A 544,977-nucleotide genomic window follows, 5' to 3' on the forward strand; every position below is an offset into this window, starting at 1 on the left:
TTTTGAAAAGATTTTAGATATTATGAATGACTTCGACATTGTATCAACCAGTAAAGTTTTTAGAACTGCGTATTTTATAGTTAAACATGGTAGACCATATTCTGATTGTTTTGATCTATTACTTTTACAAGAATTAAATGGATTGGAAATTAGCTATAGTTTGCATTCGCGTTATAGTGCAATAAATATAATTGATCATGTCGGTCAAAACATGAAATCTCGGGTATGCGAAAAAATTATAGAATAAAAAATTTGTGCAAAATTGAGCGTACCGGCACCTCGAAATTTAGCACTACACCACTGGTTATCCTATCAAATTATGATTATTGATTATTGATTATGTGATTATTCCGCACAAAACGATCTCGCGCACGTCACTAAGGTCTCGATCAAGGAACATCTGGCACCCGAAAATTCTATCCATCGAGATTTACCCACGTGAAATATCATACAAACGAGAACTCGAATGCTAGATAATCCGTTTTTGCTTTGCGATTTTCATGGCAAAGATTGTCGTTTGCGTGATCGGAATGTGCGAAATAATCAATTTACCAAATAATATGTAGATATTTTAATTTGCTAATGGTCAAAAAAAATTGTATTTCGATCATCCTGCAAAAAACTCTCAAAATAAACAACTGTCATCTGATCGTGTGACAGTTTATCCGTCATGAGTGTTAGATCAGTGTCGTTACTGTGCCGTCAAATAAACAATAATTGTAACCTTAGAATGATCACTAGATCACAAATTAAATCATTTTCATCAAAAGAATTACAAGTGAATCATGTTAAAGATAAAAATCATTTTGCCGTGGAATTAAATGGAGGTATGTACATAAGGAAATTGTCCATCATTGTGAAATATTTACTTAAATTTATCTAATTTTTTAATCTTCATAATATTTTTAGAGTATGCAACATTGGAATACAGTAGTAAGAACAATATGATTACATTTCTTCATACAGAAGTACCTGAAGTTTTTCGAGGAAAAGGCGTTGGAAAAATTTTGGCTGAGGTTTGCTTTTTGTATATTAAACTTAGTTTGATGTAGGTACTTAATATTTTATATGTGATGAAATCATGACATGTATGCATGGGCGCCCGCAGAACATTTTCTAAGGGGGGGCAAAATATTTTTAGTAATTTTTTAATTTACTGTAGCGTATTTGTATGGTGAACGTAACGTAAAAACTAGTAAGGCATACCTGTCAAGTCGATGAAATCTTGGCTATTTTTGTATTCTCGCGTTTTCCAAAAATCAAACCAACTCAAGGCTTCAGTTTCAAAATTATCAAAATTATCAAAATATCAATGTAGCAACGCTAAGTTAAATTGTGCACTGTTGGCTTCACAAAATCGACTCTCCATTGAGTTAATTAGATAATCTAAGTATGGAATGTAAACTGTTTGTCTGAAGTACTCTTCAACACTTATGGTTCCCGGATTACTTCGATGCTTTTGTCTTCCACACTGTCTTGGGATAATCAGTTCAATATCCACTTTCTGTGCGAGTTGTACTGTTTTCTCAAAAATATCCCTGAAATAGTTATCGGAATCACCTCGGTGAAGTTTTACTATACTGAGCAGGTTTCGAACTTGCACTTGGACTTCTGGAAGATGTATGTAGCTCATACAACTAAATATTTGACTTTTTTTAATCAATCCAGGGGGGGGGGGGCAAGTGCCCCCCCTTGCCCCCCCCTGCGGGCGCCCATGTATGTATGTATGTTTTCTAGTTACATTCTACATAGTATGTAGTTTTCATCACAATTTTCAATATCATTTTTCACTTTGAATTATATTAATTTATTTTAGGAGGCGTTGCAGTATGCAACAAAAAATAATTTAAAAATAAAAATTGAATGCGACTTTGTGCAAAAATACTATTCTGAAAATAAATCAAAATTTAAATAATCAATGTGCAATATAAACAATATATTTATACGTATGTATATATTTTTGATGCGTCATATTTTATATCATATATATGTTTTTTTTTATTAATTTATATCCAGTTATTAAAAATCTGTTAAGTACATATGTATATCTGTGTGTTTTTTTTCATGTTAAGATTGAGGGTAACCATATTTCCCAAAACTCAAAACGGGACGCTCCGCAAAAAAATTGTCCCTCCCCCCTATTAAAAAAATGTGTTGAAGTCCAAAAATTTTTATAATTTTTTCTTAAAATATCCATTAATACTTTCAAGGAATAATATTTTTTCAGAATATACAATTCTTGTGTAAAAGTAAAATAGAAACAAAATATATAATATACAACATTCATGCGCAGCAGGCTGATTTTTTTCTTCTGAAACGTGTAAAATAAGCAAATAAAATAACTAGATATTAGATAGACAAATAATAAGATATTCTCAGTTTCTTTTAATTGCAACAATTATGTGCAACTGAAAATTTTGATTATATAATTAAATTTTTTTATTTTGTTTATATAATTAAGTTATATAATTTTTACCTGAATGTAAATTTTCTTTAAAAGAAGAAAAAAAAACAAGATTAAAAATTAAATATGAAATGAAATAATTTTATATTTTGCAGCTATTTAAAAATAGTTATGAAAATAATAGCATAAAGCGATTTTTTTTCAGAAACATGTTAATGAATTATTTATTTTATTTTATTAATTACATACCAGGAAGGCATTACAGGCAGCCCCAATGCGCCTTCCTGGCCAATTACAAATATTGCAGCATTTTTTATTCATTATATGTCACTGAATTACGAGACACTGAAAAACTCGCAAATCATTGAGACATCTATCAAATTGTCCACAAACTTATTTAATGCACATTAATCAATCACAAATTATAGGTGACATATTGTATATAGGAAGGATTTTAGCCAATTTTTACCGGGAACCGTTTCAACAATGAAATCAGAGAAAATTTGCAAACTCTGATAGGAAACGATCAACCTGGAATCACAAATCCAGGTCTGACCAACAGCATACTCTGAAAAATTCATTTTCACTCGAGGCCCGACCCTGGGATCGAACCCGGCACCTCACGACGCTAAGCAGAAGCTTAACGACCGAGCTATGCTGCTGGCTAATTATGTAACAAAATATTTAAATGTTACTTTAAAATGAATATGTTAATGTTTATAATATATTATATTTGTTTTTGGGAAAAAAATTGATTTAGAGAAACAAGACGAAACGGGACAAATCAACCAATTTTAAATTAAAAAGCAAAGCAATCCCTAGTGTATCATATTTTTATAAAAGTTTATTTTAAAATTGCTGCTAATGATTTTATAATTCATTTTCTAAATTTATATTGCTTAAAAATGAATTACATATTTAAATATGTAAATACATCAATGGTCGCATATGTAAGTGTTATTTGAAGTCAGTATCCATAGCAACGAAATTGAACACATAAATTTTTTGCCATACGTTTCACTCTAATTCTAAGATGGATTTAGATACGTTAGAAGCAGAAATTGTATATTACTGTAGAGAAAAATGCTACGGCAAAATGCAAGAAGTTATAAAACGAGGCCTCCTGAGGAATTCGAGCGATTCTGTTTGTCTTTTTTACAACGGACTTTCCCTTTTACTTAGTGCAAGATATCAAGAGGGAATAAGGGAACTAAGTATCATCCAGTCACATGATGATATTTCACTAGCTGTCGCCATGTGCTTACTCCATGCACATAAACGGTCACCGTCGATTGACAAAGAAGTGATCCAACAACTGGAATCAAAATTGAAAGAGTACAGAAAAAGTGCAACTCCAGCTTCTTTGTACTATGCAGCCATATTTTTCTTTTTCACCGAACGATTGGAGAAAGCTTCCGATATTATAACTAAAATTATCAAAATGGATCACAGTTTTTTACGTGGTGTCGCTTTGAAAGGTTGGATAGAGCTATACAAAAACCCAAATAATTTATCTCACAAAATTGCGGATTGTTTTGAAACGACTGTGTCAAAAGATGATTTGGACTCTCAGTTGGGACTAGCTACATTGAAATATCTTCAAAAAGATTATGCTTCAGCCATTGCTATATTGGACTTGCTCATACAAAAGCATTCTCAATTGGAAGTCATTATGATTGAAAAGATGAAAAATGAATTAGCACTATTTAATTGGGACCAGGTTGCAGATCTATATGACAATTTACTTTTGAAAGATGTTGAAAACGTGCATGGAATGAAATATAAAATATTGTATACCATTTCTAAGAAAGGCGATTATATTGAAGCAACTGATTTGCTCGATAAGTACTATGGATTATTGGAAAAAAAAGAGTCAAAGAACGCTGAAATATTTTATGACACTGCCAAGCTGTTTTCGTGCATTTGCGGTCGATCAAATGCAGTTTTGAGTCAAACATATCGTTTCGTAAAGTATGCGGCCGAATTGCACCCTTCAAATGTCGAATATCTCACGGAATTGGGGTATCAATGTTTGATGCAAAACATGATAAAAGACGCTGTCCATTTCTTTAAATCAGCCACAAAGGTAGACGACAATTCTATCAACGCTTTATGCGGACTAACCTTATGCCAAATGAGTGAAAGTGGTCCTTCCGAACAAATTGAACAACAGATAGAACTGCTAAACGAATTAATGGGCAGCAATAACAGACATTCAATGCTTCTACTGATGTCAGCCAAACTAGAATCAAAATATCCTGATAAGGCTGTAACGTTGTTGACTGAAAGTAACAATGTTCACTTTTCAAAATCACACTACCTGCCTTTTGGTATTGAATATTTGAAGCTACTGAATCCTGACTTTCTTTTGGAATTAGTCGATGAATATTTACAATACACTCCAAAGAAACCTGTGGTCATATTGGATGCGACGCTATTTAATTTTGAAGAAGTATTACCTGTGACGATAACACAATGTTTTAAATTGCTAGAAACTCTTACAAAATCATGTCCGGGACTAGTTCCTGCTGTATATCGCTTAGCAAAACTTCAATTTCTGTATGGTAAAGTAAACGAAGCATTAGAAAACGCCCAGAACATTGTCGACAACGTAGATCAAACATTTGCCAACGCTCACTTGTTGTTGTCTCAGATTTATATTCAAAAAAATCTTTACAACAAAGCCGATCAAAGTTTGGAAGTCTGTTTGAGTTACAATTTTAAAGTTAGAGATAATCCCATGTATCATTTGCTTCAAGGTGTCGTTCTGAAGCACAAGAAAAAACTTTCAGAAGCATCAGCTTGTTACACGTCTGCGTTAACTCTAATAAACTCCAAGCGTGCCGACCAGAAACGACCCAAAAACAATGTTGATTTTGATTTTAGCCTATCAGATAAAGCTACTTTGTACTTAGAATTGATAACAACCCACTCCACTTTAGGTCAGTATGCTGATGCAGTACGAATAATGCAGGTTTGTGCATTTTTTTTAGAAAAAATATATATTTATGATAATATTTTATTTATGTATGCATTTTTAAGATTGGAATTGAAGAGTTTTCATATACTACAGAAGAACCAAGATTAATAATAGCTAATGCTGAGCTTTCTCTCGGTAGAGGAGATATTGACAAGTGTATTGAACTTTTATCTCAGATCAAACCTGGACAATCTTATTATTTACAAGTAGTATTTTTTAAATTAATATAATATGTTGTAATTCAATTTTTTATTTATATTTTTTATATTCTTAGGCTCATACCAAATTAGCTCATGTATATTTGAAAGAAAAAAATGATCGCGGTATGTTTGCTCTATGCTTTAAAGAGGTTGTAGCTAATCATCCCGGATCTGATGCTCAAGTAATGCTTGGAGATGCTTATATGTCTATACATGGTATGTTTTATGTAATTATTGAAATAAAATATATATTAAAATAGAATAGATTTATTAATTTTGATTTATTTCAGAACCTCGACACGCAGTGGAAGCTTTTCAGAAAGCATTAGAACAAAATCCACATGATTTAAGTTTAATTAAAAAAATGGGAGTGGCTTTGGTGAAGATGCACTTGTATGATAAAGCTGTGAAACATTATATAGAAGCTATTGAAGATTTAAATAATCCTGAAATAAAAATGGACTTGGCAGAATTATATTTTAAGGTGACGATTAACGATTTTTAAATTTGACATTGTGGAATATCATTTATATTATTTTATTAGCTCTTTTTATAATTTATATCACAGTTGAAACGTTATGATAATGCTGAAGATGTCCTAAAAGTAGAAATAGAAAATCCAGCAAGTACCAATGCTATGGATTACGCGTCAATGAAATTCCAAACGAAAGTTTTAATGATGCTTGCCAAAGTAAAGGAACGAAATCCTAATGAGTCAAATAAGAAAGCAACTTTAATTACATTGAAAGAAGCACGAGAGAATCAGACAAGATTAGTGAAAAGAGCTCAACTTGAATCTCATTGTAAAACTTTATCGTATATTAGTTTTCATTCAAGTATCCAATGACAAGTATCCTAATTGCATATATAATTTATTATTAGCTAATTTAGAAGAGGAGAAAAAATTGCTTTCTGAAATATGTGCCTCGCTCGCTACACAATATTCAGTTGGAAAATCAACTGATCAGGCCATACAAACTTATAAAGAAGCGCTTCAGTATAATCCTCAACATCCACCCATATTATTGGCACTTGCCAATCTGTATATGCAAGTATTGATAATATTGATTTGCATGCAGTAACATGATAGTATGTACATATGTATTGTAATTATTAACATATTGGACACAATTTTTGCAAGGTAAATGAACCAGAATTATGTCAACAGACGTGTGCTGTCTTACTAAATGCCGATCCAGAAAATGAAGCTGCATCTGTTATGATGGCTGAAATAGCATTTAGAAAGGTGCTGTGTGTGTAAAATTTATTGTAATAGTATTTTTGTTTTGTCTGCTAATTGATATAATATAATTGATCTCTAGGTTGATTTCGAAACGGCATCTTTTCATTTAAAACAATTATTGACAGCCCAACCAATTTATTGGACTGCTTTAGAAAAACTGATTGATGTTCAACGTAGATTGGGTAATTTAGAGGATGTTGCAACTTTCTTAACAAAAGTTCAGGACGGCGACTACATTGAAGAACCAGGTAATTGCATAATATATGTATGTAATCGGTGTATGAATTAATGTTGAAGACTTCTTCTGTTTTTAATAATTAAGTGATTTTTAGGTTATTTATATTGTGCAGGATTGCACGCTCGATATAATGGCGATCCAAACGTTGCACTTCGTCATTGGGGTCGAGCTCGACGAGCAGAAGGACGTTGGGGACGGAGTGCAGCTCTTGGTGTAATAAAGGTTTGTCTATCACCAGGTGGCGAAGCTTTACCTCCACCTCTCAATGATGATGGATTGTTAGATTCAGGCGATGATGCAGAGTATAGGTAGGCTATTGAAAATTGAATATCAGATTACTTGTGTTATTGTAATAATCTAAATTATATGTGTATAATTTCAATAGAGATACTAGATCGTTTGCATTGGGTATGGCTGAGAGACTTCTCGGAGAGTTGCAAAGTTCTGGGTCGTATGATGCAACAGAATCGCTTGAATTGAAGTTGCTTAGCATTCGATTAACTATAGCAAGTCGAAAGAAGACAGCAGTTGAATCTGTCTTGAGGGTATTGCTTCAAATGGCTTCTGAAGATGGTGGTGTGGAAGATATTGGTATTGCGGTTACGATTGCATCTGCGTAAGAGTAATCAGTATATCTACATATGTACATATATTTGAGATGAATTTTATTTGATTGTTTTTATTGATATTTTCAGATATATGGTTCTTAAGCAGACTCAGAGAGCACGGAATCAACTGAAGAGAGTGTCTAGGTTACCATGGACACCGGAAAAAGCTGAATGGTTAGAAATGTGCTGGGTATTGTTGGCGGAGTGCTTATTGAGTGCAGGAAACACTAGTAGTAACGTCGAGGCTGCTAAGGATTGCTTAGAAAGAGCATTGAAACATAACAAATCGTGTACGCAAGCATATGAATGTTATGGTCGGTATATTAGAATTATTCGTAAAATACTGTGAATTTAGATTTTGACTGATTTTGTTGCTATTACAATAGGGTATTTATCAGAAAAAGATCAGTCGTATAAAGAAGCAGCTTCGTATTACGAAAATGCATGGAAATATGGTGGTCAAGGAAACGTTTCGATTGGATATAAATATGCTTTATGTCTACTCAAAGCTAAAAAGTATACTGGTTTCTAAATTTGTGTTTATTTTTCTCTAAATTAATTGTAATATGTATTTGTTTTTATTTTTAGGTATGCTGAAGCTATATCTGTTAGCCGTGATGTATTAATAGCTCATCCAGATTGCCCAAAAATAAGAAAAGACGTGATGGAAAAGGCTAGTAGTCTTTTAAGAATGTAGCTTCATTACACTATTTTTTTTTTAATATCTTCACTGAATTGTGACGAAGTGTGCTTTTATTATTATGGTACAATTTGTTTTTTTTTTAATTAATAAAAATAAGAATATATGTTTTTGAAAACTGTAATTATTTCAAAAGATTTAACGTTATTAGAACTTATAATATATTATATTTTATTAACAAATATGTATTATAAATAATTTTAAATTGTAAAATATACAATTAAGAATGAAAAATACTTTATAATAATAATAATAATAATTATGTTTGTGTAAAACATATTGCATTGTTAGGAACCAAAAATTTATCATAGGATTAATAATTTGTTATTTAACATTTCTCAATAATTAATTTCGACCAATTTAAAATTCAATTTCAATTTCTCTAACTATCGTAAATCCAAAATTTCAATATTATTTTTATAGTTAACGATTTTAAAATTTTGCATAGGTAGATTAAGAATATAGGTAGCTTTAAAAAAATTACATAAGAACATTATTTGTGATTAAAAAGGATTTACAAGTTACAACATCGATATGTATATCAATATTTTGACTTGTGAATAGATTTTTTGATTTCAAGAACATTTTAACTGTTTCTCAAGTCAATTTATGTTCGTATCAACATATTCACACACACATCCACATTCATCCACACAAGCTTGTACAATCTATTATGCATATGTAATTAATATCACAATTGATTCTAAATAAATTTTAATAGCTATGCATATAACTATCATCCCATAAATATTGATGATTCTAGTGCTTTTTTATCATCGATTAACGTGTGAAGATATTCACCAAAATTTTGTGACATTTCCTTCAGAGATCCGTATTCACCTATAAATACAAATAAAAAAAATAATATTTGTGAATTCATAAAAGTCAAAATCTACTATCTACATATTATGCTAGTTATTTTAAAAGTGGACTATTTATTTTTGTTTTTAACGTGATTTGAAGGATTGAAAATAGTTGAAAATTGTATACATTAAATTAAAACAATCTTTCAAACCACTTTTTTGCGATGCTCCACTTTTATACTTATAACTTACCAGACAAATACTTAAATATGTACAGTGTTAAACTTTTGATCATCCGTAAACATGTATAGGTTAGTATTTTGAATCATATATACATTATATTTTCTAAAGGTTATTATTAAATGTTTTATCTAAAAAACATTACATACATAAACATTGAATTATTGTACTATGTGCTTGTAACGAATTATTATAACAGTGAAACTATCAACAGTACATGCATATAAATTAAATTTTCAAACCTTTTACTTCACATTAAGTAAGTTGTGCACGCTATGGGTTAGATACTACAAAATTAGACATTACCGTACAGAGTGCTAAATTCGTTAACTGAAGTCGTTTTTGTTTCGCTGAATTTTACCAGCCATCTTTCTATATCCTCCATTTTAGTTTTGGCCCAGTTAATTCTATGCATCGCTCGTTCTAAATTTTTTTGTATGGCCATTGAAACTATTGCTAGATCCTCTTTATTGTCTTGAATAAATTTCTTAAACTAAATTCAATTATGTTTTATCATTTTAGTCTATATGCAATAGTATTTATGTATATTTAAAACAAAAATTATAATGACCTGAAACAATTCCTGATCTGTTGCTATGTTACCAAATGCTCCGTCTATTATATAAAGAAATACTTGCGGCTCAATCTTAGAATATTTGGCATATATGCGATCCCAATTTTCAATAACGAAACTGAAGGCCACTGTTGATGATATATAGCTATCGATTCCACTCCACACCAAAGCGGTTAAGTCAGTTTCCATTTCAGTCAAAGAATATTCAAACAGGCTAAAATTGTATAAATATATGTATGAACGTATAATCCAATTGTACATTATTTGAATACTTGATATTAGCAATGTTAATATCTGATCTTACAAGTATAATTTCCATGTGGTTCTTGTACTTGAAAGTGAAACGATTATTTCATTCCGCACTTCGGCGTCATTGGAGTTTGTAAATCTTTCAAATAGAAAATCAAATTCTTTTACACCTCCCATTCGTAGAACAGTTGTGTAAACGGTCACTCTATTGATACTTGGAATTCTGCAATTTATTTCGCAAATATTAGTCATCATATGCTATGCTGTTGACTCGAATTTACTAATAATTATATTTACGGATTGTTTTGATCTGGATTAGTCTGGTTGACCCATCGTGTGAAATAATTCTGAGCCCAATCGAGACATTCTTGTTCTTCAACCAAGCATGCCCAATATACCAATTGTTCTCTCAGCATAGTTTCCTGAGTGGTGTCATTCGACATTGGTTCATAACCGAACGTTTTGAGAGCCGGCATCACTAATCTTGAAATATATTCCTTTCGCGAAAGATAAACATCTATATTAGCTGTTTAATATTAAAAAAAATAATTACTAAAATATAAATAATACCTGAAAATAACCATATTTACTGCTTCTTTGCAAACCCATATACAATAACTGCAAATTTGTAAGAGTTGCATACCACGGAATCAATTTTTTTTCAGTGTCTATCATATACTTGGTGAGATCTAATGCTACTGTGTAATTAAGCTGTCCAGCTTGTGCTAGACTGAAAGCATCGTCTAATAATTGACCTCTTGTCACTGGTGGAAATTCATCTGGTGCATCATACAGACCGTATTCTAGTAATTTCCAATTTTTATAATCGTAATTAACTCTGTAGTAGCCTGAAAATGTGTTATTGTTATATGTATATTTCAATTGTTAGTTAAAGGTTTTGTTTATTGCTTCAATTTATTACCAATTGCTTTGATATTGAAGTAGATCCAAGTGCTGTTCGATCCGTCAGGTAATAATACTATGGTACGGGGAGTTTTTTCTAGCCATGCATTTGGAGTCGTATTCCAACTATCTGCTTTTGTATTTCCTACTGCGAAAGAAATTGGAATGTGCCATAATGTATTCGAATCGTCTTTTGGCGGTTGGTATAAATAGAATCGTTTCTGAAACGCATACATTTTTATTATATTTAAACTGAAATTTGCAGAAAGAGTACACATTTATATAATAATATCACTTGTGTAACGGTTGCTGTTCCATTTTCGTAATGTCTAGTAACGTCAATGACTGGATAGCCGGCTTGCAATGTCCAAGAATCCATAAAATTGGCGACCGACACTTTTGGTGGTAGTTTTGTATTTCCTGCCACGGATGAGAATGCTTTCCACAGATCGTTCTGCTTGGCGTTCTTGAATTGCCTGCAAGTTGAGTATACATTGTATCATTGATTGCAAACTATCATTGATGTATCACATTGGATTTGGCATTCGTACCATTCTTTCATATATTTAACTAAGCCGTCTTGGAACAATTCCGGTGTCAGAATATGGCTGAGCATTCTCAACAAGCTGGCAGCTGTAAATTTTTACAATTGATCAAAAATAAACAATTATTAATTGTATTTTATAAATTTATACCTTTCATGTAAGAAATGTCATCAAACAGTTGATTTATTAGCGAATCGTCGTTGACTGGTGCTGATACCGGTCTTGTAGATTGAAGACTATCTAACCCTAAGACATTCATTCTGTCTAAACCGAACTGATCCAACATACTCCAACTTGGTTCAATCTAAAATATAACTCACATGATATATTTCCTATACTTTATAAGAAATATAAATTATAAATAGTAATTATAGAGTGTTCATACTGCATTTACGCCGATGTATTCCATATAAGTCGCAAATCCTTCGTTGAGCCAAAGATCATTCCACCATTTCATGGTGACTAAATTACCAAACCATTGATGTGCCAATTCGTGCGCTATAACTGTGGCTATATTTTTCTTAAGCTTAATAGATGACACATTTGGGTCGAGAAGTAGACTTGTTTCTCTGAAATTTTATATGAATTTACTCCAAAAACTGTTATGATTAGTGTTTTTAGTTTGATTTGGTTTTAGTGTTATTTTTACTGGAATGTGACAAGTCCCCAATTCTCCATTGCACCGACAGCAAAATTAGGAATAGCGATCAAATCAAGTTTTGGCAGTGAGTATGGCAGACCAAAGTATTCCTCGTAGAATTTCAACAGCTTCGGAGCAATCTCTGCGGCGTATTGTGTTTGTGGTAACATTTCTTTTCTAGTCCAAATTTTTATTTGATACTTATTATCCTGATTTGGGAGGGCATTTGCTGTGATCGATTCAAATTCTGATATTACAAATGCGACCAAATAAGTAGACATTGGCACTGAACGCTCAAAATGGCTCCACATTATATTTTCTTTTTCACTAAAGACAAAATTTGACATTACTAAATTTATTTATAATTTCCATTTAACAAAAATAAATACCATACTCTGCTTCTTCAGACTGCAGAGGCATATTTGATAAAGCATTCATAGTTTTGTTCCTAGCAATACTTATTTCAAACTTGGCTTTGAATCCTGGTTCATCAAAACACGGGAATGCTTTCCTAGCAGCCGTGGGCTCAAAATGAGTGAGTCCCATTACTCTAAAAATACACACGGAAACATAATATATATTAGATAAATAAAATACTTCATGAATATATGTATATGGCTATCAAATATTACTTGGTTGAGTTGTCGATATCTTTGTAGGCGCTTCTATAAAAACCGTTCAGCGAATTGTCAATTTTTCCCATGAAATTGATTTCTAATGTATAACTTGTGTTCGATTTTAGACTAGTATCTAACATAAAGGATAGTCTATCGAGCGATGGATTTTTCTCCATGTGTATAATTTTAATAAAATTGTTCTTCATTTGAGTCAAGACTTGTGGTTCATTTCTTATAGACATTTCATCTTTTTGTACGATTCCTGTTGAATTCGGTTTAAGTATTTCTATACTATTGGTGGCTTTTGGAGTTGTACCGATCAAATTTGAATTTGAAATTTGTGATGTATCATTTATTGTCGTTGCAGAATTATTGAGTGACAGAACACCATTTACAGCTTGAGGCTTAGGTCCATCGGATTCTGTCGCCCTTCTCACCTTACTCAAGATTGTGTCTATCGAGATAGTTGGAGCAGTTACAATATTTTGTTCTATCAGAGTGGACCCGTTCAGAATTTCCAAATTTCTACTATGCAGTGTTATGTATTTGACATTCGACAGCTGTGTCGATAGTGTTATGGAAACTTTACCTTCGAAAGTGAAATTTGTAAAATTAGGTTTTATTTTCAACCTGTAAAAACTAGGTACAACTTGATTTGGCAGACGCATAGACTTTTCATCTATATTTTTAGCTGTTGTTGTTTTGACTTCCCACGTTAGTTCATCTGAGGCTGGTGTCTTTACCTAAAAAATAATAATGTTAAAATATTTCTCTACTATGAACGATAGCTTGAAAGTTCGTGTAATGAATACCACGCTTCTTCCTGGTGCATAATAATACACCAAAAGTCCGACGGCTGTGACTAGCGCTATCACGGCGAAGACTAATGCAACGGCTACCCATTTACGGATGAATATTCCACCGTGTCTTTTATATCTCATAGCACCACCATTCGGTTCGCCAGGAAGAAATTCTTGTCTACTATTAATCGTAAACATTGTAGAATCTGAAAATTTTTTCAAGTTTCACAAAATATCTGCCATAATGTAAGCACTGGTAAAAGTGGCATGTTTCCTCCCATATAAAAAAAACTCCATAAATGTATACAATACTTATACAATTATTGGTCACTAATTTTATTTTATTATATAAATCAATTAATCATGCACACTCGCCTAACAGATTGCTCCAAAGCGACGAGTGTGCTATACAAATTTAAAAAATACATGAAAAATACAAGAAAAAATATATACCCACATAAATAGAAAAAGAAAAAAATATACATATATACATGACATAAAAATTCTACAAGAAATAAAAGTATAACAGCCAAGTCTGCAGTTAACAGTTAAAATTGTCAACTATTAACTGCTCTATTTGGTCGCAACCTCCGTAACCGAGGAAGCGGTACAGCAAATGAAGAGAGATATGACAAATGTCAATGGCACCATCCAGTGAGTTTAAAAAACGGATGCCTCGAGGAATGGGAGAAATAAAATATGCCATAGTTCTTACTTAAAATATGCCACAGTTCGATGGCGGATCCAGATCAAACTCTCCGGAGCATGAAAGCCAATCTCCGCCAGAATAGACTGACATGAGATAAAACCTCTAAATATAGAAAACAAGAACTTAATGAGGGCAACATTCCTCCTGTGTTCAAGAGAAGTGTAGCCGACCATACCCATGATAAATCTTAGAGGAAATAAATATGCGTAAATCCCATATTGCTCCTTATAAAGAAGCCGGAGAAAGCGTCTTTGAACTAGATTGAGTTTTGGCTGAAGGACTCCAGATCATAGAGGCGTACTCCATGATACTTCTCACCAGAGCATTATATAGCAGCCTCAGAACAATAGGATTATGGAAATGTCGGGAATTGTGAAAAACAAAGTATGACCTCAAAGACTTAAGCAGGACTAAATAAGAGAAAGATAGGTCTATAATTCATGATATTGGATTTTTCACCCCCCCCGCATGAATAAGAATAATCCGGATACTTTCCATAACGTAGGAAAGGAAGAGGATTTAAGCAAAACATTAAAAATATGCAACAAGGGTTGCACCAGGGCTCGGGAGCAACCTTTCAGAATAAAGTCAGGGATCATGTCTTGACCACAAGTACACAAAGCTTTCAATCTGGAAAAACCATATACAATATCAGTGGTATCAATTGAATCGATAGACAAAGAAGAGGAAAAAGAAAATACGTGATTGGTAGGGAAAAAATCATTATTAGGTACGCCATTATATCCCTGAACAAACTGTGAGCAAAAATAATCAGCGAAAGCCTCAGATATCTCACCCTGACCAACAAAATTAATATTTCTATCATCATGCACAGGCCCACCCCTTTCATATGTGCGATGTGTGCGTCGAACACGGGCGGCCGAATTCTTAGGGCGGCCATCAGTCTACGAAAATTAACTTCACTTTCAATTTTTGAGAAATGCAAAACTATACACTTCTACGAAATTTTTGCCTCGTACCACTTACAGCCGCCCTTGATTCTACGAAGTGCTTCACTACATATTGCCGAAAATGTATTTTTGGAATGCAAACGAGTATTGTCGATATATGTATGTAGTATGCGTTTTGTGTATAAATTTCTACGAAAATCAAAACGCCATGAAAGCTACGAAAAGTATTCGTTGCAACAGTTCTCTTTAGTTTTGCTCGCGAGTCGTTGTACGCGAAATTTATAAGAATATTCATTTATCATTCATTTTTAATCTACATATATTTAAGGTTCAGTGTTTTTGTATATTGTACTAGCTGAACCCCGGCATGCGTTGCAATGCCATAATAACGAATACAATTCCCGTTCTCGTTCTCGTTCCCGTTCCCGTTCTCGTTCCCGTTCCCGTTTTCATTCTCGTTCCCATTTGTTGGAAAAACGCAAGCAGCGAACACATTTGAAATTATTGCTTTACAATGACACTCATTCCCGTTTTTCCCGTTTCCGTTCCCGTTTTTTTTCACAGTAATCTTCTCGGACATGCATACAACAAATTCTGAAAGTTCCATCGTAATCGGTTCAGTGGTTTAGCAGCCTATTCGAGACACACACACACACACACACACACACACACACACACACAGACATTCATTTTTATATATATACATATGTAGATGTAGTGCATGCTATTTTTTTAATAAATTCTTAGATTCATTTTAATTTTTAAATACAATGAAACATATTTTTTAATGATCGATCGTTCGAATTTTCCACTATTATCCTTCTTTAATAATCATACGAGTTTTCGAGTTTAATAAAAATCATAATCATAATATCGGAACTAATTTAATATCATAAATACAAATTTTTGTATGTTTTATGTGCAAATAGAAGTATTTACTAATCGGCTAATGAAAAAAATGAGGGGGGATGGGGCGTTGAAAATATTTTTGAACACGGGCAGCCGAACCCCTAGGGGCGGGCCTGATCATGTATGGAAGAAAGGGCGCATAAAGTCTTACACTTGGAGTTTATCAATCTACAAAAATTTTTTGGGCAAGCTCTTATCTGTGAAACACATTCACCAACATACTTAGAATGGGCTGATGCCCATTCTTAGTATGTTATTCTATCAGAGTCTTTCTATCTACATATGTTGTCTATCAGAGATTTCACTTAGAGGGCTACAATTTCAATCGTATTAGTATCGTATACATTTAAAGCCAGCAAAATACGCCCCCGAGAGATAAAAGCAGTGTACCTCCTCTAGATAAATTCTTTGGTCGTGTTCTTTCTGGAGTTGAAGTGGTCGTGAGAGATCTGAAATGACTGCTGCACACCGATGGTTGATCTATGGACGGCCTTTGGTGAAAGTCGTTAAAAGCAGTCGGCTCAAAACTGCTTGTTTCTATTGTGTGCATTTGCGTCGTTCTTCCATTATGTCCTATTTTTTTCACAATCATAAAGTGCGGAATATTTTATTTCGTATTTTAATGATGCATCAATGAAATTCAATACATATCAATTTAAAAAGTGATTATTAGTAAATACAGATAAAAATATTTGACATTTTGACTGATATGTGCATTCAAATTAATTGTTTTATACATATATCTGAATACAATTTCATCACTCTATGTCATTGTGGTGTAAATTTTAATTCACAATTTAATGGAAGATTATTATTAATGTATTTCATATTTAAAATATACAATTAGTATTGGTATTAATCGAAACGAAAACATAAACAAATCGCTCATATGGCATTGATTGACTGTGTGTATATTTTTTAATGTAAATAAAATTCACAGTCGTTGCTGTAGAACAGATCATATTATGAATATTCAATTTTTTCCAAATGAGTAATGAAATATTGACCTGTTTTCAATGAACTGTAAAACGTGGCAGTGTAAAATGGTTTTTCAGCTAATTCGTCAGCTTTTTGCGCTGATCAAAAGAATAATTCAAGGCTGTTCGAACACACGAGACATTTTCTCATTAGAATGATTGATTTTTGACACTTTTTAAAGTATTGAAAAACTCACTCATGTGCGAGTGCACTCAAATTGAACTCGTCGACATGAAAAACACATTTCCAATAGTCGATCATGATGTACATAAATGTTAATTTCTATCTCATTCATTCATACAGCATGTAATTTTCGCAAGTATATGTTACTACAAAATCTTTGTCCTCCGGATGCAAGTATCATCAATTAAGAAATCAACGTGTTAATTAACCGGCATTGTTGATTTTGACGTACATACATACATACATATAAAAGTGCATATGTAACCGCTGGTTACATATGCGTTTATCAATTGCCGTGTAAGTTGTCATTGAATTGATTAATTTATATGACAACCCACATTTATTATATTCATACCAACAGTCACGAACATTCTAAGCTTATAGTGAAGATTATTTTTCCATACAAGCCATTGAAAAACCAAGTAAAGAATCAAAATATATCAAAGTGTACATAAAAAGCGTTTTATATGTTATAATCGGCTCCGTATATGTAGATTACAATTCGAATATGCTGAAACGATAAGTGACTAAAACATATTCACCGTTGGAAATGATTTTATTGCCATTTGCACATAAACTTTGATTACCATTATTGATAAGGTCCCGCATACTCTGTTGATTTGATATGTTTGAATATAATAATGTTTTTCTTTTTAAATAATAAAACTTATATTAATTGGGTAATCGTTTTGGATAAAGTATAATATTCTATTGCATTGAAGTGAAAGAAAATTTGATGGTTATTTTATATATAAAGTCTGAAAACCAACAAATTACTGCAAAATATAATCTACCTACACATTTTACAACAAATTACCTACATATTTATATTTTCAATAGTATTTCTATGAATTTTTACACTTTAAAATATGTAGATAATATAATTTAAATGTTGAATGTCTTAAAAAAAAATGAAAGACTGAAAATACCTGATAGTCTGAAATTATTTCAAAAAACGGCTGACTTGTTCACTGATACGGGACGACTGTTTTACTGCGTTCGATTCTTACTTATCGATTTCGCACATTATTGTTGTAAACCATCGGTCTTGGAGCTGCGTATGCGCATCTACATTTAAAAAAAATCATCAACGCAATAAAATATGCACATCATTATGTGATACCTACCTAAAGTTTATCAAAAATTAACTTAAAATAAGTTTTACATAAATAAAAAAAATATTTTTCATGTTTTCAATTAGACAGTATAATATAAATCCTTCTTCATAATATTTGATAGAATAAAAGATATGTATATGAATGTTTTATGTGCTAAAATTCATGATAACAAAATGTGTGCAATGTCTGTCTTTAATTATGCACACGTTCCACGTTCATATGTACATAAAATCGATTCTTATGTAAAAGGCATAATTATTTATTTTGCTCTCATTTTAAGCGAAATCTTCACTTTATTTATTTACATATTTATAAAAAAAATATATTTATGTTTTAAAATGTAATTATGTACTTAAAATACAACATTATTACATTTCAATTTTGTATAATATATGTACTTCACAAATATTTTAGATATACATAAATAAGTTACTTATTAAGGTCTGTTCATACCTATCCAGCACGACCCGTATCCTGCAGGTGTCATGCAAGTGCGGATAGTATTCTTTGGTACATTATATGGACGTATTCATACTCCATTCGCGCATGCGCATTTACGCATTCATGCGCGTCCATATAGAATGTACCAAAGAATACTGTCCGCACTTGCATGACACCTGCAGGATACGGGTCGTGCTGGATAGGTATGAACAGACCTTTATACGGCATGGAGGTATTGTCTAGTATTTTTATTTACCTACATATACATATGTAGTGTGCACTATTATATTAAACATCTAGTTTTAAAGAAGATATGTAGATTTATTAAATACTAGCGATAGACCTGATGAAAATTTCACCCGGGTGTATTATGTATAAGTAAAAACTACCTATCTACCTACATATAAACAATATAAAACAGCAATAGAAAAATTAATTTATTAATTAAATCAATTTTCAATAGATGGCGCTAAATGCTCGTGTATTTTTCAAGAGGAAATATTGATAGCAAACAGTATATATATATATATATATATATATATATATATATATATATATATATATATATATATATATATATATATATATATATATGTATATATATATATACAGGTTTTTTTATTCTACCACCCAAACCTTATATAGTTACAGACATACATATGTATGTACATACAAAGTCTCTTTCGAAATTATATTATATATTGGATATGTATGCTTTGACACATTTCTCTCTTATTTTAATTGAATTTATATCTCCAGTCAAAAACAAAGTGCCTTCTGTGTTTACATAAAGCTTATCGCACGATAGCTTGGGTTTTATAGTCTGATTATATATGTATGTATATATGATACATATGTATTTGATTGAGTATGAAGATTTCTGTGGAAAAAAAAGACAGTTAAAAAAAATTAGAAATCTAGATTAAACCTTACTATTTCTAATTAAAGTGTGTAAACGAGTCTACATTTATGTATGTATATGTTTGATATTATTTTTTGTTCAAGTCGACGAATACAACAATGGGTTGACGTGTTTTCTTGTGAATGCGAGTCATACAAATCGACGTTCGACAACACATATTTTGAAATATTTGAACAGATGCTGGAAATCGTTTTGCATTTCAAATGTGCTTTAATTAGATGACGGTTATGACTCGTTTTAAACAAAAATGTCACAGAATATGGACGACGGTAAGCATTGTTTATTTTTTTCTGAATTGAATGAAAGCGGCACAACATATTTCGTAATACAATAGCTTCAGATAGATATGTGTGTGCTTGGAAAGTACACAATATGAGCATTGGTAAAATTAATTAATTAATGTAAACGTCTATGGAGCAATGGTTGAGGTCTATTTTTCGACCTTTTGACCTGACCGTCCTCAAAGGTGTCGCATCCACTGTTCTAGTATTGCGGAGGTGCAGCGAGGGCAGTTCGTTGTTTGTTGGGCCAAGTTTTACGATCTTCCTTTGCCCCCAATCCTGGCTAACTGGATAATGGACCAATTTGAGGGGTCATTTGTCGTTTAAGGGACCCATTGATCCATTTATGGCGGTGATACACAACATCGCTATGCGACTTTTTCGCACCCGTGATCCTCAACTGATTTGTGATGCAATATTTATTCGTGACGAAATGATAAATATGGCTATTTTAACATTTAATATTTTATAAAGATTATGCGAAACTGAAAAATGCTTTTTTTATAACCAAAGTTTGATGAAATTTTCGATCGTTTGTCATCAGAAAGTATTGAAAATTTTCGCCTCTTCGGTAGCCTGGGCTTTCTTTAATCATGGCAGAATTCAGCACACAGGTCATCATCTAATTTTATTTATAAGTGCAATCGCCATGATCATTAAATACAATTTTTTTTATTATTTAAATATATATTTATACAATAATCACATACATACATGTGTATTTATATGATTATATGAATGATATGAATTGCACTATTCTCCCTATTGTCTGGAACAAAATCTTATTGTTATTATTATTAATCTATAATTAATAATAATCATATTACATAAATGTAAATATAATAAGTATGTATACGTAAAATCAAAAATAGGTAAAAAGGTGCTGAAGCATAAAAATGTACCTACAACTTGAATAAAAAAGAAAAATCTACATACATAGATTGTATGTTTAAAATTAATAAAATAAAATTTAAATATTCATACTTATATATGTACATATATATGGATATGATATTGAATAATAATTTTGACATTTATTACATGTAAAATAAGGATCATACTTGAATTTTCTCGTGAAGAGCACACATGTTTAAGAAAGAGGTCGAAGAAAATAGTGGAAGAAAAATCGAACAAGAGTAAACTGCCACTTCCGGTTGACGGATGCTCATCAAATTTTATATATAACTTTTTATTAAACTTAAAGTTCTAAAATATGAAATTTCAGTTCTATAAACCAAAAGGTTTATGAGAAAAACATAAAAATCCTCGATTCTCTAAAGTAAATTTACTACTAACGGTTGAGGTAAAAATATTAAAAAAATATTGAGGTATAAAATTTATAATTTCTATTACATGTAACAATTTTTCAATCTGATTCAGTTAGCGGTTTGGGAGATAATTGAATTCAAAAACATAAAAAAAGAGGACATCTATGTTATAAGGTGAGGTACCATTTCCGGTCCACTTAAAAATTTGCAAAAAATTCGACGTCGTATTGATAAGAATTTCAGTAACCGATATAAAGTTTCAGTTTGATAAAACGAGCGGTGTTCATAAAAACCCTAAAATACACAGACACACACACGCACACATTTTTTCTAGATCGTGAAAACGTGACCAGTGATCGATTCCGAGTTCGAATCAGTCAAAATCTCGAGTTCCAATTTCCGCATGAAGTAAAAATTCGCGAGAAAGAAAAAAATCAGATAATTCATATTTTTTTGTAGCCGAGTACAAATATGGGCATGGTCAAGTATTGACTTAAGATTATAAATTTTCTTTAACGAAAGATAGAAATATTATTTTTACTAAATTCTTTTGTTTCTTATTCAAATTTAATACTTACTATCAATCTTGTATGTATGAAAAGTTTGAGCTCATACGACTGTTTTGGCGAGTTAAGAAACTAGCCAATTCATCATACCCCAAAGCTTCTGCATATCCCCTGATACTATTCATCCAGATTAAATAATACACAAATGTAATGGCCGAAGGCGCACAATGTTTGTGCATCGTCGATCTGCCCCCACCTCCCCCTCCTCCAACAACAAATTGATTTGATGATTTTCGCAACCAGGAAACGTCAATGGAGTGAGTGACTTCCTTGCGGCGACAAAAAAAAATCACGTAAACTAAATAATGCGGCTTAATTGAATTACAAAAGCGGGATACAATTTTCGGCCGTTTTGAACTTCCACTTAAGCGACCCCGAGTTGAGGGACGTCGTTGGAGAGAACCGACTGCTACGCCGTTTGCCCTCGCGATCACGTTGATGATGATGATTGTAGCTGTGATTGCCAATAAGTGGTACGAATCAAGCGGCCGCCGTTTCCATTAGCTCGGGTGCCGGTTCTCTGGTTAGTCTCTCGTTCAACATTGTGCCGTCGAGTTTCCACCCCCTGAGAGGTAAGCCAATTTACCTAGTTGAAAATTCTAATAAAATTTCAATAAATGAAACACCATTATGCACGTGAATAAATTAAATTTATTTAAAATAAATAATTATTTACAATTATCGGGGAATTTTACATATTATATGGTTGGCGGCAATGGGTACAACTACCCCCCCCTTCATTTTGTGATGCAATTCTTTTAATTTTAACTAATAAACACTTATATTTTGTTTAATTTTAAAATAAATAATATAATAATAATAGACGCATAAATATGTATGTACATATATACTTTTTGAAGAAAATTGTTTTTTGGCGAAGGGGAATAGTCATTGACCATTTATTTTTTATTTTTAAATATAATGGCACACATGCAGAATAAAAATACAACAAAAGAGTAACAGAGCGAAAAAAAAAGATAGGAATATAAATGAAAATATTCAAATTCTTATTAAAATGAGCACCGCATGGCAGTATAATAAAAACAAAAAAATATATAAAAACATAATTAATATAAATAAAACAATGATCAACTACAGATTTACTTCTTTAGCTTAGCCCTAAAAGTACTAACAGAGTTAAAGAATAAATCAGAGCAATCATCTGTACAATTTTTGATTGATTAATCAACAGATCAACACCAATTTACGATAAATTAACATGTTGCTATCAGTTATTAGAGAATAGGGATAAAAAGTATTTAATAATGCAACAGAATTCTTATTCTTAAAAGCTTTTTAAAAATAAAATCTGGATAAAAGTGGACTTCGGCTTTATTGTTTGTCTTATAGGAATGTTGGATACAAAATGCTATAGGGAAAACACTTTTTTAAAAATTGAATTATAAAAAAATTATTAGAAAGGTTTTTCAAAATATCTGGTTCCACTTTCAGTGACCAGGGACGCGACGTTGCACTAGTCACAAATCTTCCCTTGTTAACGAATCATTGTTTTTTGCTCTATGACCATTTTTTTATCATAGCAGTTCGAAGGATTCAGGTCTACATTCTGGAGATGGATAATATTGATCTGAAAGGTTCCCGTAAAGAAGCACTAAATAGCACTGAATATTGGCGCAGTTTCGAGAAGTCCTAATTTCTAAAGCGCTCAAAAATAACTAACGCAATAGAATTCCACAAAGAAGGTTAGCACCCTCGGATAACATACAAATACCCCTGGTGGAATTCTATTGCGTTAGTTCTCCTTGAGCATCTTTGAAAGTTTGGATGTCTCGAGAGTGCATTTTTCCGGTCACCGATCTGAAATACGCCCTAAATATCTATAATTCATTTATTTGCTCTTATTATTTATTTATTGGATATGAAAAAATGGTCACGAATCTGTCATTGTTCGTGTAGTTCCAAATTTTTCTTGAAGTCATTCTTGTAAGAAATAACAAAAAGTGTCTATGTTGCTATGTCTGTTATATGGAATCTTTTGATATTGACTTTTCGCGCACCAACGAAACCCAAAGAACACGCGTCGCCGGGTCACAAACTACGAAATAAATAAATAAAATGAATCCTTGCAACGTGGCCGTGAGGCAAAATAAGTAGGAGAATATAATTCGACCACTGGTTAGCGCAAATAAGCCGAATATCCACGACAGACCCAGAAGGAAGAACAGCAATATTGAGAGTCGAAGTTGAGACATGACAGTTTCTGGATCGGTAGTGCGACGCATCCCTTCAGGACTTTTAGTTATTGAGCGCATTACCAATATAAATACGGTCAAGTTTGTAGCCACTATACATCCTATGGGAAGAAGTACACTCAAGTACAGACCTAATCCTTGAGGGTAGCAAAGGGCGGAGGGGTCTAGCCCACATCCTGAAATTGCACAAGGAGGCAGATAGGCAGTGTAGTCAACTATCAACAATATGGCAACGGGAACTACTGGCAGCCCCCAACCAGCTAGAGAAAATTTAATAAGAAATCTAGATGGACGCTGTTTACCCAAAACTTTAACGTATCTAGCAAACTGTAGGATGGCTGTTACCAGCATCCACATGAAGGCAGCCAAAACTGAATAGTGGAGCAGAGCACCTAGTATAACACACTGTATATCTTTCTCCCACCAACCATCTTGGGAGACCATCATGAGAGATTGCAACGCAATGGCAGCGGAGAGTTGAAGCAAGATTTTAGTTCCTGGTTTTTGACGCCACGTTTTGAATATAACAGCCGTGGCTGCAATTCCGGATACTCCAACCAACGATAAAGAACAACCTACTAGAGTTATAGCATTCAAAGCTCTGCCGTGCACCTGAAGTATGATAACTCCATCTGTAGTCTCGTTTTTATAACCCAACACCAATTGAGCGAAATGCGTCAAATGGAAACACGCACAGAAGTCCAACTCCCCATAATTGGCGACACTATAGCAGCCTTTCTTAGACCACTGTCCTAAAGAGAAAGGGTTCTGCACCATAAAATCCCAATACGAACACACTCTGTCGGATGAAGCGTTAACATCGAATCGTTTATAAATTAAAGACAAAGGCATCGGTAAGTCAGATTCGAAGCCCGGGAGAGTCACACTTATGATTCTGCTATTGACTATATCTTTGACACCTGTCGTTTCTTGGAATACGACGTCATTGTAGAATATATTGATGATTATATTGGGTAAGGTGACGTTAGCAACTGTAGCATTATCTGATCTATTCATCGCTCTGATGGAATTCAACAAATCTTCCGTTACCCAAGTGGCTATTTCTAACCGTTCGATTTTGAGCACATCGTTTACCGTCATGTTGGCCGTGAGAGGAATGATGTTCATGTCTGTAAAAAGTGTTGAATTCACCCCTTCCTTACGCGTCAGTGCTAATCCTGTAATATTGCTAACGACCGGATTAGATATTTGCAATACGAATAAAGGAGTTACAGCTAAATCTATACCATTTTCTAATAGTAATAGTGAGTCGCTTTCGTTTAGGGCTATTTTCGACACAATCATGTCAATACTTTCAAGCAATACGTTCGAAGAGTTCATAGTTTGCGCCAAGTTGAGGTAGGACTCGTCAATGTTCATGATGCTGTCGATCGCTGTAGCAATGTTAGTCGAATCGCCTAGTTCTATAAGAGAAGAATTCTGGTCGGACATTTCGACAATCATCTTGAGGGACAAGGAAAGGAAGTAAATATCAGCTGGAATGAATAGCTCGGTATCATTTAGAAGTATATTCATATCGTGCGTCAAAAACAATGAAGCTGTTTCCAAATCGGTTCTGCCTTTAGCTAGGCTGTACAGATATGTTGTAGTAGTCGATGGTTTGTAATTTCTACTGCATTCTCCCATGACGTGGTTCCACCTTCCACCGGATACAAAGGATCCTCCACACTTCCTGGTGACTGGTAAACCGTTGCTCTGCATGCAGAATTCACGAGGGGCTGTATTCTCCCCGATCGGTGTTATCTCCCAGTGAAGTCCTAAGTATTCTCCAGCAGGCAGACAATATATTGTACTCGATAATGATAAAAAGTTATATTTGTATTTGGGTAATTGACTTTCACACACGTTTAGAATATAAGAATGCGCTCTTACTACATTGCAATGCAATGTGCCTTCACATCTCTCGAATTCCTTCAACTGTACAGTCAAATGATATATAATCGTAGCAGTACCGTTTAGGTCTATATATTTAATTTCCATCATTCTTACGCTTTTGACGTTCAAAATGCGTTTAATTTTTGTTGTTTCTTCATCCAAATCTGGGTCGCAAGCTGATGGGTGAATGCAAAAGTTGAACACCTCCAATTTCAAAACGAACAGGTGCTCGTCTGAATTTTTCGATGGTACTAGCAGGCGGGAAGTTGATATTCGCTTGAACTCTGTGGAAGTGTGTCCTTCGCACCAATATTCACCAGCTTCATCGCTATCGATTTCAACTTCATACACTACTTTATCGACTTCATTCACAGACACATCGCCGATTAGATCTGTAACAAGTTGCCTCATCGGAAATCTCACCCGTCTATAAACATCTTCTTCAATGTCTACAACAGAAACGAAACCCTCGGCATTAGTAAAACATTGCATACCAGGTTCTTCAAGGCTTTCTTTCCATATTCTTTTCGGGTTGTATACTGTTAAAAGTATTTTGAAAGAGTCTGGAACAAATTGCAGCGACAATTCAATATCAGCCTTCGGCACTTGCGTCTGACATGCCATACAAGATAAAGTTTCATTTTGATGTAACAGCAACCACTGATATTTTTCATTAATTACACCTCTCACATAATCGTTAGTCGTGAAATTTGTCTGTGGATCCCAATTCACAAAAGATAAATTACTATATAAAGAAGAGGACATAGAATTTGGATACCAAAAAAACTTATTGTTTATTTTTGCCAATGCGGTCCAACATAATTTCTCTAAATCGTAATCGTGATACTTAGAAATTTCTCGAAATAAATGATTTTGTATATATTTTGGAATCTGTAGCGGTTGATCGCATTGACCTGTAACGAAATCGTTCCAAGTTTTGGGTTTTTCACTTATTTCCATACCGTAACAGCGATTGTCATCCATGGAATATCTCGTAGTTGCATATCCTTTAGGACAGTGGAGAGGCAATAGATGTGCGCCTTTAAAAATACATATAGATGGATATTGAAAAGAGCAGTTTTCAGTTTTGTAAGTGTACGTAATTAGATCGAATAGCAAACAACTTTGTAGTAAAGGCAGTCTTGAGTTTTCTAAATTATCTATATCGACTTTCTTTCCCCAATTTTTGCCCAGCGTCGTCCAAACAATGGGTCCGTAAGGAACCATTCTCCTAGCTGGTAACCAGACACGTCTTTTGTCAGTAAAATCCGAGTTATTTATAAGCATATCAAATTCACGTTGGTCGAGATCGAGGATTGTTTTTGAAAACCCGTATTTTAGACAAGGATAGTGCCAGTTTTGCGCTTCAATCAATCGATAACAGAACATAATTTGACCTGTACTATTGACGACTCTGTTGAAATCAGGTGGACATGGTGATGCTGTTGGACGGGTTTGGATATGAGAACAGTCTGGGACTTCGTCGTGTTTAGGATTCCAACTACAAGAGTCGCAAGATCTAGTTATCAATTCTTGATCTTTGTTCAAGCAGAGTGGATCCGATGCCACCTTTCTTTCAGAGCCTGGTACATTGGACCATGTGACAGGGCTTCCATCGTTGTTAGTTGACTCTTCGTTACAGCATGGAAAATTAATATTCTTTTCAATAAAAAAAAATAAAATAAAAGTTATGATTAAATCTTGATATTTTCTATATTGTTATACTATATACTAGGAAATAAGGAAATACGCATAAAATAGTAAATACCTTTCTATTACCAGCAACAAATCCAAAGCTATTTGTTAGCGCAAATAAAGCGTATAGCCAAATTAGTATGTACATATTATATCTGAAAATAAGATTACAAATGTCAACAAGTGCAGTATTTGTATATGAATTAGTTATACAGTTAGAAGGCGAACATTTTTGTTTATTTCAGTTGCACTCAAAATATTTTAAAAATATTATATGAAATTCTGAACAATCTTAAAACGGCTTTCTTTATGTAAATTTAGTAATCAGTTAGTGATAAAGTTTTGTTAATATTTTTTTTGTTCAAATTTAATTTTTAAAAAGCTTAAAAATATGAAGCTATCTAAATTGCAAAACACAAAATTATAATAAATTTGGTGATCCCGTCTGTATATAACTACTTAATTGATAAATTACATATATTGCAAGATAAATAGCTAAAAACCTGTTGGAGTTTATATACCTATGTATTTTGCTCAAAGCTTCGGTAGGGTGTAATCCATAGTCTGTGACCAACTTGATGCAAATGATCCACTAGTATATCAGCTCACGATCTATCTACGCCATCTAGAAGCTAACACTCAATAGAGATAAGAGGTTGAAAAAAAAATTTGTTTGTATTACGCTATTGCGTTACCCAGTACCAGCATATCATTATGTTTTTCGACAATTAACGAAAGTAATAAAGTACGAGATATTTTTTAATACATTGTATTGCTTAGAACGTGGGCATAAAATAAAAAAAAAAACGAAATAACTGATTGTGAATCAATTGCCTCTTTGATTGAATTGATCTTTCTGACCCGAACACTATGTATGTAGATGCTATGTTGACTTTGATGTTATGAGCTTGTTATTTTAATTTATTAAAGCAGAGGGCTTTCAGCTCTCCACTTGTGCGATATATTTGCACAGTGTGCCAAAAACAGTAGCTTTTAACAAGGAGTTGAGTGCTTTTTTGTCTCCGGCGAATCAAGTGCTCTACCGAATCACAGCGCTTTTCATCGTTATTAACTATACCGCACAAGAAGATAAGGATTTTATCGACAGGCGATAAAAAATAATAATAGTGTATAAAATATGTATATATATGTATATACATATACATATTTTGAGTTCTCGACAAATTCACTCATCGGTATCCGTGACCTATTTCTAAAAAGCACAATCTTGAAAATAATATTAAGCCATACTTATTTATTTGTTAATTTTTGTATATATCATATATAAAAAGACGGAAATCTCTCTGTGTGTGTGTGTGTGTGTCCTAACACTCACCGAACATAATGAAAGAATCGATAAAAATCGATAAATTCATTTTTCGACGAGACGCTTTGTCGCGACTCGAACCGATCACCCATCACTCAAATACCCTCTTATAGGTGTATTCAAGGTTGGGAGTTAACCATTGATGTATAATACACTAGATCTGCCCTCACGTCTTATACTGGTCTCCCTTTTGGCGCATGCAAAATACATGGCGCATGCACAGTTTCTCTTAGTAGGTAGGTAGGTACCGCTGCGTTGTAGGGAAAAAAAACCCAACTTCCCCGGTAGTTAAATCCCCCGCACCCCTCAGTTAGTGAAGACAAGATCTCCGACCAAAATCACACGTCAGGACCCATCTTGTGTATTATACATCAATGGAGTTAACCAATTACGCCACCGTCCAATTTGAAATTCTCCTTTTTTTTTTAAACATTAATTGAAAATTTTCGCTATCGCCATATAAAAATACGTAATTATAATAATTTTATTTAGCGAGGTTTTGAACCATTTTTTTTCTTTTCATATAAAATAATTAAATATATATTTTTAATTGAAATTATTGAATTGAAATTGAAATTAATTTATATTTTAGCGATATTTTAAAAATAAAATTAATTCCGAATCACGGAATCGAACCAAGGTCCCTCTCCACCAGAACAGGCACGCTAGCCATTAGACTACGGCCTCGATAGAAAAAACGTTCTAAAATTACTTAAGAGGGCTGTACATCCGAAACCTTAATTTTGTTACCGTTCCTTTCTTCGATATATATATTGAGTGTATGTACATATAGTGGCGGACTGGCCATACAAGCGAACATGCCCGATGGCATGTGGGCCCCACTATCTGTTAGAAAATATGGGCCCTCAGTAAAATTAAATAACTTTTTAACTATTTCAGTGTAAAAATGTACTCAGTTTGATGGTCGATTTTTGGGAAAAAAATTTTCGCCTGTGGCGCTTTTTTCGCTTTTTACATTATATTTTTTCAAAAATAAGCTTATTTTTTTCATATTTTAAAACGCAATAAGGTGTATGCAAAGAATATTTTCCATTTTTATTCCGATATAAACAAGATTTATTGAAAATTTTTCAATTTGACCAATCTTTGCCTGCCCCTCCCAAGAAAAAGCTGAAATGACGTCCCCGATTGTTTTCTACCGAAAGTAAAAGCCGCTTTTATGCCGCATTCTTTTATGATGCATTCTATTTACCTAGGACAAGGATTAAAACGAAATATACAATGTAATTTATGGATTTATTTTGCTTTTGCCATTTTTCTTGTACCTAAATTTGTTAATTCCCATTTTTTAAAATTTTATTTATTTTTTGCCCTTGATTTTTAGCGTGATGGAAATAAGAAAATGTTGTTATATGGGGGGGGGGGGACAAATTTTTTTAACCCTGGTTGGGCCCTCTTTGACTCCTGACATGTACTGATTTCAGTCCCAGTCCGCCACTGTGTACATATGTATATATTGAGTGAATGCGACAATATATATATATATATATATATATATATATATATATATATATATATATATATATATATATATATATATATATATATATATATATATATATATATATATATTATTATTATTATTGTATTGCCTTATTGCCTTCTTCTTCTTCTTCCGTTTTATCTCCGCTGGCAAGTCTTGCGACTTCAAATCAGTCATTTCTTGTTCCAAAAAGACTCACGCGCCAGACTGAGAGATCGAAAAATATCAATCTACTACCAAAACGTACGCGGTCTCAGGACCAAGGTGGCCGCGTTTAATACGGCGATTTATTCTATTGTCGATGATATGGTGGCGTTAACTGAAACATGGTTAACGCCATCATTTTTTAATTCGGAGTTCTTTGATTCTTCGTGGACAGTGCATCGTCGGGACAGAGAGCAACGACGTGGTGGGGGTGTTTTATTTGCTTCTCGTGTCTGGTTGCGGTCTGTCAGGTTGAAGAACTTTGAAACTCCTTCTGGCGAGGACTTATGGGTGAGAGTTGATTTTGTATTTGCGAGAGTTTTTATTTGTGTTGTTTACATTCCGCCCGCTGCGAAAGACGATGTATATGAGTTATTGTTTGCAAATATGATGAATGTACGTGATTTCATAAATGAACGTGACATATTATTAATAATGGGTGATTTTAATATGCCTAGTGCCAATATTCATGTCCGCAATAAATTTAATTTTGTTATTTCCTATTGCGACCTAGTACAGGTTGGTTCACCCATTAGTCCAAGTAAGCTTGATATTATGTTGGTGAATGAATCCAATGTGTCAGCAACGATGATCCTATGCCCAAAAGGAACTGCGATCATCCCTGAGGACCTATATCATGATGCATTACAAATTGAGCTTCTGTTTTTGTCTTCTGTGAGACCTGTTTCAGCTTGTTCATCTGTTGGGATTCCTTCATCACGGTGGAATTTTGCTCGCGTTGATTCTGAATTGGTTTATAATGAGGTTCGTTCTATGGACTGGCGCCAAATGTACCTCATGAATACTGGTGATGCTGTTGAATTTTTGTATAACACACTATATAATATTTTTGACAGTTATGTTCCTCGGTTCATCAGTTATCCTAATTTAGAACTACATCGTCGGGTTTTTCCACCGTGGTTTGGGTCCAAACTTATAACTGATGTTCGTGCAAAATGGTTGTCTCATAGAAGATGGAAACGTAGCCAATCATTTCGTGACTATGAGAAATTTCGGATTCTTAGGAAGATCGTGAAACGTGGTGTGAGTGAGCGTTATACCCTCTATCTCAAAGAGATGGAGAGTGCTATCGCTAGTAATCCTCACCACTTTTTCAGATTTATTAAGAGTAAGCATATTTCACATGGCCTTGAGCATTCGTTCTCATTTAATAATAAAAGTTGTGTCGGTCCTGAGATCGCTAAAGCTTTTGCTAGTTTTTTTAGCTCTGTATTTGATCAGAGATCACCATCCCTTGATGCTAATTTGGCTTCCCAAATTGGTACTGAAGGTGTTATTATAGACATTCCGCGGGTCTCGCTTGGAGATGTTAGGATAGCAATTTTGAAGCTGAAAGGGTCTGTTGGGCCTGACGGTGTGCCCCCTGACGTATTAAAGGCATGCTGTAATTCGCTCTTAGAGCCTCTTCAGTTTATTTTTAACCTTATTCTGGATTCTGGTAATTATCCTGATAAATGGAAATTATCTAGAGTCATTCCCATTCATAAAAGTGGCTCTAAAAATGAGGTTGAAAATTACAGACCTATTGCTATCATCTCGGCTATTCCCAAAATTTTCGATAATATCCTTCACCGTTTGATTCTTTTGCAGTTCAAAAGATTGTTGTGTGATGAGCAGCATGGTTTTTCACCATGTCGTTCCACTACCACTAATCTTGCCTGCTTTTCATATTATACCATGTCTAAAGTTGACCGTGGACAACAAGTTGATGTAGCCTACTTTGACTTTCGAAAAGCATTTGATCTTGTCAACAATGACGCTCTTATGATCAGATTAGCTGAAGTGGGCTTTTCTCCACGTCTTCTTAAACTCTTTGCTTCTTATCTTAGTGATAGGAAGCAATTTGTTAGATATGGTATTTATGAATCTCCTTCATTTTTTACGCGATCTGGTGTAACTCAGGGGTCCACCTTAGGCCCTTTACTATTTACAATAGTCATTAATAACCTCCCAAAAGTACTACGCAATGCTTCATGTCTCTTGTTTGCTGACGACGTTAAACTATTCTTTGCTGTTAAGGATGAGAGGCAAGCCTCTCTCCTTCAAGCTGATATTAACGCTGTTTTAGAGTTCAGTTCCAGTTTAGGGCTTGAACTGAATACTAGTAAATGTGCTATTATGAGTTATGGACGTGCGAATTCGCTCTATTGTCATGGATATTCCATTGGATCCGTATTGTTGAAGCGCGTGGAATCAATGGTCGACTTGGGTATCACTTTTGATCCTCAATTCACCTTTCACAACCACATCAAGACAATCGCTGACGTTTCCTTTCGTCGACTTGGATTTGTCTTGAGATATGCTAGATTATTCTCCAACCCCTTGTCTTCTCGCTTGCTTTTCAACTCGCTTGTTAGAAGTAAGCTAGAGTATAATGCAATTGTGTGGAATCCGCACGAAGCAAACTACTCTCTTATTATAGAAAAAGTGCAAAAAGCATTTCTTCGTTTTCTTTATAAGAAAGAGTATGGGTACTACCCATATCTCTATCCTACTCCTTTCCTTTTGGGCATGCTTGGGTATAATTCCCTTGAACTTCGGAGAAACTTCTCGTTCTCCAGCTATTGCGTGGTAATACGTCATGCCCGTTGTTGCTGGAACAGTTGGGACTTTATGTCCCTAATAATTATGTGCGTGGTAGACATCATCATTTAATGGTTGTACCTGCTGCTCGCACAGTTCTTTTTCGAATGGCTCCTATTCCAAGAGCTATTCGACTTCTCAATGAAATCGTTGCTGCTGTCCCTGAATGTGATATTTTCCACCTTGGGGAGCGTAGATTGTCGGATATTATCTTAACATATTTATCTGGTAACCTGCGCTCATCATTACTTTCTTAATTTGAATGTGATGAATGAGTGGAATCTTAATCTACTCTCTTCCATTTGGGCCTCGCTGTGATTTTATTTTTTATTCATATTTTGTTTTATTTTATTTTATTTTTTCTTTCTCTTTTGTACATTTTTATATACTATTTTAATTTTGATCAGTGTAAACAAAGAATGGGATTTATGGATTTTATTTTTAATTTTTACACTTTTGTTATTTTTTTTTTTTTTTTCTCTCTGAATGATGTATTATTTTCCTTTTGTTACTTTTTTTGTAATTTTATTTTACCATGTTTTCTGCTTTTGCTTTTTTCCTTTATTTACAGTTTACTTGTTTTTATATCATGTTTTTATATATTTTTCAAATGTAGGCCATTGTGGCGCATTAGGTTCTTCCTGTAATGCCACAATGGTCCAAAACTATTAAATAAATAAATAAATAAATATATATATATATATATATATATATATATATATATATATATATATATATATATATATATATATATATATATATATATATATATATATATATATATATATTGAGTGAATGCGACAGTTGCGCTTCGACCAGATAAAACGTATTTTAAATTGACAAAATCGAGGTTTCGTATTCTCCTATTTTCTCCTCCAAAACTGGACCAATTTTTAAAAAAATTTCATCATCGGTATGAGAAAGATACTTTCTGTGCATCTATTGGCGTATTTTTTTTCAATCGACAGTTAAATAAGCACGCTGGACTCGTTTCGTGGGTGTAAAAAAGAGGCGATTTTATAGATGTTTGGCGGCTCCTAGCTCTTATAAAAAAAAATTCGGGTGTGACCAACCCATGACTTTATCTATGTATTTGAGGAATATAAGAAGGTTAAAAAACAAAATTAGATATTGAACTAATAACTATGATAGCGATACAAATTGAGCGCAAATATATGCAAATCCTTGCACAAGACAAAAGTTCTACTTCCGGTTGTCGGATTTTGTTCAAATTTTTTTTATTATTTAAAACCAGTATAATTATTATACACATTAAATATCAAGAGGATAAAAATAATTTAAAAGGTCAAAATAAAATAATGAAATATTGTTTAAAAAAAAAATACTACTTCCGGTTTACAAATTCTGACCAAAACGTCACCAAATCTAAGTTAGTACATAAAGAATACAAATATAATTTTTCAGCTTAATACGTCCAGGGGTGTGGACAGGATCCAGGCGACAACATTTTTGACCTTTATAATAGGAGAAAATCCCACTTCCGGTTCATTAAATTTGCTAATTTTATTTTTTATTTTTACTTAAAATCACTATCTTTATTATACAAAATAAATATCAAGACGCTTAAAATAATTTAAAAGGTCAATCAATAGATCAATAAAACGTGATCAGTAATCGATTCTGAGTTCGAATCAGTCAAAATCTCGAGTTCGAATTTTCACATTATCACAAAACTTCATCTATTGTTACTACGTACATAGATAAAGTAATAATTAATCAAAAAAAATAAAACGATAGATGCACCCCAATGGTGGATATCCATAGCATATTATATATATAAATAATTTCTCTAGTGCCATAATTGAGGAAGGGAGAAGTATAGTACGTTTGTATGGACAAGGCGCTGCATTTTTTTTTTCATTTTTTAATTTTTTTCATATTTTTCATTACTTTCATAGTTTTCATTTTTTTGTGCCGAAGGCATCGAGGGCGCTGGGGGCGAAGGCCCCGGGGTGCCGGAGGCAGCGAGGATGCTGGGGGCACCGGAGGCGTCGGTGGCGCTGGGGGCGAAGGCCCCGGGGTGCCGGAGGCACCGGGGACGCTGGGGACGCTGGGGGCGCTGGGGGCGAAGGCCCCGGGGTGTCGGAGGCAGCGAGGATGCTGGGGGCACCGGAGGCGTCGGTGGCGCTGGGGGCGAAGGCCCCGGGGTGCCGGAGGCACCGGGGACGCTGGGGGCGCTGGGGGCGAAGGCCCCGGGGCGTCGGAGGCGCCGGGGGCGCAGGGGGCGCCAGGAGCGAAGGCCCCGGGGTGCCGAAGGCATCAGGGGCGCTGGGGGCGCCGGAGGCGTCGGCGGCGCTGGGGGCGAAAGCCCCGGAGCGTCGGAGGCGCCGGGGGCGAAGGCCCCGGGTTGCCGGAGGCATCGGAGGCGTTGGAGGCGAAGGCGGCGGGGCATCGGCGATGCAGAAAACGTAATTCGTAATTTTTATTTTTTTAATTTTTTTCATATTTATTATTTTCATAATTTTCATTTTTTTGTGCCGAAGACATCGAGGGCGCTGGGGGCGAAGGCCCCGGGGTGCCGGAGGCAGCGGGGACGCTGGGGGCGCCGGAGGCGTCGGCGACACTGGGGGCGAAGACCCCGGGGTGCCGGAGGCACCGGAGAGGCTGGGGGGCGCCGGGGGCGCAGGGGGCGCCGGGGGCGAAGGCCCCGGGGTGCCAAAGGCCTCGGAGGCGCTGGGGGCGCCGGAGGCGTCGGCGGTGCTGGGGGCGGAAGCCCCGGAGCGTCGGAGGCGCCGGGGGCGAAGGCCCCGGGTTGCCGAAGGCATCGGAGGCGTTGGAGGCGAAGGCGTCGAGGCATCGGTGATGCACAAAACGTAATTCGTAATTCGTAATCACTTCGTAATTTGTAATTCGTGCATGAATTTCTTTCCGAAACCAGTCGATTCGATATCTTTAACTTTATTTTGATTCGAGTTTCAATTCCTTTTCGAAACCACCCGTTGAAATCAACGGGCCTTACACTAGTCATATATATAAAGACGCTAATCTGTGTGTGTGTATGTGTGTGTGTTTGTGTGTGTGTTTGTGTGTGTGTGTCCTAATGAATCGATAAAAATCGATAAATTCATTTTGCGACAAGACGACTTTGTCGCGACTCGAACCAATCATCTCAAAATAGCCTCAATATATGTCTATAAGTGTCAGGCCTGTTGATTTCAACGGGTGGTTTCGAAAAGGAATTGAAACTCGAATAAAAATAAAGTTGAATCTTGAAAAAATAAAGATATTGAATCGACTGGTTTCGGAAAGAAATTCATGCACGAATTAGAAATTACGTATTACAAATTACGAATTACGAATTACGTTTTGTGCATCGCCGATGCCCCGATATCTTCGCCTCCAACGCCTCTGATGCCTCCGGCAACCCGGGGCCTTCGCCCCCGGCGCCTCCGACGCTCCGGGGCTTTCGCCCCCAGCGCCGCCGACGCCTCCGGCACCCTCAGCGCCCCCGATGCCTTTGGCACCCCGGGGCCTTCGCCCCCTGCGCCCCTTGCGCCCCCGGCGCCTCCGACGCCCCGGGTCCTTCGCCCCCAGCGCCCCCGGCGCCTCCGACGCCCCGGGCCCTTCGCCCCCAGCGCCACCGACGCCTCCGGCGCCCCTGGCATCCCCGGTGCCTCTGGCATCCCGGGGCCTTCGCCCCCGGCGCCCCCTGCGCCCCCGGCACCCCCAGCGTCCCCGGTGTCTCCGGCACCCCGGGACCTTCGCCCCCAGCGCCACCGACGCCTCCGGCGCCCCCAGCGTCCCCGCTGCCTCCAGCACCCCGGGGCCTTCGCCCCCAGCGCCCTCGATGTCTTCAGCACAAAAAAATGAAAATTATGAAAATAATAAAAAATATGAAAAAAATTGAAAAAATAAAAATTACGAATTACGTTTTCTGCATCGCCGATGCCCATTTTTTCCCCATACTGGTTGATGGTTGATCATAAGAAATCGGAAATCGATTCGAACGAAAGTCGATTGTCGACGAAAGCCGAAGATACGCGAATGATTGGTTCCTCATACTTCTAAAGAATAATCGAATATTAAGTAATTTTAGAACATTTTTTCTATCGAGGCCGTAGTCTAATGGCTAGCGTACCTGTTCTGGGCGAGAGGGACCTTAGTTCGGTTCCGTGATTTGGAATTAATTTTATTTTTCAAATATCGCTAAAATATAAATTAATTTCAATTTCAATTAAAAATATATATTTAATTGTTTTATATGAAAAGAAAAAAAATGGTTCAAAACCTCGCTAAATAAAATTATTATAATTACGTATTTTTATACGGCGATAGCGAAAATTTTCAATTAATGTTTAAAGAAAAAGGAGAATTTCAAATTGGACGGTGGCGTAATTGGTTAACTCCCAACCTTGAATACACCTATAAGAGGGTATTTGAGTGAAGGGTTGATCGGTTCGAGTCGCGACAAAGTCGTCTCGTCGAAAAATGAATTTATCGATTTTTATCGATTCGTTCATTGTGTTCGGCGAGCGTTAGTACACACACCCACAGATTACCGTCTTTATATTTATGATACTGGACTAATGGTCACGAACATGACGCCAAATCCAATTCTTCATTTTGCCTTTTTTTTTAACAATAATTGAAATTTTCCTTCTTGCCATATAAAAATACGTAGTTATAATAATTTTATTTAGCGACCATTTTTTTTTTGTTTTCATATAAAACAATTAAATATATATTTTTAATTGAAATTAATTTATATTTTAACGATATTTGAAAAATAAAATCAATTCCAGGACGCCGAGTCGAACCTACCCCCTCGCGCTCAGATCAATATACGCCGACCACTACACCATGATACGGATACAAAGAGTGCTCTAAATAACGTTAATATTCAATAATCGTACAGAACGTATGGGCAACCAATCAAAACGGAGTAAAGTCATATCTTCGGTAATTGTCGGGAGTGGTCGGGTGTCATGGATCGAGTGAATCGATTTCGATTTGCAGTATCGCTCGGGGCGATAGCTAATAATAATAGAAAAAAATAGGAAGTCTTTAAATAAAGAATTGAAAACTCTCTATGGGAGTCTGCGTGTTTTTAATAATTGAAAATTATTACAAATAAAGAATTGAAAACTATCTATGAGAGTCTACGAAAATAACGATTCCGGTTCCGGATTTTTTTTTTAGTTTTATGCGATGATGTTTCATCGGGGTATTCACTATTCTAATATATAATTTCGAAAGAGACTTTGTATGTATGTATGCATGTTTGTTTGAGTCGCAGATTCCTTGACGTTCAATGTAATAAAAAAATGCAAAGGAGGTATGTAAAAACAAATGAATATTCAAATAAATTTAATAAAATGTTTACTATTAGATTGGCCATATTTAAGCGGTTTATATTAAAAATACCGAGTGAAGCCGGGTAAAAACACTAGTATGTAATAAATCACTAATTTGTGTGTATTTTATATTTATCAGACATTGAAGGAAAAACAAGAAAATGGCGGCGCTCAGGGCCGCAATACTCTTTTTGGTATTTGCCTATGCCACAGCTAGCGTCTTGAAAGCAAAAGTAATACAAAATTATATTTTCATCAATCTTAATAATACTTAATTATTAACTAAATTGAATTTTGCTTTAAATTTTAAGCCAAATATTTTAACAAATCTGATGAGGGAACGCCATCCGAGAAGTATCGATGTAAGTGCTGCCCATAGTCTCATCAATGAACCCAAACTCAGAGTAGATTTGTCACCAAAAAGTTACAAATTGGAATTGGAGCCCATTATGGAGAACAATACCTTCAGGGGTAGAGTAATAATAAATGTTGAATGGGAGTCCGAGAGCAAAGAGATATCTTTGCACACGCACCAAGATCTTAAAATATTGCAGGTGGAAGTTAGAACCAAAGATCAAATGTAAATTTTATTTTAATGAAAAAAAATAGAATATAAACAATTTAAATGATGTTTTTCATAAGATTCATTTACTTTGTTGTTTTAGTAACTTGAATGATGCACCTACAATATTGGATGCAAAAACAAGGGAGAGGCACGAGAAAAAACCAATATTAACCATTTTCTTATCTTCGTCGGTTCCAAAAGGTACTGTAGGAGAGATTGAAATAACGTTTGAAGGATGCTTAGAGGTAGATATTACTGAAGCGTTCTTTGTTACAACTTTTGATGATATAACTGGAAAATCAACGTAAATAAATTTAAAAAACCTTGATAGTAAATATTGAAAATTATGTTCATTAAAATCTTTATTAAAAAATATGTATGTTTTTAGGAAATTAGTAGCTACACACTTAAGACCAAACAATGCACGAAAAGTATTCCCTTGCTTTGATGAACCAGCATATAAAACACCATTTGAAATCAGTATCCGAAGACCTAAAAATATGATTGCGTTATCTAATACCCCATTAAAGAAAACTGAAGATATGTAAGTGTTTTAACTTATGTATTTAAGATATTTTAACTTATATTTGGTTTCATATATGAAGTTGCTGAATCTGTAAATAAATGAACATTTTTTATTGCATGCTAGACCTTCAGATCCTGATTCAGTATGGGATCATTTCGAAACAACACTACCGATGTCAACATATTCTGTGGGAGTAGTAGTTGCCAATTTGACAAAGACTGATTCCATGGTGGTTGATACATTTGGAAATAAAATTGGTAAGATACGAGTATACTATTTTGTTCAGATTCGATTTTTTTATTTATAATATTATAATAAATGTTTAATCGTTATAGAAATTAGCATTTGGTGTCGTGCCGAATATATGGAAGCATTAAACGAAACACTTTCAAAAGTAGAAAGTACCTTCAAAGAGATATCCCAATTTTGGGATCTGTCTCTACCTCTTAAAAAACTTGATTTAGTCGCACTGCCATATTACACCGGTGTAAAATCAGCTGATAACTGGGGTCTTATTATTTTCAAGTAAGTTGCTTTGGTAATTTGCATTAATAAAAATAGCTAAATAATAATTTTGATTTAAAACATCACAGAGAAAGCGAGCTTTCATCTAGAGGATATTTTAAATTGTCTCAAGAATTAATGTACCAATGGCTCGGTGGTCTTGTATCCCCAGCATGGTGGAGTGAAGCCCATATAAACAAAGCGTTAGTTGGTTATTTATCTGCATCAACAGCGATAAAGGTAGTTTTCATAATTTACAATACTATTTTGATGTTAAAGTGATTGTTTTGATGAATATTTTATTGTTGAAGATGGATAATGGTTCCGAGTTGGATGGAAAGTGGCCAATGACTATTTTGTATTCTTTGTATTACGAATTCAGTAAGCGCTATCCTCATTCACGAATCACTGGAATGAAACAAGAAACGACGTGTAGTAAAATAGAGCTTCTTTTCCGTATGCTCAACTACACAATTGGCGAAAAAGCTTTCAAAGTTGGTTTACAGACATTCATCAACCAAAAGTAAGCATTGCACTCAATGGAATGTGGCTTTTATGTACAAAAGGTATAAAATAAACATAATGCTTTTAGGAAATATGGCGTGTTTACTAGTGACGATATTTGGAAAGCACTTCACGTGGCCGCCGTTGAAGAAAATACTATTTCTCAAAGTATGTGTGTCAAAGAAATTGCTACATCATGGGTGACGAAAGATCGACTACCCGTTGTATCAATTAACAGAAATTATCAAACTAAATCTGCTGTAGTTAATCAAGTAATTATTTCATTTAAACTTTACATGTTCAAGAGTTCAAATCAGCATTCAGGAATTCAAACTTTTTAAAACCACTGTGTGATTTGTTCAAATGTGAGAATAATATCTCAAATGATATGATATGACCTACATATATATGTAAGCTTGTAGCAATATCTAAACCAAGTGTACTCAGACGATTATAGTCATTTTCACTTATGTATTAATTAAATTTAAGGTTCTAATACGTTAGTGTTCGATATATATAGTAGACTAGTGACTGGTTCAATCATACAATTGGACGGTTTGAAAATATGGATAGATTTTAACTCATACGTATAAGATTAAAACTATTAAGACAATTAATTTTTAGAGAGTATATTTACGCGAGAGACCTCATGATGTACCCGGACAAGATAAATTGTTGTGGTGGATTCCACTTGTAATTATGCAACAAAATAATCTGAATTTCTCTAATACGACACCAACTACGTGGATACCAAAAACGAAAGATTTGACAATCGAAAATATGCCAAGAAGTGATCAATTTATTATTGTAAACCCGGAAGAAATAGGTAGAGAATAAAATATTATTATATTTATTTAATACTTCATTTGACTATCAATAATAATAATATATACATATAGGTCCATTCCCGGTGAATTATGATGAAAAGAATTGGAACATGTTGGCCAAATATTTAATGTCATCATCACGACTAAGTATTCCGGTCAACACTCGAGCAAAATTGTTGCATGATGCATGGAATTTGGCGTATGCTGGAGATTTAAGTTTTGCAACTGCGCTTGATATGACCGCATTTTTGAATAAAGAGAGGGATCATCTCGTTTGGGATCCAGTGTTTACAATGATTGATCACATTGGAAGACACATAGATAGCTCTATTGTACATAAGAAGTTTGAGGTGCGTTTCCATACCCTACATTATAAAATTTTGACTTTAAACTGTTTGCAATTAATTTTTTACTTAAAATGTCTGTGATTCGTTTTTAAGACTTACGTTCGTAATCTGCTGACACCGTTATATGAAGAGTTGGGTGACGAAAAGAAAGATGATGAAAGTTGGAAAATAAATTTACGTAGTTTAGCTAAAACGTTCTTATGTAGAGCTGGATATAAGCCATGTATTGAAGAGGCACAAGCAATGTTCAAAGTTTGGATGGATGCATCAAACCCTGATGAGGGAAATCCGTAAGTTTAATATCGAAAGATTTACCCACAACTGTAATATATCTCAACATAAATACATCAAACTTGTTTGTATTTTCAGGATATCAAATCAATACATATGCCCAGTGTTTAAATGGGGATCTAAAGAAGAATGGGAGTTTGGTCTCCAGAGAGTAATTAACTTCCCTTCTAGTAGGAGACTAAACGAAAGAACATACCTTTTGAAAACATTGGCTGGTTGTCCAATCACGTCTTGGAAAATTCAAAAGTTGCTAAACATAACTATTTTAGAAGAAAATGGTAATTTCACTGACAATGACATATTCCTCATCTTTAGTATGTTAACTGGAGGCTCAAGGGGCTATACTACATTGTTTGATTTCCTAAAAAATAATTGGGATACTATTAAAATAAGGTAATTTGTAAATGGAACTATAAAAGTGGTGATATTTATTTTCAAAATTACGTGAATTTGTGTTTCAGATTTGAAAACAAGACAAACCTATGGGATAATCTTATATCATCAGCCACAAGCGTATTTACAACTCAAGAAGGATTAGACTTGGTTACTAAATTGTATGTTTCCAGACAAGGCGAGTTTGGTAGTGCTGAACATATTATAGAGAAGTCCCTTAAAAATATCAGAGAAGAAACTAAATGGAGTGTTGATAACCTTCCAATTATTGAAGACTGGTTAAATGTGTATTTGAAAAAAGCCGCAGCAGAAGGAAAAGACGACGGAAAATTCATTGGTTACGATCAAGAAGGAAAAGAAATGAATTAGGACCGAAAAATGTGATTTTTTATATGAAAATGTAATAAAAATCAGTTTTAATTGATTACTGAATTGTACAAAGAATTTTAAAAATGAATAAATATTTGTAATGTATTTGTAAAATAAAAAATATTATATTTAAAATCATCTATTGAAACCAAATACATATTAATCAAATTTATTATACATGTACATACATATTATTGTATATTTATAAATATTATAGCTTGTGGAAACTAATCTGTGAGGAAAATTTTTGTTTAACTTGAATTTCACAGTGAAACAAAATCTTAAATATGTGTATTTAATTCATTTTATTTTCTCATTTTAAGACCTGTCTTTCGTAAATTCCTATAATGATCTGTTCATGTATATTTTATTCCCTCTTTGTTCGGGCAGCAATATTTTTTCATTAAATTATTTTGTTTATTTCCAATTTGAAACATAACTAAGGAATGTGTAATATTTTTTTGAAAACAGCAAAACAATTTAAAAATATATTTATTTGGGAATTTGTATAAAATTAAATATATTTCATATAAAAATAATAAAACAAGATGTACCTATTTTACATCAAAACGTATTTGGTAACGAGGTTATACATATTATATATCAACATATACTCGTAGGTAAGTGTATAATTATAAAATTTAAATTAAATGACAATATATCATTGCTCTACATCTGGTATACTGAAAACATCATTGAATAATGGTAGCAGACCCATACACCAAAGAAGTTGAACTTCATTTTCAATAGTAACAAAGTTAGATCCATCATATGTATTAGAAGTACTTACTAGAGATCCAAAAGCAAGTGATCCACGGTCTGAAATAAACACAGGAAATATACTGAGATATATTCAGATCACTGACAAAGTTCTTAAGCAATTGAAAGAAATTAAAATAAACCTAAATTCCATTTAAGTCCCGTTGTTGATAAATTATCGCATTTTTCTCCAATTGGAACAAGTCCACACCAAGCATTTTTAGATGTTTTAAGAGCGTCAGGAACATTGATTACATGTTTGCCAGGTTGTAATAACCATGTAAAGGAATCGTTGGAAAATAAACATGTTGTAATTGACTCATTACATAACTTTAACTTCACAATTTCATAAAGTGTGTTAATATTTGCCATAATCTGATCGATTCGACCAGACGATTGACATATCACAAAAATTGTATCAATCTGTAAAGCACAAAATCAAATAAATAAAATGAAATAAGTTTAAATTATAATAAAACAAGTTTAAAATAATAAACACTTCAATATTTCTCTGCAAGCACTGTTCTGATAGAGCTCTTATAGCTTTAGTGAAATCTGTCTCATCCTGGTTCTCGGTGCTAATTATCTGAAAATAATTGATATGTTTTCCCAAAATACATGCATTCTTTATTAAAATAAATAGCAATTTATATTTACTTTTGCTCCAATATCTTGCGCTTTCTTCAAATTAACATTGTTTATTGAATCGAAATCACCAGTGACAATATCAATGGGAAGTATTTTTTCATCAGTATTGTGTCCATCAATGAAATTAAACCATCGATTTGTTCCACCATCTACAGTCATTCTTATGTTCGCTGTAATTTAGTATTAATCAATTAAATAAATACATCACTTTAACTTTAATACTTGGGGAAACATATATGATTGCAACAACCTCCATTCCAAAATGGAATCAAAAATTGACTGGGATGGATAATAGGTTGATTCAATATCATAACAGCATAGTTTTTCAATTTGAGCTTGATACATTCCTCTGAATTAAAATATTGAACACTATTTTTCGATTGCTCCATCTAAAAGTATTTATTTTCAGATGAAATTAATATAAAAAAAGCTTGTGAAAATATCACAATTATAAAAGGTACTATATTGGAAACGTCACTTTGAGACTGACATCACTGATACTATTATATTAGCCCTAGCAATTGTTTACTCAGCCATGATCAAATAATTTTTAATTCAAAATTAAAATCGTTATACATACAGTGATGTCACCCTAATGGTTTCCATGGGTTTCCGGAAACCCGTTATTTAATCTAAAAATTCATATAATTTTTGTCAAAAATTATACAAATCTTGAAAATTTAATGAACTCTCATGTAATAGTGCCTTGGACGAAAAAAAAGGTATATACATATTATATATATTTTCAAAATAATTGTATTGAAAAAAAAAATGGAAACCCATTCTATCAAAAAGGGTTTGGTGATTATTAATAACAAAGCGCTCGCCCAAAAGTAACTGAAATCTGTATAACGAAACATCTGGCAGCCGAAAAGTGGACATTTCGGACTAACAAGAACAATATTTCTTGTGGATACAATATTTCGCGTGGATAGTTTTCGATTGATGCTGTTTTTGGGTGCCAGATGTTCCATGGTCGAGATTTTAGTAACTTACATACATACACGAGATCGCTTTTTGCTGAATAATCACCGACCCATTTTTTTACCATCCGTTTTTTAAAACCGAATTTGATTTATGTATATTTTTCTTCAAGAGAATTTGAATATAGAAATTTTATGAAAGCAAACAAAAATACCCATATCCCAATTGTAAACTTTGAACAAGACAACATCCATAAAATGTGTATAAGTTTATGCAACATAAAAATAAAATAAACATAATATGATATGAAATTATAAAATGATTCAGATGGAATATAAAAAAATTAGGACTATGCACTAGAATCATTCAGTAAACGTCCATTTGTACACATATATATATATGTATGAATTTTCCATTTGTACATACATATGTATATGTATGCATATACTTGTATAATTTCATTTTTTAACAAATATGTTTAGTTTTTAAAATAAATTATAATTTATTGCACATAGATGGATGCAATTTTATAATTTCATTATAAATTGTAATTTAGAAAAACTGAAATTTGAAAATATTTTGTATGTATTTTTGGTACTTTATCATTACGTTGAAATTACTTGAAGCCTAATGATAACATAAGATTATCAATTTAAATTTTACATTTTAACTTCTTCAGTGATATTTTTTATATTATTAATATCTCATTAATCTTATCTGTTTATAAAGTGCCAATCCTGACATTATTTTATTTGTTACGAATATACTCTTACATTATCTCTCGCTAGACGGTTCAACAGAGTTGTACAATTTGACCACTTAGTTGATTCAAATTTGAAGTGTTATTTTTGTCTTTATTGAGGTTTGTTCATTTCTATATATCTAATCTATAATTTGGAAAGAGACTTTGTATGTATGTATGTATCCTTGGTCGTCGTCGTCGTCTTCGTCGTCCGTAGATCGGTGACGTCATCGAACACGTGATTCGATTTTTTTTTTTTTTCGATCCATGGGCGCCGATTTTTTTTTTCGTTTCAATGGATTCACCCCCGCGGGGGCGCAAGGCGAGTAGCTTCATGGGGCCCCGCCAGGGGCGCCACAAGGGGCGCAGCCCCGAAGGGGGCCCGGGGGGCGCAGCCCCGTGGGGCCCCAGCCTCATGGGGCGCAGCCCCATGGGGCTCAAAAGGGGGCGCCACAAGGGGCGCAGCCCCGTGGGGCCCCGAAGGGGGCCCGGGAGGCCCAGCCTCATGGGGCGCAGCCCCATGGGGCTCAAAAGGGGGCGCCACAAGGGGCACAGCCCCGTGGGGCCCCAGCCTCATGGGGCGCAGCCCCATGGGGCTCAAAAGGGGGCGCCAACAGGGGCACAGCCCCGTGGGGCCCCGAAGGGGGCCCGGGGGGCCCAGCCTCATGGGGCGCAGCCCCATGGGGCTCAAAAGGGGGCGCCACAAGGGGCGCAGCCCCGTGGGGCCCCGAAGGGGGCCCGGGGGGCCCAGCCTCATGGGGCGCAGCCCCATGAGGCTCAAAAGGGGGCGCCACAAGGGGCGCAGCCCCGTGGGGCCCCGAAGGGGGCCCGGGGGGCCCAGCCTCATGGGGCGCAGCCCCATGGGGCTCAAAAGGGGGCGCCACAAGGGGCGCAGCCCCGTGGGGCCCCGAAGGGGGCCCGGGGGGCCCAGCCTCATGGGGCGCAAGCCCTAATAGGCATTAACTAAGGGGGGCGAAGCCCTAGACGGCAATTAATCATGGGGGCGCGGAGGGGCGAAGCCCTAAAAGGCAACTGATCATGGGGGCGAAGCCTTAGACGGCATTTAATCATGGGGGCGCGGAGGGGCGAAGCCCTAAAAGTTATTAACTAAGGGGGGCGAAGCCCTAAACGGCAATTAATCTTGGGGGCGCGGGGGTGAAGCCCTAAAAGGCATTAACTTAGGGGGGCGAAGCCCTAGACGGCTTTTAATCATGGGGGCGCGGAGGGGCGAAGCCCTAAAAGGCAACTGATCATGGGGGCGAAGCCCTAAACGGCAATTGCTCATGGGGCGTGGAGGGGCGAAGCCCTAGAAGGCAAAGGCTCAGGGGGGCGCCGAGGGCGAAGCCCTAGAAGGCAAAAAAAAATTTTGATTTTTTTTTTTTGATTTTTTTTAATTTTTTTTTTGATTTTTTTTTTGATTTTTTTTTTGATTTTTTTTTATTTTTTTTTTATTTTTTTTTAAATTTTTTTTTTAAATTTTTTTTTTTAATTTTTAATTTTTTTTTTTTTTTTTTAATTAAATTAGCTTAGTCATGTTTAAGCGGTTTATATTATAAACACTGAGCGAAGCCGGGTAATACAGCTAGTGTAATATAATATTAGATATTTAATTATAATTATATTTTAGATATACTCATAATACATGTATTTATATATCTTTAGATGGTTTCAATTCAAAATTCAAACAGTGACAAAGTATTGCCAATTAATATTTCAAATCCAGAAAACTGCATAAAATTAAATATTCAAAATTATGGTATAATAGTGCTGAACCAAAAGATTTTACATCCTAAAAACTTTTTTGTATCGTTTTGGAATAAAGGTGGAATAAGGAAAATTAAATACCGTATCATATTAGGTTTTTAGATATTTTATTTAAACATGTCTTTTCTACAGCTACATTGAGGATAACAGTAGACGGTGGAACTAATAGATGGTATAATTTCATCAAAGAACATAACGCAGAGCATTGTGTAGTGCCAATGGATATTGTTTCTGGTGATTTTGATTCAATCACAGATCGTAGTATGCAAAAAGCCAAAGAACAAGGAGCAAGTGTAATATATGACACACAAAGGTTCAATTTATTTATTCCATATCGTTTGTTACCAGATTGTGGTCGATTAAATTTCAGATTATAAATACCCATGACCAAGATGAGACTGATTTCACAAAATCTGTAAGAGTTCTATCTAAATATTGCGCTTCAAAAAAAATTAAGGTAACATATTTTCAATAGTAGCATATTTTTAATATATTTCATATGATATAATAAGTAACATACTTTTAATGTTAAAAATAGCTCAAGTCTATATTTGTGATATGCCAGTCATCCGGTAGAATCGATCAGATTATGGCGAACGTGGATACATTGTTCAAGTGTTTTAAACTTGAGATAGTCGATCCCCAAATAGCCGTGCATTTATTTTCTCACGATTCTTTCACATGGCTTCTGCAATCTGGTAGACATAAGATATGCATCCCAGATTCACTGAAAATGTCCAAAAATGCATGGTGCGGACTGATTCCTGTAGGTGAAACATGTAGCTGCATAACAACGACAGGTTTAAAATGGAATTTAAGTAAGAAAATATTTATAATTTGAAATTATGTATGTATTTATGTATGAGCCTTCTAGAAACATAATCTACTGTATACAAAATATAGAAATAGCAATCGAAAGAAGCTATGATTCACTCGGAGCTATGATTCACATTCATATATTTCACAAATCATTTATTTTTTGTTTACTTTATTTTTATTAGAGTTATCGCTTTGTTTCAAAACAACTTTTTATATGTATAATATTTTTCAAAATATATAATGCGAATGTGCATTTCAGATAAAAATGCAATGGCGTTTGGATCTTTGATAAGCACTTCTAATACTTTCGATGGATCTGATTTTGTCACTATAGATAATGAATCGCCATTATTGTGGTGTATGGGTATTTTGCCCATATTTCATGACATATGTGGTACATTAGATGAAGAACAATGATATGTATTCAATTTATTATATTATTTTATATTTTAAATATACGTAATTGATGAAAATTTACTATTATTTCATTTTTATATTGATTTACTTATGTATGTTGCATATAATTATATATTGCCACATATCATCGTCACTAATTCAGTATTATTACAAATTACTTTACAATCCCAACTCTAAATTTCATTTTCAAATCTAACTTTTCTAGTTGACTTTATTTCGTATATTATACATATTTTTATGTTAATTATTAAAAGGATAATCAAAATAGTTTAAACTTTGAAATTATTTCATATTTCGAAATTGAGTGAATCCCAATGAATGAAAAACAATTAGTGGAGAATACTTTGTATTTGATTTAGATGCCCGAGATGAATTTATTCTATTTTATTATCAAAAATAAACGTTAAGTTAAAGAAAATGGTAATATGTTTAAAAAATACACAATTAAAATAATGAATGAAAAAAATTCAAATCTACCACAATTAACCAATCGAATTTCTCAACTACTCAATGCAAATATTAATTATATTCCTTAAAAAAGCTTCTTAAAAAATCACTCTTAAACGTTGCCTAGATTTTGACGTTGCTTAAATATAACACATAAAACAAGCTACTGATTAATAAAAAATAGCATCATTATAATTCCATATGTGTACTAAATATTTTCATAAATATCTATTAGAACACTCTTACTAGAAACAAAGTCCCTTAATAAATTCATTATGCAATGATATAATATAAAATATCTTCTTTTGCTTTCAATTTCATGGTAATGGCTAAAAAAAAAATACGAATAAATCAAATTACTTCAAATCTTAGATGACATTGTTAATTCTTTGGAAATTTTTAAGTGCAATGTCAGCTAAATTGTGTGAGTATGAAAAGTTTTTTCAACAATCTAAAAGAGCTGTGTACTAAAACTAATAGTATTTGAATCTACTATCGTTTTATTTCTTGTTTGTTGGGATTTCTTGAATTATAAAATCATTCAAACGCTCCACCACAAATTACCTAAACACAATCTTTTTTAGATCGTCGACTTTAGAGAGTCTTTAGTTAATATTATGAGCATTTATAAGAATTGTACATGTATGCAGGTACTTTTTCCTTTTATGGTGTACATTTACATTAGAATAATGTAGTACTAGTATTACTAACAAAAATAAAATAAAACCCTAAAATAGAATACCCGAAAGTAGATCAGTAGCTATCAAAAAAAAAAAAAAAATAAATATATATATATATATATATATATATATATATATATATATATATATATATACATATATATATATATATATATATATATATATATATATATATATATATATATATATATATATATATATATATATATATATATATATATATATATATATATATATAAGATGCATTGTGAACATAATTTAGTAATAATAAATAATAATAATAATAATAATAATAATAGCTTTTATTCCAAACTATGGGGAGAATAGTGCAATCCCAACGCCCATATAAATAATATATAGATAATAAAAGTATTGAAAAATAGTAAACAAAAAATAAATAAATAAATACATAAGTAAATATATAAATATTGTTGCGTGGACGTGAAGTGGGTGCTTCCTGAATCGGAGTGAAAGACGCAGGAGGGTTTTGTTGAAGTCGTTTATTCGTGTGGTCTCGTCGGCGCTCCAGGTCGGGAATGGTTTCCAGACCGAGAGCGCCCCATATTTATACCCGTTGGGCACAACATACATACATATGTACATACACATGTAAACTATTGGTCGATGAGTGGGGCGATCCCATTGGCCGTTACTTTATCGGTCCACGAGCGCCACCCACCTAATCTCTACGTTACAATATTACTAATAATAAATAATAATAATAATAAGTCTACTAATAATAAATAATAATAATTTAATGTCTATTCAAGGCGGTCGGTGGAGTAGTTCCATCCATCGAACACACAATGAAGAATGCAAATGAGAAGATGCAGCAGCAAGAAGACAATTAGGCGATAAAAATATACGAATACGTAGAGAGGCCGCTCTCATCCTGAGAATGGCTTCAAAGTGAGGCACATGCCCTTCCACAAACATTTGCGACGCGCTGCAGCTCGTAGGTAGCCCGAAAAGAGCACGGTAGCAGTTGTTGTATTGTACCTTTATCTTTCTCATCGTCTCCCGCTTGTATTTGGTCCATAACTCACCAGTATAGAGACTAGTACAAAAGGACATAAATAATTGTCTTTTAACCTCTACACCGGTGTGGAAAAAGCATTTAAAAATCAAAATCAAAATTGAACGCTCCACAGACACTCTCGTTATGTGGTCTAACAACGCTCTAACCAACAATATACATTTGTACAAGTATTGTAATGTCACACTATTCATTAATTAAACGAATGATATTTTATATGCTATTCTGAAAACATTCTTATAATCTGTCAACGTCTGCTCAAGAGAACATTCTAGCTGTATTTCGATGTATGTACATTATTATTAGTTAATGTGTAGTACATATTATTAGTTTTGTGTGTTTACTAAACAAAACCGTCGATTTGAACGTTTGCCCACGAGTAGAAAAATTTAGTTTGGTAGTGGCCATTGGTCGGTTTGGTCGCGTTTGATCGTGCTCGTTGCCATCAACGTGTTTGCCATCGATGTGAAGAGTTCTGTGGACATCTGTGAAAATACATATACATATATATATATGTATATATGTATTTTAAATTTTGCAGTGCATATGTCATAAGTTTTTAACGATTCGGTGAGTTCAGTTCGTTCATCTATTGTCGATTTGTTTACACGCTCTGATACTATGTCATGGTTATTTTATAACAATAAAAAAAATGTATATATGAGTGAATTCGAATTAAAATGCCTTCACGCATTTATTGATAAAATTTCATTGGATCAATAAAAAGAGCATCGGATTTTGTCATCACTCTGTCTCACATATTGGCCGTGACCTTTTATTTTAAATCTATATTTGTTCTTATTGTAAATTGCACTACATTAATTCGACTGGGCTATGTTTCTCAAACTGTGCTATTTTTTCAATTTTTTTTATATACAATTTTTATCACTTTTTAGCTTAACATTAAAAGCACATAATATGTTATGGCAATACTTTCCTGGTGGATTTATGTACATATTTTTTTATCATCTATATATATAAAAATGAATGTCTGTGTGTGTCTCGAATAGGCTGCTAAACCACTGAACCGACTACGGTGAAACTTTTAGGATTTGTTGTGTGCATATCCGGGAAGATTACTGTGAAAAAAACGGGATCGGAAACGGGAAAAACGGGAATGAGTGTCATTGCAACGCAATAATTTCAAATGTGTTCGCTACCTGCGTTTTTCCGACAAATGAGAACGGGAACGAGAGCGGGAACGGGAACGGGAATTGCATGCGTTATTATGGCATTGCAACGCATGCCGGGGTTCACCTAGTTTACAATAAAATTACAGCAATCTTACAAATACTGTAGGTAAATACAATATTCACATTAATATCATATATATGTATATAATAGTGCTATTCTGTGTGACTGTGTGTCTGTGTAAGATAACGCTCGCCGTACTATAATAGTAGTTTCGATTCGACATATGTACGTCACAGTTAAAATACTGCCAAAAAAAACGTACGAATATAATACGAACATAATAATAACAGATAAAAAAAAATGTTTCCTCTAGGGGAATAAGTCTTTGAGCATTTAGTACCATCTATTGAAAATTTATTTAATTCATTCATTAATTTTTCTATTGTTTATATGTAGGTAGGTAGGTAGTTTTTACCTTTTTTTATTTTAAACAATTAAATATAAATATATTTGAAAAAATACGACCACATGCGAATCAAACACAGCACCGATACATTCCTTTAATTTTTTTATTTAATAACTTAATATGCCATAACCCATGCGATGATATTTCATCGGCACAACACTAGTTTTTTTTTATATCGTTGATATATTATATAAAATAACTAATTAATAATCATAATAGTTCATACAAATTTCTGCTGTTGATATACATATGTACAATCTATAAGAATTTTAAGTTTTATTACAATTTGTCTTATCATATGTGTGTCTTCGGTATATTAAATTTTATGCGATTTATTACTATTAATATTTGGCACGAGCGCTTTCAGCTTGTAGGCAAAGTGTTATTTTCATAGAACCTGGCATTTTTCGTGGAATCTATTCTCATAAAATTTTCAAACACTTTCATAGGCATAACTTATATACGTACATATGTACATATACGCACACGTCAATGTGTATTTAATAATGCATATATGTAAATAAATGGTCATTGAATCGGAGGTAATTGATTGAGCGTGAAAAATCGATCGACATGAGGGTTTCGCGATAAAAAATGTTGAGGAAAGCGTGATTGAACGACAACGAAATGTGTGTCAAAGTTAACGTGTTTTGCTAAGTGTGCACCGCATACACGAGCCAATTCGTATGCATTTATTTAATATTAATTTATTGTTTCGAATACATAGTGGAACACACACACACATACGCTCGAATACGTCTAATTTGGTTCAATTAATTTTTGTCCACGTTTTCAATTATGTATTTATCGTTGCGGCCATCATATTGTCATAAAATGTATGTAGAGAAATGCTTTCATTGAAAATAATAAAATTGTGTGATGTTCAACAACATTGTCCCTGGTGATTGGGCAACAAAAATAACCGGTTTATTTTTGTTAGCTATAGTGTGGTGTGTATGTTGACTTTGCCGCAGTTATCTTCCACTTATAATATATTTATTATTGTGAAAGCAAGCGTTTCAAACTGTTTTAAACCTACATATCTTGCATTCTAGTCTCTTGATATTCACAATCTCAAGTTCAACGATGAACTCGCAAAGCTTTGCAAATTATGTATTTATTCAAAACTTCATTTTTGTTGGGTTTTTGGAATCCACATCAACTGACTTTTTTGTGAATTTTATGATTTCTTTCTTGATGAATGCTTAGCTTACGTGTTTTTAATCAAATAATACGTTACTTATTATTAGAGGTAGGATAGTCACAGTGCTATCCATTGTTCGGCAAACCTTTAACAATGCATTTACAACCTTTGAACAATACACGGCCCCCTCAGGTTCCGGTGACTACTTATTATATACATAATTAAATAAATACTCGATTTTCTTAATTTCGTTTCTTAAAAGTTTGTATATTGATATATTAGTGTAGAATTCAATTCATGGAGGGACACATTCAGCGATTTAAACCATATTTATTACTCGATGCGCCGTAACACACTGTTGTTTGGTCGCGGTTTTATGCAGCATACCAACTTAAACATATGTATGTACATACATTCGACCCAAGTACACCAACTTGACCATTTATTGATGCACTCTACTATGTTTGAAAACGAAATCTCCACACGAATTTATTTTGAGTAAAAATATGTATACAGGTACCTTTCAAATTAATCTTGCGGCTTTTTCAATTGTATTGTGAATGGTGAAAGATTATTTCTTTATTATTTATTATTTTAATTTGTTGAGTAAATACTTTTTATTATATAATGACAACCTAGTAAAAATATGGAATAATTTTTTTTATTTAGTTTGGACCATTACGGTATTACAGGAACTATTTAATGCACCACAATAGTCTAAGTAGAATATAAGAAAACAAACACGAGTAAAAAAATCGCGAGAGTTCCCAATTTCAATAGTTCCTGATTTTAAAAATTACCAATTTCAAAAGCTCAAATGTGATGCAATTAGTTAAATAAAGAACACTTTTTTTTTTTTAGAAAGTAATTCAACTTTCATTATGTCACTTTGCATTGGTATCTAAAATGTATTCTTCAAAAGTGCTAGGGCCCCGTTGAGGCCCTTGTTCAGTTGGGGTAACTAAGCTTGCGCCCCCCTATATATATATACAATATATATATTAACCTAACAAATGCCCTGCACTCCGTTAAAGACGTTAGTGTTTTAAGTAAAGTAGATATAGGTAGCGATCACAGATTAGTCCGTGCCAAGATGGCCATTAATATAAATTGCGAACGTAGGAAATTAATAAAAGGATGCAGTAACTCTCCAGATTTCGCTCAACTAAGGTCTAGGAAAAAGGAATTCGAACTCGAACTTGGAAATCGATACGGGAAATTAAACCCAGAAGCAGACATCGAGGAATTGAACACTGTAATTAGTTCGGTTCTAACCTCAACAGGTAAGAAATTAGGTGGATTCAGGAAACAGATTAAATTAAGCAAAATTTCAGCGGAAACAAAAAACCTAATTAAGCATAAAAGGAATTTAGATAGGGATAATAATAAGCAAGAATACAATCTAGTAAATAAGGAAATTAAAAAGAGAATAGTCAGGGATGTCAGGGATTTTAACAGCAAGCTAATAGAAAATACCATTAAGAATAACCGTAGCCTGAAAAAGTGCAAACAGGATCTTTTCTTAGGCAAAAACCAAATGATCGCAATCAGATCAGAGAGCGGAGTAATAATTAGGAATAGAGAAGAAATCATAGACAGAGTTTACACGTTCTATGCAAAACTATACGAGAACGACAACGGCCAATTCCCCGCTCTGGAATCGACACACGGCCAAAGGGTTCCTGCAGTATTGCCTAGCGAAGTAGAGGCCGCGCTAAAAACTGCAAAGAACGGTAAAACCCCAGGGGAAGATAATATTCCCATTGACTTACTAAAATGTGGCGGCCCCCCCCTAATTAATATCTTAGCTAGGCTTTTCAGCAAATGCATCCAGAACCAAGCTATACCAGAAGGATGGAATAACGCAACTATCATTTTAATACACAAAAAAGGCGACAAAAGCGATATCAAGAACTACCGACCCATTAGTCTACTTTCAGCGGTCTACAAGCTCTTCACGAAGGTTATTACAGAAAGGCTGAAGAATATCCTCGACGAGAACCAACCTATAGAGCAGGCAGGGTTTAGGGCAAATTTCAGCACAATGGACCACCTCCAAGTAGTTGGCGAACTAATCGAGCGCGCCAACGAATATCAACGGCCATTGTGCCTAGGTTTCGTCGATTATGAGAAAGCCTTCGATACAGTTAGTCATAATGCAGTACTTAACGCTCTAAAAACACAGGGAGTGCCGGAACCCTATGTGGGACTGTTAGCTGCAATATATAAGAATGCCACAGCTTCGGTTAAAATTTTTTCAGGTACAGATAGATTTAGCATAGGAAAAGGAGTAAGACAAGGAGATACAATCTCGCCCAAGTTATTCAATGCGGTGCTTGAGGGAGTTTTCAGGAAATTGGATTGGGATACAGCCGGAGTAAGCATCAATGGTCGCTTTTTGAGTCACCTTCGGTTCGCAGACGATATAGTTTTAGTAGCTCGTGATTCAGCTGACTTACTTATCAGACTAACACAGCTGGACGGGGAAAGTAGAAAAGTAGGATTAAAAATTAACGTAGATAAGACTAAACTAATGTTCAATAGTTATTGCATGCCTGATAGCATCCCCTTAGATGATAAACCAGTAGAAGTAGTAAATAATTATTTATATTTAGGTCAAATAATTGACATGTCTGGTAGTAAAAATGAAGAGATAAAGAGACGTATGAAATTAGGGTGGAGTGCATTTGGACGGATGAATGCTGTTTTTAAATCAAAAATGCCACTCTGCCTGAAGAAAAGGATCTTTGATCAATGCGTTTTGCCAGTGATGACGTATGGATGTGAAACTTGGACACTGAACGCCAAGATGCAAAATAAAATCCAATGCACTCAAAGAAGTATGGAACGCTGTATGCTTGGCATAACGAGGAAAGACAGGAAGCGGAACACGTGGGTGAGAAATATGACAAGGGTAGTGGACATAGTGGATAGAGTGAAGAGATTGAAATGGCAATGGGCGGGTCACGTAGCTAGGAGGATGGACGAAAGGTGGACAAAAGAAGTGCTTGAATGGTACCCGAGAAAAGGCAAAAGAGTAAAAGGAAGACCGCAAGGAAGATGGGTGAACGAAATTAGGAAAATGTGCGGAATGAGATGGATGAGTGTTGCGCAAAACAGAGACGAGTGGAAGCGTGTTGGAGAGGCCTTCATCCAGCAGTGGATGGCGAATGGCTGTAAATGATGATGATGATGATGATATATATATATATATATATATATATATATATATATATATATATATATTTTTTTTTATCTTTCGCTTATTTAAAGATATACCAATACATTTCAGCGCAATCCTTTTTTAGTAAATGTAAAATATTATAATGATATATTACATTTTAAAAATGTCATGAGGTAAACCCCGCACTATATGGGCGCACATTTTCCAAGTCTGGATGTACCTAACTGGCATTCGCGATTCCAGGCAACAAGCATCAAGACCACCTTAACAGATTTGCTCAATACCAAAACATATCCATACTTTGTTTTTTGCTTCGTGAGCACTGTCGCAACTAGACCTGCGATCGTGATTGCAGATCAATTACGACTGAGATATCGAACTAATTTATTTGCGTGTGCGCGGGTGACTGATCCGTTATTTCTCGATTTCAATGAACTCTCGATTTCAAGGTGAAAGAAGTTCAGAAACAAAAGCACGCTTATTAATATTATTGTTACGTACGCCGTGGATGAAACGAATAGAATCCCAGAGACTATGTGACCGTTCAAGGGTTATCTGTTAACGGATTAACTAAGTGCTTGCACTTAGACCAACGGATATCGGTTATCGGATTAACTAAGTGCTTGCACTTACCTCCAGGATTATATATGGACTCTAAGTGCATTTAGGCTAAACAATGACCGTTATTAGTCCCATTCTCAGAATCGGTACGGGGAGACTTAATGTCGTGGAGATACATATCCGAATACGTGACTACACAACAGGTAAACAGATTAGACGTCCTGAGAGATCTACCCTTTATAAGGCGGTACGTAGGCGATATCATGTCATTCTGGACTGAGCACAGCCAGTGCGTGTATCTCCTTAATCATCAACAAATGCTGTGAAACGACTGTTGGCCTTTTACTTGGATCCTCCACCCACCCCTACGCAACAATATTAATATCTACTACCTATATATACGCATTACTAGAAGATCGTTCAACGTAAATTTTGAGCTGTAATTTTGGTAAAATGCTCATTTTCACACTTTTAGCAATGTTTTTCGATATTTTTTGGAGGCATTATTACGTTTTTATTTTGGTTTTTGGCGCCCCTCCCGAATTTGTACTCGGGCCTGTGCGTAAATCCTTCACTGACTAGTATGTAGGTATCGAATAAAGTTAGTATATATGTACATAATAATAAATGCTATTTTATAGTAAATTTAATGTAAATATATATGTATGTATAATATGTGTACGTACATATACGTTTATGTACGCATTTTGTGCATTTAATCCATGAATGTGTAGTGGAAATTTTTCGATTGATGTGTGTATGGCTTGCTTAAATGAACCTTTTTTTTCTTGTGTTATGTTGAGATGTGATTCAATCAATGCTATAATCATCACCTGTTCTGAAATAGCATCACTGTTTAGTATCGCCGTAGAGATGTCCAACAATTGGCAGGCGCCCTATTGTTTTTTTTCCGCACCAGCGGCTCTCAAACTAACTCAAGGTCAACACGTTTATATGCATAATTTAAAAATTTGCACTAGTATTATTAATATGTGACCATTGAGACGGCAACGATCTATTCTGCGTAAAAATCGAAAATTCATCCGGTTTTTCTTGTTATTCGGCATGTCGGACACACGAGAGATGCGTATCTTTGTGCGTTGGCCTTCGTTGTGGTAGAATGTCCATTTTATACCCGATCAAACCGATTGCCTGGTTCTATTGAAATAAGTACCTATGTTTAATGGAAACTCTAAAAATGACAATGAAAAAAAAGTATAAAATATCGTATTTTCGCTGAAATATATGTACGTATGTATATACATATTTACATTTAATAATGATTCAAGACTTGATTAAAGTAGTTTTAAAAAATATAAATACATAATTCAGGATGAATTATCAGAAAACAGTACATAAATTTATGAATGCGAGAGAAGTTATGCAACTAGTTGAAAATATGATAATGATTATATCAATCCCAGTGTTCTTTTGTCTCCATGACTTTTTTTACGCGGTTTCTTGCAGATGTATGTATTTACGCTTTAAATCGAGATATTATGTATTATGTGCGCAGTACTGCAATCAGGGATGTCAACACAATTCCAATCTTTACTTGTCATTTGATAATACTGTTCGACACGGAAAATGGTTCAGAGACCAGATATGACTTTTCTTATAGATCTATGCCCAGTAAACACGAATATGGTAATAAAAAATGTTGATTGGCTCGACATTCGGAGATATATGTGTTTTTTAAATCGCACGATTTTTCTATATCTTGGTGTTGTTCAATCGATGTCTCAAAATCTGTCAATTTTCTGTTCACAATAAATATTGGAATCTATAGTTGGGTATTTTATCTTTCATTTGTAGTACTTTTCAGCTTTCAAACTTCTCTAAGTAGGCGTTCAGTTCAAATCAAAAGTCAAAAGTACGTATTTTCACTTAGGATTTTTTCCCACTATTAATACTATTTTATATTGAGTATTTTCTATTGAAACATGTTTATCGGGATAATGTTCTGGCCACACTATTTTTTGTTTTCGTTTAAATGGGTTAATTGGAAGTGTGCTGAATTTTAAATCGGTAAAATTTCGAGCTAAAAACTCGCTACTATTATTTACTCGTATTTACACGAATTTGAATTGAATTAATAAGGATAATATATTAAATTGTCTTTATATGAGAATTAAATAAAATTCCACTTAAAAAAATCATATTTCGACTATTCTTGTGGATAAGTCGATAGAAAAAAGTAGAAAAATCGCGCGATATATCGCGAAATATCGCGAAATATCGAATAAAAATCGCGACATATACATATCTCCGAATCTCGAGCCAATCAACGTTTTTTATTACTAGATTCGTGCTCACTGGGCATAGATCTATAAGAAAAGTCATATCTCGTCTCTGAACCAAAAAGAAGTCGACATTTGTCGAACAGTGTAATTTGTAGTAATTACCACAACGTTATATAAAAAATATAAGCATAAATAATATCGTTATTGTATTTGTAAAATTGGATAAAATTTGTTGTGAGGATTTTATTGAATCATAAATATCAATTGCAGAATGTTTAAATTGATACGAATAAAATTGAATATTGGTTATCCTCTTTGATTTTTTGTGGGCATCGTAAAAATGTCGTTTGGAACAAGTGACCTTATGTTGCGATTGACTCTTATTTGTCTTTTAATTTATAGTCACCGCAACGACTTATTGTACGAAGCCCTGACGTGACAAAAATTTATAACGCGAGTTTTTTTTCCTGAGGTCATTCATTCAATTCACTTTTCTTGTGACGTTTCTTAAATATTGATGTGTGTACATATTTATATATGTACATACTTGTTGTGTTTAACCCTTTGAGTGCTGATATCTTTTCAGTTGAAAGCCCACCACGCTGAAAATTTCGCCAACATTTCCAACTAGAATTATTTAGAAATCCTATAGAAAGCAGATATAAAAATTGTAGCTAATCCAAACAAACCCTAGATTACTACTCTATATAACTACCGCCGAGGATTACAGTTTTTGTAAAGTTGTGTTTAGACTAATATATCTTGCAAAAATATAAAATAATTAAAAGTTTAATTCAATTTAATTATTAATTAATGTATTTTTACAAAACTGGTTCCATCTTCTTCATTGTTGTTAAAATTTAATGCTCACAATCTAAATGCCAAACCACAATCTAAAATACTCAGCAGTTAGTGATTTCAGAAATTCCGGTGTAAACCAGTCTTTAGAAACGTTGACAAATGAATGACACGAATTACACGACCCGTGTTCAAAGCTACCTGGAAAGGCCTAGCGGCTAGTATTCTTGTTTACTTTGTACATACTCAAAATACAGCGCCTATCTGCGTTTTTCAGGTTCGTGGACTTGTTGGCAAAACGCTGATCGGCGTTGGTCAGCATTCAATGGGTTAACCGGCGTCACTCCGTTGTATTTTCTCTATATTGGTGTTTTGGGTTTGATCAGTGACGGAGCTAGGAATTTTGGGCCCTCATGCAAAATTTATCCAAGGCCCCTTTAACTCCCCCCCCCCTAACATGATTTATAAAAATATGAGATAATAAAATTGAATAGTTGATACATATTTACATAGAATTATTAGTATAATAATTCGAAAAAAAAATTAACTTAGCAGATTTTAAAAACTTTGTGATTAGTAGAGGTAGGATAACCAAGGTGCTGTCTTGAAAAAAACGGACCCATAGGCATATATATATATATATATATATATATATATATATATATATATATATATATACATATAAATTTAGACCCCCCTGTCTAGCTTTGCATGACTCTGCTATGAGTTAGCTACGCCACTGGGTTTGATCATACGTTTGGAATTTATTATGATCGCGATCTTTCTAGAGGCCGATGTGAATAGAAAATTAAGTCAAAAAAGAGAGCGCATATACGAGATTGTATATACTGTTTTCTTTCGAAGTTTAAACAAGTGCATATAATTGGCATGATGTGTACACAAGCTGAGCTTATAAAAACATTTACTGTCATTAAATTAAATATTTTCGTTTATTTGCCGCCTGCTTCTACTCCGGTACGCAACTATAAATCATGGCTCTGGTTAAATTCTTTCGTAACCATTTACATATAACATTCGAACTTTATTTCTATATTGGAACGCGTGTATATTTATCACTTCTGCATCGATGCAAGTACATTAAAATAGTTAAGTAACGCGATTCTTTTTATCAAAATAATACTATATGGAGTTTAAGCTAAATTAGTAAAAACGACATAATTGAAAATCTTGTATGTCCTCAATGATACTTTTGAACTGGACTTTTCTCTTAGCTTTAAAGTATAATGTTTTGTAGGTTAGACTGTGGTCTCTTTTCATCCTACAACGTACGTTGATTTAAGCAATCTTATATTAAGTAAAAGTCTATATGTATGTATATATTATTATGGATTGTGGATTTTGTACACATGGTTTTTTTAGATACTTTTAAACGTGCGAAAAAAATGTGGCATGCCTTGCACATATGCATGGCACGCCTAGCACACACCGTCCCAAAATTACCCCATGGAGTGTTTTCGGTAAAATTGTATCCTTACATTTATCCTTGCTTGACAGTGATCGATAACGGTGTATACCATTTTTGAAGAAATGTAGGAGAAACTCCACAGCGGGGAGCCAAGCACACGACGTGCCGTTCTTCCCTGTGTGATTTCGCCCTAACAGTTGAAATATATAAATCACAATAATCGAGAAAATTTAGTTACTTTAAATATATTTAAATAAACGCATGTATCTTTCATCAAGTATTTAATCTAACACTTTTAGGGGAAAAATAAGTTTCAAAAATGTAGGCTAATTGTAATTTTTCAAAACAACAACACGTTTAGAGCAATTAAATGGTCAGTATTTTAATTAATTTCCGGTTTCGTTTAGTATTTTATTAAAAAAATGGTCAGTATTATATTATTAAATGTCAGTATAAATAACACATGGACAGTATAAGAAAATCTGACGTACATTCAGCAGAACAAATAGGAATGCCTGGTAGCTGGAATTGTCTTGTGGTGATACTAACCAAATAGTAATGCTGGCCATTTGTCAAAATAAAACTTACAATTTAACATAAGTACTGACTATTATGTTTATTTTTAAACTTTTAATATTTATACTGACCACTTGAATACTGAATGATGGATACTGGCCGTTTAGTATAAATACTGTTCATTTAATATAAATATTTGCCATTTAATAAAAATTCTAGCCATTTAATATAAATAATAGCCATTTTATATAAATACTGACCATTTGTATTTAAATACTGACAATAAGAAGAGGTTTGTAAAAATATACCAAAAGACTTACCAAAATACAAGCCGTTTTAAATTGTTTGACAATGGACGTATAAAAAGCTCTTACGATAGCTGTCATCGAAATGTCAAGTTTGTTTTAAAATACTTCCCGTTTCAAGTAACGATAACCAGAAATGTACTGCCATGCCAATTTTTGAGATTTTTTATTGTAAATATTATTTTTACATGAAATATGTACTGTTATTTTCGTCAAATGTTTGCAATTTTTATTCTGCACTTTTTGTTCAAATATAAGTGAATTATCAAAAATATCCGTGATGTAATATCGTTATCTTGTTTGACGACATTGTGTGAAATATGTATATATTTGGGCTATTTTTGTCGAGTGGTCGTTTTACAAAGACAATTAGTGCAAAACACAGTATTGGTGGTCTTTGAACAATTTGTACTCTCATTGTGTGATATTAGTACACATGTACTTTTGAATGTATGTATATGTACTTGTAAACAGGGACTATATTGAAGGACAAAAACAAAGATTTCCTAATATCTCCCCATTTTATCTAAATAAAATATTTTGTGTATTTATGTATGCAGCTACCTGTAATCTTAAAAGTGTTTGCAATAAGTACACTTAGAATATGAACATGCCTTTTATTTTATGAATATGGATGATTTTAATATAAATACATTAGAAAATACTTGTAATAGTTTAAATATTGAATAATAAACAAGAAACATTAGGTTGAGTATTATATTCTCACTCATTGTTGTGGTCAACTGTGGTGGTAACCTGATGCTTTAACAATGTACATATAATGTACTTCTCTTTGTGACTCTTCTCTTTTTTCAAGACTGTCTATCAATTTCTTAAATTAGATCATCCCAGTGGTTGATTTACTTTTATTTCCTAGTACACAGCCGATGACCATTATTTTTATCAATGACCACCCTTTTTTATCGGTCTAATGAAATTTTTCATAATCACTCTGTAAAAGTACAACATCCATTACTTTAACAGTAACTTCCAGTAGAAAGGAAGTACGTATTAGTCTTTTTAGTCATCTGAGGAGTTTGAAGCATTCACGGGCAATAATTTCAACATTTATTATAATTAAATATAACATATTCTTTAATTTTATGCCAGAACTTGTTAGATGTAAATAAATAAATAAATGTCAAAAGCCGCAACTTATTGAAGAACACGTCTCTACTTTTTAATGGAAAGGATTTCAAAATTAATCGTTAATCATATATATGTACATATATAATACCGATGTTCTGTGTGTCTGCATGTGTGTCTGTGTTAGATAACACTCGCCGTACTATAATGGTCGTTTCGATTCGACATATGTACGCCGCAGTTAAAACACTGCCAACAAAACTTACGAACATAATAACAGATCAATAAAAAACTATATTATATTGTTTATATGTAGGTAGATAGGTATTTTTACCATTTTTTTTTTCATATTAAACAATTAAATATAAATATATTTAAAAGGTATTTGAAAACAATTCGACCGTGTGTGGATCGAACACAGGACTGCCACATTTCTTTTAATTTTTTTTAATTTAATAACTTAATATGCCAACACATGCGATGATATTTCATCGGTTATAATACTAGTAATATATAATCATAGAAGTAGAATGCATAGAATCGCTCTCAGCCTCCAAAAATGTTGGTACAAAAACGCGGCAGAGTTTGTTCATTGCTTGCTAAACTTCGTCTCTCTTGTCTCTCTTCTGACTTTCCGTCTCTCTCTTCGATGGCTCGCTTTTAGACGATACTTTTGTTAACAATGACCATTCTATGCATTCTACTTCTATGTACATATACATATAATAGTAAAATAAAAAAAAATCTTTAGACACATGAAAAGTGTAACAATTCTGTATTAATTCTAATTCTTAATTTTCAATTACAGAAGACCAAAAGAAAAGTTAATAGAAATATTTTTGCAAACATAATAATATTTCTATCAGGTATACTTATGTATAATACATGTTTTTTATTTTTTGAACCAAAAAGCATTAAAAATCACGTGTGTAATATTTTGTTTTGTTAGTTAATACAATAATTCGTTTTTTTATTTATCTTTTCTTTTATTATTCTTAATGGTTAATTTATTATTTCTCCAGATTGTTTTCTTATTTAGACATATGTACTTATTGCTTCAAACGACGATGATGAACTGAAGTTTTCTCCTACATAAATACATTTGTACACACTAGCATTTGCAAAAAATCATAATTTCTCACCCCTATATTACGCACACACACACACCCATATGGATTGTGTTGGTCAATATGAAGTTCATCGATACCCGGCAGTCCACATTTCCCCGACCTTTTGCATCATCGATCGACTATGAGTTTACATTCGTCCATCATCGATTTCACTTACGAGCGCTCGCTTGTAATTGATTGAAGTGTCTTGTCCGTCACGCTATTTTTCCATTTCAAATTGTTCTTCGAGAGTCGACGTACGCCCACGCTCGTTAACCCAGTCTTTACCGCAGTTGCAACCATCAGAACTCCCAAACGAGCCTATCTCGTCAAAGTTTAAATTAAAATTATGTGTCTAATTTTCCAACTGAATGTTGTTACAAGCTCGGCTTTGCAGCCAACAGCCAAACGACACTAATGAGTAATTATTAAAATGAAATGTGGTTTATAAATTTCAAGCACGGATTTGCGTTGGTAATTTTAGTGGTAAGTATTGTTGAAAACGTAAAATTATCTTTTAAAATAGAACTTATAAGTAGCTATAGGTAAATATGTACATATGTAAGAGTCGACGAGTTGGAATTCTTCCAGATACTGGTAGAGTTTCAATTATTCCAAGAAATATTGAAAAATGTAAACACATAGGCAATTAGTGTCATCATTACATTCTAAAAAAATCTGAAAAAGTTTGTTTCCGATTTTAATCTTTTAGCAATTCCAATCTTCAGTCTACTATATATAGTAACTTTGGATCGTAATCCATTTTAGGATAGCTGAAGTTAATACCATTAGCTATATATGAGCTAGTTTGCTATCTGATTGGTATATAGATTTGAAGATATGCAATCTTTTTTCCTCCATCAGTCCGTCTGTCCGTTTATAGTGTGTAGCAACTAGGGATTAATTTTTCTGTATTGATATTTGACACTAATGTATCTAGTTTAGGACTTAGTTTAATATTTATGTGTGTTACGATGAATTTATGAACATGGTAAGCATGTCTATATCAAAATTGTGCAATACTTGATGCAACTAAAAAGTGTACAACTCCATTACGAATTAATTTGTCATGTTTGGTCACCTTGAAGATTAGAGCATAACTGATTTTTTTGTGTGTGTGTAAACTTTTTAAACTTGTGAAACAATGTAATACATAATATAATAATAAAAAAAACAAAACAACAATATATACAATGGACAGGATTGAGTTAGTCCTTTTTTGTAGTAATTAACAGCATTAGATGTGTAATATGATAGTTCGCGTGCGTCATGTACATGTTGAACGTACTTAAACGTGAAAAATACCAAAAAAATTATGTGAAGTACATTTAACAATACTGCTTGCATTTTCGGTCGATAACAATCTGACATTTTGTGGACTTTCAATACATGAATTTTATATGGCGTTCTTTTATACATATTTTAACTTAGTGGACTAGTGTTTAGCATATTATGCTTTCGAGCAGAGTGTCACGGGTTCGATTCCCACTATAGAGTCCCGCTGCTGGCCAGACCTTGGTTTGTGATTCCAGGTCGATCGTTTCTTATCGACTTTCATTGAAACGGTTTCAACAAATTGGCAACCTTGACCCATTTCTCGTAATTTTCGAGTTTTCAGCATCTCGAATTTCGCTGATTCGTATAAAAGTGCCGTAAATTTGTTTATAAATGTCTCAAAAATTATGAGTTTTTCAGCATCTTGAAATTTGACGAATTATATGAAAAAAAATGCTCCGAAAATGTAAGTTTATCACAAATTTATCCATACCGCTGCAGATGTCTCTATGATACATTATTAAAATTATAATGCAAATTGTATATCGGTGTTTGTAACTGACCAGGAAGGCAATTGGGGTTTACCTGTTAGGCCTTTATGGTATATATATATACATACATACATATATGTATGTAAAATAGTTCTTTGGAATATTTTCAAGTGCAATGACAATGATTTTTTTACAAACCTCTTCTTACTTTCACTTACGATCACTAGTCAAAAAAAGTGTGGGCTCTTATTTTGCTTGTGTTTGTGTTAGGTCGATCGTTTCTTATCAAATTCTACCAATTTTTCTGATTTTCATTAAAACGGTTTTTGTAAAATCTCCTTTCTTATCACTCTTGCTAATCTTAAGTTATTCAGCATCTTGAGGTTCGCCAATTTAAATATAAAATGCTACGAAAAATTCTCCATAGATGTCACTGGATTTTTGTATGAATTCGCATTGTATAAAATGCTTATACATATACTGTAATGATTGATTGACTGTATTTATCTGTTTAAAGTGCACTTGGGGTTTTAGAGTGATCTGTAAAGGCGAGCGTTCATGTTCTATGAAATAAAATATAATCTAATATATAGATAAAATTGAAAGACATTAGTAAGGTTTGGGTGGTAGAATCAAGGAAAACGTGTATTTTTATTTTATTCAATCAATCTATGTACATATGTACACTCGTCATTACAGATCGCTCTAATGCAACGAGTGAACTATACATATCAATAAACACACCAAATTTTATACATAATTATGACATTATTCGAAAATATACATGACATCTATGGTCAAATATTGCAAAGTGCATTGCAAACCGTATACAATACGATAAACAAATATTTATACAACAATATGATTTTTTTGTACAATAATCATCCACAGAGACATCTATGGAGAGAAACCCGGCGAACATTGAGATATAACATAATAGCTCGTGATTTTGCGAAAGAAATGGGGAGGGAGAGGCAATTTTGCAGGAATCGTTTCAATGAAATCAGAAAATTTGGCAAACTCTGATAAGAAACGACAGACCTGGTCACATACCAGTGTTTGGCCAGCAGCAACCAGTGTGATTCGAACTCGTAACCACACTGACCATAACAAGATATGCTAACCACTAGTCCTTTGAAAATACACAAGCATTTAGCGCCATCTATTGGAAATTAATTTAATTTATATGTATAAATAAACTTAATTTAATTTAAATAAATAAATTTAATTTAATTAAAATAAATTAATTTTTCTATTGCTGTTTTACATTGTTTATATGTAGGTAAAATGTTTAAGTGGTTTATATTACAAATACCGAGCGAAGCCGGGTAAAACCATTAGTAAAATGTATATGTAGATTGTAATTCCATTTAAAAATTCAAATAAAATGTAAGAAATTTAAAAAAAAAATTGAAAATAGATGTTCTTATATTTTTACACAATAAAATAATTGAACTTTGGATACGCATAGTTCAATCGGCCTGCCATTAATAGTCAAATTGTACATCTTCTTCGAGTGGTAAATGATGATTTTAGATTAAATTTGGTACATTGATTCTGTATTGAAATTAGTCCGTTAGTCACTAATTGATTGCCTTCATTTCGGAGCGAATTAGATCATTAACCCTTCACTTACGCACGGTGCGATTTTACATAGTTATTGATAGACTTTTTTCATCTAATTCAAAGGTCACATTATTTAGTTTTTATTATTTGAATTAACGGAATTAATGTCACTGTGTCTTGCACGCTCGAATGCCGTATTCGTTCAACTGTACTAATTGCAAGGTCTGCTCATTCGTATTATTTTATTCGACACACTTGTGACCTTTGATTTAAAAATTAATTTTCTCGAAATGTCCACGTATTTCGGCTTGGGGTAAATCGATTTTGTACTATTCCAGTCTCGGATGACCTTTGGCTTTACAAAAGCGTGACGGACATATTGATAATTGTATGATTTTTTCATTGAGCATGTTATAATTGGAAGCGGAAACATTGTCATGTTGTCGTACATCATATAATACATACTAATTCACGAGGTCACAAAATTGCACTGATGACGGTGGGAGAGTTATGAAATCCTGAATTTTTCAGTAGGAAAACTATGTAACGATTTGAAAAGATTTCACCTAAAATTTGTACATTTGTCATCATCATCATCTAATGGGGTCTACGTGACGAGACAGAATGTTAAATTACAGAAAACACAAATATCGGAAGGCAAAGATCGAAAATCGATTTGATCTTAAGTCGATAGATCAAAAAAAAAAAAAATGGTGCATGGTAAACGGTACATACTCACGTACATACCCACTTAATTTGCGCGAGCAGGATACAACAGGAACAAGAGGAACATGCTTTTCCTCCCGTATTCTGCGCGCGCACATTAATACATTTCTGTAATTTAACATTCTGTCTCGTCACGGAGACCGCATCTAATAGTGCGTACAAACCAAACCAACAAACGGTCTCTGGGCCAACTTTTTAAACCAGTAGCGTACAAAATATCGAAATAAAAATTAAATTTAAAAATTGAAATTAAATATCAAAATTAAAACTATTATTATTATATTAAAATTAAATTCAAATATCAAAATAAAATTATAATCATTATATTAAAATTAAAATAAAATATTGAAAGTTAAAACAGAACATGCACAATTTAAATAAATTTTCGAGATTGACCTAAAATTAGATCATCAACAATCACATACAAGTAATCATCGACTTAAGATGTTTTGACTTACGAAGATACGCACTAAGATCGAAAAAAATTGAACTTATTTTCAAAGTTAATTAAAAATTTTCACACAGTGGTAGATTTGAAATAATTATATTTAATTTATATAATGATGACTGTAATTGAATTAGCTCTGTATACATAAATATGTTCTCTCGGTTTGTTCTCGACTATCCCGCACGAAGCTATTTTGCACACGTCACTAAAATCTCGATCACGGAACATCTGACACCCGAAAATTCCATCCATCAAGATTCATGCATGCGAACTATCATACTAACGATAACTTGATTGCCAGATATCCCGTATTTGATATTTTTGTGGTAATGTGCGAAATAATTCGTTTTCCGTCCCATCGACAAACATATCTTTTATCTTATTTATTTTCGTTTTATTAAAAAAAAATTCATATAGTTTTTCACATAAATATAATATACACATTTTTCTCTATATATGTATGTATATATACATATAGAGTATATTTGGGAAAATATTTTCACAAGTTACTGTTTTGGTTTGGTGAGCAATTCTCAAATTCTTCCAGAATTGAGCTTTAATGTTCCCAGCCAACTATGGTACATTAGATGCTGCAGTTTGTTCTCTTCTCCTGTGGCGCGTACCAATTTGATGGCTTCTTCATCTGTCGCAAAGGGCATCAAGTCCCTCAACCAGATTTCTATTTGCTTTGATTTGTTTAATCTAAAATATGCTGATCTGATTTAGGGATTGCTAAATTTGAGATCGTAAATGTGTATTGTATTTGTTTTTATATATTTATTTATTTGTTTCATATTTTATTTTTATCTTTTTTTGTTTTTGCATCCATATTTATTCTTGCAACCTTTTTTTTGATTAGCGAAGCCGTAGTGAAGACTTCGAGCAATTATCTAATGTCACTATAGCAAAATTGTAAATAAAATAAAATATCTTTATGTTTTCTACTCGATTTATGTACATACATATGTATATTCACACATTATGTACATATGTATATATACATACGTATAATGTGTGAATACGGTTTTTTTTAAGTATCTTCAATCAATTCGTACCTCTTTTGGAATATGTTATTTTTCTCACATTTTCCACCCAAGCACACACTCCTACTAGTTTTTCAGTATTTGAACGTCGTGTTGAATTTGTCAACGTCGTCGTTTTTTTTTCATCAAATGGAACGCGAAAAACTCTTCAAAAATTTACATGTCTTGTTTGTTGTGCAATTAGACACGAACGCGAAGTGAACGTATGCTAATCACGTAAAATTGACGGACAAAGATTAAGAGAGAGAGAGAGACCCGAAATGTTTATGTATTTGATTTTTATGTTTTACAATGCGATTTATTTGGGCCATGGCGTATTATAGCGTATATATTACATATAATATATTAGATCTGTCGCTATCTTTGTATTTTATGTATTATATTATACAATTTAATCTAATATTTATACTTTCATTTTAGTCTCTATCGCAGCTATAATAACACGAATAGGTCAATCGGTGTCGATTGTGTATTGCTAAATATATTATGAAATGTATTGTTATTTACAGTAGGTATAATATTAAAATAAAATAAATGAAGCTAAAAATATGTACATATATAATTTAAATCAAAAATATTATAATATGTATTTTTAATTTTTTTTTATCATTTTTGGGTTGTGATTTTAGAGAGTATAGAAGTATGTAAAGTTGAAAATTTAAATAATGCATATGTAGTTCTAAAGCGGATTGTACAATTATGGATGAGTCGAATTTTTGGTTTTTTTTTAATTGAATTTTTTTTACATTGATAAAAAATGGTGTGACATATTGCTTCTCGTTACAAAGAAATTTTATAGCAATTTCTCTCTTCTCTACTGATAATAACTACTGTTATGATTCTGTTTTCTTTGAATACTTGTTGCATGCTGTCTACTAGTTGTATACAATTCAAACTTACATATGTATATCACATATTGTAAGCAAGGCTATCGAGAGCGAACTTGAGCCCTGGAAAAATAATAACTTCGGGCCCCATGGCAAAAAAAATAAGGTTCCTTGTAAATTTTTTTTTAAATTACGAAAATATCTTTCAAATTCTGATTTTTTCAATATAATTTTTAAAGCAAATATTAAAACTTAAACCTACCTACGATTTAACAGAGAAATAACATTGAAATTTAGGGATTTTCAACTATTCAATCCTGTCTGAAAGACGGTTCGGTGATTATTGGTCACAAAGCGTCCGCCCAAGTCACTAAAATCTCTATAACGGTACATCTGGTAGCCGAAAAGTCCATCATACTAACGATAACTATCATACTAATGAGAACTCGAATGCCAAATATTCCGTATTCGTGATTTTCACGGCAAAAATTTTCTTCTGGACGATCGCAATGCGACTAATAATCCAATTACCCTGAAAAACGACTGAACAGTAATTTTCACCCAAATAATGTTTTTAAAAAGTGTCTAGCCGTATTCCATAGAGTCATTAAAATACTTTTGTATCATTATTTATTTTGGCGCATAAGCTTGTATTAACCAGCAGCGTGGTCTAGTGGTGAATGTTGAATTATTTCGTACTTGATGTTACGAGTTCGATTCCCGCTAAGTCTCGCTGTTGGCCAGACCTTGGTTTGTCGAGGTTGATCGTTTCTTATCAGAATTTGCCAATTTTTCTGATTTTCATTGAAACGATTCATGTAAAATTGGCGTTTCCTTCCCAATTTTCTGTTGCGAACCTTTAGTTATTTTTATATCTTAGGTTTCGCCATATTGCTCACCATAGATGTCTCTGTGGTTGTTTATCGAATATAAAATTCGTATTGTTACATGCAAGTTATTCATCGTTATTTATCGTATTAATACCATGTTTGTAATATCAGACCATAGATGTCAGATATTGTTTAGATTTACATGCATCTATGTAATAATTATGTGGACCAGGAAGGCGCATTTGGGGTATACCTGTTAACCCTTCCTGGTATATTTGTATATATGTATTTATTTAAAAACATCACTGGTGAATAATTTTTTTAAGCCCTTTCAGGAATTTTTCGTTTAAAAATAGCTTTGGAACCTCTTCTTAGCACAAACTACCCCCTGGCCGTATTTATATATGATATATATATATATATATATATATATATATATATATATATATATATATATATATATATATATATATATACATGTCGGCTACACTTCTCTTGAACACAGGTGGATTGTGTTCAAGAGAACTCATCAAGTTCTTGTTTTCCATATTTAGAGGTTTTATCTCCTGTCTATCCTGGCTGAGTTGGGCCTTCATGCTCCGCAGAGTTTAATATGGACCCTCCATCGTCCCCCTTTTCACACTCCTCTGGCTAGAACTGTGGTTTATAGCAATTATCCCATTCCTCGTGGCCTCCATTTCTTAAATTCATTGGATGGTGCCATTGACATTTGTCACATCTCTCGTCATTTTCTGCACCACTTTCTAGGTTACGGAGGTCGCGACCAATTAGAACTGTTGAGTTAGTTTGATCAGTTAAGAATTATTATGTCATGTTTATTTATTTTTCTTTTCTTCTATTTATGTATTTTTACTTGTATTTCATGTACTTTTTTCCTTTCTTAATATTTTTAGCACAATCGTCGCTTGTGACGAGTGTGCTTGATGAATTGATGTGTAATAAAATAAAATAAAATGTATGTATATTTTTGGGGTGACCATGAAAAAGTCGAAGTGAAAATGTCGAAAATATTCGTTTATCATGCATACATAGGAAAAACGGTTAGTATAAACATACATATATCAAAATTCTCTCTTCCCCGTCGTACATCCTCATTTAATTTGCGCGAGCAGGATACAACAGGAACAAGAGGAACAGGATTTTCCTCCCGTATCCTGCGCGCGCACATTAAACAAGGCTGTATGACAAAAAGAGAGATAATTTCACCGCATGCCACTCATATATATTATATATACATAATACCGTTTACCATGTACCCTTTTTTTAATATTTCGACTTAAGATCTTTCGATTTTCGATCATTGCCTTCCGATATTTGCTTTTTTGACCTTTTCACTTTCGGTCCCGTGAGGTAGACTTATATTTTTGCAATGAATAATGAACATCATTTTCTGTCAGCCCTGATTGTGCATATGTATATGCAATATAATAGTACTAATAATAATTTAATTTATTTCTTATGGATCATTCATATTGCATTAATTGTCTTGTGCATATATAATTGTGCAGTTCCAGTTTTACAATGAATAATTGGATGTACATATGCTCATGAATGGTACCCGGTTTATAATATTTTTTATTTTATTTCTTATACACTGTTGGGTGGCGATTAAATGTATTAAATTAAAATAAAAAATGAAAACATTTAGTTATGTAAATTTTGATAAAATAACGATAGGGTTTTGGTATCACGAGACACGGGCGTTTCTTGGTCAGATGATCGCGGCGCTAGTGTCGCTCACGTTACTACAATATAATTCGAACCGTGAACAACTCGACGCGAACGCACTCTACACTCGAGCGCACGCCGTGTAAAATTTACCCCACTACAAAAGAAGCGTTTCAATTTGCGTAAGAGCAGATAATATACGCGTTTTACGTTCCACTACGGTCGTTAAAATTGCACTCGGCGTGTTCCCGTTTTCGTTCGATGCTTCAATTGTCTCCGTACGTAAATAGAAAGCCAATAATTTTGTTTATGATCAATCGGTAATGGACTCCATACTGTATTTTACGACTGACGTTAGCGCTCTGTCATATATTCAATCAGGACAGGGAGCGAAACATGCATATACAAATGTATGTAGGCCTTGAAATCGTTAGAACATTTTTTTAATTCTTTTAGTAAAAAAAAAATTCGGTGTACTTTTTTTGGTTCCGCGACAAATCACTCACGGATTTTACACTCAACGGTTTATAGTGTTTGATCGATGCAATGACACATGTATCAAATCATATATAGTTCAAACTAACGTGTAAATTATGATCACTGCAGTCGTTTGTAAAAGTCAGATCAATTATTTTGATAAATCTGCGGATTTATTTCAAAAACTTTTATTTAGTTTATAGTACCGGTAGTACCAAAAACTTGTTTTCGGTGAAGTACCGATACCACCGGTATCGGTACTTTCGGTATTGTAATCCCTAGTGACGACAACAGAGTGTATTGCCCATATTGGTTTTTTTGACAATGCTTTATATTGAATATTTATTTGCTGTATTTTATCGATTTAAGTTTAGTGTATAATCCGTGACTGATTGATTTGTCGTGACACCACTTTTTTATGCCCCTTCATGTTTCTAATTTGACAGATATGTAAACTTTTCTTAATCGTTTTGTTTAAAATATAATCAGCTGGTAGAACGAGCCCGATTTACTATACGTTTGATATCTATCACTAGACCTTTTCGATTGATTAAATACTAGTGGTTTTACTCGGCTTCGCTCGGTATTTGTAATATAAACCGGTTAAACATGACTAATCTAATAGTAAACATTTTTATTTGAATAGTTTTATTTTATATAAATTTATTTGAATACTCATTTGTTTTTTTTATTAAATTGTCTGTCATGAACAAACAAACATATATACTAAGTCTCGGAAATTCGCCGATTTGAAAAATCGAATCGGTGCTTATGAATCGAAAAAAATAAAAAAAAATCGAATGTGTTGTCTACGAACCAACCAACCAAGGTACATATATGCAAAGTCTCTTTCGAAATTATATTTATTAAATATTTTGGTAAATACATTCATACATATATTTGGTAATTATGAATTATATTATATTCATACTGGTGGCCTGCGTGCACTCGGTAAAATATCTACTTGCACACTCGGTAAAATATCGTAATTCGGATCAACGGAATTAATAATTTAAAATTTAATAAATTTTTTTGAAGTCAGCCGATCGTGTGAACGAAGTGACATGACTGTTTTTATTAAAATTTCTGCTGTTTCGTCTTCTAGTTATAGTTTTACTATTTTTTTTATTACTGACATTTTTAATTTTTTGTAAATAATGTCAAACCACTTATGTATATTCATTGGCTTTGTTGCCTTTCTTAGATAAATTAAAGGCACTAAATTAAATGGTCAGTTTTTTTTAAACAAATGGCCAGTAAATTTTATGAAAATTTAGTTATGGTTAAAGATAGGCGGTCCGTTTCTATTTGGACAAAAACATGGATTCACTATTGTCCCACAAAGCTAGAGAGCAAAAAAAAAGGTTGACAATAGAAATTGACAATGGTGAACCCATTTTTTTGTCCAAATAGAAACTGACCGCCTATCTCTAGTTATGATAGTGTACTATGTACATATGTATGTAGATAAATATGGACGGTCAGTTATCCGCTTATTGTTTTAAGTATTTTTGACAGACAGACAATGGTCAAGCAGTCTGTTACCGACAATACAACTCACTGATCATCTATTTGCTGACGAAATCAAACGAATTTACTGACCGAATAAATACACTAATTAATATGTTGGTCCAATTGAATCCAATTTGAATTATTTCATTGTTAGTACATATTTAGAACGAGTTTAAGATTATTATTTTGCGTTATTTAGTTAAAAAGTTTCCAAAAAAAAAAAATCACAGATCGACATAAGGCATACAGAAATTTTATATCGGATTAGAATATTAAAATATATATAATAAATACAAACTATGTCAGCATGGTCGGCAATCAAGGACACGTATGTATTATAGATATACAAATATTGACTTTGATAGTTGGAAGGCTGAATGGTGTCGAATTCCAATGTCACGCATTTCACGTTGTAGGGGTAGAAATAGAAGTTTTAACCATACATACATATGTAGGTCGATCAATTTTATGGGTGACGGTCACTTTTGATCGCCGTCGAATGCGTTTGAATTATTCAAAAGTGTCGGGTATTTTTAGGCCGTGTTTGGTCGTTCGACTGTTAAGAGTCACGAGACCCAATTGATAAGAGAACCGAGGACGGTAGTTGCACGAAGTAAATAGTCTTTCCTGAGAGCGCGACTCGTCGCCTTCTTCACGTGGAGATTTTCCACATCACCAGCCAGACTATCACAACCATCGTCGATCCTCGAATAAGGTGAGCAATAAATATCCTTGCGGACCCGTTCCGACGGGAAAGTTGGGTCTTTTCGCGATGCTTTCGCGTATGGAAATCGGTTGGTTGCGAAACGAGTTCCCAAGTTTGCGGCCTCGCTTACCGATCATTTTCCGAGAAGGTGATTCGAGTTTTCGTGCAATTTGTGCAATTCTTTTTTTTTAATTTTTTTTTGAGGTCATTTTGGCGAGAGTTAACGCATCTATGCATGTAGCATATGCTCACGAATGTATGTATATGTATATATAATAATAATTCGAATTAGGCCTCACCATGTGTAGTCACGTGCAAACTTGCGGTTTTGTGGAAGTAGATTTTATGCATATGTATGTACATGTATGTATAGCCAATTAAACCGCGTGAAAATTTTGCTGACATTTGTGGTTTATAATATGGGAAATTTTTTGTAAAAACGCAAATATTTAAAATATAATATGTGTGCATAGATGAAATTACATCAGTGAAGAATAATAAAAATTAAAAACTGTTGCATAATTATGCGAAGAATTTTCTGCACTTTTTTTTGTTTTGAATAATTTAAATTTCATTTATTGCTAAAATAACAAATTGAAATAAAAAATATCATTCATTCTTTAATTACCATAATTATTAACTAGCTGGCGTAGTCCAAGTAATGAACACCGGGTGTATCTAATGTATCTGAACGGGAGTTTATATATATGTACATACATATGCATTTAATACTTTTAATTAATATACGAAAAATATTTTTATCATTCATAGATTTTTTTACTAATAACACACCTAAAAATATTTAAAAAACGTTTGAAAATCAATTCATATATTTTTTTTAATAGCTAATGTTGACCTCGTAAAATAAGTATTTCATGGTGTTATAAACATTTTTTTTATATTTATTTATTTTACGTACATATGTACATATGTATATTTATATACCAGGAAAGTCTAACAGGTAGACCTCAATGCGCTTTCCTGACCGATTAAAAACATCGATATACAATTTTTCGAATAATTTTAACGAAGCATCATACAGACATCTATGGATAATTTTTGATAAACTTACATTTTCGGTGCATTTTTTCCATATAAATCGTCAAATTTCGAGATGTTGAAAAATTCAAAATTTGTGAGACATTTATGGATAAATTTGCAGCATTTTTATACGAATCAGTGAAATTCCGTGAAAGGTTGCCAATTTGTTGGAACCGTTTCAATGTAAATTAGATCAATTGGCAAACTCTGATAGGAAACGATCGGCCTGGAGTCACAAACGAAGGTCTGGCCAGCAGCAACCAGTGGTACTCGAACCCGTGACCACTATGTTCGCTGCTGCTTATATGTTTTTTATCCCCAATACCAAAAAGACAAGGAATTTATAAATTCGGGGAGTCGGTCAAACGCGAATCGATCGAACCGGGCGCACCGCTGATGAACGCTAAGGCCAAATATATAGTTTTAAATATGAACGAGTATATAAAATATTCATATGAACACATATGTATGTAGTATATAAGACGAGACATTGAAAAAAAACCACAACATTGGACATGTATACTACTACTCTTAACTTTGGCTCATTATCACGCTTTTCATATTTCGTATTATCTTTTAGGTGTCATATTCGATTGGTATGCGTGTATACTTTATTGTATGTGGCCAAGAAAATGTGCATTTAACAAGGCGTAGATTAGATAAAGAATTTGTGAGCACGTTCAAATTTTACTTAGATTAAATTAAATCAAGTGAAAGTTAGATATTTTTTTTATTTACTGTACATTATTTTCTACCATAGGTGCCATGAAAGGTTGTCCTAAGGCGACACCTATAGTCAAACTATTGTGACGAAAATACTTGATTTAGTCAGATTTAGAAACTAATATGAATTAGTTTCTAAATCTGACTGAAAATATGTAAATGTATGTATATAGTTGAGAACTCTGCTTTGATAATAAATATGCATAGTTGTAGATAATAAACCTCATTGTTCAATAAACAGAACTGTATTTGTGAAACCATCAACATTGACAGCTGCTCTAATCAAATGTGTGCATCGTATGTATTTGCTTTCGCATTCGGTTGATCTGATAAAATAAGATAATCTATTTTGCAGTGACGCACATGATATTGTTAAATAAATTCTATGAAAATGTTCATTGTCACGTGAATTCCTGAATTGTTTCAACGTTACATGTAAAGTAACGTGACCATTCGTATTGATTTTACCAGGATAGTACTGGTTTTTTGGGTATCTGTCCTGGTATGTCGTGAGATAAAACCAGAACACTTTTTTATGTAATAGAATTTTTTCATCTAATACATAGATGGATAAATATACAAATTCTTCGGTGAAAATGATGTCTTCTACAAAAATATTGGCAAATTGGTCAAATGTTGTTTCCATTTATTGGGAACGAATGCACCAGGCGAAGGATTTCTTACATTTACAGTCGAGTGATAAAACGAAATTGAATGTTTAAACCTTAAAATGTTTGCTAATAACTTAGTATAATATTAACCAGTGTTGTGTATAATTTTATAAGACAATTCATGAAAATGAATTCATTTTTTCATAAATGTGCGTCTATGATTCTTTAATTTTCGTTTTAAATAATTAAAGTTTATAGAAATATGTTTTTGGAAAAAAATGTCCTGGTTTTGAATTTGTAAAAAATGGTCACCTTAACGTAAAGAGACTTTGCGTCTCGGGTGCTCGTGGATCAATTTAAGATGAAGTAATGACTCAAGCTGCTTGTCTTGTAAATATCTAGTCATCAAATTGGCTAGATTGATAATAAGCAACTTATGCATGTCCATTCGCCGAGCACACTAAGTCGACCGATGTTTGAATTTATTTTTTTTATTTCAGATTTCGTTTCTCAAATCGCAGACGATTGACCCTTAATCATGGGGTCGATGTTCAGAAGCGAGGAGATGGCCCTGTGCCAGCTCTTCATACAGCCTGAAGCGGCGTATACGTCCGTTTCGGAGCTCGGAGAGAACGGCACCGTTCAATTTAGAGACGTATGGATCTAAGTGTTCTTTATTTTTAAATATATAGGTTTGTGCATAGATTTTAGTTTCGGTTTTTGTATTTTACAGTTGAACCCTGAAGTGAATGCATTTCAAAGGAAGTTTGTGAATGAAGTTCGTCGGTGCGATGAAATGGAACGTAAGCTGCGTTACATCGAAGCTGAGGTGAACAAAGATAGTGTCACTATACCCGACGTTAGGGAAGCCCCACGAGCTCCGAATCCAAGGGAAATCATTGATTTGGAAGTAAATATTGTTTTTTGTTACGTTTGAGTGGAAGGTTTCATTATACATATGTAGAACTAATGTCTGAGTATTTAAGCATGTGTCTACTAATTTTTAGGCTCATTTAGAAAAGACAGAAAATGAAATTCTTGAGCTGTCACATAATGCTGTTAACTTGAAATCTAATTTCTTAGAATTAACAGAGTTGAAGCATGTGTTAGAGAAAACCCAAGTGTTTTTTACTGAACAAGAAGAAGCCAACGGAATGGATTCACTTACAAGGTAATATTTTTGATGAGTTGTATCTATATATATATATATATATATATATATATATATATATATATATATATATATATATGTAAATAGATAAGACGTAAATTATTTATGGATTTGATATGTTTTCATTGAAATTTTAGAGCGTTGATACCTGAAGATGCTCAGCAGACCGGTGCGATCAGGGGAAGGTTGGGTTTTGTCGCCGGAGTTATACAACGAGAGAGGGTTCCGGCATTCGAGAGAATGTTGTGGCGTATATCACGAGGAAATGTCTTCTTGAGACAGACCGAGCTTGAGAAGCCACTCGAAGATCCGACAACTGTAATAACAAAGTTTGATTAATATGAAAAAATTATATTTTTATTTTACATATATACATATGTATATTAACCTTTTGGTTTTAGGGCAATCAAATTAACAAAACAGTTTTTGTTGCATTCTTCCAAGGAGAACAGTTGAAATCACGCATAAAGAAGGTGTGCACAGGCTTCCATGCCTCCTTGTATCCGTGCCCGAATTCGCACAATGAACGTCAAGAAATGGTGAAAGGAGTGCGCACTAGATTGGAAGATCTCAATTTGGTAAAAAAATAAACATATGTTATACTTATATATAAATATAGTCAACTCACTACGGGCCGTAAACTCATATGCTGTGTTTTAATAAAATTTAATTCAAAGGCCGTCAACACAGCGTGTGTGTTTATAAATCCTCCAAACTTCATACAAAAAAGTATTATTTATAAAATTTTATTTTTAACTTCCCTTCATAGATATCATATCAGCGTATCTTTATCCAAAATATCGATAAGTCAATTTATAAAACATATATTTCAATGGTTTAAAGGTTGACATTTTTTCTAATATCGATAATATTCCAAAATAATAATATTCAGAAAAGATTTAAAATCCCCAGGTATTGAAATTCACTGGTTTTTTCTCGTGTAGTATATATATATATTTCCAAAATTAAAGCTTTCATTCGAATGAATAACATGATGATCTATAAACTTAAAAAACTTTTGTCAGGCGACGACTCACTGATGCTACATTCCTTTAAGCTCCTAAATGGTTTCCTTGATTGTCCCAATTTACTGAATAAGGTTGGTTTCAGGATCCCAGTTAGGTATTCTAGACACGTTGCACTCTTTTCACTTAATCCTTTCAAAACCAATTCCCTAAAATAATCCTATCTACAGCGTGTTTATCGTATATTTAACGGGCAGCTGAATGACGTTGATCTATTCTGTATTTCCTTGCACTGTTCTATTTAGTCTTGTTTTAGTTTTTATTATTTTTTTTTTCATTTGTTTGTCTCTATGTACCATTGTATGTAATTTGTAGAAATCTATAATTGGACTCAGATGTTATTTTGTTACATTTATAATTTATTTTTATGCATTTCTACATCTTTAATAGATCTATCTACACATAAATAAATAAGATAGATATCGTATATTACATGAAAATATGTATATTAAAATGTATATAAATTTTGTACAAAATTGAATACAACAATCACCGCCGTTTGAGATATACTGATCTAATAATTCAACTGAAGATAACTGCAAAGAAGCTGTATCCCAGTTTTTAATTTAATTGATGAAAAGGTTTAGGGAATACGTTTAATTTACAAAACCTATTATTTTTACCGTTACTTTGCGAAAAATACGCAGACTCTCATAGAAAGTTTTCGGAAAATCGGTCCGTAATGAGTTAAATAAAAAATTTTATCTTTATTTTAATTTTTGTATGGGAACACTACTATGTAAGGTTACACATTGTGTTCTAATCATATATATTCTTTTAAGGTTTTGAATCAAACTCAAGATCATCGCCAACGTGTTTTAGTTAGTGTTGCTAAGGAGCTCACCAGTTGGACTATAATGGTTCGCAAAATGAAGGCAATCTATCACACTCTTAATCTTTTTAACATGGATGTTACTAAAAAGTGCCTCATCGGAGAATGCTGGGTTCCGGTCGCCGATTTGACTTCTGTGCAAAAGGCTCTCGCTGATGGATCAGTAAAAAAATATTAATGCTAATCTGAATAACGACAGATTCTATTAAAAATTCTTTTGATTTAGTAAATTTTTGAATTTTTAGAATGCTTGTGGAAGTTCCATTCCATCATTTTTGAATCGCATTGAAACAGGCGAAAATCCACCAACGTTTAATCGAACCAATAAATTTACTCAAGGATTCCAAAACTTGATTGATGCCTATGGTGTGGCCAGTTACCGCGAAGCAAATCCAGGTATGTAGTGACTTTGTATATATGGTTTTAAGAATATTTGAGGTTTTTTTAATTGTATTATTAACCCCTAGATGTTCTAAAACTGTGTTTTATTTTTGTATTATATGTACATATATTTTTTTTATGTTTCAGCTCTGTACACAATAATCACATTCCCGTTCTTATTCAGTATTATGTTCGGCGATTTCGGTCACGGTTTGATCATGTTATCTTTTGCTGCTTACATGTGCATTTTTGAGAAGAAACTTTCCGCATTGAAGAGTAACAACGAAATATGGAACATCTTTTTCTCTGGACGATACATAATCTTGCTTATGGGAATTTTCTCTTTGTATACTGGTCTCATTTATAATGATGTTTTTTCGAAATCTGTAAATATATTCGGTTCGAGTTGGAGGGCAAATTACGACAATGATACTATGATGCACCACAAAGATTTACAACTCGGTCCAAACACAACATATTTGAATTATCCGTACCCACTCGGTATGGATCCTGTTTGGCAGGTAAAGTATCTTCTACTTTATGTACATATATATAGTGTGTGTATATACATATATATTTATTTTGATTGTTTATATATAAAATGAATTGTTTTGAATTTTAATGTTGTAGCTTGCTGAAAACAAAATTATATTTTTAAATTCATATAAAATGAAATTGTCCATCATTATCGGTGTTATTCACATGATATTTGGTGTCTGTATGAGTACAGTAAATTACAAGTAAGCTATATCAATTGTATAAATATTGTTTCATGTATACTTTTACATATGCGGCTAATTTAGCAATAAGTATAATTTTTTTTTAATCATAACTATGTTTTATTTATAGTTTCTTCAAACACCGATCATCAATATTAGTTGAATTTTTGCCACAAGTATTGTTCTTGGTGTTGCTTTTCTTTTATATGGTCGTCATGATATTTATCAAATGGTTTATGTACAGTGATTTCGCCGACGAAAAAGGTAAACAGTGAAACTATCATATTGATAAAAAAAATAGCACAAGTTATACTAAATGTATTCGAATTATTTTTTCAGACATTTACTTAAAACCTGGTTGTGCACCTTCTGTACTTATTTTGTTCATTAATATGATGCTTCTGGGAAAGACTACAGTAAAAGATCCAAACTGTAAACCTTACATGTTTGATGGTCAATATGATATGCAATTTTATTTTGTTATATTTGCGGTGATATGCATTCCCGTTATGTTGTTTGGTAAACCGCTCATCATCAAGTTTTCAAGTAAAAACAAGAAGCACGAGGTAATTTTTGAATCATAATGAATAAGTATTATAATATAAATACATATGTTCAAAGATCGCTTTGAATATCGCAAAATTATTTTATAATTAAGCAGACTTCAAATGGAGATGTGAATCAAGGCTTGGAGATGACCCCAGAGGCAATTGAAGCAGCGAAACCTTCAGCCTCGGATGGTGAACATCATGAAGAAGAAGAAGCGTTTTCTGAAATTATGATTCATCAGGCAATTCATACTATAGAATACGTGTTGAGTACTATATCACACACAGCTTCATATTTACGATTGTGGGCTTTGTCACTGGCTCATGCCCGTGAGTATACGTTGTTTAGAATGTTATGAATTAATTCATACGTAAGTCATTTAGAATCGTTTTAAAGTTTTATTGTTGTTTTTTTTTAGAACTTTCTGAAGTACTGTGGAACATGGTACTGAAATTTGGTTTGACTAGTAAGGGATATGAAGGAGGATTCTTCCTGTTCCTGGCATTCGGTGGTTGGGCTGTCGGAACTTTGGCCATTTTGGTGATGATGGAAGGACTTTCAGCGTTTTTACACACACTTCGTTTGCATTGGTAATGTTTTTTTAAATTTGTCTTGTTGTGTTATTTTAAAATTCAACGTTTTACTAAATGTGGTGAATTTTTCAGGGTGGAGTTTATGAGTAAATTTTACTCAGGTCTTGGCTATCCATTCCAGCCATTCTGTTTTAAAACTATCTTGGAAAGCGAAGATGCACCGTCAGAAGATTAAATTTTTCATGTTTTATAATATACAATTACTGTTTTGTTTAATTTTAATTTATTAACAACGATGTCGTCAGAATCGTAAAGTATATTGTTTCAGTATTATATTGTTAATAAAAAATAATATAGTTTATAGTCTTTTGAATGAACGATCAAAAACAATTCTGTTTTCAATTTTCGATAATATTTTTTGTGTCATTGTTTTAACAACATACAAGTCGATTGAAATAAATGTTATTTCTTTTTCATCCAAAACTTGTTTTATATTATAGAAAAATGCTAATTAACTCATTAAAAAATATAGCTTGTTAATAAATTATTTCATTTTATATACATTTGTATATGTGAAGTTTTAGTAAAATAAAATCATAAATATTAACACATTTTGTTCAAATTCTAAATAAAACACGCGTTTGTTAATTGAAAACTACGCTTTATTTATTTTATGATTATTAATTAGAAAATAAAAGTTCGCATTATTATTTATGTTTTTCATTTTACAATAAAAATATTTTTGTAAAATTTAAATTTACTCCAGTCTGCAGTTTATTATTGATTAATACAAAGGTTTGATAAGTAATATAAAATATTACAAACCTACTACATAATAAATTATTGTTTTATAAATAATCGCACCAATATATTTCTTACTAAATTTTTTTTATGAAATCTACAAATTGCTAAGATTTACCTCGTTTCTATTCCCTAATGCAAGTGAACGCTGCAGTTTTTAAATGTTTTCATTCCATTCCAACATTTCTCCTTTCTAAATATTTTGGATGGTTCCCAAAAAAAAACACACACACATTAAATTACAGTTTCATGAAAGATACAGAGCTGTAGCTAGGGTAGTTTTACGCCCGGCGGCAAACATGCTACTAGCGCCCCTAACCCCCTATTCTTTATTTATCTATTTTTTTTATTCATAATTTTCAAAGTTTCGAAGTTTAAGTAAAATATCAATATTAACGTTTTCTTATATAATACGAGCCACAAATACATTCAAATTCAAAACAATAAATTCAATTTTAAGGAGAATATTTTCATTTTCATTAATACAAGGTAAAGCGAATGACGCCCCTTTTAGTTGCGCTCGTTTGCAACAATGCTTATTTAAAAAATAAGCATTGTTTAATGAATTAATTATTATTATCATTACTATATTTACTTTATTTTTTTAATATTATCTACCTATATATACATATGTATATGTATTTATTTGACGATAGAGATTGCACTATTCTTCCTATCATTTGGAATAACATTTATTATTATTGATAGTAAAATTTCGAATAATGATCATTTTAAAAATCCCTGATATTACCAATTTTTGCGCCCCCGTCAATCTTATTCCCCTGAGCTATCTGCCCCCCCCCCCACGCTTTGTCCTTGCATAGATACAAAATGCACATGTACATATATATTATGTATTAGGATTAGGGGATCCGAATATTCGAATATTTTATTTATTTTATTTACATAAATATATACCAGGAAAGCCTAACAGGTAAACCCCAATGTGCCTTCCTAGTCAATTACAAAACATTGCAACATTTTTTATTACATAAATCGCTGAATTTCGAGTTGCCGAAGAACACGAAATTAAGTATTAATTAATTTATGAATTAATCCATAGAGACATCTATGGATTTAGACTTGTAGATAATTTTTTACATATGTACATAAATCAAATTCAGATATTGGTGACATAGTGGGTAGGAAGGTTTTTGCCAATTTGATGGAGGAACCGTTTCAACAATGAAATCAGATAAATTGGCAAACTATGATAGGAAACGATCGACTTGGAGGCACAAATATCCAGGTTTGATAAGTAATATAAAATATTACAAACCTACTACATAATAAATTATTGTTTTATAAATAATCGCACCAATATATTTCTTACTAATGCTTACGATCGTTTCCTATCAGAGTTTGCCAATTTTCTCTGATTTCATTGTTGAAACGGTTCCCGATTAAAAATTGGCTGAAATCCTTCCTACCTACTATGTCACCACTATTTGAGTATGATTAATGTACAATAAAATGTATGTACAATTCATAGATGTCTCGTTAATTTGCGAGTTTTCAGTGTCTCGTAATTCAACGACATGTATAATAAAAATGCTGTATTGTTTGTAATTGGCCAGGAAGGCGCATTGGGGATTACCCAGAGAGATGTAATAAGTAAAGCCCGGACCCAGAGGGTGCCGCGTATTGTTCAAATGTTGTCAATGCATTGTTAAAGGTTTGCCGAACCTTTTTTACAAAGGATTTCCAACAATGAGCGGCACCTTGGCTATCCTAACTCTAGTAATAAGAATAGAGGAGCCCTTACGCATAAATAATTGTTGTCAATTTTACGCAGCACGTCTCTATAAATACGCTACATCGCAAGGAATACAATCGGATCAATTTACTTATAAAAATGTATCCCATGTTGTTTATTGTTTGTTTTTGAATGTATTGTGCAATCTTTACCGATGCTTGCCCTTTTTGCGAGTAATATTAACAAACAGAGAAGTTTTTATCGGACATACGTCGAGCACCAAGCGTCAGATACGACTGATGCTAAAATTATTTAGGTTTGTCTATGGACAGAATGTCACTTGACAACAATATAACACCTAAAGCCACTTCTATTAATATTACATTTCTCTGGGTTTACCTGTAAGGCTTTCCTGGTATAAAATGTTATATAAAAAAATGTATGCAGGTAATTAAGTTTTCAATGAAACAAATGGTGATATTGAATTAATATGATCATATACATATATACAGTGGCGGACTGGCCATACAAGCGAACATGCCCGATGGCATGTGGGCCCCACTATCTGTTGGAAAATATGGGCCCTCAGTAAAATTAAATAACTTTTTAACTATTTCACGTGTGTAAAAATTTATAGGATATTGCACTTTGGGACCTAAAGTTTGGGTATTTCAACAAAACAAATTTCTTACGATATACAAAAACAACTAATACCGGCTTTAACAGACCAAGGATCGGTTAACATTTTTTAATAGGCTCGAAATCCTTTTGCTGGGCCCATTTCCAACCTCAAGATTATGTATATACCAATACCTATGTAACAACTACCTACTGAAATAAAAATGGGAATAAACAAATTTCCGTGAATAATATAAACTGAATTGCTTAAAACAATTTTGATAGGACGATTCATCATCAACCTTCGATTTAAATTAACTTCATACTTTCAAAATAACATTTGATTATACTTCGACGATATAGTAAGATTTAAATACACAATTTTAAACAGTTTCCGAATATAAAATCTATTCCTAATCCATGTATAAAGAAATATACGATAGGGGCCCCCTCCCCAAAATCCAGATTTTCGATTAATTTAAAATATTATGCATTGTTTTCAGGGACGTAATTTGGGGAGGGGGGGGGGCATAGGGAGGCACTCACCCCCCTAAATTAATATTGAAAACATGCAAATTGAACTTTTTTTCTTATACATTTGAAATCCCGGTGATAGCACCGGAATCACGGGATCGGAAATTCCCAGCACCGCAATCCCGGTGCTGAAGTAACCTTCCGGGATTGGTAGCACTAATATACATGATCCCAAAACTTTATTTATTGTTATAACGTACATTATGTACATAGATAAAGTATGTACATAGATAGTCGGTAGAAATTAAGTTAATTGATAGTTTTTTAGTGACACAGTTTGATGGTCGATTTTTTTTGACCATGTGAAGATTTTTGGAAAAAAATTTTCGCCTGTGGCGGTTTAAAATTTTTTTAAATAAAATTTTTAAATTTCGCCTGCGGCGCTATTTTTTTCATATTTTATAACTCAATAAGGTGTACAAAGAATATTTTCCATTTCCATAAAAAAGATCTTTTGAAAAAAAATTTGACCAATCTTTGCCTGCCCCCCCAAGAAAAAGCTGAAATGACGTCTCTGATTGTTTTCTACCGAAAGTAAAAGCCGCTTTTATGCCGCATTCTTTTATGATGCATTCTATTTACCTATACAATGTAATTTATGGATCTATTTTGCTTTTGCCATTTTTCTTGTACCTAAATTTGTTTATTCCCATTTTTGAAAAATTTTATTTATTTTTTACCCTTGATTTTTAGCGTGATGGAAAGAAGAAAATTTTGTTATATGGGGGGGGGGGGACAAATTTTTTTAACCCTGGGCCCCCTTTGACTCCTGGCATGCACTAATTTAAATCTCAGTCCACTACTGCATATATAATGTAAGAATATACTAATACAATTTATGGGTAATGAAATTGTGTGCGTATTTTCTTAAACAATTTTGAAGGGGAAATTTTTGCGTTTTCAAGGTGAAACGAAGCAGAGGTAATCTCCGGAAGAAAATTAATTAATCAACGGGAGTCGAGCAGGTACGTACGCTAATTTAAATTTGTATTTTCTGGGGAACTAATTGAATCAGACGTCGGCGACAGCCTCGGGCTTTTCAACGGCATAATTTAGCCCTACTCGGACGACTAGATAATAAAAAATAATAAAAAATTATACACACGATATATTATACTTATAATAAATTTATATTTTCATTTACTCGGTAATTTGAAACCGGCTTATCTTCGGAGCTTAGTCACTGACTTTTACGTTTCACCCTTATTATTTTTCAGTACATATATAAGATTAGATTGCTCATCTTTACATATTATATGCATGTAGAATAGCGGTCTCCGTGACGGGCCGGAATGTGAAATGCCGGAAAACGCAAATATCGGAAGGCAAAGATCAAAAATCGAAAGATCTTAAGTCGAAAGATCAAAAAAAAAGGGTGCATGATAAACGGTAAATACTCACGTACATACTCACTTAATTTGCGCGAGCAGGATACAACAGGAACAAGAGGAACGGGCTTTTCCTCCCGTATTCTGCGCGCGCACATTAATAGACAATAGACAAAATAAGTTATATAATGGTATCCGAGAGAATGTAAAAGGGAGAAAGGAAGGCCGCAAGGAAGATGGGTAGACGAAATTAGAAAAAAATGTGTGGGGTGAGATTTGTAGATGAGAGTTGAGATAAAACAGAAACGTGTTGGAGAGGCCTACATTTAACAGTAGATGGTGAATGGCTGTAAATGACTATACATTTTAAAGGCAACGTACTTACGAGCCGCGGCTACTGTTGGTGTGTACTCTGTCGAGTACAGGTCGTTCTGCGTCCAAATTAGAAATTAATTTTGGCAGGGGTATGTTCATAGTTCCGGGGAGAGATTCGAAAATTACTATATTACGCACGTCGTATGATACGCCTCGACAGTGAAGCCGAAACGCGGCTTAGTTCTGTGCGGACTTTGGGCGGGTGAGGACGCGCCATAATATTGCATTGGATACTTGAACGACAAAATCACTATAGCGGATGTAATTATTATACATAGTAATTGCCGCAAATGATAACAACCATACTGCTCGTCGACCCCCCTCGTTGACATTTTTTATTTATTATTTATCGTTCAATTTGAAGCGGATCACTTACCCCCTGTACGGCGATAAATAATTAAACAGCAATTAACCGTGGAGAATTACTGGAACCGGAAGGACGCATTCTACTCAAACTTGGTACGTACCCTAAATTGTGTTTTATTTATGCATTTTCTTCAAAGACGAAAATTTATGCCTCGAAGTATGTAGGTAAAATTCACGTATGTAGTAGTTGAATATAATTAAATTTTTTACATTTCAAATAAATTTTTAAATATGTTACTATTTTTTTTTGTTTTTTTTTTTATTTGTTTTGTATATATGTAGGTTTATAATTCATCACAATAAAATCTTATTCGTTTGTACTGATTATACGTTTATATTATAAATATAAAATATAATACATAGTACATAACAGTAGATATGAATTATGAAGATTTGTTAAAATCATTAATTTCATCATTTTAAGTATATTTTATGTCGTGGATAACACATTCTTATAATATCGTTGTTGTCAAGGAAAACGCTATTATGTATGTAAGTACAACTTTCAAAAAAAAATTTTTTTTGCATAATTAATAAAAGTTTTATATTATAAAGATTTTTTTACAATATATGTGTGTATGTATGTACATAGTATTTAATGTTAAAAATTTCAATGTATATTTAACAACATTGAAAATCAACTTAACAAGTTTTTTTGTCTACAAAATATAATTTTTTTTTATATTATTTGTTATTTATATGCATTTTTAAATGTGAGTTACCAACTGGGAAGAACAAAAAAAGAGAATTTATATTAATACTAGTGTAGTACCCGATGATACATCATTGCATGGGTGTTGGCATATTAAGTTATTAAATAAAAAAAATTAAAAGAAATGTGTCGTCGGTCATGTTTTCGATCCCCACTCGGTCGAATTTTTTAAAAATACCTTTTATATATATTTAATTTAATATTTATATTTAATTATTTAATATGAAAAAAAAATCTATGTAACTACCTATGTACATATAAACAATATAAAACACCGATAGAAAAATTAATTATTTAATTGATTAATTAAATATTAATTAAATTATCAATAGATCGCGGTAAATTCTCTGCCAAGCGGAAACATTAGGAGCGATCAGTATATATAGAAGCTTTTTCTTTTTTTATTGTATTCGTACATACGTTTTGGCAGTGATTTGGCTACGACGTACATACCTACATATGTTTATCGAATCGAAGCGACTATTATAGTACGGCGACCATTATAATAGTATAATAGATAAATAAAAATAATATTTTCATGCGTAAATCAAATAAAAGAGAGGCCACTGGATAGCAAAAAAACTTTTGTTTATCTCAAAATATGTTTTCATAGGAAGGAGAGGGAGTGAGGCTCTATTTAATGGAGGCAGATGAGTAATTGGTTCTTTAAAATATTAGAAGACATAATTTTATGAAAAGAATATCAGAAGTAAAATATTTAATATGCAATATACATACATCGGTCACAAAATTAGCAAACTTATTGCGATTACTGTCAGCACTATAGGGATAAATAAATAAATACTTATAAAATGTCACCGAAAGCACTAAAGGGAGTAAGGCTTGCTGGGGTACAGATTTGGCGTACCGGAGTACATGAAGGTTTTATTAAAAAGAAAATATTTTAAAGTTGAAAAAAAAATGTTTTCTTAAAAAAAAAAAAGTTTCTTATGTAGATATTTACATATGTTTATAGAATTAAAATATAAAGGTAAATACAAAATTAATTCGCTCGCTTCAACTTTCCTTTGAAGTTTAATCAAAGAGAGTTTTTATACAACAATTAAAATTTAATAACATACATTTAAGTAGCCTTCGTTGCGAATCTCTCGTCTTATAATATAATATTTACACTTCACAGGAATACTTTGAAGTTTAAAGTCCATTTTAAGTGTGAATCTCTCGTCCTATAATATAATATTCACACTTCACAGGAATACTTTGAAGTTTAAAATCCATTTTCGTATTGAAAATATCCAAATTTTAAGCGTTGAAGTTTGTCGATCCTTTTAACTGCGGAGCGCTCGCTTGTAATGTAATGTAATCTTTGACGATAAGTTTTCCGGAAAATTTTCCGCTAGTCGACGGCATTCTCGATTGGCTCATTCGAAATGCATTTCCAATTCATTAGCACCTTCATCTGCTCATTCTATCTATGTATATGATATTAACCTTGCGAATACGTCGCTCCTACGCTAATTAAATAATGCACTGGCGGTCAATGTTCGGTGTTAGAACAGAGTGGCACTCAACATGCGGTATGAATTACCAAAGTAATTCGATTAAAATTATATATATATGTATGTATATTGGGTCTCTTATATAGGGTGACTCGACAAAGCCGCGCCGAAAAACCCGCGCAGAACAAGCTCGTCAATGCCGCGCCGAATAGAAATACAAAATTAAATGAAAATTAGTTCAACCGAGGTTGTTGGAGAATATTTAAAATAGTTGAAATATCGTATTGTATTCAAATTTTCAGTTATAGGGCAATCAATTTGTTTTAATGGTCTTAAATGCCAAAATTTCTTCTAAGCGTTATTTAATTTATCTAATTGCTTTATAATTTTGTAAAAAGTGTGAAGCTAAATTAGATTCTGTCAAAAACATTTGTGAAAATGTAACTGGTTATGATTTCACTGAAACGTCAACTTTTATTTTTGTTACTGACGTTTTTGACCCATTTGACGTTTGATTTGCCGGGCGGACCTCGATTGGGTCGTGCGAGCTATTTTAGAGATGTTAATTTGACATTAAATGTCGTTTTGAAATATGTATGTCGTTTAATTTATTTTACAGCCGTGCCAAAAACTATTATCCCTATTTTTTTATCACAGTAAAGCAAGTGTTAAGTAGCTTTTGTTTAATGTTGCGCTCAGGACTTGAATGTCTAATTATGAGTATGTTTTTATATTTTTTGGATATGAAATATAATACATAGGAATTTACTTTTGTCCTGAGTCGTGCGTGGTTTTATCGGCGCGGCATTGTCGTGAGTGGTTTTGTCGGCGGGGGAATTGTTGTGCGCGGCTTTGTCGGGGTGTCCTATTTTAGTGATTCATGGCTTATACATATATTATGTATTTTTGTACTTACATAGAGTAGAAAATTGTAGTGGCCAACAATTATATTGTAATAATTTCGGTAATTATTCACTTAAATCAATAATATGTTTGTATGCATGTAGATATGTTATGTACATACATACATATTGACTAGTTTCGAGAATCTTTTGTAGTTAAATACATACAGAAAATTTAGCCGAATTATCAATTTTTTATATATCTACTTATACTACAATTATGAAGGAAGATCGTTGGTAAAAAAATTTCAAAATGTTCTCTTAGAATTATATTTGAATTAGATCATCATAACTGGGAAATTGTGGGAAAATTTACTAGTTATTTATTGTGTATAATTTTTTTTTTGTTCAAAAATTTATTGTATTGTGTTACTATATTTGCACCGTACATTTTATGAGAAAATATTATATGTATTATGAAAGAATATAAAATGTTAAATTGTAATAGGATTTTTGAACCCTTATTTGAACCCTAATTTAACCCTAGGTACTGGGGGATATTAAACCCAAGTTTGCCTCTCTATTGTGTAACAACCAACTTATCTAAAGCTAATCGACATATTCGATGTCAGTGGTTCTAAAACTTTTTAAATATACATACATATATATTTACGATCAAAGTTTTGAGTAGCTTAGGAACGAAAGCGAAATAACGTGTTTAATGAAGCGTTTATTTGTATAGAAGAGCACCGTTTCTTTCTAAAAACAATAAAAGGCGGCCACCCGGGGCGCACCTGAGTTCAAACGTTAGCTTTTCTCACGATATAAACAATGAAGAATAATGACTTTGCTGGCGTTAAAAAAAGTCGAATATTCCTATAGGGAAAAGGGGAAATATATTTTTTTTTACATTATTTTGTTTGTATTTTTTTTTCGACTGTTCGTTTACAATTGTGAATTGTGTTTCAGCGGGACCTTCGGGGTCCTGGCGTGTCCCAGTCTAGGGACCTGGAGTCATGGAAGTTGGTCTTGTCGTTGAAATAGGACCAGGACGAACGAAGCTGTGTTCGAGTACCAATTGACGCAACGAATTGAACTTTGACACGTCTCTGCACACGTACGCACCGAATTGGATATTGTCTTATAATTGATGGTAGGTACACTTTCATGATATTAGACATTAATGTTGTTATTGAGATGGATAGCGTAATGGTGTTATGTCGCATAGCTTATGTGAATAATAACTTCGTTAAGCATAACTTCGATTATCCGGCATGAATGGGTATTAAAATCATCTGGATAGTGAAAAATTCTGATAAAACAAGATAACAAATAAATAGCAATAAATAAACTAAATATGAAATATATATTTTTTAAACAAAATGGATCGCATGTTAGCTTTTGGTTGAGCTATATAAAACTACACGTTCAAATTCTTCATTTTGTGATTTTTTCATAACTTTATCCTCTATTTTTGTTGTTAAACCGATTTGTTTTTCTCAATCTGGATAATCAAAGTTTTACTGTATTATAAATTCACTTCGTTTTTGACTTGAATATATTTATAATTGTTCTTCTAGCCATTAGGGAAAGATAAATAGAGTTCAATTTTGAAGAGCTAAAATGGGAGAGTAGAGTTGGTATGGAGAGTAATCATTTAGTTTAGCGCTAAAAAAGTCCAGAAAGTTTTTAGTAGTTCTCTAGTAGTTATTATAATATTTTCAGATTAATTAGCAATATATGTAACGTGCCTGATCTTTATTAAATAATACTGTCGTTTAAAGCCGCAAACACCTTGAATTGTACGCCATACACATGCTCGTGGTTTCCAGCTAGGAAGGGCGTTTCTTCAAGTCAGTGTTACTTCGTTCAATCTTATTATTATTAAGACAAGTTTCTACTACATTTCTTCAAATATGGGAATCACCGTTATTGATCACTGTCAAACCTATGTCAATACGAGGACAAAATATCACCGAAAACATTCCAAGGGAGTGGTTTTTGAGTGTCATAGCATAGATCAGGCGTGTTAGTATGTGCAAAACTATATGAAAAAACCCGAACTGCGTACCTCTCTGTGTCTGCGCCTTAAAGGTGTAAAAAAATGTGATCCGATCCTAAATCTCATCCTCTGTAGTGTTTTTGGTGTAAGTTGTAATAACCCACGTAAGTTGATTCATATGGCGAATTACATTCAAATTGGCCACTATATATTACAATTGAAAATTCAGTTCAACTATAAGTTGGTTCCCGGGTTAGGATGGAGAGGTTTGGTTTTCATGAAAGCGTCATTCGACTAGTAAATTGAGTTGGAAAGTCACATTTTTGTTTTGAATACATTCTTAGAGTTATCGTTATAGGATACTCATTACCATCATTCATAATAACTACCAAATATTAACGCATTATTGAATTCTAAAGCATTCGTAAAAACATTAGAACTGTCAAAACTGTTATACTACAGCTGGCGCACATTGTTGGAAGTATATTTGCGCTCGTAGAGCAATAGTCTACTAGTTGAATTGCATTCGAATATGAATGACACAAAACGCCAGTTGGAATATATTACAACTGAAAATACACTTCGACTGTAACATATACATACACATAATCTCAGTTCTATAATTGGACATTCTACAACTGCTACTTTAAGTACATTCTATTTTACTACTACTTTCATTCTACTATATACTTTCATTAAGCAAAACTGTCCGATTTCGTGCTTTGAAGGGTGGAAATTTTTTATGGAATCATCTCAACAATGAATATTTTGATTACGTACACATGTTTTAAAAATGTAAAACGGATGAGAGGGAGCTCGTGTGCGTGAATGGTGTACCTGGTTGATTTATTGCTCTGTAGTACAGAGTCTGTACCATATAGTAGGTAGAGAGCAATTGCTTATACTACATGTAACGCATACTAATAGTGTTGAAACATATGTATGTAGGAGTCTTTAAGTAACTATGCTAAAAATTGAACAGTATTCCGCGAGCATCTGGATTACGAGCCCAACGCTCTTAGTACTTTTAAAAGTCACATCCATTAGACGGAAGTTATGTGTAAGTGTATAGCATTTTTGCTCATACATACGTATTTTGTATGTGGCCTTTGCGTTTGACGGCCGTTTGATTTGTCGAACTTTCAAGCACGTATTGTTTTCAATTGGAAATAACGGCATTGCATCGGTATTGTGTAGAATTTTAAGTTGCAATAATATCGTAACGGTTTTTTTTTGTCACAACGTGATTACATATTTATATACATATTCATACAGTGTAAATCTGGCATGAATTCAAGTTATACACGCCAGTTTTTAGGGGAAGGTTATCAACCCTTCGCTTAATTCGTTGCATGCGTATCTATGTAGATATTGTTGTGCATAGTTAGGGTGGTTTGTAATGCAATGTCCTACCGGACTCATACATATTTCCGTGGCCTGTTATTAGAACAACTGATTTCATAGAAGATATTCGAAAAACTCCACGCGTAGTAAGATTATCAAGTGTGATTATTCAACGATAATTTATAGGCGTCGAAGTTAAATAAGGCGATGTTTAAATTTGATAAAGTTTCGTGTAGCATATGTACGTACGTGTTGTGTGCGGTGTATTAATCCACGCTCGATAACGCGACGAAATAATTTGCATAGTCCAGTATGCGTTTTTAACCCTCTTTTGAGCGGACATTTACCTATCGATCTACATCTGTCCCTTACCAGTGACATAAATGGCTTCGCACCCCATCCACACCCCGTGGGGTGACAAGTTTTGTCATTTTTCAAAGTCGCAAAAAATAAATAAAAACGATCACGCCATCATCGTGATCGAGCACCGCCAAAATAACGTGCAATATATCACGTCTCGGGTTCTTTGTTTATTCTGCTATCTACATCCAATTTTTTCTGAATATTTATCAAACGTTTGAGGGATGCGATGGGGATGATCCATCATCGAGACGTTTTGTAGTACGTGCAATACATAGTTTCATCGATTTTGTTTCATCGAAGTACGAGTATTGTTGCTTTGTAGTTTTACCTATTATGAATATTATTAAGAACATACAAGAACTAGTGTTGTGCCTGATGAAATATCATTGCATGGGTTATGGCATATTAAGCTATTAATTTATCTGATTTTCATTAAAACAAACGGTTCCAACAAATTGGCAACCTTGACCCATTTCTCGCAATTTTTGGGTTTTCAGCATCTTGAATTTCACCTATTCGTATAAAAATGCTGCAAATTTGTCCATAAATGTCTCGAAAATTTCGAGTTTCTAAGCATCTCGAAATTTGATGATTTATATAAACAAATTCGGGTGACACCAATCCATGACTTTATCTATGTATTTGAGGAATATAAGAAAGTCACAAAACAAAATTCTATATTGAACCGTACAGACACATTCACACATACCGGCAGCATTATGAAATACTAATAGCTATGATAGCATTTTCGATACAAATTGAGCGCAAATGTATGGAGACTTACACAAGACAAAAGTTCTACTTTCGGTTGTCGGATTTTGTTAAAAATTTTTTTATTACTTAAAATCACTATCAATATTATACACATTAAATATCAAGAAAATAAAAGTAATTTAAAAGGTCAAAATAAAATAATGAAATTTTGATTTAAAAAAAATACTACTTCCAGTTTACAAATTCTGACCAAAACTTTACCAGATTTAAATTAACACATAAAGAATACAAATATAAATTTTCAGCTTGATACGTTCAGGGGTGTGGACACAACATATTTAACCTTTCTAAGAGGAAAAAATACCACTTCCGGTTTATTAAATTTAGTGATTTTTTTTATTTTCATCACATTGATATAAGAATTATTCTTGAATTTTTGAAGTTTTGAAAAAAATTTACCGTTTTATATCACACAATTACAGAAGTGAAACTTTCTTACGCAAAATGTACATACATACTTACAAATTGGTTAGGTTTGTGAGGTAATTCTAGCTAGCAAAGGAAGAGGGAGGAGAGAGGAGAGGTTCACTTTATCATCCGTAAAGAAGTTTTAAATTCAGAAACCTTCGTAAAGTAATAGCTTATATGTATGTATGTATTTATGTTCATTTCAAATACCTACATTTGTTGATTTGTTAAATTGTCATTTCCCTTTGTAGTGTGCGTGACTTTCGAACTTGTGAATAAGACGTTACAAGTGAGTCATTATAAACTATACTGAATGAGGATAAAGTAGAATTAATCTTGATTCGTAATCTTCCTGCTTCGAGCCATCCTGTCGTTTGAATGAGTTTTGAAAACTCTAAGTAAATTAATTAAATAATTCGCAAATTAATAAATTTGTTTGTTTTCAAGCATTGTCTTGTTACTTTTTGACTAGAGTATTGACTTTTAAGACACAAACATACTGAATCGCACGGAGTGAACTTGTGGTTTCCAGCTGTGACGGGCCTTCTTCAGATTCCTGTTAATTCGTACGATCTTATTATTTTGACAAGTTTCTCATACATTTCTTCAAATATGCCAAACCTATGTATATGAAAGGATAAAATATCAACGACACTCCAGAGGGTGAGTTTTGGGAAGGATCGCGATCGTACAGACTAGGTATGGCAGCAATTTTTTGGCAAGTGCAAAACTGTCTAAAAAAACACGTGTCGCGTACGATTTTGTGTGTTTGCACCTTTATAGTGAAATAACTACGGAAATTTAATCTTCAATGGTATCACATTGTAAACGAAAGGCGAGATTGGACCTCTGCTAGAACAATATTTGTTTTTAAATGTATGTATGTTTGAGTAATATGTACATATGTATGTTTATAATAAAAATTACGGTGATCCCAAAAATAAGAATATCTGGTATAAAATGTTAACTAGTAAACCATACATACTCGTATGGCAAATATTTGTGTATGGAAAATATTTAAATTCCATTAGCTCCCTTTTGAGCAGTACGTGGAAATAATATTGTATTTGTCGTTTTATTTTCGCGTTTATATTATTACTAAAAATGTTATATGAGCCTTTATATTTGAAGTTCAATTTTCAGTTTATCAAAAAAACCATTTCTATTTGACTTAATTCACAAACTGTTATCACTTATTTTAATTCGATATGTCCAGAATCTCGGAAAAGCAGAATAAACCATTGACAGGCCAGGTATTTTTAAATTTTGTTAAACGCAAAAGATTATATGTATTTAATGTTTTGCAAAATATTTCTCGAAATGAAGAAAAGTGGATTTGAGCCACTCAAAAATCGGTCTCCGTGACGAGCTAGAATGTTAAATTACAGAAAACGCAAATATCGGAAGGCAAATTTCGAAAATCGAAAGATCTTAAGTCGAAAGTTCAAAAAAAAAAAGGGTGCATGGTAAACGGTACATACTCACTTAATTTGCGCAAGCAGGATACAACAGGAACAAGAGGAACAGGCTTTTCCTCCCGTATTAATGTGAGCACGCAGAATGAAAAGCCTGGAAACGCGGGAGGAAAAGCCTGTTCCTCTTGTTCCTGTTGTATCCTGCTCGCGCAAATTAAATGAGTATGTACCGTTTACCATGCACCCTTTTTTTATCTTTCGACTTAAGATATTTGTGTTATCTGTAATTTAACATTCTGGCTCGTCACGTAGACCCCTCAAAAATATAACGGGTTCATACATTTTATTTTGATTACGTTAAAGTATTTAAGTCCGACTTAAAATATGTAATTTGTAAAATATTTAACCTTTCCTTATCTACATATGTACATACATATATATAAAAATGAATGTCTGTCTATCTGTGTGTCTCGAATAGGCTCCTAAGCCACTGAACCGATTACGATGGAACTTTCAAGATTTGTTGTATGCATGTCTGGGAAGATTACTGTGAAATAAAAACGGGAAAACACCTCTTAATAATAATAATATTCGTAATTACGATTTTAATGACGCGAAAGTAAAGCTATCCTCCCAACTTCAACTCATCACGCCGCGAGTGTGACAACAATCGCGCCGCGCCTACTTCGCACTGAAACGGGAACGGGGATGAGAACGGGAACGGGAACGGGAATTGCACGCATCAATGTGGCATTGCAACGATGCCGGGTTCAGCTAGTCTAGTATATTGTATAATTCCGAAAAATACTTTGTATGTATGTATGTACATATGTATGTTTGTTTATTTGGTTCGTAAAATCCATGAAGTTCAATTTAACAAAGAAACAAATGAATATCCAAATAAATTTAAATAAAAAAACTATTCAATTAAATTTAATAAAATGTATACTTATAGATTAGCCATGTTTAAGCGGTTTATATTACAAATACTAAGCGAAGCCGGGTAAAACCACTAGTTTTATATATTTATGTACATACATACATACAAAAAGAAGTTAAATTTTCTCAAAAACACTATTACTTAGCAAGAAAAATTGTCTCATCTCATAAATGCTATCTTTCCAGTATATATTGTCAAAAAATGGGAGTATAGGTGATAATTTTTTTTTATAAAATGTTGGAGTAAATATTCTAGACTTATTTTACACCCGATAAAGCTTTTATTTTATTCGAAATGTTAGACTTTGCGTCTGGAGACAAGATGAGACACGATATGAATTAATTTTCGTTGCATAACCTCGTACAATCCGCCCACTCGAGGGTTTCCCACTAATGCAATTATTGCGAAATTAGCGTACGCTACGCGTTGGCGAGCATCTCCCGTTTGAAGACGACTATTGTCATATTCGGATCACGTAATCGTCAAATTGAACGTGAACGTGAGCCACTCTACGACTCCTCAAGAACTGTCAAATTGGTGACAAACAATTAGTCGACGACGAAGACACTCGAATGGGGACCACCGCTCCATATACATATACCCAACAAAAGATCAATCCCTTTGTGCCTATTCTTTTACCCCTCGTTTCTAGCCATCCCACTTCAGAAGCACCAGCTGCGGCTCCAACAGTCACAATGAAAAGGCGTGATAGTTAAAAAAATGCGGGCAGTTTGATTTTATGAACCATATCGGTTAAATCTATTGTAACGCGAATGATTTAACTCGTAAATCAATATCGTCCAATCGTTGAGGGGTCGATTTATAGAATGGTATCAATTTACTCAGTATATGTATGTGTATAGTAGAGCTATGTACATATTTATTTATTTATTTATATTTACATACATATTTTTACATACATATATACAAATATACCAGGAAGGCTTAACAGGTATACCCCAAATGCGTCTTCCTGGTCCACATAATTATTACATAGATACATGTAAATCTAAACAATATCTGACATCTATCGTCAGATATTACAAATATCGTATTAATACGATAAATAACGATGACTAACTTTCATGTAACAATACGAATTTTATATTCGATAAACAACCACAGAGACATCTATGGTGAGCAATATGGCGAAACCTAAGATATAACAATAACTAAAGGTTCGCAACAGAAAATTGGGAAGGAAACGCCAATTTTACAGGAATCGTTTCAATGAAAATCAGAAAAATTGGCAAATTTTCATAAGAAACGATCGACCTTGACAAATCAAGGTCTGGCCAATAGTGAGACTTATCGGGAATCGAACTCGTAACATCAAGTACGAGATAATTCAACATTCACCACTAGACCACGCTACTGGTCGAACTCTGTATATTATGTTTTGTTATTCGTAATCGTTTAAATCTTTGAACTATTCGGTACTTACTAGATACTTACGTATGTAGTTACATTGAGATAATGATGTTTACAGAATCTATGCATGGGTGCATAAGTCGTGATGTCAATATGTATAATAACAAGTTTTTCATATGTTTTCGTGTCTTTTTACTAATCGAGGTCGAACTCTGCACATTTATTTATACTTTTTTTCATTCAGATGGATATGTAGGCTATTTAAATGTGACGGGTTATTTTTAGGGATATATTGGGATGACTACAGTTATTATTTTAATGAAATCTCAATTAGATGAAAAAAGTATTGTAGATATTATTGTAATTTTATAGTTGATAGGTTTCATGTTTAGTCAACAACTTCTCTAGAATCTAATTTTGAAAGGTTGATTATAAATGTAATAAGTAAAGGTAGGGAAATTTTAGACTGTGCTAATGACGTATAAATATGTAAATACATATTAATCGAGATACGACGTAGAGTACATTTGGGATAATATTTCTACAAGTTACTGGTTGGTTTGGTGAGTAATCCTCCGATTCTTGCCGACTTGAGCTTTAATGTTCCCAAATATGAGTTCAAAATTTTAGTATTCGAGTACTTTTATTTTCAATCTACAGCACATGTAATTCTATTTTTGTACCAGATAAGGATTCTCTTAAAATTTGTATAATATTTTGGCCTTTTTAAAATTTCATCTAAATAATTTAAAGGTACTATTCGAATATTTGCTAGCTCTATTCCCAGCCGATTTCTATTATATGCCGCAGTTTGTTCTCTACTCTTGTGGCACGTACTAATTTGATGGCTTCGTCACCTGTTTCAATCCGTTTTTCAACCAGATTACAGTTAATTTGGATTTAGTTAATCTAAAATATGCTGATGTAGTTGGAGGATTGTTTAATTTGAGATCGTATACGTGTTCTAATATTGTATTTGTTTTTATATATGTATGTACATATATTGATTTATATGTTTGTTTTTTAAAAGCGTTTACTTCTTATGTCTATTTTCATTTATTATCATTTGCTTTGCATTCATTCTTATTGAATTTTTTTAGACATAGTGACGACTTAGATCTATTCTGTAACGTCACTATGGCAAAATTGTAAAAAATAAAATATAATAAATTAAAAATATTTCAATCTTGAGAAAGATCGCGGTCATTTTTTAATCGGTTTATCTCATACAAAATAAGTACATTTTAAAATTGAATTTTTTAAAAATAAAAAAATCGATTATAAGTTCTCTGTTTCATTGGAAAGTAGGCGAAATCCCATTATATTAGATAATATATATGTGAAGAGATAAAAAAATGGCAATGGGTGGGCCTCGTGGCTAGAAGAGTGGACAAAATAAGTGCTAGAAGAATTCAAAAGGGTGAAATGAAGACTGCAAGAAAAATGGGTAGACCAACTAAGGAAAATGTGTAGGATGAGATGAATGAGAGTTGCGCAACATTTATACAGTGGTAGATGGTGAATGGCTGTAGATGATGATTGATGTACATGGTACATCTTTAGCTTTTATAATGCTACGTTACTGGTATCCATTTATTTTTGTTTAATGTTAGGCACATGGGAGATAATATTATTTTAATATTAAATACCAATACTTGTATACAACTGTTATTGTATTAGTTGATTATGTGAAAACTTTAGAAGTTTTCAATGGCGTAATATTACGAAAATTTATTTTAAATACAGGCGGAAACGGACACTTCAAGCCAGTAAGATATAAACGTATAATTCCTTAGTTGTTTTGTACAAAGTTGTTTCAGACAATCAGTCATCTGTCATGTTGAGTTTTCAGTCGCTCGCTTTTGTCCTGTTTGTTCTAGTTTATTCAAGATGTGTTTCGTGTTCTTTTGAAACTTTAACGAACCCGAGAAACGATGAAACTTTGTTCGTTTAGACGCTCTCGTATTGTTTGTCTGTCACGAAGTTTCAGCAAACTTTCAGCATTGCACATCGTCTTCTACGGGTTGTGTTTGTCGAGTTTCGCGATCTCTGCGTGTACCTCTCAATTATCATCCAACTGAATAACTTCGTGTATATTTATTCGTATAATTCATTAACACTAAAAATCCGGTAATCGGCTAAAAATACGAATTCACATCGGAACTTCTTGATATTCGATTGTGTTTGCGATAAATCGATTACTTATCTATTTAAATCGATAGTTAGTAATCTTGGCGTTTTATTTTATTTGTTTTATTTTTTATATACATACATATACCAGGAAGGCCTAACAGGTAAACCCCAATGCGCCTTCTTGGCCAATTACATACAATGCAGCATTTTTATTACATAAATATTAGCCAGCAGTATGGCTCAGAGATTAGATTTTGATTTAGCACCAAGAGATTATTGGGTTCAATCCCAGGCTTATCTTGAAAACTGCTGGTTAAACTTGAATATTTGTGACTCCAAGTCGATCGTTTCTTATCAGAGTTTGTCAATTTTATCTGATCATTGTTTAAAGGGTTCCTCAAAATTAGAAAAAAAATTATCCTACCTACTGTTACAAATTTTCTGCATTTTAGGTATGTACAATTTATAAAAAACTATGTACAAGTCAATTCCATAGCTGTCTCAATGGATTAATTGATTAATAAATTAATTAATTGTTAATTTCGTGTTCTTCAGTCTCTCGAAATACAGTGATTTATGTAATAAAAATGCTGCATTGTTTGTAATTAATTGTCTAGGAAGGCGCATTGGAGTATGCCTGTCAGGCCTTCCTGGTATATATATACATTTATGTAAAAATAAAATAAATAAGTTGCTGAATTAAGAGACTACGAATTACGAGACATCTATGAATTTTCATACATACATTTTATTGTTCATAAATCTTACTCAAATAGTAGTGACATAGCGGTAGGATGGGTTTTTAGCCAATTTAATGGTGAAACCGTTTCAACAATGAAATCAGAAAAATTGGCGAAATCTGATAAGAATCGATGGACTTGGAGTCACAAATACCCAAATCTGACCAGCAGCATTACAGATAACTCGGAATAAATTCTTTTCAATCGAGGGCAGCTCACGGGATTGAACCCGATGACCTCTCGTCGCTAGACAAAAGCACAACAACGGAGCCATGCTGCTGGCTTTTGGTAAGTTAAAGCCAATTTTGGTCGTCATTCCTTGACAAAATTTTTATACGCCTCTGAAGGTACTGTATATTTTTCCTGCAAATCTATTGGAGTTAAACTTGAACTCTTTACATTGATAGGGTTTGATCAAACTGGCTGAGGAATGTTATATGGATGAATGAAAGGAGACTTTATTGATTCTAATAAAAGTGAAATGGATGAAAGGAAAGGAGGGTGTATTGTTAAACTAGTAAAGAAATAATCGAAGTTACAGAAATGGTGCGAGAATGTCCGCAACGTTACTGGTTCAGTTTCTGACTCCATAGTTCACGTATAATCAAACGACATATTATACATGTTCATGTGTATTTAAATATGAATTTAACAAATTGTCTGTTCAAATATTATTTTTGTATATTTTGAATCGATTCTCATATGAAAATTTACAAGGTTGTCGAAAAAGTGTGCGGAATCAATTTCGGGTTTCGCGTTTTGTGAATATTGAATATCCGGTGTGGACCGGTTCAATCATCGCGTTACACAGGATGTGATTGATTCCCTGGTGGTACTTCTTGGTTATTCGATACGACCCCTATCTCTTCCAATTACATTCCCCAACTTTGAAGCGAAGAGATTTCGTGACAGGAAACGGGAGCCTATACACAAAATCGCGACCGGAACCGATATAGAAAATTCAATCTATGTAAGTACTTTATCGACAGCACATGTGCCTGTGGTATAACATTTTTGCGTGGAAAATATCTTATATATCTGTATGTATGTATGTATATATTTTAAAACTTTTATTATTACGTTTTTATGGATAAAGAAATTGCCTTAGAAACTTATCTTGTGTATCTGTACTACAAATATCGTTACACTAACTTGTAAATCTAATAAATACAAAATTATATTTTTTTCGGGGGAGAATGAAATCCGTTTTATCGACCGTTTTAATAGTTTCTTATATAGGGCTGAATTTAAAAATAGTTCTAAAAGATATCGTTAAAATATAATTTTTGACTAAAAGTGGTACAAGCTTGCGATATTTACATATCTTATTTGTATAATTCGTAGCTCTGCAATGAAATGAATTTGTAAAAAGTTTTCTTGCTAACAGCTTAATTTGTCAATTTCTAATATTTTTAAACTAAGAATTCCAATACCGGTACTACCGAAACCGGTTCTAGCGGTTTATGCATAAAACAGACAACCGATAGTACCGAAATGTGAAATTTTCAATTTAACGTTAGTTGAATTGTGTCGAGTTTGTATGGATTATTCGAAGAATGAGTCAAAATTCAACATCCCTTTTGACCACTATTTAAAGAAGGGTAAACGGACTACTAGTCATATGTGAACCAGTCACAGGACAACCGGTCGCTCTAGATCGGTCACACGTGATCTCCCGTCACACTAAAACTGGTTACGAGAAAACTGGTCACACCCTAAAACTGGTCACACCCGAAAATTGGCCACAAAAATCTGGTCACACCAAAAAATTAAAAATTGGTCGAATTTTTGGGTGTGACCAGTTTTTTCGTGACCAGTTTTAGGGTGACGGGTGATCACGTGTGACCGATCTAGAGCGACCGGTTGTCCTGTGACCGGTTCACATTTGACTAGTAATCACCGAACCTAAAGAAGCCGCTAAATGTATCATAAATTTAAAATCAAATATAAGGTAGGTTGAAAATATCGTTCTTATACCTGAGACGATTTCCGAATACATATGAGCCGTTATATTTGAAATTGGCGTAAGTACACTTTTCTTCATTTCGAGAAATACCTCGCAAAACATTAATTATATTTTTTTGCGTTTTACAATATTTAAAAATACTGGTGGCCTGTAATGCGTTTATTCTGCTTTTCCGAGATTTTGGACATATCGAATTAAAATAAGTGATAACAATTTGTGAATTACGTCAAACATAAGTAGAATTTTTGGCCAATTTTGAATATAACAGCTCATATATTGCTTATAAGCTTCGTTACCTTCCAATTCTGTCGGAAACCTATGTTTTTCACTTTAATCAGTTATTTAAATACATATGGATGTAGTGTTTAAAAGATAAAACCATCCTTTCCACACAAACATTCTTCAAAGCAAGGAGGATGTAAAATATTAATTACATTTTTGACACTCGCTGATCGGTAATTCATGCGGCTTAGAAAGACTCGACATAATTTAATAATACATGGCAGTAGTTGATTAAACTATTAAGTTGTTATTGAAATAGTTTATGATTAACTGACAATTAGCCTACAAATAATGAATTGATAGTTATTGGTAATTATTTAAAATTTACTGCACCAATTGCATAAATAAACTAATACCGGTAGATACCAGTACTAACGGCAAATACCTATACTAACGGTAAATACCGGTATTAATGGTAGTGAAAAATTTTATTCGGTAAAACCGGTAGTGATAAATGTCGGTATTTTTCGAATCTTTAGTTTGAACTCACTGTGGATGACTTTGAATTTGTTTGGCTATGCCACTAAAATGTAAAAATTGTTTATCAAATGTCAAATTATATATGTTGAACTGATTTTAGTCAGTAATGTTTATCCATGTATTTTTTTTTAATTGTTTCAGTATTCTAGTCATGACTCAAGTGAGGGAACCTCTGGGAATAGTGGACGGTGGTCCACCATCGCTCACATTTTCGATCAAGTCAAAAAAAGGCCTCCACGTATCTAGGAGTCTGGCTTTGCTGTTCGCTGCCATTTATATAATCTCAATAGTGGCCACTGGATTGCTGGTGTATAACTTCGTGGCATGCCCACACCTGGATTTCCCGACACCGGAGTTTTCCGAATCTTGCAATGATTCCTTTTCGGCAGACGTCAGCGTAAAGCCGACCTCGGAGAAAGATGAGAAAGCCATAGAATTCGCGCTGGAAAGTGAAAAGCTCGACGTGAGATTGCCTAGATCGATCTTGCCTATCAAATACAATATAAAACTGTTGCCGTTCATATTCGAAGGGAATTTCACGTTCAACGGCGATGTCAGCATTGTCGTTCAAGTCACGGAAAACACTAACAATATAACACTTCACGCCGCCGAGTTGTTTATAACTAACACAGAAGTTCTAGCCATAAATGAGAACGGCGTCGACAGCAGTTTGATAATAATTGGCCAATCGAACGATACCGAAAAGCAGTTTCACACGATTCATCTCAAGAACGATTTGAAGTCGGGAGAGCATTACCGTATCAATATGAGTTTCGTCGGCAGACTCAACGACGACTTGCACGGCTTCTACAGAAGTTCGTACAAAGTTAACAACACGACCAGGTAATAAATTTTACATTTCATTCGGTTCAGTTGAAATGTGGAGTGTTCCAAAAGAAACGATCATTAAAGAAAACTTCGAACGGGTAATTTTCGCCCGTCGTAAAAACGGGAGGCGTACATTTTTATGAGATTTTTAATATATTTTATTGGGACTTTTATGTCTGTGCTGAATATTTTCTTTTCGAACACTTCATAAAATTCTTTCATTTACATAATGTCTTAGTATGTGATTCTTATAATATATCAGCTGAATCAAATTTTTATTATAAGTAGAATAGACATACTGTAGAAAATCTTGTCGCAGTGGCGTCCCTAGAGTTCTTTGTGCTCCCCAAACAATGTATGCTTAAATGAATTTAATATATGGGCCGTTATATTTGAATGCGGCATAAGTCTACTTTTCTTCATTTCGAGAAATATTTCACAAAACATTCAATATAATGTTTTGCGTTTAACAATATTTAAGAATACTGGTGGTATGTAATACGCTTATTCTGCTTTTCCGAGATCATGAACATATCGAATTAAAATTAGTGATAAAAAATTGTTTAATTAAGCCGAACAGAAATAGTGTTTTAGAACTGAAAATTGGACTTCCGCCACTTTCAAATATAATGGATCATACATATATTGAAATAATAGTAAATAACAAACGATAATAAATCGGTATAAAGAGCTTTCACTGACATTTATAATCTAGTTGAGTCAGTGTTGTTAATTCAAAACATATGTATGTATTTATAATTTCTCGTATATTATAAAAAAATTTTACATACCAAAAAAGTCATGATATGCATATGCAAATTAATATATGTAGGTATATATTAAATTGAATGTTGACGCTCTTAAGGTGACAGCTTCATACAAATGCGTGACAGGCGACAATTTGTCAAGATTCAAGATTTATTTTATTTATCATAATATTTATTTGAATATATTGAAACTAATTTTTAGTTTCGGAATGAGTTTAACACAATAAGAAATAAAATAATTATATTTTGAAAATATCTATAAGCTAGCATTTCTTTATCAATTGATAATGGATGATATTACAGAGAGGCTGCTCATCCTCATTTCATCTAGCCATTCCTTCTTTCGGATTTTGTATGACTTTTTCTATAAAATTTAATGACAGTTGATTCACTAAAATTCATTGACCCTTATGATAATACAACTAGTTTCTACTGTTCACTTATCTACACATACAGCGCAGAATAATGGTAAGCATGTTATCCTTCGAGCAGAGTGGTCACGGTTCGATTCACACTAATAGCTGCGGGCCAGACCTTGATTTGTGACTCCAGGTCGATCGTTTCCTACCAGAGTTTGCCAATTTTTCTGATTTTTATTTAAACGGTTCCTGTATTGGCATCTCTTTTCCAATCTCTCTTGCATATTTCAAGTTATTCAACGTTTTGAGGTTCATCTATTTGTATAATAAAATTATGTAAAAATTTCTTCATATATGTCACTGTGGATGATGTTTGTATGAATTCGCATTGTATAAATGCTTGTATTGATTGTGTCGACGTATTGTATCTGTATTAGTGCACTCGTCGCTTTGGAGTGGTCTGTAAAGGCGAGTGTACACCTTAAGTTAATTTGTCAGTCGGTAGCAATGAGCGAAGTGAAATATAGAAGAACCTTGTAAAAAAATTTGCTACTAGTAAAATCTGAAAGTGATTTTTATTCAGTCATAGATAAAAACTTTTGAATTAAGATCAAGTAGATTTTAGCTGTCAATTTTCTTACAGATGGATCGGTACGACTCAATTTCAACCGACAGATGCCAGAAGAGCTTTTCCGTGTTTCGACGAGCCTGCTATGAAAGCTCGATTTACGATAACGATCGGTCATCCAAAGAATATGACAGCCATATCAAACATGGATTCGACGGGAGTGCAGGAACCTGTGTTGGTATTTGTTCAAATTGAAATCAGTCAAAATCTATTGAGCGTAATCCGCTGATTTCATTTTACAGCAAAGGTCTTCCCAATTATGTTTGGGACCACTTCCGAGAATCCTTACCCATGTCGACGTACCTCGTGGCGTTCGTAATATCAGATTTCGCTCATAAGAGTGTTGGCAACTTCACCGTTTGGGCTCGAAAGGATGCTATAGAATCCGCCAATTATGCACTGGACGTAGGGCCCAAGATATTGAAATATTTTGAAGAGTTTTATCAAATTAAATATCCTCTGCCGAAGATCGACATGGTTGCTCTTCCCGATTTCAATGCTGGTGCTATGGAAAATTGGGGACTAATGACGTTCAGGTAAATTGAAACTTATTTGATTATTTTTCATTCGTTGATTGTTTTTATGCGTGTTGTTTGTTACTTGTAGAGAAACTACAATGCTCTACGAAGAAGGGGTTTCGGCTAAAATAAACAAACCTAGAGTGGCTACAGTTATATCCCACGAGTTGGCTCATCAGTGGTTCGGAAATCTAGTCACACCGTCTTGGTGGTCTGATCTTTGGTTAAATGAGGGATTTGCCAGCTACGTCGAATACGTTGGAGTAGATGCTGTAAGTTAATTTAATTTGAGGATGTTTTATGGTTTTTAATGCAAATTTTGGTAATGAATTATTATCTTTAACATTTCATCGACTTAATTCCAAATTTTGCTATTTATAATTATGGCTCAAGAGGAAATTGAGAAAGCCTCTTTCCCTCCCTCTTGATCTTTCGAGTGCATACATATATCACTCAATGCAATTTTTAAAATAAGTCCCACCAACATTTTTTTCATGCTATGTGGATAATGGTGAAGATTAATATTTATTAAAACAACTGTCATCAGTATCTACATATGTACATTTGAAGTGTATCTGTGTTTATAGTATAATTAATATTGATAGGTTGAAAAATCATGGAAATCAATGGATCAATTTGTTATACACGAGGTGCAAAATGTCTTCAGCTTGGACGCTTTATCATCTTCTCATAAAATATCGATGGAAGTGGGAAATCCTGATGAAATAAATGAAATTTTCGACAAAATCTCTTATGGAAAAGGTTGGTATTGTCGTCAAATTAATAATATTAGTTGATGTGAATATTATTACTGCTATTTCTATACAACAGGTGCTGCAATTATAAGAATGATGTATCATTTCTTGACGAGTGAAGTCTTCAATAAGGGCATCACAAACTATTTGCGCAACAGAAAGTATCAAAGTGCCGAGCAGAATGATCTTTGGAAAGCACTCACGGAGCAGGCGAGAAATGATGGCATTTTCGATGACACCATGTCAGTTAGCACCATTATGGATACATGGACTCTACAAACTGGTTTCCCTGTACTTAACGTTGTTAGAGACTACGAAACTGATTCCATGTATCTGCAACAGGTAGGTTATTATGATGGTATGTATGTTATTTTGCCAAAGTTTCCAGTTTAAATTGTATTTTTTTTCCAGGAACGATTTATGCTAATCAATATAAAAGGATATCACAATGAAACTGAAAAGGAACCGTTATGGTGGATACCGATAACGTACACGTCTAGAAGCAATGCCGATTTTAAAACGACTAGGCCGGTTGAGTGGATGAAGTGTGCTAAAACTTTAAATCTCACTCAGACAAACGTTTCCTATAATGACTGGGTCATTTTCAATATACAACAGACCGGTGAGTTTCCGTTTATAGTAAACAATATTAAGTTAGTTGCATTAATACCTTACAGTCAGCTGCTTCTAAAAAGGTTAAGAACCACCATTGTAGAGTGATAGCTATTTTTATATGATTTTTAATGAAAATTAATTGGTTTCCTTTTCCTTAGGATTCTTTAGAGTCAACTATGATGAGCGTAATTGGCGTTTGATAATTTCACACTTGAACGATGCGGCTCATTTTGATGAAATTTCGATATCGAACAGAGCTCAAATACTCGACGATGTTCTGAATCTAGCACTGGGTGGAAGATTGAGCTATTCTGTAGCATTGGATGCTACAAAGTATTTGATACACGAAAAGGAGTTTGTTCCCTGGAAGGCTGGCTTGGCTGCTTTGGGCTACATTGATTCGATGCTTTCCAAAGGCCCTCATTATTTAGAGTACAAAGTATGAACTCTAACATAATCAAAGAGATGTTTTCACATAATCGGATTTAGTATATACTATGGAACGATTTTGTTTTCAGAAATATATTTTAAGTTTGATAAAAGGGGTGTACGACGAGGTCGGCTTCTCCGATCGAGCCGATGACGAGATGCTGACTATCTACAAGCGCATTGACGTCATCAACATAGCGTGTTTGATGGAATATGTGGATTGTGTGAAGCAGGCCGTTACCAATTTTCATAATTGGATGATGGCACCTAATCCGGACGCCTATAATCCGTGCGAAATCTTTTATATGAATCTTTGCGATTAGAAATTCGATTTGGTTAATTGCTTTCTTTTTACATTTTCTATTTAGGATTTCGCCAAATCTGAGGAACATTGTTTATTGCACTGCCGTTAGGGTTGGAGGTGCTGAACAGTGGCATTTCATAAGGGAGAGATTCACTCATGCTAGATCAGGATCTGAAAGGGATCTTCTGTTGACTGCTCTTGGATGCACACGTTTGCCGTGGTTATTGATAAGGTCCATAATCTTTACTATTTTAAGTTAAATTATTCAAAACTGTTAAAAGAATGAACTTTTGTTCAATACAGTCAAAATTTATTTATATCATTAGCTATACAAATGGATGATGAATTGATAAAACTAGTATTACTAGCATATTGTCAATGGAATACATATGTTTATGTAGATGTAACAGTGAAGGATAAACATGTCGAATGATAGATATACATAATAAAGGCATATAATGTGTGGGATCAAATATACAGAGATTGATTTTAATTTTGGATGCTGTAATATTATAAAATAATTTAGATTTTAGAGATTGTAGATTTTAAGTGGTTCAAAATGAAAGTTAAGCTATTGTTTATTTTTTCGTTTCAGATATTTGGATCATTCTCTAAGAAACGACTCTGGTATTAGAAAACAGGATGTATATAGAGTTTTCGGAGCAGTGTCAAACTCAGTGATCGGTCAACCAATAGCTTTTTCATTTATTCGACAGAATTGGCCTCGAATTAGGAATTAGTATGATTTTTATATTCTAACAATATATACATATAAGGCTATTTAATGTATTTTGTATTCTTATTTTCAGTTTGGGTTCAACGTTTTCAAATTTGAATCCAATTGTGAAGTATTCAACAAGGAAATTAAACTCTCAACATGAATTAGATGAGGTGATTTTATAATTTCATTTATAACTGGTCTAAGAACCGCTCAAATTAGTACATATGTTTAGATTCAAAATATTGAAATAGAAAACCAATCCTCATTAATGTAGTGGAATATAAAACTGGCCAAATAAATGTATTTCAGCACGGGAAAAGTGTGTGAAAATTATAAATATTTTTGACTTTAAAAGTCGCTAGATAATTATTCAGAAGTATTTTAAAGAAATGATAAATTATAATCAATAGAAAAACATCTGACTATTGATTTCAATACTCACTATTAGCGCAGAAATACTAGATTTTGAGTTAAAGGCCAAAAAAAACTGTAAAAATTATGTATTTATTTTAAACGTTCGTATCTCATAAACGAGAGCAAGCCAACAAAAACCATTGTCATGTTCGAATTTAATGGGTTAAGCTTAGTAAATATTGTTTAGTTTTTGCTCTAGTAACTCAAAAACGTGATTTTTTGTTACTCAGGGTAAATAATTATTGAATGCCCTTAAGAAGGCTGTATACCTGAAACCTTAATTTTGTTGCCGTTTCTTTCTTCGATATATATATTGAATGAATGCGACAGTTCCGCTTCGACCAGATAATACGTATTTTAAATCGACAAAATCGAGGTTTCGTATTCTCCAGTTTTCTCCTCCAAAACTGGACCAATTTAAAAAAAATTCATCATCGGTATGAGAAAGATATTTTCTATGTTTGTGCGCTCGTATTTTTTTAAAAATCAACCGTTAAATAAGCACGCTGGACTATTTTCGTGGGTGTAAAAAAGAGGCGATTTTATAGATGTTTGGCGGCTCCTAGCTCCTATAAAAAATAACTAATCAAAAAAATAAAACCACAGAAACATGCCTATGGTGGATATCCATAGCATATTAAAAAATAATTTATCTAGTGACCTAATTGAGGAAGGGAGAAGTGTAATACGTTTGTTTGGACAAGACGCTGGTGTCCAGCCCTCTTAAGTTATTCAAATTAATTGTTTTTAAGGAAAAGATGTATTGCTTAGCGGATTGTTGTTGTAATTTATTGATTAATTAGAATGTATGTAGATATAATTGAAAAAATAGGTTGTCATTGTGATTAATATATGTAAATCTATGATATATTTTCAGCTGAAAAAGTTTTCATCGGAACGAAGAGGCGAATTGGGTCGAACGATTGAACAAGCAATCGAAAAGACCGAAGCAAACATTATATGGATGGATCGAAACTATGAAACGATTGTAAAATGGTTGGACGATGTGACGAAAGCGAGTTGATAGATATTTTTTTTAGATAGGATGGGTAAGTTTATTTATTTTTATAATGTATGTACATAATTGATGATTATTTAAAATAATAATTTGTCTAATTTCATCTTTCATATTTTAGGTTTGTAATTTTAAAGGATCGATGATTTTTTCAAGAAATAGTGATTTGTTTGGTTTGTGATGTTTTAAATTATTCAGCAAAAATTGTCTATACATACACATAAAAAATATATTGTGGATTGCGTAATTTTGTGAAGTTTAAATAGTAGGTATTATTATAATACATAAACTTTGATTGAATTCGAATCATAGGCATAATTTTAAAACAAATACATTTTACTAACAATTATTAGTGATTTATGTGTAAAAATTATGTTATATTTTATAAAATAAAAAATTTCAATGTACTTAAAATAGATAAAAAAACAAATGTGTTCTTTGACTGAAATTTGTCATAGTTATTTTTTTATGTATGCATGCTATTTAATTCATTTCAAATACAATTTCCGTTCAGTTTGATAATTTTTCATCATTTAATAACCATCCCAAAATGTCTAATGTGAGTATATTAACAGTAGTACGAAAAATATTCTTTAGTACATACATTCTTTATCGACACATTCATATGTTCCGTGATGTATCTAATGGTGCTTACGGACTAAACCAAGGAAGATTTTGGGCCAACTTTTTAACCAGCAGGATAAAACCAGTAACGTACAAAATATCGAAATAAAAATTAAATTTAAAAATTGAAATTAAATATCAAAATTAAAACTATTATTATTATATTAAAATTAAATTCAAATATCAAAATAAAATTATAATCATTATATTAAAATTAAAATAAAATATTGAAAGTTAAAACAGAACATGCCCAATTTATGCCCGATTGACCTAAAATTAGATCATTAACAATCACATACAGGTAATCCTCGACATAAAATGTTTTGACTTACGAAGATACGCACTAAGATCGAAAAAAAATCAAAGAATTATTATTTTTACTTCCCCGTAATGCACAGTTACTGAGAATATATCATGTATTAGTATGGGTGATCCAGCGATCGTCGGCAATCCGTTGCGTTGTCGGTACATCAATCGAAATTCTTTTAGTCTTCAATTGTTTCTCTCGTCGAAATAAATCAAATAATTAAATCCATCTCAGAGGTAAAATTTATCGAATAATGTGTGATTATTAATTTTATTTCGGCGAAAGAAAAAAAAAACCCTTTGACAAATCACCGACAACCGACATCGACAGTTTTTTTGTTAAATGTTTCATCGATGGCCGAAATACAGTAGTATATCGTGACGATTTTAAAGACATAATAACAAGGTTTTTTTTCGCTCGTAATCAGAGAAATTATAATATTTTTCTGGTTGTAAATGCGTATCGTCGTAATTCAAAACATTGTTGTAATTCAAAACATCAACGATGATCTAATTTTAGATCAATCTCGCTCTTTAGCTTAATTTTGATATTTAATTTCAATTTTTTAATTTAATTTTTATTTCAATATTTTGTACGTTACTTGTTTTAAAAGTTGGCCCAAAATCGTCGTTGATTTGGTCCGTACGCAGCATAAAACAGCAGCAATCGAGCAAGAGGCTGAAATGGCAGCAAGCACCAAGAGGCGCCGAGTTCGATCCCGTGAGTTGACCGCCATTGAAAAGAATTTATTCCGAGTATATTATCTGTAATGCTGCTGGTCAGACTTGGATATTTGTGACTCCAAGTCGATCGTTTCCTATCAGATTTTACCAATTTTTCTGATTTCATTGTTGAAACGGTTCCTCTATTAAAATTGGCTAAAAACCATCATACTTACTACGTCACCACTATTTTAGTATGATTAATGTACAATAAAATGACTCGTTAGTTTTGAGTTTTGTAACTCAGCGGCTTGTATAATAAAAATGCTGCATTGTTTTTAATTGGCCAGGAAGGCGCATTGGTGTTTACCTGTTAAGTTTTCCTGGTACATATGTTCGTAAAAATATATCTTTATTTTAATTTGCGTATCAATTATTTTCCGGAACCATCCGTCGAATTCAACGGGCACAACACTAGTAATATGAATAGAAACTGTCGTTTAAGTGAGTTGCTGGATAGTATGAACATTAAATGAACCTTTTAATTTTTTTCGATAAATAATTTATTTTCACTATAGATAATTGAATCGTGTCATTATAAAATATCGCATTTAAAATACTAGGACTTAACTATTACATTAACGATTTAACAATAGAGATGCGAGCATCGTCAGCATCAACGACAATGATACTGTAAGTGCTCCGGCTGAGTTGTATTTCGTTGTTAGCCAATCGTCGATGGTTTTTTCTTTTGCTTTAGCCCATTCCATGTCTTTTTCGGCACTAACAATCGACGCGAGTCCAGATTCTTTTTCACTGTCATCCACGTAAATGTTGCTTTCTAGCATTTTTTTGAACTGTCGACAAAAACATAAATTAAAGTGCGAATGAAACGAATTATGAAATTATTCAAGAATCACTTATGTATGTATATATGTACTTCATCGAGTTGAGGTTTTGACATCCTCGCTGCCATGCTTCCAAACATCGATTTCAGATTTCCAGAACCGTAACTTGAAACATACAATTCATGATTAATCGATACATTAAAAATATACATATATAAAAAAAAGTTTTTAAAAACTAGGCTTTTCTATGTTTTGTATATAAAAATATAAATCTCGTAAAATATCGCAGGTGGATCTCTTCGAAGAACATCAACAAAATCAGAAAGTTGTAAACAAACTCCGACTCTCAGACATGAATGTCAACAATGAAGTCTCAGCGTTTGGCCATAAGACGTATATCGAATTATAATATGAACATTTTAACATTATTTATCTATTAGTGAAGTAAAAATATATATGAGAGATAATGAGAGCTTATAATGCAAATTTTATAAGATATAATGTGAAAAAGATAAAGTTATAGGTGTTCAAACAATTCAAATCTGATAAAACGAGAGGGTGGTGGAAAGTCAAACATATAAGGTTACTGTCCGCTAAACGTCAAGATGTCCAAAATGTTTGCATTTTTAAACGTTATATTTCACCATCAAACTATCAGAATTGATTTAAATTTCCATCTATGACCAAACCAAAGTTTCAAAACGATCGGAAGACTGTGGGAATAGATAGTGAATCGTTAGCGAAGTGAAACATAGAAAAGTCTAGTAAATAAATAAATAAAGGAATGACGTATTGTCAATAATTTATAACTTACACATTTTTGATTATGGGTATATTTAATGTCACAAAGTCGTAAACTGCACCTACATTTTCCATGTTTCCATTAAGTGCAGAATTGAATGCTGCCATTTTATCTTGATCGCGAATCGTTGAATTCTGTACAACCGATTGATACAATAACCTAAAATTATATTATAATCCATTTAAACGTATAATTTGAAACATAATTTACATTCTCAATTTCATAAGTAAGCGCTTACGTTTGCAATTTTTCATGATCAGTGGTGCATCCTAAAGCATTCATGATTACAATTTTTTCATTGATGACGTTTTCGTGTGTGTATTTGTTCCATAACACGTCGAAATCGTCTCCACTTCCATGTCGCAAAGCATTACAATATACATGTTCTCTGATATTTGGGTTGATTTTGTTACTGAAAAAATAATTAAAATGATTTACATATTAATAATAAAAAAAATCACCATGGTTTATTTTATGAGTCCTTTGAAAAATTCTCACAGTGTAGCATTTTTTTTGAATTCTTCAAACAAAGTTGTGGATTGTTTAATGCAACCTTGATGACCCAGTTGACAAGCCAGACTTAGAGTATTCATTCGCATTAGTTTTATCAAATGTGAATCGTCTTTTTTCTCATCAAGACCCAAGTCTACGATTAATTTCTTCTCCATCATGGCGAGAGTGTGCCTCTGAAAGTAAATAATTGCCGTTTTCAGATTAACAAAATGAAATTATGAATAAAAATTTTCATATAATAGGTATATTGTTTACGTTTATGAACGCAAGAAGTTCAGGCAAACTTTGGAATCGCAGTCTCATGAATGAAAAGCCTGCAAAAGCAGCTGACCATGGAGCATAGTCACTTTCCATTTCCAAGAACTGAGTACGTTCCAGCATAATATCGTATCCGATGACGCTTTCACGAGCGAAATTGAACAAATCGTCGACAATCTGAAGTAAAAGATGACATTGATAAAATAAAATGCAATAGTACATTTCAAACTTAAAACTCGCTATGAATTAAATACCTGCGCTTTATTATGAGTGTTAATTTTAGTTCTGTTCTCACTGGTTAGCGCTTCAGATAACATTTCCCAATTTTTATCGTCGTAGTTGACCCTGTAGTATCCTAAATGAAATAATCAAATAATGTGGTGTTCTAGAAATAGTCACATATTTTTTGCGTATCACCGTTTTTTTTTTTACCTATTTGTTGAATATTGACCATAATCCAATCGTCTTTGTTTATTTTATCAGGCAGTTCTACAGATTCGAGTGAAAGGAACAGTTTTGGTTTGAGACTTTCGAAATTCATATCTGTCTTAGTGGTGTATGTGATTGGTATATCCCACAACTTATCTGTCGCTTTTTCTCCTTCTTTAAGAAATTGTTTCTAAAAGAAAACAAATCAAATTTAAGTATCTAACATAAATTAAAAATGAGTACATATGTAAATAACAGTGCATATTTTGAATAAATTTTATTTAATACTAGCCAGACTATAATTTAATACAACTTCCAAAAACTGTATACGGTCTATTTTTATATAAAATTTTTTTTATAATCTTTACTCTAGTTTAGAGTATCAAATATGGTGGTTTTAAATCGACAATTATAGGTTTGTACAGCGTACAAGTTAATATTTAATTTCATATTATTTTATTTTTAAATTCATATTTTACTATGATATCGTTAAAGGTTGCCTCTGAGCGAGCCTTTTATATTAGATTTGTACATATATAATTTAATAGATTATAAATTTGAAATTATATTCAAATGGTGGTGACAAATAGTAAGTATGGTGGTTTTTGTCAATTTGATTCGGAACCGCTTCAACAATAAAATCAGATAAGTTGGCAAAATCTGATAGGAAACCATCAACGAGTTATAAATATCCAAGTCTGACCAGCAGTACTGTTAAAATACTCCGAATAAATTATTTTCAATCGAGGTCAACCCAGGGGCTTGAACCCAGGAACCTTTCGGTGGTTAGCATTAATGGAACCACCGAGCTATACTGCTGGCTTTAGTAGAAGATATACATATGTAGATTCAATTGACTCATATAAAAAAAATAAATGTATATATATATACATTATTAAATAAATTATTAAATAAAAATAAATGTATATATATATATATATATATATATATACATTTATTTTTATTTAATAATTTATTTAATAATGTATATATATATATATATATATATATATATATATATATATATATATATATATATATATATATATATATATATATATATATATATATATATATATGTATGTATATATATATATATATATATATATATATATATATATATATATATATATATACATATATATATATATATATATATATATATATATATATATATATATATATATATATATATATATATATATATGTATATATATATATATATATATATATATATATATATATATATATATATATATATATATATATATTATTAAATAAATAATAGTCTACTTTTTTTTTAATTAAAATTAAATTCAACGAGAAATTTAAGAAATTTTGGTGGTAGCTCTTGTGTCGTATATGTAGATATACATATGAGATGCTTATTATCAACAACAAAATAAAAAAATATTATATACGCATAATGGAATGATTAAAAATTGGGTTGTTAATGATAAAATCACGATTCATCTTCAATGATGTTTAATGTTAAGAGTTAATTAATTAGAGTTGTACTAAAATATCATACGTTTACTCACTTGAGTCATTGTTACAGTACCAGTATCTCTATCGACTTTTACATCCAATACAGGAAATCCACTTTTCTGAGTCCAAGAAGACATTACAGTCGCGATATTTGCGTCTGGTGAAATAGTCCCATCAGCGATGGCTGCTTCTTGCAATTCTTTGAAGAGCTTCTCTTCCGTTACCGCTTGAAATTTACTGAAATTAGAAGATACGTATCATTATATATGTATCTGCATCGATATTCAAAATATATTATTGTGGCAAGCTTGATTGTACTCACTTGATGGCCATGTATTTACCAAGAGCCTTTTCAAAAGTTTCCTTTTCAATCCACTCTTTCATCATCCTGATGACTGCAGCTCCCTTATTGTAAGTAACTGAACCAAATTGAGCCTGGACTTCAGCTGGTGAGTTAGTATTTATGTTGCTCATAGGAGTCGAACTTTCCGTAGCGTCAATCAGCATTACAGTGTGTATTTGTGCTACGTTAAATTGAGTTATCATTTCCATTTCTTCAACCTGACGATTTCGATTAAAATATGTCAAAAATAAATAAATACAAGATTGATTGGAGACGCTTTATTTTAGAATTGGATAAATTGGATAGTGCAAGTTGATAAATTGATAGTGCAAGTTGAAAGTATTTTTTCAAGCGCAATGAAAAGATCATCTTTCTTACCTCATCTGTTAAATAGTATTGAAAGTATCTGGCAAATCCTTCGTTGAGCCAAGTCTGAGCCCACCACTCACATGTAACCAAATCGCCAAACCAAAAGTGAGCTATTTCATGTGATAAGATGGCTGCAATTTGCTGGTAGTATCGAACGGACGTCTCTTCTGGGGTAGCCATTAGGTAAGCTTCCCTAAATTTTAATACGATCAAATCTTAGATTGTAAATTTGTATAGGCATATTAATATTATTTGAATGGATTAATTCAATCACTACTACTTTTTTAAGACCTTTGAATAATCAAGAAGCAATATCATCTAATATATAATTTCGAAAGAGACTAGGTATGTATGTTTGTTTGGTTCGTAGAATCCGTGACGTTCAATTTAATAAGATAAATGATTATTCAAATAAATTTAAATAAAAAAAAACTATTCAAATAAATTTAGCCAAATGTTTACTATTAAATTAGCCATGTTTAAGTGGCTTATATTACAAATACCGAGCGAAACCGGGTAAAACCACTAATACTGTTTAAATTGACATACGCTGTTATATATATAAAAAAAAATATAAAATGCAATTCGAAACTATGTTAAAACCATTTACGCAGAGATTGAGCGGTTTCTCATAAACCAGCAACTTATTTTTTCGGATAAATCTTTGTCTGCGAACAGATTTTATTCACAACATAATAAAATAATAGTTTTAATCATTGCTATCTCAAAAATTCTCTCGAAGGATTGGTCGTAGCATTTTTGGCTATCACAAATTTAATAGCTAGATAACCTACTAGAGACACTCATTGACAAATCTACACGTTATTGTCTACATTTATAAATAAAACCATAAAAAACTATCTGATGAATCCAAATGAAAATCCGTATAAGTGAAACGGCTAATTTGACAGGCAAGCTTATGGATGATTCAGCGATTGTATGAAAGTTTACCTGTAGGTGGCGAGTCCCCAATTCTCCATAGCTCCAGCTGAGAAATCCGGAATTGAGACGTGATCGTTCTTTAAATTTGGGTCCATATCAGCGAAGGGAAAGCTTACAATTTCACCTAGCCTTTTGATTATTTTTTGAGACGTTTCTAATGCGTAACTGCCTTGATTTGAAGCTTCCGGTCTGGCCCAGATGGCGAAATGATCAGCAGGTTCTTCAGTTTTACTGGCAGCTACATATTCAGAGACGATGAATGCCACCAGGTATGATGACATCTTTGGGGTTTTATGAAAAACATCTTCGGCTAATCCATCCACCCTACCGAATAAAGACAAAATTAATTCAATTCATGATTATAATACGTATTCAGCCTGACAGACTCAGTCAATGAAGTGATTTAAATCAATGCTTCCAGGGATACAATAGAAGGGTACGTACTTTTTACTACTCAAAATTGAAAATATAAAAATAATAGAAAAAAAAATTTAAAATTTGTAAACTAATTTGAAAATGTACGTTAAAATGTGGTTTTTTGGTACAATATATGTATATAATCTCCAACACAATATTGCGATTTTTATATAAAAATAATTGATAATTTTATTATTTTGCCATTGAAATAAACTGACACCAAATGCGCATGCGCTGACGTATAATATTATTTTGTTTTATTTAAATTGTATTTTTGTTTTTGTAATTTTCTTCAACGTCACCATATGTGCCATATTAAGCAATTCGTTGCTCGCGTTTGCGTCTTTTCAGAGATGAAATCAGAAAAGGCAGTGGCGACAATCGAGTTTCATTATTCGATATATTTGAGGTGAGTCATCTAGTATTTCATGATTTTCCAAAATTCGCTGATCAAGTGCTCAAAAGTGTGTACGAGGTCGCTTATCGTCGCTTATCGTACGTATGTATGTAATTAGATTCGCATTCGAGGTCTTTTTGATATGTACTGTCGCATACCTTATTAAAATGCTAAAAATATATCAATGAATTTATAACTTACACTGTAGTTGATGCAAGTTTTGTGTTCGAAAGGGATGGTTTGAAGGTTGTTGGCCTCCTTATGGTGATGGTGTATTGGGCTTTATATTTGGGTTCATCCAGGCAAGGGAAAGCTCTCCGAGCATGAACTGGTTGAAATTGAGTCGTACCCATCCACCTAGAAATCAATTGAAGTTGTTATTCACTATAAATAAGCGATAAACAATTAGAGCTTACATATATGTAAATATACTCACTTGGTATTTGCACCTTCCATATATGAGCTACTGTAGAATCCGTGCATGTCATTGCCTAGAACTCCTTTATATGCTATTTTAATTTCGATGACTTTTCCTGCAGCAATTTCATTGGGGAAGTCAATATCCCAGAAGTCGTAGGGACTTACGATGGGGTTAATTTCGTCAATAGGAACTTCCGTCTCTGGGGTGTCACCCATTACGACGTATGACATTTTATCGAATTTTAGGTCTTTTGCATGTAATGTTAGTTGAGCCATTTTAGCTTTCACTGTCGCCTTGATTTTGACTTCTCCATCGAAAGTGAAAGCATTTTCTCCAGTAAAGTGTGGCGTCAATTTGATATCATATTCGGTGATGTCTATTTCTTGTGAGGGGAGTCTGTATTTTACATCTGTTTCTTTGGTTATGTGTTTCGGTTCTGTATCACCAAAGAAAAGGAGCGGAGATGCCAAGCAAACCGGAAGTAGAACGCATAAAACGAACATCAGTCGTAAACGCGTCATTTCTATGTGAAAATAAAGTGAGGCGTTAATTTGAATCACAAATTAGTATGAACATAGTTTTGCCCGTTGATATTTCAACGGGTGGTTTTATTTTTGTGGAAAATAATTTATTGCCTTGTACACAAAATATCCAAATTCATTACGTCGAATAAACAAATATATATGTAGGTAAACCCGTGCGCAACGATTCAAACGGAAGTCGGTGAATATTTATGCTTTTAAAAATCAAATGCTGGCCAAAAGTGCTCTGATCTATGAAAATAATGAAAATCAAAATAAATACTAGCAAATTTCTGAATTATTAGTTCAAGTGCTTTATCGTTAATATTTTATGATTTGAAATCATCCAACGCGACAGACTGAGATGAGCACAGGTGATAATGATCGCGATTATGTTTTTATTGCGTTGTCACAATGTAACCTTATCGATTGGCAATATATCCGCTTTTTAACTGGTGTTGTAAAGTTGTATAACATATTTGTTATGATAGTGATCGCGACAACATAATTTTTCAGTATAATATGATGATTGATTACATGATCTGTCGATAATACTGATACAAAAATTTATTATAGTCATTCTGAACAAGTTAATTGGAAAACAGAACAAAGATCGATTATTCGATTACAATTGTCGGGTCGATTAAAACTATGTATGTGAGATGATCACATGATTGATGTTGTATATACGTAATAGATGCGATGAAAAATATCGATACTGTATAAATGTACGTTGATTGGGAAAATACGTAGACATATTATGTACATGCATATATAAAGTGCGTACTTTTAAATTGTTGTTACGTTTTATAATAAAATATTTCGTTCATGAATATGCATAAATTTCGAAAGAGACTTTGTATGTATGTTAGTTTTAGTTCGTAGAATCTGTGTCGTTTAACTTAATAAAAAACAAATGAATACTAAAATAAATTTAAATAAAATAAAACTATTCAAATAAATTTAATAAAATGTTTACTATTAGATTAGTCATGTTTAAGCGGTTTATATTACAAATACCGAGCGAAGCCGGTATTTGTATATAATTTATTTGTATTTATTATTTATTTGGTATTTGTATATACTTGTATATAATACAATAGAAATGAATATTGAACTAAATCAAGACTGTGATTACTTTTCTAATATTATATAAAGTCAATAAATAGCTCTTAGTCAAGTTGAACAATTCAACAATTACTAGACTTTGCATAAGTTGGTTTTGATTTATCTACGATTTATGTACTAAGAATCTAAACTATAATTTATTGAACGGGAAATATTTCTAGTTTTTCACTTTTGTTTGATAATTTGACGAACTTAACATAATATATACATACATACATATCTCATAAGGTTTATTTTGATTTTCAGATTTCGAACCGTATGAAATATTTTTTTGAGTATATTATTTATATATGTATGTACATATGTGTGAGTATTTGTTATTAAAAATGTAATTAAATATCTGTCTGCGTACTAGGGATTAGATTATCTCTATTGAAGTATTGTTATCTCGGGGTTTATATGATTGATAAAAAAAAGTTATGATAATAGAAAAGTCAATATATAATACATACAAACATACATATGTATTATATAATAAATTCAATAAATTGTATACAGTAAAAAAATACACAATACCTATATATTAAAAAAAAATCACAAAGTACTATCAAATACTAAAAATATCTCATACATTCAATTCCGAATTTACATATTCAATTGATAAATTTGAATAGTCGAAATCTTGGGATGCTAATTCTGTATTAAATTTTATTTTAATTAAATAAATATAGAATTACGTATTAAATGAAATACATACATACATATATTTTTTTAAATATTACGATATATCGGGGTGTGCATAAATACACACACATACATACATATGTACGTCTTCAGTTTTTTTCTTTTGAGTATAGAATCAACTTTAAATTATATAAATGAAAGCTTTCAGTAAAAAATACGATACAAATTAAATTGTGAATATAATTTGTATCGTCCTAAAAATTATTGCATATTATCATATTAGTTTGAAGTTGGGATATATTTTTAATTATTATTGTAGACTGAATATGTAGAGCTTAAATATTTTTTATCCCGAGATCTACTGGTATGTCCATAAATATATTTATTAATAAAAAATCAACAAAATCAAACTTTTACAAGACTTTCTTAAGAAAAACTTCTATTAAAAAAATAACTGTAATACTAATAAATGTGAACTGTATAATTTCGTATATAATATACACGTAAATAAAATTATATTGTATTGATTTGGTTGTATCTTAAGTTTTGCTCAGTATGTAAGCTATTATAAAGTAAATTAAACATTAAAAAAATAATATTCCATTACGTACAATGTATGTGGAGACAAATTTAACTAACCCGAGGTGTTTTTTTTACCTGCCAATAAAATTCATAGCATTGTTCGTAATGTTTGCACTATGATAAACCGTACCATATTAGCACGGTTATGTCAATGTTTGCTTACCGATTTTTCAGGCTATGCCGAGATGGTATTATAAGACTAGAATTGCAGGTGCTCGTTCTGCAGCACCTGAACAGTATCTGGTGGAGCTTCTTTATTCACCGATCAGTTAAATATGAAGAGGCTGATTCAGTTCGTTATCAGTTCATTTCTAACATTTGGAGATATTGTTTTGCGTATCAATCGAAGCCTAATCATTATTCCTCTGATATTTGCTCATACTATGTATAATGAAATAACATGAAATAACAAATACAGAACGGAAATGGAAAGATTACGTACTGCAATCCAACAATATAATTTGCAATTCGGCTAATTGTAAAATTGACCAGGTTTAAGATGTGTAAGACCATTTTGTGAGAATCGGTTTGTCAAATATGTAATTAAAACAATTTATTGTAACTTGAAATCCTTGTCTTTACATTAAATATGATAATGTCTCAGTCTGATCTTTAAAATGATCCCCTTTGACAAATCGACATTTTTGAGTTTTCGTTGAAGAACTAGTTGTACCACCAGTTTCTTGAATCTGTAATGGATGGAATGGATGTTGCCAACGATCTTGATGCCTATTCCATTAAAATCAATCATTTATTTCAAGAAGAGATGAACATTAGATCTGTATTCGTAAACTGTACATGGATCTAATTTATATCTAATATCTCCCGTAAAAACTTTTATTCAAGCTTATTGCAAAGATTTTGAGTAGAAAATCAATTAGTGGAAATGATCGAAATGGTGAATTACATATTTACGTTATGTACATATGTACATAGATTCTGCTGTACATAAAATACATAACTATTGAAGCTTTCAAGAGATATATTAATTATACCTACATATACTGACAACATTACAAACAAGTTACATATGCTCTCGACTAGGTTGCGTTTCAAAGCGGCAAAATTAATTTAAAAATTACACTAGTATATGAACATATGTACATACATACATACGTACAGATGTACATACATATATGCAGGTATTACAAATTTTATAGTGCATTGAAATAATTTAAAATTTTCGTTGTATTACTTTTTTTCTTCTGTTGATTGATAATATTTATTCAAATGCCATACACACTAGTAAATAAATTGATTAAATTAAAGTAAATAAAGTGATTAAAATAAAATACTGTATACATTAATATATGAGAACGTTTGTGTTTTAAAAAAAAAAAAAATTAAATATATGTATATGTATGTATGTATGTATGTATGTATATATTATATGGGTCTACCTCACGTGCCGGAATGTGAAGTGACGGAAAACGCAAATATCGGAAGGCAAAGATCGAAAATCGGAATTTAAATTGAAAGATAAAAAAAGGGTGCATAGTAAACGGTACATACTCACTTAATTTGCGCGAGCAGGTTACAACAGGAACAAGAGGAACAAGCATTTCCTCCCGTATTAATGTGCGCGCGCAGAATACGGGAGGAAAAGCCTGTTCCTCTTGTTCCTGTTGTATCCTGCTCGCGCAAATTAAGTGAGTATGTACCGTTTACCATGTACCTTTTTTTTGATCTTTCGACTTAAGATCTTTCGTTTTTCAATCTTTGCCTTTCAATATTTGCGTTTTCCGGCATTTCACATTCCGGCCCGTCACGGAGACCGATATTGTATATATAGGCACATATTATTTTTGTATATATATATATATAATATATAATGTACTTACCTTAAATATATCTTAGGTATCTCGCGCGAATTCGAGTTGATAAGCATCTCGAATTTGCTGATATTATAAAATGCGACCTAAATAAATAAATAAATGACATAAATGTCTTTATGATACCGTATAATTGTTTGCAATTGGCCAGAAAAGTGCATTGGGACTTACCTGTTACATATGTATAATTATGACTAAAATAAAATAATTATTTGTTGTATTACCTGTATATATGTAACATATATCTATGTATATATGAATCATCACAGCTGTAAAATTTGGATGTGACCAACCTATGACTTTATCTATGTATTTGAGGAATATAACATGTATACATATATAATAAAACAAAATTTGATAATGTCGCACACACACACGTTTGCACATACCATCTATGAGAGCATTTTCGATACATGTTTGAGCTTTAATGTAGGGAAACACAAAATTTCAACTTTCGGTCGTCGGATGTTACAAAATTTTTTTTATTACTTAATATCATAAATATTATGAGCATAAAATATCAAGAAGATAAAAATAATTTGAAACGTCAAAATTAAATAGTGAAATATTGTTCTAAAAAAAATCCCAGTTCCGGTTTATGAATTCTAACCAAAATCTTATCATCTCTAAGTTGGTACATAAATACAAATATAAATTTTCAGTTCGATAAGTTCAGTAGTGTGAAAAAAAACTGTTTAAATCGTGTGGTCACAACATTTTTGATTTACATAGATAAAGTGATAAAACGTAATACTTTTTGATGTGTACATATATGTTCATATGTATATATGCACATAATATATATATATATATATATATATATATATATATATATATATATATATATATATATATATATATACATATATACATATGCATATCGAAGTGTATCTGATTATCTTTATATCGGTCCATACATTTCCTTAATCGATAATCATATTATTGCTTGTGGTACTACTTAATAACCATATTATTGACGTATGTACATGTAATAAACGTAAAACACATATTTACCTAAATTTTGAAGGACGTTTCAATATAGAACGATAAAAATCATTCAAATGACAAAGACGAATTAGATTTTTTCGATCTTGATTTAAACCAAGATTGTCGATGTCATCGGATTAATCATATCCAAGATAAGTGGAAATTTTATTTTTCACTAGTCATTTGCGTGATGAAATAAAGTAATTGAATTAATGTTAAATAAATACATCTTCAACACATTCAATTTCCTTTTAGCACTTATATAATTTGCTGTAAATCACGCATTATGAACCCACAAATGTACATACATATGTATGTAAATACATACTTATTTACATATGTGATACAATCTAAGACCTTTATCTGTAACAGCTTTATGTAATTGTACGACTATTTATGTGGGTTAAGACACATTAAATGGCGTTTCTGCCAACCAAGATATTTTTCGATTTTGCTTTAAACATACAAATTTGCATTTGCATATTTGGTTTGGTCTCGCGAGACAAACCAAATGCATTTGTATATGTTACAGTTAAATTATAACAGCTGTGAAATTAATGTTTCACTGACATTTCAGTGAAATCATATCCAATTACATTTTTACTGGGTATAGTTATATTTTCACTACGGAAATTACATATTCACTATTAGTGAAATTATAATTTTTGACAGTTATCCACTATTTGTTTCGATTTGGCTTTTTTTGATGTCGCATGTGTGGGACTGGATGCGAAAGCAAACATATCATAATATCTTAGCAGCCAACCCTTATTTATTTAAGGCTAGGTTAGGTTAGGTTAGGTTAGGTAAGAGTTGGTTTTATTTATTTAAGATTAGGTTAAGTTAGGGTTGGTAATACGTTTTAATTCGAATTCATACGTTGTTATTCGAATGCATGGTGCATAAGTACAGATGAACAAAAATCTGAATTTCGAACGAACGGGAAAAAACCGGGAATTTTGGGAAAAAGACGGAAAATTTGGAGTTTTTTTTTTTACATAAAACTGTATTTTTTTAATTGTGAATGACCAAAATAATACAAAACATTTTAGTACATAGCTAATAATTAAAGAAAGGTCACATTAATTTAAAAATAAGAGTTTTTATAAAATTATTTGGATGCCAAACATTACATTTATTCAAAATTTATGTATAAAATATATTTAATATAATACAAAATCCTCTTTGACATTGAAAATTTTATGTATTTATATTTCAACAATAGATAAAGGACAGTTTTAATGCATATATTGATGCATATTTAAGTAAATGCTGTATCAAGTTGATGAGATTCGGAATCAGTAATATATTGTCAAAATATGATTCTACATATTTAGTATCAAACGTAGGTAAACGTGAACATGCAGAAGATACCATGCATGAAGATTCAGAAGTAGTGGGCTGGTCTATTGCATCTACATACACAAGTCAATAATATCGGTATCCATTAAGAGCGGTAAAAGCGGTATCCATTTCTTTATATATAGCGTACGTAAATATATAATTTGTCATTTTTGTAGCATTTGGGAAGTTATATGTATTTCGTATTACAATATCTACATACATACAGCTGCAAACTTCTTATTTGTTCTACATGAAAATGTTTAGATTAATTCAAGTGTTGCATGTGTCGATTTGAAAATCCGATTTATATATATTTTTTTCAATTTTCCCAATATTTCCGTCACCCGAAATTCCCGGGGAAAAAATCCGGTTTATTCCCGGGAATAAACAAGGTTTTTTCCTGACGGCACATCTCTATGCATAAGCGTTCGAATTATGAATTCACTGACATTGAGAAGTGAATATTATGAATATAGTGTGGTAATTATTACATCCGTACTTACTGTTTGAGTCAGTGAAATTATAATCTCACTAGTGATATTATAGTTTCGCTGTAACATCTTTTAACTATGTCAGAGTCAGCTTATATATATAGTATTGGTGGTTTCAACTGGTGGTTTCGAAAAGGAATTGATACAGAAATTAAAATAAAGTTTTTACATACAAATATAAACATATTATAATGTTAATGTAATTATCCTATGTTGTCCTACAAAGCTAGAGAGAAAAAAAAGGTTGACAATAGAAATTGACAATGGTGAATCCATTTTTTTGTCCAAATATAAATCGACCGCCAATCTCTAATCATAACAATAATAATATAAAACCATATATATTTTTTATTTTTTTATTCAATTAGGTCAATATCAATTCCAAAATGGCCCCCTTCTTGAGCATTTTCTGGATTCGCTAGTGCATCTATCTTATGGTATTTAAAATATTCAACAAATATTTCATCGATCCAGATTGATGACCACCAATAAATGACACGTGGGGCACTTACATACGTGTGCAATAGTGACGGTCACTTGTTGTTTGATGATTCATCTTCGTAAAAAATGGGAGAAGGTTCTATTACATGAAATAAAATTGATAATTATCAGTTACCTTGATAACATGGATATTTGTTGTATTTGGAATTTAATAAAAATACTGATCGATTGGCGATTAAATGACTAAAATTTTTAGTCCGAATTTATGGATGAATGAACGTAAAAACATATGTACATATAGGTGCATAATAAAACACTACATTTGAATAGGTGCACAGAGATATGAGTAGATGAAAATATTTCCGAGTAAAAATTACCTGTATGTTCTTCAAATTAGGATTGACGCTGCAAATTGCAGGTCTAATTATTTCCCTAAATATTTTATGATACTCTTAGATACATTAATGTTCCTAGTTTTTAACATCCGGTCTAGTTCAGATGGTGAAATGATCTTTTTTGGATCAGGTGCTATGTCAGTAGGTTCAAATCGGGATATAAAAAACGCTATCAAATATGTTACATATTTGAACTGTAATTTTTTTCGTGTATTATTTTTCCGATAATATGATATTTTTCTATAACGGAATAATACATACATATATAAGGCTTATGGTTTTCCAGGACCATTTATTTTCATATCTAATATGTAATTTCGAAAGAGACTTTGTAACTTTGTATGTAACTGTTGTTGGTTCGTAAATCTGTGACGTCATTGAACAAATGAATATTCACATAAATAAAATAAAACTATTCAAATAAATGTAATAAAATGTTTACAATTAGATTGGCCATGTTTAAGCGGTTGATATTACAAATATCGAGCGAAGCCGGGTAAAAACACTAGTATTCTATGTATACGGAGGGGCTTGAAATGTTTACATAGGTCTTATTTTACTTATGTTGAATCTGGATTTGCAGTGAGTGTGATTCATCAATACATGGAAATACCTTTCTAGCATGTGTTGGTCGGAAAAGTGTTTCAAATATCTGAAAAAATTGGGTTGATTGATGATTTAATGGTGATTGTTTCAGCTTAGCGGTGAGAAATACATTTTATTATACACAGATACATATGTATTATGATGATTATAGTAGGTACATATTTCCAGGAATCGTATTGATCACATCAACGAATTGATACAACACAATAGAAGCTTAAATTATTATATGGTTTCTTTAATTCTATTATTCATATTGGAATGTTATTGAATTTCATATGCTCAAATGAAAATTGATAATATTATTTTGATGCAAAGCAATTAGAGAACAGAGCTCGAGATACTTATGAATTTTTGAATAAGTATCCAAGCTGCTGATGACGATGAATTATTTTTACAAACATTATATGCATATTTATGTACATATGTATGTACTTTCATAGGTGTCCAGTCAAAATCGCTCGGTAAATTAGCGTCCCGGAATTACCACGCGGAGACAAAACCATGTATATGAAAAATTAATATTACGTGATTTTTTTCGTCGAATTAAAACTGTGGTCTAAATAAAAATAAAGTGAAAATTTGGATGTGACCGGTCCCATGACTTCTATGTATTTGAGGAATAATAAGAAAGTCACAAAACAAAATTCGATATTTAAACATATGTATATTCATTCAACAACATTCAGACAAATTGAGTGCAAATGTAGGGAAACTTGTACAAGACAAAAGTTTTACTTTCGGTTGTCGGATTTTGTTCAATTTTTTTTCTATTACTTAAAATCACTATAAATATTATGCATAATAAATATCAAGAAGATTAAAATTGTTTAGAATGTCAAAATAAAATAATTAAAAATTGTTTTAAAAAAACATACTACTTCCGGTTTACGAATTCCGACCAAAACCTTATCAGCTCTAAGTTAGTACATAAAAAAAACAAATATAAATTTTCAGCTCGATACATTCAGGGGTGTGGAATGAATCGTGATTACAACATTTTTGACTTTTTTAAGAGAAAAAAATCCCACTTCCGGTTTATTAAATTTAGTGATTTTTTTATATGATAGTTGTGCATTGAAGTTAAGCCAGATGTGCAGATTGGACAGATATAAATTCAAATGTATATATGTATGTACACAGTAAAGATTCGTTTATGGTTGAATAGAATAAGTATGGATCGGAATTAAATTGGTATGCCTATGATAGCGAAACCAATTTTGTTTATATCTCGATGAAATTTTTCGAGATACGGAAATTAAGCCGTAAAATATAACCGCATGTTATTCAAACGAAAACCGAATTTTTGATTGTATACATACATAGGTACAACTATGTATGTATAATATTATACAAATATACATACATATGTACATATGCTATTGTACGTGCATATGATCTTTGTATGTAATTCAAGTGCAAATATCTACATATATTGTATATGTAGGTAATCGGTCTCCGTGACGGGCCGGAATGTGAAATGCCGGAAAACGCAAATATCGGAAGGCAAAGATCGAAAATCGAAATTCTGCGCGCGCACATTAATACGGGAGGAAAAGCCTGTTCCTCTTGTTCCTGTTGTATCCTGCTCGCGCAAATTAAATGAGTATGTACCGTTTACCATGAATCCTTTTTTTCGATCTTTGCCTTCCGATATTTGCGTTTTCCGGCATTTCACATTCCGGCCCGTGAGGTAGACCCGTAGGTACATATGTATATGTACATATGTACATCTTCTTATCAAAATATAAAAAAGGCAAACGCAAATATTGTACACAGTAAAGTATAGGTAAATTGTATGTAGATGACGCTAGTACGAGCGATTCTTTTAATCATTTTTTTTTTGGGATTTAAATTTGGAATATTAATTCGATTATATTTTCCCAACAATTTTAAATATCAAGAGGATCTGGTTATTATTTACGATTTTGCTTCCAAATGGTTAAACGATCTATTATATAAAGTTACATTTAATACCTATAATAATTGAAGTTGAATTAAATTTCGAAAAAAAATTACCATAAATAAAGAAAACATAACATGTTAGTGCCTCGTCTATCATTATTAATTTGCGCATTTTAGGAATGCAAAATTGAGGATTGCTTTATTAATGACAATGATGTCAATTTAATACATGTTATAAATGTTATTGACACAATGATTGTGTTGTAAAATTTTGTAAAAATAAGTTGTAAAAATAATTTAATAATAATACCAATAAATACGACTAGATAAAAAGAAAAACATTAAGGTAAATTTATAAAATTTATTATTATATCAAATGACTAATCAAAATGTATTTTATTATGCATTTGCTATTAATTCTATACATCTATGTACATACATTTCTTAATATTTGCATTAGTTAAAATAATAAATATATACAAAAACAAAGAGTGGCAACAAAAATTGATATGTTTTTAGTATTTGCAGAGTTTCTGGAGTCTTTGAGTGAAATATTAATAACATTTTCATTCAACCATGGATCCAAATCTTTAAAAACATTTTCAATCCAATAAAGATTCTTAAGAATAATACCAAATGCTGCGTCAGCGGCATCTGCTTCAGTCATTGTATAGTCATCTATATAAAGCCTCATAAAATCATCGAACTATAAAGAATAAAATGCTAGTAAAATAAAATAAATATAAAATGTGGTGGAAAATATTAAATTACATTTGGAACGTACTTGTAACGCATTTTCTCCCGTAACTATATTGTCTCTAAGAGCATTGATTATCTTTACCGTACTAGAGGGCATCCTAGAATTCATGTAAGTACGATCAAATATATGAAAAAATAAATCAGGTATACTTTAAATTCGAATGTACTGGTTATCGGTACGCACATAGTTTGAATAGTGGTGAAATTATTCTTGACAAATTCCATTGCATGATTTAGACCGAGTTCCCCAGAATCGATAACTGATTTTACAATAATGTATCTATGATCTGGAGTAAGTTCGATTTCTTCTGCAATACTCATCGACAAATAACTGAAAGAGAAAAATGGGAGAATCAGAAAAAAATCAGAGAAGGAAATTAATATCCGAAATGCAGTGTTATTATGTATGTATATACATATATACGACTTACTTTTTGATAATATCATCATTTTCGGAACAAGCCAAACTTTTGAGGATAGTGGTCTTTTCAGATATTGACGATGAGTTAATGTACTTGTTCCAGAAGAAATTCCATATTTTTACCGTAGAATTTTGAATGCCATAACAGTATACAATGTTTCTCATATCAGGATCAATTTTCATATAATCAACGTCATTTTCAGTTAAGGTTTCGAGTGCTTCTTTCGATTTTTTCAAGCAATTCTCATTTCCCACACTACAGGCAATCTTTGCAATGGTTTTTCTCGTCATTTTCTTTATATAATCATCGTCTTCATTTGTATCAAATCCAACACTATCGTACATTTTATTGCTGATTTGAAGTATATATTTCTAAAATTTAAGTTTTGATAAATTTATAAAAATAAATGTATATATTTTAATGAATTTAGATATTCATGCAATTATATATGAATAAATGTATGTATGTAATTATACACACTTTGTATAAGGAAATGTTGGCAGCCGCTGGCATTATCTTATTTAGGAAGAGTATTCCAGGTTCTACAGTTTTCCAAACAATAAAATCAACCTCTTCTCTTAAATAGCTTAACAAGTCAAATGTAATATTGTAGGACTGGAAATACAAACATATTAAAAACTCATTTAATATTTATTATTTTGATTAAAAAATAAAATGATTTAAATACCATGGTTAGAGATTTTGCGAGTGCCATGGAATCATCAAGGAGTTGAGCTCTATTCAAAAAATGAATATTACTGAAGTTTTGAGCTTTCAAAGCTTCACTCAGAATCTTCCAATTATTGTTATCGTACAATACACGATAGTAACCTTTGTGATAGTAAAAATGAAATCATAAAAAATCTAAGCTATTTAAAAAAAAAATTGTAATTCAATGTCTACCTGTTACTTGTGTGTTTAAAATAAACCAGGAATTATCTTTCAAGTCCATAGGAATATTCAAAGTGGTTTGATCTGGACTAAACCATTGTTGTACTGACGTGTGCTCAAAGTTACCATCTTTAGAAGTGACCCATGTTATTGGTATCCACCATTTTTCCGAGCTGGAAGTTTCTGAATCTTGGTAAAAGCGTCTCTGAAATTTCGTAATAATGTTAAAATTGAAGCATTTCTTAAAATTGTTTTGGAGTATATGTAAATACGATACGAACTTGAGTTATATCTATAGAGTTTTTGTCGTTTGATATTACAGCGCTAACTACAGGTAGACCAGGCTGGTTTGACCAAGATCCAAAAACTTCTGAAACCGTAACATTTTCCGGAAACAATCCTTTGCCATTAGCTGCCGCTTGCAGACCAGCAAATAGCGTTTCTGGCTCTGCAATACCTTGAGGTCTGTAATGAATATTTCATACATATTGCTAATGGTATATCCAAATTAAGTAATATTTTTGAATAAAATTGAACATAATTTTCATTCAACTTGAAACTATTAAAAAAAAATAGACTATTTTTTTAATTTCAGTTGACAACTGGACAATACGTACACATATACGTATATAAATCTTTTAAGTAAATTAAATGATTATATTAAATTATGTTATACTTCTCGCTTAAAAACTCCGAACTCATTTCTAAAATAAACTTACACGGAGATCAAATAATTTGTCAATCCTTGTTTGAAAATTGGCTCTCCTAGGATGTGGGACATCATTCGAATAACACTTCCAGCTAAAATAAAAATTCAGAGAATAAACATATCCATTTACATTTAAAATATTTAATATAATTGAACATCACATTTTTTGTAAGCGATTGCATTAAAATTTTGAGAGATTTCCAATGGTGTTATGACTGAGGATGACATAGGATTGGTTGATTCTAAAGCATCCGCCTCCATAGCTTTGTGGAGTGTTCTGAGGACATATTGGTCCATAATTCGCCATTCTGGAGCGATCTGTCAAGACATTTGTACAAGAATTTAGTGTTTTGTTTAATTACCAAAGTACATACATATGTATATTTCAATCATTGATTTTACTCTTTCTGATGTAAAAGATTCAAAGTATGTAGCAAATCCTTCATTTAACCACAGATAATCCCACCAAACAGGAGTGACCTCATTTCCAAACCACATATGAGCATTTTCATGACATAAATTTGTAACGACTAATTGTAAGTCATCCATAGTCGTAACACCGGGTATGTTGAATAAACCAGATTCTCTGAAAGTGCGTGATAATAAACTATTTAGATAACGAAGATAGCATTGGAGTGATTTGATGGAAAATAATAGCATACCCGTATGTGATAAGTCCCCAATTTTCCATTGCTCCGCCTCCAACATTAGGAATCGCTATATTGTCCAGCTTTGAAAGGCCGTATGTGACGTTTGTGTACTTCTCTAAATCATCAATGCTTTTCTCCCCGAGTTTGAATGCAAAGTCTATATATTGAATAGCATTCGGTCTTGCAAATACCCTATACTTTTTAGAAAAAAATTGAATGGGTTGGTCTTCGTTAGATACGTAGGAAAAGTCGGAAATTGCAAAAGCAATCAAGTAAGATGACATTGGAACGCTTGGTTCGAATGCGTACAAATTGAGGTCATCTTGTAACGGAGGACTGAAAATAATGAAAACGAAATGTTAATTACTTATAAATAACATAGGCCTACAAAAAAATTTGATTCATTGCATTTAAAGTTAATTAATAAATGATTTCAATAAAATTATATTGAGTTATTTATGTACATCTAACACTGTTCGACAAATGACGACTATTTTTTTTTTTGGTTCAGAGACGAGATATGACTTTTCTTACAGATCTATGCCCAGTGAACACGAATCTGGTAATAAAAAATGTTTATTGGCTCGAGATTCGGAGATATGTGTTTTTTAAATCGCGCGATTTTTCTATATCTTGGTGTTGTTCGGTCGATGTCTCAAAATCAATTTCCTGTTCAAAATGAATATTGGAATCTATATTCGGGTATTTTATCTTTCATTTGTAGTACTTTTCAGCTTTTAAATCTCTCTAAGTAGTCACATCAAAAGTCAAAAGTACGTATTTTCACTTGGGATTTTTCCACAGTTAATACTATTTTATATTGAGTATTTTCTATTGAAACATGTTTATTGGCACAATATACTCCATATTTAAAAATTTTATAATCAGTTTTTATAAATCATTAAGTATCAATAACATACATAATTTTATCTTTTTGTCGGAATGTTATCTATTGCTCTTTGTTGAAACGTTTATTTATTTTCTCAGTAGTTTTTAGTAAGTTATTTATGTACTGTGCTATTTGTACAGCTAATCACACTTCAAGTGTGATTGAATGTAGATTAAAATTCGCTACATTTATTTCAAATACGAACGTATGTATATCTATATTGGTAACTTACAGTGAAGTATCATTTGTTTGGTCAGTATTGAATATTGCATAATATCCTGCAGGTGTATAAATATTCATTTGAAAGATCGCCTTCAGGGCAGGTTCATCATAACACGGAAAAACATCTCGAGCATTCACAGCTTCGAGTTGAGTACTTGCTAAGTATCTGGAAAAAAATTACGTAACACATTATAAAATTGATCGTGCAATTCATTGCTCTGCATTTTTACATACTTGGTTAATCCATCGTCGTTCTGGTAAGAGCTTATGAACAGTCCGTGTGAATAAGTTCCATATTTGCCTAAATAGTCAATGTCGATTACGTACAGTTGGTTGATTTTTAACAGTTTTGTTAATTTTATTCGCAAAAAATTCGTATCGCCATTAGATATCGTGTGATTCATGTAAATATTGTTATTGTCTTCTGTCGAGTGCACAGTAATATTATTAATCCTGAAAACGTTGGAATGTAGAACAATTTCGTCAGTTTCTATTTCGGCAAATGTGTTGATGGCCACGTGTCCTGGGAACGAATCCTGTTTATTTGGGTCAATTTTCAAAATCACCGTGTAGTGCGAAGGCTTTGTCGTTCCTGGCAGTCGGTATTGTAAAAAATTGGATTTCTTTTTCGGGAAAGATTCAACATTGGTGTTTTTCGTCAGCGAAATCGGAGATGCAATACATTCACTAACCACAAAGACCAGTAATATTATTTTGAACATCATTCCTGAAACGTCAAAAAATCTATAAAGGATTATTCATTTTCAGAATTGCATTTTTTTGAGATAGTTCAACGTATGTAAAGTTTCTACCACCAGGTCACTGACTGTTCTTACTTTACAAATTATTTTTAAATATCATTTTAAAAATTTTATATAAAATTTTTAACGTTGCTGCCACCAAGTTGCCGATAGTCAGTTTTTAAGGGTTTTTTTTTTTACAAAAAATCAACAAAAATATGATTTAAAATTGATTTTTATTATTATTTTAAAACGAATGAAATTAAAGCTTTTTGAAATATGCTAAAAAATGTATGCTTATCAACGGAAAACAGATAAAGAAGCGTATCATGCAGAAAAGGTCTTCATGATCACGATTCTAGGTGCCACGTGCGCACGATTGACAAGGGATATATGTACATATGTATGTACATATGAATTATGTATGAAATACTTGGCTACAAAAATCGAAAACGTAATGCAATCAAAATAAGCTGAAAATTGATACATGTAGTAATAATGGTAAACAGACTATTTCACACAATGTGATCGTGCGCACGACAATCGCGAATACGGAATATCTGGAACTCGAGTTGTCGTAAGTATGATAGTTCGCGTGTACAACTCTCGATGGATGGAATTTACGGGTATCAGGTGTTCCGTGATCGAGATCGTTTTGTTTAGAATAATCACCCATCCAGTATTAATATGAGATTAGTTAAATTTATAGAATAACCACCAAATTTCATATATACGTACGTGCTTTATTAAAATTGCTTTTTTTTACCTGTTTACGAATTGATTGAACAAATATTAATATTGAGTATTTATCAAGATTTTATGTACATAAAATGTAGATGCCTTTGGGCATACTGAGTCACAGATATGTACATATTTAATTAAATTGTATCAATTATTAGATTAGATTATATTTCCCACTTTTTTCTGATAATTCAACTAGTTTCATATTCGATTAAATGACGCAATATTAACGCAATTGCTTGAAGGAAATGCATACTTGAAGGACATGCATATTGAAAAAAGAAAACAGAAATGAAACAATTTTTTTGTTAGAACAATAATCCTTTAACCTTACTTACTAAGTTACCTTTAAGAACTATTATACACCCAAAACCAAACCATAATATGGAGAAAAGTGATGAAATATTGTCTTAATCTGGATGATAATTATGATTAACAGTTTCTCAACTATTTTGGGTCAAAGTATATTTTAATTTAATTATGTAGAATACATATACATATATGTATATATGTATATCAATATAAAACTTTATGCTTTTGTTTATAAAATTAAAAAAAATAGAATATACACCTTAGAAAATATGTTAATATAAAATTAAGCACAATTTCCATCGGGAAAATACATACAAATTATAAAAATCATTCATATTATTTTGAAAAATCTATTAAAAGTGTCATTTAATATTTACTATAATGGATTGGTCCAATTTAATTACGATTTTACCTGACAAAACTTTGGGAAGCCTCAAATCGATTAAAATAAACTGATAAGATATCATTTCATTTCAAAATAATCAATTTTATATAATTTACTACTTCACCGTACAAATGACGAAATATAAATGAATGAGGGCTTATCTAATGGCACTTTACCTATATTATATGTGTGTATGTATTAATGATTCCAATTTACCGTAATTTCTGTTGACCGATAATTCGATAATATTGTTTTTACAAATTCCCGGTTTTTAAATCTAAATAAACAACTTTTTTATGTACAAAATATATTTAACCAAGTGCATATAAATATAATTTATTATATACTTAAATATATTAACCAAAAAATGGTATGAGTGGTAATTAATGAATGATTCATAAATGACTAAAAAAATGAATTTTTTGGTTCGTAGTTTAAGAAATTAGCAGCGAATAAAACATACTGAATTATTTATAATAGTTGTAATCTATTTTCAAAACAGTCATTTCCTTTTTCAGTTTCTTTATTTTTTTTTTTTTTCTGGGTAGATTCCTTTTCCAAACTGACTTCAGTTTTATTTCATGTATGTACCTATACATGACATATCGCTTTACCTCACAGTCAATTTGGAAAATTATATTTTCTACGATTAAAATAGCATTGAATTGGTTGGAATTATGTAAATATCGATACTTTTGATAATATTCTAATCACATTTTTTGTACCAAATATTGAAATATACTTGGAAAAGAATTGTGTAATACATATAAATACATAATATGTATGGATTGGTTGGAAAAAAGATCTACTTTAAATTAAAATTTATAAATTTTAGTGGCATCTATCGATCAACTTTCAAACTGTTAAAATTATTTTTGATTTAAATGAGTTCAGAACCTGACACTTCTATTGAAAAACGTGTAACAAATTAAATATATGAAAATAAAGCATTCTTATAATCATCAGAGTAGTCAAAGCTTAACTGTTATATTACAACTGGCTCACGTAGATATGTAATTTACTAGTTTTATTCTAATATGAATGACCTAAAACGCCAAATATAATACAACTGAAAATACTCTTCGACTTTAAAATACATACATATACACAACGAACGCCAGTTATATACAACGGTTATATTACAACTAGCGCACATTGTTGAAAGTTTTTTTGTTCTTATAGAGATATAATTTAATAACTGAATTATATTCGAATATGAAAAACGTAAAACGCCAGTTGGAATAAATATTGGAATAAAATTCAGTTGTACGTATATATAATGTACTACTGAAAATATAATTTGGCTGGAACATATGTGCATATATGTATAAAGAAACAGTCTGGTCATAAACATACAAGTTATATGTACATAAATTGGGACAATATTGAGATTTCCTAATTTTTAAAACAAAGGAATTCAATATACAAATTAAATAAAATAAAAATTGAAAGTCGTGTACCAAATTGAATATTTATATTTTAATTTTTATATTGCTACAGTCATAATGGTTACTTTCTCAAATCTTACAATACTTATTCAGAAATATTTGAAATCGTGGTAGAACTCTCCACGTTTTCCAACAACCAAGAATCAATGTCTGGCAATACTCTATCAAGCCACGCCCTATTTGATGCTATCACAGATTGAGCTACAGCTACAGCTACACTTTCATTTATTGTGAAATCTCCGGTCTGAGCAAATTCGTTAAACTGTAATTGATTTAATATAAAATAAAATTTAATATTAAAACGAAAACAAATTGTAAATTATTATCAATCATATACACACTTGATCTACATTCTCCTTGGTGACGATTCTACTCCTAATATAGTTTATTAGGGTTACTGTATACTCAGGCATGCTGTAAAAGATATATGTATGTAGGTTAAATTGCATATTAATATTTAAATATTAAAATAAGTTTATATAGAAAAACATAATTACATCGATTTGATAGCGGCGAAGTTCGTCGTAATGAATTTTACGGCTTGATCAACACCTACATATCCAGCATTGATTACAGATTGTAGTACAGTGTACCTGTGTCTATTGTCGAAAAGTCCAGAATTGTTTTCAACAGTCAACATTAAATAACTGAAAGATATGATAAAATTATTTTCAGATTTCATGAATTCTCACACTTTTAAAAAAACTCCCTTTTATTATTAATATATGATCTAGTGTTTGCGATTCGTTTAACTAGACTTACTCTTGAAGGATTTCAATATCCTCGGAGCAGGCAAGATATGTGAGGATGGTTACTTTTTCAGAATTAGACGTTGCGTTGATGTATTTGCTCCAGAAGAATTTCCACAAGTCATTTGTGGCGTCACGAATACCAGAACAATAAACAGAGGCTCTCACATCAGGATCAATCGTCATATCTGCATAATAGTTATAAACATTTAGAAATCATTTCAACAGTAAATTTTCAAATGATAAGCCATTTTAATACAATTCAACAAACTCGTGTCTAATAAAATTTGCGGTATATTTAAAATATATCAGTAATCTCACTATAATTTTGAGTCAGTTGTTCAAGTTTTTTGTTAGAATTTTCTTTACAGTCCACATTTCCGGCATTGCAAGCAATGTTTAAGATTATATTTCTGTTCATTTTCGTAACATAATCGTCATTTGGTTTTGGTTTAAAACCAACGTTTTTGTAAACTTTATCTATTATTACAGGTGTCTATTTTTGGAAAAGAAAGACTCGAATGATTCAAAGATGGTGATACAAAATTTTTAGTTAATTTATATTTAGTTAACAAGATATTTAGAATGTGGCAGGAAAAATCGACAGTATTTATATTTATAAAATTTGAATGGAATCCGAAAGGAAGAAGGAAATATTTTTTTAGTGAAAGAAAAATATATATGAGAACCTATAATGCAAATTTTTCAGATATTGTCCACAATGGCTGTCACCTTCTTCACAATTTACGAATTTTTAAACATTTATCGTGATTAAATTTCACTACTGCCATAGCGGAAACAATTGACATCTCTATCGGGGGCAAAACCTCGCAAAATTCAAAAGTTTCAAAGCGATCAGAAGGATATAGGGAGTTTTCCATACCATCGGACAAAGTGAAACTAGTAAAAATCCTGTAAAAAAATAAAGATGACCGGAAGTATACGCGAAAGTAAGTACATATGTACATACATACATATGTATGTACATATAAACGAAATTTTCTTTAAATGTATATATGTATATGTGTATTAAATACCCTGTATTTATTGAAATTGGTGGCAGCAGGCATCACCAAGTTCAACGTGTTTATTCCAGGTAATACAGTCAACCAAGGAATGAAGTCAACTTCTTCTTTTAAGTGGAATAACAAATCAAATGTCGTAGCGTAGTTCTGTAGAAAAAACAATGTCATTTTATCAATATATAAATAAATATGTTGCTATATTTTTAAAAAACAGAAAAATACAAACCAGCCGTAAAGTCCTCGCCAGTTCTAAAGAATCGTCAATTAACTGAGCTCTATTTAAAAGATGAATACCGCTGAAATTTTGAGCCTTCAAAGCTGAGGCCAAAAGTTTTCAATTCTTGTTGTCGTACGTCACACGATAGTAGCCTGATTCGTGATAAAAATAAAATTTATAAACAATATTTAAAATATATACAAATAAAATTAAAAAAATATGAAAATACAATACCAGTTTCTTGTTTGTTTAGTATAAACCAACTATCTTCATCTAACTCCAAGGGTATATTTAAAACGGTATCGTTCGGGCTGAACCATCTTTGCACTAACGTATTTTGAAAATCACCCCCTTTAGATGTGACCCAAGTTATTGGAATCCACCATTTTTCGGAAGACGTAATATTTGTTTGATAAAACCGCGTCTGATAAAATTGCATGATTTTCCAATTAATTTATATATTAAATTGTACATCTATAGTAAAACATATGTATTTAATCAAACTTGTGTCAGGTTTATGGATCCATTGTTGCCTCCTGTGGCCGTGACCAAAGGATATCCAGGTTGAGTTGACCAAATTCCAAAGATGTCTGTAACTGTTAAATCATCTGGTAGTATGTTTTTTCCATCGGCAGCTGCTTGAAGACCGTCAAATAGTTTTTGTGGCTCTGCGAGACCTAGAGGACTAAATTTAAGATATGTTACTTACGTTTTTTTTTTTATTTAAAGTAAAAGTTATGTTATATATAAACATAAAAACTTACTTGGATTTCAAATAATTTTGGAGACCTTGTCTGAAAACTGCCGTTCCTAAGATATGTTCCATCATTCTTATCACACTGCCAGCTGGAATTTAAATAAATTGTACATGAAACAGATCATTGAAAGTGATTATTTATTGAAAATAAAATAACACAATACGTACATTTTTCATACGCTATTCTGTTAAAATTATTGCTGATTTCTCGCGGCGAAGCGACAGAAGCTGTCATTGGGTTCGCAGATTCTACGGAATCTGCTAACATGGCTCTATGAATGGATCCCATGACGTACTGGTCCATTGTTCGCCACTCTGGTGCAACCTATTATAGAATATTTATATATGTACCTAAATTAATACTTTTCACGTAAAAGTTTTAAATTTAAATAAAAAATTAATCATACTTCTTGGGTTGTGTATGATTCAAAATACGTGGCAAATCCTTCACTCAACCACAGATAATCCCACCATGCTGGACTGACTTCATTTCCAAACCACATGTGACCATTTTCGTGGGACATGATTGTAGCGATGAACTGCTTATCTCTCGTAGATGTAACTCCAGGTATATCTAGCAAATATTGCTCTCTAAAGTGCAAACGATACGTCAATTCATCAAATATAAACAAAAGTATTTTAAAGATGGAAAAAAAAGTCTTGCCTATATGTGATAAGACCCCAATTCTCCATGGCGCCTGCTGAAAAATCCGGTATGGCAAAGTTGTCCAGTTTTGAAAGGGCATAGGTGACGTTAGTGTATTTTTTCAGATTATTTATACTCTTCTCGCCGATATCGAGAGCGAAATCTGACTGACCTGATCTGTAGGCTGACACATAGATAGCGCTACTAGTTTTAAATCCATATGATTTTTAGTTAGCCCCAACCTTAAAAAGACACGTGTATAAATTTGACAGCTGTCGTACTATTAGTTTGTGAGTTATAGCATTTTGAGTGAAGCAACTTTTATTAGTTTGAAATGGATAAAAAGGAATTTCGTGTGTTAATAAAGCATTGTTTTTCGGCGAAAAAAAATACTATTGAAGCCAAGGTTTGGCTTGATAAACATTATTCGGACCTTGCACCAGGAAAATCAACCGTTGAGAAGTGGTTTGCTGAGTTTAAACCAGGCGAAATGAGAACCGATGACGATGCACGCAGTGGACGCCCCAAAGAGGCTGTTACCGACGAAAACATCAAAAAAGTCCACAAAATAATTTTGGATAACCGTAAAGTGAAATTGATTGAGATAGCTGAGACCCTAAAGATATCAAAGGAACGTGTTGGACATATCGTGAATGAATATTTGGGTATGCGAAAGCTCTGTTCAAAGTGGGTGCCGCGCGAGCTCACAATCGACCAAAAACAACAACGAATTAATGATTCTGAGCAGTGTTTGGAGCTGTTCAATTGTAATAAACCCGAATTTTTGCGTCGATATGTGACAATGGATGAAACATGGCTCCATCATTTCACACCGGAGTCCAATCGACAGTCAGCTGAGTGGACTGCACGTGATGAAGTGACTCCAAAGCGTGGAAAGACGCAAAAGTCGGCTGGCAAGGTTATGGCATCAGTATTTTGGGATGAGCATGGTATAATATTCATCGACTATCTTAAAAAGGGAAAAACCATTAACAGCGACTATTGGAGCGTTTGAAGGACGAGATCGCGGAAAAACGGCCCCATTTGAAGAAGAAGAAAGTGCTGTTTCATCAAGACAATGCACCGTGTCACAAATCAATGAAAACGATGGCAAAATTGCATGAATTGGGCTTCGAATTGCTTCTGCATTCACCGTATTCTCCAGATCTGGCCCCCAGCGACTTTTTCCTGATCTCAGACCTCAAGAGGATGCTCGCTGGACAGAAATTTTGCGCCGATGAAGAGGTAATCGCCGAAACTGAAGCCTATTTTGAGGCTAAAGACAAATCGTACTATAAAAATGGTATCGAAAAATTGTATGACCGTTATAATCGTTGTATCGCCCTCGAAGGCAACTATATTGAATAATAAAATCAAATTCTAACAAAAAAAAGATTTTTTCTATGCTAGCCTACGAACTTTTCAGCCTAATTGTTATGTACATGTAATAAACGTAAAACACATTTTTAACTAAATTTTGAAGGACGTTTCAATGAAGAACGATAAAAATCATTCAAATGACAAAGAATAATTAGATTTTTTCAATCTTGATTTAAAACAAGATTGTCGATGTCATCGGATTAATCATATCCAAGATAAGTGGAAAATTTCTTTTTCACTAGTCATTTACGTGATGAAATAAAGTAATTGAATTAACGTTAAATAAATACATCTTCATCACATTCAATTTCCTTTTAGCACTTATATAATTTGCTACGAATCACGCATTATGAACCCACAAATGTACATACATATGTATGTAAATACATACTTATTTATATATGTGATACAATCTAAGACCTTTATCTGTAACAGCTTTATGTAATTGTACGACTATTTATGTGAGTTAAGACACATTGAATGGCGTTTCTGCCAACCAAGATATTTTTCGATATTGCTTTAAACATACAAATTTGCATTTGCATAATATATGGTCTCGCGAGACAAACCATATTTATTTTTAATTTTATTTTTTTTTAATATTTTTTTATTTTTTTTTTAATTTTTTTATTTTTTTTATTTAATTTACACCAAGAAGGCCTAACAGGTAAACCCAATGCGCCTTCCTGGCCAAAGGCAATTATATAAACATATATGTACACCATCCATATATACCATATATATTTAGTGAGCGTAAATTGTCGGAAATTACTCTAACCCATTTATCTGGTAGTCTGCGCTCATCATTGTTTTCATGATTGATTGTGATTTATGAGTGAAATTTTGATTAACTCTCTTCCATTTGGGCCTTACAGGGATGTTTTGTATTTGTAGTTGTTTCTTACATATTTATTGAAACTGGCTGTAGGTGCAAGGCATTCCTTATGCTATATTTTATTTGATATTTTTACTTTATCTGTTATTATTAAATGCTATTTTTTATGTTTATGTATGGATGTATTTATGTTTATGTTTAATTGTTATTTTGTTTTTTTTTTGTGTTATATTTTTTGACCATTGTGGCGCTTTAGGAATTCCTGTTATGCCACAATGGTCTGTTTAGAATAAATAAATTAATACCAGCAGCGTGGTCTAGTGGTGAATGTTGAATTATTTCGTACTTGATGTTACGAGTTCGATTCCCCGCTAAGTCTCGTTGTTGGCCAGACCTTGATTTGTCTAGGTCAGGGGTCGGCAACCTGCGGCTCGCGAGCCACATGCGGCTCTTTGGATGTGAAGCTGCGGCTCTTTGGATGTGAAGCTGCGGCTCTTTAGTTCCATACGCAAATATTATATATTTTATCAAAAAAAAAAAAATTAAAAATCGTTCTGAATCGATTAAAGAGGATTAGGCACCGATTCTATCACACCGAGTCACTTGTGGTCGCTTTTCACCGCACCCCTCCCCCGTCACACGCGTCGTCACTGACGTCAGTCCGTCGGAAGCTCTCGAATTCCACAAATAACAATACAGTCATAATTTATTTGTTTGCAGTGAAGCGTTCACCCCAGCTCGTAGTTTCGTCATCCGCTCGCCGCTTCCACGAAATGGTACGCACGGCCTGAATCGTGTTGCAGATTTTGTCCTCAGCTGCAATGATATTCGAAGCATATATTGACATTTTTTTCTTTTTATGAGACCTGTGCTATTTAGAAACGAATATGATTTTCTCAGTCGGATTTTCAAGTGCTTAGATCTCGTTACGCGGTATGTGTGTTGTGCTAAGACGCTGTTGTTTCTGTTAATTGTACGAAGATTATCTATTTTTATGTAAGTACATTTTATTACAATATTTATATGTCCAGTTCTTCGATACAGCGAAGAATAAATCATCAATAATAAACATGGTTGTAAGTATGTCCAAATACTTCAGAGCCCGATATAGAAATAATAGACAATGACAGAGAAAGTTGAACTAGAAATTGAACAGTCCTTGCAAGAAAAACTTGATCAAGCAAAGTAAATAATTGCAAAACTTGTCATCTGCTGTTGGATACCTAAATAATAATTTTAAAAATTCTTTATTATAGCTTCACCGCAAGCATGGCATCTACAAAAAAAAAGAGAAGAACTGAAGAAGAGCATCGAGAATTCAATCGGGATTGGATGGAGTCGTTCGCTTTCATATGCAACTCAGATGGCCTTCCGACTTGTCTCATTTTCCAAGAAAAACTCGCATACATTAAGAAATCAAATTTAGAGAGACACTTCACTAAAAACATACTCAGTTTGCTAGTAAATATCCAGCCGGCGAAGAACGAAAAAAAGCTGTCGACGAACTCCAAAAACAAAAACAGCAATCAAGTTCTACGTTAATTAACTGGATGCAATCTACATGTAATGTTAATCTGGCAAGCTTCGCGGTATCACTAGAAATTGCAAAAAAAGGTAAACCATTCACAGATGGTGAGTATGTCAAAGATTGCTTCATACGTGCAGCTGAAGAACTGTTTTGTGATTTCAAAAAAAAACCAGAAATCGTGAAAAAAATTAAAGATTTGCCACTATCCGCTAAAACAGTACAAGATAGAATAGTTAAAATGTCTTCAAATGTAACATATTTGCAGGTGGAAGATATTCAACTTTCTTCTGCCTTATCACTTGCTATAGATGAGTCTTGCGACATAAAAGACACGGCACAAGTTGCCCTTTTTGTCAGGTATATGTCATCCCAAGGTCCAAAAGAAGAACTTCTACTAGATACATGTGTACTTCAGTTTTAAACATTATAAAATACGATCATAATTTTGCTAATTCACATTCACTTGCGAAACTTTCAAATGTACAATTATAAGTTTCTTGAATTTTTAAATCAGTGGAATCTCATACTTGATAAATGGAATAAGGTTAACACCGCACTTCAGCAGAAGGAACAGGATATTTAGTGATCATCGTTATTGATTCAGGGGCTCAATAATGATTTTAGAAATTTTCGAGAAAATAGTTTATGTAAAAGTTACTGAACATTGCATTAAATTGTATTATAAAAAATATCTTAGTATAATATTATAACAAATATATAACAATAGAAATTGAATTAGTAAGTAATATAAATTTTGATAATAGAATAACAGACTTTGCTAAAGCCAAATTCAGGGAAAATTCGTCTGTAGCTTTTTTAGCTGTAATAATTACACTGTTCGACAAATGACGACTTTTTATCTATGCCCAGTGAACACAAATCGGGTAATAAAAATGTTGATTGGCTCTAGAATCGGAGATATACATACGTATGTGTTTTTCAAATCGCGTGATTTTTCTATATCTTGGTGTTATTCGGTCGATGTCTCAAAATCTGTCAATTTCCTGTTCAAAATGAAATTGGAATCTATAGTCGGGTATTTTATCTTTCATTTGTAGTACTTTTTAGCTTTCAAAGTAGTCGTCCAGTTCAAATCAAAAGTTAAATGTACGTATTTTCACTTGGGATTTTTTCCCACTGCTAATACTATTTCATATTGAGTATTTTCTATTGAAACATGTTTATTGGGATAGTGTTCTGGCCACACTATTTTTTGTTTTCGTTTAAAAGGGTTAATTAGAAGTTTTCTGAATTTTAAATCGGTAAAATTTTGAGCTAAAAGCTCGTACTAGTATTTACTCGTATTTTCACAAATCTGAGTTGAATTAATAGGGATAATATATTAAATTGTCTTTAAATGAGAATTAAATAAAATTCCACTTAGAAAAATCATATTTCGACTATTCTTGTGGATTAATAACAGAAATTCGTTTATTTTATCGAGATAAGCCATTTATAAAAATTAAAATAAATGATAAACAAACGACAAAAAAATAATAATCTCGACATTTTAATTGTGTTTTAACTGCACTGATTCCTTTTATAATATATTTATTGCGAAATTGTCAATGTGGAACATTTATAATATAAATAATAACTGTTTTTTTAATGTTTAATTTAAATATTAAATATTTAATTTAAATAGTAATAATAAGAAAATTTTAAATTGGCACCAAATTTGATATTTGCCAAGGGCACCAATAACATCGCTACGGCTCTGGCAATGAATGAATAATTCATAGTTTAAGAAAATAGCAGCGGAGAAAATATAATGAATTTATTATAATATTTGTAATCTAATTTTTTGGGTTTTATTTCATTTCATCAAAAAAGTATTAATTAGGAATGCGAAATTTAGGGTTAATTTATCAAAAACATCAGAATTACAATAAATATTATCATATAATGGTGTTGTAAATATTTTATGCTAAAGGCACGACAAAAAAAAAGAAAAACATAAATTTAACAAAATAACATTTATAACAAATTCCAAATATCAACAGCCATTAAATAAAACCAATATGTATTTTTAAAACCAATATGCATATGCTAGTCATATGTACATTAATATATATAAAAAAAATCACCACTAACACGAAAACCATGTGAACTGTATAAGAGGTATATAATTATTGAAAATATGAAAATTATGAACACCAAAGAACACCAAAGAACACCAAAGAATACCAAAGTAAACCGTTTTTAGTATTTGTATCAGTAGAATTTTCAATCAACGATGGATCTATGGCTTTCGTTTCTTTTTCATTCCTACCAACAATTTCTGGAAAAATAACAGTAGAATTTTCATTCAACGATGGATCTATGGCTTTCGTTTCTTTTTCATTCCTACCAACAATTTCTTGAAAAATATCAGTAGAATTCAACCATGGATCTATGTCTTTCAAAACTTTTTCTATCCTTTTTGTATTTTTATTAATAATTTCATATGATGCATCCGCAAAATCTCCCTCTGATGATGTAAAGTGTACTATATTAAGATCCGCAAAAGCCCCAAACTATATAAAATAAAATGTTTTCTCAAATTAAATGTGGTGGGAAATATAAAATCATAATTGGTACGTATGTATGTACATACTTGTGATTCACTGCCTCCCGTAACTATATTGTCTCTAAGAGCATTGATTATCTTTACCGTACTCGAGGGCATCCTAGAATAGATGTATGTAAATACGATCAAATATATGAAAAAATAAATCAGGTATACTTTAAATTCGAATGTACTGGTTATCGGTACGTACATAGTTTGAATAGTGGTGAAATTATTCTTGACAAATTCCATTGCATGATTTAGACCGAGTTCCCCAGAATCGATAACTGATTTTACAATAATGTATCTATGATCTGGAGTAAGTTCGATTTTCTCTGCAATACTCATGGATAAATAACTGAAAGAGAAAAATGTTAAATCCAGAGAAGGAAATTAATATCCGAAATGTAGTGTTATTATGTACATAAATATATACGACTTACTTTTTGATAATATCCTCATTTTCGGAAGAAGCCAAACCTTTGAGGATAGTGGTCTTTTCAAACATTGACGACGAGTTAGTGTACTTGTTCCAGAAAAAATTCCACATTTTTAATGTAGAATTTTTAATGCCATAACAGTATACAATGTCTCTTATATCAGGATCAATTTTCATATAATCATCCTCATTTTTAGTTATTTTTTTTAGTGTTTCTTTCGATTTTTTCAAGCAATCCTCATTTCCCACACTACAGGCAATTCTGGTAATGGTTATTCTCGACATTTTCTTTATATAATCGTCATTTTCATTTGTATAAAATCCAACGCTATTGTACATTTTATCGCTGATTTTAAGTATATATTTCTAAAATTTAATTTTTGTAAAAATATTAATAATTATTTTATTTTGACTAATTTGTATTACATATGTATGAATATACACACTTTGTATAAAGAAACGTTGGCAGATGCTTGCATTATATGATTTAGGAAGAGTATTCCTGGTTCTACAGTTTTCCAAACAATAAAATCAACCTCTTCTTTTAAATAGCTTAACAAGTCAAATGTAATATTGTAGGACTGGAAATACAAACATATTAAAAACTCATTTAATATTAATTATTTTCATAAAAAAATAAAATGATTAAAATACCATGGTTAGAGATTTTGCGAGTGCCATGGAATCATCAAGGAGTTGAGCTCTATTCAAAAAATGAATATTACTGAAGTTTTGAGCTTTCAAAGCTTCACTCAGAACCTTCCAATTATTATCATCGTACAGTACACGATAGTAACCTTTATGATAGTAAAAATGAAATCATAAAAAATCTAAGCTATTTAAAAAAAATTGTAATTCAATGTCTACCTGTTACTTGTGTGTTTAAAATAAACCAGGAATTATCTTTCAAGTCCATAGGAATATTCAAAGTGGTTTGATCTGGACTAAACCATTGTTGTACTGACGTGTGCTCAAAGTTACCATCTTTAGAAGTGACCCATGTTATTGGTATCCACCATTTTTCCGAGCTGGAAGTTTCTGAATCTTGGTAAAAGCGTCTCTGAAATTTCGTAATAATGTTAAAATTGAAGCATTTCTTAAAATTGCTTTGAGTATAAATGCGATACGCACTTGGGTTAAATCTATCGAGTTTTTGTCGTTTGATATTACAGCGCTAACTACAGGTAGACCACGCTGGTTTGACCAAGATCCAAAAACATCTGAAACCGTAATATTTTCCGGAAACAATCCTTTGCCATCAGCTGCCGCTTGCAGACCGGCAAATAGCGTTTCTGGCTCTGCAATACCTTGAGGTCTGTAATGAATATTTCATACATATTGCTAATGGTATATCCAAATTAAGTAATATTTTTGAATAAAATTGAACATAATTTTCATTCAACTTGAAACTATTAAAAAAAATAGACTATTTTTTTAATTTCAGTTGACAACTGGACAATACGTACACATATACGTATATAAATCTTTTAAGTAAATTAAATGATTATATTAAATTATGTTATACTTCTCGCTTAAAAACTCCGAACTCATTTCTAAAATAAACTTACACGGAGTTCAAATAATTTGTCAATCCTTGTTTGAAAATTGGCTCTCCCAGGATGTGGGACATCATTCGAATAACACTTCCAGCTAAAATAAAAATTGAGAGAATAAACATATCCATTTACATTTAAAATATTTAATATAATTGAACATCACATTTTTTGTAAGCGATTGCATTAAAATTTTGAGAGATTTCCAATGGCGTTATGACTGAGGATGACATAGATTTGGTTGATGCTAAAGCATCGGCCTCCATAGTTTTGTGGAGTGTTCTGAGAACATATTGGTCCATAATTCGCCATTCTGGAGCGATCTGTTAAGACATTTGCACAAGAATTTAGTGTTTTGTTTAATTACCAAAGTACATATGTAAATATCATTGATTTTACTCTTTCTGATGTGAAGGACTCAAAGTATGTAGCAAACCCTTCTTTTAACCATATATAATTCCACCAAATAGGAGTGACCTTATTCCCAAACCACATATGAGCATTCTCATGACATAAATTAGTAATGACTAATTGCAAGTCATCCGTAGTCGTAACACCGGGTATATTGAATAAATCAGCTTCTCTGAAAACACGTCATAATAAGCGATAAGAAATAAATAATATCACATTGGCGTGATTTGAAGGATGATAATAGCATACCCGTATGTGATGAGTCCCCAATTTTCCATTGCTACACCTCCAACATTAGGAATTGCTATATTGTCCAGCTTTGAAAGGTCGTATGTGATGTTTATGTACTTCTCTAAATCATCAATGCTTTTCTCCCCGAGTTTGAATGCAAAGTCTACATACTGAATAGCATTTGGTCTGGCATATACCCTATACGTTTTAGAAAAATATTGAGTGGGCTGACCTTCGTTAGATACGAAGATAAAGTCAGAAATTGCAAAAGCAATCAAGTAAGATGACATTGAAACGGTTGGTTCGAATGCATTCAAATAGAGGCCATCTTGTACTGGAGGACTGAAAAGAATGAAACGAAAATTTATTACTTATAAATAATGTCGAAATGAAATATTATATCTTGTGTTTTCTAGCCATATTTTTTTATTAATATCATATGTCAATTAAACTAGATATCTATGTACATACGTAGGCCTATAAAATATTTTATTTCATTACATTAAAATATAATTAATTGATGATTTCAATAAATTTATATTGCATTATCGACATCGAATCGATAATTTCCGTTGTGAAAATCTGCATAGGTAGCTCATCGTGAAAGGCCTTAAATGTATTAAACAACGTAAAATAATATTTTTTTTAATTAACTGATCAAATTTTGTCATCAAAATTGAGCGATTTGATGTCGTGAAATTTATGGCATTGATACATAAGACGGATTACTCAAATCTATATGATTAATTTGAACACATTTTTTTGTATAATCGTTGTATCGTTTTATACGCTGATAATGTTCTCACCAGTGTTAAGTTAGTTATTCAACATCGTGTTTTGTGTCAACATCTTCACAAGGTATGAAATTCTGACTATTAAAATATTGATCAAAATGTATCTACATATAAAAATAGCATTAATTTATGTATAAGTCATATAAGATGGTCGAAACATATGAATGTAGTAATATTATACATAATAATCTGTATATTAAACTAAGTTGAACATCCTCATTCAACTGTCACTTTGAATGCGTGAACTAGGCGACGTGCTTGCATTTTTCACACATTTGGCAATTCTCTTGTTGATTACACGTAAAATAGGTAATTTCATGGATTCCGCGTAACATATGCATAACAGTAAAGTGTAATTATCAGTATATACTACTATTTTATTGAAACGTTGATTTTTTATTAGTTAGTTATATAACGTGGTGTATGTACACACATATAATATACTTCAAGTTAATCACACTTCAAGTGTAGTAGATTGTACGTTAAGTCACATTGTACATCTTCAATTTTTTGGTAACTTACAGTAAAGAGACGTTTGTTTGATCCATATTGAATATTGCATGATATCCTGCAGGTGTGTAAATATTTATTTGAAAGATCGCCTTCATAGCAGGTTCATCATAACATGGAAAAACTTCTCGAGCATGCACTGCTTCTAGTTGAGTAACTGCCAAGTATCTGGAAAAAAAATAATATTACACATTTTAAATTCATCGTGAAATCCACTGTTTACACTGTTTGACACGAAAAATGGTTCAGAAACGAGATATGACTTTTCTTATAGATCTATGCCCAGTAAACACGAATCTGGTAATAAAAAATGTTGATTGGCTCGAGATTCGGAGATATTTTTTTATATATTGATGTTGTTCGGCCAATGTCTCAAAATTTGTCAATTTCCTGTTCAAAATTAATATTGAAATCTAAAGTCGAGTATTTTATCTTTCATTTGTTATACTTTTCAGCTTTCAAATCTCGTCTAGTTCAAATTAAAAGTCAAAAGTACGTATTTTCACTTGGGATTTTTTCCCACTGTTAATACTATTTTATATTGAATATTTTCTATTGAAATATATTTATTGGAATAGTGTTCTGACCACACTATTTTTTGTATTCGTTTAAAAGGGTTAATTGGAAGTGTGCTGGATTTTGAATCGGTAAAATTGCAAGCTAAAAACTCGATCGATCTATAAGAAAAGTCATATCTCGTCTCTGAACCAAAAAAAGTCGTCATTTGTCGTACAGTGTTATTATCTGCATTTTAACATACTTTGTTGCTCCATCATCCTTCTGGTAAGAGCTTATGAACAGTCCGTGTGAAGAATTTCCATATTTGCCCAAATAGTCGATATCGATTATATACAATTGGTTCATTTTTAATACTTTCATTAGTTTTATTCGCAAAAAATTCGTATCGTCATTGGATATTTTGTGTCTCATGTAAATATTGTAATTGTCTTCTGTCGAGTGCACAGTAATATTATTAATCCTGAAAACGTTGGAATGTAGAACAATTTCGTCAGTTTCTATTTCGGCAAATGTGTTGATGACCACGTGTCCTGGGAACGAATCCTGTTTATTTGGGTCAATTTTCAAAATCACCGTGTAGTGCGAAGGCTTTGTCGTTCCTGGCAGTCGGTATTGTAAAAAATTGGATTTCTTTTTCGGGAAAGATTCAACATTGGTGTTTTTCGTCAGCGAAATCGGAGATGCAATACATTCACTAACCACAAAGACCAGTAATATTATTTTGAACATCATTCCTGAAACGTCAAAAAATCTATAAAGGATTATTTATTTTTAGAATAATTATTGCATTTTTTTGAGATAGTTCAACGTATGTAAAGTTTCTACCACCAGGTCACTGATAAGCAGTTCTTAAGTGGTCTCTTTATAGAAAAATTACATATAAATGTACATCATATGTGCTGACATTAATCACATTGAGGTAACACGCGTGGTTAGATTTTTTTGTACATATGTAGGTACTAATAATTTTTTAAACAATAATATATATGTACATATAGAATACCATAGAACGCAATAAAGATATCTGTAGAAAATATACATATATGCTTATGAACAGGAAACTGATTTTATCATTCACTTATTAATATCTAATAATGATACTTTAACTTTACTTACCAAGCTATTAATGAGAATCCTTAACCACTCAAGCCAAACCTTAGTATGAAGATATGTAAGTGATGAAATATAAGAAATCTGAACATAAGTGATGTATAAGTCATCATTTAAGATAGTTCCATTATCGACTGATAAGATTTGGAAACAACTAGTTCGGTGAATCATACCAATTACCAACCTTACCATTTGCAGGGCTTCCACCTTGTTATGGACGACGTTTAACTAACTCTAAATTAAATTAAAATTTATAAATATTTGTAACATCTATCGATTTTAATTTTTTTTTAATTCACAGAGTTCAGAGCCCGTGAATATATAATTGTACAAACTTATGTATGTATTATATGTAGATATATAATTTACTAGTTGTATTCGAATATGAACGACCTAAAAAACCAATTATATTACAACTGAAAATACACTTCGACTGTAACATATACACAACGAACACCAGCTATATACAACGGTTATATTACAACTAGCGCTCATTGTTGAAAGCCAGTGGCGTAACGTGAATTCCAGGCGCCCCCCCGCAAAATATTTTACGGCGCCCCCCCCCCCCCCCATATACACATATTATTTTCTTTTCAGCAAAATAATTTTTCAAAATACATACAACTAGTACGAATTTTATTTGTTTTCTCATGTTCAATACTAATCAGCGCTAATCCTTTGAGTCGATGTTGTGACATAGTTGACCTTAAGTAATTTTTAATAAGTTTCAACTTAGAGAACGAGCGCTCAGCAGTGGCTACAGTTACCGGAAGCATAAGGAACCAAATGATTGCGGTGGCGATATCAGGAAATGACGAATTTATAGTGTAAAAATCACAAATGAAGAGCTTCGCCAAATTATGAACACTGTCGATCTTCTCAATTTTTTCTCTTAAGCACAAACGGAAATCAAACACCTGGTTAGGTAGTGACTTGTCAAAGTCATTGACATATTGGTCGGCTAAAGATTTGGCTTCACGATATAAGTCGTCATCTGATAATTGAATGAGATTTTTACTTTGTAGGAAGGCGAACTTTGAAATAATATCGTTAAAAGATGTAAAACGAACCTTCAATTGCATCAAGGCTACGTCTAGTGCCGCATTAAAAATTTTTCAAACTTTTTCAATGAATCTTGGAATCGTGTATCATTACTAAGTTCATCGAAGTGCTTTTTGACAAAATATTGACGATTCGATGTCAATTTTGGCTCCAAACCCCATTTTGTTGAAATCGTTAACAAATTCTTCAAATGTATTCCTAAAACGATTGAGATTGTCGTATGCATTTTCGATCATCGACTGAGCACTGATAACATCGACGTTTTTTGATTGTAGGAGCTTTGATACAAAGTTGAGAGGCTGAAGAATGTTATCAAAAAGCATGAGTAGGAGAATAAATTCGAAACTTTCCATTTTCTTTTTTAGTCCCTTTGCTTCTGATTGGTCATCCTTTTTTTTTGAAAGTCCTCTCCAGTCTTGTATGCCTTAAACCCAAGGGGAATTATAATATAAATTTTTTTTGTCAGCAAAAAGCCAACACGGTTCACAGTACGCTCTATTCAGTTTTACCGAGTAACCTACCCACGTCCTTTGTATTTCAATCCCAGACTGGTTGGTCCACTTAAAATATTTTTTAGAAAAGCATCTTTTTCCAACGAGGTCTCGAGGAAAAGATACAAGATCAGGTTGGCAAGTACTGTGATTCAATATAAATTTCCTCAGATTGGTGTCATTTTCTGTCAGCTCATTTGTGTAATGTCCTCGGTCAGTCGGCTATTTTTCTTGAAGAAGGAACCTTATAAATGAATCGACCACTTCACCAGAAATGTTTAAGGAAGAAGAGCTAGGCTCAGTCGATTGAATTTCTGCAACAGTTAAGTTCGCCGTATTATCCGTAACTGCTGGTTCGATTACATCGGTATTGCTCAAAGGAGAGCTAGGTTGTTTTTCTGATAAAACTGCTGGAGGACTTAATTCCACTATGTCACTAGAGGCTTTAAAAAATTTGTGATTTTAGTCAATTTCGATGAACTCCCGATTTGAGTATTTTTTCGCTTTCGAGATTCTGCTCCACTGAACTTCTTCTTAAAACTACTCATATTAAAAAAATATATGTATCGCGAAATATTTCTCAACTACAGGGATAATACAATGGTACACTTCACGTCACTTTACCCTGAGCAATGAGTTAGTTTTTATATACAATGATCAAACACGTTTCGGGAGCTAGTTTAATTATAATCAATCGCGATCCGATTCCAGAGTGTGTTCAAAATCAACTGAATAAAAGTCTGAACAAACACAATGATTTTATGAGTAAAGTTGTAAAATTGACATATTTTGGTCGCGTTCTATGATTTATTAATGTATTTAAGACGTTACACTTATGTTGAAAAAAAGGTCGACCCATTATAAAACTACAAAAAATCCTAGAAGAGTAGGAGAGAACTCTCAGATATATGTACATAACATAAAACGAGATGCGAATAGGTTGAAAAATAAAGAAGTGTTGAAAAATAAAATTGTCGCAAAAAAATTTACAGAAAAAATTAAAAAATCAGCGAAAAAGAGGCACCGCTTAGCGGCGCCCCCCAAGTCTCGGCGCCCCAACCGGCATTGCGGGGTCTGCGGGCGCGGTAGTTACGCCACTGTTGAAAGCGTATTTGTTCTTGTAGAGATATAATTTAATAACTGAATTGTATTCGAATGTGAAAAACCTAAAACGCCAGTTGGAATATGTACATATGTATTATGTACAACTGAAAATACACTTTGGCTAGAACATACATATGTGCGTATATGTATAAAGAAACAGTCTGGTCATAAAAATACAAGTTATATGTACATATATTGGGACAATATTGAGATTGCTTAGTTTTTAAAACAAAGGAATTAAATATACAAATTAAATTAAATAAAAATTGAAAGTCGTGTACCAAATTGAATATTTATATTTTAATTTTTATATTGCTACAGTCATAATGGTTACTTTCTCAAATCTTACAATACTTATTCAGAAATATTTGAAATCGTGGTAGAACTCTCCACGTTTTCCAACAACCAAGAATCAATGTCTGGCAATACTCTATCAAGCCACGCCCTATTTGATGCTATCACAGATTGAGCTGCAGCTACAGCGGCACTTTCATTTATTGTGAAATCTCCGGTCTGAGCAAATTCGTTGAACTGTAATTGATTTAATATAAAACAAAATTTAATATTAAATCGAAAACAAATTGTAAATAATTTCAATCATATACACACTTGATCTACATTCTCCTTGGTGACGATTCTACTCCTAATATAGTTTATTAGGGTTACTGTATACTCAGGCATGCTGTAAAAGATATATGTATGTAGGTTAAATTGCATATTAATATTTAAAAATTAAAATAAGTTTATATAGAAAAACATAATTACATCGATTTGATAGCGGCGAAGTTCGTCGTAATGAATTTTACGGCTTGATCAACACCTACATATCCAGCATTGATTACAGATTGTAGTACAGTGTACCTGTGTCTATTGTCGAAAAGTCCAGAATTGTTTTCAACAGTCAACATTAAATAACTGAAAGATATGATAAAATTATTTTCAGATTTCATGAATTCTCACACTTTTAAAAAAACTCCCTTTTATTATTAATATATGATCTAGTGTTTGAGATTCGTTTAACAAGACTTACTCTTGAAGGATTTCAATATCCTCGGAGCAGGCAAGATATGTGAGAATGGTTACTTTTTCAGAATTAGATGTTGCGTTGATGTATTTGCTCCAGAAGAATTTCCACAAGTCATTTGTGGCGTCACGAATACCAGAACAATAAACAGAGGCTCTCACATCAGGATCAATCGTCATATCTGCATAATAGTTATAAACATTTAGAAATCATTTCAACAGTAAATTTTCAAATGACAAGGCATTTTAATACAATTCAACAAACTCGTGTCTAATAAAATTTGCGGTATATTTAAAATATATCAGTAAACTCACTATAATTTTGAGTCAGTTGTTCAAGTTTTTTGTTAGAATTTTCTTTACAGTTCACATTTCCGGCATTGCAAGCAATGTTTAAGATTATATTTCTGTTCATTTTCGTAACATAATCGTCATTTGGTTTTGGTTCAAAACCAACGTTTTTGTAAACTTTATCGCTGATTTGACGCAAAAATTCCTGAAAATTATCAATCTAATATTTTTTTTTCCATAAAGAATTAATTTATTTATGTATGTATATTGATTTAATGAGTGAGTAGCAGAATTGGTTTTGGGTGAATTAAATTAGCAGTTTTCTTGGGAAAATTGGTTTTTTTGAAATATCTTCATTGAAATTAGGTACAGGAGTCTATTTTTGGAAAAGAAAGACTCGAATGATTCAAAGATGGTGATACAAAATTTTTAGTTAATTTATATTTAGTTAACAAGATATTTAGAATGTGGCAGGAAAAATCGACAGTATTTATATTTATAAAATTTGAATGGAATCCGAAAGGAAGAAGGAAATATTTTTTTGGTGAAATAAAAATATATATGAGAGCCTATAATGCAAATTTTTCAGATATTGTCCACAATGGCTGTCACCTTCTCCACAATTTACGAATTTTTAAACATTTATCGTGATTAAATTTCACTACTGCCATAGCGGAAACAATTGACATCTCTATCGGGGGCAAAACCTCGCAAAATTCAAAAGTTTCAAAGCGATCAGAAGGATATAGGGAGTTTTCCATACCATCGGACAAAGTGAAACTAGTAAAAATCCTGTAAAAAAATAAAGATGACCGGAAGTATACGCGAAAGTAAGTACATATGTACATACATACATATGTATGTACATATAAACGAAATTTTCTTTAAATGTATATATGTATATGTGTATTAAATACCCTGTATTTATTGAAATTGGTGGCAGCAGGCATCACCAAGTTCAACGTGTTTATTCCAGGTAATACAGTCAACCAAGGAATGAAGTCAACTTCTTCTTTTAAGTGGAATAACAAATCAAATGTCGTAGCGTAGTTCTGTAGAAAAAACAATGTCATTTTATTAATATATAAATAAATATGTTGCTATATTTAAAAAAAAACAGAAAAATACAAACCAGCCGTAAAGTCCTCGCCAGTTCTAAAGAATCGTCAATTAACTGAGCTCTATTTAAAAGATGAATACCGCTGAAATTTTGAGCCTTCAAAGCTGAGGCCAAAAGTTTCCAATTCTTGTTGTCGTACGTCACACGATAGTAGCCTGATTCGTGATAAAAATGAAATTTATAAACAATATTTAAAATATATACAAATAAAATTAAAAAAATATGAAAACACAATACCAGTTTCTTGTTTGTTTAGTATAAACCAACTATCTTCATCTAACTCCAAGGGTATATTTAAAACGGTATCGTTCGGGCTGAACCATCTTTGCACTAACGTATTTTGAAAATCACCCCCTTTAGATGTGACCCAAGTTATTGGAATCCACCATTTTTCGGAAGACGTAATATTTGTTTGATAAAACCGCGTCTGATAAAATTGCATGATTTTCCAATTAATTTATATATTAAATTGTACATATATAGTAAAACATATGTATTTAATCAAACTTGTGTCAGGTTTATGGATCCATTGTTGCCTCCTGTGGCCGTGACCAAAGGATATCCAGGTTGAGTTGACCAAATTCCAAAGATGTCTGTAACTGTTAAATCATCTGGTAGTATGTTTTTTCCATCGGCAGCTGCTTGAAGACCGTCAAATAGTTTTTGTGGCTCTGCGAGACCTAGAGGACTAAATTTAAGATATGTTACTTACGTTTTTTTTTTTTATTTAAAGTAAAAGTTATGTTATATATAAACATAAAAACTTACTTGGATTTCAAATAATTTTGGAGACCTTGTCTGAAAACTGCCGTTCCTAAGATATGTTCCATCATTCTTATCACACTGCCAGCTGGAATTTAAATAAATTGTACATGAAACAGATCATTGAAAGTGATTATTTATTGAAAATAAAATAACACAATACGTACATTTTTCATACGCTATTCTGTTAAAATTATTGCTGATTTCTCGCGGCGAAGCGACAGAAGCTGTCATTGGGTTCGCAGATTCTACGGAATCTGCTAACATGGCTCTATGAATGGATCCCATGACGTACTGGTCCATTGTTCGCCACTCTGGTGCAACCTATTATAGAATATTTATATATGTACCTAAATTAATACTTTTCACGTAATAGTTTTAAATTTAAATAAAAAATTAATCATACTTCTTGGGTTGTGTATGATTCAAAATACGTGGCAAATCCTTCACTCAACCACAAATAATCCCACCATGCTGGACTGACTTCATTTCCAAACCACATGTGACCATTTTCGTGGGACATGATTGTAGCGATGAACTGCTTATCTCTCGTAGATGTAACTCCAGGTATATCTAGCAAATATTGCTCTCTAAAGTGCAAACGATACGTCAATTCATCAAATATAAACAAAAGTATTTTAAAGATGGAAAAATAGTCTTGCCTATATGTGATAAGACCCCAATTCTCCATGGCGCCTGCTGAAAAATCCGGTATGGCAAAGTTGTCCAGTTTTGAAAGGGCATAGGTGACGTTAGTGTATTTTTCCAGATTATTTATACTCTTCTCGCCGAAATCGAGAGCGAAATCCATATAATCTTCAGTATTGGGTTTGCCAAAAACTCTAAACTTTTTCCGAAACACTTGGGGGGGTCGATTGATATTGGATTTGTAGACAAAATCAGAGATTACGAAAGCAATCAAATATGAAGACATTCGAACGGTCGGTTCAAATGTGTGCAAACTGAGACCATCTTGCATCGGAGGTCTGAAAATATTTCAATCACAGATCTTTAAGCTTTAATTACTTTCAATGAATAAAATTTCATTAAAACAGAAGGAATGTGATAGTTGAATGATTTTGAAAATGAAAATGAAAGTTAAATTTACTTAAAAGTTTAAAAATAAATTATTAGTTATGTAATTCTGATTATGTAATTACTTAAAAACATATCACTTACAATGTTGTTACATTTGATTGATCGGTGTTGCATATGGCGTGATATCCTGGAGGAGTGTATATATTTATTTGGAAGACTGATTTTAATCCAGGCTCGTCGTAGCAAGGAAAAGCATCTCTAGCACTCACTGCTTCAAATTGCGTTGTTGCTAATCGTCTAGAAAAAAATAAATCATATTTATACAATCTAAAAATGTTTTTTAAAAACTAGCCTCTTCTATATTTTGTTTATAAAATTAAGACAATATATAAAAAAAATAAATGTATATAAAAAAAACCTAATTGAGAAATCACCAATTCTCTCCGTAAACTTTGAACTTGTCATAGCGAGAGGGGGGCGAAAAAGGAAAAAAACGATCAGAACAGTGTGGACAAATGCGACACTGTGGACGATAGACGTCACCGTGAACGACGATGCAGTATTTTCAAATGTGTCTATAACGAATATTTTTTACCATCGTAATGGCGGACGTCATTTCCTTTTATATTGATGACCGGTGGCCGTCACCGCATCGAAAGTCGAAAAATCGAAATCTTTATGACGATGTTCGTTTACCATGCATACATATGAAGAGCGGGTAGTATGTATATGTATATATCAGTGATTTGAGGTAAAATTCTCTCTCTTTTTGTCGTACAGCCTTACTTAATTTACGCGAGCAGAATACAAAAGGAACAAGCTGTTCCTCTTGTATCCTGCCCGTGCACATTAAGTAAGGCTGTACGAAAAAAAGAGAGAGAATTTCACCGTACGACACTGATATACATATATTATATACTAGCTGAACCCGGCATGCATTGCAATGCCACAATAACGCATGCAATTCTCGTTCCTATTCCCGTTCTCGTTCCCGTTCCCATTCCCGTTCCCGTTCCCATTTGTCGGAAAAACGCAGACAGAGAACACATTTGAAATTATTCAATTATTTGTTTATTTTACCCTAACAACGCATGTCACGTTTGAAATTATTGCGTTGCAATGCCACTCATTCCAGTTTTTCCCGTTCCTGTTTTTGGCCGATTTTTTATCACAGTAAGCTTCCCGGACATGCATACAATAAATCCTGAAAGTTCCATCGATCCATCGTATAATAACGCATGCAATTCCCGTTCCCGTTTCCGTTTCCCGATGCATTTCGATAAGTGAATGTTTCAGTTTCAAATTAATATTTAATAATCAAACTTTAGACTTAAGATCTTTCGATTTTCGATCTTTGCTTTCCGATATTTGCTTTTCGATCTATCGACTTTTGATGCATTGAACCAGACCCTTTTCGAACTAAGAAGAGGTTAGTAATTAGTAATAAAATTGTCTGCCTCACACAAATAGAGATTAAAAGTTGACTCCAAACCAAAAACGATTGTTACTTTAACATTTCATTAAAAAAAATTTGATAATTATATTTTTCACATACCTTTCAGTATTGTTGGCGTCTATGTATGAACTCAAGTAAAGTCCCTCCAAATTTTCTCCATACATACCGACATAGTTTATATTGATAACGTATACTTGATTAACAGACAAATTTTGCGTTAAAAGAATGGTTAAAAAGTTCGTGTCATCCGTGGCCGATGTATGGCGATCGTATAAGTTGACGGTAGATTCCTTGGCCATGACAGTTATGCTATTAATGGTCTTCACATTAGAATGAAGTATTATTCTGTCAACTGGAGTGTTTGTCGTTATATCGATAGCTACTTCTCCGTCGAAAGTATTATTTGGATTGTTGGGATCAACTTTTAAAATTATGGTATATTGTGATGGTATTGTCGGTCCGGGAAGTCGGTATTTAGCGTAATCAGCTCTGTGTAACGGGAGTGGATCTAGATTAGTGTCTCGTCGTAGAACAGGCCACAAGTCATCGGATGCAGATGCTAAAGTGGCCAGGGCCAATATCAAAATGGCGATGGGCGCCATGTCTGAAAATTTACGTACATGTAAACATTATAAAAATATAAAAAGTATCATTTAATTAATTGATATAATCAGATTTACACTAAAATCAAACTAAATTATCTGTAATGTTAAAAAAATGGATTCTGCTTTCGGATATGTACATACACATACACCCATCAAAAATGATTTCAAAAAATAAATAAATATATATATATATATATATATATATATATATATATATATATATATATATATATATATATATATATATATATATATATATATATATATATATATATATATATATATATATATATATAGTTGTAGTGTTGGGATTAAACGAAAGGCTGATGTATGGGCTATGGCTGTGAAAGGGTATGTTACGACCGATCGTAGGGGTGGGATGAAAAAGTGGCATAGGGCGCGAAAGGACCGCTATTTTACAGTTAGTAGAAGTTAACCTTCCACTGGGGGCGGTTGGTCGTTAAACCACCGCGTGGTGTCGTTTTAATAAACAACATGACTGAAAACGCACGTGTTTGATCTTCAATTCCACCGCCACATCCCATCGTGGTCCTGAATAGCTTCATCTATTCAGGAATTCCACCCACAATTGGGGGCTCGTCCGGGATTAGGCGGCAGTTTGAAGACCACGTGCTACAATGTATCGGAGGAGGAGGCCGACATCTGGTCGTAGGACGTCGAGAGGGGTTCGGGAGAGGGCGATAGAAGAGCCAGTCGCCAGCCGAGCCAAGCTGACTTTCCAAGACATGGAGGGCGCCGTCCCCATTTTCACCGGAAACGACGACTATCCGGTAGAAAAGTGGGTGGCGCAGATCGAAGAAGTCGCACACTCGGCAGGTTGGGGCAGCATGGAAAAGCTGCTGTTTGGGAAACGCCTGGTCAAGGGGGTGGCCGAGAGGTTCCTGCGCATACAAGATGGGGTCTATTCGTGGGAGAAACTCAAAAGCGCATTACTGGAGGAGTTCGCTCGGATGGTGAGTGGGGCGTCAGTCCACAGGAGGCTGTCCAAGTCGCAGAAAACGTCAGAGGAATCGGTCAACGAGTACTTTTACCGGATGCGGGAGATCGCGAGCGTGGGTTCGATTGAGGATCGTGACCTCATGGAATATGTCATCGACGGGATCCCTGGCAGGTCTTCTATGAAGGGGATGCTGTATGGTGCCCGCAATTTGAAGGAGTTCAGGGACAAGTTGAGCGCCTTCGACGGGCTGGTGGAAAAGGTAAAGGCAGAAGAAGCAACCGTAGCCACAGCCAAAGCAGTGCCCGCACCCTCAACTGGAAGCGGCTGGAGACCCAAGGCGAGGACGCCGGCACTGATCGACACAGGCAGTGAAGACAAACTCGCCGGCGAGAACCTCGTACATCGATGCGGCATCATCACTAGTGAAAGTATTCCTGTGGTAAGAGACCAATGTAACAATTCCGGTGCCATTCGTAGAAAAGCTGCGGAAGGAGTAAGGAGGGCTGATTCGGACTTGAAGGATGGAGAGCAAGAAAAAATCAAAGTGGAACGCGATAAAACGTCAAAACCACGAGTTCCGATCGAGGTTAAGTTGGAACAGAGTCTGCGGAGGGAAAAAGAAGAACGGGCTTCACAAGAGATGTCTGCTCATGCAGAACCCAACGATTCCTGTTCAAGCGAGGCTGATGGAACATCAAACATGTCACATGGTCAGATGGTGAGGACCCCCTTAGAGCCTCCAGCGTCGCCGTCTCGAGCTCATTTGGACTATTCTTCAGTGCGACCGAGCACAGAAAATCGATCATCAACCACAGATTCAATTGGGATAACGAATGATGAAAGTAAGCATCGCAAACCATGTGGAATAGATGTTTCCAATAATGAAGAGGACGGTGTAGACATGGATGATCGCGGTTTGGACACGGGTGATCGAAGTGAGGACACGGGTAATGGAGGTGTAGACATGAGTGATCGAAGTGAGGACATGGGTAATGGAGGCGTGGACATGGGTGATGGAAGTATGGACGGTGATGGTTTGCATATTGGAAGGCTTTGGGACAACGGAGACATACCGTTTTCAAATAAAGATGGACCGCCCGATGGTCAATTCAGTAAAGGATCTCATGGTCATTCGAAGAATCCTAAAGATGAAGATGAAGAAAATGGGAAACATGAAGAAAAAGATATGGATAAATCACCAGAAGGAATAAGAGACCCAGTCAAAATTTCAACACCAAAGGACAATGTATTCACTTTCAAGCTCGGTCGTAGTCAGATTGATGTTACTTTAATGGAAAATAAAATAAGACCATGGATTAAGAAAGGAGTTTTTGGATATATCGGTGAACCAGGAACGATATTGGTCAATTTCATCTGTGGCAAGATACTACATGGAAAGCTGTGGGGCGACGGGAGGTCCATCGCGGACAACATCATCGGACAGCCGCGTGGAATCGCGACTGGCATCGGATAGTGTTTAGGTTGTGCCGATTGAAGTGAAGTGTGTGTCAGTGAATTAGAGAATAAGTGGAGTACCCGGAGGGGTTTTAGTTAAGCCTTACATGATATTTGATTATTGTTTTATTTTGTTAGTAGTTAAGATTTGAAATATTGTTAATGTTTTATTGATTATTCTAGTGTTTTCATGTTTTGGCGAGTGTTTGGTATGTTGAATAATGTTTTAATTTGGTCACATGCCTAGAAGAATATGAGATAATTGTATTGAAATGTAATTCTAGTGATGTTTTAAAATGTGATTTGTTTCCGATGTAAAGGTGTTAATTTTAATACTATGTAATTCTTGTAATGATTTTAAAATGTGATTTGTTTCCGATGTGAAGGTGTTGATTTTAATGCTATGTATTTCTTGTAATGATTTTAAATTGCAATTGTGATGATTTATGTGTGACTTTAATTGTGATGATCTGTGTGTAACTTTTTTTTGAAGATTGAATTGTATTGAAACGTGAAAAATTGATACGATACTGAAATAAGTTTGAGATTATTGTGGAGTATGTTGAAGACTACTGTGAAGTATGTCTGGGATTATTGAGAAGTATGTCTGAAAATTATGTGTAATATGATTGAGGAATGGCCCGGCAGGTGAGAGAAACCTGAGGGCAGGTTTGTGGTCAGGAAAGGCCGAGTTGTAGTGTTGGGATTAAACGAAAGGCTGATGTATGGGCTATGGCTGTGAAAGGGTATGTTACGACCGATCGTAGGGGTGGGATGAAAAAGTGGCATAGGGCGCGAAAGGACCGCTATTTTACAGTTAGTAGAAGTTAACCTTCCACTGGGGGCGGTTGGTCGTTAAACCACCGCGTGGTGTCGTTTTAATAAACAACATGACTGAAAACGCACGTGTTTGATCTTCAATTCCACCGCCACATCCCATCGTGGTCCTGAATAGCTTCATCTATTCAGGAATTCCACCCACATATATATATATATATATATATATATATATATATATATATATATATATATATATATATATATATATATATATATATGTATATATATATATATATATATATATATATATATATATATATATATATATATATATATATATATATATATATATATATATATGTATATATATATATATATATATATATATATATATATATATATATATATATATATATATATATATGTATATATATATATATATATATATATATATATATATATATATATATATATATATATATATATATGTATATAGTATATATTTAAGTACAGAACATGTAAATTATTTTGTTTTTAGTACTATTTCACATAAAATGAGGTGACTTACTTGCTTTACTACTCGATCTGCAATGAAACAAAAAATATATTTTGGGACAATTTTATGTTCAATGATAGCATCAGTGTGAATAGAAAATAATGGTATGTATGTAATAATACATTTGGGTTATCAATATAATTTTATTTATAAACCAGATGTCAGATAATTCAAATTTTGACAAATGTTCCAATCAAATAATTACATCAGTATGTCAATTTTATTGAAAACCTTATCTAATTTAACTGCTGATTTTTTAAAATATTTCTTGACAATGACATCTTTGGTATACATACAAATGTATATCGCATGCTTGCATCTTCATTACGTCCTCACAGTATTGTTGTACTGTGTTGACGCAATTGATTTTGATTGCGGTATCTTAAATTTTAAAATAACGCAATGATATACATACATACATACATATGTAGGTACAAAGATTAATTTTTTTTGAATATCATCATGAAACAATCGCATGTATGTATTTTCATATTGAGACATACATACATACATACATATATATGTAAGTATTATATTTAAAACAGTATTGATCATTATGAATACTATTGAAATAATAGATATAGAGTAACTTTCTATTCTACCTATATCTACATATGATTGAAATTGTGTGCTTTATTTAATTGAACTGCATCTTTATATGTACATACATATCTGAATACATACATATGCATGTATGTACATGCTTTCAAAATTTTTGTCGAGATATATCAATTGGTTGGAGGCACAAGACATTGTTAAAAATCAATGATTTTTTTTTTATACGGGGCACGTCCATCGATGAAAATCAAAAATATGCGTTTTTATCTCCGGCCTAATGTACATACGTATATGTATGTACATAAACATATGTACAGTCTTTTTATCTGTAATGAAATTTCACTTTCAGCGCGATCACTAAATTGTAAAGAATTAAATTGAAAACCATTCATTTCATAATATATGTATATGTATGTATGTATAATGTTGCGTAGGGATGGGTTCAAGATCCAAATGGAATACCAAATTTGCTTCATAGCATTTATTCAACGATCCCAGAGGTCCACACGGAACCATCGCTCTCTCCAAAATTAATTGATCTACCATGTGTAATTCCTTATAAAGGACAACTTTCACAGCACAGTTTCCCCGATCCATTAATGTCTCAATTTTCTAGGCACGTAAAGGTCTACCTAGGTGAGTCTATTAATAACCCACGCACTTGCCAGATCTGTGAGAATTCCAGCGTATCCATTGTTCGGGCACTTACTGATTCCCGTTAGCTTAATCTGGAGTCTCCCGTTAGCTTAATCCGTTAGCTCAATCCAGGGAACACAAAAATAAAAATTGATAGAATTTTCATGCGATAGCTCACTAAAACAAAAGTTTCAAAATGAAACCATAATTACATTTTGGATGAATCTTAGTGGAGAGTATGAATCAGTGCCTGTTTTAGGAGGGGGCTGGGTCCGGCGTCGCCCGAGGGTGCCAAATAAGTTAGGGTGCTGCTCGATGCGTCAAAGGCGCTTTAAATTTTAAAATTAGAGCACCAAAAGCCATACAAAATTTTAGATTAGAGCGCCAAAGGCGAAATTTGGTTTTAAGGCCGGCACTGTTTGTAACGTCTTATTTATGGGAAACGGGCTTTTCGGCACTACCTGCAATGAAAACCAAATATCGAACCAGGTTAATAGTCGAAAAGGAGTTACGAGTGGCACTCTCCATATTGCCCCCAAGATTTGATAAACTTTGTGCCAATAAACAACATGTGTTAGATGTAGTTTAATTAGTAATTTAATATAAAAATAAATATACGTGTTCGTATAAATTTATGTTATGGCAAAACCTTTTTATTATTCTGTTTATTGTTGTGTTCAGTATTTTTTTTTAAAATAAAGGTTTATTATTTAAAACGTGTCTATTAAATTATTATAGTAGCATAAAGTTTGGAAACCGCTGTCATAGAGTATTATTTATCACAGTGACATAAAAACATATTTAAATGTTAAATATTTATTTGAAAATTTTTGCAAAGGAAATTACAAAATTACAGTGTAACATGAGTAATCTATGTATTAAATTAAAAACATATATAGTAAATTCATATGGATATGAATTTAGAAAATATTTTAATTTAATTCAAATAATGGGAAGACCGTTAAAATTTTGAAAATAAAATAATTATCGCCTTTTCGATAGAAAAAATAATCGTTAAATATGATTTGCAATAGTAGATGAACTTATCACGTTTTCCAATAACCAGGGATCAATGTCGGGCAATATTATATCAAGCCATGCCTTATTTGTCGCTATCTCGGACTGAGCTGCTATGACAGATTCTTGCTCGTTTTTCGTGAAATCTTCGGTCTTGGCGAATTCATTAAACTGTAATAAATTCAAAATTAAATCATTTTTTAAAAATAAACTACATAAAAAACTTATTATCAATAATATACGTATGTACACACTTGATCCACATTCTCCTTAGTGACGACTCTATTTTTTATATAGTTTATTATTATTACCGTATGCTTGGGCATGCTGTAAAAGATTTAGGTAAAATTACATATTTGTATTAATAAAATTTAAAAATTAAAATAAATATGTCAAGATAAACGTAATTACATCGATTTGATAGCGGTGAAGTTCGTCATAATGAATTTTACAGCTTGATCAACACCCACATGTCCAGCATTAATTACAGATTTTACAACAATGTATCTGTGGTAATTGTAGAATAGTCCAGAATTGTTTGTAACAGTTAACATTAAGTAACTGAAAGATATAATAAAATTATTTTCAAATTTCGGGAATTCGTGCTTTTAATAAAAATCCATTTTATTATTTTTATGTGATCTAGTGATCGAAACGTGTTGTATAAGACTTACTCTTGAAGGATTGCTACATCCTCGGAACAGGCCAGATACCTGAGAATGGTTATCTTTTGAAAATTGGACGTTGCGTTGATGTACTTATTCCAGAAGAATTCCCACAAGTCCTTTGTGGCGTCGCGAAGTCCCGAACAATAAACAGAATCCTTCACATCAGGATCAATCGTCGTGTCTGAATAATAAAATAAATGAAATAAAGTAAATTTAAATAAAATAAATAAATTAAAGTAAACTTCAGATATACTTACTATAATTTTGGGTTAAAAGTTCAAGTTTCTTGTTAGAATTTTTCCTGCAGTCGTTATTTCCTGCATTACAAGCAATGTCCAAAATTAGATTTCTTTTCATTCTTGTGATATAATCGTCATATGGTTTAGGTTCAAAACCTATGCTTTGGTAAACTTTATCGATGATTTGAAGCAAAAATTCCTACAATTTATTAATAAATGAAATTGTTATCCACTGAAATATATTATACGTATATGTATGTACATTTAATCAAAGCAAAAAATCCGAATTTCGGATTTCCATCGATGGACCTAATTAAAAAACTTAAATACCCTATATATATATTGAAATAAGTGGCAGCTGGCATCATCAATCTTAACTTTTTTATTCCAGGCAAGACAGTCAACCACGGAATGTAGTCGGTTTCTTCTTTTAAGTGAAATAACAAATCAAATGCTGTGGTATAATTCTATAGAAAAAACAGTGTCATAGCATTAATAAATAACCAAATTCATGTTGCTTTATTTTCAAAAACTGAAAAACAAACCAGTCGTAATGTTCTCGCTAATTCTAAAGAATCGTCTATTAATTGAGCTCAGGTTTATGGATCCGTTGTCGGCACTTGTGGCTGTAACTAAAGGATATCCAGGTTGAGTTGACCAAATTCCGAAGATATCTGTAACTGTTAAATCATCTGGTAGTATTTTTTTTCCATTGGCTGCTGCTTGAAGACCGTCGAATAGTTTTTGTGGCTCTGCGAGACCTAAGGGACTAAATTCAAGATACACATGATATTAATGCTTTTTGATTTAGAATTAATATTATAGTGAGTATAGTTATAGAACCTTACATAGATTTCAAATAATTTTGGAGACCTTGTTTAAAAACTGCCGTTCCTAAGATATGTTCCATCATTCTAATCACACTGCCAGCTAAAATACATATAATTTTTACATGAAACACATGCTACGGAATACATGGCTAAATTTTTGTTGTGTAAAAACGCACATTTTTTATACGCTATTGGGTTTGAATTTTTGATAACTTCTTGTGGGGAGGCGACAGAAGATGTCATTGGGTTACTAGATTCTTCAGTATCTATTTTCATGGCATGATGAACTACTTCAACGTATTGATCCATTGTTCTCCACTCTGGTGCAACCTTTTGGAATGTATAAAAAATTATTCTACATACTTGTTAAAATTATTTTATGCTAATATTAAAATCAATTATACTTCTTGGGTAACGTAATATTCAAAATAAGTGGCAAACCCTTCACTTAACCACAGATAATTCCACCATGCAGGACCCATTCCCAAACCACATGTGGCTAATTTCGTGGGACATCGTTGTAGCGATTGACTGCTTCTCTGTCGTAGATGTAACTCCAGGAATATCAAACAATATTTTTTCTCTAGGGTACAAACGATACATCACATATAAACAGTCAAAATTATTGTTTGTAGTATAAATACATTCTTACCCATATGTGATAAGACCCCAATTCTCCATGGCGCCTCCTTTGTCCGGAATGGCGATGTTGTCTAGCTTTTTGAGGGCATATGTGATGTTGGTGTATTTTTCCATACAGCTGATACTCTTCTCGCCGAAATCCAGAGCGAAATCCATATAAGGTTCGGTGTTGGGTTTGCTAAGTATTCTAAACTTCTTCGGAAACACTTGAGACGGTCGATCAAGATTGGATTTGTAGATAAAGTCAGAGATTGTGAAAGCATTCAAGTAAGATGACATTCGAACGGTCGGTTCAAATGCGAACAAACTGAAGCCCCCTTGCATTGGAGGTCTGAAAGCATTCAGTTTGGTTTTGAAACAAAGATGTGAAGATGTGATTTAATAAAGAAACACTTAAATTTAAATGATAAATTTTGTATTGCAGATTTTATAATTTCTTTTAAAAAATCACTTACAATGTTGTTGTTGTTGTTTGATCTGTGTTGCATACGGCGTGATATCCTGGAGGACTGTATATATTAGTCTGGAAGACAGATTTTAATTCTGGTTCATCGTAGCAGGGAAAAGCGTTCCTAGCATATATCGGTTCAAATTGCGTTGTTGCTAATCTTCTAGAAAATCAAGCTCAAATGTAAAATTAAAAAAAAATCTGTTCGCCTAAATCTATTATTTTATGGCACAGATAGCTTCTTGCAAAACGGATTATAGGATAATTTTTAAGTCAAAAAGTTTAAATGACAATTAATGTACAATATTTAGCAAAGCATCGTGTTTTTCCCAAACCTTTTAGTATTGTTGGCGTCCGTGTAAGAACTCAAGTATACTCCATGAAAATTGTTTCCGTACATACCCACATAGTTTATATTGATAACGTAGACTTGGTTGACGGTCAAGTTTTGAGTTAAATGAATGGTCAAGAAGTACGTGTCATCCGTAGCCGATATATGACGATCGTACAAGTTGACGTTTGATTTCTTGGCCATGACGGTTATGTTATATATGACCGTCACATTTGAATGAAGTATTATTTTATTGACTGGGGTATTAGTCGTCATATCGATGGCAACTTCGCCAGTGAATGTTTTATTCGGGTCGTTGGGATCAATTCTTAAAACGATGGCGTAGTATGAAGGTATCGTTGGTCCAGGAAGTCGGTATTTGGCGTAATCAGCTCTTTGTTTTGGGAGTGGTTCTAGATCGGCTTTTGACTCTTGAAAAGGCCGTAAATCGTTGGATGCTGTTACCATAGTAGCCATAGTTAATATGAAAAGTGCTATCGACGTCATGTCTGCAAATTTATATATGTATGTACATATTATAATAATTCGAAGTACACTAGAATCAAATTGATATAGTTGATAAGAATCAAGAGATCATACAATGTATTATAAACATTGATAACATTAGTATATACATAATAATTGTTTAACAGAAAATGAGAAGTCAAGTTTAATAAAATCAATTAACTCACCTCCCAACATGTATCTCGTTTATGTTTTATTGTCTAATTTTACATAAAATTGATATTTCGAAGAGTGAAAATGTTCCGTTCACTTCTTTGCGACAACTGAATATGTTTGTGAATTCTTGCTTCTTATAAAGGTTAAGCTTATTTTTATTTTTCACGTTGTAGAGGAAACGAATGGCGGTGATTTGTAATGACAAGACTATGTGTCGTAAAATACTATATTTTATGGAAGTTCAAATGTACTATTTTATCTTAATTCGCTTGTTATTATTTTGTGAATAATATATTTCATAGTAAAAATCGACGAACAAATTTATCGCAGACTACATGTACATACATATTTAAAGAAACCTTTATTCTATTATTTATTGCTATGAAAAATTTCAACGACTGAAATTATGTAGATTAGGTTAAAAGTTAAATTAAATATGTTTCACCCCCCAACTTGTGATTATTACAAAAAAAAAGCCTTGTAAAAACCATTATCTGAAAACTTATTTAAAATATTGTATAAGAACCGGAAACAAAACTAGTTCTCTCTTTCATTTGGGCCACGTAGGGCTGTTTTGTATTTGCAGCTGTTTCTTATTTATTGGAACTGGCTGTACATACATAGGTGCAAGACATTCCCTTCTTTGTACATATTTCACTACTTAAATTTTTTTATTATATTTGCTACTATTATAATGCTTAAGTTTTTTTTTACGGATGTAAATACATGTATTTTTGTTTGCGTATAAATTATATGTATTTTTTCATCTCTCTATATTTTTTCGACCATTAGGGATTCCTGTAATGCCAAAATGGTCCAAAATTAAATAAATAAAATATCGGTAATTATATAAATCATAATCTTGACGATTGTCATGTTACTTTTAATACCTTATGACAGTATAATATAAATAATCTATGTATGTTTTATATTATAGTAAATGTCGATACTTGGTGCAGTTCAGTTTTGTATCTTTTGAGATATTAAATTTTAAGTTTGTAGATGCTGTGATAATTCAGGTTTTTCTTTTCAAGGTAATTTATGTATACCAGTTATATGGAGGAGTGATTGTCCATAAAATAAAATTGCATAAATGAGTCTGAATGTGGACATGTTAAATTAAAGTATGAATTAAAGTTGCACTATATATTTTCTTGAAATGTTTATTATGAGTATAACAAAATTACATTTTAATGATAGAAAACAAAAATAATCCAGTCAATGCATCAAAAAACATAGTAAGTCATAATTGTATAAAAGTGGCAAACATTACATTCAAATAAAATAACGATAAAAGAATGTTAAAAATAAAATAGAGTAGGTAAAAAGTACATGTAAAACAAAGCTTGCAAAAAATTAATCCTCATCAGCAGAATTATTTTCAAATAGTATAGTACTGTAACATGTGGCAACACGAGAGGGATTATTCGCTGTTTAAGTGCATTCGGGGGTTAACAATGGAGACCCCCCCGTGTTAGCCAAACGGGACTCAGTAAGTGGCTGGTAGAATTCTCAGAACCTGAAAGCGTGAGAGCGCGAGAGCGTGAGACTCGCTTAAAACTGTACGTGCCTAAACTATGGATAAATAAATGGATCAGGGAAGCTGTGATGGGCAACTTGCCCTTTAAAAGGAGGTACACTTGGAGCAGCGATCATTCTGGAACGAGCACTGGCTGCGTGTGGACTTGAAATCCTGAATCAGTCAATAAATGCTGTGAAGCGACTTTGGCCTTTCACTTTGGTCCTCAGCCCACCCCTACGCTCATATTATAACGTAATTTGTTTACGAAACGTATCTCTATTCGACAATCATCTGTATTTCATTGCTAGCTCGTCTGTATTATGACTTATGGCCCATGCATTCGTTCCTTTTTACTTACATACATATGTATATGCCTACGATTTTAGTTGCACAAAAGTAGCAGTCTGAAATATAATCCCTTGGCTCTTTTTACATTATTGGAACTGCAACCAGCATGTGACGAGAATTTCCATTCAGCCACTAAGTGAACTGGGAAACACATCCTAAACAGCAATATATGGGACCCAAACCTTATACTGATATCTAAATTTACGCCCAATGTAGAGTTAATAGCTTTTTAATGACTCGGATAATATTTATTTTTGTCATTTCAATACACAAGGTAAAAAAGGTGTCATGAAAATTAACCAAGTTAACAATAAATTTAACAAAGATTGAGTAATTCACAAATTTGGTTAGTCAAATTGTGTGGAAGTAGATATCCACCTCATAAATGGTAGTAAGGAAATGATAAATTAAAATACAAAGCGTCATTCCGAAGCAGGCATAAAATCCTGAAATTACTCATTGTCGGGAAACCCCAAGTCGCACGCTATTTCCCAAAACCAGATTTATGCCGACTTATTTGCAATTGGGTGAATAAAAATGTATGATTAAATCAGCAATGTTTGAAAGCGGGATCGAAAATTAGAAATTCAGGAATATTGTAACTAGACTATATATGCTATTTTTGGAGTAAAACATACACTAAAAAAAAATGGAGGCTGATGCACAAATTCTGGTGGCTTATTCGGATTCAGTTGGCAAAAATACATGAGAATCGGAGCTCTTTCGGAAGCAAAACCGAAGATATGGTCGAAATGCACATATTATATATTTGTATAAGGCTATTTGTATCTTATCAAATATGTATACTATTTGGACATGTTAATAATTTTTAAACATGAAAGTTTAATGCAGATGGACGTTTGTGTATAATGACTTAATTTTGGTAAAAACTGGACAAAAAAAAACATTTTGGTAAAAACTGGACAAACTGGCATCGATTAACATACATTCATATATGTATGTAGGTATGTGCTGTTGTATAGTGTATATAGGAAATATTTTAATAGACTTCAAATAATGGGAAGACCGTTTAAATTTTGAAAAATATAAATAAATCAAAATTTAGAAAAATATTAATAAATCAAAATTTAGAAAAATATAAATAAATCAAAATTTAGAAAAATATAAATAAATCAAAATTTAGAAAAATATAAATAAATCAAAATTTTGAAAATAAAATAATTATCGCCTTAAATAGTTAAATATGATTTGCAATAGTTGATGAACTTATCACGTTTTCCAATAACCAAGAATCAATGTCGGGCAATATTATATCAAGCCGTTCCTTATTTGTCGCTATCTTGGACTGAGCTGCATCGACAGATTCCTTCTCATTTTTCGTGAAATCTCCTGTCTTGGCGAATTCATTAAACTGTAATGAATTCAAAATAAAATCATTTTTTTAAATAAACTACATAAAAAATTTAAAATTATTATCAATAATATACGTATGTACACACTTGATCCACATTCTCCTTGGTGACGACTCTATTTTTTATATAGTTTATTATGGTTACCGTATACTCAGGCATGCTGTAAAAGATATATGCAGGTTAAACTAGATATTTATATTAATACAATTTTAAAATAAAAATAAATATATTAAGATAAACATAATTACATCGATTTGGGTTACACGACAATTGGTGCAAGTCCAAAATGTTCAACGTCAAAATGTACCCGAAAATTAGTGCACTGACAAAATGTACCCGCGACAAAATGTACCCGCGACAAAATGTACCCGCGACAAAATGTTTAAGCGACAAAATGTTCAAAAATGTTCAAAATGTTCAACCGTATCCAATATTTTCTTATTTAAATTGAAAAAAAAAACTTTCTGAGCGTGTGAACTGCAGATTACATTGCATTAGTTTATATGGCAGGGCTTCTCAACCGTCTCCAAAATTTTCTTTATTTCAAATGAATAATTTACTTTTTATCGTACACATCGCGGGCGTTATTAAATTAGTAAAAATGACAGGGGTTCTCAACCGTATCCAATATTTACGTATTTAAATTGAAAAAAAAAACTTTCCGAGCGTATGAACTCCAGATTACATTGCATTAGTTTATATGGCAGGGCTTCTCAACCGTCTCCAAAATTTACTTTATTTCAAATGAATAATTTACTTTTTATCGTACACATCGCGGGCGTTATTAAATTAGTATAAATGTCAGGGGTTCTCAACCGTATCCAATATTTTCTTATTTAAATTGAAAAAAAAAACTTTCTGAGCGTATGAACTGCAGATTACATTGCATTAGTTTATATGGCAGGGCTTCTCAACCGTAATATAAAATCTTATAATGAAAATAAATAAATAAAAGCCAAAATTACAAATCTTTTCTTCATATGAAATAAGTTGTATTCAGTTGAAAACAAAACAAAAATCATTTAAACATAATATGAGCATACAAAATAGATAAAGAAAAAAGATCATCATTTGACATGTATTTTTAAAATCATTTTTAAATTTATTACTTAATTTTGTAATAATATTTATTTTAATAAATAAACAATATTCAATTAAAATAATACACCATTAATTGTAAGATTAAAAGTGATCTGCTCTCAAATAATGGAATCATCATAGTTCGAACTGTTGAAATGCACATGTCATTAAATTTAAAACATTAAAACACAAAATTTATCAATTTTCAGATTAAAACAATAATTGTTAAATTAAAAATTTTAAATACCTAACATCAGTGACAAATTTAGTTATAATATAATTGCTTATCAACAGCTACCGCTGCATAAAAAATATTGATGTCATTTAAAAAATTTGAGTATATTATGACTTAATTTATACATTCTTAAATAATAAGAAATAAATAAGCAAAAAGTTGTGCATTTGATGGAATATCGATAATAAGAGGAAGCTTTTATAAAAAAAAGATACAAAAAATGTACTAAAAGGAAATAAAAATATTGTATATAATATTAAAAAATCCATAATTAGTAAGATTAAAAAATGGTATGACAGTATTTAAATAATGTAGATACATACATACATATGTACATTAAAAGGAATTTAATATTTTTCATATTAAATAAGTTTAGTTTAGTTTTAAAATACAAGGATTTAAAATTAATAACTAAATATAATATACATAAGTATGTATGTGACTAGATATATAAACTAGAACCCTGTTCGCCCTTGACTTGACTGCTGCGAGAAAAATATCCTGTGTACGCACCTGAAAATGAATGTTATATATTATTTTATATACAAAATTTTAACGAAATAATATTTTAGAATAAAAGCTAACGTGTTTAAAAATTATACGATATTCCTCTTAGGTATGTCTCCAAACTTTGTCGATTAGCCCAATTGGCTGTGACGTTTTTTATCCTCTCTGCCAATTGTACGTATTTCGGCCGCTGTTGTCTTCCCATAACTCCGGAGTTTAGTTCTTCTACTAACTTCTCGGTCTCGGCTTGGAGACCTTGAAGGGCTTTCAAAAATTTCCAGAGGTTTGGAAATTGGGCTCCAATTGTATAGCCAACTTTCATATGGAAGCCTTCCACTTCGTTATCTGTTTTTCCATAATTATGTATTATTCGGTCTCGAACATTCCATATGTCTATGGAAGCTACCCGAGGTTCACGCCTTACATTCGCTATGATTTTCCCAATATAATTTACCTCAAAATAAATGAGGAAATCATCGACCTTTTGTTGGATTTCTCGCTCTTGTTCCAATAGCCAAGGGTTGAGAATTTGGAGGAGTTCCTCCCAGCTTTCGACTACATTTTCTGGAGGAACGAATGCTAAAGCCAACACCATTTTAAATTTAATTGCATTTTCCTGATTATCATAAAATTCCGTTAATCCCAATTCCTGGATTTTTCTATAGATACTTTGGGACAGATGGAAAAAGCAACCCGTTACTTGCGCATTTGGCCATTGGTTTTGAACGGCATTGATGGCTGCCCTCTCGAAATCCATCATTACCCTATTAGGTTCCCAATCTTGAATATACATTTTTAATTGACTAAAGAGTCTATTGTATGTGGTTCCACTTTTATCTGGAAGCAGACAAAATATTAAGGGAACCGCCTTCCCCGGCTTTTGGTCAGTGCCCTCCAGTCGCGTGCCATGTATAGAATATAGCTGCGTGAATAGTGGTGGAGCAGTTTTGAATGTACCGTCCATTAGTATGCTCTGGCAACTTTTTAAAAATTCTAAATTCTTTCTCGTTGTGAACATTAAAATTCTTTCTTCAGAACCAGAGCCTGAATCCCAAAATAAAAATTGCTCCGGTGTAGTTGTGCTACCTGTTATTTGATACTCTGTAGGTACATCTATGTCGCTCCTTGTTATTGGCAGAGGAAGTGGTACTTGTGCTTTATTCCTCTGCCTTTGTACATTTCTCTTCAAATGATTTATCGAAGGCAATCTTGCCTTGGCTACATCAGTCGCTGCCATTAACGATCTTTGCACTATGCTAGTGGTGGTGCTGGCACCGATAGCGTTCGATGCCGCTTGCTGCATAAAGCCTTGAATTTGGCGTATCTCACGCCTTAGCCTATCGGGCAAGTGGCTGTGCTCCTTAGTTTGCCGAAACTCGCGTCTGTTAGATTTTGTGATTGCACGTCCATTGCATATTTTTCGGTTTTCGCAAACCCAATACTCCGTTTCAGTATCTATACCCGATCGATGACGCGTGTAGCAGAATCCATCGCATATTAATAAAACTCCATTCTTTTGCGTCCTTTCAAATGTCATATCCTGCATCTGTATAAAGAAATAAATAAATTATATTATATAATAATTTTACTAACTAGAGAAATTATAATATAATTATTATTTCACTTTAAGGCCGATCGAGCCCATTTTTGGCAAATATCGCGCGCGCCTACGAGTTGCGCTATTTTATTATTTTTTCCCTCGTAGATAATCTACAATAATAACCAAGATTTTTGACAAAATGAAAAATAGATATCCTTCTTATTGTTTTTTTTTTAGGTTTTAAAAATGAATCTATAATTGAAATAATGAACGCTAAACATAACTTAAATTTATAAGTTTGGCTTTAGTTAAATTAGGCTTTACTGTGAAGCTATTTACGAGTTCGTCGATCTGTAACATCTCTCATAACAATAAAACAATAACAACAAAATATTTCTTAACAATAACAATAAAACTTGACTCTTTGTTGTTTTCGAGAAAGTTACAACCAACAGCCGCAATATTTCCGGGTAAGTTTAAGAAATAAATACTCATTTGAAACGACATATGCCATTCATAAATAAACAGACAAAGCTGTTTTTTGCGTAAAGGGCTGTAGTGCACACAATATTGACTGTGACTAATTACTACTTTTTATGTACGTACGTATCTTAGGGTTGCCATAATTGTCGGACCACCGAAGGGGACTTCCCCCCAAAAAAAAAAAAGCACTCATAGCTTTCATAGCTTTATACACTCGAAATTCATAGCTTTGTTATAAAAAATTGTGCAATCTTTTAAAACAATGCATCTGTACCAAATCTAAAATCAAACAATATAGATTAATAGGCGATTCAATTTAATAAAACAAAATAGAACCTTACCTTAACATTTTAATTCATACGTTCTTCTCTCGCCTTTACTCTTCTTTGAAATGGGCGACTTCATGTTTTCGTTTTTTGGAGCAGCTCTTTTTCCCCTTTTATATAATTATATAGTTCAATGCACGACATTTTATAATACATACACTTTTTTATAACACGCTTTTCACTGTGTCAATATAATGCGAATTGCGCTCATCTGTTCAGTGAGCTTTATGTAATTAATGAGAACACACGTTCAGCATTTTGCGGTGGGATGGTGAACAAGTATTGTTAACTTGATAACCTTATTAGAACTTTATAATACCAGAGAAATTATAAATTTATTACATAGATATATGTATATTTTTCTATAATAAATGTGATCGAGCTTATCAACTGTGAATAGCTAAAAATTATTATTCTAATGCTACAAACCGAAGTTGAAGAGGACATTGAAGAGATTTCGAACCCACCATTTGCCTATTGTCCTAGGGTTTTACGCAAAGAAAAAAATGCATTCAATAGCCTCTAACATGAGGGTAGTAAAATTTTATAACCCATTTGTCTTTTTACATATTTTCGTCCATTTGTGTAGACAATTCATCTGTCAATCATAGAACTAATTCAATGACATACGCTTAAAAACAAAATTATTCATTTGAAATAAAGAAAATTTTGGAGACGGTTGAGAAGCCCTGCCATATAAACTAATGCAATGTAATCTGGAGTTCATACGCTCGGAAAGTTTTTTTTTTCAATTTAAATACGTAAATATTGGATACGGCTGAGAACCCCTGTCATTTATACTAATTTAATAACGCCCGCGATGTGTACGATAAAAAGTAAATTATTCATTTGAAATAAAGTAAATTTTGGAGACGGTTGAGAAGCCCTGCCATATAAACTAATGCAATGTAATCTGCAGTTCATACGCTGGGAAAGTTTTTTTTTTCAATTTAAATTCGTAAATATTGGATACGGTTGAGAACCCCTGACATTTATACTAATTCAATGACATCTTAAAATTATATTCAATGAGTCACAATGACATTCGCTTAAAATGTAATTGTTCAATTTAAATAAGTATATGTTGGTACGGTTGAGAACACCTTTAATTTATAATAATTTAATAACATCCGCGATCTATACGATAAAAAGTACCATATACATCGATAAATATAATACAATAAAAAGTTACTTTTGCCATTAAAATAGGATAATTTAGGATTTTTGAACATTTTGAACATTTTTGAACATTTTTGAACATTTTGTCGCGGGTACATTTTGTCGCGGGTACATTTTGTCGCGGGTACATTTTGTCGCGGGTACATTTTGTCGCGGGTACATTTTGTCAGTGCACTAATTTTCGGGTACATTTTGTCGTTGAACATTTTGGCCTTGCACCAATTGTCGCGTCCCCCATCGATTTGATAGCGGTGAAGTTCGTCGTAATGAATTTTACAGCTTGATCAACACCCACATGTCCAGCATTAATTACAGATTTTACAACAATGTATCTGTGGTAATTGTAGAATAGTCCAGAATTGTTTGTAACAGTTAACATTAAGTAACTGAAAGATATAATAAAATTATTTTCAAATTTCGGGAATTCGTGCTTTTAATAAAAATCCATTTTATTATTTTTATGTGATCGAGTGATCGAAACGTGTTGTATAAGACTTACTCTTGAAGGATTGCTACATCCTCGGAACAGGCCAGATACCTGAGAATGGTTATCTTTTCAAAATTGGACGTTGCGTTGATGTACTTATTCCAGAAGAATTCCCACAAGTCCTTTGTGGCGTCGCGAAGTCCCGAACAATAAACAGAATCCTTCACATCAGGATCAATCTTCGTGTCTGAATATTAAAATGAATGAAATAAAGTAAATTTAACTAAAATGAATAAATTAAAAAATTAAAATAAACGTCAGATAAACTTACTAAAGTCGCGGGTTGAGCGAGCTCGGTGCGGACGTGTGTTTGTGTGTTGTTCCCGATAAGTATGTAGAATTTTGTGTTAAATTGGAGCTAAAGAGGAGGTGCTGGGATGAGTATGAAGCTCTTCTGGCGCCTCGCAAGTTAGTACATATTCAGAATCATTACCTATGCTTGATTTCATATTTTTTAAATGGAATTTAAATTTATAATATTTTCATATTTACATAATTACCCACATAATTTCGATCACATTTCTTTTGATAATAATTTACTATTAACGTCGATTGATTTATTAATGATAGTATTGATAATATTTAACGTTGAATTATTTCATATTTAATATTGAGTGAATGGTTTGATATTTAATGTTGAATTATTTCATAATTGATTATTTAATGTTGAGTGTTGAATTATTTCATAATTGATTATTTAATATTGAGTGTTGAATTATTTAATATTTAGTTTTGATAATTTAATATTTGATATTGGATACTTGTACTCAACGTTAACGTTATTGTTTGGTACTAATTTCATAAATATTATGATTGTGAATAAACTGTCTATATATGTAAATATATCATAAATGGAAACACACGTCCGTCCGCACGGAGTAATTAATAAGCTCAGAGCAGAGCTCCATGCAACCGCTCAGGTCCCCAAGTTGCAAATAGGGGAACGACTCTTGCAGTCAACTGCCATGGCGACATGGTGGTCCTGGACAAGGAGCGCTGAGATAAGAGTGGTGATGAGTGAATCCGTGGTAAGTTTCACTCTATAAAATGTCACACAACACTATGACGGTCTCAGGTCAGCGGCGAGTAAGTGCCGCCGCTTAACAAAAGCACAACCCGGTTTTCAAAGGTACCGTATCATCTTTGACAGAGAAGGAAACTCTATAATAAATCCCTGGTAGTGGGCAGCAGCTCTGCCAGTATAAGATGTCAAAACATTTACTGCGCTGTAGAAGGAAGTGGGAATCCACTGCAGTATTCTCCCAAGATAACTATGATGTACAAAAATAAAAGTGTGAAGAAGTCTGACTCTCCGGCTGACACCCGGCGCCTTCGAGGTTCCAGGTCTCACGGTGTGAAATTGGCTACTGGCCACATGCATGTGACTCACCAGGCATCATGTGGAAAATATGCGACTGGAGAAACTTTACGGAACAAATCCAAAATAGGTACTTGGAACGTTAGAGGACTCCTGAATCCTGGGAAAACACTGGTTGTTGAGAAAGAGATGTACACTCATGGGCTAGATATACTCGGAATCTCGGAAACGCACTGGAAGAACAACGGCCATTATAAAACTTCAAATGGAAATACGATATATTTTTCTGGTAACCAAGATTCGTCACATAGCGGTGTCGCGGTGATCTTAGCATCTAAATTAACCAGTGCACTAATTGGCTACAACCCCATAAGTGACAGACTTATACACTTAAAACTCAACACGCATCCGTATAAACTAAACATCCTTCAAATATATGCTCCTACTGCAGATGCCGAAGATATTAAAATAAATGCGTTCTATGCTTCACTACTCGATACATTGTCAAATATCTCAAACAAAGAAATGACCATCATTCTTGGTGATTTTAATGCCAAAGTCGGTAATAATAGCAACATTGATAACATAGTAGGTAAATATGGATTGGGTATTCAAAATGAGAGAGGAGAGAAACTTATAAGTTTCTGCATTGAAAATAAAATGTCCATTATGAATACTTGGTTTCAACATCATCCTAGGCGATTGTACACTTGGATATCTCCTGGGGATCGTCACCGCAACCAAATCGATTATGTATTAATAAATTCTAGATGGAAATCATCGATACATAACGTCAAAACATATCCAGGTGCAGATTGCGGATCGGACCATAACTTACTTGTTGCTAAATTTCGACTGAAATTGAAAATGATTAAAAGACATCAAAATAAAGCAATTAAACTCACCAATGATGATGTAATTAATTTTGGCAATGTAATCAGAGAAAAAGATGCAGAATTCCAAATAAATCCTAATGTAGATGTAGAAGAGTCTTGGAAAATTTTTAAAGATCTCATAATTCGGTATGCCAGAAAACATCAAACACCGCAAAATGAACATCGTAAGTCTTTTATCTCTGATTCAACTTGGGTTAAGATAAAAGAACGTAAAAGACTTAAACAAACTGGCATAACATCGACAGAATATCTTGAAAGGTATGCAATATTACATAAAGATATTCAAAGGAGTTGTAGGCGGGATAAAGCTAAATATATAAATGACATATGTGAGGAGATAGAAAAACACGCATTAAAGAATCAGGCAAGGGATATTTTTCACAAAGTAAAAATCGTCACTCAAAAATTTTCACCCAAAACTTGGACAATAGATGATCAATTTGGAAACACGCTTACAGATATTGATGTGATACTCAACCGATGGAAAGAATACTGTTCGGAATTGTACAGTGGTAGTTCGTCGACCTCAATTGTTTCCCTAATTGATGATGTCAGGGAGCCTGACATCTTGACATCTGAAGTTGTAAATGCCATAAAGAAACTGAAATGTAAAAAGTCTCCTGGCAGCGATGGTATACAAGCTGAACTTCTGAAAGAGCTTGGTGAAACTGCGATAAAGGCGCTATGTAATATGTGCAACAAGATCTGGGTAAACGGAGTATGGCCGAAAGATTGGGTCAATTCAATATTCATTCCCTTACACAAGAAAGGATCTACAAAAAAATGCGAGAATTACAGGACCTTAGCCTTAATATCGCACTCTAGTAAAGTATTGCTGTATATAATTAAAGATCGTTTGAGCAGTTACCTTGGATGGCAAATACCGAACGAACAAGCAGGGTTTGTAAAAGGCAAAGGGACGAGGGAACAAATACTGAATATACGTCAACTCATTGAAAAATGTCGGGAGTTTCAAACTCCAGCCGTTCTTTGTTTTATAGACTATAAAAAAGCTTTTGACTTTGTGAACTGGGACTATCTGTGGAAAGTTCTACTGGACATGGGAGTCCCCATGCATCTTGTAAAGATAATACATAACTTGTATAATGATAACAATGCAGTAGTTCGAATCAATTCGCTAAACTCGACAAATTTTCGAGTACAACGTGGAGTAAGGCAAGGGTGTATATTATCTCCAGACCTATTTAATATATATGGAGAGTATATAATGCGTAGAGCACTGGATGGTTGGAAGGGTGGAGTGTCCATTGGTGGAAAAAAACTATCCAATCTTCGGTATGCGGATGACACAACGCTCATAGCTAATAATCATGAAGAAATGGCCGAACTGATCCGTCGTGTTGAGACAGAGAGTAATGTGCTTGGCCTCCAGATAAACCGCCCCAAAACAAAAATTATGATAATTGACCGTCACCAACAGCTGCAAAACAACAACTCAGCTTTAAACGGTATAGATGTGGTTGATAATTTTGTCTATCTGGGGTCACTCATATCTAACAACGGCGGCAGCGAATTGGAAATACGGCGCCGGATTACATTAGCAAAATCGGCAATGTCACAACTAACGAAGATTTGGAAGAATAGAGCCATTACAACTGCTGTCAAAATCCGTCTCGTGAAGAGTCTCGTTTTTTCTGTCTGCCTTTATGGTGTCGAGACGTGGACCATGAAGGCGGCGGATAGACGGAGAATCGATGCCTTTGAGATGTGGTCCTGGAGACGGCTACTGCGCGTGCCTTGGACCGACAAACGCACGAATGTGTCTATTCTTGAAGAATTGAAAATCAAGGATAGATTGTCAACAATATGCCTGAAACGTATATTGCAGTTCTTCGGCCACATTGCACGAAGAGGTGAGGAGAGCCTGGAGCGGTTGGTTGTGGTTGGTAGCGTCGAAGGCAGAAGAGCCAGAGGCAGATCCCCCGCACGCTGGACTGACCAAGTATCTGCAGCGACGGGCGCTTCCACGGTAGCAAGTCTTCGCCTGGCCGAATTTAGAACTGAATGGAGGCAGCTGGTTGACCGCACATCATAGTCACGATCCTCAGTGATGAGGGAACCGACAGCAATATAAACTTACTATAATTTTGGGTTAAAAGTTCAAGTTTCTTGTTAGAATTTTTCCTGCAGTCGTTATTTCCTCCATTACAAGCAATGTTCAAAATAACATTTCTTTTCATTCTTGTGATATAATCGTCATTTGGTTTCGGTTCAAAACCTATGCTTTGGTAAACTTTATCGGTGATTTGAAGTAAAAATTCCTAAAAGTTATTAATAAATGACATTGTTTTCTAGTGAAATATATTATATATATATATATATATATATATATATATATATATATATATATATATATATATATATATATATATATATATATATATATATATATATATATAAATATATATATATATATATATATATATATATATATATATATATATATATATATATATATATATATATATATATATATATATATATATATATAAATATATATATATATATACATATATATATATATATATATATATATATATATATATATATATATATATATATATATATATATATATATATATATATATATATATATATATATATATATATATATATATATATATATATATATATATATATATATATATATATATATATATATATATATGTATGTACTTTATGTATATTATATATATGTGTATGTACATTAATTAGATGGAAGCAAAAAACTCGAAATTTGGATTTCCATCGATGGACCTAATTAAAAAACTTGCGTCCAACTTCCTTATACATATTTCACAAAATATGAAATTACGAAATAAGTTCTCAACGACTTTAATTTTCAAAATAATAATGGTGACATGAAAAAATGACGAAAAAAACGCTTCCCCAATACGAACACTCATTGCGAGCGCGTTTTGTATGGGGGATTTTCAGGCGAAATGGCGAATTTGAACTGTTAATCAGCCAAAAACAATTAAATTCAATTAATATCGTGCGTTTATTTTTTGAAATACCAAAGAAATATTAACCATTCTCGAAAAAATGTATGAAAAAAGCCTACTTTTCGAAATTTTTGTACATATAAATGGATTGATTTAGATACACTGGACATTGTTTAAAGTCAATTAAATTTTTAATTTATGATTTTATGATTTCCACTAGGTCCATCGATGCAAATTCGCAATTTTTGCTCCAGCCTAATGTATGTTAAATACCCGATATTTATTGAAATTAGTGGCAGCTGGCATCATCAAGCTTAACTGGTTTATTCCAGGCAAGACAGTCAACCAAGGAATGTAGTCGGTTTCTTCTTTTAAGTGGAACAACAAATCATATACTGTGGTATAATTCTATATAAAAAACAGCGTCATAGCATTAATAAATAACCAAATTCATGTTGCTTTATTTTCAAAAACTGAAAAACAAACCAGTCGTAATGTTCTCGCCAATTCTAAAGAATCGTCAATTAATTGAGCTCTATTTAAAAGATGAATACTACTGAGGATAGCTTTCAAAGCTTCCGTCAAAAGTTTCCAATTCTTTTCGTCGTACATCACACGATAGTAACCTACATACATATGTAATACGTGATAACAATGAAATTTAGATAAAATGAGATAAAAAGAAAACGAATTAAAGAAATATACCAGTTTTTTGCTTGTTTAGTATAAACCAACTATCTTCATCTAACTCTAAGGGTATATTGAGAACGGAATCGTTCGGGCTGAACCATCTTTGCACTAACGTATTTTGAAAATCACCCCCCTTAGATGTGACCCAAGTAATTGGAATCCACCATTTTTCGGAAGACGTCATATTTGTTTGATAAAACCGCGTCTGATAAAATTGCATGATTTTCCAATTCATTTATATATTAAAATGTACATCTATACTAAAACATATGTATTTAATCAAACTTGTTTCAGGTTTATGGATCCATTGTCGCCTCCTGTGGCCGTGACCAAAGGATATCCAGGTTGAGTTGACCAAATTCCAAAAATGTCTGTAACTGTTAAATCATCTGGTAGTATGTGTTTTCCATCGGTAGCTGCTTGAAGACCGTCGAATAGTTTCTGTGGCTCTGCGAGACCTAGGGGACTAAATTCAAGATACACATGATATTAATGCTTTTTGATTTAGAATTAATGTTATATTGTATATATTTATAGAAACTTACATAGATTTCAAATAATTTTGGAGACCTTGTCTAAAAATTGCCGTTCCTAAGATATGTTCCATCATTCTAATCACACTGCCAGCTAAAATACATAATTTTCAAATGAAAAATATAATTAAAATTGCTTAGAAATACATGGTTAATTTGGGATTTAAATAATTTGGAATTTAATTTTAATTTGGAATTTAATTTTAAAATGGAATTTTAAAAACTCACATTTTCCATACGCTATTGTGTTTGGATTTTTGATTATTTCTTGTGGGGAGGCGACAGAAGATGTCATTGGGTTACTAGATTTTTCAGAATCTTCTTTCATGGCCTTACGAAGTACTTCAACGTATTGGTCCATTGTTCGCCATTCTGGTGCAACCTTTTTTAAGGTATAAAAAAATAATTTTTACATACTTGTATTAAAATTATTTTTAGTTAATATTTAAAATCAACTATACTTCTTGGGTAATGTAATTAGCAAAATAAGTGGCAAATCCTTCACTTAACCACAAATAATCCCACCATGATGGACTGACTTCATTTCCAAACCACATGTGGCTAATTTCGTGAGACATAATTGTAGCGATGAACTGCTTATCACTCGTAGATGTAACTCCAGGAATATCTAGCAAACGTTGCTCTCTATAGTGCAAATGATATATTAATTCATCAAATATAAACAATCGAAAGCATTTTATGAAGTAAAAATAAATTCATACCTATATGTGATTAGACCCCAATTCTCCATAGCACCTGCTGCAAAGTCCGGAATGGCGATGTTGTCTAGCTTTTTGAGGGCATATGTGATGTTGGTATATTTTTCCATACAGCTGATACTCTTCTCGCCGAAATCCAGAGCGAAATCTATATAAGGTTCGGTGTTGGGTTTGCTAAATATTCTGAACTTCTTCGGGAACACTTGAGACGGTCGATCAAGATTGGATTTGTAGATAAAGTCAGATATTATGAAAGCATTCAAGTAAGAAGACATTCGAACGGTCGGTTCAAATGCGAACAAACTGAAGCCCCCTTGCATTGGAGCTCTGAAAGCATTTAGTATGGTTTGAAACAAAGATATGAACGCTGTTTTATATTTTCACCGATAGGTGGTTTGAAATTAAATTGTTTGCAAAAATTCGGTGATATGCAGGGCCGGCCAGAGACATTTGCAGCGTTTGCAACGCACTGGGCCCCACGCTTCCCTGGGGCCCTATTCACGATTCCGCCAACGGCGTATTTGAAATCATCTATTTCGTGACTCCTTGTAACTTGTAGTGATTTATGGATATAGCCATTTTTAACTTCATGACACAGTGCAAAAAATAATGAATTCTGAATAGGGAGCATAGGCTTATGGTTAAAATTGGGACTGATCGACTAGCTGATAAATAAAGACGTGGATATAGTTTTTTCCAGGAAGGATAGATTATATAGGCTATTGTAAATCCTTTTCAGTAAATTTAAATATTTTTTAAAACTCCATCATACATCACGAAACTAAAAAATATACTGTTTTGCCCACATTTTACATTTAAAATTTTTAAACGCGCTGGTAATGAATTACGATAAGGCTCAGTGTGGTATATAGCATTTTATGTTCTGATTACTTTTTTCCTTATTTGTATTACATTAATATAATATTTTAATGCATATTATAATTGCAGTTGTTACTTTGTTGCCGTCGATGATTGGTAAAAAAAATATTTTACAAAACAACGACAACTCCAGTATCGCTTTCGACGAGAGAAACAATTGAAGAACAAAAAAACCGTTTGATGTACCGCCGATACAACGAATTATCGACGAACGAACGATTATCCATACTATTACATGATATACTCTCAGTAGCGGTGATTTATGTGGAAGTAAAAATAATAATTCTTTGATTTTTTTTTGATCTTAGTGTGTATCTTCGTAAGTCAAAACATGTTAAGTCGAGGACTACCTGTATGTGATTGTTGATGATATAATTTTAGTTCAATCTCGAAAATTTATTGAAATTGTGTATGTTCTGTTTTAACTTTCAATATTTAATTTTAATTTTAATATAATGATTATAATTTTATTTTGATATTTGAATTCAATTTTAATATAGCAATAATAGTTTCAATTTTGACATTTAATTTCAATTTTTATTTCGATATTTTGTACGCTACTGGTTTTAAAAGTTGGCCTGTGGGCCGTTCGTTGGCTTGGTGCGTACGCACCATAATACTACTATTTTTTCTATAATTCATAATATCCATTAACACGTTTTGGAATTCTAAAGCGTTTGTAAAAAAATCGAACCACTAATATGTATATAAATACCGCGTTTCTCACTCCGATCTCAAATGCTCTTCTACACGTCCACGCTACAATTCTTCTGATTCAAAATTTTAAAATTTGAATGATAAATTTTGTAATGTAGATTTTGTAATTTCTTTCAAAAATTACTTACAATGTTTTTGTATTTATTTGATCTGTGTTGCTTATGGTGTAATATCCTGGAGGAGTGTATACATTAGTCTGGAAAACAGCTTTTAACCCATTTAAACCCAGAGCTCGCGTGAAAACACATGTCCCATGTGCCCAGGACTATTTTTTCGTTTATTTTCCAAAATCTTTGAGTTATTTCATGGGAAATATTTTTTATAGGATAGGGATGGGTAATTAATTGATTTTTCAACATTTTTAATTTTTTTCAAGGTGGTGTCGTGAATGACCTTTGGGGCTAATGAAACATGTTTTTTAAAATAAAACAAAAATCACAATGGAGTCACATAATCAGTTGTAATACTTTCTCACTGGTTATTTGTAATTTTATTGTTAAGAAATTTATAAAATTAATTTTAAAAATAACAAACACGCATCTTTTCGATAAAATGATATTTTCAAATCGCATAACATAACACACGTAGGTACATATATTGTGACATATACACATCGTCAACAAAAAAAAGGGTGCACCCTTTTAAAAGAAGAAATGTCATAAACGAGATTTTGGGTTCAAAAGTCGTAAAAACAAAATACATGAAGACAAAATAATTAATTATTATGATACGGTACAAAACATTTGTCATGCAATGGAATTTCACAGTTATCACAAGCGGAAAACGTTTTATTTTTACAGTGTCCACAATTTCTCCTTTTCTGTTTGACCAATATCAAATGTCTTCCAACTTCCTTTTGATTTTGATTAACTTTGCCGGGTCTGAATGGGACCAATTGTTTTCGTTTTTGACCATAACACTTGCACAACGTCTCTGTTACCTGTCTGATAAATCCTAATTTATCAAATTTACAACCAAAACTTTTGCTTAGAATCCAAGCGTTATTCACAGCTACATCGATGTTCCAAAACAGAATAGGCATGTACCATTTTTTCCCTCTAATACTTATGTTATAGTTAGAAATATGGTTATCCATTTGATCAACCCCATCCATATATTTATTATACATATTTATACTAAATGGTTGATTGATTTCCACCCTACTTTTTTCTTTAACCGAATATCAGTTTCCAGGGGTGGTAATATGTATGTATGTGGAATCCGGAAGTTGAGACTCGTCCCAATTATCAATTTCTTCCCGTATCTCTGCAGTAGTAAAATTGCATTCTCTGGAAAAAAATATGTGTCATTATCCCAAGGAGTCATATACGACTCCATCGACTTTTGATTTTTTTTTTCAGGAATATGAGATATATAAACGCAATTTCTCTTATGCATATTATTCAATAAGTCCTACTGTATTAGAAACATAAAGATAAATAAAAAATATGTAAAAATAAAAAACTTACGTATGTTTTCTCTTCGACATACCTGCAAGTCGAAAAGCGCTCGATGTTATTCCCTCAAAACTCCAAAAGGAACCGATTTAATTTCGTGTGACTTTCTTAAAATTCATCACCAACATCTAACCAAGCGTAATGAAAGGTTTTACGGCCGGCCTGAGTGATCCCTTTATTTTACGACGCAAAATTGTAAAATGCCGTGAATGACCGCGCTGGCATACATCGTGTAAGTTCATAACTGACCGCGTGGGTTCAAATGGGTTAATCCTGGCTCATCGTAGCAGGGAAAACCGCTCCTGGCATATATCGGTTCAAATTGTGTTGTTGCTAAGCGTCTAGAAAATCAAGCTCAAATGTAAAATTACAAAAAAAAAATCTGTTCGCTTAAATCTATCAGTGTATGGCAGAGAGACAACTTCTTTCAAAACGGATTAAATGATAGCATTCAAGTCAAAAAGGTTAAATGACAAATGTACAATATTTAGCAAAGCATCGTGCTTTTCTCAAACCTTTTAGTATTGTTGGCGTCCGTGTAAGAACTCAAGTATACTCCATACAAATCGTTTCTGTACATACCCACATAGTTTATATTGATAACGTAAACTTGGTTGACGCTCAAGTTTTGAGTTAAATGAATGGTCAAGAAGTACGTGTCATCCGTAGCTGATATATGACGATCGTATAAGTTGACGTTTGATTCCTTGGCCATGACAGTTATGCTATTTATGACCGTCACATTTGAATGAAGTACTATTTTATTGACTGGGGTATTAGTCGTCATATCGATGGCGACTTCGCCAGTGAATGCTTTATTCGGGTCGTTGGGATCAATTCTTAAAATTATGGTGTAATATGAAGGTATGGTTGGTCCAGGAAGTCGGTATTTGGCGTAATCAGCTCTTTGCTTTGGGAGTTTTTCTAGATCGGCTTTTGACTCTTGAAAAGGCCGTAAATCATTGGATGCTGTTACCATAGTAGCCATAGTCAATATGAAAAGTGCTATCGACGTCATATCTGCAAATTTACATTATATATATAAAGACGGTAATCTGTGTGTGTGTGTGTGTCCTAACGCTAGCCGAAGATAATGATGAATCAATAAAAAGGCTAAACTTTGTATAGATTCTCATTCAGAGGCGAACCGGTGAACCCTCACACGAAAACAAATATCCTCTTATAGTTATACCTGAGTTCGGAGACTTAGCCGTGAAACCATCGTGGAATATTCAAATAGTCCTTTTTTTAATCATTAATTGAAATGTTTCGGCCCTTCCATATAAAAATACGTATTTATAATAATTTTATTTAGCGAGGTTTTGTACAATTTTTTTTTTTCATATTAAACAATAATTTTTTTAAATTAAAATTAATTATATTTTAACGATATTCTAAAATAAAATGAATTTCGAAGTATACCCGCCCGGGTTTCGAAAACGTGATGTCTAGGTCTAGATGCTAACGCTCTAACAGCAAACCCGGTCTCTGTGACGGGCCGGAATGTGAGATTACCGAAAACCCAAATATCGGAAGGCAAAGATCGAAAATCGAAAGATCTTAAGTCGAAAGATCAAAAAAAAGGGTTCATGGTAAACGGTACATACTCACGTACATACTCACTTAATATGCGCGAGCAGGATACAACAGGAACAAGAGGAACAGGCTTTTCCTCCCGTATTCTGCGCGCGCACATTAATACGGGAGGAAAAGCCTGTTCCTCTTGTTCCTGTTGTATCCTGCTCGCGCAAATTAAGTGAGTATGTACGAGAGAATGTACCGTTTACCATCCACCCTTTTTTTATCTTTCGACTTAAGATCTTTCGATTTTCGATCTTTGCCTTCCGATATTTGCGTTTTCGGTAATTTCACATTCCGGCCCATGAGGTAGACCCCAGCGAACCACAGCCGCTCTCAGAGTTATAAATGACACATTGTATAATGTAACCAGATTTTTCGACTATATATATTCAAGGTTGCGAGGTCAATGACCGAAGTTTGTTTATAATTGATTTCGTTTATAACACGACCAAATATTTACGTTACCCTCTTGACTAAAACCATTTTCACGAATGTGTTCATATAAGAGTAAGTATGTATATATAATTTTATTTAGCAAGGTTTTTAACTTTTTGTTATATTAAATTATTTAAAATATAATTAATTTAATATTTATATTAAATGAGTTATATTTTAACGATATTTGAAAAAAAGAGGATAGCGCATCGAACACAACCTGTTTCTGTATAACACAAAACTTTATTTTAATTCGTGTATCAAATCCTTTCCGAAACCACCCGTTGAATTCAACGGGCCCAAAACTACTATTATAATAATTATAATATATACATTATAGTCTTTGATAAGATTAATAATCACATGATTAATATTTTACAGAAAATGAGAAGTCAAGTTTAATAAAATCAATTAACTCACCCCCCAATATGTAGCTCATTTATATTTTTACTGTATTATTTGTACAAATACTTCGTTGAATAATTTTCGACAACTAAGGATGATTGTGAATTCTCGCTTCTTATAAAGATAAGCTTATTTTTATTTTTCACATTGTAGAGGAAACGAATGGCGGTGATTTGTAATGACAAGACTATGTGTCGTAAATTACTATATTTTATGGAAGTTAAAATGCATTAGTTTATCTTAATTCGCTTTTAATTATTTTGTGAATAATATATTTCATAGTAAATCTTCCATCGACGAACAAATTTATTGCAGACTACATGTATGTATGTACATACATTTTTAAGAAACCTTTATTCCATTTTTTATTGCTATGAAAAAATTCAACGACTAAAATTAGATTACGCTAAAAGTTAAATTAAATATGTTTAACCTCAAATTCTGATTATTATATAAATAAAAAAAGAGCCGCGTAAAAATCATTTTCTGAAAATTCATTTAAAATATTGTATAAGAACCGGAAACAAAACTAGTTCTCTCTTTCATTGGGGCCACGCAGGGTTTTTTTGTGTTTGCAGCTGGTTCTTATTTATTGGAACTGGCTGTATATCAAAATATTGACGATTATCATGTTAATTTTAATACCTTATAATATTAAAAAAAACTTAAGTTTTGGATGATGTCTCGAACGTACATTAAACAGTATGTAATTTTGTTGATTGTGAAAATCACAAATGACACTGTAAAAAATAATTATAATCACTGTCTAATATAAATAATCTATGTTTGTTTTATATTATAGTAAATGTCGATACTTGGTGCAGTTAAATTTTGTATGTTTTGAGATAATTGAATTTTAACTTTGTAGATGTTGTGATAATTCAGGTTTTTCTTTTCAAGGTAATTTATGTATACCAGTTATATGGAGGAGTGATTGTACATACAAATTATTTTCATAAATGAGTCTGAATGTGGGCATGTTACATTAAAGAATGAATTAAAGTTGCACTACATATTTTCTTGAAATATTTATTATGAGTATAACAAAATTACATTTTAATGAGAGAAATCAAAAATAATCCAGTCAATGCATCAAACAACATAATAAGTCGTAATTGTATAAAATTGACAAACATTACATTACAATAAAAGAACGTGAATAATAAAATATGTAGAGTAGATAAATAAGTACAAGTAAAATAATGTTAGCAAAAATTTATCCTTGTAAGCAGAATTATTTTCAAATAGTATATGTAGTACTGAAACATGGGAACATGAGAGTGATTATCTGCTGTTTATGTGCATTCGGGGGTTAACAATGGAGACCCCCGTATTATATACCCGGACTCAGTAAGTAGCTGGTAGAATTCTCAGAACCTCAGAGCGTGAGAGCGCGAGAGCGTGAGCGTAAACAATGGATAAATAAATGGATCAGGGAAGCTGTGATGGGCAACTTGCCTTTTAAAATGAGGTACACTTGGTACAGCGATCATTCTGGAACGAGCGCTGGCTGCGTGTGGACCTCCTGAATCATTCAATAAATTCTGTGAAGCGACTTTGGCCTTTCACATTGATCCTCAGCCCACCTCTACGCAACACTACTATGATTTGATGGCAAGTAATCAATTCTTGTACTAATTCTAATCAATTCTAGCAGGAATAAATCCACGCTCTAAAAGAAACTCTTATCCACTTTGTGAACTGGGAAATACATCCAAAACAGCAATGGATATATGGGGCCCAAACCTTATACCGATATCCAAATTTACGCCCAATGTAGAGTTCATAACTTATCAATGACTCGGATAATATTTCTTATTTGTCATTTCATTTCACCACACACTTAAAAAAAGGCGTCACGAAAATTCACACAGTTAAACAATAAATTTTATAAACTGAAAATCATTTTGAATTTTTACGTTAATACTTGAAATTTTAAATACCCGGACCCGACGGGTTATGAAGGCCGGGTCCGGGTCCGGGTTTTAAGTCATTGCCCGTCCGGGTCGAGTCTGGGTCGGGTTCAGTCCAGAAACCCTAGCTTTATATCTTCTCAAATATGTATATTTACTATTCGGACAAGTTAATACTTTTTATACATGAAAGTTTAATGCAGATGGACGTTTGTGTATAATGACTTAATTTTGGTAAAAACTGGACATATGTATGTATATACAAAATCTGTGCATCGATATTCATTCATACATTCGTATATGTATATGTCGTTGTATATTGTATGTAAGTATATAAAAAAATTTTTTATCAAAATCGATAATGAAAATATTGAATTGCTAAGACCGTCTAATTTAAAAAAAATAAATAAAGAAAAATCTGTAAAAATAATATAACAATCGTTGTTTTTCAGCCGTTTCCTAGAAAATAGTCGTTAAATTTTATTTGCAAAAGTAGATGAACTTATCACGTTTTTCAACAACCAGGGATCAATATCGGGCAATATTCTATCAAGCCTTGCCTTATTTTTCGCTATTACGGACTGAGCTCTAACGGCAGCTTTCTTCTGAATTCTCGTGAAATCTCCGGTCTTAACGAATTCATTAAACTGCAATAAATAACAATTAGAATCATTTTTTTAATAAAAGACATCAAAATCTGTAAAAATATTATCAATAGTATACATAAGTATATACAAACCTTATCCACATTCTCCTTTGTGACGATAAAATTTGATATGTGGGTGATAATAAAGTATACCGTAAACTCATGCATGCTGTAAAAGATAAAAAAATATGTAAGTTAAATTGAATATTAATATTAATACAATTGAAAAATTTAAATAAATATATTAAGGTTAACGAAATTACGTACATCGATTTGATAGCGGTGAAGTTCGTCGTAATGAATTTTACGGCTTGATCAACACCCACATGTCCAGCATCAATTACAGATGTTATTACAGTGTACCTGTGGCTATTGTCGAAAAGGCCAGAATCGTTTGAAACAGTCAACATTAAATAACTGAAAGATATGTTAAAATTATTTTCAGATTTTGTGAATTCGCGTTCTTATTGAAAAAACCCTTTTATTATTTTTCTGTCATCTATTGTTTGAAACTCATTCCACAAGACTTACTCTTGAAGAATTCTAACATCCTCGGAGCAGGCAAGATATGTGAGAATGGTATCCTTTTCAGAATCGGATGTTGAGTTGATGTACTTATTCCAGAAGAATTTCCACTTTGTATAAGACTTACTCTTGAAGGATTGCTACATCTTCGGAACAGGCCAGATACTTGAGAATGGTAATCTTTTCAGAATTGGACGTTGCGTTGATGTACTTATTCCAGAAGAATTCCCACAAGTCTTTTGTGGCGTCGCGAAGTCCCGAACAATAAACAGAATGCTTCACATCAGGATCAATCGTCATGTCTGAATAATAAAATAAAGTGAATAATAAATGAAAATAAAATAAGTAAATGAATAAATTAAAAAAAAGTAAAATAAAAAAAACTTTAGATAAACTTACTATAATTATGGGTTAAAAATTCAAGTTTCTTGGTAGAATCTTTCCTGCAGTCGTTATTTCCTGCATTACAAGCAATGTCCAAAATTATATTTCTTTTCATTCTTGTGATATAATCGTCATTTGGTTTCGGTTCAAAACCTATGCTTTGGTAAACTTTATCGGCGATTTGAAGTAAAAATTCCTTAAAGTTATTAATAAATGACATTGTTTTCAAGTGAAATATATTATATCTAATCTATAATTTGGAAAGAGACTTTGTATGTATGTAAATATCCTTGGTCTTCGTCGTCGTCGTCGTCGTCGTCGTCGTCGTCGTCGTCGTCGTCCGTAGATCGGTGACGTCATCGAACACGTGATTCGATTTTTTTTTTTCGATCCATGGGCGCCGATTTGTTTTATTCGTTTCGCGAGTAGCTTCATGGGGCCCCGCCAGGGGCGCCACAAGGGGCGCAGCCTCATGGGGCTCAAAAGGGGGCGCAGCTTTATGGGGCTCAGCCTTCTCGGCCGCAGCCTTATGGGGCGCAACCTTATGGGGCGCAGCCTTATGGGGCGCTGTCTTATGGGGCGCAGCCTTAGGGGCGCAGCCTTATGGGGCGCCGCCTTATGGGGCGCCGCCTTATGGGGCGCCGCCTTATGGGGCGCCGCCTTATGGGGCGCCGCCTTATGGGGCGCCGCCTTATGGGGCGCCGCCTTATGGGGCGCCGCCTTATGGAGCTAAGCCACATGGGGCCCCGAAGGGGGCGCAAGGGGGCGCAACCTCATGGGGCGCAGCCCCATGGGGCCCCAAAGGGGGCGCAGCCCCATGGGGCGTAGCCTTATGGGGCGCTGTCTTATGGGGCGCAGTCTTATTGGGCGCCACCTTATGGAGCTTAGCCGCATGCGGCCCCGAAGGGGGCGCAGCCTCATGGGGCGCAGCCCCATGGGGCCCCAAAGGGGGCGCAGCCTCATGGGGCCCCGAAGGAAGTGCAGCCTCATTGGGCCCCAAAGGGGGCGCAGCCTCATGGGGCGCCGCCTTATGGGGCGCTGCCTTATGGGGCGCCGCCTTATGGGGCGCAGCCTTATGAGGCGCTGTCTTATGGGGCGCTGTCTTATGGGGCGCAGCCTTATGGGGCGCCGCCATATGGGGCGCCGCCTTATGGGGCGCTGCCTTATAGGGCGCCGCCTTATGGGGCGCCGCCTTATGGGGCGCCGCCTTATGGGGCGCCGCCTTATGGGGCGCCGCCTTATGGAGCTTAGCCGCATGGGGCCCCGAAGGGGGCGCAAGGGGGCGCAGCCCCATGGGGCCCCGAAGGGGCCGCAGCCTCATGGGGCGAAGCCCCATGGGGCGCAGCCTTATGAGGCGAAGCCCTAAACGGCAACTGATCATGGGGGCGAAGCCCTTGACGGCATTTAATCATGGGGGCGCGGAGGGGCGAAGCCCTAATAGGCATTAACTAAGGGGGGCGAAGCCCTAGGCGGCATTTAATCATGAGGGTGCGGAGGGGCGAAGCCCCAAAAGGCATTAATTATGGGGGGCGAAGCCCTAAACGGCATTTAATAATGGGGGCGCGGAGGGGCGAAGCCCTAAAAGGCATTAACTAAGGGGGGCGAAGCCCTAAACGGCATTTAATAATGGGGGCGCGGAGGGGCGAAGCCCTAAAAGGCAACTGATAATGGGGGCGAAGCCCTAGACGGCAATTAACCATGGGGACGTGGAGGGGCGAAGCCCTTATCGGCAACTGATCATGGGGGCGAAGCCCTAGACGGCATTTAATCATGAGGGTGTGGAGGGGCGAAGCCCCAAAAGGCATTAGTTAAGGGCGGCGAAGCCCTAAACGGCAGTTAATCATGGGGGCGCGGAGGGGCGAAGCCCTAAAAGGCAACTGATCATGGGGGCGAAGCCCTAGACGGCATTTAACCATGGGGACGTGGAGGGGCGAAGCCCTTATCGGTAATTGATCATGGGGGCGAAGCCCTAGACGGCAATTAACCATGGGGACGTGGAGGGGCGAAGCCCTAAAAGGCAACTGATCATGGGGGCGAAGCCCTAGACGGCATTTAACCATGGGGACGTGGAGGGGCGAAGCCCTTATCGGCAACTGATCATGGGGGCGAAGCCCTAGACGGCATTTAATCATGAGGGTGCGGAGGGGCGAAGCCTCAAAAGGCATTAGTTAAGGGGGGCGAAGCCCTAAACGGCAGTTAATCATGGGGGCGCGGAGGGGCGAAGCCCTAAAAGGCATTAGCTAAGGGGGGCGAAGCCCTAAACGGCAATTAATCTTGGGGGCGCGGGGGGCGAAGCCCTAAAAGGCATTAACTAGGGGGGGCGAAGCCCTAGACGGCATTTAATCATGGGGGTGCGGAGGGGCGAAGCCCTAAAAGGCATTAACTAAGGGGGGCGAAGCCCTAAACGGCAATTAATCTTGGGGGCGCGGGTGGCGAAGCCCTAAAAGGCATTAACTAAGGGGGGCGAAGCCCTAGACGGCTTTGAATCATGGGGGCGCGGAGGGGCGAAGCCCTAAAAGGCAACTGATCATGGGGGCGAAGCCCTAAACGGCAATTGCTCATGGGGCGTGGAGGGGCGAAGCCCTAGAAGGCAAAGGCTCAGGGGGGTGCCGAGGGCGAAGCCCTAGAAGGCAAAAAAAAAAAATTTGATTTTTTTTTTTGATTTTTTAAAAAATTTTTTTGATTTTTTTTTTGATTTTTTTTTTATTTTTTTTTTATTTTTTTTTTTATTTTTTTTTTAAATTTTTTTTTTAAATTTTTAAATTTTTTTTTTAATTAGCTTAGTCATGTTTAAGCGGTTTATATTATAAACACTGAGCGAAGCCGGGTAATACAGCAAGTATATATATATATATATATATATATATATATATATATATATATATATATATATATATATATATATATATATATATATATATATATATATATATATATATATATATATATATATATATATATATATATATATATATATATATATATATATATATATATATATATATATATATATATATATATATATATATATATATATATATATATATATATATATATATATATATATATATATATATATATATATATATATATATATATATATATATATATATATATATATATATATATATACATAACGTATGTACTTTATGTATATTATATATATGTGTATGTACATTAATTAGGTAGAAGCTAAAAACTCGAAATTTGGATTTCCATCGATGGACCTAATTAAAAACTTGCGTCCAATCAAAGGAAGCGTCAAATAATAAAAAAAAATATTGATTTAAACGAGGTCATTTTGACTTCCTTATACATATTTCACAAAATACGAAATTATTTTGTTAAGTTCTCAACGACTTTAATTTTCAAAATAATAATGGTGACATGAAAAAATGACGAAAAAAACGCTTCCCCAATACGAACACTCATAACGAGCGCGTTTTGTATGGGGGATTTTCAGGCGAAATGACGAATTTGAACTGTTAATCAGCCAAAAACAATTAAATTTAATTAATATCGTGCGTTTATTTTTGAAATACCAAAGAAATATTAACCATTCTCGAAAATATGTATGAAAAAAGCACTCCTTTTTCAAAATTTTTTATTTAACGTAAGTTTTCCACTAGGTCCATCGATCCAAATCCAAAATTTGCAATATATTTATTTATTTAATTGAAATTAGTGGCAGCTGGCATCATCAAGCTTGACTGTTTTATTCCAGGCAAGACGGTCAACCAAGGAATGTAGTCGGTTTCTTCTTTTAAGTGGAATAACAAATCAAATACTGTGGTATAATTCTATAGAAAAATAAGCGTCAGGGCTTTAATAAATAACCAAATTCATGTTGTTTTATTTTTAAAAACTGAAAATCGAACCAGTCGTAATGTTGTCGCCAATTCTAAAGAATCGTCAATTAATTGAGCTCTATTTAAAAGATGAATACTGCTGAGGTTAGCATTCAAAGTTTCCGTAAAAGGTTCCAATTATTTTCTTCGTACATCACACGATAGTAACCTACATATGTTATATGCGATAACAATGAATATTAGAAATAAATTAATAAATAAAGAAGATAAAAAGAAAACGAATTAAAGCACTATACCAGTTTCTTGCTTGTCAAGTATAAACCAACTATCTTCCTCTAAATCCAAGGGTATATTTAAAAAAGTATCAATCGGGCTGAACCATTTTTGCACAAGCGTATTCTGAAAATCACCTCCCTTAGATGTGAACCAAGTTATTGGAATCCACCATTTTTCGGAAGACGTAATGTTCATTTGATAAAACCGCTTACATCCAAAAATTACATCCAATTAATTTATAAATTAATATATACAATTATGATTTTTTACTATCAATCTATGTAACATAATAAACTGTAAATTTTCCAAATAAATAATAAATAAAATATTTTATTATTATTTATTATTATATATATATATCTATATATATATATATATATATATATATATATATATATATATATATATATATATATATATATATATATATATATATATATATATATATAAATATATATATATATATATATATATATATATATATATATAGGATCCGGATGTGAAGGATTCCAAGTGAAACGCAGATTAAGTCAGAACTATGTATTTATTAACACACTAGCTGTATTACCCGGCTTCGCTCAGTGTTTATAATATAAACCGCTTAAACATGACTAAGCTAATTTAATTAAAAAAAAAAAAAAAAATTAAAAAAAAATTAAAAAATTAAAAAAAAAAATAAAAAAAAAATAAAAAAAATAAAAAATAAAAAAAAATATAAAAATAAAAAAAAAATAAAAAAAAAATCAAAAAATTTTTTTAAAAAATCAAAAAAAAAAAATCAAAATTTTTTTTTGCCTTCTAGGGCTTCGCCCTCGGCGCCCCCCTGAGCCTTTGCCTTCTAGGGCTTCGCCCCTCCACGCCCCATGAGCAATTGCCGTTTAGGGCTTCGCCCCCCTTAGTTAATGCCTTTTAGGGCTTCGCCCCTCCGCACCCCCATGATTAAATGCCGTCTAGGGCTTCGCCCCCCTTAGTTAATGCCTTTTAGGGCTTCGCCCCCCGCGCCCCCAAGATTAATTGCCGTTTAGGGCTTCGCCCCCCTTAGTTAATGCCTTTTAGGGCTTCGCCCCTCCGCGCCCCCATGATTTAATGCCGTCCAAGGCTTCGCCCCCATGATCAGTTGCCTTTTAGGGCTTCGCCCCCCGCGCCCCCAAGATTAATTGCCGTTTAGGGCTTCGCCCCCCTTAGTTAATGCCTTTTAGGGCTTCGCCCCTCCGCGCCCCCATGATTAAATGCCGTCTAAGGCTTCGCCCCCATGATCAGTTGCCTTTTAGGGCTTCGCCCCCCACGCCCCCAAGATTAATTGCCGTTTAGGGCTTCGCCCCCCTTAGTTAATGCCTTTTAGGGCTTCGCCCCTCCGCGCCCCCATGATTAAATGCCGTCTAAGGCTTCGCCCCCATGATCAGTTGCCTTTTAGGGCTTCGCCCCCCACGCCCCCAAGATTAATTGTCGTTTAGGGCTTCGCCCCCCTTAGTTAATGCCTTTTGGGGCTTCGCCCCTCCACGTCCCCATGGTTAATTGCCGTCTAGGGCTTCGCCCCCATGATCAGTTGCCTTTTAGGGCTTCGCCCCTCCAAGTCCCCATGGTTAATTGCCGTCTAGGGCTTCGCCCCCATGATCAGTTGCCTTTTAGGGCTTCGCCCCTCCACGCCCCCATGATTAAATGCCGTCTAGGGCTTCGCCCCCCTTAGTTAATGCCTTTTAGGGCTTCGCCCCCCGCGCCCCCAAGATTAATTGCCGTTTAGGGCTTCGCCCCCCTTAGCTAATGCCTTTTAGGGCTTCGCCCCTCCGCATCCCCATGTTTAAATGCCGTCTAGGGCTTCGCCCCCCTTAGTTATTGCCTTTTAGGGCTTCGCCCCCCGCGCCCCCAAGATTAATTGCCGTTTAGGGCTTCGCCCCCCTTAGTTAATGCCTTTTGGGGCTTCGCCCCTCCGCGCCCCCATGATTTAATGCCGTTCAAGGCTTCGCCCCCATGATCAGTTGCCTTTTAGGGCTTCGCCCCCCGCGCCCCCAAGATTTATTGCCGTTTAGGGCTTCGCCCCCCTTAGTTAATGCCTTTTAGGGCTTCGCCCCTCCGCGCCCCCATGATTAATTGCCGTCTAGGGCTTCGCCCCCCTTAGTTAATGCCTATTAGGGCTTGCGCCCCATGAGGCTGGGCCCCCCGGGCCCCCTTCGGGGCCCCACGGGGCTGCGCCCAATGTGTCTCAAATTGAGCCACACGGGGCTGCGCCCCATGAGGCTGGGCCCCCCGGGCCCCCTTTCGGGGCCCCACGGGGCCCCACGGGGCTGCGCCCCTTGTGGCGCCCCCTTTTGAGCCCCATGGGGCTGCGCCCCATGAGGCTGGGCCTCCCGGGCCCCCTTCGGGGCCCCACGGGGCTGTGCCCCTTGTGGCGCCCCCTTTTGAGCCCCATGGGGCTGCGCCCCATGAGGCTGGGCCCCCCGGGCCCCCTTCGGGGCCCCACGGGGCTGCGCCCCTTGTGGCGCCCCCTTTTGAGCCCCATGGGGCTGCGCCCCATGAGGCTGGGCCCCCCGGGCCCCCTTCGGGGCCCCACTGGGCTGCGCCCCTTGTGGCGCCCCCTTTTGAGCCCCACGGGGCTGCGCCCCTTGTGGCGCCCCTGGCGGGGCCCCATGAAACTACTCGCTTTGCGCCCCCGCGGGGGTGAATCCATTGAATCGAAAAAAACAAATCGGCGCCCATGGATCGAAAAAAAAAAAAATCGAATCACGTGTTCGATGACGTCACCGATCTACGGACGACGACGACGACGACGACGACCAAGGATATTTACATACATACAAAGTCTCTTTCCAAATTATAGATTAGATATCTTCGGGCTCGTTCTCCAACAAGTGACCATAACAACACGCATCCGGTCTTTCCCATGCATACCACACTCATACTTTATCCCTTGCAGTTTGACCAACCACAATTACGGCTCGTTTAAAAATCATTCCTACATTTCGGTCATTCCTGACTGTCATTCGCCCTCGGATGACATTCTGTCTTTTATATTTTTACAGCATTTCATCTCACATTCTTTTACATTTCATCTTCTACTCTATACAATCATCTTATATTCTTCTAAACATGCTTTCAATTGTCACAATTACAATTTACATCACAATTACAATCATCATCACAACTACATTTCAATACACTTATACATCAATCATTTTACAATTTACATAACAATTACAATTATAACAAATTAATCGTTACACATTTCACTACAAATCAATTTTTCATTTCAACACAATTCAATCTTCAATAAAGTTACACATAAATCATCACAATTAAAGTTACACATAAATCATCACAATTACAATTTAAAATTATTTCAAGCAATACAAAACAGAAAGGTATCACAATTACTATGTAAAATTATTACAAGCAATACAAAACAGAAAGGTATCACAACCTTTACAATGACAAGTAAAATTTTTACCCCGGAAACAATCACATTTTAAAACATTACTAGAATTAGCAATAAAACATTAAAATCAATACCTTTACAATGACAGGTTAAATCTTTACACCAGAAACAATCACATTTTAAAACATTACTAGAATTACATTTCAATACAGTTATCTTATATTCTTCTAAGCATGTAACCACATTAAAACATGATTCAATGTACCAAGCACTTCCCAAAAAATACTAGAATAAGCAATAAAACATTACACTTTTCAATCATCAAATTACAAGTAAGGCTTAACTAAAAACCCTCCAGGTATTTCACTTATTCTCTAATTCACAAACGCACACTTCACTTCCATCGGTGCAACTTAAATTCTATCCAATGCCCTCGGCGATTCTCTGTGACTGTCCGAGGAATCTGCCGTCACCCCACAGATATTCTGCTAGTAATTTACCATAAATGAAGTCAACACATATTGGTTCTAGCTCACTGATACATCCAGTAAGTCTTTTCTCAATCCATGGTTCTATTTTCTTTTCCATTGAATTAACATCAATCCGACTACGACTGAGCTTGAAAGTGAATACAGTGTCTTTTGGTGTTGAAATTTTGACTGGGTCCCTTAATCCTTCTTGTGATTTAGCCATATCTTTCTCTTTGTCTTTATGTTTTTCCTTTTCTTTATTCTCATCTTCAGAATTCTTCAAATGACTATAATCCTTAGATCCTTTTCCAAATTGATCATCGGGTGGTTCATCTGTATTTGAAAACGGTATGTCTCCGTAGTCCCAAAGTCTTCTTCTTTGCAATCCATCACCGTCCATACTTCCATCAGCCAGGTTCACACCTCCATCAGCCATGTTCGCATCGTCCTCTTCATCATTGGAAACAATGAGTTCTCTTTGAGCAGACATCTCTCGTGAAGCCCGTTGCTGCAAAGGTCTTTTTCTGTGCAAACCATCACTGTTCACACTTACATCAGCCAGGTTCACACCTCCATCAGCCATGTTTGCATCGTCCTCTTCATCATTGGAAACAATGAGTTCTCTTTGAGCAGACATCTCTCGTGAAGCCCGTTGCTGCAAAGGTATTTTACATGCCTGTTGCCACACTTCCTTACGATCCCTCATGTCTTGCTCTTTTTTCCTCCTCGGCAGACTCCGTTCTAAGTTAACCTCCATCAAAACACACGGTTTTTTAACACATTTCACTTTGCTGCCGTCAATGCACATAAGAACGGATTCTGTGATAGGGCTACCCAACAGGGCGGCACCCGGGATACTGACTTCTTTTCTTATTTCTTCTTGTATTGTCAAGACAGTCTTTGTTTTGGTGCTGTTACATTGAGCTGATATGTGCCCAAACTCGTTGCAATTGAAGCAGCGGGTTCCTCTTTTCTTGAATCTGCAGTCGGCTGATAAGTGTCCACGTCCTCCGCAATTGTAACATTGTGGTCTCTCTCTTTCTCGGTTTCTTACGGGCCCCGCCACCCTGGGTTCGTCGTCCTCTCTAATTTTCTCGCACTGCGTAACTCGCGTCTTCAGCTCCTGGATTGTACCGGCCCCGCTCAGCGTCATTTTTTCATACTTATCAAACCCAAGTCCACCAATTATGTACGCGATAATCGCCTCTTCCTCAATAAAACTACACTTGGCTGCAATCCCCTTCATCCTGTAAATGTAGCTTAAAATGTCTTCCGCTTTTCCCTTTTTTTCTAACCTCAGTTCTCTGTGCACGTCCGCACTATTCAACTGATGGCCAAACTCTCTGGTCAATCGTTCCTTAAGTATCGCCCACGTGACGATGCCCGTTTCCGAGTCCAAGAAGTCCTTGGCAGTTCCTTCACAAGGCATCCGCCCATACACCAACTGTTGTGTCTCCGTCCAGCCGAGGATTTGCGCGTTTTCTTCGAGGCGCTCAATCCACACTGCAATAGGGCTATTTCTGCCGTTATATTTCGGCAGACCGAAACCAACCTCCAGATCTCGGAAATTGAACTGTGGTATCTCCCTCGTCGTCGTTGCCACTGGCGTCGTCGTGGATATCATCATCGTCGTGTGGCGTGTTCGCTGACGTGACGTCACCGACGTCACGGGCTTCGCCTTTAAGCTCGTATGCGATCTCGTCATCGCGCGCGCGTCCTAACCTCAACTGTCAAAACTCCGCGTCGTCGTCTGACCGCTTCTGGCTGTCACTGGAATGTCTTCGGGCATCCCGGACAAAGCCCCCAAATATAGGATCCGGATGTGAAGGATTCCAAGTGAAACGCAGATTAAGTCAGAACTATGTATTTATTAACACATATCTTCGGGCTCGTTCTCCAACAAGTGACCATAACAACACGCATCCGGTCTTTCCCATGCATACCACACTCATACTTTATCCCTTGCAGTTTGACCAACCACAATTACGGCTCGTTTAAAAATCATTCCTACATATATATATATATATATATATATTTTTTATATATATATATATATATATATATATATATATATATATATATATATATATATATATATATATATATATATATATATATATATATATATATATATATATATATATATATAAAGTGGTGAGGTTAGCGAGTTTTGTGTAAATCTTACAATCTCGAATTCTTTGATTTCGGGGATGGTAAGGTAAGGTTAGGTTAGGTTTGATGAGGTAAGCGAGTTTTGTGTACATGTAACAATCTCGAATTCTTTGATTTCGGTGAAGGTTAGGTTAGTTTGGGTTAGATTTGGTGAGGTTAGAGAGTTTTGTGTAAATGCCTCAATCTCGAATTCTTTGATTTCCGTGATAGTAAGGCTAGGTTGGGTTAGGTTTGGTGAGGTTGGCGAGTTTTAAGTAAATCTTACAATCTCGAATTCTTTTAATTCGGTGATGGTTAGGTTTGGTTGGGTTCGGTTTGGTGAGGTAAGCGAGTTTTTTGTATATTGTTGCAATGTCGAATTCTTTGATTTCGGTGATTTAGTTTTGTGGGTTAGTTTTTTAGTTTTTTTTTCGGTGGGTTAGTTTTGGTGAGGTAAGCGAGTTTTTTGTATATTTTTGCAATGTCGAATTCTTTGATTTCGGTGATAGTTAGGTAAGGTTGGGTTAGATTTGGTAATGTAAGCGAGTTTTGTGTAAATCTTACAATCTCGAATTATTTGATTTTGGTGATAGTTAGGTTAGGTTAGGTTAGGTTTGGTAAATTAAGCGAGGTTTGTGTAAATCGTACAACCTCAAATTCGTTGATTTTGGTGATGGATAGGTTAGGATGGGTTAGGTTTGGTGAGGTAAGCGAGTTTTTTGTATATTTTTGCAATGTCGAATTCTTTGAATTCGGTGATAGTAAGGCTAGGTTGGGTAAGGTTTGATGAGGTTAGCGAGATTTGTGTAAATCTTACAATCTCGAATTCTTTGATTTTGGTGATAGTTAGGTTAGGTTGGATTGAGTTTGGTGAGGAAAGCGAGTTTTTTGTAATTTTTGCAATGTCGAATTCTTTGATCTCGGTGATAGTTAGGCTAGGTTGGGTTAGGTTTGGTGAGGTAAGCGAGTTTTTTGTAAAACTTACAATCTCGAATTCTTTGTTTTCGGTGATAGTTAGGTTAGGTTGGGTTGAGTTTGGTGAGGTAAGCGAGTTTTTTGTATATTTTTGCAATGTCGAATTCTTTGATCTCGGTGATAGTTAGGCTAGATTGGGTTAGGTTTGGTGAGGTAAGCGAGTTTTTTGTAAAACTTACAAACTCGAATTCGTTGATTTCAATAATGGTAACGTTAGGTTCGGTTAGGTTTGGTAAGGTAAGCGAGTTTTGTGTAAATCTTACAATCTCGAATTCTTTGATTTCGGTGAGCTAAGCGAGTTTTTTGTTTTTTTTTGCAATGTCGAATTCTTTGATCTCGGTGATAGTAAGGCTAAGTTGGGTTAGGTTTGGTGAGGTTAGTGAGTTTTGTGTAAATCTTACAATCTTGATTTATTTGATTTCGGTGATAGTTAGGCTAGGTTAGTTTAGGTTTTGTGAGGTTTGCGAGTTTTGTGTAAATCTTACAATCTCGATTTCTTTGATTTCGGTGATAGTTAGGTTAGTTTGGGTTAGGTATGATAAATTGAGCGAGGTTTCTGTGAATCATACAATCTCGAATTCTTTGATTTCGGTGATGGTTAGGTTAGGTTGGGTTAGGTTTGGTGAGGTAAGCAAGTTTTTTGTATATTTTTGCAATGTCGAATTCTTTGATTTCGGTGATAGTAAGGCTAGGTTGGGTTAGGTTTGGTGAGGTAATCGAGTTTTTTGTAAAACTTACAATCTCGAATTCGTTGATTTCAATAATGGTAACGTTAGGTTCGGTTAGGTTTGGTAAGGTAAGCGAGTTTTGTGTAAATCTTACAATCTCGAATTCTTTGATTTCGGTGAGCTTAGCGAGTTTTTTGTTTTTTTTTGCAATGTCGAATTCTTTGATCTCGGTGATAGTAAGGCTAAGTTGGGTTAGGTTTGGTGAGGTTAGTGAGTTTTGTGTAAATCTTACAATCTTGATTTATTTGATTTCGGTGATGGTTAGGTTAGGTTGGGTTAGGTTTTGTGAGGTTAGCGAGATTTTTGTATATTTTTGCAATGTTGAATTCTTTGATTTCGGTGATAGTAGGGCTAGGTTGGGTTAGGTTTGGTGAGGTAAGCGAAGTTTGTGTAAATCTTACAATCTTGAATTCTTTGATTTCGGTGATAGTTAGGTTAGGTTGGCTTAGGTTTGGTGAGGTCAGCGAGATTTTTGTAAATCTTACAATCTCGAATTCTTTGATTTCGGTGATGGTAAGTTAGTTTGGGTTAGGTTTGTTAAATTAAGCGAGGTTTGTGTTTACCTAACAATCTCGAATTCTTTGATTTCGATGATAGTGAGGCTAGGTTGGGTTAAGTTTGGTGAGGTAAGCGAGTTTTTTGTATAACTAACAATCTTGAATTATTTGATTTCGGTGATAGTAAGGTTAGGTTGGGTTATATTTGGTAATGTTAGTGAGCTTTGTGTAAATCTGACAATCTCGAATTCTTCGATTTCGGTGATGGTAACGTTAGATTGGTTTATGTTTCATGAGGTAAGCGAGTTTTTTATATATTTTTGCAATGTCGAATTCTTTGATTTCGGTGATAGTTAGGCTAGGTTAGTTTAGGTTTTGTGAGGTTTGCGAGTTTTGTGTAAATCTTACAATCTCGATTTCTTTGATTTCGGTGATAGTTAGGTTAGTTTGGGTTAGGTATGTTAAATTAAGCGAGGTTTCTGTGAATCATACAATCTCGAACTCTTTGATTTCGGTGATGGTTAGGTTAGGTTGGGTTAGGTTTGGTGAGGTAAGCAAGTTTTTTGTATATTTTTGCAATGTCGAATTCTTTGATTTCGGTGATAGTAAGGCTAGGTTGGGTTAGGTTTGGTGAGGTAATCGAGTTTTTTGTAAAACTTACAATCTCGAATTCGTTGATTTCAATAATGGTAACGTTAGGTTCGGTTAGGTTTGGTAAGGTAAGCGAGTTTTGTGTAAATCTTACAATCTCGAATTCTTTGATTTCGGTGAGCTTAGCGAGTTTTTTGTTTTTTTTTGCAATGTCAAATTCTTTGATCTCGGTGATAGTAAGGCTAAGTTGGGTTAGGTTTGGTGAGGTTAGTGAGTTTTGTGTAAATCTTACAATCTTGATTTATTTGATTTCGGTGATGGTTAGGTTAGGTTGGGTTAGGTTTTGTGAGGTTAGCGAGATTTTTGTATATTTTTGCAATGTTGAATTCTTTGATTTCGGTGATAGTAGGGCTAGGTTGGGTTAGGTTTGGTGAGGTTAGCGAGATTTGTGTAAATCTTACAATCTCGAATTCTTTGATTTCGGTGATAGTTAGGTTAGGTTGGGTTGAGTTTGGTGAGGTCCGCGAGTTTTTTGTATATTTTTTCAATGTCGAATTCTTTGATCTCGGTGCTGGTAAGGTTAGGTTGGGTTAGGTTATGTGGGCTTAGCGAGTTTTTTGTAAAACTAACAATCTCGAATTCTTTGATTTCGGTGATAGTTAGGTTAGGTTGGGTTGAGTTTGGTGAGGTAAGCGAGTTTTTTGTATATTTTTGCAATGTCGAATTCTTTGATCTCGGTGATAGTTAGGCTAGATTAGGTTAGGTTTGGTGAGGTAAGCGAGTTTTTTGTAAAACTTACAATCTCGAATTCTTTGATTTCAATAATGGTAACGTTAGGTTCGGTTAGGTTTGGTAAGGTAAGCGAGTTTTGTGTAAATCTTACAATCTCGAATTCTTTGATTTCGGTGATGGTTAGGATAGGTTGGGTTAGGTTTGATGAGGTAAGCGAGTTGTTTGTATATTTTTGCAATGTCGAATTCTTTGAATTCGGTGATAGTAAGGCTAGGTTGGGTTAGGTTTGGTGAGGTCAGCGAGATTTTTGTAAATCTTTCAATCTCGAATTCTTTGATTTCGGTGATAGTTAGGTTAGGTTGGGTTGAGTTTGGTAAATTAAGCGAGGTTTGTGTAAATCGTTTAACCTTGAATTCTTTGATTTCGTTGATGGTTAGGTTAGGTTGGGTTAGGTTTGGTGAAGTTAGCGAGATTTGTGTAAATCTTACAATCTCGAATTCTTTGATTTCGGTGATAGTTAGGTTAGGTTGGGTTGAGCTTGGTGAGGTCCGCGAGTTTTTTGTATATATATTTGCAATGTCGAATTCTTTGATCTCGGTGATAGTTAGGCTAGGTTGGAATAGGTTTGGTGAGGTAAGCGAAGTTTGTGTAAATCTTACAATCTTGAATTCTTTGATTTCGGTGATAGTTAGGTTAGGTTGGCTTAGGTTTGGTGAGGTCAGCGAGATTTTTGTAAATCTTACAATCTCGAATTCTTTGATTTCGGTGATGGTTAGGTTAGTTTGGGTTAGGTTTGTTAAATTAAGCGAGGTTTGTGTTTACCTAACAATCTCGAATTCTTTGATTTCGATGATAGTGAGGCTAGGTTGGGTTAAGTTTGGTGAGGTAAGCGAGTTTTTTGTATAACTAACAATCTTGAATTATTTGATTTCGGTGATAGTAAGGTTAGGTTGGGTTATATTTGGTAATGTTAGTGAGCTTTGTGTAAATCTGACAATCTCGAATTCTTCGATTTCGGTGATGGTAACGTTAGATTGGTTTATGTTTCATGAGGTAAGCGAGTTTTTTATATATTTTTGCAATGTCGAATTCTTTGATTTCGGTGATGGTTAGGTTAGGTTGGTTTAGGTTTGGTGAGGTAAGCGAGGTGTTTGTATATTTTTGCAATGTCGAATTCTTTTAATTCGGTGATAGTTAGGCTAGGTTGGGTTAGGTTTGGTGAGGTTAGCGATATTTGTGTAAATCTAACAATCTCGAATTCTTTGATTTCGGTGATAGTTAGGTTAGGTTGGGTTAGGTTTGGTAAATTAAGCGAGGTTTGTGTAAATTTGACAATCACGAATTCTTTGATTTCGGTGATGGTTAGGTTAGGTTGGGTTAGGTTTGTTAAATTAAGCGAGGTTTGTGTTAACCTTACAATCTCGAATTCTTTGATTACGGTGATGGTTAGGTTAGCTTGGGTTAGGTTTGGTGAGGTAAGCGAGTTTTTTGTATATTTTTGCAATGTTGAATTCTTTGATTTCGGTGATAGTAAGGCTAGGTTGGGTTAGGTTTGGTGAGGTTAGCGAGATTTGTGTAAATCTTACAATCTCGAATTCTTTGATTTCGGTGATAGTTCGGTTAGGTTGGGTTGAGTTTGGTGAGGTTCGCGAGTTTTTTGTATATTTTTGCAATGTCGAATTCTTTGATTTTGGTGATAGTAAGGTTAGGTTGGGTTAGGTTTGGTAAAATAAGCGAGGGGTCTGTTAATCAAACAATCTCGAATTCTTTGATTTCGGTGATGGTGAGGTTAGGTTGGGTGAGGTTTGGTGAGGTAAGCGAGTTTTTTGTATTTTATTGCAATGTCGAATTCTTTGATTTCGGTGATAGTAAGGCTAGGTTTGGTGAGGTTAGCGAGTTTTTTGTATATTTTTGCAATGTCGACTTCTTTGATTTCGGTGATAGTTAGGCTACGTTGGTTTAGGTTTGGTGAGGTTAGCGAGTTTTTTGTAAATCTTACAATTTCGAATTCTTTGATTTCGGTGATAGTAAGGTTAGGTTGGGTTAGGTTTGGTAAATAAAGTGAGGTTTGTGTAAATCTTACAATCTCAAAGTCTTTGATTTCGGTGATGGTTAGGTTAGGTTGGGTTAGGTTTGGTGAGGTAAGCGAGTTTTTAGTATAATTTTGCAATTTTGAATTCTTTGATTTCGGTGATAGTAAGGCTAGGTTGGGTGAGGTTCGGTGAGGTTAGCGAGATTTGTGTAAATCTAACAATCTCGAATTCTTTGATTTCGGTGATAGTTAGGTTAGGTTGGGTTAGATTTGGTAATGTTAGCGACTTTTGTGTAAATCTTACAATCTTGAATTCTTTGATTTCGGTGATGGTTAGGTTAGGTTGGTTTAGGTTTGGTGAGGTATGCGAGTTTTTTGTATATTTTTGCAATGTTGAATTCTTTGATTTCGGTGATAGTAAGGCTAGGTTGGATTAGGTTTGGTGAGGTAAGCGAGATTTGTTTAAATCTTACAATCTCGAATTCTTTGATTTCGGTGATAGAAAGGTTAGGTTGGGTTGAGCTTGGTGAGGTCCGCGAGTTTTTTGTATATATATTTGCAATGTCGAATTCTTTGATCTCGGTGATAGATAGGCTAGGATGGATAAGGTTTGGTGAGGTAAGCGAAGTTTGTGTAAATCTTACAATCTTGAATTCTTTGATTTCGGTGATAGTTAGGTTAGGTTGGCTTAGGTTTGGTGAGGTCAGCGATATTTTTGTAAATCTTTCAATCTCGAATTCTTTGATTTCGGTGATAGTTAGGTTAGGTTTGGTTACGTTTGGTAAATTGAGCGAGGTTTCTGTTAATCTAACAATCTCGAATTCTTTGATTTCGGTGATGGTGAGGTTAGGTTGGGTGAGATTTGGTGAGGTAACCGAGTTTTTTGTAAATTATTGCAATGTCGAATTCTTTGATTTCGGTGATAGTAAGGCTAGATTTGGTTAGGTTTGGTGAGGTAAGCGAGTTTTGTGTAAATCTTACAATCTCGAATTCTTTGATTTCGGTGATAGTTAGGTAAGGTTGGGTTAGGTTTGTTAAATTAAGCGAGGTTTGTGTAAATCTTACAATCTCGAATTCTTTGATTTCGGTGATGGTTAGGTTAGTTTGGGTTAGGTTTGTTAAATTAAGCGAGGTTTGTGTTAACCTTACAATCTCGAATTCTTTGATTTCGATGATAGTGAGGCTAGGTTGGGTTAAGTTTGGTGAGGTAAGCGAGTTTTTTGTATAACTTACAATCTTGAATTATTTGATTTCGGTGATAGTTAGGTTAGGTTGGGTTAGGTTTGGTAAATTAAGCGAGGTTTGTGTAAATTTGACAATCACGAATTCTTTGATTTCGGTGATGGTTAGGTTAGGTTGGTTTAGGTTTGGTGAGGTAAGCGAGGTGTTTGTATATTTTTGCAATGTCGAATTCATTTTATTCGGTGATAGTTAGACTAGGTTGGGTTAGGTTTGGTGAGGTTAGCGATATTTGTGTAAATCTAACAATCTCGAATTCTTTGATTTCGGTGATAGTTAGGTTAGGTTGGGTTAGGTTTGGTAAATTAAGCGAGGTTTGTGTAAATTTGACAATCACGAATTCTTTGATTTCGGTGATGGTTAGGTTAGGTTGGGTTAGGTTTGGTGAGGTAAGCGAGTTTTTAGTATAATTTTGCAATTTTGAATTCTTTGATTTCGGTGATAGTAAGGCTAGGTTGGGTGAGGTTCGGTGAGGTTAGCGAGATTTGTGTAAATCTAACAATCTCGAATTCTTTGATTTCGGTGATAGTTAGGTTAGGTTGGGTTAGATTTGGTAATGTTAGCGACTTTTGTGTAAATCTTACAATCTTGAATTCTTTGATTTCGGTGATGGTTAGGTTAGGTTGGTTTAGGTTTGGTGAGGTATGCGAGTTTTTTGTATATTTTTGCAATGTTGAATTCTTTGATTTCGGTGATAGTAAGGCTAGGTTGGATTAGGTTTGGTGAGGTAAGCGAGATTTGTTTAAATCTTACAATCTCGAATTCTTTGATTTCGGTGATAGTAAGGTTAGGTTGGGTTGAGCTTGGTGAGGTCCGCGAGTTTTTTGTATATATATTTGCAATGTCGAATTCTTTGATCTCGATGCTAGTTAGGCTAGGATGGGTAAGGTTTGGTGAGGTAAGCGAAGTTTGTGTAAATCTTACAATCTTGAATTCTTTGATTTCGGTGATAGTTAGGTTAGGTTTGGTTAGGTTTGGTAAATTGAGCGAGGTTTCTGTTAATCTAACAATCTCGAATTCTTTGATTTCGGTGATGGTGAGGTTAGGTTGGGTGAGATTTGGTGAGGTAAGCGAGTTTTTTGTAAATTATTGCAATGTCGAATTCTTTGATTTCGGTGATAGTAAGGCTAGATTTGGTTAGGTTTGGTGAGGTAAGCGAGTTTTGTGTAAATCTTACAATCTCGAATTCTTTGATTTCGGTGATAGTTAGGTTAGGTTGGGTTAGGTTTGTTAAATTAAGCGAGGTTTGTGTAAATCTTACAATCTCGAATTCTTTGATTTCGGTGATGGTTAGGTTAGTTTGGGTTAGGTTTGTTAAATTAAGCGAGGTTTGTGTTAACCTTACAATCTCGAATTCTTTGATTTCGATGATAGTGAGGCTAGGTTGGGTTAAGTTTGGTGAGGTAAGCGAGTTTTTTGTATAACTTACAATCTTGAATTATTTGATTTCGGTGATAGTTGGGTTAGGTTGGGTTAGGTTTGGTAAAATAAGCGAGGGGTCTGTTAATCTAACAATCTCGAATTCTTTGATTTCGGTGATGGTGAGGTTAGGTTGGGTGAGGTTTGGTGAGGTAAGCGAGTTTTTTGTATTTTATTGCAATGTCGAATTCTTTGATTTCGGTGATAGTAAGGCTAGGTTTGGTGAGGTTAGCGAGTTTTTTGTATATTTTTGCAATGTCGACTTCTTTGATTTCGGTGATAGTTAGGCTACGTTGGTTTAGGTTTGGTGAGGTTAGCGAGTTTTTTGTAAATCTTACAATTTCGAATTCTTTGATTTCGGTGATAGTAAGGTTAGGTTGGGTTAGGTTTGGTAAATTAAGTGAGGTTTGTGTAAATCTTACAATCTCAAAGTCTTTGATTTCAGTGATGGTTAGGTTAGGTTGGGTTAGGTTTGGTGAGGTAAGCGGATTTTTTGTATAATTTTGCAATTTTGAATTCTTTGATTTAGGTGATAGTAAGGCTAGGTTGGGTGAGGTTCGGTGAGGTTAGCGAGATTTGTGTAAATCTAACAATCTCGAATTCTTTGATTTCGGTGATAGTTAGGTTAGGTTGGGTTAGATTTGGTAATGTTAGCGACTTTTGTGTAAATCTTACAATCTCGAATTCTTTGATTTCGGTGATGGTTAGGTTAGGTTGGTTTAGGTTTGGTGAGGTATGCGAGTTTTTTGTATATTTTTGCAATGTTGAATTCTTTGATTTCGGTGAAAGTAAGGCTAGGTTGGATTAGGTTTGGTGAGGATAGCGAGATTTGTTTAAATCTTACAATCTCGAATTCTTTGATTTCGGTGATAGTTAGGTTAGGTTGGGTTGAGCTTGGTGAGGTCCGCGAGTTTTTTGTATATATATTTGCAATGTCGAATTCTTTGATCTCGGTGATAGTTAGGCTAGGATACGTAAGGTTTCGTGAGGTAAGCGAAGTTTGTGTAAATCTTACAATCTTGAATTCTTTGATTTCGGTGATAGTTAGGTTAGGTTGGCTTAGGTTTGGTGAGGTCAGCGAGATTTTTGTAAATCTTTCAATCTCGAATTCTTTGATTTTGGTGATAGTTAGGTTAGGTTTGGTGAGGTAAGCGAGTTTTTTGTATAATTTTGCAATTTTGAATTCTTTGATTTCGGTGATAGTAAGGCTAGGTTGGGTGAGGTTCGGTGAGGTTAGCGAGATTTGTGTAAATCTAACAATCTCGAATTCTTTGATTTCGGTGATAGTTAGGTTAGGTTGGGTTAGATTTGGTAATGTTAGTGACTTTTGTGTAAATCTTACAATCTCGAATTTTTTGATTTCGGTGATAGTAAGGCTAGGTTGGATTAGGTTTGGTGAGGTAAGCGAGATTTGTTTAAATCTAACAATCTCGAATTCTTTGATTTCGGTGATAGTAAGGTTAGGTTGGGTTGAGCTTGGTGAGGTCCGCGAGTTTTTTGTATATATATTTGCAATGTCGAATTCTTTGATCTCGATGCTAGTTAGGCTAGGATGGGTAAGGTTTGGTGAGGTAAGCGAAGTTTGTGTAAATCTTACAATCTTGAATTCTTTGATTTCGGTGATAGTTAGGTTAGGTTTGGTTAGGTTTGGTAAATTGAGCGAGGTTTCTGTTAATCTAACAATCTCGAATTCTTTGATTTCGGTGATGGTGAGGTTAGGTTGGGTGAGATTTGGTGAGGTAAGCGAGTTTTTTGTAAATTATTGCAATGTCGAATTCTTTGATTTCGGTGATAGTAAGGCTAGATTTGGTTAGGTTTGGTGAGGTAAGCGAGTTTTGTGTAAATCTTACAATCTCGAATTCTTTGATTTCGGTGATAGTTAGGTTAGGTTGGGTTAGGTTTGTTAAATTAAGCGAGGTTTGTGTAAATCTTACAATCTCGAATTCTTTGATTTCGGTGATGGTTAGGTTAGTTTGGGTTAGGTTTGTTAAATTAAGCGAGGTTTGTGTTAACCTTACAATCTCGAATTCTTTGATTTCGATGATAGTGAGGCTAGGTTGGGTTAAGTTTGGTGAGGTAAGCGAGTTTTTTGTATAACTTACAATCTTGAATTATTTGATTTCGGTGATAGTTAGGTTAGGTTGGGTTAGGTTTGGTAAAATAAGCGAGGGGTCTGTTAATCTAACAATCTCGAATTCTTTGATTTCGGTGATGGTGAGGTTAGGTTGGGTGAGGTTTGGTGAGGTAAGCGAGTTTTTTGTATTTTATTGCAATGTCGAATTCTTTGATTTCGGTGATAGTAAGGCTAGGTTTGGTGAGGTTAGCGAGTTTTTTGTATATTTTTGCAATGTCGACTTCTTTGATTTCGGTGATAGTTAGGCTACGTTGGTTTAGGTTTGGTGAGGTTAGCGAGTTTTTTGTAAATCTTACAATTTCGAATTCTTTGATTTCGGTGATAGTAAGGTTAGGTTGGGTTAGGTTTGGTAAATTAAGTGAGGTTTGTGTAAATCTTACAATCTCAAAGTCTTTGATTTCAGTGATGGTTAGGTTAGGTTGGGTTAGGTTTGGTGAGGTAAGCGGATTTTTTGTATAATTTTGCAATTTTGAATTCTTTGATTTAGGTGATAGTAAGGCTAGGTTGGGTGAGGTTCGGTGAGGTTAGCGAGATTTGTGTAAATCTAACAATCTCGAATTCTTTGATTTCGGTGATAGTTAGGTTAGGTTGGGTTAGATTTGGTAATGTTAGCGACTTTTGTGTAAATCTTACAATCTCGAATTCTTTGATTTCGGTGATGGTTAGGTTAGGTTGGTTTAGGTTTGGTGAGGTATGCGAGTTTTTTGTATATTTTTGCAATGTTGAATTCTTTGATTTCGGTGATAGTAAGGCTAGGTTGGATTAGGTTTGGTGAGGATAGCGAGATTTGTTTAAATCTTACAATCTCGAATTCTTTGATTTCGGTGATAGTTAGGTTAGGTTGGGTTGAGCTTGGTGAGGTCCGCGAGTTTTTTGTATATATATTTGCAATGTCGAATTCTTTGATCTCGGTGATAGTTAGGCTAGGATACGTAAGGTTTCGTGAGGTAAGCGAAGTTTGTGTAAATCTTACAATCTTGAATTCTTTGATTTCGGTGATAGTTAGGTTAGGTTGGCTTAGGTTTGGTGAGGTCAGCGAGATTTTTGTAAATCTTTCAATCTCGAATTCTTTGATTTCGGTGATAGTTAGGTTAGGTTTGGTGAGGTAAGCGAGTTTTTTGTATAATTTTGCAATTTTGAATTCTTTGATTTCGGTGATAGTAAGGCTAGGTTGGGTGAGGTTCGGTGAGGTTAGCGAGATTTGTGTAAATCTAACAATCTCGAATTCTTTGATTTCGGTGATAGTTAGGTTAGGTTGGGTTAGATTTGGTAATGTTAGTGACTTTTGTGTAAATCTTACAATCTCGAATTTTTTGATTTCGGTGATAGTAAGGCTAGGTTGGATTAGGTTTGGTGAGGTAAGCGAGATTTGTTTAAATCTAACAATCTCGAATTCTTTGATTTCGGTGATAGTAAGGTTAGGTTGGGTTGAGCTTGGTGAGGTCCGCGAGTTTTTTGTATATATATTTGCAATGTCGAATTCTTTGATCTCGATGCTAGTTAGGCTAGGATGGGTAAGGTTTGGTGAGGTAAGCGAAGTTTGTGTAAATCTTACAATCTTGAATTCTTTGATTTCGGTGATAGTTAGGTTAGGTTTGGTTAGGTTTGGTAAATTGAGCGAGGTTTCTGTTAATCTAACAATCTCGAATTCTTTGATTTCGGTGATGGTGAGGTTAGGTTGGGTGAGATTTGGTGAGGTAAGCGAGTTTTTTGTAAATTATTGCAATGTCGAATTCTTTGATTTCGGTGATAGTAAGGCTAGATTTGGTTAGGTTTGGTGAGGTAAGCGAGTTTTGTGTAAATCTTACAATCTCGAATTCTTTGATTTCGGTGATAGTTAGGTTAGGTTGGGTTAGGTTTGTTAAATTAAGCGAGGTTTGTGTAAATCTTACAATCTCGAATTCTTTGATTTCGGTGATGGTTAGGTTAGTTTGGGTTAGGTTTGTTAAATTAAGCGAGGTTTGTGTTAACCTTACAATCTCGAATTCTTTGATTTCGATGATAGTGAGGCTAGGTTGGGTTAAGTTTGGTGAGGTAAGCGAGTTTTTTGTATAACTTACAATCTTGAATTATTTGATTTCGGTGATAGTTAGGTTAGGTTGGGTTAGGTTTGGTAAAATAAGCGAGGGGTCTGTTAATCTAACAATCTCGAATTCTTTGATTTCGGTGATGGTGAGGTTAGGTTGGGTGAGGTTTGGTGAGGTAAGCGAGTTTTTTGTATTTTATTGCAATGTCGAATTCTTTGATTTCGGTGATAGTAAGGCTAGGTTTGGTGAGGTTAGCGAGTTTTTTGTATATTTTTGCAATGTCGACTTCTTTGATTTCGGTGATAGTTAGGCTACGTTGGTTTAGGTTTGGTGAGGTTAGCGAGTTTTTTGTAAATCTTACAATTTCGAATTCTTTGATTTCGGTGATAGTAAGGTTAGGTTGGGTTAGGTTTGGTAAATTAAGTGAGGTTTGTGTAAATCTTACAATCTCAAAGTCTTTGATTTCAGTGATGGTTAGGTTAGGTTGGGTTAGGTTTGGTGAGGTAAGCGGATTTTTTGTATAATTTTGCAATTTTGAATTCTTTGATTTAGGTGATAGTAAGGCTAGGTTGGGTGAGGTTCGGTGAGGTTAGCGAGATTTGTTTAAATCTTACAATCTCGAATTCTTTGATTTCGGTGATAGTTAGGTTAGGTTGGGTTGAGCTTGGTGAGGTCCGCGAGTTTTTTGTATATATATTTGCAATGTCGAATTCTTTGATCTCGGTGATAGTTAGGCTAGGATACGTAAGGTTTGGTGAGGTAAGCGAAGTTTGTGTAAATCTTACAATCTTGAATTCTTTGATTTCGGTGATAGTTAGGTTAGGTTGGCTTAGGTTTGGTGAGGTCAGCGAGATTTTTGTAAATCTTTCAATCTCGAATTCTTTGATTTCGGTGATAGTTAGGTTAGGTTTGGTGAGGTAAGCGAGTTTTTTGTATAATTTTGCAATTTTGAATTCTTTGATTTCGGTGATAGTAAGGCTAGGTTGGGTGAGGTTCGGTGAGGTTAGCGAGATTTGTGTAAATCTAACAATCTCGAATTCTTTGATTTCGGTGATAGTTAGGTTAGGTTGGGTTAGATTTGGTAATGTTAGTGACTTTTGTGTAAATCTTACAATCTCGAATTTTTTGATTTCGGTGATGGTTAGGTTAGGTTGGTTTAGGTTTGGTGAGGTATGCGAGTTTTTTGTATATTTTTGCAATTTTGAATTCTTTGATTTCGGTGATAGTAAGGCTAGGTTGGATTAGGTTTGGTGAGGTTAGCGAGATTTGTTTAAATCTTACAATCTCGAATTCTTTGATTTCGGTGATAGTTAGGTTAGGTTGGGTTGAGCTTGGTGAGGTCCGCGAGTTTTTTGTATATATATTTGCAATGTCGAATTCTTTGATCTCGGTGATAGTTAGGCTAGGATGGGTAAGGTTTGGTGAGGTAAGCGAAGTTTGTGTAAATCTTACAATCTTGAATTCTTTGATTTCGGTGATAGTTAGGTTAGGTTGGCTTAGGTTTGGTGAGGTCAGCGAGATTTTTGTAAATCTTTCAATCTCGAATTCTTTGATTTCGGTGATAGTTAGGTTAGGTTTGGTGAGGTAAGCGAGTTTTTTGTATAATTTTGCAATTTTGAATTCTTTGATTTCGGTGATAGTAAGGCTAGGTTGGGTGAGGTTCGGTGAGGTTAGCGAGATTTGTGTAAATCTAACAATCTCGAATTCTTTGATTTCGGTGATAGTTAGGTAAGGTTGGGTTAGATTTGGTAATGTTAGTGACTTTTGTGTAAATCTTACAATCTCGAATTTTTTGATTTCGGTGATGGTTAGGTTAGGTTGGTTTAGGTTTGGTGAGGTATGCGAGTTTTTTGTATATTTTTGCAATGTTGAATTCTTTGATTTCGGTGATAGTAAGGCTAGGTTGGATTAGGTTTGGTGAGGTTAGCGAGATTTGTTTAAATCTTACAATCTCGAATTCTTTGATTTCGGTGATAGTTAGGTTAGGTTGGGTTGAGCTTGGTGAGGTCCGCGAGTTTTTTGTATATATATTTGCAATGTCGAATTCTTTGATCTCGGTGATAGTTAGGCTAGGATGGGTAAGGTTTGGTGAGGTAAGCGAAGTTTGTGTAAATCTTACAATCTTGAATTCTTTGATTTCGGTGATAGTTAGGTTAGGTTGGCTTAGGTTTGGTGAGGTCAGCGAGATTTTTGTAAATCTTTCAATCTCGAATTCTTTGATTTCGGTGATAGTTAGGTTAGGTTTGGTTAGGTTTGGTAAATTGAGCGAGGTTTCTGTTAATCTAACAATCTCGAATTCTTTGATTTCGGTGATGGTGAGGTTAGGTTGGGTGAGATTTGGTGAGGTAAGCCAGTTTTTTGTAAATTATTGCAATGTCGAATTCTTTGATTTCGGTGATAGTAAGGCTAGGTTTGGTTAGGTGTGGTGAGGTAAGCGAGTTTTGTGTAAATCTTACAATCTCGGATTCTTTGATTTCGGTGATAGTTAGGTTAGGTTGGGTTAGGTTTGTTAAATTAAGCGAGGTTTGTGTAAATCTTACAATCTCGAATTCTTTGATTTCGGTGATGGTTAGGTTAGTTTGGGTTAGGTTTGTTAAATTAAGCAAGGTTTGTGTTAACCTTACAATCTCGAATTCTTTGATTTCGATGATAGTGAGGCTAGGTTGGGTTAAGTTTGGTGAGGTAAGCGAGTTTTTTGTATAACTTACAATCTTGAATTATTTGATTTCGGTGATAGTAAGGTTAGGTTGGGTTAGATTTGGTAATGTTAGCGAGCTTTGTGTAAATCTGACAATCTCGAATTCTTCGATTTCGGTGATGGTAACGTTAGGTTGGTTTATCTTTCATGAGGTAAGCGAGTTTTTTATATATTTTTGCAATGTCGAATTCTTTGATTTCGGTGATGGTTAGGTAAGGTTGGTTTAGGTTTGGTGAGGTAAGCGAGTTGTTTGTATATTTTTGCAATGTCGAATTCTTTTTATTCGGTGATAGTTAGGCTAGGTTGGGTTAGGTTTGGTGAGGTTAGCGATATTTGTGTAAATCTAACAATCTCGAATTCTTTGATTTCGGTGATGGTTAGGTTAGGTTGGGTTAGGTTTGTTAAATTAAGCGAGGTTTGTGTTAACCTTACAATCTCGAATTCTTTGATTTCAGTGATAGTTAGGCTAGTTGGGTAAAGTTTGGTGAGGGAAGCGAGTTTTTTGTATAACTTACAAACTTGAATTCTTTGATTTCGGTGATAGTTAGGTTAGGTTGGGTTGGGTTTGTTAAATTAAGCGAGGTTTGTGTAAACCTTACAATCTCGAACTCTTTGATTTCGGTGATGGTTAGGTTAGGTTTGATGAGGTAAGCGAGTTGTTTGTATATTTTTGCAATGTCGAATTCTTTGAATTCGGTGATAGTAAGGCTAGGTTGGGTTAGGTTTGGTGAGGTTAGCGAGATTTGTGTAAATCTAACAATCTCGAATTCTTTGATTTCGGTGATAGTTAGGTTAGGTTGGGTTAGATTTGGTAATGTTAGCGACTTTTGTGTAAATCTAACAATCTCGAATTCTTTGATTTCGGTGATTGTTAGGTTAGGTCGGGTTGAGTTTGGTGAGGTCCGCGAGATTTTTGTATAATTTTTCAATGTCGAATTCTTTGATCTCGGTGATAGTTAGGCTAGGTTGGGTTAGGGTTGGTGAGGTAAGCGAAGTTTGTGTTAATCTTACTATCTTGAATTCTTTGATTTCGGTGATAGTTAGGTTGGGTTGGCTTAGGTTTGGTGAGGTCAGCGAGATTTTTGTAAATCTTTCAATCTCGAATTCTTTGATTTCGGTGATGGTTAGGTTAGGTTGGGTTATGTTTCATGAGGTAAGCGAGTTTTTTATATATATTTGCAATGTCGAATTCTTTGAATTCGGTGATGGTTAGGTAAGGTTGGGTAAGGTTAAGTGAGGTAAGCGAGTTTTTTGTATATTTTTGCAATGTCGAATTCTTTGATTTCGGTGATAGTGAGGCTAGGTTGGGTTAAGTTTGGTGAGGTAAGCGAGTTTTTTGTATAACTTACAATCTTGAATTATTTGATTTCGGTGATAGTAAGGTTAGGTTGGGTTAGATTTGGTAATGTAAGCGAGTTTTGTGTAAATCTTACAATCTCGAATTCTTTGATTTCGGTGATGGTTAGGTTAGGTTAGGTTAGGTTTGGGGAGGTAAGCGAGTTTTTTGTATATTTTTGCAATGTCAAATTCTTTGATTTCGGTGATAGTAAGGCTAGGTTGGGTTAGGTTTGGTGAGGTTAGCGAGATTTGTGTAAATCTGACAATCTCGAATGCTTTGATTTTGGTGATAGTAAAGCTAGGTTGGCTTAGGTTTGGTGAAGTCAGCGAGATTTTTGTAAATCTTTCAATCTCGAATTCTTTGATTTCGGTGATAGTTAGGTTAGGTTGGGTTAGGTTTGGTAAATTAAGCGAGGTTTCTGTTAATCTAACAATCTCGAATTCTTTGATTTCGGTGATGGTGAGGTTAGGTTGGGTTAGGTTTGGTGAGGTTAGCGAGTTTAGTGTAAATCTTAAAATCTCGAATTATTTGATTTCGGTGCTGGTTAGGTTAGGTTGGGTTAGGTTATGTGGGTTAGCGAGTTTTTTGTAAAACTTACACTCTCGATTTCTTTGATTCCGGTGATGGTAACGTAAGGTTGGGTAAGTTTGGTGAGGAAAGCGAGTTTTGTGTAAAAATCTAACAATCTCGATTTCTTTGATTTCGGTGATAGTAAGGTTAGGTTGGGTTAGGTTTGTTAAATTAAGCGAGCATTGTGTGAACCTTACAATCTCGAATTCTTTGATTTCGGTGATAGTTAGGTTAGGTTAGATTAGGTTTGGTGAGGTTAGCGAGTCTTTTGTATATTTTTGCAATGTCGAATTCTTTGATTTCGGTGATAGTTAGGTTAGGTTGGGTTAGATTTGGTTATGTTAGCGAGTTTTGTGTAAATCTTACAATCTCGAATTCTTTGATTTCAGTGATAGTTAGGTTAGGTTGGGTTAGGTTTGGTAAATTAAGCGAGGTTTGTGTAAATCGTACAACCTCGAATTCTTTGATTTCGGTGATGGTTAGGTTAGGTTAGGTTAGGTTTGTTGAGGTTAGCGAGTTTTTTGTATATTTTTGCAATGCGGAATTCTTTGATTTCGGTGATAGTTAGGCTAAGTTGGGTGAGGTTTTGTGAGGTTAGCGAGTTTTGTGTAAATTTTTCAATCTCGAATTATTTAATTTAGGTGCTGGTTAGGTTAGGTTGGGTTAGGTTATGTGGGTTTTGCGAGCTTTTTGTAAAACTAACAATCTCGAATTCTTTGATTTCGGTGATGGTAACGTAAGGTTGGGTTAGATTTGGTGAGGAAAGCGAGTTTTGTGTAAAAATCCAACAATCTCGAATTCTTTGATTTCGGCGATAGTTAGGTGAAGTTGGGTTAGGTTTGGTGAGGTTAGCGAGATTTGTGTAAATCTTACAATCTCGAATTCTTTGATATCGGTGATAGTTAGTTAGGTTGGGTTAGGTTTGGTAAATTAAGCGAGGTTTGTGTAAATCGTGCAACCTCGAATTCTTTGATTTCGGTGATGGTAAGGTTAGGTTGGGTTAGGTTTGGTGAGGTTAGCGAGTTTTTTGTATATTTTTTCAATGTCGAATGCTTTGATTTCGTTGAAAGTTAGGCTAGGTTAGGTTAAGTTTTGTGAGGTAAGCGAGTTTTGTGTTAATCTTACAATCTTGAATTCTTTGATTTCAGTGATGGTAACGTTAGGTTTGGTGAGGTAAGCGAGTTTTTTGTATATTTTAAAAATGTCGAATTCTTGGATTTCGTTGATAGTTAGGTTAGGCTGGGTTAGGTTTGGTAAATAGAACGAGGTTTGTGTAAATCGTACAATCTCGAATTCTTTGATTTCGGTGATAGTTAGGTTTGGTTGGGTTGGGTTTGGTGAGGAAAGCGAGTTTTTTGTATATTTTTGCAATGTGGAATCCTTTGATCTCGGTGATAGATAGGCTTGGTTGGGTTAGGTTTGGTGAGGTAAGCGAGTTTTTGTGTAAATCCTGCAATCTCTTGCAATCTCTTGCAATCTCTTGCAATCTCAAGAATTCTTTGATTTCGGTGAGGTCCGCGAGTTTTTTGTAAATTTTTGCAATGTCGAATTCTTTGATTTCGGTGATAGTTAGGCTAGGTTTGGTAAGGTTATGTGAGGTTAGCGAGTTTTGTGTAAATCTTACAATTTAGAATTCTTTGATTTCGGTGATGGTAACGTAAGGTTAGGTTAGGTTTGGTGAGGAAAGCGAGTTTTGTGTAAAAATCCAACAATCTCGAATTCTTTGATTTCGGTGATAGTTAGGTAAGGTTGGGTTGGGTTTGGTGAGGAAAGCGAGTTTTTTGTATATTTTTGCAATGTGGAATCCTTTGATCTCGGTGATAGTTAGGCTAGGTTGGGTTAGGTTTGGTGAGGTTAGCGAAGTTTGTGTAAATCTTACAACCTCGAATTCTTTGATTTCGGTGATAGATAGGTTATTTTGGGTTAGGTTTGTTAAATTAGCGAGGTTTGTGTCAACCTTACAATATTGAATTCTTTGATTTCGTTGATAGTTAGGCTAGGTTAGGTTAGGTTTTGTGAGGTAAGCGAGTTTTGTGTTAATCTTACAATCTTGAATTCTTTGATTTCAGTGATGGTAACGTTAGGTTTGGTGAGGTAAGCGAGTTTTTTGTATATTTTAAAAATGTCGAATTCTTTGATTTCGTTGATAGTTAGGTTAGGCTGGGTTAGGTTTGGTAAATAAAACGAGGTTTGTGTAAATCGTACAATCTCGAATTCTTTGATTTCGGTGTTTGTTGGGTTAGGTAGGGTTAGGTTTGATGATGTAAGCTAGTTTTTTGTATATTTAAGCAATGTCGAATTCTTTGATATCGGTGATGGTAAGGTTAGGTTGGGTTAGGTTTGGTGAGGAAAGTGAGTTTTTTGTATATTTTTGCAAAGTCGAATTCTTTGATTTCGGTGATGGTTAGGTTAGGTTGGGTTAGGTTTGATAAGGTAAGCGAGTTTTTTGTATATTTTTGCAATGTCGAATTCTTTGATTTCGGTGATGGTTAGGTTAGGTTGGGTTAGGTTTGGTAAGGTAAGCGAGTTTTTTGTATATTTTTGCAAAGTCGAATTCTTTGATTTCGGTGATGGTAAGGTTAGGTTGGGTTAGGTTTGGTGAGGTAAGCGAGTTTTGTGTTAATCTGACAATCTCGAATTCTTTGATTTCGGTGATAGTTAGGTTAGGTTGGGTTAGGTTTGGTAATTTAAACGAGGTTTGTGTAAATCGTACAATCTCAAATTCTTTGATTTCGGTGATGGTTAGGTTAGGTTGGGTTAGGTTTGATGAGGTAAGCGAGTTGTTTGTATATTTTTGCAATGTCGAATTCTTTGAATTCGGTGATAGTAAGGCTAGGTTGGGTTAGGTTCGGTGAGGTTAGCGATATTTGTGTAAGTCTAACAATCTCGAATTCTTTGATTTCGGTGATAGTAAGGTTAGGTTGGGTTAGGTTTGGTAAATTAAGCGAGGTTTGTGTAAATCTGACAATCACGAATTCTTTGATTTCGGTGATGGTTAGGTTAGGTTGGGTTAGGTTTGTTAAATTAAGCGAGGTTTGTGTTAACCTGACAATCTCGAATTCTTTGATTTCGGTTATAGTTTGGCTAGGTTGGGTTAAGTTTGGTGAGGTAAGCGAGTTTTTTGTATAACTTACAATCTTGAATTCTTTGATTTCGGTGATAGTTAGGTTAGGTTTGGTTAGGTTTGGTAAATTGAGCGAGGTTTCTGTTAATCTAACAATCTCGAATTCTTTGATTTCGGTGATGGTGAGGTTAGGTTGGGTGAGATTTGGTGAGGTAAGCGAGTTTTTTGTAAATTATTGCAATGTCGAATTCTTTGATTTCGGTGATAGTAAGGCTAGATTTGGTTAGGTTTGGTGAGGTAAGCGAGTTTTGTGTAAATCTTACAATCTCGAATTCTTTGATTTCGGTGATAGTTAGGTTAGGTTGGGTTAGGTTTGTTAAATTAAGCGAGGTTTGTGTAAATCTTACAATCTCGAATTCTTTGATTTCGGTGATGGTTAGGTTAGTTTGGGTTAGGTTTGTTAAATTAAGCGAGGTTTGTGTTAACCTAACAATCTCGAATTCTTTGATTTCGATGATAGTGAGGCTAGGTTGGGTTAAGTTTGGTGAGGTAAGCGAGTTTTTTGTATAACTTACAATCTTGAATTATTTGATTTCGGTGATAGTTAGGTTAGGTTGGGTTAGGTTTGGTAAAATAAGCGAGGGGTCTGTTAATCTAACAATCTCGAATTCTTTGATTTCGGTGATGGTGAGGTTAGGTTGGGTGAGGTTTGGTGAGGTAAGCGAGTTTTTTGTATTTTATTGCAATGTCGAATTCTTTGATTTCGGTGATAATAAGGCTAGGTTTGGTGAGGTTAGCGAGTTTTTTGTATATTTTTGCAATGTCGACTTCTTTGATTTCGGTGATAGTTAGGCTACGTTGGTTTAGGTTTGGTGAGGTTAGCGAGTTTTTTGTAAATCTTACAATTTCGAATTCTTTGATTTCGGTGATAGTAAGGTTAGGTTGGGTTAGGTTTGGTAAATTAAGTGAGGTTTGTGTAAATCTTACAATCTCAAAGTCTTTGATTTCAGTGATGGTTAGGTTAGGTTGGGTTAGGTTTGGTGAGGTAAGCGGATTTTTTGTATAATTTTGCAATTTTAAATTTTTTGATTTAGGTGATAGTAAGGCTAGGTTGGGTGAGGTTCGGTGAGGTTAGCGAGATTTGTTTAAATCTTACAATCTCGAATTCTTTGATTTCGGTGATAGTTAGGTTAGGTTGGGTTGAGCTTGGTGAGGTCCGCGAGTTTTTTGTATATATATTTGCAATGTCGAATTCTTTGATCTCGGTGATAGTTAGGCTAGGATACGTAAGGTTTGGTGAGGTAAGCGAAGTTTGTGTAAATCTTACAATCTTGAATTCTTTGATTTCGGTGATAGTTAGGTTAGGTTGGCTTAGGTTTGGTGAGGTCAGCGAGATTTTTGTAAATCTTTCAATCTCGAATTCTTTGATTTCGGTGATAGTTAGGTTAGGTTTGGTGAGGTAAGCGAGTTTTTTGTATAATTTTGCAATTTTGAATTCTTTGATTTCGGTGATAGTAAGGCTAGGTTGGGTGAGGTTCGGTGAGGTTAGCGAGATTTGTGTAAATCTAACAATCTCGAATTCTTTGATTTCGGTGATAGTTAGGTAAGGTTGGGTTAGATTTGGTAATGTTAGTGACTTTTGTGTAAATCTTACAATCTCGAATTTTTTGATTTCGGTGATGGTTAGGTTAGGTTGGTTTAGGTTTGGTGAGGTATGCGAGTTTTTTGTATATTTTTGCAATGTTGAATTCTTTGATTTCGGTGATAGTAAGGCTAGGTTGGATTAGGTTTGGTGAGGTTAGCGAGATTTGTTTAAATCTTACAATCTCGAATTCTTTGATTTCGGTGATAGTTAGGTTAGGTTGGGTTGAGCTTGGTGAGGTCCGCGAGTTTTTTGTATATATATTTGCAATGTCGAATTCTTTGATCTCGGTGATAGTTAGGCTAGGATGGGTAAGGTTTGGTGAGGTAAGCGAAGTTTGTGTAAATCTTACAATCTTGAATTCTTTGATTTCGGTGATAGTTAGGTTAGGTTGGCTTAGGTTTGGTGAGGTCAGCGAGATTTTTGTAAATCTTTCAATCTCGAATTCTTTGATTTCGGTGATAGTTAGGTTAGGTTTGGTTAGGTTTGGTAAATTGAGCGAGGTTTCTGTTAATCTAACAATCTCGAATTCTTTGATTTCGGTGATGGTGAGGTTAGGTTGGGTGAGATTTGGTGAGGTAAGCCAGTTTTTTGTAAATTATTGCAATGTCGAATTCTTTGATTTCGGTGATAGTAAGGCTAGGTTTGGTTAGGTGTGGTGAGGTAAGCGAGTTTTGTGTAAATCTTACAATCTCGGATTCTTTGATTTCGGTGATAGTTAGGTTAGGTTGGGTTAGGTTTGTTAAATTAAGCGAGGTTTGTGTAAATCTTACAATCTCGAATTCTTTGATTTCGGTGATGGTTAGGTTAGTTTGGGTTAGGTTTGTTAAATTAAGCAAGGTTTGTGTTAACCTTACAATCTCGAATTCTTTGATTTCGATGATAGTGAGGCTAGGTTGGGTTAAGTTTGGTGAGGTAAGCGAGTTTTTTGTATAACTTACAATCTTGAATTATTTGATTTCGGTGATAGTAAGGTTAGGTTGGGTTAGATTTGGTAATGTTAGCGAGCTTTGTGTAAATCTGACAATCTCGAATTCTTCGATTTCGGTGATGGTAACGTTAGGTTGGTTTATCTTTCATGAGGTAAGCGAGTTTTTTATATATTTTAGCAATGTCGAATTCTTTGATTTCGGTGATGGTTAGGTAAGGTTGGTTTAGGTTTGGTGAGGTAAGCGAGTTGTTTGTATATTTTTGCAATGTCGAATTCTTTTTATTCGGTGATAGTTAGGCTAGGTTGGGTTAGGTTTGGTGAGGTTAGCGATATTTGTGTAAATCTAACAATCTCGAATTCTTTGATTTCGGTGATGGTTAGGTTAGGTTGGGTTAGGTTTGTTAAATTAAGCGAGGTTTGTGTTAACCTTACAATCTCGAATTCTTTGATTTCAGTGATAGTTAGGCTAGTTGGGTAAAGTTTGGTGAGGGAAGCGAGTTTTTTGTATAACTTACAAACTTGAATTCTTTGATTTCGGTGATAGTTAGGTTAGGTTGGGTTGGGTTTGTTAAATTAAGCGAGGTTTGTGTAAACCTTACAATCTCGAACTCTTTGATTTCGGTGATGGTTAGGTTAGGTTTGATGAGGTAAGCGAGTTGTTTGTATATTTTTGCAATGTCGAATTCTTTGAATTCGGTGATAGTAAGGCTAGGTTGGGTTAGGTTTGGTGAGGTTAGCGAGATTTGTGTAAATCTAACAATCTCGAATTCTTTGATTTCGGTGATAGTTAGGTTAGGTTGGGTTAGATTTGGTAATGTTAGCGACTTTTGTGTAAATCTAACAATCTCGAATTCTTTGATTTCGGTGATTGTTAGGTTAGGTCGGGTTGAGTTTGGTGAGGTCCGCGAGATTTTTGTATAATTTTTCAATGTCGAATTCTTTGATCTCGGTGATAGTTAGGCTAGGTTGGGTTAGGGTTGGTGAGGTAAGCGAAGTTTGTGTTAATCTTACTATCTTGAATTCTTTGATTTCGGTGATAGTTAGGTTGGGTTGGCTTAGGTTTGGTGAGGTCAGCGAGATTTTTGTAAATCTTTCAATCTCGAATTCTTTGATTTCGGTGATGGTTAGGTTAGGTTGGGTTATGTTTCATGAGGTAAGCGAGTTTTTTATATATATTTGCAATGTCGAATTCTTTGAATTCGGTGATGGTTAGGTAAGGTTGGGTAAGGTTAAGTGAGGTAAGCGAGTTTTTTGTATATTTTTGCAATGTCGAATTCTTTGATTTCGGTGATAGTGAGGCTAGGTTGGGTTAAGTTTGGTGAGGTAAGCGAGTTTTTTGTATAACTTACAATCTTGAATTATTTGATTTCGGTGATAGTAAGGTTAGGTTGGGTTAGATTTGGTAATGTAAGCGAGTTTTGTGTAAATCTTACAATCTCGAATTCTTTGATTTCGGTGATGGTTAGGTTAGGTTAGGTTAGGTTTGGGGAGGTAAGCGAGTTTTTTGTATATTTTTGCAATGTCAAATTCTTTGATTTCGGTGATAGTAAGGCTAGGTTGGGTTAGGTTTGGTGAGGTTAGCGAGATTTGTGTAAATCTGACAATCTCGAATGCTTTGATTTTGGTGATAGTAAAGCTAGGTTGGCTTAGGTTTGGTGAAGTCAGCGAGATTTTTGTAAATCTTTCAATCTCGAATTCTTTGATTTCGGTGATAGTTAGGTTAGGTTGGGTTAGGTTTGGTAAATTAAGCGAGGTTTCTGTTAATCTAACAATCTCGAATTCTTTGATTTCGGTGATGGTGAAGTTAGGTTGGGTTAGGTTTGGTGAGGTTAGCGAGTTTAGTGTAAATCTTAAAATCTCGAATTATTTGATTTCGGTGCTGGTTAGGTTAGGTTGGGTTAGGTTATGTGGGCTTAGCGAGTTTTTTGTAAAACTTACACTCTCGATTTCTTTGATTCCGGTGATGGTAACGTAAGGTTGGGTAAGTTTGGTGAGGAAAGCGAGTTTTGTGTAAAAATCTAACAATCTCGATTTCTTTGATTTCGGTGATAGTAAGGTTAGGTTGGGTTAGGTTTGTTAAATTAAGCGAGCATTGTGTGAACCTTACAATCTCGAATTCTTTGATTTCGGTGATAGTTAGGTTAGGTTAGATTAGGTTTGGTGAGGTTAGCGAGTCTTTTGTATATTTTTGCAATGTCGAATTCTTTGATTTCGGTGATAGTTAGGTTAGGTTGGGTTAGATTTGGTAATGTTAGCGAGTTTTGTGTAAATCTTACAATCTCGAATTCTTTGATTTCAGTGATAGTTAGGTTAGGTTGGGTTAGGTTTGGTAAATTAAGCGAGGTTTGTGTAAATCGTACAACCTCGAATTCTTTGATTTCGGTGATGGTTAGGTTAGGTTAGGTTAGGTTTGTTGAGGTTAGCGAGTTTTTTGTATATTTTTGCAATGCGGAATTCTTTGATATCGGTGATAGTTAGGCTAAGTTGGGTGAGGTTTTGTGAGGTTAGCGAGTTTTGTGTAAATTTTTCAATCTCGAATTATTTAATTTAGGTGCTGGTTAGGTTAGGTTGGGTTAGGTTATGTGGGTTTTGCGAGCTTTTTGTAAAACTAACAATCTCGAATTCTTTGATTTCGGTGATGGTAACGTAAGGTTGGGTTAGATTTGGTGAGGAAAGCGAGTTTTGTGTAAAAATCCAACAATCTCGAATTCTTTGATTTCGGCGATAGTTAGGTGAAGTTGGGTTAGGTTTGGTGAGGTTAGCGAGATTTGTGTAAATCTTACAATCTCGAATTCTTTGATATCGGTGATAGTTAGTTAGGTTGGGTTAGGTTTGGTAAATTAAGCGAGGTTTGTGTAAATCGTGCAACCTCGAATTCTTTGATTTCGGTGATGGTAAGGTTAGGTTGGGTTAGGTTTGGTGAGGTTAGCGAGTTTTTTGTATATTTTTTCAATGTCGAATGCTTTGATTTCGTTGAAAGTTAGGCTAGGTTAGGTTAAGTTTTGTGAGGTAAGCGAGTTTTGTGTTAATCTTACAATCTTGAATTCTTTGATTTCAGTGATGGTAACGTTAGGTTTGGTGAGGTAAGCGAGTTTTTTGTATATTTTAAAAATGTCGAATTCTTTGATTTCGTTGATAGTTAGGTTAGGCTGGGTTAGGTTTGGTAAATAGAACGAGGTTTGTGTAAATCGTACAATCTCGAATTCTTTGATTTCGGTGATAGTTAGGTTTGGTTGGGTTGGGTTTGGTGAGGAAAGCGAGTTTTTTGTATATTTTTGCAATGTGGAATCCTTTGATCTCGGTGATAGATAGGCTTGGTTGGGTTAGGTTTGGTGAGGTAAGCGAGTTTTTGTGTAAATCCTGCAATCTCTTGCAATCTCTTGCAATCTCTTGCAATCTCAAGAATTCTTTGATTTCGGTGAGGTCCGCGAGTTTTTTGTAAATTTTTGCAATGTCGAATTCTTTGATTTCGGTGATAGTTAGGCTAGGTTTGGTAAGGTTATGTGAGGTTAGCGAGTTTTGTGTAAATCTTACAATTTAGAATTCTTTGATTTCGGTGATGGTAACGTAAGGTTAGGTTAGGTTTGGTGAGGAAAGCGAGTTTTGTGTAAAAATCCAACAATCTCGAATTCTTTGATTTCGGTGATAGTTAGGTAAGGTTGGGTTGGGTTTGGTGAGGAAAGCGAGTTTTTTGTATATTTTTGCAATGTGGAATCCTTTGATCTCGGTGATAGTTAGGCTAGGTTGGGTTAGGTTTGGTGAGGTTAGCGAAGTTTGTGTAAATCTTACAACCTCGAATTCTTTGATTTCGGTGATAGATAGGTTATTTTGGGTTAGGTTTGTTAAATTAGCGAGGTTTGTGTCAACCTTACAATATTGAATTCTTTGATTTCGTTGATAGTTAGGCTAGGTTAGGTTAGGTTTTGTGAGGTAAGCGAGTTTTGTGTTAATCTTACAATCTTGAATTCTTTGATTTCAGTGATGGTAACGTTAGGTTTGGTGAGGTAAGCGAGTTTTTTGTATATTTTAAAAATGTCGAATTCTTTGATTTCGTTGATAGTTAGGTTAGGCTGGGTTAGGGTTGGTAAATAAAACGAGGTTTGTGTAAATCGTACAATCTCGAATTCTTTGATTTCGGTGTTTGTTGGGTTAGGTAGGGTTAGGTTTGATGATGTAAGCTAGTTTTTTGTATATTTAAGCAATGTCGAATTCTTTGATATCGGTGATGGTAAGGTTAGGTTGGGTTAGGTTTGGTGAGGAAAGTGAGTTTTTTGTATATTTTTGCAAAGTCGAATTCTTTGATTTCGGTGATGGTTAGGTTAGGTTGGGTTAGGTTTGATAAGGTAAGCGAGTTTTTTGTATATTTTTGCAATGTCGAATTCTTTGATTTCGGTGATGGTTAGGTTAGGTTGGGTTAGGTTTGGTGAGGTAAGCGAGTTTTTTGTATATTTTTAAAAAGTCGAATTCTTTGATTTCGGTGATGGTTAGGTTAGGTTGGGTTAGGTTTGGTGAGGTAAGCGAGTTTTTTGTATATTTTTGCAAAGTCGAATTCTTTGATTTCGGTGATGGTAAGGTTAGGTTGGGTTAGGTTTGGTGAGGTAAGCGAGATTTGTGTTAATCTTACAATCTCGAATTCTTTGATTTCGGTGATAGTTAGGTTAGGTTGGGTTAGGTTTGGTAATTTAAACGAGGTTTGTGTAAATCTTACAATCTCAAATTCTTTGATTTCGGTGATGGTTAGGTTAGGTTGGGTTAGGTTTGATGAGGTAAGCGAGTTGTTTGTATATTTTTGCAATGTCGAATTCTTTGAATTCGGTGATAGTAAGGCTAGGTTGGGTTAGGTTCGGTGAGGTTAGCGATATTTGTGTAAGTCTAACAATCTCGAATTCTTTGATTTCGGTGATAGTAAGGTTAGGTTGGGTTAGGTTTGGTAAATTAAGCGAGGTTTGTGTAAATCTGACAATCACGAATTCTTTGATTTCGGTGATGGTTAGGTTAGGTTGGGTTAGGTTTGTTAAATTAAGCGAGGTTTGTGTTAACCTTACAATCTCGAATTCTTTGATTTCGGTTATAGTTTGGCTAGGTTGGGTTAAGTTTGGTGAGGTAAGCGAGTTTTTTGTATAACTTACAATCTTGAATTCTTTGATTTTGGTGATAGTTAGGTTAGGTTGGGTTGGGTTTGTTAAATTAAGCGAGGTTTGTGTAAACCTTACAATTTCGAATTCTTTGATTTCGGTGATGGTTAGGTTAGGTTGGGTTAGGTTTGATGAGGTCATCGAGTTGTTTGTATATTTTTGCAATGTCGAATTCTTTGAATTCGGTGATAGTAAGGCTAGATTGGGTTAGGTTTGGTGAGGTATGCGAGATTTGTGTAAATCTTACAATCTCGAATTCTTTGATTTCGTTGAAAGTTAGGCTAGGTTAGGTTAGGTTTTGTGAGGTAAGCGAGTTTTGTGTTAATCTTACAATCTTGAATTCTTTGATTTCAGTGATGGTAACGTTAGGTTTGGTGAGGTAAGCGAGTTTTTTGTATATTTTAAAAATGTCGAATTCTTTGATTTCGTTGATAGTTAGGTTAGGCTGGGTTAGGTTTGGTAAATAAAACGAGGTTTGTGTAAATCGTACAATCTCGAATTCTTTGATTTCGGTGTTTGTTGGGTTAGGTAGGGTTAGGTTTGATGATGTAAGCTAGTTTTTTGTATATTTAAGCAATGTCGAATTCTTTGATATCGGTGATGGTAAGGTTAGGTTGGGTTAGGTTTGGTGAGGAAAGTGAGTTTTTTGTATATTTTTGCAAAGTCGAATTCTTTGATTTCGGTGATGGTTAGGTTAGGTTGGGTTAGGTTTGATAAGGTAAGCGAGTTTTTTGTATATTTTTGCAATGTCGAATTCTTTGATTTCGGTGATGGTTAGGTTAGGTTGGGTTAGGTTTGGTAAGGTAAGCGAGTTTTTTGTATATTTTTGCAAAGTCGAATTCTTTGATTTCGGTGATGGTAAGGTTAGGTTGGGTTAGGTTTGGTGAGGTAAGCGAGTTTTGTGTTAATCTGACAATCTCGAATTCTTTGATTTCGGTGATAGTTAGGTTAGGTTGGGTTAGGTTTGGTAATTTAAACGAGGTTTGTGTAAATCGTACAATCTCAAATTCTTTGATTTCGGTGATGGTTAGGTTAGGTTGGGTTAGGTTTGATGAGGTAACAATCTCGAAGTCTTTGATTTCGGTGTTGGTTGGGTTAGGTAGGGTTAGGTTTAATGATGTAAGCTAGTTTTTTGTATATTTAAGCAATGTCGAATTCTTTGATATCGGTGATGGTTAGAATTGGTGAGATAAGCGAGTTTTGTGTAAATCTTTTAATCTTGAATTTTTTTGATTTTGGTGATGGTAAGGTTAGGTTGGGTTAGGTTTGGTGGGGAAAGTGAGTTTTTTGTATATTTTTGCAAAGTCGAATTCTTTGATTTCGGTGATGGTAAGGTTAGGTTGGGTTAGGTTTGGTGAGGTAAGCGAGTTTTGTGTTAATCTTACAATCTCGAATTCTTTGATTTCGGTGATAGTTAGGTTAGGTTGGGTTAGGTTTGGTAATTTAAACGAGGTTTGTGTATATCGTACAATCTCGAATTCTTTGATTTCGGTGATGGTTAGGTTAGGTTGGGTTAGGTTTGATGAGGTAAGCGAATTGTTTGTATATTTTTGCAATGTCGAATTCTTTGAATTCGGTGATAGTAAGGCTAGGTTGGGTTAGGTTTGGTGAGGTTAGCGAGATTTGTGTAAATCTAACAATCTCGAATTCTTTGATTTCGGTGATTGTTAGGTTAGGTTGGGTTAGGTTTGGTAAATTAAGCGAGGTTACTGTTAATCTAACAATCTCGAATTCTTTGATTTCGGTGATGGTTAGGTTAGGTTGGTTTAGGTTTGGTGAGGTAAGCGAGTTGTTTGTATATTTTTGCAATGTCGAATTCTTTTTATTCGGTGATAGTTAGGCTAGGTTGGGTTAGGTTTGGTGAGGTTAGCGATATTTGTGTAAATCTAACAATCTCGAATTCTTTGATTTCGGTGATAGTTAGGTTAGGTTGGGTTGAGCTTGGTGAGGTCCGCGAGTTTTTTGTATATATATTTGCAATGTCGAATTCTTTGATCTCGGTGATAGTTAGGCTAGGATGGGTTAGGTTTGGTGAGGTAAGCGAAGTTTGTGTAAATCTTACAATCTTGATTTATTTGATTTCGGTGATAGTTAGGTTAGGTTTGGTTAGGTTTGGTAAATTGAGCGAGGTTTCTGTTAATCTAACAATCTCGAATTCTTTGATTTCGGTGATAGTTAGGTTAGGTTTGGTTAGGTTTGGTAAATTGAGCGAGGTTTCTGTTAATCTAACAATCTCGATTTCTTTGATTTCGGTGATAGTTAGGTAAGGTTTGGTTAGGTTTGGTAAATTGAGCGAGGTTTCTGTTAATCTAACAATCTCGAATTCTTTGATTTCGGTGATAGTTAGGTTAGGTTTGGTTAGGTTTGGTAAATTGAGCGAGGTTTCTGTTAATCTAACAATCTCGAATTCTTTGATTTCGGTGATGGTGAGGTTAGGTTGGGTGAGATTTGGTGAGGTAAGCGAGTTTTTTGTAAATTATTGCAATGTCGAATTCTTTGATTTCGGTGATAGTAAGGCTAGGTTGGGTTAGGTTTGGTGAGGTTAGCGAGATTTGTGTAAATCTTACAATCTCGAAGTCTTTGATTTCGGTGATAGTTAGGTTAGGTTGGGTTGAGTTTGGTGAGGTCCGCGAGATTTTTGTAAATCTTTCAATCTCGAATTCTTTGATTTCGGTGATTGTAAGGTTAGGTTAGGTTAGGTTTGGTAAATCTAGCGAGGTTTCTGTTAATCTAACAATCTCGAATTCTTTGATTTCGGTGATGGTTAGGTTAGGTTGGTTTAGGTTTGGTGAGGTAAGCGAGTTGTTTGTATATTTTTGCAATGTCGAATTCTTTTTATTCGGTGATAGTTAGGCTAGGTTGGGTTAGGTTCGGTGAGGTTAGCGATATTTGTGTAAATCTAACAATCTCGAATTCTTTGATTTCGGTGATAGTTAGGTTAGGTTGGGTTAGGTTTGGTAAATTAAGCGAGGTTTGTGTAAATCTGACAATCACGAATTCTTTGATTTCGGTGATGGTTAGTTTAGGTTGGGTTAGGTTTGTTAAATTAATCGAGGTTTGTGTTAACCTTACAATCTCGAATTCTTTGGTTTCAGTGATAGTTAGGCTAGGTTGGGTTAAGTTTGGTGAGGTAAGCGAGTTTTTTGTATAACTTACAATCTTGAATTGTTTGATTTCGGTGATAGTTAGGTTAGGTTGGGTTGGGTTTGTTAAATTAAGCGAGGTTTGTGTAAACCTAAATATCTCGAATTCTTTGATTTCGGTGATGGTTAGGTTAGGTTGGGTTAGGTTTGATGAGGTCATCGAGTTGTTTGTATATTTTTGCAATGTCGAATTCTTTGAATTCGGTGATAGTAAGGCTAGATTGGGTTAGGTTTGGTGAGGTTAGCGAGATTTGTGTAAATCTTACAATCTCGAATTCTTTGATTTCGGTGATAGTTAGATTAGGTTGGGTTGAGCTTGGTGAGGTCCGCGAGTTTTTTGTATATATATTTGCAATGTCGAATTCTTTGATCTCGGTGATAGTTAGGCTATGATGGGTTAGGTTTAGTGAGGTAAGCGAAGTTTGTGTAAATCTTACAATCTTGAATTCTTTGATTTCGGTGATAGTTAGGTTAGGTTTGGTTAGGTTTGGTAAATTGAGCGAGGTTTCTGTTAATCTAACAATCTCGAATTCTTTGATTTCGGTGATAGTTAGGTTAGGTTTGGTTAGGTTTGGTAAATTGAGCGAGGTTTCTGTTAATCTAACAATCTCGAATTCTTTGATTTCGGTGATAGTTAGGTTAGGTTTGGTTAGGTTTGGTAAATTGAGCGAGGTTTCTGTTAATCTAACAATCTCGAATTCTTTAATTTCGGTGATGGTGAGGTTAGGTTGGGTGAGATTTGGTGAGGTAAGCGAGTTTTTTGTAAATTATTGCAATGTCGAATTCTTTGATTTCGGTGATAGTAAGGCTAGGTTTGGTTAGGTTTAGTGAGGTAAGCGAGTTTTGTGTAAATCTTACAATTTCGAATTCTTTGATTTCGGTGATAGTTAGGTTAGGTTGGGTTGGGTTTGTTAAATTAAGCGAGGTTTGTGTAAACCTAAATATCTCGAATTCTTTGATTTCGGTGATGGTTAGGTTAGGTTGGGTTAGGTTTGATGAGGTCATCGAGTTGTTTGTATATTTTTGCAATGTCGAATTCTTTGAATTCGGTGATAGTAAGGCTAGATTGGGTTAGGTTTGGTGAGGTTAGCGAGATTTGTGTAAATCTAACAATCTCGAATTCTTTGATTTCGGTGAGAGTTAGGTAAGGTTGGGTTAGATTTAATAATGTTAGCGACTTTTGTGTAAATCTTACAATCTCGAATTCTTTGATTTCGGTGATAGTTAGGTTAGGTTTGGTTAGGTTTTGTAAATTGAGTGAGGTTTCTGTTAATCTAACAATCTCGAATTCTTTGATTTCGGTGATGGTGAGGTTAGGTTGGGTGAGATTTGGTGAGGTAAGCGAGTTTTGTGTAAATTATTGCAATGTCGAATTCTTTGATTTCGGTGATAGTAAGGCTAGGTTGGGTTAGGTTTGGTGAGGTTAGCGAGATTTGTGTAAATCTTACAATCTCGAAGTCTTTGATTTCGGTGATAGTTAGGTTAGGTTGGGTTGAGTTTGGTGAGGTCCGCGAGATTTTTGTAAATCTTTCAATCTCGAATTCTTTGATTTCGGTGATTGTTAGGTTAGGTTAGGTTAGGTTTGGTAAATCTAGCGAGGTTTCTGTTAATCTAACAATCTCGAATTCTTTGATTTCGGTGATGGTTAGGTTAGGTTGGTTTAGGTTTGGTGAGGTAAGCGAGTTGTTTGTATATTTTTGCAATGTCGAATTCTTTTTATTCGGTGATAGTTAGGCTAGGTTGGGTTAGGTTCGGTGAGGTTAGCGATATTTGTGTAAATCTAACAATCTCGAATTCTTTGATTTCGGTGATAGTTAGGTTAGGTTGGGTTAGGTTTGGTAAATTAAGCGAGGTTTGTGTAAATCTGACAATCACGAATTCTTTGATTTCGGTGATGGTTAGTTTAGGTTGGGTTAGGTTTGTTAAATTAATCGAGGTTTGTGTTAACCTTACAATCTCGAATTCTTTGGTTTCAGTGATAGTTAGGCTAGGTTGGGTTAAGTTTGGTGAGGTAAGCGAGTTTTTTGTATAACTTACAATCTTGAATTCTTTGATTTCGGTGATAGTTAGGTTAGGTTGGGTTGGGTTTGTTAAATTAAGCGAGGTTTGTGTAAACCTAAATATCTCGAATTCTTTGATTTCGGTGATGGTTAGGTTAGGTTGGGTTAGGTTTGATGAGGTCATCGAGTTGTTTGTATATTTTTGCAATGTCGAATTCTTTGAATTCGGTGATAGTAAGGCTAGATTGGGTTAGGTTTGGTGAGGTTAGCGAGATTTGTGTAAATCTTACAATCTCGAATTCTTTGATTTCGGTGATAGTTAGATTAGGTTGGGTTGAGCTTGGTGAGGTCCGCGAGTTTTTTGTATATATTTTTGCAATGTCGAATTCTTTGATCTCGGTGATAATTAGGCTATGATGGGTTAGGTTTGGTGAGGTAAGCGAAGTTTGTGTAAATCTTACAATCTTGAATTCTTTGATTTCGGTGATAGTTAGGTTAGGTTTGGTTAGGTTTGGTAAATTGAGCGAGGTTTCTGTTAATCTAACAATCTCGAATTCTTTGATTTCGGTGATAGTTAGGTTAGGTTTGGTTAGGTTTGGTAAATTGAGCGAGGTTTCTGTTAATCTAACAATCTCGAATTCTTTGATTTCGGTGATAGTTAGGTTAGGTTTGGTTAGGTTTGGTAAATTGAGCGAGGTTTCTGTTAATCTAACAATCTCGAATTCTTTGATTTCGGTGATAGTGAGGTTAGGTTGGGTGAGATTTGGTGAGGTAAGCGAGTTTTTTGTAAATTATTGCAATGTCGAATTCTTTGATTTCGGTGATAGTAAGGCTAGGTTTGGTTAGGTTTAGTGAGGTAAGCGAGTTTTGTGTAAATCTTACAATTTCGAATTCTTTGATTTCGGTGATAGTTAGGTTAGGTTGGGTTGGGTTTGTTAAATTAAGCGAGGTTTGTGTAAACCTAAATATCTCGAATTCTTTGATTTCGGTGATGGTTAGGTTAGGTTGGGTTAGGTTTGATGAGGTCATCGAGTTGTTTGTATATTTTTGCAATGTCGAATTCTTTGAATTCGGTGATAGTAAGGCTAGATTGGGTTAGGTTTGGTGAGGTTAGCGAGATTTGTGTAAATCTTACAATCTCGAATTCTTTGATTTCGGTGAGAGTTAGGTAAGGTTGGGTTAGATTTAATAATGTTAGCGACTTTTGTGTAAATCTTACAATCTCGAATTCTTTGATTTCTGTGATAGTTAGGTTAGGTTTGGTTAGGTTTTGTAAATTGAGTGAGGTTTCTGTTAATCTATCAATCTCGAATTCTTTGATTTCGGTGATGGTGAGGTTAGGTTGGGTGAGATTTGGTGAGGTAAGCGAGTTTTGTGTAAATCTTACAATCTCAAATTCTTTGATTTCGGTGATAGTAAGGCTAGGTTTGGTTAGGTTTGGTGAGGTAAGCGAGTTTTTTGTATAACTTACAATCTTGAATTATTTGATTTCGGTGATAGTAAGGTTAGGTTGGGTGAGATTTAGTAATGTAAGCGAGTTTTGTGTAAATCTTACAATCTCGAATTCTTTGATTTCGGTGATGGTTAGGTTAGGTTAGGTTAGGTCTGGTGAGGTAAGCGAGTTTTTTGTATATATTTGCAATGTCGAATTCTTTGATTTCGGTGATAGTAAGGCTAGGTTGGGTTAGGTTTGGTGAGGTTAGCGAGATTTGTGTAAATCTGACAATCTCGAATGCTTTGATTTTGGTGATAGTAAAGATAGGTTGGCTTAGGTTTGGTGAAGTCAGCGAGATTTTTGTAAATCTTTCAATCTCGAATTCTTTGATTTCGGTGATAGTTAGGTTAGGTTGGGTTAGGTTTGGTAAATTAAGCGAGCATTGTGTGAACCTTACAATCTCGAATTCTTTGATTTCGGTGATAGTTAGGTTAGGTTAGATTAGGTTTGGTGAGGTTAGCGAATTTTTTGTATATTTTTGCAATGTCGAATTCTTTGATTTCGGTGATAGTTAGGTTAGGTTGGGTTAGATTTGGTTATGTTAGCGAGTTTTGTGTAAATCTTACAATCTCGAATTCTTTGATTTCAGTGATAGTTAGGTTAGGTTGGGTTAGGTTTGGTAAATTAAGCGAGGTTTGTGTAAATCGTACAACCTCGAATTCTTTGATTTCGGTGATGGTTAGGTTAGGTTAGGTTAGGTTTGTTGAGGTTAGCGATTTTTTTGTATATTTTTGCAATGCGGAATTCTTTGATTTCGGTGATAGTTAGGCTAAGTTTAGTGAGGTTTGGTGAGGTAAGCGAGTTTTGTGTAAATCTTTCAATCTCGAATTATTTAATTTAGGTGCTGGTTAGGTTAGGTTGGGTTAGGTTATGTGGGTTTTGCGAGTTTTTTGTAAAACTAACAATCTCGAATTCTTTGATTTCGGTGATGGTAACGTAAGGTTGGGTTAGATTTGGTAAGGTTGGGTTAGATTTGGAGGAAAGCGAGTTTTGTGTAAAAATCCAACAATCTCGAACTCTTTGATTTTGGTGATAGTTAGCTTTGGTGAGGTTAGCGAGTTTTGTGTAAATCTTACATTCTCGAATTCTTTGATTTCGGTGATAGTTAGGTTAGGTTGGGTTAGGTTTGGTAATTTAAACGAGGTTTGTGTAAATCGTACAATCTCGAATTCTTTGATTTCGGTGATGGTTAGTTTAGGTTGGGTTGGGTTTGATGAGGTATGCGAGTTTTTTGTATATTTTTGCAATGTCGAATTCTGTGATTTCAGTGATAGTTAGGTTAGGTTGGGTTAGGTTTGGTAAATTAAGCGAGGTTTGTGTAAATCTAACAATCTCGAATTCTGTGATTTCGGTGATGGTTGGGTTAGGTTTGGTGAGGTTAGCGAGTTTTGTGTAAATCTTACAATCTCGAATTCTTTGATTTCGTTGATAGTTAGGCTAGGTTAGGTTAGGTTTTGTGAGGTAAGCGAGTTTTGTGTTAATCTTACAATCTTGAATTCTTTGATTTCAGTGATGGTAACGTTAGGTTTGGTGAGGTAAGCGAGTTTTTTGTATATTTTAAAAATGTCAAATTCTTTGATTTCGTTGATAGTTAGGTTAGGCTGGGTTAGGTTTGGTAAATAAAACGAGGTTTGTGTAAATCGTACAATCTCGAATTCTTTGATTTCGGTGTTTGTTGGGTTAGGTTGGGTTAGGTTTGATGATGTAAGCTAGTTTTTTGTATATTTAAGCAATGTCGAATTCTTTGATATCGGTGATGGTAAGGTTAGGTTGGGTTAGGTTTGGTGAGGAAAGTGAGTTTTTTGTATATTTTTGCAAAGTCGAATTCTTTGATTTCGGTGATGGTTAGGTTAGTTTGGGTTAGGTTTGATAAGGTAAGCGAGTTTTTTGTATATTTTTGCAAAGTCGAATTCTTTGATTTCGGTGATGGTAAGGTTAGGTTGGGTTAGGTTTGGTGAGGTAAGCGAGTTTTTTGTATATTTTTGCAAAGTCGAATTCTTTGATTTCGGTGATGGTTAGGTTAGGTTGGGTTAGGTTTGGTGAGGTAAGCGAGTTTTTTGTATATTTTTGCAAAGTCGAATTCTTTGATTTCGGTGATGGTAAGGTTAGGTTGGGTTAGGTTTGGTGAGGTAAGCGAGTTTTGTGTTAATCTTACAATCTCGAATTCTTTGATTTCGGTGATAGTTAGGTTAGGTTGGGTTAGGTTTGGTAATTTAAACGAGGTTTGTGTAAATCGTACAATCTCAAATTCTTTGATTTCGGTGATGGTTAGGTTAGGTTGGGTTAGGTTTGATGAGGTAAGCGAGTTGTTTGTATATTTTTGAAATGTCGAATTCTTTGAATTCGGTGATAGTAAGGCTAGGTTGGGTTAGGTTCGGTGAGGTTAGCGATATTTGTGTAAGTCTAACAATCTCGAATTCTTTGATTTCGGTGATAGTAAGGTTAGGTTGGGTTAGGTTATGTGGGTTTTGCGAGTTTTTTGTAAAACTAACAATCTCGAATTCTTTGATTTCGGTGATGGTAACGTAAGGTTGGGTTAGATTTGGTAAGGTTGGGTTAGATTTTGAGGAAAGCGAGTTTTGTGTAAAAATCCAACAATCTCGAACTCTTTGATTTTGGTGATAGTTAGCTTTGGTGAGGTTAGCGAGTTTTGTGTAAATCTTACATTCTCGAATTCTTTGATTTCGGTGATAGTTAGGTTAGGTTGGGTTAGGTTTGGTAATTTAAACGAGGTTTGTGTAAATCGTACAATCTCGAATTCTTTGATTTCGGTGATGGTTAGTTTAGGTTGGGTTGGGTTTGATGAGGTATGCGAGTTTTTTGTATATTTTTGCAATGTCGAATTCTGTGATTTCAGTGATAGTTAGGTTAGGTTGGGTTAGGTTTGGTAAATTAAGCGAGGTTTGTGTAAATCTAACAATCTCGAATTCTGTGATTTCGGTGATGGTTGGGTTAGGTTTGGTGAGGTTAGCGAGTTTTGTGTAAATCTTACAATCTCGAATTCTTTGATTTCGTTGATAGTTACGCTAGGTTAGGTTAGGTTTTGTGAGGTAAGCGAGTTTTGTGTTAATCTTACAATCTTGAATTCTTTGATTTCAGTGATGGTAACGTTAGGTTTGGTGAGGTAAGCGAGTTTTTTGTATATTTTAAAAATGTCAAATTCTTTGATTTCGTTGATAGTTAGGTTAGGCTGGGTTAGGTTTGGTAAATAAAACGAGGTTTGTGTAAATCGTACAATCTCGAATTTTTTGATTTCGGTGTTTGTTGGGTTAGGTTGGGTTAGGTTTGATGATGTAAGCTAGTTTTTTGTATATTTAAGCAATGTCGAATTCTTTGATATCGGTGATGGTAAGGTTAGGTTGGGTTAGGTTTGGTGAGGAAAGTGAGTTTTTTGTATATTTTTGCAAAGTCGAATTCTTTGATTTCGGTGATGGTTAGGTTAGTTTGGGTTAGGTTTGATAAGGTAAGCGAGTTTTTTGTATATTTTTGCAAAGTCGAATTCTTTGATTTCGGTGATGGTTAGGTTAGGTTGGGTTAGGTTTGGTGAGGTAAGCGAGTTTTTTGTATTTTTTTGCAAAGTCGAATTCTTTGATTTCGGTGATGGTTAGGTTAGGTTGGGTTAGGTTTGGTGAGGTAAGCGAGTTTTTTGTATATTTTTGCAAAGTCGAATTCTTTGATTTCGGTGATGGTAAGGTTAGGTTGGGTTAGGTTTGGTGAGGTAAGCGAGTTTTGTGTTAATCTTACAATCTCGAATTCTTTGATTTCGGTGATAGTTAGGTAAGGTTGGGTTAGGTTTGGTAATTTAAACGAGGTTTGTGTAAATCGTACAATCTCAAATTCTTTGATTTCGGTGATGGTTAGGTTAGGTTGGGTTAGGTTTGATGAGGTAAGCGAGTTGTTTGTATATTTTTGCAATGTCGAATTCTTTGAATTCGGTGATAGTAAGGCTAGGTTGGGTTAGGTTCGGTGAGGTTAGCGATATTTGTGTAAGTCTAACAATCTCGAATTCTTTGATTTCGGTGATAGTAAGGTTAGGTTGGGTTAGGTTTGGTAAATTAAGCGAGGTTTGTGTAAATCTGACAATCACGAATTCTTTGATTTCGGTGATGGTTAGGTTAGGTTGGGTTAGGTTTGTTAAATTAAGCGAGGTTTGTGTTAACCTTACAATCTCGAATTCTTTGATTTCGGTTATAGTTTGGCTAGGTTGGGTTAAGTTTGGTGAGGTAAGCGAGTTTTTTGTATAACTTACAATCTTGAATTCTTTGATTTTGGTGATAGTTAGGTTAGGTTGGGTTGGGTTTGTTAAATTAAGCGAGGTTTGTGTAAACCTTACAATTTCGAATTCTTTGATTTCGGTGATGGTTAGGTTAGGTTGGGTTAGGTTTGATGAGGTCATCGAGTTGTTTGTATATCTTTGCAATGTCGAATTCTTTGAATTCGGTGATAGTAAGGCTAGATTGGGTTAGGTTTGGTGAGGTATGCGAGATTTGTGTAAATCATACAATCTCGAATTCTTTGATTTCGTTGAAAGTTAGGCTAGGTTAGGTTAGGTTTTGTGAGGTAAGCGAGTTTTGTGTTAATCTTACAATCTTGAATTCTTTGATTTCAGTGATGGTAACGTTAGGTTTGGTGAGGTAAGCGAGTTTTTTGTATATTTTAAAAATGTCGAATTCTTTGATTTCGTTGATAGTTAGGTTAGGCTGGGTTAGGTTTGGTAAATAAAACGAGGTTTGTGTAAATCGTACAATCTCGAATTCTTTGATTTCGGTGTTTGTTGGGTTAGGTAGGGTTAGGTTTGATGATGTAAGCTAGTTTTTTGTATATTTAAGCAATGTCGAATTCTTTGATATCGGTGATGGTAAGGTTAGGTTGGGTTAGGTTTGGTGAGGAAAGTGAGTTTTTTGTATATTTTTGCAAAGTCGAATTCTTTGATTTCGGTGATGGTTAGGTTAGGTTGGGTTAGGTTTGATAAGGTAAGCGAGTTTTTTGTATATTTTTGCAATGTCGAATTCTTTGATTTCGGTGATGGTTAGGTTAGGTTGGGTTAGGTTTGGTGAGGTAAGCGAGTTTTTTGTATATTTTTGCAAAGTCGAATTCTTTGATTTCGGTGATGGTAAGGTTAGGTTGGGTTAGGTTTGGTGAGGTAAGCGAGTTTTGTGTTAATCTTACAATCTCGAATTCTTTGATTTCGGTGATAGTTAGGTTAGGTTGGGTTAGGTTTGTTAAATTAAGCGAGGTTTGTGTAAATCTGACAATCACGAATTCTTTGATTTCGGTGATGGTTAGGTTAGGTTGGGTTAGGTTTGTTAAATTAAGCGAGTTTTGTGTTAACCTTACAATCTCGAATTCTTTGATTTCGGTGATAGTTAGGCTAGGTTGGGTAAAGTTTGGTGAGGTAAGCGAGGTTTGTGTAAACCTTACAATCTCGAATTCTTTGATTTCGGTGATGGTTAGGTTAGGTTGGGTTAGGTTTGATGAGGTAAGCGAGTTGTTTGTATATTTTTGCAATGTCGAATTCTTTGAATTCGGTGATAGTAAGGCTAGGTTGGGTTAGGTTTGGTGAGGTTAGCGAGATTTGTGTAAATCTAACAATCTCGAATTCTTTGATTTCGGTGATAGTTAGGTTAGGTTGGGTTGAGTTTGGTGAGGTCCGCGAGTTTTTTGTATATTTTTGCAATGTTGAATTCTTTGATTTCGGTGATAGTAAGGCTAGGTTGGGTTAGGTTTGGTGAGGTTAGCGAGATTTGTGTAAATCTTACAATCTCGAAGTCTTTGATTTCGGTGATAGTTAGGTTAGGTTGGGTTGAGTTTGGTGAGGTCCGCGAGATTTTTGTAAATCTTTCAATCTCGAATTCTTTGATTTCGGTGATTGTTAGGTTAGGTTGGGTTAGGTTTGGTAAATCTAGCGAGGTTTCTGTTAATCTAACAATCTCGAATTCTTTGATTTCGGTGATAGTTAGGTTAGGTTGGGTTAGGTTTGGTAAATTAAGCGAGGTTTGTGTAAATCTGACAATCACGAATTCTTTGATTTCGGTGATGGTTAGTTTAGGTTGGGTTAGGTTTGTTAAATTAATCGAGGTTTGTGTTAACCTTACAATCTCGAATTCTTTGATTTCGGTGATAGTTAGGTTAGGTTTGGTTAGGTTTGGTAAATTGAGCGAGGTTTCTGTTAATCTAACAATCTCGAATTCTTTGATTTCGGTGATAGTTAGGTTAGGTTTGGTTAGGTTTGGTAAATTGATCGAGGTTTCTGTTAATCTAACAATCTCGAATTCTTTGATTTCGGTGATGGTGAGGTTAGGTTGGGTGAGATTTGGTGAGGTAAGCGAGTTTTTTGTAAATTATTGCAATGTCGAATTCTTTGATTTCGGTGATAGTAAGGCTAGGTTTGGTTAGGTTTGGTGAGGTAAGCGAGTTTTGTGTAAATCTTACAATTTCGAATTCTTTGATTTCGGTGATAGTTAGGTTAGGTTGGGTTGGGTTTGTTAAATTAAGCGAGGTTTGTGTAAACCTAAATATCTCGAATTCTTTGATTTCGGTGATGGTTAGGTTTGGTTGGGTTGAGCTTGGTGAGGTCCGCGAGTTTTTTGTATATATATTTGCAATGTCGAATTCTTTGATTTTTTTATTTTATTTTATTAATTGAAAAATCAACAGACAGGATGTACAGAGATAGGTATAAAAAACACAAAAAGTAAATAAATAATATATGTAACACCCGAGTCCAATAATAGATTTTTACAAAAATGAAAAAGATAAATATAAGGAAAACAAATTAAAAAGTAAAGAATAAAGGCATGACAAAATATGTAGTACATTGCATAATTAAACTATAGTATTAAAATATTTGGAAAAGGTTATAAGATAGAATATAAGAAGAAATTGAAATTTACAAATATAAAAAACAAATGAAAAAGGTAAATACAAAATAAACAAATGAAATGGAAAGGAATGAAAGCTATAATATGATTAAATAGCACATTACATAACTAAACTAAAGTATAAAAATAATGGAAATATTGGAAAAATAGAATAGAAGAAAAAATGAATCAATCGGTCAAGATTCTCTTGATGTTAGACCTGAATTGATGTAGGGAAATACCAAACAGATCAACCTCATTCAGCTCTCCGTTAAACATACGATAAACGCGCTGCAGATAAAAATATTTTTGGGAATTAGTATTGAAAGGATCAAGTGAAAAGAGTGTAACGCGTCTAGGGTATCGAACTGGGATTCTGAAATTAACCTTATTCAGTAAATCAGAACAATCAAGGAAACCATTTATGAGCTTAAAGAAGAATATAGCATCAGAATGTCGTCGCCTGACAGAAAGATTGTTAAAAGAAAGGATTTTTAAAATGTCGGAAACAGTAGAATGGGTATAGGTAGGAAAAAGGTAGCGTAAGGATTTAATAAATTTAAGTTGAACTTTCTCAATACAATTAATATGGGATAAATAAAAAGGTGACCAGATAATTGAGGCAAATTCAAGGTGAGACCTTACAAAGGAAAAATAAAGTAATTTTAGTACATAAGGATCATTAAAGGGTTTTGTTGAGCGGAGTAGGAATCCAAGAGATTTAAATGCTTTGTTGGTAATAAAAGAAATATGTTCAGAGAAATCTAGTTTATTATTGAGTATTACACCAAGATCCTTAATAGAAGATGACGTGTTAAGGATTGAATGATTTAATTGATATTGATTAGTAATAATTGACTTATTTCTAGTGAAATTTAAAATAGAGCATTTTTCTAGATTAATAAAAAGATCATTATTTAAACAATATATAGAGAATCTATCTAGATCTTCTTGTATCTTATGACAATCGTCTATGGTGTATATAGGTTTGTAAATTTTTAAATCATCAGCGTAAAGAAGTATAAAGGAATGTTTGAAGATGTATGAGATATCATTAATATAGAGTAAAAAGAATAAGGGACCTAAATGCGACCCTTGTGGGACACCGGAAGGAATATGTCTAAGTGATGATCTAAAACCATTGAGAATTATGATTTGGTGACGATTTAGTATATACGAAGAGATCCAACGAAATAAATTTCCTCGGATTCCAAGGGACCAAAGTTTATTGAGTAAAAGGTTGTGATTGATTTTATCAAAAGCTTTAGAGAAATCCGTATAAACGACGTCTATTTGGATTCGTTTGTCCATATAAGATGTGAGAGTACTAGTGAAATTAAGCAGGTTAGTCTCTACCGATCTCCCCTTAAAAAAACCATGTTGTTCAGGTATAATGTAGTTTTTGAAATTGGAGAAAAGGAAATTATAGATAATTTTTTCAAAGATTTTACTAATGACAGATAGTTTAGATATAGGACGGTAATTCTCAATAAGATTCTTATCACCTTTTTTAAAAATAGGGGTGATGTAAGATAATTTCCAATAGTCAGGAAATTTACCGTTCGACATAGAAAGATTGAAAAGGATTGTTATGGGAAGAGATAATGGGACAGCACATTTAACAAGGAAAAAAGAAGGCAAACCATCACAACCCGCACCAAGATTAACATTGAGAGAGTTGATGTGACTGAGTACAGTAGATAAGTCAAAATGAAAAGTAGATAAGTTACAAGAAGAAGTATCTGTATTAGAGATAGAAAGGTTAATGGTAGAATCACTATTGAAAGTGGAGTCAAAATAGTCAGCAAAAATGGTACAGATTTCAGAACCATGTGAAGCCGACTTATTTCCATAATACATTACGGAAGGATATGAAGAGGAGGTATTTTTTTTTGAATTTATATATGACCAAAATGATTTGGGATTAGTTTTAATATTATTTTGAATAAGAGAAATATAATTTCTAAAGCAGATTAAAGAATATTTTTTAATTCGAGCTCTTAATAGTGAAAAACTTTGATAATCTAAGGGATTTGAATAAATTTTAAATTTTTTATGGAATTTGTTTTTTTCTTTTATTATTTTAATAAGAGACGATGTAAACCAAGGGGGATATTTGGTACGCTTAGATTTAAGAGTAAAAGGGACGTGGCATTCAATAATATTTTGTAAGGTATCGTAAAATTTTTTACAAGCTAAATCAATATTTAAATTGGACAAAAGTGAATTCCAATTGATATCGCTTAAAATTGGAATAATTGTAGCATAGTCAGCTTTTCTAAAGAGGAAAGTTTTATTATAATTATAATTCAAGGGTGAAGATTTGTTGTAAATTATTGAGATGCAAAAGGATAAATGATGAGAATCTTCATGGATTAGCGTAGAGTCAGCACGAGAAATATATAAGGGGAAACTACTAATAGCTAGGTCAAGAATACGATTATTAGTATTTGACAAATAATTGTATTGATAAAGTTTATTATAAGATAAGAATTGAGTAAAGGAAAGGGAAGAAAAATTAATACAATTGGAAGGAAATAGATGCAGATTTGAGTCGTATTTTGTCCAATCAATAGTGGGAAGATTGTAATCACCGAGTAAAATGAATCGATCCTCTGGATAATTGGTTATTAGATCAGATACTTTATTTAAATGGGTAACTAATAGAGTTTGGTGAGAATTACCAGGAGGAATATAGACAGTACAGATATTTAGTTTAAAAAATTTAGTGGTAATAGTAATCCAAAGGTCTTCTGTGGAAGTTAACCAATTATTTTGAATGACAGAGGGTAGATTATTTTTCACAGCTATGATTACACCACCACCAAATATTTGGTTATGAAGAGAATAATCTCTGTCACGTCGAAACACCTGATATCTGGCATCAAAAAACTCACTATTATTGAATGAGTCATTTAGCCAAGTTTCTGATAGACAGATAATATCATAATTATTAACTAATACATTTTGAAGAAAAGAGTCAGATTTAGTTCGGAGACCTCTGACATTTTGATAATAAATGACAAGACGATTAGAAGACATTGTAAAAAAGGAAGTAGATAGAGCACGTACTGATATAAATATAAATATCCATATGCATAAATGAAAATAGATATATGCATATAAACATACACATAACTGCATACACAGATAAAGATATGGAATTATTAAGCAAACCATCCTTGGTGATACCAGTTGAAATGCAAAGGTATACATGGACACAAATATAAAAACGAACTCGTACCTTTTTTAGTTTATGAGTAAAATATATGTAAATAGCATAGTTATATAGTAATAATAAAAATAATAAATTATATAGCCATACGTACATAATTGTTTGCACATACATTATAATATGTGATGCAGACCAGTAGACAATAAATGCATAGATAATTATTAGGTTATTAAAATTTAATATTGCACTTAGTCATTTGATTTTGCAAAGATCTGATTCTTTTGAGATTTGTATGATATTGGAGCTCGCACTTTTTCTAATCATGATCTTGCAATCTTTAACCCACAAGTAGGCGTAGTTATATTCAGTTTTCAATTGGCGTGCTCGCTTCAATAATAATTTATTCGTTGGTGTAAGGTGATCCGTTACGTATAGGGTGGTGGGCGGGCCTGGAATATTGATGTCGTTGGTGGTGATGCCGCGGCGGGCGCGCACGGCCGCCATCAGCAGGTCCTTACGACGGCGCTGAGTGAACCGTACGACCACTGATGACGTGCGCACACTCACATCGCTGTTGCCCTCTCGCTGTTGCTGTTGCTGTGAACCTGCAACGCCCTGGGACGGGTACGGCCGCACACGGTGTATGGTGTCAATATCTGTGTCGCACAATTTGTGACCCACGACAGCACATAAGTCATATAATATAGACACTAGATTTTCACCCTTTTTCATAGGTATGCCGGATATTTCTACATTGTTTTTTCTAGAGAATTGATCTTGCAGATTGTTTTCTTGTTTCAGTTCAACAATAGTATTTTGCGCCTCAATTAAACCTTTATTTACATCAGAAAAGCAGGAAATTTTCTTTTCAGCAGTGGTTAGTCTCCCATCAAATTCATCAGACTTAGCCTCTATTGTGAATAATTTATTGTTTATGTCTGTGATTACAGATTTTATGTTTTCAAACTCATTTTTCATGGTATTAAAGTCTGCTCGAAAGCATTTAATTTCATTAAGTATATCAAATAAAGATGGCTGAGGACTGATGACTGAATCTTGAGAACTGAGCATTAGTGATGAGGACTGAGACGGCGGAAGGGGGTTAGGATGGATACGGCAAGAAACGCATCGCCATTTTTCCTTATTCTTTGACGTCATTTTTTTGTATTTTGTTTCCGAAATCCCCACACAATCATGGTGGAAAGGTTCTTCACAAAGCTCGCACAGCACATAATTAGTCAACAACACAACACTTTTGCATTTATAGCAAATCATTGTTAAGTATTATTAGTTGATTGATCTCGGTGATAGTTAGGCTATGATGGGTTAGGTTTGGTGAGGTAAGCGAAGTTTTGTGTAAATCTTACAATCTTGAATTCTTTGATTTCGGTGATAGTTAGGTTAGGTTGGGTTGAGCTTGGTGAGGTCCGCGAGTTTTTTGTATATATATTTGCAATGTCGAATTCTTTGATCTCGGTGATAGTTAGGCTATGATGGGTTAGGTTTGGTGAGGTAAGCGAAGTTTTGTGTAAATCTTACAATCTTGAATTCTTTGATTTCGGTGATAGTTAGGTTAGGTTGGCTTAGGTTTGGTGAGGTCAGCGAGATTTTTGTAAATCTTTCAATCTCGAATTCTTTGATTTCGGTGATAGTAAGGTTAGGTTTGGTAAATTGAGCGAGGTTTCTGTTAATCTAACAATCTCGAATTCTTTGATTTCGGTGATGGTGAGGTTAGGTTGGGTGAGATTTGGTGAGGTTAGCGAGTTTTGTGTAAATCTTACAATTTCGAATTCTTTTATTTCGGTGATAGTTAGGTTAGGTTGGGTTAGGTTTGTTAAATGAAGCGAGGTTTGTGTAAATCTGACAATCACGAATTCTTTGATTTCGGTGATGGTTAGGTTAGGTTGGGTTAGGTTTGTTAAATTGAGCGAGTTTTGTGTTAACCTTACAATCTCGAATTCTTTGATTTCGGTGATAGTAAGGCTAGGTTGGGTTAAGTTTGGTGAGGTAAGCGAGGTTTGTGTAAACCTTACAATCTCGAATTCTTTGATTTCGGTGATGGTTAGGTTAGGTTGGGTTAGGTTTGGTGAGGTTAGCGAGATTTGTGTAAATTTAACAATCTCGAATTCTTTGATTTCGGTGATAGTTAGGTTAGGTTGGATTGAGTTTGGTGAGGTCCGCGAGTTTTTTGTATATTTTGGCAATGTTGAATTCTTTGATTTCGGTGATTGTAAGGCTAGGTTGGGTAAGGTTTGGTGAGGTTAGCGAGATTTGTGTAAATCTTACAATCTCGAAGTCTTTGATTTAGGTGATAGTTAGGTTAGGTTGGGTTGAGTTTGGTGAGGTCCGCGAGTTTTTTGTATATTTTTTCAATGTCGAATTCTTTGATCTCGGTGATAGTTAGGCTAGGTTGGGTTAGGGTAGGTGAGGTAAGCGAAGTTTGTGTAAATCTTACAATCTTGAATTCTTTGATTTCGGTGATAGTTAGGTTGGGTTGGCTTAGGTTTGGTGAGGTCAGCGAGATTTTTGTAAATCTTTCAATCTCGAATTCTTTGATTTCGGTGATTGTTAGGTTAGGTTGGGTTAGGTTTGGTAAATTATGCGAGGTTTGTGTTAACCTTACAATCTCGAATTCTTTGATTTCGGTTATAGTTTGGCTAGGTTGGGTTAAGTTTGGTGAGGTAAGCGAGTTTTTTGTATAACTTACAATCTTGAATTCTTTGATTTTGGTGATAGTTAGGTTAGGTTGGGTTGGGTTTGTTAAATTAAGCGAGGTTTGTGTAAACCTTACAATTTCGAATTCTTTGATTTCGGTGATGGTTAGGTTAGGTTGGGTTAGGTTTGATGAGGTCATCGAGTTGTTTGTATATTTTTGCAATGTCGAATTCTTTGAATTCGGTGATAGTAAGGCTAGATTGGGTTAGGTTTGGTGAGGTATGCGAGATTTGTGTAAATCTTACAATCTCGAATTCTTTGATTTCGTTGAAAGTTAGGCTAGGTTAGGTTAGGTTTTGTGAGGTAAGCGAGTTTTGTGTTAATCTTACAATCTTGAATTCTTTGATTTCAGTGATGGTAACGTTAGGTTTGGTGAGGTAAGCGAGTTTTTTGTATATTTTAAAAATGTCGAATTCTTTGATTTCGTTGATAGTTAGGTTAGGCTGGGTTAGGTTTGGTAAATAAAACGAGGTTTGTGTAAATCGTACAATCTCGAAGTCTTTGATTTCGGTGTTGGTTGGGTTGGGTAGGGTTAGGTTTAATGATGTAAGCTAGTTTTTTGTATATTTAAGCAATGTCGAATTCTTTGATATCGGTGATGGTTAGAATTGGTGAGATAAGCGAGTTTTGTGTAAATCTTTCAATCTTGAATTTTTTTGATTTTGGTGATGGTAAGGTTAGGTTGGGTTAGGTTTGGTGGGGAAAGTGAGTTTTTTGTATATTTTTGCAAAGTCGAATTCTTTGATTTCGGTGATGGTAAGGTTAGGTTGGGTTAGGTTTGGTGAGGTAAGCGAGTTTTGTGTTAATCTTACAATCTCGAATTCTTTGATTTCGGTGATAGTTAGGTAAGGTTGGGTTAGGTTTGGTAATTTAAACGAGGTTTGTGTAAATCGTACAATCTCGAATTCTTTGATTTCGGTGATGGTTAGGTTAGGTTGGGTTAGGTTTGATGAGGTAAGCGAGTTGTTTGTATATTTTTGCAATGTCGAATTCTTTGAATTCGGTGATAGTAAGGCTAGGTTGGGTTAGGTTTGGTGAGGTTAGCGAGTTTTGTGTTAACCTTACAATCTCGAATTCTTTGATTTCGGTGATAGTTAGGCTAGGTTGGGTAAAGTTTGGTGAGGTAAGCGAGGTTTGTGTAAACCTTACAATCTCGAATTCTTTGATTTCGGTGATGGTTAGGTTAGGTTGGGTTAGGTTTGATGAGGTAAGCGAGTTGTTTGTATATTTTTGCAATGTCGAATTCTTTGAATTCGGTGATAGTAAGGCTAGGTTGGGTTAGGTTTGGTGAGGTAAGCGAGATTTGTGTAAATCTAACAATCTCGAATTCTTTGATTTCAGTGATAGTTAGGTTAGGTTGGGTTGAGTTTGGTGAGGTCCGCGAGTTTTTTGTATATTTTTGCAATGTTGAATTCTTTGATTTCGGTGATAGTAAGGCTAGGTTGGGTTAGGTTTGGTGAGGTTAGCGAGATTTGTGTAAATCTTACAATCTCGAAGTCTTTGATTTCGGTGATAGTTAGGTTAGGTTGGGTTGAGTTTGGTGAGGTCCGCGTGATTTTTGTAAATCTTTCAATCTCGAATTCTTTGATTTCGGTGATTGTTAGGTTAGGTTGGGTTAGGTTTGGTAAATCTAGCGAGGTTTCTGTTAATCTAACAATCTCGAATTCTTTGATTTCGGTGATAGTTAGGTTAGGTTGGGTTGAGTTTGGTGAGGTCCGCGAGTTTTTTGTATATTTTTGCAATGTTGAATTCTTTGATTTCGGTGATAGTAAGGCTAGGTTGGGTTAGGTTTGGTGAGGTTAGCGAGATTTGTGTAAATCTTACAATCTCGAAGTCTTTGATTTCGGTGATAGTTAGGTTAGGTCGGGTTGAGTTTGGTGAGGTCCGCGAGATTTTTGTATATTTTTTCAATGTCGAATTCTTTGATCTCGGTGATAGTGAGGCTAGGTTGGGTTAAGTTTGGTGAGGTAAGCGAGTTTTTTGTATAACTAACAATCTTGAATTATTTGATTTCGGTGATAGTAAGGTTAGGTTGGGTTAGATTTGGTAATGTTAGCGAGTTTTGTGTAAATCTTACAATCTCGAATTCTTTGATTTCGGTGATGGTTAGGTTAGGTTGGGTAAGGTTAAGTGAGGTAAGCGAGTTTTTTGTATATTTTTGCAATGCGGAATTCTTTGATTTCGGTGATAGTTAGGCTAAGTTGGGTGAGGTTTGGTGAGGTTAGCGAGTTTTGTGTAAATCTTTCAATCTCGAATTATTTAATTTAGGTGCTGGTTAGGTTAGGTTGGGTAAGGTTATGTGGGTTTTGCGAGTTTTTTGTAAAACTAACAATCTCGAATTCTTTGATTTCGGTGATGGTAACGTAAGGTTGGGTTAGATTTGGAGGAAAGCGAGTTTTGTTTAAAAATCCAACAATCTCGAATTCTTTGATTTCGGCGATAGTTAGGCGAAGTTGGGTTAGGTTTGGTGAGGTTAGCGAGATTTGTGTAAATCTTACAATCTCGAATTCTTTGATATCGGCGATAGTTAGTTGGGTTGGGTTAGGTTTGGTAAATTAAGCGAGGTTTGTGTAAATCGTACAACCTCGAATTCTTTGATTTCGGTGATGGTAAGGTTAGGTTGGGTTAGGTTTGGTGAGGTTAGCGAGTTTTGTGTAAATCTTACAATCTCGATTTCTTTGATTTCGGTGATAGTTAGGTTAGGTTGGGTTAGGTTTGGTAAATTAAGCGAGGTTTGTGTAAATCGTACAACCTCGAATTCTTTGATTTTGGTGATGGTTAGGTTAGGTTAGGTTAGGTTTGGTGAGGTTAGCGAGTTTTTTGTATATTTTGGCAATGCGGAATTCTTTGATTTCGGTGATAGTTAGGCTAAGTTGGGTGAGGTTTGGTGAGGTTAGCGAGTTTTGTGTAAATCTTTCAATCTCGAATTATTTAATTTAGGTGCTGGTTAGGTTAGGTTGGGTTAGGTTATGTGGGTTTTGCGAGTTTTTTGTAAAACTAACAATCTCGAATTCTTTGATTTCGGTGATGGTATCGTAAGGTTGGGTTAGATTTGGTGAGGAAAGCGAGTTTTGTGTAAAAATCCAACAATCTCGAATTCTTTGATTTCGGTGATAGTTAGGTTAGGTTGGGTTGGGTTTGGTGAGGAAAGCGAGTTTTTTGTATATTTTTGCAATGTGGAATCCTTTGATCTCGGTGATAGTTAGGCTAGATTGGGTTAGGTTTGGTGAGGTATGCGAGATTTGTGTAAATCTTACAATCTCGAATTCTTTGATTTCGTTGATAGTTAGGCTAGGTTAGGTTAGGTTTTGTGAGGTAAGCGAGTTTTGTGTTAATCTTACAATCTTGAATTTTTTGATTTCAGTGATGGTAACGTTAGGTTTGGTGAGGTAAGCGAGTTTTTTGTATATTTTAAAAATGTCGAATTCTTTGATTTCGTTGATAGTTAGGTTAGGCTGGGTTAGGTTTGGTAAATAAAACAAGGTTTGTGTAAATCGTACAATCTCGAATTCTTTGATTTCGGTGTTTGTTGGGTTAGGTAGGGTTAGGTTTGATGATGTAAGCTAGTTTTTTGTATATTTAAGCAATGTCGAATTCTTTAATATCGGTGATGGTAAGGTTAGGTTGGGTTAGGTTTGGTGAGGAAAGTGAGTTTTTTGTATATTTTTGCAAAGTCGAATTCTTTGATTTCGGTGATGGTTAGGTTAGGTTGGGTTAGGTTTGGTGAGGTAAGCGAGTTTTGTGTTAATCTTACAATCTCGAATTCTTTGATTTCGGTGATAGTTAGGTTAGGTTGGGTTAGGTTTGGTAAATTAAGCGAGGTTTCTGTTAATCTAACAATCTCGAATTCTTTGATTTCGGTGATGGTTAGGTTAGGTTGGTTTTGGTTTGGTGAGGTAAGCGAGTTGTTTGTATATTTTTGCAATGTCGAATTCTTTTTATTCGGTGATAGTTAGGCTAGGTTGGGTTAGGTTTGGTGAGGTTAGCGATATTTGTGTAAGTCTAACAATCTCGAATTCTTTGATTTCGGTGATAGTTAGGTTAGGTTGGGTTAGGTTTGGTAAATTAAGCGAGGTTTGTGTAAATCTGACAATCACGAATTCTTTGATTTCGGTGATGGTTAGGTTAGGTTGGGTTAGGTTTGTTAAATTAAGCGAGGTTTGTGTTAACCTTACAATCTCGAATTCGTTGATTTCGGTTATAGTTTGGCAAGGTTGGGTTAAGTTTGGTGAGGTAAGCGAGTTTTTTGTATAACTTACAATCTTGAATTCTTTGATTTTGGTGATAGTTAGGTTAGGTTGGGTTGGGTTTGTTAAATTAAGCGAGGTTTGTGTAAACCTTACAATCTCGAATTCTTTGATTTCGGTGATGGTTAGGTTAGGTTGGGTTAGGTTTGATGAGGTCATCGAGTTGTTTGTATATTTTTGCAGGGGACGCGACAATTGGTGCAAGGACAAAATGTTCAACGACAAAATGTACCCGAAAATTAGTGCACTGACAAAATGTACCCGCGACAAAATGTACCCGCGACAAAATGTACCCGCGACAAAATGTACCCGCGACAAAATGTTCAAAAATCCTAAATTATCCTATTTTAATGGCAAAAGTAACTTTTTATTGTATTATATTTATCGATGTATATGGTACTTTTTATCGTATAGATCGCGGATGTTATTAAATTATTATAAATTAAAGGTGTTCTCAACCGTACCAACATATACTTATTTAAATTGAACAATTACATTTTAAGCGAATGTCATTGTGACTCATTGAATATCATTTTAAGATGTCATTAAATTAGTATAAATGTCAGGGGTTCTCAACCGTATCCAATATTTACGTATTTAAATTGAAAAAAAAAACTTTCCGAGCGTATGAACTGCAGATTACATTGCATTAGTTTATATGGCAGGGCTTCTCAACCGTCTCCAAAATTTTCTTTATTTCAAATGAATAATTTACTTTTTATCGTACACATCGCGGGCGTTATTAAATTAGTATAAATGACAGGGGTTCTCAACCGTATCCAATATTTACGTATTTAAATTGAAAAAAAAACTTTCCGAGCGTATGAACTGCAGATTACATTGCATTAGTTTATATGGCAGGGCTTCTCAACCGTCTCCAAAATTTTCTTTATTTCAAATGAATAATTTACTTTTTATCGTACACATCTCGGGCGTTATTAAATTAGTATAAATGACAGGGGTTCTCAACCGTATCCAATATTTACGTATTTAAATTGAAAAAAAAAACTTTCCGAGCGTATGAACTGCAGATTACATTGCATTAGTTTATATGGCAGGGCTTCTCAACCGTCTCCAAAATTTTCTTTATTTCAAATGAATAATTTACTTTTTATCGTACACATCGCGGGCGTTATTAAATTAGTATAAATGACAGGGGTTCTCAACCGTATCCAATATTTACGTATATAAATTGAAAAAAAAAACTTTCCGAGCGTATGAACTCCAGATTACATTGCATTAGTTTATATGGCAGGGCTTCTCAACCGTCTCCAAAATTTTCTTTATTTCAAATGAATAATTTACTTTTTATCGTACACATCGCGGGCGTTATTAAATTAGTATAAATGACAGGGGTTCTCAACCGTATCCAATATTTACGTATTTAAATTGAAAAAAAAAACTTTCCGAGCGTATGAACTGCAGATTACATTGCATTAGTTTATATGGCAGGGCTTCTCAACCGTCTCCAAAATTTACTTTATTTCAAATGAATAATTTACTTTTTATCGTACACATCGCGGGCGTTATTAAATTAGTATGAATGACAGGGGTTCTCAACCGTATCCAATTTTTTCTTATTTAAATTGAAAAAAAAAATGTTTTTATGCGTATTGCAGATGTCAATGAATTAGTTTAAATGTCAGGGGTTCTAAACCGTATCCAATGTTTACTTATTTAAATTGAAAAAATTACTTTTTAAGCGTATGTCATTGAATTAGTTTAACACCTCTTCTTCGCACCTCTGTGAGGGACAGTACATATAAGATAATTATAAATTTTAGAGTTATTTAGAGTTAAGTAATTAAATGTATTTTTAAAATTAGCTTTATAGCTAAGATAATATATAAATAAATAAACGTTGAACGCCACGTTTTATTTTGATAAAACAGTTCCCAGCCAGCGGTCACGTGTACTTCGAGTTTTAACATTGAATGTGACCTTTACGGCGTCTCTAAATCAAATTCACATAATTTTTTTCCAAAATTTTGTTTAAAAATGCAATTATTTTATTTCTTCTGCAAATAAGTCTTCTAGTGTACATTCGCAAGCTATATGTATAATGAAAGTTTTTTTTAAACTTAATATTTCATTATACAATTATAAGGCAAGAATATCAAATATTAATTTAGATAAATTTAATGTATTATTTTACAGTCAAGTCTCGAATTACGACTATTCGGATTAACGATGGAGAGATTTTACTTAGTGTTTAGCAAAAAACAAATGTATGAATCGGACATTGTATTGTAGAAAAAAGGAGGTATGTAAAAAAGGCAGACATTAGAAATTTACAGCTAAAATTATTTTTACATACCTCCTTTATGTTTCACATTAATATTGCATCATTTACAACTAACTATTATGCGTAAGGGTTGCATACAAAATTTAATTATGACATGTAAAAGACAATTAAAATGTAAATGTAAAAAAAATCACGCGCGTTGAATAGAGATGGCAAAACAATAATATATTTTGAAATTAGTTCTATGATTGACAGATGAATTGTCTACACAAATGGACGAAAATATGTAAAAAGACAAATGGGTTATAAAATTTTACTACCCTCATGTTAGAGGCTATTGAATGCATTTTTTTCTTTGCGTAAAACCCTAGGACAATAGGCAAATGGTGGGTTCGAAATCTCTTCAATGTCCTCTTCAACGTCGGTTTGTAGCAATGGAATAATAAATTTTAGCTATTCACAGTTGATAAGCTCGATCACATTTATTATAGAAAAATATACATATATGTATGTAATTAATTTATAATTACTCTGGTATTATAAAGTCCTAATAAGGTTATCAAGTTAACAATACCAAGTTATATATAAAATTTAGTAAGTATCTGTCAACCGGAAGTGGCAGTTTACTTTTGTACGATTTTTCTTCCACTATTTTTTTCGACCCCTTAAACATGTGTTTTCGTCACAAAAAATTCAAGTATAATTCTTGTAGCAATGTGATGAAAAGAAAAAAAAATTATTAAGTTTTATAAACCGGAAGTGGGTTTTTTTCTCTTAGAAAGGTTGAAAATGTTGTGCCCACTACTCTGTCCATACCCCTGAACGTATTAAGCTGAAAATTTATATTTCTATCCTTTATGTACTAACTTAGAGCTCGTAGGGTTTTGGTCAGAATTTGTAAACCGGAAGTAGTATTTTTTTTTAAAACAATATTTCATTATTTTATTTTGACCCTTAAAATTATTTTTATTTTCTTGATATTTAATGAGTATAATACTGATAGTGATTTTTAGTAATAAAAAAAATTTGAACAAAATCTGACAACCGGAAGTAGAACTTTTTTTGTTTTGTGCAAGTTTCCATACATTTGCGCTCAATTTGTATCGCTATCATAGTCATCAGTTCAATATCGAATTTTGTTTTGTTATCTTCTTATATTCCTCAAATACATAGATAAAGTCATGGGTTGGTCACACCCGAATTTTTTTTAGTAAAAAAAAACCGAGGGGAGGGTCATAAAAATTAAACACCGACCTGGTTCTTTTTAATTTAGCACTAACAGCACCCTGAGCTTCAATGAATATAGAAAAAACCTTATCTTGCAATATGCAAACCGTACTTGACCAGTTTACGAAAAATTATTTTATAGGCTTTAAAATTATGGCAAATAAGCTAGAACCACAATATTTATCAAGAAGACTATCTTTCAAGTAATGTATTATAATTTTCAACCATAATTAATTTTGTTTTTAAGGTCATTCCGTAGTCCGGTTTTGTGTTACATCGGCATTTTAGGATGGACTGTACATATGTTAATAGATAATTAATATATCAATAATTTATATGAATATTAAAACATGGAAATGTCTACTGTCTTCTTTTTATTATATACTGATAATGATGAATTTTTAAATAATTACATTTATTATTTATTACGTATTCACTCCTTTGTAAATCAAATTCAACTTTTTGCTAATCAAATTCACACGTTGAGAAAAAAAATGCATGGTTAAAATAAAGTGATTGTAAATCGAATTTTATTTTTCAGCTCAAAAGAACCTATTGTCTTCGAAGTATTGAAGCGCATATGCTTCGACCAAATCTTTTTCTAGGAATCTTAACATTTTTTATGTAGTTAGGGTTGGTTAAATGATTTTCCCAATGTAATTAACCTTAAAATACATGAGGAAATCATCGACCTTCTGTTGGATTTCTCGTTCTTGTGCCAATAGCCATGGGTTGAGAATTTGGAGGAGTTCCTCCCAGCTTTCGACTACATTTTCTGGAGGAACAAATGCTAATGCCAATACCATTTTTAATTTAATTGCATTTTCCTGATTATCGTAAAATTCAGATAATCCCAATTCCTGGATTTTTCTGTAGGTACTTTGGGACAGATGGAAAAAGCAACCCGTTACTTGCGCATTTGGCCATATGTCAGACGTGAACCTCGTGTAGCTTCCATAGACATATGGAATGTTCGAGACCGAATATTACATAATTATGGAAAAACGGACAACGAAGTGGAAGGCTTCCATATGAAAGTTGGCTATACAATTAGAGCCCAATTTCCAAACCTGTGGAAGTTCTTGAAAGCCCTTCAAGGTCTCCAAGCCAGAACCGAGAAGTTAGTACAAGAACTAAACTCCGGAGTTATTCTCGAAACTGTGTTTACCGAAACACTCTGTTCTGGCAATTTTTCGCATGGACACCTTCTTCGCTTTCAAATACGCAGCAATCAAAGTTTTTTTTCGGCGGAAATATCCCTGCAGCGACCAATTTCTGAAGAATCGATATTGTTAATTTAAAAATTCAAAATTAAATATTAAATCCATCAATTTTATAAAATAAAAACTATTAAACCCATACTTACCCTTAGAACAATCATACAGCAAAAGGTCTCAGCTGAGCATGATCTTTTCAATGTTTGAAAGCATTTGACGCACAATGAACAAAGGCGTACCCTTAGCAGGTACGCCTGTTATATTACGGGTTTTTTGTACCTAAGTCTGTTTTATTTTGCATACATACAAGATAACTGTATTTTGTACATAGTTAAAGAGAATTACGTTTTTTTACCAATATACAGAAGAAATAACTAAGATAAATTTACAAATAACGAAGTGATGATTAGAACAAACACGTATGTCGCAAAATTCACAAGCGTTCCGTTTTATGCTGCTGGTGGTGTATATATATATATATATATATATATATATATATATATATATATATATATATATATATATATATATATATATATATATTTATATATATACATATAATTCAATGACATCTGCAATACGATTAAAAAGTTTTTTTTTTCAATTTAAATACGTAAATATTGGATACGGTTGAGAACCCCTGTCATTTATACTAATTTAATAACGCCCGCGATGTGTACGATAAAAAGTAAATTATTCATTTGAAATAAAGTAAATTTTGGAGACGGTTGAGAAGCCCTGCCATATAAACTAATGCAATGTAATCTGCAGTTCATACGCTCAGAAAGTTTTTTTTTTTCAATTTAAATACGTAAATATTGGATACGGTTGAGAACCCCTGTCATTCATACTCATTTAATAACGCCCGCGATGTGTACGATAAAAAGTAAATTATTCATTTGAAATAAAGTAAATTTTGGAGACGGTTGAGAAGCCCTGCCATATAAACTAATTCAATGTAATCTGCAGTTCATACGCTTAGAAAGTTTTTTTTTTTCAATTTAAATAAGAAAATATTGGATACGGTTGAGAACCCCTGACATTTATACTAATTTAATAACGCCCGCGATGTGTACGATGAAAAGTATATTATTCATTTGAAATAAAGAAAATTTTGGAGACGGTTGAGAAGCCCTGCCATATAAACTAATGCAATGTAATCTGCAGTTCATACGCTCAGAAAGTTTTTTTTTTCAATTTAAATTCGTAAATATTGGATACGGTTGAGAACCCCTGTCATTTATACTAATTTAATAACGCCCGCGATGTGTACGATGAAACGTATATTATTCATTTGAAATAAAGAAAATTTTGGAGACGGTTGAGAAGCCCTGCCATATAAACTAATGCAATGTAATCTGCAGTTCATACGCTCAGAAAGTTTTTTTTTTCAATTTAAATACGTAAATATTGGATACGGTTGAGAACTCCTGTCATTTATACTAATTTAATAACGCCCGCGATGTGTACGATGAAAAGTAGATTATTCATTTGAAATAAAGAAAATTTTGGAGACGGTTGAGAAGCCCTGCCATATAAACTAATGCAATGTAATCTGCAGTTCATACGCTCGGAAAGTTTTTTTTTCAATTTAAATACGTAAATATTGGATACGGTTGAACATTTTGAACATTTTTGAACATTTTGTCGCTTAAACATTTTGTCGCGGGTACATTTTGTCGCGGGTACATTTTGTCGCGGGTACATTTTGTCAGTGCACTAATTTTCGGGTACATTTTGTCGTTGAACATTTTGTCCTTGCACCAATTGTCGTGTAACCATTTTTGCAATGTCGAATTCTTTGAATTCGATGATAGTAAGGCTAGATTGGGTTAGGTTTGGTGAGGTATGCGAGATTTGTGTAAATCTTACAATCTCGAAGTCTTTGATTTAGGTGATAGTTAGGGTAGGTTGGGTTGAGTTTGGTGAGGTCCGCGAGTTTTTTGTATATTTTTTCAATGTCGAATTCTTTGATCTCGGTGATAGTTAGGCTAGGTTGGGTTAGGGTTGGTGAGGTAAGCGAAGTTTGTGTAAATCTTACAATCTTGAATTCTTTGATTTCGGTGATAGTTAGGTTGGGTTGGCTTAGGTTTGGTGAGGTCAGCGAGATTTTTGTAAATCTTTCAATCTCGAATTCTTTGATTTCGGTGATTGTTAGGTAAGGTTGGGTTAGGTTTGGTAAATTATGCGAGGTTTCTGTTAATCTAACAATCTCGAATTCTTTGATTTCGGTGATGGTTAGGTTAGGTTGGTTTAGGTTTGGTGAGGTAAGCGAGTTGTTTGTATATTTTTGCAATGTCGAATTCTTTTTATTCGGTGATAGTTAGGCTAGGTTGGGTTAGGTTTGGTGAGGTTAGCGATATTTGTGTAAATCTAACAATCTCGAATTCTTTGATTTCGGTGATAGTTAGGTTAGGTTGGGTTAGGTTTGGTAATTTAAACGAGGTTTGTGTAAATCGTACAATCTCAAATTCTTTGATTTCGGTGATGGTTAGGTTAGGTTGGGTTAGGTTTGATGAGGTAAGCGAGTTGTTTGTATATTTTTGCAATGTCGAATTCTTTGAATTCGGTGATAGTAAGGCTAGGTTGGGTTAGGTTCGGTGAGGTTAGCGATATTTGTGTAAGTCTAACAATCTCGAATTCTTTGATTTCGGTGATAGTAAGGTTAGGTTGGGTTAGGTTTGGTAAATTAAGCGAGGTTTGTGTAAATCTGACAATCACAAATTCTTTGATTTCGGTGATGGTTAGGTTAGGTTGGGTTAGGTTTGTTAAATTAAGCGAGGTTTGTGTTAACCTTACAATCTCGAATTCTTTGATTTCGGTTATAGTTTGGCTAGGTTGGGTTAAGTTTGGTGAGGTAAGCGAGTTTTTTGTATAACTTACAATCTTGAATTCTTTGATTTCGGTGATAGTTAGGTTAGGTTTCGTTGGGTTTGTTAAATTAAGCGAGGTTTGTGTAAACCTTACAATCTCGAATTCTTTGATTTCGGTGATGGTTAGGTTAGGTTGGGTTAGGTTTGATGATGTCATCGAGTTGTTTGTATATTTTTGCAATGTCGAATTCTTTGAATTCGGTGATAGTAAGGCTAGATTGGGTTAGGTTTGGTGAGGTTAGCGAGATTTGTGTAAATCTAACAATCTCGAATTCTTTGATTTCGGTGAGAGTTAGGTAAGGTTGGGTTAGATTTGGTAATGTTAGCGACTTTTGTGTAAATCTTACAATCTCGAATTCTTTGATTTCGTTGAAAGTTAGGCTAGTTTAGGTTAGGTTTTGTGAGGTAAGCGAGTTTTGTGTTAATCTTACAATCTTGAATTCTTTGATTTCAGTGATGGTAACGTTAGGTTTGGTGAGGTAAGCGAGTTTTTTGTATATTTTAAAAATGTCGAATTCTTTGATTTCGTTGATAGTTAGGTTAGGCTGGGTTAGGTTTGGTAAATAAAACGAGGTTTGTGTAAATCGTACAATCTCGAAGTCTTTGATTTCGGTGTTGGTTGGGTTAGGTAGGGTTAGGTTTAATGATGTAAGCTAGTTTTTTGTATATTTAAGCAATGTCGAATTCTTTGATATCGGTGATGGTTAGAATTGGTGAGATAAGCGAGTTTTGTGTAAATCTTTCAATCTTGAATTTTTTTGATTTTGGTGATGGTAAGGTTAGGTTGGGTTAGGTTTGGTGGGGAAAGTGAGTTTTTTGTATATTTTTGCAAAGTCGAATTCTTTGATTTCGGTGATGGTAAGGTTAGGTTGGGTTAGGTTTGGTGAGGTAAGCGAGTTTTGTGTTAATCTTACGATCTCGAATTCTTTGATTTCGGTGATAGTTAGGTTAGGTTGGGTTAGGTTTGGTAATTTAAACGAGGTTTGTGTAAATCGTACAATTTCGAATTCTTTGATTTCGGTGATGGTTAGGTTAGGTTGGGTTAGGTTTGATGAGGTAAGCGAGTTGTTTGTATATTTTTGCAATGTCGAATTCTTTGAATTCGGTGATAGTAAGGCTAGGTTGGGTTAGGTTTGGTGAGGTTAGCGAGATTTGTGTAAATCTAACAATCTCGAATTCTTTGATTTCGGTGATTGTTAGGTTAGGTTGGGTTAGGTTTGGTAAATTAAGCGAGGTTTCTGTTAATCTAACAATCTCGAATTCTTTGATTTCGGTGATGGTTAGGTTAGGTTGGTTTAGGTTTGGTGAGGTAAGCGAGTTGTTTGTATATTTTTGCAATGTCGAATTCTTTTTATTCGGTGATAGTTAGGCTAGGTTGGGTTAGGTTTGGTGAGGTTAGCGATATTTGTGTAAATCTAACAATCTCGAATTCTTTGATTTCGGTGATAGTTAGGTTAGGTTGGGTTGAGCTTGGTGAGGTCCGCGAGTTTTTTGTATATATATTTGCAATGTCGAATTCTTTGATCTCGGTGATAGTTAGGCTAGGATGGGTTAGGTTTGGTGAGGTAAGCGAAGTTTGTGTAAATCTTACAATCTTGATTTCTTTGATTTCGGTGATAGTTAGGTTAGGTTTGGTTAGGTTTGGTAAATTGAGCGAGGTTTCTGTTAATCTAACAATCTCGAATTCTTTGATTTCGGTGATAGTTAGGTTAGGATTGGTTAGGTTTGGTAAATTGAGCGAGGTTTCTGTTAATCTAACAATCTCGAATTCTTTGATTTCGGTGATAGTTAGGTTAGGTTTGGTTAGGTTTGGTAAATTAAGCGAGGTTTGTGTAAATCTGACAATCTCGAATTCTTTGATTTCGGTGATAGTTAGGCTAGGTTGGGTAAAGTTTGGTGAGGTAAGCGAGGTTTGTGTAAACCTTACAATCTCGAATTCTTTGATTTCGGTGATGGTTAGGTTAGGTTGGGTTAGGTTTGATGAGGTAAGCGAGTTGTTTGTATATTTTTGCAATGTCGAATTCTTTGAATTCGGTGATAGTAAGGCTAGGTTGGGTTAGGTTTGGTGAGGTTAGCGAGATTTGTGTAAATCTAACAATCTCGAATTCTTTGATTTCGGTGATAGTTAGGTTAGGTTGGGTTAGGTTTGGTAAATTAAGCGAGGTTTGTGTAAATCTGACAATCACGAATTCTTTGATTTCGGTGATGGTTAGTTTAGGTTGGGTTAGGTTTGTTAAATTAATCGAGGTTTGTGTTAACCTTACAATCTCGAATTCTTTGGTTTCGGTGATAGTTAGGCTAGGTTGGGTTAAGTTTGGTGAGGTAAGCGAGTTTTTTGTATAACTTACAATCTTGAATTCTTTGATTTCGGTGATAGTTAGGTTAGGTTTGGTTAGGTTTGGTAAATTGAGCGAGGTTTCTGTTAATCTAACAATCTCGAATTCTTTGATTTCGGTGATGGTGAGGTTAGGTTGGGTGAGATTTGGTGAGGTAAGCGAGTTTTTTGTAAATTATTGCAATGTCGAATTCTTTGATTTCGGTGATAGTAAGGCTAGGTTTGGTTAGGTTTAGTGAGGTAAGCGAGTTTTGTGTAAATCTTACAATTTCGAATTCTTTGATTTCGGTGATAGTTAGGTTAGGTTGGGTTGGGTTTGTTAAATTAAGCGAGGTTTGTGTAAACCTAAATATCTCGAATTCTTTGATTTCGGTGATGGTTAGGTTAGGTTGGGTTAGGTTTGATGAGGTCATCGAGTTGTTTGTATATTTTTGCAATGTCGAATTCTTTGAATTCGGTGATAGTAAGGCTAGATTGGGTTAGGTTTTGTGAGGTTAGCGAGATTTGTGTAAATCTAACAATCTCGAATTCTTTGATTTCGGTGAGAGTTAGGTAAGGTTGGGTTAGATTTAATAATGTTAGCGACTTTTGTGTAAATCTTACAATCTCGAATTCTTTGATTTCGGTGATAGTTAGGTTAGGTTTGGTTAGGTTTGGTAAATTGAGCGAGGTTTCTGTTAATCTAACAATCTCGAATTCTTTGATTTCGGTGATGGTGAGGTTAGGTTGGGTGAGATTTGGTGAGGAAAGCGAGTTTTTTGTAAATTATTGCAATGTCGAATTCTTTGATTTCGGTGATAGTAAGGCTAGGTTTGGTTAGGTTTAGTGAGGTAAGCGAGTTTTGTGTAAATCTTACAATTTCGAATTCTTTGATTTCGGTGATAGTTAGGTTAGGTTGGGTTGGGTTTGTTAAATTAAGCGAGGTTTGTGTAAACCTAAATATCTCGAATTCTTTGATTTCGGTGATGGTTAGGTTAGGTTGGGTTAGGTTTGATGAGGTCATCGAGTTGTTTGTATATTTTTGCAATGTCGAATTCTTTGAATTCGGTGATAGTAAGGCTAGATTGGGTTAGGTTTTGTGAGGTTAGCGAGATTTGTGTAAATCTAACAATCTCGAATTCTTTGATTTCAGTGATAGTTAGGTTAGGTTGGGTTAGGTTTGGTAAATTAAGCGAGGTTTGTGTAAATCTGACAATCACGAATTCTTTGATTTCGGTGATGGTTAGTTTAGGTTGGGTTAGGTTTGTTAAATTAATCGAGGTTTGTGTTAACCTTACAATCTCGAATTCTTTGGTTTCGGTGATAGTTAGGCTAGGTTGGGTGAGATTTGGTGAGGTAAGCGAGTTTTTTGTAAATTATTGCAATGTCGAATTCTTTGATTTCGGTGATAGTAAGGCTAGGTTTGGTTAGGTTTAGTGAGGTAAGCGAGTTTTGTGTAAATCTTACAATTTCGAATTCTTTGATTTCGGTGATAGTTAGGTTAGGTTGGGTTGGGTTTGTTAAATTAAGCGAGGTTTGTGTAAACCTAAATATCTCGAATTCTTTGATTTCGGTGATGGTTAGGTTAGGTTGGGTTAGGTTTGATGAGGTCATCGAGTTGTTTGTATATTTTTGCAATGTCGAATTCTTTGAATTCGGTGATAGTAAGGCTAGATTGGGTTAGGTTTTGTGAGGTTAGCGAGATTTGTGTAAATCTAACAATCTCGAATTCTTTGATTTCGGTGAGAGTTAGGTAAGGTTGGGTTAGATTTAATAATGTTAGCGACTTTTGTGTAAATCTTACAATCTCGAATTCTTTGATTTCGGTGATAGTTAGGTTAGGTTTGGTTAGGTTTGGTAAATTGAGCGAGGTTTCTGTTAATCTAACAATCTCGAATTCTTTGATTTCGGTGATGGTGAGGTTAGGTTGGGTGAGATTTGGTGAGGTAAGCGAGTTTTTTGTAAATTATTGCAATGTCGAATTCTTTGATTTCGGTGATAGTAAGGCTAGGTTTGGTTAGGTTTAGTGAGGTAAGCGAGTTTTGTGTAAATCTTACAATTTCGAATTCTTTGATTTCGGTGATAGTTAGGTTAGGTTGGGTTGGGTTTGTTAAATTAAGCGAGGTTTGTGTAAACCTAAATATCTCGAATTCTTTGATTTCGGTGATAGTTAGGTTAGGTTTGGTTAGGTTTGGTAAATTGAGCGAGGTTTCTGGTAATCTAACAATCTCGAATTCTTTTATTTCGGTGATAGTTAGGTTAGGTTTGGTTAGGTTTGGTAAATTGAGCGAGGTTTCTGTTAATCTAACAATCTCGAATTCTTTGATTTCGGTGATAGTTAGGTTAGGTTTGGTTAGGTTTGGTAAATTGAGCGAGGTTTCTGTTAATCTAACAATCTCGAATTCTTTGATTTCGGTGATGGTGAGGTTAGGTTGGGTGAGATTTGGTGAGGTAAGCGAGTTTTTTGTAAATTATTGCAATGTCGAATTCTTTGATTTCGGTGATAGTAAGGCTAGGTTTGGTTAGGTTTGGTGAGGTAAGCGAGTTTTGTGTAAATCTTACAATTTCGAATTCTTTGATTTCGGTGATAGTTAGGTTAGGTTGGGTTGGGTTTGTTAAATTAAGCGAGGTTTGTGTAAACCTAAATATCTCGAATTCTTTTAATTTCGGTGATGGTTAGGTTTGGTTGGGTTAGGTTTGATGAGGTCATCGAGTTGTTTGTATATTTTTGCAATGTCGAATTCTTTGAATTCGGTGATAGTAAGGCTAGATTGGGTTAGGTTTGGTGAGGTTAGCGAGATTTGTGTAAATCTAACAATCTCGAATTCATTGATTTCGGTGAGAGTTAGGTAAGGTTGGGTTAGATTTGGTAATGTTAGCGACTTTTGTGTAAATCTTACAATCTCGAATTCTTTGATTTCGGTGATAGTTAGGTTAGGTTGGGTTGAGCTTGGTGAGGTCCGCGAGTTTTTTGTATATATATTTGCAATGTCGAATTCTTTGATCTCGGTGATAGTTAGGCTATGATGGGTTAGGTTTGGTGAGGTAAGCGAAGTTTTGTGTAAATCTTACAATCTTGAATTCTTTGATTTCGGTGATAGTTAGGTTAGGTTGGCTTAGGTTTGGTGAGGTCAGCGAGATTTCTGTAAATCTTTCAATCTCGAATTCTTTGATTTCGGTGATAGTTAGGTTAGGTTTGGTTAGGTTTGGTAAATTGAGCGAGGTTTCTGTTAATCTAACAATTTCGAATTCTTTGATTTCAGTGATGGTGAGGTTAGGTTGGGTGAGATTTGGTGAGGTAAGCGAGTTTTGTGTAAATCTTACAATTTCGAATTCTTTGATTTCGGTGATAGTTAGGTTAGGTTGGGTTAGGTTTGTTAAATGAAGCGAGGTTTGTGTAAATCTGACAATCACGAATTCTTTGATTTCGGTGATGGTTAGGTTAGGTTGGGTTAGGTTTGTTAAATTAAGCGAGTTTTGTGTTAACCTTACAATCACGAATTCTTTGATTTCGGTGATAGTTAGGCTAGGTTGGGTTAAGTTTGGTGAGGTAAGCGAGTTTTGTGTAAACCTTACAATCTCGAATTCTTTGATTTCGGTGATGGTTAGGTTAGGTTGGGTTAGGTTTGACGAGGTAAGCGAGTTGTTTGTATATTTTTGCAATGTCGAATTCTTTGAATTCGGTGATAGTAAGGCAAGGTTGGGTTAGGTTTGGTGAGGTTAGCGAGATTTGTGTAAATTTAACAATCTCGAATTCTTTGATTTCGGTGATAGTTAGGTTAGGTTGGGTTGAGTTTGGTGAGGTCCGCGAGTTTTTTGTATATTTTGGCAATGTTGAATTCTTTGATTTCGGTGATTGTTAGGCTAGGTTGGGTAAGGTTTGGTGAGGTTAGCGAGATTTGTGTAAATCTTACAATCTCGAAGTCTTTGATTTAGGTGATAGTTAGGTTAGGTTGGGTTGAGTTTGGTGAGGTCCGCGAGTTTTTTGTATATTTTTTCAATGTCGAATTCTTTGATCTCGGTGATAGTTAGGCTAGGTTGGGTTAGGGTTGGTGAGGTAAGCGAAGTTTGTGTAAATCTTACAATCTTGAATTCTTTGATTTCGGTGATAGTTAGGTTGGGTTGGCTTAGGTTTGGTGAGGTCAGCGAGATTTTTGTAAATCTTTCAATCTCGAATTCTTTGATTTCGGTGATTGTTAGGTTAGGTTGGGTTAGGTTTGGTAAATTATGCGAGGTTTCTGTTAATCTAACAATCTCGAATTCTTTGATTTCGGTTAGGTTGGGTTAGGTTTGGTGAGGTAAGCGAGTTTTTTGAATATTTTTGCAATGTTGAATTCTTTGATTTCGGTGATAGTAAGGCTAGGTTGGGTTAGGTTTGGTGAGGTAAGCGAGATTTGTGTAAATCTTACAATCTCGAATTCTTTGATTTCGGTGATAGTTAGGTTAGGTTGGGTTGAGCTTGGTGAGGTCCGCGAGTTGTTTGTATATTTTTGCAATGTCGAATTCTTTGAATTCGGTGATAGTAAGGCTAGGTTGGGTTAGGTTTGGTAAATTATGCGAGGTTTCTGTTAATCTAACAATCTCGAATTCTTTGATTTCGGTTAGGTTGGGTTAGGTTTGGTGAGGTAAGCGAGTTTTTTGAATATTTTTGCAATGTTGAATTCTTTGATTTCGGTGATAGTAAGGCTAGGTTGGGTTAGGTTTGGTGAGGTAAGCGAGATTTGTGTAAATCTTACAATCTCGAATTCTTTGATTTCGGTGATAGTTAGGTTAGGTTGGGTTGAGCTTGGTGAGGTCCGCGAGTTGTTTGTATATTTTTGCAATGTCGAATTCTTTGAATTCGGTGATAGTAAGGCTAGGTTGGGTTAGGTTTGGTAAATTATGCGAGGTTTCTGTTAATCTAACAATCTCGAATTCTTTGATTTCGGTTAGGTTGGGTTAGGTTTGGTGAGGTAAGCGAGTTTTTTGAATATTTTTGCAATGTTGAATTCTTTGATTTCGGTAATAGTAAGGCTAGGTTGGGTTAGGTTTGGTGAGGTAAGCGAGATTTGTGTAAATCTTACAATCTCGAATTCTTTGATTTCGGTGATAGTTAGGTTAGGTTGGGTTGAGCTTGGTGAGGTCCGCGAGTTGTTTGTATATTTTTGCAATGTCGAATTCTTTGAATTCGGTGATAGTAAGGCTAGGTTGGGTTAGGTTTGGTAAATTATGCGAGGTTTCTGTTAATCTAACAATCTCGAATTCTTTGATTTCGGTTAGGTTGGGTTAGGTTTGGTGAGGTAAGCGAGTTTTTTGAATATTTTTGCAATGTTGAATTCTTTGATTTCGGTGATAGTAAGGCTAGGTTGGGTAAGGTTTGGTGAGGTAAGCGAGATTTGTGTAAATCTTACAATCTCGAATTCTTTGATTTCGGTGATTGTTAGGTTAGGTTGGGTTGAGCTTGGTGAGGTCCGCGAGTTGTTTGTATATTTTTGCAATGTCGAATTCTTTGAATTCGGTGATAGTAAGGCTAGGTTGGGTTAGGTTTGGTAAATTATGCGAGGTTTCTGTTAATCTAACAATCTCGAATTCTTTGATTTCGGTTAGGTTGGGTTAGGTTTGGTGAGGTAAGCGAGTTTTTTGAATATTTTTGCAATGTTGAATTCTTTGATTTCGGTGATAGTAAGGCTAGGTTGGGTTAGGTTTGGTGAGGTAAGCGAGATTTGTGTAAATCTTACAATCTCGAATTCTTTGATTTCGGTGATAGTTAGGTTAGGTTGGGTTGAGCTTGGTGAGGTCCGCGAGTTGTTTGTATATTTTTGCAATGTCGAATTCTTTGAATTCGGTGATAGTAAGGCTAGGTTGGGTTAGGTTTGGTAAATTATGCGAGGTTTCTGTTAATCTAACAATCTCGAATTCTTTGATTTCGGTTAGGTTGGGTTAGGTTTGGTGAGGTAAGCGAGTTTTTTGAATATTTTTGCAATGTTGAATTCTTTGATTTCGGTGATAGTAAGGCTAGGTTGGGTTAGGTTTGGTGAGGTAAGGGAGATTTGTGTAAATCTTACAATCTCGAATTCTTTGATTTCGGTGATAGTTAGGTTAGGTTGGGTTGAGCTTGGTGAGGTCCGCGAGTTGTTTGTATATTTTTGCAATGTCGAATTCTTTGAATTCGGTGATAGTAAGGCTAGGTTGGGTTAGGTTTGGTAAATTATGCGAGGTTTCTGTTAATCTAACAATCTCGAATTCTTTGATTTCGGTTAGGTTGGGTTAGGTTTGGTGAGGTAAGCGAGTTTTGTGTAAATTTAACAATCTCGAATTCTTTGATTTCGGTGATAGTTAGGTTAGGTTGGGTTGAGTTTGGTGAGGTCCGCGAGTTTTTTGTATATTTTGGCAATGTTGAATTCTTTGATTTCGGTGATTGTTAGGCTAGGTTGGGTAAGGTTTGGTGAGGTTAGCGAGATTTGTGTAAATCTTACAATCTCGAAGTCTTTGATTTAGGTGATAGTTAGGTTAGGTTGGGTTGAGTTTGGTGAGGTCCGCGAGTTTTTTGTATATTTTTTCAATGTCGAATTCTTTGATCTCGGTGATAGTTAGGCTAGGTTGGGTTAGGGTTGGTGAGGTAAGCGAAGTTTGTGTAAATCTTACAATCTTGAATTCTTTGATTTCGGTGATAGTTAGGTTGGGTTGGCTTAGGTTTGGTGAGGTCAGCGAGATTTTTGTAAATCTTTCAATCTCGAATTCTTTGATTTCGGTGATTGTTAGGTTAGGTTGGGTTAGGTTTGGTAAATTATGCGAGGTTTCTGTTAATCTAACAATCTCGAATTCTTTGATTTCGGTGATGGTTAGGTTAGGTTTGTTTAGGTTTGGTGAGGTAAGCGAGTTGTTTGTATATTTTTGCAATGTCGAATTCTTTTTATTCGGTGATAGTTAGGCTAGGTTGGGTTAGGTTTGGTGAGGTTAGCGATATTTGTGTCAATCTAACAATCTCGAATTCTTTGATTTCGGTGATAGTTAGGTTAGGTTGGGTAAGGTTTGGTAAATTGAGGGAGGTTTGTGTAAATCTGACAATCACGAATTCTTTGATTTCGGTGATGGTTAGTTTAGGTTGGGTTAAGTTTGGTGAGGTAAGCGAGTTTTTTGTATAACTTACAATCTTGAATTCTTTGATTTCGGTGATAGTTAGGTTAGGTTTCGTTGGGTTTGTTAAATTAAGCGAGGTTTGTGTAAACCTTACAATCTCGAATTCTTTGATTTCGGTGATGGTTAGGTTAGAATGGGTTAGGTTTGATGATGTCATCGAGTTGTTTGTATATTTTTGCAATGTCGAATTCTTTGAATTCGGTGATAGTAAGGCTAGATTGGGTTAGGTTTGGTGAGGTTAGCGAGATTTGTGTAAATCTAACAATCTCGAATTCTTTGATTTCGGTGAGAGTTAGGTAAGGTTGGTTAGATTTGGTAATGTTAGCGACTTTTGTGTAAATCTTACAATCTCGAATTCTTTGATTTCGGTGATAGTTAGGTTAGGTTGGGTTAGGTTTGTTAAATTAAGCGAGGTTTGTGTAAATCTAAAAATCTCAAATTCTTTGATTTCGGTGATGGTTAGGTTAGGTTGGGTTAGGTTTTGTGAGGTAAGCGAGTTTTTTGTCTATATTTGCAATGTCGAATTCTTTGATTTCAGTGATAGTAAGGCTAGGTTGTGTTAGGTTTGGTGAGGTTAGCGACTTTTGTGTAAATCTTACAATCTCGAATCCTTTGATTTCGGTGATGGTTAGGTTAGGTTGGGTTAGGTTTGGTGAGGTAAGCGAGTTTTTTGAATATTTTTGCAATGTTGAATTCTTTGATTTCGGTGATAGTAAGGCTAGGTTGGGTTAGGTTTGGTGAGGTAAGCGAGATTTGTGTAAATCTTACAATCTCGAATTCTTTGATTTCGGTGATAGTTAGGTTAGGTTGGGTTGAGCTTGGTGAGGTCCGCGAGTTTTTTGTATATTTTTGCAATGTCGAATTCTTTGATCTCGATGATAGTAAGGCTAGGTTTGGTTAGGTTTGGTGAGGTTAGCGAGTTTTTTGTATATTTTTGCAATGTCGACTTCTTTGATTTCGGTGATAGTAAGGCAACGTTGGTTTAGGTTTGGTGAGGTTAGCGAGTTTTTTGTAAATCTTACATCCTCGAATTCTTTGATTTCGGTGATAGTAAGGTTAGGTTGGGTTAGGTTTGGTAAATTAAGTGAGGTTTGTGTAAATCTTACAATCTCAAAGTCTTTGTTTTCGGTGATGGTTAGGATAGGTTGGGTTAGGTTTGGTGAGGTAAGCGAGATTTTTGTATATTTTTGCAATGTCGAATTTTTTGATTTCGGTGATAGTAAGGCTAGGTTGGGTAAGGTTTGGTGAGGCTAGCGAGATTTGTGTAAATCTAACAATCTCGAATTCTTTGATTTCGGTGATAGTTAGGTTAGGTTGGGTTGAGCTTGGTGAGGTCCGCGAGTTTTTTGTATATATATTTGCAATGTCGAATTCTTTGATCTCGGTGATAGTTAGGCTAGGTTGGAATAGGTTTGGTGAGGTAAGCGAAGTTTGTGTAAATCTTACAATCTTGAATTCTTTGATTTCGGTGATAGTTAGGTTAGGTTGGCTTAGGTTTGGTGAGGTCAGCGAGATTTTTGTAAATCTTTCAATCTCGAATTCTTTGATTTCGGTGATAGTTAGGTTAGGTTTGGTTAGGTTTGGTAAATTGAGCGAGGTTTCTGTTAATCTAACAATTTCGAATTCTTTGATTTCGGTGATGGTGAGGTTAGGTTGGGTGAGATTTGGTGAGGTAAGCGAGTTTTGTGTAAATCTTACAATTTCGAATTCTTTGATTTCGGTGATAGTTAGGTTAGGTTGGGTTAGGTTTGTTAAATGAAGCGAGGTTTGTGTAAATCTGACAATCACGAATTCTTTGATTTCGGTGATGGTTAGGTTAGGTTGGGTTAGGTTTTGTGAGGTAAGCGAGTTTTTTGTCTATATTTGCAATGTCGAATTCTTTGATTTCAGTGATAGTAAGGCTAGGTTGGGTTAGGTTTGGTGAGGTTAGCGAGATTTGTGTAAATCTAACAATCTCGAATTCTTTGATTTCGGTGAGAGTTAGGTAAGGTTGGGTTAGATTTGGTAATGTTAGCGACTTTTGTGTAAATCTTACAATCTCGAATTCTTTGATTTCGGTGATAGTAAGGCTAGGTTGGGTAAGGTTTGGTGAGGCTAGCGAGATTTGTGTAAATCTAACAATCTCGAATTCTTTGATTTCGGTGATAGTTAGGTTAGGTTGGGTTGAGCTTGGTGAGGTCCGCGAGTTTTTTGTATATATATTTGCAATGTCAAATTCTTTGATCTCGGTGATAGTTAGGCTAGGTTGGAATAGGTTTGGTGAGGTAAGCGAAGTTTGTGTAAATCTTACAATCTTGAATTCTTTGATTTCGGTGATAGTTAGGTTAGGTTGGGTTGGGTTTGTTAAATTAAGCGAGGTTTGTGTAAACCTTACAATCTCGAATTCTTTGATTTCGGTGATGGTTAGGTTAGGTTGGGTTAGGTTTGGTGAGGTAAGCGAAGTTTGTGTAAATCTTACAATCTTGAATTCTTTGATTTCGGTGATAGTTAGGCTAGGTTGGGTTAAGTTTGGTGAGGTAAGCGAGTTTTTTGTTTTACTTACAATCTTGAATTCTTTGATTTAGGTGATAGTAAGGCTAGGTTTGGTTACGTTTAGTGAGGTTGGCGAGTTTTTTGTATATTTTGCAATGTCGACTTCTTTGATTTCGGTGATAGTTTGGCTAGGTTGGTTTAGGTTTGGTGAGGTAAGCGAGTTTTTTGTATAACTTACAATCTTGAATTATTTGATTTTGGTAATAGTAAGGTTAGGTTGGGTTAGATTTGGTAATGTTAGCGATATTTGTGTAAATCTAACAATCTCGAATTTTTTGATTTCGGTGATAGTGAGGTTAGGTTGGGTTAGATTTGGTAATGTTAGCGACTTTTGTGTAAATCTTACAATCTCGAATTCTTTGATTTCGGTGATGGTTAGGTTAGGTTGGGTTGGGTTTGTTAAATTAAGCGAGGTTTGTGTAAACCTTACAATCTCGAATTCTTTGATTTCGGTGATGGTTAGGTTAGGTTGGGTTAGGTTTGGTGAGGTAAGCGAAGTTTGTGTAAATCTTACAATCTTGAATTCTTTGATTTCGGTGATAGTTAGGCTAGGTTGGGTTAAGTTTGGTGAGGTAAGCGAGTTTTTTGTTTAACTTACAATCTTGAATTCTTTGATTTCGGTGATAGTAAGGCTAGGTTTGGTTAGGTTTAGTGAGGTTGGCGAGTTTTTTGTATATTTTTGCAATGTCGACTTCTTTGATTTCGGTGATAGTTTGGCTAGGTTGGTTTAGGTTTGGTGAGGTAAGCGAGTTTTTTGTATAACTTACAATCTTGAATTATTTGATTTCGGTAATAGTAAGGTTAGGTTGGGTTAGATTTGGTAATGTTAGCGATATTTGTGTAAATCTAACAATCTCGAATTCTTTGATTTCGGTGATAGTGAGGTTAGGTTGGGTTAGATTTGGTAATGTTAGCGACTTTTGTTAAATCTAACAATCTCGAATTCTTTGATTTCGGTGATAGTTAGGCTAGGTTGGGTTAAGTTTGGTGAGGTAAGCGAGTTTTTTGTATAACTTACAATCTTTAATTCTTTGATTTCGGTGATAGTTAGGTAAGGTTTCGTTGGGTTTGTTAAATTAAGCGAGGTTTGTGTAAACCTTACAATCTCGAATTCTTTGATTTCGGTGATGGTTAGGTTAGGTTGGGTTAGGTGTGATGAGGTCATCGAGTTGTTTGTATATTTTTGCATTTCGAATTCTTTGAATTTGGTGATAGTAAGGCTAGATTGGGTTAGGTTTGGTGAGGTTAGCAAGATTTGTGTAAATCTAACAATCTCGAATTCTTTGATTTCGGTGAGAGTTAGGTAAGGTTGGGTTAGATTTGGTAATGTTAGCGACTTTTGTGTAAATCTTACAATCTCGAATTCTTTGATTTCGGTGATAGTTAGGTTAGGTTGGGTTAGGTTTGTTAAATTAAGCGAGGTTTGTGTAAATCTAAAAATCTCAAATTCTTTGATTTCGGTGATGGTTAGGTTAGGTTGGGTTAGGTTTGATAAGGTAAGCGAGTTTTTTGTATATTTTTGCAATGTCGAATTCTTTGATTTCGGTGATGGTTAGTTTAGGTTGGGTTAGGTTTGGTGAGGTAAGCGAGTTTTTTGTATATTTTTGCAAAGTCGAATTCTTTGATTTCGGTGATGGTAAGGTTAGGTTGGGTTAGGTTTGGTGAGGTAAGCGAGTTTTGTGTTAATCTTACAATCTCGAATTTTTTGATTTCGGTGATAGTTAGGTTAGGTTGGGTTAGGTTTGGTAAATTAAGCGAGGTTTCTGTTAATCTAACAATCTCGAATTCTTTGATTTCGGTGATGGTTAGGTTAGGTTGGTTTAGGTTTGGTGAGGTAAGCGAGTTGTTTGTATATTTTTGCAATGTCGAATTCTTTTTATTCGGTGATAGTAAGGCTAGGTTTGGTTAGAATTAGTGAGGTTGGCGAGTTTTTTGTATATTTTTGCAATGTCGACTTCTTTGATTTCGGTGATAGTTTGGCTAGGTTGGTTTAGGTTTGGTGAGGTAAGCGAAATTAGTGTAAATCTTTCAATCTTGAATTATTTGATTTCGGTGATGGGAACGTTAGGTTGGGTTAGGTTTGGTAAGGAAAGCGAGTTTTTTGTATATTTTTGCAATGTCGAATTCTTTGATTTCGGTGATAGTTAGGTTAGGTTGGGTTAGGTTTGGTAATGTTAGCGATATTTGTGTAAATCTAACAATCTCGAATTCTTTGATTTCGGTGATAGTGAGGTTAGGTTGGGTTAGATTTGGTAATGTTAGCGACTTTTGTTAAATCTAACAATCTCGAATTCTTTGATTTCGGTGATAGTTAGGCTAGGTTGGGTTAAGTTTGGTGAGGTAAGCGAGTTTTTTGTATAACTTACAATCTTGAATTCTTTGATTTCGGTGATAGTTAGGTAAGGTTTCGTTGGGTTTGTTAAATTAAGCGAGGTTTGTGTAAACCTTACAATCTCGAATTCTTTGATTTCGGTGATGGTTAGGTTAGGTTGGGTTAGGTGTGATGAGGTCATCGAGTTGTTTGTATATTTTTGCATTTCGAATTCTTTGAATTTGGTGATAGTAAGGCTAGATTGGGTTAGGTTTGGTGAGGTTAGCAAGATTTGTGTAAATCTAACAATCTCGAATTCTTTGATTTCGGTGAGAGTTAGGTAAGGTTGGGTTAGATTTGGTAATGTTAGCGACTTTTGTGTAAATCTTACAATCTCGAATTCTTTGATTTCGGTGATAGTTAGGTTAGGTTGGGTTAGGTTTGTTAAATTAAGCGAGGTTTGTGTAAATCTAAAAATCTCAAATTCTTTGATTTCGGTGATGGTTAGGTTAGGTTGGGTTAGGTTTGATAAGGTAAGCGAGTTTTTTGTATATTTTTGCAATGTCGAATTCTTTGATTTCGGTGATGGTTAGTTTAGGTTGGGTTAGGTTTGGTGAGGTAAGCGAGTTTTTTGTATATTTTTGCAAAGTCGAATTCTTTGATTTCGGTGATGGTAAGGTTAGGTTGGGTTAGGTTTGGTGAGGTAAGCGAGTTTTGTGTTAATCTTACAATCTCGAATTCTTTGATTTCGGTGATAGTTAGGTTAGGTTGGGTAAGGTTTGGTAAATTAAGCGAGGTTTCTGTTAATCTAACAATCTCGAATTCTTTGATTTCGGTGATGGTTAGGTTAGGTTGGTTTAGGTTTGGTGAGGTAAGCGAGTTGTTTGTATATTTTTGCAATGTCGAATTCTTTTTATTCGGTGATAGTAAGGCTAGGTTTGGTTAGAATTAGTGAGGTTGGCGAGTTTTTTGTATATTTTTGCAATGTCGACTTCTTTGATTTCGGTGATAGTTTGGCTAGGTTGGTTTAGGTTTGGTGAGGTTAGCGAAATTAGTGTAAATCTTTCAATCTTGAATTATTTGATTTCGGTGATGGGAACGTTAGGTTGGGTTAGGTTTGGTAAGGAAAGCGAGTTTTTTGTATATTTTTGCAATGTCGAATTCTTTGATTTCGGTGATAGTTAGGTTAGGTTGGGTTAGGTTTGGTAAATTAAGCGAGGTTTGTGTAAATCTGACAATCACGAATTCTTTGATTTCGGTGATGGTTAGGTTAGGTTGGGTTAGGTTTGTTAAATTAAGCGAGGTTTGTGTTAACCTTACAATCTCGAATTCTTTGATTTCGGTTATAGTTTGGCTAGGTTGGGTTAAGTTTGGTGAGGTAAGCGAGTTTTTTGTATAACTTACAATCTTGAATTCTTTGATTTTGGTGATAGTTAGGTTAGGTTGGGTTGGGTTTGTTAAATTAAGCGAGGTTTGTGTAAACCTTACAATCTCGAATTCTTTGATTTCGGTGATGGTTAGGTTAGGTTGGGTTAGGTTTGATGAGGTCATCGAGTTGTTTGTATATTTTTGCAATGTCGAATTCTTTGAATTCGATGATAGTAAGGCTAGATTGGGTTAGGTTTGGCGAGGTATGCGAGATTTGTGTAAATCTTACAATCTCGAATTCTTTGATTTCGTTGAAAGTTAGGCTAGGTTAGGTTAGGTTTTGTGAGGTAAGCGAGTTTTGTGTTAATCTTACAATCTTGAATTCTTTGATTTCACTGATGGTAACGTTAGGTTTGGTGAGGTAAGCGAGTTTTTTGTATATTTTAAAAATGTCGAATTCTTTGATTTCGTTGATAGTTAGGTTAGGCTGGGTTAGATTTGGTAAATAAAACGAGGTTTGTGTAAATCGTACAATCTCGAATTCTTTGATTTCGGTGATGGTTAGTTTAGGATGGGTTAGGTTTGTTGAGGTAAGCGAGTTTTTTGTATATTATTGCAATGTCGAATTCTTTGATTTCGGTGATAGTAAGGCTAGGTTTGGTTAGAATTAGTGAGGTTGGCGATTTTTTTGTATATTTTTGCAATGTCGACTTCTTTGATTTCGGTGATAGTTTGGCTAGGTTGGTTTAGGTTTGGTGAGGTTAGCGAAATTAGTGTAAATCTTTCAATCTTGAATTATTTGATTTCGGTGATGGGAACGTTAGGTTGGGTTAGGTTTGGTAAGGAAAGCGAGTTTTTTGTATATTTTTGCAATGTCGAATTCTTTGATTTTGGTGATAGTTAGGCTAGGTTGGGTTAGGTTTGGTGAGGTAAGCGAGTTTTTTGTAAAACTTACAATCTTGAATTCTTTGATTTCGGTGATGGTTAGTTTAGGATGGGTTAGGTTTGTTGAGGTAAGCGAGTTTTTTGTATATTATTGCAATCTCGAATTCTTTGATTTCGGTGATAGTTAGGTTAGGTTTGGTTAGGTTTGGTAAATTGAGCGAGGTTTCTGTTAATCTAACAATTTCGAATTCTTTGATTTCGGTGATGGTGAGGTTAGGTTGGGTGAGATTTGGTGAGGTAAGCGAGTTTTGTGTAAATCTTACAATTTCGAATTCTTTGATTTCGGTGATAGTTAGGTTAGGTTGGGTTAGGTTTGTTAAATGAAGCGAGGTTTGTGTAAATCTGACAATCACGAATTCTTTGATTTCGGTGATGGTTAGGTTAGGTTGGGTTAGGTTTTGTGAGGTAAGCGAGTTTTTTGTCTATATTTGCAATGTCGAATTCTTTGATTTCAGTGATAGTAAGGCTAGGTTGGGTTAGGTTTGGTGAGGTTAGCGAGATTTGTGTAAATCTAACAATCTCGAATTCTTTGATTTCGGTGAGAGTTAGGTAAGGTTGGGTTAGATTTGGTAATGTTAGCGACTTTTGTGTAAATCTTACAATCTCGAATTCTTTGATTTCGGTGATAGTAAGGCTAGGTTGGGTAAGGTTTGGTGAGGCTAGCGAGATTTGTGTAAATCTAACAATCTCGAATTCTTTGATTTCGGTGATAGTTAGGTTAGGTTGGGTTGAGCTTGGTGAGGTCCGCGAGTTTTTTGTATATATATTTGCAATGTCAAATTCTTTGATCTCGGTGATAGTTAGGCTAGGTTGGAATAGGTTTGGTGAGGTAAGCGAAGTTTGTGTAAATCTTACAATCTTGAATTCTTTGATTTCGGTGATAGTTAGGTTAGGTTGGGTTGGGTTTGTTAAATTAAGCGAGGTTTGTGTAAACCTTACAATCTCGAATTCTTTGATTTCGGTGATGGTTAGGTTAGGTTGGGTTAGGTTTGGTGAGGTAAGCGAAGTTTGTGTAAATCTTACAATCTTGAATTCTTTGATTTCGGTGATAGTTAGGCTAGGTTGGGTTAAGTTTGGTGAGGTAAGCGAGTTTTTTGTTTAACTTACAATCTTGAATTCTTTGATTTAGGTGATAGTAAGGCTAGGTTTGGTTACGTTTAGTGAGGTTGGCGAGTTTTTTGTATATTTTGCAATGTCGACTTCTTTGATTTCGGTGATAGTTTGGCTAGGTTGGTTTAGGTTTGGTGAGGTAAGCGAGTTTTTTGTATAACTTACAATCTTGAATTATTTGATTTTGGTAATAGTAAGGTTAGGTTGGGTTAGATTTGGTAATGTTAGCGATATTTGTGTAAATCTAACAATCTCGAATTTTTTGATTTCGGTGATAGTGAGGTTAGGTTGGGTTAGATTTGGTAATGTTAGCGACTTTTGTGTAAATCTTACAATCTCGAATTCTTTGATTTCGGTGATGGTTAGGTTAGGTTGGGTTGGGTTTGTTAAATTAAGCGAGGTTTGTGTAAACCTTACAATCTCGAATTCTTTGATTTCGGTGATGGTTAGGTTAGGTTGGGTTAGGTTTGGTGAGGTAAGCGAAGTTTGTGTAAATCTTACAATCTTGAATTCTTTGATTTCGGTGATAGTTAGGCTAGGTTGGGTTAAGTTTGGTGAGGTAAGCGAGTTTTTTGTTTAACTTACAATCTTGAATTCTTTGATTTCGGTGATAGTAAGGCTAGGTTTGGTTAGGTTTAGTGAGGTTGGCGAGTTTTTTGTATATTTTTGCAATGTCGACTTCTTTGATTTCGGTGATAGTTTGGCTAGGTTGGTTTAGGTTTGGTGAGGTAAGCGAGTTTTTTGTATAACTTACAATCTTGAATTATTTGATTTCGGTAATAGTAAGGTTAGGTTGGGTTAGATTTGGTAATGTTAGCGATATTTGTGTAAATCTAACAATCTCGAATTCTTTGATTTCGGTGATAGTGAGGTTAGGTTGGGTTAGATTTGGTAATGTTAGCGACTTTTGTTAAATCTAACAATCTCGAATTCTTTGATTTCGGTGATAGTTAGGCTAGGTTGGGTTAAGTTTGGTGAGGTAAGCGAGTTTTTTGTATAACTTACAATCTTTAATTCTTTGATTTCGGTGATAGTTAGGTAAGGTTTCGTTGGGTTTGTTAAATTAAGCGAGGTTTGTGTAAACCTTACAATCTCGAATTCTTTGATTTCGGTGATGGTTAGGTTAGGTTGGGTTAGGTGTGATGAGGTCATCGAGTTGTTTGTATATTTTTGCATTTCGAATTCTTTGAATTTGGTGATAGTAAGGCTAGATTGGGTTAGGTTTGGTGAGGTTAGCAAGATTTGTGTAAATCTAACAATCTCGAATTCTTTGATTTCGGTGAGAGTTAGGTAAGGTTGGGTTAGATTTGGTAATGTTAGCGACTTTTGTGTAAATCTTACAATCTCGAATTCTTTGATTTCGGTGATAGTTAGGTTAGGTTGGGTTAGGTTTGTTAAATTAAGCGAGGTTTGTGTAAATCTAAAAATCTCAAATTCTTTGATTTCGGTGATGGTTAGGTTAGGTTGGGTTAGGTTTGATAAGGTAAGCGAGTTTTTTGTATATTTTTGCAATGTCGAATTCTTTGATTTCGGTGATGGTTAGTTTAGGTTGGGTTAGGTTTGGTGAGGTAAGCGAGTTTTTTGTATATTTTTGCAAAGTCGAATTCTTTGATTTCGGTGATGGTAAGGTTAGGTTGGGTTAGGTTTGGTGAGGTAAGCGAGTTTTGTGTTAATCTTACAATCTCGAATTTTTTGATTTCGGTGATAGTTAGGTTAGGTTGGGTTAGGTTTGGTAAATTAAGCGAGGTTTCTGTTAATCTAACAATCTCGAATTCTTTGATTTCGGTGATGGTTAGGTTAGGTTGGTTTAGGTTTGGTGAGGTAAGCGAGTTGTTTGTATATTTTTGCAATGTCGAATTCTTTTTATTCGGTGATAGTAAGGCTAGGTTTGGTTAGAATTAGTGAGGTTGGCGAGTTTTTTGTATATTTTTGCAATGTCGACTTCTTTGATTTCGGTGATAGTTTGGCTAGGTTGGTTTAGGTTTGGTGAGGTTAGCGAAATTAGTGTAAATCTTTCAATCTTGAATTATTTGATTTCGGTGATGGGAACGTTAGGTTGGGTTAGGTTTGGTAAGGAAAGCGAGTTTTTTGTATATTTTTGCAATGTCGAATTCTTTGATTTCGGTGATAGTTAGGTTAGGTTGGGTTAGGTTTGGTAATGTTAGCGATATTTGTGTAAATCTAACAATCTCGAATTCTTTGATTTCGGTGATAGTGAGGTTAGGTTGGGTTAGATTTGGTAATGTTAGCGACTTTTGTTAAATCTAACAATCTCGAATTCTTTGATTTCGGTGATAGTTAGGCTAGGTTGGGTTAAGTTTGGTGAGGTAAGCGAGTTTTTTGTATAACTTACAATCTTGAATTCTTTGATTTCGGTGATAGTTAGGTAAGGTTTCGTTGGGTTTGTTAAATTAAGCGAGGTTTGTGTAAACCTTACAATCTCGAATTCTTTGATTTCGGTGATGGTTAGGTTAGGTTGGGTTAGGTGTGATGAGGTCATCGAGTTGTTTGTATATTTTTGCATTTCGAATTCTTTGAATTTGGTGATAGTAAGGCTAGATTGGGTTAGGTTTGGTGAGGTTAGCAAGATTTGTGTAAATCTAACAATCTCGAATTCTTTGATTTCGGTGAGAGTTAGGTAAGGTTGGGTTAGATTTGGTAATGTTAGCGACTTTTGTGTAAATCTTACAATCTCGAATTCTTTGATTTCGGTGATAGTTAGGTTAGGTTGGGTTAGGTTTGTTAAATTAAGCGAGGTTTGTGTAAATCTAAAAATCTCAAATTCTTTGATTTCGGTGATGGTTAGGTTAGGTTGGGTTAGGTTTGATAAGGTAAGCGAGTTTTTTGTATATTTTTGCAATGTCGAATTCTTTGATTTCGGTGATGGTTAGTTTAGGTTGGGTTAGGTTTGGTGAGGTAAGCGAGTTTTTTGTATATTTTTGCAAAGTCGAATTCTTTGATTTCGGTGATGGTAAGGTTAGGTTGGGTTAGGTTTGGTGAGGTAAGCGAGTTTTGTGTTAATCTTACAATCTCGAATTCTTTGATTTCGGTGATAGTTAGGTTAGGTTGGGTTAGGTTTGGTAAATTAAGCGAGGTTTCTGTTAATCTAACAATCTCGAATTCTTTGATTTCGGTGATGGTTAGGTTAGGTTGGTTTAGGTTTGGTGAGGTAAGCGAGTTGTTTGTATATTTTTGCAATGTCGAATTCTTTTTATTCGGTGATAGTAAGGCTAGGTTTGGTTAGAATTAGTGAGGTTGGCGAGTTTTTTGTATATTTTTGCAATGTCGACTTCTTTGATTTCGGTGATAGTTTGGCTAGGTTGGTTTAGGTTTGGTGAGGTTAGCGAAATTAGTGTAAATCTTTCAATCTTGAATTATTTGATTTCGGTGATGGGAACGTTAGGTTGGGTTAGGTTTGGTAAGGAAAGCGAGTTTTTTGTATATTTTTGCAATGTCGAATTCTTTGATTTCGGTGATAGTTAGGTTAGGTTGGGTTAGGTTTGGTAATGTTAGCGATATTTGTGTAAATCTAACAATCTCGAATTTTTTGATTTCGGTGATAGTGAGGTTAGGTTGGGTTAGATTTGGTAATGTTAGCGACTTTTGTGTAAATCTTACAATCTCGAATTCTTTGATTTCGGTGATGGTTAGGTTAGGTTGGGTTGGGTTTGTTAAATTAAGCGAGGTTTGTGTAAACCTTACAATCTCGAATTCTTTGATTTCGGTGATGGTTAGGTTAGGTTGGGTTAGGTTTGGTGAGGTAAGCGAAGTTTGTGTAAATCTTACAATCTTGAATTCTTTGATTTCGGTGATAGTTAGGCTAGGTTGGGTTAAGTTTGGTGAGGTAAGCGAGTTTTTTGTTTAACTTACAATCTTGAATTCTTTGATTTCGGTGATAGTAAGGCTAGGTTTGGTTAGGTTTAGTGAGGTTGGCGAGTTTTTTGTATATTTTTGCAATGTCGACTTCTTTGATTTCGGTGATAGTTTGGCTAGGTTGGTTTAGGTTTGGTGAGGTAAGCGAGTTTTTTGTATAACTTACAATCTTGAATTATTTGATTTCGGTAATAGTAAGGTTAGGTTGGGTTAGATTTGGTAATGTTAGCGATATTTGTGTAAATCTAACAATCTCGAATTCTTTGATTTCGGTGATAGTGAGGTTAGGTTGGGTTAGATTTGGTAATGTTAGCGACTTTTGTTAAATCTAACAATCTCGAATTCTTTGATTTCGGTGATAGTTAGGCTAGGTTGGGTTAAGTTTGGTGAGGTAAGCGAGTTTTTTGTATAACTTACAATCTTTAATTCTTTGATTTCGGTGATAGTTAGGTAAGGTTTCGTTGGGTTTGTTAAATTAAGCGAGGTTTGTGTAAACCTTACAATCTCGAATTCTTTGATTTCGGTGATGGTTAGGTTAGGTTGGGTTAGGTGTGATGAGGTCATCGAGTTGTTTGTATATTTTTGCATTTCGAATTCTTTGAATTTGGTGATAGTAAGGCTAGATTGGGTTAGGTTTGGTGAGGTTAGCAAGATTTGTGTAAATCTAACAATCTCGAATTCTTTGATTTCGGTGAGAGTTAGGTAAGGTTGGGTTAGATTTGGTAATGTTAGCGACTTTTGTGTAAATCTTACAATCTCGAATTCTTTGATTTCGGTGATAGTTAGGTTAGGTTGGGTTAGGTTTGTTAAATTAAGCGAGGTTTGTGTAAATCTAAAAATCTCAAATTCTTTGATTTCGGTGATGGTTAGGTTAGGTTGGGTTAGGTTTGATAAGGTAAGCGAGTTTTTTGTATATTTTTGCAATGTCGAATTCTTTGATTTCGGTGATGGTTAGTTTAGGTTGGGTTAGGTTTGGTGAGGTAAGCGAGTTTTTTGTATATTTTTGCAAAGTCGAATTCTTTGATTTCGGTGATGGTAAGGTTAGGTTGGGTTAGGTTTGGTGAGGTAAGCGAGTTTTGTGTTAATCTTACAATCTCGAATTTTTTGATTTCGGTGATAGTTAGGTTAGGTTGGGTTAGGTTTGGTAAATTAAGCGAGGTTTCTGTTAATCTAACAATCTCGAATTCTTTGATTTCGGTGATGGTTAGGTTAGGTTGGTTTAGGTTTGGTGAGGTAAGCGAGTTGTTTGTATATTTTTGCAATGTCGAATTCTTTTTATTCGGTGATAGTAAGGCTAGGTTTGGTTAGAATTAGTGAGGTTGGCGAGTTTTTTGTATATTTTTGCAATGTCGACTTCTTTGATTTCGGTGATAGTTTGGCTAGGTTGGTTTAGGTTTGGTGAGGTTAGCGAAATTAGTGTAAATCTTTCAATCTTGAATTATTTGATTTCGGTGATGGGAACGTTAGGTTGGGTTAGGTTTGGTAAGGAAAGCGAGTTTTTTGTATATTTTTGCAATGTCGAATTCTTTGATTTCGGTGATAGTTAGGTTAGGTTGGGTTAGGTTTGGTAATGTTAGCGATATTTGTGTAAATCTAACAATCTCGAATTCTTTGATTTCGGTGATAGTGAGGTTAGGTTGGGTTAGATTTGGTAATGTTAGCGACTTTTGTTAAATCTAACAATCTCGAATTCTTTGATTTCGGTGATAGTTAGGCTAGGTTGGGTTAAGTTTGGTGAGGTAAGCGAGTTTTTTGTATAACTTACAATCTTGAATTCTTTGATTTCGGTGATAGTTAGGTAAGGTTTCGTTGGGTTTGTTAAATTAAGCGAGGTTTGTGTAAACCTTACAATCTCGAATTCTTTGATTTCGGTGATGGTTAGGTTAGGTTGGGTTAGGTGTGATGAGGTCATCGAGTTGTTTGTATATTTTTGCATTTCGAATTCTTTGAATTTGGTGATAGTAAGGCTAGATTGGGTTAGGTTTGGTGAGGTTAGCAAGATTTGTGTAAATCTAACAATCTCGAATTCTTTGATTTCGGTGAGAGTTAGGTAAGGTTGGGTTAGATTTGGTAATGTTAGCGACTTTTGTGTAAATCTTACAATCTCGAATTCTTTGATTTCGGTGATAGTTAGGTTAGGTTGGGTTAGGTTTGTTAAATTAAGCGAGGTTTGTGTAAATCTAAAAATCTCAAATTCTTTGATTTCGGTGATGGTTAGGTTAGGTTGGGTTAGGTTTGATAAGGTAAGCGAGTTTTTTGTATATTTTTGCAATGTCGAATTCTTTGATTTCGGTGATGGTTAGTTTAGGTTGGGTTAGGTTTGGTGAGGTAAGCGAGTTTTTTGTATATTTTTGCAAAGTCGAATTCTTTGATTTCGGTGATGGTAAGGTTAGGTTGGGTTAGGTTTGGTGAGGTAAGCGAGTTTTGTGTTAATCTTACAATCTCGAATTCTTTGATTTCGGTGATAGTTAGGTTAGGTTGGGTTAGGTTTGGTAAATTAAGCGAGGTTTCTGTTAATCTAACAATCTCGAATTCTTTGATTTCGGTGATGGTTAGGTTAGGTTGGTTTAGGTTTGGTGAGGTAAGCGAGTTGTTTGTATATTTTTGCAATGTCGAATTCTTTTTATTCGGTGATAGTAAGGCTAGGTTTGGTTAGAATTAGTGAGGTTGGCGAGTTTTTTGTATATTTTTGCAATGTCGACTTCTTTGATTTCGGTGATAGTTTGGCTAGGTTGGTTTAGGTTTGGTGAGGTTAGCGAAATTAGTGTAAATCTTTCAATCTTGAATTATTTGATTTCGGTGATGGGAACGTTAGGTTGGGTTAGGTTTGGTAAGGAAAGCGAGTTTTTTGTATATTTTTGCAATGTCGAATTCTTTGATTTCGGTGATAGTTAGGTTAGGTTGGGTTAGGTTTGGTAAATTAAGCGAGGTTTGTGTAAATCTGACAATCACGAATTCTTTGATTTCGGTGATGGTTAGGTTAGGTTGGGTTAGGTTTGTTAAATTAAGCGAGGTTTGTGTTAACCTTACAATCTCGAATTCTTTGATTTCGGTTATAGTTTGGCTAGGTTGGGTTAAGTTTGGTGAGGTAAGCGAGTTTTTTGTATAACTTACAATCTTGAATTCTTTGATTTTGGTGATAGTTAGGTTAGGTTGGGTTGGGTTTGTTAAATTAAGCGAGGTTTGTGTAAACCTTACAATCTCGAATTCTTTGATTTCGGTGATGGTTAGGTTAGGTTGGGTTAGGTTTGATGAGGTCATCGAGTTGTTTGTATATTTTTGCAATGTCGAATTCTTTGAATTCGATGATAGTAAGGCTAGATTGGGTTAGGTTTGGCGAGGTATGCGAGATTTGTGTAAATCTTACAATCTCGAATTCTTTGATTTCGTTGAAAGTTAGGCTAGGTTAGGTTAGGTTTTGTGAGGTAAGCGAGTTTTGTGTTAATCTTACAATCTTGAATTCTTTGATTTCACTGATGGTAACGTTAGGTTTGGTGAGGTAAGCGAGTTTTTTGTATATTTTAAAAATGTCGAATTCTTTGATTTCGTTGATAGTTAGGTTAGGCTGGGTTAGATTTGGTAAATAAAACGAGGTTTGTGTAAATCGTACAATCTCGAATTCTTTGATTTCGGTGATGGTTAGTTTAGGATGGGTTAGGTTTGTTGAGGTAAGCGAGTTTTTGGTATATTATTGCAATGTCGAATTCTTTGATTTCGGTGATAGTAAGGCTAGGTTTGGTTAGAATTAGTGAGGTTGGCGATTTTTTTGTATATTTTTGCAATGTCGACTTCTTTGATTTCGGTGATAGTTTGGCTAGGTTGGTTTAGGTTTGGTGAGGTTAGCGAAATTAGTGTAAATCTTTCAATCTTGAATTATTTGATTTCGGTGATGGGAACGTTAGGTTGGGTTAGGTTTGGTAAGGAAAGCGAGTTTTTTGTATATTTTTGCAATGTCGAATTCTTTGATTTTGGTGATAGTTAGGCTAGGTTGGGTTAGGTTTGGTGAGGTAAGCGAGTTTTTTGTAAAACTTACAATCTTGAATTCTTTGATTTCGGTAATAATAAAGTTGGGTTGGGTTAGGTTTGTTGAGGTAAGCGTGTTTTGTGTAAATCTTACAATCTCAAATTCTTTGACTTTGGTGATAGTTAGGTTAGGTTGGGTTAGGTTTATTAAATTAAGCGAGGTTTGTGTAAATCTTACAATCTCGAATTCTTTGATTTCGGTGAGGGTTAGGTTAGGTTGGGTTAGGTTTGTTAAATTACGCGAGGTTTGTGTTAACCTTACAATCTCGAATTTTTTGATTTCGGTGATAGTTAGGCTAGGTTGGGTTAAGTTTGGTGAGGTAAGCGAGTTTTTTGTATAACTTACAATCTTGAATTATTTGATTTCGGTGATAGTAAGGTTAGGTTGGGTTAGATTTGGTAATGTTAGCGACTTTTGTGTAAATCTTACAATCTCGAATTCTTTGATTTCGGTGATGGTTAGGTTAGGTTGGGTTAGGTTTGATGAGGTAAGCGAGTTGTTTGTATATTTTTGCAATTTCGAATTCTTTGAATTCGGTGATAGTAAGGCTAGGTTGGGTTAGGTTTGGTGAGGTTAGCGAGTTGTTTGTATATTTTTGCAATGTCGAATTCTTTGATTTCAGTGATAGTAATGCTAGGTTGGGTTAGGTTTGGTGAGGTAAGCGAGTTTTTTGTATAACTTACAATCTCGAATTCTTTGATTTCGGTAATAGTGAGGTTAGGTTGTGTTAGATTTGGTAATGTTAGCGACTTTTGTGTAAATCTTACAATCTCGAATTCTTTGATTTCGGTGATGGTTAGGTTAGGTTGGGTTAGGTTTGGTGAGGTTAGCGAGTTGTTTGTATATTTTTGCAATGTCGAATTCTTTGATTTCAGTGATAGTAATGCTAGGTTGGGTTAGGTTTGGTGAGGTTAGCGAGATTTGTGTAAATCTAACAATCTCAAATTCTTTGATTTCGGTGATAGTTAGGTTAGGTTGGGTTAGATTTGGTAATGTTAGCGACCTTGTGTAAATCTTACAATCTCGAATTCTTTGATTTCGGTGATGGTTAGGTTAGGTTGGGTTAGGTTTGGTGAGGTAAGCGAGTTTTTTGTATATTATTGCAATGTCGAATTCTTTAATTTCGGTGATAGTAAGGCTAGGTTTGGTTAGGTTTAGTGAGGTTGGCGAGTTTTTTGTATATTTTTGCAAGGTCGACTTCTTTGATTTCGGTGATAGTTTGGCTAGGTTGGTTTAGGTTTGGTGAGGTTTGCGAGTTTAGTGTAAATCTTACAATCTTGAATTATTTGATTTCTGTGATGGGAACGTTAGGTTGGGTTAGGTTTGGTGAGGAAAGCGAGTTTTTTGTATATTTTTGCAATGTCGAATTCTTTGATTTTGGTAATGGTAACGTTGGGTTGGGTTAGGTTTGGTGAGGTAAGCGTGTTTTGTGTAAATCTTACAATCTCGAATTCTTTGATTTTGGTGATAGTTAGGTAAGGTTGGGTTAGGTTTGTTAAATTAAGCGAGGTTTGTGTAAATCTTACAATCTCGAATTCTTTGATTTCGGTAAGGGTAAGGTTAGGTTGGGTTAGATTTGGTAATGTTAGCGATATTTGTGTAAATCTAACAATCTCGAATTCTTTGATTTCGGTGATAGTTAGGTTAGGTTGGGTTAGGTTTGTTGAATTTAGCAAGGTTTGTGTAAATCTTACAATCTCAAATTCTTTGATTTCGGTGATGGTTAGGTTAGGTTGGGTTAGGTTTTGTGAGGTAAGCGAGTTTTTTGTAAATATTTGCAATATCGAATTCTTTGATTTCGGTGATGGTTAGGTGAGGTTGGTTTAGGTTTTATGAGGTTCTTTGATTTCGGTGATGGTTAGGTTAGTTTATGTTATGTTTGGAAGGTTAGCGAGTTTTGTGTAAATCTTACAATCTCGAATTCTTTGATTTCGGTAATGGTTAGTTTAGGTTGGGTTAGGTTTGATGAGGTATGCGAGTTTTGTGTAAATCTTTCAATCTCGAATTATTTCATTTCGGTGATGGTTAGGTTGGGTTGGGTTGGGTTTGGTGAGGAAAGCGAGTTTTTTGTATAGTTTTGCAATGTGGAATCCTTTGATCTCGGTGATAGATAGGCTTGGTTGGGTTAGGTTTGGTGAGGTAAGCGAGTTTTTTGTATATTTTTGCAATGTCGAATTCTTTGAATTTGGTGATAGTTTGGCTAGGTTGGGTTAGGTTTGGTGAGGTTAGCGAGTTTTGTGTAAATCGTACAATCTCGAATTCTTTGATTTCGGAGATGGTTAGTTTAGGTTGGGTTATGTTTGATGAGGTAAGCGAGTTTTTTGTATATTTTTGAAATGTCGAATTCTTTGATTTCGGTGATGGTTAAGTAAGGTTGGGTTAGGTTTGGTGGGAAAGCGAGTTTTTTGTATATTTTTGCAATGTCGAATTCTTTGATTTTGGTGATAGTTAGGCTAGGTTGGGTTAGGTTTGGTGAGGTTAGCGAGTTTTGTGTAAATCGTACAATCTCGAATTCTTTGATTTCGGAGATGGTTAGTTTAGGTTGGGTTATGTTTGATGAGGTAAGCGAGTTTTTTGTATATTTTTGAAATGTCGAATTCTTTGATTTCGGTGATGGTTAAGTAAGGTTGGGTTAGGTTTGGTGGGAAAGCGAGTTTTTTGTATATTTTTGCAAGGTCGAATTCTTTGATTTCGGTGATGGTTAGGTTAGGTTGGGTTAGGTTTGGTGAGGTTAGCGATATTTGTGTAAGTCTAACAATCTCGAATTCTTTGATTTCGGTGATAGTTAGGTTAGGTTGGGTTAGGTTTGGTAAATTAAGCGAGGTTTGTGTAAATCTGACAATCACGAATTCTTTGATTTCGGTGATGGTTAGGTTAGGTTGGGTTAGGTTTGTTAAATTAAGCGAGGTTTGTGTTAACCTTACAATCTCGAATTCTTTGATTTCGGTTATAGTTTGGCTAGGTTGGGTTAAGTTTGGTGAGGTAAGCGAGTTTTTTGTATAACTTACAATCTTGAATTCTTTGATTTTGGTGATAGTTAGGTTAGGTTGGGTTGGGTTTGTTAAATTAAGCGAGGTTTGTGTAAACCTTACAATCTCGAATTCTTTGATTTCGGTGATGGTTAGGTTAGGTTGGGTTAGGTTTGATGAGGTCATCGAGTTGTTTGTATATTTTTGCAATGTCGAATTCTTTGAATTTGGTGATAGTAAGGCTAGATTGGGTTAGGTTTGGCGAGGTATGCGAGTTTTGTGTTAATCTTACAATCTTGAATTCTTTGATTTCAGTGATGGTAACGTTAGGTTTGGTGAGGTAAGCGAGTTTTTTGTATATTTTAAAAATGTCGAATTCTTTGATTTCGTTGATAGTTAGGTTAGGCTGGGTTAGGTTTGGTAAATAAAACGAGGTTTGTGTAAATCGTACAATCTCGAATTCTTTGATTTCGGTGATGGTTAGTTTAGGATGGGTTAGGTTTGTTGAGGTAAGCGAGTTTTTTGTATATTATTGCAATGTCGAATTCTTTGATTTCGGTGATAGTAAGGCTAGGTTTGGTTAGAATTAGTGAGGTTGGCGAGTTTTTTGTATATTTTTGCAATGTCGACTTCTTTGATTTCGGTGATAGTTTGGCTAGGTTGGTTTAGGTTTGGTGAGGTTAGCGAAATTAGTGTAAATCTTTCAATCTTGAATTATTTGATTTCGGTAATGGGAACGTTAGGTTGGGTTAGGTTTGGTAAGGAAAGCGAGTTTTTTGTATATTTTTGCAATGTCGAATTCTTTGATTTTGGTGATAGTTAGGCTAGGTTGGGTTAGGTTTGGTGAGGTAAGCGAGTTTTTTGTAAAACTTACAATCTCGAATTCTTTGATTTCGGAGATGGTTAGTTTAGGTTGGGTTATGTTTGATGAGGTAAGCGAGTTTTTTGTATATTTTTGAAATGTCGAATTCTTTGATTTCGGTGATGGTTAAGTAAGGTTGGGTTAGGTTTGGTGAGGAAAGCGAGTTTTTTGTATATTTTTGCAAGGTCGAATTCTTTGATTTCGGTGATGGTTAGGTTAGGTTGGGTTAGGTTTGGTGAGGTTAGCGATATTTGTGTAAGTCTAACAATTTTGAATTCTTTGATTTCGGTGATAGTTAGGTTAGGTTGGGTTAGGTTTGGTAAATTAAGCGAGGTTTGTGTAAATCTGACAATCACGAATTCTTTGATTTCGGTGATGGTTAGGTAAGGTTGGGTTAGGTTTGTTAAATTAAGCGAGGTTTGTGTTAACCTTACAATCTCGAATTCTTTGATTTCGGTTATAGTTTGGCTAGGTTGGGTTAAGTTTGGTGAGGTAAGCGAGTTTTTTGTATAACTTACAATCTTGAATTCTTTGATTTTGGTGATAGTTAGGTTAGGTTGGGTTGGGTTTGTTAAATTAAGCGAGGTTTGTGTAAACCTTACAATCTCGAATTCTTTGATTTCGGTGATGGTTAGGTTAGGTTGGGTTAGGTTTGATAAGGTAAGCGAGTTTTTTGTATATTTTTGCAATGTCGAATTCTTTGATTTCGGTGATGGTTAGTTTAGGTTGGGTTAGGTTTGGTGAGGTAAGCGAGTTTTTTGTATATTTTTGCAAAGTCGAATTCTTTGATTTCGGTGATGGTAAGGTTAGGTTGGGTTAGGTTTGGTGAGGTAAGCGAGTTTTGTGTTAATCTTACAATCTCGAATTCTTTGATTTCGGTGATAGTTAGGTTAGGTTGGGTTAGGTTTGGTAAATTAAGCGAGGTTTCTGTTAATCTAACAATCTCGAATTCTTTGATTTCGGTGATGGTTAGGTTAGGTTGGTTTAGGTTTGGTGAGGTAAGCGAGTTGTTTGTATATTTTTGCAATGTCGAATTCTTTTTATTCGGTGATAGTAAGGCTAGGTTTGGTTAGAATTAGTGAGGTTGGCGAGTTTTTTGTATATTTTTGCAATGTCGACTTCTTTGATTTCGGTGATAGTTTGGCTAGGTTGGTTTAGGTTTGGTGAGGTTAGCGAAATTAGTGTAAATCTTTCAATCTTGAATTATTTGATTTCGGTGATGGGAACGTTAGGTTGGGTTAGGTTTGGTAAGGAAAGCGAGTTTTTTGTATATTTTTGCAATGTCGAATTCTTTGATTTCGGTGATAGTTAGGTTAGGTTGGGTTAGGTTTGGTAAATTAAGCGAGGTTTGTGTAAATCTGACAATCACGAATTCTTTGATTTCGGTGATGGTTAGGTTAGGTTGGGTTAGGTTTGTTAAATTAAGCGAGGTTTGTGTTAACCTTACAATCTCGAATTCTTTGATTTCGGTTATAGTTTGGCTAGGTTGGGTTAAGTTTGGTGAGGTAAGCGAGTTTTTTGTATAACTTACAATCTTGAATTCTTTGATTTTGGTGATAGTTAGGTTAGGTTGGGTTGGGTTTGTTAAATTAAGCGAGGTTTGTGTAAACCTTACAATCTCGAATTCTTTGATTTCGGTGATGGTTAGGTTAGGTTGGGTTAGGTTTGATGAGGTCATCGAGTTGTTTGTATATTTTTGCAATGTCGAATTCTTTGAATTCGATGATAGTAAGGCTAGATTGGGTTAGGTTTGGCGAGGTATGCGAGATTTGTGTAAATCTTACAATCTCGAATTCTTTGATTTCGTTGAAAGTTAGGCTAGGTTAGGTTAGGTTTTGTGAGGTAAGCGAGTTTTGTGTTAATCTTACAATCTTGAATTCTTTGATTTCACTGATGGTAACGTTAGGTTTGGTGAGGTAAGCGAGTTTTTTGTATATTTTAAAAATGTCGAATTCTTTGATTTCGTTGATAGTTAGGTTAGGCTGGGTTAGATTTGGTAAATAAAACGAGGTTTGTGTAAATCGTACAATCTCGAATTCTTTGATTTCGGTGATGGTTAGTTTAGGATGGGTTAGGTTTGTTGAGGTAAGCGAGTTTTTTGTATATTATTGCAATGTCGAATTCTTTGATTTCGGTGATAGTAAGGCTAGGTTTGGTTAGAATTAGTGAGGTTGGCGATTTTTTTGTATATTTTTGCAATGTCGACTTCTTTGATTTCGGTGATAGTTTGGCTAGGTTGGTTTAGGTTTGGTGAGGTTAGCGAAATTAGTGTAAATCTTTCAATCTTGAATTATTTGATTTCGGTGATGGGAACGTTAGGTTGGGTTAGGTTTGGTAAGGAAAGCGAGTTTTTTGTATATTTTTGCAATGTCGAATTCTTTGATTTTGGTGATAGTTAGGCTAGGTTGGGTTAGGTTTGGTGAGGTAAGCGAGTTTTTTGTAAAACTTACAATCTTGAATTCTTTGATTTCGGTAATAATAAAGTTGGGTTGGGTTAGGTTTGTTGAGGTAAGCGTGTTTTGTGTAAATCTTACAATCTCAAATTCTTTGACTTTGGTGATAGTTAGGTTAGGTTGGGTTAGGTTTATTAAATTAAGCGAGGTTTGTGTAAATCTTACAATCTCGAATTCTTTGATTTCGGTGAGGGTTAGGTTAGGTTGGGTTAGGTTTGTTAAATTACGCGAGGTTTGTGTTAACCTTACAATCTCGAATTTTTTGATTTCGGTGATAGTTAGGCTAGGTTGGGTTAAGTTTGGTGAGGTAAGCGAGTTTTTTGTATAACTTACAATCTTGAATTATTTGATTTCGGTGATAGTAAGGTTAGGTTGGGTTAGATTTGGTAATGTTAGCGACTTTTGTGTAAATCTTACAATCTCGAATTCTTTGATTTCGGTGATGGTTAGGTTAGGTTGGGTTAGGTTTGATGAGGTAAGCGAGTTGTTTGTATATTTTTGCAATTTCGAATTCTTTGAATTCGGTGATAGTAAGGCTAGGTTGGGTTAGGTTTGGTGAGGTTAGCGAGTTGTTTGTATATTTTTGCAATGTCGAATTCTTTGATTTCAGTGATAGTAATGCTAGGTTGGGTTAGGTTTGGTGAGGTAAGCGAGTTTTTTGTATAACTTACAATCTCGAATTCTTTGATTTCGGTAATAGTGAGGTTAGGTTGTGTTAGATTTGGTAATGTTAGCGACTTTTGTGTAAATCTTACAATCTCGAATTCTTTGATTTCGGTGATGGTTAGGTTAGGTTGGGTTAGGTTTGGTGAGGTTAGCGAGTTGTTTGTATATTTTTGCAATGTCGAATTCTTTGATTTCAGTGATAGTAATGCTAGGTTGGGTTAGGTTTGGTGAGGTTAGCGAGATTTGTGTAAATCTAACAATCTCAAATTCTTTGATTTCGGTGATAGTTAGGTTAGGTTGGGTTAGATTTGGTAATGTTAGCGACCTTGTGTAAATCTTACAATCTCGAATTCTTTGATTTCGGTGATGGTTAGGTTAGGTTGGGTTAGGTTTGGTGAGGTAAGCGAGTTTTTTGTATATTATTGCAATGTCGAATTCTTTAATTTCGGTGATAGTAAGGCTAGGTTTGGTTAGGTTTAGTGAGGTTGGCGAGTTTTTTGTATATTTTTGCAAGGTCGACTTCTTTGATTTCGGTGATAGTTTGGCTAGGTTGGTTTAGGTTTGGTGAGGTTTGCGAGTTTAGTGTAAATCTTACAATCTTGAATTATTTGATTTCTGTGATGGGAACGTTAGGTTGGGTTAGGTTTGGTGAGGAAAGCGAGTTTTTTGTATATTTTTGCAATGTCGAATTCTTTGATTTTGGTAATGGTAACGTTGGGTTGGGTTAGGTTTGGTGAGGTAAGCGTGTTTTGTGTAAATCTTACAATCTCGAATTCTTTGATTTTGGTGATAGTTAGGTAAGGTTGGGTTAGGTTTGTTAAATTAAGCGAGGTTTGTGTAAATCTTACAATCTCGAATTCTTTGATTTCGGTAAGGGTAAGGTTAGGTTGGGTTAGATTTGGTAATGTTAGCGATATTTGTGTAAATCTAACAATCTCGAATTCTTTGATTTCGGTGATAGTTAGGTTAGGTTGGGTTAGGTTTGTTGAATTTAGCAAGGTTTGTGTAAATCTTACAATCTCAAATTCTTTGATTTCGGTGATGGTTAGGTTAGGTTGGGTTAGGTTTTGTGAGGTAAGCGAGTTTTTTGTAAATATTTGCAATGTCGAATTCTTTGATTTCGGTGATGGTTAGGTGAGGTTGGTTTAGGTTTTATGAGGTTCTTTGATTTCGGTGATGGTTAGGTTAGTTTATGTTATGTTTGGAAGGTTAGCGAGTTTTGTGTAAATCTGACAATCTCGAATTCTTTGATTTCGGTAATGGTTAGTTTAGGTTGGGTTAGGTTTGATGAGGTATGCGAGTTTTGTGTAAATCTTTCAATCTCGAATTATTTCATTTCGGTGATGGTTAGGTTGGGTTGGGTTGGGTTTGGTGAGGAAAGCGAGTTTTTTGTATAGTTTTGCAATGTGGAATCCTTTGATCTCGGTGATAGATAGGCTTGGTTGGGTTAGGTTTGGTGAGGTAAGCGAGTTTTTTGTATATTTTTGCAATGTCGAATTCTTTGAATTTGGTGATAGTTTGGCTAGGTTGGGTTAGGTTTGGTGAGGTTAGCGAGTTTTGTGTAAATCGTACAATCTCGAATTCTTTGATTTCGGAGATGGTTAGTTTAGGTTGGGTTATGTTTGATGAGGTAAGCGAGTTTTTTGTATATTTTTGAAATGTCGAATTCTTTGATTTCGGTGATGGTTAAGTAAGGTTGGGTTAGGTTTGGTGGGAAAGCGAGTTTTTTGTATATTTTTGCAAGGTCGAATTCTTTGATTTCGGTGATGGTTAGGTTAGGTTGGGTTAGGTTTGGTGAGGTTAGCGATATTTGTGTAAGTCTAACAATCTCGAATTCTTTGATTTCGGTGATAGTTAGGTTAGGTTGGGTTAGGTTTGGTAAATTAAGCGAGGTTTGTGTAAATCTGACAATCACGAATTCTTTGATTTCGGTGATGGTTAGGTTAGGTTGGGTTAGGTTTGTTAAATTAAGCGAGGTTTGTGTTAACCTTACAATCTCGAATTCTTTGATTTCGGTTATAGTTTGGCTAGGTTGGGTTAAGTTTGGTGAGGTAAGCGAGTTTTTTGTATAACTTACAATCTTGAATTCTTTGATTTTGGTGATAGTTAGGTTAGGTTGGGTTGGGTTTGTTAAATTAAGCGAGGTTTGTGTAAACCTTACAATCTCGAATTCTTTGATTTCGGTGATGGTTAGGTTAGGTTGGGTTAGGTTTGATGAGGTCATCGAGTTGTTTGTATATTTTTGCAATGTCGAATTCTTTGAATTTGGTGATAGTAAGGCTAGATTGGGTTAGGTTTGGCGAGGTATGCGAGATTTGTGTAAATCTTACAATCTCGAATTCTTTGATTTCCTTGAAAGTTAGGCTAGGTTAGGTTAGGTTTTGTGAGGTAAGCGAGTTTTTTGTATATTTTTGCAATGTCGAATTCTTTGATTTTGGTGATAGTTAGGCTAGGTTGGGTTAGGTTTGGTGAGGTAAGCGAGTTTTTTGTAAAACTTACAATCTCGAATTCTTTGATTTCGGAGATGGTTAGTTTAGGTTGGGTTATGTTTGGTGAGGAAAGCGAGTTTTTTGTATATTTTTGCAAGGTCGAATTCTTTGATTTCGGTGATGGTTAGGTTAGGTTGGGTTAGGTTTGGTGAGGTTAGCGATATTTGTGTAAGTCTAACAATTTTGAATTCTTTGATTTCGGTGATAGTTAGGTTAGGTTGGGTTAGGTTTGGTAAATTAAGCGAGGTTTGTGTAAATCTGACAATCACGAATTCTTTGATTTCGGTGATGGTTAGGTAAGGTTGGGTTAGGTTTGTTAAATTAAGCGAGGTTTGTGTTAACCTTACAATCTCGAATTCTTTGATTTCGGTTATAGTTTGGCTAGGTTGGGTTAAGTTTTGTGAGGTAAGCGAGTTTTTTGTATAACTTACAATCTTGAATTCTTTGATTTTGGTGATAGTTAGGTTAGGTTGGGTTGGGTTTGTTAAATTAAGCGAGGTTTGTGTAAACCTTACAATCTCGAATTCTTTGATTTCGGTGATGGTTAGGTTAGGTTGGGTTAGGTTTGATGAGGTCATGGAGTTGTTTGTATATTTTTGCAATGTCGAATTCTTTGAATTTGGTGATAGTAAGGCTAGATTGGGTTAGGTTTGGCGAGGTATGCGAGATTTGTGTAAATCTTACAATCTCGAATTCTTTGATTTCGTTGAAAGTTAGGCTAGGTTAGGTTAGGTTTTGTGAGGTAAGCGAGTTTTGTGTTAATCTTACAATCTTGAATTCTTTGATTTCAGTGATGGTAACGTTTGGTTTGGTGAGGTAAGCGAGTTTTTTGTATATTTTAAAAATGTCGAATTCTTTGATTTCGTTGATAGTTAGGTAAGGCTGGGTTAGGTTTGGTAAATAAAACGAGGTTTGTGTAAATCGTACAATCTCGAATTCTTTGATTTCGGTGATGGTTAGTTTAGGATGGGTTAGGTTTGTTGAGGTAAGCGAGTTTTTTGTATATTATTGCAATGTCGAATTCTTTGATTTCGGTGATAGTAAGGCTAGGTTTGGTTAGAATTAGTGAGGTTGGCGAGTTTTTTGTATATTTTTGCAATGTCGACTTCTTTGATTTCGGTGATAGTTTGGCTAGGTTGGTTTAGGTTTGGTGAGGTTAGCGAAATTAGTGTAAATCTTTCAATCTTGAATTATTTGATTTCGGTAATGGGAACGTTAGGTTGGGTTAGGTTTGGTAAGGAAAGCGAGTTTTTTGTATATTTTTGCAATGTCGAATTCTTTGATTTTGGTGATAGTTAGGCTAGGTTGGGTTAGGTTTGGTGAGGTAAGCGAGTTTTTTGTAAAACTTACAATCTCGAATTCTTTGATTTCGGAGATGGTTAGTTTAGGTTGGGTTATGTTTGATGAGGTAAGCGAGTTTTTTGTATATTTTTGAAATGTCGAATTCTTTGATTTCGGTGATGGTTAAGTAAGGTTGGGTTAGGTTTGGTGAGGAAAGCGAGTTTTTTGTATATTTTTGCAAGGTCGAATTCTTTGATTTCGGTGATGGTTAGGTTAGGTTGGGTTAGGTTTGGTGAGGTTAGCGATATTTGTGTAAGTCTAACAATTTTGAATTCTTTGATTTCGGTGATAGTTAGGTTAGGTTGGGTTAGGTTTGGTAAATTAAGCGAGGTTTGTGTAAATCTGACAATCACGAATTCTTTGATTTCGGTGATGGTTAGGTAAGGTTGGGTTAGGTTTGTTAAATTAAGCGAGGTTTGTGTTAACCTTACAATCTCGAATTCTTTGATTTCGGTTATAGTTTGGCTAGGTTGGGTTAAGTTTGGTGAGGTAAGCGAGTTTTTTGTATAACTTACAATCTTGAATTCTTTGATTTTGGTGATAGTTAGGTTAGGTTGGGTTGGGTTTGTTAAATTAAGCGAGGTTTGTGTAAACCTTACAATCTCGAATTCTTTGATTTCGGTGATGGTTAGGTTAGGTTGGGTTAGGTTTGATGAGGTCATGGAGTTGTTTGTATATTTTTGCAATGTCGAATTCTTTGAATTTGGTGATAGTAAGGCTAGATTGGGTTAGGTTTGGCGAGGTATGCGAGATTTGTGTAAATCTTACAATCTCGAATTCTTTGATTTCGTTGAAAGTTAGGCTAGGTTAGGTTAGGTTTTGTGAGGTAAGCGAGTTTTGTGTTAATCTTACAATCTTGAATTCTTTGATTTCAGTGATGGTAACGTTAGGTTTGGTGAGGTAAGCGAGTTTTTTGTATATTTTAAAAATGTCGAATTCTTTGATTTCGTTGATAGTTAGGTTAGGCTGGGTTAGGTTTGGTAAATAAAACGAGGTTTGTGTAAATCGTACAATCTCGAATTCTTTGATTTCGGTGATGGTTAGTTTAGGATGGGTTAGGTTTGTTGAGGTAAGCGAGTTTTTTGTATATTATTGCAATGTCGAATTCTTTGATTTCGGTGATAGTAAGGCTAGGTTTGGTTAGAATTAGTGAGGTTGGCGAGTTTTTTGTATATTATTGCAATGTCGACTTCTTTGATTTCGGTGATAGTTTGGCTAGGTTGGTTTAGGTTTGGTGAGGTTAGCGAAATTAGTGTAAATCTTTCAATCTTGAATTATTTGATTTCGGTAATGGGAACGTTAGGTTGGGTTAGGTTTGGTTAGGAAAGCGAGTTTTTTGTATATTTTTGCAATGTCGAATTCTTTGATTTTGGTGATAGTTAGGCTAGGTTGGGTTAGGTTTGGTGAGGTAAGCGAGTTTTTTGTAAAACTTACAATCTCGAATTCTTTGATTTCGGAGATGGTTAGTTTAGGTTGGGTTATGTTTGATGAGGTAAGCGAGTTTTTTGTATATTTTTGAAATGTCGAATTCTTTGATTTCGGTGATGGTTAAGTAAGGTTGGGTTAGGTTTGGTGAGGAAAGCGAGTTTTTTGTATATTTTTGCAAGGTCGAATTCTTTGATTTCGGTGATGGTTAGGTTAGGTTGGGTTAGGTTTGGTGAGGTTAGCGATATTTGTGTAAGTCTAACAATTTTGAATTCTTTGATTTCGGTGATAGTTAGGTTAGGTTGGGTTAGGTTTGGTAAATTAAGCGAGGTTTGTGTAAATCTGACAATCACGAATTCTTTGATTTCGGTGATGGTTAGGTAAGGTTGGGTTAGGTTTGTTAAATTAAGCGAGGTTTGTGTTAACCTTACAATCTCGAATTCTTTGATTTCGGTTATAGTTTGGCTAGGTTGGGTTAAGTTTTGTGAGGTAAGCGAGTTTTTTGTATAACTTACAATCTTGAATTCTTTGATTTTGGTGATAGTTAGGTTAGGTTGGGTTGGGTTTGTTAAATTAAGCGAGGTTTGTGTAAACCTTACAATCTCGAATTCTTTGATTTCGGTGATGGTTAGGTTAGGTTGGGTTAGGTTTGATGAGGTCATGGAGTTGTTTGTATATTTTTGCAATGTCGAATTCTTTGAATTTGGTGATAGTAAGGCTAGATTGGGTTAGGTTTGGCGAGGTATGCGAGATTTGTGTAAATCTTACAATCTCGAATTCTTTGATTTCGTTGAAAGTTAGGCTAGGTTAGGTTAGGTTTTGTGAGGTAAGCGAGTTTTGTGTTAATCTTAAAATCTTGAATTCTTTGATTTCAGTGATGGTAACGTTAGGTTTGGTGAGGTAAGCGAGTTTTTTGTATATTTTAAAAATGTCGAATTCTTTGATTTCGTTGATAGTTAGGTAAGGCTGGGTTAGGTTTGGTAAATAAAACGAGGTTTGTGTAAATCGTACAATCTCGAATTCTTTGATTTCGGTGATGGTTAGTTTAGGATGGGTTAGGTTTGTTGAGGTAAGCGAGTTTTTTGTATATTATTGCAATGTCGAATTCTTTGATTTCGGTGATAGTAAGGCTAGGTTTGGTTAGAATTAGTGAGGTTGGCGAGTTTTTTGTATATTTTTGCAATGTCGACTTCTTTGATTTCGGTGATAGTTTGGCTAGGTTGGTTTAGGTTTGGTGAGGTTAGCGAAATTAGTGTAAATCTTTCATTCTTGAATTATTTGATTTCGGTAATGGGAACGTTAGGTTGGGTTAGGTTTGGTAAGGAAAGCGAGTTTTTTGTATATTTTTGCAATGTCGAATTCTTTGATTTTGGTGATAGTTAGGCTAGGTTGGGTTAGGTTTGGTGAGGTAAGCGAGTTTTTTGTAAAACTTACAATCTCGAATTCTTTGATTTCGGAGATGGTTAGTTTAGGTTGGGTTATGTTTGATGAGGTAAGCGAGTTTTTTGTATATTTTTGAAATGTCGAATTCTTTGATTTCGGTGATGGTTAAGTAAGGTTGGGTTAGGTTTGGTGAGGAAAGCGAGTTTTTTGTATATTTTTGCAAGGTCGAATTCTTTGATTTCGGTGATGGTTAGGTTAGGTTGGGTTAGGTTTGGTGAGGTTAGCGATATTTGTGTAAGTCTAACAATTTTGAATTCTTTGATTTCGGTGATAGTTAGGTTAGGTTGGGTTAGGTTTGGTAAATTAAGCGAGGTTTGTGTAAATCTGACAATCACGAATTCTTTGATTTCGGTGATGGTTAGGTAAGGTTGGGTTAGGTTTGTTAAATTAAGCGAGGTTTGTGTTAACCTTACAATCTCGAATTCTTTGATTTCGGTTATAGTTTGGCTAGGTTGGGTTAAGTTTGGTGAGGTAAGCGAGTTTTTTGTATAACTTACAATCTTGAATTCTTTGATTTTGGTGATAGTTAGGTTAGGTTGGGTTGGGTTTGTTAAATTAAGCGAGGTTTGTGTAAACCTTACAATCTCGAATTCTTTGATTTCGGTGATGGTTAGGTTAGGTTGGGTTAGGTTTGATGAGGTCATGGAGTTGTTTGTATATTTTTGCAATGTCGAATTCTTTGAATTTGGTGATAGTAAGGCTAGATTGGGTTAGGTTTGGCGAGGTATGCGAGATTTGTGTAAATCTTACAATCTCGAATTCTTTGATTTCGTTGAAAGTTAGGCTAGGTTAGGTTAGGTTTTGTGAGGTAAGCGAGTTTTGTGTTAATCTTACAATCTTGAATTCTTTGATTTCAGTGATGGTAACGTTAGGTTTGGTGAGGTAAGCGAGTTTTTTGTATATTTTAAAAATGTCGAATTCTTTGATTTCGTTGATAGTTAGGTTAGGCTGGGTTAGGTTTGGTAAATAAAACGAGGTTTGTGTAAATCGTACAATCTCGAATTCTTTGATTTCGGTGATGGTTAGTTTAGGATGGGTTAGGTTTGTTGAGGTAAGCGAGTTTTTTGTATATTATTGCAATGTCGAATTCTTTGATTTCGGTGATAGTAAGGCTAGGTTTGGTTAGAATTAGTGAGGTTGGCGAGTTTTTTGTATATTATTGCAATGTCGACTTCTTTGATTTCGGTGATAGTTTGGCTAGGTTGGTTTAGGTTTGGTGAGGTTAGCGAAATTAGTGTAAATCTTTCAATCTTGAATTATTTGATTTCGGTAATGGGAACGTTAGGTTGGGTTAGGTTTGGTTAGGAAAGCGAGTTTTTTGTATATTTTTGCAATGTCGAATTCTTTGATTTTGGTGATAGTTAGGCTAGGTTGGGTTAGGTTTGGTGAGGTAAGCGAGTTTTTTGTAAAACTTACAATCTCGAATTCTTTGATTTCGGAGATGGTTAGTTTAGGTTGGGTTATGTTTGATGAGGTAAGCGAGTTTTTTGTATATTTTTGAAATGTCGAATTCTTTGATTTCGGTGATGGTTAAGTAAGGTTGGGTTAGGTTTGGTGAGGAAAGCGAGTTTTTTGTATATTTTTGCAAGGTCGAATTCTTTGATTTCGGTGATGGTTAGGTTAGGTTGGGTTAGGTTTGGTGAGGTTAGCGATATTTGTGTAAGTCTAACAATTTTGAATTCTTTGATTTCGGTGATAGTTAGGTTAGGTTGGGTTAGGTTTGGTAAATTAAGCGAGGTTTGTGTAAATCTGACAATCACGAATTCTTTGATTTCGGTGATGGTTAGGTAAGGTTGGGTTAGGTTTGTTAAATTAAGCGAGGTTTGTGTTAACCTTACAATCTCGAATTCTTTGATTTCGGTTATAGTTTGGCTAGGTTGGGTTAAGTTTGGTGAGGTAAGCGAGTTTTTTGTATAACTTACAATCTTGAATTCTTTGATTTTGGTGATAGTTAGGTTAGGTTGGGTTGGGTTTGTTAAATTAAGCGAGGTTTGTGTAAACCTTACAATCTCGAATTCTTTGATTTCGGTGATGGTTAGGTTAGGTTGGGTTAGGTTTGATGAGGTCATCGAGTTGTTTGTATATTTTTGCAATGTCGAATTCTTTGAATTTGGTGATAGTAAGGCTAGATTGGGTTAGGTTTGGCGAGGTATGCGAGATTTGTGTAAATCTTACAATCTCGAATTCTTTGATTTCGTTGAAAGTTAGGCTAGGTTAGGTTAGGTTTTGTGAGGTAAGCGAGTTTTGTGTTAATCTTACAATCTTGAATTCTTTGATTTCAGTGATGGTAACGTTAGGTTTGGTGAGGTAAGCGAGTTTTTTGTATATTTTAAAAATGTCGAATTCTTTGATTTCGTTGATAGTTAGGTTAGGCTGGGTTAGGTTTGGTAAATAAAACGAGGTTTGTGTAAATCGTACAATCTCGAATTCTTTGATTTCGGTGATGGTTAGTTTAGGATGGGTTAGGTTTGTTGAGGTAAGCGAGTTTTTTGTATATTATTGCAATGTCGAATTCTTTGATTTCGGTGATAGTAAGGCTAGGTTTGGTTAGAATTAGTGAGGTTGGCGAGTTTTTTGTATATTATTGCAATGTCGACTTCTTTGATTTCGGTGATAGTTTGGCTAGGTTGGTTTAGGTTTGGTGAGGTTAGCGAAATTAGTGTAAATCTTTCAATCTTGAATTATTTGATTTCGGTAATGGGAACGTTAGGTTGGGTTAGGTTTGGTAAGGAAAGCGAGTTTTTTGTATATTTTTGCAATGTCGAATTCTTTGATTTTGGTGATAGTTAGGCTAGGTTGGGTTAGGTTTGGTGAGGTAAGCGAGTTTTTTGTAAAACTTACAATCTCGAATTCTTTGATTTCGGAGATGGTTAGTTTAGGTTGGGTTATGTTTGATGAGGTAAGCGAGTTTTTTGTATATTTTTGAAATGTCGAATTCTTTGATTTCGGTGATGGTTACGTAAGGTTGGGTTAGGTTTGGTGAGGAAAGCGAGTTTTTTGTATATTTTTGCAAGGTCGAATTCTTTGATTTCGGTGATGGTTAGGTTAGGTTGGGTTAGGTTTGGTGAGGTTAGCGATATTTGTGTAAGTCTAACAATTTTGAATTCTTTGATTTCGGTGATAGTTAGGTTAGGTTGGGTTAGGTTTGGTAAATTAAGCGAGGTTTGTGTAAATCTGACAATCACGAATTCTTTGATTTCGGTGATGGTTAGGTAAGGTTGGGTTAGGTTTGTTAAATTAAGCGAGGTTTGTGTTAACCTTACAATCTCGAATTCTTTGATTTCGGTTATAGTTTGGCTAGGTTGGGTTAAGTTTTGTGAGGTAAGCGAGTTTTTTGTATAACTTACAATCTTGAATTCTTTGATTTTGGTGATAGTTAGGTTAGGTTGGGTTGGGTTTGTTAAATTAAGCGAGGTTTGTGTAAACCTTACAATCTCGAATTCTTTGATTTCGGTGATGGTTAGGTTAGGTTGGGTTAGGTTTGATGAGGTCATCGAGTTGTTTGTATATTTTTGCAATGTCGAATTCTTTGAATTTGGTGATAGTAAGGCTAGATTGGGTTAGGTTTGGCGAGGTATGCGAGATTTGTGTAAATCTTACAATCTCGAATTCTTTGATTTCGTTGAAAGTTAGGCTAGGTTAGGTTAGGTTTTGTGAGGTAAGCGAGTTTTGTGTTAATCTTACAATCTTGAATTCTTTGATTTCAGTGATGGTAACGTTAGGTTTGGTGAGGTAAGCGAGTTTTTTGTATATTTTAAAAATGTCGAATTCTTTGATTTCGTTGATAGTTAGGTTAGGCTGGGTTAGGTTTGGTAAATAAAACGAGGTTTGTGTAAATCGTACAATCTCGAATTCTTTGATTTCGGTGATGGTTAGTTTAGGATGGGTTAGGTTTGTTGAGGTAAGCGAGTTTTTTGTATATTATTGCAATGTCGAATTCTTTGATTTCGGTGATAGTAAGGCTAGGTTTGGTTAGAATTAGTGAGGTTGGCGAGTTTTTTGTATATTTTTGCAATGTCGACTTCTTTGATTTCGGTGATAGTTTGGCTAGGTTGGTTTAGGTTTGGTGAGGTTAGCGAAATTAGTGTAAATCTTTCAATCTTGAATTATTTGATTTCGGTGATGGGAACGTTAGGTTGGGTTAGGTTTGGTAAGGAAAGCGAGTGTTTTGTATATTTTTGCAAGGTCGAATTCTTTGATTTCGGTGATGGTTAGGTTAGGTTGGGTTAGGTTTGATGAGGTCATCGAGTTGTTTGTATATTTTTGCAATGTCGAATTCTTTGAATTCGGTGATAGTAAGGCTAGATTGGGTTAGGTTTGGCGAGGTATGCGAGATTTGTGTAAATCTTACAATCTCGAATTCTTTGATTTCGTTGAAAGTTAGGCTAGGTTAGGTTAGGTTTTGTGAGGTAAGCGAGTTTTGTGTTAATCTTACAATCTTGAATTCTTTGATTTCAGTGATGGTAACGTTAGGTTTGGTGAGGTAAGCGAGTTTTTTGTAAAACTTACAATCTCGAATTCTTTGATTTCGGAGATGGTTAGTTTAGGTTGGGTTATGTTTGATGAGGTAAGCGAGTTTTTTGTATATTTTTGAAATGTCGAATTCTTTGATTTCGGTGATGGTTAAGTAAGGTTGGGTTAGGTTTGGTGAGGAAAGCGAGTTTTTTGTATATTTTTGCAAGGTCGAATTCTTTGATTTCGGTGATGGTTAGGTTAGGTTGGGTTAGGTTTGGTGAGGTTAGCGATATTTGTGTAAGTCTAACAATTTTGAATTCTTTGATTTCGGTGATAGTTAGGTTAGGTTGGGTTAGGTTTGGTAAATTAAGCGAGGTTTGTGTAAATCTGACAATCACGAATTCTTTGATTTCGGTGATGGTTAGGTAAGGTTGGGTTAGGTTTGTTAAATTAAGCGAGGTTTGTGTTAACCTTACAATCTCGAATTCTTTGATTTCGGTTATAGTTTGGCTAGGTTGGGTTAAGTTTGGTGAGGTAAGCGAGTTTTTTGTATAACTTACAATCTTGAATTCTTTGATTTTGGTGATAGTTAGGTAAGGTTGGGTTGGGTTTGTTAAATTAAGCGAGGTTTGTGTAAACCTTACAATCTCGAATTCTTTGATTTCGGTGATGGTTAGGTTAGGTTGGGTTAGGTTTGATGAGGTCATCGAGTTGTTTGTATATTTTTGCAATGTCGAATTCTTTGAATTTGGTGATAGTAAGGCTAGATTGGGTTAGGTTTGGCGAGGTATGCGAGATTTGTGTAAATCTTACAATCTCGAATTCTTTGATTTCGGTGATCGTTAGTTTAGGTTGGGTTAGGTTTGGTAAATTAAGCGAGGTTTGTGTTTATCTAACAATCTCAAATTCTTTTGATTTTGGTGATGGTTGGGTTAGGTTGGGTTAGGTTTGATGAGGTAAACGAGTTTTTTGTATATTTTAGCAATATCAAATTCTTTGATATCGGTGATGGTTAGGTTAGGTTGGGTTAGGTTTGGTGAGGTAAACGAGTTTTTTGTATATTTTTGCAAAGTCGAATTCTTTGATTTCGGTGATGGTAAGGTTAGGTTGGGTTAGGTTTGATGAGGTAAGCGAGTTTTTTGTATATTTTTGCAATGTCGAATTCTTTGATTTCGGTGATAGTTAGGCTAGGTTGGGTTAGGTTTGATGAGGTAAGCGAGTTTTTTGTATATTTTAGCAATATCAAATTCTTTGATATCGGTGATGGTTAGGTTAGGTTGGGTTAGGTTTGGTGAGGTTTGCGAGTTTTTTGTAAAAATCTAACAATCTCAAATTCTTTTGATTTCGGTGATGGTTGGGTTAGGTTGGGTTAGGTTTGATGAGGTAAGCGAGTTTTTTGTATATTTTAGCAATATCAAATTCTTTGATATCGGTGAATGTTAGGTTAGGTTGGGTTAGGTTTGGTGAGGTTAGCGAGTTTTTTGTAAAAATCTAACAATCTCGAATTCTTTGATTTCGGTGATGGTAACGTTAGGTTGGGTTAGGTTTGTTAAATTAAGCGAGGTTTGTGTTAACCTTACAATCTCGAATTTATTGATTTCGGTGATAGTTAGGCTAGGTTGGGTTAAGTTTGGTGAGGTAAGCGAGTTTTTTGTATAACTTACAATCTTGAATTATTTGATTTCGGTGATAGTAAGGTTAGGTTGGGTTAGATTTGGTAATGTTAGCGATATTTGTATTAATCTAACAATCTCGAATTCTTTGATTTCGGTGATAGTGAGGTTAGGTTGTGTTAGATTTGGTAATGTTAGCGACTTTTGTGTAAATCTTACAATCTCGAATTCTTTGATTTCGGTGATGGTTAGGTTAGGTTGGGTTATGTTTGATGAGGTAAGCGAGTTGTTTGTATATTTTTGCAATTTCGAATTCTTTGAATTCGGTGATAGTAAGGCTAGGTTGGGTTAGGTTTGGTGAGGTTAGCGAGTTGTTTGTATATATTTGCAATGTCGAATTCTTTGATTTCAGTGATAGTAATGCTAGGTTGGGTTAGGTTTGGTGAGGTTAGCGAGATTTGTGTAAATCTAACAATCTCAAATTCTTTGATTTCGGTGATAGTTAGGTTAGGTTGGGTTAGATTTGGTAATGTTAGCGACTTTTGTGTAAATCTTACAATCTCGAATTCTTTGATTTCGGTGATGGTTAGGTTAGGTTGGGTTAGGTTTGGTGAGGTAAGCGAGTTTTTTGTATATTATTGCAATGTCGAATTCTTTAATTTCGGTGATAGTAAGGCTAGGTTTGGTTAGGTTTAGTGAGGTTGGCGAGTTTTTTGTATATTTTTGCAAGGTCGACTTCTTTGATTTCGGTGATAGTTTGGCTAGGTTGGTTTAGGTTTGGTGAGGTTTGCGAGTTTAGTGTAAATCTTACAATCTTGAATTATTTGATTTCGGTGATGGGAACGTTAGGTTGGGTTAGGTTTGGTGAGGAAAGCGAGTTTTTTGTATATTTTTGCAATGTCGAATTCTTTGATTTTGGTAATGGTAACGTTGGGTTGGGTTAGGTTTGGTGAGGTAAGCGTGTTTTGTGTAAATCTTACAATCTCGAATTCTTTGATTTTGGTGATAGTTAGGTAAGGTTGGGTTAGGTTTGTTAAATTAAGCGAGGTTTGTGTAAATCTTACAATCTCGAATTCTTTGATTTCGGTAAGGGTAAGGTTAGGTTGGGTTAGATTTGGTAATGTTAGCGATATTTGTGTAAATCTAAAAATCTCGAATTCTTTGATTTCGGTGATAGTTAGGTTAGGTTGGGTTAGGTTTGTTGAATTTAGCAAGGTTTGTGTAAATCTTACAATCTCAAATTCTTTGATTTCGGTGATGGTTAGGTTAGGTTGGGTTAGGTTTTGTGAGGTAAGCGAGTTTTTTGTAAATATTTGCAATGTCGAATTCTTTGATTTCGGTGATGGTTAGGTTAGGTTGGTTTAGGTTTTATGAGGTTCTTTGATTTCGGTGATGGTTAGGTGAGTTTATGTTATGTTTGGAAGGTTAGCGAGTTTTGTGTAAATCTTACAATCTCGAATTCTTTGATTTCGTTGATGGTTAGGTTAGGTTGGGTTAGGTTTGGTGTGGTTAGCGAGTTTTTTTAGATATTTTTGCAATGTCGAATTCTTTGATTTCGGTGATAGTTAGGCGAAGTTGGGTTAGGTTTGGTAAGGTTAGCGAGGTTTGTGTAAATCTTACAATCTCGAATTCTTTGATTTCGGTGATAGTTAATTTAGGTTGGGTTAGGTTTGTTAAACTAAGCGAGGTTTGTGTAAATCTTACAATCTCGAATTCTTTGATTTCGGTAATGGTTAGTTTAGGTTGGGTTAGGTTTGATGAGGTATGCGAGTTTTGTGTAAATCTTTCAATCTCGAATTATTTCATTTCGGTGATGGTTAGGTTGGGTTGGGTTGGGTTTGGTGAGGAAAGCGAGTTTTTTGTATAGTTTTGCAATGTGGAATCCTTTGATCTCGGTGATAGATAGGCTTGGTTGGGTTATGTTTGGTGTGGTAAGCGAGTTTTTTGTATATTTTTGCAATGTCGAATTCTTTGAATTTGGTGATAGTTTGGCTAGGTTGGGTTAGGTTTGGTGAGGTTAGCGAGTTTTGTGTAAATCGTACAATCTCGAATTCTTTGATTTCGGAGATGGTTAGTTAAGGTTGGGTTATGTTTGATGAGGTAAGCGAGTTTTTTGTATATTTTTGAAATGTCGAATTCTTTGATTTCGGTGATGGTTAAGTAAGGTTGGGTTAGGTTTGGTGAGGTTAGCGAGTTTAGTGTAAATCTTAAAATCTTGAATTATTTGATTTCGGTGATGGTAACGTTAGGTTGGGTTAGGTTTGGTGAGGAAAGCGAGTTTTTTGTATATTTTTGCAATGTCGATTTCTTTGATTTCGGTGATAGTTAGGTTAGGTTGGGTTAAATTTGGTAATGTTAGCGAGTTTTGTGTAAATCTTACAATCTCGAATTCTTTGATTTCGGTGATGGTTAGGTTAGGTTGGGTTATGTTTCATGAGATAAGCGAGTTTTTTATATATTTTTGCAATGTCGAATTCTTTGATTTCGGTGATGGTTAGGTAAGGTTGGGTAAGGTTAAGAGGGGTAAGCGAGTTTTTTGTATATTTTTGCAATGTCGAATTCTTTGATTTCGGTGATAGTTAGGTTAGGTTGGGTAAGGTTTGTTAAATTTAGCGAGGTTTGTGTAAATCGTACAACCTCGAATTCTTTGATTTCGGTGATGGTTAGGTTAGGTTAGGTTAGGTTTGGTGAGGTTAGCGAGTTTTTGTATATTTTTGCAATGTCGAGTTCTTTGATTTCGGTGATAGTTAGGTTAGGTTGGGTTAGATTTGGTAATGTTAGCGAGTTTTGTGTAAATCTTACAATCTTGAATTTTTTGATTTCGGTGATAGTAAGGTTAGGTTGGGTTAGGTTTGGTAAATAAAGCGAGGTTTGTGTAAATCGTACAACCTCGAATTCTTTGATTTCGGTTATGGTTAGGTTAGGTTGGGTAATGTTTGATGAGGTAAGCGGGTTTTTTTATATATTTTTGCAATGTCGAATTCTTTGATTTCGGTGATAGTTAGGTACGGTTGGGTTAGGTTTGGTGAGGAAAGTGAGTTTTTTGTATATTTTAAAAATGTCGAATTCTTTGATTTCAGTGATGGTAAGATTAGGTTGGGTTAGGTTTGATGAGGTAAGCGAGTTTTTTGTATATTTTCAAAATGTCGATTTCTTTGATTTCGGAGATAGTTAGGTTAGGTTGGGTTAGGTTTGGTAAATTCAGCGAGGTTTGTGTAAATCGTACAACCTCGAATTCATTGATTTCGGTGATGGCTAGGTTAGGTTAGGTTAGGTTTGGTGAGGTTAGCGAGTTTTTTGTATATTTTTGCAATGTCGAATTCTTTGATTTCGGAGATAGTTAGGTTAGGTTGGGTTAGGTTTGGTAAATTAAGCGAGGTTTGTGTAAATCGTACAACCTCGAATTCTTTGATTTCGGTGATGGTTAGGTTAGGTTAGGTTAGGTTTGGTGAGGTTAGCGAGTTTTTTGTATATTTTTGCAATGCGGAATTCTTTGATTTCGGTGATAGTTAGGCTAAGTTGGGTTAGGTTTGGTGAGGTTAGCGAGTTTTGTGTAAATCTTTCAATCTCGAATTATTTAATTTAGGTGCTGGTTAGGTTAGGTTGGGTTAGGTTATGTAGGTTAAGCGAGTTTTTTGTAAAACTAACAATCTCGAATTCTTTAATTTCGGTGATGGTAACGTAAGGTTGGGTTAGGTTTGGTGAGGAAAGCGAGTTTTGTGTAAAAATTCAACAATCTCGAATTCTTTGATTTCGGTGATAGTTAGGCGAAGTTGGGTGAGGTTTGGTAAGGTAAGCGAGGTTTGTGTAAATCTTACAATCTCGAATTCTTTGATTTCGGTGATAGTTAAGTTAGGTTGGGTTAGGTTTGTTTAACTAAGCGAGGTTTGTGTAAATCTTACAATCTCGAGTTCTTTGATTTCGGTGATGGTTAGTTTAGGTTGGGTTAGGTTTGATGAGGTATGCGAGTTTTTTGTATATTTTTGCAATGTCGAATTTTGTGATTTCAGTGATAGTTAGGTTAGGTTGGGTTAGGTTTGGTTAATTAAGCGAGGTTTGTGTAAATCGTACGAACTCGAATTCTTTGATTTCGGTGATAGTTAGGTTAGGTTGGGTTAGGTTTGATGAGGTAAGCGAGTTTTTTGTATATTTTAGCAATGTTGAATTCTTTGATATCGGTGATGGTAAGGTTAGGTAGGGTTAGGTTTGGTGAGGTTAGCGAGTTTTTTGTAGAACTTATAATCTCGAATTCTTTGATTTCGGTGATGGTAACGTTAGGTTGGGTTAGGTTTGGTGAGGTTAGCGAATTTTGTGTTAATCTTTCAATCTCGAACTCTTTAATTTCGGTGATAGTTAGGTTTGGTGAGGTTAGCGAGTTTTGTGTTAATCTTACATTCTCGAATTCTTTGATTTCGGTAATGGTTAGTTTAGGTTGGGTTAGGTTTGATGAGGTATGCGAGTTTTGTGTAAATCTTTCAATCTCGAATTATTTCAATTCGGTGATGGTTAGGTTGGGTTGGGTTGGGTTTGGTGAGGAAAGCGAGTTTTTTGTATAGTTTTGCAATGTGGAATCCTTTGATCTCGGTGATAGATAGGCTTGGTTGGGTTAGGTTTGGTGAGGTAAGCGAGTTTTTGTGTAAATCTTGCAATCTCGAATTCTTTGATTTCGGTGAGGTCCGCGAGTTTTTTGTAAAATTTTGCAATGTCGAATTCTTTGATTTCGGTGATAGTTAGGCTAGGTTAGGTAAGGTAATGTGAGGTAAGCGAGTTTTGTGTAAATCTTACAATTTAGAATTCTTTGATTTCGGTGATGGTAACGTAAGGTTAGGTTAGGTTTGGTGAGGAAAGCGAGTTTTGTGTAAAAATCCAACAATCTCGAATTTTTTGATTTCGGTGATAGTAAGGTTAGGTTGGGTTGGGTTTGGTGAGGAAAGCGAGTTTTTTGTACATTTTTGCAATGTGGAATCCTTTGATCTCGGTGATAGTTAGGCTAGGTTGGGTTAGGTTTGGTGAGGTTAGCGAAGTTTGTGTAAATCTTACAACCTCGAATTCTTTGATTTCGGTGATAGTTAGGTTAGTTTGGGTTAGGTTTGTTAAATAAGCGAGGTTTGTGTCAACCTTACAATATCGAATTCTTTGATTTCGGTGATGGTTAAGTAAGGTTGGGTTAGGTTTGGTGAGGTAAGCGAGTTTTTTGTATATTTTTGCAATGTCGAATTCTTTGAATTTGGTGATAGTTTGGCTAGGTTATGTTAGGTTTGGTGAGGTTAGCGAGTTTTGTGTAAATCGTACAATCTCGAATTCTTTGATTTCGGAGATGGTTAGTTTAGGTTGGGTTATGTTTGATGAGGTAAGCGAGTTTTTTGTATATTTTTGCAAGGTCGAATTCTTTGATTTCGGTGATGGTTAGGTTAGGTTGGGTTAGGTTTGGTGAGGTTAGCGAGTTTTGTGTAAATCTTACAATCTCGAATTCTTTGATTTCGGTGATAGTTAGGTTTGGTGAGGTTAGCGAGTTTTGTGTAAATCTTACATTCTCGAATTCTTTGATTTCGGTGATGGTAAGGTTAGGTTCAGTTAGGTTTGATGAGGTAAGCGTGTTTTTTGTATATTTTTGCAATGTCGAATTCTTTGATTTCGGTGATGGTTAGGTTAGGTTAGGTTAGCTTAGGTTAGTTAGGTAAGCGAGTTTTTTGTAAAAATCTAACAATCTCGAATTCTTTGATTTCGGTGATGGTAACGTTAGGTTGGGTTAGGTTTGGTGAGGTAAGCGGGTTTTGTGTAAAAATCTAACAATCTCGAATTCTTTGATTTCGGTGATAGTAAGGTTAGTTTGGGTTGGGTTTGGTGAGGAAAGCGAGTTTTTTGTATATTTTTGCAAGGTCGAATTCTTTGATTTCGGTGATGGTTAGGTTAGGTGTGGTTAGGTTTGGTGAGGTAAGCGTGTTTTGTGTAAATCTTACAATCTCGAATTCTTTGATTTCGGTGATAGTTAGGTTTGGTGAGGTAAGCGAGTTTTGTGTAAATCTTACATTCTCGAATTCTTTGATTTCGGTGATGGTAAGGTAAGGTTGGGTTAGGTTTGATGAGGTTAGCGAGTTTTTTGTATATTTTTGCAATGTCGAATTCTTTGATTTCGGTGATGGCTAGGTTAGGTTAGGTTAGCTTAGGTTAGTTAGGTAAGCGAGTTTTTTGTAAAAATCTAACAATCTCGAATTCTTTGATTTCGGTGATGGTAACGTTAGGTTGGGTTAGGTTTGGTGAGGTAAGCGAGTTTTGTGTAAAAATCTAACAATCTCGAATTCTTTGATTTCGGTGATAGTAAGGTTAGTTTGGGTTGGGTTTGGTGAGGAAAGCAAGTTTTTTGTATATTTTTGCAAAGTCGAATTCTTTGATTTCGGTGATGGTAAAGTTAGTTTGGGTTAGGTTTGGTGAGGTTAGCGAGTTTTGTGTTAATCTTACAATCTCGAACTCTTTAATTTCGGTGATAGTTAGGTTTGGTGAGGTTAGCGAGTTTTGTGTTAATCTTACATTCTGGAATTCTTTGATTTCGGTGATGGTTAGGTTAGGTTGGGTTAGGTTTGATGAGGTAAGCGAGTTTTTTGTATATTTTTGCAATGTCGAATTCTTTGATTTCGGTGATGGTTAGGTTAGGTTTGTTTAGGTTTTATGAGGTTCTTTGATTTCGGTGATGGTTAGGTTAGGTTGGGTTAGGTTTGGTGAGGTTAGCGAGTTTTTTGTATATTTTTGCGATGTCGAATTCTTTGATTTCGGTGATGGTTAGGTTAGGTTTGTTTAGGTTTTATGAGGTTCTTTGATTTCGGTGATGGTTAGGTTAGGTTGGGTTAGGTTTGGTGAGGTTAGCGAGTTTTTTGTATATTTTTGCAATGTCGAATTTTTTAATTTTGGTGATAGTAAGGCTAGGTTGGGTTAGGTTTGGTGAGGTTAGCGAGTTTTGTGTAAATCGTACAAACTCGAATTCTTTGATTTCGGTGATGGTAAGATTAGGTTGGGTTAGGTTTGGTGAGGTAAGCGAGTTTTTTGTAAATTTTTGCAAGGTCGAATTCTTTGATTTCGGTGATGGTTAGGTTAGGTTGGGTTAGGTTTGGTGAGGTTAGCGTGTTTTGTGTAAATCTTACAATCTCGAATTATTTGATTTCGGTGATAGTTAGGTTTGGTGAGGTTAGCGAGTTTCGTGTAAATCGTACAATCTCGAATTCTTCGATTTCGGTGATGGTTAGTTTAGGTTGGGTTATGTTTGATGCGAGTTTTTTGTATATTTTTGCAATGTCGAATTCTTTGATTTCGGTGATGGTTAGGTAAGGTTGGGTTAGGTTTGGTGAGGTAAGCGAGTTTATTGTATATTTTTGCAAGGTCGAATTCTTTGATTTCGGTGATGGTTAGTTTAGGTTGGGTTATGTTTGATGCGAGTTTTTTGTATATTTTTGCAATGTCGAATTCTTTGATTTCGGTGATGGTTAGGTTAGGTTGGGTTAGGTTTGGTGAGGTAAGCGTGTTTTGTGTAAATCTTACATTCTTGAATTCTTTGATTTCCGTGATGGTTAGTTTAGGTTGGGTTATGTTTGATGCGGTAAGCGAGTTTTTTGTATATTTTTGCAATGTCGAATTCTTTGATTTCGGTGATGGTTAGGTTAGGTTGGGTTAGGTTTGGTGAGGTAAGCGAGTTTTTTGTATATTTTTGCAAGGTCGAATTCTTTGATTTCGGTGATGGTTAGGTTAGGATGGGTTAGGTTTGGTGAGGTTAGCGTGTTTTGTGTAAATCTTACAATCTCGAATTCTTTGATTTCGGTGATAGTTAGGTTTGGTGAGGTTAGCGAGTTTTGTGTAAATCTTACATTCTCGAATTCTTTGATTTCGGTGATGGTAAGGTTAGTTTGGGTTGGGATTGGTGAGGAAAGCGAGTTTTTTGTATATTTTTGCAAAGTCGAATTCATTGATTTCGGTGATGGTAAGGTTAGGTTGGGTTAGGTTTGGTAAGGTTAGCGAGTTTTGTGTTAATCTTACAATCTCGAACTCTTTGATTTCGGTGATAGTTAAGTTTGGTGAGGTTAGCGAGTTTTGTGTAAATCTTACAATCTCGAATTCTTTGATTTCGGTGATCGTTAGGTTAGGTTGGGTTAGGTTTGGTAAATTAAGCGAGGTTTGTGTTAATCTAACAATCTCAAATTCTTTTGATTTCGGTGATGGTTGGGTTAGGTTGGGTTAGGTTTGATGAGTTAAGCGAGTTTTTTGTATATTTTAGCAATATCAAATTCTTTGATATCGGTGATGGTTAGGTTAGGTTGGGTTAGGTTTGGTGAGGTTAGCGAGTTTTGTGTAAAAATCTAACAATCTCGAATTCTTTGATTTCGGTGATAGTAAGGTTAGTTTGGGTTGGGTTTGGTGAGGAAAGTGAGTTTTTTGTATATTTTTGCAAAGTCGAATTCTTTGATTTCGGTGATGGTAAAGTAAGTTTGGGTTAGGTTTGGTGAGGTTAGCGAGTTTTGTGTTAATCTTACAATCTCGAACTCTTTAATTTCGGTGATAGTTAGGTTTGGTGAGGTTAGCGAGTTTTGTGTTAATCTTACATTCTCGAATTCTTTGATTTCGGTGATGTTTAGGTTAGGTTGGGTTAGGTTTGGTGAGGTTAGCGTGTTTTGTGTAAATCTTACAATCTCGAATTCTTTGATTTCGTTGATGGTTAGGTTAGGTTGGGTTAGGTTTGGTGAGGTTAGCGAGTTTTTTGTATATTTTTGCAATGTCGAATTCTTTGATTTCAGTGATGGTTAGGTTAGGTTGGGTTAGGATGGATGACGAAAGCGGGTTTTTTTGTATATTTTAAAAATGTCGAATTCTTTGATTTCGTTGATAGTTAGGTTAGGCTGGGTTAGGTTTGGTAAATAAAACGAGGTTTGTGTAAATCGTACAATCTCTAATTCTTTGATTTCGGTGTTGGTTGGGTTAGGTAGGGTTAGGTTTGATGAGGTAAGCGAGTTTTTTGTATATTTTAGCAATGTCGAATTCTTTGATATCGGTGATGGTTAGGTTTGGTGAGATAAGCGAGTTTTGTGTAAATCTTTCAATCTCGAATTTTTTTGATTTTGGTGATGGTTAGGTTAGGTTGGGTTAGGTTTGGTGAGGCTAGCGAGTTTTTTGTAAATCTTACAATCTCGAATTCTTTGATTTCGGTGATCGTTAGTTTAGGTTGGGTTAGGTTTGGTAAATTAAGCGAGGTTTGTGTTTATCTAACAATCTCAAATTCTTTTGATTTTGGTGATGGTTGGGTTAGGTTGGGTTAGGTTTGATGAGGTAAACGAGTTTTTTGTATATTTTAGGAATATCAAATTCTTTGATATCGGTGATGGTTAGGTTAGGTTGGGTTAGGTTTGGTGAGGTAAACGAGTTTTTTGTATATTTTTGCAAAATCGAATTCTTTGATTTCGGTGATGGTAAGGTTAGGTTGGGTTAGGTTTGGTGAGGTTAGCGAGTTTTGTGTTAATCTTACATTCTCGAATTCTTTGATATCGGTGATGGTTAGGTTTGGTGAGATAAGCGAGTTTTGTGTAAATCTTTTAATCTCGAATTTTTTTGATTTTGGTGATGGTTAGGTGAGGTTGGGTTAGGTTTGGTGAGGCTAGCGAGTTTTTTGTAAATCTTACAATCTCGAATTCTTTGATTTCGGTGATCGTTAGTTTAGGTTGGGTTAGGTTTGGTAAATTAAGCGAGGTTTGTGTTTATCTAACAATCTCAAATTCTTTTGATTTTGGTGATGGTTGGGTTAGGTTGGGTTAGGTTTGATGAGGTAAACGAGTTTTTTGTATATTTTAGGAATATCAAATTCTTTGATATCGGTGATGGTTAGGTTAGGTTGGGTTAGGTTTGGTGAGGTAAACGAGTTTTTTGTATATTTTTGCAAAATCGAATTCTTTGATTTCGGTGATGGTAAGGTTAGGTTGGGTTAGGTTTGGTGAGGTTAGCGAGTTTTGTGTTAATCTTACATTCTCGAATTCTTTGATATCGGTGATGGTTAGGTTTGGTGAGATAAGCGAGTTTTGTGTAAATCTTTTAATCTCGAATTTTTTTGATTTTGGTGATGGTTAGGTGAGGTTGGGTTAGGTTTGGTGAGGTTAGCGAGTTTTTTGTAAATCTTACAATCTCGAATTCTTTGATTTCGGTGATAGTAAGGTTAGTTTGGGTTGGGTTTGGTGAGGAAAGTGAGTTTTTTGTATATTTTTGCAAAGTCGAATTCTTTGATTTCGGTGATGGTAAAGTAAGTTTGGGTTAGGTTTGGTGAGGTTAGCGAGTTTTGTGTTAATCTTACAATCTCGAACTCTTTAATTTCGGTGATAGTTAGGTTTGGTGAGGTTAGCGAGTTTTGTGTTAATCTTACATTCTCGAATTCTTTGATTTCGGTGATGGTTAGGTTAGGTTGGGTTAGGTTTGGTGAGGTTAGCGTGTTTTGTGTAAATCTTACAATCTCGAATTCTTTGATTTCGTTGATGGTTAGGTTAGGTTGGGTTAGGTTTGGTGAGGTTAGCGAGTTTTTTGTATATTTTTGCAATGTCGAATTCTTTGATTTCAGTGATGGTTAGGTTAGGTTGGGTTAGGATGGATGACGAAAGCGGGTTTTTTTGTATATTTTAAAAATGTCGAATTCTTTGATTTCGTTGATAGTTAGGTTAGGCTGGGTTAGGTTTGGTAAATAAAACGAGGTTTGTGTAAATCGTACAATCTCTAATTCTTTGATTTCGGTGTTGGTTGGGTTAGGTAGGGTTAGGTTTGATGAGGTAAGCGAGTTTTTTGTATATTTTAGCAATGTCGAATTCTTTGATATCGGTGATGGTTAGGTTTAGGTTGGGTTAGGTTTGGTAAATTAAGCGAGGTTTGTGTTTATCTAACAATCTCAAATTCTTTTGATTTTGGTGATGGTTGGGTTAGGTTGGGTTAGGTTTGATGAGGTAAACGAGTTTTTTGTATATTTTAGCAATATCAAATTCTTTGATATCGGTGATGGTTAGGTTAGGTTGGGTTAGGTTTGGTGAGGTAAACGAGTTTTTTGTATATTTTTGCAAAGTCGAATTCTTTGATTTCGGTGATGGTAAGGTTAGGTTGGGTTAGGTTTGATGAGGTAAGCGAGTTTTTTGTATATTTTTGCAATGTCGAATTCTTTGATTTCGGTGATAGTTAGGCTAGGTTGGGTTAGGTTTGATGAGGTAAGCGAGTTTTTTGTATATTTTAGCAATATCAAATTCTTTGATATCAGTGATGGTTAGGTTAGGTTGGGTTAGGTTTGGTGAGGTTAGCGAGTTTTTTGTAAAAATCTAACAATCTCAAATTCTTTTGATTTCGGTGATGGTTGGGTTAGGTTGGGTTAGGTTTGATGAGGTAAGCGAGTTTTTTGTATATTTTAGCAATATCAAATTCTTTGATTTCGGTGATGGTAACGTTAGGTTGGGTTAGGTTTGGTGAGGTAAGCGAGTTTTGTGTAAAAATCTGACAATCTCGAATTCTTTGATTTCGGTGGTTGTAAGGTTAGTTTGGGTTGGGATTGGTGTGGAAAGCGAGTTTTTTGTATATTTTTGCAAAGTCGAATTCATTGATTTCGGTGATGGTAAGGTTAGGTTGGGTTAGGTTTGGTAAGGTTAGCGAGTTTTGTGTTAATCTTACAATCTCGAACTCTTTGATTTCGGTGATAGTTAGGTTTGGTGAGGTTAGCGAGTTTTGTGTAAATCTTCGATTCTCGAATTCTTTGATTTCGGTGATGGTTAGGTTAGGTTGGGTTAGGTTTGATGAGGTAAGCGAGTTTTTTGTATATTTTAGCAATGTCAAATTCTTTGATATCGGTGATGGTTAAGTTAGGTTGGGTTAGGTTTGGTGAGGTTAGCGAGTTTTTTGTAAATCTTACAATCTCGAATTCTTTGATTTCGGTGATCGTTAGTTTAGGTTGGGTTAGGTTTGGTAAATTAAGCGAGGTTTGTGTTTATCTAACAATCTCAAATTCTTTTGATTTTGGTGATGGTTGGGTAAGGTTAGGTTAGGTTTGGTGAGGTTAGCGAATTTTGTGTAAAAATCTAACAATCTCGAATTCTTTGATTTCGGTGATAGTAAGGTTAGTTTGGGTTGGGTTTGGTGAGGAAAGCGAGTTTTTTGTATATTTTTGCAAAGTCGAATTCTTTGATTTCGGTGATGGTAAAGTAAGTTTGGGTTAGGTTTGGTGAGGTTAGCGAGTTTTTTGTATATTTTTGCAATGTCGAATTCTTTGATTTCAGTGATGGTTAGGTTAGGTTGGGTTAGGATGGATGACGAAAGCGGGTTTTTTTGTATATTTTAAAAATGTCGAATTCTTTGATTTCGTTGATAGTTAGGTTAGGCTGGGTTAGGTTTGGTAAATAAAACGAGGTTTGTGTAAATCGTACAATCTCTAATTCTTTGATTTCGGTGTTGGTTGGGTTAGGTAGGGTTAGGTTTGATGAGGTAAGCGAGTTTTTTGTATATTTTAGCAATGTCGAATTCTTTGATATCGGTGATGGTTAGGTTTGGTGAGATAAGCGAGTTTTGTGTAAATCTTTCAATCTCGAATTTTTTTGATTTTGGTGATGGTTAGGTTAGGTTGGGTTAGGTTTGGTGAGGCTAGCGAGTTTTTTGTAAATCTTACAATCTCGAATTCTTTGATTTCGGTGATCGTTAGTTTAGGTTGGGTTAGGTTTGGTAAATTAAGCGAGGTTTGTGTTTATCTAACAATCTCAAATTCTTTTGATTTTGGTGATGGTTGGGTTAGGTTGGGTTAGGTTTGATGAGGTAAACGAGTTTTTTGTATATTTTAGGAATATCAAATTCTTTGATATCGGTGATGGTTAGGTTAGGTTGGGTTAGGTTTGGTGAGGTGAACGAGTTTTTTGTATATTTTTGCAAAATCGAATTCTTTGATTTCGGTGATGGTAAGGTTAGGTTGGGTTAGGTTTGGTGAGGTTAGCGAGTTTTGTGTTAATCTTACATTCTCGAATTCTTTGATATCGGTGATGGTTAGGTTTGGTGAGATAAGCGAGTTTTGTGTAAATCTTTTAATCTCGAATTTTTTTGATTTTGGTGATGGTTAGGTTAGGTTGGGTTAGGTTTGGTTTGGCTAGCGAGTTTTTTGTAAATCTTACAATCTCGAATTCTTTGATTTCGGTGATCGTTAGTTTAGGTTGGGTTAGGTTTGGTAAATTAAGCGAGGTTTGTGTTTATCTAACAATCTCAAATTCTTTTGATTTTGGTGATGGTTGGGTTAGGTTGGGTTAGGTTTGATGAGGTAAACGAGTTTTTTGTATATTTTAGCAATATCAAATTCTTTGATATCGGTGATGGTTAGGTTAGGTTGGGTTAGGTTTGGTGAGGTAAACGAGTTTTTTGTATATTTTTGCAAAGTCGAATTCTTTGATTTCGGTGATGGTAAGGTTAGGTTGGGTTAGGTTTGATGAGGTAAGCGAGTTTTTTGTATATTTTTGCAATGTCGAATTCTTTGATTTCGGTGATAGTAAGGCTAGGTTGGGTTAGGTTTGATGAGGTAAGCGAGTTTTTTGTATATTTTAGCAATATCAAATTCTTTGATATCGGTGATGGTTAGGTTAGGTTGGGTTAGGTTTGGTGAGGTTAGCGAGTTTTTTGTAAAAATCTAACAATCTCAAATTCTTTTGATTTCGGTGATGGTTGGGTTAGGTTGGGTTAGGTTTGATGAGGTAAGCGAGTTTTTTGTATATTTTAGCAATATCAAATTCTTTGATATCGGTGATGGTTAGGTTAGGTTGGGTTAGGTTTGGTGAGGTTAGCGAGGTTTGTGTTAATCTAACAATCTCAAATTCTTTTGATTTCGGTGATGGTTGGGTTAGGTTGGGTTAGGTTTGATGAGGTAAGCGAGTTTTTTGTATATTTTAGCAATATCAAATTCTTTGATATCGGTGAATGTTAGGTTAGGTTGGGTTAGGTTTGGTGAGGTTAGCGAGTTTTTTGTTAAAATCTAACAATCTCGAATTCTTTGATTTCGGTGATGGTAACGTTAGGTTGGGTTAGGTTTGGTGAGGTAAGCGAGTTTTGTGTAAAAATCTGACAATCTCGAATTCTTTGATTTCGGTGGTTGTAAGGTTAGTTTGGGTTGGGATTGGTGTGGAAAGCGAGTTTTTTGTATATTTTTGCAAAGTCGAATTCATTGATTTCGGTGATGGTAAGGTTAGGTTGGGTTAGGTTTGGTAAGGTTAGCGAGTTTTGTGTTAATCTTACAATCTCGAACTCTTTGATTTCGGTGATAGTTAGGTTTGGTGAGGTTAGCGAGTTTTGTGTAAATCTTCGATTCTCGAATTCTTTGATTTCGGTGATGGTTAGGTTAGGTTGGGTTAGGTTTGATGAGGTAAGCGAGTTTTTTGTATATTTCTGCAATGTCGAATTCTTTGATTTCGGTGATAGTTAGGTTAGGTTGGGTTAGGTTTGGTAAATTAAGCGAGGTTTGTGTAAATCTTACAATCTCGAATTCTGTGATTTCGGTGATGGTTGGGTTAGGTTTGATGAGGTAAGCGAGTTTTTTGTATATTTTAGCAATGTCAAATTCTTTGATATCGGTGATGGTTAAGTTAGGTTGGGTTAGGTTTGGTGAGGTTAGAGAGTTTTTTGTAAATCTTACAATCTCGAATTCTTTGATTTCGGTGATCGTTAGGTTAGGTTGGGTTAGGTTTGGTAAATTAAGCGAGGTTTGTGTTAATCTAACAATCTCAAATTTTTTTGATTTCGGTGATGGTTGGGTTAGGTTGGGTTAGGTTTGATGAGGTTAGCGAGTTTTGTGTAAAAATCTAACAATCTCGAATTCTTTGATTTCGGTGATAGTAAGGTTAGTTTGGGTTGGGTTTGGTGAGGAAAGAGAGTTTTTTGTATATTTTTGCAAAGTCGAATTCTTTGATTTCGGTGATGGTAAAGTAAGTTTGGGTTAGGTTTGGTGAGGTTAGCGAGTTTTGTGTTAATCTTACAATCTCGAACTCTTTAATTTCGGAGATAGTTAGGTTTGGTGAGTTTAGCGAGTTTTGTGTTAATCTTACATTCTCGAATTCTTTGATTTCGGTGATGGTTAGGTTAGGTTGGGTTAGGTTTGGTGAGGTTAGCGAGTTTTGTGTAAATCTTACAATCTCGAATTCTTTGATTTCGTTGATGGTTAGGTTAGGTTGGGTTAGGTTTGGTGAGGTTAGCGAGTTTTTTGTATATATTTGCAATGTCGAATTCTTTGATTTCAGTGATGGTTAGGTTAGGTTGGGTTAGGATGGATGACGAAAGCGGGTTTTTTTGTATATTTTAAAAATGTCGAATTCTTTGATTTCGTTGATAGTTAGGTTAGGCTGGGTTAGGTTTGGTAAATAAAACGAGGTTTGTGTAAATCGTACAATCTCTAATTCTTTGATTTCGGTGTTGGTTGGGTTAGGTAGGGTTAGGTTTGATGAGGTAAGCGAGTTTTTTGTATATTTTAGCAATGTCGAATTCTTTGATATCGGTGATGGTTAGGTTTGGTGAGATAAGCGAGTTTTGTGTAAATCTTTCAATCTCGAATTTTTTTGATTTTGGTGATGGTTAGGTTAGGTTGGGTTAGGTTTGGTGAGGCTAGCGAGTTTTTTGTAAATCTTACAATCTCGAATTCTTTGATTTCGGTGATCGTTAGTTTAGGTTGGGTTAGGTTTGGTAAATTAAGCGAGGTTTGTGTTTATCTAACAATCTCAAATTCTTTTGATTTTGGTGATGGTTGGGTTAGGTTGGGTTAGGTTTGATGAGGTAAACGAGTTTTTTGTATATTTTAGCAATATCAAATTCTTTGATATCGGTGATGGTTAGGTTAGGTTGGGTTAGGTTTGGTGAGGTAAACGAGTTTTTTGTATATTTTTGCAAAATCGAATTCTTTGATTTCGGTGATGGTAAGGTTAGGTTGGGTTAGGTTTGGTGAGGTTAGCGAGTTTTGTGTTAATCTTACATTCTCGAATTCTTTGATATCGGTGATGGTTAGGTTTGGTGAGATAAGCGAGTTTTGTGTAAATCTTTTAATCTCGAATTTTTTTGATTTTAATGATGGTTAGGTTAGGTTGGGTTAGGTTTGGTGAGGCTAGCGAGTTTTTTGTAAATCTTACAATCTCGAATTCTTTGATTTCGGTGATCGTTAGTTTAGGTTGGGTTAGGTTTGGTAAATTAAGCGAGGTTTGTGTTTATCTAACAATCTCAAATTCTTTTGATTTTGGTGATGGTTGGGTTAGGTTGGGTTAGGTTTGATGAGGTAAACGAGTTTTTTGTATATTTTAGCAATATCAAATTCTTTGATATCGGTGATGGTTAGGTTAGGTTGGGTTAGGTTTGGTGAGGTAAACGAGTTTTTTGTATATTTTTGCAAAGTCGAATTCTTTGATTTCGGTGATGGTTAGGTTAGGATGGGTTAGGTTTGGTGAGGTTAGCGTGTTTTGTGTAAATCTTATAATCTCGAATTCTTTGATTTCGGTGATAGTTAGGTTTGGTGAGGTTAGCGAGTTTTGTGTAAATCTTACATTCTCGAATTCTTTGATTTCGGTGATGGTTAGGTTAGGTTGGGTTAGGTTTGATGAGGTAAGCGAGTTTTTTGTATATTTTTGCAATGTCGAATTCTTTGATTTCGGTGATAGTTAGGTTAGGTTGGGTTAGGTTTGGTAAATTAAGCGAGGTTTGTGTAAATCTTACAATCTCGAATTCTGTGATTTCGGTGATGTTTGGGTTAGGTTGGGTTAGGTTTGATGAGGTTTTGTGTAAAAATCTAACAATCTCGAATTCTTTGATTTCGGTGATGGTAACGTTAGGTTGGGTTAGGTTTGGTGAGGTAAGCGAGTTTTGGGTAAAAATCTAACAATCTCGAATTCTTTGATTTCGGTGGTTGTAAGGTTAGTTTGGGTTGGGATTGGTGTGGAAAGCGAGTTTTTTGTATATTTTTGCAAAGTCGAATTCATTGATTTCGGTGATGGTAAGGTTAGGTTGGGTTAGGTTTGGTAAGGTTAGCGAGTTTTGTGTTAATCTTACAATCTCGAACTCTTTGATTTCGGTGATAGTTAGGTTTGGTGAGGTTAGCGAGTTTTGTGTAAATCTTCGATTCTCGAATTCTTTGATTTCGGTGATGGTTAGGTTAGGTTGGGTTAGGTTTGATGAGGTAAGCGAGTTTTTTGTATATTTCTGCAATGTCGAATTCTTTGATTTCGGTGATAGTTAGGTTAGGTTGGGTTAGGTTTGGTAAATTAAGCGAGGTTTGTGTTTATCTAACAATCTCAAATTCTTTTGATTTTGGTGATGGTTGGGTTAGGTTGGGTTAGGTTTGATGAGGTAAACGAGTTTTTTGTATATTTTAGCAATATCAAATTCTTTGATATCGGTGATGGTTAGGTTAGGTTGGGTTAGGTTTGGTGAGGTAAACGAGTTTTTTGTATATTTTTGCAAAATCGAATTCTTTGATTTCGGTGATGGTAAGGTTAGGTTGGGTTAGGTTTGGTGAGGTTAGCGAGTTTTGTGTTAATCTTACATTCTCGAATTCTTTGATATCGGTGATGGTTATGTTTGGTGAGATAAGCGAGTTTTGTGTAAATCTTTTAATCTCGAATTTTTTTGATTTTGGTGATGGTTAGGTTAGGTTGGGTTAGGTTTGGTGAGGCTAGCGAGTTTTTTGTAAATCTTACAATCTCGAATTCTTTGATTTCGGTGATCGTTAGTTTAGGTTGGGTTAGGTTTGGTAAATTAAGCGAGGTTTGTGTTTATCTAACAATCTCAAATTCTTTTGATTTTGGTGATGGTTGGGTTAGGTTGGGTTAGGTTTGATGAGGTAAACGAGTTTTTTGTATATTTTAGCAATATCAAATTCTTTGATTTCGGTGATGGTTGGGTTAGGTTGGGTTAGGTTTGATGAGGTAAGCGAGTTTTTTGTATATTTCAGCAATATCAAATTCTTTGATATCGGTGATGGTTAGGTTAGGTTGGGTTAGGTTTGGTGAGGTTAGCGAGTTTTTTGTAAATCTTACAATCTCGAATTCTTTGATTTCGGTGATCGTTAGGTTAGGTTGGGTTAAGTTTGGTAAATTAAGCGAGGTTTGTGTTAATCTAACAATCTCAAATTCTTTTGATTTCGGTGATGGTTGGGTTAGGTTGGGTTAGGTTTGATGAGGTAAGCGAGTTTTTTGTATGATTTAGCAATATCAAATTCTTTGATATCGGTGAATGTTAGGTTAGGTTGGGTTAGGTTTGGTGAGGTAAGCGAGTTTTTTGTAAAAATCTGACAATCTCGAATTCTTTGATTTCGGTGGTTGTAAGGTTAGTTTGGGTTGGGATTGGTGTGGAAAGCGAGTTTTTTGTATATTTTTGCAAAGTCGAATTCATTGATTTCGGTGATGGTAAGGTTAGGTTGGGTTAGGTTTGGTAAGGTTAGCGAGTTTTGTGTTAATCTTACAATCTCGAACTCTTTGATTTCGGTGATAGTTAGGTTTGGTGAGGTTAGCGAGTTTTGTGTAAATCTTCGATTCTCGAATTCTTTGATTTCGGTGATGGTAACGTTAGGTTGGGTTAGGTTTGGTGAGGTAAGCGAGTTTTGTGTAAAAATCTAACAATCTCGAATTCTTTGATTTCGGTGGTTGTAAGGTTAGTTTGGGTTGGGATTGGTGTGGAAAGCGAGTTTTTTGTATATTTTTGCAAAGTCGAATTCATTGATTTCGGTGATGGTAAGGTTAGGTTGGGTTAGGTTTGGTGAGGTTAGCGAGTTTTGTGTTAATCTTACATTCTCGAATTCTTTGATATCGGTGATGGTTAGGTTTGGTGAGATAAGCGAGTTTTGTGTAAATCTTTTAATCTCGAATTTTTTTGATTTTGGTGATGGTTAGGTTAGGTTGGGTTAGGTTTGGTGAGGCTAGCGACTTTTTTGTAAATCTTACAATCTCGAATTCTTTGATTTCGGTGATCGTTAGTTTAGGTTGGGTTAGGTTTGGTAAATTAAGCGAGGTTTGTGTTTATCTAACAATCTCAAATTCTTTTGATTTTGGTGATGGTTGGGTTAGGTTGGGTTAGGTTTGATGAGGTAAACGAGTTTTTTGTATATTTTAGCAATATCAAATTCTTTGATATCGGTGATGGTTAGGTTAGGTTGGGTTAGGTTTGGTGAGGTAAACGAGTTTTTTGTATATTTTTGCAAAGTCGAATTCTTTGATTTCGGTGATGGTAAGGTTAGGTTGGGTTAGGTTTGATGAGGTAAGCGAGTTTTTTGTATATTTTTGCAATGTCGAATTCTTTAATTTCGGTGATAGTTAGGCTAGGTTGGGTTAGGTTTGATGAGGTAAGCGAGTTTTTTGTATATTTTAGCAATATCAAATTTTTTGATATCGGTGATGGTTAGGTTAGGTTGGGTTAGGTTTGGTGAGGTTAGCGAGTTTTTTGTAAAAATCTAACAATCTCAAATTCTTTTGATTTCGGTGATGGTTGGGTTAGGTTGGGTTAGGTTTGATGAGGTAAGCGAGTTTTTTGTATATTTTAGCAATATCAAATTCTTTGATATCGGTGAATGTTAGGTTAGGTTGGGTTAGGTTTGGTGAGGTTAGCGAGTTTTTTGTAAAAATCTAACAATCTCGAATTCTTTGATTTCGGTGATGGTAACGTTAGGTTGGGTTAGGTTTGGTGAGGTAAGCGAGTTTTGTGTAAAAATCTTACAATCTCGAATTCTTTGATTTCGGTGGTTGTAAGGTTAGTTTGGGTTGGGATTGGTGTGGAAAGCGAGTTTTTTGTATATTTTTGCAAAGTCGAATTCATTGATTTCGGTGATGGTAAGGTTAGGTTGGGTTAGGTTTGGTAAGGTTAGCGAGTTTTGTGTTAATCTTACAATCTCGAACTCTTTGATTTCGGTGATAGTTAGGTTTGGTGAGGTTAGCGAGTTTTGTGTAAATCTTCGATTCTCGAATTCTTTGATTTCGGTGATGGTTAGGTTAGGTTGGGTTAGGTTTGATGAGGTAAGCGAGTTTTTTGTATATTTCTGCAATGTCGAATTCTTTGATTTCGGTGATAGTTAGGTTAGGTTGGGTTAGGTTTGGTAAATTAAGCGAGGTTTGTGTTTATCTAACAATCTCAAATTCTTTTGATTTTGGTGATGGTTGGGTTAGGTTGGGTTAGGTTTGATGAGGTAAACGAGTTTTTTGTATATTTTAGCAATATCAAATTCTTTGATATCGGTGATGGTTAGGTTAGGTTGGGTTAGGTTTGGTGAGGTAAACGAGTTTTTTGTATATTTTTGCAAAATCGAATTCTTTGATTTCGGTGATGGTAAGGTTAGGTTGGGTTAGGTTTGGTGAGGTTAGCGAGTTTTGTGTTAATCTTACATTCTCGAATTCTTTGATATCGGTGATGGTTATGTTTGGTGAGATAAGCGAGTTTTGTGTAAATCTTTTAATCTCGAATTTTTTTGATTTTGGTGATGGTTAGGTTAGGTTGGGTTAGGTTTGGTGAGGCTAGCGAGTTTTTTGTAAATCTTACAATCTCGAATTCTTTGATTTCGGTGATCGTTAGTTTAGGTTGGGTTAGGTTTGGTAAATTAAGCGAGGTTTGTGTTTATCTAACAATCTCAAATTCTTTTGATTTTGGTGATGGTTGGGTTAGGTTGGGTTAGGTTTGATGAGGTAAACGAGTTTTTTGTATATTTTAGCAATATCAAATTCTTTGATTTCGGTGATGGTTGGGTTAGGTTGGGTTAGGTTGGGTTAGGTTTGATGAGGTAAGCGAGTTTTTTGTATATTTCAGCAATATCAAATTCTTTGATATCGGTGAATGTTAGGTTAGGTTGGGTTAGGTTTGGTGAGGTTAGCGAGTTTTTTGTAAAAATCTAACAATCTCGAATTCTTTGATTTCGGTGATGGTAACGTTAGGTTGGGTTAGGTTTGGTGAGGTAAGCGAGTTTTGTGTAAAAATCTAACAATCTCGAATTCTTTGATTTCGGTGGTTGTAAGGTTAGTTTGGGTTGGGATTGGTGTGGAAAGCGAGTTTTTTGTATATTTTTGCAAAGTCGAATTCATTGATTTCGGTGATGGAAAGGTTAGGTTGGGTTAGGTTTGGTGAGGTTAGCGAGTTTTTTGTAAATCTTACAATCTCGAATTCTTTGATTTCGGTGATCGTTAGGTTAGGTTGGGTTAAGTTTGGTAAATTAAGCGAGGTTTGTGTTAATCTAACAATCTCAAATTCTTTTGATTTCGGTGATGGTTGGGTTAGGTTGGGTTAGGTTTGATGAGGTAAGCGAGTTTTTTGTATGATTTAGCAATATCAAATTCTTTGATATCGGTGAATGTTAGGTTAGGTTGGGTTAGGTTTGGTGAGGTTAGCGAGTTTTTTGTAAAAATCTAACAATCTCGAATTCTTTGATTTCGGTGATGGTAACGTTAGGTTGGGTTAGGTTTGGTGAGGTAAGCGAGTTTTGTGTAAAAATCTAACAATCTCGAATTCTTTGATTTCGGTGGTTGTAAGGTTAGTTTGGGTTGGGATTGGTGTGGAAAGCGAGTTTTTTGTATATTTTTGCAAAGTCGAATTCATTGATTTCGGTGATGGTAAGGTTAGGTTGGGTTAGGTTTGGTAAGGTTAGCGAGTTTTGTGTTAATCTTACAATCTCGAACTCTTTGATTTCGGTGATAGTTAGGTTTGGTGAGGTTAGCGAGTTTTGTGTAAATCTTCGATTCTCGAATTCTTTGATTTCGGTGATGGTTAGGTTAGGTTGGGTTAGGTTTGATGAGGTAAGCGAGTTTTTTGTATATTTTAGCAATATCAAATTCTTTGATATCGGTGATGGTTAGGTTAGGTTGGGTTAGGTTTGGTGAGGTTAACGAGTTTTTTGTATATTTTTGCAAAGTCGAATTCTTTGATTTCGGTGATGGTAAGGTTAGGTTGGGTTAGGTTTGATGAGGTAAGCGAGTTTTTTGTATATTTTTGCAATGTCGAATTCTTTGATTTCGGTGATAGTTAGGCTAGGTTGGGTTAGGTTTGATGAGGTAAGCGAGTTTTTTGTATATTTTAGCAATATCAAATTCTTTGATATCGGTGATGGTTAGGTTAGGTTGGGTTAGGTTTGATGAGGTAAGCGAGTTTTTTGTATATTTCTGCAATGTCGAATTCTTTGATTTCGGTGATAGTTAGGTTAGGTTGGGTTAGGTTTGGTAAATTAAGCGAGGTTTGTGTAAATCTTACAATCTCGAATTCTGTGATTTCGGTGATGGTTGGGTTAGGTTTGATGAGGTAAGCGAGTTTTTTGTATATTTTAGCAATGTCAAATTCTTTGATATCGGTGATGGTTAAGTTAGGTTGGGTTAGGTTTGGTGAGGTTAGAGAGTTTTTTGTAAATCTTACAATCTCGAATTCTTTGATTTCGGTGATCGTTAGGTTAGGTTGGGTTAGGTTTGGTAAATTAAGCGAGGTTTGTGTTAATCTAACAATCTCAAATTTTTTTGATTTCGGTGATGGTTGGGTTAGGTTGGGTTAGGTTTGATGAGGTTAGCGAGTTTTGTGTAAAAATCTAACAATCTCGAATTCTTTGATTTCGGTGATAGTAAGGTTAGTTTGGGTTGGGTTTGGTGAGGAAAGAGAGTTTTTTGTATATTTTTGCAAAGTCGAATTCTTTGATTTCGGTGATGGTAAAGTAAGTTTGGGTTAGGTTTGGTGAGGTTAGCGAGTTTTGTGTTAATCTTACAATCTCGAACTCTTTAATTTCGGAGATAGTTAGGTTTGGTGAGTTTAGCGAGTTTTGTGTTAATCTTACATTCTCGAATTCTTTGATTTCGGTGATGGTTAGGTTAGGTTGGGTTAGGTTTGGTGAGGTTAGCGAGTTTTGTGTAAATCTTACAATCTCGAATTCTTTGATTTCGTTGATGGTTAGGTTAGGTTGGGTTAGGTTTGGTGAGGTTAGCGAGTTTTTTGTATATATTTGCAATGTCGAATTCTTTGATTTCAGTGATGGTTAGGTTAGGTTGGGTTAGGATGGATGACGAAAGCGGGTTTTTTTGTATATTTTAAAAATGTCGAATTCTTTGATTTCGTTGATAGTTAGGTTAGGCTGGGTTAGGTTTGGTAAATAAAACGAGGTTTGTGTAAATCGTACAATCTCTAATTCTTTGATTTCGGTGTTGGTTGGGTTAGGTAGGGTTAGGTTTGATGAGGTAAGCGAGTTTTTTGTATATTTTAGCAATGTCGAATTCTTTGATATCGGTGATGGTTAGGTTTGGTGAGATAAGCGAGTTTTGTGTAAATCTTTCAATCTCGAATTTTTTTGATTTTGGTGATGGTTAGGTTAGGTTGGGTTAGGTTTGGTGAGGCTAGCGAGTTTTTTGTAAATCTTACAATCTCGAATTCTTTGATTTCGGTGATCGTTAGTTTAGGTTGGGTTAGGTTTGGTAAATTAAGCGAGGTTTGTGTTTATCTAACAATCTCAAATTCTTTTGATTTTGGTGATGGTTGGGTTAGGTTGGGTTAGGTTTGATGAGGTAAACGAGTTTTTTGTATATTTTAGCAATATCAAATTCTTTGATATCGGTGATGGTTAGGTTAGGTTGGGTTAGGTTTGGTGAGGTAAACGAGTTTTTTGTATATTTTTGCAAAATCGAATTCTTTGATTTCGGTGATGGTAAGGTTAGGTTGGGTTAGGTTTGGTGAGGTTAGCGAGTTTTGTGTTAATCTTACATTCTCGAATTCTTTGATATCGGTGATGGTTAGGTTTGGTGAGATAAGCGAGTTTTGTGTAAATCTTTTAATCTCGAATTTTTTTGATTTTAATGATGGTTAGGTTAGGTTGGGTTAGGTTTGGTGAGGCTAGCGAGTTTTTTGTAAATCTTACAATCTCGAATTCTTTGATTTCGGTGATCGTTAGTTTAGGTTGGGTTAGGTTTGGTAAATTAAGCGAGGTTTGTGTTTATCTAACAATCTCAAATTCTTTTGATTTTGGTGATGGTTGGGTTAGGTTGGGTTAGGTTTGATGAGGTAAACGAGTTTTTTGTATATTTTAGCAATATCAAATTCTTTGATATCGGTGATGGTTAGGTTAGGTTGGGTTAGGTTTGGTGAGGTAAACGAGTTTTTTGTATATTTTTGCAAAGTCGAATTCTTTGATTTCGGTGATGGTTAGGTTAGGATGGGTTAGGTTTGGTGAGGTTAGCGTGTTTTGTGTAAATCTTATAATCTCGAATTCTTTGATTTCGGTGATAGTTAGGTTTGGTGAGGTTAGCGAGTTTTGTGTAAATCTTACATTCTCGAATTCTTTGATTTCGGTGATGGTTAGGTTAGGTTGGGTTAGGTTTGATGAGGTAAGCGAGTTTTTTGTATATTTTTGCAATGTCGAATTCTTTGATTTCGGTGATAGTTAGGTTAGGTTGGGTTAGGTTTGGTAAATTAAGCGAGGTTTGTGTAAATCTTACAATCTCGAATTCTGTGATTTCGGTGATGTTTGGGTTAGGTTGGGTTAGGTTTGATGAGGTTTTGTGTAAAAATCTAACAATCTCGAATTCTTTGATTTCGGTGATGGTAACGTTAGGTTGGGTTAGGTTTGGTGAGGTAAGCGAGTTTTGGGTAAAAATCTAACAATCTCGAATTCTTTGATTTCGGTGGTTGTAAGGTTAGTTTGGGTTGGGATTGGTGTGGAAAGCGAGTTTTTTGTATATTTTTGCAAAGTCGAATTCATTGATTTCGGTGATGGTAAGGTTAGGTTGGGTTAGGTTTGGTAAGGTTAGCGAGTTTTGTGTTAATCTTACAATCTCGAACTCTTTGATTTCGGTGATAGTTAGGTTTGGTGAGGTTAGCGAGTTTTGTGTAAATCTTCGATTCTCGAATTCTTTGATTTCGGTGATGGTTAGGTTAGGTTGGGTTAGGTTTGATGAGGTAAGCGAGTTTTTTGTATATTTCTGCAATGTCGAATTCTTTGATTTCGGTGATAGTTAGGTTAGGTTGGGTTAGGTTTGGTAAATTAAGCGAGGTTTGTGTTTATCTAACAATCTCAAATTCTTTTGATTTTGGTGATGGTTGGGTTAGGTTGGGTTAGGTTTGATGAGGTAAACGAGTTTTTTGTATATTTTAGCAATATCAAATTCTTTGATATCGGTGATGGTTAGGTTAGGTTGGGTTAGGTTTGGTGAGGTAAACGAGTTTTTTGTATATTTTTGCAAAATCGAATTCTTTGATTTCGGTGATGGTAAGGTTAGGTTGGGTTAGGTTTGGTGAGGTTAGCGAGTTTTGTGTTAATCTTACATTCTCGAATTCTTTGATATCGGTGATGGTTATGTTTGGTGAGATAAGCGAGTTTTGTGTAAATCTTTTAATCTCGAATTTTTTTGATTTTGGTGATGGTTAGGTTAGGTTGGGTTAGGTTTGGTGAGGCTAGCGAGTTTTTTGTAAATCTTACAATCTCGAATTCTTTGATTTCGGTGATCGTTAGTTTAGGTTGGGTTAGGTTTGGTAAATTAAGCGAGGTTTGTGTTTATCTAACAATCTCAAATTCTTTTGATTTTGGTGATGGTTGGGTTAGGTTGGGTTAGGTTTGATGAGGTAAACGAGTTTTTTGTATATTTTAGCAATATCAAATTCTTTGATTTCGGTGATGGTTGGGTTAGGTTGGGTTAGGTTTGATGAGGTAAGCGAGTTTTTTGTATATTTCAGCAATATCAAATTCTTTGATATCGGTGATGGTTAGGTTAGGTTGGGTTAGGTTTGGTGAGGTTAGCGAGTTTTTTGTAAATCTTACAATCTCGAATTCTTTGATTTCGGTGATCGTTAGGTTAGGTTGGGTTAAGTTTGGTAAATTAAGCGAGGTTTGTGTTAATCTAACAATCTCAAATTCTTTTGATTTCGGTGATGGTTGGGTTAGGTTGGGTTAGGTTTGATGAGGTAAGCGAGTTTTTTGTATGATTTAGCAATATCAAATTCTTTGATATCGGTGAATGTTAGGTTAGGTTGGGTTAGGTTTGGTGAGGTAAGCGAGTTTTTTGTAAAAATCTGACAATCTCGAATTCTTTGATTTCGGTGGTTGTAAGGTTAGTTTGGGTTGGGATTGGTGTGGAAAGCGAGTTTTTTGTATATTTTTGCAAAGTCGAATTCATTGATTTCGGTGATGGTAAGGTTAGGTTGGGTTAGGTTTGGTAAGGTTAGCGAGTTTTGTGTTAATCTTACAATCTCGAACTCTTTGATTTCGGTGATAGTTAGGTTTGGTGAGGTTAGCGAGTTTTGTGTAAATCTTCGATTCTCGAATTCTTTGATTTCGGTGATGGTAACGTTAGGTTGGGTTAGGTTTGGTGAGGTAAGCGAGTTTTGTGTAAAAATCTAACAATCTCGAATTCTTTGATTTCGGTGGTTGTAAGGTTAGTTTGGGTTGGGATTGGTGTGGAAAGCGAGTTTTTTGTATATTTTTGCAAAGTCGAATTCATTGATTTCGGTGATGGTAAGGTTAGGTTGGGTTAGGTTTGGTGAGGTTAGCGAGTTTTGTGTTAATCTTACATTCTCGAATTCTTTGATATCGGTGATGGTTAGGTTTGGTGAGATAAGCGAGTTTTGTGTAAATCTTTTAATCTCGAATTTTTTTGATTTTGGTGATGGTTAGGTTAGGTTGGGTTAGGTTTGGTGAGGCTAGCGACTTTTTTGTAAATCTTACAATCTCGAATTCTTTGATTTCGGTGATCGTTAGTTTAGGTTGGGTTAGGTTTGGTAAATTAAGCGAGGTTTGTGTTTATCTAACAATCTCAAATTCTTTTGATTTTGGTGATGGTTGGGTTAGGTTGGGTTAGGTTTGATGAGGTAAACGAGTTTTTTGTATATTTTAGCAATATCAAATTCTTTGATATCGGTGATGGTTAGGTTAGGTTGGGTTAGGTTTGGTGAGGTAAACGAGTTTTTTGTATATTTTTGCAAAGTCGAATTCTTTGATTTCGGTGATGGTAAGGTTAGGTTGGGTTAGGTTTGATGAGGTAAGCGAGTTTTTTGTATATTTTTGCAATGTCGAATTCTTTAATTTCGGTGATAGTTAGGCTAGGTTGGGTTAGGTTTGATGAGGTAAGCGAGTTTTTTGTATATTTTAGCAATATCAAATTTTTTGATATCGGTGATGGTTAGGTTAGGTTGGGTTAGGTTTGGTGAGGTTAGCGAGTTTTTTGTAAAAATCTAACAATCTCAAATTCTTTTGATTTCGGTGATGGTTGGGTTAGGTTGGGTTAGGTTTGATGAGGTAAGCGAGTTTTTTGTATATTTTAGCAATATCAAATTCTTTGATATCGGTGAATGTTAGGTTAGGTTGGGTTAGGTTTGGTGAGGTTAGCGAGTTTTTTGTAAAAATCTAACAATCTCGAATTCTTTGATTTCGGTGATGGTAACGTTAGGTTGGGTTAGGTTTGGTGAGGTAAGCGAGTTTTGTGTAAAAATCTTACAATCTCGAATTCTTTGATTTCGGTGGTTGTAAGGTTAGTTTGGGTTGGGATTGGTGTGGAAAGCGAGTTTTTTGTATATTTTTGCAAAGTCGAATTCATTGATTTCGGTGATGGTAAGGTTAGGTTGGGTTAGGTTTGGTAAGGTTAGCGAGTTTTGTGTTAATCTTACAATCTCGAACTCTTTGATTTCGGTGATAGTTAGGTTTGGTGAGGTTAGCGAGTTTTGTGTAAATCTTCGATTCTCGAATTCTTTGATTTCGGTGATGGTTAGGTTAGGTTGGGTTAGGTTTGATGAGGTAAGCGAGTTTTTTGTATATTTCTGCAATGTCGAATTCTTTGATTTCGGTGATAGTTAGGTTAGGTTGGGTTAGGTTTGGTAAATTAAGCGAGGTTTGTGTTTATCTAACAATCTCAAATTCTTTTGATTTTGGTGATGGTTGGGTTAGGTTGGGTTAGGTTTGATGAGGTAAACGAGTTTTTTGTATATTTTAGCAATATCAAATTCTTTGATATCGGTGATGGTTAGGTTAGGTTGGGTTAGGTTTGGTGAGGTAAACGAGTTTTTTGTATATTTTTGCAAAATCGAATTCTTTGATTTCGGTGATGGTAAGGTTAGGTTGGGTTAGGTTTGGTGAGGTTAGCGAGTTTTGTGTTAATCTTACATTCTCGAATTCTTTGATATCGGTGATGGTTATGTTTGGTGAGATAAGCGAGTTTTGTGTAAATCTTTTAATCTCGAATTTTTTTGATTTTGGTGATGGTTAGGTTAGGTTGGGTTAGGTTTGGTGAGGCTAGCGAGTTTTTTGTAAATCTTACAATCTCGAATTCTTTGATTTCGGTGATCGTTAGTTTAGGTTGGGTTAGGTTTGGTAAATTAAGCGAGGTTTGTGTTTATCTAACAATCTCAAATTCTTTTGATTTTGGTGATGGTTGGGTTAGGTTGGGTTAGGTTTGATGAGGTAAACGAGTTTTTTGTATATTTTAGCAATATCAAATTCTTTGATTTCGGTGATGGTTGGGTTAGGTTGGGTTAGGTTGGGTTAGGTTTGATGAGGTAAGCGAGTTTTTTGTATATTTCAGCAATATCAAATTCTTTGATATCGGTGAATGTTAGGTTAGGTTGGGTTAGGTTTGGTGAGGTTAGCGAGTTTTTTGTAAAAATCTAACAATCTCGAATTCTTTGATTTCGGTGATGGTAACGTTAGGTTGGGTTAGGTTTGGTGAGGTAAGCGAGTTTTGTGTAAAAATCTAACAATCTCGAATTCTTTGATTTCGGTGGTTGTAAGGTTAGTTTGGGTTGGGATTGGTGTGGAAAGCGAGTTTTTTGTATATTTTTGCAAAGTCGAATTCATTGATTTCGGTGATGGAAAGGTTAGGTTGGGTTAGGTTTGGTGAGGTTAGCGAGTTTTTTGTAAATCTTACAATCTCGAATTCTTTGATTTCGGTGATCGTTAGGTTAGGTTGGGTTAAGTTTGGTAAATTAAGCGAGGTTTGTGTTAATCTAACAATCTCAAATTCTTTTGATTTCGGTGATGGTTGGGTTAGGTTGGGTTAGGTTTGATGAGGTAAGCGAGTTTTTTGTATGATTTAGCAATATCAAATTCTTTGATATCGGTGAATGTTAGGTTAGGTTGGGTTAGGTTTGGTGAGGTTAGCGAGTTTTTTGTAAAAATCTAACAATCTCGAATTCTTTGATTTCGGTGATGGTAACGTTAGGTTGGGTTAGGTTTGGTGAGGTAAGCGAGTTTTGTGTAAAAATCTAACAATCTCGAATTCTTTGATTTCGGTGGTTGTAAGGTTAGTTTGGGTTGGGATTGGTGTGGAAAGCGAGTTTTTTGTATATTTTTGCAAAGTCGAATTCATTGATTTCGGTGATGGTAAGGTTAGGTTGGGTTAGGTTTGGTAAGGTTAGCGAGTTTTGTGTTAATCTTACAATCTCGAACTCTTTGATTTCGGTGATAGTTAGGTTTGGTGAGGTTAGCGAGTTTTGTGTAAATCTTCGATTCTCGAATTCTTTGATTTCGGTGATGGTTAGGTTAGGTTGGGTTAGGTTTGATGAGGTAAGCGAGTTTTTTGTATATTTTAGCAATATCAAATTCTTTGATATCGGTGATGGTTAGGTTAGGTTGGGTTAGGTTTGGTGAGGTAAACGAGTTTTTTGTATATTTTTGCAAAGTCGAATTCTTTGATTTCGGTGATGGTAAGGTTAGGTTGGGTTAGGTTTGATGAGGTAAGCGAGTTTTTTGTATATTTTTGCAATGTCGAATTCTTTGATTTCGGTGATAGTTAGGCTAGGTTGGGTTAGGTTTGATGAGGTAAGCGAGTTTTTTGTATATTTTAGCAATATCAAATTCTTTGATATCGGTGATGGTTAGGTTAGGTTGGGTTAGGTTTGGTGAGGTTAGCGAGTTTTTTGTAAAAATCTAACAATCTCAAATTCTTTTGATTTCGGTGATGGTTGGGTTAGGTTGGGTTAGGTTTGATGAGGTAAGCGAGTTTTTTGTATATTTTAGCAATATCAAATTCCTTGATATCGGTGATGGTTAGGTTAGGTTGGGTTAGGTTTGGTGAGGTTAGCGAGTTTTTTGTAAATCTTACAATCTCGAATTCTTTGATTTCGGTGATCGTTAGGTTAGGTTGGGTTAAGTTTGGTAAATTAAGCGAGGTTTGTGTTAATCTAACAATCTCAAATTCTTTTGATTTCGGTGATGGTTGGGTTAGGTTGGGTTAGGTTTGATGAGGTAAGCGAGTTTTTTGTATATTTTAGCAATATCAAATTCTTTGATATCGGTGAATGTTAGGTTAGGTTGGGTTAGGTTTGGTGAGGTTAGCGAGTTTTTTGTAAAAATCTAACAATCTCGAATTCTTTGATTTCGGTGATGGTAACGTTAGGTTGGGTTAGGTTTGGTGAGGTAAGCGAGTTTTGTGTAAAAATCTAACAATCTCGAATTCTTTGATTTCGGTGGTTGTAAGGTTAGTTTGGGTTGGGATTGGTGTGGAAAGCGAGTTTTTTGTATATTTTTGCAAAGTCGAATTCATTGATTTCGGTGATGGTAAGGTTAGGTTGGGTTAGGTTTGGTAAGGTTAGCGAGTTTTGTGTTAATCTTACAATCTCGAACTCTTTGATTTCGGTGATAGTTAGGTTTGGTGAGGTTAGCGAGTTTTGTGTAAATCTTCGATTCTCGAATTCTTTGATTTCGGTGATGGTTAGGTTAGGTTGGGTTAGGTTTGATGAGGTAAGCGAGTTTTTTGTATATTTCTGCAATGTCGAATTCTTTGATTTCGGTGATAGTTAGGTTAGGTTGGGTTAGGTTTGGTAAATTAAGCGAGGTTTGTGTAAATCTTACAATCTCGAATTCTGTGATTTCGGTGATGGTTGGGTTAGGTTTGATGAGGTAAGCGAGTTTTTTGTATATTTTAGCAATGTCAAATTCTTTGATATCGGTGATGGTTAAGTTAGGTTGGGTTAGGTTTGGTGAGGTTAGCGAGTTTTTTGTAAATCTTACAATCTCGAATTCTTTGATTTCGGTGATCGTTAGGTTAGGTTGGGTTAGGTTTGGTAAATTAAGCGAGGTTTGTGTTAATCTAACAATCTCAAATTCTTTTGATTTCGGTGATGGTTGGGTTAGGTTGGGTTAGGTTTGATGAGTTAAGCGAGTTTTTTGTATATTTTAGCAATATCAAATTCTTTGATATCGGTGATGGTTAGGTTAGGTTGGGTTAGGTTTGGTGAGGTTAGCGAGTTTTGTGTAAAAATCTAACAATCTCGAATTCTTTGATTTCGGTGATAGTAAGGTTAGTTTGGGTTGGGTTTGGTGAGGAAAGCGAGTTTTTTGTATATTTTTGCAAAGTCGAATTCTTTGATTTCGGTGATGGTAAAGTAAGTTTGGGTTAGGTTTGGTGAGGTTAGCGAGTTTTGTGTTAATCTTACCATCTCGAACTCTTTAATTTCGGTGATAGTTAGGTTTGGTGAGGTTAGCGAGTTTTGTGTTAATCTTACATTCTCGAATTCTTTGATTTCGGTGATGGTTAGGTTAGGTTGGGTTAGGTTTGGTGAGGTTAGCGAGTTTTGTGTAAATCTAACAATCTCGAATTCTTTGATTTCGTTGATGGTTAGGTTAGGTTGGGTTAGGTTTGGTGAGGTTAGCGAGTTTTTTGTATATTTTTGCAATGTCGAATTCTTTGATTTCAGTGATGGTAAGGTTAGGTTGGGTTAGGATGGATGACGAAAGCGGGTTTTTTTGTATATTTTAAAAATGTCGAGTTCTTTGATTTCGTTGATAGTTAGGTTAGGCTGGGTTAGGTTTGGTAAATAAAACGAGGTTTGTGTAAATCGTACAATCTCTAATTCTTTGATTTCGGTGTTGGTTGGGTTAGGTAGGGTTAGGTTTGATGAGGTAAGCGAGTTTTTTGTATATTTTAGCAATGTCGAATTCTTTGATATCGGTGATGGTTAGGTTTGGTGAGATAAGCGAGTTTTGTGTAAATCTTTCAATCTCGAATTTTTTTGATTTTGGTGATGGTTAGGTTAGGTTGGGTTAGGTTTGGTGAGGCTAGCGAGTTTTTTGTAAATCTTACAATCTCGAATTCTTTGATTTCGGTGATCGTTAGTTTAGGTTGGGTTAGGTTTGGTAAATTAAGCGAGGTTTGTGTTTATCTAACAATCTCAAATTCTTTTGATTTTGGTGATGGTTGGGTTAGGTTGGGTTAGGTTTGATGAGGTAAACGAGTTTTTTGTATATTTTAGCAATATCAAATTCTTTGATATCGGTGATGGTTAGGTTAGGTTGGGTTAGGTTTGGTGAGGTAAACGAGTTTTTTGTATATTTTTGCAAAATCGAATTCTTTGATTTCGGTGATGGTAAGGTTAGGTTGGGTTAGGTTTGGTGAGGTTAGCGAGTTTTGTGTTAATCTTACATTCTCGAATTCTTTGATATCGGTGATGGTTAGGTTTGGTGAGATAAGCGAGTTTTGTGTAAATCTTTTAATCTCGAATTTTTTTGATTTTGGTGATGGTTAGGTTAGGTTGGGTTAGGTTTGGTGAGGCTAGCGAGTTTTTTGTAAATCTTACAATCTCGAATTCTTTGATTTCGGTGATCGTTAGTTTAGGTTGGGTTAGGTTTGGTAAATTAAGCGAGGTTTGTGTTTATCTAACAATCTCAAATTCTTTTGATTTTGGTGATGGTTGGGTTAGGTTGGGTTAGGTTTGATGAGGTAAACGAGTTTTTTGTATATTTTAGCAATATCAAATTCTTTGATATCGGTGATGGTTAGGTTAGGTTGGGTTAGGTTTGGTGAGGTAAACGAGTTTTTTGTATATTTTTGCAAAGTCGAATTCTTTGATTTCGGTGATGGTAAGGTTAGGTTGGGTTAGGTTTGATGAGGTAAGCGAGTTTTTTGTATATTTTTGCAATGTCGAATTCTTTAATTTCGGTGATAGTTAGGCTAGGTTGGGTTAGGTTTGATGAGGTAAGCGAGTTTTTTGTATATTTTAGCAATATCAAATTCTTTGATATCGGTGATGGTTAGGTTAGGTTGGGTTAGGTTTGGTGAGGTTAGCGAGTTTTTTGTAAAAATCTAACAATCTCAAATTCTTTTGATTTCGGTGATGGTTGGGTTAGGTTGGGTTAGGTTTGATGAGGTAAGCGAGTTTTTTGTATATTTTAGCAATATCAAATTCTTTGATATCGGTGATGGTTAGGTTAGGTTGGGTTAGGTTTGGTGAGGTTAGCGAGTTTTTTGTAAATCTTACAATCTCGAATTCTTTGATTTCGGTGATCGTTAGGTTAGGTTGGGTTAAGTTTGGTAAATTAAGCGAAGTTTGTGTTAATCTAACAATCTCAAATTCTTTTGATTTCGGTGATGGTTGGGTTAGGTTGGGTTAGGTTTGATGAGGTAAGCGAGTTTTTTGTATATTTTAGCAATATCAAATTCTTTGATATCGGTGAATGTTAGGTTAGGTTGGGTTAGGTTTGGTGAGGTTAGCGAGTTTTTTGTAAAAATCTAACAATCTCGAATTCTTTGATTTCGGTGATGGTAACGTTAGGTTGGGTTAGGTTTGGTGAGGTAAGCGAGTTTTGTGTAAAAATCTAACAATCTCGAATTCTTTGATTTCGGTGGTTGTAAGGTTAGTTTGGGTTGGGATTGGTGTGGAAAGCGAGTTTTTTGTATATTTTTGCAAAGTCGAATTCATTGATTTCGGTGATGGTAAGGTTAGGTTGGGTTAGGTTTGGTAAGGTTAGCGAGTTTTGTGTTAATCTTACAATCTCGAACTCTTTGATTTCGGTGATAGTTAGGTTTGGTGAGGTTAGCGAGTTTTGTGTAAATCTTCGATTCTCGAATTCTTTGATTTCGGTGATGGTTAGGTTAGGTTGGGTTAGGTTTGATGAGGTAAGCGAGTTTTTTGTATATTTCTGCAATGTCGAATTCTTTGATTTCGGTGATAGTTAGGTTAGGTTGGGTTAGGTTTGGTAAATTAAGCGAGGTTTGTGTAAATCTTACAATCTCGAATTCTGTGATTTCGGTGATGGTTGGGTTAGGTTTGATGAGGTAAGCGAGTTTTTTGTATATTTTAGCAATGTCAAATTCTTTGATATCGGTGATGGTTAAGTTAGGTTGGGTTAGGTTTGGTGAGGTTAGCGAGTTTTTTGTAAATCTTACAATCTCGAATTCTTTGATTTCGGTGATCGTTAGGTTAGGTTGGGTTAGGTTTGGTAAATTAAGCGAGGTTTGTGTTAATCTAACAATCTCAAATTCTTTTGATTTCGGTGATGGTTGGGTTAGGTTGGGTTAGGTTTGATGAGTTAAGCGAGTTTTTTGTATATTTTAGCAATATCAAATTCTTTGATATCGGTGATGGTTAGGTTAGGTTGGGTTAGGTTTGGTGAGGTAAACGAGTTTTTTGTATATTTTTGCAAAGTCGAATTCTTTGATTTCGGTGATGGTAAGGTTAGGTTGGGTTAGGTTTGGTGAGGTTAGCGAGTTTTGTGTTAATCTTACATTCTCGAATTCTTTGATATCGGTGATGGTTAGGTTTGGTGATATAAGCGAGTTTTGTGTAAATCTTTCAATCTCGAATTTTTTTGATTTTGGTGATGGTTAGGTTAGGTTGGGTTAGGTTTGGTGAGGCTAGCGAGTTTTTTGTAAATCTTACAATCTCGAATTCTTTGATTTCGGTGATCGTTAGTTTAGGTTGGGTTAGGTTTGGTAAATTAAGCGAGGTTTGTGTTTATCTAACAATCTCAAATTCTTTTGATTTTGGTGATGGTTGGGTTAGGTTGGGTTAGGTTTGATGAGGTAAACGAGTTTTTTGTATATTTTAGCAATATCAAATTCTTTGATATCGGTGATGGTTAGGTTAGGTTGGGTTAGGTTTGGTGAGGTTAGCGAGTTTTTTGTAAAAATCTAACAATCTCAAATTCTTTTGATTTCGGTGATGGTTGGGTTAGGTTGGGTTAGGTTTGATGAGGTAAGCGAGTTTTTTGTATATTTTAGCAATATCAAATTCCTTGATATCGGTGATGGTTAGGTTAGGTTGGGTTAGGTTTGGTGAGGTAAGCGAGTTTTGTGTAAAAATCTAACAATCTCGAATTCTTTGATTTCGGTGGTTGTAAGGTTAGTTTGGGTTGGGATTGGTGTGGAAAGCGAGTTTTTTGTATATTTTTGCAAAGTCGAATTCATTGATTTCGGTGATGGTAACGTTAGGTTGGGTTAGGTTTGGTGAGGTAAGCGAGTTTTGTGTAAAAATCTAACAATCTCGAATTCTTTGATTTCGGTGGTTTTAAGGTTAGTTTGGGTTGGGATTGGTGTGGAAAGCGAGTTTTTTGTATATTTTTGCAAAGTCGAATTCATTGATTTCGGTGATGGTAAGGTTAGGTTGGGTTAGGTTTGGTAAGGTTAGCGAGTTTTGTGTTAATCTTACAATCTCGAACTCTTTGATTTCGGTGATAGTTAGGTTTGGTGAGGTTAGCGAGTTTTTTGTATATTTCTGCAATGTCGAATTCTTTGATTTCGGTGATAGTTAGGTTAGGTTGGTTTAGGTTTGGTAAATTAAGCGAGGTTTGTGTAAATCTTACAATCTCGAATTCTGTGATTTTGGTGATGGTTGGGTTAGGTTTGATGAGGTAAGCGAGTTTTTTGTATATTTTAGCAATGTCAAATTCTTTGATATCGGTGATGGTTAAGTTAGGTTGGGTTAGGTTTGGTGAGGTTAGCGAGTTTTTTGTAAATCTTACAATCTCGAATTCTTTGATTTCGGTGATCGTTAGGTTAGGTTGGGTTAGGTTTGGTAAATTAAGCGAGGTTTGTGTTAATCTAACAATCTCAAATTCTTTTGAATTCGGTGATGGTTGGGTTAGGTTGGGTTAGGTTTGATGAGTTAAGCGAGTTTTTTGTATATTTTAGCAATATCAAATTCTTTGATATCGGTGATGGTTAGGTTAGGTTGGGTTAGGTTTGGTGAGGAAAGCGAGTTTTTTGTATATTTTTGCAAAGTCGAATTCTTTGATTTCGGTGATGGTAAAGTAAGTTTGGGTTAGGTTTGGTGAGGTTAGCGAGTTTTGTGTTAATCTTACAATCTCGAACTCTTTAATTTCGGTGATAGGTAGGTTTGGTGAGGTTAGCGAGTTTTGTGTTAATCTTACATTCTCGAATTCTTTGATTTCGGTGATGGTTAGGTTAGGTTGGGTTAGGTTTGGTGAGGTTAGCGAGTTTTGTGTAAATCTTACAATCTCGAATTCTTTGATTTCGTTGATGGTTAGGTTAGGTTGGGTTAGGTTTGGTGAGGTTAGCGAGTTTTTTGTATATTTTTGCAATGTCGAATTCTTTGATTTCAGTGATGGTTAGGTTAGGTTGGGTTAGGATGGATGACGAAAGCGGGTTTTTTTGTATATTTGAAAAATGTCGAATTCTTTGATTTCGTTGATAGTTAGGTTAGGCTGGGTTAGGTTTGGTAAATAAAACGAGGTTTGTGTAAATCGTACAATCTCTAATTCTTTGATTTCGGTGTTGGTTGGGTTAGGTAGGGTTAGGTTTGATGAGGTAAGCGAGTTTTTTGTATATTTTAGCAATGTCGAATTCTTTGATATCGGTGATGGTTAGGTTTGGTGAGATAAGCGAGTTTTGTGTAAATCTTTCAATCTCGAATTTTTTTGATTTTGGTGATGGTTAGGTTAGGTTGGGTTAGGTTTGGTGAGGCTAGCGAGTTTTTTGTAAATCTTACAATCTCGAATTCTTTGATTTCGGTGATCGTTAGTTTAGGTTGGGTTAGGTTTGGTAAATTAAGCGAGGTTTGTGTTTATCTAACAATCTCAAATTCTTTTGATTTTGGTGATGGTTGGGTTAGGTTGGGTTAGGTTTGATGAGGTAAACGAGTTTTTTGTATATTTTAGCAATATCAAATTCTTTGATATCGGTGATGGTTAGGTTAGGTTGGGTTAGGTTTGGTGAGGTAAACGAGTTTTTTGTATATTTTTGCAAAGTCGAATTCTTTGATTTCGGTGATGGTAAGGTTAGGTTGGGTTAGGTTTGGTGAGGTTAGCGAGTTTTGTGTTAATCTTACATTCTCGAATTCTTTGATATCGGTGATGGTTAGGTTTGGTGAGATAAGCGAGTTTTGTGTAAATCTTTCAATCTCGAATTTTTTTGATTTTGGTGATGGTTAGGTTAGGTTGGGTTAGGTTTGGTGAGGCTAGCGAGTTTTTTGTAAATCTTACAATCTCGAATTCTTTGATTTCGGTGATCGTTAGTTTAGGTTGGGTTAGGTTTGGTAAATTAAGCGAGGTTTGTGTTTATCTAACAATCTCAAATTCTTTTGATTTTGGTGATGGTTGGGTTAGGTTGGGTTAGGTTTGATGAGGTAAACGAGTTTTTTGTATATTTTAGCAATATCAAATTCTTTGATATCGGTGATGGTTAGGTTAGGTTGGGTTAGGTTTGGTGAGGTAAACGAGTTTTTTGTATATTTTTGCAAAGTCGAATTCTTTGATTTCGGTGATGGTAAGGTTAGGTTGGGTTAGGTTTGATGAGGTAAGCGAGTTTTTTGTATATTTTTGCAATGTCGAATTCTTTGATTTCGGTGATAGTTAGGCTAGGTTGGGTTAGGTTTGATGAGGTAAGCGAGTTTTTTGTATATTTTAGCAATATCAAATTCTTTGATATCGGTGATGGTTAGGTTAGGTTGGGTTAGGTTTGGTGAGGTTTGCGAGTTTTTTGTAAAAATCTAACAATCTCAAATTCTTTTGATTTCGGTGATGGTTGGGTTAGGTTGGGTTAGGTTTGATGAGGTAAGCGAGTTTTTTGTATATTTTAGCAATATCAAATTCTTTGATATCGGTGAATGTTAGGTTAGGTTGGGTTAGGTTTGGTGAGGTTAGCGAGTTTTTTGTAAAAATCTAACAATCTCGAATTCTTTGATTTCGGTGATGGTAACGTTAGATTGGGTTAGGTTTGGTGAGGTAAGCGAGTTTTGTGTAAAAATCTAACAATCTCGAATTCTTTGATTTCGGTGATAGTAAGGTTAGTTTGGGTTGGGTTTGGTGAGGAAAGCGAGTTTTTTGTATATTTTTGCAAAGTCGAATTCTTTGATTTCGGTGATGGTAAAGTAAGTTTGGGTTAGGTTTGGTGAGGTTAGCGAGTTTTGTGTTAATCTTACATTCTCGAATTCTTTGATTTCGGTGATGGTAAGGTTAGGTTGGGTTAGGTTTGGTGAGGTTAGCGAGTTTTGTGTAAATCTTACAATCTCGAATTCTTTGATTTCGTTGATGGTTAGGTTAGGTTGGGTTAGGTTTGGTGAGGTTAGCGAGTTTTTTGTATATTTTTGCAATGTCGAATTCTTTGATTTCAGTGATGGTTAGGTTAGGTTGGGTTAGGTTTGATGACGAAAGCGGGTTTTTTTGTATATTTTAAAAATGTCGAATTCTTTGATTTCGTTGATAGTTAGGTTAGGCTGGGTTAGGTTTGGTAAATAAAACGAGGTTTGTGTAAATCGTACAATCTCTTATTCTTTGATTTCGGTGTTGGTTGGGTTAGGTAGGGTTAGGTTTGATGAGGTAAGCGAGTTATTTGTATATTTTAGCAATGTCGAATTCTTTGATATCGGTGATGGTTAGGTTTGGTGAGATAAGCGAGTTTTGTGTAAATCTTTCAATCTCGAATTTTTTTGATTTTGGTGATGGTTAGGTTAGGTTGGGTTAGGTTTGGTGAGGCTAGCGAGTTTTTTGTAAATCTTACAATCTCGAATTCTTTGATTTCGGTGATCGTTAGTTTAGGTTGGGTTAGGTTTGGTAAATTAAGCGAGGTTTGTGTTAATCTAACAATCTCAAATTCTTTTGATTTCGGTGATGGTTGGGTTAGGTTGGGTTAGGTTTGGTGAGGTAAACGAGTTTTTTGTATATTTTCGCAAAGTCGAATTCTTTGATTTCCGTGATGGTAAGGTTAGGTTGGGTTAGGTTTGGTGAGGTTAGCGAGTTTTGTGTTAATCTTACATTCTCGAATTCTTTGATTTCGGTGATGGTTAGGTTAGGTTGGGTTAGGTTTGGTGAATTAAGCGAGGTTTGTGTAAATCTTACAATCTCGAATTCTGTGATTTCGGTGATGGTTGGGTTACGTTGGGTTAGGTTTGATGAGGTAATCGAGTTTTTTGTATATATTAGCAATGTCGAATTCTTTGATATCGGTTATGGTTAGGTTGGGTTAGGTTTGTTGAGGTTAGCGAGTTTTTTGTAGAACTTATTATCTCGAATTCTTTGATTTTGGTGATGGTAACGTTAGGTTGGGTTAGGTTTGGTGAGGTAATCGAGTTTTGTGTAAAAATCTAACAATCTCGAATTCTTTGATTTCGGTGATAGTAAGGTTAGGTTGGGTTGGGTTTGGTGAGGAAAGCGAGTTTTTTGTGTATTTTTGCAAAGTCGAATTCTTTGATTTCGGTGACGGTAAAGTTAGTTTGGGTTAGGTTTGGTGAGGTTAGCGAGTTTTGTGTTAATCTTACAATCTCGAACTCTTTAATTTCGGTGATAGTTAGGTTTGGTGAGGTTAGCGAGTTTTGTGTAAATCTTACATTCTCGAATTCTTTGATTTCGGTGATGTTTAGGTTAGGTTGGGTTAGGTTTGGTGAGGTAAGCGAGTTTTTTGTATATTTTTTCAATGTCGAATTCCTTGATTTTGGTGATAGTTAGGTTAGGTTGGGTTAGATTTGGTGAGGTTAGCGAGTTTTGTGTAAATCTTACAATCTCAAATTCTTTGATTTCGGTGATGGTTAGGTTTGGTGAGGTAAGCGAGGTTTTTGTATATTTTTTTAATGTCGAATTCTTTGATTTCGGTGATGGTTAGGTAAGGTTGGGTTAGGTTTGGTGAGGTAAGCGAGTTTTTTGTATATTTTTGCAATGTCGAATTCTTTGATTTCGGTGATGGTTATGTTAGGTTGGGTTAGGTTTGGTGAGTTTTGTGTAAATCCCTCAATCCCGAATTCTTTGATTTCGGTGATGGTAAGGTTAGGTTGGGGTAGGTTTGGTGAGGTAAGCTAGTTTTTGTTATATTTTTGCAATGTTGAATTTTTTGTATTTCGGTGATAGTTAGGCTAGGTTGGTTTAGGTTTCATGAGGTTCTTTGATTTTTGTGATGGTTAGGTTAGTTTGGGTTAGGTTTGGTAAGGTAAGCGAGTTTTGTGTAAATCTTACAATCTCGAATTCTTTGATTTCGTTGATGGTTAGGTTAGGTTGGGTTAGGTTTGGTGAGGTTAGCGAGTTTTTTGTATATTTTTGCAATGTCGAATTCTTTGATTTCGCTGATGGTTAGGTTAGGTTGGGTTAGGTTTGGTGAGGTCAGCGAGTTTTGTCTAAATCCGTCAATCTAGAATTCTTTGTTTTTGGTGATGGTTAGGTTAGGTTGGGTTAGGTTTGGTGAGGTTAGCGAGTTTTGTGTTAATCTTACAACCTCGAACTCTTTAATTTCGGTGATAGTTAGGTTTGGTGAGGTTAGCGAGTTTTGTGTAAATCTTACATTCTCGAATTCTTTGATTTCGGTGATGTTTAGGTTAGGTTGGGTTAGGTTTGGTGAGGTAAGCGAGTTTTTTGTATATTTTTTCAATGTCGAATTCCTTGATTTCGGTGATAGTTAGGTTAGGTTGGGTTAGATTTGGTGAGGTTAGCGAGTTTTGTGTAAATCTTACAACCTCAAATTCTTTGATTTCGGTGATGGTTAGGTTTGGTGAGGTAAGCGAGGTTTTTGTATATTTTTTTAATGTCGAATTCTTTGATTTCGGTGATGGTTAGGTAAGGTTGGGTTAGGTTTGGTGAGGTAAGCGAGTTTTTTGTATATTTTTGCAATGTCGAATTCTTTGATATCGGTGATGGTTAGGTTAGGTTGGGTTAGGTTTGGTGAGGTCAGCGAGTTTTGTGTAAAAATCTAACAATCTCGAATTCTTTGATTTCGGTGATAGTTAGGCTAGGTTGGGTTAGGTTTGGTGAGGTTAGCGAGTTTTTGTATATTTTTTTAATGTTGAATTCTTTTATTTCGGTGATGGTTAGGTAAGGTTGGGTTAGGTTTGGTGAGGTTAGCGAGTTTTTTGTATATTTTTGCAATGTCGAATTCTTTGATTTCCGTGATAGTTAGGTTAGGTTGTGTTAGATTTGGTAATGTAAGTGAGTTGTTTTGTTATCTTACAATCTCGAATTATTTGATTTCGGTGATGGTTAGGTTAGGTTGGGTTAGGTTTGGTGAGGTAAGCGAGTTTTTTGTATATTTTTGCAATGTCGATTTCTTTGATTTCGGTGATAGTTAGGTTATGTTGGGTTAGGTTTGGTAAATTAAGCGAGGTTCGTGTAAATCTTACAATCTCGAATTCTTTGATTTCGGTGATGGTTAGGTTAGGTTGGGTTAGGTTTGATGAGGTAAGCGAGTTTTTTGTATATTTTAGTAATGTCGAATTCTTTGATTTCGGTGATGGTTAGGTTAGGTTGGGTTAGGTTTGGTGAGTTTTGTGTAAATCCCTCAATCCCGAATTCTTTGATTTCGGTGATGGTAAGGTTAGGTTGGGGTAGGTTTGGTGAGGTAAGCTAGTTTTTGTTATATTTTTGCAATGTTGAATTTTTTGTATTTCGGTGATAGTTAGGCTAGGTTGGTTTAGGTTTTATGAGGTTCTTTGATTTTGGTGATGGTTAGGTTAGTTTGGGTTAGGTTTGGTAAGGTAAGCGAGTTTTGTGTAAATCTTACAATCTCGAATTCTTTGATTTCGTTGATGGTTAGGTTAGGTTGGGTTAGGTTTGGTGAGGTTAGCGAGTTTTGTGTATATTTTTGCAATGTCGAATTCTTTGATTTCGCTGATGGTTAGGTTAGGTTGGGTTATGTTTGGTGAGGTCAGCGAGTTTTGTCTAAATCCGTCAATCTAGAATTCTTTGTTTTTGGTGATGGTTAGGTTAGGTTGGGTTAGGTTTGGTGAGGTTAGCGAGTTTTGTGTTAATCTTACAATCTCGAACTCTTTAATTTCGGTGATAGTTAGGTTTGGTGAGGTTAGCGAGTTTTGTGTAAATCTTACATTCTCGAATTCTTTGATTTCGGTGATGTTTAGGTTAGGTTGGGTTAGGTTTGGTGAGGTAAGCGAGTTTTTTGTATATTTTTTCAATGTCGAATTCCTTGATTTCGGTGATAGTTAGGTTAGGTTGGGTTAGATTTGGTGAGGTTAGCGAGTTTTGTGTAAATCTTACAATCTCAAATTCTTTGATTTCGGTGATGGTTAGGTTTGGTGAGGTAAGCGAGGTTTTTGTATATTTTTTTAATGTCGAATTCTTTGATTTCGGTGATGGTTAGGTAAGGTTGGGTTAGGTTTGGTGAGGTAAGCGAGTTTTTTGTATATTTTTGCAATGTCGAATTCTTTGATATCGGTGATGGTTAGGTTAGGTTGGGTTAGGTTTGGTGAGGTCAGCGAGTTTTGTGTAAAAATCTAACAATCTCGAATTCTTTGATTTCGGTGATAGTTAGGCTAGGTTGGGTTAGGTTTGGTGAGGTTAGCGAGTTTTTGTATATTTTTTTAATGTTGAATTCTTTGATTTCGGTGATGGTTAGGTAAGGTTGGGTTAGGTTTGGTGAGGTTAGCGAGTTTTTTGTATATTTTTGCAATGTCGAATTCTTTGATTTCCGTGATAGTTAGGTTAGGTTGTGTTAGATTTGGTAATGTAAGTGAGTTGTTTTGTTATCTTACAATCTCGAATTATTTGATTTCGGTGATGGTTAGGTTAGGTTGGGTTAGGTTTGGTGAGGTAAGCGAGTTTTTTGTATATTTTTGCAATGTCGATTTCTTTGATTTCGGTGATAGTTAGGTTATGTTGGGTTAGGTTTGGGAAATTAAGCGAGGTTCGTGTAAATCTTACAATCTCGAATTCTTTGATTTCGGTGATGGTTAGGTTAGGTTGGGTTAGGTTTGATGAGGTAAGCGAGTTTTTTGTATATTTTAGTAATGTCGAATTCTTTGATTTCGGTGATGGTTAGGTTAGGTTGGGTTAGGTTTGGTGAGTTTTGTGTAAATCCCTCAATCCCGAATTCTTTGATTTCGGTGATGGTAAGGTTAGGTTGGGGTAGGTTTGGTGAGGTAAGCTAGTTTTTGTTATATTTTTGCAATGTTGAATTTTTTGTATTTCGGTGATAGTTAGGCTAGGTTGGTTTAGGTTTTATGAGGTTCTTTGATTTTGGTGATGGTTAGGTTAGTTTGGGTTAGGTTTGGTAAGGTAAGCGAGTTTTGTGTAAATCTTACAATCTCGAATTCTTTGATTTCGTTGATGGTTAGGTTAGGTTGGGTTAGGTTTGGTGAGGTTAGCGAGTTTTTTGTATATTTTTGCAATGTCGAATTCTTTGATTTCGCTGATGGTTAGGTTAGGTTGGGTTAGGTTTGGTGAGGTCAGCGAGTTTTGTCTAAATCCGTCAATCTAGAATTCTTTGTTTTTGGTGATGGTTAGGTTAGGTTGGGTTAGGTTTGGTGAGGTTAGCGAGTTTTTTGTATATTTTTGCAATGTTGAATTCATTGATTTTGGTGATAGTTAGGCTAGGTTGGGTAAGGTTTGTTGAAGTTTGCGAGTTTTGTGTAAATCTTTCAATCTCGAATTCTTTGTTTTCGGTGATGGTTAGGTAAGTTTGGGTTTGGTTTGGTAAGGTCTCTAGGTGACGACACAACGGTCAGGAGATTGACGACGATGGTGAAGATAGAGTTTCGGGACCTGGATGAAGGTGAAGAGCGCCAAGGTGTGATGGACGCCCTCAAAACAGTACTGGGACCGCTTACATTCGAGGAGGCTGAAGTGGTCAGCCTATTCAACATTTACAACGGAACAAGAGTCGCAGTTGGTAAAATGGCAAGCGACAAAGCACATACAATCCTAAAAAAAGGTAAGCTTCGCGTAGAATGGGTAAACTGCCGCGTTCGACCGCACATAGAAGCGGTCCGCTGTTACAAGTGCCAGGAGAACGGACAATTGGCAGCTACCTGCAGCGGAAGCGACAGGTCCCAACTGTGTCGCCGATGTGGTAAAGGAGGCCACATAGCGGCCAATTGCGAGAACAGTCTGTGCTTCATTGTCTGCAAAGACCGCGGCACGGACACCCAGCACATGGCAGGGACACCCAAGTGTCCTGCATTCAAAGCCGAACTGGAGAGACAGAGGAAGGGGAAGACACAAACATTATGGCTGCAAATGGAAAAATAAGAGTCCTCCAGGTAAACCTTAACCATTGCAGGGCTGCGCAGGACCTCCTCCTGCAGACCATCTATGAGAAAAAAATTGACATCACAATAATAAGCGAACAACATCGCCCATTAAATGGAGATTGGTTCGCCGACACAACCCAGCGCTCGGCGATCTACATCTCACGTGGAGGCGGGTTAATCACAGAGGCAGGAACACCACAGGCAGGTGCAGTCTGGGTTCGGGTGCGGGGCGTGCGGTTCTACAGCTGTTACTGTTCGCCGAACGCCTCGGACTCGGACTTCGTACTGTTTTTGCACGAATTGGAGGTGAGTTTTAGCAGGAGCACAGGACGAGTGGTCGTTGCCGGAGACTACAATGCAAAGTCTACAGAGTGGGAATCACCTATCACCGATGAGCGCGGTCGTCTACTAGCTGACACAATGGCCAGACTAAACCTGCATGTCCTGAACACCGGAAGTGCAAATACCTTCGTCAGAGGAAGCACTGGCTCCATAGTCGACGTCGCTTTCGCGGACGAGGACACCATTGGCCGCATTACCAACTGGAAGGTGCTCAGCGACACAACACTAAGCGACCACCAATACATCTCATACGAGCTAAGAGACACAAGAACGACCGATTCGACCCCGCATAAGAACGAACCGAACAAGGTGGGCCGTCGGCAAGCTAGACACTAAAACGTGCGAAGAGACGCTCAAGTTCGAGTGTGGCCGTATTCAAGAAACCAGAACTGGAACAGAACTTTGCAAGGAGACAACGGCAGCGATCACTCGGGCTTGCGAGGCCTCGATGCCGAAGAAGGGTGGAGTGGGACGGAAACCACAATATTGGTGGAACGACGAAATTGCAGAGCTGCGAAGAACCTGCACAAGAAAACGAAGAGAGCACTGTTGGACTGGACGAAGACACAGATCAGGCCACGAAGACGACCAAACGGCCATCGAAACTGCAAGCGAAGCCCACAAAGAAGCAAGAAGAGCAGTCACCTACGCAATCAGGAGGAGTAAAAAGTTGATGTGGGAACAACTCATAGCGACGGTGGACCTGGACCCATGGGGCCAAGCGTATCGTATGGTACGTAGTAAGCTATCCGGCCACCGCCAAATTCCCTTCTTAAACAGAGATGGAAATTTGGAAACGATAGTTTCACACCTTTTCCCTACACACAACGAGACGACACCATAAGCGTGGATCATAGAGCCCGAAGACATCCCAGAGTTTACACTGGGTGAACTATACTCGGCAACAAAACGGCTGTCCACTGACAAATCACCTGGACCTGACGGAATGCCGAACGAAATTCTCCGCATATCTGCTAAAGTCTGACGTATTTGACTTATCTTGGAATAATTCTGGATGACAAATTAACCTTTAAGAAACAAGCTGAGCATGCCACCGAGAAAGCGGCAAGAGCTGTCAACAACATCGGACGACTAATGCCCAACATCGGAGGGCCCAAACCATACCGAAGAAAACTACTCAACAGCGTAGTGCACTCGGTGATCCTATACGGTGCACCAATATGGGCGCCCAGCATGGCAGTGAAGAGAACCAGAAAATACCTCGCAAGGATACAACGCAGGGGCGTACTGAGAATCGTATCGGAATATACAACAGTATCTGAGTGCGCAGTACTGGTTATTGCTGGAGTACCACCCATCGACCTACTGGCACATGAAAGAAAGAAGGTATACGAGGGAAGAAAGGAGGGAACGAAAAAAGTAAGAGCGACGGCACGGGCGGAGCTCATGACGGAATGGCAGGTCCGCTGGGACGGCGCAGACAAAGGTAGATGGACACATCGACTGATCCCATCAATCGCAGCCTGGACAAGGAGGAAAAGCGCACAACCGGACTATCACACAACCCAGCTACTAACCAGCCATGGGTGTTTCGGAGCATTCCTCAACCGCATCGGAAAGGAAACGACAGCAGGATGTCACCACTGTGAATCAATCAGAGACGACGCGGAGCATACACTCCTCGTATGCCCTGCATGGGAATCTGAAAGAGCCACACTCGAAGAAAGCACCCCGGTCAACACAGAAGACATAGCACAGAACATCACTAAGGACGTAGCCTCTTGGGATGCATTCGCAGAGTTCGCAAGGAGCGTCATGAAGCAGAAGGAGGAGGCCGAACGGCTAAGGAAAGCGGAAAGACTTATAGAAGGAAATGAATAGATGTCAATCCATATATATACTATTGACATCTATTCATTTCCTACCATAGATATAGATATACTATTACCAGCCTATCATTAATACTGCATATGAATGTTTTTCAGGAAACAGAAACCAAGCGGGCCAACTAGATGCACCGGAAAGGAGGGATCCACACAAAAAGGAGAAGCCAATAAGGACGAAATCAGCCCCTGCGGAAGCAAACCACCGACGAGTGGGGTTCCCAAAGGGGTGAGGTGAGTCGGGGGAGTTTTTTAGTCAGTAAAAATCTGACACTTCCCTCTAGTGCGGACTAGAGGGAGTCTTATAGAAGATTTTCTCCTCCCACGCATAGAAAAAAAAAAAAAAAAAAAGTTTGGTAAGGTAAGCGAGTTTTGTGTAAATCTTACAAACTCGGATTCTTTGATTTCGGTGCTGGTTAGGTTAGGTTGGGTTAGGTTTGGTGAGGTCAGCGAGTTTTTTGTATATTTTTGCAATGTCGAATTCTTTGATTTCGATGATAGTTAGGCTAGGTTGGGTTAGGTTTGGTGAGGTAAAAGAGTTTTGTGTAAATCTAACAATCTCAAATTCTTTGATTTTGGTGATGGTTAGGTTAGGTTGGGTTAGGTTTGGTGAGGTTAGCGAGTTTTTTGTATATTTATGCAATGTCGACTTCTTTGATTTCGGTGATAGTTAGGCTAGGTTGGGTTCGGTTTGGTGAGGTTAGCGAGTTTTGTGTAAATCTTTCAATCTCGAATTCTTTGATTTCGGCGACGGTTAGGTTAGTTTGGGTTAGGTATGGTTAGGTAAGCGAGTTTTGTGTAAATCTTACAATCTCGAATTCTTTGATTTCGGTGCTGGTTAGGTTAGGTTGGGTTAGGTTTGGTGAGGTCAGCGAGTTTTTTGTATATTTTTGCAATGTCGAATTCTTTGATTTCGGTGATAGTTAGGCTAGGTTGGGTAAGGTTTGGTGAGGTTAGCGAGTTTTGTGTAAATCTGACAATCTTGAATTCTTTGATTTCAGTGATGGTTTGGTTAGGTTGGGTTAGGTTTGGTGAGGTTAGCGAGTTTTATGTATATTTTTCTAATGTCGAATTTTTTGATTTCGGTGATAGTTAGGCTAGGTTGGGTTAGGTTTGGTGAGGTTAAAAAGTTTCAAAATGAAACCATAATTAAATTTTGGATGAATCTTAGTGGAGAGTATGAATCTTTGTATTGCAATGTAAGTACTTCTACCGTTTGTAACGTCTTATTTATGCGAAACGGGCTTTTCGGCACTAGCTGCAATGAAAACCAAATATAAAGCCAGTTTAATAGTCGAAAAGGAGTTACGAGTGGCACTCTCCATATTGCCCCCAAGATTTGATAAACAACAACATCCTTCGCATTAAATTTTGATGTGCTAGATGTAGTTTAATTAGTAATTTAATATAAAAATAAATATACACGTTCGTATAAATTTATGTTATAGCTAGGGTTGCCATAATTGTCAAGCATTGATACGGGACATTTAAGTGCTACAGAAATAAAATATGGAAAAGTCGGTAGGTAATAGTTTAATTTAAAAAAATAGTCTTTTTTAGACCAATCGTATTTTAACGATGACTTTTTTAATTAAATCGGCAAACCAAAATTGCCTCAACTGTCTCAACTGCCAGCTTATTTCTTTTGTCCGACCATTGTGTTGACATCAGGGAAAATATTCTCTCCACATTGGCATTGTGGGCTGGAATGGCAAATATATACTCACATAGTTTAATTAAACATGACTTCTGTTCAATATGCTTGGTATCTCTAAAAAAACTTCAGCCATTTCTCTTCCATACTCAATTTCAGCGTTGTCTCCCACTTTTCGTTGGTATTATTTTTATTTAAATAATCTTTTAAATATACGAACTGGTTGAAAAGAAGCTCATTGTTTCCAACATAGATGTTCCTTACTTGCAAGTATTCAACGGTTCGTTCTATTTCCCCCCATTCAGGAACTTGCTTGAGAGTCATCCAATCGAAAGCATTACATTTTTTGAATGATTGTGACCACTTATCAATGCAGTGTTAAAGAAATCGACAGTCTGTTTTTGGAGAAAAGTTTAGGGAGAAAACGTGACAAATTGTAATACGGGACCGAGTAGTGAAATACGGGACATGTCCCGTATATACGGGACGTATGGCAACCCTAGTTAAAACCTAGCAAAACCTATTTATTATTCTGTCTATTGTAGTGTTCAGTATTTTTTTTAAATAAAGGTTTATTATTTAAAACGTGTCTTTATTATTATATCTATTAAAAAATAAAAGGTAGGGAGGCGCGAAAAAAAAAATTTTTTTTTAGGGAGGCGCAGTAGCATAAAGTTTGGAAACCGCTGCCTTAGATGATAAACCAGTAGAAGTAGTAAATAATTATTTATATTTAGGTTAAATAATTGACATGTCTGGTAGTAAAGATGAAGAGATAAAGAGACGTATGAAATTAGGATGGAGTGCATTTGGACGGATGAATGCTGTTTTTAAATCAAAAATGCCACTCTGCCTGAAGAAAAGAATCTTTGATCAATGCGTTTTGCCAGTGATGACGTATGGATGTGAAACTTGGACACTGAACGCCAAGATGCTAAATAAAATCCAATGCATTCATGTATGGAACGCTGTATGCTTGACACAACGAGGAAAGACAGAAAGCGGAACACGTGGGTGAGAAGTATGACAAGGGTAGTGGACATAGTGGATAGAGTGAAAAGATGGATAGAGTAAAATGGCAATGGGCGGGTCACGTAGCTAGGAGGATGGACGAAAGGTGGACAAAAGAAGTGCTAGAATGGTACCCGAGAGAAGGCAAAAGAGTAAAAGGAAGACCGCAAGGAAGATGGGTGAACGAAATTAAGAAAATGTGCGGAATGAGATGGATGAGTGTTGCGCAAAACAGAGACGAGTGGAAGCGTGTTGGAGAGGCCTTCATCCAGCAGTGGATGGCGAATGGCTTGATGATGATGATGATGATGATGATGATGATGATGATGATGATGATGATGATGATGATGATGATGATGATATATATATATATATAAGATATCTGTAACTGTTAAATCATCTGGTAGTATATTTTTTCCATCGGCTGATACACCTGATTTTAATGCTTTTTGATTTAGAATTAACGTTATACATATCATATATATAAAGACGGTAATCTGTGTGTGTGTGGGTGTGTGTGTGTGTCCTAACTCTCGCCGAACATAATGAATCAACCAGTATGGAGAACAAATTTTTTTTTTTCATATTTTTAATTTTTTTAATTTTTTCAGTTTTTTCATTTTTTTCATTTTTTCAGTTTTTCAGTTTCCCAGTTTTTTCAGGCCTCGGGGTGCCGAAGGCATCGGGGGCGCTGGGGGCGCCGGGGGCGTCGGCGGCGCTGTGGGCGAAGCCCCCGGGGTGCCGGAGGCATCGGGGGCGCTGGGGGCGAAGCCCCCGGGGTGCCGAAGGCATTGGGGGCGCTGAGGGCCTCGGCGGCGCTGTGGGCGAAGCCCCCGGGGTGCCGAAAGCATTGGGGGCGCTGGGGGCGTCGGCGGCGCTGTGGGCGAAGCCCCCGGGGTGCCGAAAGCATTGGGGGCGCTGGGGGCGAAGCCCCCGGGGTGCCGAAGGCATCGGGGGCGCTGGGTGCGGTGCGGCCGCCGGAGGCATCGGCGGCGCTGGGGCCGAAGGCCCCGGAGCGACGGAAGCGCCGGGGGCGAAGGCCCCGGGGTGCCGGAGGCGTCGGCGATGCACAAAATGTAATTCGTAATTTGTCATTCGTAATTCGTGCATCAATCTCTTTCCGAAACCAGTCGATTCAATATCTTTAACTTTATTTTTATTCGAGTTACAATTCCTTTTCGAAACCACCCGTTGAAATCAACGGGTCCAACACTAGTTGAATATAGCTATAGCAACTTACATAGATTTCAAATAATTTTGGAGACCTTGTCTAAAAACTGCCGTTCCTAAGATATGCTCCATCATTCTAATCACACTGCCAGCTAAAATACATATAATTTTTACATGGAACACATGCTACGGGCTACATGGCTAAATATTTGTTATGTAAAAACCCACATTTTAAAACTCACATTTTTCGTACGCTATTTTGTTTGGATTTTCGATAACTTCTTGAGGGGAGGCGACAGAAGATGTCATTGGGTTACTAGATTCTTTAGAATCTACTTTCATGGCACGTTGAACTACTTCAACGTATTGGTCCATTGTTCTCCACTCTGGTGCAACCTTTTGTAATTTATAAAAAAATATTCTACATTATTTTAAGTTAATGTTGAAATCAATTATACTTCTTGGGTAATGTAATATTCAAAATAAGTGGCAAACCCTTCACCTAACCACAGATAATCCCACCATGCAGGACTGACCTCATTCCCAAACCACATGTGGCTGATTTCGTGGGACATCGTTGTAGCGATTGACTGCTTCTCTCTCGTAGATGTAACTCCAGGAATATCCAGCAACCTTTTCACTCTAGAGTGCACACGATACGCCAATTCATCAAATATGTAGTTTAAAAGTATTTTATGGCATAAAAATAAATTCATACCTATTGTTATGACCTCATAACCCCGATATTTAGAACGGAAGTCTTATCTGCTTCCTACCAAAGATGACCACATACGGTCACATCAGACGAATTAAATGACGAATCTTTATCAAAGCAATGTAAACGGAAACCATATTCTATAGATAACATAAGCAATAACGTCATCTCTGTAGTATAAAAGAGGATACCCAAACCTCGATAAGACAGATTATCTTGAACAACACCACGTATAACAGTGCTTTACTTCTCTACTAAACTCAGTGAAAACCCTTGTGAAAACCCTTGTGAAAACCCTTGTGAAAACCCTTGTGAAACCCTTGTGAAACCCTTGTGAACTCTTGTGAAAAGCCTAGTGAAAACCTTGTAAAACCCTTTGTTAAAACTAGCGCTTATAAACTTTAACTTCTACTCAAACATAAAATCATCGAAGTGATCTGGACCTTTTAGTAAAAAGGTGCCTATAAATTCTCTTAGGCTAATGCTGTAACTTTATAAAGAATATAATAAATTCTAAATTAATTAAAATACAAAGTGACTTTTATTAATCGGAAACATTAAAGTGTTTATCTGGTTTGCTCGTAGATCAAACATTGATCTGCTTGAGAATCAGATATCATTTTTTTGTATCTCCGGTCCGTCAGGACATAACACTATATATGATAAGACCCCAATTCTCAATAGCGCCTGCTGCAAAGTCCGGAATGGCGATGTTGTCTAGCTTTTTGAGGGCATATGTGATGTTGGTTGGTTGGTTGTTGGTTGATCCATACAGTTGATACTCTTCTCGCCAAAATCCAGAGCGAAATCCACATAAGGTTCAGTGTTGGGTTCGCTAAATATTCTGAACTTCTTCGGGAACACTGGAGACGGTCGATCAAGATTAGATTTGTAGATAAAGTCAGAGATTATGAAAGCATTCAAATATGAAGACATTCGAACGGTCGGTTCAAATGCGAACAAACTGAAGCCCCCTTGCATTGGAGGTCTGAAAGCATTCAGTATGGTTTGAAACAAAGATGTGAACGCTGCTTTATATTTTCACCGATAGGTGGTTATGAAATTAAATTGTTTGCAAAAAAATCTGAAGAGATCTTTGTATTTAAAAAAACAATTCATTCATTCTAAAATTTGTGGGAATGGGAAATTAAAAATATATATAACATGAGAGTATATATTTTTAATACTTTAGAATTAGCAATTAAAGATTCTATTAATGATTCTGATTTAAATATAATTATGTATATGTGAAGCTCGCGAGTTGTCAATAAACTCATTATATACATATATCATAGATATCAATGAACATATTATATGTTTACTAGTGTTGGGCCCGTTGATTTCAACGGGTGGTTTCCAAAAGGAATTGAAACTCGAATAAAAATAAAGTTAAAGATATTGAATCGACTGGTTTCGGAAAGAAATTGATGCACGAATTAGAAATTACGAATTACGAAGTGATTACGAATTACGGTTTCTGCATCGCCGACGCCCCGGCGTACTTGCTCTGGGCGCGAGGGGTTAGGATTGTCACCGCATTCTGGGATTAATTTTATTATTCAAATATCGTTAAAATATGAAATATAAATTAATTTCAATAATTTCAATAATTTCAATAAAAAATATATATTTAATTGTTTTATATGAAAACAAAAAAAATGGTTCAAATCCTCGCTAAATAAAATAAAATATTATAATTAAGTATTTTTATATGGCGAGAACGATTTTCAATTAATGTTAAATTATAAAATATAGAGTGAAAAAATAAAAAGTTATAGGCGTTTAAACAATTGAAATCTGACATTGCGAAAAGTGATGCTGGATAAACGTCAGGCACTTTTTCGTGGGAGAAGTTTCAAACGCGTCTAACGCGATATTTTTGCACCGTCATAATGGCGGAGGATCCCTTTACTTATATTGATGGCCAAAATGAGAAATTTTTTTCAGAATTTTTTCGTAAGTGAAGCTAAAAGGAGGTTTGTAAAAAAGGCGAATTAAAGAAGTGGATTTTAGAGACCGTTAAGTACAGTTTAGATCTATGTATATGAGGCTATTTTGAGGTCACTGGTTCGATACGTGGCAAAGTTTCGACGAAATGAATTTATACAAAGTTTAGGCTTTTTATCGATTCATTATGTTCGACTAGCGTTAGGACACACGGACACACACACAAAAACACACACAGATTATCGTCTTTATATATATAATTAATGGAACTACTTAATATGTGCTAAAGGAAATCCATTTTCCGTAGAAAAAATTATGCAAAGGTATTTTATTTTAACAAAACCCTTTCAAGAATCAATAACAAGAAGATCCAAAAATACAGCCGGTGAATCGTTTCTTAGATAAAAATACAATGGATGCGATTTTTAAATAATGCACCATGTAAGATGTTTTATAAAACCTCTAGATGATGATGCCGACTTCTATATTTTAAACTTTCTACGGATGAAAGGATGAAAGCCAAAAACATACGAAAAAATCAAGTTTAGACCAATAACAAAAGAAAAACAAAGATATGACAGATTTACTATCGTATATTCCGCCAATTTATAAGGAATATTTTATCACTTCAAATTAAAAATTCAAGTTGCTAATAATAAAAAGACATGATGAATAACAATAACGTTGTAAAATGAATTAAAAAGTTATGAATTTGACTATGACTTAATATTTATTTATAAAATGAATATATGAATATAAAAAAAAATTATTTATAAAATGAATGACTTAATAAATAAATATTTTCTAAAATAATCTTTTTTTTTTAAGTTTCAATCAAACTTTAAATATCGTGAAATGAAAGAAACATGACTTAGGCCACTTTCATAATAGTGAGCATGAGTCAATCTGTTGATTTTGAAAACGGTCCAAGTCATTTGAATATTAAAATTACGTATCTCCTTATAAGCTACATGTAAACATTTATGTCGAAATAAACTTTTAATCTAGTAGACTGCTTAAATTTTGAAACACTGTATTGTGTAATTTAAAAATATTTTTAACATAGTCAAACGCAAACCGTTCAATATCTAGAAACGAAAGACACGTGACTTAGGTCATTTTCATAACTGAAAAATACACTGTTTTGCCCACATTTTATATTAATAATTTTTAAATGCATTTGTATTGTAATACGATAAGGTTCAGTGTGGTATATAATATTTTATATACTGATTACTTTTTTCCTTATTTGTATTACATTAATATAATATTTTATTGCATATTTTAATTGCAGTTGTTACTTTGTTTACGTACATCTTTTATGTTGTAATTGTTATTTAAATTCTTTATATTCTTTTTCTTTATTTCATTTTACGAATATAATAAAATTTATTAGTTTGAATTCTTGCTTTTGTTTTTATTTCTAAATTTTTAAATTCCAGATTCTCCAAAACAATAAAATAAAATATATATGAATTATTAATTCATTTTCCACCCCACCCCCTTTTTTGTCTGAATTTTAAGAACTTTTTGAATCATCTTGCAGAAGGCCTCGCAAAGTTAGGGCCGGATCTGTTTAATATTAATAGATCTTGTCGGTTTCTCCTATTTCGGATACGTCATTAATATGTTACGATGCATACTAATGAATAAACTATTAATAAAGAATATTTTTACAAACCTCCTTTACGTTTCATTCGTAATGCTGTTAGCCTGCAGTTGTTTGTACATGTTTTTTTTGTAATATTTTTAATATACATGGATTTTTAAATTATAAACACACATGTATACTTTAGGCTATAATATATTCAATAAAACGCTGAATAAACACTTCTTACTAAATTTTTAATAGTTCATGTCTATCTCGTAAAGATAAAACATGTTCGTATTTGTGTTTTGCATACATGTTACAGTTGAAGTGCAGCTTCCAGTTGTAATATATTTTGACGAGTTGAAATATATTCCGCCAAACCCACTTAAGTCGAGTCATATGGCAAATACCGCGTTTCTCACTCCGATCTCAAAAACTCTTCTACACGTCCACGCTACAATTCTTCTGATTCAAAAGTTTTTAAATTTTGTAATGCAATGCTACTTAAGAAGACACTGATAACTACAACCGAAGCTCCTCAACCAGGCTGCTCTCAGACCGCTCAGATGGAGACCGAGTGGCAGTTTCCAAAACATACGGCAAAGAACGTGAAAGATGTTGCTCCTGAATTTAAAATTCAGGAGAAAAACAAATTTGAAGGGCTCTTGGAAGTTTCCGATGTCCCCAGAAGCGGTGGAAGAATCCCGCCCATCATCATGACAGCTACTGGCACTCACGGCAGCATGATCGAGTCGATCAAGAAGTTTATAAAAGACTTCACAATGACTTACATTGGTCAAAATAATTTCAAGATACAATGTAAAAGTCTTGAAGACTTTAAAAAACTTCGGGATGGATTGACATCAGACCGACAATTCCATACCTTTTCCAGGAAGGAGGAAAAGGAAATAAAAAGTGTCGTACGTGGCTTGCCGAAATTGCCGGAAGCTGATATTAAAGATGACATCATCAGACAGGGATTCCCTGTAACCAAAGTCATACAGATGAAGACGAAGGAGCCTAGGAGCAACGCCACCGAGCTATACTTGGTGTTCTTTGAGCCATCGGTATCGGCAAAGAAGATTAAAGAAATCCGGTACATCTGTTACACAAAGGTCAGTGTCGTTAAATATACTAGTAAATCACAAAATATTACTCAATGTTTCAGATGCCAAGAATATGGACACGCTGCGAAAAACTGCAATCGGCAGGCCATGTGCGTCAAATGTGCCGGCACTCACCTCACCGCACAATGCAATCAAGGAATAGTTACCCCTGCTGTCTGCTCAGGCTGTTCAGGATCTCACCCCGCTAACTTCAAAGACTGTCCAAAAAGACAGAGCTATCTGAAAATGCTGGAATCGAGGAAGAATCGAGCATCAATTGTCAAAGCCAACCCTTGGAAACTCCCAGTGGTGCAGCCACAAAATATCCCAGTCGTTAACGATCATAACTTCCCAAAGCTACCGACCATTAAAACTCCTTCACCAAATATCCCAAATATCCCTAAAAAACCCCACCAACCAACCAATCCCAACATTCAACCAACAACAGACCTAACTTCCATGGCGTCTATGATGAAGATGTTGAAGATCCTCCAGGAGATTCGTGCCAAGGCCAGCGGTTGCACCGACAAACTAGAGCTGGCACTCATGCTTGTCGAATATCTCGATGTCTTTGATTAACGGGAGGCGCCTGAACATTCTAGCTTGGAATGCTCGTGGACTTAAGAATAAGATTGACGAACTAGAGTCGGCGATCGGTGAGTACTGTGTTGACATAGTTTTAATCTCCGAGACCTTCTTAAAACCTCATATCCGTATTAACCTACCTAACTTTAACTGCTATCGCGAAGACCGAGAACAGCATGGAGGGGGAGTTGCCATTTTTATAAAATCGTCAATTAAACATTGTCGCGTAATAACTCCGCCACTAAAAAAATTAGAACTAACCGCCATCGAACTAACAATTAACAACACTCGTCACATAGTAGCATCCGCTTACAATCCTCCCCAAAAACGATTATTGGCATCCGATCTTAACAAAATATTTAACATTGGTAGTTCGGTAGTGGTAGCTGGTGACTTTAATGCTAAACATCCGTTATGGAGTTGCGTAAACACTGACCAACAAGGCACAACTCTTTTTAAATACATTCAACTAACAGATACAATCTTACTTCATCCGGATACATACACACACTATCCCACAAATAACTCACAACCATCCACACTAGATCTTGTCCTTGTCAAGAACTGCCCAAAAATATCGACACCAAATGCCCTTCAAACCCTGTCGTCTGATCATCTCCCGATAATCTTCTCAATCGACGGGAAACCCGAGGAAATCATCAAGCATAGTTGGGATTACGGGAGAGCTAACTGGCGAGAGTTCAAGTCGTACATAAATGACCAAACCATTCTAACTTCTACCACACTCAAAAACAAAACCGAAATCGACAGCTCCATAATACACCTAACGGAATCAATAACTCGATCCAAACACCTTCACATACCTAAGACACAATACATTGAACACAAATTAGAGATAACTGACTTTGTTGCAAATCTAATTAAAAGTAAAAATAAACTCCGTAAAATTTGGCAAACATCAAAAAATCCAGCATTGAAAACATTAATTAATAAGCTCACATATCAAATTAAAATTAGAATCAAAGAAATCAAAAATGAAGCTTGGTCTAAAAAATTAGAAAAATTGAGCTCAGTTGATGGCTCTCTATGGAAATTAGCTAAAGCGATTCGCAGGACAAAAAACTTGATTCCTCCATTAGATGATGCAGGAATCTCAGTGACGCGTGATTGCGACAAAGCAGAACTATTATCAAAATCCTTCCAAAAACATCACACACTCACACAACATTACAATCATATACCAACGCATAATAAAGTCAACCGGTCCATTAAAATCATCACAAAAACTCCCACTAACAGTACTAAAAATATAAAATTGGTGCATCCGTGTGAAATCCAAAATATAATACGTAATTTAAAAAATAAAAAGGCACCTGGGCGAGATTCAATAGATAACATCATAATCAAACAACTTTCATTTAAAGCTTTAGTCTCACTATCTAAAATATTCAACGCATGTTTACTCACCGGGTATTTCCCAGAATACTGGAAAACAGCCAACGTAATTCCCATACTTAAGCCCGATAAAAGCTCAAAAAACCCGGCCAATTATCGACCCATTAGCTTACTTTGCACGCTTTCAAAAATTCTGGAAAAAATAATCTACACACGTTTACTTAAAGTCGTAAATAAGAAATTAATAAATGAACAATTTGGATTTCGCACTGGACATTCCACGACCCAACAACTAACAAGACTAACTGAACACGTGACGAAGAACTTTAATATGAAGAGAAGTACCGGAATGGTGTGTCTAGACATAGAAAAGGCCTTCGGCACGGTTTGGCACGATGGACTCATTCATAAGCTCCTTATTAACAAAATACCAAACTACCTAATTCTCATCATCAAATCGTACTTAACTCGTAGAAAGCTAGTGGTTAGCGTAAATAATGAATTATCGTCTCCAAAAATAATCGCAGCTGGCGTTCCGCAGGGGAGCTTGCTTGGCCCACTCTTGTTCTCCATATATATAAATGACATACCTATTCCAAAAAACTGTCACATAGCCCTATATGCAGATGATACAGCTTGCTTCACAAGTAGCAAAAAACCAGACACTATTCTAAAAAATCTGGAATTTGCAATTAAAACAATGACTGAACACTTCACTAAGTGGAAAATTCAAATTAATCAAACCAAAACAGACGCCATATTCTTTAGTGTTAGAAAGCATAAGCCAAGTTCAGATCTGAAAATCCCCTCTGGAGAAAGTCTGAGTAACGTTTGATAAAAGAATGAGATGGGCACCTCACATTGAGGCAGCGAAATGCAAGGCGATGCGGGGTATATCCTCAATATATCCAATATTTAATCGCCATAGTTCTTTATCAACGCTAAATAAAATAAAATTATATCGCGCGCTCATATTACCATTATTAACCTATGCTTCACCTGTATGGAATAACGCCTCGAATACTAACCTTTCCAAGCTCCAAGTAATACAAAATAAATCCCTTAAAATAATTTATAATACACCCATATATACTAACCTGAAAAAACTGCATGCTATATATAATATTCCGTTTGTTACAGACATTACTAACAAACTAACCAGTAGATTCTATGAAAGAATCACTAATAACCATACTAACACACTTGTGAAGAGTCTCGGTGATTACAACAAAATGTCTATACCCTTCAGGTATAAACACAGATTACCTAAACACAATCTGCTTTAGGTCATCGACTTTAGATAGTCTTTAATTAATATTATGTATTAGATGTATTATGAACATTTATAAGGATTGTAAATAGGTTTTTGAGCTCTTTTTCCTATTATGCTTTAGATTAACATTAGAATAATATAATACTGTGATTACTTACCAAATTAAATTTAAATTGTAAAATAGAAAATGATCAGTAGATCAGTAGCTATTAAAATAGATATAAGATGTATTGTGAACATACATAATTTCGTAATAATAAAAAGCATTTAAAAATCAAAAAAAAATCAAATTTTGTAATGCAGATTTTGTAATTTCTTTCAAAAATTACTCACAATGTTGTTGTATTTGTTTGATCTGTGTTGCTTATGGTGTAATATCCTGGAGGAGTGTATACATTAGTCTGGAAAACAGCTTTTAATCCTGGCTCATCGTAGCAGGGAAAACCGCTCCTGGCATATATTGGTTCAAAATGTGTTGTTGCTAAGTGTCTAAAAAATCAAGCTCAAATGTAAAATTAAAAAAAATCTGTTCGCTTCAATCTATCATTCTATGGCAGAGACAACTTCTTGCAAAACGGATTAAAGGATAACTTTCAAGTCAAAAAGTTTAAATGAAAAATGTATGTACAATATTTAGTTAATCATCTTTTCCCAAACCTTTTAGTATTGTTGGCGTCAGTGTAATAACTCAAGTATACACCATGCAAATTGTTTCTGTACATACCCACATAGTTTATATTGATAACGTAGATTTGGTTGACGGTCAAGTTTTGTGTTAAATGAATGGTCCAAAAGTTCGTGTCATCCGTAGCCGATATATGACGATCGTATAAGTTGACGTTTGATTTCTTCGCCATGACGTTTATGTTATTAATGACCTTCACATTTGAATGAAGTACTATTTTATTGACTGGGGTATTAGTCGTCATATCGATGGCGACTTCGCCAGTGAATGTTTTATTCGGGTCGTTGGGATCAATTCTTAAAATGATGGTGTAGTATGAAGGTATCGTTGGTCCAGGAAGTCGGTATTTGGCGTAATCAGCTCTTTGCTTTGGGAGTGGTTCTAGATCGGATGTTGGCTCTTGAAAAGGCCGTAAATCGTTGGATGCTGCTACCAATGTAGCCATAGTCAATATAAAAAGGGCGATTGCTATCATGTCTGCAAATTTATATACATATGTATATGTATTATAATGATTAGACCTACACTAGAGTCAAATTGATATAGTTGATTGTAGGGGTTCCAAAAAACCGCCCGAAATAAAAAGCCGGTTTTCGGTTTTTTTACAAAGAAAAAGCCGGCTGGCCGGCTTTCACCGGTTTTAGAAAAATACGATTTTTTTAAGTTTAAAATATTTATATCGAAAAAAAAATGTAAATATGTATATATTTGCATAATATATATCTATATTATGCAAAAAAAATAGTTTTTTATAAATTAAATTAAGTTATAAACATTATGAACTTTCATAAGATCATTACTTTATATTATTATTACAAATATTACAAATAATAAAATTTGTATTATATGTACATATATCGTAAAATGGCAGATCCTAAATACGCACATATAATTAAATGATTTAAATAAGCTAGATATATTATAGATAAAGAGATTTCAAAGTTGTTTTTACGCATTTGTTTTAGCTTAAAAAATCCAAAAGCAACCGTTGCAAATTTCGGAAACAAATTAATTTGAAACGGCAAATTCATTTGATCACGAACATTTTAAATCCATAATAAAAGTAGTTATAATATGTGGCCTCAATATTTAAAGGGCAATTCCTTCGAAGAAAAATCAATTATATTTCGGAAATTCCTATGCATTTTGCCATAAATCATTTGACTACTTTTTTTGATGTTTTCAAGTACAAGGATTTGCGATAGATAAGGATGCTTTCTATACCTGAAGTTGGGTAGGCCATTGAAACTGCATACTTTCAATAATATTTTATTGGTTTATGACCTGGTCCATTACTAAATCTCAAAGAAACCGCTCAAGAAAGAAAGTAATGTAGCTATTTTTTTGTTCAAAGAAATATACGCCTATTACCTAAGATCGTTTATACACGTTTATTTTGATCTTTCATAGAAATTTAAAATTCATAATTGTTAATTTTGAGGAAAAAAACATTAATTAAAGAAAACCTTAAAAAGCCGGTTGATCGAGCCAAAGAGCCGGTTTTCGGTTTTTTGAAAAATGGTCAAAAAGCCGGTTTTTCGGTTTCGGTTTAAACCGGTTTGGAAGCCCTAAGTTGATTGTATCAAGTGAACATACAATTAATTATAAACATTAATAACAGTAATATATACATAATAATTTTTTTACAGAAAATGAGAAGTCAAGTTTAATAAAATCAATTAACTCACCTCCCAACATGTATCTCATTGATATTTTATTGTATAATTTTGCACAAAATTAATATTTCGAAGAGTGGAAATGTTCCGTTCACTTATTTGCGACAACTGAATATGTTTGTGAATTCTTGCTTATTATAAAGGTAAGCTTATTTTTATTTTTCTCATTGTAAAGGAAAATGAGTGGCAGTGATTTGTAATGACAAGACTAAGTGTCGTTTAAATATGTATAAAATATCTTTGTTTGCTTGTAATTGTTTGTTGAATAATTAATTTCATAGTAAATACGCGATCGATGGACAACTTATCGCTTACTACAAAGTTTATTCCCATTTTAAATTGATATGAAAACTTTCAACGACTAAAATTAGAATTGGCTTAGAATCATAATCAAGTTAAGTTTTCTGAATACTATTACAAAAATCATCTAAAATGTGAAAAATATTAGTATCAAAAGATTATTTTATGAAATGTAGTTACAATCGTTTTTAGTTTGAAAGTCAACTTTTAATTTCTATTGGTATGACGTAGACTCGTTTATTGGATTTTATTTATATTAATTACATACAAATTATTTTTTCTAGACTATTAGCAACAACACAATTTGATGCAGTGAGTGCCAGAGCTGCTATTCCTTGCTGCGATGAGCCAGGATTAAAACCAGTCTTCCATAATATAACATCATTGTAAGTTTTATTTTTAAAGTATTTTTATAAACTGCATTACATAATTAATTATTTATTTTTAAAAGCTTTTTTTAACTTTCAATTAAATAACATTTTCATTTACAAAACCATTCAACAATCATATTTGTACATTTACTTTTTATTTCAACTAAATTGTATTCATTGTTACTTACAATGAACATAATGAAATATAGTACGTAGTAGTGAATGTAGTGAAATCCATATTTATAAAGTACGCCAAATTTTCGTGCGCCGGGAGATCAAAGGCCCTTTTTCTTGTGCTACAGAAGCCATAGAAAGTGGCTGTGATTATTTGGTCGCATGTACTTAAAACGGTATGATCTATTTTTGTAACAAATACTATACAAGTGATCGTGCGACAAAAAAAATCGCAAGTGTGTATGGACCTATGTAAAGGTTTACAATAAAAAAGTGAAAAAATCATTGTTTTCTTATTAGTACGAAGAATTCGAAAGTTCTTATGATATAATTTGTTTTTATGATTAAATTTCGATAAGGCGGACTTATCTAATATTTATATACATATTAATATGTCAACGAACGCGTCTTCTTCATCGTTGCGTCATCCACGCGTAATCTTCGTCATCACCCGTTTTATTGAAATCTTGTATGTTTTTTTCGTTAAAAAAATCGTTTTTGAACATATGAATGTCATATTATGTCCCGTTATTTTTTACCCGGTAGATATTATGTCGAGGACATTGTGTCGTTCGCCGTTTTATCCGGGGATGTTTTGTCGTGGAACAATATCATATGTATGCATCTTCATTGCGCTCTAACAGGTTTGACTTTGATTGCCATATCTTAAATTCCAAAATTATGCATTGACGTAGGTACATTTGCGCAAGATTAATTTGATTTAAATATTGTAACTTGGGTACATCAGAGATGGTATCCACTATCTAAGCGCATTCGTGGGTGAAAAATAGAGACCCCGAATTAGACTAGACCTTTACGTGCCTAGACAATAGATATATAAATGGATCGGGAAAGCTTTGGTGAGAAATTTGTCCTTTATAAGGAGGTACACACGGTAGATAAGATTATTCTGGAGTGAGAGGTGGATCCGTGTAGATCTATTGATTCGTTGAATAAATGCTGTGAAGTGACTTTGGCTTTTCATTTGGATCCTGAACTCACCCCAACGCAACAATATCTTTATGAAACAGTAGTATGTAAGTATTTTCATATTGAGATATAAATATTTATATTTAAAACATTACATAAAATAATAACAAATAAATCTATGTGTATTGTATTTTATTTTTTTATTTATTTTCCATCAATCAATCAAGCACACTCGTCTAACATATTGCTCCAAAGCGACAAGTGTGCTAAAAAGATTAAGAAAGGACAAATAAAAAAAAACATGACATAAAAAAATTCTTAAAAAATTCAATACTAAACAAACTAACTCAACCTTTCTAATTGGTCGCGACTTCCGTAACTTAGGAAGTGGTGCAGAGAATGAAGAGAGATGTGACAAATGTCAATGGCACCATCCAGTGAATTTAAGAAACGGAGAATTTTATATTTTGGTTAATATTAATACTATTGAAATTCATGGAATGTTGAAGTTGTGTGCTTTATTTCATTGAACTGCATCTGTATATGTATCTGGATACATTTCTATGTACATATATGTATGTACATTAGTCAGAAGTGAAAAATGCAAATTTTGAATTTGAATCATTGGACCTAGGGAAAACTTGCGTCGTATCAGGGAAACGTTAAATGAAAAGTATTATTAATCGCATAATTGACACAAAAACATATACATAAATGTATAATATTCATTTGACCATTTTTGCAGAGGAAATTACAAAATAAAGATGTAACATAAGTAATCTATGTATTTATGTATTATAGTAAATGTCGATGGCTTGGTGCAGTCCAGTTCTGTGTGTTTTGAGATAATCGAATTTTAAGTTTGTAGATGCTGGGATAATTCAGCTTTTTACTTTTAAGGTAATTTATATACATCCATTATAATTGCATAAATGAATCTGAATGTGGACATGTTATATTTACAAAATTATGAATAAAGGTTACAGTATATATTTTCATGAAATGTTTATCATGAGTGTAACAAAATTACATTTAAATGATAAAAAGGAAAAAGAATCCAATCAATGGATCATACAATATAATAAGTAATAAATTTATAAAAGTGAAAGACATTACATTAAAATAAAATTACAATAAAAGAATAAAACAAATCTTATATAAAATTTATCCTCATCATCACAACTGTTTTCAAATATTATAGTACAATAATTAGATGACAAGTAATCAATCAGTTTCTTATACTTAGCAGGAATAATTCTACGCCCTAAAAGAAAATCCAAGTCTTTTTTCTTGGCTTGACTGATTGGTAGCCGGTTGGAATATAGTTGAAAAGCAGTTCGAAATTTAAATTTTTTAAACTTATAATGTTCGCATGTACACATATTATAACGTAATTTGTTTACGAATCGTATATCTATTCGACTTTCACCTGTACTTTTTTGTTAGCTCGTCTGTTTTATGGCTCATGCTTTCGTTCTTTTTAATCTACTTGTCTACAATTTTAGTTTCGTAAGAGTAGCAGTCTGAAGAATGGTTCCTTGGCTCTTTCCACATTATTGGAACTGCAAACAGCATGTGACGAGATTTTCCATTCAGCCACTCAGTGAACTGGGAAACACATCCTAAACAGCAATAGATATACATACATATTTGGGCCCAAACCTTATACCGTATCCAAATGTACGCCCAATGTAGAGTTCATGACTTTTTAATGACTCGGATAATATTTCTTTTTTGTGATTTCATTTCACCTCACAAGTAAAAAAATTGTCAAGATAATTCACACAGTTCAACAATAAATTATACACAGCTTGAGTGGTTCACAAATTTGGTTAGTCAAATTGATCCGGGTAATAAGGGAGTAGAAATGCACTTCACGAATGGTAGTGAGGAAATGAAAAATTTAGAATATAAAGCGTCATTCTCAAACACGCGTAAGATCCTGAAATTACTCATTGTCGGGAAACCCCAAGTCGTGCCGCTATTAACCACTTCATAGTCATAAGCGCACCGGTGCGCTCTCCTTCGTATTTAAGGCTATGACTCGAAATTAATTTTGGTTTCTTCACAGCGACATCTAAAAATATCCTGTGATTTTATTGAAATTGAAAAAAGTCAAAAAAGATTCAAAGGTTGGCACTAAACACATATAATAAAATAATCGAATCAGTTTCTACAAACGCGTGACCATTAAGTGGTTTACCAACATCAGATTTATCCAGAATAAATATCCAGCTATTAGGTGAATAAAAATGCATGGTTAAAATGACCATTGTTTGAAAGCTGGTTTGAAAATTAGAAATTCAAGAATTAAACATGTGGAATAATTGATTTTATATTGAAATGTACATCGTACAAGTTACAAAATTGCTAATTGATATTAAATTTTCAATCACCAATATTCAATTAGCAAAAATTTCCATATTCAATATGACGGTTATGAAGAGCGAAAGGAAGTTGGTTTTAAATTTGTATAATTAAGACTGTGAAAAAGAAATATTTCGCATGTATTGTATTGCGCAACAAGAAGTGCTCTCGTTGTTTCATGAGAAACGTTGAATGTGGAAATGTCTACTAATTGAATATTGGTAATTGAAAATTTAATATCAATTAGCAATTTTGTAACTTGTACTGTATATATGTATGTACATTTCAATATAAAATATATATGCTAATTTGGGAGTAAAACATACACTTGCAATAAATGGAGGCTGATGCACAAATTCTGGTGACTTTTTCAATTTCTGACGGAATCAACAGGCAAAATTATATAAGAATCAATTATAATTGTTCCGGTAGCAAAACCATTGTTTTACAGTGATATTGACGAAATAATATATTTGAATAAGGCTATATATCTTCTGAAATCTACTATTTGGATATTAATACTTTTTCAACATGAAGGTTTGATACAGATGGACGTTTGTACATATACGATAACTCAATTTTGGTAAAAATTGGACATACAATATCTGTGCACCAAGCCATTGATGTACATACATTCATATAGGTATGTATTATTGTGTAATGTATATAGAAAATATTTTGATCAAATACATATATTGGGAAGATTGTTAAATTTAAAAAAATGAATAAAGCAAAATTTGTAAAAATAATATAACAATCGTTGTTTTTCAGCCTTTTCCTAGATAATAGTCGTTAAATATAATTTCCAAAAGTAGATGAACTTATCACGTTTTCCAACAACCAGGGATCAATGTCGGGCAATATTCCATCAAGCCATGCCTTATTTTTCGCTATCAGGGATTGAGCTCTAACTACAGCTTTCTTCTCATTCTTCGTAAAATCTGCGGTCTCGGCGAATTCATTAAACTGTAATAAATTATAATAAAAATATTTTTTTAAATAAAAAAAACTGTAAAAATATAATCAAAATTATATCGTATAATATATACACACTTGATCCAAATTTTCCTTGGTGACGATGAAATTTGCTATTTGGTTGATTATAGATACCGTATACATAGGCATGCTGTAAAAGACATGGGTTAGATTCAATAATTATATTTATTAATAAGATGTTTTAATTCAAATAAAAAAATAAAAAATAAACGTGATTACATGGATTTGATAGTGGGGAAGTTCGTCGTAATGAATTTTACGGCTTGATCAACACCCACATGTCCAGAATTAATTACAGATTTTACAACAGTGTACCTGTGGCTACTGTCGAACAGTCCAGAATTATTTGTTACAGTTAACATTAAGTAACTGAAAGATATAATACAATTATTTTCAGATTTTGTGAATTCGCGTATTTATAAGAAAAACCCTTTTATTATTTTTATGTGATTTATTGTTCGAAACTCATTCCACAAGACTTACTCTTGAAGGATTGTAACATCCTCGGAGCAGGCAAGATATGTGAGAATGGTGTCCTTTTCAGAATCGGACGTTGAGTTGATGTACTTATTCCAGAAGAATTTCCACAAGTCCTCCGTGGCGTCGCGAAATCCCGAACAATAAACAGAATCCTTCACATCAGGATCAGTCGTCGCGTCTTAATAATAAAATAAAGTGATTAATAAATTAAAATAAAATGAGTAAATGAATAAATTAAAAGAAAAAGTAAAATAAAACAAAACTTTAGATAAACTTACTATAATTTTGGGTTAAAAGTTCAAGTTTCCTGTTAGAATTTTTCCTGCAGTCGTTATTTCCTGCGTTACAAGCAATGTCCAAAATTACATTTCTTTTCATTCTTGTGATATAATCGTCATTTGGTTTCGGTTCAAAACCTATGCTTTGGTAAACTTTATTGGTGATTTGAAGTAAAAATTCCTAAAAGTTATTAATAAATGAAATTGTTATTCACTGAAATATATTACATATGTACATATATTTATTATGGGCTAAGCAACAAAATCGAATTTTTGATTTCCATCGATGGATCTACCGATGTAAGTAGAAAATTGCCTCCTATCAAGGAAACGTCAAATGATAAAAAAATCGTCGTGACAAGGTTATTTTGATCTCCTTATATTTCACAAAAGTTTTTTGGCATTTTTTGTATTCAAACCCAAGGAAGCTCTCAACGACTTTAATTTTCAAAATAATAACTGTGACATGAAAAAATTATGATTTTCTGACAAGAACGCTTTTCCTATACAACTACTAATTTTGAGCGCGCTTTATATTGGGGATTTTCAGGCGAAATGGCGTATTTGAACTCCTGCTAATCGGCTAAAACTAGTTTTATGATTGAGTAATTTACGTGACTCGTTTATTTAAATTTCATTAATATCTTGCGTATATATTTTTTAAGACTAAAAAATATTAAATTATTGAAGGCCACATATGTAGTCAGTTATGTATTTTAAATACCGTATATTTATTAAAATTGGTAGCAGCTGGCATCATCAAGCTTAATGTTTTTATTCTAGGTAAGACAGCCCACCAAGGAATGTAATCGGTTTCTTCTTTTAAGTGGAATAACAAATCAAATGCCGTGGTGTAATTCTATAAAAAAAAGTGTCATAGCATTAATAAATAACCAAATTCATGTTGTTTTATTTTCAAAAACTGAAAAACAAACCAGACGTAACGTTCTCGCCAATTCTAAAGAATCATCAACTAATTGAACTCTATTTAAAAGATGAATACTGCTGAGGTTAGCCTTCAAAGCTTCCGTCAAAAGTTTCCAATTCTTGTCGTCGTACATCACACGATAGTAACCTAATACATGATTACAATGAAATTTAGAAATAATTTAATACATAAAGAAGATAAAACGAAAAACGAATCAAAGCACTATACCAGTTCCTTGCTTGTTAAATATAAACCAACTATCTTCGTCTAACTCCAAGGGTATATTTAAAACGGTATCGTTTGGGCTGAACCATCTTTGCACTAACGTATTCTCAAAATCACCCCCTTTAGATGTGACCCAAGTTATTGGAATCCACCATTTTTCGGAAGACGTAATATTCTTTTTATGAAACCGTGACTGAAAAAATCGCATCATTTCAATTAATTTATGCGTATATTAAAATGTGCATCAATAGTAATACATATGTATTTACTCATACTTGTTTCAGCATTATGGATCCGTTGTTACCACTTGTGGCCGTGACCAGAGGATATCCAGGTTGAGTTGACCAAATTCCAAAGATATCTGTAACTGTTAAATCATCTGGTAGTATATTTTTTCCATCGGCTGCTGCTTGAAGACCGTCGAATAGTTTTTGTGGCTCTGCAAGGCCTAGAGGACTAAAATCAAGATACACATGTTTTCAATGCTTTTTAATTTAGAATTAAAGTTATATTAAATATAGTTATAGAAATTACTTAGATTTCAAATAATTGTGGAGACCTTGTCTAAAAATTGCCGTTCCTAAGATATGTTCCATCATTCTTATCACACTTCCATATAAAAGACATATAATTTTTACATGAAAAAAATGCTACAGAATACATGGCTAAATATTTGGTACGTCAAAAAGCACATTTTGCATACGCTATTTCGTTTGAATTAAATAAAACCTCTATTGGGGAGGCGACAGAAGATGTCATTGGGTTACTAGATTCTTCAGAATCTATTTTCATGGCTCTATGAACTACTTCAACGTATTGGTCCATTGTTCGCCATTCTGGTGCAACCTTTTAGAAAGTATAAAAATTTTATTCTACATACATACTTTTATTTAAATTATAATACTTAAAAATCAATTATACTTCTTGGGTAATGTAATGTTCAAAATAAGTGCCAAATCCTTCACTTAGCCACAGATAATCCCACCATGCTGGACTGACTTCGTCCCCAAACCACAGGTGGCTAATTTCGTGGGACATCGCTGTAGCAATTCGCTGCTTCCCTGTCGTAGGTGTAACTCCAGGAATATCCAACAAATTGTTCTCTCTAGAGTGCAAATGGTACATCAAATATAAAAAGTCAAAAGTATTTTATAGAGTTCAAATAAATTCTTACTCATATATGATAAGACCCCAATTTTCCATACCACCTGCTGCGTTCGGAATGGCGATGTTGTCTAGCTTTTTGAGCGCATATGTGATGTTGGTGTATTTTTCCATACAGTTGATACTCTTCTCGCCGAAATCCAGAGCGAAATCCATATAAGGTTCAGTGTTGGGTTTGCTAAATATTCTGAACTTCTTCGGGAACACTTGAGATGGTCGATCAAGATTGGATTTGTAAATAAAGTCAGTGATTGCGAAAGCAATCAAGTAAGAAGACATTCGAAGCGTTGGTTCAAATGCGAAAAATAAGCTCAAATGTAAAATTTAAAAAAAAAATCTGTACGCTTAAATCTATTATTGTATGGCAGAGGAGAATGTAATTTCTAGCAAAATAGATTAAAGGATAACATTCAAGTCAAAAAGGTTAAACGACAAAAGTACAATATTTGACAAAGTACCGTGCTTTTCCCAAACCTTTTGGTATTGTTGGTGTCCTTGTAAGAACTCAAGTAAACTGCATCGTCTCCGTACATACCCACATAGTTTATATTGATAACCAGTGGCGGCTCGTGATAATTTTTAGTGGCGGGGCTGCACTGAAAAGATGTCTAAAACATGTCACCATAATTGTTCTATCATGTCATAACAGTACGACCATAATTGTTCTATCATGTCATAACATAACAGTTTTGGCGTACGACCACTTACATGTGGATTTAAGTACTATTGAAAAATACCATTAACGGGGAGCGTCCAAACGCGATGAAGATTACGAAAAATACGCTGCTACTCCAGTAAGATTGCTAAAAAAAATTCGCGCTTGCTGGTTTCGCGACCCGGCTTTCTCAACAACTAAATTAAGTTGATGAGCATAACAGTGAACGAAGTGTGCATTTTTATAAGTTGGTTTCAAAATTTTCTGTACACCTCCCCTCTCTCCGCTCATTACAGCGGCACCGTCGTAAGTTTGAGCAATAAGTTTTTCATTGTCATCGTTTAAAACTAGTTTTAATTGTTCAGTAATGCATGCGCTCTTATTTTCCGGATTAAAAAAAACCCCAAAACCTTTCAAAAACTTTACCCCCTAATTCGTAACGAAAAACATTAACCTGTTGACAATGTATCGATACATCGGTTGTTTCATCTGCCATAACAGCTAGATAAGTTGCTTTTTTTATTTCAGCACTTATTTGTTCCCTACACACGTTCAAAATAAAATCTAAAAGTTCATTTTGAATAGTTTTTGATGTCCCTTTAAAAACCGAAGAAGTTTGAAAATGTTTTTTTAAAGAATCGTCGAAATTTTGTGAATATTCTAGATGCCCCCGAAAAACTCCTGTATTTTTTGAATTATCTGTTTCATCGTGTCCCCTCATTGGCATTTCAAATTTACCGCAAAATTTAATCAATAATTTTAAATAAAACATCCCGATTTTTTTTGACGTTTTCGTTATGCTTATCTATTTCCCGCCGACAAGCTTCGCTTAAATGGGTTTTTATATTAGCCGATCCAAAAATCGTGATATTACACACATTTTTTAAGTGTTCGACACTTCCCTCGTGTTATTTAATTTTATCGTTTAAATGTTTTAAGTCAATAACTCCTGTTTTATAAATGTCTGGATTAAATTTTCGCGAGTAACTAAAAGATCTACTAGTTGCAGGCTGTGAAATAATTAAATTGGGCGTGAGGCAGCCTAATGCTTTTATAGCGACTTTTTCGGTAAGTTCTAGTCGCGAAAAGTGCAAATTTTGTAAATATTTTACTGAATTCTTTTTTCTTCCATTTTTAAAAGAAAAAAAATCTTAATATATTTAAATAAAAATTACGAGAAAAAGTTAAACAGATTTGAAAAAAGTTTGCTGTTATCAAAATGAAAACGACTCACCGAAGTTTTGATGAGGGATCGTACACAACCAATTAAGAGTAACGAAAACGAATAAAGCTGTGATCGTGCGATTCAACTAATCAAATGTAAGATCAAGCGCGCGAAATCTTACACAAACTGACAGATGAATGTCGTTTAACAGGCGAAGGCTGCCGACTATCCAGCCCAAAACGCCAGAGTGAGTGAAAGAGAAAGAGCTATCTGCAGTTGCAAATAGCTCTTTCTCTTTCTCGTTTCGCAACTCCGGGCTGCGTGGCGTTCAGGGCGGCGCTGTAAAACTTTACAGCCAGTACAACAACATTTTAATTCATCTGTCACCATATAAGTTAGTGGGGTCTTCGAAACGGTCAACATTACTTACAATATTACCCTTTTGGATATGGGTGATATTGTAAGTAATATTTACTCTGTCGAAGGCCCCAATAGTTCGTCCATCCAACTAATAAAAAAATATCATTAATAAATAAAATATTAAATGTATTATTAATATATTTTAGAATTTTATAGGAGGGGCTGCAGCCCGGCAGCCCATTAGGACGAGCCGCCACTGTTGATAACGTAAATTTGGTTGACGGTCAAGTTTTGAGTTAATTTAATGGTCAAAAAGTACGTGTCATCCGTAGCTGATGTATGGCGATCGTATAAGTTGACGTTTGATTCCTTGGCCATGACGGTTATGTTATTAATGACCTTTACATTTGAATGAAGTATTATTTTGTTGGCTGGGGTATTAGTCGTTATATGGATGGCAATTTCGCCAGTGAATGGGGATCAATTCTTAAAATGATGGTGTAGTACGAAGGTATCGTTGGTCCAGGAAGTCGGTATTTGGCGTAATCAGCTTTTTGCTTTGGGAGTGGTTCTAGATCGGCTTTTGACCTTAGAAAAGGCCGCAAATCGTTGGATGCTGATACCAAAGTAGCCATAGTCAATATAAAAATTGGTGTCATATCTGCAAATTAATATTATATATATATATATATATATATATATATATATATATATATATATATATATATATATATATGTATATATATATATATATATATATATATATATATATATATATATATATATATATATATATATATATATATATAATATATATATATATATATATATATATATATATATATATATATATATATATATATATATATATATATATATATATATATATATAAACGGACGCGGTGTATGTGTGTGTGGGTATGTGGCGGACGCGTGGGAAAGTATGGAGATTTCAGAAAAACAAATTTTAGAATACCAGGAGTATACGTTATGCATAGGGATGTAGCGTGACGACCTATACTTTTCTATGAGATGCGGGGTAGAAGGAAAGTGGGGGAGCGAGTTGGAATGGGTGGCGTCAGCGTCAGATGCACTGCGCGGGAGTGTACACGCATAAACACATCCAGGAAGACACATACACACACATTAATTTATCGTTTCGACGCGGGCGATTAATGAGCGCTTATTATAATTTTGCTATTAATATGCACGCGCGCCTATAAATTACCTTAAACTATATTTATATATAACATATATTTTAATACATTTATTTTAATTCGTATATCAATTGCTTTCCGAAGCCACCTATTGAAATCAACGGGCACACCTCTAGTATATTATAATAATTATAATTACACTGGAATCAAATTGATATAGTTGATTTTATCAAGTGAATATATGTACATACATATGCATTATAAGTATTTATAACATTAATAAATACATAATATTTTTTACAGAAAATGAGAAGTCAAGTTTTATTAAATCAATTAAACTCACCTCACAACATGTAGATCATTTATATGTTTATTGTATAATTTTACATATAATTGATATTTCGATGAGTACAAATGTTTCGTTCAATAATTTGCGACAACTGAATATGTTTGTGAATTCTTGCTTCTTATAAAGGTAAGCTTATTTTTATTTATTACATTGTAGAGGAAAATGGGTGGAGGCAGTGGCGGACTGGGACTGAAATCAGTGCATGCCAGGAGTCAAAGGGGGCCCCCCAGGGTTAAAAAAATTTGTCCCCCCCCCCCCCATATAACTAAATTTTCTTCTTTCCATCACGCTAAAAATCAAGGGAAAAAATTTTTTTTTTTCAAAAATGGGAATAAACAAATTTAGGTAAAAGAAAAATGGCAAAAGCAAAATAGATCCATAAATTACATTGTATATTTCGTTTTAACCCTTGTCCTAGGTAAATAGAATGCATCATAAAAGAATCAGGGACGTCATTTCAGCTTTTTCTTGGGCTGGCAAAGATTGGTCAAATTTAATTTTTTTTCAAAAAATCTTTTTATATCGGAATAAAAATGGAAAATATTCTTTGAATACACCTTATTGAGTTATAAAATATGGAAAAAATAAGCTTATATTTGAAAAAATATTATGTAAAAAGCGAAAAAAGCGCCGCAGGCGAAAATTTTTTTCCAAAAATCTTCACATGGTCAACAAAAATCGACCATCAAACTGAGTCATTAAAAAACTATCAATTAACTTAATTTCTACCGACTGTCTTTTCACTTTATCTATGTTCATATGTACGTAATAACTAGAGGTAGGATAGTCACAGTGCTATCCATTGTTCGTCAAACCTTTAACAATGCATTTACAACCTTTGAACAATACACGGCCCCCTCAGGCTCCGGTGACTAGTAATAACAATAGATAAAGTTTTGTGATCATGCGAAAATTCGAACTCAGAATCGATCACTGATCACGTTTACATAATATAGAAAAATGTGTGTGGCTCTGTCTGAGTGTGTGTAAAATTTCGTGAACACCCGTTAACCGAAAGTGACAGTTTACTCCTGTTAGCAGTTTACCGGATTTTTCTTCCACTATTTTAATCGACCCTTTAAATATGTCTGTTCTTCACGATTTTATGTATAATTCCTTGTATCAAGTGATGAAAATATAATAAAAAAAATCATTAAATTTAATTAACCAAAAGTGGGATTTTTTACTCTTAAAAAAGTAAAAAAAATTTTTACCACACCCCTGAACGTATCAAGCTGAAAATTTATATTTTTATTCTTTATGTACTAAATTTGATGAGGTTTTGGTCAGAAAGCAATTTTATTAAATAACTAAAACTTGTTTTGGACCGAATTCGTTACACAAGAAGTTTAAATCCATCTCATTCGTTGTTTTGTGAGATAATGGACGTCTGCAAATAAAATAAAAATAAAAGAAATAAAATCATTTGTGATCGAACCGATTCAGTAAAATATTAATTTAAAACATTTCTTGAAAACAAAAAATATACGAACTTTCGGAAAAATAAACGTTACACATCTGTTTTTGAGACAAAATAAAGTAAAGGGGACCTTTCTAACGATTCGCTTCATAGGATGGACAAATTTTACCCAAGGCATACCACTTAAAAACCAAAATATGCTTTGAAATAATATTTTTTTTTTCAAAGCACATTGCAGCGATTATTTTATTAGTTACCCAAAAGTAACATACACAAGAAATAAACGTAGTATTCATAGATCCATAGTATCCCATTAATCATTAAATTCATAATATTTTCTAAATTCACAATATTCCTTAATTTAGGGGGGCGAGTACCCCCTATGCCCCCCCCCCCAAATTACGTCCCTGAAAACGATGCATAATATTTTCAATTAAATGTTAATCGAAAATCGGGATTTTGGGGAAGGGGCCCCTATCCTATATTTCTATATACATGGATGTGTCTAGATTAGGAATAGATTTTATATTCGGAAACTGTTTACAATTGTGTATTTAAATCTTACTATATCGTCGAAGTATAATCAAATGTTATTTCGAAAGTATGAAGTAAATTTAAATAGCTGGTTGATGATGAATCGTCCTAACAAAATTGGTTTAAGCAATTCAGTTTATATTATTCACGGAAATTTGTTTATTACCATTTTTATTTCAGTAGGTAGTTGTTACATAGGTATTGGTATATACATAATATTGACGTTGGAAATGGGCCCGGCAAAAGGGCCCACGCCAATGTTGAAACTTACATTTCGAGCCTAATAAAAAAAGTTAACCAATCCTTGGGCTGTTAAAGCAGGTATTAGTTGTTTTTGTATATCGTAAGAAATTTGTTTTGTTGAAATACACAAACTTTAGGTCCCAAAGTGCAATATCCTATAAATTTTTACACACGTGAAATAGATAAAAAGTTATTTAATTTTACTGAGGGCCCATATTTTCTAACAGAACGTGGGGCCCACATGCCATCGGGCATGTTCGCTTGTATGGCCAGTCCGCCACTGGGTGGAGGTGATTTGTAATGACAAGACTATGTGTCATAAAATACTATTTTTAATGGACGTTCAAATATGCTATTTTACCTTAGTTTGCTTGTAATTGTTTGTTGAATAATTTATTTTATAGTAAACTTGGACATGGACAAATATATCGCATACTTCATACATATTATATATAAACAAAGCTTTATTCCATTTTTATTGTTATGTAAACTTTCAACGACTAAAATTATATTAGGCTCAGAATCATAATAACAATTTCAAGATAATATAAATACGTTTAATCTCAATTTGTGACAATTACAAATAAAAAAAAAAAAAAATTATGAATAATATTACAAAACTCATTTAAAATAATGTATAAGAACCGAAAACAAAACGAGTACTATAGAAATATTTGTAACAGTAGCTGAACTTATCACGTTTTCCAACAACCAAGGATCAATATCTGGCAATATTTTGTCAAGCCATGCTTTATTTGACATTATTATATCCTGAGCTGCGGTTATGATTACATTGTCAGCGGCTGTGAAATTTCCCGTTGAAGCGAAGTTGTTAAACTGCAAAAAAATTAAATTTACAACCTTCCATAAATAAATATGCAAAAAACACACCGTAAATTAATATCAATCGTATACACACTTGATCTACATTATCCTTGGTGACGATTCTACTTCTAATATAGTTCATTATGTTTGGTATATACTCGGGCATGCTATAAAATACATATGTATGTTAAATTATATATTCATATTAATGAAATTTAATAATTAAAATAAATATATTTAAACAAATACAATTACATCGATTTGATAGCGTTGAAGTTCGTCGTAATGAATTTTACGGCTTGATCAACACCTACATGTCCAGCATTGATTACAGATTGTACCACAGTGTACCTGTGTCTATTGTCGAAAAGTTTAGAATCGTTTGCAACAGTCAACATTAGGTAACTGAAAGATATGTAACATTATTTTCAGATTTCATGAATTAGCGCTCTTAATAAAAATCCCTCTTATTATTTTTATATGATCTAGTAGTTGAAACGTATTCCACAAGACTTACTCTTGAAGGATTGCAACATCCTCGGAGCAAGCAAGATATGTGAGAATGGTGACTTTTTCAGAATTAGACGTTGCGTTGATGTATTTGCTCCAGAAGAATTTCCACAAGTCATTTGTAGCATCGCGAATACCAGAACAATAAATAGAGGTCCTCACATCAGGATCAAACGTAATGCCTGAAAAGTTGTGGCAAATTATTTAAACATTAAAATCTGTTTCAACATATTGAAGTATTAAATTTTGAACATTGAAATTGACATAAAAAACTTACTATAATTTTGAGCTAGTTGTTCAAGCTTTTCGTTGGAATTTTCTCTGCAGTCCTTATTACCTGCATTGCAAGCAATGTTCAAAATTATATTTCTGTTCATTTTTGTGATAACATTGTCATTTGGTTTAGGTTCGAAACCAACGCTTTTGTAAACTTTATCTGTGATTTGACGCAAAAACTCCTGAAAATCATTAAAATATTAATACAAAACGGAAATATCACTATGAATGAAAATTGATTTAACATGCATTTTCCCTGTTGACTCACTGAAGAACAATTTTGATAATTTATTTTCGGATGAAAGAATATATGAACATTTATATTTTAAATAGATAATTTCACGTTTAAATACCCTGTATTTATTGAAATTGGTGGCAGCAGGCATCACCAAGTTCAACGTGTTTATTCCAGGTAATACAGTCAACCAAGGAATGAAGTCAACTTCTTCTTTTAAGTGGAATAACAAATCAAATGTCGTTGTGTAATTCTGTAGACAAAACAGCGACGTAATATAAACAGGTAATTACATACGTTTCAATATTTTCAAGAACAGAAAAATTAAAACCAGTCGTAACGTTCTCGCCAATTCCAAAGAATCGTCAATTAATTGAGCTCTATTTAAAAGATGAATACTGCTGAGGTTAGCCTTCAAAGCTTCCGTCAAAAGTTTCCAATTCTTTTCGTCGTACATCACACGATAGTAACCTACATATGAAATACGGGATAACAAAAAAATTTAAAAATAATTTAATACATAATTAGATAAAAAGAAAACGAATTTAATCACTATACCAGTTTCTTGCTTGTTTAGTATAAACCAACTATCTTCATCTAAATCCAAGGGTATGTTTAAAACAGTATCATTCGGGCTGAACCATTTTTGCACAAGCGTATTCTGAAAATCACCCCCCTTAGATGTGACCCAAGTTATTGGAATCCACCATTTTTCGGAAGACGTAATATTCGTTTGATAAAATCGCGTCTGAAAAAATTACATCCAATTAATTTACATATTAATATATACATCCATAGTAATATGTACATATGTATTTAATCATACTTGTCTCAGGTTTATGGATCCGTTATTGCCACTTGTCGCCGTGACTAAAGGATATCCAGGTTGAGTTGACCAAATCCCGAAGATATCTGTAACTGTTAAGTTTTCAGGGAGTATATTTGTTCCATTGGCTGCTCTTTCTAGACCGTCGAATAGTTTTTGTGGCTCTGCGAGACCCAGTGGACTATTTATTAAATTTATTAAATGTATATTTAACAAAATCTCTTTTTTTTTCAGATAAAAATCATTCTCATTACACATATATAAATAGAAACTTACATAGATTTCAAATAATTTCGGAGACCGTCTCTGAAAACTTCCATTCCTAAGATATGCTCCATCATTCTAATCACACTGCCAGCTAAAATGCATATAATTTTTACATGAAACACACAACTAAAAGTGCTACGAAATACGTGGTTAATATAAACACAAAACGTAACGTACATTTCTCATACGCGATTCTGTTGAAGTTATTGTTGATTTCTTGCGGCGAAGCGACAGAAGCTGTCATTGGGTTAGCAGATTCTAAGGAATCTGCTACCATGGCTCTATGAATGGATCCCATGACGTACTGGTCCATTGTTCGCCACTCTGGTGCAACCTATTACCAAAAGTACAAACAAAAAATAGTACTACTTACATTTGTACATATGTATATCAAAATTTTAAATTAATATTAAAAAACTTCATACATCTTGAGTAGTGTATGATTCAAAATACGTGGCAAATCCTTCACTCAACCACAGATAATCCCACCATGCTGGACTGACTTCATTTCCAAACCACATGTGGCCATTTTCGTGGGACATGATTGTAGCGATGAACTGTTTCTCTCTCGTAGATGTGACTCCAGGTATATCTAGCAAATATTGCTCTCTAGGGTGTAAAAGATGCGTCAATTCAACAATTATAAACAATCAACAGTATTTTGTATGTAGAGTAAAAATAAAGTCTTACCTATATGTGATAAGACCCCAATTCTCCATAGCGCCTGCTGAAAAATCCGGTATGGCAAAGTTGTCCAGTTTTGAAAGGGCATAGGTGACGTTGGTGTATTTTTCGAGACTGAATATGCTTTTCTCGCCGAAATCGAGTGCGAAATCCATATATTTTTCTGTGTTTGGTTTCCCAAACACTCTGAAATTCTTCGGGAATACTTGAGACGGCCGATCAAGATTGGATTTGTATACAAAATCAGAGATTACGAAAGCAATCAAATATGAAGACATTCGAACCGTCGGTTCAAATGCATACAAACTGAGACCATTTACCGTTGGAGGTCTGAAAACATATCAAAATGGTTTGACATTGTGATCTGAACGCTTTTTTTTATATGTTTACTAAATTGTGAATTTATGACAGCAGCCTTATAAAAAGTCTGAAGAGATTGACATACATATGTACATATATTTAATATTAAATGGTAAAAAAAGTAAATGGTCAGTAACTTTGACAGCAATTCGGCAATATATACAATTCGGTAATAATATATAATAATAGTATACTATATAATTAATAAACTATTTTTTGGTTATAGTACTTTTTTGATAAGTCACGAAATAGTCGAGCAGCCAGCGATTTATGTACGGTGGAAATTTCTCTGTTTCAAGGAAACAAAAGGATGTGGTATCACGTCACAGCATTCTCTTGTATCCTCGCGCAAATGTAAATAAAGTTGTGCGATAGAAACAAATAAATTTCCAACGCACGCCACTGGTATGTACATATTGCATGTATTTACAGACCAAATCAAGTAAAGTTAAATCAAGTAATAAAATAAATACAGACCATTAGACAATAAGCGTAATAAGACTGTACATATGTATATACATATAAATATGTACATATATATGGACATATACATATATGTACGTATGTGGAAGTAAAATTTACCAATGCCTATAAAATTAAAAGATTAATAATTTATTGAAGTCGAAACATTGTATTGAATAAATTTTTGAAAATAAGTCATTTCGAATTATATGATCTACGATGTAAATTCCAAGAAGATTTGGAATAGTCCTATAAAAATTATTGCGCTATAAAAACTGATGACGTAAAAACTTCAATCAATTCCTAGTAAAATGTGACGTCATAGCTGCAATTGCACGCGAACTTACGACAGTGCGCATGCGCATATACGTAAATATTTTCGGCTACGTCATACTGTTACAGTATTGACTCGACGAGGAAGCAAGCAATATTACGCCGCATTGTCGCGCTCTGTAATGTATACGTAAGCCAAATTTGCCTTGCACTCAGCCAAAACTTGTCTAAGCGTACGGTACGTGTAATATGAATAAAAGCAGTCTTTTCCGTGCACTGCCGTGACGGACTGTTGCCTTACTGTACTGGATAGTAAGACCTTAAGAATTATGAAAATAAATTAATGATTTCCAAATGTAGATTACATAAATAATAAAATGGTTATTACATACATATATATGTATAATATAATCTATATTTCAAAACCAGCGAAGCTTGTATAGCCTGACATTGATTAAGTATATTGATTACTGTAGCGCCTATTGTGATTGGAGATTACAGATTATGTACACATATCATACATATTCGCCGTCGTTCGTTGTCGATCGATGACGCATTCGCACCGTTATTAGCTCTTCCATAAATAATATTTAATTAAAGTACCTAAACGGTCTTAAAAAAAAAAAAAAAAAAAAAAATCTGTCAACAAAGTTTGTTCCTGTTGTGCTATTTTTAATTCGTACTTATAAAATATACTCAATATACGCATAATAATTACAAAAAATATAAATTCAAGTTTCAAGTGGGTAGTCCATACATTCTCGTTCGCACAGTGAATTTCATAGATTGTCAACCTTTAGTTCAATTCAATTTGGCAATCATGCAGTGTTGTGCATCTTGTGAAACGCAATTTTCTAATGGTGTTCAATGTGCTAATTGTAAGAGGCATTACGATTTTAATTGTGCCAAAATTACTGAAGGCGGCTACAATAGATTGGGAGCTACTAAAAGGGCTACATGGAAGTGTCCACGATGCCGTAATCCACAAAGTCCTCAGTCTTTGACCGAGTCACCTTCGCCGTCATTGGGTACACTACTTAAGGAGATCCTTGATATCAAACGTAACATATCATGCCTGCCGTCGCTTGCAGAGGACATAAAAACGATAAAAACTGATATTAGCGACCTCAAAGCAACATGTGAATTTAACAGTTCAAAGATTATTGAGGCCGAAAGTAGGATAAGTGCAGTAGAGGATAAAGTGAAAGACATTGAGTCACTTCAGAATATTGTTGATGTATTACAAAATAAAATCGCAAGCAATGAACAGAGATTAAGGCTCAACAATGTTGAAATAAAAGGAATCCCTTGTAAAAATAATGAAAACGTCTTTAATATTTTTGACTCGATCTCCAAAACTGTAAATTGTAATATTCCAAAATCAGAAATTAATTATATCACAAGAGTTCCCACCCGCACTTCGGATAAACTACTTGTAGTGAGCTTCATCAATAGATATATTAAAGAAGACTTTGTTGCGACTACCCGTAAACACAAGAATCTCACAGTTAATGATATAGGTGTTGGTGTTGATAATACCAAAATCTACATAAATGATCAATTAACCATTGCCAATAAACAACTTTTGACCAAAACAAAATCCTATGCTAAAGATAAGGGGTTTCAATACGTCTGGGTAAGAAATTCAAACATACTTTTAAGAAAAAACTCCACTTCAAAGATTCTACACATAAAGACTTTGGACGACCTAAAAAAGATTATATAAATATTTTTTCAATGAATAAGCAATCAATTCTAATTTTTTATTTATATTTTTCTTACCTTTTCTTTTATGTGATAATTATATTTACCGATCCTGTTATTCTCTTCTCTATATTTTATATCTACATTTCTTACTTTATTTTTTACTGTATTTTCCACCATATTTTTTACTATATTTTCACTTTTATTAATAATAATTATTTGAATATAAATATTATTATCAAAGAATATACACTAACTAATTCCATATTTTATTTTACTAATACTTATTTCAATTCAATTGCTATCATCAATAATTGTTGTTTGATAATTGATTCTATATCTTCATTTATAATTACATATACTTGTACATGCAATTACATTTTTTACTGTAATTTCTTCCATACTTTTTGCTCTATTTATAACTATAGTTTCACAACTATTATTGATTATTGTCTTAATATTAATATTATTGTTAAAGAATATAAACTGGTTAATTCCATATTTCACTTTGTTAATATATGTTCAGATTCATTTACTACCATCAATGATTATTATTTGAACAATAGTTCTATATCTTTGTTTATAATTATTGATGCATGTTCATTTGTATACATATGTCTATGCTTACCTACGCATGTAGGCTTATACGTCTATCTTTACGCACTCTATCAATTCTGCCCATATATTATGGTTTTTGTTTTCATTATTAATTATTGGTTCTTTCTTATATTTCTAAACGCACTTTATTTTCAATTCTATTGTCAATTGTCATCTAAATCATTGTTTATTATTATATTATGAACAAATACTTGCCAAAAAACTATATAATTCGCTTTATTAATTTTATTTTAACTCAATTGGTATCACGAGTGATGGTTTGCTCGGTAATTCCGTATCGCTTCTATGGATGCAAGTATGTATGTGTATATTTATATTCATATACACATAACTGCTGATATTTATGCTTCTGGATATCTACACGTCTATCACTACGTACTCATCAATTGCCAATTTCTATTTACGTTTTACAATTTATCTTATTTTTATTACATTGCTATATTTTATTCTGTGTACTTTCCATGTTCCTTATTTCCATGTGCTTTATTTTCCTACTCTTTTCTTATTTTAAATGTTTGAGCTTTTCTTTTTTTTACCTATATGTGAAAATTATTAATGGTTTACTTAACATAATTATATTTTTTTTACTATCAATCTATGTAACTTAATAAACTGTAAATTTTCCAAATAAATAAATAAATAAATAAATATGTACATGTTTGCATGTACATAGATAGTGTCTGGACGTGATAATCCCGATACCGCTTATTTGGGTTGCGATAGTTATAAGATTATCAAATTGACAAAAAAATATATACATATATGAGCTGTTACAATATATTTGAAAGTGGCAAAAGATCAATTTTCAGTTTTAAAAACACTATTTCTGTTTGGCTAAATTCACAAATTGTCATCATATATTTTAATTTGATGTGTCCAAAATCTCGGAAAAGCAGAATAAACGTATTTCAGGCCACCAGTATTTTTAAATATTGCTAAACACAAAACATTATATCTAATGTTTTGGGGAATATTTCTCAAAATGAAGAGAGTTGTACTTTTGCCACTTTTAATTATAACGGCTCATATGTCGAGTAATTCAATACGTTGTCAAATATTATAAGCTTAAATGGATGCGGTGCATCCGCTCTAAAATCGCCAGACAAATTGAACAACAGATTAACGGACGGCTCATCTTCTCGAATGATAGATTGCACATCAGATGACGGGTAACCTTTCGATGTGCACAGATGCAATTATTAAAATGGTAATTATTAAAATTGAGTTGGATCTTTCAGGCGAGTTTAATAAGGCAAGATTCGATAAGTTCCGAATCTTGCCTTATTAAACTCGCCAGAAAGATCCAACTCAATTTTAATAATTGCATCTGTGCACATCGAAAGGTTACTCGTCATCTGATGTGCAATCTATCATTCGAGAAAACGTGAATTACGTTTAAAGCTGCCGTTCTGTTAATCTGGCGATTTTAGAGCGGATGCACCAAACCCGCTTAAATATATCAATATTTTCCAAACCGATCAATTCCGATATACTGAATTAAGATATGTAAAAAATTCACTTACAAAGTAGTTGTATTTGTTTGATCGGTGTTGCATATTGCGTGATATCCTGAAGGAGTGTATATGTTAATTTGGAAAACCGCTTTTAATCCAGGCTCATCGTAACAAGGAAAAGCATCTCGGGCATTTACTGGTTCAAATTGTGTTGTTGCTAACCGTCTAGAAAGATTATTTTAACTTAATTATTTCAATGAAAAAAATATATGAAAATACATGCTAGTTTAACATTATTTGAGAGCTAATCAGAAATATAACTTCAGACCGAAACTGTTGTAACTTCAACAATTCACAAAAAAAACTTTTGATACTAATGCTATTCACATACCTTTCAGTATTGTTGGCGTCCATGTACGAACTCAAGTAAAGTCCTTCCAAATTAGCTCCGTACTGTCCCGTATATTTAATAATGATAAAATATTCTTGGGTGACGTTCAAATTTTGGGATACATGAATTGTCAAAAACTGCGTATCGTCCGTAGATAATGTATGGTTTTTGTAAAAGTCGGTGTTTGTTCCCTTGGCCATGACAGAAATGCCAATAATGGTCTTCACATTAGAATGAAGTATTATACTGTCAGCGGGAGTGTTTGTCATTATATCGATGGTAACTTCGCCATCGAATGTATTATTTGGATTGTTGGGATCAACTTTTAAAATTATGGTATATTGTGATGGTTTTGTCGGTCCGGGAAGTCGGTATTTAGCGTAATCAGCCCTCTGCATTGGCAAGGTTTCTTGCTTTGTTTCTGGTCGTAGAACAGGCCATAAATTGTCGGATGCGGATGCCAAAGTGGCAATAGCCAATATCAAAATGGCGAATGGCGCCATGTCTGTAAAGTACATGACAATATTATAAAAGCTCGATTAAAGAAAACCTTAATTTTCAATGATACATATGTAACATACATAATTAAATAAATAAATTAATCTTAATTTAGATCGTAAATAGTGTTCGGGAAGATCATGAAATTTTTCATGTAATGCTTAGGTAATCAAAAAAATATGTATGTGTAAAAATATGAATATATATTCAACCGTAATTGATTAATCCTACAGCTATCACAGATTTGCCATGAATTTTTACTTTATACATATGTATATGTACATATGTACGTAGTAACAATAGATGAAGTTTTGTTTTAATATTATATACCATATTATTTGATTTATACAATACATTTTTTCTGAATATATTGCTGATTTTTGTCTTTTCTTTAATTATTTTCTGTATTCAGAATTTTCGATTTGAATAAAAAAAGGGTTTTTACGGTAAAATACGTAGTTTATTTTCGGATAGCTTATTATATCCACATCGGTCGACAGTTTATCGAATGTATCGACGAAAGGGATGCTTTCATATAAAACAATAATGCATTTAATATAATATTCAAGCAGAAAATGTTTTCCAAAATTGCATTTCGAACTGCCCATCTAATTAATTCGTTTCATAAAATTTGTGATAATTAATTCGGTTCTAAAACATCAAATATATTTGTAGTGTTCGTTTTTAATCTTTAAATAATAGTTCATATTTAAATTATAAAATATAAATTATTTAATGTTGAAATCAAACCGTAATGTGATTCTCTAAAATTGAAGTTCTATTGTAGTGACTTACTTGTTTCACTACTCGATCTAAACTGAAACAGAAATTAGTAGGATAAGGTTGAATTGCGTACTCATTGATAACATCAATGTTAATAAAAAAAACTATTGACATACATACATACATGTATGCATATACAATGTATCTAATAATGTATCTATGTATGTATGTACGTATTACACTAATCAGTGGTTTATCCCAAAGAATTATATAAATCCAAATATTTTCTTAAAAATTAAATGATAATACATATAAGTTCATCAATTTTACAATATATCAAGTTGGTTATCTTATTAAAGCATTATATACTTTTATTTTTAGGTATTCTCTAAGTATTCGTCTGGGTATTTTTTAGCCAAAAATGATCATAAATCTGATTCATTCTTGCATTTACGAGGAGAGATTAGTTTATCATTTTATAATTCATAATATGTTTTTTATTCTTTTACGAACACATTCAAACTTAATGTGTATTGTATTATATTGTTAAATTTATGATTTCACTTTACGATCCCGTAAAAAACGTTAGCATTTGTAACTGCTATCATAAATATAGTGAAGTACAATCTATTATGATACAATTCATTTCTTCTTTCGTATATGTATATACCTATACATATGAGCCGTTATATTTGAAAGTGGTGGATGTCCAATTTTTAGTTCCAAAAACACTATTTCTGTTTGACTTAATTTACAAATTGTTATCACTTCTTTTGATTCGATATCCAGAATCTTGAAAAAGGAGAATAAACGTATTACATGCCAATAGTATTTTTTAATGTGTATTGTTAAACGCAAAGCATAATATTTAATATTTTGCGAAATATTTCTTGATATGAAGAAAGGTGGACTTCTGCCACTTTCAAATATTTATTTACTTATATTTATTTATAGTTAGTTGTGGACCATTGTAGCATTACAGGAAAAACCTTATGCACCACAATGGCCTACATAAATATAACAGCTCATATCTAAAATTTTATATTCATGTAATTACGCATGTATATTAATTTATTTTTCATGAAACAGTTCCAAATGTGTTTTTGTGGGTGATTAAAAAATTATATAAATTAATAATATGTTTATATTATGACTATTACTATACAAAATTATATCTTGATTATAAAGATGGATATGATGAAGAATAAGATTGAAATTGAAGAAAGTTTAAGATGCGTTGCAGAGCCTGGCTTAACATTATCAAATAACCAAGGGTCGATAGTTTCCAAAGCAGATTCCAACCATTTTCTGTTTTTAGATATCGTGACGAGTGCTGAGTTTGCGGAATTTCGCTCCGTATCCGTTAAAATAGGATACTGAGCAAAAATCATAAACTGAAAATGAAAACATTTGTTCATGATTTTCGTTACGTTCAATTTAAATCATACATTTTATTATTTCCTCACCTTCTTTTCATTACTTTCCGTGACAATTCTTCGTCCTAAATTTGATATAATACTAGTCGTCTGTACGCTGAAATAATAGCAATGTATGAACATCATATACTTTACTATATGTATATTTTAATTGATGAAATAATTTAATTGAAATACTAACGTATTTTGTAAAAGTGTAAAGTTTTCGTATACATAATCAACAACAAGATTCAATCCGGTGGGACTTGAATTAATTATCGATTCGACAATTAGAGTACGATCTGATTTCAATATTTCAGTGTCATCAGAAAGGGACATGTTTAAATATCTGAAATATAAATCAATAATAGTACACACGTAAATCGAAATCATTGCATAGGTATAATAGGCATATTACAATTACCTAGTTAATAGGTTGATATTTTCTGTACAAGCTAGTCCTTTTAAAATACTGCTTTTTTCCAACTCTATAGTGGAATTTAAATATCTCATCCAAAAATAGTCCCATTCTTCTTCATCGACGCTGCGAATTCCAGAACAGTATATTACATCTTGCAAATCCAATTCTAACTTGCCAGCTAAATTTTTTTTTAGATTCACATTTAAATTTTGATTTTGAGTTGATTTTTGGTTGAAATTATATTCAAAACAAATATATATATATACTTACAAGGGTTCTGCATGAGAAATTTAAGTTTATCATACGCTCTAGTCCTGCAATTTACCAAGCCAGAATCACAAGCTAATTTCGATACCATTTCCCTGCTCATTTTTGTAACTGGATCATCATTTATATTTACGTCGAACGTCAATCTTTCAAAATTTTTTCTTGTTATTTGTGATACGAAAACCTGTAATTTTTTTCCTATGATATATATTTTTTTTCAACTTACTTGTGTATTTTTATATTAAAATACGATTTTAAAACATTTCACTTGAACAACCAAGGAATATGAAACTAATGATGCGAATTTATTAAATTTATATTTTTCTATGATGCCATTACGGGTTCACCCTGAGCGATACCATTGGTATTAATCTTTTATATACATTTATAGATTTTAAATTTAAAATCATATAAATTTTAAAATGAACCGTTTCAGCATTGAAATTAGATAAATTGGCAAACTCTGATCGAAAACTCTGATCGACTTGGACTCACAAATATCCAAGTCTGACGAGCAGTACTACAGGTTATACTCGGAATAAATTCCTTTCAATCGAGGTCGACCCAGGGCTTGAACCCTGAGCCTTTCGGTGGTTAGCATTAACGCAACCACCGAGCTATGCTGCTGGCTATGCTGAAATGATTTTGTGGATAGAATACATATGTATGTATGTATGTATGTGTGAACTATTTGAACATATGACTTATTTAGAACGCAATACTGACAATTTCATCATTGCAAAATCCCTCACTGAAATGGTAACGCTCAAAAAAAAAGTAGATAATAAAATCCAAAAGGACTTATAATATTGTAAGGCAGTCTTTATGGAGTTACCACATTGCGTTATATGGATGCGATATACAATTATTGTATTTGTACGTTTGTTAGTAAGATGAAATTGCTAAAGTATGATTTGACACTGTCATATGTGACATTTGAGTTTATTTGACGGTTGACAGCAGAGAATTGTTTATTGTTACATTTCTCTGCTTGACAGACTTAGACTTTTGAATGTATCGTCACCTAAATCTAGAGTCGGAACAGCTAAGCGTACAATCTCATCTCACACATTTTTTTTAATATTTGAAAGTTCATTTACCTTGAAAAGGTAATAATTTTCAGCAGCCGGCATCATAATATTCAAAAAATTCAATCCCACATTCACAGTGGACCACGGCACATAATCCAATTCTTCTCGCAAATAATTCATCAATTCAAACGTTGTATTGAAAGGCTGAAAGCAAAAACTTTCGATAAATTTACCATATCTGAGATGAATATCATAACAACTTCAAAATGGGAAAAACCTACAATCTTAAATATCTTAGCAAATTCCAAGGAATCGTCAATCAATTGTGCTCTATTCAGGAAATGAATTCCATTGAAACTTTTGCCTTTCAAAGCTTTGCTTAAAAGATCATAATTTTTCTCACTGTACAACACTCGATAGTAACCTAGTAATGAAAAACAAACAAATACATGAACGACCAGAAACTGCCTAATATTATGTATGTATGTATGTATATTTCAACTATTATACTATAATATACCAATTTGCTGCTTATTGATGATGAACCAATCGTCTTCGTCTACAACCAGAGGTAATTTAAATTCATCAACTTTCGGATCGAACCAAGCTTGGGTTGATGTGTTTTCGAACGAAACATTTTCAGTGGCCCAAGTTATGGGTATCCACCACATTTCGCCAGTCGATATAGACGTGTTTTGATGATAGCGACTCTAAAATTAATCTCAGCATGGTAATGAAACTAGTTCACATATGCATATATACATATTAACATTTATAAATGTTACAAATACTTGAACGAGATGTACGGCTCCCGTGTCATTGTTTCTCCAGGCCTCTACCACTGGATATCCTTCTTGATCAGACCACGAACTGAATACGTCAGATACTGTCACGTTTACAGGAAAGATGTCACGTCCTTCGGCGGCTGTTTGCAATCCATCAAATAAATTTTTGGGCACCGCATTGCCCATTGGACTGAAAATTTACATATTATTCCGTCACATGAACGTTTAATTGGTTTTTCATTGTATGTAAGCATGCACTTACAGCGACTTCAAGTAATTCCTCAAACCTTGCTGAAACACGCTTTCACTTAAAACATGTTGCATCATTCTGATAACGCTTGCGGCTGAAATCGTCAAAAAATAAATTAAAATAATTAATACACAATACGAATTTTTATTATATAAAAATGAGAAATAGAAACAACTTTAAAACGTTCTAGAACAAGAGTAATTCCGATTATACATATGTAGATTTCGATATAAGATTAACACATTTTGTAGATAAACGATGCTTAATATTTCTAAATAAAGTAAAAATGTTACGAAACATACTTTATTTCATTGGACCTAAATCAACAAATATATTTATCATTTATCAGTACTATTTTTACAAGCGTGTTATCAGCTTGCTCTCGATGTTAACTTTTCAAAAACAAATACATATTTTAAGCCAATTTTCTATTTATTGAAATGACTTTTAAAAACATTATTATCTTTCAAATCAAAAGTATATAATATCTGGGTTTTCGCGCTAATAAAAAAACAAACAAACATTAAATAACCTTTTTGATATGCAATCAAATTGAAATTATCGAGAATCTCTTGCTTTGAACCGATCGGACTAGTCATTGCATTCGTCATCTCGAGCGAATCAAATACCATAGCTCTATGCATATTGTTGACTGTGAATTGATCCATCAATCTCCATTCTGGTGCAATCTGAAATAATAATATTACGTATTTTTATTAATTATTCATATAATTACCACCGTCGTGTTTTATTAAAGGAATTTTATCTCACATACCAAATTAGTAATGTAATTTTCAAAGTATGTGGCGAAACCTTCACTAAGCCACACATAGTCCCACCAAACAGGACTGACTTCGTCACCATACCACATGTGTGCACTTTCGTGAGTTATTACAGTTGACATTGATTGAAGTAATTTCGTTGTTGTCCTGTTGGGATTGTACAGCAGTCTTTCTTCCCTTTAAATTAAAATTTTTAACCAATAAGGTTCATTTATACCAGTACAGCTCAATCCGGTAAATAGCAGCACGAAAAATATTATTCAATACATTCTATATGGATACATTCATACCGGTTTTTCATTGCAAATTGACCCTTTTTCATTTCAAATTGATCCTTTTTCATTTCAAATTAAATTTGAAATTAAAAAGGTTAATTTGAAATGAAAAAGGGTCAATTTGAAACGAAAAAGGGTCAATTTGAAACGAAAACGGGTCAATTTGGAATGGAAAACCTATATTACATATCCCGTAATGTGTGCGTAGCGTATTCAAAACAGTGGCAACCGACACGATCTATTCATACTATACAGCAGTACATGTCACCGGAACGAATCAAGTTTACCGGCTTTCTTCAGCCACTGGGGAAATATTGAAGCATCACTTGACGTCACAGTGGCGAAGCACATGCTACCATGTGCATATGAAACGTCATATAGTGACAGTATGTATGTATGTAAATCAATTTTATGTTACACTCGTCCAAAACAATATGAACGTACTGAAAGCGGTACTGTATAGTATGAATAGAAGTAGTCTTTTCTGTGCAGTGCTGTGCCAAGCTGTTGACGGTGCAGTACTGGATAATGTAAACTGACCTTTAAGGTCTATCACAAATACTTATACCATCGAATAAAGCAAGTATATCGTGTTTAATATTCAATGATTTTTTCTTAGTTCTTCTACGTTTCATCTCATCATCCTCAATTTCCAATATTAAAATTAAAATATTTAATACAGAACGATCAATCCTTCCAAGTCACTACTACCCTTTACAATTAGACGTAATTTGTGTATGTACATATGTTACTACTACTACTACCCTTTACAATTGAGTTATTATATCGATTTCAGCTGCGATTTCAATTTCGATTTCGAATCTAATTTTGGTTCCAGTTTCGGTTCTGGTTCCGGTCCCAGTGCCAATTTAAATTCCTATTTCAGTTCCGATTCTTAATACCTATTTCAGTTCCGGTTCTCGATTCCTATTTCAGTTCCGTTTCGAGATTCCTATTTCAGTTCCAGTACCAGTTTCGACTTCGCTTGCAACTTCGGTTCTGACTTTGGTTTTGACATCGGTTCCGACTTCACTTCCGACTTCGGTTCCGAATTTAGTTACGATTACGGTTTCGATGAAAATTATTGTTGTTTGTTATTATTATTATACAGCTAACTTTATTTTACAGCCGCCGAGATAGGGGAGGGGGGAAGCTGGGGTTGAAGTTCCATGACCCGGACTACTTGAGGCGCCCCGTGTTGGGACGTTCGACTGATCGATATTGATATTTTATATTATTCTACATAAAAATAAATTTATTTCTTTAATGCTAAAAGTTTATTATTTTCCGATCCGCGCATTCTTTGTGTCCATGTGAAATCGTACCTATTATTTCATACTTTCTTATTCGATTATTTCAAAACATTGCATTTAACATATAGGTATTTTTCTAATAGTTCTGTTAGATTAAAAATTAATCTACACGATTTTTTTTTTGGTTTGTCACATGGCATAGAATTATTTTTCTAGGGCCCAGGATTCCTCTCGGCGGACCTGCATGTATCAATTCTATTTCTGAAACCATCTCTTAAAATATCAACGGGCCCAACACTAGTATCTCAATAAAAACACACTAACATTTCACCTTGAAAATTTTGTAAAAGTTTATACATATATTCAACCTGTATATTATAAGTCCCCAATTCTCCATAGCATTAAAGTAGAGATTCGGCAATGCGGCGTTGTCCAATTTGCTCAGACGATATTCAACATCCATGTACTTCTCTAAGTTGAGCATAGCTATTTGTCCAAATTCTAGAGCATAATCTAGTTCATTATAAGCGGGGGGTTTTGCAATTACCCTATATTTCTTCGAATATATCTGATTTCCGTGTTCCAAATTGGACTTGTATTTAAAGTCCGAAACAAGCAAAGCAACCAAGTATGTGCACATCGGAACAGTCTCTTTGAAAGCTATTAGATGTAGACCATCTTGAACCAAAGGTCTGAAAACATCCAAAGTTTTATTATGTATGCGGAAATATTTATGATTATATTCAAGAATATTACAAATCTGTGGTGTTCGTTGTGTCTTCGTTGGATATGGCGTGATATCCACCTGGAACGTAGGCATTTATTTGAAATCTTGCTTTAAATCCCGGCTCGTCGAAGCATGGAAAGACGTCTCTGGCACTTGCAGGTGCCATTTGGGTCACAGCTAAGCTCCTGCAAATAATGTTTACAATTATTTTTTTGTTAACTTGTAATTACATATGTGGAAGTCTACTGTTGGCAATTCAATTGTAACATTTCGCTCAAGCAAATGCTCATAATATATTCAGTTTGAACTTTTATATCGAAATTATTTAGTGTTCTTTAACTTAAAATTTCTTAATCCTACGGTCAATTTGATTTCTTTATCATAGAATATGCTCATAAAATGTTACAAGTGAATTGCCGGCTTAAGATTATATGTACATACATATATAAAATGTGTATATCACAATTCAGATAATTAATAATGATAAGAATGTATAATTGCACGATTTATTTCATATGTGAGTTGTATTTTTTTTAAATGCAATAAAAGGAAATTTTAATTTGTTTTACGATTAAACTAGGTTTCTATTGTTGTTTACTGAAAAATGGTGGTAAAAGATAAGATTATGATTTTATGACACTTTTCTGTTTAATAATTTAGTGTTGATTTTGCTGACTATGAAATACTCACGTACATAGGTAAATAAATACATATATGTATATGTACATTAGAAAATAAAACATATTTATGGAATATGCAATATGAAATTTTGTGTTTTTATAGTGTTTGCTAAAAAAAACTATTTGAAAAAAAAGATTGCTGCCTGGTTTAGAAACCCTGCTTGCGTAATATTTCAAGGCACAAAGAGTATCAAATAAATTTATTCGCATTTATGAAATTATCATGTAGATATGGCCGACAATTTCAATACAGTAATTATTTTCGAAAACGCATTTAAAATTTATTGGAAAAATTGATTTTGCGCTGAATTGTCGTTGCGCTGAATAGATTGGCAGCACCTGACTCGATGTCAGGTGCTGCAATGATTTAATCTAACATTATTATTTTATTCGGAAATTAATAAAAAAATTTAAACCCGCCGAGTATTCAATCGAGTATCGAGTCAAATTGACTCGATATCCGATTTATGTAAATATGGATCGTTTTATTAAACATTATTACTTTATCTATGTTTTATTATTTTTTTTTTTCGGACTTTTTGTGGCTGGACCTTTAACAGGTTGGATGATTTTCGGTTGGACGTTTTATCATCTGGGCTTTTTATTGTCTGGATCACTTAGCAGGTGGGCATTCTAACGGGTGGATCTTCTTTCGTGGTGCCCTTGTCGTTGGATCTTATAAAAAATCTGACAAAACGAGTGGGTAGCGGAAAGTCGATAATATAAGGCTAGTTAGTTGTCACCGTTTCCAAATTTTTTGGATTCTTAAACGTGTTTATTACGATTATATTTCACCATCGAACTAGCGGAAGGATTTAAAATCTCTATCGGGGGCCAACCCTCGCAAAATGGCAAATTTTCAAAGCAATCGGAAGAATATAGGAATATTGTCAGATCGATTGGTGAAGTGAAGCTAGTAAAAGCCTTGTAATAAGGAGTTACCGAAGGCAAGCCCACAAAATAACGTCAATAATAAAAATAGCCTCGAAAAAATAAATAAAATATATATGCTGTCAGGAGAAAAAACCGATAATTTAACAGAACTGTTTTCATCCCTTTAGACTACATTTAAACCGACTTTGAACGAAACTGAAACAGTTTTTTTCATTGCTGGAAACATTTGCACCAAATCTAGAAAAGGCTTTCGGATTCTCATTTCAGTATTTTAGTATTCTTAAGAAGTTATTTTAAATAAATTAAATAATTTTTTTTATAACATTTTTTCCAGTTAATAGATATATTGTTTACTTTTTTAAAATAAATATATTAAATTTAAAAAAAAATTACATATGTCTCAGGATCCCGGGAATCCCGGGACGATGCTGAGTTTCGTCCCGTATCCCGGAAATTGAAAAAGTCTCCGGAAATCAGAAAACCTTGTATTGTATTTTATTTATTTTTATATTTATATAATTTTAGCTAATTTAAAAACACATTCTTAATTACTAACTCTAAAATTTTATATGTTCAATATTCATTCATACAATTTTTGGTAATAAATATCCACGAATACGTACTTTGTTTTTCCTTCGTCGTCTTTGTACGAGGACAAATACAGTCCGTCGAAATAGCTACCATACTTTCCCGTATATTTAATCTTCACCACATACTCTTGATTCAACACCAAATTTTTGTTTAGTGTTATTGTCAGAAAATTCCTGTCGTCGTCGGACGAACTGAAACTCTCGCATAATTCAGTCAAATTCCCAGCATCAATCACAGATACATTTACGATTTTGACCACGTTCGAATGCAATACTATTTGATCGGTTGTGTTTTGAGCCATAACGTTTATTGTGACTTCTCCTGAAAAAGAATCAATTTTATCCGGATCGACGTTGAGTATGACTCGATAATGAGTCGGCAGAGCGTTTGGCGTGAGTCGATAGGATCCAGCATCGCTTCTGTCCCTCGATAGCACGTTAGTGCGGGCAGAACTGGGATAAAAAGAAGAACTTGCGAACGATAATGTCGCCAAAAACACTATCAAGTGTCTTGACGACATGTCTGAAAAACGATAACATTTCTAATAGCGATAAAAAAAGTCCTGGAAAGTTTTTTTTTTTAAATCGTACAACTTACTCACTGATGGAATATGATACTTTACTCTGACGAACGACACGACAGTAGTGAAAAAAATAAATACACAACATGTACATGTGTTTTATCTTAATAAGCATGTATCAGACTACAGATAAATCATGTGAAGATAATGAAGTGTTTCAGCACGATACATTTTTATTCTCGTATAATTAATTCATGGGGGTATTAAAAATGTAACAATATCGCAACACAGTTGAGTAAATTTATGGAATCAATATTTATAGGTAGAACGAAGTGCAGAGTTAATTTTTTTTATCACATATGTACATATGTAACTGACGATATCTAATAAATAACTGAAAAAAAATGCAAACAATACATGGCAGTTTTCATATTTTTTGTCTTGAATAACATTTCAGTAATCGTCAAGCATTTTAGAAAATAGTTTATATTTAATTCATCAAAACAAAAATTAATTCATTTTAATAATGACAAAATAAGCACCTTGGCCGAAATAAAGACTTGATTGCAAACGATATCTAATCTTCCCAATACAACTTGTTATACATATATCGATTATCTTAAATTAAGATTACATATAGAAAACCATTGAGTGGTTGGACAATACACCAACAATTCCATCATTGTCTCATAGTATATATGTAGTATGTAAAATGTCATCATCGTATGTGCCGAAAAGAATGGTTTCCGGAGCTGTCAAAGAATAATTCAGGACCAAAAAAAGATTAATTCAATTAGGATAATGACTCAAAAAGTGTAGTGTTTCGCATACGCTTGTTTGAGTAGCGCTCATTTGAGTATCTCGCTAGTCATTTATCTCGAGCTGGCAAAGGCACGAGGCCACTTTGCCGAAGTTCTCTTTTTTCCTTTACAAGAAAAAAAAAAGGAGTTCCTCTAAGACCTTTTTCTTTCCTTTAACACACTGTTAGGGAAGGGAATAAGGAAAGGGAAGATGGGGTGGGGGAGGCTTGCGAAAGTTTAGCGCGTCCGCTAAGGAGTCGGTGGATTTTCCTCACACTTTTCCGCACGTCCTTTTATTCGTTAAATAAAGCCCTGATGTGAAAAAGCATTAGTGCTGTAAATTTCTTTTACCGACCAGAACATGTTTGGTGAACAATAGCGTGACTAATCCATTATTGAAATACCAAAAGTCGAACGTGTTCGATTACATTATTTGTGCATACGTAAAACATGGCTGCTAAATCCTATCAATCTATGTACCTATATAACATAGCTTTGGTAATGTGTACATATAACAAAAAAAATATGTATTATATTAAAAACAAATTCAATTCTTGTCAGTATAGCATTCTAGATGAAGTCCATGCAACTAAATCGTCAGATGACGTTCTTCGGAAATAGATAATGCTGAAGTTTCGTTAAAATTTTAGAAAATGGAAAATTTATTTTTTATATATTTATTTAGACAATCAAAATTATGTTTCTGTAATAGAGTAGATTGTAGTGGTTACGTTAATTCTATCCATCGAGAGGTTCCCGGGTTCAAACCCTGGGTTGATCTCTATCAGAGTTTACCAATTTATCTGATTTTAATGCTGAAACGGTTCATCATAAAATTAGTAAAACTGTCACCACCATTTGAATGTGATTTCAAATTTATAACCAATAATTTATATATTCACAAGTTTAATACCATAGGAGTCGCTCATGGTAAAATATACATATTTATGAATATCATATATATAATATCTCTATTCTGTGTCTGTGTGTGAATCTGTGTAAGATAAACTCGCCGTACTATATAATAGTCGTTTCAATTCGACATACATATGTACGTCACAGTTAAACTACTGTCAAAAAAATGTTTGAATATAATAAAAATATAATATCGAAAGAAAAAAAACTTCTATATATACTGTTTGCCACCAATGTTTCCTCTAGGCTAATATACGGTAAGTCTCTGAGAATTTAGCGTCATCTATTGAAAATTTATTTAATTAATTATTTTTTCCATTGATATTTCATATTGTTTATATGTAGGTAGGTAGGTAGATTGTTTTTACCTTTTTTTTCAAATTAAATATAAAAAATATAACGATCGAACACAGCACGAACACATTTCTTTTAATTTGTTTTTTTATTTAATAACTTAATATGCGATAACCCATGCGACGATACTTCAACGGGTACACCACTAGTAAATAAATAAAAATACTCGCAGGTGTTCAGCTCAATTTTGATTAGTCTCTGTTTGCAAAAAAATTAAAAGATTCTAGGGAAAATTGAACTACATATGTATGTATGTACCATAAAAGGAAAAAATGCACTGTAGATTATTTATGCATCTTGAGCAAATGTGCTTGTCGGATGTAGTGCATGCGTAAAGGCATGCGTTTCGAGTTGAACGGACCCGTTTTGATAAATTGCACGGAAAGCGTACGCATTCCCAAGACGGTCTTGCAACTTTTCGTGCGTCATATCATGTTACGTCACACACTCAAATCGGAGGAAATAATAAATTTTATAGGATATTTTCGAAATGTTCCGTCATTAGGGGGCTGCAAGGATAAAAATTACGTAAATAATAGAAATGACGCTTTAAAAGTTTTGGGAACAAAATATATATTATGATCCTTAAAGAAGCGAAGAAAATAAAAATGAAGTGTCCTCAGTCATATTATTGTATAGAGAAAACAAAGACAATAAACAAAATGGGGCTGGCACTGATAAGACATTTTCGACTTTCAGTCAACGGTATTGAACAAGTTTGGACGGCTAATTGCATGCATTGCATCATGCTAAGTTTTGAAATGAAAATTGAAAGCAAACGTCGAAAACGAAAATGACTAAGTGGAGACATGTGTAGCTATTACATATACATACATATTTTATCAACATCTTACATAAAAAAAATATTTTTTTATCAAATATATAACAAAAAATAAATAAAATATGCTTAAAAGAAATTAACTTCGCGAGTTGAATAAAATATTCCACGTTGACTGCAGCCTAAAACATTAAATCTGAAATTAAACTTGGAATTATTAGACAAGCTACAAAAAACGTAAAAATACTTTGAGTTTACATTAAAAACATTGAACATAGTTAAAAAGCTGAATATTTTCATACCATTCAGAACTATATTGATTATTTAAATTAATTTTATACAAAAATAAATGAATCGATTTTCAAAACACGAAAGAAGATTTTAGCCTAACGAAATTATTACAAAAAAACACGCAATAAAATCACTTTTTTATCATAATTTGTTGCTAATAACAGTCACTAGTAATTGGTGCTAATGGTGATGCATCGGATGCTGCGTACGAAGTACGGATATGCAAACGATAATATCCAATATAACTATAGATATACATATATGTGTAGTTAAATATGTGTAGTTTTAGCTTCATTCGTGAACGATATCAATGTGTTGGTTATTCATTGAATCGTTGAATATTTGCTTACGACTTTTGCATAGTATCGGGCTCGTCCATTATTCATCGACTCACATTGAATAAAAATTGAAAAAACAAGTGAATAAAAGTTCCAATGCACGTACGTACGTATATATGTATATTTGAAATTTTGTTAATTTTTTTCTCTTGCATAAAATAAATATCCCTCATTTTCTTCGACATTGAAAACTAGATTTACACATGAGCCGTTATAATATTATTTGAAAGTGACGGAAGTCCAAATTTCAGTTCCAAAAACACTATTTCTGTGAGCCTTAATTCACAAATTGTTATCACTTATTTTAATTCGATATGTCCAGAATCTCAGAAAAGGAGAATAAACGTATTACAGGCCAGCAGTATTTTTAAATACTAAATACTTTAATGCAAAACATTATATTAAATATTTCTCGAAATGAAGAAAAGTGGACTTATGCCGATTCGACTAGATTATTCCACTACAACTTAATTTTTAATTTTTAATTTATTTATTAATTTAATTTTTTAACATGTTTTAATTTTGTAGTTTTTCTATTTTTTTATTTTTTAATACGATCAAATAAGATCAAATAACCAAGGATCAATAGTTTCCAAAGCAGATTCCAACCATTTTCTGTTTTGAGATATCATAACGAGTGCAGAGTTTGCGGAATTTTGTTCCTCATCCATTAGAATACGATACAGTGCAAAAATGATGTACTGAAAATGAAAATATTTGTTCATGATTTCCGTTATGTTCAATTTAAATCATAAATTTTATAATTTCCTCACCTTATTTTCATTAATTTCCGTGACAATTCTTCGTTCTAAATTTGATATAATACTAGTCGTATCTACGCTGAAATAATAGCAATGTAAGAAAATCGTGTACTTTACTATATGTATAATATATTTTAATTGATGAAATAATTTAATTGAAATACAAACGTATTTTGTAAAAGTGTTAAGTTTTCCTATACATAATCAACAACAAGATTCAATCCGGTGGGACTTGAATTAATTATCGATTCGACAATTAGAGTACGATCTGATTTCAATATTTCATTGTCATCAGAAAGGGACATGTTTAAATATCTGAAATATAAATCAATAATAGTATACACGTAAATCGATATCATTACGTAGATATAATATGCATATTACAATTACCTCGTTAATAAGTGGTATTTTCTGTATAAGCTAATCCATTTAAAATACTGCTTTTTTCCAACTCTATAGTGGAATTTAAATATATCATCAAAAATAGTCCCATTCGTATTCGTATAGAACAATATATTACATCTTGTTAGTCTTATTAGTTTCAGATTTGATTTTTAATTTTGAGTTGAAGTTGATTTTTGGTTGAAATTTTAATCAATACAAATATACATATGTATATACTTACAAGGGTTCTGCATGAGAAATTTAAGTTTATTATACGCTCTAGTCCTGTAATTTACCAAGTCAGCATCACAAGCTAATTTCGATACAATTTCCCTGTTCATTTTTATAATAAGATCATCAATTTATATTTACGTCAAACGTTAATATTTAAAAAAAAAATTCTTGTTATTTGTGATACGAAAACCTGTAATTTTTATTTTTTGGGTCATTTTATCTTTTTTTTTTAGACTTAGAAATCATATTCAAATAGTGGTAACGTAGTAGGTAGAATGGTTTTGCCAATTTTTCGAGGAACCGTTACAAAAATGAAATTAGAAAAAAATTCAAACTCTGATAGGAAACAACCGATTTGGAATCACAAATATCCAAGTATGACAAGAAGCACTACAGAATTTACTCAGAATAATTTCTTTTTGGTCGAGGAAAACCTTGGGCGTGAGTCCGCGAGCCTCTCGGTGGTAAGCATTAACGCAACCACTAAGCTATATTTCTAGCTTTCTGAAATGACTTGTGGGTAGAATACATATGTATGTGTGAACATAATTTTAATGCTTAATTTTGGCTATATGAGCATGCTTTCTTTAGAATGCAATACTGCTAATTTCATCATTGCAAAACCGCTCACTTTAAATGGTAACGTCCAAAATAATAGTAGATAATAAAATCCAAAAGGACTTATAATATTGTAAGGCAGTCTTTGTGGAGTTATCATAATTGCGTTATATGGATGCGATATACAAGTATTGTATTTGTGCGTTTGTTAGTAAGATGAAATTGCTAAAGTATGATTTGACACTCATACGTGACATTTCAGTCTATTTGACGGTTGACAGCAGAGAATTGTTTATTATTACATTTCTCTGCTTGAAAGACATAGACTTTTGAATGTATCGTCACCTAAATCTGGAGTCGGAACAGCTAAGCGTACAATCTCATCTCACACAATTTTTTTAATATTTGAACGTTCATTTACCTTGAAAAGGTAATAATTTTCAGCAGCCGGCATCATAATATTCAAAAAATTCAATCCCACATTCACAGTGGACCACGGCACATAATCCAATTCTTCTCGTAAATAATTCATCAGTTCAAACGTTGTATTGAAAGGCTGAAAGCAAAAACTTTCGATAAATATACCATATCTGAGATGAATATAACATAAAGCATATAACATAAACATAAATATAACATAAAGCAAAGCAATATAACATAAATATTAGCCAGCAGCATAGCTCGGTCGTTAAGCGTCTGCCTAATATCGAGAGGCGCCTGGTTCCATCCCATGAGCTGACCTCAATTGAAAAGAGTATATCTGTAGTGCTACTGGTCGACCTGGATATTTGTCGAACTCCAGGTCGATCGTTTCCTATCAGAGTTTGCCAATTTTCTCTGATTTTATTGTTGAAACGGTTCCCGATTAAAAATTGGCTAAAATCCTTCCTACCTACATACTATGTCACCATTATTTGAGTATGATTAATGTACATACAATAAAATTTATTTACATTTCATAAATGTCTCGTTAATTTGCGAGTTTTCAGTGTCTCATAATTCAGCGACTTGTATAATAAAAATGCTGTATTGTTTGAAATTGGTCAGGAAGGTGCATTAGGGTTTACTTGTAAGGATTTCCTGGTATAAAATGTAATAAAAAAAAATAACTTCAAAAGGGAAAAAATATACAATCTTAAATATCTTAGCAAATTCCAAGGAATCATCAATCAATTGCGAATATTCAATCAATATTAGCAATCATCAATCAATAGCAAATTAGGAATCATCAATCAAGATTCCAAGGAATCATCACTTAGGAAATGAATTCCACTGAAACTTTTGCTTTTCAAAGCTGTGCTTAAAAGTTCATAATTTTTCTCACTGTACAACACTCGATAGTAACCTAGTAATGAAAAACAAACAAATATATGAACGACCAGAAACTGCATAATACTATGTATGGATGTATATTTAAACTATTATACTAAATATGCCAATTTGTTGCCTATGGATGATGAACCAATCGTCTTCGTCGACGACTAAATGTAATTTAAACACATAAACTTTCGGATCGAACCAAGCTTGGGTAGATGTGTTTTCGAACGAAATATTTTTAGTGCCTCAAGTTATGGGTATCTCCCACATTTCGCCAGTCGATATAGACGTTTTTTGATGCGACTCTTAAATTTATCTCAGCATGTTATTGAACGTAGTTTGCATTTGTTTTGTTGCTCAGTGTTATCAATTGAATCCTTACAATTTTTCTATATGTACATATGTATATATGTATATGTATGTACATACATAGATGCATACTATCACTTTTTATATTGTCGCAGTTGTTATGTGTTTCCTGTAATTTTCCGTGAAGAATTCATTAGATTTTAAAACAGAGGCCGCCACACGGTCCGTACATTTCTGCCAAAGACACAAAATTCGAAATCTCTCCATTGGAAATGTCTATTTTATGCGTTCGAGATTGTAGTTGTCGACGTTGTAATTGAGCGAGGGGCGATATTTAGTGCCGGACCGTTAACCCTCTATGTCGGCGACCCACAAAGGAATCAATTTGATAGTTGATGAGCGTCGTGACATGGCATGGGAGGATATTGATTGCCACAAAGCCTCCCAGTACACACTGCACCCATTGTAGAAAGGAAATCGGAAAACCATAATCCAAATCTAAGCCCTTTAACGCGACGTTTTTAATCATCATGAACTCCAATTTTACTAAATATTTAGGACTACTGTCGATATTTCAACGTGTGGATTCTGAGGATAGAAATTTCAATCCATATATTATTTTTTCTATTATATACATTTCATTAATATGTGCTATGACAGGAATTGTATTTATATAATATAATAGAGACATATATGGACAGCCAACAAACACAAAATCGTGAGAAATATATTTTTACAGAATATGTGTTCGGGTCCGGTATGGACCATGTTCGGGCCTGTATCAGGATTGTGGTCGGGTTCCAGAATGATGAAATGAAATGCTTGCTTCTCTCTTTGTCTTACATTTATTTGTAATTTAAAAAGTACACTTTTCTTTGTTGCTGCATGAGGTGCGTGCCGACGACTGTAATGTGTATGAGTGGGTCTCGAGTGACTACTTTCACGTGTCACTGCTTCTGAACTGCTCAGTGATGTGAGCAGTTCGTCTAAGAGGACTGTATAGGTTGACTACCTCCACGTGTCTGTCTGACTGAGCGTGAGCATTGCACCTTATAGAGCATTACACTGAATGGAGGGGGAAATAGTTCGTAACAGCCATGAATGCAAGTCTGTCCAGTATGTAATATGTAGGTGTAGCATATTTATAAGTATCAATAAATTCTATATGATGCTATAAATAGAAGGGGGGGGGGGAGAGTATAAGTATATTAAAATATATACGCTTGCATTTATGGTCAAAACTGACTTGGCAGTTGAATGTGATCGTTAACTTGTTCCCGTTGTTTTGCCACAAATATACATATGTATTATGTACGTCTTACAGTTTTTTTTTATTTTATGGGATACATATTCATAATATTTGAGGTTTTTATCAATATATATCGTCTAGAATGTAAACTGCCAAGAAAATATACAACCCAAGTGATTATTTTCGTAATTTAAACCATCCATAAATATAATAACAAAATAAATTATAGCGAATGCTTGTATTTTTATTAAATTTCCTCGGGAATCCTCCATCCGTATAATGGAACTAGATTTTTCCACTATAACTTAATTTATATTCTGATTCTATAACTATAAATTTTATAATGAAATTTTTAAAAAACCAGACAGCTTCATGTCGTGAAAGCAGTCATGATATTGTACTCTATTTTCATTTGCTGATAGTAAAGTTTAAATTATCAATTAAAACTTTACCTAACGGGGTTTATTATGTTTCAATATTCTCTGTGTCGATTCAGCTTGTTTATTTGTGAATGTACGTATAATACATGCATGTGCTTTGCTTAATTACATAAATATAGAATGTCTCAAAATAGGAAATTGATATATTATATTTTATATACAGGGGGACAAATGAAACAACACCTCATTTTCATACATACTCGCAATACATTGAAAAATGGCGTCATGGTGGAATATTAAAACGGCCTAGTGAAATTAGCCCTTAAAAGTCTCAACATGGAGCCAACATCCTCCCCTTCCTTTCAAAATAATTTAGTTATTAGAACTTTTACATCGGAGAATGAGATGTTTTTCCAATTATAATACAAAACATCAACTGTTTTATTATTAATTAAACAATATTGTACAAAATTTTATAAGAAGAAAAAAATAAGTATATATTGTATAGTCTAAGATTCACTTACATAGGTTCATTCATGAACATACTAGTTTATTCACACACGAACTATTGGATTTAGTTAATTAAGTGTCAAAAGTATAATTTAGTTATTAAGTGTCAAAAGTCAAAAGTAAATAGACTCACCAGGTGTCGCAAGAAACCTTTGATCTGTCTAAACGCCAAGTATTTATAAGGTAAATCCTTTTTAATCGCATTACAGCGTTGCTATAATTCCCGTTTCCGCTAATATTAAAAGTATTCTAACCTAGGGTAAGTAGATACACAAAGGATGGGACAAACGATTGAGAATACTTAAACGTACGTATGCCTAGTAATATGTGTATGAACAAACTATTTACATATGTAGTTCATTTGTCAATCTGTTCATTTGTGTATACTAAATCTGGCCAGATTAATTCGTGTATGAACAAAATAATATATTCGAAATGTACATTTGGTCTGTAATATACATACATAGTAAGGTACGTATGCATTTATGTACATAAGAGGAATATAATATTACATAGCCATAGGACGTATCGATTTTGCTTTGAGATTCAATTATCTATACTCGCGTATTTTATCGGATTGTGAAATGCAAGTTTATGGGCATTTCCGTCAAACTAATAATTAAATTATGGCAATTTCCGTCGATGGCCTAAATACGTATGTGTATGTATGTATGTATCCATCAAACGACAGGGGATATATGTACATAACTGAAACTGCATTCAAAATAGCCACCAAAATCGATCAAACTACAATCACTGTCTGTGCCGTTTTCATTCATTTTCAAAACAATGCGCGTCAGATATGACTGCGAAATGAACATCGTGATATTATATCATCTCATTTGCTTTTGAAGAAGTCGTAACTTTCCTAAGTCGTTTCCTTCGGTGATGAGAATCGTAATTTTCACCGATTTGCGAACACTTTCTCAGCACGGTGATTCCGTGATAAAAAAAATTTTACGTAAATCTTTTTTCATTATTTTTTTAGAGGCTTTGCATTTCAAACAACTCAAATGTTCTGAAATCTAAAGATCGAAATTAATATTATATTAATTTGTTGTATGTTAGTTATAAGCCACACTGCTTTTTAAGTCAACTACATAATATGTATTATATAATGTGGCTAAACAGAAACAAGGCCTTCCCGATAATAGTGACAGTTAAGTGTCCCATAAACGATAAAATTGCTGACCGTTGTCATGCGGAAAAACCATATGATAGATTTGCTGTACAGTTTGTTGTATAAAAGCTGAAAATGTATCATTTATGGTTCACTTAAATTGACCCATTCGTAAAACGTACAATAGTAAAGTTAATTAATTTCATTAATTGCTTATATGATCAGGGCTATCAAGGAGTATCATATACACTTTTACATTGGGCTAGAGTAACGGTTTTATGATACCGTGAATCCCTGTGCTGAAACTAGTCTGAATACCGGGATTACCTGGCAGAAAATTGTTTAAAAATTTTATTTCTACATAATATTATTATTTTAACAGTGATTTAGTAATTCAAATGAAGGATTCACTTGCTTGTCTAATAAACAATCGCCGGACTCGTGTTTCTTCTTTATTCCAGTTTTCGCATGAGGGCAAACAGCATGATATGAATAAAGACACATTGTTAAATTTTGAGCGCTTAAATAAATCATCAATAATAAACATAGTTGTTAGCATGTCCAAATCGGAAGATGATACTTAAGAGCCAGATATATAAATAATAGACGACGACATAGAGAAATTCGAACTAGAAGTTGAACAGTCCTTGCTAGAAAAACTTGATAAAGCAATTAACTGTGTCAAAAAAACAAAAACATTAGATTTATTAAATACTAGCTGTATTACCCGGCTTCGCTCAGTGTTTATAATATAAACCGCTTAAACATGACTAAGCTAATTTAATTAAAAAAAAAAAAAAAATTAAAAAATTAAAAAAAAAAATTAAAAAAAAAATTAAAAAAAAATCAAAAAAAAAATCTAAAAAAAAATAAAAAAAAAATCAAAAAAAAAATTTAAAAAAATCAAAAAAAAAATCATTTTTTTTTTTTTGCCTTCTAGGGCTTCGCCCTCGGCACCCCCCTGAGCCTTTGCCTTCTAGGGCTTCGCCCCTCCACGCCCCATGAGCAATTGCCGTTTAGGGCTTCGCCCCCATGATCAGTTGCCTTTTAGGGCTTCGCCCCTCCGCGCCCCCATGATTCAAAGCCGTCTAGGGCTTCGCCCCCCTTAGTTAATGCCTTTTAGGGCTTCGCCCCCCGCGCCCCCAAGATTAATTGCCGTTTCGGGCTTCGCCCCCCTTAGTTAATGCCTTTTAGGGCTTCGCCCCTCCGCACCCCCATGATTAAATGCCGTCTAGGGCTTCGCCCCCCCTAGTTAATGCCTTTTAGGGCTTCGCCCCCCGCGCCCCCAAGATTAATTGCCGTTTAGGGCTTCGCCCCCCTTAGTTAATGCCTTTTAGGGCTTCGCCCCTCCGCGCCCCCATGATTAAATGCCGTCTAAGGCTTCGCCCCCATGATCAGTTGCCTTTTAGGGCTTCGCCCCTCCGCGCCCCCATGATTAATTGCCGTCTAGGGCTTCGCCCCCCTTAGTTAATGCCTATTAGGGCTTGCGCCCCATGAGGCTGGGCCCCCCGGGCCCCCTTCGGGGCCCCACGGGGCTGCGCCCCTTGTGGCGCCCCCTTTTGAGCCCCATGGGGCTGCGCCCCATGAGGCTTGGCCCCACGGGGCTGCGCCCCTTGTGGCGCCCCCTTTTGAGCCCCATGGGGCTGCGCCCCATGAGGCTGGGGCCCCACGGGGCTGCGCCCCTTGTGGCGCCCCTGGCGGGGCCCCATGAAGCTACTCGCCTTGCGCCCCCGCGGGGGTGAATCCATTGAAACGAAAAAAACAAATCGGCGCCCATGGATCGAAAAAAAAAAAATCGAATCACGTGTTCGATGACGTCACCGATCTACGGACGACGACGACGACGAAAACGACGACCAAGGATACATACAAAGTCTCTTTCCAAATTATAGATTAGATAGAGATAGATAGAACGGAGCTTCAAAATTTTAGAATAGGGAAGCGTCGAGTAAGCCTCGAAAATTGTTATTACAAATTTAAGTTCCATACCACCCGCCAGTGTGAAATCTAAGGGTGTTTATTCAGCATGAGGAAAAATCGTGGCTAAAATAACCTTAATCACTTTAAGTTTACTTCAAACTTATTAAAAAAAAAAGTATATTCAGTACTACATATATAATAAAAAAAATAATAAATAAATAAATGAATACTGCGTACTATATTTTTTTCATTTAATTTTGTTATTTATACTTGTGTTTTATTATATATTGTAATTATAAATATTTTATTTGTGTATGTACATATGTATGTATGTGCGTATTATTATTTTTTTTAAATAAATATGAAAATATGCAATTGACCTTTTTTTCTAATACATTTAATTTCTCGGTGCTAGCACCGGGATCCCGAGATCGAAAATCCCCAGCACCACAATCCCAGTGCTGAAGAAACCTTCCGGGATTGGAAGCACTAGTGGGAACATGAAAAAGAGTGACTAAGTGCATTCGTGAGTGAACAATAGAGACCGCGGATTAGGCTAACGGGACTCAGTAAGTGCCTGTACAAAGGAAACGATGGAGTTCTCACAGACCTGGGCGAGTGCGTGCGTAAACAATAGACTCGTCAGGGAAGACCTTTAAGTTCCTAGACAATAGATGTCGGAGTAAGACTGATCAACGATTTTCAGCATTACTTAAAAAAAACCTTCACCAAAAGACGAAAGTAATGTACATATTCTCAGAAATATTTTACACGGTTCGTTTAAAGCGCTCCATTGAGTTTTTATTTTCCTCACCGAGATTAGAGGAAAACATAAATTTATAGAAAGCTATTAAAAAGGGTCAAGCAAATTTAATAAAATGATGAAAGCGTTGCTGTTTAAGGAAAGTGAGTCAACTGTCATGATGTCGTATTGTACTATAGAAAAACTTTGAAAATCCAAAATGCTAAGAGCCCCGTCCAATCTCCTGCTGCTTCTGTGCGTCAATCCGCCACTATTGGGCTATATTAGATTAAGATCTACCAAGGAAATCAAATCAACATAAAATGATTTAGAAGAGTGTCTTATCAGAGCGCATTGACGATGACGCCAAGAAATCGCGCAAAAATGATGTGAATAATTGCGATTATTAGACAATGAATCAACAGGGCAGGGCGTTTACGACGCAATAATTCAGGAACGAAATCGGAGCGATAAAGACTTTGGCAGAATTAAAATAAATATTGTTATCGACCGGTTTATAATCTGCCTTTTGTTTTATTGCATCTTTTACGACGACTATAAAAAGCAACACTCTTAGCGGATGAAACGTTTCATTTCGTCGTCGTAAAGATACACTCAATATAATATTTATGCATAATATAAGATAGCCTTACCGAGAGTGCTCGGAAAATTATAGGCCAACAAGAAGACCCGACCCGATGAGTAGAATTTGCTGAAACTTTGCGTTTGCATTACGTCTTTTTCAAAGGAAGGGAATGGAGAGTTTGACGTAGTATACAAAAGGTTGAACGTCATTAAAGGTGTTGCAAGTATTCACAAGCAGAAACTTATGGCTCTTCTTCGTTATTAATTATTCTCACAATATCGACGCTCTCTTACAATATAAATTCTTATATGAAAGTGTCTACTTTAATTAGAAATTCTATATTTTTTCAACTACTTTCTATGGATGACATGCATCGACGTACATAATATGAATTCATAAGTCAGCTGTATTTCATTTCGATAACAAAACAACATATCTACGCGTATAAAATATTTATATACAATTGAAATAATAAAATATATGAAGAAAGGAGGCTAAATTTATCACTATCTAATTTTTTTTTATTTTCTTTAAGAGCTTTCCAATGTTATCTTTCTTTACTATTGAGACGGCTCTAAATGAAAATTGGCCTATCTTAATCACAAATTCAGTTTGGTTTTTTGATTCAGACTTGATTGTTGAAAAACTTTTTGTTTATTTAACATTCATTTTTGCCATATATGCCATGACAGGTTGCTCTAAGTCGACACATATGGTCAAAATTTTGTACATAAGTACTAAACGCTACAATATAATTAGTATGGGTTTGGTGCAAACGATCGACAAGCGCCAGACAGACTGAACCGCAGATTAACTGGATGGCTGCTTTAAACGCAATTCTCGACTTCACGAATGACAGATTGCACATCAGATTACGAGTAACCTTTCGATGTGCACAGATGCAGTTATTAAAATGGTAATTATTAAAATTGAGTTGGATATTTCTGGCGAGTTTAATAAGGAAAAATTCGGAACTAAAGTATCAGAAGCACAGAACGTATACAGGGTAGGTATGTCGGGACTTCGAGTAGATTTCGCTTAGTGTAAGTGCGAGCAGTGCGCACGCATAAGGTACACGTGTCGTTAATCTGTTGTTCAGTCTGTCTGGCGCTTGTCGATCGTTTGCACCGCATCGGTATACATACATAAAATATATGTAGGTAAACAGATTTTATTTAAATATCAACAAATTCCTTACAAATATAATCAAACCTCGCAAGCGTTCACTTCGTTTTTATATGCTTTATGATTACATGATAGTATCCTTATGACAGCATAGTTCTACTTTGTGAGCATTGTTATAAATAATAATTTTATCGAAATATCATATTTTAAATACATATACATATACATATGTTACAGTTGAAGTGTGCATATCTTCCAGCTGTAATATATTTTGACTAGTTGGAATATATTCGTTCTAATCCATGTATGTTGATTCACATGGAAAATTATATTTCAACTGGTTAAAATATATTAAAATTGAAAATACAGTTCAATTATAATTTGGCACCAGGTTAGATGGAGAGGTTAGGTTTTCGTGAAAATGTCACCCAACTAGTAAATTGAGTTGGAAAGTCATATTTTTTTTCTTTTTAACACATTCTTAGAGTTATCGTAATTGGATAGTCATTACCTTTATTCGTAATACCCAGTAAATATTAATTCTAAATCATTCAATAAAACATCAGAGCTGTCAAGTGTTATAGTGTTATATTACTACTAGCGCACATTGTAGAAAGTGTACTTGCACTTGTAGAGATATAATTTACTAATTTAATTGTGTTCGAATATGAATGACCTGAAGCTCCAGTTGGAATATATTACTACTGAAAATACACTTCGATTGTAACATATAAACTAAGTAGGCTGAAGCAAAAATGCAAATTTTGTATTTTCCGCGATGAACGTAGTGGAAAACATTTATCATATCAAAGGAACGTTGAATAAAAAATATCATCAATGTTCAGTCCCTCCAATCAATCGATTTATCACAACAAAAATTCGGGAAAAATGAATTTTTCATATTGTTTTACTATTTATAAATATACGCACTCAATAATCATTATTGCAGTTGAATTGTGATTTTAATGAGTTTTGACTCATTCAGTCACAAAATCTCATATATTATATGTACAGCGCACCACGCTCACTATGAACACAAAGCGGTCTTTTCAGAAAATCATAATTTTTTTCATGACCCCGTCGTTATTTTGATTGCAAAAGTTTTTGAGCACTTTTTTGTGTATCTATTCTTTATTTTAAGTACAAAAAGTTTCGAAAAAATGTATGAATTTTATGAAATATAATAATAATAACTTTTTATTCCAGACGATAGGGAGAATATTGCAATCCCCATCATCCATATTAATAACTAGTTGTTTTACCGGGCTTCGCTCAGTATTTGTAATATAAACGGCTTAAACATGGCGAATCTAATAGTAACATATGTATATACGGGGTTTGGTGCAAACGATCGAAAAGCGCCAGACAGATTGAACCACAGATTAACTGGATGGCTGCTTTAAACGCAATTCTCGACTTCACGAATGAAAAATTGCACATCAGATGACGAGTAACCTCTCGATGTGCACAGATGCAATTATTAAAATGGTAATTATTAAAATTGAGTTGGATCTTTCTGGCGAGTTTTTAATAATTTAATAAGGAAAAATTCGGAACTAAAGTATCAGAAGCACGGAACGTATACAGGGTAGGTATGTCGGGACTTCGGGTAGATTTCGCTTAGTATAAGTGCGAGCAGTGCGCACGCATAAGGTACACGTGTCGTTAATCTGTGGTTCAGTCTGTCTGGCGCTTTTCGATCGTTTGCACCGCATCGGTATGTATGTACGTCACAGTTAAAACACTGCCAACAAAAAGTACAAATACAATAACAGATCAACAAAAAACTTCTATATATACTGTTACCAATGTTTCCTTTGGGGCAATAAATCTCCGAGAATTTAGTGCCATCTATTGAGAATTTATTTAATTAATTATTTTTTCTATTGTTGTTTTATTTTGTTTATTTATTTATTTAAAGTTAAGACCAGTGTAGCATTACAGGAATTCCTAATGCGTCACAATGGTCAAATATATAACAGAAAAGAAACAAAATAAATACTCAAGAAATTAGACATGACAAAAATAAAACATATACATATTTATGTATATATATATATATATATATATATATATATATATATATATATATATATATATATATATATATATATATATATATATATATATATATATATATATATATATATTAGATAGGGATAATAATAAGCAAGAATACAATCTAGTAAATAAGGAAATTAAAAAGAGAATAGTCAGGGATGTCAGGGATTTTAACAGCAAGCTAATAGAAAATACCATTAAGAATAACCGTAGCCTGAAAAAGTGCAAACAGGATCTTTTCTTAGGCAAAAACCAAATGATCGCAATCAGATCAGAGAGCGGAGTAATAATTAGGAATAGAGAAGAAATCATAGATAGAGTTTACACGTTCTATGCAAAACTATACGAGAACAACAACGGCCAATTCCCCGCTCTGGAATCGACACACGGCCAAAGGGTTCCTGCAGTATTGCCTAGCGAAGTAGAGGCCGCGCTAAAAACTGCAAAGAACGGTAAAACCCCAGGGGAAGATAATATTCCCATTGACTAAAATGTGGCGGCCCCCCCCTAATTAATATCTTAGCTAGGCTTTTCAGCAAATGCATCCAGAAACAAGCTATACCAGAAGGATGGAATAACGCAACTATCATTTTAATACACAAAAAAGGCGACAAAAGCGATATCAAGAACTACCGACCCATTAGTCTACTTTCAGCGGTCTACAAGCTCTTCACGAAGGTTATTACAGAAAGGCTGAAGAATATCCTCGACGAGAACCAACCTATAGAGCAGGCAGGGTTTAGGGCAAATTTCAGCACAATGGACCACCTCCAAGTAGTTGGCGAACTAATCGAGCGCGCCAACGAATATCAACGGCCATTGTGCCTAGGTTTCGTCGATTATGAGAAAGCTTTCGATACAGTTAGTCATAATGCAGTACTTCGCTCTAAAAACACAGGGAGTGCCGGAACCCTATGTGGGACTGTTAGCTGCAATATATAAGAATGCCACAGCTTCGGTTAAAATTTTTTCAGGTACAGATAGATTTAGCATAGGAAAAGGAGTAAGACAAGGAGATACAATCTCGCCCAAGTTATTCAATGCGGTGCTTGAGGGAGTTTTCAGAAAATTGGATTGGGATACAGCCGGAGTAAGCATCAATGGTCGCTTTTTGAGTCACCTTCGGTTCGCAGACGATATAGTTCTAGTTGCTCGTGATTCAGCTGACCTACTCATCAGACTAACACAGCTGGACAGGGAAAGTAGAAAGGTAGGATTAAAAATTAACGTAGATAAGACTAAACTAATGTTCAATAGTTATTGCATGCCTGATAGCATCCCCTTAGATGATAAACCAGTAGAAGTAGTAAATAATTATTTATATTTAGGTCAAATAATTGACATGTCTGGTAGTAAAAATGAAGAGATAAAGAGACGTATGAAATTAGGGTGGAGTGCATTTGGACGGATGAATGCTGTTTTTAAATCAAAAATGCCACTCTGCCTGAAGAAAAGGATCTTTGATCAATGCGTTTTGCCAGTGATGACGTATGGATGTGAAACTTGGACACTGAACGCCAAGATGCAAAATAAAATCCAATGCACTCAAAGAAGTATGGAACGCTGTATGCTTGGCATAACGAGGAAAGACAGGAAGCGGAACACGTGGGTGAGAAATATGACAAGGGTAGTGGACATAGTGGATAGAGTGAAGAGATTGAAATGGCAATGGGCGGGTCACGTAGCTAGGAGGATGGACGAAAGGTGGACAAAAGAAGTGCTTGAATGGTACCCGAGAGGAGGCAAAAGAGTAAAAGGAAGACCGCAAGGAAGATGGGTGAACGAAATTAGGAAAATGTGCGGAATGAGATGGATGAGTGTTGCGCAAAACAGAGACGAGTGGAAGCGTGTTGGAGAGGCCTTCATCCAGCAGTGGATGGCGAATGGCTGTAAATGATGATGATGATGATGATGATGATATATATATATATATATATATATATATATATATATATATATATATATATATATATATATATATATATATATATATATATATACATATATAAACAAACAACAAATTTAATATAATCATAATAAGCTTTATGATAGCGGATAATAATAATAATTACAAATTATAAAAAAACAACAAAGAAGGGAATCTATATATAATATATAAAAATGAATGTCTGTGTGTGAACTGATTACGATGGAACTTTCAGGATTTGTTGTATGCATGTTCGGAAAGATTACTGTGAAAAAAAAACGGGAACGGAAACGGGAAAAACGGGAATGGGTGTCATTGCAACACTATAATTTCGCGTCGCGACCAACGTGTTCTCTGTCTGCGTTTTTCCAACAAATGGGAACGGGAACGAGAACGGGATGGGGAACGGGAACGGGAATTGCATGCGTTATTGTGGCGTTGCAGCAGCATGCCGGGTTCAGCTAGTGTCTTATAAAATAAAAAAGAGAAAGAAAAATAAATATAAACATATGTACATACATATATAAACACAGACAAAAATACATTTAAACATAATCATAAAAAACAATAGCAATTAATAATAGCAGATAACGTAAAAATATCAAATATAAAATATATGTAGGTAGACATACCAACGGTAGTTTTTACCATTGTTTTCATATTAAACAATTAAATATAAGTATTAAATTAAATAAAAAGGTATTTGAAAAAATACGACCGCGTTCGGAGCGAACACAGGACCAACACATTCCTTTTAATTTGTTTTTAATTAATAAATTAGTATGCCCTAGCCCACGGAATGATATTTCATCGGGCACAACAATAGTTAATAAATATAAGGGTACGCACCGAATCGAGTATACTTTAAACATTCCATTTGACTATTATTTACGTTTCAATCTTGGCAAAAGCATCTGGTTCCGGTCTTTTAACATGTCCATATATAAAAACTTAGTATAAATATAAAAATTTCGCTATATAAGGGTTGGTTTTCTACCCCTGTTAGTCGCCATGCGCGCTACGCGCTACGGTTCCGCTTGTTGCTACGACAGTTACTCGCCAGTCACTCGCCAAAGCTTTCGGCCGCGAAAGCCTTCACCACTACTGGCCGCGAATTACTTATCTACTTTCAAACAACGTCCTATCCAACCATTAACTAAAATTTCCATAAAAAATAAATATCGAAGAGAAATGTAAACGTATCGGGTTCACTATCTCGCCTTTAAATTAAATTTCTTTCATATATTTTTTAATTTTCATTTTTTTTTTCGCAAATTTATTCAATTCTGAGATGACTATCACACAAATTCATCGATGATGATTCGCACACACATACGGTGAGTTTTAACTTTCTATTATATCTACATATGTATTTATGAATGTGAATTTATGTATGCATAGTACAAATTTTGAACACAAAACTTTGCCTACTATGAACGAGACATGCAAATCGTACTTGATTGTACTACATTTACTTTCAAACAAAAAGTATATATATATATATATATATATATATATATATATATATATATATATATATATATATATATATATATATACATATATATACACATATAAAATTTCAGAACCAAATTAAAGAATAAAAGATCGACACAATTTATTTTATATATTGAACAAAAAAAAATTAATTTTATTCCTATGAATAAGTAAGAATAATAAGTAGATACTGTAAATGAGTATAATAATATTATTCCACTTGAATAATGAATATTTTCAATTAACATTAACATTAATTTATATTAACATATTTTTTTTAATTTTATATATTAAATAATAATATATAAAATATATCATATTAACATAATTTTTTAATTTTATAAAAACGTAGTTATTTTATTCCAATACATATACGGTATATATTACATTTATATTTTAGCAAAAGAATAATAATTATATGCATAACAAATCAAAGTATTAAATTTCAAAAAGGTAAAGAAAACAGGAGTTTAATGATTAAATCAAGATTAGTCTCGACCGAATATGAATTTATTATCATACATGAAATATAATATTCAACATGCTATCATATAGGTATATGTATGTAAGTACATTTGAATACGACTTTATTTCATACTCACATATGTATGTATGTATAATATATGTAAGTGCATTGAAACATCCATATTTCGATGAAAATTCGAGAAATATAATATTATATAATGCGTTTATTTCCAGGGCACATTTAAGCCCGTATTTGCCTTTTGTCTCTTTAAATGTCGCGTACTACATCGCCTTATCATCTTCAGAATGTTTCACAGCACACCCGTCGTTTTAATTAAGCCTTTAGAAACCACCCGAAACCTTCGAGGAAATATCGAAAAATTTGAAATTCGAATGACGATGTGAAACAGATTCGTTCGAATATGAAAATATTACGTAACGGGACGTTCGTTTCCATTGAATATCCCAGTTTGCGACCCCATTGTTGAATCGTGTTTTATACGTGACTATATGTATGATGTGTAGACCGTATCGTTATATTGTTGAAGCACTTTGCTGAAGCGAAATTCAACAAGTAGCTTAAAGCTCGCAGGCTTTGCGTTGCGTCGACTCGTGCAACTAACTTAAAACTTTTGCACGGCTCGGCCTGCGGCTCGTTTTCAACCAATAAAGATGCCACTCTCTGAAAAAGTGTCCACCACAATTCGAGTGGCACTTATGGAATTCTGAAAAGACCTCAAAAATTAAATAACACGGAAATTTCATCATATTCTACCCCTTTGATGTATATATCCATACGTACATATATACTTAAGTACTTTAGTATGTATGCATATGGAAGTGACGTAATTCGAACATTGGTATTTAATCACTTGTATAAGATTTTACACTAACCGCACTGTGATGGATAACGAGTGGCCAGGACTTATATTTTAGTTTATTTCTCCAAATATACTGAATGCAGGGTCTAATTATTTTATGAATACTTCATCAAAACCGCTATGATTTGAATTATGCCATTACGAAATAAAAACATTGATCAATATCAACAGAAATAATTAATTTAGTGGCCCTTTGTACCCTCACAGATGATAGAGGGGGGAATTCAGTACGCAGTGCGCTCAACGCTCAATGATGACTCTGATTTTGCGGGTCATTTATTCGTCGTTTAATATACGATAAAATGAGTTTTATAGGTAATTACAATAATTAACGTCGTTGATTTTGGATTATTTCAACTTAAAACACATATTTTTAACTGGACGCTTGGAGTTTGATTAGCAAATTTTTTGAGCAACAGTAAAGCAAGTGTTAAAACAAAACAAAATATTTGAAGTTACATATATCACAGCTAGTTAAAATCTATTTTTGCACAAACTTCTTTATAATCTGTCTCAAATATTTTAGTAGTTTATATTTGATTTTGATTTTTAAATGCTTTTTATTATTACGAAATTATGTTCACAATACATCTTATATCTATTTTAATAGCTACTGATCTACTGATCATTTTCTATTTTACAATTTAATTTAATTTGGTTAGTAATCATAGTATTATCTTATTCTAATAGTTGTTTATATTAATGATCATTCTATAAACCTAATTATAAGTAGTTTATATTTAATGATCATTCTATAAACCTAAATTTATAGATTTATACTTGAAAATCGAGCACGAACTTATGCAATCTTCCATAATAAGGTGTGCAAAGTCTCAAAATTAATATAATGCTTAAATTAAAAAAAAATCATCCTCTTATCTTATTATCCACTGCTGGATGAAGGCTTCTCCGACAAGCTTCCATTCGTCTCTGTTTTGCGCAACTCCCATCCACCTCATCCCACACTGTTATTTTCGTCTATTCATTCTCATTGCGGCCTTTATTTCACCCTATTACATTCTATCGGATGCCGATCGAGCACTTCTTTCTATTGTCCGATCTTCTAAGTAAGTGACCCGCCCATTGCCATATTTTTATTCTCACCATTACATATTTTGGACATAGGACAATTATGATGATTACTTATCATTTTAAAGACTTCGATTAAGTCACCTCTCATTGTTTTCGTTTCACGTGTTATTAATATTAGCCAACATATTTTTCAATTTTACTCTTAAAAGTACCAGGGCGGCGACCTGGCTCAAAAAGAAGTACCAGGGCGGTGACCTGCCCCGACCTGGCTCGACTACACCACTGATTATATCCTATCTGAAGATTTTATCTAATATATCGGGTTGTAAGATTCATCACAGTTGAATGTTAGTATTTATTATTTGATTGGTTGTGTTGCGTAGGGGTGGGTGGAGAATCCAAATAAAGGGCCAAAGTCGCTTCACAGCATTTATTGGGTGATTAAGGAGATCCTGAAGTATTTGCAGCGTGCATGCTGCATGCGTCTTTGGCCGGGCTTAGGAGATCCACGCACTGCCAGTGCTCCATCCACAATGCCTTCATATGGCCTAAGTACCTGCTTATAGAGGGCAGGTCACTCACTGCATCTTCCTCAACGAGTTTGTTTACTTATTATTATAATCACGTACTAGATATGCAATCCCACAGTCTCGCGCTGTCAGTTGCCGTTACCGACCACTAAGTCCATTCGGGAGTCTCCATTGTTAGTCGACGACAGAGATAATACAGTAGTATATTATAAAGGTAAAAAACAATTGTCATTTGAAATATATATATTATGAATTGATTGAATATGGAATTGACCTTGATTAAATATGAAATTTTGACCTACATATCTAAAAAAAAAAAAAAATGTACATAAATTTTTGGGCACTTTTCGTCGTCGAACGTCGAAAGTCGTTCCCGTCACGAAATTCATGTCTAATTGAATGAGAAAAATCTGAATCGTTCGGGGAGCGTATGCGACCCCACCACCATTAACGAGCCCGCCCTTTCAGCCGTCGAAAATTTTAATAGAATTTAAATCGGGGGCGACAAGACGCCGAAAAGTTCGGCGTCGACGGCTTTGAATTCGAATTCCATCAAATCTCTGGCGAAATCCATCAGTTTGTTCGCCGCGGGGCTGCGGCGCTCAAGCTGTGGCGCGCGGTGGCTCCCCTTTGTTGTTTGCACAAAGCGTGTCGAGCCGTGTGAGACGCGATTCCACTGTTTCGCGTCATTTATCCTTTCAGAGAACAACTTCTAATTCAGGCCTCGTCAACTTTCGCTTCCTTTACCCGGCTGATGTATGTATTATTGTGACTGTGGAAATTCGTGCGTATATACAACATACGTAACTATATACAAACATACATATATGTAATACAAATTTACATAAACTTATTTGATGTATTGTTTTACTTATTTACATATGTACATACATGTATGTATGTTCGCAATTGCTAAATCAGACTTATTATAATTTCAAAAAATTGACAATTTGTAGGTTACTTCAGTTATATTAAATACTAGTGGTTTTACCCGGCTTCGCTCAGTATTTTTAATATAAACCCATTGATGTATAATACACTAGATCCGCCCTCACGTCTTATACTGGTCTCCCATTTGGTGCATGCAAAATGCACAGTTTCTCTTAATAGGTAGGTAGGTACCGCTGCGTCGTAGGGAAAAAAAACATTTTTTTCCCAACTTCCCCGCTAGTTAAACCCCCCGCACCCCTCAATTAGTGAAGACAAGATTTCCGACCAAAATCAAACGTCAGGGTCCATCTATGTGTATTATGCATCAATGTATAAACCACTTAGACATGACTAATCTAATAGTAACATTTATATGAAATTTATTTGAATAGTTTTATTTTATATAAATTTGTATTGAATACTCATTTTTTATTAAATTGACTCTCACGAACAAACAAACATATATACTCTTTCGAAACTATATGTATACCAGAATCTTTACAGAACTTTGGATCGATCTGTAAAGGCGTGTTTACATACATGCTCAATTTAAATAAATAAAAATATGTATAAATTTAAAATTAAATTCGAATAGAGGTAACAAATGAGGATAGATGGCCAATTTGTTGAATCGGAAAAATCTGACAGGAAAAAGTTGAGCTGGAGTCACATACATATACCCAAGATCTGGTCAGCAAGACTGGATCAGGGCTCAAGCCCGTGACCCCTCAGTTGTTGGAATTATACACTTATCACTGAGCTATGTATGTTGCTTGTATGTGTTATTACATAAAAGATATGAGATAGTTTTCCATATGCAAACAAATTAATAGTTCGTCGCACTTCGAAAGAATACATAATAACTATTGGATCGAAGTAATTTTCGCTCAATCAAGCAATAAAAACTTATATACCTATACATATAATACAACGAATACACTAACAACTTAATGAATATATTATAATTATACACATTATGTATGTATGTATTATATAATATATGTATATGAACGTATGTAATGAGCACAGGTATAAAATGCTCGTATTCAAAGTCCGACGTTGTGCATAAAATGCATATATGAGAGCTTTAATGAAAAAAGTTCTTGAAATTCAAAGGTTCATTTGTGAGAGAGTTACTAATGGTCGGAAAAGCAGGCCATAAAATTGACTCTTGAATCATTGCGATTGTTAGCCAGTGATTTTATCGTGCTCCCTAGACTGAAAAGAATCATAATATTAAAGGTACACGAGCACTTTCCATTCGAGGTACTTACATTCCACTTTACATTCAAAATATACATATGTACATACATACGCGAGTAAATGTATTATGAAAAATGGGAAAATGAAGACGTTCTGAAAATATTCGACGCACATACATATGAAAATGTACTTTTTATTTACAAAACAGAAGAACTGGATATTTTTGTTTGATATTACTTACCAAGTCAACTCCTCTGGATTTTTTGTCCTTGCAATGAACGTATTCTCCCGAAGGACCATTTCCATCAGAACAATGCACCCATGCAAGCGAAATTGCGGAGGAACAATGAAAATAACCAAGGAGTAAAAAGGACGAAACAGAAATAGCACCCGTAAAGAATAAAAAAAAGACATTGCACCAAAGTGCATTATCTCGTTGTACATATGTACATATGTACGTGCATTCTGTAACACAGTTTCCATCAAATACGAACAACTATTTTTTATATTTGGCTCCGTAGATACATACGTGTATACCATGCTACATTTCAGCAAAATAAAAATTCCAGAATATACTAATGAAGCTTGCATTTTTTCATTTGAAAATGAAATAAATATAATTGGCGTAAAATCATCGAATGCTTTCGACGAATGGCATTTCATATCACGTTTCAGTGGAATATCAACATGCATATTTAGACTTGCAGTTCATTAATTACTAAACATCATACGAATACAATTAACTTAGCTGGATTAATCCAATATTGCAATCAGAGCTGATTTTGAACTATCTATTGCTAAATCATACATACGCTTAATATTTTTTTAATTAAATATTTGTATTAACAATCATAAACCCTAACATAAATACTTTCATCACAACTACCAAATATTACAAGACTCAATGTGACGCCATTTGAACAGACTTATTAAAAAGTACATATGAGTTGAGTATAATACTCAACCATTTGAACATATTATAATTATCATTTGAAACCGTTCACCATTCACTACAGAATATGCTCCCATTCATCTCTGTATTCAGCAACTCATTTACATAAGCCCACATGCTTGATATGTTCGTCTACCCATCTCATTTGTGCTCTTCCTTGCACCCTTTTACATTCTTGGGTAATAGTTCTTTTACTTCTTGTCTACCATTTTTCACTCGCTGCATTACTTTTTTTGTTTTATCTCTCACTAATATGTTTCAATTCCTGTATTAGGCTAGTGATGGACCTAGTAGAAAACTATCAAAATTTTGTTGATTTTAAACAACGTCTTGTACCACGAAATCGATTTATCTAGACAAAAATTTTAAAATATTTTTTCATCCATTTTTCGAGAACAGTTTTTTAGTTCGTCTAATATTCTATATAATAAGTCTAATATTCACCTATTGAAGTTAATTTCGATCGATTATAAAAAGTTTTAAATTATTAATGAGAATTCAAAGTGGCTTTTCCGTTCAAAAGTCCCCATACAAAGCGCGTCGAGCTCGCAATTGGTGTAAGTATGGGGAAAGCGTTATTTTCAGAAAATCGTCATTGTTTCATGTTTCTGTGACTATTAAAAAAAAAAAGTCATTGAAAGCCTCCTCAAGTACATAGTATACATATATGTACTTTTTTATATATATACCAGGAAGGCCTTACAGGTCAACCCCAATGCGCCTTCCTGGCCAATTACAAACAATGCAGCATTTTTATTACACAAGTCAATGAATTACGAGACACTGAAAACTCATAATTAAGGAGACATCTATGAATTGTACATAAACTTTATTGTACATTAATCATACTCAAATAGTGGTGACATAGTAGGTAGGAAGGATTTTAGCCAATTTTTAATCGGGAACCGTTTCAACAATGAAATCAGACAAAATGGCAAACTGTGATAGGAAAAGATTAATCTGGAGTCACAAATATCCAAGTCCAATGACCAGCAGCACTACAGATATACTCTTTTCAATTGAGGTCAGCTCATGGGATCGAACCCGGCGCCTCTCAGTGGTTGTACAAAAAGTTTATGTAATATAAGGTGGCCAAAATTAACTATTTTGACACAAACTGTCATGTTTTATGTCAAAACAGGACATTTTGACCTTCAAATTTCATAAAATTATTAATTTTATATAATCTAATATATGTATATACCCATCGATAGAATGTTTAACAACTTTTCTTGATTCATTTTCTTAATGCAGCATTTTGAAATTAAATTCCTAAGCTTCTCACCCATCATATCTGGCAAAAGACACTGATCAAAAACTTTCTTCCAAAAACAGCATGCATTCCGAACATGTAGACGACTTTTAGAACGTTTAATTTCCGTTTAAGCAGCTTAAAAACTATAAGCAATCGACACAATGCTCCAGATTAATCTAGCAAAACGTCGAATGAACCATAATGTGTAATGACCCTTATGCGTTGTACAAGATTTGCAACCCTCAGTATCGAAAGGTCGACTAACCAACACGTAGACGTCTGGCTAAAGCGATTAAACGTTTAATTAAATTCGATTAAATCGTATGTCCAAACTGCCCAGTTGAAATAATGCAAACTTTGAATAATAATTCAAAATGCGAATCCAGACGATGCACTTGTCCGTCAAGTAGGTGGGGGGGGGGAAGGGTGGCTTTGGACCAACTCAGGTGTACGAAATTATCAGGGCGGCTCGTTTTCCTCGATACACGTGTATACTATATATACTATATACATACATAAACAGGTATATGTATGTTTGTGTAATCGGCTGGACCAATTGGGTCATTGCGTTTACGAGTATCCGAAACGGCAACGACTCGTCTGTCCGTCTGTTGGGACGCTCGATGGTCAAAGTGCGCGACATTTAAATTTGGACCGAATCGGTTCGATCGATCCACCGCCGAATTGTATAAATGTATTTACGTATACATACGAGTTTTAGGTTCGAGTTGTGACTCTCAAATAATATACATATGTATAGAAAATGTATACCGATGCATACTTGACTTTCGAACGTTGCCGCTTCACCATGACGAGCATTTTAACTGTCTTGAAAACGGCACTCTATGGCAGTTTCGAGGTGGCTTAAAACGTATGCAATATATATTTTAGCTATCCGTGATGATCGCATATGTATGTAATTTATATCTATAATAAATGTTATGCCTTCACCATCTGGGTATTCATTCTCGTATTTGAATTTGTATATTGTATAACATACGCTCTATTATTCAACTTTAAAAAACTCATTGTTGTTCTTAAGATAAAAAATCAGTAAAAATTGGATCGACCAGTTTGATAATATGCCAAATTGTATGAAAATAATTTGAATTTGAAAATAAAATCAAAATGATAAGCATCCTGTGTATTTTGTAATCTGTAATCATTTTAGATGTACATACATGGATGTATGTATGTACGTATTTACTATGGATTCCAATATCGGTCAAAATTGTCAATATTGTCAAAACCGGTTTTACTGGTTTTGGTCACTACCTCCGGTAGTGCCGGTAGTACCGAAATATAATATAATAATTTAAGTTTAATATTGTATTGAATTTGAATTGTATCGGCTATAGAAGATTGAATTGTATCGGCTATAGAAGATCGGCTTTCCTATCAGAGCTTGCCAAATATCTGATTTCATTGTTGAAACGGTTCCTCCATCAAATTGGTAAAAACTATCTTACCCACTATGTCACCAATATCTGAATTTGATTTACATATGTACAACATGTAAAAAATTATGTACGAGTCTAGCATATATCCACAGATTTATCTATGGATTAATTAATTAATAGTTAATTTCGCATTCTTCAGCATCTGGAAATTCTGTAATAAATGTCTGTAAAAAATTATGTAAAAATTCTGATTTATGTAATAAAAAATGCTGCAATGTTTGTAAATGCTTAACTTTTTGGCCTTTCTGGTATATATCAATGTAAAAATAAAATAAAATACGATCATTAAAAACATCTTTTGATATATAACTTAACGGGACTTCAAATGGTTGACACGACATGATATTTTAAATACAGCACGTCTTATTTAGTCTTTCATTTATTGGAATTTTTTTTATTTCCTCTATAAAATACTGCAAATGGTGGATAAAAACACAAATTAGTGATATTTTTAAAATGAAATGTTTAATACGTCTGCACCGTTTGACATCGAATTTCACAGTGCGACACGACGTCTATATTCTGATAATCCCCTTTGATTTTTAAAGCCCTTTTCCATTTGTAGAAAATGGCCGTTGAACTTTTCTCCTTTGAAGTAAGTAACCTACTTTCGCCATACACATCGAAAAGCCGTTTTAAGATAAATACCTTTTTTTGTTTCAAAAAAAAGAAGAAAGGGAGAGCTGTACTATGTATGATCAAGCCGCAGATCGTCAATCGTCAATTTTTTTATAATTTCAATTTATTTTACGCATCGCCCGGCATCCGCATCAATTATGCAAATTGAACGCGAAAAAAATCCGTTACAACCTGTTGAAGATTGCGAAAATATCGTTTTTTTTTGCGCCAGAGGAAAAAGAAAACGCTCTTTAATTTCCTAACCGGTCTATTTGTTCCAATTTCCAGCTGGGGCGGCTACAAAGGGAAACCGGAAGTTAAGAACGCTGTTGGCGGAACCGCTTCGGAAATAACCAATCATCGTCTCCGAGTTTGCGCCCTCGCGAGCCCAAGGTTGGGAATCGCTCGAACAAAATTACGGATTAACCTGAAAGCAATTGCATTGCTGGCACCTTAATGCACTCGGGCTTGTGCTAAATCCAATACATTAATACTACATGTTTTTCAGATAAAACGTGGAGGCAAAATTGATACGTGCGATTAATAATAGTTAACCATGCATATGTTTTAATGGTTAAACCACTGATATGTATGGTTAAAAGTCGGAATTCTCCACAGGGCGGACCCTCTAGGCTCGGAAGCGAGGCTCAGTCGACCCGCTCCTTGGTTGCTCTTTGCGAGTACTCTAGTATTGCCGTGCCCTAAATTAACTCGACTTTTACCCGATGAAATACTCCGACATATACTGCCTGGTTTGCATATAATTTCGGACAGTTGGGCAGCGTACAGAAATATTCCACATATTGCGAATGGAATATACACGCATTCGTTTTAACATACATACATTATGTGAAATTTTATTAGGAATATAAAATTATTCATATTCATACTGTAAAAAACCGAACGTGATCGAAATTTTATTAGCAATCTAAATACATATTAATTTATTTGGATTGAATTGAATTGTTAATTTATTTATAATTGATTTACAATGGAATATTAGAACGAAATATATTTAAGCGATACATATGTATGTATATATATATATATATATATATATATATATATATATATATATATATATATATATATATATATATATATATATATATATATGTATATACATATATATGTATGTATATATCCGTATATTATAATAAATCCGGTAGAGGTGTGCATCATTGATGGATAATATCAATAACACTGTTCGACACGAAAAATGTTACAGAGACGAGATATGACTTTTCTTATAGATCTATGCCCAGTGAACACGAATCTGGTAATAAAAAGTGTTGATTGGCTCGAGATTCGGAGATATATGTTTTTTTTAAATCGCGCGATTTTTCTATATCTTGGTGTTGTTCGGTCGATTTCTCAAAATCTGTTAATTTCCTGTTAAAAATGAATATTGGAATCTACAGTCGGGTATTTTATCTTTCATTTGTAGTACTTTTCAGCTTTCAAATCTCTCTAAGTAGTCGTCCAGTTCAAATCAAAAGTCAAAATTACGTATTTTCACTTGGGATTTTTTCCCACTGTTAATACTATATTATATTAAGTATTTTCTATTGAAACATGTTTATTAGGATAGTGTTCTGGGCACACTATTTTTTGATTTCGTTTAAAAGGGGTAATTGGATGTGTGGTGAATTTTAAACCGGTTAATTTTCGAGCAAAAATTTCGTATTAGTAGAGAACATATTTGTGTTGCGTGCGCTGTAGCTAGTGAAGCGTACGCTGCAAGAGCTATACGATGGTCGATGACTCACTATGCTCGCGCTCTTTTTACCTCTTTTATGTGTTTATACATCCGTATTGTACTTCAGTTCCCTTCGAGAGGTCTTTCAGTTCGAAAGGTGTTGATAAAACCATAGAATTTTATGGATCGAAGTTATAGACTTAATTTTTTTAAACGTATATTTACGTAAAAATTTTTTTTTTTTTGTTTGAACTGTTTGAGTGTGTGATATTAAAATTGATTTTTAATCCTCGCGACCGTCATAAATAACTTTGTGTTCTCTTTACCGTTAATGTGCAACGTGTGGACAAAATGGAACGGCAGTGTATAAACAGACCAGATAACTTTTGCTACATTTGCGGTAATATCACTTTTTTATCGCAAAGACGTTCTATAACCCAAACAATCAAAAGGGCTTACCATCTATACTTTGGGTGTGAGATAGGCGATCAGGATAAAAGCTGGGCGCCACATATATGTTGTAATATTTGTACATCAAATCTTAGCGGTTGGTTGTTAGGGAAGATAATAAAAATATAGATATATTTTTATTTTTTCACAATTATTTATCTTTGAAATGTTCATTATCTTCGTATTTAATTTCATTTTGATTTTTGTTTTTATTTTCCATGTCTATTTTTATTTTTATTCGGGTGCTTAAAATGTACTGATACTTATTTTTACGCTATACATATTCGTATTCAATAAATATATTATTAAATTCAAATCCTTCTAATTATTTCATTACAAAATTATTTAAAAACACATTGAAAAAAGTTTGTGACCACTCTATATCGTTGTATACAATGACGCACATTCAAGCGGAGAATGATTGCAGCGCACGCAACACAAATATGTTCTCTACTAATACGAAATTTTTGCTCGAAAATTAACCGGTTTAAAATTCACCACACATCCAATTACCCCTTTTAAACGAAATCAAAAAATAGTATGCCCAGAACACTATTCTAATAAACATGTTTCAATAGAAAATATTCAATATAATATAGTATTAACAGTGGGAAAAAATCCCAAGTGAAAATACGTAATTTTGACTTTTGATTTGAACTGGACGACTACTTAGAGAGATTTGAAAGCTGAAAAGTACTACAAATGAAAGATAAAATACCCGACTGTAGATTCCAATATTCATTTTTAACAGGAAATTAACAGATTTTGAGAAATCGACCGAACAACACCAAGATATAGAAAAATCGCGCGATTTAAAAAACACATATATCTCCGAATCTCGAGCCAATCAACACTTTTTATTACCAGATTCGTGTTCACTGGGCATAGATCTATAAGAAAAGTCATATCTCGTCTCTGTAACATTTTAAAAGTCGTCATTTGTCGAACAGTGTAATTATAACATTGTTTTATCTATTTGGTTTTTAGAATTGTTTTATGTATTTGAATCATCATCATCATCCACAGTCACTCACCATCCACTGCTAGATGAAGACCTCTCCAACACGCTTCCATTTGTCTCTATTTTGCACAACCACCCCACACATTTGTTTTATTTCGTCTACCTAGCTATTTTCCTTCCGGCTATCCTAGCACTTTTTATGTCCATATTTTATCCATTTTTCTAGCTACGTAGCCCACCCATTGCCATTTAAATATTTTCAACCTCTGCTCTATGTATATCCACCGGTCTTTTCATACTTCTCACTGGCGTATTCCTTTTCCTATATTTCTTGGTAATGCCAAGTATACATAGTATATGGTTACATACTCTTTTGAGTACTTTGGACTTTGTGTAACATCTTGGCGTTTAATGTCCAAGTTTCACATACATACGTCATCACTGGCCAAACACATTTATCGAAGATCTATTTTCTTCAGTCATTTTTGATTTAAAAACAACTAAAATGCACTCCATGCAAGTATTTTAATATGTACATGTAATATATTTTTTATAAAACCGTTGATAAAATATAAATTTAATTAAATAAAAATGGTTTCATGTTATATTTCATATGGATATTATGTATCCAAATATACTCATTTACATATGTAATGTATATCTTATTTTTTTCTTCATCCTTGACATTTTATAATTGCCATTATCTGCATATCGTCAACGATCATTCTACAAACGAAAGCTCTTCGTTTTCTTTTCCATTATTATCGGTGCGGGTCTAGAAAGCTCGCCGCGGAAACTCGGCGAAAGCTTCACGTTAACGGATTCGTTAACAATGCTTCGTTACGGAACCCTTTCGACGACTCAGGATATTAAGAATTCTTCATAGCGATTTTCCTGAACGGGGTGAGCTCTGATGTAGAACGGGAGGGTGAACGAAAAAAGGGAGGGAACAATTTTCGACAACGAGACCGACTTGTCTGCGAACGTTACCTCGCTCTAGCGAACAAGGACTAATTTGTAGCTTCGGATAATACTCCCTTGAATATTATCGAAAGCTAAAGTTCTCGGAAATTTATAATGAAACGCAACAAACATCGCATCGAATGGTGAACAATCCATTTAATTAAGAAATTCTGTTATGTGGATAATAAGTTGTATTTATGTGTATATCGATGCTCGCGCATCCGTTAACTTTTTAGCAATACCTGACTTATATTTACATAAGGCATTTTCCGGTGAGTTTTCCGTCAAATTTTCGCATAAAATCAAACCGAATCGTCGGACACGCTAATGCGATCCGACATGGAAGCGCGTACAGTATCGCGTTACGCACCATGTTTGATTTGTTAAAACTGTTTGTCTTCGTGTTTTCTCAAAAAAATATAACGGCGGCATATCTGTCCGCTTCGAGGAAAACACTATCGCTTTTCCACATTTTCCAATTCCGGAGCGATGCGGTCGAGAGTCGGGTCCGCGAATAATTACGAAAATGTTTCGCACCCGGAAGACGCGAGTAATGAGAAAATTTACGTCACACTAAACGGAAAATGTGAAAATTGGAACGAGGGCTGTTTATTCTTTTCGTCGTGGTATTTTTTTCTTTCGCTGGCACACTGTGCTTTGGTTTATGGGAATTTTTGGGATTTGAACCGTGGTTTATGCGTTAAACGCGACCACTTGATAACGCCGTTACGACGCAACGCACAGGCCTCGGGCTTAGTCTGTTTACGAAACGCCGTTCGCATACAACGCGAGGATTTGCCAAAAAAAAATTTTTTTGTACACATATAATATATAAGACATGTAATATGTATATAAAATGAATATTTGCGACATAAATTTGACGGCGCGAAAATGTTAAATAAGCCACGAGATGAAACGAGACAATTTCCCCGACTGAGAGTTTGTATTAACACGTTCGTACAATCTTCATCGAATCGAATCTGTTTAAAAAAAATCCGATTTGTTCATTATACAGACATATTATTTAGCAATGTAATCTCGAGAATACCTTGCTTTACTGACAACATTTTCCGTTTCCAATCTACACACATGTTTATGAATCATTTACTTTTCCAACCTATTCCTGCGAAAACGTCTGCTTTCAATAACTCGTCTCTTGTAAAGGCTTTCCAGTTCCTTAATGTGATAGATGGAACATTTGTACCTGTTCAATTTTCATGTTGATGAGCTGGTCAGTTTCATGGGATTCAACACAAGTCTATTTGAATTAAAAAAATGATTGGAAAGTTTTGTTATTCTTTTTATTGTTATTTTCTTTTTTTGTAAGACTGGTGCCCTCTTTGGGGAAACCTGTCAGGTCACATTGGTCATATTATTGTTATTATTATTATAAAAATAATAAATAAATGTTAGGGCCGCCAACTAGGAAGTAAAGATATTTTTTAAAAATGCTTAATTTGATTGAAAAATTAAAATAAAGTCTCGAAATTTTACATGAAATCATTTAGAACAGCGATCACTAACCCTTTGGAACTCACAGACCACTAAATTCATAGTTTTAAATCCCGTACACTATATACATATACATATGTATATAGTGTATACAAGATTATACGTACATACATACAAACATAGACTACATCTCTAAAATAATGATCAGAAAGCTTACATTTTATTTACACACTAGTAATTTTACCCGGCTTCGCTCGATATTTGTAATATATACCGCTTAAACATGGCCAATCTAATAATAAACATTTAATTAAATTTATTTGAATAGTTTTATTTTATTTACTTTTATTTGAATATAAATGTGTTTTTCTACGAACCAACAATAGTTACATACAAAGGCACTTTCGACATTATACATATTGTTGCGTAGAGGTGGGTGGAGGATCCAAGTAAAAGGCCAACAGCCGTATCACAGCATTTATTGATGATTAAGGAGATACACGCACTGTCACTGCTCAGTCCAGAATGACATGATATCGCCTACGTACCGCCTTATAAAGGGTAGATCTCTCAGGACGCCTAATCTGTTTACCTGTTGTATAGTCACGTTATCGGATATGTATTTCCACGACATTGGGTCTCCCCGTACCGATTCTGAGAAATAACTAATAACGGTCATTGTTTAGCCTAAATGCACTTTAATATATACAAGAGTCCAGATATAATCCTTGGAAGTAAGTGCATGCACTTAGTTAATTCGATAACAGATATCCGTTGGTCTAAGTGCAATTCGCTCAATCCGCGGCGTACGTAACAATATATTATATTAGATACATACATATATGAAATGCACTCAGTGGCGCATGACCAGTGTTAATGCTGATGCATAGTTTGATAATTGGGAGCCACTTATTTATTTTTAAATATGTATAATAATAAATTTAGCCTATATAAAATCATTTATAGGTGGTTTTAATGAATTATTTAGAGAAAGTCCGTTTAATAATCTTTAGGTGCTTTGATCTTGAGACATTGAGTCCCAAATTAATTTAATACAAACTCAGCTTAACAAAAAAAAAATGGTCAAAAGATAATATTGTACTTAGGCCACAGGTAAATTTTTTTTATTAATTCTTGAAAACTCATTGTTTATTTGCTGATGCATTCAGGTTCATTAGAAAAATTTTATCTAGTAGGAAGCGTTTCGTTTTGAAATATAGTGTAACGTGAATTATATATGTAGTTTAGACTAATAGCTCAAAATTAATCGATAAAAATAAATATTGGTTAGATCAGATTTAAATTGTTCAAATCTTTAATAGATATATACGTATGTAATAGATATCGCGCTCGTTGATTTTCAATAATCCTAGAACTACGTAATTCGAACACCCACATTAAACACTATTATAAATGATTATTTTATTATAAAAAAAATCGTAAATGCGTCTTATATCATAATAAAATATTTAAATTTCGGCTAAATAAAAAAACAACATTTTGAGCATATTTAGCAAAAGAGACCGAACAAAAGAATTTTTTCAAAAAACGGAACATTTTCTCTTGAATTGTGTGTAAATTTTATATTGTTGAGAAATGAAAAACGGCGTACAAATAAATTGTTGTTAATATCCATACCAGTTTGAACTTTCGATGCCTGAACCGATCGATCGCCGTTGGAGATGATTAATTTAAAATCTTACATCGCGATTTTGCAATGCAATCATAGCAAACATTTATTTTTTCTTCTCAAGCTGCTTTAAAAGTTATTCGCGAGAGTAAAATATGCAAGTAGAAACCATACAAATTTATTCTGCTCTGCGAGCGAAGTTTGTTTATTCCTTTCATTTGCAACGATGTTGAGTTTTAATATTGTTCTGCAGTTTTGCTATTTGATGTTTTTGATAAGTTTATGCTTGGACGAGTTTGAATGCTGATATTACCACAGTTAATATCAAAATTACAAATTGGAAATTTGTAATTTACAGACGGGTGTAAAAAGACCTGTATTTTGTAGATAGATGGATGAATAGAGAACAACTTATGGGGGTATAGAATAAGGAGAAAAGTCTGGTAAAATACATTTTTATATTCATCATTTGAACTCAGATTTTAATTTAATATGCAATATATTCACATACAAAAACCTGCGTGTTAACTACAAGCACAATTCATAATATTCAGCCCAATTGTAATCGCTAAGCATATTTGCAATACTTTCCGTGTAAAATTTTTCATCTAGCAGTTGTCATCTGAAATAACTAATCCCCACCATCATTCATATCTTCATAGAATCTACTAACCATAGTAAATTAATTAGATAAATAAATGATGTATGCCATGATATATCAATCTATATTAATCTTCTAGTTTAAACGCTGTCCAATATAGCTCGGTTGATTTACACGATAATGAATGGATTGAAGTCGAGCGTTTAAGAGGTTACACATTGACAAAGTCTCTGATTTGTCGACGGCTGGAGAAAAAAATGAATGGGGGCGATAGTATCGGCGATAATTAAACATTTTCCGAGACGTTATCTCGACGAAAACTGTGGCATAAGTCGCTCTCTTGAGCGCTCGGCCCGGTCGTGTCGTATCGCGATCTCAGCCTTTCAAAGCACTTTGATAAATTACCTTTTGATAATTAATTACTTTTCCTGCACATCGTCCCTTTGTTTTTCTTTGTTAAAACAGCCACTGGTCTACCAGGTGCTTCACACTCGTGCAACGACTCTCGAGAAAACTCGAAGAAAATTCACATGCACATGCTGGACCCGAATTCTAGTATAACATTATTTTGAAATGAATGCAAAATTCTAAAAACTTTCTTTCAAGTGTTCTTTATATGAAAATCTAAAAATTTCACAGAAATTTTAGTAACAAAGTGTAATCAATCAATCTCTGCGCTTCCTCTCATGTTTTCTCCAGGATCATAATTTACAGGCCGTTTCTCATTTGAGTATAATGAAATTTTCAAGTTTATTTACACGGATAGATAGATCAAACATACATATGTATATCATCATCTACAGGCACTCACCATTCACTGCAGGGAGAAACCTTTCCAACACGCTTTCATTCGTCCCATCCATTTCATCCCACACATTTTTCTAATTTCGTCTACCCATCTTCTTTGCAGTATTCTTTTTGCTCGTTCACACTATCTCGGGTACCATTCTAGCATTTTTTTGTCCATCTTTCATCCATTCTTCTAGCTACGTGACCCACCCATTGCCATTTCAATCTCTTCACTCTCTCCACTACAACCACTACCTTTGTCAGACTTTTCATTAAAGAGCGGTGATCAGGATTCCGTCATAAATTACAAAAGACCTCTCCATTGTCCGAGAAAGCAGGAGAGCAAAAAAAATGGTTGACAATAGAAATTAACAATAGTTCACCATATTTTTAGCCGCCGAGCAACCTGACTGCCGTCCCTTACTTCTCACCCACATATCCTAGTTATGCCGAGTATACAGTGTTACATAATTCTTTGAGTGTATTGAATTTTGTGTAGCATCTTGGCGTTTAGTGTCCAAGTTTCACATCCATACGACATCACTGATTAAACACATCGATAGAAGATCTTATCCTTCCGGCAAATATACATACATATATTCAACCTAAACATAAAAAACACCCTTTTTAATTGCCTATCATTGTGTGTAGTAGACTCTTAAAAAAAAAAAAAGACTTTTATAAAAAAAGTATACTACAATGATAGGCAGTAAAAATGTTTGTCACGATGAAACGACGAAGCATAGAATCGAATGTCATTTTATAATTACAATCAATGAGTTCTTCGCTATAATAATATATAATAATACGATACAGAATATAGATGCTACAATTTAGATTCATAATTATGTATGCAAATATAAATTTTGTGGTATATTTCAACAGCAAACAAATTCGTTTGAATAATTTGCTATTATGTATATGTATGTATATTATATTTAGTACATGGTTACCATATGGTTGTAGTATTTTCAATATTCGCAGACTATTTGATTTATCACTAAAATATGTATGCACACACATAGATTAGGAATAAATAAAAATGTATATACATACCTATACATATTAAAACATCACGTGTCTGCCGTCCAAGTCCTGAATTTTGCCGAAGCGTTCGTTTAAGGAATGGCACGTTCAAGCCTGGTTCACCAATATCTGAAAATGTAAACAAAACTTTTCAGAATTCCTTTAAATATAAGATTTTAATATAATAACCAAAATTCAAATGTTTGAAAAATAAAAATTCAAATAAAAAACTACTTCTTGCATATTCATTTATTTGAATAAGAAAAAAATAAAATGTACCGCAACTACATATGTATGTATGTATGGGTACGTATCTATTACAAATACGATCAACACTGAAGATCAACGATTCAAAAGAACGTGTTATATTTTACAATACAAATGGATTTTAACTTTTGACCTGTCGATTTGGTGAGTCAATATTTTTCATATATAATATTTTTCATATCAATATTTTCACACACCTATATGTATAATATAAGCATATACGTATGTATTTATATATAATTATCCATATTTACGACAAATAGTAAACATGACCGTTAGTAAAGAAGAAGGAATAAAGAGACATGAAATTAGAGTGGAGTGCATTTGGACGAATGAATGTTGTTTTTATTAAATAAAAAATGTCTCTTTGCCTGAATAAAAAAATCTTCGATCAATGTGTTTTACCAGTGATAATGTATGAATGTGAAACTTGGATATTGAAAGCCAAGATGATGCAGTAAGTACAATGAACTCAAAGAAGTATGGAACGCTATGATTGTTATTACGAGGAAAGACAGGAAGCTGAATAATACGTGGGTGAGAAGTGTGACAAGGGTAGTGGATATAGTGAAGAGATTGAAATGGCAATAGAGGGCCACTAGAAGAGTACCAGGAGTACTAAAATGGTACGGGTTTGGTGCATCCGCTCTAAAATCGCCAGATTAACAGAACGGCAGCTTTAAAAGTAATTCTCGTTTTCTCGAATGATAGATTGCACATCAGATGACGAGTAACCTTTCGATGTGCACAGATGCAATTATTAAAATTGAGTTGGATCTTTCTGTGCGAGTTTAATAAGGCAAGATTCGGAGCTTATCGAATCTTCCCTTATTAAACTCGCCTGAAAGATCCAACTCAATTTTAATAATTACCATTTTAATAATTGCATCTGTGCACATCGAAAGGTTATCCGTCATCAGATGTGCAATCTATCATTCGAGAAGAAGAGAATTGCATTTAAAGCAGCCGTCCGTTAAACTGTCGTTCAATTTGTCTGGCGATTTTAGATCGGATGCACCGTATCCGAATGGTACCCGAAAGAATGCAAAAGGGTAAAAGGAAGATTGAAGGGAAGATGGGTAGACGAAATTAGGAAAATGTGCGGGGTGAGATGGGTGAGAGTTGCGCAAAAGAGAGACGAGTGGAAGCGTGTTGGAGAGGCCTTCATTTAACAGTGGATGGTGAATGGCTATAGCTTATGATGATGATTCAAATATGTATGTTTGATCTATCTATCAGTGTAAATAAACTTGAAAATTTCATTATACTAAAATGAGGAATAGCATGTAAATTATGATCCTGGAAAAAATATAAGAGGAAGCGCAGAGATTGATTGATTACAGTGATACACATGATTATTGATTACACTGATTGATTATTTACATGATGATAATGGTATGCTTCTACATATTTAATAGATAATAATTATAGCAAAGATACTGCCATGTTGACTTATATTAAAACTGTTAAAACAATTGAACGATCTGTAAAAATATCGACCATAAAAATATGTTTAATATAATAGAATGATTTTCAAGTGACATTTTTATATGAATAGCAATAAAATGTCTTGTTTGCCTAATTTTGTTCGTTGATTTTTTGTATTAATTGTAGTAAGAAAGAGTTTTTGTATTAAGTGCAGATTTGATAGATCACAACCTACCCGTCTGTCTTAAGGACACTTTATAATTTTATATAACGTATATTTTCTTTGAAAGTTATTTGTGACGTCAACCGGGGGCCCTTCCGCTCTGAGGCTCTACCCCCCGGGGGCGCAGTCTCGGTAAGGTTAATTGGAGCCTGCCACCCACCCCTAGCCTCGCAACCTCCTCTTTCCTATGGTCGGTAAGCTTCGTTAACCTCGATCAGTCATTCATTAGCGGTTTAATTCGCCTCGTCTCGGCCTCGCATCATCTCACCTCATCAGGCGCGCCGGATTTGTCTTGAAATTCGGTTAATTTTAGCCACAAGCCCTCAAACTTCGAGACGCTGGGGACGCGCACGTGCCCTTCTTTTGGAATCCGTTGCTTCTCACACCCCCTGTCTTAAAAATTTAATGCGACATCTGGGCGAAGAGGATTTACTTGAATTTCAAACGGTGCGATATCCGTGTTCATTAATAGGCGAGCTTTGTCGACGGAATCGACCTCAAATTGGCACAATTAAAAGAATCCGCGTTTCTTTGCAGTCGCTTCTTGCGAATTTTGCCGAATTTTCCCGTTTTTGTGCGAGATGGTGCTTTGGAAATTAATTTTTCGCCGATGTCACCCGGATCACTACTTGTTGCTCCTCAAGGTTATTATTATTTAATAAAAATAAAAATTCGAGCCCAACTTTTTTCTGTTATTAATTTCATCTCAGTAACGAGCGACGTTATACAACTTTTTATTTGTGTATACGTAAATAAGGATACGATTTTGACGTTCCAATGGCGCTACAGAGCGAACTGAAATTCTACGAACACGAAATATAAAAAGAAGATGCCAAATCTGGTACATCGATTCTGATGAAATTTTAACAATGCGTTATTGATAGTATCAGCAATGTAAAGATACGAAAAATGTAAGATTCCTTCAAAATACATATAAAAATCCGGTATTTTAAAAATATATTCAATATACAATCGACATTTTAGCATTATTTTACTTACATATATAGGTATATCAGGAAGGCCAATCAGGTAAACCCCAATGCGCCTTCCTGGCTAATTACAAGCAGTGCAGCATTTTTATTACGTAAGTCGCTGAATTACTAGACATTGTACCACTCAAAATTAACGAGACATCCATGAACATATGTACATGTACGTAAATTTTATTGTACATAAATCATACTCAAATATTGATGACATACATAGTGGCTAGGATGGGTTTTTAGCCAACTTAATGGAGAAACCGTTTCAACAATGAAATTAGCAAACTCTGATAGGAAACGATCGAGAGTCACAAATATCCAAGTCTGACCAGCAGCATTTCAGAATAAATTCTTTTCAATCGAGGTCAACTCACGGGATCGAATCCGGCGACCTCTCAGCGCCAGGTAAAAGCCCAACTACCGATCCATACTGCTGGCTGACATACTTTCCATCTACCAAAGTAGATTATATAAATATATATTTTTACTTTACGCACGTAGTAACAATAAATGACGTTTTGTGATCATAATAAAATTCGAACTCGAGATTTTGACTTATTCGAACTCAGAATCGATCACTGATCACGTTTTCATGATCTAGAAAAAGTGTGTGTGTGACTGTGTGTCTGTGAATTTTGGGGATTTTTTGAACACCATTCGTTCTATCGAACTGACACTTGGTATTGGTTACTGAAATTCTTATCAATACGACGTTAATTTTTTTCAATTTTAAAGTTGACCGGAAATGGTCCCCTTCCCTTATATGTATGTAGGTCTTCTTTTTTTTTAAGTTTTTGAATTTTATTATATCCCAAACCACTAACAGAATTCTGATATTCTTGATATTTAATGTGTATAATATTTATAGTGATTTGAAGTAAAAAAAAAAAAAGAAGTAGAACTTTTATCTTGTGTAAGTTACTCTACATTTGCGCTCAATTTGTATCAAAAATGCTGTCATATGTATATGCATGTTTAATTATTGAATTTTGTTTTATAACCTTCTTATATTCCTCAAATACATAGACCTCAAATACATAGAATAAAGAAAATCGATTTTTTTTATTCTGTATATGTGCCATTATATTTAAAATTAAAATAAAATAAATTTCGTTCATTCATATATTCGAGTGCAAAGCCTTTTAATCATACATATTGTTTGATCAACATGTGCATTTTATTATCACCATAGCTTTTAATTATAATAATATACACAATTTCGAAAAAATATATATTGATAATAATATCTCATCATGCCGTAATAGAATTCAATTGAACGCTACTTCATAGCAATATAATCAATCAAAACTTCACACTCATATCAGTACATCACGTTTGCAACTTCCATGGAACAATCTCGAGGGATAGCATCCGAACAGAACCACAGATTGTTACTTGTTTACTTTTTTCATATATGAACGTATGTACAAACATTCATTCTACAAACATACCGACCCTCGGGCACAATGGATGAATGTAATTATATGAAAGATATACATAAAAGAACGTAAAAAAATCGTGCGCAAAAGCTCATTAAATTATTTCACATGCAGATTCGACGGTTTTGCAACAGCGATGGCACACACAGCGACAACGTTATATGTATGTATGTATGGACACATTACAGGTAAAGGCTTTCGACACTAATCGATACGGTTGCCGACCGCTGAACGTCGCTGAAACAACAACACCTGTTTGCTCCGGTTTAAACCGCTCGGTGCAATATCAACCGTATTCAGAGCGGACAGGCGTCGCCCGTGCTCAAAATAAAAGGCTTTTAAAATCCGGATGCGACGCAGACTTGGCTCAGCACCCACGCTATATACGTACGTATGTATGTATATATGTATGTACATAGGTGGGATTTTGTCTTCGTGTTTTATTTTCCAATTGAACGTGTATCATAAGTAGCTATTGTTACAAAGAGTATCCGAGTCAGAATAATAGGAATACAACGGTCGGTCGGTTCTAGAACTTGATTTGTGTCTATTTATGCATGTATATGTATGTACGTATATACAATGAGTACATACGTATACTAAAATTTAATTTTGACTATGCAAATCCACGGTTTTGAATTATGACTACCAAATTTGGCATATTGTTCCATATTACCAACTCCAACATGGTCAAAATCTTTAGGAGGGTTTTCTTTTCTAATTTTAATCCGCTTAAACAGCGAGTTACCAGGACTTACATATGTTCTATTTTATTTCTTCAAATATTAAATACAGGGTCATCATATTTTATGTGATCCTCATTAAAACTTCCATGATTTGAATTACGTATGTCATTACGAAATAAAAACATTGATCAATATCAATAAAAATAAAGTAATAATTCGCGTGAAGAGAAAGAGAAAGTGGGGGAAAGCAGTACGCCGCGCTCAACGGTCAGTGTGAGAATGATATTCGCCTTAGAATGGCAGCTCTGCTATACTTACGGACATTATTTTTTTTTCATTGCTTGCACTTATTTTATATTATTTGACGTTTAATACATGATAAAATGGTTTTTTATAGCTAATTATAATAATTATACTCGCAGGTTGTGTTATTTTAATTTAAAACACATATTTTTAAACTGGACGCTTGCCGTCCAGTTTAAAAATATGTGTTTTATTGCTACTGACGAAGCCGCCGGGCATCGTCGGTAGCAATAAAATGCTAAAAATCTTAACCTAAACACCTTAAGGTTCGTTTATATAATATTTGCCAGTGAAACTCAAGACGGCAAATGCACGTAAATAACAGTACGAAAAGTATTCTTCAGTACATTCTACATACATATATGGACATATTCATATGTTCCGTAATGCGCACGTATCGTATCCAAAACATCAGTAACCGACATGATCAATTCAATCGAAACGTATCAAAAAGAGCTGATTTTCTCGGACCACTGTGGAAATGCTCACGCACTACAATGTGCCGTTATAGTGGCGAGTTCACTCGTTATAACGAAAGTGCTGAAATGTGCATATGAATATTTTCAGAAACGTCATATTGAGACAAGGTCGACTCTGAGATATAACACAGGCAATATTGCATCGTATCGTCGCGCTTTGTAATGTATGTGTTAAGCGATTTTGCTCGTCCAAAACAAGTATGGTCGTGCCGAAAACGAGCGGTGCACAGTATAGTATGAACAGATAATATAAACGGACCTTTATCCTAGATGTTTTTACGAAAACGAATGTATCCGAGTTACTGCTTGTTACCCATTTTGCATTACTTTGAATTTGCAAGTCGACATGCATATTGATTCACATTGTGACAAAGAATCATTATTGCTATATGATAGATGATTAGATTTATAAATGGCAATTTATTTTTGTTTCACAGCTACTGCTAACACGAAGCCTCAAAAATATATTTATACAAAAATATCCATATGTATGTGGTTTTACGCCAAAATCTTTAAAATAGCTCAACGCATTAGTCTGGTTTTGACAAAGAATGGTTTTGACAACTATTGGATGGTATTTGGATGCAGGTGATCGACTTGTTTACAGGTGCTCGTGTATTATATTGAGTAGTGCCTTATATTATATTTAAACGGATGTCCATCTGCGTGGAAAAATCAATGAAACAAGCAACACGCCGCCTGCGTATAATTAGCAACACGTTAGTGACACTCGACAAATTTTTTGGAGCGTTAAACGCTGATCAATATATCGACAATTATTATTTGCTAGTGTCTGGCACTTGCATATGTATTCAGACTGGCAATACGAAGTCGTTGAAGTTTTTTGGACACAGAATTTGCACTATTCTTGAAGGTGCATATATACCTATATATATATGTATGTACATATATACCTACACATATGTACATATGTCATAGTGAAATTAAAACAGCAGTGATATTAATTTCACTGGGTATAGTTCAGTGAAATCATATCCAATTACATTTTCACTGGCCCCTATCAGTGAAATCATGATTTTTGTCAGTTGGATGATAGTTCATCGCCGATGCGAATCGCGCCCTCCCCGCAACCCCGCTCCTGTCCATTCCCACTCTCCTCGTAGTCCACTATCTGTTTCGATTTGGTTTTTTTGATACCGCATGTGTGGGACTGGGATCATAATATCTTAGCAGCCAACACTTATTTATTTAAGGTTAAGTTAGGGTTGGCTTTATTTATATAAGATTAGGTTGTTAGGATCGATAGTACATATATTGTAATTCGAATTACAAATTCACTGACACTGAAAAGTTAATTTGTAATTCTATTGTTATATCCGTAATCACTGCTTGAGTCAGTGAAATTATAATACCACTAGTGAAATTATAATTTCACTGACAATAACAGTTTCACTGTTACGTTAGTGTTGTTACGTTAAAATCAACTTGTTTTTATAGCACAGTCTCACTTACATATGTATGTATGTACGTGTACGCGGGTCAGGATACAAGGGGACGTGGTATGACGTCACCTAGTCCCCTTGTATCCTGCTCGCGCACACGGAAGTAAGGCTGTGTGACAGAAACAATAAGATTTTCACGACTGCAGTCGAATAATATACTCTGCTGATAAGATCTGAATGATTACACCGAACAACAAAAATCCCAATTTTCCTTACCGAAGCGGAGACTAATCAATATTTACTAAGCTTGACCCACTGAATTCGAATATGATATTTTTTGTTAGCTTACTCTCGTTTAAGTGATATGAGTGTTTAAAAATAAATGCAATTTTTACAGAATTTTGGTTTTGCAGTATTTAATTCAAAATCTAGTATTGATGATGTACAAATAAACATATACAAACATACACACACAGATGTTCATATTTATCCATTCAGTAAATACACATTATACTAAAAATTACAAAATTAACACAACATAAATAATATTTAAAAAAAATTTCAGGTCAATAAATCATCAGGTCATTTAATTACTATCGTTAAAAACGGGTCTACCTCACGGGCCCGAATGTGAAACGCCGGAAAACGCAAATATCGGAAGGCAAAGATCGAAAATCGAAAGATCTTAAGTCGAAAGATAAAAAAAAGAGTGCATGGTAAACGGTACATACTCACTTAATTTGCGCGAGCAGGATACAACAGGAACAAGAGGAACAGGCTTTTCCTCCCGTATTCTGCGCGCGCACATTAATACGGGAGGAAAAGCCTGTTCCTCTTGTTCCTGTTGTCTCCTGCTCGCGCAAATTAAGTGAGTGTGTACCGTTTACCATGCACCCTTTTTTTTGCGACTTAAGATCTTTCGATTTTCGATTTTTGCCTTCCGATATTTGCGTTTTCCGGCGTTTCACATTCGGGCTCGTCACGGAGACCGGTTAAAAACCACATTGACCGCGGTCTAAATTTCCAGGGCGCCCAATCTACGTATGTACTACACATAGCTTAGCACCAAATCTAATCTGTATGTGTCTCGTTTTACATAGGTGGGGTCTTCCGGAACGGCATCGCTCGAATGTGTCGGCGCAGCGGCAATAAACCGGATCCGGATCCGGAGGAGATGTCCGCGCCGGATTATATCGGACGGCGCGTTGTCGGACCGACGTGATTGAGTCGGATCGGACCGGACCGGATCGAGTCGAGTCGAGTCGAGTCGAGTCAAGTCAAGTCGAGTCGAATCGCACGAACGAGCCCAATTATGGACGGCGATCTGTCGACCGCGCAGCCCGGAAACGGAAGTGACAACGGAAACAAGACCACGCCGATCTACTCCATCAGGAACGACTTCATAACGCAATGGTGAGTACCTCTCCCCCTCTCCCGCTCCCCCCCCCCTTTCTCCGTCCCACCACACCCACCAACTCCCCTTTTATATTTTTGTATACTGTGTGTGTATTTTAGTATTCGGTTTCTATTTGCGTGCCAAGTTTATTTCGAAGTCAATCAATCGCCTCGTATCTTCAGTTAGTACCTATGTACATACATACATTCGTTTCCGTTCGTCAACTCGGATTTGTCTTGAGATATGCTAGGTAAGGGCGAAATCAGACAGCGGTGAATGTGGGATGTCGATTTTTTAAACATATATAAAAAAAAATGTGGCATTCATGGGACGCGTACATGGGATAGTCCTTCAAAACAATACGTTCGACCGATGTCGTTTAAATTGTATGGTAGTGTTGCGTAGAGGTGGTTGGAGGATCCAAATAAAAGGCCAAAGTCGCTTCACAGCATTTATTGGGTGATTAAGTCGGGCCGCACACCAAAGACGCATGCAGCATGCACGTTGCCATTGCTTCAGAAAGCATTTATTTTTCATACTACGCCACGCAGCAAGTGTTTTGCCCGGTGTGCGTGTTACCATTCAAATGGGTCTACCTCACGGGCCCGAATGTGAAACACCCGAAAACGCAAATATCGGAAGGCAAAGATCGAAAATCGAAAGATCTTAAGTCGATGGATAAAAAAGGGTGCATGGTAAACGATACATACTCACTTAATTTGCGCGAGCAGGATACAACAGGAACAAGAGGAACAGGCTTTTCCTCCCGTATTCTGCGCTCGCACATTAATATCATCAACGAGAATTATACCTATATAATTAAATGGATTCAACACCACACCGTGAGCAATCTACGATATGCCTATATTGTATGAATGCTCAATTTATGAGATAATTTCTCAATTAAGAATTGCTCAATCTACGAAATAATTGAACTAAAATTTGATTCAGGTATTGTTTATTGCACTTAATTATTTTAGCTTTAAATATCTTCCCACCGCTACTCAGTTAACTATTTGAGAAACAGATTTTTAAACGACTTTCAGATTTTTTACCACATGAAATTTCAAATAAAAATTGATATAACTAAAGGTTCATAAGTTCGTCCGAGAAATATATAAATTGTTTCAACAAAATAAAAATCTATTTTAGGTAAATATGTAAATATTTGAAGGAAAATTATCAATAGAACGTAATACAGAAATAGACTGTATTTTATTGTTTGATATTTTTACTTTATTTGCTATTATTATAATCAGGGTTTCAAGGGTTTCAAAAGTTTTTTTTTTGCACAGCATAAAGTTCAAAAATTAAAAGATCTGTGATAAGTCTCTCGTAGAGTCATGTGTGGTATCTTTAGTTACGATAAATATTATATTATATCATACTATACGAAAAAGTTTTCTTCAGAAATATATTTGTGTTTTAATTTTTTTTACTAGCCACTATGACCCAATGCAAAAATTGTCTCAATAGTGAAATGACAATATAATTTGTTTTAAAGATTTATAATATTTTAATAATTTGCAGTGATTAGATTTTCAAAAAAAATATGTATGTACATATGTATGTGCATATATGTACGTACTGAAGTGTGCTGTGTTGAAAATTAAATTGGAGGGAAACCTGATTTTAAAATTTAAATGCTATGATGTCACTCGATCTGTTCCAGCGTGCCTTACGAGTATGCACTTCAAATAAATCTGCATATACACTCGCAGCAATAACTGCATTTTTTTTAATACAATTTGTTTTCCAGCGCATTCGTTGCGTTTCACGATTTTACAGCGATTTCAATTAATCCTGGATTTTTCGCTGTTTTATTTTACAGAACATCGGAGCGTTCGAAATTTTCCGAAGTAGCAGAAAAATGTCGGTCGGTTTTTCCCCGGGTTCGATTAAACGTTCAATGCATACTCGTTCGGGTACACATACGATACTCACACACACACACACACACACACACACACACACACACACACACAGGGTCTACGTTTAATAACATTTTTAAATAACGAGGAATTTAATTAGTTACCTTTGGTGAACTTTCGAACGTCGACGATCAAAAGTGAAATTTGGGTCTCGAAAATTTATCGAGTCCTAATTACGGGGAATACCTATCTAATTTACTTATCTTTTTCATTCAAAAGGGAGTGTAAACGGATTATATCTACGTACGTATATCGTCTTTTTCAACGTAAAATGAAAACTGAACATTTTAAATTATGTAATTTCTTAAAAGAACCGTGCTAGGCACATGTCGAAGTTACGTCATTTCGTATTTCAATTTATTACTTTTACTATTATCAAAAATATACGGCTGACTCATTCAACTATAAATCATTTACATTAGTCATTACAGTACGTATTCGTTTATGTTAAAAAAATTCTAAAATTAATCAAACATGAATTTTAGTATATTTTTGAATCAAAATTATATGCCTCATAATCGCCAGAAATCGAAAAAACAATGAGAGCAATTTTGTTTACAAAAAAAAATATATAAAAATGCGCTTTACGAGAATTTTTTCTTGGTAAAAATACCTATTCTATATACATATTTTTATTTATTTATTTTTTATTTACATACATCATATGTGCCATGATATCCCAAAGCGGCACTTATGGTTAGACTAATGTTATACATACAAGTACTAACAATTTATCAAACATGACAGTACATAGAATACAATAGTGACATCTTTGGACAATAAACAAAATTTTGATACACAGAAAATTTGCGAGAAATACATTATGTAGGTAATACATTTATATGATTCTTTAATTTCGAGATTCTAATAACTCGAATTTTCAATAAACTGAGGCAGAGGTACCGATTTACTGAAAAACTGCTAACAGGAAACGGTCGATATGTGTTTTAATAACCACAAGATCTCACCAGCACCATATTTGGCCCGGACTTGAACTCACAACCTATGTATATATGTACATACTGGTATGCAACATATAGCTGTATCAGTACACTACGTTGTGGTCACGTGTATGTCTTAAAATAATTAGGTCTTGGGTATAATTCATTAGCCATCTGTTACTAATCATCTTTTTAAGTCATTTTAAAATGCTTCCAGATAAAAATTTAACAATTTTTCTTATCGTTTTTTACTTAAAAGCCTCATACAGAGAGATGTTAAATAATAATTAGATCAATTGTATGCGTTTCGTTAATTGTTATCAATTTCGTACTGAAGCTATTATTATTTTGAGACTTGGTTCACGTATCTTTAAGAGAGTTTGATTTGATTTTATACGCTGTCAGATTCGCAGATTATAATGGAGACAAAGTCGGGTTAATTATTTTTAACTTGAGCTAAATTGTTTTGCCTACGCTAACTGAATGAGTTGACTTTCGGCAATTATTTAACCGAGAAATTGCTTTGCATTATCCTTTTGGAACATAAAAGCAAAAACACTGTTGTTATAGATAAATTGTCATCAAGATATACTATCACGATAGACTTTTGACTTCAATTAAAGTCGATTGAAAAAAAAATCGTGTGTGCGGTAATAATTTCGCAGCTTTGAACTTTCACCCTTACCGGAAGGTGAACGGCTAAGCGACAGGATGGCCCATTCAAAATCCAATTACCTCTTCTCTCGAGATTAATTAATTCATTTCCATTTTTATTTTCCCATATAAATCAACGCTCCTCGGAGCCAATTGTTTTGCCGTAACGGTTCGATAAGAACTTCGCACCGTTCCAATTAAATTTCATCGATTAATTACCTTCTGGCGAGAGAATTTCCTACCCCTATCGCTCCATCCCCTTACCCTTCCCTCGATCTTGCGGAAAAATAATGATATTTCTCAAGTAAGAAATTCAACATTTCAATTAACGATATGAACGATTGGATATACACAACACGTTGGACACAATGGCATCGTGATTGGAAATTCGATCGATTAAAAACAATACATCATCAATATACAATGTAAAATATGATTAACATTATAAAATACATAATTTACAGGTTCGTTTATACCAGCACAACTAAAGTCGGAAACTGCACGTAAACAACAGTACGAAAAATAATCTTTACTACCGAAACAGCAGCAACCGACACGATGTATTCATAATATACAGCTATACATGTCACCAAAACGTATCAAGCAGGGCCGGTTTTCTTCGGCCATTGTGGAATTATTCACGCATGACATGACGTCATAGAGGCGAGTACACTCGTACTTACAAAAGTGTTGCCATGTGCATATGAATATTTTCAGAAACGTCATATTGTGGCAAGGTGGACTCGACGATACGATATAAGTAAAATTGCGCCATATCTTCGTACTCTATTATGTATGTATGTACATATATGTAAGCTGATTTTGCCTTGCAGTCGTCCAAAACAAGTATGAACGGTGCTGTATGATACGAGAAGGAATAGTCTTTTCCGTGTAGTGCTGTGCTGTTTGTGCCGAACAGTTGATGTAAAATTTTACTAATCTCAATCAAATTCTCAATGAAGATGTTCGTTTTTATACTGTATTGGCGATTGTGAATTTTTAAATGAGATTTGTGATATAACTGTTATAATTGCTAAATTAAAAGTGCAAATATTGTATGATAAAAAAATTGCTTCATCAAACGGATGAAATATATTGATGCACTTAATCAGTTAAAATCACAGCTATGTACATATGAATTAAGCAATATTTGAAAGTATTTGAATATATTTTGCAACTTCAACGGATATTAAATATATTTTTTTAGTTCATATAATTTCACAATTAAAAAATTGTGGAAGAAAAATCGAACAAGAGTAGACTGCCACTTCCAGTTGACGGATCACCACTAAATTTTATATATAACTTAATATCAAGCTTTAAACTTATATACATGAAATATCAAATCAATACGCCGAGGGGTTTCCGAGAAAAGATAAAAAAAAATTGATTATCCATAGTAAAAGTACTACATACAGTTGAGGTAAAATTATTAGTTTATAATTTCTATTACATCCAAAAATAAAGTAAAAAAAATCAGTCTGATTCGATTAGTGGTTTGGGAGATAATTGAATTCAAGAACTTAAAAAAGAGGACACCTATAAAAGGAGATACCAATTTTGGTCAACTGACAAATTAAAACAAAAAATTAACGTCGTATCGATAAGAATTTCAGTAACCGATACTAAGTTTCAGTTTGATAGGACTAACCATGTTCAAAAAATACACAGACACACAAACACACACACACACACACACACACATGTGATCAGTGATCGAGTTCGAATCTGTCACAATCTCATGTTATTATTTATAAACATTATATTTATTGAACGCTATCCCAAAAGATATTGATTATGATAGCGTGTATGTAATACGAAGCAAGTAACATGTGTTCACGTTGTGTAAATCCAAGCGCTCGTCGTTCAAAAAGTATTTTCATTATGAGACACTTGGCGTTCAACTTTGACACTTGTTTTCTCGTCTTTACAAGTCTTCTTATTAATAATAATAAATAAAATATATACATGCATATACATATATGTATGTATGTACACCCACTATAATAGTATAATAGCCACACATATACATATGTATGTATGTACATATATAGAAGCTTCCACACTAGTGAGCAATTCGTTAGCACGGGTTCGAATTATTGTCTTTGTTCAAATGGTTGATCGAAATTGCCGTCAATTTGCGGAGGTGAAACTCTCAAGATGCATCGGATTTCCGGCCACGAAACACTCACTGATGCTGAAACTAAATACTTGGATGCGTCTCGATTTTCAATGTTCGATAACAATGTTAATAGGAGCGGGGGATGCAATCCATGCAATTTGATACTATGCATATACACTGGCATCAATCTCAGCTCAACATAAATTTTTCCTCTCATCAATATCAACTTTATGTTTTCGTGTGGTATTTTAAATTTGGACTAAGCTCGCAAATCCTGTAGAATATTTTATATCCTATGTATATACCTACTACGTCTATTACAGATTGCAATTTACCGTCAAATTCCATAAATCGGTAAACGGTAAATGATTTTTCCTACTAACGGTATTCCGGTATTTACCGGTAAATGAAGCGTATAACGGTATATACTTTTCCTAAAAACGTTAACCTTGATAGAATCGTAATTGAAAGCATAATAATTGAAAAAAATCTCAAGTGAATGATGTTCTATAAATCCACTAAAATCAGTTCGTAACAATAAATAAATTTTATATTTTTATTTATAATCAATCATATTTATTTAATTGATGTTTGGACCATTTGAAATTTTCTATCATAGTTCAAATAACCGTCTGATCGCATTTATTACAATTCGGTTGGTTTGTGTTGCCAGTGAATTTATCAATTTGAAATCGCCACATATACTGAAAATAAATAATTTCCAGGCAACCTAATCCATAATACGCCGTTCGCATCGATTTATAATGTAATATTAAGCAATAATTTGCCTGTGTTTGTACTAAATTCGTGATTAAATACTTTACGGTAATTACCGGTAAATTTTAAAATTTACCTGTATTTATCGATATACCAGTATACCGGTCTTGTAATCCCTGAAATATATACATATGTACATAAGTATCTAGGTATTTATATATCTTTTAAAGTTTAATTTGTACCATTTTTTATGATTTTGTAATAATTTGTTTTCTCTTGTTAGTAGGTTGATTAAGAATATTATCAAGGTCAAAATTTAAACAAAAAATTCACTGTATAATGAAATGAATTTTATATTCTTCGGCTCGGCTTACTTTGAATGGACGATTATTTTGAACTTTTTCACCGTCTGAAAGCGTTGAAAGAATTTATATATCTGATAACATGTAAAACCCGAATCTCATCTCTGCAAAAGTGAGAAAAATTTTCATCAGTCGCATTTCAGAAAAATTAATTTTCCTCGGCGTCGGACGCTACAGTGAATTGCTTCGTCGGCTAAAATACTCTAAAGCGGGTTTTGACTTACCCAAAGGACACGAGGAATACTTTCAAGCATTTCGCATATTGCTGAAAAATATGAAAAAAAAAGATGAATAAAAAGAAAATATGAAACATTGTCGTTTGTGTAATAATCACATTCTTGTAATAACTTTGCATGTTTCATCGTGGTAGCACCACTTTTCAAATCTTATCAATGATACTGTTTACTAATGAAATTTACCTATAAATGGTTAATTCGTTAATTTTCTGGGAAATGTGTTGTAAATTTTCAATATGAATGAACGAATTCTTCAGACTTTCATTCTAGCGCAACGAATTAATATTCATTCAAAAGAAAATTTCACGCTGAATTACTTCCTTACCAGTAGATGAACGATCACTCGAATTTAACACAATGCTCGTACTAACCCGTTATGGACCAACGAACTTTGAATTTGTAATATGATAAAAATGAGAGATAGTATACGCGATTATCTATACCTCTTCTTTAAATATTTACATATGTATGTATATGTCACCGCCAAAGTGTATTACCGGTTGTAATATACATATGTATTTTATCAGGCGTTTTAGAAAATTTATATTTAATTAAGAATTAAATTAATTTATATTTAAATAATAAATAATTATGTGGAATATATGAAAGTAGTCAAAATAATTGTAAATACTGGTAAATACACTCTGACTGTAACACAAAGCAAATTAATTCGTATAATTTGAAACACAACGTCTCTCTGTCTATAGTTACGAAGTCTCTTTAAATTGAGAACGTTATAACCGATTTAATATGGTTTTCGTGGGGAAGTTTCAAGATATTAAATTATTATTAAGATTCCCAAAGTGTGAACAGTTAAGACGGATTTAATAACAAAGACTTAAAATTATAATGATAATGGTATGCTCTTAGTTAACACGGCAGGCATGCGTAGGTAAATATAAAGTTGGGTTAGGCTTTTATCTTGATCTTGGCAATTCATGAGGATGATTTGTTAAAAGATTACTTTTGTTAAAAAAAAATGCAATGTTTCATAATTGATTTCCTCAATTTACAGTATAAAAATATGATATTTTAATCATTAATATTTTAATTTCAATTAAAAATCATTAATATTTTATTTTATTTTATAGAACATGAACACTCGCCTTTACAGATCGCTCCAAAGCGACAATTACACTTAAACTGATACAATACAATCAATACATGTACATATGTATGTTCATAAGCATTTTATAAAGTGTGAATTCATACAAACATCTACAATGACAACTATGAAGAAATTTTTGCCGTATTTTATAATCAAATTAGCGAGCCTCGAGAGGCAGAATAACTTGAAATTAGCAAGACAGATAGGAAAGGAGATGTTAATTTTACAGAAACCGTTAATTTTACAGAAAACTCTGGTAAGAAATGATCTACCTTGAGTCACAAACCAAGGTCTGGCCAGCAGCGGGACCTAGTGGTACTCAAACCCGTGACCACTCTGCTCGAAAGCATAATATGCTAACCACTAGTCCACGCCGCTGGTTATATGTATGTACATAACGGAATGTATTTATAATACAATTAAAGGGGTAAAAATCAATAGGAGGAATTTGCATATGGATTAGACAAAGCATTTTTTGATATGATCATTTGAATCTTGCAAATAGGAATCAAATTAGGTACATTAATAATTCAAGAAGTTGAATTGACTTGCAAATTCTATATACGTAATTTTAGACAATAATCAAATATGTATTTCGATCACCCAACGTGACTTCCACGCCTAATCACATGACGCCGAATAAGGATTTTGAATAAATTATCTTCGTTAGCGTCGTATTTAATATGTACTATATATAGGGCGAACCCTTAAGTGTTGAGGGTTCTCCAAGGGTGGTATAAAGGTTAAGGTTAATTCGACTGTTGCATTATGAAAGGTGACGAGCCGCAACAACCGGTTTCGCGTTGATCGATAGACGCCGTCATGACTCACTTAACGTAGTTCGCTAAGCGGAGCGCCACTCGACCTATCAATTCGCACCATTGACGTTTTTCCCGTTCGACGAAACACGAAAAGTCGTTCCTTTATTGCGTTAATGTCAATCAAAACGGGCCTCTCTCCCTTTCTTTCACCCCCCCACCACTCTGTATACCACTCTCGTTCTATGTGTTTACAAAGTTATTCTCGATCGTGAGCAGTCAAAGGGTTTTTTCTTCGCTTGAATATTATCGACATAATAAGGCACTCTCCCACGGGTAATGTGCCCTTTATATATAATATGAAATGATTTAACAAAAATAAAAGTAAAAGATTACAATGTGTATGTACAATGCTTAATTTTGGCATCTGAGTATTTATTGCGAAATAATCGCGCAGCGGTGGTTGCTGTAATAGTTACGGTGAAAATATTTCTGTATGTAAATTTCGCAACAATTATTCGATAAAATCATTTGTTCTTATTTAATTCTCACTTTTACGAACGACTTAATCTTCGTGTCGGGTAAGAAAAATTATATGATACGATTTTTATTTTCGGAATTTTAACTTCGTCGAATCACGCGAACTGTGTGTGTACGAATAAATTTTTCTGCAATGCTTTAGCTCTAAAAGGATACTTAGGTACACGTTAAGGTCCAATTAAGTTTTTACGAGTCTCCGAGGCTATTTAGAAAGTATGTATTATTTAAACGAACGCAGGTGCGTATATTTATGTATTTTATTCTAATGAAGATTCATTCTTTAACAACAACGGTCGTGAACATTTTTAATTTACTGTAGGTATTTTTTAAATGTATATTTTCCCATGATGCCATTACGGGTTGCCCCTGAGCGACACCTTTGGTATTAACATTGTACGTTTATAAATTTATAGATTATAAATTTGAAATCATATTCAGGGATTTACCTGTAAGGCCTTCCTGGTATATATGTAAAATAAAATATTAGTGATATAGTAGGTAGGGTGGTTTTGCAAATCAGATAAATTGGCAAAATCTGATAGGAAGGGATCGACTTGGTGTCAAAAATATCCAGCAGCACTGCTGAAATACTCCGGATAAATTCTCTTCAATCGAGGATAGCCTAGAGTTTGAGTCCGGGAACCTCTAAGTGGTTAGCATTAATGCAACCACCGAGCTATACTGCTGGATAATTTTTATTTTTATTAAGAATTCGTCTCATATTATACATATATATGTATGTATGTACATATGTTTGCATTAACATATGTAGATGAAAAATATATCGCAGAATTCGCATAATTTAGAATTAATATCAATTTAGAAAATTATCTTTACAAGCAAAAAAATAAAGTTAAAATTGCACGTAGACAAGTTTAAGTAAGCATATTAGGACTATATTTATGTACAATTATGTCTATTCGTGAGAACGTATAAGTAGTACATATATGAAAAATGTCGTTTTTAAAATCGGTATAAATATGAGATAACCTCTTACATCGCAATAATATTTATAGCAAAAAATGACACTTTATAATGAATAATAATTAGTTGTCCTTGTAATTTACAGTCGGTCCGCAATATTCCGTTAAAGTTATGCGGAAAATGTATAAAGTGCCATAAAATATCGTAATATTCCGATGTTGCTCACAAGGGAAATATAAAAGGAAATGTTGACAATGATGAAATGAATGAATCTCTAAAACAACAACTCTGGTATTGTCATTTCCACAAGAAATCCTAAGCTAAGGCAGTTTTACGTTTAATTATTTTGTCTATGTACATACATACGTAGTAACGATAGGTGAAGTTTTGTGATCATGCAAAAATTCGAACTGCAGATTTTGACCGATTCGAACTGAGAATCGATCACTGATCACGTTGATCTAGAAAAAGATGTGTGTGTGTGTTTGCTGTGTATTTTGGACATTTTTTGAACACTGTTAGTCCTATCAAATTGAAACTAAGTATTATATAATCACTGAAAAGCTTATCGATACGATGTAAGCTTTTTTCAAATATTTAGGTTGACCAGAAGTGGTGTCCCCCTTATACGTAGGTGTCCTCTTTTTTAAGTTTTTGGATTCAACAAATCAACAACAAGGTCAACAAATACGATTGAAACTTTTTTAGATATAATTGAACTTCATATTCTGATATTTTCCAAATATTTTTACGTCAACCGGAAGTAATACTTTTACTATAGAGAATCGAGGTTTTTTGAAACTTCATATCTAGAATTTTAAGTTTAATACCAAGTAATATAAAAAATAATTTAGTATAAGATCCAACAACCGAAAGCGTCAGTTAACTCTTGCACTAACTTAGAGCTAATAAGGTTTTGGTCAGAATTTGTAAACCTGAAGTATTTTTTTTTTATCAATATTTCATTATTTTATTTTGCCCTTTTAAATTATTTTAATCTTCTTAATATTTAATGTGTATAATACTGATAGTGATTTTAAGTAATCAAAAAAAATTGAACAAAATCGGACAGCCGGAAGTAGAACTTTTGTCTTGTGCAAGTTTCCATACATTTGCGCTCAATTTGTATCGAAAATGCTGTCATAGCTATTAGTATTTCATAATGCTACCGGTATGTGTGAACGTGTCTGTCTGTACGGTGCAATATTGAATTTTGTTTTGTGACCTTCTTATATTCCTCAAATACATAGATCAAGTCATGGGTTGGTCACATCCGAATTTTTTAAATTTATTTTGCTGTGCAACTTCATTTGTATGCTAATTTTTTTGATATCTTTGACATATTTAGCTATTTACAAACTGTCTAGTTACTTTACAGAGTAATGAAAAAAATCTATGTCGAGTCAAAACTAATAAATTGTGAAAGATTTAAAACCAAAACGATATACTCTATTAAGTTTGACATGAACATCAGTTGCACGTTTGCTTGTGTTTGTCCTCATATTGACCTATTTCAGATCGGCATTTTTCCTCCCGGTTTTCATCCGGCGATCCGAATTGAATTCAATTCTCGACTTCAAGACGACAACCTCTCATATTCCTCAATTCGGCCCCTTTGTGGCTGTCCTTTATCACCGTCTGTCAGTCAGTCATTGTGACAAATATCCTTCGAATGAAACGTAACCTCTTCGCGACTGTCATCGACCGCTTAGCTTCGTCGGTATTTCTGTATTACTTTTTCTTCGCTTTCTTCCTTTCGATTCGATAAGCGCATCCCCTTTTTGTGTGTATCACGTTAAATTAAATTAAAACTGGCCACATTGTTGTGCCACAATACGGCCCCTTGCTTCGCCCTGGTGCGCGCACAAAGAGAGTCTTGAACCGTGGTGTTATTAGAGAGTTACATTGTTTCAAGATGATTTCGGTACGACTTTTTAAAACGACCAAAGGAGTGTAATGATTACTCGAGTGGGACTTGGTTCACTGTTCGTGCGCTTCGACCTCTCATATTATATATGTACATAAATAGGCCGCGTATATCATTTGATAAACGTTGGTTGTTTAAGACGTTTGGCTTATTCATTACGTTTAATATCCATTTTTTATTATTTTTCTTCGTTGGTGATTTTTTTTTTCTTTTTATTTTTGTACGATATATTTTTTTCTTCTTGCTAATTTTCCGCTAACGATGAAAAACGACTGTGGAGCGCTGGCAGCGAGAAGAATGCGAATTTTCACAATTTCCTCTTGGAAAAAAATGTCATTTTTCACAATAGTCACCCGATGTGTAGAATTTTAAACGGAAATCTATCGTACTTTAACTTTTCCATTGGTATTGCCAAAAAACTATTTCGTTCACACTACTTTTTTACAATATAAATATAAACTTTTTTATGCAAGACTCCACAAACATTATTTGAAATTATTTTCTGTTTGAATGTATTTTGATTAATTGCGTCATAGAAACAAATGTATGAACCATGTCATTTCTAATCTGGCATTTCTAAACTTCTACATTGTATGTAATGTATGTCGTTAAAACTCAATTAAATAACCCAAAAGCATCTAAAACACTCCTTATACACATTTTAGTGTTTAAATTAAATGTACATATATACAGATTTGGGTCTACTGAATGTTCATATGCGACTCTTTTATTTATTTAGTATTTATATTTTCGGAATGTGGCATAGCCGATGGACTCATGGGGTTTGTATTGGATTACAAATGCAATAAATAAATAACCATAACGGAAGAAAAAAATAGTAGTAATTCAACAGAAAATGAGAAAAAATATTATTTAACAAATGAGCAAATATTATTAATAATTAAATTAATGTTTCACAAATAATGAAAAACAAATAAAGTAAACAGTTCTTTAAGGCGTAAACATACTGAATCGTACATGCTCGTAATTACCAGCTGGGAAGGGCGTTTATTCAGGTCTTTGTTAATTCGTATGATCTTATTATTTCGTCAAGTTTCTCCTACATTTCTTCAAATATGGGAATCACTGTTTTTGACCATTGTCAAACCTGTATCAATACAAGGATTAAATATCATCAAAAATACTCAAGGGGGTGATTTTTGGCCTGCTTGCCATGATGTGCTAGCATTTTTTTAATGTGCAAAACTATCCAAAAATAACACGTGCCACATACCTCTATGTTTGTCTGCGCCTTTACTCAGTTTAATACGATAAAAAATAGTTAAAAAGAGTAAAATGTGGTTCCGATTATAATTACTGATTTTATTTTAGTTATTTTATGTGCATTCATTTTATCTTAATGGAAATTGAAAATTGATGTTATATAAGTTTGACTATTAGATTTTGAATCTTCAATTTATATTTTGTTATATGTAAGTCTCGTGTAAAATTAATACGATATCTGTATGTACTCATAAATGTATATCTGATTCGAGTGTAGCGGTTCAACCAACGCTTCCGGTTTTAAATACTCTTTTTTATCTCGGCTTTTCCCCGTCTATGTCAGGGGCCAAATTTAGCCCCAGAGCTCATAGAAAATTCTAGACGTCAGAAAGCGCTGGTTTGTATTTTAAAATGAAAGGAGATTGCCAGAGTCGTGTGCACGTGCCTGTGTCAACATAGGGCTTATAGTGCTACCTCTAAAATATGCAGCCGCCCTCTTCCCGGCAACCCTTTATCTGAAAGATGACCAAATACAGCATTCATTTCTAATGAAAACTCGCAGGGGACAATTTTTTCCCGCAGGTGATAAAACCGCATGAAAAAAGTTCAATGCTTTGAATATGGAATGTTAATTTTTAACTAGACGCTTAAATCTCGCAGATGCGCCTAAGCTGCCTGAGAAGATTCGCGATTTTGTATATGTGTATGTATGTATGTACGCGCTAGTACTTTTGCGAATATTCCAAAGTTTTCAGCGCGAAGAATTTCCACGGAATCCTTTGAAATTCATTTCGTACAAAGTGAATGCCGCGAAGTTAACGTGGGCTTACACATTTCCTAAGTGCATTGGAAACTTGCATAAATAACTCCATTACTAAATTCGTATGTATGTATGTATGTACATATAATAGTATGCCTGTGTAATACAATGTTCCATTATAAATACTTAAATACGTTAGATCAAAAGTTAGTCAAAGGCTGCAAAGAGTATCCCTTTCTCCATTTTAACCTTACATAACCTGTATAAAGCATATTTCTAACGAAAAAATGGAATATGAGTTGGGAGTACATATGTATGTATTTCATGTAAATAGAATCCGACTAGAATTTTGTAGTACGCTTTTTTTCAACCTGTGGTTTTTCCGGATTTTGGAATTTCTGGCGACCAATCGGCCAAATGGCCGCACAATGACGCTTTTGCTGAAACTATACATATTTACAGCGACCATTGTTGGCTCAAATATAAGAGAAAAAATGTAAAAAGCTCAAAATATCTCCTCTGTGATAGTTTCATAAATACTGCAGTCATAAAATATGATATTACCAGAAATGTTAGAAAAATCTGATACTGAAAAAATCATTGTTGATTTGTTCTTAAATACGTGTCTTTTATCCATTTGGTGTTGTATTACATATATGAGGCGTTATATTTGAAAGTTTCAAAAATCCACTTTTCTTCGTTTCGAGAAATATTTCGCAAAACATTAAATATAATGTTTTACGCGTGACAATATTTAAAAAAAAATACTGGTGGCCTGTAATACGCTTATTCTGATTTTCCGAGATTTTCAAAATATTGAATTTAAATAAATGATAACAATTTGTGAATTCAGTCAAACAGCAATAGTGTTTTTGGAACTGAAAATTGGACTTCTGCCACTTTCAAATATAACGGCTCATATCAAATAAAAAAAATCTTAGGAAAAATTTCAGATATATTTGACGATCTGAAGTTACTCAACTGGATACCAGGCCAAATTAAATTTGGATGATAAACTAATTAAAAGCTTGAAAAATTGAAGTTTAAGTTCTACGTATCATATGTGAGTGTGTGTGTATATCGGGCAGGCATTTATGGTCGTATTGCGCAGAAAATGTAAATTGTACAATTAAATATATGTAATAATATATTATTTAATATACATATCCATTGTTTCTAGTGGTTTTCGGTTTCGAATGTATCAACTTTTATAAATTCTACACGACGTTATAAAAAACAAATCAATATAACAGAAAATCATGAAGCAAAGATTTCAAACGGCGATAACGTCGTATCGTGTTTGCGTTTTTCGTTTGATTGCGTAAGCACGGAAACATATTGCAAAAATGACATGCTGAAAGATTTCGCGTGTTTAATGAGTATTAAATGTATACAATTATTCGTCAGATTGTCGAACGTGACCAGCACGTGACTTTTGTCGAATAATTGTATTCAAACAATAAGTATACGTACATTTGATTCATTTGAATTCGATTTAAATACGAAAGCAATACAATTCCTGTGTTTAGCGTCTCTCAAATTACTCATTTTCGTTTGGAGACGTATTTTCGTTCATCGAAAATGGAATTTTGTGTTTTTAACTCGGAAGATCCATTAATGCTTAGTGAAATGAATCTGCTCCATTAAGTAGCTAAAATAAGCTTCCCCCGTTCCGTTTTCAACTTGTCGATCGTTTATTTAATGGTTAGATCAAATCGACAAATTTTCTTTCTGTATTTAAATTAATGACCATCGCTTTCATATATATGTATGTATGTACATACATAAAATAATATAGTATGCATAAATTCCCATTACATATATACTTTTTATGTAAAGCATTATATGTATGTTCGAATTTCAATCAAATACAATCATGCAAACCAGCAGCATAGATCAATGGTTAGCGTGTAATTCTTTCAATTGTGTGGTCACGGGTTCTATCCCTGGCGGTGCTGCTGGCCAAACCTTGGATGTCGATCGTTTCCTATCAGAGTTTGTCAATTGATCTGATTTTATTGAAACGGTTCCAAAAAAAATTGGCAACCCTGTTCTATTTCTCGCCAAATTAGAGTTTACAACATCACGAATTCGCTGATTATAAAATGCTGCAAATTTTCAAGTTTTTCAGCAGATCGAAATTCGTCGATTTAAAAAAAATGCTGCAAAAATACAAATTTATCCACAGATGTCTATGATGTTCTGGAAAATAACTATCGATAAAAAATTTGATTTTTCCATATTTTTGTCAAACTGATCATCGCTACTTTTGCCATTCCAATTCTTCTGCGGAGTTTTTTTGACATCCTCCTTTTCTTGAGAGCAATACACCTAGGAAGATAAAATCGTTGACTTCCTCATAGTCTTTTTAAACATTGCACTTTGTGAAAGACTGGAATCTGTGAACAAAGAGGATTATTGTTTTCTTTTTGCTTATCTCTGACCCAGGTGTAGACTTCCTATTTCTAGTAGTTCCGCCATTTCATCCTCTTTTTCCGCGAATTTATATATTTGAAATCTTTCTGTCGCTTATTATTATGCCAGTTTATTAGTCTACATCAGAGATGGCCAGGCGGGCTTTTTTTATTATTTTTTTTTTTTATTATCCCATTTTTTTCTATAGATGCATTTGACAGAGGTTTTTAATATAAAATATAATATGAATTTTAATAAAATAAATAAACAAATCCTATGTATTGTAATAAAATAAATCAATAACAATTTAAATATTTTAGATAAGATCCGTCGTTTCCTATTTCTTTTTGTCGGGGGAGGTTTATTCTTACTTTTGAACTAAGCCTTGCACTTACATTTAACAACATTGGTCCGTTTGTTCGTAATAAACATTATTTACTATTTTTTAACTATTCGGCTCCTTCGATAGTATTATTTTTAAATAAAATTATCATCCCAGCTGGCAGCTAAATAATTTGTTGCTTAGAGAAAAAAGTATTTAGTTAACAGTAATTTTAAACATAAATAGTCTCAATGAACCAGCATAACAGGTACTAATATGCCATAAGTATTTATTTCAGTTATTTCCTTTCAAAAGATTCGAGAACAATGTCAATTTCTTGACAAGTATTTGTCCTTAATTAGTCGATAAAAAAGGTTGACGCCCCAAAATATAAACACGAATATGTCTCCTTTAAAATCGCTATAAATCAGAGATTATCTCTCGCATAAATGTAATATTTATGTAATGTAATATGTATATCTCAAAATAGAGCAATCACTAAATAAAACACACATACATACATAACCAGCGGCGTGGACTAGTGGTTAGCATATTATACTTTCGAGCAGAGTGTCGCGGGTTCGATTCCAACTCCCAGGAGTCCCGTCCCGCTGCTGATTGGTTTGTGTTAAGTCGATTGTTTCTTATCAGAGTTTGCCAATTTTTCTGATTTTCATTAAAACGGTTTCTGTACAATTGGCATCTCCTTCCTATCCCTCTTGCTAATCTCAAGTTATTCAGCGTCTTGAGGTTCGCCAATTTGATTATAAAATGTTGCAAAAATTTCTGTTGTTTGTTTGAATTCGTATTGTATAAAATGCTTATATATTCATATTGTATTGATTGATTGTATTTACATATGTGATTAAAGTGCACTCGTCACTTTACAGCGATATCTAAAGGCGAGTGTTCGTGTTCTATGAAATAAAATTTAATGAAATAAAAAATATTAAAGTATTTTCAAACTTTCATTAGGAGAGAAATATTTGATCACAAAACATTAGATAGTGGACAAATCAACTTTTAACCACATATTATATTTACATATTTAATATACACGTGTATATATGTATATATGTATTTTTATACATAATAAATATTAAAAAAATATATGTATGTTTGCAATCGTAATTAAAACGTCCAATGTTAAGCCCCACAAAGAAGCGACTTTCGTTCTGACGTAGAAGGACGTTTAATAAACGCAATATAAAAGAGAACGAATGTTATCTTAAAGTCGTAAAACAAAAATGAGGACTTTATAAGCCCATCTACGGGGGCATTTAACTCGTATACGACAAAATTTTATTTCATCGCTTCGAGCGAATTTTCATCTCGTCGTGGCAAATAGCAAAATAAGTACACACCCACAACACGTACCGACTATGAACATACATATACCACATGTATAATAGGGGTGAAAATTTAATTAAACGTAATGTACCTAATCGGTATGGTGATTCGTACACTTTGGGTCTTTTTACGAGTGGATACGGGCCGACTAATACCACCTTACTGGGCACTTAATACCTCGACGGCGTTATCGAAAGATATTTCCCGGGCGATAAAGGGTTGAATCGCGTGACCGGTTCGCAACCTTGCCCTATAAATTGAATCAACCGGTGCAACACTCGGTGCTTCGGAAACCACATTAAACCAATTACGATTCGATTCCGCACAAACTCGTAAAACTTTACCGGTTTCCGGTACGTACGTATGTACATACGTATTGCGAGTACTTCATCGTACCTAGCCCAGCCATGTAAATATTATATAAGACGACCGTGGCGAGGCTGTGTGCTCGTAAAAATCTAGCAAGTTTTGCGAGAAAAATGCAACGTTTTGGGTGTGTCGTCGTGTGTATGCACATATAGCTTATGGGCAAACTTGCCCGAATTTGTATAAGGAATTTGCTCTGTATGCTTTTTACTTAAATAAATGAAGTTTTGTGATCATGAGAAAATTCTACCTCGAGATTTATGATAGCACTCATAGCAAGTACATACATATGTACATACATACATACATATGTCATTATCATTAAGCAAAATTTATTTTTGATGGTACTTATATTCCACAAATTTATAGATAAAGTCATGGTTTGGACACATTCGAATTTGTTTTTGATATACAACTGTGTCGTATCCAAATTCACATAACGAGGTTTATCGTATCTTAAAACATATACCTTCATATGTATGTATAGTACATGTATGTATATGCATTTTCATTATTTGAACACACATATTTATATAATTTAACACTTTAATGTAAAATTCAGAGAAATTTTCAAAACGAGGCTCTGAATGTATCGGGTATTGTGTTCTGATTGAATTTTTATAATTTTTATGGAAATTTATGTATTTTTACAGATAAATTGAACGAAACGAATGTTTTGCTCAACCGAAAGTAGTATACATTGATTTTTTAAATTGAATATAAAACATTTTCACTGATAAAACTGTATGCATTTCAACTGTAAAAATATTTACGGAGTCGAAATACGAATGAGACTCATTACATTATAAGAAAAGTGCAAAAAATAGAATCGTAACGCATTTTATTGATATTAAATCTGATTCATTCTGTTTCCCATTATTTAAATATACGAAATATATATAGAATCTAACGAGGCGAAGTTTTGGTCGTTCGTTATTTGTGCTAAATTTTAGAATATTTGGGTTGCATAAAATTGTCTGTGTTTCCCAACATTTAAATTTTAATCAATGTGCTTTAATTTGTGATAAAACATTGAACATATTTAATTGTGATATGGTTGAATTTTTCTCCGAAAATTCACTAGGAAAGACGATCAAACATTGTCATTTATGTACGTATTATATACATATGAATAAATCAATAAAAAGGAAAACAACTAATACATTATATGTTTATATGAGAGGTGCCAAACCATAACGTTGTAAGTTCCACATGGGCTCTAAATGAGTTTTATTTATGATTTGCGGTGAGTGTGACTTTACTTGCACCTTTAAAACCATTTTTAAATGCCACCTTATATGAGTAGAAAATCAAAGCAGCAAGTCATAGCATTGTAAGTATTGGTTGAATTGTCACTTAGGTATCGTAAAAATTCATATATATGTATGTATATACGAGTGTATCGGTATATTTTGTGAGTCCTACAAAATTTTAACTGGATGAATATTCACGGTTACATCTGAGAGTTGATAGAGAGACGACGCTATAGAAGTTGTATATTTATTGTTATGAAAGTCGTATATATATGTACAACGTTATTATGGCACTTAGTGAAGACACAAGTAATGGCACTTATAACGTTTTTTTCTAATATATAAGATTTATCATTTGCTAATTGAGTGATTATTATATATTATATCTTGTAGAAGAATTATAGTTTATGAATAAGTTTTGCAGGAATGAATGTATGCACTATTTAATTATTTAAATAATTTAAAGTCTCTCCTGAAAACTGAAAGTGATTCGGCACCTCTCATGTATGTAGACATTCATTTAAAAAATTGCTACATTATGTATTTTTAACGATACATTTTGACAAAAATATTCGTTAATATTAATCAAAATAAAAGTATATATTCGTATACATAATACATAAATGTACATATATACATTTTTTTTATATTTAAAATGATACAATATAGTTTCTAATACGTATATTAAAACTTTCAACATCCTGTTTGAAAGCTGCCGTTCTCACTGTGATCCGCCGTGAGAATGCTTTAATATTGCATCATATGTATGTATTTCATCAGTGCCAAATCTGAAGGATTTCATCTGTATCAGATTCGTTTGGAATTCAAATTTTCACCGCGTGTGTACTGATATTAATATTTTATTCAACTTCAGCTTTATACGCCTTCAAGAATCGTTGCAAACACGGCCAGTCACTTCCAATTTCTATGGTATAAAACCTTTCAAGTGAACCTTTCAACTCAGATATTGCTCAGCTCAAACGAAAAAATACGTTTGTATTTTTATGTTCGCGTTTCCCCAAAACCTAACACGGTTAGATTTTCGTTTAATATTTGTGTTATATACCGCATATGTAAACATAACTACACACTATAAATATACATATTTTAGGGGTGTAAAATCAACGAATTGCTTGGTGAGTGTGATTTTAAATAAAGTAAAAAAGCTTTTAACACATTTGGGTACTATATTTTTAAAAATGTACATGTGTAGGTTTATTTTTGTAGACCTTGAAAGAGAGCGTTTTTACGGTTGGGGAAGGTTTGCAAGATTTGCGATCCCTGAAAGATTTTTACACGGGGTGAAGGACTGTCTGGACCGTAGGTATTGCCGATTCGATGTTTCCTTTCGGAAGAACAACATAGTGATTTTTCCTTTCGTGGCATTTTATATACCCATTTCCCATGTTTTTACCTTTATAAAACAAGAACAAGAGACAGCATCCAAAGCGAAATAGAATTCATAGTGGAATGTTATACAAAAAATGCATATGTACATATAATATATACATATGTATATGCGGGGAATATCAAACAAGACTTCAATATCGTATTGTTTGAAAATGAAATAGGCGAGACTTTTTTATATTTGAAATTTTACAAATATATAACATCCTTAATACCTTTTGTTTTTTGTAATTCAATTTAAAAATACGATACACATTTTGTTTCAATATCGGAAAAAAGCAATACATGTAGACTGAATACTAAAAAAAAACACCGATGCTAACATTGAGCGTGCAGTGGAAAATTTCCGTTGAAAAATAAAAGCTTAATAAACATGTTTTGTTATCATGCATATAACAATGTTTTATATATGTATATTATGTATGTATATGTGTGTGCGATTTGGGGATCGCAGCTCGTCACGATAAATAAAGCAGTGTAATTTGGTAGGTAAAAGCGTGCCCTTATCGTGCGCAATGATGTTTCAGACGTGCGTGTGAAATTTTCACACAAAATCGTTGTTAGTTTGCTGAAATATACATGAGACTTTGATATGCTGAACACGGAAATGGACCTCCAGGGACACGTCTCGGAGATGGTGTCACTGAAAACAACACTTTCAGCCAGCCTACCAAAACGCCAGTTCACTCTTGAATTAATACTGACACATAATTATCCTACTCACCCTTAGGTAAATAAAATTGTTATTTAATCGGTTTATGATCGTATTAAAATCCTCAATGATGTCACCCCTATTTTGATTTGTTTTAAGTAAGCCTATTTTTAAAAGCTTCACTCTTTTGTTCAGTGACATTCCACTTGACAATCACTTCCACTCTTCAGGTCGTTTTGATATCTTGCCAATATTCGAAGCTTAGCTAACATTTAAATAGGCTAATGTCTCTGACATGAAGCTAGAGCGTATATGCGGATCCAAGGGGGGGGGGTGTAAAGGGTGCCATGCCTCCCCCCCCCTTGGACGAATTTAATTTCATATATTATATATACATACGTACATGAGTTTTAATTTTTCCTCATTTTCATTTAAACTTTCGAAAATGTATCTCTACAAAAAATAAGTCCTTACAATTTATGGCCCAGTGATTTTAACAAGATTATTTTTATATATTATATTTTAAATTTGAATTCCCTCTCGACCATTTTCTGAATCCACTAGTGAGCTATAAGAGTTTAATCATTAGCGAACTCATTAAAATTTACATCGGAATCTTTTATCAGATCGAAACGATGAGAGCTAGCTACCCAAATCGGACTTTCTACCATTCCTTTGCAACTCACAAGTTAAAATTTGATCAGTGGAAAAAGTTACTTTTTTTCACTCTCATCTCTTATAAAAATAATATTACTCTCCCAAAAATCTACAGTTTTAAATCACGAATATATTAAATAATTTAAAATTATTATCACTGCTGAATGAAGTCCTCTCCAATAAGTTTCCATTCATCTATTTTTTGTGCAACTCTCATCCATCTCACCCCACACATTTTCCCAATTTCATCCACTCATCTTCCTTGCGGCTTTCTTCTCACACTTTTACATTATATCGGGTACCATTTCAGCACTTCTTTTGTCCACCTTTCATCCATTTTAGTTTCTATTCTATTCCATTCTAGCTACGTGATCCACCCTTTGCCATTTCAATGTCTTCATTCATCCACGTATTCCGCTTGAATTTCAATCAATTCATTATCTCCACTATATCAACTATCCGTTCCGCGTTATGCCAAGCATGTAAAATTCCATACTTTGAGTGCATTGGACTTTGTGTAATATTTTAGCGTTTAATGTCCACACAGTTTCACATATACACTTTAACTTAAATAGCGGAATCATTTGAAATACCATTTTAGCGTTGATACATATTTTTTAGCCTTATTCTACATTTCAAAAATAATAGAATAAAATTTATTATACATATAACCAAAGATATAAATATTTTAAAGTAATATAAGGACTACTATAATATGTATGGGTCAATCTCATAATACATACAATATAATAAAATGTCTATTTATATGGAAATTTTTAGTTAATATCAGAGTAATAATAATTCTCATGTAAAGTTTGCTCGGGTCAGACGCACATCATGGCTATTATCAAATATTAAATTAACCCATTTACGACAGGGTCGTCCACGCACAAAAGCCACTCAATTAATTTCTGCGAGTTTATTATTTAAAACGGACCCGACGTGCGACGCCTCTGAACGCGTCTCGGCATGAAATTTTGATTCGTAGTTGTAATTTGTAGGAGAGATTTAAATTTTCACGTACACTTTATCAACGTACTAACCGTAACATGGTTATGCAGATCGAATATTTTGCTCGTAGCCAGAAGATTTGCGGTTAAATTGATAATATGCAGGCCCGCATTTAAAACTGTCAATTGAAAAAAGTAGAAAAAACGTATATTTCACATTTCGTACGTATAATCAGATCACTTTGATCAACTGGAGGTTTGAATCAAATTAAGCATAGCTCGTAGTGATCGGTCATGGCTTAATTCCCTGGCTCGTGGTTGTTGGCCAGACCTTGGATAATGTAACTCCAGGTCGATCGTTTTGATCAGAGTTTTCCAATTTGATTTCATTGAAACAAATTGGCAAAAATCTTCTCCTGTCTCTCGCAAATTCGAGATTATAGCATCTCGAATTTGCTGAGGAAATCCAGGAAATCGCATTGGGGTTTACATTTTAGGCCTTCCTGATATAAATATACACTAGGCCGGAGCGAAAAACAAGAATTTTGGATTTTCATCGAAGGACTTAATGAAAAACTTTTGTTGTATCAATGGGTGGAGTGTTAAATAAAAAAAATAATTATTTAACACTCCACCCCAGATTTTAAACAATGTCCTTTGCCTCCAAAAAAACAAAAAATTTGAAAAAGTATGTTTTTTTCGCATATCTTTTTTTTTATAGAATAGAATTCACTATTTAAAAAAATAAAAGCTTTACACATTGAAGTTTATTATGATAAATTCACACATTGAAGTTTATGATGAGTTTTGACTGATAAACGAGAGTTATAAGTTGCCGTTTCGCTTGAAAGTGTTTGTATGAGGGAAGAGTTATTTTCAGAAAATCGTTAATGTTTTTCATGCTTCCGTGATTATTTTGAAAATCCCTGAGCTTCCTTTTATATATATATATTTTTATCGAAATAAATCGATTGGTTGGAGGCACAGGATATTGTTCAAAATCAATGAAATTTTTAATTTAACGTGCCCTTGATATGACTTGAAGATTTCCACTAGTTCCTTCGATGATAATTCAAAATTTGCGTTCTTCGCTCCGGCCTAATATGTGTAAACATATATAAAAAAAAATAAAAAGAAATTTAACATACATACATACATTTATGTATTCATCACGAACAAATTAGGCTTTATGATATTTTGTTTGGCGAAATTCTTAGATGCTAAACATTTTTTACAAGAATTTTTCTCTCTTGATTTGAACACTGATGGAATGGTCTACTGTTATATGCATTTTCCCCGTATGTCTAATTACTATAGATTGGATATTAACTAGTGCATTATCCTTTTGGAGTGGGGAAAGTTGCCAATGGGCCGTATAGGTAAGATAATAAACTAAAAATATCTAATGGTTAGCAGAAATATAACAAACAACGTTCTCTTCTTCCACTATCAACCTAAAAATGCTTTCTTATCCAATTTTCTATTGCGAAAATCTTGAGTTATTATTATCTCTTAGGTTTCGCCAGATTTTCTCCATAGATGTCTCTATGGATGATTATTGAAATATAAAATATTTCGTATTGTTACATAATAAATATTGTTATTATTCGAATTGTTTACGATTTTTATAATCTCTGAACATAGATGGCAGGTGTTGTTTCGATTTGTTTGTATGTTTAATTATGTATATAATAATATTTGTATTATATAATTTATCGATTCTTAATCTGTTTAGCACATTCGCCGCTTTGGAGCCATCTGTTAGCCGAGTGTGCATGATTAATTGAAAAATAAAATAAAAATAAAATAAAATAAAAAAATAAAAATAAAATAGAAAATATTCAACGCTAATGTTAGATTTCGTTCCCTTCTTGGTTAAAAAAATTGATCTTATTAATTACAATATTTCCTTGAAAAGTACAAGGCCTAGTTTGTAATAGTGCTATAATTGACGTCTGTTCCTTAGTTATTACATGTGCTTATCTATAGAATCTTCCATTGCTTAAAAATGTTTTTAATACACAGTTAAGAAAAAAAAGGCAAATTATAATAAAAATGTATATCAAAAAGATTATAAATGATTATAGGATCAACTTGGTCGAAAAAAATGATAGCCGACATAAAACTTCGGCGACAGTAAACATACTAAAGAAAAGTTTCTACTTAACAAATTCAAAGACTTTCTTTTAATGGTTTGAATTTGAATGGGAATTGTCTCGAAATTAATTATGATCGAAGTAAGTGCGAGCTTCGCGACGAGCTTTAATCCACATTTAAACGTATGAATATAAATATGCGGAGGCTGCAAGTTTTAATCGAAACAAGTTGAAAGAGTATTCGCGACATAATCAGAGTTTGCTGAAAGTTTCAACGGCCGCAACAATGGATAACGTTCACTCGGAGCGCATTGTCTTCAGCAAAAAGTTTAATTGGTAATTTAGTAAAAAAAAACTCGTAAAAAAAGCCTCGACAGCGAACTTTCCTGAAAGTGTTACTTTCTAATTTTTAGATCACTTCAGAACACTCTTTCAGACGAGACTTATTATTTCAGAAAAATAATAATAGACCCTCAATTCTTTCGAAATTTACACTTACAAGTATAGAAGTCAAAATAATATGAACTTAAATATATCCTGTTATAATTCGCATATAAGATTTTCTGTGGGAAAGTTCTTTAGTTAAAAGCTGTAGCAGAGCTTTATATGTACATATGTATATATGTACATATATATGTATGTACATATGTACGTGTCCGCTTAGGATAGTCTCATTCTAAGTCAAAATACGAGACCACCACGCTCTCGTAGATATAATAGTTCGACAAATTTGCTTAATATTATATAACATAACTGCCTTGAGCGTACAAAATATGTTAATATTACAACTTATGTAATAAAAATATTTTACGAAACTCGGTAAAGTACCTGGAGTGGGGTATAATCCATTTCGACCGTTGCTCCTACAACATAATAAACATTTTTACTGTCATACAGTGAAGTGTCTGGGGGTGGTACTACAAAATTATACAGTAAGGGGACGGAAAGGAGGAAATATTACAGTGATTTTGTAATTTTGTGAGTAGAGTTGTACTACTACTAGTCTAGAAAAAAAAAATAATACAAACGTCAGGGAAAATTCTGACGCGATTGCCCTTTACGTTTCAATAAATAAAGGTATTATATATGTACATATGTATGCTGACATTGGCGGCAATTATTCACAAGATACGATACATCTTCAAGATATAAAATGATATAAATCTGTCAAAAATTGAACAAATTCGTTGATTGCGTAAATGCAAATATGTCAAAGCACTTGGAAGAGCTGTTTTATTGAATTATGCATATTTTTTGTCAGTATAGTGTTTTTTGATTTTTTTTTTCATTTTTTAATGATTTTTATTATTACTAAGTTATACTCACAATACATCGTATATCTATTTAAAAATAGCTACTGATCTACTGATCATTTTCTATTTTACAATTTTATTTTATTTTTGTAAGTAGTTATAGTATTTTATTATTCTAATGTACAATTCTATTTAAGATTCGTTAGTATTGTGTGTGCAATTATTCTTGAATATGAAAAATTTCTACAATATCAAAAATTCGGCAGCCAATAATATTGTAGAGTTGAAGTGTAGGGGGTTTCCAAGATTGGAGTGAAAGACGCAGCGAGTTGTGGTGTAGGTAGATAATTGTTCTTGGTCCGTCATCCAGACAGCTCCAAATGAATCATGGAAAATATTCGCCGAATACAAAGCGTGTTCTCTCAGCGCAGAGAGATCATTGGTCGATGGGTCGCGAGACCTCATTGGTTGAAACGCGAAATCAGGTGATCAGTGCTAGTAAACTGGTGGTTTATGAACACCAACCACCTAATGTCTACGTTAGAATACTATATTTTCTAATATGTGAATATTTTAACCCTTTTTTGTATCATTAGAGTCAATGAATTTTGAATTCGCAACGAAAATATTTTTTCTGAGTATATCTGTAGTGCTGCTGGTCAGACCTGGATATTTGTGACTTCAGGTCGATCGTTTCCTATCAGAGTTTGCCGATTTTCTCTGATTTCATTGTTGAAACGGTCCCCGGTAAAATTGGCTATCCTTCCTACCTACTATGTCATCACTATTTGAGCTTGATTAATGTACAATTCATAGATGTCTCGTTAATTTACGAGTTTTTCAGTGTCTCGTAATTCAGCGACTTGTATAATAAAAAAAAATGCTACAATGTTTGTAATTACCTGTAAGGCCTTCCTGGTATATATGTATGTAAAAAATAAATAATAAATAATATATCCGAATACGCCATTTGAATTGTGCCATAAAAAGATTGCGAGTGTTTCCACCTCATCTAATTATTATTAAATGATTGAAATACATTTTCTTCGATAAAAATAATCTGGCGGAAATTTGCACCCGGTATTATGTACGTACACATTATGAAAAGCGTATTATCCTGTACGACTTTATAAATCGAAATTCGATTTTCGTTCATATCGAATCTCCGGTTTTTCCTTTTCGTACGACATTTTGATATTCGTTTTTTTTATTATTTTTATTTTACTTCAGCAAAACTCGAACTACTACGTATGGTTCATCGTTCAGCGAGATGATATCGTCTTACCTCAACGCGGATTTGCTAGCGGCATCGTTCGATCTAAATTTACCAGCGCTTGTCAAACTTTCGACGAGGGCGGTGTCGTTCATTTAATAAACTTTCTACATAAAAAGTCGATTACACTAGAAGATAGTTTTCCTATTTTAAATCATCGATCGGATATATTCGTACAACGAATATTTTTTAACAGCTTTTATTTATTTATATTAATAGTTATTCTCTCTAGTTAATATTATAGTAATCGTACAAATATACATTTATGTATTTCGGAGAACCACACTTCCTAGGACGATAGACGAACGATACATATCGTAGCTAGAATTCAGATAATCTCAAGGATGGCAAATACACACAATGATGAATCTCCCGACATTCGGTCAAGGTTTGATGTGTGCTTACATTTAATATGAATAATATTATCTACATATGTATATAGACATTTACCTAAAAAACTTAAATTGTAAAAACTGAATAATTTGATATTATTATATGTACATATGTACATAGACTCGAAGTTGTCTTAGATATTATAATGTTAAGGTCGTAGTTAGATGGTTGTTTTTTGATATGAAAATATTTTAGCATCGTATAAGTGGGTGATCTATTGTGCTGGTCTGAAAAGGAAACCGCAAAAGTGTCTCCTGAAAAGAATTGGACGACTTCGTACACATTTAGTCCACTTGTTCTCCATTTTCGTTCGCGAACGTTTACCGTTATCATAAAAAATTGCTCCGTGGATTAGTGAATTTTGCATTTATCTGCATATTCATTATAATTAATTTCTTAAAAAGTTTATGTAATAGTGATGGAATAAATACCCATAGTTCGAGAGAATGTTGGTGATTGAAATGTGAAGGAATGGAGAGAAATTAATAAATATCTGACTACTGACGCCTTTGACCCAGACGCCCATTAGATTCATACAGACTATTTCAAATGCTCAGATAATAGAACTGTTAACGAAGAATTTAGCATTTAGACAATAAACAGCAACATAAATAGCTCCGTGCTTTCAACTGAGGGGTCATGGGTTAGGATATATTTATGGTTTGTTGAAAAAAACATGTTGCTGGCCAGACCTTGGATATAAGTACATATGTGACTCTAGGTAGATCGTTTTCTATCAGAGTTTACCAATTTATCTGATTTCATTTTTGAAACAATTCCAAAGAAATTGATAACCTATCCTCATTTGTCGCCATTATTTAAATATATGTATATAAATTCAAAATCTATTTCTCGCAAATTCGTCGCATTTCAAATCTATTGATATTAAAATATATGCTTACTTACATTGTAGGTAGAAAGTGTTTTTCACAAATTCGTAGTATGTATATCGAATTTGTTGATTATATCAATTTGTCAACAGATTACGCTATAATAACTGTATTGTAATGTACTAAACTTACATATGTACTAAAATTTACCACGAGTATTACATTGGTGCAAGCTGTCATGACACCTATGGTATAAATATATGGATAATAAAATAAACAACATACAAATGTACATATGTTCGTATTGGGATCTCATATTTCCTTTTAAACGCTTTTTTTCATAAATAAGCATTGAATTCAATTTAACATCAAGCATATTCATATATATTTTTCAAAGGCCAAAGAATTATTTTTTCCGAGAAGTACGTACATATGTATGTATGTATGTATATATGTATGTACAAACATACATATGTACATATTCAAGAATTTTCCAAGAAATAGTCCCATTGTATCTATGTACATTGAAGATTTTATCTTCTTGAGTGACGGTTTTCCCAGTTGATTTTATATTATTCTATATAAATAGGCCGTTATTTTTTATTTGCCAAATCTACCTACATACATATACGGCTGAAATTCCGTAAGATCAGTAGAATCTTTTTGATTGATTCTTTTGAAATTTTGCTGACATTTTTGCAATATCGATAATAATCTATATTGTAATTCAAGTAGAATGTATGAGGATTATCTGAAGTCATATCTCTTCCATTAGACGCGAACCAGCCACTAGAAAATTGCCATTCCCAAGAGGTTTTACATGATCTCACGGTGAAGCTGCAAGTTCTTAATCAAGTATGCCCTCCACGTGATACATTTTATACATAGACACGAAGTAGTTTGTTATACAACTTACCTGTAATATGTTAAGCACATTTCGGGACACTTAATCACGGGTTGAAGGTACACGGCGACAGTGGTCTCCCGTTTATCCTTCGAATAAATAAATAAAAGTAGCACGTAAAAAGGGTTCCTACACGTAATCCCGATCGTGTAAAGTGGTCAGGAAAAAATAGCTCTAAAAACGAGCTCGCCCAGGACGTGTTACCAAAAATGAATTGCTTCTTTAGGTGTTTTATCAGACGAGGTGGGTGGGGTCTCCTTTTTTGTTTTATGTTCCTCGCCCGAGACCTACAACCTCTGCATATTCAAGTGGTTGCCGACAAGGAGCCATATTTACGTGCTGTAGAAGAGGACGAAGTAGCGTGTCCTTTGCGAGAAGATGACCCAGTTTGCATTCAATGCGAATCTTTCAAAAAACCGTCAGAAGTGAATTGATTGAGCTTCCCGAAAATGAGAAACTCCGTAGCGTTGGTTAATTCCACAGAAATACATAGTTCGACTCGGCTTTGAGTCAAACTTATTTTTACCGCTTGTATTCTGGTCTAATTATTTGGCCAAGTTTTCTGTCCTTTGTGGATCTGAAAGAACGATCTTCTCATTTTTAATTTAAATTCATCGTATATTTTGCTATTTTGCCAACATGCTAATTGATTGTTTGGTTTTAATGGAGATTGGATTTCTAGCCTTTATTTTGAATTTTAAGATGTTTATCTATCTGGATTGTAATGCGTAATTTCTTTACGCTATTAGAATATTTTTATTGTAAGAAAGAGACACAGTTTTATTCATATTGTAATATTTAAAAATATCATAATATATTCATTTTTTTAATCTATTATACAAACAAAATCATATGATATGTATAAAATATGTACATATACTAATATTTTTGTTTTTATCTATGAAAATACACACGTCAAAAATAAAAATTACGATTTGAAAGAATCTGTAGAACTTTTATAATAAACTTTGGATTCAGATTTTGACTTAGTAGCACTTAAAATTTTGATAATATTCTTCCAAAGAAGTTGACTTAGAAAATATAATATGTAATTCAAAATATTATATTACATAATAAATAAGTTTAAGATCAACTTTAAGATTATTTCATATACATAATACAAACATTTTAATAGCGTAACATAATTTTTCTTAATTTTATTATATCAAGATATAAAAATAATCGAAAAATCAAAGTGTGTAATGTTACAATTTTAATATTTTTCACCTTTCAATAACGATCAACTAACCTAAAAATAGCTTATAATATAATTAATTTCAATTTTTCATCCACTTATCCTGATCTTCTCCGGGCGATGCCACCTCTAGTATCAACCCATAGGATCTTTACCCTTTCCTCACATTCACTAATTTACCCTCCCAAATCCTTCTGGGTCACCGAACATCTTTTTCACTCAACCGTAGAACATTATTTACGATCTTAATTTAGACCTACACGAGAATATTTATCAGACGCTATAGGAGTTTTCATGCCTCTGTGTTTATTATAACCCCTATCACTGATCTCTCTTTGAAAGTAGTATGTACATTATAAAGTGAAATTTCTCAGGAAAGATTTCACGCGAAACTTTTCCACACATCGAAGTTGTTAACAAGTGTAATTAGAAAAACATAAACGGTGTGCTGCAAATCGCCGTATAATTTCACAAAAGTTTTTATTTGCCGTTTGATTTATCTGATATATATTATACATAAGTACACAATGAACTTCAATACAGCCGCAAGAAGAGTCAATGAACATGAGCGCGCGCCGGAATGAAGTCAATTATAGCCATGTCATGTTTACCTCGATGTTTATCTTCGTGTTAAATTAAATTCGAGAGCTTTCGGCGTCTGCAAATTTTGCGGTTTTTCATACGAGATCGTTCCACAACAATACGGCCTAAGCCGAAAACAAAACCAGCCAGTCAATTATTATCCAAACAGAGAACAAACACGTTCGGAAAGAGACCAAGGAGAAGGACGGACGGACTTGGTCCCATTGTGTGGTCGAGTAGCCCAAGGGGTCCTTCACAACCTTCTAAATTGTTCCAATTTTATTGCCGTGCCACAGGAGATATATTCGCACCCAATCGTGCCAATCACAAAGTCCTTTTCACTATCACCGAGCCTTTTCATCGAGTATTCATCATGCTCGTGGGCACAATGAGTAGTCGGATAGCTGACTCTGGCAATATAACATAATCGATTCACCTTTCGACCTTGTAAACAGACTGGATACTGTCTCTGAGAACTCAATGCTATATGAATGTAATACGTGTCTTTTATATCGCATGACGATAGTACGCAGTGCGATAAATTGTACATTAGAAAATTAGTTGCGGTCGTAAAGCGATATTGCGATTGTCTGTTTGAATTGTAAATATACATATGTTCGTGTATAAGCAAATGTATTTAGAACGTCTCAAAGTTTAATATTGTGTTTTGATACATAATGTAATACAATCTACATAATTGCTTTTAATTCCAATAAGAATCGTGACATTTGTTGCGTAGGGATGGGTTCAGGATCCAAATGAAAGGCCAAAGTCGCTTCACAGCATTTATTCAACGATTCAAGAGGTCCACACGGATCCACCGCTCACTCCAGAATAATCTGATCTACCGTGTTTACTTTCGTATAAAAGACAAGTTGCCCAGGGCAGCTTCCCCAATCAATTAATTTTTCTGTTGTCTAGGCACTTAAAGGTCTACTCTGGTGAGTCATTGTTTATGTACGCACTCTGGTCCATTTATCAAAGGTTTATTCTATATATATACTTATGTATGTATATGATATCGGATTAATTTGTAGTTTAAGTCTAATCTTACATACACACCGAATTGAAGCACCCACTATTAGGATACAATTAAAAATCAAATTAAATATCGAACAATTAATGTGAATATTCTCACCCATCGTTAATATCACTGGCATTCAACTTTTTACCATTTAGATTGTTTTAATTTTTGTTTTCATTTGAAAAGCTGACTTTTCAAAGAGGTTTCCAAATTGAAATTTCAAGTCTGACGGTGACTTCAAGTCGATTCGTCCACTTGATAGACGCGTTCTGACTTCTGGGAATCTGCGATTGACGTCTGGACGCGCACACCAATCGCAAAATTGCAGAGATATTTCATTAACGGACTCGGTACCATTTCATCGATATTAATCCGGCCCTGGACGCTTTTTACGCCCTTAAGTAATCATTTCCGGATCGGACCGCGCTCGACCGAAATCATTGAAAGGATTCTAATGGGGCTGTTCGCCAAAACGGAAAATACCCGACCGAGCGTCCAGGCTTTACCCCCATTCCCATCTTTATTGACGGCAGGAGGGTGCAAAAAATATCAGGTCACCAAAAAAATCTCATGCGGTTAACTTCAGATGATATAAAAAATCTTTTTAATAGAAGACAACCACAGTTAATTTGTGCTCATATTTAATTCTCTCAAAGCAAAACTACATACATAAATACATCCATACATCTATAATATATGTAGATGTGAAAATACGTACATATGTTCACGTATTTATGTATGTATTAAGCAGCAGTCACGCCAAAAATGTTTCGCAAAGCCAACCGCATTTCATATTCTTAGTCAGGTTACGCTGGGATACGATCTTGGGAAACGTGTCGAACAAGTTGTATTTCATTTGAGGTACAATATCCGGTGGCCAAATATATAATATATATACATATATACGTAACCGCAGAAGGTCTTCGATGCAATTTCGTTACACAAAAGCCAGGATCGAATGCATTCAAATGCAAAGGTCGTTCTTGGAAAGCGTAAAATGTTGCACACGTACTTATATAAATGTATAATATGTATCTATGTATATACTTTTACGATTCTGTGCTTATCTGTGTGAACGGCCTTAGCAAACTGATGCCCTCTCAACCTTCGCTAGATCAAATTTCTATCAACATCCGTTCGTTCGAAGGTTCTTACACTCTTTTATTTAGAAATTCAAGTACTCCGATACCACATGCATGTCAATATAACCACTGATGCGAGATCTCAAAGAACGTTTGTACATATGTAAATGTTTGAATTTGTTTTATTTTATTGATTATACCGACATATGGATGTATATATGTAATATAGGTGTGTACAATACCTTATGAAATATGTTATACATAATGTAAATATGAAGATTATTTAGTGCTGCTTTGAAATTAAACAAAATACATACTTACATATGCTAACATTTCAAAGATAAAATCTTTAATACACTGAGCAACAACAAAAATTACTGGAGCGGAGACTAATCAATCTTTACTAATTTTAACCTACTGAATTTGAATATGACAATGATGTTTATTGGTTTTTTTTGTTTACGAGAAATTTTCGCAATTTTACAGATTTTTGATTTGTAGTCAAAATCTAGTATTGCTGTACCAAAAAATATCTATTGGAATAAATAGTCGGATGTTTTTCTATTGATTGTGATTTTTTTATTGCTTTAAAATACGTATGAAAACTTAATTATCTAGCGAAGTAAAAAAAAAATGTTTTTAAAAGATTTCAAGCATTTATTGGGCCAGTTTTATATTTCACTACGTTTACAAGGGTTGGTTTCAAATCTCAATATTCCAATTCAATTTATCTCCAACTATGAGAGGCGTATCTTCAGTCATTGTTAAATCTTACGATATTATTATTTCGGCGAGTTTCTCCTACGTTGCTTCAAATATGAGAATCATCGTTATCGATCACTGTAAAACCCACATACTTTTTTTTTTCATTTTTAATTCATACCAGGAATTCCTAACAGGTAACCCCAATGCGCTTTCTTGACCAGAAACATTGTACATTATTATACAAAGTAAACACATATCAACTAACATCCACAAAGACGTTTATGGTCAAATTTGTAAATTTGCAGAATTTTATACAATTCAGCGAAATTCAAGATTGCTGAAAGATTTTGCGAGGAAATGGATTAGTTTGTCAATTTGTTGGAACTATTTCGATGAAAATCAGAAAAATTGGCAAACTCTGATAGGAAATAATCGACCAGGGAAACTAGTGGTATTTGATCCCGTGTTTGTTCGACTTTGTTCAAAGCATTATATGCTAACCACTAGTCTATTCTGCTGGATATGTCAATACAAGGATAAAATATCACCGAAAATCACTATAAATATCACTTACGAAGGGATGAGACGGTACAGATTTGGCGTACTGAAATAAATCTAACGGTTTTTTCTTGTGAAAAACTATCTAAAAAAAAAAACACGTGCCGCGTACCTCTCTGTGTGTCTTTACCTTGAGGTCTGTATTGTTATTATATATGACAATAATATAGTAACTAAAAGCGTCCAAAATAGCATAAGCGATGATTTGGGCCTTGTCGGAAGTCTTCGATCACCTCGCAATCTCGTGAATAATCAGATGTGATAAAAGCATAACCATACGTAATCACAACGACTGTGTGACTATAATTACACGTCATTTCAGAACATACATAAAATGACTACGATGCTCAAGTATTCACCGACGCGATAAGATTCATATGCAAACATAAACGTAAACTTGTACGATACGTTTATTATGCTTGCCACGAATCGTGAATCACTGTGCATAAACTTTAGTATATTATACTACGGCTCGTTACGGTATCAAAGAACTTTTTCGATCGAAAGTTAAATAAACGGACTTTTTTTTGCCAAGTTGAAAGGTACTATATACTCTATCCGAGATCTTTAATTGAGAAATCAAACCGTCCGAATGAGATAAAGTGAAAAAGTTAAATTTTAAAGGGGAAAGTTTTGATATTCAGCGCGAGTGCAGGACCGAGCGCGCCAACGTAATTGAACCGGAAGGGCTAAACTCCCTTTGGAAAATACGTCACGCGTGCCATCTTTGTTAAATATTTATACGTCAATATATAGTCTAGTTTATCTATGTGCATATACACGTTGGTCTATAGACACGTTGCAGACTGTTTCAGCTTTAGAAAGCTCCGGCGAAAGCTCGACATTGCGACTTCCGCGCGCTCATTACCAACGCCCTTGTTGCCCGCGCTTTGTGTCGCCGTTGGAAAATATTAAAATCGCTCAACGGAAAGAAAGGGTTAAGCCCGTATATGTTTCGCACGTATAATATGCATGCGAATACGCTTTCGTCGGCGAAGAGCCGGCGTGCAAACACTCGGCAGTGAATAATTTATAATTAAGTGGGTTTCGTGCGATCGACACTCGACACGCAACGTCGATTCTATCAATCGGATTTTGATTTAAAACTACAATCGCGAGAGTTATTTTCGACGCCATTTCGAATAACGACGTTCCGTTGAAATTTTGGAAACCTCCGATACTGTTTAAACGGCGCAACGATCGAATTGGAATTGGACAGTTTAATTGGGATGACTGGTGCGCGAAAAGAGGGCATTTGCAAAAACACGTTCTCGGTACACACTCGACTTCAAAAGTTAATTTATATACTCGTTATTTCGCTTCCCCGGAATATAAACGTGACATATCCATGATTCTGTGATTTATAATTTTTTTCAAATTTAATGCTTCTTTGGATACCAAATATGTATACAGGATATCTCAATTTGTCATTTTAAATCACAATATATGATATAAAAAAATTCGGATGTGACCAACCCATGACTTTGTCTATGTATTTGAGGAATATAAAGAGATATGAATTGAGCGCAAATGTATGGACACTTGCACAAGACAAAAGTTCTACTTCCGGTTGTCGGATTTTGTCCGAATTTTATTATTATTTTAAATCACTATCAGTATTATTATACACATTAAATATCAAGAAAATAAAAATAATTAAAAAAGGTCAAAATAAAATAATGAAATATTGTTTTAAAAAACAATACTACTTCTGGTTTATAAATTCTGACCAAATCCTTATCAGCTCCAAGTTATTACATAAAGAATCCGAATATAAATTTTCAGCTTGATATGTTTAGGGGTGTGGACAGAATAGTGGCCACAAAATTTTTGACCTTTCTAAGAAGAAAAAATCACACTTTATATATAGTGATTTTTTTATTATTTTCATTACATTGATACAAGAATTATACTTGAATTTTTTCGTGAAGAGCACAAATGTTTAAGAGGTCGAAAAAAATAGTGGAAGAAAAATCGAACGAGAGTAAACTGCCACTTCCGGTTGACGGATGCTTACCAAATTTTATAAATAGCTTGGTATTAAGCTTAAACTTCTAGATATTAAATTTTAGTTCAATAAAAAAAAAGTTTCTGAGAAAAACATAAAAAAACTTTGATTCTCTAGAGTAAAAGTACTACTTCCGGTTCAGGTAAAAATATTCAAAAAATTACGGTAGAAATTTATAATTTCTATTCACCATCCACTGCTGGATGAAGGCCTCTTTAAGTCGCTTTCGTCCGTCTCTGTTTTGCGTAACTCTTAGGGCGAAAACACATTGTGTGGTATGGGGCGTCATGAGTAAACTGCGGATACAGACAGTGCTTTATCCAGGAATCGGGGTGGTTTGGCTCTATTTAGAGAGCTAAAGTACAAAAAAAAAGGTTGGGAGAACCTTTTTCAACAATTAAACAATAGCATTTACAACAATTGAACAATAAACGGCGCGCTGTGGATCCAGCCACTAGTCATGAGTCCTCGGCTTCCCGCTGTGACCATAAACAGTGGGTAAACAAACCAAATTCGGGTGTTCTTGCACGTGCCGAATGCATATGTTTGGGAGGTCGCACGTACATATTTGCATATCCATATGTAACCGACAAGTTTATCCAACATTTCTTCAAATATAGGTTTCACCGTTTCCGAACACTGTCAAGCAAGGATAAATACAACTATAAATTGTCACCACAAACACTACAGGGGGTGATTTTTGGGACTGTGTACCATGTATATGGGCTAGGGTTGCTGCGTTTTTTTCATGTTTAAAAGTATCTAAAAAAAACACGTACCACGTACCATCTCACCCCACACATTTTCCTTATGGCGTCTATCTATATTCCTTGCGGCCTTCCTTTTACCCTTTTGCATTCTCTCTCTTTATCAAGTTTTTTTATTCCTTAACATCACTATAAATGTTATAAACATAAAATATCACGAAATATTTTAAAAGGTCAGAATAAAATAATGAAACATTGTTTTAAAAAAAACTTCTGATTTACGAGTTCTAACCAAAATAAGTTGATTCATAAAGAATACAAACATACATTTTCAATTTGTTACTGATAAGGACAAAAATCTCTTTACCTGTATACTGAAGTGGTAAAACCGAAATTAATTTAATTAATTAATTAATTTAGATAATCGAAAATATTATACAAAAGCTGAAATCAACTTAAAATATTGAAAAACTCAGCTCTGATACATTCGTATCTCAAATATAATCTACATCATGTATTTTCGGATATCGAAAGAGCTTGCACGTCCCTATCTACCATCGTATCATCATCAGTATGTAGTACGATAACACGCGAATACAATTTAAGAGACGCAAACACCCATAGATAATATTACTATAGGCAGGAGCGGAGCACGATAGCGACCTGAATAAGAAACAGGATCATATCGACGTATTATGCTTAGGCAAATTTGCGACATCACATATATTTACGTCTCCCTCCTCATACGTACATACATATGTACATAGATATATCTATACACCGGAAAACTCACCTTCCGCCTCGATACATTGAAAGAGATCAATTCGCAGGTCGCATCGGCAATTTCATTCCCATCACCTGCCGTGAATGAAGATCTATTTCTATGCCAGACTGTGCAGACCGTAGACACTTCACTAAACGAGTTTCTCTTTTTTCCTATTCTCTTTATTAACATTCTTTTTTCGGAGAATTACTTCACCTTTTTCGGTCGACTTCAGTACCGATTCGAAGGTTTCGTTGCTTTTCAGGTCGACATGAGTGTGACTCTAGCATTGAACCGGTCTAAGACCGACTGGCGAAAGCTTTCAAAGCTCACTGCAATTCATTATGCCGCATACATATGCATGTATGTAATAATAAGCTCCTATAGAGCTCTATTTATCACTAGTCAAATACATATATTCAAAACATGTCTAGTTTCGTATAGTATTGATTCAACAGAAATATCAGCTTACTCCAAACGTCAGGTATATTTTCATTTCCTACATTTGAGCCGTTATATTTGAAAGTGGCAGAAATCCAATTTTCAGTTGCAAAAACACTATTACTGTTTGACTTAATTCCGAAATCATTTCTTTTGATTCAATATGTCCAGAATCTTGGAAACTTGGAATAAATGTATTACAAGCTACCAGTATTATTTTTAAATTAAGTTACACGTAAAACTTTAACGTAATGTTTTGCGAGATATTTCTCGAAATGAAGAAAAATGAACTGAGAACACTTTCAATTATAACGTATCATATATAAGATACATATATACAATTATATTATTGTATTATATTAGGGGTACCAAAAAGTAATCAAAATCATTCGACGAGCTCTTTCGCACTCAGTTTGTGTAGAGACACGGTTTGTGTCGAGACAGTGAGTTTGGGAATATTTTATTGATTACTTTTTGGTCCCTTTAATATAATACATACGCGAAATTTGAATCAAATGAATTTAAAACTTCGCGTTATGTAATTTGTTAATTAAATAAAAATTTAGTACTACATATAGTTTTGCTAAACTTAAGTGTTTCAACTACATATTATGTATCAAAATTAATCCCAACTGCAATCTCATCAAAATTTATACTACAATAAGTACAAAGAAGTTTCATTGCACAGAAGTTTGCATGTACAAATTTGTATGCAGAAGAATTTTGCGTATATACATATGTTAGCCAGCAGTATAGCTCGGCGGTTGCGTTAATGCTAACCACTGAGAGGTTCCAGGTTCAAGCCAGGGTTTGTCCTCGATCTAAAAGAGTTTATTCTGAATTTTTCTGCAGTGCTGCTGATTAGACTGGGATAGTTGTTGCTTTAGGGCAACCTGTAATGGAACCACGGTAAAAATATAAATTTTATTAAAGAAAAGTATTTATGTATGTATGTATGTATATATGTTTTTTACTTCATCTATGTATATACATAAATAATAACAATATATGAAGTTTTGTGATCATGCGAAAATTTGTAGTTCACTGATCACGTTTTTTATGATCTAAATTTTAATTGTGACTCATAAGACAATATATGAAAATTAGCAGTCGATATTAATATATGTACCATTTGCCACTCGTGAGTTGTTAATGATATACATATGTATCGTGAGTTGTACATATGTATATCATTGAACAACTCACGATATGTAGATATGGATGATAGTAAAATGAAAAAATGATACAGTCTTTGATAACATCATTTACCCATGCATTTATGTACATATGCGGTACTACATAGATAATTTAGATTACATCCGATAAGAACTTTTATTTTTTCGATATTCCTACATTGCTGAAAGTGAAGAATGAAATTGTTGCCATAACATTTACTCAAAATATGTAGAGCCAAGATGTTGAGCCGAGCTGTTTAATAAGATGTACTCTTTCATTGTGTGCCTCAACGTGGGTATAATATAAGAACGCGTGCGTATTTTACGATCCAATTCAAACGAGTAAAAGCGTTATTTTGCATTTGCAACGAGTAACAAGTCATATTTTATGCCAAAGTTTATTCGCATTATTTTCATAAAATGAAGATATGAAATAATTCAAAGCATTCTACATATACGTGTGCACAAAAACATTATATATAATATATATTTATGTACGTACATACCACCAGGGGCTTGCCGTGGATTTAAAACAGGGAACTGGGTATGGACAAAATATATTTTTTTCATTTTTGAATTAAAATAAACCGGCATGAAGTGATGAGTATAATTTTTCATTTTTGTGCTAACAGAAATAACTTAAGTAGCCTATATTTTTTTTAATACCATCTTGTCTGTCTTCGAAACTTAATCTTCAAAATGATTTGTCGGACAATCGATCGGGAATGTATATGTATAATATCATTCCGAGACCTCGTTATTCGTTTCCGCGCACTGATTTGTTCTGTGGGAATCGTTTCATGAGCCCAGTCCCATTGCCGTACTCAAGAAGTTCTGTGTAAATATGTATGTTTTATTTCAACAAAAAATAGTTCAGAAATATGTATTTTTGATAGACACAAATCAGAATATTCTTAGTGAAAATTCTATAACGCCTATATATAACAATTTACCAATAACATAAAAGGAACGGAATTGAGATGGTGAGTCCGTGCAAGCGAATGATGCGGTGGACCATACCATACCAAACCACTACCTCATGTATGGCCGATTCCGGTTTCTGAACTTCGCTAACCTGAGTGAACAATATCAATATGGAAAACCATTTAAATTTATTGTAATTGAATTGCTGATATTTTTAAATTTTAGGTAAAGATTTTAGGGTTCCCTAGAAAAAGCTCGGCATATGAACAAGCTTTATAAAACAGCCAATAAGGTTTCGAGACTCATCGACTAATTTGATTTGATCTGCTTCATACAGAGCTGGCTGGTCGACGAATCAACATTAAACTACTTCTACCCCTGCTCACCGCGTCACTCACTCCGATTCCGGAAACCTCTCTACACGCCCATACTATATACAGTACCATATGTACATATGTAAATTGTATCTAATTTATATTGATAATGCGAAAAATTATTTCTGCATCTGTAAGTTAGCGAGTTGGTACTTAAATAAATAAACTTTTATAGTATTGAGTTAATGTATCAATAATTATTATAATATATGACATTTCGAAACCTTTGTCCTTTATCATATAAATAATATGTACATAATTGGGAAGTTTACATTATTTTGTCTTACTCTGTATCCACTTTTTTCGGTCATCATAAAAACTTACTGCATTTAGAGCAGTGACACTTTTGCAAAAAAATCCCATACATTCGTTTTTTTTTACATTTTTAAGCTATTAATATTCATAATACAAAACGCGGCTACGAGCGAAAGTTAAATATAAAGTCTTAATAGAATTTTAATCGAATTTACTTCGCTCGCTAGTGGGTATAATATATTCGTACCATTTTATCACTGCTGATAAATGTAATTTTATTAAATTTGCAGCAAAACGTCCCGTTTGAAAATACTCATATTGACGAATCGAATGCGTCATAGCGAAATTTCAGTAATCTACGTACACGTCGAAACTGTGTACACATGCGTTACGGTACAGTTCGATATGATTTAGAGTGTTGATCATTTGCCATAAAAAAGCGCAATTACCCCTTTATGAATCCGCAGGGCGTAATGTCGCGCCATTTCGAGATAAAAAGTCAAAATGGCCGTCGAACGCGCTCGCAAAACGCTATCTCGCGGTAAAAAAGGCACAATAATACCGAGAGATACGATTCACAATGGACGACTTTCGAAATAAAAATTTAAGTCAATGCAAAGTTCAAAAACCGTATTATTATGCGATGATATATGTATATACGTTACTAAAAAGTTAACATTTGATTGATGTCATTTAATGAAATTTCAGCGTTTTCAGAAATGGCGCATTAGCTGTTCTGCGTTCGGCGTAGCGTCGTTGTGTAGAGGTAATAGGCGTAGCTGGAAACGAGCTTCGGTTTATGAATGCTACGGAAGAAGCTGGGCTTATCTTGTAGATATGTGCTGCCAGTGCACGTCCATTATTGTATAACACAATACACTGCTGGCGAAAGACTCAATTTTTTATTTTAAACTTTCTGAAAGCTTCACCTATTAATTACATATGTTACGTATTTAAAAAAAATCATTTTTAACCAAAATTTATTTATTTATTTAGAACTACATAAATACATACATCTGCTTGCAAGGATGCAATTACAGTTAGCTTTCACATGAATTGCTATAAATTTGAGATTATCTATCGTATAGCAATAACATTTTTATTGTTGCGTTGGGTTGGGTTCAGGACCCTAATTAAAGGTTTATTCAACGATTCAGAGCAATTATTCAACGATTCAGAAGGTCCACACGTAGCCACAGCTCACTCCAGAATAATCTGATCTACCGTGTGTACTTTCGTATAAAAGACAAGTTGCCCAGGGCAGCTTCCCCATTCAATTAATTTGTCTGTTGTCTAGGCACTTAAAGGTCTACCCTGGTGAGTCATTGTTTATGTACGCACTAGCCCAAGTCAGTGAGAGCCCCAGCGTATCCTTTGTTCGGGTACTTACTGAGTCCCGTTAGTTTAATCCGCGGTCTCTATCGTTCACCCACAAATGCACTTAGACAGTGGATACTCTCTCTCATGTTCCCTCGTTCCCTCGGCCAAGATGATGGCCAAACTCAGTGGCAGAGGGGGGGATAAAATCCAACCGATAGGTGACGGGTAGGGTTGCCAACTCGCCATTTTTTTACTTTGTATGGTTTGGAGCAGCGGTTTCTTAAAATTATAGTTAGTGACTCCATTCGAATATCTATTCAACTATTTATCTCAATATGTATTTGTTTACGATTTGACAATACATACATATTTTGGAATTTTAATTTTATAATAGAATATAGCACACATAGCACCTATTGATTTGTAGAATTTTGCCCCCAGAAAAATAAATAAATGAGATTCTTAGTTTTGAGGTGGCAAACCTAGTGTTCGAAATCGGCACTACCTACGGCCGATTTCCCACTTTGTATGGTTTTGCCTCCCGAGAATTGCAAGAGAGCTATTTCTGGCTCTGGAGTAATCGGGAACCAAGAATAGCTCTCGAGCCACGATTTGGTCACCGTGGGAATAGAGTAAGAATGAAGCATTGTAGCAGTGATAGTAAATTTAACTTGGTGAGCTTGCAGCAAGGGAACCTCGCCCTAAGGAGCACTGGTCACTGAACAAATCATCAAATTTATATCATTATACTAGCAGTAAAATAAATGAAAATCACAAAAAATGAATACGTATTTTCAAAAATAGTATTTTACACTGATGAAACACATGGTAGGGCATACAATTATCAAATATATCCAATTGTTCGTACCGAGTCTGGTGCGTCAAACGAGTGTGTGTTTTTCTTTGCGTTTGCAATTTCGAGTGTGCGTTATTCTTTGCGTTTGCAATTTCGAGTGTGCGTTTTTCTTTGCACTCCTATTGAAAAATTATCCATAAAAATGTCATACTTAAATTCTCCATACAGCCACAGCGTAGCTCACTATTTAAGCCATTGTTTACCCGCAGAGAGATTGAGGGTTCAAATCCCGACTGAAACTGAATACTTATTGAATAAATGCAAACTGCTGGCAAGATCTTGATGGTTATAAAAATCCAGATCGACAGTCTCCTGTTGGAGTTAGCCATTTTATCGAGCTTAATTATTGTGGCGGATCCAAAAAAAAATCTGCATCCTCCCCCTCTCTCCATGTCTCGCAAATCTGAATTTGTTGATTGTTAAATAAATATATTTACATATGTACATACCTACGTACATTGTAGAATGTGGTTAGTATTTATACATGTATGTTTATACAAATTTAACCATAGATGTCATTTTGGGACAACCTGTCATGGTAAAAATTTTATATATGTGTATATATATATATATATATATATATATATATATATATATGAGTTCGGTCTTTCGTGTCATGCGGGGAAGACGTGCTTCTGCGTTCTTCCCGCTATTACTCGCTTAAACCCGGCTATTGCACGAAATTTAATCTAAAAACTTAACCATCTAATCACTTATTTTACTAATTGCATCCTAGTATAATTTAAGTGTAAAAATAAACAGCAAATCGGTCGTAAAAAGCGGTTTTATATCAGTTATTTCGAAAAATTTTGTGCTAATTTTTGTGTCAAATCTGAGCAAAAGAATATACGAACGAGATACATCTCCTTACCTGAATACAAAAAAAGGGTCCTTCAGTCGGTCCCACAGAAGCAATAAATCTTCCACATAATTGCTTCCAGCCAAAAATCTTTAATGAACTTTACTTAATAGAATAATAGCAAACAGAAACGGTGTTTCCCAACTGTCTATCAGTTCTTTTTCATATTTAAATTATATTAAAGTAATTCGTGTAATTTTATATTCTTTACTAAAGTTATTATTAAAATATTAAATTGCAAACCGCACTCACATATATAAATCCGTTGTCTCCAAAGAGGCGTCTCACGATAAAGATCTATAAAAAAGTAGTATAACAATTGCTAATCTATTATTATCATAACTAACTACTTTCACTTACAAAGTAACCCTGTTAAATGGCATGTAATAACTCATAAGTGATCCAAGTGATACCTAGGATGACTATCTGTCAAAGCTGACCACAGAGAAGAGTCTATGGCGGTAAGAACTCACTCCTTGAATGGAAATCTCTCTCAAGTACCGCCTTTTTCTCAACACATCTTGGATAAATGCGAGAAAAATAATATCCAAACCTCCAACAAGGTAAGAGTGACGATGGATGATAGCTTAGCTAATAGAAACCTGTATTTAGCCACGTACAATGTAAGAACGTTATCGAGTGAAGGAAGTGTGCTTGCATTAGAGAATGAATTAGAAAATATCAAATGGGATATAGTAGGACTTAGTGAAGTAAGACGAAAACAGCAAAACCAAATAATCCTAAAAAGTGGTAACTGTCTCTACTGGAGAGGGCTACCAAATGGTAGAATAGGAGGAGTAGGGTTTCTTATCAATAAGAGAATAGAAAGAAATATTATAGAAATAAGCGACATATCGGAACGTATATGCTATATAGTATTAAGAATCTCGAGCAGGTACACTTGTCAAATCTTCCAAGTGTACGCCCCCACATCTAGCCACCCAGACGAGGAAATAGAAGACTTCTACGAAAAAATACAGGACGCATACGATAATAGCCGTCACCACTTTAAAATAATCATGGGCGACTTTAACGCAAAAATAGGACAAAAGGCAAATACAGAAAGAGCAGTAGGCAATTTTGGTACCGGCCAAAGAAACGACAGAGGCGATCGCCTCATAGAATTCGCAGAACACAACAGGCTCTTTATCACTAATTCATTTTTCAGGAAAAACACCAACAATAAGTGGACTTGGGAGAGTCCTAAGGGAGACAAACGAGATCGATTTCATCCTAACAAATGCCCTGCACTCCGTTAAAGACGTTAGTGTTTTAAGTAAAGTAGATATAGGTAGCGATCACAGATTAGTCCGTGCCAAGATGGCCATTAATATAAATTGCGAACGTAGGAAATTAATAAAAGGATGCAGTAACTCTCCAGATTTCGCTCAACTATGTAAGGTCTAGGAAAAAGGAATTCGAACTCGAACTTGGAAATCGATACGGGAAATTAAACCCAGAAGCAGACATCGAGGAATTGAACACTGTAATTAGTTCGGTTCTAACCTCAACAGGTAAGAAATTAGGTGGATTCAGGAAACAGATTAAATTAAGCAAAATTTCAGCGGAAACAAAAAACCTAATTAAGCATAAAAGGAATTTAGATAGGGATAATAATAAGCAAGAATACAATCTAGTAAATAAGGAAATTAAAAAGAGAATAGTCAGGGATGTCAGGGATTTTAACAGCAAGCTAATAGAAAATACCATTAAGAATAACCGTAGCCTGAAAAAGTGCAAACAGGATCTTTTCTTAGGCAAAAACCAAATGATCGCAATCAGATCAGAGAGCGGAGTAATAATTAGGAATAGAGAAGAAATCATAGACAGAGTTTACAAGTTCTATGCAAAACTATACGAGAACGACAACGGCCAATTCCCCGCTCTGGAATCGACACACGGCCAAAGGGTTCCTGCAGTATTGCCTAGCGAAGTAGAGGCCGCGCTAAAAACTGCAAAGAACGGTAAAACCCCAGGGGAAGATAATATTCCCATTGACTTACTAAAATGTGGCGGCCCCCCCCTAATTAATATCTTAGCTAGGCTTTTCAGCAAATGCATCCAGAACCAAGCTATACCAGAAGGATGGAATAACGCAACTATCATTTTAATACACAAAAAAGGCGACAAAAGCGATATCAAGAACTACCGACCCATTAGTCTACTTTCAGCGGTCTACAAGCTCTTCACGAAGGTTATTACAGAAAGGCTGAAAAATATTCTCGACGAGAACCAACCTATAGAGCAGGCAGGGTTTAGGGCAAATTTCAGCACAATGGACCACCTCCAAGTAGTTGGCGAACTAATCGAGCGCGCCAACGAATATCAACGGCCATTGTGCCTAGGTTTCGTCGATTATGAGAAAGCCTTCGATACAGTTAGTCATAATGCAGTACTTAACGCTCTAAAAACACAGGGAGTGCCGGAACCCTATGTGGGACTGTTAGCTGCAATATATAAGAATGCCACAGCTTCGGTTAAAATGTTTTCAGGTACAGATAGATTTAGCATAGGAAAAGGAGTAAGACAAGGAGATACAATCTCGCCCAAGTTATTCAATGCGGTGCTTGAGGGAGTTTTCAGGAAATTGGATTGGGATACAGCCGGAGTAAGCATCAATGGTCGCTTTTTGAGTCACCTTCGGTTCGCAGACGATATAGTTTTAGTAGCTCGTGATTCAGCTGACCTACTTATCAGACTAACACAGCTGGACAGGGAAAGTAGAAAAGTAGGATTAAAAATTAACGTAGATAAGACTAAACTAATGTTCAATAGCTATTGCATGCCTGATAGCATCCCCTTAGATGATAAACCAGTAGAAGTAGTAAATAATTATTTATATTTAGGTCAAATAATTGACATGTCTGGTAGTAAAAATGAAGAGATAAAGAGACGTATGAAATTAGGGTGGAGTGCATTTGGACGGATGAATGCTGTTTTTAAATCAAAAATGCCACTCTGCCTGAAGAAAAGGATCTTTGATCAATGCGTTTTGCCAGTGATGACGTATGGATGTGAAACTTGGACACTGAACGCCAAGATGCAAAATAAAATCCAATGCACTCAAAGAAGTATGGAACGCTGTATGCTTGGCATAACGAGGAAAGACAGGAAGCGGAACACGTGGGTGAGAAATATGACAAGGGTAGTGGACATAGTGGATAGAGTGAAGAGATTGAAATGGCAATGGGCGGGTCACGTAGCTAGGAGGATGGACGAAAGGTGGACAAAAGAAGTGCTTGAATGGTACCCGAGAGAAGGCAAAAGAGTAAAAGGAAGACCGCAAGGAAGATGGGTGAACGAAATTAGGAAAATGTGCAGAATGAGATGGATGAGTGTTGCGCAAAACAGAGACGAGTGGAAGCGTGTTGGAGAGGCCTTCATCCAGCAGTGGATGGCGAATGGCTGTAAATGATGATGATGATGATGATATATATATATATATATATATATATACAATATAAAAAAAATCTTGTATGCTCTATATATGTACATATGCACAATGTGTATATGCATGTACATACATTCAAAGATAGTCGAAATTCAATCGAATTATATGATATTATATATTTTTTCACAGGGTTATTCTTTTTTGACGCGCCCTCATAAATCGACCTTTTTATAGGGTCGTGAAAACGCCACGGATTCACAACGCGTGCAAACCAAACCCTAATTTATCACACGTTTTACTGTCTCCGAATTTAATTATGAGTCCATGTAAAGTATTTAGTATATTTTTGCAACGTCCTGGTGGCACAGCGATCGGGCAGATACTCAGCAAGTAACAAATTTGCATAAAGTAAATGAGCGTCGTCGCCTTAACACCCCGACGGCCGGTAAACGACGATGGCTAGGTGTTAGCTGGCAGGTCCGCGGACCGGTTTAACAAAGGCCTCGCCGCTCGCTAACATTATCGATTATCCACGCCGTTGACGATCCGCTTTGAAGCCGTTTTAACGACCGAAAATCGATACAAACTGTGATTTCGTTTAACGAGCGCAAACAACACCGCAATATTTCCAACGTGTCAATATTTGCCGACGTGCTGAAATTTTAACCGATAACTATCATGTTTAACACGGTGTATGTTTTTATGTTTGTTTGTTGTTTTTTTTATATTTTTGAATAATTTGGTGGCTGGCAAAGAATGGGTTATATAACCACAGTTTACTTAAAAATGAGACAGTCTTTTGAACTCGGATCAATTTCGATTCAAATTATGATAATATTGCATAGTAACTTAGTTTTTTTACTATTATATAATATTTAGCTAGTGTTGTGCCAGTCGATTTCAACGGGTGGCTTTGGAAAGGAATTGATACACGAATTAAAATAAAGTTATATATAAATATAGTATACGGTCATTTATAAGCGAGCGCGCGCGTATTAATCGTAAAAAATCGAGCGCTCATTAAACGCTACCCATTCGCCCGCGTCGTAATGTGTGTGTGTGTGTGTGTGTCTTCGTGGATGTGTATGTGTGTACGGTCCCACGCATCTGACGCTGACGTCACCCCTTTCAACGCAAGTGCTCAATATCAGGAGCACATGTCAGACGCTCAGGTCCCCACTTCCCCGCGTATCCTTGACACGATTGGTCGTCACGCCACATTCCTATGTATAACATTGATTTTGTCATGTCATCGCGTCCGCTACATTCATACCCACAAACTTACATACATACATACATTGCGTCCGTTTCAATATTCAATAGTCCGTTTCAATATATATATATATATATATATATATATATATATATATATATATATATATATATATATATATATATATATATATATATATATATATATATATATATATATATATATATATATATATATATATATATATATATATATATATATATATATCAGTGGCGTGCGGTCCATGGATGCGGTGGATGCGGCGCATCCCCTATAACTTTAAAAAGCCAAGAGTATTTTTAATAAATATTTGAATTTCGCTTCGATGTATTCTTAGTGATGTACGTGATTATGATGTAGTTTATGAGTATATATATATATATATATTTCACATATCACGTGTTTTTTGTTACATGATGCATTATATAGGATCTTTTGATAATTTTTATTAAGGATTCGCATAGGCGGGCGGCCGGCCGGCCGGCCACAGGCGAGTGACGCTGGCGAGTAGACGCTGACTGAAGTGCGCCCGCGTCATGGATTCGGAGTCGATACCGATCCCATTTGCGCATGCGCACTATGAGGCTGTCTTATTCGCGCGGACGCGTTGACACTTGTTTAACCTCTACGGTGGATTCGGTTTCTCTGTTTGCTTATCTATTGAGTTTCACTTGGAAGCCGCTGTTGATCGATATTTCCGCACGCTACGCCCCAAGTTATTTATCAAAAAGCTAGCCGATTCATTTCTTTAGACGAAGTTAATCATTTATACTGTAAGTTGGTTATTTTTTACTTTTGAATTAAGTTTTCATTTTAATTAGTTTCGTCTAACTTTATTTTTAGTTTACTGTTCCACTACTTACGAGTTTTCATTATTGCCTTTAATATGGATATCGAAAATAACAATGAGAGTGGACTTGTCGTCGAGATCAATAATAATTGCAATTGTTTAATTGAAAATGTGCTGAAAAGAAGATTTGCTTCTCTCCCATTTAATGAAAAGGAGATTATTGTTAAGAGCCCCAAACCCACACCAATATTAAATATTCAGTCTAAAACAAAAACATTTAAAAGGTATTTTAACACAGAAACATACGAAAAAATTTCATGGATTTGTGGATGTGCTCACTTAACGAAATTATTCTGTTGGCCATGTATTTTATTTTCTCAAGAAGTGAATGTCTGGAGTAAATTTGTATTTTCTGACCTAAACAATTTAAGTAAATCGCGCAAGAGACATGAATGTTCTCAAGCTCACATATGTTCTGCTGCTCAATTTAAAAAATTTGGAAAGGGACCTCGTATAGAAAATTTTTTAAGTGCTCAATTTAAAGCAAATATTGAAATGCACAACAAAGAAGTTACTGCAAATAGATACATTTTGTCGAAATTAATAAGCGCGATCTGTTTTTTAGCAAAACAAGAACAACCTTTACGAGGACATTTTGAACACCAGGAATCGTAAAATAGAGGGAATTATATTGAATTGCTGTATCTGTTGAGTGAATCAGACATAAAATTGAAAACTCATTTAGATAACTCTACGGTGTTTACTGGATTATCGAACCATATACAAAATGACTTGGTATCCGCAATATCAAAAGTCTTGCTAGATGAGATTAAAACTGAAATACGTGCATCAAAATTTGTTTCCATAATTGTGGACGAATCTACAGATATCAGTCGCAAAGCTCAGCTATCTACTATTTTTAGATATGTAGATGAAAACAACGAAATTCAGGAGAGATTAGTTGGATTTGTCGATGTTAGTCCCAATAGAACAGCTAATTCTCTTTTTCAGCACATACGTGAGACCTTGGAAGAATTTGGTTGTTTGGACAAATTAATTGCACAAACGTATGATGGAGCGGCTGTAATGTCCGGGGAGCATAATGGAGTGCAACGAAAAATTCGAGATATTTGTCCTAATTCTTTATTTGTCCATTGTTACGCTCAGAGATTGAATTTAGTTTTGTCGCAATCTGTTAACCATATATCCGGATGCAAACGTTTTTTCAGCCGTATGTTGTCATTTTCAACTTTTTTTTGTAAGTCTTCAAGAAGAATTTCCCTTCTCGATTGTCAAATAAAAAAACGATTTCCCACTGCTGCCCCTACACGATGGAACTACAATAGCAAAATTTTAAATATGGTATTAGAATATCAAACAGAATTAATGGAAATATTTAATCAAATAATTAATGATGAAGACGAATGGGATACTGATGCTGTCATAAATGCTGAAGTCCTTCATCGTTATTTAAAAGAGTTTGAATTCAATTTCAATTTGCATTTATTTTCTGCAATATTTAATTCGGCAGATTTTTTATTTGAAATTTTACAAAAAAAAACCTTTGACATATCGTATTGCGTAAGTGAAATTAAAAAATTTGTAAAATATTTAGATAACAAAAAAGACGATTTTGATTCATTGTGGAACAAAGTAATAACTAAAAATTTTAATAGAAAAAGAAAATATGCTGAATGTGAAGAAGATGTGAAAACAACGTATAAACTTCACTATTCTGAAATTTTAGAAACTCTTTCAGTAAATACAACCAATCGATTTCGAGATATCGAAAATTTAAAATTTCTTTTAATTTTTTTTAACGTCAAAAAATTTAAAGAATATGAAAATAATTTTCCAGATATCCTATTTAAATCACTCCACCTAACTTATGGAAAATAATTTGATTTGATGAAATTAAAAAGCGAATTAATTTACATGTACTCAACGCAAGATTTTCATTTGAAATCTATAAATGACGTAAAGGAATTAATTGTGAAAGATGATCTAATAGAAGTTTTGGAACAAGTATTTAGTTTAATACAATTAATTTGTACGATACCTTCCACGAGCGCATCGGCTGAACGATCATTTTCGACTATGAAAAGAATTAAAACGTTCACCAGAAGTAGTCAAAGTGAAGAAAGACTCTCTGGTCTTACTAAAATTGCAATCGAAAAGAAAATAATGTCAAATTTAAAAAACAATAAAAAATTCTATGATGCGGTTATCGATGAATTTTGTAAAAAGGAACGAAGAATAAAATAAAATTTTAAAAAATAAATTGGTCGGTTTTTTTTTTCAAACAAGAGACAGCATCCCTTGTTTGAAAAGTCACCGCACGCCACTGATATATATATATATATATATATATATATATATATATATATATATATATATATATATATATATATATATATATATATATATTAATTTATTAATTTTAAATTCCATTGAATAAAAAAAAAACTATAAAAATGGTTCATGTAAGATTTGAGCTTATTAAAATTCCATTTATTCATTATTTGCATATAAATTTAATTAAAAATAAAAAAATCGACTCCAATTAGTCGCATATTTATATGATCCGAACGCTCAAATATTTTCATTACGACTTTATCAACTTTTTTTCCAATAAAAAATGGATTGGAGTTGTAATTCGACAAATTTTCTCAGAATTTTCATAGACACTTTTTGATCAAATTTCTCGTGACATAAATTTATGCAATATCGTAACTTTTCCATAAGCGACGACCTCCGAATAACTCAATTACGACGAGGGAAACTTCCAGCGTATTTTTTAAAAGCAAAAAGCATTTCCTACTTGTATACCAAAACAGGAACGCAATTATTTAAAAATAATAAATTATATACATATCTATATATATGTATGTTTTCAAAAAACATATTTTGAAGATAAATACATACATATGAATATATGAAAATTATATTATTCGTCGGACGTTCACGGTTGAAATTTCGCATGCGAAGTTTTATAAAGATGTGTCTCGGGATACAAGTGGGTTTCGTGAGTTTCCCTACAGGATTTTCCGTGACTTTTCGGCGGGGAAAGCGCATGCCGACGAAACCTCTTCTGCTCCGCGGGGTTCGGTTGGAAAACTTCGAGCGGAAAATGAGGATCATATTTGTTCACCACTAGGGGTGAATTTTCTCGCAAACGGCACTCAGTCCGATTCACATTATAAGGGGTGTTTTATTTTCAGTTTCGCTCTCATTATATATGGCAATTTTAATTCTAATTAACTTCCGTGTTATGTAACTTCCAAGCGGGAATGTTTGATCGCTTTAACGACATACATAGTCGTCGCTTAATACCTCGAAATTGTTGACACAAACTCTTAATCAAGATCGGGTCAAGGTGTGAAGACCTTCGACCCTTGAGCACATTCACAACTTCTAAAGCCTCTCGTGAATATTCAAAAAAAATGAAGAAAAAGTGATCCGATATCAAATTTAAATTTTAAATTGAACCAAAGTGCAAGTACGAAAATAGCTCGATTATGGAATGAATAAAAAGTTGATGGTCTTACTTTGTTGTACATAGTTTATCTTAATACGCTGTCAAGAGCACAGAAAAATAAACTTTTTTCAACTGAATACATTATGGTAATACAATGTTTTAAATTTTTTTGTATATGCATTACTATTTTCGCGGGTCACTTTGTAGGCTTTTTGAAAAATTACTTTGTAATAGTTTTTGCTCGCAAACTTCTTCAGCGCGATAAAACTTAAATTGGTACACACTATGCGTATGTTTTTATATGTATGTTAATATACATACATACGTATATATGTATATGTATATTATGTGTGAATATTGAGATTGCTTGCATGTTTTACATATTTACCAAAAAAAAAAGCGCCAGATTATCTTTGACTAGTGCATATTACTTAAACATTAAGCTTTCCAAAGTTATTGTCTTTTGAATATGTACTCTAGCACGGTAAATTTTCATTATATTATAGGTGTATATGTAACATTTTAACGTAGTGATTTAGTAATTGGTGCTCCTGGATCGCTGATTTACCATCATAAATCGCCTTACCACCCGTTAACACCAAAAACGCCTCAGCGTATAAATGAACCGTATACAACAACCAATAAGGTGTCGAAACCCATCGACCAATGACCTCTCCGTGCGGAGAGTACCAGATGGGTATAAATATTAGACGGTTTTGGATCATGCTTTATTCGGAGCTGGCAGGCCGACGGATCAAGACCAATAAACTACCTCTACTACTGCTCATTTTTTCACTCCAAATTCGGAAACCCCTCAACACGCCCATGCTACAATATAATAATTTTTACGATTAAACAAAAAATACATTAAATCTTCTGACGGGCAAGAATGTCATTGAACTAATAGTGAGATTCATAAAAAGTTTGTCAAAAAAAACTTAATATTCAGAAATATGTACAATATATATATATATATATATATATATATATATATATATATATATATATATATATATATATATATATATATATATATATATATATATATATATATATATATATATATATATATATATATATATATATATATATATATATATATATATATATATATATATATATATATATATATATATATATATATATATTTATATATAATAAAAGAGTGTTTGTAACTGTTAATAGCCCAGAGGTTGCATTATTGCTAAACACCGATAGGTTCCCGAGTTCGAGCCCTGGGTTCGCCTCAATTGAAAAAAAATTATTCCGAGTATTTCTGCAGTGCTGCTGGTCAGACTTGGATATGTTACTCAAAGTCCATCGTTTCCTATCAGAGTTTGCCAATCTATCTGATTTCATTGTTGAAACAGTTCCTCATCAAAATTTGGTGAAAATCATCCTACCAACCATTTGAATATGATTTCAAATTATTTATAATCTGAAATGCTTTGAAATGTGTCGCTCAGGGGCAACCCGTAATGGCATCATGGAAAATATAAATTTTGATAAATAAATAAATCAGAACTGCATGACGCAGTGAAAATTTCAAGATACTCACACTGCACGAGTAGCATTCAAATGGCCTTAAGATGAGGATTGAGATCACAAGCACATTGATTCTGACTAGAATTGGCAGAAAATGAGTTCTGAAGCGAAAACTTCTCAACCTCTTGAGTACCCAAAGCTTGAGGCCATCCATAACCTCTGGAATACGATACATGACCGTAATTCAGTGGTTATGGATCTATGTAAGTGAACAATTTGGCAACGTTATACCACATAATAATTTTTCATTTCAGATTAAATCGTGTACATATATACAGTATGCATTCATTTCATTGATATATTTTAAAATACTACCTAATAAAATTGGTATTGGTACTACATTTATTTTCCTAATACTTTTATTTATGTATAATATATGTATACATATATCGAAAAATAATAAGACCCCAAAACAATTTCAAATAATTGGAAAGAAAAAGTCTATCTATTACATAAACAACGCAATTCTAAAATAAATAAAGTAAAAAATAGGTACTTGCTAAAATTAAATAGCCCAGTAATAGTACTGCACACGCACTGCAACCTATTTAAGCCCGAATCGCTTATCCTCGAAAAACTTCATATACATACGATAAGTTTAACCGAAAATTACACTACGTCACGATACTTCACCTCGTTAAATTTTTGATTCAGTGCGCATTGCAAAAAACGCATTTATTTAAAATTTCGACGTGTAAATTAGAAGTCGAAAGTATAAAAGTAGCATTTTTCCTTACCCAGTTTCGTTTCACTTATCGAAGCACTACATCAATGGCCACACACACGACCGGTGTGTATAAAGCGAAAAAGTTTCTTACAACGATAGGTACGATAATGACATGACCTCGTTCAGACCGAACTTAATGCCTGTTTTGTTCTATGCATTTTGTATTAAAAACACACACACACAGAACACTAACTGGTATTGCTTCCGGGAAATCAATAATTGCTACTGTGAAATCAATAACACGTGTTGTTACTGAGCGACACATACAATTCTATGTATTTATCTAGCAAATTGTTGCTAATCAATACTTGAACTACAAAAAGAGCACTGCAAACAGCTCGAGATATAATTAAATACGTCTGATGATATGTACCTATACATGCCATTGGCGTGTTTAAGGCATGAAAAAATCTACAATGTGTGTTGTTACTTTCACATATCGATTGCATGTTAAATATAGTGAAAATTCTTACACTTTCTTGTTATCCTAGCTTGTATTACTATTTTACGATATAAACTTTATATTTTAATCGGGACAAATAATAGACATGTCCGGTAGTTAATTAAAAAGAAATAAAGAGGTGTATAAAGTTAGGATGGAGTGTATTTGGACGAATGAATGCGGTTTTTTAAATCAAAAATGGCACTTTGCCCGAAGATAAAGATCTTGTTGTTACACATAGTCCAATGCTCTCAAATAAGTATGGAACGTTGTATGCTAGGCATAACGAGGAAAGACAGGAAACGGAACATGTGGGTGAGAAGTATGACAAAGGTTGTGGATATAGTGGATAGAATGAAGAAATTGAAATGACAATGGGCGAGCCACGTGGCTAGAAGAATGGACGAAAGGTGGACAAAAGAAGTGCTAGAATAGTACCCGAGAAAATTCAAAAGGGTAAACGATGGGTAGACGAAATTAGGAAAATCTTTGGGGTGAGATGGTTGAGAGTTTTGCAAAACAAAGCCGAGTGGAAGCATGTTGGAGAGGTCTTCATCCAGCAGTGGATGGTGAATGGCTGTATATGATGATGATAATGATGATTTTACTCATAGTTACATACTTGAAAATTAAGAATTATTTTACTGATATACATATGTATACATATCTATATAAAATTGTATGTCTGTTTGTCTGTTTGTCTGTCTCGTATAGGCTCCTAAACCACTCAACCGATTAAGATGGAACTTTCAGGATTTGTTGTATGCATGTCCGGGAAGCTTACTGTGAAAAAATAACGGAAAAAAGCCTCTAAATAATAATATTCGTAATTACTATTTTACCGACGGGAAAGCATGAACCACCATTGTGTAGTCAAGGAAATGTGTTTGTTAATAACCACGTTACCAGTTGGTTTATGACGACACGGCGTTGAAGATATGTATGTTAGTAGAGCTCCAACCATCACTTAAAACGGGACCGGGAATTGCATACCTTATTCTGGCATTGCAACGCATGCCGGGTTCAGTTAGTTCCTTTATAAATTTTAGATTAGTTATGTTCCTTTTTGGAGGTATAGTTCGGGGGTTAAAGTATGCTAACCTTTATACATATTACGGCTGTATTGAGTGTGGTTTCGTCAATAAAGTTTCTTTGTCGTATTTACGAGTTGCCGTAAATATATTCTAGTACATATTATTTTTGAACGTGCCATTTTTATGTGCAATTTGAATTTATCTTCTGGTATTTTTTTATTGAAAACATAAATATACATACATATCGACATTTACATACGTCAAGGTATATTACTCAGAAATACATACATACATATATTGTACTTTTACATATAAAACTTTTATTCATTTAAATTACTATAAATACGTATATTCTTAAGCAAAAGCATTTATTGAAAATTTTGAACGATCATTCCAATAATTTAAATAGACTTTTTGGAGAAAATATTACATAATCGTATATGAAAGTACATGCATATATGACAATAAAATATATGGAAATTTTCCCAAAGCTTTCTTCTGAAGTAAATCAAATACATATTAAATGTATAACACAAGGTATCTCAATCGGAAGAACATTTTCCAGAAACAAATTATGTAGAACCTACATAGTAATATTATTCGATTGGATTAATTCTATGGCATTATCAACACCTACATATATACATATGTAAATATTTCTGTATGTATGTACATATGTTCTAGATAATTACTTGAGATCTTGACCGAATCCAAATACATTATATAATACATATGTGCTTGTATATAAATTTTATTTGAATAATCAATATGTTCTGTAGCATTATCATGATTTGATGTTCATTCGCCATTAATCATTCGGTCATACATCCTTCCCGTGGGAATGATGTGATTTTTTTTGTAATTTAATCATAAAGTGGCTGATGGGGCACGACGAGGGTAACCCGCAGATATATCCTGAGGGGGAATCAGCTTCCTCCACTTTCTCCACACTCGGAGGAAGTCGAGGGACGATTTCGTCCGAAGCAGGGGGCGGCGGATATACGCCGATAAGAGCGCCCCCGGCGAATAGCGATACTCATTTTTATCGGAGAGGAGAAGAGACGGATCGGAAAATGGTCGGTGAGGGGAGGATGAAGAGGGGGGGAAGAAAACCCCTGCGGGACCACCTAATCGATTGTGCACTCGAACCGATTCTCATTTTCCAAACGGAAAAAAACCCCATGTTGATATACTGGGCCATCTGGCGCTCGAGTGAAATTTAATTCGCACATACCGATTGTAAATTTTGAACCGGAAGTGGTTGCGTTTCCGCACACGCGCACGTCGCTGCTAACCCTTTATTTTCGCGGTATAAAGCAGACCGCACACTGAATTGTGTGGTGTTGTACCAGCCTACGATGAGCTAATTCCCAACGTCACTCTGATGTCAAATTTAAATTGAATTATTCGTTTGCTTTAATAATTAATTATGTTAATACCAAATATGCAGCATATTTAATAATCAGTGATAAGTTATGGAAGTCTTCTGACTTCCATAACCCGGTCCATCATATTATTTATTAATACTTATATTTATTAAAAATATATATTTTATCATGTTCAGTTTTAGTATCAATTTTCAGTTCCAAAAACATTATTTCTTTTTGACTTAATTCACAAGAAGTTATCAATTATTTTAATTCGATATGTCTAACATCTCGAAAAATCAAAATAATCGTATTACAGGTCATCAGAATTCTTAAATATTGTTAAACGAAAAACATATTTTTTAAGGCTTTGCGAGATATTTCTCGAAATGAGGAAAAGTGGACTTTTGCCACTTTCAAATATAACGGGTCATATATAAATTGAAATCATATTCAAATAATGGTGAAAAATACTAGGTAGAATGGTTTTGCCGATTTGATGAGGAACCTTTTCAACAATGAAATCATATATGAATGTCCATATATCTACGTAATAATTTCTAGTATACAGAATTTTATGACTTACAGATTGTATAAAGATACATACATATGTAATTGCGGATCAAATTTTCAAAGGTCAAATTTTTGAGTATCAAACATTACAAGACGAATTAATCCTAGCATTAAGTACTATACGGAATGAGACTAATCCAATCTAAGATCTATGCAATACGTTATACCAGAGTTTCCCAAACTAAATTCCGCGGAACATTGATGTTCCACACAACATTAAAATGTGTTCCGCAAAAATTTAGAACGATGTTATACGCTGTAACACATTTAAACATCTTACTTAATATTGAAAGGCGAGTGATGATTAACCTCCATTGATGTTTATGACGTCAAATATCTACATAAGTACATATAGGCAGGGATTTTTAATAGAAATTGGATACGGAAATAAATATTGGGGAAAAAGTATTACAATGTTTAATACAAGAGATAAATTTCATATTTTGATAAAAAATTACAAATTTGGATTTCATCAGTTGAATCTAATAATTTCGATTGTTTTCCTGCCTTATATGAATATTTGAATGAATTCAATTTCTAAGTAGATGAAGAAGTTTCCCAAGTATTTTTAGACCACTTACATTCTTGAAAACGAAGAACTTGAAAACAACTATTTTACAATATTTTCCGAAAATTAGTAAGGATGACTCCTGGGTTCAAAATTCATTTTCCGTGACAGCTGAATCAGAAGGCTTGGCTTAGTAGGAGCGCAAGTGATTATGAAATTATTTTATTTGAGTTGAAGTTTTTCGGAAATCGACCTTCCAACAGGTTACTACATCTTATTTGTAAAATATACGCACTTCTGCTTATTTGTAACGTGTAATGCTTGCATCACTCGACCGTGAGAATATTGGCAGGAGGTACACACTAAGTCAATAATGTCCCATAACTCGAATCGAATCTTCCGCACACGGATCACGTACGAATTTCGAAATTCGTCCTTTTCACGAGCTCCCCCGCCTGGTTCCGCTCTGCGCCGGTTTCCCATTGGCAAAGGTAAATATTTTTCAAACTTTACAATCTAGACGTCAAAAAGTTTTATTAGATTCAAGTTATTACTACGAATAAGGTAATAAAAAAATGAGTAAAAATGTTCGAGAGCAGACGCTCCAACTACCTTGACGGCCGATGTGCAACCGGAACCCAAACATTATTACATCATCGTAAAATTTTTATATCGATAAAAACGCTTCAGAGCTTCTTGAGGAAGTTAACACAAATAAATTTCCATAATTTCAAGTTACGCAATACTTCATTTTTTAATATAACCAGCAGAATAGACTAGTGGTTAGCATATAATGCTTTGAACAAAGTGTCACGAATTCGCTGATTTATAAAATGCTGCAAATTTTCAACTTTTTCAGCAGCTCGAAATTCGCCGATTTAAAAAAATGTTCTCGCAAATCTCGAATTTCACTGAATTGTATAAAATGCTGCTAATTTACAAATTTGACCATAAATGTCTCTGTAGACGTTATTTGATATGTATTTACCAAATTTCACTGAATTGTTTAAAAAATGCTGCAAATTTACAAATTTTACCATGGAAGTAAGTGTCTGTGGGTGTTAATTGATATTTATTTACTTTGCATAATACTAATAATACTTGAAACAAATGTAAAATATTTCTGACCAGAAAGGCGCATTGAGGTTAGTTGTTAGGCCTTCCTGGTATAAATTAAAAATAAAATAAAATAACATATAGAATGGGAACTTCTGTAATTGGTATATATGAAAATAATATATACCTACAAACATATATAAAACGATCAAATATATGTAACTTTCAATTAATTGTATTTCTTGAACATCACTGATATTTAACACAGTACATACTATGCTATTAGTTAAGGAACATATTAGCGGTAGCCACGAAATTTTAAATATCGTTTTAAAATCTAAAACGCCTTTTTACAAAAATTTAAAGACGTTATATTACATGATATACGTACCTATGTATATATACATAAGATATTGAAATAGCATGGCCGGGTTATGTAATTAGAAGAATGGACGAAAGAAGTGCTTGAATGATACCCGAGGGAATGTAAAGGGATGTAAGGAAGACCACATTGGAGATGGGTGGATAAAATATGTATACAAATGTATAGATTTTAAATTTGAAATCATATTCAAATAGTGGTGACAAATAGTAGGTAGGATGTTTTCTGCCAATTTGATGAGAAACCATTTCAACGATGAAACCAGATAAATTAGCAAACTCGGATAGAAAATGATCAATTTCAAGTCACAAATACCAGCAACACTGCAGAAATATTCCAAATAAATTCTCTTCAATCGATGTTAGCCCAGGGCGTGAACCCGGGAGCCTATCATTAACGCAACCACCGAGCTATACTGCTGGTATAAATACGATACATACAAGTACGGTTTTAAATATTCTTAAATTGCGTGAAAATATCTACATACATTTTCCACAAAACTTTCACAACTAAAGATAACTGTGTCAAACATTAAGATTGAATATAATATTACCGAATATAAAAATCTATATGCCTTTATGTGCTTGAAATATGGGTTCATAAGTACGAGTTAGATTCAATCAAAACAGTCGAGCCTTCGAACAGCTACAAACATCGTAATAATTATGATCATAAGAGGGAGACTCTTATTTATCGAACATAACGATGGTAAAATTAATCTGACCGAACAGTAAAAAAATCGATTAACAATCTGTCATGAGAAACGTAGTAATATATTATTGAAAATTAAAAAAAAAAACATCGAAGTACATACTTTTAAAAATGTATAAAGTAGTGTTCAAAGGCTATTGACCGCCTGCAACAGAAGTCTTGGCCGACTTTGACATGTGTCAACAAGTTATATGTATTTAGCTATCACTAGAGCTAACAACATTTAATTAGCTATTGAATCGTTCAGTAATAAGATTGCGGTGTCTGTAATGGAAGATGTCACGCTCAGAACAAGATTTTCCGATACATAAAACGGCTGTTATTGACATTACATAATTAAACATATGTACACAGTTTCACTCAATAGAATCCTCCTTCTTGAATATTTTCTTTTTATATTTGTATGCAATACCTACATACTAGTGGTGCTACCCGACTTCGCTCGGTAAATGGAAATTTATTTTATTTTATTTCAATTGAACATGTACGCTCGCCTTTAAAGATCGCTCCAAAGCGACGAGTGTACTAATACAGATACAATACAATAATACAAGCATTTTATACAATGCGAATTCATATGCAACATCATCTAAAGTGACATCTATGGAGAGTTTTTTCAGCATTTTATTATAGAAAATGGCGACCCTCAAGACGCTGAATAACTTGAGATTTGCAAGAGAGATTGGAAAGGAAACGCAAATTTACAGGCACGGTTTCAATTAAAATCAGAAAAATTGGCAACCTAAAATTCTGAAAGGAAACGACCGAGCTAGATTCACAAACCAAAATTTGGCCAACAACTACGAGTGGGAACTGAACCGTGACCACTCTGCTCGAAATCGTGATATGCTAACCACTAGTCCACGTTGCTAGAAATGAAATAAAAGCCATTAAAAAAATCTTCATTTGATTTTTATTAAATTTATTTGAGTCGAAAAAAAATTATATCATTTAACGACCGACCAATTTCAGTTTCAAATGAATACTTAATAATCAAATTAAATTACAGTAATGATAATTTGTCCTAAAAACCCAGGCCGCGAACACATTTGAAATTATTTAATTGTTTGTTTATTTGTGGTTTTATTTAGACGCGAAAACATATGAAATTATTGCGTTGCAATGCCACTCATTCCCGTTTTTCCCGTTTCTGTTCCCGTTTTTGGGAATTTTTTTTTATAGAAACCATCGCGGACATGTACACAATAAATAACTCATGTTAGTTTCATCACAATCGGTTGAATGGTATAGGAACGTATACGTGACAGACAGACAAACATTCATTATTATATATGTATTTTTCAGAAATATTAATCACGGTTTATTTTAAAGTTTATGCGTTTGCTTTTAATTTTATATTGCAAATATTGAACAATATCTATTTACCATAGACTAGTTTGACTAGGTAAAAGTACGTCTGATCATTTGCACTCAACAACATTATTTTATATCGAATAGTTCACTACATTTGTATGTACATATGTACATACATAGATAGTAGTTACAGTGTAAATGAAACCTACAAAGACCTAATCTCAAACGTCTGAAAATCCTTACAATTTAGTACTGTACATTAAAATAGTCGAGGATTATAACTCGGCACTTCTCATTAAACAACGTTGAATATTAAAGCTAAGATAATACTTTAGCTTTGTTGCATTGTCCTTGATTTATTTTTCGTACCTGAAAATGAACGAAATTTAAAACTTTGGGGCACGAACGTCCTTATCGGGACGGATGCGCGTGACTCGTTAAAAACCACGCGAAAAATTGCGAAATAATTGAAAATGTACCGAAAGCGCTAACACCTTCCTCACCGTCGTAATAGTACAACATCGGATTATAAAACTGCGGAAAATTTTTCCGATATTGTCAAGATGACCCTCCAATATTTCAAAGTGTTCTGGCGGCGATCGAAATATTTATATTCGCATAACTCGCTGGGTCAACGTGAATAATGGCCCGAGATGGGGAAAAAATGAGGTAATATCTTACAGAGCGCTTGAGTTACACTATGAGATTTGAACTTTTCATGACCCTTTACGGTGCCACAACTTACATAGGTATTATTATACACATAAGTAGATTCCGTCTGACTTGAAAGGGTTAACCGGTGTTCCGATACGATCTCGTCGTTTATTGCATTCGTATCCTTTGTATAATGGCAAAGTTATGCGATCGTATCGAAAATATTGCTCGGCCGAAGCAATATACTTTTAAGTGATTTAAACGTATTTTAATACAAAAATCGCGTTGCGTGCAGAATGCAAGACTCGATTTGGAATATTGGTCGCATGCTAATAATCTCGTTTCAAATCCACTCATTCTCATTCTGTATTAGGCTTAAATTATAATTTTACCGTGTTCAAATTTTACATAAAAATTTAAACCGTGTGTCGATTTAAAATAATATCCTTTTCTTCCATTACATCAATTAATTGAAATTCATATATTTTTTTAAAATAAATATACTAATTCAAACACAGAAAAATATATTACATTTCAGCATAATATTTACAAAGATTTGTTTATTTATTTTGTAATCGTGAATTTCATTTCAACCCACGGAAAATTCATTTGAATTTTTCACCGTTTTATACAGGATATAAATTTATATTACGAAGGAAAACATAGAGTTTTAATACAAATTTCACCGAAAATTTTTGATTACTTACATTATTAAAAATTAGCAGTACCCGGTAAAAGTAAAAATTTTCCTTTTATTTTATTAAACTATTTTTTATTTAATAAATTAACCGCTAAAAATGCTTATGTAATGTGGCACTTAAACTGCAGAGTCTGCAGTGTATCAGGTCAGTACAATTATTCAACAGAGCGTAGTCTGTAGCAATATCATATATAATTAGATTCTCCATAATTAAAAGCGAAGAGAGAAAAAAATCACATACATTTATAATTGTCCGAAGCGATGTTGAATCCTTAAATTATATTTTTCATAAAAATTCTAAATTTCTAAACCTACAGACATTAATGAATCCAAATCGACTATGTACTTCTTATCAAAATTTTTCTACTTTAATCTCACTCAAATATAAAAAAATCACACCAATCCATTCCGTATTCTTACCACGTGGTGCTCACTGTACATGGAATATAATATTTTCATTTATATTTGTATATTTTTTGTCTCACTGTAATGCTTTCTTTTATATTTTATTCTGTATGTGTGCCAATTTAAATAAAATAAATAAAAAAATAAGCCACTAGAAATGACACAAATTTCGTTTATTACAATCATTTGCAGGAAAATTCCACACATTTTTACTAACAAGCTTTTTAGTAGCTTCACTCTGTTAGTTCAGTGACATTCCTACCCATCTGATTTTGAACCGCTTCCACTTAAGTCGTTTTAATATATTACTGACATACGGACTAGCTTACATTAAAGTAAGCTAATGTCTCCGAGATGAAACTAAAGAAGTTTAATCAACGAACTCATTAAAATTTACATAGAAACCTCATTGGAAGGGAGATCACAGTGATGACAGCCAGCTATCCATTCGCGCCTTTCTAACACTCCTTTTAAGAGTGGTAAAGCTCCTTTTTTTTTTTTTTTTTTTTCACCTTATCGCATATAAACTTAAAATTTCAAGCTTTCATTCTTTCTCACATTCCTTTTTTGATTCACTAATAGATTAAAAAAAAATTTAGAATGAAGACTTTGCTGCCCAACAAGCCTACGGTGACATTAGCAGAGTGAAATTACTAAATGTACTGCGCATTGAAGATTTAGACTGCTCCAAATTAAGTGACAAAACACAAAATTCCTTAACTTTAAAAAGCATGTAAAATTTTTTGTTTTTATAAAAGCTTTTTTCCGTACAGCTTGCGACGCAACATCGCAGACTTTTTATAAAATAACAGGCAAACTGATAATTACTATTACAAAATCATTCAAAGATTAATCATTAGATAGAAACAATCCACGTCTTTTTTAAATACGCCATTAAAAAAAACCATTTCATTTTACGTGTTTCATTTCATGTTTTAAATCCACTGATTTCCACCAACAGGCATAATAAAAATAAACCACCACTCTTACATACATTCATACATATGTAACATAATCACAGTCATATATGCATGAATGTATGTATGTAGATATGTACATATAAAGCGTACGTAGGTAGAATAACGCCACTGATTTTTCCTTTATTCCTCATATAGAGAGGAGCACCAACGCTCTCAGGTGTACCCAACTCACCTGAGAGATAATTACCTCAGCAACTGAGCAGTTTAAAAGCACCCAGGTAACGTCTCCAGGATGCGGGTAGGATCGTGTCTACCTACATAATATGTATTTTCTTTCGCGGAGAACGCGCGTAATGCGATCGTGTGTGGATGTCGCGGTTTTGCAATAGTCAAAGACCTCAAAGCACAGAGTCTCGTTCGACGCGCATAGTTCACTAAATTAATAAGCTCAAAATCAACACTTTGGTTGGCCGGGATGAGAGGGAGAATGGAATCAGGGGGGGTGATGATACGCGTTGTAATGAGCACAAAGGATTTGCTCCTATTAATATGTATGAAAATCAAACAGAGCCGGCACACGCCCGCGCGCGCACAAAAGAAACTATGCATGTTAATCATGTGCACATGTACACGTTCCATTTTACGTTGATGTGTGTATACATATGTGTATATAAATGGGGATTCGTAGATGCTGAAACGTCGCTTCAGGTCCGTGTAAATACTTTTGGAGGGATGAAGCGAAAGTGAGCGGAAAATTTCCCCACAAAAGTATTGTATTACAATGTGTGGTACCATATTTGAAAAACGTGCCATTTTCTTACACTTTCAAATGAGTGAGAAAAACCAATTAGATCATTGGTAAATTATAATAGAAATTTTATTCAAATGAGATAATTTAAAATCTGTGGTCATATTCAAAATGCAATGTATCATTAACGAATTACATTTAATAAATGTATATATTTATTAAAAATAGAAATATACAGTATTACAATATTTTTTCAAAACATTGATCCCTAAAAATTTTCTACACATTTATTTCCTTATTTATTTATCTATTATATATTAACCCTGACCATAGATGCCATTACAGGTTACCCAAATTTACACCATCAAATTTTTGTATATATGTAAGTACCGTTGCGTATGGGTGGGGTCAGGATCGAAATGAAAGGCCAAAGTCGCTTCACAGCATTTATTCGACGTTTCAAGAGGTCCACGCGGATCCACCGCTAACTGCAGAGTAGTCTAATCTACCGTGTGTGCCTACTTAAAAAGAACAAGTTGCACACCACAGCTTCCCTGATTCATTTATGTATCTATTGTCTAGGCACGTAAAGGTCTACCTTGGTGAGTCTTTTGTTTACGCACGCACTTGCCCGGGTCTGTGGGAACTCTAGCGTATCCTTTGTTCGGGCACTTAGTCCCATCAACCTAATCAAGGGTCTCTATTGTTTACCCACGAATGTACTTAGACAGTGGATATTTTCTTTCATGTTCACACGTTACAGTACCAAATTCCATCATTAAATACGAGGACCAGTCAAACTCTTCCACTGCGGAAGCCGCTTAAGCAGCTCCATTATATGTACATAGATGTTTCTCTTCCCAATTCATTGAGCAAAACTAAAGAGCTAATTGCAATGCTCCTGAACTGCTTCACTCAATTCAGCCAGAAATGTCAACTTTCCCGACACTTAATCGTCATGGTCATCGCTCAGTTTTGCATATACTAAATTTATGACAGCCAAACTGCACTCTGCAACCCTTCTTCCAAAGATTGCTGAAAGTATTGATTCGAATTTACATTTTCGAAACACTAAAGATTTTATGCAATCTATTGAATAAACCATTCACTATCGCTTGTTTTCAATACAATACTATTATATAATTTAAAAAGGAAAATCTTTCAAATTATAGAAATACGATAGAAAATATTCTGGTTGACAATTATGTATTTTTTTTTTTTTTGATTTTTAAATGCTTTTTATTATTACGAAATTATGTTCACAAAACATCTTATATCTATTTTAATAGCTACTGATCTACTGATCATTTTCTATTTTACAATTTAATTTAATTTGGTTAGTAATCATAGTATTATATTATTCTAATTTTAATCTACAGCATAATAGGAAAAAGAGCTCAAAAACCTATTTAAAATCCTTATAAATGCTCATAATACATCTAATACATAATATTAATTAAAGACTCACTAAAGTCGATGACCTAAAGCAGATTGTGTTTAGGTAATCTGTGTAACAATTATGTATAGATATATCTTGTAAAACATAACACTCTTGATTTATTACTATGTAAACGATAAAATATTGAAAATCTGCCTTGATGAAAGAAATCTATTGCATATAAATTATTCGAAGTGGCTATCATTAATACATATAACAATGAAGATATATCACATTTATTTATGAATTTACTTCAAATTATCTGAATAAATAAGTATAAAATGGTCACTTTTTTACCGTTTATTATAAATAAACATGGTTTTGAATGTCTCATTTTTCATGTATCGACTATTAGAAAACATGACTGGTTATTTGATTGACACGTTGTTCAATAAAAATAATAGACAAGTAAACAGATACTATGATTCAATGACTATATAAATAAGTTGGGGGGGGGGGGGTTCAACACAATTTTTTATAGAATATTGCGCTGTCAAAAAATAGTCAACAATGTATTGCAGGAATTTTTATCCACATACAACATCGCAAAGTAAAATACAACCATTTAAAAAAAACAAATAAATAAGAAGAAAATAAAATCACTGCGATTTAATTATTTATGAGTTTTCGAAGCGAATATTGCGGTAATTAAAAAAAATACTACTTTATAATAAAAAAAACGCAAAGACTGGTAAGTGAAATTAAATATTAAACCAGTGAAAAATTTAAATACATACAAATATACAGTAATAATATCCGAAAACTTATTATAGCAAATGGTATTACTATGTATATATCCGACGAAAATTCGTTGAGAAAATCTCATAAAAGTATGTTTTTCGTCAACAGAAATATCTTTGATTCGTAGTAAAACCTAAATCTACATGTTTTTGGAAACTTATACATAAATGATGAAATATCCATATGTATTACAATATTACATAATACATTCCAAGAAATAATCTGGAATATATACATGGCATATGGGGGGGGGGGGGGGCGAAAATTGACCTTTTACATGTGTATGTATGTACATATGTATACACTATATAAGTATATGTATGTACATATATAATTTCCCGATGTTTATTTTTATAACTAAACCTTTTTACTACAATTACGTTATAGTGTAGTTTGCCATTCCTACATATACCTATAATAAAATACATAGATACGTCATTTAAAAGGTTGAAAACAACTGATGCGTGTGAGAAGGCGCTTCAGGCGTCTCACAATGTCAGATCAAACGTTTTCCTTCACAACAGAGAACGAAATTTTGATTTAACCATGAAATTGAGATATTCATCCTTTTCACTTTTTGACGAGCCGTCGGACCGTGATTGAATATTTCCGGTTTTTCTCGCGCGTTTAAAAGAATATCCGGAAGCAAGCAGACAGAATTATTACTTCCCATTTGCGAGACGAATTTCCTAATTTTTTCTTGCCGGACGAAACAAAACATTCATTTTGCACGTCAAAAACATCAACAAAAAAATATCGCATGGCAATATTCGCCTATAGTAAAATAATGGATGTTTTTCCAGCTAGTTTTATCTCAAATATGGCAAAATCGAACGCTCTAAAGGCTTTCTATTTGTTTTATCAAATACCGGAAACTATGTAATCGGCACGTATTGCGTCGGAAATGAAATGCGCACGATTTCAAATGCAATTTTTATGCAATGTGTATTCATTAGAAATTTTAATATAATATATAATACATAATAGTTTAAAATAGAAAAATTCATGAAATCATTTGTAAATATTATAGTTAATCGTCTTACTAAACTTAATTCATTGAATATTTTTTAGTAAAAATTATAAACATACATACATATATAAAAACAGACAGTATGGGATTTATGTACATATATATGTATGTATGTTTGTATTGGCGAGTGCGTGGACAAGTATGGAATTAAAAAAAAAAAACAAATTTTAGAATACCAGTAGGAATACGTTTTGCATAGGGATGTGACGTGACGATCAATCGTGTCACTAGACGCGGGGTAGCGGGGAAGTGAGGAATAGAGCGTCTGACATGAGCTCTCGATATTGAGCGACTGAGTTGGAATGGGTGGCGTTAGCGTCAGATGCGCGGGAGCGTGCTCACATACACACATCCACGAAGCCACACACATTAATTAATCATTTCGACGTGAGCGAACGGTAAGCATATAATGAGCGCACTCGACTTTATACTATTAATACGCGCGTGCGCCTATAAATCACTTTATTTTAATTCGTTTATCAATTCCTTTCCGAAGCCACCCGTTGAAATCGAAATAGTTCAATGATTTGACCGCTCCTTCAATTTCTAGACAAAAAAAATTAAAAACAACATGAATACTAAAGCAGTGACTTCCAAAGATTTTATTTTCCATATGTCAACATGTTCCACGTGAATAACATTGAAATCTATGACCAAAATGATCAAGAGAAAATTATTATCCTCATAAAAATATCACCCATTTATTTTATATATACAGTTACATACTTCCTAAGCATATCGATGAACTTTTTTCAAAGGGTCCTAAATCAATCATATAATGAGGACCAAATATGTCAATTTTACGACTTGCCACAAAATAAGAGTGAACGTTCGCTCAGATTTTCGCACAAAATTCAGTATATGAATAAAAGTTTGGGAACCACAGAACTCTTTGAAAAAAGGTTGGGAACAATTGAATTTTCAAAATTTAATTTAAATTTGATTATACATACATATGTCAAATAAATAAAATTTAAATCTTCTAATTTCATAAAAAAAAACTCACTTTTGAAACATTTGTGATGTAAAAATTAGCTAGGGCTAGGATTCCTAACTTAGGAATAAAATCCCTCGTTTAAAAAATTTCATTTCATCTTAGATCACTTTTTTGCATAAAATCGTAAATTACGATTAATGTAATTCTCCGCTTAAGCACAGACATTTTTGACTTTTGAACAAAATTTCCACAGATACATACATATGTACATACATACATCTGAGAAAAAATTCTGAAAAAATGTATGTAACATAAGATTTTCATAAACATTGAATTATTTCAAAACATTAACATTGGGCTAAAACTATAAATGTAATGTTTCGATAACGAAATCTTACAACACTGAAATGTATCGGAGGGTCCTTACACATACATATGTACATAATTATATAATGTATCTCTCGTAGCTCATCCGCGTTAATTAGACGACCGCAAATCCCAAATTGGGTTAAGCAAAGTGTATCGTCGGCCTAGCGGTAACCGAGGGATGTTCACCCTGTCGCTTCACGGTTAATATACGCGCGTTAGGGGTCAATATTACCCCTTGTGTTCTTGTACGGATTTGCGGGGTGCGGATATAAAATCGACACTTCGGCTGAGATAATATATTGGTGGGGTGGCGTTTGACAGCTCGATGAAAGAATAATAAATTTGGATATACATATAATATTATACATATGTACAATATATGGATCTCTACATGACAGACTTATTTATTGATAATGAAATGCATCATTAAACACTAGGTACATTTTCAAATCTGTTTCACATTATAAATAAAGTTACAGATTTTTTGCGAATCGCTTAAAAAAATTAACCCCATTTTATCCCAAACACAATATAATTTTCATTACTTGAAGTTAGCAAATTACAATATTGCAATGTTATAGAAATAAAATATCCAAATTATACAGCACCGCTTGAGTTCAAATTTGCATATTTATTTATTTATTTATTTATTTTAATATACAAGTATACCACAGAGTCTTTACAGGTCACCCCAATATGACACTGTGGCCAGACAATACATAAAAGATCAAATACATAAGAAAAAATAAAACAACAATAATAGAAAAACAAATAAAATAAAACATTTAAAAAATTGTACATAAAAATTAAAAATTGAAAAATTGAGAATTAATAAATTGAAAAATCAAAAATGAAAATAATACACAAAAAAAAAAAACACATATATAAATAGTTTAAATTGAATTAAAAGTAAAAAACAGTAAAAATACGGATAGATTATCCGGTGAAATATTGAAAATATCAATGTGATTGCTGACCAAATTCAAGCAGCGTAAGACTCGAGCGATTGGTGAAAAAGCAAGAACATTAGTTCTTGCTTTAATAGTTTGGAACAATGGACGCAATCGATAATCAATGAGGCGAGATGGAACCCAAAATTTCATTTCTTCCAATATAGTTGGGTTGTAAATATCACCTCTTAATAATTTGAAGAAATGACACACAAGATGCATATCCCGCCGATGAGATAGGGAAGTATAGCCAACAGAACCTTGCACAAAAGCACTAGGAAACAGTTGAGGGTAGTATCCAAACTCCCTCATATATAGATAGCGGAGGAACTTCCTTTGAACTCTTTCAATTTTTAGAGAGTGAGTTAATTCACTGGGACTCCATATAATGGCATCAGATTCCAAAATGCTTCGGACCAATGCGTTATAAAGAAGACGCAAAACTCTTAAATTATTGAAATTGTGAGCATTACGTAAAACGAAACCCAGCATCTTTGAAGCTTTATTGCACATATTGGAAATATGGATACCAAACTTCCATCTGCTCTCAAACGTAACGCCAAGGTCTTTTTTGGATAATGTTCTACACAGTGGAGTTCCACCAAGATTATACTGATATAAGGTGGGGTTAGAAGACCGAGAAAAAGACATAATATTGCATTTACTAACGCTAAGAGGTAAATGATTATTAGTCGCCCAGCACCATAAAGAGTTCAAATTACTCTGAAGGACCTCACAGTCAGAAACACTATCAATTTTCATGAATAACTTGAGGTCATCAGCATATAGTAAAAAATTTGAATCTGAAAGTACCGAGCCAATATCATTCACATATATTAGAAACAGTAAAGGTCCCAAATTAGAGCCTTGGGGCACGCCAGAAGATGTGAGGTATACATCAGAGAAATGGCCATCAAAACAAACAAACTGACGACGATTACTTAAATAAGAAGTAAAAAAATCAGTAAGATTATCCGATAGACCAAAATTGGCCAATTTCTTAATAAGTATTGAATGATCAACCTTATCAAAAGCTTTAGCAAAATCGGTATAGATCACATCAACTTGATGCCCTGCATCTAGCGATTTAGTAATGAAGTTTGTGAAAGACAAAAGATTAGTAGTCGTAGAGCGTGCTGAACGAAAACCATGCTGTTGGTCTATGATAAACCGACTGCAATGGTTATAAAGTAATCTCTGCAAAATTATTTCGAATAATTTGGCTGGAGCCGAAACAATGGCTATTGGTCTGTAATTATTAATAAAAGATTTATCGTCATTTTTGTGAATTGGAGTGACTTTGGTGCATTTCCAAGAGTCAGGGAACAGAGAATATTTCAGTGATAAATTATAGATATGAAGCAAGGGATATAACAAACTGGACTTGCATCCCTTTAAAACAAAATCGGGAATAAAGTCAGGACCAAAAGATCTATTAGGTTTCAGCTTCTGGAACCCATACTCCATATCACTGATATTAAATTCAAATACTGACAGAATGAAGGAATGACTTATTTGAAACTTATTATTTGAAGATTGAGTGAATGAGTCTACAAATGCAGATCAAATATGATCATTATTATTGAAAAGGTAAAAAAAAAATCTTTTTTTTTACCCATTATATGTACATATATATAATAGCGCTATTCTGTGTGTATGTGTGCGATAACGCTGCCATACTATAATAGTCGTTTCGATTCGACATACGTATGTATGTCACAGTTAAAACACTGCCAACAAAACGTACGAATATAATACGAACATAATAACAGATCAACAAAAAACTTCTATATACAGATGATATTTGCTACCAATGTTTCTTGTAGGGCAATAAGTCTCTGAGCATTTAGCGCCATCTATTGAAAATTTATTTAATTAATTAATTTATCTATTTATGTTTCTATTGGTGTTTTATATTGCTTATATGTAGATAGTTAGGTAGTTTTTATCATTTTTTTTTCATATTGAACAATTAAATATGAATATTAAATTAAATATATTTAAAAGGTATTTGAAAAAATACGACCGCTTGCGGATCGAACACAGGACCAACAATTTTTTTTTAATTAATAGCTTAATATCCCATAACCCATAATATTTCATCAGACACAACACTAGTTCAATAACAATGATAGTTGTATAATCCTCATGGCGAACTACAGTTTTAGAAAAAAATACGTATTTGCATATCATTATCATCATCATTTACAGCCATTTGCAGTGGCGGACTGGCCATACAAGCGAACATGCCCGATGGCATGTGGGCCCCACTATCTGTTAGAAAATATGGGCCCTCAGTAAAATTAAATAACTTTTTAGCTATTTCGCGTGTGTAAAAATTTATAGGATATTGCACTTTGAGACCTAAAGTTTGGGTATTTCAACAAAAAAAATATCTTACGATATACACAAACAACTAATACCTGCTTTAACAGCCCAAATATCAGTTAACTTTTTTTATTAGGCTCGAAATGTACGTTTCAACATTTGCGTGGGCCCTTTTGCTGGGCCCATTTCTAACCTCAATATTATGTATATACCAATACCTATGTAACAACTACCTACTGAAATAAAAATGGGAATAAACAAATTTCCGTGAATAATATAAACAGAATTGCTTAAAACAATTTTGATAGGACGATTCATCATCAACCAGCGATTTAAATTTACTTCATACTTTCAAAATAATAATTGATTATACTTCGACGATATAGTAAGATTTAAATACACAATTTTAAACAGTTTCCGAATATAAAATCTATTCGTAATCTAGACACATCTATGTATATAGAAATATAGGATAGGGGCCCCCTCCCCAAAATCCCGATTTTCGATTAAAATTAATTGAAAATATTATACATTTTTTCAGGGATGTAATTTGGGGGGGGGCATAGGGGGGCACTCACCCCCCTAAATTAAGGAATAGTGTGAATTTATAAAATATTATGAATTTAATGATTAATGAGATACTATGTATATACGAATGCTACGTTTATTTCCAATGTATGTTACTTTTGGGTAACTAATAAAATAATCGCTGCTATGTGCTTTGAAAAAAAAAAATATTATTTCAAAGCAAATATATTTTGGTTTTTAAGTGGTAAGCCTTGGGTAAAATTCTTAGAAATTGGTCATCCTATGGAGCGAATCGTTTGAAAGGTCCCCTTTACTTTATTTTGTCTCAAAAACAAATGTGTAACGTTTATTTTTCCGAAAGTTCGTATATTTTTTGTTTTCTAGAAAGATTTTAAATTAATATTTTACTGAATCGGTTCAATCACAAATGATTTTATTTCTCGTATTTTTATTTTATGTATTTGCAGACGTCCATTCTCTCACAAAACAACGAATGAGATGGATTTAAACTTCATGTGTAACGAATTCGGTTCAAAAAAAGTTTTAGTTATTTAATAAAATTGCTTTCTGACCAAAACCTTATCAAATTTAGTACATAAAGAATACAAATATAATTTTTCAGCTTGATACGTTCAGGGGTGTGGTAAATTTTTTTTTACTTTTTTAAGAGGAAAAAATCCCACTTCTGGTTAATTAAATTTGATGATTTTTTTGTTATTATATTTTAATCATATTGATACAAGGAATTATAAATAAAATCATAAATATGTCTGCTCTTCAAAAAGTGAAGAGCAGACATATTTAAAGGGTCGATTAAAATAGGGGAAGAAAAATCCGGTAAACTGCCAACAGGAGTAAACTGTCACTTTCGGTTAACGGGTGTTCACGAAATTTTATATATAACTTGGCATTAGGTTTATAATTATAGATATGAAATGTCAGTTCAATACGTCGAAAAGTTTCCGAGAAAAAAATAAAAATACCTCGATCTTATAGGGTAAACGTACTACTTCTGGTTGAGATAAAAATAATTTTATATATACATATACATACATATATAAAATAATAAAAATAATAAAAAGACACACAGAAAGACACACTCAGACACACAGAGCCGCACACATTTTTCTATATTATGTAAACGTGATCAGTGATCGATTCCGAGTTCGAATTTTCGCATGATCACAAAACTTTATCTATTGTTATTACGTACATATTTATTTATTTATTTATTTATTTAATATACAAGTATACCACAGTGTCTTTACAGGTCACCCCAATATGATACTGTAGCCAGACAATACATAAAAGATCAAAAACATAAGAAAAAATAAAACAACAATAATAGAAAAACAAATAAAATAAAACATTAAAAAAATTGTACATAAAAATTAAAAATTGAAAAATTGAGAATTAAAAAAAAAATTGAAAAATCAAAAATTAAAAAAAAAATTAAAAATTACAAATTGAAAATAATAAACAAAAATCACATATATATAAATATATAAATATTTTAAATTGAATTAAAAGTAAATTAAAAAGCTTGCACATATGCGACAGTTCCATGCCTACATTCTTCAAAGTAACAGTGTTAAAGTCCCCTACAAATGAAATATTTTTACTCTTTAAAAAGTTAAATTCCTCTTGTAACTTATTAAAAAAAAAAAAAAAAACTTCAGAGATCTTATCGTTTTGATTTGGAGGAAAATATACTACACAAATATAGATGGAACACCGCGGAAGATCAACTCGAACCCAAAGATGTTCACCAACTGATTGAAGACGGTGAATTTGTTGAGCAGACCGCACACGATCGGCACGAACAGCCAGTAAAACTTTTCTAAAAACTAAGTATCTATCATCGAATATCTCGAAGTCGCAAACAGATTCATTTAGCCAAGTCTCCGTAAGTGCAATGAAGTCATGATGCTGTGCCAGAACAGAAGAAAGGCAATCAACAGTTTTGGAATTAAGGCCCCTAACATTCTGGTACAGCATTGTCATCTTTTGCGAATCTTGCGAACCCTATTGGTTATAGGGTGCCGGGCTCCGACGAAATTTCCATGGGTTGAAAGCTATACCAGCGGGCCAAAAGTTCGGATTCAAGACACTAGTATAGACAGCTTCGATGACAGATAATTTGAAAGAAGAGTAAACTTTAGGACCCTTCGAGTTTAATTTTACAGCTGTAGCATCACTGGATGGCAATTTCATGTTAACGTAATTAGTTAATGAGTCAATGGTGGTGTCATTGTGAAGATAAATAACATGAACAAACTTCCTATGTTGTGCTGGCAATAAGAGGTTGCTAGTAGAACCGGTACCAGTAAAGAACTGTCGAGAAGGACGAGATGATGTTCCTGGAGACGAAGATTGTGCGGTGTTCTGTAGAATATTATCAGGTGTAGAAGCAGAAGCAGGAGCACAAGAAACAGGAACACAAGCAGATGCTGGAGCAGAAGCTGATGTAAGTGTAGCTGAAGCTGAAGATGGCAGATGTGAAGAAGAAGAAGATAGCGCTGCGACTTGACTGTAAGATTTCGCGGGTTTTATAGGAGAAGAAGGAGAAGCAGAAACAGAAACAGGAGAAGCAGAAACAGTAGCACAACCAGGAGTAAATGCTGAAGCTGAAGCAGATGCAAGTGAAGTTGAAGCTGAAGAATGCTGAGGTGAAGCGGCAGAGGATACCGCTGAAACGTCATACTGGCCACTGACAGGTGTTTGTTTACACACAGTAGTATTGTTGCATTCCGTGTGTGTTGTCGAAGTGGAGAGTACATGTAATGCTACCTCACCCGATTGCAGAGTCGTAGGTACGCCAGAAACAGCTGGAGCCAGGATTGCTGCCGGAGAAGGACGACACATCATCCTCCTAATTTCGCCGATATCTGAGTGGACAGTCTGGAGGAACTCCACAGACTGTTTCAGCGAGGCCAGACTGTCAAAAGCGACGCGTGCGATAGATACTGTACTGTATACTGTAGATGTATGTACATAGATAAAGTGAAAAGACAGTCGGTAGAAATTAAGTTAATTGATAGTTTTTTAGTGACTTAGTTTGATGGTCGATTTTTGTTGACCATGTGAAGATTTTTGGAAAAAAATTTTTTGCATACACCTCAATAAGGTGTATGCAAAAAATATTTTCCATTTTTATTCCGATATAAAACAGATTTTTTGAAAAAAATTCAATTTGACCAATCTTTGCCTGCCCTCCCCCAAGAAAAAGCTGAAATGACGTCCCTGATTGTTTTCTACCGAAAGTAAAAGCCGCTTTTATGCCGAATTCTTTTATGATGCAAGGGTTAAAAAGAAATATACAATGTTATTTATGGATCTATTTTGCTTTTGCCATTTTTCTTGTACTTAAATATCTTAATTCCCATTTTTGAAAATTTTATTTTTTTACCCTTGATTTTTAGCGTGATGGAAATTAGAATTTTTTTTTATATGGGGGGGGGGACAATTTTTTTTAACCCTGGGTGGGCCCCCTTTGACTCCTGGCATGTACTAATTTCAGTCCCAGTCCGCCACTGCCCATTTGTATATCATTATCATCATCATTCAATTTCTTATGAAAGCCTCTCCAACACGTATCTGTTAGTCTCTGTTTTGCAGCTATCATCCATCTCACTCCACACATTTTTCTAACTTTGTCCACCCATTTTCCTTAAGGCCCGGCCCTCCTTTCACCCCTTGTATACTCTCTCAGGTACCATTCCAGCACTTTTTTGTCGACTTTTCGTTCATTCTTCTTTCTACGTCAGCCGCCCATGTGCACATCAATCTCTTTACTCTATCTACTACCCTTGATATACTTTGCGCAGATACACTGAATTATACGGCATGACAAACCTATATAGGTAGACTCCAGCTGTGATTGGCGAATCCTCATGTCATTGTTAATTCGTATGATCTTATTATGTCGACAGGTGTCTCCTACATTTCTTCAAATATGGGACTCACCGCTATCGCTCAATTGTAAACCTATGTCAATACAAGGATAAAATACCACCGAAAATAATCCAAGGGGGTGAGTTTTGAGCTGGGTAGCTGCATTGATCAGGCATGCTAGCATTTTTTTACATGCGCAAAACTATTTGAAAAAAAACACGTCCCACGTACCACTATGTGTGTGTGCAGCCTCTCTTCTATTTATGCCGATCATATAGCGTTCCACACTTATTTGAGTGTATTAGACTTTGTGTAGCATTTTGGCGATCGATGATTATAATCAATAGCGAAATAATATGAAATTTTAATAGAAGTTTCAAATATTAAAGCGTCTAAATACGATATAAAAACATACGTGATTTTATTTCATTGTAATATACAAGTTTTCGTTTCACTGAAATCATCCTTGTTTAGTGGATAGTAAATATAAACGTATATATGTAATATTTCGCGAACTTTTGTTGAGCGAATTTATCGCGTTTAGCGAAATCTTAACTTTCTACTTTATGGATTGACAAAATCTTTTTTTTCGAATAAATTTACCAGTTTATACAATAGGAAAATTGACCAAACATGCAGCCTCAAATGTGCCAAGAAACATAATAATCGTGAATCAAATTAGTCGATTATTAGAATTCATAATTATTTGTCGCAATTTTTCGCATTTCGCTCTTGCTTATTTAAATTCGGCTATTGCTTTTCGTTCGTTGAACATTTACATCATTCTGAATACAATTATGCAAACAATTATTTTTATATGGAGAAAATCTAAATTTATGTATCGTTTGTAAAACGAGATGCTTTGTACACAAACTCCAACTTGCTTATTTTTTTACCTCTTCTGTAAGTCAATAAGCTCGGCAAACAAATGTGTACTGTTCGTATATACATATGTATATACATTGTATATGCGTACATAAATGTAAAAATAAGCTAGTAATATCAACAGTAACACATGTTACCATATTGCATATAATGTAATATTTCAACGAGTATTTGAATTCACGTCCATATCTCGAATATGCCTCCAAACTTTACGTGTATAATATGTTATATATTTTTATTTGAATAAAGTATACGCGATAAAAATTGATTTCAATTTTATATGTTCATTAGTATCGAAACGCCGAGTAAGTTAACCCAGATTTAAAGGACTATTTTGCGGTTCTAATTTAATTTTAAATTCATTTGCCTGCGGTCCAGCTGTGGCCTCCAGGATTAATGCCGAGCTTTAAAAGTAAATATTCCATTTCTTATGAACGTTTTCCTTTATAGGGTAAAAGTATTAAATGTGAAAAATTAACGTTCTAATTCCATTTCTCGTTACCGCTAAGCCGTTTCGTTTATCGTCCTATTAATCTTAACTATCTATCGAGCGAGCAGAATCTACATATTTATACTATATGATACGGAAATCTCAACACTTCTACATATTAAATCGACATATGTACGTAGTTAGCCCGTCATAGAACGGCTAATTTAGCTCAAACATTTACCTTTTTTGGACCATTCTATGTGTAGGAGTGCATATGTATGGACATATGTATGTACAAAAGTATTTAATCATTGTGAAAATTCCGTTTCCAACAATTTGTATGTACATATATTAATCATGTTTGTATTTTCAACGTCAGATAAGCTAATTAATGAACTCTACGAATGCAAAGTCAAGTTTAATTATATTCTAGCGCTTTTATTCTCTCATTCGTGTTGAGAAAATTGGAGATGTTTTTTGAGTTTCATTCAACTTAACGAGTATTAATTGAATTTTTATTTATATAAACAGCATTGGATATTACCGTGACATTTGATAAACCTTCAAAGAGCTTAAACCGATATAAAAATAATTTTCAAATTTCATTAACGTAATATGACCTAACACATACATACATATGGGAAATTATCAAATCGTCTAACTTTATTATAATATTGATATACAAACGCATTTCAATATCGAACAATGCACGAGAGTTCAATAATTTGTAGACGCACAATATTCAGTAGGATGTGGAAATTCAAATGTGATAAGATGCCATAAATTCTAAAGTGATTGAGATAAGATAACCATGTATGTATATCAAAACACAGTTGCGCATTTGAACTGTTCATACAATTTGTATAATATAATCTAATAATATCCAAATACAAACAAACATATACATATATGTATCTAAATAAAAATGTATTAGACGATATCGACGAGAAATTTGTATTTTTAAATTATTTGCAAAATACTTTAATACAAATATGTGAAATGAATACAATTCGCCTCTGCACAATGGTATTTCATGATACAGTTATCTATTTCCAACCGATTAATTAATTATCTGGGTATATATATATACATTTAATAAATAATAACAAGCAGTCATTCATCTGCAAACTTAGCAACTAGGTAGGGAAAATCTCTAATTCATTCAAAATATTATTATTTTTAAAATGATTTAAAATAAGATTATTTATTCAACCATTACAGAATCATCATGTCGCATAAAATAATAGAATTATTCATATTAGTAGCTGTGCTAGCTATAGGCCATTCAAGTGTTATTAAAGTTACTGGTGGATTTATTGATCGTAAGAACGTGATCGAAGTTCCTGTACAGTGTCCCGAAGGACAAAAACCCGATCAAAACGGACAATGCAGACCTGTGTGGGGAAGAACAGATTTAAAGAATGTTATTGAAGTACCAGTGCAATGCCCTGAAGGACAAAAACCAGATCAGAATGGAAATTGCAGGCCCGTTTGGGACAAATTTGATGGAAAAAATGTAATTGAAGTACCAGTGCAATGCCCTGAAGGACAAAAACCAGATCAAAACGGACAATGCAGACCTGTATGGGAAAGAACAGATTCGAAGAATGTAATTGAAGTACCAGTGCAATGCCCTGAAGGACAAAAACCAGATCAGAATGGAAATTGCAGGCCCGTTTGGGACAAATTTGATGGAAAAAATGTAATTGAAGTACCAGTGCAATGCCCTGAAGGACAAAAACCAGATCAAAACGGTCAATGCAGACCTGTGTGGGGAAGAACAGATTTGAAGAATGTAATTGAAGTACCTGTGCAATGTCCTGAAGGACAAAAACCTGATCAAAACGGAAAGTGCAGACCCGTTTGGGATAGACTTTTCATCAATGGCCACCTTGTGCGATGTCCTATCGGTCAGAAGCTAAGCATCGAAGGGAAATGTGAAAACATTCTGCTATAACTATGTATTTCATTATATATAAATCTCATATTTGTTAAATTTTATATGCATACAATATTGCTTACCAAATTTTGCATTCCAAAAGTTAAATTAACAAAACCGGCCATAAACTTAATCTCATATATAAAATTATTGTTACATACTATGTTTACTATGTAATAGTTTTATACCATTGAAATATAACTTCATTATATTGGAAACTTATTTTATTGCACATTTTTAAAAATTACACATTATCAAACTCAATCCATACCTACAAATCGAAATTGCACATTAACCGTAATGATAATCCATTATCAGACCGTAATGATAATTTACGATCGAATGCCTGATCATCAACAAGAATTTATGATGCACCGTAATTACTCAAAAATGTATCGATTGTAATATGCGCAACTATGTCTGCAGATAAAACTATATTTATCAATTTGACGCGATCCTTGATCTATTTTTGCAACGTCTTATCAGTGAGAATTCGTAAATTTTAGCATGTTTTTCGGCGAAAAATACGACAGACAGAATTCCGCTGAATAATCCAGGTACTGTATACAAGCATGTAATTTACGATCAGATTTGATAACCAATCGGCATTAACAATGTATGTATATAAAAGGCCAGATAAAAGTAATGGTGAAATAAAAATTGCATTCTATTAAGTCACTTGGAAAATAAGATGACAAATGCCTAAATTTTGTACATACAAGCTCTCGAATTGAAAGAAAAAACATAATATGTCTATCCATGTAAATTCACACAAAAATCACACGATCACGATAAGCTTATCAAAATTATTCAATCATTCGTTGAATATGTCTTTTCATTCGATCGAAAAAATATATCGATTTTTTCGAACAAAAGATGCTTTCTTTGGCTATAGAAATAGCAGCCTGTGGCTTCTAAGTCCGAGCATAAATCTCCTGGCGTGTAATGAGGTTCTCTATCCGATGGTATTGTCGACAAATTTATCGGTGCTCTCGGTGTATTGATGCGAAGACACCTGACGAGAGACAGCGGTGAGCTGCAGCTGTGGTGGCGCCGAGCTTTCACGTGGGAAAGCTCTCGCTGAGCTAAAAAGCTTCAGACGGCTAAGCTGAGACAGGTCCTAACTCAATGCGATCAGCTCGCCATTCAAACTAACGCCATCAATGTGTGTCTGAAAATTGGAATTTATACGACGCACACAAAGTACGGTATTAAGAAGACGCTTAGTGCTTCGTTGATAGTAATACATATGTATATATGCTATGGATCTATTACATAAATGTATACATATTGCCTAAAGAAAAAGATCTTTGTTCAATGTGTTTTACCAGTGATGACGTATGAATGTGAAACTTAGATATTGAATGCCAAAAGTCCAATGCACTCAATGAAGTATGAAGCTGTTTTCTCGGTACAACGAGGAGAGATGGGAGACGGAATACTTATTTGAGGAGTATGAAAACTGTAGTGGATTGGAGAGAGTGAAGAGATTGAAATGGCAATGGGCGGGTCACGTAGCTAGAAGAATGGATGAAAGATAGACAAAACAAATCTATAATGGTGCCCGAGATAATGTAAACGGGTGGAAGGAAGATCGCACAGAAGATGAGTTAGACGAAATTAAAATAATGCGTGGGATGAGATGGATGAGAGCTGCACAAAATCGAGACGAATGGCAGCGTGTTGGAATGGTTTCATCCAGCACTGGATGGTGAAGGGCTGTAGATGATGATGATGATGATATATACTAGCTGAACTGGGCATGCGTTGTAATGCCACAATAACGCAAGCAAATCCCGTTCCCGTTTCTCGATGTGAATGGTGAATGGTGAGTGGCCGTAGATAATGATATTTGTTTATTTGCTTAAGAGATTGAAATGGCAATGGGCGGGTAGCTTGGTTATAAGAATGAACGAAAGTTGGACAAAATCCCTGAAATGGTACCCGAGAGAATGTAAAAGGGGGAAAGGCCGCAAGAAAGACAGATACATAGATGAAATTAGAAAAATGTACTAGGTGAGAAGGATAACAGTTGGACAAAACGCAGACGAATGACAGCGTGTTGGAGAGGCTTTTAATCAACAGTGGATGGTGAATGGATGATGATAAATATATACATATATAAAGTTTTTCTAAAACTATTGTCGCCATCAGGATTCTCGTAAATAATAACTATCGTTATTATTTTATATATTATTGTTATTGGTAAAAAGTTTTTTTCAACTGGTCGTCTCGGAGCCCTATTTAAAATTCTGGGTGATTAATTATATACGTATGTATGTAGAATAGATAAAATAAAGTGAAGCCGAAGTGATTCTATGGCTTTGAAGGCTAACAAATTGTAATTAAATTGATTATTTTTCGCCTTCATAATTCAGTAACAAACTCGATTAATGGATCATTATAAACAATATAAAAATAAAAACACAAAAAATATTTTAAGCGGTACAAATTTTGTCAAAAGTCAAATCACCCTTTTGTGTGAGTTGAAAAGTCAAAAACTCAGTTCTGTTCAATTATTACCAAATATAATCTTTAAAACGTAGATAGCTCACGGAGCAAACTACAGGTTTTGAGAAGAGAATAGAGAGATAGAAAATTATATTTATTGTTTACGAGATGAGAAAACTCGGATATTTTTTGATAATTATAAGTTCTTATTGTTACCATTATCTTAATCAAAATAAAACAGTCTACTTTGATTTGCTCTAGTCAAAAAAAAAAAAGTCTACTTTGAGTGTACAATCCAGCCCAGCCTAAATTAATCCTAACTGGATCTTCATTACGAGAGGAATTTAGCGGTAAGCCTCTAAAATAAAATTTTACGGCACTTTTTCCGTTATCCTTTCCCGTAAAAAGTTTTCCATTGAATAAAAACAGGAAAAGACTATTATTTCAACAAGCTTCAGCGAATTTGTGCCACTTGCACGATTTCAAAAATGATTTTCACAATGTACAAATGTGTGCCGATAATCATAACATTCACGTGTTAAATCGTCTGCTAAGAATACAAATTTACTTCTTGATTTAATCAGAATGATGTGATAAGCAACCTGTGCGTGAAATTTCAATGAAAATCTTCTATAAATTTGCGCTGAGGTAAATCCGGGCGAATTCCGCGTAATCCAAATTGTTACTGGAATGCAACAGTACGGTCGATATGGTTTGCAATGTGATGATTCACAAATGCAATTTGCAACTAATCTCGGTCAGAATGAGCTTTGGGGCATACATATTTGATAAGGGTGCTCGCAAAGCGGAATACATATGTATGTATAGATTTTGTAAATAACACTGAGCAACAAAAAAAAAAATACCAGAGTGGAGACTAGCCAATCTTTACTAAGTTTGACTCTGAATTCGAATATGATATTGATTTTTTTTCTTGTAATCC

General features: G+C 34.1%; 21 protein-coding genes across 27 annotated transcripts; 8 read left to right on the forward strand and 13 right to left on the reverse strand.

The window, feature by feature from the left end:
• Positions 1-653: 653 nt before the first annotated feature.
• LOC143919188 (protein NATD1) lies at positions 654-2,044 on the forward strand. Its single transcript, XM_077441405.1, has 3 exons — positions 654-827; positions 910-1,016; positions 1,817-2,044. Exons 1-3 carry the CDS (start codon positions 671-673, stop codon positions 1,913-1,915), a joined length of 363 nt encoding a protein of 120 aa, XP_077297531.1. The 5' UTR covers positions 654-670; the 3' UTR covers positions 1,916-2,044.
• Positions 2,045-3,437: 1,393 nt separating this feature from the next.
• LOC143918856 (tetratricopeptide repeat protein 21B-like) lies at positions 3,438-8,370 on the forward strand. Its single transcript, XM_077440932.1, has 13 exons — positions 3,438-5,378; positions 5,447-5,590; positions 5,659-5,800; positions 5,875-6,068; positions 6,153-6,387; positions 6,467-6,636; positions 6,726-6,830; positions 6,907-7,075; positions 7,160-7,373; positions 7,451-7,681; positions 7,761-7,987; positions 8,060-8,189; positions 8,262-8,370. Exons 1-13 carry the CDS (start codon positions 3,438-3,440, stop codon positions 8,368-8,370), a joined length of 4,011 nt encoding a protein of 1,336 aa, XP_077297058.1.
• A 383-nt stretch (positions 8,371-8,753) lies between these two features.
• Positions 8,754-18,503, reverse strand: LOC143918857 (aminopeptidase N-like). Of its 4 annotated transcripts, none has more exons than XM_077440933.1 (17): positions 18,364-18,503; positions 16,664-16,846; positions 13,757-13,950; positions 12,960-13,687; positions 12,722-12,877; positions 12,337-12,654; positions 12,073-12,256; positions 11,838-11,991; positions 11,694-11,775; positions 11,438-11,618; positions 11,162-11,363; positions 10,810-11,087; positions 10,537-10,736; positions 10,295-10,462; positions 9,988-10,204; positions 9,723-9,909; positions 8,754-9,213 (listed from the first exon to the last, which is right to left on the reverse strand). In XM_077440933.1, the coding sequence occupies exons 2-17, from the start codon at positions 16,821-16,823 to the stop codon at positions 9,110-9,112; spliced, it is 3,513 nt and encodes a 1,170-aa protein (XP_077297059.1). In that variant the 5' UTR covers positions 16,824-16,846; positions 18,364-18,503; the 3' UTR covers positions 8,754-9,109. The 4 variants fall into 4 exon arrangements, with proteins under 4 accessions (XP_077297059.1, XP_077297060.1, XP_077297061.1 ...); XM_077440934.1 differs by having other exon boundaries at positions 13,760-13,950; positions 18,364-18,450; XM_077440935.1 differs by having other exon boundaries at positions 8,793-9,213; positions 9,728-9,909.
• A 3,903-nt stretch (positions 18,504-22,406) lies between these two features.
• Positions 22,407-43,245, forward strand: LOC143918858 (aminopeptidase N). Its single transcript, XM_077440937.1, has 15 exons — positions 22,407-22,602; positions 38,928-39,021; positions 39,100-39,368; positions 39,454-39,657; positions 39,742-39,897; positions 40,003-40,136; positions 40,215-40,404; positions 40,473-40,623; positions 40,695-40,906; positions 40,976-41,159; positions 41,512-41,713; positions 41,787-42,064; positions 42,155-42,351; positions 42,431-42,745; positions 42,814-43,245. Exons 2-15 carry the CDS (start codon positions 38,950-38,952, stop codon positions 43,112-43,114), a joined length of 2,865 nt encoding a protein of 954 aa, XP_077297063.1. The 5' UTR covers positions 22,407-22,602; positions 38,928-38,949; the 3' UTR covers positions 43,115-43,245.
• Positions 24,013-28,414, reverse strand: LOC143918579 (uncharacterized). The gene is made up of 3 exons (XM_077440519.1): positions 28,338-28,414; positions 27,908-27,989; positions 24,013-27,798 (listed from the first exon to the last, which is right to left on the reverse strand). Exons 2-3 carry the CDS (start codon positions 27,980-27,982, stop codon positions 24,013-24,015), a joined length of 3,861 nt encoding a protein of 1,286 aa, XP_077296645.1. The 5' UTR covers positions 27,983-27,989; positions 28,338-28,414.
• LOC143918859 (thiamine pyrophosphokinase 1-like) lies at positions 43,223-45,022 on the reverse strand. The gene is made up of 6 exons (XM_077440938.1): positions 45,000-45,022; positions 44,772-44,910; positions 44,531-44,691; positions 44,373-44,459; positions 44,017-44,296; positions 43,223-43,933 (listed from the first exon to the last, which is right to left on the reverse strand). The coding sequence occupies exons 2-6, from the start codon at positions 44,908-44,910 to the stop codon at positions 43,776-43,778; spliced, it is 825 nt and encodes a 274-aa protein (XP_077297064.1). The 5' UTR covers positions 45,000-45,022; the 3' UTR covers positions 43,223-43,775.
• A 3,067-nt stretch (positions 45,023-48,089) lies between these two features.
• LOC143919050 (thiamine pyrophosphokinase 1-like) lies at positions 48,090-49,239 on the forward strand. The gene is made up of 4 exons (XM_077441232.1): positions 48,090-48,244; positions 48,322-48,408; positions 48,490-48,769; positions 49,030-49,239. The coding sequence occupies exons 1-4, from the start codon at positions 48,170-48,172 to the stop codon at positions 49,185-49,187; spliced, it is 600 nt and encodes a 199-aa protein (XP_077297358.1). The 5' UTR covers positions 48,090-48,169; the 3' UTR covers positions 49,188-49,239.
• A 2,503-nt stretch (positions 49,240-51,742) lies between these two features.
• LOC143918862 (V-type proton ATPase 116 kDa subunit a1-like) lies at positions 51,743-85,408 on the forward strand. 4 transcript variants are annotated; one of them, XM_077440944.1, is made up of 15 exons: positions 51,743-51,941; positions 79,809-79,963; positions 80,042-80,218; positions 80,316-80,479; positions 80,617-80,797; positions 80,881-81,057; positions 82,287-82,499; positions 82,582-82,732; positions 82,865-83,238; positions 83,348-83,457; positions 83,567-83,700; positions 83,776-84,002; positions 84,098-84,314; positions 84,404-84,575; positions 84,651-85,408. In XM_077440944.1, the coding sequence occupies exons 2-15, from the start codon at positions 79,847-79,849 to the stop codon at positions 84,751-84,753; spliced, it is 2,517 nt and encodes an 838-aa protein (XP_077297070.1). In that variant the 5' UTR covers positions 51,743-51,941; positions 79,809-79,846; the 3' UTR covers positions 84,754-85,408. The 4 variants fall into 4 exon arrangements, with proteins under 4 accessions (XP_077297070.1, XP_077297069.1, XP_077297071.1 ...); XM_077440943.1 differs by having other exon boundaries at positions 51,762-51,941; positions 84,095-84,314; positions 84,651-85,282; XM_077440945.1 differs by lacking the exon at positions 51,743-51,941 and adding an exon at positions 76,765-76,942.
• Positions 85,409-90,049: 4,641 nt separating this feature from the next.
• On the forward strand, positions 90,050-115,339 carry superdeath (Suppressor of ER stress-induced death). Its single transcript, XM_077440939.1, has 17 exons — positions 90,050-90,131; positions 90,235-90,329; positions 94,220-94,403; positions 107,610-108,311; positions 110,066-110,224; positions 110,293-110,586; positions 110,657-110,840; positions 111,174-111,330; positions 111,400-111,665; positions 111,735-111,945; positions 112,097-112,377; positions 112,457-112,656; positions 112,736-112,903; positions 113,267-113,410; positions 113,481-113,562; positions 114,684-114,855; positions 114,943-115,339. Exons 4-16 carry the CDS (start codon positions 107,620-107,622, stop codon positions 114,828-114,830), a joined length of 2,985 nt encoding a protein of 994 aa, XP_077297065.1. The 5' UTR covers positions 90,050-90,131; positions 90,235-90,329; positions 94,220-94,403; positions 107,610-107,619; the 3' UTR covers positions 114,831-114,855; positions 114,943-115,339.
• A 1,577-nt stretch (positions 115,340-116,916) lies between these two features.
• On the reverse strand, positions 116,917-126,809 carry LOC143918861 (membrane alanyl aminopeptidase-like). The gene is made up of 15 exons (XM_077440941.1): positions 126,660-126,809; positions 123,657-124,164; positions 123,422-123,577; positions 122,416-122,730; positions 121,474-121,657; positions 121,075-121,313; positions 120,806-120,989; positions 119,268-119,454; positions 119,090-119,190; positions 118,833-119,012; positions 118,563-118,750; positions 118,303-118,476; positions 118,077-118,223; positions 117,355-117,427; positions 116,917-117,271 (listed from the first exon to the last, which is right to left on the reverse strand). Exons 2-15 carry the CDS (start codon positions 124,160-124,162, stop codon positions 117,053-117,055), a joined length of 2,853 nt encoding a protein of 950 aa, XP_077297067.1. The 5' UTR covers positions 124,163-124,164; positions 126,660-126,809; the 3' UTR covers positions 116,917-117,052.
• Positions 126,810-134,839: 8,030 nt separating this feature from the next.
• LOC143918580 (uncharacterized) lies at positions 134,840-158,996 on the reverse strand. Its single transcript, XM_077440520.1, is given in 45 exon segments — positions 134,840-135,200; positions 135,279-135,351; positions 135,438-135,584; positions 135,685-136,046; positions 136,156-136,290; positions 136,364-136,506; positions 136,579-136,771; positions 136,848-137,031; positions 137,286-137,367; positions 137,437-137,593; positions 137,678-137,861; positions 137,938-138,261; positions 139,047-139,202; positions 139,271-139,763; positions 142,780-142,924; positions 143,004-143,076; positions 143,160-143,309; positions 143,425-143,599; positions 143,733-143,907; positions 144,449-144,583; positions 144,663-144,805; positions 144,888-145,077; positions 145,158-145,338; positions 145,418-145,499; positions 145,579-145,735; positions 145,818-146,001; positions 146,075-146,240; positions 149,004-149,087; positions 150,081-150,208; positions 151,987-152,315; positions 152,396-152,468; positions 152,559-152,705; positions 152,791-152,938; positions 153,041-153,152; positions 153,233-153,367; positions 153,441-153,583; positions 153,654-153,846; positions 153,918-154,101; positions 154,355-154,436; positions 154,506-154,662; positions 154,739-154,922; positions 154,967-155,323; positions 156,298-156,453; positions 157,046-157,538; positions 158,576-158,996. Coding segments are annotated over 45 exon segments (8,361 nt in total). The 3' UTR covers positions 134,840-134,954.
• Positions 158,997-160,839: 1,843 nt separating this feature from the next.
• LOC143918582 (uncharacterized) lies at positions 160,840-176,757 on the reverse strand. The gene is made up of 31 exons (XM_077440521.1): positions 176,680-176,757; positions 175,992-176,496; positions 175,664-175,819; positions 175,235-175,539; positions 174,971-175,149; positions 174,743-174,896; positions 174,585-174,666; positions 174,282-174,505; positions 173,985-174,163; positions 173,755-173,935; positions 173,504-173,678; positions 173,241-173,390; positions 173,084-173,156; positions 172,863-173,000; positions 171,639-171,788; positions 170,631-170,652; positions 166,361-166,865; positions 164,947-165,102; positions 164,430-164,753; positions 164,174-164,357; positions 163,935-164,091; positions 163,774-163,855; positions 163,513-163,693; positions 163,243-163,432; positions 163,018-163,160; positions 162,803-162,937; positions 161,910-162,090; positions 161,602-161,776; positions 161,337-161,486; positions 161,181-161,253; positions 160,840-161,102 (listed from the first exon to the last, which is right to left on the reverse strand). Exons 1-31 carry the CDS (start codon positions 176,687-176,689, stop codon positions 160,926-160,928), a joined length of 5,496 nt encoding a protein of 1,831 aa, XP_077296647.1. The 5' UTR covers positions 176,690-176,757; the 3' UTR covers positions 160,840-160,925.
• LOC143918864 (uncharacterized) lies at positions 167,699-170,261 on the forward strand. The gene is made up of 2 exons (XM_077440947.1): positions 167,699-169,095; positions 169,309-170,261. Exons 1-2 carry the CDS (start codon positions 167,715-167,717, stop codon positions 169,320-169,322), a joined length of 1,395 nt encoding a protein of 464 aa, XP_077297073.1. The 5' UTR covers positions 167,699-167,714; the 3' UTR covers positions 169,323-170,261.
• Positions 176,758-178,960: 2,203 nt separating the features above from the next.
• LOC143919214 (aminopeptidase N-like) lies at positions 178,961-196,941 on the reverse strand. Its single transcript, XM_077441426.1, has 22 exons — positions 196,439-196,941; positions 196,193-196,264; positions 195,946-195,979; positions 194,595-194,701; positions 192,874-193,197; positions 192,613-192,796; positions 192,380-192,533; positions 192,164-192,245; positions 191,904-192,084; positions 191,634-191,823; positions 191,415-191,554; positions 191,202-191,336; positions 190,064-190,244; positions 185,761-185,935; positions 185,481-185,647; positions 184,031-184,035; positions 181,857-183,279; positions 181,689-181,739; positions 181,078-181,138; positions 179,999-180,071; positions 179,773-179,910; positions 178,961-178,984 (listed from the first exon to the last, which is right to left on the reverse strand). The coding sequence occupies exons 1-22, from the start codon at positions 196,939-196,941 to the stop codon at positions 178,961-178,963; spliced, it is 4,404 nt and encodes a 1,467-aa protein (XP_077297552.1).
• A 3,743-nt stretch (positions 196,942-200,684) lies between these two features.
• On the reverse strand, positions 200,685-384,872 carry LOC143918863 (aminopeptidase N-like). The gene is made up of 10 exons (XM_077440946.1): positions 384,795-384,872; positions 384,536-384,716; positions 384,264-384,453; positions 384,043-384,182; positions 383,832-383,966; positions 383,108-383,288; positions 382,833-383,007; positions 382,569-382,718; positions 382,407-382,479; positions 200,685-200,904 (listed from the first exon to the last, which is right to left on the reverse strand). Exons 1-10 carry the CDS (start codon positions 384,857-384,859, stop codon positions 200,731-200,733), a joined length of 1,464 nt encoding a protein of 487 aa, XP_077297072.1. The 5' UTR covers positions 384,860-384,872; the 3' UTR covers positions 200,685-200,730.
• Positions 252,920-257,551, reverse strand: LOC143918865 (uncharacterized). Its single transcript, XM_077440948.1, has 2 exons — positions 256,469-257,551; positions 252,920-253,430 (listed from the first exon to the last, which is right to left on the reverse strand). The coding sequence occupies exon 1, from the start codon at positions 257,470-257,472 to the stop codon at positions 256,567-256,569; it is 906 nt and encodes a 301-aa protein (XP_077297074.1). The 5' UTR covers positions 257,473-257,551; the 3' UTR covers positions 252,920-253,430; positions 256,469-256,566.
• On the reverse strand, positions 366,344-367,013 carry LOC143919215 (aminopeptidase N-like). Its single transcript, XM_077441427.1, has 4 exons — positions 367,009-367,013; positions 366,736-366,919; positions 366,520-366,673; positions 366,344-366,429 (listed from the first exon to the last, which is right to left on the reverse strand). The coding sequence occupies exons 1-4, from the start codon at positions 367,011-367,013 to the stop codon at positions 366,344-366,346; spliced, it is 429 nt and encodes a 142-aa protein (XP_077297553.1).
• On the reverse strand, positions 367,710-376,010 carry LOC143919216 (aminopeptidase N-like). Its single transcript, XM_077441428.1, has 3 exons — positions 375,508-376,010; positions 375,184-375,339; positions 367,710-367,980 (listed from the first exon to the last, which is right to left on the reverse strand). The coding sequence occupies exons 1-3, from the start codon at positions 376,008-376,010 to the stop codon at positions 367,710-367,712; spliced, it is 930 nt and encodes a 309-aa protein (XP_077297554.1).
• A 69-nt stretch (positions 384,873-384,941) lies between the features above and the next one.
• LOC143918583 (aminopeptidase N-like) lies at positions 384,942-385,957 on the reverse strand. The gene is made up of 4 exons (XM_077440522.1): positions 385,899-385,957; positions 385,435-385,734; positions 385,182-385,365; positions 384,942-385,106 (listed from the first exon to the last, which is right to left on the reverse strand). The coding sequence occupies exons 1-4, from the start codon at positions 385,955-385,957 to the stop codon at positions 384,942-384,944; spliced, it is 708 nt and encodes a 235-aa protein (XP_077296648.1).
• Positions 385,958-391,622: 5,665 nt separating this feature from the next.
• LOC143918584 (putative aminopeptidase-2) lies at positions 391,623-411,421 on the reverse strand. The gene is made up of 32 exons (XM_077440523.1): positions 411,382-411,421; positions 410,817-411,306; positions 408,649-408,804; positions 408,261-408,584; positions 406,358-406,541; positions 406,115-406,271; positions 405,595-405,676; positions 405,339-405,522; positions 405,068-405,257; positions 404,829-404,971; positions 404,617-404,751; positions 403,520-403,700; positions 403,253-403,427; positions 403,031-403,177; positions 402,880-402,946; positions 402,670-402,807; positions 401,486-401,507; positions 400,193-400,697; positions 399,871-400,026; positions 394,937-395,260; positions 394,672-394,855; positions 394,424-394,580; positions 394,256-394,337; positions 393,980-394,160; positions 393,712-393,901; positions 393,485-393,624; positions 393,272-393,406; positions 392,920-393,100; positions 392,650-392,824; positions 392,388-392,537; positions 392,227-392,299; positions 391,623-392,144 (listed from the first exon to the last, which is right to left on the reverse strand). Exons 2-32 carry the CDS (start codon positions 411,302-411,304, stop codon positions 391,929-391,931), a joined length of 5,622 nt encoding a protein of 1,873 aa, XP_077296649.1. The 5' UTR covers positions 411,305-411,306; positions 411,382-411,421; the 3' UTR covers positions 391,623-391,928.
• A 129,305-nt stretch (positions 411,422-540,726) lies between these two features.
• Positions 540,727-541,821, forward strand: LOC143918660 (uncharacterized). Its single transcript, XM_077440606.1, has 2 exons — positions 540,727-540,784; positions 540,866-541,821. The coding sequence occupies exon 2, from the start codon at positions 540,873-540,875 to the stop codon at positions 541,599-541,601; it is 729 nt and encodes a 242-aa protein (XP_077296732.1). The 5' UTR covers positions 540,727-540,784; positions 540,866-540,872; the 3' UTR covers positions 541,602-541,821.
• The last annotated feature ends 3,156 nt before the right edge of the window (positions 541,822-544,977 follow it).

Source organism: Arctopsyche grandis, chromosome 11 (assembly GCF_051622035.1).
Source record: "Arctopsyche grandis isolate Sample6627 chromosome 11, ASM5162203v2, whole genome shotgun sequence".
Taxonomy (NCBI): Eukaryota; Metazoa; Arthropoda; class Insecta; order Trichoptera; family Hydropsychidae; genus Arctopsyche; species Arctopsyche grandis.

Bases quoted from the DNA above. Each gene is read 5' to 3' on its own strand.
- LOC143919188 (XM_077441405.1), top strand. From the start codon at position 671: ATGAGTGTTAGATCAGTGTCGTTACTGTGCCGTCAAATAAACAATAAT. The intron at 828-909 runs GTATGTACATAA...TAATATTTTTAG, and splicing joins TGCCGTGGAATTAAATGGAG to AGTATGCAACATTGGAATAC. The intron at 1,017-1,816 runs GTTTGCTTTTTG...AATTTATTTTAG, and splicing joins TTGGAAAAATTTTGGCTGAG to GAGGCGTTGCAGTATGCAAC.
- LOC143918856 (XM_077440932.1), top strand. From the start codon at position 3,438: ATGGATTTAGATACGTTAGAAGCAGAAATTGTATATTACTGTAGAGAA. The intron at 5,591-5,658 runs GTAGTATTTTTT...TTATATTCTTAG, and splicing joins GACAATCTTATTATTTACAA to GCTCATACCAAATTAGCTCA. The intron at 8,190-8,261 runs GTATACTGGTTT...TTTTATTTTTAG, and splicing joins TGTCTACTCAAAGCTAAAAA to GTATGCTGAAGCTATATCTG.
- LOC143918857 (XM_077440933.1), bottom strand. From the start codon at position 16,823: ATGCACACAATAGAAACAAGCAGTTTTGAGCCGACTGCTTTTAACGAC. The intron at 11,088-11,161 runs GTAATAAATTGA...ACACATTTTCAG, and splicing joins CTTCAATATCAAAGCAATTG to GCTACTACAGAGTTAATTAC. The intron at 9,214-9,722 runs GTAATGTCTAAT...TTGTATTTATAG, and splicing joins CGAATTTAGCACTCTGTACG to GTGAATACGGATCTCTGAAG.
- LOC143918579 (XM_077440519.1), bottom strand. From the start codon at position 27,982: ATGTACATACTAATTTGGCTATACGCTTTATTTGCGCTAACAAATAGC. The intron at 27,799-27,907 runs GTATTTACTATT...TTTATTGAAAAG, and splicing joins TTGTTGCTGGTAATAGAAAG to AATATTAATTTTCCATGCTG.
- LOC143918858 (XM_077440937.1), top strand. From the start codon at position 38,950: ATGGCGGCGCTCAGGGCCGCAATACTCTTTTTGGTATTTGCCTATGCC. The intron at 39,022-39,099 runs GTAATACAAAAT...TTAAATTTTAAG, and splicing joins CTAGCGTCTTGAAAGCAAAA to CCAAATATTTTAACAAATCT. The intron at 40,907-40,975 runs GTAAGCATTGCA...TAATGCTTTTAG, and splicing joins CAGACATTCATCAACCAAAA to GAAATATGGCGTGTTTACTA.
- LOC143918859 (XM_077440938.1), bottom strand. From the start codon at position 44,910: ATGGAGCAATCGAAAAATAGTGTTCAATATTTTAATTCAGAGGAATGT. The intron at 44,692-44,771 runs GTTGTTGCAATC...ACTAAATTACAG, and splicing joins GATTCCATTTTGGAATGGAG to CGAACATAAGAATGACTGTA. The intron at 43,934-44,016 runs GTTTATTTTAAT...TGTTTATTTCAG, and splicing joins GGGACTTAAATGGAATTTAG to ACCGTGGATCACTTGCTTTT.
- LOC143919050 (XM_077441232.1), top strand. From the start codon at position 48,170: ATGGATATTGTTTCTGGTGATTTTGATTCAATCACAGATCGTAGTATG. The intron at 48,245-48,321 runs GTAATATATGAC...ATTAAATTTCAG, and splicing joins CCAAAGAACAAGGAGCAAGT to ATTATAAATACCCATGACCA. The intron at 48,770-49,029 runs GTAAGAAAATAT...TGTGCATTTCAG, and splicing joins AGGTTTAAAATGGAATTTAA to ATAAAAATGCAATGGCGTTT.
- LOC143918862 (XM_077440943.1), top strand. From the start codon at position 79,847: ATGGGGTCGATGTTCAGAAGCGAGGAGATGGCCCTGTGCCAGCTCTTC. The intron at 82,733-82,864 runs GTATGTAGTGAC...TTTATGTTTCAG, and splicing joins TTACCGCGAAGCAAATCCAG to CTCTGTACACAATAATCACA. The intron at 84,003-84,094 runs GTAATTTTTGAA...TTTATAATTAAG, and splicing joins GTAAAAACAAGAAGCACGAG to CAGACTTCAAATGGAGATGT.
- superdeath (XM_077440939.1), top strand. From the start codon at position 107,620: ATGACTCAAGTGAGGGAACCTCTGGGAATAGTGGACGGTGGTCCACCA. The intron at 111,666-111,734 runs GTAGGTTATTAT...TTTTTTTTCCAG, and splicing joins ATTCCATGTATCTGCAACAG to GAACGATTTATGCTAATCAA. The intron at 112,378-112,456 runs GTATGAACTCTA...TTTTGTTTTCAG, and splicing joins CTCATTATTTAGAGTACAAA to AAATATATTTTAAGTTTGAT.
- LOC143918861 (XM_077440941.1), bottom strand. From the start codon at position 124,162: ATGACGCGTTTACGACTGATGTTCGTTTTATGCGTTCTACTTCCGGTT. The intron at 120,990-121,074 runs GTGAGTACAATC...TTCTAATTTCAG, and splicing joins GGTAAATACATGGCCATCAA to TAAATTTCAAGCGGTAACGG. The intron at 119,455-120,805 runs GTGAGTAAACGT...GTTTTCTTTTAG, and splicing joins GTACTGTAACAATGACTCAA to AAACAATTTCTTAAAGAAGG.
- LOC143918864 (XM_077440947.1), top strand. From the start codon at position 167,715: ATGGAAAAGCTGCTGTTTGGGAAACGCCTGGTCAAGGGGGTGGCCGAG.
- LOC143918582 (XM_077440521.1), bottom strand. The intron at 173,679-173,754 runs GTAAGTATATCT...TTTATTATTCAG, and splicing joins ACTTTTAACCCAAAATTATA to ACACGACGATTGATCCTGAT. The intron at 173,157-173,240 runs GTAATTACGTTT...AATCTTTTACAG, and splicing joins TTCACCGCTATCAAATCGAT to CATGCCCAAGCATACGGTAA.
- LOC143919214 (XM_077441426.1), bottom strand. From the start codon at position 196,941: ATGACGTCGATAGCACTTTTCATATTGACTATGGCTACTATGGTAACA. The intron at 180,072-181,077 runs GTATTATTTTAA...TATCTTTTACAG, and splicing joins TTAATCTTACAATTAATGGT to CATGCCTGAGTATACGGTAA. The intron at 178,985-179,772 runs GTGATAAGTTCA...GAGTAATTTCAG, and splicing joins ATTCTTGGTTATTGGAAAAC to GATTTTATGCCTGCTTCGGA.
- LOC143918865 (XM_077440948.1), bottom strand. From the start codon at position 257,472: ATGACGTCAAAGAATAAGGAAAAATGGCGATGCGTTTCTTGCCGTATC.
- LOC143919215 (XM_077441427.1), bottom strand. The intron at 366,674-366,735 runs GTATAATTGATT...AAATTACAAAAG, and splicing joins AATATTACATTACCCAAGAA to GTTGCACCAGAGTGGAGAAC. The intron at 366,430-366,519 runs GTGAGTTTTAAA...TATGTATTTTAG, and splicing joins CAAAATAGCGTACGAAAAAT to CTGGCAGTGTGATTAGAATG.
- LOC143919216 (XM_077441428.1), bottom strand. From the start codon at position 376,010: ATGATAGCAATCGCCCTTTTTATATTGACTATGGCTACATTGGTAGCA. The intron at 375,340-375,507 runs GTTTGGGAAAAG...TTGATTTTTTAG, and splicing joins GACGCCAACAATACTAAAAG to ACACTTAGCAACAACACATT. The intron at 367,981-375,183 runs GTGAGTAATTTT...GAATGCTTTCAG, and splicing joins CAAACAAATACAACAACATT to ACCTCCAATGCAAGGGGGCT.
- LOC143918863 (XM_077440946.1), bottom strand. From the start codon at position 384,859: ATGATGGAACATATCTTAGGAACGGCAATTTTTAGACAAGGTCTCCAC. The intron at 383,289-383,831 runs GTATTTAAAATA...AATAACTTTTAG, and splicing joins CCAATTTTAATAAATATACG to GAATTTTTACTTCAAATCAC. The intron at 383,008-383,107 runs GTAAGTTTATCT...TTTATTATTAAG, and splicing joins ACTTTTAACCCAAAATTATA to ACGCGACGACTGATCCTGAT.
- LOC143918583 (XM_077440522.1), bottom strand. From the start codon at position 385,957: ATGTACGGAGACGATGCAGTTTACTTGAGTTCTTACAAGGACACCAAC. The intron at 385,366-385,434 runs GTAAGAATTTAT...TTTGCACTCTAG, and splicing joins TGGGGTCTTATCATATATGA to AGAGAACAATTTGTTGGATA. The intron at 385,107-385,181 runs GTATAATTGATT...ACTTTCTAAAAG, and splicing joins AACATTACATTACCCAAGAA to GTTGCACCAGAATGGCGAAC.
- LOC143918584 (XM_077440523.1), bottom strand. From the start codon at position 411,304: ATGTCGTCAAGACACTTGATAGTGTTTTTGGCGACATTATCGTTCGCA. The intron at 402,947-403,030 runs GTTAGTATTTCA...CTATTATTTCAG, and splicing joins TTTACACTTTTACAAAATAC to CGTACAGACGACTAGTATTA. The intron at 394,856-394,936 runs GTAAGACTTTAT...TTTACACCCTAG, and splicing joins TGGGGTCTTATCACATATAG to AGAGCAATATTTGCTAGATA.
- LOC143918660 (XM_077440606.1), top strand. From the start codon at position 540,873: ATGTCGCATAAAATAATAGAATTATTCATATTAGTAGCTGTGCTAGCT.